The sequence below is a fragment of the Vanessa tameamea genome, chromosome 26 (assembly GCF_037043105.1).
Source record: "Vanessa tameamea isolate UH-Manoa-2023 chromosome 26, ilVanTame1 primary haplotype, whole genome shotgun sequence".
Lineage (NCBI taxonomy): Eukaryota > Metazoa > Arthropoda > Insecta > Lepidoptera > Nymphalidae > Vanessa > Vanessa tameamea.
The window spans coordinates 4,375,500-4,952,215 of record NC_087334.1 but is presented as its reverse complement, the minus strand read 5'-3'; the positions used below and the strand labels follow the sequence as shown (position 1 = coordinate 4,952,215).

Genomic DNA, 576,716 nt, shown 5'->3' with positions numbered 1-576,716 from the left:
TAAATTGAATTAAAATGTATTACCTATTGAAACTGATGGATGAGTGTACTCATTTTTAATTGATACTTGCTTTTAATTTGACAGACAATGCCCCGTCTAAAAAATCTCCATTAACAAAATGACCCGCCATTTATTGAAATCATTTGTTACAAAAAATGTGATAAATGAAGAACCACTCGATGGATTTTGTGCAAACTTCACATAAACCATGAAAATTTGGTTTGGATAGATGAGCCCGTTCTTGAATTATAAAGTGACAACGAAAAATGCCACTTATTTATATAAAATAAATAGTATTGAATAATCAGTAGTAGAATGTATCGGTGTTTACAAATTTAAAGGTATAATTAGTTGATAATTATGATAATAACCTTTTTATAATACATATCACTAAACGTGGAATATTGAATGGCGAGGTTATTATGAGAAATACTAATATATATAAAATATTAGACAAAAAAAATCAAGCGTCGTCCCTATAGGAGGTTCGGGTAAATACAAGAAGAGACTCGGTTTTTACAGATTTAAATTTATTTCATCGAAGAATACTTTACTTTTATTCGATGAGACTATAGCACAAAAACAAAAATGACAATCAATTGAAGTAAATGTTACTAGCCGGTAGTTCTTCTATAGTAAAATACAAAGATAATAATATTAACAACAAATTTTTGCCTATAATTAATTGATTAATTCAAGAGTCCCTAGAAAAAACAAATCATTTTACAAATACTTGAGTTGCACCCTATTTGTTACACTTAAAAAATTTCAACTAAATCTTACCTCTTTCCAACTAATCGCCTGAGGTGTACGTTGTTTTTGTTGTACGTTGAAAGAGCGAGTGCTAATGTATAATTACAGTTAACTACAAATGACAAATGGTACCGTTAGCAGCACATTATTAACCACTTTTAAAATCTACAATACCAAACTACCATTTGTAATGTTAATGTTTGAGTTTTAAGTGCAAAATAAAGTAATGCGTCTGGGCGCTGTGACCTCTTAACGAAATTGGAGACTTGGAGATTAGCCTATGATGGTCAGGTTACTTTATGATGTTTTTTCTCCAACATCGATTACATTCTGAATATAATATTAATGTTTATATTTATTTAATATATGAACATAAATTTAATTTAAATTTCTGATTAGAAATGAGGTTAAATAACAAAATCTATATTAATTGTGCTGGAATTTTAAGGCAAGGTTTAAAAAGAAAAATTCTAATTGTTACACAAGGATCGTAGACATTTTTTTAAGATTTATTTGGCAAATATTTCCTACGTAGCTCTTTAGACATCACTTCGGCAATCTCTCAAAAGTGTGATCTCAGTTTTATGAGCACTAAGGCCTAACTAGCATAATTCAGATATTGTTCAGAATAAATTGGACGAGGTTTTTTTCATGAAAATTTAAAATAAAGTCAAGGATTCTCGGTATAATTGGTTATTAAAAAAAGTTCCCTATAATAAGATTTTAATCATAGTAAAATACTTTTTGTTTTTTAATTAAAACAGTTGATATCCTTCAGACCTATCGTGGTCACTGACATTTCTCAAATGAAAATATCCGTCTGGCTATATTATAGTTCTCAAATGTGTGTGCAAGCACAGGTGCGCTCACTTATCCCTCATTCTTATAATACGATGGGACAACGATCCAATACCACCGGAACAATGAAAAGAAACAACCCAATAATTTTTATTTTGGCTGAAGTCCTTGATCTCAGGTTCTGCAGTCTTACAAGCTAGACAATCGTTATGGTTCTTCTTGGACTTGGACTTTTTGTAATTACCGACGCTCATAAACATTGGTATCGCGCTATCAACCTTGGAACAAGAAAAAAAAGTCCTTGTGCTTTAATAACAATGGCTCATCGACCGTACCAAGTATTACTCATATTTGCATGCACATTGCTCACGTGAAAGATGATCTATTTTCATATATTTGGTGTAAATAAGTACCAATTATACGTCAGCTTTAATAATTTGGAGGTCATGCGATAAAACAACATAGACCACACTTGTTCATACACAATATTTACAATATACTAAGTAAGGCCGTGTAAATATCAAAAACATCTTCCTTTGAGAAGGTTTAGAGCTTTCCACCACGCTGCTCCAATACTGGTTGATGGATGTACCTACAAGCGGCACAATTTTCTTGAAATTAGACACACGTAGGTTTCCTAATGATTTTTTCCTTCAGAGAGCAAGAGATTAATTTTATTACAAACACATGAAAATCCAGTAGTCTTTGCCTGAGTCGGAACCCGCATCATCGGTTAAGATCCATGCGAGCTAATTACTGGGCTACCTTGGCTCACATATAATGTAGTCCATTAGTAATGTCGGATATGATGTGTTTTACAAATACAAGGTCATTGTTTATAGTCCGTCTCACTTAACATGTCCATAGTCCAATGACTCCAGAAAGCGTCACAGTTTACGAGTTTAGTAGAATACCTGCTCACCTGTTGATACGGTTGTTGTCTCGTCTGTCTTGTGGCTGACTTACTCTTGTGGTTACTATTCGAGGTTATTAATAATCGAGTTTATCAATAACGCTTTTTTGTGACAATTAAGACAATTTTTTGGATTTATTTATTAGGACAAGCAATAAACATTATACTTTACACTGACGTCTATAAATTTCATATTGCCCTTATTGTTTTGATAGGGGTTCTCCGTCTTATAGGGGCACGTGGTCACATTAGATATTATTTTTAAGAACTTATTGATCTATAGGTATCGAAGTATAATGATATTTTATTTTTATTTGTTTTTTTTATTTATTTATTGGAAAAGTTACACCATCAACTTCTCACTAAGCACTTAAAATTAATATCTGACTTGGGTAACATACAAAGTGATACGTCTTTAAAGGTGTAAACAACATTCAATCAAACAACAAAATATATTTGGTAGTAAGATTTTTTAGAAGCCTGCCGGGTATCGAGCTTAATCATCAGATTATATCGCCAAGCAGCAACATTGTGTATAATTATATTCTGGTTTCAAGTATCAGTAAACCAGAACAACTACAGTCATAAGGGATATAACATCTTAGTTCCTAAGGTTGGATGCATTGGATATGTTAAAATGGCTAATATACCTTACAGACCAATCATTAAAAAATATATATTTAAGATATTGGTATTTTACCTTCCCCGAAAGTGTTTGAATTTGAAAGTGTACACTTAAATACAACAAAACGTCTCCTCACTTTTAAACATATAAAACACAATCCAATTTAAAACTCCTAATTGCATTTAATTTAAATTTCGTCTAAATGATTTTACAATCTCGTTGTGAATGTATGCGAGGGCTCACAAAGCACTCCTAAAAAAGGGGTAGGCATTTTTTGTAATTATTTTCAGCTTTTCACATATAAAGAGGATTAAGTGTAATTAGACGGACTGTTTTTAAATTCAGAATTGAGATAAACACGTTCTTTTTTCATTGGATCGTTATCAAAACCTGTTCGAAGTTACAAGCGATGTGAGATTTAGAGCGATCGTATTTTTTTTTCAATTTATTTATTGTTATTACAGTTGAAAAGATAAGTGTATTATATTTTTTTTTTACTTGGTGGTAGGGTGCCTGCTTTTCTGGGTAAATAATCCCTAAGATGGTAAAAATCATCCCCTTTCCCACCTCGGATGATTTCTGTGATAAGAATTATCTTTTGTCATCGTTTTTAACTATTTCAATAACAAATTTCATTTAAATCGGTTCAGCGGATTAAGCGTTAAGAGGTACATTTCAGTGGCGTACATACATTCAATAAAGATAAAAAGACATTGTTTCAAGCAATATGCTATTATGGTTTATTTCAATAACAAAATCCACGCGATGTCTTAATATTATGGCCTATGTGTTCCGATAAATAAGCTATATCATTGTATAGTTTTATTAATATCCACTCAGTAGTTTTTGCGTGAAAGAGTAACCAACATAAATAACATAAAAATAATCAGCCTGACAATTTCCCACTGCTGGGCTAAGGCCTCCTCTCCCGTTGAGGAGAAGGTATGGAGCATATACCACCACGCTGCTCCAATGCGGGTTGGTGAAATACACATGTGGCAGAATTTCGTTGAAATTAGACACATGCAGGTTTCCTCACGATGTTTTCCTTCAACGCCGAGCACGAGATGAATTATAAACAAATTAAGCGCCTGTAAATTCAGTGGTGCCTGCCTGGGTTTGAACCCGAAATCATCGGTTAAGATGCACGCGTTCTAACCACTGGGCCATCTCGGCAACATAAATACATCTTCACAAACTTTCGCATTTATAATAATATTAGTAGGATTACATACTAAAACCGAACCTTCTCCGAAAGGCGCTGTATCTTGTAGAATAAGTTTTATGTATTGATTGATTAAGTAGTTTTATCAGTTAGGCATTACCAAGAAAAGGTTTCCAGGTTTATTATTATAGATTGGAATATCTCTCAAAACTTGTACCATATTATGCAAATTCAACAATTTTACATTCATTTGTCAAAGTCAAGAGTTGAATTTATTACTATTTATGTTGGGTAGCGCCCTAGTAACCCAACGCCTAGGTATTCCTAGACCTTGAATACGTAATACGTACGTGTTGTAGATGTTAGATTCGTAGATTGTGATTTTCTCTAAAATTATTCATTCCATTTTCTTTGTTATTCGCAGAAATTGGATTTTTTTTCAACTGTACGCAGTTTTATCATATATATTGTATTTTCTTTTTGGTTTGAGATTTTAAAATGAAAAAAAGTAAGTTTATTATTTTATATGTTCTGAAATTAAAGGTTCTGGGCGAAGCTTTACCACGGGCAAAATAAATTAAAACATAGGCCTCTACCAAGGGGTGCTAAAGTTCACGGTTCTTGGTACAGGCCTAGACCAGCAGTCTATACAATTGGCTTGTAATTATGATAATTAATATATGTATGAGTGTAAAATAAGGTTACAATAATAATATAAGCTAAAGAAAGCGCTTTAAAAAGACAACAAAAAGTCAATTTAGTCACAGGAAGTCAGGCTTTCTGTTACTCTTATTAAAAATATTAAGCAAATCATTTTAATGCAAATATGTATACGCTCCTAAAAGGACGTCAACTTCTATTTTTAACACAAAGGCTGTTGCACGTTTGTTTGGCTCAGCCAATGACGGGCCGTCACGCGTGACGTCATGCGTTTGACAGCTTGTAATTGCTTCAATTGCGTATATATACATTTAATGTACGAAGCGAAGGAATTAATTTCAGAACAACTTCGCTTACATGAAAATGTTGTGCTGCCATTATGTTGATAATTTAAAGATAAAAAGGGTTGGCGTGCTTTCGTTTAAAATTATATTATGACAGTGATGGTAAATTTTTTTATTTATTTATTACGTAAGTAAAAGCGTGTGCTCAGTTCAATTGATTGGAAGATTTGACTTTGATTTGACAAATATTTCAAGATATTAAAATAAAGGATCTAAAGTAAACACTTGTAGACATTATCCAAAACTGATTAAATTATAAATTGACATTCTCATTTTATAAATGATTATAAGTAAAAAATCATTAAAATATAATAGTTTCTGCCCGCGGCATCAACCGTGTGATTGAGGGTGGCAGGTTTAGATTACGCTATATCTTTTCTGTTTTTTCAACGTGTATGAAAAATTACATGAAGATGTATTGAATAATTACGATTTTATAGCAGAACGAACAAACAAACTCTCATTTGTTTATAAAATGTATTAAAGTGTAAAAAGAAAAATATAAGTTTATATTACTAACACAAGTAGCGGTTATATTTGCTTAATGTGTTTACTTCATCCATTTTCCCTCTAAAATAATCATAAAGTTTTTATTTTCACGTCAAATTAGTTAACAACAAAACAATCCGTCTTGAGTTGTCGAACTTCCAACTCTTCTGAGATTTGCTGACGTGATATAAATAAACTGACGGATCAATCAATCAATGGTTGATAACTTGAGTTGAAGTTTTCGGTGTGAGGGTTAATATGGTAATAGATTGAGTGGGCCCTGATATGAAATATTGTTGCTATGAATATATGTCAAACTCCTATATTTGAGGTAGACTGAAAATCAAACACGATTTTTGACGATATACGTATAGTCATCATGTATTGAATTTGTAAATAATTAATCTATATACCTTCAACGTCCATACGGCTTCAACCTGTGACCTACTCGTGAGACGTCATGTCATGTCATGTTCCGTGTCCTGCCTCCGTCTCGTTGGTCTAGTGATGCAGATCCCTAGGCAAATAAAAACATATCGGGATTTTCTAACTTAACTTGGGAACTACCCAAGTTTGGCGGTGCATTGGCGTATGTAAGGGATGGTTAAAAGCACATACATACATAATTGTTATATTGCCAATGTTTAAGGCCATTGTGACCGTTTAACCACAGTTGGCCAATGAGAACGTCCACTAAACGATATTATAAAAAAATCTATAGGCCACGTATTTAAACTTTGTTATGTATAATTCATATGAATTCATTGCACACGCCACGTCCGCTAAACATACCTAATAATTGTAATTATTACGTAGTATACAATACAAACTGTAATCAAACGAAACATATACACTGTTTTAATGTACAGTTATCATTTCCCTGTGGTACCGTCATAAATAGGCCACAATATCGTTAAAACAATTCGCCTCCCCGACACGCTATCAATCCCCTGGCCCGCCAGGGTTTCCAAAATCGCAGGTCGAAACTCAAGGGCGCAAGTGTGACCGACAGTTTTACAGCTCTGCCTAAAGAATAGCACATTTATTATTTTTATTTGCCACGGTCCATTGTAAGAGATTTTTTTCGGGATATCTTGTATTTGGAAATTGGACTGTTGGAGAATTTCGGTATGTTTGGGGATTTTTCGGTACCTACATTTTAGCTTGACCGAGTTTCTACGAGCAATTACACTTTTTTTTCTTCATCGTTACGGTACTAACCATATTGATTCGATATTTTTCTAATCTACTCGTATATTCTGCATTAGTAATGTTTATTGATAAAATTAGATTTTCTTTCTTTCTTGAGTATGAATTATAAAAACAAATCAAGCACAAAAATTCTGTGGTACTGCTCTGGGTCTGAACTTACATTCATCCGTTAATAAGCAGGCATTCGAACCACATTTCTTTTATTTAAAAAGTAACCAAAAATATGTCTGAAACAAATTAAATCTGCTTAAAAGTTTTTATTTTAATATTTCAGATTCTATATATCTATTTTTTATCTTTTCTTAAAATCTCCAATTGCAATATAAATGAAATCAAAATATTCCTAATTCAAGTAGGCTCATAAAAGCACTTCGGAATGTTACAGTATTGAATTAAATGTAAAAATTTATAACTTTTGGTTCGGAAAGTAGATTCTATCGAGGAAAACTTGGTGAGAAACTCAGTACTTACTCTTTATATAACATATTTGAAATTTAGATGCTATAAAAATAGAATTACTGATGACGACCCGCGTGGTCGAGGAGTGTGTACACCGGTTTTCATGGGTACGCCACTCCGAGGTCCGGGTTCGATTCCCGGCCGAGTCGATGTAGAAAAATGTAGATTTCTATGTTGTCTTGGGTCTGGGTGTTTGTGGTACCGTCATTACTTCTGATTTTCCATAACACAAGTCCTTTAGCTACTTACATTGGGATCAGAGTAATGTATGTGATGTTGTCCAATATTTATTTATTGATATTCATATATACCTCAATCAAGTTGTAGGAGTGGTTACCACAATTACCCAAACGGTCAAAATTGAACGTACCAATGATGATGATATCGTACAGACCGATTTTGGTCACGTCCACAAATGTCCAATTTCCAGCCTCTGGCCTATAACTATTTAAACCTGGGTTTTCAATGCAAGACTTCAAGATTTGCGGCCTTATATAGCCACCTTGAACCCGCTACTAGACCAACGAGGCAATAGAACAACCTCGATCCTGTATCTCATATCTCTGTAGTCGTTTGAGATGAAACTAAGAGAATGTGCGAAATCCATTTTTGTATATACACTGTATAAATAATTCCTGTTTAAATAGCTGGGCTAACATAAGCCGAGGTAGCTCACATCCAGAATAAACAAGTAAAACGAATTAAATTAAACTATAATATTTCAAGAAATCGGAGGTAATTTATACAGATAATACGTTTAAAAGGCCTTGTACATAGTGTAGGTTCCACGCAAGACAATATCTTGTTATTGTTCGCGTTTAACATAACTCAATTAACCCAAGGGTCTGTGGCGGGCGAGTATTTTATCTAACATATGTAAACTACGATAACAAGATTCGTATATATATGCTTACTTCTTATATATACACATTACTTTTAAATATATGGATAAATATATATTATGTATTTAACAATATATCACGTCTTTCAGGAGAATATTTTGGAGCTTATTCCACCACGCTGCTCCGATGCGGGTTGTTGGATAGACATAGTGAAAAAACATCCAATACGTACAGGATTCATCTAGATGATTTCTTCCATCGCCGATTTCAAGATTGTGACATGTAACTTAGTGGTGCTTACTCGGATCTGAACCCGTAATCTTCTATTAAGATTCAAGTGTTCCAATCACTCGACCCTATCTCTCACTGGAACTTTCAGGAAACTTATTATGAACGCTTGAAATTTACTTACATACATAAAGTATCACTACGGAATCAAAGTAAAATTACAGTAATCACTTTGACTTCAATATATTAAGACAAGAAGGAAATTTATATTACTTCCAACGGCAGAAGGAGTAAAACTAAACAAACCTTAGATTTACATATTTCATACGATTTGCTAATAGCTCTCCTGTGCTTACAAATACTGTGTCTCACTCGTGAAATATTCACAACCAACTTACGGTGACACGCAATTTTGAGACGTGTTTCCTATAAATACATTTTATAATTATTATTGTCCATGTCACATATCTCATTCTGACATTCCACGCTCGTGCTATGTAGTTTTTTACGAATTTCTTCGTACAGAATAGCTCGACAGGTTTATAAATATATCAATTTACATTTACTCTCAAAGTACTGAGTGAGCCAGTGTAATCACAGTCACAAGGCACATAACATCTTAGTTCCCAAGGTTGGTGGCGCATAGGTGATGTATGGAATGGTTAATATTTCTTACAGCGCCTTTATCTATGGGCGATGGTGACCACTTACCATCAGGTGGTCCATATGCTCGTCCGCCAACAAAGGCCATAAAAAAAAGTTCCGGTACCGAAATCACCGATTTTTTTTAAGAATCCACAGTTAAATACCGTACACTATTATTTTAGATCTGGACCAATGACGTATTGTCTATTCAAGGTCATTATGGTTTGATTACTCTTACTCTTCGTACCATTGGAATAAACACGATGTTTTAAACATGGGCTCAAGACTGATGAGTACTACTGAGCATACTTCTGTTCATTATACATAGAATGAGAAAACATGTGTTGAATGAAATGTTATTAGGCGTTTATCTATCAATCCGCGTAGGAACAGCATCATAGAATAAGCTCTAATCCTTTCCCTTGTGAAAAGAAGAGGTCGTTATTATTATTATTTAATAATTACGAAATAAGCAAAAAATAACAAAATCTTTTCTAATCATTATTCCATCTAACTTTTTGGTTCGTAAATAAAATTAGCTATAATTCCAGGTCAATGACTTCTTACAATGCGTATAATACCATAGGATGGTGGGCGCCCTATTTCGAAATTACTTTTTTCTCTAAAACGTGAAAAAAAACATTAAGTGGGAGTTGAATTTATTTTGGAATATTGTTACTAAGCTTCAGATCCCTAATTTTCTTCTGGTAAAATAATGATTTTATAACTAAATAATCATACGGATTCGGCAATCGATCTATTCGTTCGTGTACATCGTATGAATTCATCCTATTGAAAAATCTACATCCGATTTTTTTTTAATTTTCAAACGTTGTTATTCCAACTTATCGGTCATATTAAATTTTTAATAAAAATATATTATCGAAATATAATAATGTATGTGGCATCTTTGATACAATTACTTCAAATAATTAAAAAAATATTTTCTTTTTTCTGCATACAGTAAACGTATTTTACTTAACAAGCATTTTAAAAGCAACTTACTCAAAGTTATTTAATATATTTCATTTCAAACTTCTGTTACACGCGCTAGAAAACCTAACATCGTTTTAGTGCCGAAAATTATATGTATTTAACAAATATTATACAAAAATAATAATATTGATACTTTTTTGTCGAGGATTTAGTGAAAAAACTAATAGCTGTTAGAATTAGGAGTACTGATAGGAAATTAAAGTAAAGCTATTCTATCAATTGAATCTAAGATTTTATTTTAATAATACACAAAAATATAACATGTATTTTTTTCTCATTAGTGTTCAGTGTTAAAATATTATAATTTAATTAACACACTAATTTAATTAAAAATTAATGAACAAGTAACTCCTGAGATTTTTCACGGGTTATTCTCGCAATAATCTGCATTTCGAACTGGCGACATTTTTAAATGTATTTCATTTTAACAAATGATAACTCAAAAGTACTTTTAAGAGCCAACTTTGATAAATAAGTTTTTTTTGTAACGTAGACTTGCAATTGGGCCCCCTGAAGTGATGGTACGTGCTCACCACCGCCCACACACTGGTACTTTAAAACAGTGCCAAAATTCGAATTAAGAAGTTACCCTTACGCCCTCACCAATAAAGTTTGAATAAGTAAACAAATATTACCTATTTCAACAAATTCTAAACTATACAATTTTACAATTCAATGTTGATTTATCGACTACGGAACGCCATTGAAGTGGCTGGTTGTTCAAATATTGACATATCATGTTGACCCCTCACCGTATTCAACTTTATGTAATTAATACGTTATGTGAAGTGAAATAACCGCAGACTTGTGTAAAGTCTATACCTAAGTTTATTCTGCTGTTATTGATCAATAAATAGGATTTCAGACTTGATATTGGGTAAGATTTCATTGTCTTGTTGGTATAGTAACGCAGAACCTCAAGTCTTAGGTTCTAAGCCAAGTCGAACATAAAAGTGTTAATGTTTTTTCTGTCACGAAATTCACAATTCTAGTTTGCCTGGGTAAGTTTCATCACTAATTCCTGATGTTTTTTCGTTGTTCGATTATGAAAGTTCGACGACTTCCGAGTAGGGTATTTTTTTTTTTGTCATAGGTGGCAAACGAGCAGGAGGCTCACCTGATGGAAAGTGACTACCACCGCCCATGGACATCTGCAACACTGGTTTTCATGGGTGCGCCGCTCCGAGGTCCCGGATTCGATTCCCGGCCGAGTCGATGTAGAAAAAGTTCATGTTTTCTATTTTGTCTTGGGTCTAGGTGTATGTGGTACCGTCGTTACTTCTGATTTTCCATAACACAAGTGCTTTAGCTACTTACATTGGGATCAGAGTAATGTATGTGATGTTGTCCAATATTTATTATTATTATTATTGAAAGTAATGATAACTATTAACTTGTGTGCTGCGCAGAGGTTAGTGTCTCTTAGTGTCAGTTAGACTAGTTAGACAAGACGGAGTGTCTTGTCACGAGAATTTTAGTTAATATTAGCCTGAAATAATTTGAATATCATCGATTCCCACACTTTTTTATCGTTGCCTAAGAGTAGTACATATTATTATTGAGTTTCACTTTGAAGGTTGAGTGAGTTTAACTACAGGCACAAGGGACACAACATCTTAGTTCTACAGTTAGTTCATTGGTAATGTACGGAATAGTTAACATTTTATACACTTACCATTGACCCATTTATAATATATATACAACCTTTTGACGACCTCCGTGGTCGAGTAGTGTGTACACCGGTTTTCATGGGTACGCCACTCCGAGGTCCCGGGTTCGATCCCCGGCCGAGTCGATGTAGAAAAGGTTCATTAGTTTTCTATGTTGTCTTGGGTCTGGGTGTTTGTGGTACCGTCGTTACTTCTGATTTCCATAACACAAGTGCTTTAGCTACTTACATTGGGATCAGAGTAATGTATGTGATGTTGTCCAATATTTAATATTTATTTATACAAAAATAGAATGTTTACATTAAATATAGCAAAAAATCGGCACTAGTTGCTTAAATGGCCGCTTCACACCTTTAAACAGCTAAAACAGAGCCGCGAACAGAATGAAAAATAAAAGATAAATCCACAATATTCGTTGTAGAACCACCCACAAATATAACGTGATATATAGGTGTGAATTCAAGCTGGTGGTACGGAACCAATGCGCTGGCCTGTGAATGATTTATCCTACTCGTTTTATTCTTCATATCGCATTCCCTCTGCGAGAAAAACGCGAAATCGCTACAGGGTCCCTGCACATCACAGTAACATTATTAGGTATATTCGTTTTTTTTTTTTTTTTATATTTCTAGCAAAAGGCAGTAATCCTGTCAGCCGAAATTTATTTATTTTATTCTTAACGAAAAAAAGTTTCGGCAACTTTGTCTATCGTGTATTATGTATTGAAATCTTCTCCGAAACTTCTGCAACTTCTGGTTTAAATTTTATGTATTCGTATTAGAAGTTTTTTTAGTTAGGGAACACAAAAAATAAATTGCACATAATTAGTTAATATAATTAACAAAACATATAAAACAGTGAAAATCTTCGGCGCAATACGTGGCTTTAATATTATACATTTATCTGAATGTTTTCACTGTATGATTTGAATTACATATACAAATTAAGCAGACGAAAATTCTGTGGTATTTGCGCGGGTTTGAGGCCGCCATCTTTGGTTAAGATACGCATACTAGCCACTGGGCGAGAGCTCCTTATCGTCCTTAAATGCTGTACGACTTTAAAAATGTTACAAAGTTACGGAGTATCCATTATTATCTATGACTCTAAAGTAGGATTCAACTAGTGTATGTGGTGTGTGTGGTGTATATACGTGTATATGACATTCATTTGCAACTCACGCACGCAATCAGAAACCCTTATATAAAATAAGTCGGTCGCAAATTGTGTACCACAGGCCACAACACACAACAGGGATCACATGGTTATGTACCCGTGACAATGGACGGGGAATCCGTGAAAATTGTGCGGTGTAATTTATATGTTACCCCTTATGTGAAATGTCCCTCAAACTTACAAGACACAAACGTGGGAAATACAGAATTGTAGCTGCGGCGATATTAATTATTTGCGCCCCTAAATAAGGGAGCGATTTTATTTATTCTATTATCTTAACATACGTAAAATAATACATTTTCTATTTTAAAATTAATCGTACTGCTCTTCGAAATTTTTATTTTAACGCCTTAAAATGCCTTCTGTTTATAATAAAGAAATTACCCCCCATTATACTCCTAGACAAATATTCATCGCTCTTTACGCCCTTAAAGAGATGATTTTCGCGATAGAAACTATTCTCTGTCCTTCCCGGGGGACTCACTCTATGTCCATACAGCATTTCGTCTAAATCGGTTCAGCGGTTCAAACGTGGAGAAGTAACAGACAAATTTACTTTTACATTTATAATATTAGTAGGGATACTAATATTATAAACCAGAAAGTGACTGCATCTGGTTGTTTTTGATTTATTACTACTAACCCAAATTGATCGAAATATAATATAATATAAATATAATGCTTAAAATCAAATTACGTTTCCGAAATGCAATACATTAAGGTAGACATGTACCAGGTAGGTAGGTAGATATAATCTATTATTTGACGCTAAGAAAAATATTATTCTACTGCCAAACAGCAATCATTTGTATTGCTGTATTTTAGTCGAATGATTAATACAACAATATCACAATTATATGTACATTGTACGATTTATACTAATTATTACTCAATTTACTGGCAGTGGGCGGGGCACATCGCTCGTAGAACTGTCAGCCGCTGGGGCAGAAAGGTCCTCGAGTGGCGACCACGAACCGGAAGCACGTCGCGGGAAGCCGTTGTATGCGAATAACGCAAGACCGGCCATCGTGGAAATCCTTGAGGGAGACCCTTGGCCAGAAATGGACGTCTTCCGGCTGATATAATCATGATGATGATGATAGAGCATAAACAATAATGTTGTCTTTGGGCTTATACACCATAAACGTAAATTAAATTAAAACATCTTAATATTACAACATAAAAATAACACGTGAATACATTAACGTCAAGGATAAAAAATTAGGCCGTTAGGTTACACGCATTTCCCGCCAAATCTAACGTCAACTGTCATTGTGGCTACTCCATATTGATTTTCAATTCTATTTTTTCATTAGATAATTAAAATGAATATAATATTTATTCTATTTTGTATGTAAAAAAAATGTACATTGATATTTTAGTATGATACAAAACAAATACGAAAAAATATATAAAAATAAAAATTATTATTCTTGCATTGCAATTAAATAATAATCAGTTTTAATATGATTTTATATTTTTTGAATATTTAATAGAAATCAAAATCAATTAACAAGATTGGCTGAATAATTTGTGCCCTACTGAACCAAAAACAGGCCACAAAAAAACGCATAAAAAACGAAATGTAAATATATCATTTAAATGTTTTTTTTTATTCATTATATTAATTGTATTCGACACAAGATTTCGAAATATAATACAAATCTCATCGAATAATCGAACATCGAACTCATATTCCCAGAGCAACCTACCAAGAAGATTCTAAAAATGTCAACAATTAACTAAGGCTCCCGTACCGCATTCGTAACATCTTATCATATTTCACAGATGACAGCGGCGCGCATTGCAGTAATTATATACCCAGAATCCATTCCACGAATTCATATCAAACCTTACTCCTCTATTCCCAGGGCACAAGACACAAAATGGCGTGACACATCTAATGGCTGAAATCACCAACGATTGCAATGATAACCAGAACAACGGGTTCGAGTGTCCAGTATATATTGAGCTGCTGTTTATAAGCAGAATTGTCGCCGAATATCGTAACTATTATGTAAGAGAGAGGAGCGGCGGATCAGGTTAAGGTGGTTTCGAAATGGCCACCCGCGGCGACCTCACAGCATGTCTGAGTCACAAAAGCAGTGGCCGAATGAGACGTTCGCAATGTAAATAATCAGATTGCTCTTATTTATTCGTAGAAATATAATATAATTAACACTTATGCTTAAAATCAAATTACGTTTCCGAAATGCAATACATTAAGGTAAACATGTACCAGGTAGGTAGGTAGATATAATCTATTATTTGACGCTAAGAAAAATATTATTCTACTGCCAAACAGCAATAATTTGTATTGTTGTATTTTAGTCGAATGATTAAGTGTTATTAGAACAATATTATACACTTTGATAAAATCAGTGATAATCATTGTATTGTGCACAAGAAGTAAGGATAAGCTTATAACGCCAAGTTTCCGACTCCGCAATGTCAATAAATCCTTCTTGGGGCAAGGTATCCGTTTTTATAATAAAATTCCGCAAACATTTTTAATTTTGCCGTTTCATAAATTCAAATCATTTGTAAAAAATACAATGGTAAAGAAGGCATATTATTCAATGCAAGATTATACAGATGATCAAAAAGCGTGGAGTTAATACTTTTTTACTTCCAGGCAGGATATATTACATACACATATAAAATAACATGAATATATTTTCAGGAAAAAATCGTAAAAAATTTGAAACTTGTATGTCTAATTTCAACGAAATTCTGACACATGTGTTTCCACCAACCCGTGTTGGAGCAGCGTGGTAAAATAAGCTCTAAACCTTCTCCTTTAAAGGGTGAGGATGATTTAGCCCAGCATTGGGATATTCACAGACTGCGGCCTTACTTTACTAAGTTATAAGTATAAAATATTGCCACAATCGTTTCGTTTGAAACCAAACAAACTACTGGCAACATTTTCAAATTTAATATCAGGAACTTCGTTCTAAAAATATTTGAAATAGTATCAAGGTGGTAATGTAATGGTGTCAAACTATTAGGTTGGGTCACGCCATCTAGCGGACGCTGTCACGACATTCGCCCCTACTAGTGGAAAGCCAGACAATATTATTATGATTATTTTACTTAGTATCAGCACTAAAGACTTATTTTATTGCTAAGTATTGAAAATGAAATGGGTATATATTACAGATAGAGCTAGAATATAAGTGTTTTGTTTTTCATCCAACATATCTTTAGCTAGATGAAAAAAGATACTTATATCAATAAAGTAGATACTTAACCTCTAATAAAAAAAATTTGCAATGTTTACAACAAATATCTACGTTTATGGTGCCATGTCGTTCTGACTGATTCCAACTTTGGTTGGCATCCTCAGGTGTTACTAACTGCACGTATATTAAAGATATTTCCTGTGAATGAAATAGAGAAGCAAAAATCAAAGGAAACTTTACTTATATCTTCTCTGACACCTATGTCAGGGGAATTTTAAGGGGGAAGAATGGATTTACAGCTTGTGCTTGAATGGTCCTTAGAATTTATTTTCGATAATGCAGGTTTCTTCAGGATTTTTTTAATTTTAATGAATTTAGAAGAACTCATGCAACTACGAAATCTAAGCATTGCTAGACATTATTTTCAGTACGTCATATAAAATACAAAGCCATTTTGTACAATCAGTAATTTTATTGAAGACTACTTGAACTAATTGACATTTTTATTTTTGCTTCCGCGATTAACAGAATAATACTAAAAAAAAGTTCTCTATAAATTAAATTTTCTGTAAATGATGGTGAAACCACAATAGCTATAATACTTCATATTCACTTTGAAGTAAGAGCCGGGATTGCTCAGTGGTTTGTACACGTAAATCGTAGTCGAAAGATAAATCCAAGTCCGAATGATCTAAGTCGAAGTCTGCAACCTTACCATCAGATCAGCGGAGCAGTAGTGTATGTATATACTCTTAGACTACCGAGGACACTGTTAAGTGACAGGATCCACCAGTCTCCATTACTTGAAATTATTATCGAGTTCAAATAGTAACAGAATACTTTATCTGCAATTGACTCGTTCCAAGAACATCGGAATTATTACATTTTTAATTCGTTGTAACTGGGCTACTGCACTCTACCGGACACTCAATAAAACATCCGTTATGTACACGCGATACTTAGGAACTAAGCTTAGGATTACCATACTTCGAATTTTCAACGGACTTTACAATTGTACGAATTTTGAATATATTTTACCGCTAAACAGAGTTACGTGGTGTAGTTATGTTCCGGTTTGAAGGGTGTGTGATCCGATAAAACTATAGGCATAAGGGACAAAGCCCAAGGTTCATGGCGAAATGGCGATGTAAATAATGGTTAAAAAATATTTTTTACGGTGCCAGTGTCTTTGGATGACCACTTACCTGGTGATCCACTCGCACTTACATTTGTTCATGTTGCCCTACGTGTAAAACAGAATAAAAAAGAAGATTTTTAATTTCAGTCGCATGATTAATTTTTTTATGAATTATTGAATTAGAGTAATATTTAGTAAATGTACCATGTTGTCGATCAAAGGCTGGTCTCATATCGAAGACAAAGTTATGTAATTTAGAGGATTATTCTAAAACGCTGCTTACATGGGGGTTAGTTGATATAATTGCATGGATTTATTAAACATGGCGAATATTTGATATTTGATCCCTAAGATAGTCTTCATTTATCATATAATTGTATGCCGGATCCGTTTGCAGACATCGCTAGTAATCTGAGAACATAGTACCTACACGTAGATATGGAAGACCGCCGCCACAAAAAATAGTATGGTTATATCATCAAATTTAAAAGCAATGTGCCCATTATTTGTCAGTATATCTCTTGTGTCCCTTTTCCAAAGTTAAATTATCGGGTTTAGGTACCTCTGGATTTTTGGATGAAGCCAAATATAGCACTTAGAGGACAAAAAGGTTTAAAAAGGTTTAAGGGCATTGTAAGGGGAGGAATGGAATTAATGAATGATGAAGCAATCGTGGTGCTTAAATTTTTTTTTTTGGTAGTGCAGGTTTCGGTACCTCTGGCTTTTTAGATAAAGCCAAATATTTGACCAAATGTATTTAGATGAAGCCAAAAATTTTATCAAATTTATCATGTTCGAACATCGACCATGACCAACGCTTGGGTCGGACACTAATGGCAACCCTACTTGGAACACATGCACGATCGAAGATATATACATTATTAAACTATTTTCTTCGAATGAAGTGTCGTATGAAATTTTTAGTGCTGTTGGAGACACTAATATACGAAAATTATTTTTAATGGTAGCTATTATTTATTATGACGGTGATGGTACTTGAATAGATGCAGAAAGTGGCAATCTGGAAGCATTGACTTGGGAGGGATTATGACTAGTGGTGGACTACGTTAGGCTACAACATACAACAACAACATTAGTCTGTAAATTTCCTACTGCCGAGCTAAGGCCTCCTCTCCTTTTGAGGAGAAGGTTTGGAGCATATTCCACCATGCTGCTCCAATACGGAATGGTGGGTACACATGTGGCAGAATTTCGTTGAAATTAGACACATGCAGCTTTCCTCACGATGTTTTTCTTCACCGCCGAGCACGAGATGAATTATAAACACAAATTAAGCACATGAAAATTCAGTGGTGCTTGCCTGGGTTTGAAGCCGCAATCATAAGTTAAGATGCACGCGTTCTAACCACTGGGCCATCTCGGCGTTAGGCTAAACAATGATGATCGGTCATCTGATGGTAGTTAGTCATTCTTATACCTGTAATTATTCTGGCTCACTCACCCCTCAAACTAAAATTTTGATATATATTTTTTTCGTTGTTGTTCTAATTTAATTGAAAGACTGTTCAGCCGGTTCAAATTGCTTACCGTTTGACAGATGTACGACTAAAATACACTTGTGTGAACGCGGTTTTACTACATTTGCAATGTTTCGAATTGTACCTTATACTATTTAATACACGCCTCTCGGTCTAAAACTGTCCAAAATGACAAATTCAATGATCGAAAGAGTAACATTTACGTTACATATTTACGGCACTCTGTTTAATGTAGATATATCAAAATGTACATACGTATATAGACTACTTTATGAACTTTCTATAAAACGAATTTAAATTTTTCGAGGAAATTATTCAATTACTGGTAATATTGTTTCAAATTAAAGGCTAAAAATGCGTACATTACTTAGTATTATATGTTGAATACCTCCTACTACCTTAGTCATGAGGCTAGCTTATATCGATGTAAATTTATATATTCAAAGTCTGCGAGAGACTACTTAATAATAATTAGGTTTCCTGCTAAAAAAGCTGAGAAACGGCTCAGATATTGAAAATTGGCACGGCACTCGTTTACCAGGAAATCATGAAAAGCCGTCGCTCCTTCGTCTGAACATTCTTCTATAAGTCGGATAGCCGTTGCGTAACATTATGGGAGGGAGTGATAAAAAGTACACCTGTACTCACACACAACTGTACTCTATTCATTTGTGTAAATATGACACCCACACGAATAGCGACTGAGTAAGTGTAGTAAATTATAAGATTAATTTTAACAAATTCATTTATTTCAAAATAAAATCATGTCGACTAGTAAATCTATTTTTAAAGGTATTAAAATAAATCCCACATGTAAGAAAGCTTGTTAGTGTAAGCCTCATTAGGATGCAGTCGGAGGTGGCGAGGCGTCGTTGTTTTACGATTACAACATAGCTACACTAAAATATAAAGATTTTTATTGGTGGAATTTTAAGCGAACTAGGGATTTCAATTGTCGATATTATTATATTTATTTGTTTTAATTTCATCGTAAAATATATGGATAAGCTAATCTCATTGGTATTTATGCCGTCGTAATCAAGCATGAAGTGAGTGATATCTCATCCCCAAAAAAAAAATTGGAAACCCACCCAAAGCGTGGCGCTTGGAATTTTCGCACTGAACTGGATCCTGGACTAAGACGGGTCTGTTTATGTAACAGAATTATATTCGATACAGGTTTCTATGTTATCTTAACACTGAGTTCAGAATAACAAATGAATATCAATAGTGCTTACCTGGATTTATCTACGGTTAGTATTCACGTGTTCTGTCTACTAGGATATGATGGCTCCAAGTGGAGATCCAACATACATAATAATAATAATTTAATTTGTAATTTTTCAAATTTATATAAATATAATTCAAATCCTCATTCTAAGCCATCGCAAAATTTGGTAGTTGTTAAGAAAAGGAAACATTTTAAGCAAAAATTTCTTCGTAAATACCTAATTCGCTAATTTGCAGTAAAGCCACACAGCGGATTAAGCCTTAAGGAATACTTCCTTAAGAAAGAAAATAGGCTTTCTCAATAAGAAAATTAGGTTTAATCTTTTCAAATGTATTTTAAGATATGACTCGCTTCGCTAGACTCAAAATGAAAATTAGTATTTTTTTAATATAATAATCTTATTCCTAACCATAGGTACTCTACTCTACCCACATACCGTTTTTTTTATTTAATTTACAACATCCACGGGCTCACAGTTACAGGTCATGTGTGTTGTTATGTGTGTGTGTATATTTGTGTGTGTGTGTGGAAAAATATCTCTACAGCAAGTTTGTCTTGTGATTAACTGCCGTGGAAGAAAGTCAATTTTATGTTGAAAGTTAATTTTATGCTTGAAATTAATTACATTTCTTTTTTTTCCGACTAATATCTGATTTCAATCACTATCGTTTATAATATAAAATATCTAAGTATGCTATTTGTTTTTATTCTATCGACATTTACAGTTGTTCAGGTGCACATCACTAGTGTGCATATTAAGTCATTAGTGGAACACTAGCTTCTTTAATGTTGCTTTGAGCTACTAAAAATAGCAATAAAATTATGCATTGGCAGGGCCTTGATAGCCCGTTATAAACAATTGTACTTTAATGAGAATCGAGTTTAACGAGTGAAATGAAAAAATTAGACTTTGTAACTAAATTATTTAGTATTAAAATTTAAAGTTTTGTAGCAGTATAAAACTGTCTTGACTTTAAAACCGAGTTTTAATAATAGTTTATTAAATAAATAAATTATAATAAATAAATAATAAAAAGTATAGTAATAATGATTCAAATGGACTATTTCTAGAAATAAAAAAAGCAAATTAATGAAAAAAAAATCTACTACATTTAGCTCTTTGTTGTCTGGTTAAAACAGCAAATAACAAAGTCTGCAATTTTTAACTTGTAATATGTAAATGCAAGTGACAAAAAATATACGTCAAATAATAAAAAAAAAATTATTATTATTATTTACAGGAAGACTGGCAAAGAGCTACGTCACGTTTCTGAGAACTAGTGGTGGTACCCATGACAGGTACTGTATGAAATAAAGCTAATGAAAATTTGTTACACTTATTCGCCTTAAGTTTTATCATTATCATACATAAAAATAATAATAATATTGAAAAATATCGTAAGTTTTATTTATCTATATAAAACGAACCTCTACTTTCATTTAATTCCACAAAAAAGACATAGATTTAGTTTTAAACAGCCAGTATAGAAACCAAAGTTTGATATCATTAAAATTTTCATTCTAGTTTCATAGCCAGACAATTTCAATTATAGCCCTACAGCGGTGGTCACTGCGGGTTAGGATTTTTATTTAGCGCTTTGAGCTTAACCGCTACAAACGAATGGTTTACCATTTTTAGCTGCTTACTCGCTTAATAATGTTAGCTGAATTTAAAATGTACGTTTTCGAATGATTCTGTTCTTTTTTTCTTAAGTTCTTTTTAAATATGTTGGCGTGGTAAATTACCATTGCTCATAGACAATATCGCTGTAAGAAAAAATACCATTCCTTACATCGTCAATACTTGAAAACTTGGGATCTTAGATGTTTTGTCTCTTGTGACTTTAGTTATACTGGCTCACTCATCCTTCAAACCGAAATACAACAATACTGACAACTGCAATTCATAATTGCATTACAAACACGCGTATCACTTATTAAGCAGTATCGTATCAATGCGATTCTTTAAATACACTTATAAATTAAAAACTCAGAGTCATAAAAGAACAATACAGAAAGAAAACGAAAAAACAGGGATTTGTGGAGAAACACAAATTAAACGTATATATTTAACTAGTTGCAGTCACGACTGCGTACGGATGAAATCTCTAGGTTTGATGACCTGTGTTTGAAGATTAATACAATTCGGTGGCAAATTTTATCTGCCTTGCAACTGTCTAGTAAAATTATGCCATTTTTATAAGCTGTCCAACAAATGAGATAAACATTTCAAGTGCACAGGCACAAATTGTATCCTTTCCTCGTATTTCGTGTCACAGATTTCTTGGCAACGGTACAATATTCCATTTCGTATGACGTCAGATGTTAAGTGGTACAGAAAATAACATAAAGGAAATATGCTTCCGCCCTCCACAATACACGCCAGAAACGAAAGATATATATATGTCTAGACTTGTTTCGGAATTTGACCTTCGAAGATATTTTTAAGATTAAGGTTGTTTTAGATCTACTTAGTGCAAAACGTTTGTGAGTTTTGCACATTCTATTCTTCATAAAGTTCTTCGTGTTACTTTTCCCTGTATCTGTCAACAGTGTATCTGATTTTTTTATGTTTGGTCTTTATATGTGATCTTAAGTATCATCAATGGAAAAAATTGGAACAAAAATAGTTTTTTTTTTTTTTTATTGAAACGTCAAATTCATACGTCCCTTGACTTGTATTCTAGATGTAAAGCGTTTGTGAGTTTTATACTCTATAATCTTCACATATCTATACATAGATAGGCAATGACATTTTATACAGTTGAGTAACTTTTTCTCCTCCGTTCGTCAACCGTATTTTTGTTTTTTTTTTATTTCTTCGGTATATATGAGCTTTAGTGTTATCAAGGAAAAAAATGTTATAAAAGTAGAAAAAAAAGGATTTGAAACTTGCAAATTCATACATACGTACCTTATTTCCATCAGATCAAGTTCAAATTTCGAGCACTGAGCGAACACTAGTTTCTTTTTTTTTTAATATTCGTTCCTTTAATTTGATGAACTTCGTACAAAAGTAATACGCATTCATTTTTGTAATTCAGGAAGAACAACCGTAAACAAGTTTTACCTCGTATCCTGTCTCCCTTCATCTTCAATTTTACTATATGTAACAATATAATGTAATACGTATATTTTAAGATAGGAAATAGATAAATAAAAATATAACATCAGTACCTCACAGTAGTAAATAGTAAATGAATTATAATTTAAGTAACTTCAGTAATTTTATTCATCCCCATTCTCAATTTAATTAATTAATATCTTAACACGAAATGCTTTTTAATGAGATTAATAACCACAGACATAATAGTCTTCATAATCTTTAAATCATCTAAAAACTTTACTATGTACTAAATGCCTTTAAGTATTCTTCTAGAATAAGAGTATAATATAAGAACATACTTAATTGCTGAAATTTTTCAAGGTCAAATACGAGTGCAACGTTTTCCCTACGTAAAAACGTTTTATTATGAACTACGTCTGAGTCTCGGTAACTTGTTTTTTTAATGTTGTCGCTTTTAGTTCTACGAGCAATTATTTTATGCCTAAGAATAAAAGAGATACAACTCTTTTCTGTGACGCTGTACGACATTATAATTTAAACTTAATGGACAAACCTATGCCGATAGAACTAGGCTATTTTATATTAGAATATAAATTATGAAAATTTATTGTATCTGGGACAATAAAACAAAACTTATGATTTAGTCATTATGATTGCGGGGTCGAACTTGAGCCATCACTAATGAACTTACCACATGTGCTTAATTTGTGTTTATGATTCGTTTCGTTCTTGACGATTATCGAAAATGACGTGAGAAAACCTACACGTGACAGATGCAACATTAGTATCCAGTAGAGCCGCTCCAAACCTTCTCCTTAAGATGAGAGGAGGCCAAAGCTCAGCAGTTGTTATGTAGTTGTCATTTTAATTTTCGATTGAATTATTTTTTAGTTACAAGAAACAACGCATTAGAATTAATGAGTAGATGTTCGTCGTATTAGTTCGACATTAAAAAAAAAAACTGTTTCATTATACGCAACGTACTGAAAGCTACAATGTCATTTGCTTATATTTTCTCTTCAATTATGTATGGAAGCATTATCATTTCGGATACAGTAACGTACGCAAGGCAGAGTTTACGGTAACCATTCAGTATAGCAGCCGTGCTACAATCAGCGTTTGGTCCCTGATGAGAGATTGTTTTGTATACACACGGGAGTTCGGGAGCATAGATCGAACATTCTAGAAAATATATATTTAAGTAAACTTACATTTAACTTAAAAGCGTCAATAGCGCCAATAGTAGACTGGCCGCCTTGCGATTTAAAAAAGTCGCAGGTTCGATTCTGAACCCTTGACCTATTTTCGTCTCCACTTTCTAGTCGCCTAACACAACCTACAGCCTCAATTGGAGGGGTTATTAACGATATTAATAATTCATTGAATGGTGATAAATAATCCTAAATACTTTTGACTGCGATGCTGGAAACAAAAACATACAAACATATTAAATTAACGTTAATCACAATTTTTAATATTGGACAACATCACATACATTACTCTGATCCCAATGTAAGTAGCTAAAGCACTTGTGTTATGGAAATCAGAAGTAACGACGGTACCACAAACACCCAGACCCAAGACAACATAGAAAACTAATGAACTTTTTCTACGTCGACTCGGCCGAGGATCGAACCCGGGACCTCGGAGTGGCGTACCCATGAAAACCGGTGTACACACTACTCGACCACGGAGGTCGTCAAAATTCTTTTGGTATTTCTTATGGTGCTTACCTATGTCTATTCGCATTGGCTTCTTGTCGTTGCCAGAAATTCAACATAAGGGCTAAACAGCTTTATATACCTTTATTAGACAACCTTCTTTTTCAAAATAAATACTATTTAAATAAAATATAATAATGATAATTATGTGCCCCAATATCCAATGAAGAGAAAATTTATCATTATTGATCTTTAAGTATTGCTCTCCTTGTAACGTAAGACTTATCGAGCTTATAGAAGCTTTTTTAATCAACGATACACATAGACACTTCATCGGGATTCTCGTGTATTTTTTAATTTAGCATGTTCAATGTATTTTCACGACGTATATTTTATAATATTTAGTCTGAGACGGGACATATACCTGAGTGAAGCATTGTTCTGGCGATGCCTTTTTTAAAAGCACAACAAAGCCACAAGGCATGCATCGCCTACTCTGTGTGTGATAGACAGACATACAGGCTGCATGCATGTTTTTGTTACATATTTTTAATATTGAGCTACGCAACTATCTTAAAACTTAATTAACATATTCTATGCTAGAAGCAATTGCTTAAGCTTTTAAATTTTACAGCATATTCTTTAGACGTCAAGTGAAAACTATTGAATTTGAGTATGTTGGAATATAGGAAATAAATCTTTCGCAGTTATATGCGATTTTGATTCTATACATTTAATAATTATTAAAGTGAATGTTGTATATCAAATTCTGATATTTCACAGTCGTGTTCTGCATTGAGTTTCGAATTTCGCGTTACAGAATAGCCTTCAGTGAAAGCAGACAAAATAAAACTGCTTTTGAAATTGTTCTTTTATTTTTTTATTTATATTACCTTTATTTTATGAAAAAAAAAAAACATTTAATATAATTTATTTAAAATAGAATTTAAAATGTACAATATATAATACAAACTAATTTATCATGTTTATCAAAAATAAATATTAAACATTTTTTAATATCGTAAAAAAAAGATTATAGTTACGTAGTCCATTTTTTTATTTGTAATTTCAAACACACCCTGTATATAGCAATAAGGCAGAGTGCAGACTGTTTTGTGTTCCATTTCAATTCGCGACTGAAGGGTTCCGTTACATCATTTGCCTTTAATTATGGGGGAAATGGAAAGCTTCTATGACTGCCTAATGGGGTGCGAAGAACTCACAGTCATTATTTAGTCAGTTAAAACAAAGAATGAAACATTGATGTCTTGAAATACAAATTTAGAGACTGTATTTTATCCTAAATTGTGGACCTCTTGTGGTAAGTGTCCCTTTAAAGTTATTCGGTCATCTTTAAGTTGGGGATATACCGTAGGTATGAAGGGTTTTGGAAGTAATGTTTTCTTGTCTGACAATGTTTGCTTTAAAATTAAATATTTTTACCCCTATTTTTAATTAAATTAATTTAATGGAATACTAGCAAACTTTTTTTCCCTCTTAGTACGGCCATAATGTTGGTCTGATACTGAAAATAGATAACCTATTTCTTTATGAAAACTAGAGCTAATTGAACTCCCTGAAGAAAAATCTATGAGCGAAGGTGACCAATGGACGACATTGGAAACATAGAACCTCTTTTTACTTCTGTTTCTTTCCTCTACCTTAAGGTTGCCTGGAAGAGATCGCTGTTTTAGCGATAAGGCCGTATCTTGTGCATCTTTCTTGAATGTGTCTTTATATGTGTTTATTGGTGAACAATAAAAAGTATTTTGATTTGATTTGATTTAAATCTGATTTTGGCCACAGTGACCATTCTCACCAGTGATTTAACCAACTGCAGAACATTTTTTTTTTTATGTCATAGGTGGCAAGCGAACAGGAGACTTACCTGATGGAAAGTGACTACCACCGCCCTTGGACATCTGCATTAACGGGGGGCTGCCAGGTGTGTTAAGGAAGGATTACGCTCTTTTCTTGAAGGTTCCCAAGTCGTATCGGTTCCCATATCGCACCGTTCTGGATTTTCGGACATATAAGTCGTGCGGGTGAAACTTAGAATTTCTCGTATCTGAACACTATATAACCAAAATAAACGGTTTGCAACTATCAAACCCTGGGTGCTATTAATAGATTTTTTCGTTAGAAAGCCCCTATAACTATTTTATATAATATCTGCCTATAAATTTACGCTTAATTTAACCGCATAATTAGCAAAATTGGTCAGATCGTATAAGGAATTATTTAATGAGGTTATCCAAATCTTTTTACGGCTTAAATGATTGAAAGTATATAAAATATCGATCTACTTCGCTGGGTCGGGCAAGTGAAAAAATGTTTGGCTTTGTTTGTTAGGGAGGAAGCATTGATATACAGGATATACTCCTGGTCCTGAACTTGATGTCCTTCCGGTCGCGTCAACCTATTCGATTACGAAAATAACGGAACACAATTTACCTGTGCAATACCTTTCCCTGTTGTGCAGTTGGCCGTTCTCTATTAAGAAGCGTGATATCTTATTTTATATATAAAATATGCTATTTATATGCAAGCTTTCATTGATCGTTTTGTTGTAATGCTTTAACTATTTTTAAAAGTATTTTTTTGCAAACATTACATTAACAACTTTGAACTGACTAATTTATACACCTTTATAAAATAGATATACCAGTTTAAATATTCCAAACTTGTTAACAAATGGAATCCAGAGGAACGAACTATTACGGAATGTTTTGTTCTGTTCAAATGAATTGGAATTTCTGGATTTACAATTAGAAGCTGATGTTTATTTGTGTGTTGTTGCCACTTTACGTAGACTAATGAACGGGTTACGTAGCAACTAATGGAAATTTCAGTATTGCCACAGATTATAAAGAGTCAGTATACAATTCCAATTTAAATATATTCTTAAAAGATTATTAATTGTATTAAAAGCTATTTAATATTTTGTTGCATGTTGCATCATTTCGGTCGTGAATATTTCGTTAGGATTATTTTTTTATATTTATTGAAGATTTACTTAGTGTAATAAATTTTATGTGATGTGTCATTTCAACTATTTGACTGGACTAACATTCCTTATCTCAAAATGAAATCATTAAATTAAATGTATTGTTTATTTTGATTTAATATTGGCCACCGCAGTCAAGCTCAATGAAATATGACCACCTAGTCTCGCCTAGACTCTCTGAGTCAGATTAACGAAAGCCGACAGACAGAGATAGATGAACAAATAAATCAAAAGTATAGTACTTTCTCACTCCAACTTTGTAGAAAGGTATTGACAGATAGACCTTCACTACCCTGATTCGTGATTTGAACATATTTTTTTTTAATCTACAACCCAACTAGAAAGCCAAAATAACCAGAAGAGAATCAATATTTGCAATGAAATAATCGATTTCAGTCTTAAATTTGACCATTGTTTTAAGTATACTGTAATTTATTTTATAGTCTGTGTAACTTACACAGCGAGGGCGTGGATGCTACAGCGGTAGGTATTATTGACGTCTTCGCGGCGCACCGCTAGTCAAACTTTCGCTCGCAAATAGCAGGTGCCACTTGAAAGTTATTGATGACTTTACTGATAGTTTATACTGCATTAGATCTGTCTGATTAGTTTGGGAATGTGTGCATAATTCATTATGCATCTAGTAAACCGCGTTTTTTCGTTTTTGGAACGTATTCCTTTTACGCGGCTTACGGTAGAGTGAACTGGTAGAAATCTTCGTGTGAGAAAAAGCGCTACGCCCCCTCCAAGCGACATTTCAAACTCTTTCTTTCTCTATTGTATGCCATGTTAAGGTCTTGAGCATAAACGTGGATGGATATAGAGGAAGGGGACGACCAATAAAAAGATGGATGAATTGGGTGAAAGATTGGCTGGAAAGAATGTTACTTGTGAGATGACGTCAGATAGAGAAGTATGGAAGAAGAAGACATGCTGCGCCGACCCCAAGTAAATTGGGATAAGGACAGCAGGAGGATGATGCCATGTTATATAAAATTATTTATTATTGTTTTAATTTAGACGGGATTTTAATAACAATGTCGTATGATTGTCATTTAATTATGTTCAAACGTTGTTAATTTACTGTATATATTATTTAATACATAATATAAAGTGAAAGCAACTTCGTTTCAACCGGGTGTCCTATGACTTGGTGGTCTATTACTCGGTGGTAGGGCTTTGAGCAAGCCCCTCTGGGTAGGTACCACCCACTCATCAGATATTCTACCGCCAAATAACAGTACTCTGTATTGTTGTGTTCCGGTTAGAAGGGTGAGTGAGCCAGTGTAATCACAGGCACAAGGGACATAACATCTTAGTTCCCAAGGTTGGTGACGCATGGGTGATGTAAGGAATGGTTAATATTTCTTACAGCGCCTTTGTCTATGGGCGGTGGTGACCACTTACCATCGGGTGGCCCATATGCTCTCCACCAACCAATGCCATAAAAAAAATGACACATCCCAATTTTTTAGTTCCAATAAAAAAAAAAAAAAAATTGTTATCAAAACTCTTTGTATGTATTTTTATATTTAAAAAAAGAACACATTTCTGATGCAAAAACATTTTAAGAAGAAAATTGAAATCGCGCTCGTCACGTCAATAGCCTAAATTTAAAACGGGCGAAATTGTGAAGCGAGGTTACTTATATAATTAAATTATACACATAAACCTTCTCGAAAACGCGGTGCATCTTCTGGTTTAATTCTTATGTGTGTTTAATTTTATAGTTACACATTACAAACGAACTATCCTTGTGTATCAGTAAAGTGCTTTACTTGCGATTTCTCGTTTCATTCTTTCTTTTAAAATCAATTAATACATGCTTTGGAAAATTAGATTTAAACTATTTAAGTTGTAATAAAAGTAATCAGAACTAACTTGTTTAATTTATTAAAGTTTTCTTATATGAAGGGGAAGAAATGTACAAACTAGTACGTAACTATGTATAATAACGTAATGAGATAATTTAGACTCATTGAATCGTATAATAATAATTATTATTAATACAGGTAAACTTAATTTAAACATACAAACACAGACAACAATTCACTCACACATACATATACGCCCAACATCCGCCACCACACATCTACATTATATATAAAATGACATTGGGCTAAATTCAGTCCCGTATGTGTTGACCGAATCACAAGTTATTTTATTGACACACACCAATACCTCATAGCTGTATTCCAAATTGTAGGGAAAAGGAAATAAGAACAAAGAGGATTTGATTTGTAGAGGTAATGTATAGTCGACAGGTGACAACTCGCCTTTACTTTACACTAGTCACCAGCTGATTCGCTCGAGTCTTTTATTGGATACTGGTTGTCGCTCGCGTTTTAGGGGGTTGGTTGTCATATGTCAGGCAAAAAAGTAGCCTATGTCCTTCCTTGGAGTTCAAGTTAGCTTCATAACAAATTTCATCGTTGTCGGTCCATTGGATTGGTAGTGAATGAGCGACAGACAGACAGAGTTACTTTCACATTTATAATATTAGTATAGAAATATAGATTAGGCATAAAAAGTCAGTGTCCTTTCTTGGAGTTCGTGCTTGCTTCGTACTAAATTTTATCAAATTCGATTCAGTGGTTTGGCCGTGAAAGAGCAACAGATAGACGGAGTTAAATTCGCATTGATAATATTTAATATATTTTACGTCGATCATTAATAGAAGTAGTTTTTGACTTCAAATATTCATAGGCGCGCCTATGTTAAATTCTTACCTACAATTGAACGGGAAAAAAATATATTTAAAGAACTATCAATCTCGATGTTCCGAATATAGATTCTACCGAAAACAAAATACGTTTCAATAATTTGGATTAAAATAACTAGTGAGTAGGTGTAATCCCCCCCCCCCCAGACGGTCTCGCGAAAAGCCGTACCGGTAAAAAACGATATTTTTCGAAATACAATATTTTATTTTAACGAGTTTTATTCTCTCTATAATATTCACCAATACAAATATTACTAAAAAATAGTAAAAATTCTAAAAATTACAACGAAACTATTAAACAATAAACGCTTATTCAGACTACAGTATAGTTTCAGTCCGTGTTAACTAATTTTAATTGGGCACGATGTAGATATGGCACATAAAAAATAGCGCAAATTAGCGCAGTCTTTGTTCCCACTAATGTGTTCAGGAGGCTTTTACGTGGCGGTGCATTGTACTAGTGTGACATGGGAACTTTTATAGCTAACAGCGACTTGCAACTTTGTACAATTAAAACTAGTCGCATTAAATTACATTGAAAATATACTTCGACACTTCTTGTTTTTTTTAAGTTTATTCCACTCATAACCCTGTTGGGGGGTATGGTGATGGCAGTTCCATGCCCTACTTACTGCGGTGTCCTGTTCACCGACCGTTACTACGGATGGGTCGTTAGGGTCGGATAATTCCAAGGAAGTACCCTAGTAGCGTGTGCGGCAGACAACTTGTGGTCCTCCGTTCATACTCAGAGTGACCAAGCGCACCGGATGAGACCCCGTACCATCCGGTGGGGGAGGTCCAGCGAACGACCTGCTCTGTCTACACACGACAGATGTCGTGATATAGAAGGAGAGTTCGGAGGACATCTGAATATATATAATAATACATAATCTGAAAATAAGCTCCAAAAATATCACAATAATTGATAGTCAATTTAAGCAACATTTTAATGATACTCGGTCCATTGTTAAGGAAATTGGTGATCAATTCCATTTAATACTCAAAAAATGGTTTAATATCCGAAAGTTGGAAAACTGGACAATGATTCAGTCCATTGCTAGCTACAATAACTAAACATTACATCGTAGTAAGGCTTCATATATCACCTGTATAAAATAGAATTACCTCCCTCAAAAGTACCAGCTATAGAAGGCATTGTACGGATTTCCCCGGATAACAATGGCGGCCGATACCCGTATTGTTTTCATTTATCCGGGCGCGCTCGTTACTCAAACAGCTCTAGTTTTGTGAAGTTATTGTTTTGATGCAGATTTTCGTTGAAGAAGGATGAGGAGGGGATTTTAACGATGCGGTGTAAGCCTTCAGTGATGTTGATTTGGTAGAATAGTTAGCCATATGAGGTACTCGTAATTAATATAATAGTTCAGGTTGTACTTATGATTTCTCAGTTAGTAATGTCTGACATGCTCGATGCTGGTTTATCTTTTGAAATATTCTTTATAATTTTATACTGACTTGTTAGTCTAGTGGCTAGCTTATGAGGCCGTTAATCCTGACGTCCAGAGTTCAAACCCAAGGCCATTAAAAAGTTATTGAGAAATTGGTAGTGTATACACTTCAGTGCCTCGGAAAGTAATATAATAAACCTTTGGTCCTGCGCCTAAGCTTTTCGCGGTCGTGTCTGATTTGTCGTTCCATCGGATTACGAATGTAAGGCAACGTGCGCAAAAACGCACCTGTGCGTTATAATATGTCCCGCGCAGTTAGCTGATCTCTTTAAAAAAATATATTGCCTTTGTCCATATACGCTGTTGTTACATATATAAGAAGCATTAACTAATCCTTTATTTGCCAATACACCGGCTATCATCCTTCGAACCTGATAACACACGAAATTTTGATACGTTATATGTGTGTATGTGTACAGGGGTACAGTAAGGTCCATATAAAGCTATCAAAATGCAGAACAATCATTAAAAGAAAAACTTTAGTTTTTTCCGGCTAGGAAAGCTGAAACTCCTGGCTTTTAATAATATACATCTATAAAACCTCTTAAATCTCTGTTTATTGATGAAGATTAGTTTAAAAGATATAAGCGTACAGACGGCGGGAAGCGACTTTGTTTTATAATATGTAGAGATGTTATATATATATATATATGTCGCAGCGTCAGATAATTAAATACTTTGATTGTGATCTCTTAGTTTTGAGATTTCATTCTGGATGGCCAGTGAAGTCAATCACTCTTTGTCACGTTAGAAAAACATAAAATGTCAGTTGTCAAGCAGGATAAAACAGATGTGGTCGCGGCCAATGAAATATTGTAAAAATCAATATACGATAATCCAGCTATCGATTTATTGTATTATTTGTGAATATGTATGACGAAGATGGTGACCCCGAACCAAACAATACTGCCGGCTCGCCGTTATATATATTATATGATATAATTCTTATTGCACCATCTGCCCAGCTCTCATTACCAATAACTAACCCTAAGGCTGGCTAAGAGTAATACCTATCCATATTTTATTTTACAAACTGAAATATAATAAGTGTGTATTCTATATTTTTTACGGCGGTGTATAATAAAAGTGTATACCTATCGATTTAACTGTCGAATAACACTTGATAGACAAAAGTATCTCCATTCACAAAAAATATTCACAGTGTAGTCGTTATATGTAACTGTATCTGTTGGGCTTATTCACATAGTATTATTTGTGTTTAATAATATAATTTTGTTTGTAATTTTGTATATTATTATTTGAAACGAAGTTCTTTAACGCAACTTAAAGTAGATTGAACTGGCAGTAATTCTCACGTAAGGAAAAATCGTTATATCCAGACCTTTAATCTTTCCTTCTCTTAACCTGTCTCTTTCTCTTCCTCTTGCTCTTTCTCTTTCTATTATAATTGTTTATTGTTTTAATTCAAGCGAGATATTCAATAACAATTTTTTCACTTCATTTAATTATTCTAAAACGTTAATAATTTATTTCATCGGGACTGTTATTTTGTATACAGTGAAAGCAATTCCTTTCCAACAGGGTATCCCGCGACACTTTAAAAAGTCTTAAGTATTGTTGAAATTAATGACGACAATGGCGCAAACAATGAAAATAATGTTCAAAATCTAGTACATTGACATTTATGTAAATACAAATTATTAGAGCTGTCTTTATAAACACAATGTCATAAGGAAAATAATTATGAATTGGGTCTCACATAATGTCTATTGTATCTTACTCTATAAATGCTTAATAATTGGGTCTTAAAGAATGTTCTTTAGCTGTATAGTTTTAAAAATTGACATCACTCACTTGCTTCTGGAACGTTCTCGAATATGTTATCATACGGATTAAAAATCTCTTTGGTGTTTGTATTTCCGACATTAATCTAACACAAATACTATCCATAAATAATATGATTGAATTTTAATCGTTATTTCAATTAAATTGTATTCATATTTTGTGATGTACTTGAACTGAAATCTTGTTCTGTAAATGGTGCAACAGTTTTGAAAACCAGAGTGATGTTAATTATTTTAATTAAAACATTAGGTAATTTAAAATTTTAATACTAAAAGTTCTAATTTTTCACTTCTATCGGCAGTCCCTATAACTGCCAATATATATATTTTTTATATTACTGAGTTTCATCGGTTCTTCTCAGGTCAGGAGTCATCTAGTCGCGTATCAATGAGTCATTCATAATATTTCGGGGTATATTAAAATATTGTGTATATTGGTTATAACATAACAATGATTGTAGATATGTTGGAAAAAATCATGTTATATGGTTTACGATCTAAACGTTTTACGGGGCCCCTTATTGTACACGTGCGAAGCCGGGCGGTTAGCTAGTATAATATAGATGAACCACACACTGTTTATGTTGAAGATGAAACTTGCACGACAGTTTTCTATAATGAAATTTCCTCTCGACGCAGCAACCAGCCATCCATTTTCAATGTAAAATAGTGCAAAGAAAAACCGCTATATTTTGTGCTCGTTTTTAAAAGGAATCTTTTAACCAATTATTGGCTTCTATAATTGAAAATTTGTTTAGCGGTGGAACAAAGAATAGTTTTTAAACCGATTACAAATGACGAAGAAGTTATGTGTTCATTCAATTTTATCTTACAGTTTTATTTTAAATGCGTTTAATTTTCCTTTTTATATCGTAAGAAATCTTAACCATTCCTTAGATAGCAATGTACCACCAATCATTGGAACTTAAATGTTATGTCCCTTGCGCCTGTAATTACACTGGCTCACTCACTCTTAATACCGGAACACAACAATACAAAGTATTGCTGCTTGGCAGTAGTATATGTGATGAGACCTTGCACAAAATAGTAAACATTACCCAATCTACATAAAAAAAAATAATTAAAATTATATATTTTTTTCTTACGCAGCACCTACATTTATATATAACAATTACAGACTACACTAAACTTTGCCAATTCACGATAATTCATAGGAATCAAATTATATTAAGTCACTATTCATTGTAATTTTTTACCATACGTATACTTTACGTAGTCGTCTTGAAAATTAAACCACGTACGAATCTATCTAATCTAAGTATATGAAGTGTTAAAAAATGAAAACGATATATTTAGGAAAATTTAATTTGATGATATCAGCCACATATTAGTAAGATGTGTCCGGTAGTATGACTTTAGGGTAACAGAGTGTGTGTGTGTGGTTACAGTGTGGATCGACATCTTAGATCGCATGGTTGGCGCAGTGGTGGTTATGGATAGCATGCAATGCAATAGTTTATGGGAGAATGACGCCACTCACCTTTTGCCTATTAGTTCTATCCCGAAATATGTAAAACAATGTCCAATACTACTGGGCAAATATCATTTTATAAATATATAAACAAATATCAAATTGTATTCTTTAAAACGTGTGGTCATCCTACTTTGTTACGGATAAAATTTGATTGTTAGGTTAATTTTTTTTTTTATTTTAATATCCGAATTATTTGATAAAATAATACATAGAATTATACATATGAAAAATGAGGTTTAGTCTTGAGAAAGGCCTACTGGCCAAATCTTTTTCCGCGCGAATTAATAGTCTTTAATGGATTATTAAATATATATTTAGTTTTAGTTCGAAATTTAAAAAAGTTAGCTTTATAGAATTTAAATTAAATATAAAAACAGAACCACTTAAAACTTCGTACTTACACGGATCACAACCAATACCTGTGTCGTTTCCATCGACGCATTACGTTTCGTATCTTTAAGAACGAAAATAAAACCCTTGTTCCTACATATTTATTTATTGTTATTCGAGAAAATCTTATCTCGCGATAACGATATGCAAATTCAATAGCTGAAATTGTATTTGTGAATATATCCCCGTTAAATTCGAGCCACTACCAAGCCCTTTTTGAAATAAACTTAACGATACAGGCATTTATTTGAATTGGAAATTTAAAAAGTTACATTTGTTTCGTATAACTGGTGATTTCATTTCTATTATTAAATAAGGTAATTGATCCCCGGGACCTCACCTTACTAGACTAAATATATATAATTTGGAATTAAAGTATAATTAACTTTAATAATGTAAAAAAAGTAATTTTGAATATTCAAATATATTGGTCTAATACCTTATAAAGACTGCCTCATTGATCTTGTTGCCTAGATATAAGGCCGCAGATCCCTCAGAATCGAGGATCCAGGAACTCGGTCCTGGATTCAAATCAGATCAGGTTGATAAAGTTATTGGGTTTTACTATCAGAAAATTCTCAGTACCAGCCCGTAGTCTGGAAGTTGAAAGTGTTTACACTCCTTTACATGAAAAGGAAGTAAAGGCTTCGGTCCTTTGCCTGATCTCTCTCCGTGTCGGATTTGCCGTACCAGTAGATTACGACAGTGATGGAATAGAAACTGCACCTGTGTTTGCACGCACACTAGTGCACTATAATATATCCTGCCAAGTATGGTGGTCTCTCTTGAGATTGACCGCCGAGGACATAATTGTTGAGAACGATAACCTTATAGGACCGCCGATTTCCAAAGTCAGAAGAATAAAGAGATATTAGTAGGTACAAGTTGTTCCCAGTCGCAGCCCAAAGTCAGGCCTTCCTTAACACTCTCTAATAGTACCAAGGTGCCGTCCTGTTCGATAAGGAGAGTGAATCCATAGAGAATGATATTTGTGCATATACGTATTCATTGTAATGGCTGTTTACTCGAACCGATCAGGCGCACTTCATACATCATTATCATTTCTATTAAAAGTTAGATATCGTAATAAAAATCAACGAACTATATCTTTTATATACAAGTTATAAAGCGAATAATATAATGTCCAAGGTATTCTCAAAAAATAATCCGCTAATACTAAAGACAAGACCTAAATAATAAACACTAAGAGGCTTACCTCCTGATGAAATTTTACTATGAAATAATAAGCATAATTCCTTTGTCGCAATATTTCCTCAATATCGAAACAAAGGATCGAATAGCAGGAGGAAATGCGAAAGAAATAAAGGAAATAATCAAGAGGAATTTATTATTTATGGCTTATATTCATCAAATTACACAAAAGGTCAATGATATTTGGCATCGACGGTGATTTGTACTTAATGGTGACGGTTTTTTGACTGATTTGACATTATCGAATTATTTTGGAACTGTTACGACTAGTGTCATTTCTGTCAATAGACTGCAATAATGTTATTGTTCTTTTTTTAAAATATAGAATATAAAAAAGTGCACGAGCGAATGGGCCACCTGATGGTAAATGGTCAAAACTGTTCATCGACGTTGGCATTGTAAGAATTATTAACCATTTCCCGTGTCTGTAGTTACACTGTCTCACTCACCATTGACACAAAACGGAATGGAACACAAAAATATTAAGTATTACTGTTTGGCTGGAGAATATCTGACGAGTGGGTGGTATTTACCAAGACGGGCTTGCACAAAATAGCACCAAGTACATTGAAGTTCATGGTTTTAATTTTAATTTATCGAAGAGAAGACGAGCAAATAGCAATAGGCACTGGCATTGTCAGTGCGATGTCAACCAAAGGATATAAGATATGCCTGGTAATACACTGGCTCACTCGCCATTCAAAACAGCAGTCAGCTTAAAAAAAAAGCCCCAACCCAGGATTAGGAATGAAGTTCCTTTTAATTTTAAAAATAATAATTAGAATAAACAAAACCTGTCTGTATCTCTTTAAAGTCAACAACAATCTCAAAAAAAGTAAAACTGATTCAACAAACGTAATAATATAAATTAAAAAAATACAAGCTTAATATAATATGCACGGCCATTAGCACAACTCCACGAAGTAACAGAAACTTTTCGCCTGTTCCGAATTCAAAAAACGGATGTAAGGGAAAAACAAAATGGCCGTCCGAGAGAATAAATTTTAAAACAAATCCTAACTCCTGTCACCGAACACGCGAACAACAAAACAAAAGATTTATATAACAACTTTTGAAACTTAGAATTAGTTACTCTTTTGTTAAATTAAGACCAAGTTCCGCTGTTTTACAGGAACGTTTTGACAATTAGCGCTGTTAATTATTTTATAAATCGCTTTATGGTTGGTGACAGTTTTTTTTTTAAGTTAGTCAGACAGGCAAATGTCACCTGATATTCAGCCAACTATACTTCTCTAATTCATTACACCATCAATGCGCTTACCGTGAGATCTAAAATGTTGTGTGCATCATACGTAATTAAACTGACTTTAAACCGAAGCACAATACAAATCATTTTATATCTACTGTGTACATGAACTTGGATTTATTGTTGGAAATACTATTAGTATTTTAGTACTATGATCTTTTTAGCTTTAAATACATTATTATTATTATTATAAATGCGAAAGTAACTCTGTCTGTCTGTCTGTCTCGCTTTCACGCCCAAGCGACTGGACCGATTTAAATGAAATTTGGTACACAAATAGTATAGAGCCTGAGAAAGGACATAGGCTGCTTTTTAATTGGAAAAAAGTGCTGTAAAGGGTTGAAAAGGGGTTGTAAGTTGTTGAAAGTATTGTCATTTTAAGAACTAGAAGCATAAAACTTATATTTTAGGCTGTACACTTATAAACTACTACTTATATTGTACCACTCAGGGGGTGAAATAAGGGTTGAAATATTTTATGGAAGTCCGACATTTTTTAAGATAAAAACATGAAACTTTAATTTTGGGATACTGATTAAAAACGAGTAAATAAGAATTTAAGCGTTTTTTTATATTCTACCACAAAAGGGGGTGAAATAAGGGATGACGTTTTTTTTATGGAAGTCCGTCATTTTTTAAGTTAAAACATGAAACTTTATTTTTGGGCTACTGATAAAAATGCGTATATATGTATTTAAGCGTTTCTGAATATTCTACCCTAAGGGCTGAAATACACACCAATGTGGTATACAAAGGGGTCTTACATTAACATAATATTTTAAGTTAATTTATAAATATATTCATATTCTAGGCGAGCAACGCCGCGGGTAACAGCTAGTAATCTATAAATCTAATATGTCAATTCGTATATTCGTTCGTATTTCGTTTGAATTAGTCGTTAAATTTCGTTGTTTAATTTCGCGTCAAAATCAGGCAGGCTAATGGCCAGTAGATGGTAAGTGGCCACTACTATCCATTTTAACCATAGCCAATGTGCCACCAACCATGGGACCTAATATGTTATGTATGGTTAAACTGACTCAATCACTCTTCAAATTGGTACACAACAATACTATATGTATAATTTATATGAGATGAGTAAGACCCTGGCGGGCTTGCACAAAGCCCTACCGAATTACCGACTCTTATTTAAATTAATTATATAATTTCTGCACAAGGGTTTTAGTACACAATACATTAATATTTAATTTAGTTGTAGTACAGACTGATGTTTTATAGTCAAGTCGTTAAAAAGTTTTAAGGTTACATGGCTACGCTTCTATACCATAGATATATAATTTACTGTCTAAGAATCCATGCAGATTTATTAAGGTTATATTTTTGACATATGCATTTATAATAAACACCTAAATAAACATTAAATTCAAGCGTTTTTATAAGTAAGCAACTTTTTAAGAAAAAATAAAACTATTTCTCTTCTATCTTAATTTCATTGAATCAACGACAAACGAACATAATCCAAATTAGATGGTACCAATTTCAAGATAATCCAATTAAAAAGGTATATATATAAATTATACATATTTGTACAATATATATATATACTTTCTGTATAATCGTCGACTGTTAATAACAACACGTCAATATTCCCGACGTCCTCGTTTCTTTTCGTCGGAAAGAAGTTACCATTTTTTGTTGCAATATCAATCATTACTTTTGAGTAATATCCGTAACTACATGAGGCGGGCTGAAAGTCAGATCAAAATTCGCCCAAAAAGAATATACACTCTATTCTAGTTAAATCATAGTTAATACGTTTTACTATTTAGATCTATCTGTATGTAACTATAAGTATTTGAAACGGGATATTTACCATGTTTTTATTTTTATTTGCCAGAGCTCGATATTTCGACATAATCTACGAATGTCTTGTTCACGAGACTGACGTTTGCGGGTAGATGTTGACGGCACAAACGTACGAGAAAGGAGGTCCGATATGGACACTTCTAATGACGTCAACATGGTAAATATCCCGTTTCAAATACTCATAGTAACAATAATAACCATGTTAATTTTTTATCTGTACGTAAGTTATATTTTGCATATATCCGTCTGTGGCCCGCAATTATATCTTTGTTCAATTTGCAGCTGTAACACTTGGACTTGGAATAATACTGCAAATAAGTTTATTGTGTGTATCTTATTGCCTCTAATGATGGTGGTGATGGTAAATTTTTCGTCCAGAGTCCATAATTGCGATTCAACGGTAAAGTGGTACTAGCAATCTTGCCATCATTTAACACGATTTTGATTTGTACAGTAGCTATTTATTATTTTTAATTGAATATTTTAAGAGAATATTGAATGAGACCAGCGTCCGAGACACAGGCTCGGCAAAGTTCAGCCGCTTGTACTCGTCGAATTAAATATACGTAATTATAACACTATTTACTATAGAGAGATAATTGGCCTCTTTTATTTTTACATTTATTTGAGATATTAAGTGCCGATATGGCCCAGTGGTTAGAACGCATACATCTTAACCGATGGTTGCGGGTTCAAGCCCAGGCAAGCACCACCAAATTTGCATGTGCTTGATTTGTGTTTTCATCTCGTGCTCGGCGGTGAAGGAAAAAATCGTGGGGGAATCCTACATGTGTCTAATTGCATGAAATTTTGAAGCATGTGTTTAACCAACCCGCATTGGAGTAGCGTGGTAAAATAAGTTCTAAGCCTTTTCTCTTTTGAAGTGTGAGGAGGCCTTAGCCCAGAAGTGGGAAATTTACAGGTCGTTATAAAATAAAAATATCGAGATAATCCAAGTCTAAACTCCACGAATAAAATTCTAGGCAGTACTTAGTTTCAATGTGAAATGGAAAAAGAAATGGAGGTAAGCTATTTCTTTTTTTTAAATTACCTCGTCCCTTTGTCAAATTACAAACAGTATCGATATTGTTGCCATAATTATATTAAATTACGATATACTTTACAAACAAAATTACCCACTTCCGTTTGAAGCAGTATTCACTTAAGACAAGTGCAGACGGAAGACAAAATGTCGCACGAGAATCGACGTAACATAAAATTGGTAAGCAATTCTTTATTAAATTTTAATGTCTAACAAAATAAATTTGAAAAAGGAAAATACTATTATTGTGGCAACTAACTTGCGTGGCTAAACTTGCGTTGCTAAACTTGCTTGCTCTTTCAAGGTGCAAATTTCAGCATAAAGATTTTAAATATATCACACCGCGCTGCACATGGTCATGTCCTAACGAAGTTTTCCTTTACTGTCAAGAATAATACGTGTATGTCTTACGAGTAAAGAAACAAATTAAGCACGAACAATCTCAGTGGTTCTCGGCCGGATTTTAAAAAACATGGCTTACTTTTCTTCTCCGTTCTTCTTCTCCATTCTTTCCTTACTGATCCAACTCGACCCATTTTAAATTTAACTATAACAAAGAAATAAAACGCATATTTCTAACACATTCAATTTCTGTGTTACGTGATTTTTTTTCATTCAAATGAAAATAAAAAAAATGTTGCAGAATATTATTGTGTTTAAAACTAAATAAATTGAACTTAATATTGTTTTGCCTAATTATTATTGATTGTAAATAGAAGTCCATAATATTATATTAGTAAAAAGTTATTAACATCAAACAGCAACTACCAAACGCATGATATTACGTTAAGTTACTTTTGACTTCTGCCATGTCTGAAGTCTGCGCCGCCTTATTACTTTAATGTCGCCGCCATTTACATATTTCGCTGTCATTATTCAGTTACGGAGGTCAGATGGCACTCGCCTGCCAAGCCGGATATGAGTCAATTTAAAATGCACACTGTAAAAGACAGATTGACAACTTTACAGCGCTATTTTTGCCAAGTTTTAATACTCTTAAAATTTATAAAGTAAAATGCAATATGACACAAATGAAATAAACTTTGGGTAGCGCTGACTGGGTATTTTATTTGTGAAGTGTTTTTCACTAAATTCATTTTCATTTTCAATTTAATGATAAAGATATATATATATTTATAGCGTCGTTTTTATAATCGAGTAACAAGTAAATTTCTTGATGGTTCTTATCAAAGGTTAGTTAGTTTAGTTTTATTTGTATTGATCTTGTAGAATTCGTTTTAAAGCAAAAATACACCGGATTTAATGTGCTATAGTTTCTTATATATTTTTATAATGATATATAGTAATTTAAAATCCAGATAAATAAAGTAATTCATGTTTACCCGTAAATGCTTTTTTGGAAAGGACGTATGTGTACGTAAAATGGTCCTGGGCTCGAGCTATCTCCGGTCGTGTCAAATTACTTTCTCATTAGATTCAGAGTAAGGGAATAGACGTTAAACCTGTCCTTACGCACATACTCGTGGTATGAGATCACATCCAACGTGGCGGGTTTCAGCCGGAAAACCGATTTTGTCTGTAATATGGCTTGCCGCGGTGAACGAAAGTATGCGGAAAGTAGGATATCAGGATCAAGAGCCGAGATGGCTTAAGAGCCGAGATGGCCCAGTGGTTAGAACGCGTGCATCTTAGCCGATAATTGCGGGTTCAAACCCAGGCAAGCACCTCTTAATTTTGATGTGCTTAGTTTGTGATTATATTTCATCTTGTGATCGGAGGTGAAGGAAAAAATGCACGTGCCTAATTCTGCCACATGTGTATCCACCAATACGCATTAGAACAGTGTGGTGGGAAATGCTACAAGTCTTCTCCTCAAAGCGAGGCCTTAGCCCAACATTCCGAAATTTACAGGCTGTTACTGTACGGATATCAGGTAAATGTGATGCCCTACATATGTCGGATGAAATTCTGTCACATATGTATCCACCAAATAATAGTGGAGTAGCATAGAAGAAGTTCCAAGCAATATCCTTAAGAGGATTTCCTCTCCTCTCGCCAAAGTTCAGCAGTATAACATTGACGTAGAATTAAAAGGATCTTCTTATAACAGCTGTGTGTAATACGTGATCCTCTTAGTTATTGTATAATATACTGAAGCATAGGACCACAAGGAAGGTTGTTTTTAATAGCTTTAAGACTAAATGAATTAAGGTTTGAAATATTTATGAAATAAAAGAAAAAAATACTGACTGACTGTAATGACTGACTGTAAACATAATGAATGGTTTCAAACGTTTCTATGTATAATATGTTTACAAAGATTATTGTGCTTTGTATGAAATGCAACTATTGTCAAAGTATACATTAAATTATTTTTATTCACAGAGTTTAATAAAGGTATAATATAATAAAATATTAATTTAAATCTAAAAACATCTTTCTTAGAATACTTTTATTATACTCCGAATCATTATAAAATTTACTTACACAAGGCAAAACAAATATCATACGAATTCAATAAAACGTGCCGTAGTGGCGGAGTAGAATAAAGCCTACCCTCGGGTGTCGTCAATAACACTGAGAAAAGCGCATCCATTAATGGAGCACGTATGATCACTGACAGGGAACCAATCCAACGGCAAAAGAATTCGCAAGTAAATTTAGCATTGGGTGTGTTGTAAAACTCCAAATACTGCTCACACCGAGTAAAGGCAAAAATTATGATTTAAATTTATATTTAAAACCTTTTAACAAAAAATTAAAGGACAGTGGTCGTGGTTGGCACGAAGTTGCCTTCTCTATATTTATTGTATTAAATAATAGACACAATGAGGACCTCCGTGGTAGAGTAGTGTGTACACCGGTTTTCATGGGTACGCCACTCCGAGGTCGGGTTCGATTCCCGGCCGAGTCGATGTAGAAAAAGTTCATTAGTTTTCTATGTCTTGGGTCTGCGTGTTTGTGGTACCGTCGTTATTTCTGATTTTCCTTACATTGGGATCAGAGTAATGTATGTGATGTTGTCCAATATTTGTTTATTATTTAAAACAATTAAATAAATTAAAAACAATTGAGATTAAATAACATGCGGATTAAAACAATAAGAAAAATAGTTTTAAATAAAACCGTATGTAAAAGAAAGAGACAGACTGAAAGAGAAAGACGGAGGATAGGTCACCTGGAAAAATGGTCACCGGGCGTAAAGCTTTTTCGATATTTTACGATTTCTGCCAGCTTACTCTACAGTAAGCGAAAAAGAACTTCGTTCCAAAAACCATAATCCTATTTCTTAAAATATTAGAGGTTTCGATCCTAAGGATTGAGAAACACTGGCCGAGACTAATCATACAAAGTGCTTCGATACTTCCAGACTGTTGTCTGAATTAATCTTCTATTATAAAGCACACGCTCGGTTCTGAATTCTTGCCAAATGTCAGGAAAACTCAAGGCCAAGAAGTAGGGACAGTAAAAATTTATCATGCATGAATACGGAACCCGAAATATTAACAGAAATGTTTCACTGCAAAGCTTCTGTTAAATTAATATGGATCGTAATACCTCACGCCGTTTCATTATGGATTAATTCGTGTTAATTACCTTTTACCACTGAATATAAAAATCGTAATTTAATTCAGTTGCAGTTTTCATCAAAGCATTTTATGAGTTTATTATAAGGTAAGGGATGTTGATTCCAAAAAAAAAACAAAAAGCAGAAATAGGTATGATCTGATTAACCAGAACTTGTTTTATGTCATAAATAGTACCTCTGCTAGACATTGTAGACAGTACCATTGACATTGGTACTGTCAGTAATATTGATCATTCCTCATATCACCAAAACACCAACGACCTAGGGAACTAAGATGTTATATCCCTTGTAGTTACTGATAGTTTTAATGAATGATTGTAAAAAAACCTGCACGTAAATCAAGTGAGACCAATACGCCTCTCATCACTTGTGAATTAGATAATATTAATAAATGGATACACGGATAATCTGGATGTAGATTTTTCCTTTATTTTAAATTATGTTGGTTTTAAGATTTTAAATTAACATGGTTATTTTTATTACTAACATTATCTAAAACGGGATATTTACCATGTTTTTTATTTTTATTTGGTGGAGCTCGATATTTCGACATTATCTACGAATGTCTTGTTCACGAGACTGACGTTTGCGGGTAGATGTTGACGGCATTAGAAGTGTCCATATCGGACTACCTCCTTTCTCGTACGTTTGCTGCGTAAACACTGGTTACCACTACCACTGTCACTTTCACCCCTACTATTTGTTTTATTTACACTCGAAACTCGATCCCGTGTTTTACAAACGAAACTCACCGTATCGATTCGCGAATTTTTTATATTGTTATTCAAGGGTTTGCATAATTTTATCACTGGATTCCATACTTTTGACAGTTGAAACCCATCTTCCCTATTGAAATTACTATATTTAGTAATTTCAATGGCTTCTCGTACCAGTCGGGGTATGTAATGGCGTTCTGTCGCGAGTATCTGAGCATTATGAAACTCGATCCAATGGTTCGGTCCGGCTTCCAGAAGATGTTCCGCGATGGCTGATTTCTTGGTATCATTGTTTTTTACCGCCTTGATATGTTCGTTGATACGACAAGATACCGTACGTTTCGTCTGTCCAACATAGGATTTACCACAACTACAGTCGATTTTGTAAACTCCGGGTTTTTCCAGGGGAAAGCTATCTTTAGGTGAACGCAACATTTGCCCTATCTTCTTGAAAGGAGTGAAGATAGTCTTCACCGCATATTTGCCCAGGACTCTAGCTATCTTATCTGTCACTCCTTTAACATATGGCATAAATGCTGGTTGTCTTTCAACCCTGTACTGTCGCAGTAACTTATGATCCCGTGTAGCTGTGTTTCCCACTTTATATCCATTCCGCTGTAGGACCTTTTCAACGTGTGCTAGCTCAGATTGTAGGTGGTCTTCATCACAAAGGTCATATGCGCGATTGGTCAAAGATGCTACTACAGCGTTTAAGTGTCGAGGATGGTGGTGTGAGTTAGCATGAAGATATCGGTCGGTATGCGTTGTTTTCCTGTAGACAGTATGGCTCACAGAGCCGTCCATACGTACTCCAATTTCAACATCAAGGAATGCCATTTTTCTGTTCTTCTCCATTTCACAGGTGAATTTAATTTTTCTGTGGATGCTGTTCAAATGATTTAAGAAATTCGTTGCACTATCACTGTCCCCCTTTATGATGGCAAATACGTCATCTACATACCTCTTCCACAGTTTAATAGTAGTTACAGCCTTTGCCGTTGACATGGCTATCTCCTCGAAATGTTCCATCCAGATGTTGGCGACTAGAGGAGCGACTGGACTCCCCATTGCCACACCATCTATCTGCAGGTAGTACTCGCCTTGGTAAACAAAGTAACTGGTTTCTAGGCAATGGTGTAGCAATTTTATATATTCAGCCGGTATGTTATTTAACTGTAATTTCACCTTTATAACATCCATACATTCAGAGACTGGCACATTCGTGAATAATGACTCGACGTCAAAACTGACCATCAAGTCGTCAGGGTCAACCGTAGTCGAACGCAAGATGTCAACAAATCGTCTGGAGTCCTTGACATGAGATTTTGTCTGGCCTGCTAACGGTTGTAGTACTTTAGATACATGTTTTGCCAATTCGTAGGTGGGCGAGTCAATCTGACTTACTATCGGCCTCAGCGGGATATTTGGCTTATGTATTTTGGGTAGTCCGTATAATTTAGGTGGTTGTATGTTTCTCGGCCGGAGTAAATATTTTGTTGTCTCATGTCCAATAGCATCCCTATAGGTCTTGATTAAAGTGGTCGTAGCCCGGTTTGTTCTTGCCGTAGGGTCATAGGTGACTTTTCGGTAAGTATTTACGTCACTCAGTAGATGTCGTATTTTCTTGTCATAGTCTGTGACATCCATAACCACAGTAGCATTCCCTTTATCCGCTCTAAGGACTATTAGGTCTTCATCCTTCTGTAGTTCTCGTAAAGCGGACAATTGATCCGACGTAATATTAGGTTTAGGTGGTTTTGATTGACGTAATATAAGGGCGGCATCTTGTCTTAATATGTCTGCCTCAAAAGTAGGTATATTATTACGCTGAATCACTTCCTCAACACTACCAATCACGTGTGATTGGTAGTGTTGAGGAATTGAGGAATTAACCAAATGAGTGTTTGGAGGAAGCATTAACGTTCCTCATAAAGTGTCGGGACGCAAATGTGATTCCAGTGTGTGTACGGATAAAACCACGACCGGACATTCATGGTTCCGCGAGCATTCTGAGAAATGCGAGTGTAAAGTTGTTGCGTAAAACTATACGAAACACCCGATTTGAAATCGATAAACGTCGGAATGAGTTGTATCGTTTACATCTTGAGTGCAGTGCGTCATTGACAACGGAAGATTTTGATTTTTGTGACCGTATCACTTACCAACAGGCTCAACGTTTTCGTGAGTCGAGTGCGTTCAAGAAAGAGAGAAAATTCGAGCGACTAGTAAAACGGCAAAAACCAACTGGCTTTAACTCTAAAAACTCGAATGATACTCGTACAGTGATAAATTTGTCGAAGAAAGAGTTGAAGCAAGGCGCTCGGGAGGTACTCGAAAAAGGTTTGAACTTTGCCCCTACTCCAAAATGCATTCCTTATGAAGACGTGATTGGTAGTGTTGAGGAAGTGATTCAGCGTAATAATATACCTACTTTTGAGGCAGACATATTAAGACAAGATGCCGCCCTTATATTACGTCAATCAAAACCACCTAAACCTAATATTACGTCGGATCAATTGTCCGCTTTACGAGAACTACAGAAGGATGAAGACCTAATAGTCCTTAGAGCGGATAAAGGGAATGCTACTGTGGTTATGGATGTCACAGACTATGACAAGAAAATACGACATCTACTGAGTGACGTAAATACTTACCGAAAAGTCACCTATGACCCTACGGCAAGAACAAACCGGGCTACGACCACTTTAATCAAGACCTATAGGGATGCTATTGGACATGAGACAACAAAATATTTACTCCGGCCGAGAAACATACAACCACCTAAATTATACGGACTACCCAAAATACATAAGCCAAATATCCCGCTGAGGCCGATAGTAAGTCAGATTGACTCGCCCACCTACGAATTGGCAAAACATGTATCTAAAGTACTACAACCGTTAGCAGGCCAGACAAAATCTCATGTCAAGGACTCCAGACGATTTGTTGACATCTTGCGTTCGACTACGGTTGACCCTGACGACTTGATGGTCAGTTTTGACGTCGAGTCATTATTCACGAATGTGCCAGTCTCTGAATGTATGGATGTTATAAAGGTGAAATTACAGTTAAATAACATACCGGCTGAATATATAAAATTGCTACACCATTGCCTAGAAACCAGTTACTTTGTTTACCAAGGCGAGTACTACCTGCAGATAGATGGTGTGGCAATGGGGAGTCCAGTCGCTCCTCTAGTCGCCAACATCTGGATGGAACATTTCGAGGAGATAGCCATGTCAACGGCAAAGGCTGTAACTACTATTAAACTGTGGAAGAGGTATGTAGATGACGTATTTGCCATCATAAAGGGGGACAGTGATAGTGCAACGAATTTCTTAAATCATTTGAACAGCATCCACAGAAAAATTAAATTCAACTGTGAAATGGAGAAGAACAGAAAAATGGCATTCCTTGATGTTGAAATTGGAGTACGTATGGACGGCTCTGTGAGCCATACTGTCTACAGGAAAACAACGCATACCGACCGATATCTTCATGCTAACTCACACCACCATCCTCGACACTTAAACGCTGTAGTAGCATCTTTGACCAATCGCGCATATGACCTTTGTGATGAAGACCACCTACAATCTGAGCTAGCACACGTTGAAAAGGTCCTACAGCGGAATGGATATAAAGTGGGAAACACAGCTACACGGGATCATAAGTTACTGCGACAGTACAGGGTTGAAAGACAACCAGCATTTATGCCATATGTTAAAGGAGTGACAGATAAGATAGCTAGAGTCCTGGGCAAATATGCGGTGAAGACTATCTTCACTCCTTTCAAGAAGATAGGGCAAATGTTGCGTTCACCTAAAGATAGCTTTCCCCTGGAAAAACCCGGAGTTTACAAAATCGACTGTAGTTGTGGTAAATCCTATGTTGGACAGACGAAACGTACGGTATCTTGTCGTATCAACGAACATATCAAGGCGGTAAAAAACAATGATACCAAGAAATCAGCCATCGCGGAACATCTTCTGGAAGCCGGACCGAACCATTGGATCGAGTTTCATAATGCTCAGATACTCGCGACAGAACGCCATTACATACCCCGACTGGTACGAGAAGCCATTGAAATTACTAAATATAGTAATTTCAATAGGGAAGATGGGTTTCAACTGTCAAAAGTATGGAATCCAGTGATAAAATTATGCAAACCCTTGAATAACAATATAAAAAATTCGCGAATCGATACGGTGAGTTTCGTTTGTAAAACACGGGATCGAGTTTCGAGTGTAAATAAAACAAATAGTAGGGGTGAAAGTGACAGTGGTAGTGGTAACCAGTGTTTACGCAGCAAACGTACGAGAAAGGAGGTAGTCCGATATGGACACTTCTAATGCCGTCAACATCTACCCGCAAACGTCAGTCTCGTGAACAAGACATTCGTAGATAATGTCGAAATATCGAGCTCCACCAAATAAAAATAAAAAACATGGTAAATATCCCGTTTTAGATTATGTTGGTTTTATTCTAAATAATTCGCTGTTCCTTACACAGCTCCTCAAATTACTTATTAAAAACGCTCACATATATGTAAATTTGCAGAAACAGATAGTATGGGAAATAATTGTTTGCAATTTTTTTTACATAATTGGTCTAATCGCCTAAGCTTCCAAGCATTTATAGAACTTCTCTTAATTTGGATATAATACCGTTAGAATGGAAAATAATTCATTTTTACAATTTTGGTGTATCAACGAAATCCCCTAAACTTGCAAGTAGTCATAAACCTTCCCTTAATTTGGTTATGTATTATAACGTTGGAATGGAAAATAATTCAATTTCTAGATCACTTCTTAAATCAGATACAGAAAAAGCGTGGACACACTCCGATTAAACTATAATAGAAAATTTCCATGAGATTTTGCTTCAAAGCTAGATCTTTCTGTATGTACACGAAAATCGACGATTATTATTGACATTTTATTTTAGGAATTACAGTCAAGGAGTGCCAATCAAAAGTTCCTCATTTCTCCCAGTTTTAAGGGGAGTTCCCGAGAATCGTAGCTGCGACCAATGATATATTTATTGTATTTCTTAATTATGTTGCTACTTGCCTTCACTATTTTTAGGTCTTCCTCTTTCTTAATTATGTAACTAAGAATTGCTGTTAATAGATCTTTCTGAGTAGGCACCACCTACTCATCACGTATTCTACCACCAAACAGTGATTCTTACTATTGCTGTGTTTCGGTTTGAAGAGTAAGTCAGTTTAACTACAGGCTCAAGAATATGTGCATTGTTACTACATTTAGTTTCTAATTTGGTGGCGTATTAAAGATGTAATGATTAATAAATATTTCATTGGTGGTGACCACTAACCATTTGTCAGTTTATCAAACTATTTTAAATCAAAAAGTTTTTTTATTTTTATGATATTGGTAGGTGGACGAGCAAATGGGCCACCTGATGGTAAGTGGTCACCGCCCATAGATAATGGCGCTGTATGAAATATTAACCATCCCTTACATCACCAATGCGCCACCAACCTTGGGAACTAAAATGTTATTTCCCTTGTGCCTGTAGTTACACTGGCTCACTCAGCCTTCAAACCGGAACACAACAATACTGAGTACTACTGCTTGGCGGTAGAATATTTGACGAGTGGGTGGTACCTACCCAGATGGGCTTGCACAAAGCCCTACCACCAATTAAAAAGTATAAATTAAAACGTCTTCAACAACGGTTATGTTGTTAATTCTAAAACGATCCGTCTTGACTATTCCTCCACGTATTTAAATTCACTAGTAAGTTTATGCGAAAGACAAATTAAAACATTTTTTCTCATTATTTAACTAATCACCAATAAGTTAGGAGTCGTTTTATATATAGCTGCGCTTCGCAATTCGCTCGCTTTCAATTTAGAGAAGACTAAACTTTTGTGTAGCGTTTCGTGTGCTTACTGTTTATATAAGACAAATTTATCCTTAAATAATAAATAAACGAATACTGTTTGATGAGAGATCAAATATTATTTATACAAATTATAACATAACTTAGTTGACTCTGCTTTGGACAGAGTAAATCTCGCATGCCATGAGTTAGATGCCCGTAAACTCGTAGTAAAACTCTCTCCGCGTTACCAACTGTGCCAACTAAATATGCTGCTTATAAACACAACATAACGTACATCGTGCTCGGAAAGTTATTTATTTTGTAACATTGGCACTACTTATCTCTCTTTAGAGAATTTATGGAAGGTTGTTTTTTAAGACATTAATTCATTTAGAATTAACCCATTTAGTTCTTTTTTTTTTGTTACTTTATCATGTTGGTTTTTTTTTTCAAGAAATTATGGAACCTTCTTCGATTAGTGATTTATTTATATTAATATTATAAATGCGAATGTAAGTCAGTCAATAAGTCTGTCACGCTTTAACGGTTAAACTACTGAACCGAATCTGATGATATTTAGTATGAAGCAAGCTTGAACTTCAATGAAGGACATTGGCTTATTGTATCTAAAACTTAAGAGAACTTAACACGCGAGCGAATCCGCGGGCTAAAACTAGTATTTTATGCTATGAGGCTGTATGTGTATAATGTTGAATTTGCGTAGAAGCAGATAGAAGACGAGGGATATAAATAATATAGAAATCTGTCAGTTACATATATACGTCTAACTGTTAATAATGTTATTTCTATTACAAATAAATAGGTATAAAGGCTGTTTTTTTTTTTAATAAACTAACATTCAACCACTTATTTGAAATATTATTATTATATACCTTCTATTTCATGATGGGGCGCCGAAACTTAGCTAATACACGTCCACTAAATGTGGCAATGAAGAGGACATAGTGATGTCATCAATCGAGTTAAATGGCAAGGGACGTGTGTAGACAGCCGATAGAGTGTTACTTTAGATGCGTGGCCGCAGCGTAAGCGTTTAAATTACGTATTTTTTGTACATATATTTTTTATTGGATAAAACGTTGCCACCGTAATATTACATTTAATTAAATTTAATGTTGTTCAAGATTTTTGACACGTTTTAGTAAAATGTCGCGTTTTAAAACACACTTTCCTTTGCGTTTTCTGACGTTTTCTTTTTAATTCGATATAATTTTATAGTGATCTTTATGTAACAGAATGTTTACCTACGTATCGATGCTTTTTTTTATTAGTAGCCTGAAGTTCCTAAGCAGTATCTCGGCCAAAATTCACAAGCAACTGTACTGAAAACTCTGCACAGCACAACTTGGTACCTGTAATTTACTTTAGGTGATAAAATATAGAGGACGCCGTATTATTGATATACGAGTACATATTGATATTTTTGATGACAACGCCGTGATAGTCATTAATCCATCCCATTTCAAAAACACATCAAGATAAATAAATTTGAATGTACAGCCAACTCAAATACATTTTTCATTAGTGCAATAATAAAACGCATCCCTTTTAAGGATAAATATATTATCGCTGTAACTATGACCGCACAGTGTAACCTATATATGCGCCCACAAGCTAGACGTGCTGAATATGAATACGAGAGCAATGAGCTGAAGAATTCAACATGTGACCACTCCCATATATACATAAGATGCAATCTTGGGATGCTGGATTTGAACCTAGCCATATGACGGTTGAATTACCGTTTATTATACTGCGAAAAATTTGCTTTTATTTGATATCGACAAATATGTCACATATATTTGAATAGAAAACGCTCTTACACAATTAAAACAACATTAACAGCCTGTAAATTTCCCACTGCTGAGCTAAGGCCTCCTCTCGCTTTGAGGAGAAGGTTTGGAGCATATTCCACCTCGCTGCTCTAATGCGGGTTGGTGGATACGCATGTGGCAGAATTTCGTTGAAATGAGACACATGCAGGTTTCCTCACGATGTTTTCCTTCACGAGATGAATTATAAACACAAATTAATCACATCAAAATTCAGTAGTGCTCGCCTGGGTTTGAACCCGCAATCATCGGTTAAGATGCACGCGTTCTGACCACTGGGCGATCTCGGCTCTCGGGCCATCTCGGTTCTCACACACAATAAAAACTTTATTTTAGATATAAACTAATCGTGAACTTCTTTGTTGGTTTATAAGCTAGTTCTAATAAAATAAGTTATTGCAATATTCTTTCAAGAAATTCTCTTTAACAGTCCCAAGTTTGGAAGCACGTAAAGTCGTTCGTCATGCGCCTGAACTCTGTGCATGTGTGCGCATTTTTATTTGCACACACACTTACTCGTAAGTACTATTATATTACTTGCGCAGTAAAATAGCTATTCTCCTTTGAAAACGACCACCTCGACTTAAATCTGACATAATTTCTCACTCATTTTGATGCGTATGTATGTAATTCAAAATTAATTAAACTTTACTTATGTGTGCGTAAATATATTAAATATTAGTACTGAGTATGTTGGGGCTGGTCTTTGAATAGCGGTAGTGTTTAGTAATAATATATAGGGTCTCGATAGAGAAAATATACCTAACGTTGCTAATCCGATGTATTAGAGCGCTTAGACGTCCTAAGGACGCTCTAAGCGCTCTCTCTATGCCGTTAAGTTACGCAGACACCGACCTTGCTGGTTGGGTTGAGGTCACTCTTTCATTACCACCCGTCCGCAATAGGGTAAGATGGAGTTCATAGCACACTATGACCTCCCTATAGGCATCGACGGCGTCCTAAGCCGATGTCCGGCCTCATAGGAGGTGCCCATAAGATGCACGTACTCTGAGCCCTTCAGTAGGCTACCAATATCCGGCAGAGTTTTCTATGACTCGCCCGACCATCCGGTGACGCTGTATAAGCCACTATGGGTAACAGCTACTGACAATTCGAATAATATATATACAGGGTTATTGGTAATTCGACGTATTCCCGTTAGGAGGTGATAGGGGTGACTATTTGCGATAATTTATCATTTTAATCCTGTCTTATCATTTTAATCCTGTGCACGTGGGAAGTCACTTCGAGCAAGAACTAGGGTAAATTACAAAATATCTTAATTGTAACTTAGCTACTGAACTGTTCATGTATCTAAATTTAATTTTAAATTTGTATTAAGTAAGTAAGTTAAGTAAATAAGTAAGATTTTTTACATTGGTTATTATTTTAAATCAATTTTGTGGGAATTTTAAAGAGCGACCTTTAGTACGAATTCGGTCATATTCGAATACGAATTTCCGCCAGCGTCCTTTCTGATCATATTATTGATTATTGTTGCTTTGAAATAAATTCCTAGTTTTTATACATTTTCGGAAAGCTAATTAAACGATTATGTTTTTAAAATAATCTGCAGAACAAGTTTCGTAATGTTTTTTTTTTGTTTTTCAGGCATATTTGAGGGAAAAAAATAAAAAATATATTGAAATAATATTGTTTTCCGTCTCGCATTTTTAAATTTGGACCGATAATTATTGTTTAAATATTGAAAAATATCCAGTGTTTAATCATTTTTATAAATCAGAAGAAAAAGTAATTTTAATCGAAACTATTTTTTTAATAAATTTTTGAAGTTACAATTTTGACTTATTTTGAAAAAATCTAAAAAACGTGATAACTCAAAAATGGTTCACTATTGCATCATGCATATGGGGTTAAAATTATCGCAAATAGTTACCCCTATCACCTCCTAACGGAAATACGTCGAATTACCAATAACCCTGTGTATATAGATTCATATATATAATGTTGGCATTTTTGGAACTTTGTATTCTATTGCAATTACCACGTCGTGGCAATTTTTATCAACCGGAAGTAGGGAAGTGGTTTTTTGGATCGTGAGAGTATCTATGTATTTTTTACTGTCGAAGGTTTTAAATAATATTTATGACTAAAATTATATTTTATTACGTATGAAAACTTTGGATGAATTGTTAGCCTTCCATGTGAGTCTTCTTGTAATTGATCACGATTTTAGAAGTTCTGCTTTATACAAACTTATAGAACAACCTAGAATTAATTTCTGTCGATGTTTATCTATGTACGTGTATATATAGTAAGTATGTGCATTTATCTCCATAAACGTTCAATTGACTCACAAAATTTTGAATCATAAATTATAATATGTTTAGGAGTTCGAAGTTTCAGAAATGATTAAAAAAAAACAATTATCCTACACTTCAATAAATCATTTCATAACAAAACAAAAACACAAACTCGTTTTCCCATATAATTACATAACCTTAGTACCAAAATAAAACATCAATCAGCTATACAAACAAAAATACTTTTATCAACTCAAGTTAAAATTGCAACCAATCACAAATCGTGTCGACGGCTACCGTTCTGTACCAAGCCAACGAGCAGAGCTTAGCCGGGCGTACGCCGCCTTATAAATACTTTTTTAATAATAGAAATGGGTTTCCTATATATATAATATAATAATTGACTTTAAACTTTCCAAACATCCGTCACACTAATTTTATGAATAACTAATACAGTTCTTTATTGAGTAAAGTTTATTAAAAATAATCCATAAAAAACACATAAAAATCCTACTTTAGTTGATGGTAGGGCTTTGTGCAAGCCCATCTGGGCTGGTACCACCCACTCATTAGATATTCTTCCGCCAACCAACAGTACTCAGTATTGTTGTGTTCCGGTTTGAAGGGTGAGTGAGCCAGTGTAACTATAGGCACAAGGGGCGTAACATCTTAGTTCCCAAGGTTGGTAGCGCTTTGGCGGTGTAAGGAATGGTTAATATTTCTTACCGCGCCATTATCTTTTGGCGGTGGTGACCACTTACCATCAGGTGGTTCATATGCTCGTCCACCAAGAAACGTCATAAAAACCCCATTTAATGGAAGAGGAGAAGACGAGTAGATCAGGCTACCAAAAAATTGGTACGAAAATTTCAAGAAATTGTTTTTCGTGCCAAATAAATAATTATATAACTTTATTATTATACAATTGTTTTTTATAATACATAAAATAAATTAACTGAAATGTTATAAATGTTCCAAGAAGTAATGTTTCGTCTGAAAATTAAAACAAGTCTCATTACGAATGATATATGGCCAGTCGTCACGTAATTGTACAATCACTTAAAATTTCTGACGATATAGTCCAGGGAAAACGAATGAATGGGTTCTTTATACGAACGCTTTTACAAAAATGACCTTTTTTCTTAAAATCACATAAAGATGCCATTACGCTGAATCTCGTCCTCACAAAAGACCTTTTATGGGTTGTCCATGCAATAGTGGTATTACTAATGGCGTATAAGGAAATTGTTTAACACTTAGGGCAATTTACAGTTGAGAATTTTTCAGACAATTTTATGTTACAGTATAAAAGATCTTTAGTTGATCAGAATATTTTATGTACACACTTTCATACATTTTATTTTTATTTCATCATATAATGAATCTTTTGTTTCCTAATCGTCATCCTCATTATCCTCCTGCCCTTATCCCAATTTACTTGGGGCATGTCTTCTTCTTCCATACTTCTCTATCTGACATCATCTAACAAGTAACATTCTTTCCAGCCACATCATCTTTCACACAATCCATCCATCTTTTAATTGGTCGACCCCTTCCTCTATATCCATCCACATTCATGTCTGACCTTCCTCACAATATGTTCCTCATTCCTCCGCATAACATGACCATACCATGATAGCCGCCTTCCACATAAATAAATATGCTCATTTGCCAGCCATTTTTATATATCCACTATAGTATATTACAAAGACTTTGCCTACAAAAAAACCTAATAGAAAAAAGGTCTCAGGTCCAGATTTCAACTTGACTATTTAGAGATCTAGCGCAAGAACAACAAATTTACGAGTGTCAAAAAAAAATAAAGGCAATCAAATGCCGATCTGCTACTAAGAATTTCTTGGCAGGCATACCCAAAAACTTTTTAATGTCCCGTCTCGGGATTCAAACCTAGGAATACAATGACAATCTTCTAAGTTAGACAGTAAACCTATAATTTCAACGAATTTTACATATAAAAAACGGGAACGTATATAAAACAACTTTGTTGCGATAGAATTTTGAAATATTGTCAATTTGTCGACCTTCCAATACTCGTCAGACACAGGACGGGGTCAAATTAGATTCAAATCAGGCGAGACGACGCCGGCCTTATTATCTGAATCGAAACGATATTACCGTCTTCTACGAACAGGGAAATGATATCTTGTGGCTGCTTACAACATATGTACATACATATATTTTAAATGCAAAAATAATTGAATTGCTATTTACTTTACTTTAACATTTACAATATTAGTAGGTATAGTGACGCTTCTAGTTCTAGAAATTTCTAGAAAACAATATTCATGTATATTGTACTGCTGTTAATGTTAATAAATTTCTTTGTGGATTATATTTTTTAATTTTAAAATGTGTGCAATTATGGGTATAAAAATAATAAATGTAAAATAATCTTTGATCAGAATCAAATGATGGATCGATTCTAATCAATTCTTTGACATAAAAAGTAGCACAGCCATTCCAATCCCATTGCAGGAATAAGGCCTCTCCTCCACTCAAGTAGTCGATTTGGCATTAATTAACCAACGAAGTTACAATATGGTTTGATACACATTTGCTAAAATGTCTCTTGAACAGCTGGTATTAAATAAATAGTTTAGTTATCAACGTTACCATCAAATTCCACTGACCTGACGCAAATGATCAAATCATAACCCCGACATGACAGAACAATTCGTAATATCTTAATTTCTTTTAATAAAACATATCAAATTTTTAATCTAAAGTATGTTTGTGATATTAAAGTCAATGTTTATTCTGTGCGATAAAAAGCGTGGCATCTTAAAGAGGACGCGGGTTCGTCTGGGAGGTGGTTTTTGTCTTGACCACATTTCTCGAATATTCTCCAAAGTCCTGATCCCGTATACGAAATGCTTTATAAATTAAGGCTTTACCGTAGATATTTGTGGTGTCTTGTTTTGCTTTGTTCTGGCTTATCTATGATTGTAAATATTTTATCGGTTGTTTATTTTTCTTTTAATATACTTCTAATATAGTGTATGTCTAGTGTAAAGGTTAACGAACTTAAGTAACAATTTTATAGTACGACACAATTTAAACGTAGCATCGACTAATATTAAAAAAAAAACAATTAATCGTCAATATGGCGAATGTATTTGGTTATATGACATTACAAATAATTACGTTTGCGTAAAGATCATTTTCATTTAAAAATATCATTAAAGATGATTTTTTAATCGCACTTAATTCGTATGTGATCGATTTTTACGAATTTTGTCGATGTATATCTAAGTTGCGTCATACTATATGTTATGGAACAGTGAGGTTTCATACAACACTAAACATATATAATATATTTTGTGCACGGCGGCGAAAAACTGCGTGGACACCTGCGTGTGTCGTAAAACATATTGTAACATAAATTTCTTCAGATTCCCAGTGAACCAGCTTTTGACTGACTTACTTATAGAAGATTGGTATTTCTTAAAAAAACATACCCCTTACCCAGCAACAATACAAGTGAAGCAAATTTTGATTTGCTTCATTTGTTTTGTAGAGGAATAGGCAATTGGGCACCTAAGTGTAAGTAGCAGGTCACCGTTAATTTGAATTACAATATAAGATAAACATGTTTTTATTCGATTGACAAGTCTGAAGTAGGTACTTCAGAGTTGTGCACACAAGCTTATTTAAGCGTCAAAAATTGTTACGCGACAATTTTGATAAACACTCTTAACAAACGACAGTATGAACTATGCATAATAACAACATATTTAGCGATGTTATTTTATCAAGTTCATAAAAACAGCCTTGTATTTTTAAATTGAATTATTGTTCTGCAATTAAATATTTAAAAAAGGAACAAAAGAATGTAATCAATTTAAGAGAATGATTAGGAATGTACAACGAGATCGAGCAGGAGACTTATACATGACTAGGTAGCCTGTTATTATCTTTACTAATATTATAAATGCAAAGGCAACTCTGTCTGTCTGTTGCTCTTTCACGCCTTCTCCCACTGAACCGAATTTGATAAAATTAGGTATAAAACAAGCTTGAACCCCAAGGAAGGACATAGGCTACTTTTTATGCCCAACACCTTACGAATCTCTAGAACGAGAAGCCGAGGGCGAAACTAAGACATTTAATTCATAACTTTTTATATTATTTAATCGTATTTTTATTACGTTTGGGTTCTGGTTTGGATGAGTGAGCCAGTGTAACTACAGGCACAAGGGACATGACATCTTAGTTCCCGAAGTTGAAAGCGCATTGACGATGAAGGGAATGATTAATATTTCTTACATTAATAATATACGCCATTGTTTTTGGGGCCACTTACAATCAGGTGGCCCATTTGCTCGTCCGCCAATCTATATCATTAAATAAATAAATCTATTATATATACGAGTTAACAAAAGAATTTGTCGTTCCGATGTAAACAATCCGAAAATCTTAAAATAGGTCGAAGTCTTTCAAAACTGCATACCAAATTACTGCCAATAAAACATCTGACGCATCCGAATAAAAGAACGTCAAATAACTTCGTTATGAGCAATTTAAGTCGAACGATTTGGAATACTTTGTTAATAGATTACGAAACATTTAAAATTAACAAGATTTTTGCATTTGAAAAACGACAACATTTAAGAGATTTTAAAATGTTTAAACTAATTAAATCTTCAGATCGACCCAGCAGAATTTTTCTTGAAATTATTTAATCTATGGACGTTAACGACGAACTAACAAGCCAGACATTTTCAATTGCTTGTTAATTTACAATTGGCTTTAAGAATTTTTGAGATAAAGTCACGTTATGGGTTTTCACATGATCTATACAAGATCTATAAGGAAGGAGGGAAATAGACGATTAACGATGATGGTGTCCATTGATTGATTTCGACCAATGTCAAAAAAGACTAGCTAACTACGCAGAGCACATCATAGTACATGAGTTTGTAAGTAAACACAGGTGCACTCTATATTCCCTCACTCTCCTAACACACACTCTGTCCCACAGACAAGAATCCGACACATCCGAAGAGATTCCAAGTGCAGAAACAACGTTTACGTGCTTTCCGAAGCACGGGAGCGTACACACTTCCAACTTCCAGTATATGGGCTGGCTCGAAAACTGCAGCCTTATACCTTGTGCCACTGGACCAACGAAGAAGTCAACTTTCAAGTAAGGATTAACTACGGACTACTATGGACTACAAGTGCAAGAAAAGCTAATAATTTTAATAATAACATTGTAGTGTGTGTGTGTGCGTGTGTAAACTAAAGTTCACACTCTATTCCCACACTTTTACAATCCAATGGAATCGACGGCAATCGATCGGAGAAAGATTTAATGCATTGCAAAAGACAGGACTGTAACTTTTAAATAATTTTCAAGACGGGCTTATACAATGCAGATTTCTTACATAACATGTCTTAAATTGTATGACTTAACATCTTAAGAAATGTCTAATAAGTACAAGTAAACTTTTCATTTTTATCAGCGGCTTATTTAGATACGACTATTAACTTGCTTAAATCACATCGCTATATAATTTCAAAATTTCGCTTAAAACGTCAGTTAAACTTGAGTGTCGTTATTTTCATTTCAATGTTAACATAAATTATAAAAATTGTGATTAAAATTAATTTACTTTGCGGGATATTATCGTAGATTGTGTTATTTTATTATTGAGAGGTGCGCGTAACTGATCGATAATGTTGGTGGTCATGAGTTAAGTCATTATAGATATGGCAATCACCTTCCACTTTATTAGTTTCTCCTTATTCCTGTTATTTAGTATAGATTGCCTTTTTGGTCGAGTGGATAGCTTACAGGGCCGCAAGGGTCTCTTCTCAAGGGTTTGGCAGACTTCTACGACGGGGCACATGTCTGTTTATGCATCTGAGTCGCTTCCTTAAGAAAGCTTTTGATATTGATTGAATTCCCCGCCATTTTGCGGTACAAATATTGTTAGATGTACTTAAATTAAGAAAAAGGCGTATTTCTTTCTTCTAATTAGTCAGAACTAAACAGCCCGATTTCCTTGTAATGATTTCGTTTTATTTATTGAAAAAAGACTTTTTAGATGCAATAAGATTTATTAAATAATTAATTACACGAAACATTATTAATAAATGATATAATTGAAACAAATTTATCATTTAACCACAATTGAAATAAAAAGAAAACAAGAACCAATTAAACAATATTTAGAACGATATTGAAAAAACTATTTTAAAATGTTCAAATTCTATTTTAAAATGTTTTTAAATATTCGAATACATATATATTTTAATGTACTTAAAACTACATGTCTTTGTTTGTGTAGGCATAACATTCAACATATTTATCTAACAAACGCAGCGCTTCACTTGACATTTTTATTTTATCTCTTGAATGTATTTCACTCTGATAGAATAATAAACAGTGACGTAAGCACATATATAGTGTTCTTTGAGTGGCGATTTATCCATTAAATTATAGTCAGCAGTATTAGTATTTGTCACACTAGTAATGTCACAGTAAATACTAACAAACTTTGTTAAATAGTTTCCCGCAGAGACTAGATTCAATATTATCTCATTTCACGGCTCTATTACAAAGACATACGTTTATTAGTTATTAAGATGATAATTAATAGCAGCCATCAATTACAAAAGCATAAAGGTTTTATATAAAGAGGTTCAATAATTTAAGAAAAAGTTTATAAAAAATAAAAGAGCCAAAAATTTCAATGACAAGCTATTACAGAGTATTTCGCCTATAGCGATGATAAAACCAGTCAAAGTGTTTACATGAAGGATTGGTGCCAGAGAGATGCCCCTAATCTATAACCTATCTTCCAAAGCCATTTTGTCAATGTAATAAAATACACTGACCTCTAATTAATTGTTTAAAAACGAGAGAATGATGATGACTCAATACTCCTTTTCTCCATTAAATTAAGAAAATAATATGTTCGTCATTGCAAAGTTATGTCGATCAGAAAAGTTACGTCTGTAAAAAGATCAAGCTATCTTTTACAGGGTATAGTGACTTCAAATCTTCAAAATACCTTTACCAAAAATTTCATTTGCACTGTTTTCTTAATAATTCATATTTGCAAAACTTCTTTTGATAAAATCCTACGAATTTTTATAGAGAATATTTATTTATTCTTTCATAAACGATTTTATTTAAATAATTTCCTTATTTTCTCAAGGTTCGTGGCACATTTGCAATAGGAATTTGAATTTGAAATAAGGAATAGTTAAAATTCCTTACAACATGAATCTTTATAGGCATTGGTAACCAATAACCATCATGGTTGAACCGAACTGTCATAATAAAAAATTAAAAAATAAGATTTATTCAAGATACCCCAACCGACAGGGATAACAACTTTATATCTTCAAATCTATTTAATTGTCTTTTAAATTAATTACTATATACAATTATTTTTCATTTTGGTTTATTATTATTAATTTAATCCACAACACAAATCTACACATTATTACTATTGGCTCCATTCCACCCACGATCCCCCCACTTTGAGGAATGTCAGTCAAGTGTATGCAAAATGTTATGATGACCGGCTTAAAAGTTAAGAATTGATAGCGTAACAAAAAAGACTTCACTTTTGTTTTCATCAATCTGAAATATAAATAAAAAAATTACATAAATTTACCTTGTGTCTATATTCAACAATATAAATATTAAAAATACCGCATCCAAACTTCAGAGATCCGGTCATAGGAAGCGCTCCAGCCGCGGTTTCGTCCCGATTCGTCACATTTCCATTATTTATTACAGCCTGCAATATAAAATAACGTTCCTGCAAATTGTCTGATATAGGACAACTCTTCAATTAATAATTGAATTCCTTTCTTTAGGTACATAACCAAGCCGCATGATTGATTCGCTTTAAGTGACAGAATACCAGAGAATTAAAAAAAATCTATTCGAATGACCGAAGCAGAAATCAATTTTGACGACCTCGGTGATCGAATAGTGTGTTCACCGGTTTTCATGGGTACGCCACACCGAGGTCCCGGGTTCGATTCCCGGCCGATTCGAAGTAGAAAAAGTTCATTAGTTTTCTATGTTGTCTTGGGTCTGGGTGTTTGTGGTACCGTCGTTACTTCTGATTTTCCATAACACAAGTGCTTTGGCTAGTTACATTGGGATCAGAGTAATGTATGTGATGTCCAATATTAAAAAAAATTATAATTCACGTCCAAAGTTTTCTATGTATAAATGGAATATTCTACTCATTTTTTTTATAAAGAAACTAATTCCTGAATCACACTGACGTTTCATTCGGTGAAATGTATATAGTATAGTCTTATATAGTCGTTTGTCCTCACTGACTATCAAAGAACAGCCAAAAGTTCTAAGTCTAGAAATCTGAAATTAAGAACATAGATTTATTTTATATCGCAAACACACTTAGTGTGCGTCCTGAGTGACGGCGCAACACGCATTCGGAATCCACCGCGCTCGTGAGACTCGAAATGTGTGAACTTGTCCTGGCTGCGAACACGAATTGCATTACGCTGGCGGTTCCGCGTGCGCGGTGCGCTGACACTCATCACGCAAACTAAGAGTATATTTTTGGAACTGAAAGTTACGACATTTGCCCGTGCGTAGCTATAATTAAAAGTGCGTCCGCTTTCTGCTTATTAAAAACAAGATAATGCCCGCCAGCGCACCACCTACTGTTAAGGATATTGTTCCAGCAGCCTTCAGGCTGTTACAAACGGTATGTATAAAAAATTAAGTCGACCGGACGAACGATGTTAAAACGCGTATAATATAAAAAGGCAAGTATTTATTTATTGCACAATGTGCAAAGAACAGTTGACATCAGAATAGCAGAAAAAAATCTACGCAAAGGTTTTGGTTTGTATTTCACGAAATTGGTGATAGAAGTTTGGTAAGAGAACGGGTAAGAGCAGACAAAGTAAGAAAAGAAAGCCTACTGCATACAATTTATAATAAAATATTCTATAGGTATATTATTAGAGTAAGCCGATTTTTGTCCCAGTGTTTATAGAACAAGAGCTGCACATAAAAAATCGGTTATGGTCTAATTTTGAAGAGCTCCAGCCGTAGATGTGCTGAAAATTAAAGAGGATTATTTATGCTAATTTACTAAATCGTTATGATTTAACAAATAATTGTTTTGCAATTAACAATAAAATTAAAACAAAATCTGTCATAGATTTGAAAATTCTCGCTACGTTAGACACGCTACTGTTTATAAACTAGTTTCCAATAGTACACACCTATATTATATTTATAATTTATTTATTTAAGCGTAATATTGAACAAAAACAAGATGTGAACGTTAATAACTGCGGTAGTACAAAACTGTGGTGCAGTTATAAACGCCCGCCAACAAAGCGACATTGTTCTGTTATTTACACACACTTAAATTGCACATATTTGTTAAATATATTTATACAAAAAAAAAACACAATAGAATTATGAATAAACAGATTACAAAATCAAAGAAAAAAAGAACTATAAATAGTAACATCGATTTCGCCAAAACAATTGTAAGAATGAAGTCATATTACAAATTATATATTAATATCGCAATTCACTCGGTCATGGTTAGTGAAGCAACTATTTTTAACTTTGATTTCACTGTACTTGTTTAAGCCTTTACTTGTAACAAAAATAAATCTATCATAACAGAAGAATTTATAGAAATACATGGAGTACTGTATTATGTACGCGGTTTTCCAAAAACACGAGCACGTATTCAATTTTCATTTTTTAAATTAGTTATAACAGTCCCTAACGTCATAAATATATGCAAATATACCAACGGCAATTTAGGCAACCTAATTCAAAATGTGTCCCACGTCTCCGAGAGCATAGCTGGCGAGATTTAACGAATACCAAGATCCAACTTTGACGTTACCAAAAAAGTTGTCGCAATTAAAAGAAGTCCTGTCCTCTCGATGTATATTCATGGAAGGGTCCATTCGCAAACAAAAATATAACCCGTTTGGCAACTCCCGCCGAGCGAGTTGATACTCGCGTGTGACGTTGCCAATAAATAAAATTAAATAAAAAAAATAATTAGTCTTTTAAAACAACTCGCGTTATGTTGCCACAACACGACATACTGTTGTGGTGTTAAATTGCACTTTTCTTTAAATTTAATAGCCCATTGACATGAATCAGTTCGGTACACAATCCTCATGGAATTTACTGTTGGTGCTCATGTGATTAATTATATCGAAGGCTACTAATTAAATATCGCATCGGCTTTAAACGGATGCTGGATACCTTTCACCATAATTGACACTTCGCTTCGTATCTCGTTTTAGTATTTGCGAACTGTTTGTTTGTAATGACAAATATTCATTTCAAAATTTATCATTAATTTTTGATTTTAATGTTTTTTAAACATGGTCTAGACAATATTTGTTGCAACTTATATGGGATAGTTGTTTTTGAATTTTATTTTATTTTGTAAGATCGGTAAGAAAGGTACTATATGAGTGGGTCATCACATATTTTGACGACCTCCGTGGTCGAGAAGTGTGTACATCGGTTTTCATGGGTACGCCGCTCCGAGGTCCCGGGTTCGATTCCCGGCCGAGTCGATGTAGAAAAAGTTCATTAGTTTTCTATGTTGTCTTGGGTCTGGGTGTTTGTGATACCGTCGTTACTTCTGATTTTCTATAACACAAGTGCTTTAGCTACTTACATTGGGATCAGAGTAATGCATGTGATGTTGTCCAATATTTATTATTATTTATTATTATTATATTCTACCGCCAAACAACAGTGTTCAGTGTTGTTGTATTCGGGTTTGTGTGAGTGAGCCAGTATAACTACAGGCACAAGATACATAACATCATAGTTCCCAAGGTTTGAACATTGGTATTGTAAGGAATTACTATAATCTCTTACAGAGCTAATTTCTATGGGAGACCACATAACATCAGACGGCCTTGTTTCCTGACCGTCTAAGTAAGGTACCGAAAAAAATTATAATGATAAACACCCTGTTTTGCTGATTAATGTATGCTGCTGATAACTCAAAAAAAGACAGGCATTTCACTAATTTCTATATTTTTCACACTTAATAATTATTGAACTTAAGCTTTGCTAGAGACCAGAACTCTTCGAAACTTTATAACTTGTTTAGAATGTAGAGCTCAATAAATCCCGACTCTTGTTTAATAGATTTTATGAAATTCGATAAGATATTATAGCATCTCATTTTTTCAAAGCCAAATTTTTATAGTTTAATCGACGGAACTATTGTTAAAACTTATCAGGAACTGTTGAACTATGCGGGATGCCAATTGATAGGAAGTTTATTTATGAGATTCTAGTAGTAGAAAGGTTCATATGTTGTTTCTTTTATTAAAAATTTAAACTTTCGATGTTTAAATTAGTGTTTTTTTAGTTTTAGTAGTAGCGAATTTTTCACTGAAGATATTACGTATATAATAATTATTACTATTATGGTATTATTAATAATAAGTATTTTTTTATTATTTATAACAATTTCAATTAATTATATGCATGCAATTAAAAACTATTTTTAGAAGTATAGCTTATCACACGCGTCCATAAGTGCACGCACCTTTTTTTAAAAAAAATATTTGTATCCCAATATTTTGGTTATAATTTCGTTGTGTTTGCGTGTTATTATTTAATGTACATATTTATTATATAACTGCAATTATAATATATAAGTTACCTTGGAAATTTAAGAAGAAATGGTTTTAACTCATAAAATAGATCATATGTACGTAACATATTATGTTTAATTGATATTGCTGGCTAAATGTTTGAATGTATAATTTTTTTTTACATATAGAGTAATTATAATGAGGTATTCAGACTGGCAATTAGACTTAAGGTAAGTGGTCACGACCACCCATAGACATTGCACTGTACCAATTATTATTAACCATGTATCTTGTATCAGTAGTTATTTCCCATACCATCTAGACTGGAATACTAAGTATTACTGTTGGGCGGTAGTGATGGGACGGGCTTACTACCAAGTAAAAGTTAGAAGCTTTACTACTATCTTCCTAAATCTCGCATATTAGTACCTTCTTGTGTATACTAGCTTAATAGTAATCGCTCCCTCCAATGTACATAAAAAAAATTGAAATTATATTTGTAATCCGTTACCGCCTACGTTTACCTATATAACAATTACAGACTACACCAAATTTTGACATTTCACGACAATCCATAGAAATCGAATTATGTATATGACGTCACTATTTGTGGTTGTCGTAGTCGTCCTGAAAATTAAATCACCTACGAATCAGTATATAGAAGTAAAAAAATATAAACGATATATTTAAAAAAAAAAATAATTATATTATCAGCCACATATCAGTACCAGTATCAAACGCATAATATCTTAAAAATCCAGAGGTAAGGCATACCCCTTGCATGAGTTGAACAAAGGAAGACAGTACCTGCACAGAGCGCTACCAAGCTTCGGATAATTATTTACAAAAAAAATATACAGAGATTATACAAAGCATAGGGTATTAAGATAGTACAATAGTTAGTACGTCTTCAATCATTAAAAAAAAAACTATGACAATTTAAGATATTACCCTAAACATCTCCTATAATTAGTTCCAATGCCTAACCACTCTAAGACCGTATCAAAACACCGTTAATAGATAATAACAGGTCTGACGCTCGCTTAATGAGCCGCTCTTATCGAAATGAAAATCGAATCCTGTGTAACTTGTACCTAGTGTTTCGAAATACAAAACGATATGACATCCCTTTCTCGCGAATCATAATGCTTGCTTGTTAGAAAAAGATGGACGAGGATATCGATGTTATGAGGGTAGCTGTTTGAGTTGCTTTGTAAATTGCATCTCTGTTAGTTATGTGAAGACTTATTTATGATCAAATAGGTATAAATTAACTAATAGATTAAGATTATTTGCCAGTCTTGTCTTATTTCGTAATATATACGTATAACATATTATGTAATTGGTTTTTAATTTATTTCGTGGAAGTTCTTTAAAACTGAATATACATTTCAAGGTCAAACTTAAGTGCAATGCTTTATTTGAAATCAAAGAAAACATTACACGGGTTGCGTTTGTTTTAGTCTATTTTAGATGTAATGTTTTTTAGCCTCGGGAATTTCATTTGCAAGATAAATACCTCATTTCTGTTGTACTATTTGTAATTAACACCCATTATTTCGTATCAGCTGAAAATTAAATTAGAATATTGAATTAAATCCAAATCTAAATTTTGGATTTTATTTTAAACAAATTTTGTCAGTCTCGCTGTAAAAAAAATACGCACACATAACATAGTATTCTTATTCATACATAGTATATATACTATATGTGTATAGACACATACTAGGTAGTGGTTTTATGCTTAAAGATTAAAATATTAGAAAAACGCTAAAACGTGTATCGGTTAATATTACTTTGAAAATGAAACAATGTGTTGAAAAAATAACTGCCAGCGAATACCCCCTGGACCTAAAGGCTTTTTAAGGACACGGCTTTTTTATGTTACAGATAGGCGGACGGGCAAATGGGCCACCTGATGGCAAATGGTCGCCACGATCCAAAGACATTGGCGCTATAAAAGATAATTAACAATTAATTACATCGCCAATGCGCCACCAATCTTGGGAACTAAGATGTTATGTTCGTTGAGTCCTCAGCACTGGCTCATTAAGCCTACAAACTGGAACACAACAATAAGTATTGCTGCTTGGCGGTAGAATATCTGAGACTTGGGACTTTTTTACGGCATTGGTTGGCGGACGAGCATATGGGCCACCTGATGGTAAGTGGTCACCACCGTCCATAGACAAAGGCGCTGTAAGAAATATTAACCATTCCTTACATCACCTATGCGCCACCGACCTTGGGAACTAAGGTGTTATGTCCCTTGTGCCTGTGATTACACTGGATTAGTCACCCTTCTAACCGGAACACAAAAATACAGAGTACTGTTATTTGTTAGAATATCTGATGTGTGGGTGGTACCTACCCAGACGGGCTTGCACGAAGCCCTATCAGCAAGTACTTTATTTAAAGTCCTACGAACAAGTATAATGCTCGAAGATTCTACATAATACTACACTGTGGTTTTTCGGATATCATCAATATCCTTATAATTTTTCATTTATCTTCATTTTTAAATCAATACCAAATAAATAAAAAATATGAATAAATAACACAAAAAAGGTTTACACGATTTGGATTATTTTTAAAGTGTACTTTATTATACCAAAGGCTTCCTCGGAATTTTCTACGCTAGCCTAATCTAAATCTGTAAATCTAAACACAACACAACAAGCAAAACTCGAATCCCGAAATACGTAAATAATTTCACAAACAATTTAAACTTTTAAATAAAAAAAATATATATAAATTTTTCGATACGTTAAAATTAATCCCTGTACGAATATATAAAGCGTTTTATAAAACATTGGTACAAAATATATCAATTGGGTCGGTTTTTATACGGAGCTGTGTAAAACATCGGACTCGCGTGTGCTGGCCTTATGTGAGCTTGACACGCGAAATGTGCGCGCGCGGAAAAGTTATTAGCCGTATTCGGTCGAGTTTAATTTAAGCTATTTGACTAATTCTATGATATTATTCTGGTATCCGGATTTATTGTGGAATTCCTATAGCTATATTATTTTTTTATTAAAATGAAAAGAACTCGAGTTTTGAATTTGGAACGTTACGTATGGGAAATAGGTTTTGTTACTTAAATTTATTATTAATTAAATCATATAATTTATTATATCATTATAGGTACGGTATGTGTTGTAAAAATATTGATAAAAATTAAAAAGTAAATATTTTTTTTATTTGATTCGTAAACTAAGATATAAAAGTCACCTATATTATGTTGCTTGGAACACACTTATGTAAAACATGGCCGCCCTTGGAACTGTCATGTCATTGAATTTCATGGATTTAATATCGAAACATCTCGATTATACGAATTTTGCGGATATATGTTGTCGACTAAAAATCATTATTATTTAACGCTCTATATTTGTGGATAGGTTTCGATCGGGTCTTTCGTAGACCTGCACGAAATTATTAATATACATAAATACACATTATATTTCTAATACACACCACTTCTCAAACGGAACAACATCATATTTAATAAAAATAATGAAACGAGCCGAGATGTACAAAATTTAGAAAACATGAATCCTAACTGATGATTGCGGGTTCAGACCCAGGCAAGCATCAGCGAATGTAATTATAAATCAAGGTGAATTTTCATAAATTCCTCTACTGACATGCACCCCAACAGGATATTACCTTATATTAACTAGTAAAAATATTAAAAAGTACTTGAAAAGTCATAGTTTAATAAAATATATTATACTATTTTCTTCCTAAAGACTTTTAACACTTTCTCGAGCCACTGTACAGCAACCCTTTTTATTATTTTTAAGGCAGCACCTCGAATGATCGAATGTTTCGTATTCATGTTAAACATAAACTTATCGGATTTGGAATTGTTGTAATTTGTTAACTATTCTAGAACAATAACAACTTGTATGGACTTCATAATCGTCACGAATTATGAATTCTATGAAACATTAAATATTTGTAACAATTCTTAATACAAATTGAGTTATTCAAAACATTTCATTTGGTTTACTTAGGTATGTTTAAATTACGATATGAAACTTTTTTAAAGATATCTATGTAAGTTATATATAAAGTTGTATTTAAAAGCAACGTTCGTATTTGTTACGTGTGAAACGCCACTGACATACAAATATAACCGATAGAAGCCTCCTAAAATATTATTTTTATGTAGACGTGACAAACACTACAAAAAAAAAATATCGCTAAAAACTTTTAACACCCCCTTTTAAATAAATGTTTCATTTAACTTATAACTGAGTTGCAACATAATCAAGTGAGGAATTAATTAATCAGAAGTTGATCTCTAATAGGAGTCCCTGATTAATAATATCAAATGATATATTCAAAACACAATCACATATTTACAAACAACCATGTTTAGATAGAAATTTAATTATACAAAGGCGAGAGATCACCTTTGTCAGGATTAGCCATGATTTATGACTTCTTGGTGCAATTGGATAACAAGATAAAACATCAAAATCTTCAAATATAATTAAAGTCAGTGTCCAAAAATTAAATTAATAGTCTCAATGTTCACATTATATCACAAATGAATCGAAATTAACAAAAACTATCGTAGATTACACGGTACAATGGCGATTCGTCGTATTTGTGGTTCGTTTACGATGACGGTTTCTCTTCCCAGTTGAATGCCGCCATTATATGTGCGCTAACCATCCACACGACGCTCCGCTAGATTTTGACAGTGACGGGTAGTTGTCAAATCTAGTTCCGACGTAATTCAACAAATGGCACTACGCATGCGCAGTCATATATTTATATTATAATTAGTAATAAAAATAAGAGTATGTATTGAGTGATTTATCTTTTCTTCTTAATAAATCTCTTTTTTTGGCATCGACGGGTAAATAAACCATCTGATAGTAGTCACTGATGCTTATGAACATTAGCGCCGTATGAATTTTTAGACAACCATTGCACCACCAATCTTGGGAACTAAGTGTTACGTCTCCTGTGCCTGAAGTTATACTGGCACTTATTGTATAGCGTTGTGAGCACACACATAAAACCCAAACACAATAATACTAAGTATCCCTTCTTAGCGGTACATTATACAATAGGTGGTATTTACCCAGACTTGCACAAAGCTAAGTTTAATATTATAAAAAGAAAACTCAAATGTGCCTTCGGATCTGCAGCCATATAAGCTATTAAATAATTATTTAATTAAAATAAATAGTAATATTTATTCTCAAATAAATATCAAACCTACGACCCAACATCAACAAGCTTTAATTGCGACGATAAAACAATAAAGAACTCGGCCATCTCAAACACTCGTTAAGAACGTTAAAGCCGAATTATGGTGCCGATAAACAGGGGGTGGATTCATGGGTTAAGTCTAGAAGAAAATATATTTACGTTTATAAATACATATATTAAAGAGAAGTAATTCAAAGCATTCCTCACAACATACTATTATATCTTATATATTTATATTATAAAGATGTAAAATTTGTTTGTTTATATGTAGGGGGTATATCCGGAACTAGTGAACCGATTCCAAAAAAAATAAACTAGTAGAAAGCTACATTATTCGTGAGGGCTGTATAAATAACATAACATAATCAGCCTGTAAATTTCCCACTGCTGGGCTAAGGCCTCCTCTCCCGTTGAGGAGAAGGTTTGGAGCATATTCCACCACGCTGCTCCAATGCGGGTTGGTGGATACACTTCACAGAGACAGTGACAGAATTTCGTTGAAATTAGACACATGCAGGTTTCCTCAGGATGTTTTCCTTCACCTCCGAGCACGAGATGAGGGCTGTATGGTATAAATTATTTTAATATAATACATGTCGGCGGGAAACCACGTATTTAAGAAAAACACGTTTCCGGAAATTATTATTTTAATTATTTTAATAATTGAAAACTGTTCGATTATTAAATTAATAATATTTAGTGAATTCCGAAATGTTAAATTAGTCCGAAATATTTTACCGTCCATAAATAGTTGTTATATTGAGTGAATAGTGCCCCCACCCAATTTTGTTATAAAAGACCGAACGCCCGGCGGTATCAAAAGGCTTGTTCGTGCCGTCGAAGCGATCTGACCTCCTCAACTTAGAATAAATCAAAGAACATTTCCTGCGTTTAATTTCATACCTTTGAAGATGGATAGATATCCAAACCCTGCCATTCGTGACGTCAGCAATGCTAACGTCATGTTTTTAAAAATAACCTGGAACAAGCTACTACGTCATACATATTAGCGGAACTATCACAATTTTTGTCTAGCAAGTCGGAAATAAATACCAATTACAACAGAATAACCTCTAGAAGGTATCACTGATTCCAAATTATGTTCAAACAAAAAATCGTTCGCTGCGAAGTTGTAACAGATATTTTATTCTTACATATTTTGTCTTCTTCTTTTACTGAAGATAGAACGACAGAAATTGATTTGCAAGAATTGTAAAGCCGTTATGATATACATATACATATACTGGTACATAATTTTGGAATAGCGATTCTCCGTAGTTGCTGCTAGCAGTTTTGCCACTATTAATATTAAAGACATAAATAATTCTTATGTAAATTAATATAAGTTCCATGTATAGATATTGCAAGATAATTTATAAAAAAATGTCTTAAAATCATAATTTATTTCTGATTAAAATACAAGGACGTATTTTAAATAGTATGTTCCGCACACATTGTCCAACAGACCTTGCAATTGAATTTTGAAATCTTAAACCAGTTCCATCCGGTAGTTTTAGCTGAAATTTTACACACACTTTTGGTATTGGTGACTATGTATAGCTTGCTGAATTTGATACGACTAATCTTGAATTGAATTTGTTTAAAAATAGGTTTTTTCCATAAGTCTTAACTCTACAGTCGTTACTACAAGAACTATTTTATAACAGGTAAGTAATGAACAGTGGATACATTTTTCACCTTATGCCCAAGTGAATATAGCGAAATGGCCAAGCAATATATTTTGACCAAGGTGTAATATTAGTAAAGTCAGGCCTTGCGTGTAGAAGCTTGGCTCTACATGAGATCTGATAACTTTTTGACTTAGTCTCGTCTCGTCTTGGCAACATTTTACAGAAAACAAAAATTTCGTGGGATCTATTTATCTTGTACAGTTTCACTTTAAATAAAATTTAGGACTATTTATATCTTTCGAATCACGAATTAATCATTAGAAATATTATTTAAATTATATGTGTATTATTGGACGTAGATTTGTAATTCTTGGTAGGGATTTGTGAAGGTCACCTGGCCATTCACGATATATTCTATCTATTAAAGTAATATTTAGTATAGTTGTGTTCCGGTTTTAAGGGCGAGTCAATGTAACTAGAGGCATGAGGGAAATACGAGTAACATCTCAATTCCTAATTTTAAAAAATATTAAAATTTCATACGCTAAACCTAAAGTATTGGGGACCACTTATCATCACGTGGCCCACTATTAAAACCACTTTGTGCAACGGATTTTGTGCATTATATATACATAAATAAATTAGCCAAGTTTGTCGTTTGAAATCATGAATCCTATCTAACGATTCTCGGTTCAAATTCCGACAATCACTTTTATATTTATGATTCATCTCGCGCATCGGGAAAGGAAAGCATCGTAAAGAAAAGGCATGTGTCGGATAAAAGCGTACCATGATATTCATCCCGCATCGAAACAGCGTGTGCCAAAACTCATTCTAATCAGTATCCCAAAAATTTATTTATTTATAATAAAAAACTATTACATATCAACAGGACATGGTTGTCCTAATACGATACAAGCACGTTTATTAACAATATTTAAAATAAGTCTCTACAACAAATAAAAAGAAGTCTCTAAGCTAACATATAGCTGAGCCCAGCAGTGGGATATTAACAGACGGTTACTTAACTTGAATTTTAATTATTAAATAAATTTGAATTTTACATTCAAAGAATAAGATTACAATATAAAAATGAATTATACAAATACAAGAATTTACATTAATCGCGTTTAATTGCGTCCATAAAACAATTGTAAGGTTCCTGACATCTTAAACGTTCATTAAGAACGGTAATGGCGAACTATGGTGCCAATAAATGGGAGATTCGCGGGGCAATGTCGAGAATTAATGGAGAGGTCGCAATGGCAATTTATTATTATAATGTACGTTGCTACATTTATATGTTTAGTGAAATAATTATAAATGAATAATGATAACAAACACACGATACGTTTCTTTAGTGACAGAAATGAAATGACATTCAAAGCTTACCTATCCAGGTGTTTAACCTTTTATGGCATTGGTTGGCGGACGAGCATATGGGCCACCTGATGGTAAGTGGTCACCATCGCCCATCGACAAAGGCGGTTTAAGAAATATTAACCATTCCTTACATCACCTATGCGCCACCAACCTTGGGAACTAAGATGTTATGTCCCTTGTGCCTGGGATTACACTGGCTCACTCACCCTTCTAACCGGAACACAACAATACAAAGTACTGTTATTTGGCGGTAGAATATCTGATGAGTGGGTGGTACCTACCCAGACGGGCTTGCACAAAGCCCTACCACCAAGTATATAATAACCATAATACGAGTATATTACAAATGTTTTAGAGCTGGGCAAGGAACTCTGATCCCGCGAATATGTAAGCGTATTCAATACGATTCGACATTTTTTTATTATTTCGTTAACTTTGTAATGTGATGGTTTCCTTACATAGAAATGTATAAAGCAACGAGTATAATTATTATTCTTTAATGATTTATATGTAGATAGAATTTTAGAATAGTGGCCAACGGTTGGCTACAAAGTAAACTAACACTAGTAAAGTAGTATGACGTTTGGCGAGTGTAAACCGTAGCTGTCACGCACACCGAAACAATAAAGTTGGCTTGTTTGTTATATTTTGTAGTGTGACACTCTAGGTACATAAATAATTTAAGTTTCTATTATTGATGAAATCAATATATATATTTATATATATATTTTTTAAATGTATAAGTGGAATGCTTATATTTCAAAACCCACATACAATAATAGATATATTAAAACTTCCATTTAAGTACATATCGAATTTAGTCTATTTAAATAGACCAGTATAGATCACTAACTAATTTAAATTTTTGACATTCGACTAATTCGTTCCAACGCCTTATAGAGTCACGTGTTCAACCAATATGAATAGTCAATATGTATGGAAATTCTTTGGAACTCGTTGAAAATTGATGGTTTCGAGGCTCGCGATGGCTTCATAAGTTCCCTGACTATTAGCTATAAACAACATTTTACATAACTTCCCTTCAAATTATTGTAAACCTCTAAAGTATTGTAAATATTATAGGTTTTCAAAGATGATTTCTACCTAGATATAATAAAGGAAAAATATCCTCTATAAAAAGGCACGTCAACTTAATTACTTAAGCAGTCTTTTGTTTTTTTTTATCTTTATTTTTATATCAATTATTATTATTTTCTAATCACGAATAAGTCTTAGCTATTGGTGGAAACTCAATTGATTGTTTGTTATTGTTTTTTTTTGCTTCTCAAACAAATAAATATCTCTATATGCTTGATGCGTTTGTACCTATGCTGCTTTTTTTTAAACATGTGTCTACATGTTATTATTATCGGGCAGCGTTACAAATCTTAAGATTATTGTCTATATAAGATTCAATTTGACTCTTTGAAAACAACTTCTTCATTGACAAACAATATTATGTGTCAGTTGTCATATTTGATTTTGTTATAATAAGATTCTGGACTTCTAAGCTTCAATCTTGGTATTCATCCAGTCTGTCAATAACCTGATCTTAAGGAGGGGCATAATATATATATCATAAATATTCAATTGAAATAAGCTTTGAATCTTCTTTAGACGAAACGAGGTCATTGCCGCACACAAACTATTTGAAAAATCATATTCCATCAAGACTATCTCTTCGTAAACTCATTATACAATAAAAATGATGCCGAAATTCCATGTAACGTTACTTTGGTAAAATAAAACATTTGTAAACAGAATCATAACGTATTTATTAAGAATCCGTCGCATATGAATGTCACGCCTGTTATGCAAATAAAATCAATTCAAATAAATAATCAATGACATGAGAATACTACTAATTACAAATAGAGAGATTTTTTAAGTGCGAGAGCGTCTTTGTAAATCGGTTCCGTATACTAAAAATATAGACTTATTATTTTGGATATCAAGGTTCACTTTTTATTTATCCCTATTTGCTAAATTGCTTTTTTTGTAATATAAAAGACTATTCTTGTATGTATGTAGTTATTCTTACTTTATGAGAAAGTGTATGTTGCTCCAGTACAGATTGAGAGGAGCAAATATCTTATATTAGTCAAATATTTTAAGAGTACTGGATTAAAACAAATAGTATTTCGTATTACGAAACCCATTTTTCATAAACATATTCAATATATAAATTACACATACATAGTTGATTACACATATCAACATAAAAACTGTCGTATTATTTTATTTACTTTTTTCATACGGAACCCAAAACTTCTAAACATATCGAAGGCATTAATGATGGCACAAAAACTTGTACACATTGGTGCCACACACGGTCCAATATCGAAATAGCGAATAGAACTGGCTGAGTTAAGTGATTTGACCAATTATTGCCTGTCCCCTGCAGAGCAGTTTGGGTTTGACATTAAAAGAATTCCTTTACACGGATCTATAGTTACTAGATATGTCTTGTTTATATTTATTTATAACAGTAATTTGCTCTTACGTATTACACAAATCGTGTTAACTCAAAAGTACTTATAATGATATGCGTCTTTGTCTCATCTTATGCATCATGTATCTGAAAGTAAAACTAGCAGCTCCGGAGTAGGGAAATACGTGTTGTTATAATCACGTATCCTACGTCAGTCTTGGCTTATGTTTCAGATTATATCTTGACTCATTAAGTATTATCGTACCGCACTAATTTTTCTAAAAAAACTGAAAACATCATTCTGCCCTTCTTATTGAACAATTGATGTTATAACTTATAACATTTAAATAATCAAAATATATCGAAGAGATCCCAACAGATTGCCACATCTAGTGTTAATGCATCTTTGATTTCGCCCACACTGAAGCAGCCATGTACTCACTTTTGACACAGAGATTACACTAACAACATAAATAAACGTGCTATGAGTGTTTCATTAAACTACATCGTTTAACCTGTTTGAGCCTACCCGTCTAATAAATAGACCATTGATGGCGAGTGGTCACCTGCATAGATATCTTCAGGTCCATAACATGATAACTTTGACAGGTGATTAGTAAACCTCTGTAATCGGGAACTCTGTGGTCAGATACCGCTTATGTGTGGTTGGCAGAGTGGAAAATAGGATTTCAACTCATAACTAGTTCAACTAATTATAGCTAGTAGAGTAAAAGCTGACTTGTTGAAATGTTTATGTTAATTGCCTCAATCAATTCACAGTGGGTCGCCCGCGAAACTTCGCGTTTACTCAAAAGATTTTTTAGGAATTTCGAAACCTACAGTTTTTTTTAAATTTAATTTCAATGTAAACTGCAAGTCACTCATCTACATTTCAGTCAAATAGAATACATTAGTTAAATTAGTATTTGAGTGTGTCGATAGCAATTTACTTTAATTTTGTTTAAGTTTTTCATTACAAAATCATGACAAAATTAAAAAAAAACAGCGGCTTGTTCCAAAAGAAACAGCTATTTTTATATACATATAGATATATTTATTACTAGATGTTCCCGCGACTTTGTGCGCGTTTGAATTTAATAAAAAAGTTATTATTGTAGCCTAAGTGCATATTACATCAGCTTTCAACCAGTGAAAGTCCCGTCAGAATCAGTTCAGCCGTTCCAGAGATTAGCCGGAACAAACAAACAGACGGACATACAAAAATTGTAAAAAAATATATTTTGGTATATGTACCGTGTATATATGTGTGTATATGCATTTAGTAAAAAGCTGTTTTTTTATTATTACAAACAGACACTCCAATTTTATTATATGTATAGAAGACAAAGTCAGATACAAAATATTTAATCCATATAGAAAAATACACTAAGGTACTTTACAATTTTCAAAAAATCAACCAGTTGATCTAAAATGTACGTGTTTGTGTCGGTGTTGCCCTCTGATCTTTAGGTAATCTAACTCAAGCATTTTATACATATAAACTTGCTGATCTTTAAAGCATTTCTCAGAATCTAGGCGCGAGTTCAACGCGATTGTTACGTCAAATGTTGTTAATTTCCTAATGAACATGACCATAATGCTATGTTCTTAGTACCGGTTCTCTCACTCCGCGGCATTTATTATTCCCATTTGATGGTGAAGACTGCCTTACTGTTTTCTCCTCCACTTCGCCATATCGGACGTGTCTCATCGGAGATATTGCAGGAACTTGGACATCTCTTGATCAGGTCACCATCTGGGGACCAAAGACGAGATGGACGGATATAAACTCCGTGATGTTGAGATTGGTTATACACCAGTCCGGAGGTCTTCTTTTTACGTGTCCATACCGACTTAACTTGCTCTCTTGCAGCTTGGACAGTCTTTGACGTACTATCATTACCAGGGCTGTGAAAGTATAAATATTATACAATATATTTCGCAAAAATAAGCTGAAGGAACCCTTGATTTTGTAACATGGAATATTCTGATATTAATAAAAAAAAATTGTCATAGATGATTTTAAAGGAAAACATATTACTTTGCATATTTATTTCTATTGCTTTTCATTGTTTTTTTTTTTTATATTTGATGTAATTTTTGAAAAGAAGAATTCTTGCCATGTATATATTATTTTTCGATAGTGAATTCGAGAAAAAAGGTTTTAATTTAACTTAAATGCCCACCTCATGTGTATATCTTAATTTTGTTTCTGGTTTTGTTATTTCAGCCGAGTCAAACGTGTCACGCTTGATTTAATTGATTAGCTTCGCCTGATCTTTTGTTTGCGTTGACTTTGGTCGTGGGAAGAACTGTATGTCTATATCTTGATATTTTATATTAATTTGGATAAAAAATCATTGATTGTTTAATTAAGATATTATTTCGTTGTGTTATATTCAAATTATTTCATTTGCGTAAGAGATCTGTTAATACGATGGTGTTAAGAGGAAAACGGTAATCACGTCTGGGTACTCATACCGAACTACTATTTAGTAACTTACTTACCTATTTAGTTATAGGTAAACCATTGTTACTACAGGTACAAAGGCCATGACTTCTTTGTTCCCAAGGTTGGGAACTGGGACGCCACTTCCTGGATTATCAGATCCAGTGGAAGGATACCAGCGAGGATCAGTTCTGCGTTCAAGAATGTTTTTCTGTACGCTTTACTGATCCTTTGTGCTAAGCCCCTCTGAAGTGTATCTAATGCTCTTCTGTTAGTCAATAGCTCAGACGCCTTTGCCCATGCAGAAAAAAACAAAAAAAAGTCAAGCAAAAATCTCACTTACTATTATATTATTTTTATAAGCGAGTGGAAGAAATTAATCTGTACCGCAGATCACGAACTTAAATCCAGTCAAACACCGATCAGTTTTTGTTTGTGTTCATACGTCTCGTTTCGGAGATAAACATCGTAAGAGAAAACATCGGATAAAATTTGGCCCTTTTACCAGTATACTACGGATATAAACTTGTCTTCCTCATGGTAACGAACCGCGCACCACCTATTTAGAAGCGCCCATATGTTGGTACCATGCTAGAAGACATCAAGCAAGCGGCAAAAATCTACTTCGGTTTCCTGGTCCACGCACTTTGTACACGAGACACCGTGTTCATGAAACCTGTTCTACCTTGGCACTGCAGTGGGGTTAACCTCTGCGATTCACCCTAATTCGGACACCTAAAACTTATAAGTAATATGGTCATCCTACTTGTGAAAAAGTGCCAAATGGTGAAACTTAACTGGAACCAAATTTATCCTCAGATGGTATTTCAATTCCTGGTCCACACAAAGGGCAACAATAACTGAACAAAATATCAAACTCAATCTGAAATACGATGCGTGACCGAATAGAACAAATATAATATATATATATATAATTAATTATACATGAAAAATATAAAATTATCCTCTACTGAATTCAATGTGTTGACTAAATTTCATTATGTTTGTGATATAATAGACGTAAATATAATATACACCAATATTCGTAAACGAAATCATTCCAATTTAAGCGCTCCTCGTTATTAACAATAATCTATTCATTATCAAGGACTTAAATATAAAAATATCTATATGTATATCAAGAATCGCTAATTTAGCCGCGGGAGATTTAAAACTAGTTTTTTTATTCGCACATAAAACATAATTGAACGGACGCGAGCCTCAACCGGTTGGCCGATTCGTCGCGCAATCCGTCCAGCCATTAGTTGCCCATTAAATTACGTAGAGGTGGCATAAAATTTATTCGTGAACAAAACAAAATTGCTTCTCTGACACTTACATATTTCGTTCCCTTGCGATCGCAAAGGTCATAAAGCGATTCTTCAAGGTTGAATAATTCGTGGGTGTTAGGTTGTTAATATTAATAGTTTATTAAGAACAATGTTACGTAACAGCTTATTAATATTATTTATAACATAAAAGTACCCGTGTTTATTTTTTTGATAGATGATAAATCAAAACAATATTAATCGCCAGACTGATGCAATTTACTTACGCCAATTTACGCCAAGTGCAAGTAAATTAACTGCATATTTTATTGTCTGTAGGATATCCTTATCAAACATTATTTTTAACGTTGTTTAACTTTGATTTTTTTATATCTGATTGTAAAAGAAAAAATATATTCAAAAAAAAAAAGTTATTTTTTATATCATTATATATACCTTTATTATATGTATATATTATTGACTGATCCGGATACACGAATAAGAAATGTTCGACATATTTCGTCGTTCCATCGTCATGGAACATAACATATCGAGCACCTCCGTGGTCGAGTAGTGTGTACACCGGTTTTCATGGGTACGCCACTCCAAAGGTCCCGGGTTCGATTCCCGGCCGAGTCGATGTAGAAAAACTTCATTAGTTTTCTATGTTGTCTTGGGTCTGGGTGTTTGTGGTACCGTCGTTACTTCTGATGTCCATAACACAAGTGCTTTAGCTACTTACATTGGGATCAGAGTGATGTATGTGATGTTGTCCAATATTTATTTATTTATTTATATTTATACCTCGATAAATAACTTAAGTGAATCCGGATTAAACTGGAATTGTTAATCATATTATGAACATTAACGCTTCGTTTTGTATATGAAAAATAACTATTATTGGCAATTTTAATTGGCCTACATAGTGACCTGATCGAGATCAATAATAAATATATAATTCGGCTGTTACTTTAGAGATTATATAAATAGTAGATGAAAACCGGGCTTCGCTGGGGTGAAATAAATAGAACTTAACAAATACGGTTTATCATTTACTTTTCATATAACTTTTTTTCCCAACAATAATAATTCTTACACAGCTTTCTGAACGCACCCGTAAACGTCAAACATGGCCGCCCGTTGAACTGTAATGTCATTGAATTTCATGGATTTAATATCGAAATATCTCGTTTATATGAATTTTGCATAGGCATAATTGTGGATAGGTAACTTATATACGTACATCATTAGCAGCCTGAACTTATATATATATATATAACCTTATTAGTTATGTGTATGTAGTATAACATTTAGATCATATACTATGATTTTACTTTCTGAGATAAAAAAAAAATTTAATCGTGCTATAAAAGAATCGATATCGATAATCCCTTTTTAATATTCTAGGAACATAAGCTTTCGAATTTGTTGCAGTAATTTAACTTAAGGTAAGTTATGTTCGGACGATAAAACAGTGTTTTTAAAAAATGGCGCTGTAACAAATATTAATAATTCTTTACATCGCCAATGTGCATCGAACCTGGCTCACTGAAACCTTCAAACCTTCAAACTAAAACATAATAATACTTAGTATTGCTGCTTGGCAGTATAATATTTGATCAGTGGATGGTACTTACTCATATGGACACTGCACAAAGTCACCAAGATAAATAAAAGGAAAATCTTTTATGCGGCTTACAGTAGAGTGAACTGGCAGGATTAACTCAGGAGCTCTTTAATAACAATTTTATTATTGACATTAAATAAGTACATTAAATAAATTATTCTCAAACGTTATTCATTTATTTAATTATGCCTCTTATTTAATACATAATATACATGCTTTTTTGTATGTATGTATTAAATAACAAGCAAAGCAACTTCCAACAGAGTGTCACACGACAGTTCTCGTTTTTTTTTATTACTCAACATTTTAGAATTTTGACAATGATTTAAGGTACCCAGTTTTTATCTATCTATGAGACAGAAATATGTTTCATAAATTAATATATGTCTATACTAATATTATAAATGCGAAAGTAACTGTCTGAGGGTCTGCTGATCTCTTTCACGGCTAAACTACTAAACCTGATTTCATGAAATTTGGTACGAAGCAGCCTAAGCTCCAAGGACAAAGGTTACTTTTTTATTCCTAAGACCTGACGACCGCTTGAACTAGAGCGAATCTGCGGGCGACAACTATTTATATAAAAATTAGCATTGAAAGTTTTTATATAGTATATAGTTTTATTCCAAAATAATTATGAATTGGGATGAAATTGATGAAATTCGGCCACATGTGAATCCACCAACCAGCACATGACTAAGACTATTTATTTTAATTGTAACCATTAGTAATTGACAAATAAAGAAACAAAAAAAATATTAATCTATACAAAACATAACCAGGCTAAAAACCCTGTGTATCGCTATAGAGAATTTATTGAAGACTACATACATACAGAGTAGTAATTAAAAAAAAAAAACGACACAAATTCACGTAGCAATCGTAAGGAAAATTTATCAAAAAAGGTTATAATATTAAGATTAAAACAACACGACGGGAACAATTAAATATATTTTCGAGCGAAACCGATAGTCATCGGTATGAGAAACAAAATTACCGGTTGTAACAATGGAATTGTAAATAAATTAACCGATAACATTTGATATCGTTTTTAATAATAGTATTTTTCTCAAGAGATGCATACATTTAGCAACCTGTTTTATTTTCGCTTTGCTATATTTAATTCTGATCCAATCAGTATCTCAGTAACAGCGCGTTAACACGTAAAGGCCTCCACGCTTGATCAAAAATATTTGATATTTGATGTTAGTACTCTGTGCAAACCCTATCTGGTACTAGTTGGAATCACCCACTGATCATTTATTCTACCGTCAATCAACAGTGTTTAGTAATAGGTCAGTAAGCCAGTGTAATTATAGACACAAAGGCATTTTAGTTCCCAAGATTATTGGCGCCTTAGTTATATAATGAATATTTAATATTTTTACCCAATTTGTGGTGGTGTTTACTTACCACCAGGTGGCCATTTGACAGTCTACCTACCTATGTTAAAAAAGCCTATCCTTATAGTTTATTAGTTGATTAAATTAGTTATACAAGGAATATATTCAATTTCTCCTACAAATTAATATACTTCTTGCTTAATTTAACTCAAAGGTCGTACAGACGGCGTCCATTGACTGTCAATTTAGTTGTCAAATCAACGTATATGATTGCTTTGAATAATCAGCTGCCTGAGCTTGCATCAATATCTTGAGCTTGTCACAAAGAATGATAAATGTTATCTAATATTACGATATCTATCTATTATTATCTATCGTTTACTTTATTATTAGATAAATAGCAACCTCAGTTCAATTTGAAAATTTGTAGATAAATAATCTAGTTTTTGGTGACTTTAAAAAAGGTATAGATTTAGATGTTGATATTTTGTTTATGTATGTTCAGGTTTAACTCCGTCATATAGGTATACAGAATTTGTAAAATTATTCTTTTCGAAAGAGTTCGAAAGAGGTTTATCCGAATATAAATTTCGAAAATATCTGATGACTAGTTTCGGAGACAGACAATGGAACTCTTCAATAAATGCCATCAAATAAACCGCAATCATTGCTTTTATTGCTATATGCTATTGAAGTTGTTTTTTTAACCATTTATTATAAAGTCAAAGAGGCTTTTAAAACAATCATTTTTTTTATAATTTTGTGATGAATTAAACATAAATAAGAATTAAACACTAACATTTTTTTTATACTGCATGGAATTCAACGAAGTATCTGTATTAATGGTTTTGGAACACAATATTAACATAAATACGTACATTATACCTTAGAATTTATTTATACCTAGAATTTATACCTAAGTAGGTAAGATAAATATCTTAGAATAATATTTCATTGGCTGTAACGAGAGAAATTTTCAATATTTCAGAACAACACAGAAGGCAAAAAAGGAATGTTCAATTAAAAAAAAAAAGTTTTGACTTGCATACACTCTACGTAGAGACGTTTCACACAAACGTTTCATATACTTATATAAATTGAAATTCTCAGTAGCAGCCAGAAGTCTGAAAGCTACCACAGATAACACCATGCCTCGGAAAGCACGAAAAACTGGTTGTGTTGCGCCCGATATTTTTCCAGTCTTGTCAGATTTCCGTGATAAGAAAAAAGCGTGAAGTAAAGAGTGTTTTTTTATACACTATAATATGTCTGTTATCAAAATATTAATTATATTATTTAAATCATGTTTTTTAATTATATAGGCGATATTTCTAACGTATTTCGATTATTTTAACTTTCGGGACAGACTGACTATCCTTAGGTTTTTGAATTATCCTAGCTAGGATAGCCAGTACCTGTTCTATGTTTCGTTCGATGACTATTTTATTATACACTGAGATTTTTTTGGAAGAAATATTATTATTATTATTTTGTTCAAAGAAAAAAACAGTTATGACTACTTATTAATGATTCAAGTTATAGTATGAGAATTTCCGCACAATTCTGCATGTATTGAGTTTGACTGCTTTCTGTAATTATTATTAAATTTTATCTAACAATAGCAAACAGGAACAAACCTGCAACTTTGACATGGTTCGGCCTTTTAACCACTGAGCCATAAGGCTTGCAGTTTACAACACATTTTTAATTACTTTAGGAAATCAATGACACTGTCACAAATACCATTTAAATGCAAAACACGATTTTAATTTATAAAACTTAATGAATTATATGCGAGACTTTACTTTAATTCGTGTATTGAAATATAATACTTTGGAATAATTGGATATTTTTTTTATCAAAGATTCTCTTAAATATTATTTAAAATAAATGTCGGGTACATTTTATTTTAAATATATATTTAAGTGAACGGGACGTCAAGGAAATAATATATATTTAAAGAAGACTAATAAATACGGTGTACGTTTCTACAACTATTATTTTGTTAGATCGCTTTGCATTTTTTTTCGATGACCTCTACAGGGTCATCGGGCGGGGAGGCGCGTTAAATTATTCAGACCTGGATGTTGAGAACCCACTTCAGGATTTAGAATACGCGCGTCCTAAAGGGTGCCTCCTGTGAGGTCGGACCTCAGCTTAGGACGGCGTCGAAATCGGAAGGGCGGAATGACGTATGCATTTGTCGATATACGCCTAGGCGTCGACGAGTTGATAAGAATGTATTTTTTCTTTTTTTTTTGTATGTATGTAGTCGTGCTATTAGCCCTAGTCCCTACTAACTACTTAGCCTTTACAGCGTCACCGGGCGAGAATGTTTTTGTACCGTGTATGTAGTAGTGCTGTTGGCCCTACTGGCCTTTACAGCGTCACCGGACGTTGGGGCGAGTACTAGACTCAGCCATATGAAGTTTGAGTCCTTTCGAGCTCGAGAGTGACGTTCACCCTGGGGGTGTCTCCTAGATCGCATCTCGGCTTAGAACGTCGGTGTCGGTGGGGTGGGATACACTTCTGATCGGAGCAATGATTGAATATATTGACTTCACGGCCGCCTCTAATCTGGGTCCTCGTTTCCGCCGGCGGAAACGCTGTAAGTGTGAGGTATTTAGTGTGGTTCGGCCGAGAATAAGGGACCCTAAACTACATATACCTACCTAGTACCTAATTTCTAGACATCACGTTACAGGAAAGCGACATTTTTAATCAGCGCCATCTATCGCTACCGGTATTATACGCAATAATACAGTAATATAGTATAGGTACTACTCATACCCAAGGGCATATGTGGGGCACATGATGGCATAAGAGTCGCCCCCTCCCCCCTACGGCGCCATAAACGTTTCACATCAAAAATCGCTAATAAAAGCTATTTAAATTTAAACGCTTTACACTGCCGGCACTCACGAACTTACTGTCGAGAGGCCAGAGCCATGCACGATAAAAACCCAAGCCGATCTTTACAAAATAATCAACCTGTAATTGAACCTGTGACGTAAATAAGTCAATGGTAATTTAGTCGCAGTGTAGCAGAAGTTGTAATACGTATATTTTACATGAGTAGAAGATATTTCATTCGAATAATTTATTGGTTCTTGGTCTTGACTATTAAGACTAAATTTATTTTGTTCACCGCAGCTCTGAACAGAGAACTTGAAATATTAAACTATTGACAAAAGTCTCAAGAAATGAACATACATCGCTGCTCGGTTGGTGGTACCAACAAATTTGCTGCGGGGAAACTTCACAACCCCAGTGCCCCGTATATGCGGAGAAATATATCACAGGTCCGTACATCAGAACGTCTCTCGCACTGATTTATCTGGCGACAGATGGGTTGAATCGCGATTTGCGAGTATCGATTATGTAAAAAAATTGTTAGAAAATATTTAAAAAGATATCAGATAGATTAAGATAGAAAGATAAATGTAAATTATTGTGCTACTAAGTGTAAGTAATATTTCAATGTAAATAACAAAATTTTGTGATAGATAACTTAGTAAAAAAAAAAACTTAAAAAAATGCAATTTTAATTCAATTACTTCTAATTGCGTAATTTTTTTTTTTTTTTGATTTTAACATATAATATTGTATTTGATGTAGCTTACTAGGTGGTAGGGCTTTGTGCAAGCCCGTCTGGTTAGGTACCACCCAATCATCAGATATTCTACCGCCAAATAACAGTACTCTGTATTGTTGTGTTCCGGTTAGAAGGGTGAGTGAGCCACCATAGTTCCCAAGGTTGGTGGGGCATAAGTGATGTAAGCAATGGTTAATACTTCTTACAGCGCCTTTGTCTATGGGCGGTGGTGACCACTTATCATCAGGTGGCCTATATGCTCGTCCGCCAACCACTGCCATAAAAAAAAAACAAAAAAACATTTTTTATAAAACTTTTTCCGGTAACAATTACCGAAAAAAATCACTCAATCAATGTAACTTAAATTAATCCATTTCACATTTATATATCGTTTAAGTTAGGATATTCTTCTACGGTCAGACTATGTCCAATAAATACGAATATAGGTATTTGTATGTATGTGTAAGAAATGTCAGCTACACACATATACTCTATAGTACATGTTTACAATGGAAGTTAACATATTAAATTTACCCATATAACATTTTGAGGCTTCGTTGAACATTTAGAGGATTTAACCACTGAGCCATCGCGGCTCATACATTATATTAATAATTTGTACGAAAGAAATATTCTGATAAATAAATTGCTAATGTAAAAGCATGTGAGTCCACTGACTCACCGATTATTTTATCGCTATAATGTTGGTTTTTTATGGTGTTGACAAAACGGATTTGAGTAATGCGATATCAATCTGTTATGGTTCTTTTGTTTTTTTTAATAAATCGTTGTTAGTGTTGCCTTATAAATAAAAAGCTTTTTTTTATGTGTCCTTTGTCATTCTTATCTCTTTTTACCCTTACGATTGGTTAAATCCTATTTATAAAAAGATGGTAAATAGAAGTAAATACTTATTTTGTAATATACAATTTTTAAGATACATTTAAATGAATTATTTACGTTAGCTATCATTTTTTTTTAAATTACCGTAAAATGTACATAAAAAGCTTAAAAAAAACGCCACTTGGTCATAATGAAGGTACTTGCGCACGACGTCATAAAAAAGTGCCATTTGTATTCCGTACCGATAAAAATGTTATGTTACAGTAACAGTTAATCTTTTAAAAGATATTAATGTACAAAAACAACCCGTTACAGTTTTATCATATTATATTGATAAGACATAAGTTGTCCGTCGTCACCTCTGGCTATCAACGCGCCCACGCGGTCCCTTCAAGTATCGTGTTACGGTAAAACAACAAAATATGCAAATTCAAAACAAACAACGTTGACGTTTTAATGTTTGTCATCTCCGTCATTTGTTTTATCGTTTATAAAAAAGTCGTAACGTTTTTATACGGACGTGAACAAACTGGCTGCTAATTTTTGATTATCTTTATTTAAAACGTTTATTTTTTATTAAAACCTTTTTGCACGAAATAAAAACTTTATATAATGTGGGTATGTTTTTTTATTATTTATTTTATTAAAACGAGCCAATGTCCCATCTGATGGTAAGAGACTTTCGCTCATATTTATAGACATTATGGCACACATGTGTCTGCACAAACACAGGTTCATCCGAACTTCAAACTCCTACTGGGAATTCGGTGACAGAAAAACTCAAAAAGCTTGTATAGACTCAACACGGACTTTGAACCTGGGACCTCAACGTCTGTAGCTATATAAGCTAGCCACAAAACTAATGACTCAGGTAAGAAGTATATAAACTACTCATTACACAGTCAAATGAGATGTAAGGTGTTAAATACCTTGAGTTTGCAAGCACACACACACAAGCTTACTAAAAGTCAAATAATTGATAAGTGGGTGGCACCCACCCAGACGGACCTTCACAAAACTCAGCCGAGCATTTAATTATATTGTACAACAGACTTACAATAAAACCTGATTTAAAAAAAAAATTGTTTGACATTTTGAGAGTAACTTTATTTTATTAGTTCTTGTTAATGTTTTAAGAATATTAATTATTATTAACCGTCAATATAATTTAGTTCTTTTTTTATTCTCAATTCGTAAAGCAACATTTATCGATATATCTAGGTAGAGTTTCGCATTGCAAAAGAACTAAAACAAACGGTCCAACTTTATCATCTTTGTGTGCGTAACAACTTCGCTTGACACTCGCCAAACGTCATACTACTTTACTAGTGTGCGTGTACTTAGTGGGTAACAATTGGCAACTATTATTAACTACTTTTTTCGACGTGTTCTCAGCTTTGGCAATCTATTGAAACATAAATAATCACAGCGATATTTTTTTGTTGTTAGGTGGCAAACGAGTATGAGGCTCACCTGATAGAAAGTGACTACCACCGCCCATGGACATCTGCAACACCGGGGGGCTTGCAGGTGCGTTGCCGGCCTTTAAGGAAGGAGTACGCTGTTTTCTTGAATCTTGAACCGCCGAAAGCAGGTTCCACAGAGTGGTTGTGCGAGGCAGAAAATGTCTTAAAAATCGCGCTGTTGTGGATTTTCGGACAATTTCAATATAAATAAAACCATTTAGGCAAGATAATATTTAAAAAAAAAAACACAGATAATCACCACGAGCTAAGTCGAAATGTTTTATCGACAAATATGTGTCAAAACAAATTGGTTTACATACATACGATATCCTGTCACATTTTTTATGATAATATTAACTTGGAAATAAAATAAAGATTAATCTTGAATCTTTATGTAATTATTTCAATATGTTTACAAATTAAGTATTCCATATTAAGATTACGAATATAAATATCGCCATAGTATCTATATTAACATTGAACCTTTTTATACGGAGCTTTGAATTCCTTTTATTTCCGTCAAAAGCAGTGGAGTAAAAATCTTTTCGGGCCCGAATGCAAAAAATGACAGTATGAGAAGTGAGATAGATAGTCGCACTGAACTTAGAAGACCATTGTACGTTTTTAGAACAAAGATGCGTTTCTTAGTTGTCTAGTATAAATGAAAACAGTTTAAATCATGTGTTCGAAAATTTATGACACAATTTTTTCTAGTGGTATTTTTTAAACATCAAAGAGGACCTTCAAAAAATTATTTTTTTGAATTTGAAAATCTATACTTCTATACTTAATATTATAAATGTGAAAGCATCTCTGTCTGTCTGTCTGTCTGTCTGTCGCTCTTTAACTGCCAAACCAATTAACCGAATTTGACGAAATTTGTTATAAAGTCAACTTCAACTCCAAGCAAGGATATAGGCTACTTTTTTACCTAAGACATGACAACCAACCCCTTAAACGCGAGTGAAGCCGCGGGCAACCACTAGTCAGAAATAAATTAATCATCATCATCAGGGGCTAGTGAAGACGCATTGCTTGCATTGACGTAGCAACGCCATTGATAAGAAAAAATAATTATACCGATTTATATTTTTACTGTTAATCAAATAACTGGTGTTTTTTTTTTATGTGGATGTGTAGTCAAATTATAGCCTGTAAATGTCAACCCCCAGCTAGGCTTAGCTTATATCTGCTTTAAATGAAAAGGCTTGGAGCTTATTTCATCATGCTGCTCCAATACGGATTGGTGAATACAAATTTTATATATCTTTATCCGACACATGTGGGTTTTTCATTATGGTTTTCTATAAAGAACCTATTAATATTTAACCTTGTGTAAAAGTGTGATGTTTTCGTATTCGATACTGAAATAGATTTACTGCGTGGTATGAACTCACCAGTTAAACGAAGCACCGAGCAAATTGTAATGTTAAAATTGTGACACTCAAACGTTCCATATACTAAAGCCGTGTACAAATTTCTTCAAGTCAGATTGATAAAGATCCACTTCGAAAAAAATCCACCCAGGAAAATTTCGCCGGTTAAATTAAAAAAATATATATTTTATTACATTTTAGAAAAATATCCTCAATTAGACGTCAAAATCTCATAACACGTTTAAGTACGTTATAATTTTAATAAATTACTTTTCGTAACGGCACTCGTTAAAACGAAATGTTAAGAGTACTTAATGTCATGTAAACACCACTTTAAATTTGCCGAATTGCAGATTAAGACTTATAAATTTATTACTCAATATCAACTCTATACTTTCAATCATAAAGTCCAATTTAAATGTCAATAGTTACATAACACTTTTTGTGTTATAATGTAAGAACAAATAGACAGAAAGCATTGGCCGAGATGTTTGGCTTGAAAGAATTTCAAAGATTAATAATCAACATGAACAAAATTAATTATAATGTTATGCGATGACATTCGATTTCTGCACCTGTATTAAAAATCTCGAAACTCACTGTCGAACGCGATCGTAAAATATTACAAAGTATACGACACCTTACCTATATTACTTTTTTTATGAGATGGGTACTATCTCATAGGTACTATGGACTACCTAATGGAAAATGCTCACAGCCCATAGACAATGGCCACCAACCTTGGGAACTAAGTTGCCATATGCCTGTAGTTTTACTCACTCGCCTGCCCTTCAAACCCGAACACAACAATACAAAGTATTGCTTCTTGGCGCTAGAATATATGATGAGTGGGTGGCATCTACCCAGACGACCTTGCACAAAGCGCAACCACCAAGTAAATATAATAATTTTATCATAAAAGTAATAGGTTCTCCTACCTACACCTACATCATTTAGTGAATCGCTTATAAGACAGTCGACCTGATTTACCTACCTATATATATAAATATAGTCGTCCTCAGTCATAAGTAATAAGAGCCGAGATGGCCCAGTGATTAGAACGCGTGCATCTTAACCGTTGATTGCGGGTTCAAACCCGTGCAAGCACCACTAAATTTCCATGTGCTTAATTTGTTTTCATAATTCATCTCGTGCTGAAGGAAAACATCGCGAGGAAACCTGCATGTGTCTAATTTCAACGAAATTCTGCCACATGTGTATAACCAACCAGCATTGGAGCAACGTGGTGGAATATGCTCCAAACCTTCTCCTCAAAAAGGAGAGGAGGCCTTAGCCCAGCAGTGGGAAATTTACAGGCTGTTAATGCAATGCCAAAAATGCAGTGATAAAAATAAAAATAATTACAAACTTTATTCAGGTAGACTATTATTTTTAATATAAATCAATTATAATACAATAATACATATATTACATATATATGTCGTAATTTATATAAATAAAACATAATTGAGCACAATTTTCTTTCATGGCCGTTATAAATGTAATCTAAATCATCCGACAACATAACGCCGTGCGTCCTAAGCGATTGCACTACGATTTATTCCGACTTTCAAACTAATTGGCACGTAGCGATCAGTCCGCATTCCACACCTTAACGCTACCAGTCCACTCAGCTCTGATAGTGTCCCGATATGTTGTGACTGATATAAGGGCATAGACACTAGACCTTAGATACTGGATTTTATTAGCAAGACATCGTTATTTAATGTCAGATATTTTTATTGGCAGAAATAATTGGTGAGGTTAGAACGGGAACCGATGATTGCGGGTTGAAACTTCAAACCCACGCAAGCACCACTGAATTTTCATGTGCTTAATTTGTGTTTATAATTCATCTCGTGTTCGGCTGTGAAGGAAAACATCGTGAGGAAACCTGCATGTTTAATTTCGATGAAGTTCTGCCACATGTGTATTCCACCAACCCGCACTGGAGCAGCGTGGTGGAATATGCTCCAAACCTTCTCCGCAGTGGGAAATTTACAGGCTGCTAATGTATGTTAATTGTAAAAATGTAATTTGTGTTTATAATTCATCGCGTGCTCGGCGGTGAACGAAAACGTCGTGTGTCTAATTTCAACGAAATTCTGTCACATATGAATTCACCAACCCGCATTGGAGCAGCGTGGTGGATTATGCTCCTAACCTAAAGGGACAGGAGTGATCTCAGAGAAATGTAAACTGTGATGGAACATAAATAGACAGAGATGTCTTGGAGTAGTTTGGAGCTGACTTTACTAAATATAATTATTATAGAAAAATACATCAGCTAAAGGCTATAATAGTTTGTTTAAACTTAAGTAGTAATAAAGAACACTTACTTCTCATTTAGTAGTTTACTTGCTTACTTTAAGAAACAACTACACCAATATATACATATATTAAACTTATACAAGAAGACGCAGAGATTTTCGGAGAAGTTTTTAATGTATAATATTATTACTCGCTTTAAATTTTAGACTAATGACGTAATAAGCTTTAATTTTATGTATTTGTTACAATATATAATTGTAATTTGTGTGTTTGTCTCTGTTTGGAGTGACGGGTTTTAACGGGTATATTTATTGGGTAGAAAATAATACTTTGGAATGGGATATGTGCACTTATTTTAAAAACGGTGTTGCCATAATTTGAACTCAGATACACATACAGACTAAGGCGTCCTCTCCTTTTGAGGAGACCACGCTTCACATTACGGATTGGTTAATATACATGTGGTAGGTGAATTCAGTGATGCTTGCCCGAGTTTAAACCCGTAAACTTCCATTATGATTCACACGTAACCACAGACCCATCACGGCTCTAAAATATGTTTATAAAATAACGATGTTGAAATCATTCGGACGTGCAGCTTAATTGACGAAGCACCTTGAGCCCGAGGGTGCAGATCAAATTCTATTACGTCGTAATTTGGGTATTATTTCTAAATAACACTTACAAAATGTGTTGAAATATTTCTACCACATTTATCATTTCATCTAAGATGGCTGGGGGGGGGGGGGGGATATACACTGAAAGTATATTATAGTATATAATGTTCATAACTTAAATTTTTGGTAATACTTACTTCAGTGTCCTGTATTTAAGCTGTATTTTGTATTTGAAGAGAAATATCTATCTTGACTATCATCTTAGTTACAAGAAAATTAAATAGAGAAGTATTAGATAGCATTTGCTACATTGTATTATGCTGCTTGGTGATGCTGCAGCACATCAATTTATCAAACATTCAACCGATCAATTCAATGAAAATTGTGTATATTCTAAACAAAATACATTGAAGAGTGTTATAATAAGCTCTGAAACCAGCTCGGTGTAACGGACTATACTATACTATTTACATATATACGTGGGAATGAATTGTTGTTATTTTAATACATTTTTTTTTATCATAACATCGGTCGCAGCGCCACTTACTGGGTTCAACCTACAGGATTTTTTTGGTGAAATCGTTCCTGTATTCAAGGATATGTCCGTTCGTGTATTGGCGAAGAAAATGACGTGCCACTTTTTGAGGAAAAATCTCGGCGCCATCTTTTTTCCATACAAAATTCTATAGATTTTAGGTTGACCCGAGCCGAATGTCATACTCGTTGCGGCGCATATATGGCGGCATGATGCTTGACAGCTCGGTTCAATTTGGACGCGTGGAGTGATGCGCTCGCCGCATCGGCCGCGTGCAATAATGCATATCAAATTACATAATTAGAAATGATACTAGGCGGTGCAGCTGTGCGGGTTATACTGCGAGGCTGCTAGCTATGGTTGATTATTCTGAAATATGGGAGTGGCGCAGATCCGTGTGTCGGTGTAGTGCCTGCTCATATATCAATGGTGGATGTATGGCAAAATATAATTATAATGAGAATGTGCTTCGTGCCCTTTACCTATAAATAATACAAATTATTATTACAAATGACGGTATGGCAGGCCGTCATAGAATGAGTGTTCTCAATGAGACATTATATTTATTATATAAAAGCGATATAAAGAAGGTCGGGGTTTACCTCGAATAAAATATAATAATGAAATTAATATGATATAGAAACGGTTTGATGGTAGCCGTCTTGCGAGAATATCTAATTAAAAATACGTATGTACTGGGCGATATATATATATGTATATGGTAGAGGGTTACCTCGACGACTATTAATTATGAAATTTAAATCAAGTATATTAACAAATAGCAATAAGACTATAAATAATGATTGAACTTCTTTCAATAATAATTAATTTGTTTAAAATAACTAAACATATTGCTTGTCAACTTTGATGTTGCAATTTTTCCAAGTTATTTAAACAAGTTTGTCAAACAGCTCGTTCGTTGCATATTAAAAGTAGAATCTTAAAATCTAAAAATTGGGTTATTATAAATTCAGAGGCAGGCAAAATGAAGCTTGATGCAGGGCAATTAACCCTTCATATAAAAGGGAATATTGTAAGTGAAGATTTAGATGTGGCCAACCAATTCGAAGAATATTTCTCTAATATTCCTTTGAATACTACTAAAGGACTTAATGCGTCACCCAATGACGCCTTAGACTTATTTAAATTTTACGTTCCCCAGAATGAGTTAGAATTTTCTTTTGAGAGTATAACTCCGTAAGATGTATTAAAAAAATTTAAAACATTAAATCTTAAAAAAACCAGCGATCTTTGGTATCTATCAGTTACAATTATTAACAACGGAATTGTCGACTTGGCTCCTTGTTTAGCTATCATCTTTAATAAATGTATACAATCTGGTATTTTTCCAGATCTATTAAAATTAAGTAAAGTAATCCCATTATTTAAGTCCGGTGATAAAAATGACCCAAACAATTATAGACCGATCTCTATTTTGCCAGTCTTAAGTAAAATTTTTGAAAAAATCATGATTAATCAATTGTTATACTTTAACTCGAATAATCTATTGCATTCTCAACAGTTTGGTTTTACTAAAGGTAGCTCGACTACTGATGCGGGTATAGCATTTGTTGAGCACATTTATGATGCGTGGGAGAAGTCACAAAATGCTATTGGAGTTTTTTGTGACTTATCAAAAGCAAATAATAATAATAACTATTAATCTTTTATACACCTCAGGTACGGCTGTGATACCTGCTGGACTTTAGTTCTAGTTCATATATTATTTAACAAAGTGTTGGCACACTATAAAATTGCACTTCCCATGTTCGAGGAAGGTTCACCGATCTATGGTTGGAATCTACAGTTGATGGCGGGCGCGAGGCCTATTCAACCTCCTCCCTCTTTTATATTTTTCAAAACAGTTAAATATATATAGATGGGTAGGAGCGACATCCTTCAGCTACTCGTAAGAGGTGTTAAAGGAAATGGGATCGGTATCTCATACATTCGATTATTATTATTCAAATTAATTAAACAAAATATTTATATTAAAAACGAATTTAAAAGATAAACCTGGTTTTATTTGATTCCTCTATAGTCGATTGAACTTATAATCTCTGACGCTCTAAAAGAACACGGGTATTACACAAAATCAACGTTATATGGATCCTAACTAACTAGACGAAATCACGAGCCAAACCGATATTTAAATATAAGAAATTTAAATGTAAAACTATATTTTAACTAAGACAGGGAACAGTCACATCGGTAAGGGAAGGGGGGGAGAGAGGGCAAGAGAAAAACGGTCTTATCGCTTTATCTAGAACAATTATGTTGTATTCTTACACGGGATAAAACAAAGTCGGTTCTCGCTTAGATCTTTTTAACTACGAAGCCGGAAAATACGAGAACTGTTATTTTTATGTTTTTTCAATTTAAAAGTTGTATCTAGACCCTTAAATTATACCCATGCAAAGCCAGGACGTGTAGCTAATATATTTATAAAATTTAACATGTTCAAAAAATGCTTGAAGTACTGAGAATATTTAAAGATGAAGCTCTTTGATGGCAACATTAAAAAACACGTTTCCGACTTTCCGACACTTAAGAAATAAAAATCACACTACCAATAAAACCATTACGAACAAGCCGACAAACGTCGACACAAATTATCTTAAACCTAATAAGGTAATAATAATTACGTTTTTATATTTATTTAAGGCATTTTAGCCGATGAGAGTGTCATTGGCCTGCGTCGTCTCCTTCTAATTTATTGTGGGTGCGTTGAAAATTATGAAAGTTGTATTCTTTATATCGGCTGATCTGCTTGGCTTCTGGAGGTCTTGTAAAACTTGCACCCACGTGATTCTAATCTTATAGTCACTATGATTCAATGTCTATTTTCGGGACAATTTTATATATTATTATTTATTAGCATTTTTTTTAAATCAAATTATAATATTGATGTGAACGATTGAAATTAGGAACGATATAGAACTATGTACCACTATGTAATGTAATAAATTTGACTAATAAGCTTAACATTAACGATTTAAAAGTAATTTAGCAATTGTGACGTAGTAATGCAGAAATAATACGCGCAAATAATCAACGCCGTCTATTGAAATTTATGGGAAACATTTTACTCTTAATAAATACGTTTAAATTATGATAAGACTTGAAGTCCTACCGTTACCTAAAACAATTCTTTTTCCATAAAATTGGTGAGCGGACGGGCTAATGGGGCACTGAGTACTGTTAGGGGTAGAATATCTGACCAGTGGGTGGTACCTACCATGTAATTGTCTTTTTATTTATTGTTGATACATATATTTTAGTTTTACTTTCTGTCTGTGTTGTTTGAGATGATGGACTAATATAAAAAATACTAATTATAAGCGAGTTTTCAAAATATAAACGATATAATCTGAACCGCACCTTCCATCCATTTCATTAAACTAAGAGTTGAATTGAAAGATCACCTTAGTAAACTTTTACTCTAATAAGGTTATTTGTATTTAACTTTCTTCTGATTTTATTGTTCTTGCTTGTAATGTCCTCAAGAAACGAGCTATTTATTTAATATTATTCCAATTTGGACTTGTAGTTCTTGAGATTAACGCATTAAATCAAACAAACTATCATTCTTTATATTATAAGATATAAGATTGTTATGCATAAACAATAACTTATTTAATTAAAATCTATTTAAATTTTGAACTATTAAAAATATCTCAAGTATTAAATTTAAGATAAAGCGTGTATAATTTAAAAAAAGAACCTCACTCTCAATTAAACCTGCATGTTCACAGACTATTTCCTCATTTATGCAAAGGTATAAAAAAAAAACAAAACAATTTTTTGAGATAAAATTTTCAAGCGCAACCCATACCGAGAATCTGACATGATCATGATACTTATCTCATATGCAATTTGGAAACATGCAAAACAAGAGGTCATCGATCATTCACGGTAATAAAACATATCAAATTTTAATTACGATCACACGTGAATCTTGTACTGGGAATCATCTTAGATATATATAGGAATATATTACTAAAAGTAATTTGGTTATATTTCGTAGCAATTATATTTTATTGTATTTTATAAATTGACAATTTGTTTTTTTTTTTGCTTGCGGCAGAGGTGAAATAATCTGTGCCTCGTTGGGCGTTTTTTTAATCTGTACTTTTTCGTGTTAAAATGAAAAATATTTTATATGTATAATACCTGTTGTATTTCGCATTGTATTAAATTCTTCTAATTAGCTGACATTTATTGTTAATCTCATTGTTTTGTTCGTATTTACTATATAACCTTCCTCAGTAATGGGTGATAACGGAATTTCAAATTGCATAAACTAAAACCCGTCGCGTAGATTTTTACAATAGATTATATTGTAAATATTTTTTTTACACAATTTCTATTTGAATTTCGAACATTCGATTTTACTTTCATTCTTATCTGTTGTGGTTTTGTTTTTCTATAACTTGGTTTGAATTTGGAATACGAGTAGTCATTTGTAATTGAACTGGATATTGCTTTAAGAGTCGCAAATTCAATACGCGACTGTTATAAGTTAAGTTTTATGTGAATTTAAAAATCAACAGACCATTTTGTTACAAATTATTAATGAATTCAATGTATTATTCAATACATTTACATAACGTAACAATTAAAATAAAATTAATTTTGAATGTAAAAGTCTTTTCTTTGACTATCAATAAGTAATTATAATGTTTTTAAATTAATTAATTACATTTACATATTTACGAATTTAGAATAATGTTATTGATAAATAAAAATGTTGTTGATATTTACGAATCTTACGCACCAAAGAGTTTTTAATCATCAAAATAAAATCACCCGAAATATTTCAAATCACGAAATTGCCACAGACAATAAATCATGACGAAATGCAATAGTAAACGCAAAGTTATGGTGTATCTAATTATTGTAATCAATTTTGAACCGTCACATCGCTGAGGATTATATAGGCAAGTAGGTTAATTAAACATCATCAAGATTAATTACTGTAAAATGAACACCTTTATAATCAAAGCAAACGCTCTGGTGGGATGGATTGATTAAAAGAACTACTAATACGCAGTAAATAAATTTTTTATATCTATAAAGGCTTTTTTTTTAAACGTAAACAAAATGCCTTTGATTAGATTTATAATATACGAATCAGTTTTAAATAAAAAAATAGAGAAGTAAAAGCACTTTGATCATTACTCTGTGAATCGAAATGGCTCAATGGTTAGAACGCAAGAATCTTAAACAGCGGTAGTGGGTTCAAATCCAGACGAATTAAATTGCTTATAATTCATGTCGTGCTCCGCGGTGAAGGGAAACACTGTGAGGAAACTTGCATGTGTCTAATTTAATTGAAATTCTGCAAACCTCCAGCTCTAAAACTTTTCCTCTAAGAAAGAGGAGGCCTTAACCCATCAGATGGACAATTATAGCCTTTTACTTCATCTCTCTACCTTTATGATCTCGGTAAAGTTAAATTTCTAGTGTTTTTATGTTAATAACCGTAGATAGAGGAGGAGATATCTACGAAAGAGATAGACGATACATGTAGGGACTATCCGTACGTATTCTTAGTCATCCCAGCGCCCGCTGCCTACATAACTTGTAACAAGTCCTGCATTAGCGGTCATTTTCGTAACACGATCCGGTGCATGTATGTGTAATATGCCTATAATTAATACTAAACGTCAAAAGATGCAAAGATTAGACCCTATCATAAATAGAAGATTTTAATCTGTCTGTATATTTCGCCAACATTGCCCGTTTATTATTTAATTTATGTTAATTTTTAAACGATTTCAAAACAAACATACCATCGTGTATTTATTTTTATTGGTATTACCATTAGCTTTTATGAAATGTTGTTTATTTAAAACGATATTACCGCTTCAATAAAAATGCAAAAGCATTCATTGTATAAGTCCAAAGAAATATATCGAACCTCCTTGTTAATTTTGACATTGACACTATTATTGGCGGGTAAATGTTGCTTAAAAAATATACAAGACGAAGTGTGAGCTGGAGAAGAATATCTTAGTTAAAACATCAACGCAATGGTTTGGCAAAAATTAAAGTTTCCTTTAATATCGCCGAAAGTTGAGAAATGTAACTTACAAAATTATTCATAATATAAGTAACAGCCTTGCTTTTTAAGAAGGTCTGGGGATTATTCCAACACGCTTATCTAATGGTGGATGCAATTTTTATCCGACACATTTATCCACGGTGTTTTCCTCCACCTATACACAAGAAAATTCAATTTGGCTTACCTGGATTTGACCCCGCAATCTCCGGATAAAGGTCTCGTATTCTAACCACTGGGCTATAACAGCTCAATCACAAATTGAAAATATAATTTTATTTTATTATTAAGGACAACTTACAAAACATACACCATTTATAGGTTAAAAATAAAGGTAATTACATATTTAGCTAAGTGTTGTTTCAATTAAAAGTTATCACGGCATGGAAAAGGGCAGTTTTATCTATTAACCTAACACAACTTTTTTCTACTATGTTATATAAAAAGGGGGGGAAAAAAATAAGTACTAACAATAATAATACAATATAAAAAATGCAAATAACAAAAGACAAGACAATTACAAATTACCAACTAATTACTAAACAATTAAAAAATTTAAAATAAATGTAATTTTTTTGTAGGTAACAAAGATTTTATAACAACATTGCAACAACAGCCACACACTGTAATACAAAACGTAAACGATATAATATATAATATAAACTTGATCGATATTGAAGAACATAGTGATCTTCATTTTATATTATATAATTCATATTGGGCGATTTACATACTACAATCCTGCTTTTAAATTTTGGCAGACTGTCCGAAAAATGGTCTACATCAATTTTTTGATTTTTTATAAGTAAGTTATACTGTCTAAGTAGCCTACTTGTGATAGCATTCTGTCCCATATTCGTTTTTGAACGTGGAATCGAAAAAGGAGCGTATTTACTTGCACAGGGAAACCTTGAGGGTGCATTAATATTAATTTTTTCTACGAGGTTGGGACAGTCTAATGTACCGTTAACTATTTTGTGAAGAAAAATCTGATCCAACAAATGTCTCCGATCGAGCAAGCTATTTAGCTTAAAGTATTCTAACCGACTATGATATGTCGGCAACTGTTTTACCTTATTGCATCGATATGCTTTGTGAATATGAGTTGAATCATAATTTTAAAATATTATTATTGGGTATATTTATTCCTCTTTATAATAAGTAAATATACATTTATTACTATTCGGCATCCATTTCTTAAGATCTCAACATTTTCAAAAGGTTTTTACACTCGCAATGAACCTCGTAAAACACGGCCTAAAAGGCATTAGCGTTGGAAAAAAATGTGCAAAAAGGCGCGAAAAAAAGGCCGGCTGCAAGAACACGTTCCCAGTGCCTTTAAAAATAAAAGAACGTGCGAGCGAGAGGTGTGATTTGTGTGCTTTTTCTCACTAGCCGATAAGAATGGTCGATTAACGATTCAATGGGAATTGATATCGGTTATTGGCACATGAGGATGCGCCGGCGCAACATCTAGTAACTTTTTTTTTGTATCGTAATATGTAATACTGATATCGATTGATAAAATTATATTTAATACCCAAAGCATTTTTTTACTGGCATACGTATGACAAAGGATCATTATTAAAAAAAATAAAGGGGTTTATACTATTTTGACGTTTTATTTTCTTTTATCTATTTTAATTTCATTCCTATATTATAAATTTTATTCGAAAGGTGGCTGCAAATTAGTTAAATTTGATTTAAACTGCAAATTCCAAGCTTAAAGTTTTTAATTAAACTGTAAATATATTTTTTATTATTCTCAAGGATGTATTTTAAATTTCAACGCCATTTATCTTTTTATCTTTTACCAAAGATAAAATAAATGAATGAATGCAAGAGTGATGAACGGGTATTGCAATGTTTAAACCTAACACAGGTCTGATTTATGCTCAGTAAATCATATTAATTGTAATTTGCTAAGCCCGCCCGTTTGGCCGCGGGTATCATATCTTTTATATATCTTTTTTTATCTTTTTCTTAACAATGTTTTATATCGTTGTAGCGAGCAGTTTGAATATGCAATAATATTTCACTAAAAGATGTATGCAGACGAAGCCTACATATAATACAGTTAAATGAAATACGTAGATAATGTACTTATAATATATAAGTATGTATATATCAAAACTAGTATTTACATACTGTATGTGCAGTGTGTGTAGATGAAGTCTTGATTCGAAAAATCTTTGTTAATACTTTTTATTTATAACATCTTTAATATTATACTACTACCGAGATAACGCGGTGGTTAAAACATATGAATCTGAGCGGAAGATCGCGGGTTCAAAGCCGGGTAACCTGTAATATTTATTTCAGATTAATGTGTGCCCATCAACCCACATCGAAGCAACGGCATGGTAACCTCAAAACCTTCTAATCAAGAGAGATGGTCTTAGCTCATAGAACATTTACAAACTGTTACTTTAACTTCACTTTAAATTTTAGGAACTCTGTTGAACATTTTATAACAATCACAAGTTCGGTCTTTAAACTATCTCTATGCAAAAATGATGTTGATTCAACGCTCCTTAGATTAAGGGATAAGCGTACTAATATACGATATAAATATTATTTATACCCTATATCACTCACGAATAATGTCGCTATCTTCCAGTGGAAAAAAAATAGGTTTGTATCATTAATTCCGGAGATTACCATCTTTATACACACAAACAAATTTTACCTCTTTATATAATTCGTATAGATCAAGATTAACTTTGACTTCGGGGCAAATCCTGTACTATAGTCCTATTAAACAACCGTTTCCAAGTATTCAACTAGACTCAATTATAAAATATAATATAAAATTTACATCAATATTTTTTATGTATTTATAATTAGCAGGTTGGTAGGTAACCTGCACCACATTGACGCTGTAAGAAATATTGATCATTCCTTATTGAATGCAACACCAAAATTTGTAACAAAGTTCTGTATCTGTAATTACCCTGAGTTATACCATTAATAAGTACTGTTTTGCCGTTGAATGCCAATAGAAGTACGAAAGTAGACGATTATAAGAAGTACAACTTCTTAAGTAAGATTATCCGAAAAACATTGACGTCCGGTTTCTAAAAACCGAATACTTTGACTTGTATTTGACAAAAAAAAAATAACAAGGAGGTTTGATATTATTTTTTAAACAAAGAATGTTTAAACATTTTTGTGAGATATATGGGCATTGATTATTTACATGTGGACCGTCAAAGCGAAAAGTCTAGTAAAGTATTATGACGTTTGGCTCTAGATGGTCTGTCAAAGCTCAGAACGCGTCGAAAAACACACGAACACTGGTAAAGTAGTCTGACATTTGGCGAGTGACAAGCGTTGCTGTTGCGCACACCAAGATAATCAAGTTGCTGGGTACCACCCACTCATCAGATATTCTATCGCCAAACAGTACTCAATATTGTTGTGTTCAGGTTTGATGGGTGAGTGTGCCAATGTAACTATAGGCACAAGGGACATAACATCTTAGTTCCCAAAGTTGGTAGCGTATTGGCGATGTAAGTAATAGTTAATATTTCTTACCGCGCCATTGTCTATGGTTATTCTTACCATCTGGTGGCCCATATGCTCGTCAGCCAATCTATGACATTAAAAGCATATGGTAATACCAATAAAATAAACACATGATTGTATGTCTGTACATAAACGAGTAGTATTGGCGAAATGTACAGACAGATTATATTCACAATATGAGAAATAATATGAGATAATCTGAGTCATTGAACAATACAAATTGCTGCTTTTAACAAAAGATCCCCCAAATTTTTTACGTTAAAAGTTTAAAGTCACCGTTATTTACATAAAATCAATCTACCGTCCGTCCACTTGGGAAGAAAAATCGCCAAAATTACAAGTATTTTCCTGAAGATTCATATCCTTACAATAAAATTGTCCCCTCAGCGATATTTATGAAATGGGGGAGCGAGGTGCGTCAAGTATTTGACTAATAAAAAATATTATATATCGGCGGAGGAGCCTATTTTTAATTATATCTCTCACAAAATAAAATTTATGTTGATATCTCGGATGAAATTTTAATTTCATTTGGTATCTTTTTTAAATAAAAATGATTACCAATCAATCTTGAAGACCTGTGGAGAAAAATTAAATATGCCACTGTAAATTATGTTAGGCAAACAGTATGTTACGAATAACTTATGTTTAATAATAATCTACAAATTGTTTACACTTTACTATATTCCAACCATAAGAGGAAAAAGCCAAATAAACAACATTTGACAGCAAATTGACGCAATATCATTGGTCGAGAGCTTTTTTTTATGTTATAGGGGGCACGAGCAGGAGGCTCACCTGATGGAAAGTGATTACCACCGCCCATGGACATCTGCAACACCAGGGGGGTTGCAGGTGCGTTGCCGAGCTTTTTTGATGCCAATTTGGCTTTGCCTTCCAATTGACCGCGGAACTGAACGAGGCTCGAAACATCGACGCCAAGTATTCCGATACTAGCTGTGGCGGCTAACGGAATGTTCTCAAATCGTGGAGATACGAGGAATGGTGTTTTTTTTTGGTGGTTAACGCGCAAACTGGCGTCTTTTTGGGGTTGAAATGGACTAGGTTTAGCCGGCCCCAGTTCGAGACTTTATTTTACGAAGACTCGAAGAAACTGCTATCGGAATTTTGGAAGTAAAATTAAAGTTGATATAAGTAGTTAAGTGAAATAGTGTTGTGTTATCAATAAAGATTCATAAACTCTCAGTAGTGCACAATATGGCTGATTTATTAGCGGATCGCATGAAATACGTAAATCTAAGGTTGTTTAGCTTTTTCCCTACTTCCATTGGTAAAGGCTATACGATACTATATATGTTACGAATAATAAAAAGAGCTAAGTTTTGTTGATTTTTTCGAATTATCACAAAACCATTCCGCAAATTTCAAAGTCATGGGTATAATCCTAGGACCGCCATTAAATAGTTATTTAGTTTTCCATTGATAAATTCTCAATATCACAACCCGCAGCCCAGTTGGCACTGTTTACACCCCTGAAGCTGTTGACCCTGAGCCCAAACTTTTTCCGGACGTTTCGTTCGGACGTAGATGGAATACAAAATGCACTTGTGTTTACGCACACACAAATTGCTATGAGCGAGAAATATCGGTCTATTCGACGAAGTAGGTGTTTCTCAGTTGTATGAAAGTAGATATAGCTGGAAAGAATGTTCCATGTGAGATGACGACAGACAGAGAAGTATGGACGAAAAAGACATGCTGCGCCGATCCCAAATATAATTGCGATAAGGGCAGAAGAATGAAGATGATGAGGTTATCTCAGATTATAGAACAAAAGGCCAATGAAGCGCGGAACTGTATAGTGAGGCTACAAAAGCGAATACAAATTTCCGGTAGTGCGTAATCGTATAAGTATTTATTGTAATGAAATAATATAGAATAATTTTTTTTTATCGTATTGGGTGGTGGACGAGCAAATGATCGTAAGACGGGCACCTGATCGTAAGTGGTCATCATAGCCCATAGACATATGGGGGCCCATAGACATAAATAATAGCCCATAGATATACCTTTGGCGCTATAAGAAATATTCTTACATAACCTATGCGTCACCAACCTTGGTAACGATGATGTTATGTTCGTTGTATCTGTAGTTCAATGACTTACAATGGCTAACCCTTCAAACCGGAACATAACAGTACACATCTGATGAGTGGATGGTACCTACCCAGACGGGCTTGCACAAAGCCCTACCACCAAGGATCAGATAAAAAGATTTGCTCCGTTTTAGGATTATTTTTTTATCCATGCTATACATAAATTTAACTCGGGTAAAACCGCAGGACACGTCTAGTTATAGATCGTAGCCAAATGTATACTTATAACTAAAATAAAGGCGTATACATAACAAAGGAAATTTATACGAAAATATTACAAAACAAATGTCTTAATAGTTACATAAATTAATTAAACATAACATTATTAATGCCATCTTCGAAAGATTTTGTAGTCAATCTTTGATTAATATTAAGTGCATAATTTATTTTTAGAATGTATGCAATGTTACGCAAGAGCTTGTCACTGAGATGTGTTCTGTTTTACAAGTAACTCGGTTTGTTTCGATGTCAGTTAAATTTAAGGCTATGTTATTAATAATAGGTTAATTTAATTATGTTTTCATGGTGATTATAATTGGTGAGTACGATTTTATCCTAACCGTATCTACCATGGAGTTATTATATTGTAGAAGTAAGTGAGCAAACAGAAGTGCAAATCTGAATCCGATGATACCGGGAGTGATCAGCATCAGGCACAGAACCAATGGCCTTAAGTTTTTTCCAAGGCATGAGAGTGTAAAAACTACTAAACTTCGGACTGCTACTAAAAATTCTTAACAGGAAAACTATAAATTTTTGCTCGACCAGACGTTTGAACCCGTTACCTTAGGATCTGTAGTCACATGAGCTAGCCACAGGTATTAACAACAAATCACATAACTAATGTATATTTTTTTATTTTAGTTAGACAGATAGGCTACTAGCCCTGCAAGAAGTATAAACTTTTGACAAGGTCATACAAAACAAGGAATACATTTTTACATCAATATATAAAACAATGATTCTTTCATCGTGAAATAAAATATTATTTATAAACTGTTGTAAATATTGATCTATAAAATTAAACACTATTTGATTGGACTCTGGCATGTCCTTTTAAATAATTATTCTACATTATATTATATATAAAGAACGTTAGAAAGTTACCAAGAAAGTTAGAAGTAACTCTTTAGAAGTGAGATTACATTTATCAACGCTCATAATATACATTTGTGTGTGTGAGTCATATGTTAAATTTTAACTCAAGGTCATTGACACGAATTGAAGCGTTAATTTATTTAAATTAAGCTTAAGGTTTTGTAAATATTTATTTATTTGGGAAACAACAATTGCAACAACACTTTTTAAGATAAAAAACAAAATCAATCAAGTTTCCACTTGCAAATAAATAATAAACTAGTAAAAGTTTAAATATAATACGTAAATGTATAACATATATATATATATATATATATATATATATATATATATATATATATATATATATATATATACATATATCCTTCAATTAAGATACCATATCATAAATTATTTTGTACCTTTCACTAAATATGACTATGAAATGTAATCTTCCGAGCCGTCATCAAGTGGCTACTCATTATAATTCTAATATCAAATTATTATAATGCAACTCATCGTTACGTTATTGTATTCGATCACTAATTAACAAAAGAAAACGACGTCCGTTATATCTCATAAACTGTCAAAGCATAGAAGCTTAAGGCGCGTACGTAATAATCAAAATCATATAAATGTCAAAAGTTATCTAGTATTGATTTGTGTTACTAATTAGACTTCGCTTTTGGATATTCGTTGGACGCAATGAGAAAAAAATTCAAGGTCAATTTTGAGTGGTCACTGGAACACCGAATGGTATGGTCTATAGTTACACTGGCTCACTCACCCTTCAAACCGGAATACAAAAATACTAAGGATTACTGATTGGCGGTTGAATATATGATGTGTGGGTGGTACCCACACTGATGGACTTGTATAAAGCCCTATCACGAAATAAACGTATCCACGTTAATGTAACTCTTAATGCAAATCTTACCTTGTATGTTGAAAGCCATTTTATTTACTTACACTAATTTACTATAGGATGTTCCCCTACAGATGTCTAAGACATTATAATATTTACTTTAAATTATCTTAGTATTAACCTTTATATCATATTTTCAAGAGAATAATAATCGCGCAAAATGGAATCGGCAAAATAAGGCCTTAGTCGGGATTTCTCTCAGGTTTCAATTTCTTTTCAAGTTGTAGTTTTTTAAAAACAACATGATAATATTTCTATGTTGAATTAAGATATTGTCTTTGAAAAAAATCATGTATAGTGAAGTAATATTTGGCATACTTATAAATAATAAATATTTTAACTAGGTATTTTAACACATAAAAATATTTCAGCTAACAAACTGTCATAATAATATTGCTTAAATTTAAAAAACGCCTTACAACACCAGTAAGACTAAGGCTTTAGAGAAATGTTTAAACGTCGTCTATTGTTAGGTAAGTATTATAATACTTAATGTCAAGTCCATAATTTTTCTGATGGACATTTTTTTTGCGAAAGCTTCTTTTGTAACCGTCAATATTAGCACAGTGTAATTAATTGAATATTTCAATCACGTAACATGTACACTATCTGTAGATCGTTACTTTTTTATGATATATGTAAGTAGGGGGGGAGGGGTAAATGGGTCATATGATGTTAGATGGTCACCACCGCCCATAGACATTGGAAAATAAATATAAACTATTCCTCACGAAAAAGCCACAGCCCACCCAATTTTCAGAAGTAAAATGTTATGTCACTTCTGCCTGTAACACCATGCCTTTATAATATTCTTTAAAAAGAAATAAAAAGACAACTTCAAAAGATAAATTAAATATAAACTTATATAATAATAATAATACAATACATGCTACGATCCCGCTCCTATAGGCGACTTCTAATTTAAACATAAGCCATTATATTTTAATCCACAATAAAAAAAATAGTTAAATTAGAAGGTTAAGAAAGTAACAACACTCATTATGATTTAAAAAAAAATTAAGTAATTTCGCGTCGCAGATAATTTAAAATTTAAAAAAAAAAGTAAAACACACAATGTAAAATACACACTTATCAAGTTTTGATTTTGCAGACCATATTATTCTAGAAATTTCGTTAGTAGTTACCGAGTCTTACTTTCGAATTTTATATTTAAGTTTCGCCTGTATAATCAGTAGTACGAGTAAGAGGGCAAAGTTAGCGAAAATCCGTGGAAAATGAAGTTTATTTATTAATTCTTTTAACAAAAAAATATTTAATTAAAATAATTTAAACACACACTTTTTAATATTATAGATATTCTACCGCCAAATAAGAGTACTCTGTATTATTCTGTTCCGGTTAAAAGGGTAAGTGAGCCAGTGTAATCACAGGCACAAGGGACATGACATCTTAGTTCCCAAGGTTGGTGGCGCATAGGTAATGTATAAGGAATGGTTAATATTACTTACAGCGCCTTTGTCTATGGGCGGTGGTGACCACTCACCATCAGGTGGCACATAAGTTCGTCCGCCAACCAATGCCATAAAAAAAAACAAAATAATCCTTATTTCATTATTTCAGTATTTAAATTGATAATATATAAATGATATTATTAATAAAAAAATATAACCTTATATATTAATAGCGTAAGCCGATTTTTGTTCCAGTGTTTATAGGACAAGAGCTGCACATAAAAAGCCGGTTATGGTCTCATTTTGAACAGCTCCAGCCGCAGATGTGCTGAAAAATAAAGAGGATTCTTGATTGCAATTTATTAAAATTGTTATGCGAACTATTGTCGTGCGAACAGACGTTGTCAGCTTACAATGAAATTAAATAAAAAAAAAAAACCTCGTAGGTTTCGAAATTCGAAAAACTCCGTTGAATAAACGAGAAGTATCGCGTGCAACCTACTAGTTTAAATTAAATACTTCAATATTTTAATGTATAAATTATCATATACCACGTACCACACATATTATACCGCGATACAGCAATACAGCAATACTTAGTATTTTTTTGTTCCGTTTGAAGGGTGAGCAAGTGTATCTACAGGCACAAGGGACATAACATCTTAGTTTCCAAGGTTGGTGGCGCATTGTTGGTATGAGAAATGATGAACATTTTTTACAGTTCCAATGTCTACGGGCAGTGCTGAATTATCATCAGGTGACCCGTTCGTCAGCCCGTCTACTTATCTGAAGTAATATATATAAATATACGTAAATAACAAAAATAGTATCGGCCTAAATTATGTAGCGGTTTGTTTAGAGGGTATTTTATTAAACAATGTTTTATCTCCTTTTGTCATGATAGATTTGTCATTCGAAAGAAGAAGACAGCATTGCTTGACCGCACACGACCTAAATAACATTTATTGGTAAAACCTTATACGCTTATCTGACTTTTTGTGAAGGATATTTATTCAAACCCTATTATGTTCTTATTGATTTTTTGTATGAGGCAAACTTGAATCCCAAGGAAGGACATAGGCTGTAACTAGTTTAATATTTTAAAAAAAGATTACATATTTTCTACTAGTGTCGCATGCGGTTTCGCTCGCGAGTTAGGGTTTGGTCGTTAGGCATAAAAAGTACGTCCATCCTTGTTCAAGCTTGCTTCATACTAAGTTTCATCAAATATGGTTCAATCGTTTATCCATGAGAGACCGTGACCATTTATAATATTAGCTAAATTTTCTTGGTTTGAAAATATGTTCGAATCTCAAAACAAATTCAAGTAACTTTTATTTCGAGATAATTCCAGGAACAGACGAAGTCCTGTTACTGTTTCGAATATATAGATATATATATATATATTTATAGACAGATTAATTATTTAGCTAAGCTTAAGTCAAAAACGGAACTGGATATGGTAGAGAAATTTAACTAATTAAGCCAATACTGTAACAAGTTGCCGACTTGAGCTACGTCGGAGTCTGAGATCTATACATACGTTAAACTTATAGGTTAAGTCCGTCTATTGAATCAGAAAGGCCATATATTCGCTTGGAAACTATTTATCGTAACGGATATTTCCAATACAATTTGCTTAAACGAGATATTACTATAATTATGAGGTCCATTTCAGAGTAGGTAAATTTAATTGATTCATGGAAATATACAAGTAACCCGCCATATTTGAGAGATGTCCAATATTGATATAACCCTATCAATTCGAGAAGTGTACCGCGGGCAGCCATTGAAGATCTTAATAACACTTTTTTTATCTAAACCATTTATATAACAACATACCTAGTTTACATTGAACTTCTAAACTTGGGAACCTTCAAGAAAAGAGTTTATTTATTTTTTAAAAGCCGGCAACGCACCTGCAAACCCCAAGATGTTGCGGACGTCAATGGGCGGTGGTAGTCACTTTCCATTAAGTGAGCTTCTTGCATCTATAGCATAAAAAAACATTAAATATTGCTAGCAGTATTTCCTCGTTGAATCGCAAATCTCTGGACCAAAAATTAACCAGTCCTCCTGTCACCAGTCCTTTTTTAGGCTATTTACTCTACGTAAAGACTACATGCGATTTCAAATAGCTATCATAACAATAATTTAAATCAAATCAAAAATCAAAATACTCTTTAATGTACACCAGTAAACACATAGTTTAGTCACGTTTAAGAAAGATGCACAAGAGGCGGCCTTATCGCTACAGCGATCTCCCACTGCTGGGCTAAGGCCTCCTCTCCCTTTGAGGAGAAGCTTTGGAGCATATTCCACCACGCTGCTCCAATGCGGGTTGGTGGAATACACATGTGGCAGAATTTCGTTGAACTTAGACACATGCAGGTTTCCTCACGACGTTTTCCTTCACCGCGCAGCACGAGATTAATTATAAACACAAATTAAGCACATGAAAATTCAGTGGTGTTTGCCAGGGTTTGAACCCGCAATCATCGGTTAAGATGCACGCGTTCTAACCACTGGGCCATCTCGGCTCTCGTTATTAAGTAACACATTTCACTTATGACCGCCATTTTAATTTGTGATTTTAAATTATTAACATGAAAAGTGAAAATTGCGTCTTCATTACATAGTATAAAACAAAGTCGCTTATCGCTGTCTTTCCCTACGTATGCTTAGATCTTTAAAATTTAACAATGTATTTTGATGCGGGTTTTTTCAATAGATAGATTGATTCAAGACGAAGGTTTATATATATAATACATGCAATATATTAGAAAAACATCGGTAACTTTAGAGGTTTCTAAAGTTATGTCGTAAATAAACACATTTTTTGCGCTTACATTGCAAACGCTGGCTGAACCCTACGAGATAAACCAAAATAATGTTCTACAGTATTGTACACCTTAAAAACGTCTTCAAAAAGAAATAACGACATTTATATTTTCAAAGCGATTTTAAGCAATACAGAATTAATCCTTATCCAATTGAGTTCCTTAAATACATTGTGCATTTAATATAGATCAATATGGCCCTTTACAGCAAGTAATTTGAATGAATATTTTCGAAGATGTTACAGATTTAAAACGCAGGAAACTAGTGGCTTGTATTGTCTAACAACTGAAAAGCCGTGAACGTTGTAAGACATTCTGTAGTATATTTAGTGGCAGCATTGCACCCGTGGGAAGTCGGGGCGGGTCGCTAGTAAGATGTAAATTAACAACCAATATCTAATCCATATCGTCGGTTTAAAATCTTCAATAAATTTGTACATCCATAAAGTACGATCTTAAATTACGAATTAATTCTTATCATGTGCTGTCAACGTTCGTATTTGGGTCCCAGGTTTAATTTCGCATAGCATAATTCAAGTTCGCGTATACGTATCTTTTGATACGCCAATTTATAGCCGTCTTATTGAATTCCCGGCATTGTGATAAAGTTTCGAATTTATACCGGTCCGGTATCGGCAAACCAAAAATACTCGTATGCATGATAGCCGACATTATTCAATCAGTAGTTTTTTTTTTACGCTTCAATTTTTCGCTTCGGTGAAATTTGTTAGTTGTTTATTGAGTGGTGCTTACGAAATATAATCTGTTTCATTTTAAAATATATCATCGTTTTGTATATAATAATAATAATAAATTTATTTATTCTCTTCCACAGAAATTACAGTTTATATATTTTATGCGCGTTAAAAATAAGTACAATTGTGTGTGGGAGGCAGGAGCACAAACTAGGTTGCCCCGTACTAAGGGTCTCCGGGGGTTCCCCCTCTAGGATAGGAATTATTTATTTATTTAATTTAACAGCAAATAGGACTGAAACTAAACTTAAGAAATACATTAATTATGTACTGGTTTCTTCGTAAGCGATGCCTTTCGTTATTGAGAAAGTCTCTTCTGAAACCTATTCGCGTGTTCCGCGCCTCTTCGATGTATCGAAATTGCCAACAGTACAATTTTTGAGGCATTATCTGCCTCGTGTAATCACTTTGTGGAATCAACTGTCAAATGCAGTTTTTTTAAGTCGAAATGACTTGGAATCCTTTAAGAATAGGGCCTACTCCTTCCTCAAAGGTCAGCAAGTCCTCCGGTGTTCCTTTTGTTTTTTTGATAATTGCCATAAATATCATAAGTAATAATATATTTCAATGGCGCTGTAATAAATATTGCCCATTCGTTACATCGTAAATGCGCCACCAACCTTGGAAACTGGCTCATTAAGTACTGCTATTTGGCGGTAGAATATCTGATGTGTGGGAGGTATTTACCTAGACGGGCTTGCACAAAGCCCTACCACCAAGTAAATATAGAGCATAATTATGATTGTGCACACAATTGTGCACTATATCTCATTGCGACTGACTACTTCTTGAGATTAACCGTATTGACCAAAATTTACCAACACCGAACATTCCACAGTCTACATTTGGATATGAAACGTCAAAAACTCTCACTTTTAAGAGTTTTTAATGATCAACGAGACGTGAATTACTTCATTTCCTTTTGAAATTCGATCAATAAAACTCCATTAAAACTAACTGTAAATGTGTATTTCATTTAAAAAAAATGATATTACCTTTTAATCGATCTTAAAGATACGAAAGAGATAGGAAACATTCGAGCGAGACGGAAAGTCACGTTCTATAGTTTACAGCTGCGATTTGGTTTGTAATGAAGGTTTTATAAATAACCCTTAAACGGCTAACAGCAAATCATCCGAGATATGCTCTTGGGTTGTTTTATTTGAAAGTACGCACCTGCGCATGAGAACTTAGCTGATGGATGAGAGAGTTTGAAACATTTTATTTAGAACGATGAAGTGTAATCTTTGGCAATAATATAAACAGTATAAGATTAGAAGAATAGAATTATAGTTGGCATGTAAATAAAACTCGTACAATTCAATACTCGACGCACTTAAATTTAACCTCTGGATGTAAGACGCATTACAACCTCTTTAGATCGAAAGCGTTTTACTCAAACGTTGCATGCGTGCCTATAAAAATGTGGCACTCAAATTTAAGATGAAATCGATGACATGTTATGAAAGTCAATTATCAGAATTAATTAAATATCGTTTCGTTGTCGAGAATTTTGTACAGAACCCTCATACACCAAATTGATCTCGCTCTTAGACTATAGCGTCCAAAAAGTTTCATTCGATAAAAGTATGTTTCACTAAATCAACTAGTGCTCTGCACTGAAAACTTTCTTCTTCTAACTAAATGTAAAATCGACATAAAGAAAAGAATTCATAAGACAACTAAATCGAAACGTACCAAACTTAAATACATAATTTTGATATGACGTATTTTTTAAAATGTGTTTTGTAAATATGCTTATCTGTGCGTGATGTTTATAGCAATTGACATATATAAGCCTATGACACGACACCATTCATCTTAATAAATTTAATAAACAAAATTCAAAATTAGAATTCAAGTGAGTATATTGGCAAAAAAATATTTAAGTTTATTAAATTTTCTACATCCCATAGAGTAAAGGTAATAAAACGTATATCGAACGTTCAAAGAAAACAATCTTATTTTATTTTGGATAAGACCTCTTTACTGCCGTAGCGAGAACAATAGTGCGATTCTATAAGAATTCACCTCGTATCTCACTCGTGAAAGTTGACAACCGACTGACGGTGTTACGCCAATTTCATACACGTATCCTATAAACGCTATTATTTTTATAGGCAAAGGCGCATATCATATTCAGACAATACACGCTCGAATAGGAATTTTCGGTAAGTTTTCGTAGAGCACTACATCACAATCGAATGAATAGTTCAGGAACGAATAGAGAACAAATATATTAAAATTGATTTTTATTTATTAATAAATAAAATATGGCACACGTAATATTTGTTCCTTGGCCTTATTTTAAAATTTTAAACTTAAAATATCCGAGAAACCAATATACAATCTTCGTTCAAACCTCCAATAACATTCTATTGGTTCGTCTATCCCGTTTGTCTTTGATGCAATATTTTATTATTAGGTAGCGGTACGACCTGGCCAAGTTTGTTCCGGGACGGAATGTGGCCCCTTGATGCCGTCCCGCGAGACAGTGTAGTTTACCATTCACTATACGACTTTTTTATTATATATATTTATTTAATTTAAAACTATTTTTAATAGTTTAACGGTACAACCCTTGGACTATAACGGTCGTCCACAAGATGTTCGTTTAAATGATAGCGAAAACAGTAATTTTTGTAATTCCTTAAAATTAAATATAATATTAAAAATAAAAGTAATCATTTATATACAGCATTACTGCTCAGATTAAAATTAACGCCAATCTATAATACCCAGCATATATTGTAGTGCCTCTGTAATTTTTGCTGGTTATTTGGAAAAATAGCACCTATGAATATCTTCGTATCAACAATAACTGTACAAAGTCTCCAATTAATCAGATAAATGGGCTAATTCTACTAACTTATAACGGTAAAATACGTTCCCGATTGTATTCCGAACCAACTCCGACTATTCCTCACAAAAATTTATTTCATCTTAGTAATTTAACAGATTCAATTACGCTTCTGATTATTATTGCGTTTGTAGAATACACTGAACGACAACAATTAGATTTAAAATCCGGCGTGTGAACGTACACAATAAACAGGCATACATATTTAATAATTTATTAAATAATTGTTCCAGTTAACTGAGATTAAAATTTCAGTTTTCTTTTAATTATTGTATGCTTTTTTATATTGTTTATATAAAAAGTATAGAAGAGCATAATTATCCCACAGATTATATAAATATTAATAGAAATATCTTTGTATAAATTCGTTCAAAGTTCTTAAATTAACTACGGCTTACAACTTCTTCCATGATCTCAATCTACTGCAAGTTATCGTAAATACGTATGGCAAAAATTAAATCCGACATATGCAGATTTACCTACGATTATTTTCGTTCTCTGTCGATCACGAGATGAATTATAGATATAATGAAATCAATCGGGAATACACAGCGATGCTTGCTCGGATTTTAAATGTTAAACATTAGACCTTTGCCATCTTGGCTTATTAAAAAAAAAGTTATAGATCATTTAAGTTAGATTTCAAAATTCAAAATTACAACATAACCTACATACACATATTGGACGTGTCATGAACAGGCGCTTTATATCTAAGCAATATTGCGCAGATAAGGCGGTGCGTTTGATTCGTTGCAAGAAGCGGATCCCGATACCATGTTTATTGCGAACTCATTAAACGGTTATTACTTATTAGGTAATAGGTAATCTGAGAGACCTAATTGGTGTTTCGTTTCGTAAGGCTAACCGCACATTAGTGATTTATGTCTGTTATTACTTCGTGGCTTTAAGTTATTTCAATTACAATTTGAATATTTTAGTATTATTGAAGTCAAACTGCTGTGGTTGCAATTAGACAATTTCAAGGTCGTATTCGATATTTGTATTGCGTCGTTCCTGACACACTTAGTTCCACTTTTACAATTGCATATGTACGCCGTTCATTTTTATAATTATAACTTTATAAATTTAAATTGCACTCAAAGGCCAACAGTATTCATAGAAAAATGTACCTACTTAAATTACTCAGTAAATTTCTAAAAACATTTCGTCATTTTGGGTAGGAATCTCATATATACTTCACTGCTCTTGTAATTAATTTATAAGGATGCATATCTCGAAGTGCTAGGTTCGAATTAAGGGTTAGGCCGCTAAAGATTTATTGGGGTTTTGGCATCGTCGCCCGTGACTCAGAAATCACGCAAAATTATTGTTTGGTGGTTTGTTTAATATAATATTGTCGACATGAAAAAATAAATTAATTATAGAATATAGCTTTACAGAAACCGCCAGTGTGACTCGCCATTAGTTTCGATGAGGTTATATTTTAATGAAAGGCAATTGTGAAATGAAGCATGTTTATGATCAATTTATTTATATTAAAAAACCTTTTAGCGTTCATTAATCCGATATTAAAGATCGTGAACTGATTTAAATTATTTGATAAAGTTAATATATAATTGTGCTAAGAGTCGGGTATTTGATTGGCATTCTTAAATGGTCCAGTGGATCTTAACAGAAGATAGCAGGTTCACACCCTGTCAAGTACTTGGTGGTAGGGCTTGGTACAAGCCCGTCTGGGTAGGTACCATTCACTCATCAGATATTCTACCGCCAAAAAATAGTACTCAATATTTTGGTGTTCCGGTTTGAAGGGTGAGTGAGACAGTGTAACTGGCACAAGGGTCATAATATTTTAGTTACCAATGTTGGTGACGCATTGGCGTTATATGGACAATGGTGACATATATTATGAAAACCATAGCAACTTCGCTCAGATACAATAAGTGTCTACGTGAAACAATTATATTGAAAAACAAACACAAAAAATACTCATTTATAAGCCAGAGCCTCAACTGTCTTACATAAAACACCCCAAAGTATATTCCCGTTTAAATTAATTATTTAGGATCGCATAGATGACAAAGATTCAATTTTTTTTTAATAAGAACATATCAATGACCCCTGACTTAAACGACGCACAGATAAAAAAAATAAAAAATATATAATAAGACTAAAAAAAATAAAAGTAATTGCAAAATCTGAGACAACTATGCAAATTATTTTGACGAACTGGTTAAACGATGCTATAAACCTGTAAATCAGGCGATGTTATTAAACCGATGGGTGAACCGACTTCATTATAATGAACCTCAAGTATTCTCAATTTTTCATTCACTCATAGACCGATAGCTATAAACGTTCTAAAAAAAGAATGACACTTAGTACGACATCGAGTGAACACATTTATGCATGTGTGCGTATTACACACACCGATATTTTCTCGTCTCAAAAGCTTATATAAATTATTGTGTATTTTCAATATCTCAGTGGAAACTTATTCGTGGAGACACTATTACGCTACGACTAAGTTTTCACATACACACTCACTGAACACAAATAGAATATTTAGTTAGATTAGCCGTACTTAAAACATTCTGCACGTACGATATAAACCTATACGAAACGGCATGTCATACGTCAAAATAGAATCTGAGAAAAAAAAAATATCATTTATTCATAAGCCCTAAATATTCCACAATTCGTTTTCGTGAGCTCAAAAGGATAAAACATCCAGTGAACCCCAATTTACATAAAAATTAGCTCAATGCTTCCTTAATTCGTCTATACGATTCAATAAATATAATGATAATTTTCATTAGTATATGTCTGTCTATATTAAATAGAATTGTAAACTGTTAAGCAAATATTTTATTAAATAGTAACAATACTTAAGATTTTAATATATAATTTAAACTGGACGCTCATTATTATCGTCCCTACAAGGCACTATCTAGGATAGCCATCAGCTTAGATCGAAAGGTTGTATCAGGACGGACGATGTCGGGAGATTTAATAGCTTACAACTAACTAGTTCACTCGGATTTCATGGTAATCGTTTGATCTAACTGTGACTAGCTTAGCTCTCCTATTGATTTATTCATAATTAATTTTATTATACATTAAAAAATCTATAATAAAAAAAATTACTATACTCGTAACTTAATTGTCCGTTCTCGTCACCCTTATATTTGCTTGGGTTCGTTTTTATTCATTTATACCATAATAGCTACCACTTGATCTATCTCGTAGGGTTCAGCCAGCGTTTGCAATGTAAGCGCAAAAAATGTTTTTATTTACATCACTTCAGAAACCTCTGAATTTATCGGCGTTTCTCTGCTATATTGTGCATTTATTATACATAATAACCTTCCTCTTGAAACAATCTATCTTTTAAAAAAAACCGCATCAAAATCCGTTATGTAAGTTTAAATATCTAAGCATATATAGAGACGGACAGCGGTAAGTGACTTTGTTTTATACTATGTAATTATACGCACAAAACATTGAATGTTATAGATCTTTTCAGCTCCGAAGGCGCGCCCCTCCACGTTAAGCTAGCACTGTATGAGTGATGCTCGATTTTTTTTTAATGTAATAGGTAGGCGGACGGACAAACGTGACACAATGGTAAGTGGTCATCACCGCCCATAGACATTGACGCTGTAAGAAATAATAACCATTCCTTACAATACACCAATGCTCCACCAACCTTAGGAACTAAGAGGTCATGTCCTTTGTGCCTATAGTTACACTGGCTTACTCGCCCTTTAAGCCGGCGCACAACAATACTAAGTATTGCTGTTTAGCGGTAGAATATCTGATGAGTGAGTTGTACCTACCCAGAAGGGCTTGCACAAAGCCCTGCCACCAAATAGAAGTAGTCGTGTCACGCTGTCGTATCAAAGTGTGCGTGAGAATATTAATGTAAGAATAAAAACCGCAAAAACAAACCAAATTAGATTATATTTGGAGAGACTCGTAAGTGAACAGATCCATAATATTATTTATAATACATATGTTATACCATATACCATATTAATAATTTATAAAGTAAAAATATTTATTAATGTAAGTATTTTTATTTTGACATACATATTTTAACTTTTTTTATTTACAAACACATTCAAATATCACAGATATTAATACTTGAATTAACGCGTTCAAAGAATATATACTAAAAATAAAACTAATACATATGTATGTACAGTATATCTATTTGTTATTTGTCGTATTCCACGTAACCAAAGAGCTAATCTATTACAAGACCAAACCAAGCTAGCACACCACCAAATAAATCCAAGTTAAACACCAGAAGCCGTGTATGTTCTAATCGCTTTACAATAACTCAACTTGTATCTGTATAACTGGTTAAGTATTTAATCTAGACCGAATCAAATCCATTAAACATAGCAGGTAAACGATTATCATTTCTGCATAACCATACAATATTTATTAGGTCCGCAACTTGTTCCGTAGCAGATAGATAGTCCGTTCGTGTTATGGCCAAGCTATATATCAAAAAGTTATTATATTATAAATATTCATTTATTATTTGTATTGTGAAACGAATTAAATCTACACTTACTGTCCGCCCCGACTTCCTGCGGATGAGGTTTTTTTAATGTTTTAATAATTATATTCCTGTAACCCGATAACAGGGCCGATCAGTATTTGAATTTGCGCGTCATGCGATAAATCACACAGCAATTGTGATCATTACTTTCAATATTATTGTAAAGAGGAAGAGTTTGATTGTATAATTTAGTTATATATTTTTTTTTGATGATATATTTTGGCAGACGATTAAATGAGCCACCTGATGGTAAGTGGTCACCATCGTCCATAGACAATGGCGCTGTAAGAAATATTAACCATTCAATGAGCCTCCACCATTGAGAACTAAAGTGTTATATCCCTTCTGCCTGTAATTACACTGGCTCACTCATCTGACTACTGCTATTTTGCAGTAAAATATCTGATGAGTGGGTGGTACCTGCCCAGACGAGCTTTCACAAAACCTTACCACCTAAAGATATATGACACAATAAAAAATATATATATGTATATACATATATACATACATATATTGTACAATAATTCCAGTATTCGTTAGTCACAAACTACCCAATTCAAGATAATCTTTCAATGGATGCTATTTCGCTCTAAAACTAATACTCTGTGCATCTAAATCAAAAAATAAATTTATTTTGAGTTTATTCCATTTGACATAAATGTCAATTCAATCGATTAACCATTCGTTTTTCTTTCATAAAAGACTATGTTTTCCAAAATGTTACGTTAAATTTTTCCAATACTGTACCGAAACGTATTATCAATTATTTTTCTAAAATTTCCATTTGAGTCAAATGAAAATAATTTAATAGGGATTATAATATCAAATTTAAAAACGCTAACTTCACTGTTTAAATAAACGTTCAACATTTCGAATTTCCAACGATAATGCATGTCATATTATGCAACATTGTAAAAACTAGTGATTTTAATATGATTTATACATCGAGACCTGTAATTGCGTGTAATCATTTATTATAGCTTTCATTTCCATCACGCGATTTCCAACACTTCGATAGTAAATTATAATAAGCCTTTTTTAATGTGACTCATTCGTACAAAGGTAATTCAAAACGGTATAAATAAAATAAAAAATAAAAATGTTTCTTAAGAATTATTACACTTTAAAAGTGAATAAACATTAAGCTGCAGTTACACAACGCGAACATTTCGCGCGACATGCGCTTGGTCGGCGTTCGTCGCCGCGTTCACGCTTGCTCTAATGTCAAAAGTGAATTCTATTGACAATACAACAATTTTTAATTGCTCTCAAAACGCACGCGTTCGCTGCACGAGTTAAACCGCCCTCGATTGTTCCATTCAGTAAGCTTCATACTGCGGCCGCGCGACGACCGCGTACTCAACTCGTGGCAGCAACATTTAGCGTTGTATAACCGCAGCATTAGGTTGTTTACTTATTTGTATGTAAGCCTTACAGTTTTTTATGGCATTTAATTGTGCCAGCATACCACAAATTATTTCGTCAATGTCACGTGCCAACCTTACTTAGAACGGTTAATCCGCCACATTAAATTTGGCTGGCATTTGTCAAAATCTATCAAAATGGCGGAAAACATATTGCTTATAAATTGCACATGCTTTGCATTTCAACATAAAACTTTACTGGATTCGCGAGCACCGAAATGTATACATATTTACTGTGTAAGATACATTGAACCTATACTATATGATATTTGTTATATTTTAAATACAAATCATAACAAAGTCAATTTTATTATAAGGTAAAGACCTTCTCAAGATAGCTGAAACGAAACAAAACGTCCACTTAAATCAGAATCGAAATATTCCTTATTCGAGTAGATTCTTTTGAGCAATCTTAAGTCACGATAAATGATTAAATTGAATGTAAAGCACAAATTTTCGCTTAATACAATATCAGTGATGATATCCTTCCCACAAATTATGTCCACGACGGCTATTCTCAAAGGAACCTTGGTAACTATGCAGGATATACCCACATATAAGATAGAGTACAAGTTTGTACGCACAACACAAATACACTCTCTATTTTATTCGATACTCTACGCTATTACAATTTAAGAACAGCCATTTCTAAAAGGTAACAAGTCTATGGTTTAAAATAATTAAGTTAATCATTTAAAATCTAATCGCATAGTTATCGGTCTCGGCGTTAAAACGTTACCATTTATGTCAGACCCAACAGAGGCATCCCGATCCGAATTATTTATTAGGATACAAATGATAGTGCAACTTATCTGCAGCATTGTACGCCATATACAGAAAGCCATCATCCCTATACATGGTGTTTAAAAAGATCGAATATAACATTCACAAAAAAAAAATTGTTCCAAAAGAATTATAAATTTATATTATGTTTATTATACCTAGTCAAGATAATGACTTATCTCAAAAAATATATTTCGTCAATTTTAAATAGTTATCGTTGAACAACTGTTTTAAGCACCTTTTTTATGTAATTATTACAAACATATAGTTTGAATGGAATTGCAGGAGTTGTATATAAGTACCACGAAAACTAAATCACGCTTTAAAAAATATTTTTTACATAAAATAACTTAAGAAATAAAATCGCTCTCTGTACCCAGATAAACCCGTGAGGTTTTCGTGGTACACAACGTGCAAAAAAAACAAAAAAGAAATGTGTAAATTACTATAATGTATTGGACAATAATAAAAAAAAAAAAAAACAAAAAGTTAATTACCAAAGACAGGAGGAGATACAATAAACAAACCTTAGACATACATATGTATTCCCTGCGACTAACTAATAGCTCTGCTATATTATGCACTACTAACATTTTCTGATTTTAAATATATTTATTTAAAATATAGCACTGTTCCACTTTATATCCATTGTAATACTACCACGAAAATCCGATCACAACTTCAGTGACATTCAAAACGCCATATTTAATGAATCTACATTGAATACCATAAACGATTTAGATTTTTTTTTTTGGTTTGGCTTTTATTTGTGCCAAGAGGGCACAGATTATTTCACCAATTAGCCAGTGCGTGCACAAGGGACATAGCATCATAGCTTTAGGTGATGTAAGAAATGGTTAATATGTCTATGGGTGGTGGTGACCATTTACCATCAGGTGACCTATCTGCCAGTCCGCATATCTATGACATTAAAAAAATCTTAACTTTTGTTAATTCTGTAATAAATAAATTATAACGGAACCCCTATAGACAATATTATGAACGTCACGAAACAGCATCAAAATCCAACGACATTAGAAGTCCATTTGCAGACCAGCTCTCCATAGAGACTCCATATACGGGTAATGTCAGATTAGATTCGCTTGAATACGCGTGCGCCGTTTAAAGACTAAATAATTGTCGGCTCTTTCTAATTTAATTTTGGTATTGTATATTTTGAAATCATAATATCTTCATTAGTTTATTTACTGTTATTAATTATTACTTATAAGGCTTTGAATCGTATCGATGAGGAGAGTATTTCTCGTTCGTTGAATTTCTCTGTTTACGGACTGAAAACTAGTTATTGAAATTCATTCAAACTTATTTGATTGTAGAAGGGAATAAATATTTCACCGTGGCCATCTTAAATTATGACCTTAAATGTCAGATTTATGGTACTCGTGTATGTCCAAGTGCGTCTAGATATGTACCATATACATACAGGAATAACTCAAGTTACTGTAAACTTTAGTTACAATACGAGAGCAATATTCTACTACTACTAAAACGATGGCTAAATGGGTAACATGGCGCACAATATAGGCATATACTCCTCCATCATCCTCCCTCCTCTCTTCTCTCCTCTCCATCATCATCACGTCCGGTATCATACTCCTTACAAAGAATGCCGTGATATCCTAGTGGCTAGAACAGGGTTAAGTTTCACTTAACCGAAGATCGCGCGTTTAATTCCACGTAGGAACTGTGTGCTTAATTTGTATCTATAATTAATTTCGTGCTCAGGGTTGAAGAAAAATATAATCATTTGGTTATGAAATTACGGGTTCTCGCGACCTGTTCCAGAAGAATCTGTAGAGGAGGCAACCAGGGATGGCCACCGAGCCAAGAGCGGAGCACAGCGCGGAAGGGGACGGGATCTATTCAAATCGATTCCACAGCCTCTCCGATTCTTGCCGAAGATGGCCATCGCAAGAATTATAATGGAAAAAATCTGACATTATCCGGTTCTTCCCCTAAAATTGAAGAAAAAAACACTAAAATTTATACATATACGTATAAAATATATATACAGCTTTTTTTTAACATGTTAGGAATCATTTTCATCACCTAGAACGCAAGATTCTATGAATATTTCGTTACTTAAAATAAGTAATTGTTAAATATTCAAACTGATATTTCAAAATCAATAGTAACGTTCTAAAATAAAGATAAATATATTTAGATCAATGTTATATAAATAAATAAAAGTATAAATCTCAGTGCAATTTATATTCCCGTACGTTGGACTGCACAAGAACAAAACATTACTGCACAAATCCTATAAAATATCCATGCTATTCCTCTCAATAAAGTTTGCAAGTAACACGTACGACGTATACAACCGAGATGGCCCAATGGCAAACGTCAACTAAAGATTGAGGATTCAAATCCGGTCAATCACGAAATTATTATGTACTCCATTTGTGTTTATTTTTAACAATGCACAGCTGACAACAACAACAAAACAACAACAACAACAATAAATAATTGGACAACATTGTGAAGACAGCTATCTGATAAAAATTGTTTCTTTAATTTTTTTTTAATAATTATTTCATCGTATCAATATATATGTTTGCGAGAATATACATGTTGCTTTGTTATACCTCAGCCGTTATTATAATAAAGGAGTGTTAACTTAAATTCAAATAAGATATGTCTGTTCTAAAAACATTTTACTACACAGTTAATTATATAAACGCTAAGCTTAACACTTTCTGACCTAAGACCTATTGATTTACGAGTCCCGTGCCGTTGTTTCGTTCTGTGTTTAAAGTAAGTTATACCTGATGTTCGGCGATTAACGTTAATTACGATCATTGAAAAGCCGCCGCCAAAAACATATTTTGAAACAAGATTGAGCCGTGTCTGTACATGATTTTATATCGACCATATTTTAGTTGAAATTACTGTAATATTTTGATTCTGTTGATCTAATTATAATACATTATCTACTAAAGTGCCGCGCCCAGATCACACCGTGATTTGCATGTGAATCTGAATCGATGATACTAACGTTCAAAGCCAGCACCACTGAATTTTTAAGTTTTATTTTATTCAAAATCAAAATCAAAATATACTTTATGCAAGTAGGCTTTTTACAAGCACTTTTGAATCGACATTTAACAAACTATATTAAGTAAATCTACCACCGGTTCGGAATGTAGATTCTACCGAGAAGAACCAGCAAAAAACTCAGTAGTTATTATTTTTCAACATCTAAAAATACAGTCATGTTAGTTAAATACAATCATATATGTATGTAATATATCCTGCATGAAAGTCAACAAGCATTAACTCCACGCTTTTTTATCATCTAAGTATATAATCTTGTATCGAATAATATGCCTTTAGTTTTTATAACTTAACTTGTGATAACCGGATAGGGATCATCGGAAGGAAACCTGCATCTAGTTTCGATTAAATTCGGCCTCATGTGTATTCACTAATCCACAATGTAGCTGCGTGGTGGAATTAGATCCAAACCTTATCCTCAAAAGGGAGAGGAGGCCTTTGCCCAGCAGTGAGAAATTTAAAGGCTGTTAATGTAATGTAATATCTGTATCCACATTGTAGCTGCGTAATGGAATTAACTCAAAACCTTATCCTCAAAAGGGAGAATTTCTCCTCAATTTTTTTTAAGATTATACCTTATATTCAAATTTGGTTACAATATACTAGCTAAAATCCTGTCTGGGTAGAAACCACGCTCATTATTTATTCTACCGCAACATAGTTTTACTTGATATTGTCGTGTTCCGGTTTGAAGGGTGCGTGAGCCTTGGTAACTATAGACTTAAATCATCGATGTTCCCATAGACGATTTAAATAAATAAATATTGGACAACATTACATACGTTACTGTGATCCCAATGTAAGTAGCTAAAGCACTTGTGTTATGGAAAATCAGAAGTAACGACGGTACCACAAACACCCAGACCCAAGACAACATAGAAAACTAATGAACTCTTTCTACATCGATTCGGCCGGGAATCGAACCGGGGACCTCGGAGTGGCGTACCCATGAAAACCGGTGTACACACTACTCGACCACGGCGGTCGTCGATTTAAGAGATTATTGTTATTTATTACGGTGCCAATGTTTAAAGTAACCACTTACTTGCACAGGTGACTAAACTGCCAGTCTGCTAACTTAATATCAATAAAAAAATAATAATTAATCGTTGGCGAAATTAAATGACAACCGTTACAGCATTAACGTTATGTTATGTTAACATTACAATAATTACTCATAGCGAAAAGTTTATTCCATAATAATATCGTATATATGAAAGTAGCTCGTTTTGTTTGTCTGTTTGTTACGCTTTCACGACTAAACCGCAGACCCGATATTGATGGAGAGGACACGGGATACTTTTATTTTAAGGTGCATTTCTTTTTAAATGCGAGGGTACCATTTTTTGACCAATATCTGTTGATGAGGAATTGACAGACGACAGGAAAGCGTCCTCTCAGATAGAATAATTTAAGTCCGTCAGTTCCGTTTCGTTACATCTAACGTGCAAATAAAAAAAAAAAAAATTTGATTGTAAAACAATAGGAACTATTTATAATTATTTTTATAAATATAATATATTTTCATTTTATTCCTTGTTTGATTATGATAATAAAAAACAAAAAATGTAGATATTGTTTTTTAAATTAACTTCTGTACACTTCGTAGCGGAGAAAGTATGAATCTAAGCTTCTTCGAAAAACTATAAGGCTCGATATTTAAACTCCTTTTTCAGTTAACGTTCTATTTGATAGAATTACTGAAAAATAATTATAAATATATAATACCAAGAATTTTGCATATGATTTAACAAAAATTCGCCACGTTGGTCTAGTTACTAGCTGTGACAGTGCTAGACTCCGAGGTCCTGAATTCAAACCGTGTATTGGGCCATTAATAGGAGGATTGGTTTTTCTGTCATAATTTTCCGTAGCAGCCCAAAGTCTGTATATTGGCAGTGTTTACATTGTCAAGCCTCGGTAAGTACGTAGAGCCTGCAGTCATTGGTGAGGGAATAAAGAGTGCATTAATGTTTGCGCACACTTGCGCACTTAATGTGCCTCGCGCAGTTGGCTAGTATCTCTTGAGCTACCCAGCGGGACTATCTTGAGATTGTGACCTCATTTAAGGAATGTACTGATGAACATGAAAAAGCTTTGATTCGCATTTCAGAACTGGAAATGATTCTTATTGATGATCAAAAGTCAGCAATAGAATTAAAACAAATAGAAACGATCCCATAATGTGACGCGACCGAAAGGTTGTGTAATGAGTTCGGTTCTCATGCCTAAAATTAATTATATCCATATGAATTCACATAATAAGGTGAAAAAAATACTTAAAATGGAATAAATTTATTAATAAAAATCAAAATCATCAAAAATATAAATACGTTAACGAAATGAGAAATACCGGTCACATTTGATTGATAAGGTATGTAAATGAAAATGTAAAATACAAAATAATAAATTAATGTATGAAACGGACATAGAACAACTACGAATAGAAATTTCTAATCTATAGAAAACTTCATAACAGTAAAAAAAAGTATGACATGACAATCTCCTTGAGTCGCTAACTTGGAAACATTTGATTCTTTATCGAATAAATTTACTTGTAAATGTTTGCATACTGAGTCGCCCTCTGCTACTATTAATATTACCACAGTGTTTCAGCCTATCAAAGTCAAGTCAAGTCAATGTTCACCAAGGACCCATGATCATAACAAACAAGAATCAGAATTAAATAAAAAAATATATTAGTATCTAAAAAGCTTAGGGCTTCGGCTCTATATTGAAGAGTGCAATAAAAAATGTATTCTACACATGCTCACCCGGGGCAAACCTACCAGTAACAAATGCAAATTTATAATTAGCACATTTCCATATTCACATACCTCGATAGAAGCACAGAGTTTTCATATTTATTACTTGTATGTTTATATAATTTGAATGAGATCGTTACTATTTGACATTAAAAAAATCATTTATATGTTTAAGGTGACAGAGGGTTTTATGTTCCTACCAATGAAATCCAGAAAATAATTGGTAATATTAATAATTATTTTATATGTAATGTTACCAAGGATAATCTAACTACATTTAATTTGGATTAATTTAATTTAAAAAAAACAGCAGATAACTTTGCCGATTCAATCATTTGTTTTCATTCATTCAGATTATTTAAATGACTGAAAATCTTGGAGCTAATACTTGTTGACCTTCAGACAGGATATAATATATATATACAACATACAACATGTACAGCCTTTAAATCTTCACTGCTGGGCTAAGGCCTCCTCTCCCTTTGAGGAGTTAGGAGCATATTCCACCACGCTGCACGCTGCTGCACGCTGCTGCCATTGCGGATTGGTGGATTCACATATGGCAGAGATTCGTTTCCTCACGATGTTTCCTTCACCATTATTTATAAACACTAATTAAGCACGTGAAAATTAAGTGGTGCTTGCCTGGAAAAAATAAACCAAAAATAAAACCTGCAATCATCGGTTAAGATGTATGCGATCTTACTACTGGGCCATCTCGGCTCGACTTTATAATTGTATTCAACTAACATAATGTATCTCAAATGTTAGAAAAGAGTAAGTTTTGAGTTTCTTGCCGGATATTCTCGGTAGAATCTATATTCCCAATCGGTAGATATATTTAAAATAGTTTTGTAAAATGTCGATTCAAGTACTCCGGCCGATGTTCATCATTAAATATTTGCTGTAATTTAATCAAATCGAAAACAAACGTTCGTAAATAGGAGACGACGAGACTGGCTCACCGCGCAATTGTAACTATATGATGCTGTAATAATATAAAAAATCTGAAAAATAACAAACATGCTTATGCTTTAATTGTGAAAATAAATAAATATTTATATGAAGTTACCAAAATTAGATAGACAGTAGATATCTTGATGCACCAACACTATCTAGGAGGCAGGAATAGCAAAAAATTCTACTTCACAAAAGAACACATATACGAACCAACTTTAATAGTGTGCTCGAAATATTATAGTAATATCATCTCAAACGGATATACGAATTAGTATATTCATATACATATTTAATCTGTTGTACGTGTACACAAACATTTATGTATGCATTTGTAATAGATATATATCTATACATATCTATATTTATAAAATAACATGTCCTGACTGACTGATTCCTCATAGCCGAGCGTAAATTATTAAAGTTAGAATATGAAATAAGAGTTATAAAAATGAAACTTTATTTTTGGGATGCTGATTAAAAATGAGAAGATACGTATTTAAGCGTTTCTGCATATTCTACCCTAATGGGTGAAGTACACACCAATGTTGTATATAAAGAGTTCTTCAATTAACGTAATATTTTAAGTTATTCTGTAAATATATTCAACTTCCACGCGAGCAAAGCTGCGGGGAACAGCCAGTAGTAAATATAACACAAATAAAATAACTATTTTATTGAACAGTGTTATAAAATACAAGTTTAGTCATAAATACAAGTCTTAAATGTTTCTTAAAAGTATCAATCGTTATTGATTGGCGAATATGTAATGGCGGTACATTTCATAGAATAACTGCCTGCACTTTAAACTAGTGTTGAAAGTATAAATCTTGTGTACAAGCAACGTAAGATTAGAATTGTCAGAGGCACACAGTAGCTTACTGTCTTACCAATAAATACAAACTCCTTCGTGAAATAAGGACTTGATGGCTATTATACTATAATGTATATATTTCGACTCGATTCCAAAATTTACAGTATGAAAATATATTTATTTATGTTTTGCACGCTTAAAATAAAAGTATTTCATTTTTTAGTTTAATGGTTTTTAGTTTTGCCATTGAACAAAATAGATGTTTAACTAATAAAAAAACTAATAAAAATTTAATGTCGAACTACGAGTCGTATTTAAAATTCTTACTTGTATATATGTATGGTATAAAACAAATTCGTTTTCCGTTTCTGTATGTATATCCGTCTATCTTATTATTTCTAAAACACTCATCGTATTTTAATACGATTTTCATTAATATAAAGAGCTATATAATAGATGTGTTTAAATATATAATTTGTAAATATTTTGTATAAATTTTCTGATTGATTTATTCAAAAACATGTATTCGTATGCTTACATGGCAGGCACTGGCTGAACCTTAGGTAAAACATCAAAACAATGTACCAAACAATTGTAGCTCTTTAAAAAGGCCGACAGAATTAATAATAGCATATCTCTTCTAAGGTACACTCAGTATAACTATTTCGATCTCCTACACATTAGTCAAAAACTAAAGATTATTTACGAAGCGATTTTTAATTATTAATCCTTATTAAAATAAATAGTTTAGTGACATTTAGAATAGATTTTTTAGTACACTGCAACCACAACCGTTCCTACGTACGTAAATCGTTTCCAAAATAAGTGTAAAACAAAAAAAAATCTTCGTTCGTTCGCTGCGAAATATTTGATCGGATAGCTGTTAAGTTAAGCTTGTTAAAAATTATGACCTTTAGAATTCACTTTACTCCAATTTTAATCTGTAAGCTGTTGACAAATGTTAGCCTATGATTTGCAATAAAATTACGACTCAACCTTTTTTATATTAGCTATATTTCTCATTTATGACATACATAAATATATATTATTTTTAAATACATGCGGACGGGCAAATGGTGTATCTGTCGCTGTAAAATATATTAACCATTCCTTACATCGGCAAAGTACACCGACACTGGGAGATATGTTACACTGGCTCACTCAACCATCAAACCAGAACACACAAAAGTTGATCTAATCTAACCAGACGGGCTTGCACAGAAAGCCCTATCTAGTAAATAAACAAACGTCATAAAAACCAACCTACTCAAAATGTTCTTGCAAAGCGCACTTCCCAATTTCTTTAATAATAAATTGTACCTTTTCGAAGCCAGACTATTCGCTTCTCTATATGAAATACATTATTTCAATCATAATAAAAAAAGTAAACTACATGTCATTTCCACAAACAACTGTTGACATTAAATTACTTCATAATTTTAAAAAAAGAACACTGTCTAGGGATCGTTTCAAATAATTCGTAATTCTATATTCTATCTGTATTAATGGTATATCTGTCACTGGCATTAAAACAAGCATTTATTTTGAAACAATAAAACGATTATAAAGATAAAAGAGAATCAAAACAATGAATTGCATATGAAGCATTCAATGTTAATCAATATTGCAAAACAATTTCATTGAATAATTTATAATTAGGTGAATAATTGACTCGCTAATTCTGATCATTATTTTTATGTGGCAACATTTTCTATACGAATAATAAAATATCAAGTAATTTAAACGTTAGAAGTATTTTTAAGTATTACACAATTAAAATTAAAATAAAAGAAAACAGACTGCAGAATTGGTATTTAAATATATAAATAAATACAACAATGGTCACGATTTTTAATTATTTCTAATTTACCATAATAATCAGAAAAAAAAATCAAAATTCTAACATGGCGTTTCTCGATTCGACCGTGTTGTACAGATTTTAAATATTCAAAACAGAAAACCATTTCTAAGGTCACAGTATTAATGTTATGCATATTTAAAGACATTTCATGTTTTATTTCATAACATTGCTATAAAGTGTTTTATATATAGCGCTTTATAAGAATGTTACGCTAAAATATGATTTAATTATTCTTGACCGCTTCTTGCCGTATAATGAGTCTGGCTGTATAATAACACCATCTTATGAAAGTATGAGACTTTACCGTATTTAAACACAGAGACATAGTCTTCGAGTTGCCGAAATTTGCCCAAACATTTGTATATCTTATAACACCGAATGTGTATTTTTATTACACACTGCTGTGCCCGTGTGAAGTCGGAGCGCTTGGGTAGTATTATTAAGATATAATCAAGAGCTTATCTTAACTTATCCATTATGTAAGTTAGGATGGCCTGCAGGTCAGCCTCTTGGTCACACGCAAGTGAAAGGAACTACTGATATTTCGTAAGTATAGAATTTCTGAGTATTCTGAAAATCTAGGCTCGGTTTATCCGGGGTCAATGAACTATTATTATTACATAATCAATATTGTATGTATTTTATGTGAATTCATTTGAGTGTATACTTATGTTAAGCAAATTATTTGACATATGTCAGTTTCCTAGATTTGATTTCCTTCACCGTTGAACACGAGTTGATCCACAAACTAACCACATGAAAATTTCTTAAGTACCTGGATTTGAACCTGCTTTTTTAAGCTCTCTTAATTAATGTATATCAATTCCCCTGCATTGTTTATATCAATAACCCTTTTTCACTCTACGGAGCGTTAACTGTCCTATTTAATATTATTACATTACAATACAAATTTATTTTTTTCTACAATGCAATACGAGAACTTAATGGAAATACAGAAATAAATTGTAAAAAGGTTTTATTGCTTAAAAAGGCAATTCTTTTCAGTCAACATGTAAAAATTACATACAAAAAATATTAGGATATTTTTTTATTATTATCAAAATGAATAACATATCAATTTAAGCGATTTATAGTTATAAAAATGGTTATAAATGCATTTTACACTTTGTAATTCGTAGCAATAGTTTTAGTAATATATTTTTTTTAACATAGGTAGGTGCACAGGCAAATGGGCCACCTGATGGTAAGGGATCATGACTGCCTATGGCGCTAAAACTAACTATTCCATATATCGCCAAAGCGTCACCAACCTTGGGAACTGAAATGTTTTGTTTTTTATGTTATAGAGGGCAAACGAGCAGGAGGCTCACCTGATGGAAAGTGATTACCACCGGCGAAAGCTGGTTCCACAGAGTGGTTGTGCGAGGCAGAAAATCTCTTAAAAATCGCGCTGTTGTGGATTTTCGGACATCTATATGTAACTTTTACCTGTAGTTACTGGTTCAATCACCCTCGAAACCGGAACACATACTATTGCTGCTTGGAGGTAGAATATATGTTGAGTGGGTGACACCTCCCCAGATGGACTTGCACAAAGCACTACCTAGTACGTTACTAGATATTTAAATTTTCACTTGTGGTGCGACTTGCATTAGCACAACGAGTGAAAAATCGATTTTCGATTCGATCGATTTTTGTATATCATCGGTTATACAGTACGAGATAAAGTCCTTCGGTATACTGATACGAATTCAGAACGTGCTAGTAACTCATAACAGATAAATTAATTCACCTCTTTTTATTGAAAATGATTCATAAATTTCGGACAATATTTTCAATTTTTTTTTCAAGTTCACGTTAACGCTTATACACTTTATAAGAATTACTGATTCATTGATTAACGTATGTTTTGGACAGGTATTATACTAAAAGTGATATCAAACCTCTGTTGCAATGGAAGTAAAAACGTCAGCTGCTACGTCAGAGGGAATTCTTTTAATTCAAGTTGTAAAATCATACCTTTTAAATTTATTGAATACCATTTCTACGGTTACAAATTCTTTGTACGCTTTCATTATAAGACAATAAACAGACTTCAAAGTGAGACCGACATCCATAACAGATACGACATTAATTAAATTGTCTAATTTAATTAAGTGGAACAATATCTTAATTATTTCACTAGCATCTAAATATACCTTAAACCGAAAATGCCTTATATAGGAATCAGTATAAAATACAAATACGATCAGTAATACTATATAGATTAAAATACGTGAAAGACGTTCTTTTGGTTAAGAGCTCTCATTTTGAACAGAAGAAAGTTAGAGCTTATTCTAACACGTTCACGTGTGGGTTGGTGTAACACCTGGCATACTTACTTCCGGCTCATACAGATTGCCTCGATATGTTTTGAAACATTGACGACGAGATTAATTGGATCCTGTTGTGAGAAATGTTCCACCCTACAAATAAAAGTTATTCAATATTTAAATAATAACATCAATTTTATGAAACTGAATAAACTATAATGGAATGTCTATAAAATGATTTGCACAATATTATAGTTATATACATAGATAGTTAAACAGGTTTGCTGTTGCTATTATAATGATTTCCTATTTTAAATCTTAATAACTTTTATCTCTGTGGGTTGAAAATTAGAACTCGGTCCCATTATAAGGATAAAATAAGCACTTGATAATTCAGTGGTGCTTGAATTCGCAATCATCGGTTAAGATTCACGTATTCTAACCCAGTGATTAGAATCCATGGTCCAGTGACCATCTCAACGTAACGTGGTTAAAAAAGGAATAGCAAAAAAGTTTTTAATTTTCTTAAATAATATTCTTCAATATCTAATATATTAAAATTGAGATATTAATAAATTTTGATGCTTCAAAGGAACAATTATAATTATTTTGCAAATATGTTTATGATATTCAAAATGAAATGGTATACTACGAAGTACCTACATCGTAATGTCAATGACATTTCGATGACATTTTATCTATGACAGATATTTATGACGTTTCTATCTGTCAATTTTATATTTATTATATATAGCGTATATTTATTTTTAATTAAAAATCACAACTAAAACATCATCTGTATTCGGATTTGTTAAAGCTTGTTTATTTCAAGTACATGAATTAATGTACACCTTAAAATGGCTTCAACTGTACTCGTCTACATTCACCGCCCAGTAATGCGTTAACATTTGATTTTATCCATGAATTGCAAAATAATAGCGTCTCTCTCTTCAATATATTCAAATACGATTTGCTAGAATGAGATGGAAGACAATCCTATTGCAACCTGCATCTGATGTGCTTTCGAGATATAAGGCAATTGTGGGACAAAACGGCTATTTATTTAGGTAAAGGCAGTTAAACTACCTCTGATTGACATCTGTCTCGCTCGAATGGCAATAAATTAATGCCGTTTATAATGCATTTAAGCATCTGACGTAAATACGATTGTATTTAACAATTTATTTTCTAAATTTAAAATACATTTTACATGATTCGAAAAACAAAGATTAAACAGTATACTATCTGAAAAAGATGATAGGGGGTGAGGATTGGGACATGATGACCAATGGAGGTCTGGTATCTTCACCAGAAATTCCCTTTGGTAATAAGGGCGAGTTCTTCGATCTCTCTTTAGAACTAGACCCGAAGAGCTTGGACTGTAAATGCAGCGCGTCCAACAGACGAACTGGTTTGACTGCTAACATTAATCGCGACCGTAACCTAATTATTTTAACCGATGTGTCGATAGAATTGCACCTGTCGTAGTTACGACCAGATTTCCAATCAGCTAAATCGATCTATTCAATGCCTGATAATGAAATTAAATGATTCTTCACGCACTTGCTTGGGAGTGTGATTCCTATATATATTTACATACCATACATACTATTTTAAATCGATGACGAATTATGAAGTTTCCTACTATGTTTTCTATTAACTCTTCAAATTAATTAAGCTCTTAAACATAATAAGCAGCAATAACCCCAACATTTCTCACTACTAAAGGTCGGTGAGAACTTCTGGAGAGAATCATTGCTCATTATTATGGAGGTGATAAAATAAAATAGATTTTATTTAATTTCATCCTAATTTCATTTTGATGATTTAAAACGTATTTGTATTTGAATTTTGCCTTTGAATCATCAAAACATTTCAAAAGTTAGTATTATTAAAACGTAATTTTAAATACATGACTAGTCTCCAGATATCGGAACTGATTCCACCAAAATACTTCAATGTAGCAACTGTTACATGAGGTAGAATTCCATCTGACATAAGGGTAATTTTTCCTCCACCACCAAGCACGAAATGATTACAACAAAACTGATTAGTTCCATGAAAACTTAGTAGCGCGATAGGATTGTAACCCGTGATCATATCATAGTAAGCATCAACTCGTTTATCCGCTGGGTACTCTCGGTCGTCCATCCTAAATCAACGATTGACATTCAAGTTACATCATGAGCCAATTTAAAGTAAAAACATAATTTTAACATTTCAAACGTACTTCGTGTGACCCAGTAAAAGATTTTCCATCACTCGAAACACAGCATCATCCTCATTCATCAAACACGGAGATGCTGTTCCCAACTTTCGCCATTGACCTACAAACATCGAATAGAACAGATGGACTGAAAATGAGTATGCTTAAAATGTATTCTGCAGTTTATTGCTATGTTAATAAAGCGTAAAATCGATAAGCCAAAAAAATATTCTTCTAAATTTCTTGTCTGGCATACGGTTTTTATTGATTATTCAACTCTATTCGACCTCTATTAAGTAGCAACCTCCCTTATTATCCCTTTTCTTTGGATTTTATTACTTATGCCAAGCGCAGGCGTAATCTAAAACAAATAGGAGAAAGAAATAACAGCAGCCGGCTTCTTTACAACGGACATTGACCTTAATTATAAAACAAAATATTATTTACATTTGTGATTAAAGATAAATTATGTTATAGAACGCTATGCTCCACTTTTCGTTTCTTATAATGAATCTGTCAAATTAAAAGTGTATAAAATGTAACACGTATTATGATATATCAGTTTGAGGTGAGGATTAACTAAATTGTATTCATGTTTTAAATATCGTTACATCATCATCATCTTTAAGTAGCGTCACAATATATTTACAACATCATGTATATAGTTAAGTAAAGTAACACCTGTAAAAATCCCACTACTGGGCTAAGGCTTCCTCTTCCTTATGAAGAGGAATGCAGGGATACAAACAGGGATAAAAAACGAAAAAATATTTGTATCTAATTTCAAATGATGGCTTTACCCAATTTGCATTTGAAACACTTGGACCTTGGGATATGCCAACAACCATCATTAGGAGTATAACACCTCGCCTTATTGCTTCCACTGATGACAGGAGGGCTGGGTCATTTTTCGCCCAAAGGATCGGAATTGCGATTCAACGATGAAATGCTGCTAGCATTCTTGCCAATATTCCACGCAGTCGTGATTTTTTAAGTTGCTATTTTTAATTTTTATTTATACATAAGTTACGCCTTTATTTAAATAAATATTGTACTCTGATTTAAAAAAAAAACGTGTAGGTACATTCTATTTTTAAATAATAATCTTTTTAAATTATACACAACCAATTAAAAATGTCTAAGTGACTCTGGACTGTGAAATGATTAACGTACAACTTTTTTTTAGCATTTAAAATACACTGTATAACATTGTAGTCCCCAATCGCTTTATCTAAATAATATATTCTAGAAATAGCCTCATAAATAATGACTAAGACGGATAATTAAGCTTTTGATCTTACGCCGACCCCTTATTACTAAAGTATCCAAGCCATAACATTACACAGATTCTATAGTTGATGAAAACACGTAAATAGATAAATTCTAAAAAGCATTACTAGCTGACTAAATGACTCAGTAATACATTAAAATTAAGTAAATTAAAATAAGCAATAAGAACATTATCAAATTTTAATTAAAAAAATCCTAATTCAAACAAGGAACGTTTTTTTTTAATCAATTTATTGTACTTATAATGGACAACCTAGTTCTAGTTTTAATACAATTAAAAAAAAAAAGGTTCGAATTCGAAATTCGGTTTCGAATCTGTAACGTAACATCACGAAGATTGGTGCACAGCGTACATTTACGTAAGAATTGTCTATGTATTTCAATAGATTATAGATAAGGTAAGAATTGTATTTAAGCATTAGCCCATTACTATTACAAAATCGAAGGCTAAAAATATAGATACTAATAAATTAGAACTTGACCGGTAACTAATTTCGTTAATAATCGCATTTTGATAAGCAAGCGGTGGGAAAAGGTCGAATTAGGTGCAGTTAGCATACATTCACTTTAATGCGATACGAAAGTAATCCTTATGCCCTTTTTAATACGGATTATATGTATATTTCATTTTATAGTAGTAAATACGAGCTGTCATTGCAATGCCTAAGTTATTTAAGAGATTAAACGTAAATATACATTAACAGTAACTATCGTTTTAAATGAACCTTCGAGAAATAAGGCCCCAATGTGGAGGGGCCCCGTAGATATAAACAATCAAATGATCTATCAACTAGTATATTCTTTTAGCAAAAATAAACAATGTCATGTATCTACGTAAGGATTATTATAACTTGCATTCAAAAAATTAATCAGTTAATCGCTCTTTAAGTAATATCTTATTTTATTCAAGGCCCCCTAGTTTCGAGGGGCCTTAGATATTTTCAATGACTAATGGGGGCCTACGATTGTATACAGCACTAATAACAAGCATATTGATTAAGCAAGAAACTCATTGGCTAATAATTCACACCTATCTTCATCTCGCACGGAAGTGTATTTCATAATTTGACTAGTACACGCCTCGACTCCGCCCACGTTATTTCGAGGCAATTAAACCCATTTTGACGAACGGTATTTATCACAATTGCATGCATCTTTGAACACGAGAAATTAAAATTAATTTATGATACTACGGTTTATTAAACGAGTTCTTGCAATTAAATCTTAGTTGAAACGCAATTTCGACTGCCCTTATGATATATATATTTTTGTTTAGAGCTTATAAAAGTGTATTACAAAAGTAGATAAAATCCGATGTCATATCTTAAGTTAAAATTCAATAGTGATAGGAAGGACATTCCTCTGTAAGAACAGCGTGATTCAAAGGAGATGGTAAAACGAAACCAGGAAAACTAATGCGTCGATTTCGCCTTCCATCCTCACAGCTTCGACGTCCTGGGTTTTTAATATAGGGCACGCCCTCAAACTATGCGCCTTCTAGGCGCCTCGTGTGTCCAGAACACTTGAGAGAGATTGCAGTCAGAACTCGGAACGACCACAAGCTTCCATACGCACTAAAAAAAGGGGCCCCCCTAAAAAAAGTAACACCCCTCGGTGTTACTTTTTCTTCCTATAAAAAGATCTACGCTGTCACAAGTGGAGCACACAATGATCATGAACTTCGCCACTGCATGCTAGAAACAACCATCCAGTTAACACTCGTCCTGCATACCTGATTCGTGATACCTTTGGGTTAGTTTACCTGAAGGTATACCAAAAAATTTATAGAAAACGCATGTACAACTCTAATGACCTACAGTAAAAAGCTTGCCATTAAACCATCTTGAAGTAATTTTATAATTTTTTCATGGAGTTTAGTTCTTATTTAAAAAAAAAAACAGATATATTTATTAAATAAATAACTAATCATCGTAACGTTCTCAAGATATGTGACACAAAAGAAACGCTATACACATATATGGAGTTACACATACATATAGACACATACTTCAAATATAATACAGCTTAAATTAAATATATCAATATAAGTTGGTAACTAGATACTAATATTATAAAGAAATAAAATTTGTTTTTTTTTTTTTCTACTTTATGTAAGAATATACCTGATGGTATTTCGTGACCGTTCATTGACATTTGTGCAAGAAATAATAATAATCAATCCTAACATCAGACCAATGCGCCAACCTTCCAACGACCAACCCTGGGAGCTACGACGCTGTCAGTTGTAATAGCTTGTGATAATTGTTTTGATGAATTAATTGAAAGTAAATTAATGCTTAGCAAGAAAAGATCTTATACTTCAGTATTTAGGCTACAATTAAAACTTGCACGTCAATGTCAAGGAGTAAAACGAAAAAAAAAAGCCCAGAATGAGCCAAAACACAGTTGTTTAAATGCGCGAAATTCAAATTATGATTTTAACATGCTTGTTTGTACGTAGGTAATCTCCGGAACTAATGATAGAAAAAAAAAATCGGTTAGAAAGATCCTATTTCTGAATGCTATATAGTATAAATAATATTTATATAATTATATCTATTAATATACTAGCTGTGCTCGCGACTTAGCACGCTTTTGAATTTAACAATAAAAAAAACTTAAAATAAATTTATTATTATTTTATACATAATTCTAAAATAAAAGTAGCCTAAGTTACTTCTTTTTATATCAGCTATCTGCCAGTGAAATTCCCGTCAAAATCAATCAAGCCGTTCCAGAGATTAACCGGAACAAACAGACAGACAGACAGACAAAAACTGTAAAAAAAATTATATTGGTATATGTACCGTGTATATGCATAAAATAAAAGGTTGTTATTTTAATATTACAAACAAAAAATCCAATTTTATTATATGTAATAGATTGTATCCGTGCGAAGCCGGGGCGGGTCGCTTATATGAATGAAATATTGGCTCAATATGTCAATAATTAAAAACTTATGGGGTTTAATTAAGTAAAATATTAACTTTTGCGGTGAGTTATTTTATAAAGTATCCATTCAATTGACTCCTCATTACCCAGTTCTCGACTTGACAGAATAATGGGAGACCACGCATTCAATTCGAAATTGACCGATTAAAATTACCTTCATAAAAAAAAACATTTTTAATAAGACCGATCAAAGAATACCGCCGTTTATTAAAATACTAGTGGAAACTTCACGAATTCGTTATCATTCTTTGGTGATATTTTTTTTAATGAGTAATTATTGAGCGAACCTTTGCGAGTGAATTATAAAAAAAAAAAGACAAAAAACGAGCCGAGATGGCCCTGTGGTTAGAACGTGAGCATCTTAACCGAGGGTTCAAACACAGGCAAGCACCACTGAATTTGTGTTTAGAATTCATCTAATGGCGGTAAAGAAAATAAATTCTGACACAGATGTATCCACCATCCCGTATTAAAGCGGCGTGATGGAATAAAGCTCCAAGCCTCAAAGGGAGAAGAGGCTAAGACCTACCAGTGGCATTACAAATAAAAAACCTGCTAATTTGGTCATACACAAAGACTAGCCACCAGTACTGGATTCATTTAACACACACATAGCGTACAAGTATGTACAAAACACATGAAAAATTTCTTTACTTTTCCAGTTGAATTCCTGACTATTACCTCTCCGGGACTAAGGAAAAGTCCACATACGTTTTTACCAACTCGAAACTCAAAGTAAAACATACGGAAATACACAGAAGTAATATGTGATATTAGTTACAATAATAATGACATTAAAATGATACAAGCATCAAATTAACCCATCACTGTAAGTCGGTTATCAACATTTTCACGAGTGAGATACGAAGTGACTTCTTGACCCCGGCACTTGACTTACTTCAAATGTAAAACATAATGGTTTTTTTTTTTGTTGTTTTTTTTCTACAGTATTTTACGTCTGTGCTTTTTTGAATTTCATTGTTATATCTAAAACCAATATTATATTATTAAAACCTTCTTCGAAAGGCGCTGCATTTCTGTGGTATAAATTTAAATAAATTGGTTAAGTGGTTATTTCAGTTAGCCAAAACAAATTAAAAAAAAACTTTCCTCATTTATTAATATAGAATTAAAGTGTATTTAATTATTTTTAAATTTAATTCTTCTTGTGTACTATATATTTTTTTATTAAAATTTACAATTGTGTTGCCAGTATTTCCGCTCGTAACAATACATTTATGACAATCTGACTACTGAATCATAGCATAGTTAGGGATGTGTGTGTAACAGATAAAACAAGACGGTCACGTCACTACATTCCGGCTAATCTCCGGCAGATAATAACATGTGGTCACTAAATCTATTAGCACTGGCCATTATTGTATACATATAGTTATACATAGTACATAAGGATAGTAGAAATAAAGTAACTAGAAGAAAATATAGTTTGGTGAAGGAAAATTTTATCAAGAGTAGCATTCATTTGAATTACATGCCTTCTTGAAATTGTAATTAATAATGATATAAAAAAAGAAAATTGATAATAATTTACTGCTGATAAAATTGACGATATTCATTTAAACGACATTGAAAAATGTTACAGATTTTCATCCGGCACATGCAGGTTTCCTCACGACGTTTTCCTTCACCGTATTATAAACACCAATCAAGAAAATGAAACTTCATTGATACAAGGATTAAACTCGTATTATTCTATTAAGATTCACGTAATCTAATCTCTGGACCATTTTGGCTTGTGAGACCAACTCATCATCTTTCTTGTCTATCAATAATTATAAAAATACACTTAATTGCACACACAGATAAAAAAAAACAGGCACAACTAAAGCTATTAAACGAAATAAAATTGTTTTAAAAGATAATCTCGCTAAAGAACTGTCTCTATCCGGAATTATTTTGTTTTTATAAAATGTTACTTTAAACTTTAATCACTTGCCTAACTAGTTTTATAATATAAATAAAAAAAAAAGAGGAATGGCTGGATACATGAGAAATTAGCGGGAATTGGGTACGCGGTAGCATATTTCTCATAATCAAGAATTCGATAATCGATTCGGTGCAATATAATTAAAATTATAAGAGTACTTAATGTTTATTAAAAATAAGTCATAGTAAAAAATAAATTGTTTAATTGTTTCGAGTGCAGGTTACAATACATACGGAGATACATGTGTGTGTTTAATAATATACTCTTTCATAGTCAAAGTCAAAAATCTTTATTCAATATAGAAGTGTTTACACTTGCTTATTGATTGTCAAAAATCTACCACCGGTTCGGAATTTAGCACCTCGGACCTGAGAAGAACCGGCGAAAGAAACACAGCGGGATATATTTTTTTTTTAACCATTTTCCATGTACAATGATAATTATATTTTAGTTATTTGAAACAGCCTGGAGGCGATCATTTCATTCCCAAAACATATAACAGAACTTTGAACACAAACTGTGTTGTAATGTTCTCGGTTGAGTCAGCGTAATTACAAATACAAGTATACCTTCAAACTCATGGTATTCGTAATGACAATAATGTACAATACACAATGCTGGTCCATGGGTAGAAGTAACTACATTCTAAAAGGAAGTCCAATGGTCTGACTGATTTCTCACTGAGCATAAAGTTTCATAGCGAACTAACTATTTATTATTTAATTTAGTTTAAATTGAACTATACATTTGCTATAGCATATTACATTGATTGAATGAAATAATTAATATATATATATGTCGAAGCATCAAAAAGTATAATTAGGATTTATTTATTTTTATCGTACATGCTGGCAACGTCAGTATGACATAGATAAAACGGGAGAGCCGAAAGTCTCATAGTTAAGGAAATATCAAAAAAGAGAAATATATTACGAAAGTGAACGAATAGACTTACATATATAAATATTACTTAACGATATATATATATATATATATGGTAGCTATAAAAAATATACTATGTGTCCTTCATATAAAAAAAAACATCAAATTCAATTCAGTGGTTTAGCAGTGAAAGATCAATAGAAAGATAGACAGAGTTACATCCGCGTTTATACATATTTATTAAGATTCATTGAGATAAGAATCTTAACAGAAATAGTTATTCTTGCATTATATGTTTCTAAACGTACATAAAAATGTTTAAAACATAGACAATTTAAATACCAGAATTAAAAAAAAACTCATAAGGAACCAAAAAGAAGAACGTTAAGTGATAAGTTTTACCTAAGACCCACTTATATGTCACTTTATATATTCCTTGATTAAACCTTTATAAAATTGTTACTTCAAGGAAATCATTGCATAAATCTACGGCACGGTGAATGGTCACAACTGCACATATAAACGACCCAATCAGTTTCAAAACATTCAAATGAAAAACAATTTTATTCCCTTGCAAGAAAGTCTAAAATCAATTATTAAACGATTTCGAGTTATTCAAGCAAAAATGTACCTTATGTGCCACGTTATTAAAATGTAAATTGCTTGGTATTTATAGAACATATTGTAGGTAATCGGTTGGAATCAGTATAGGAGCGGCAGGTCATTGTGTCAATCAATTCCTAGGTAGAATTGTGGAAACGACCTAGGTATTATCTGATCGATGGCTAAAAACCTTAATTATACTAATTCCTGCCTGATTTAATATTAATTGGAGAATATTTAATGATGTTTTCGACCAAAGATAATAAAACACGCTGGTGAGTTTAATTAAAAATAATGTTTGTACCTTGCAACATTTTAAATTGAATTACATTCTTTTTTCAAATTTGTTTACAAGAAATATATTTTAACGAATATCAAAGCATTCAAAATTAAATAAGGTTCTATATTTAAAATTAGAACACATTGACGTTTATATTTTAAAATAGCAATACTAATAACGTATAATATTATATAAATAATGTCCTATTTGAGAAAATTATCAATACGACAAGTCGAAAATCGACTACAGCTGACATTTCAATTTGTCATGGTGGAATGCCGTGCTTCTGAACTGTGTAATGACCTACTTATATTTAAATGCCATAGTTACAAATAAAATGTATTAATAATTATTAATTTTCGCATTTAAAGTGATAAAACTTTGTTTCAAAAGTGGTTTAGAAGACCATCCCATCAATTATTTAAGCACCGGAATACTTTGTATTTCTGTATTCCAGGTTAAAGAGTAATTGAGCTATTACTTAGGTCCTACATTGTCGGTACTTTAAGTGTTTCGGCGGAACAGAACGCTTACTATTTACAGGCCCTTTTGCCTGAAAAAGAAATTTAGAACACACGAGTATTCCTTAATAATTTATTATGAGAATTAAATAAATTATTTAATCTACTTTCTGATATCTATCCTAAATAATACTAGGACAATAATAATTTCCATTTATGAACAATTAATTTTGAAACTTTTACTAGCATCGGTTTCGACAATAGCCGAAAGAAATATCTATTAATGTTCCCCTTCATATATATTTCATAATCAGCCCCATTGCCAATAGGTTGCCAGTGAGAATAAGGCCACTGGTTATAATTATAATTTATTATAATTTAAGCCACCCTGTCGTTTTCTCTGATATCTTCATATATATTTTAAATTAACTTATCGCACTGCAATTAAGAATATATTTTAATAAAATTCATATCAAAGAGATGTCGTTCCATCCACTTCATTGTAATTGTACATTTTATTACTCAAAAAGTCCGAACGAAATTTGTCTCCTCTATAAACTTAACCCTCAATACAGGATATTCGGTCACCATTTTGCTTATGAATCTTTTTTTTTTAACAAAAAGTAAAATATCCCATAAACTATATATAGACAAAAAATAATGTCAATCCAATATTCCGTAGACGCAAGTAACAAAAAATATATTAAAAACTTATATAATATCATTGTGGCAAAGGGATTATATTATTTTTCTATATGGCTAAATAAGCCATAATAATAAGTATAGTGCTTAGCCTATGCTAAGCACTATACTTCGGGACTTAGTCATTGAAAATTATTCATATTGTAGGATGGTAAAGCTATAATGAATTCGTTAGATGAATTTACGTTTAAGGGAGTGCAGCCCTTAAAATCAACGCTATATTATTTTGTAGTAGGTATCTACATTACGAAACGACCTCCGAATCTGATGTATCTATGTTTTTATAGTTTAGGCTGTTAGTGAAATACGGGGCTTCGATATAGTCAATAAGTCGAGGTCAAACATAATTTAATAACTTTTAATATATATGAAGATTAAATTTTAAACAATGCCATGTTTTATTTTAAATAAGGATTAAAACACAACGTACAATTCAATAAGGCTGAAAATGAAATGAAATGTTTTATAGAAATCCGGATTGTAATCGATGATGTCTACTGAAGCCGGTTCGAACTGGATAAAACCGGATAGTAAAAATGCACGTGTAACCTGCTTTTTGTAACAGAACAATATGAAAAACTTTATGATTTCAATCCATGGATTATATGAAATAAATTATTTTAATGTACATTTAAAATGTACATTAAAATAATTCGTTTCAATAATTACGAATATAAACCGATATTATAATGATTATATCTACATAATATGAAACAAATTCGCTTCCCGCTGTCTGTACGATTAGTTCGCAACGGATTTTAATGTGGTTTACGTCAATAGACAAAGTGATTCAAAAGGAAGGCTTATATGTAGAATACATGAATATATTATATTCGAGAAAAGCCGAGAATTTCAATTACCCCAGCCAAAAAAGAAAAAAAAAATTTTTTGTTCTTCAATATAAAAGTTGTAAACCCTTATTGTGCCTAGTAGCTATTATTAAATTTTATTATTTGACTAAATATAACGCTTATATTTTTTTTTATTAAGATAATTTTCAACTAAAATAGAAAATATACTGAAAGAAACTAATGGCTAAAAAGATAACATACGAGCATTGCGAGTTCACGAATCCAACTGTAGTATGATTTTAATCTTTTGGTTTTTGTAATAGACTAGTTGCTTCGTGGTTTTACTCGTGTTAAAAGTTACTGCTCTAACCCTATCGACAGTAGCTTGAACGATGAAGTTCATAATTAGGCTGGCTATCTAAGGTAAAAAATCCGTTGAAACAAACTCTCGAGATTTATATATGAATGAATTTATTACTTCATAGAGTAGAAAAGTAAGCTTGGGTACAAGAACTAGGTAGGATCCTGTACATCAAGTCACCAGGCCCTCAAGCCTCAATCGATACAAAATAATTTGTACGGTGATAAATATTGAATGCTAAAATTGCTTAAGGATATTTTGGTATGTGATATAAAGCACGCACACATGGACACAACCCACAAACACACATACCTATAGAAATCAATGCAATTGCAAGCATATAATGCTTTGTTTGTTTGCGTGTTCGTGCTTATATTGATATGGTGCGTTTGCTCCAACGTTCATATCAATATTAGATTCATATTGATTTAAAACATACTATAATTAAAAAAAGTAAGGCTAATGACTACGTTTTATTCATAAAATAGAGGCGGTGCTTATAACAACTGGAATCCCTATTTACAGAAAAGACATACTATAACTTTGAACAAATATAGTACTGGATTGCTTTTCCTGTTCAAGAGAATTTCTAGAATTTATACGACCACGCTGCTACAGCTGTTGTATACATAATTATATAATCCAACATCCTGTCCTCGCGACTTTTACCACAATTAAGGTATCATCTGGTACCAGTGGGCCATTTTTAGTCTTTGATCTAGTGATGCGCACAAGTAAACCTTATTCAAAGATACCGGATTCAAAACTGCACGAGCACCGCTGCGGGTTCATAATACATTTTTTTTTAATTCTGCCACATGGTATCTATTATCTAGTATCTACCAAACCGCATCAGAGCAAAGTGGTGGAATAAAATCCAAACTTCTCCTGAAAAGAAAGGCTTAAGCCCAGCTGAATGAGGTTTACAGATTTATACGTCACGACTCTTGATGGATAACAATTAGAATATTTTTGAAGATATACCAATCATAACATGATCTTCAAAACTTTAGGTCCTATTGACTTGAAATTCTCTTTAAACGGGATACAGACGGCAGTGATAACTTTGTTTAAATACTCGTATGCACTCGACGACTCAAAAAAAAAGCAAAATCTAAATATACTTTATTCAAGTATGCTTTTACAAGCACTTTTGAATCATCATTTAACAAACTATATTAAGTAAAGCAACCACCGGTTCGGAATGTAGATTCTACCGAGAAGAACCGGCATGAAACTCAGTAGTTACTCTTTTTCAACGACTAGTTATTAATATAAATACCTGCACTATCTATCCCATCTAGTGTCCTATAAGGTAGTATATCTTCTTCTCGGTTGGTCCAATAAAAATGTATCGGGTAATCTGTCGATAAACACACAAAAGCATCCTTTAGCCTGAAAACTATCAGTCTTTCCAGAGCTGGTTCATTTTTGCACAGAAAATCGGAGTTGCGATTCAACAGAGAAACGTTGCTAATATTCTAGCATTCATTTCACACGGTTCTGATCTGTACAGTTGAAGTTGAGCTCTATGCAAGTTATAACCTATATACCTTAAGGCGTACAAGTCTCAAGATTGTAAATCCGTCATTGTTCTAGAATCACGATAGGCAACACAGATAGCTTATACGTTTCATTGTCCTGGTTGTTTTGCACTTCACTGCTCTGTGTACCTCTCAACATGGAAATAAACCTCAGAGTAGAAAGTAAACGCCTCAATACTAGTGTGGATACCACCTATTTATTCTACGGCCAAACATCAATACCTGTATTGTAACTTGTAAGCGAGCAGGTGTAATAATAAAGGGTACAAATCACCGTCACCGACTGTTGTCCTTCCTATAATTAAAAAAATGTATATACAACGCCGAGATATCCCAGCGGTTACAAGACGAGAATCTTATATAAAATTATAATTTGTGTTTCTAATCCATCTCGTGCTCAACCATGAAGAAAAACATTGCAAGGAAACCGGCATGTGCCATATTTTATTGGATATATATAATAATATATCCAGTAACCACCAACACATATTGGAGCAGTTTGGTGGAATAATCTCGAAATATTCTCTTCAAGGCCGTTCACAGGTCGTTTGCTTCATGAATAATATACATCGCGAATATTTAAAATAAACAATAGTGAGGAGTATTTTAAAACGGCTTAGTGCTGTTAAATTCGTCCTGTGAATGTCGAGTTAATACAGAAACGGACATTTTGTCAAATAGAATAAATCATGCGCACTGTAATCTTGCGTGACATTAATCCGAGAGCGTGTATTTTGCAAGCATGCGAAATATAAGAGACTTATTTTTATAATATTTAACTTTGATAGCGGTTTGCATGTTTACAAATTGTAAACATGAGTTCACAAGAAATAAAAAAAAATAGAACAATATAATATTTATTTTATAATGGTATAATTAAACGAATCAATTAAACTTTTTGAGCTTATAGCGAATGAGTGACATTAAAATATCCTTCTGAACAATTTCAATCACGATGACCATTCTTTAGTTGGACAAGCCCTCAGCACAGAGCATTTTTTTATACCCACTAATAATTAAACTATACAAACAACGACAAGACGAATTCAGGTGTAAAAGCAACGGCTTTTACGTGCTGCCAACATCCAGAATCCAGCTGCTACTGAAAATTTCTCGAAAGTAACACCAAACAACTTTTTTAATTCATGACCTGGCTCTTGAACACATCTGCAACGTTATAGGCTTATCACTGGACCGACCATCGATTCTGTTAACGTTAAGAGCGCAATTAAAGTGCAGTCGCGTTTGTCGAGGCATATGAGATTTTAAAATATTCTGATAGTTTGGTATAATAAATAAATTATATTATAAAATCTATTAATATTATAAAATCGAAAAAGTTTTTGCTCACATTACACGTAACAACGGAACAATGACTCGAAGTGGTTTATTGCAGATAGTTTACAGATATAAAAAAAAATACCAGTATCGAACACCTCCTTCGCTTCCGAATATTTTTCTAAAGAAAAAGAATTGTCTGTCGTCTTTTAATTTTTTGTTAAAATACTATAATTAATAGCACTAATAAAAGTCACTATTAAGAATTTATTGACAAAAGGATAAAATTAATTTGATTGACAAAATAAGACAAATTAATATTTCGTCGAATAATTCATTTATCACGTCAACTGAAAACTTTATATTTTAGGGTTCCGTACCCAAAGAGTAAAACGGACCTATTACTAAGACCCCGATATCCGCCCGGCCGTCTGTCCGTCTATCCGTCTATCATCAGGCTGTATCTCATGATAGATAGATACTTGAAATTTCCACAGATTATGTATTTCTGTTGCCGCTATAACAACAAATACAAAACAATAAAAAACAGAATAAAATAAATATTTAAGGGGGCTACCATACAACAGACATGATTTTTTTGCCGTTTATAATTTAGAATCGGAATCGTTCTTGCGCGAGTCCTACTCGCACTTGGCCGTGTTTTTAAATAATACTATTTAAAATAAATATATTTTGTAATATACTTATAGTAAAAACGTAAAAAAAAATATATATTAAATCGTAGTATAAACGCAACAACTTCAAAATGGGTTCAGATCCTGAAACGTAACCTTCAAATTTATAACTTGTATAAAAGCTTTTTTCGAAACCGCCTGCATAGATCGACATCACATTTATACCGCCAAACAACAATACTAAGTATTGTTGTGTTCCGGTTTAAAAGGTGAGTGAGTCACGGCCACTATAAGGGGCATAACATCTTAGTTTCCAAGGTTGACGGCGCACTGGCGATGCTTGGAATGGTTAATATTTCCTACAAGCCATCGGGAGGCCCATTTGCCCGTCAGCCTAAATATTAAATAAAAATAATATCCAAATTACGATACAAAAGTGCCTAAATTAATAAAATATATTTAATATAATACAAATAATTTACGTTTTTACAATAGAATATCCTGCTCAGTACAGAAGGGAAACCTCATGAGGACTGGCATATCGGATCCACCAATACACTGTATAACAGCGTGATAGAATAAGTTTCTTATCCGTAATAGAAGACCTTACCTGTAATCTGAAAGGGAATTAAAATCCTGAAGCAAACCTACGTCACATGGTAGGCTAACGTTGTCAGTGTAAAGAGTTGTCTAAGCTTCTCACCTTGCTAGTAATAAACCTTGATAATGTAACCAGTAGGCTTCAGTCCATCCAGAATATTCGGTAATGTACCTTCGTCAAATGAATAAAAGGGAGTACAAACCCAGTGGTAGAGGTTCTTCTGCTCCTGGCTGTTACTTATTTACAAGTACGCAGTATTATTATTATTACCTTGGTTGTAAATAATAATAATACTTGCTTTGTGCAAGCCGGTTTGGGTACGTACCACCCACTCTTTAGATATTCTAACACCAATCCCCAGTATTGTTGTGTTCCGGCTTGAAGGGCGAGTGATTCAGTGCATGAACAGGCACAATTGACATAACATCTTAGTTCCCAAGGTGAGTGGCGCATTGGCGATGTAAGAAATGGATAATATTCCTTACTGTGCAATCGTCTATGTGCGGTGGTGACCATTTACCATAAGGTGGCAAATTACATATATCATTAAAAAAAAAACTAAAATAATTGGAAAATTCCAATTGAAATAATACAAAGTCGAATGATATTAAAAATATCGACACTTTATGGTAATAGGGTACTTATTTGGCATCTGCGGCCATCTATCAAATTGGGTTTAACAGTGAAGACTAAGTATTGTTTTATGTTAAAATATTGTTAATCATTTCTAGACAGCTACCAGTTACGAACTGAAACGAAATAATGATTTAATGGATTTTAAAAATAAATATTTCTTTCAGAGAAATATTTCATGATTGTCTTTGTTATTCCGTATTAATTCTCCAAATGTATACGTGTTCGATGATTTTGCTTTCATAATCAAAATATACTTTATTAAAATAGGCTTCAAGAGCCTATTTACAAATACATTGTCGTAATTTTATAAATATATTATCTATTGATCAAATTTACAATCTTTTCGGAATCTAAATCTCACCAAGAACCAGCAAAAAGAAGAACTACTTTATTTCTAGCCGTTCACCTTAAAAGGGTGTATCTCACTTGTGAAATGTTGACAACCAACATGGCATTTTGATAATGTATCCTTTAAATTTGACATTTCACGCATGTCATTTCGAGTTTCTTGTTACAGAATAGCCCTGCTGTAGAATGCTGAAATGCTGTATTCTGTAAGAAGAAACTCGAAACTCACCGCAGAACACGAGTGTAATGTCAGAATGTAATATATGATATTGACTGTAATAATTATAAAATTATAGGTTACACGTATCAAAATGGCGTAACACTGTAAGTCAGTTGCCAACATTTCACGACAGACAAACGAAGTGAATTCTTAATACGGGAATGAATTAATTTAAAGATACGATATAAGTAGCAAAGTAAGTTTCAAGCTGTGACATGTAATTTAAAGAGACATATTCAAACGATTAAATAATTTTAGTTTATTTTATTTTAAATTTAGAATTGCGAATGTACTGATGTAAAACATTTATGTCATAAAAAACTAAACCTTAAAAAAAAACAATAATGTACAATATCAATGCGCATTCATTATAATACTCTACGTTTCATCACTGGGACATAACTCGGACAAACCAATATTGGGAAAAGGCTACCTTTTTTATTGAGAAGAAGAATTGCAGCATATTCCACCACACTGCTCCAACGTAATGCTCATTTTCTAAGTGACGTCAAGATAACAACATAATTTGAAAATAGAAACGAACAATATTTACCTGAATATATTACCGTACAAACCAACCCTATGTGACGTCGTATTTAATACATCACTGTATAAAAGTAGACAGTAATAAGATGGCGGCTATTTCGCCGCGAACTCGTATGAGCATATTTCGAGCTCGGATAATCCGAGTCATTTTATACAAGTTAGCAAGTCACTGTGGCGCGAAGCAGGTAATGGCTTTTGTTACAGGTCTTGTACGGTGACCATAAAATCGCTTTCTTCGATCTTATAGAACCTTCTTACACGAAACTTATATCAAAACCATTAGATGACGATAATGATATGAATTCATTTATTAAATGACGAATTTACAATGTATTCTTCTATAAGCCTTAAACTGATATGGCTCAGAGATTAAAATGCGTGTATATTTTTTTCATTTGATGCAAAGCCAGACAAACATCAATGAATTTATATGTGCTTAATTTGTGTTTATAATTCATCTTGGACTCGGCGGTGAAGGAAAACATCTTGGAGAAACCTACATGTATCAAATCTATAACTATATTGTCACTTGGTGGTAGGACTTTGTGCAAACCCGTCTGGGTGACACCCACTCATCACATATTCAAGTCCGCATACCTATCATATATATCATAAAAATTAATTCAGTGAAATTCTACCACTTGTGTGTCCCACATAAAAGTTTCTTGATGGATGAAGCTCCAAACCTTCCCCTCAAATAAAGAGAAGGCCACAGCCCAGCAATGAAACATTTACATGCTGTTACTTTACTTTCTTCTTTGAGTAGTTATCGGCCCAGTAGAATATAGTCTATCAGTATCAATACCGACTTCGGCCTCAGCAATTATTCTCAAGACTAGCTAAACGCTTAGGGCATCTTATAGTGTACGAGCATTTGCGCAAACAAAATTGCTCTATTCCCCGAATTTGATCCGATAGGACGGTAAATACGACACGTCCAAAAACTGTTCAGGTGGACTACAGCTTTTAAATAGTCAATGATACAGTACAAGGATTCTAAGATTCCTTGGTTGACAGCGCATTCAAGAAGTCGGAATGGAGTACCTCTTGTATTGCCAATTTTTATGGATGAAAGTGACTTACTTACGCTTTCGTATATTTTTTCGTTTCTCTTACCAGAATAAATTAAAAAAATACCTCATCAAATGTAGATGTATTTCTTAATGTATTGTTATATCGTCATAAATGATGGTGCCTCCACAAACAGTTGCTGTCGAAGCAGTTACGTTCAGAATGGGCGATTTGAACACTAACTTCGAGGCTGTTTTTAACCACCGACGCTTCGTATTACTTATGCATAGAAGCAGATTTCGTTCTTAAAACTTCTAGTAGTTTTTAACTCCGTCGCATTGTTGCGACACAAAATGGAAAACGTACTGTAAACGGCGTCGAACAAATACTTTCGAGTTTTGTAAATTCTTTTAGAGATACTAAAAGGCAGTAACGAAATTTTAGTTTGAAAAAAATAATTTCTGACGTTGTATTTGTAAAATCGCTATGTATTACCCGTGTGTAGGTAGTTCAATTAATATAACAATAAATAAATCTTGATTCAAAAACTACAACATTTGAACACAACAATCAAAATAATATTAATTATAAATGCGAACGTTGCTCTGTCTGTCTGTATGTTGCGTTAAATCGATCTTAACGATTTTTGACATTACGGTAGACTAGATTTATGCCGGGAATTTAAAGCAGAATGATGAAGAGGAACAGCTATTTACTGGTACAAATATTTTATAATCGTTAGATTAAGATTCAGGAATTTTTGATTATTTTTTTATTTAGTTTCATAAAATAAATATTTGTGTTGAGTTTTTAATTTATTTAATTTCTATTAATTACATATTTACTACATTTACATTTTATTATTTTAAACATCTTTAAATATATTATATTTAAATTATGAATAAATAAATTACTTAAATGATGTAATGATGAAATAAATAAAATATACTTTAATATAAGTACAACAAGTACAACTAAAACAAAAAAAAGAAAAAATATTTACAAATATAAAAACTTATTCTTGTAAATTTCGAAATGACATTTGTTTTGTTGAAATTAATTAAGAGCTGTATAGTCTGTGGGCTCAATGTGGCATGCGCGAAAGTACACTCGTAAACGATAATAACGTAAGTATTTATTACTCTGCTATAAAATTTTGACAGTTACAAGGGACGCTTAATTGGTAACTACAGTGTAGCGCTTTACGATGTTGAAACAGGACGAGCTAGGTTAGGTTGGACTAAGTTGTACAGCCCTTAGCCTTCATTTAACTTTTAAATATTCTCGTTGCATTTAACGCTTACGGCTGCATTTAAATTACATAAAACGTGAGACAATTTATTGACAGTCTTATTGATCCAATGTTTTTAAGACTATAACTGCCAACGTCTTAAGTACAAATCCTGAATCGCTCCAATCAAAGTGTTTGGGTTTTCCTGGGAATCTCAAGATTCAGTTAAGAATTGGGGGTGACTTCCCATGCCGTCTGATTCGATTGGATTAGAGTGAAGGAATAGAGAATGTTACAGTCTGGACATTATTATGCCAATACCGAAAATTGATTTACTTTATACTGTATGCACTGTGCATTACAATAAAATAAGTCAAGTTTTTTTATTCTAATGCCTAACTAAAAACGTAAACGTAACACCAATAAACGTAAAACTTATACCAAAAGTTATGGTGCGTTCGAAGTTTTTTATATAATATATTATCATATAAGTAGACGAGATTGACGTGACAATATTTATTGTAACAGGATATTTCAAACCTAAATCAACGTGGGGTATATACTATATATTTTAAAGATATAGATTTTTGATTTCCCCTCCAACAAGGCGTCAATCGTGAGCTAGGAATTTCAACCAATTTTCACAGAACTACAAGACATTTATTTTGATATGTCATGTAGGTTGGGGGATTGACGCATGGGTCACGTGATGATCACAATACCTTACCATACACTTTCAATATCATTGAAGTAATACGGAACCAAATTTCGAATCGATAGGACATATAGAAGGTAGTCAGATACCCTTATCAACTATTAGAGAGCTGATGATCCTCAAATGGCTGAACAGATTTTCATGATACATGGCTAAGAACACTCGGGATAAAATTATCTATGACACAAAAAAAAACTAAACGAAAATCGGTTCATCCGTTTGGGAGCTACGATATCACAGACAGATACACAGACACGTTAAACTTATATACCCTCTCTTTTTGCGTCGAGGGTCAAAAATAACACGTCTAGATTGTTATCAATTCTAGAAAAGAGTTTATCATGCTTCGTATACAAATTATCCGAGTATCCAATACTCAACGTGAACATTGCTGTACATCTTGAAGTGGTTTCGTTCACATTTAGCGCCAGACTGGCCTCGTTGAATGCCTAAGTGTCCTACTTTGTTCCCTTATATAAGAACGGCCTTAAATAAAGATACGTGGTTTCTCTATGTATATTCAATTGAGTGTAATACATTATAATGTTATGGATCGGCCACGTGGCGTGAGTGACTGAATGATTAAAACATGAGGTTCTTAATTGAGGATTGCGGGTTCAAACCCAAATGAACCAGTAAATTTGCTTATTTTTTAGTTACAGTTCATCTCTTACTCAATGGTAAAAAACTTAATGAGGAAACCTGCATGTGAAGATGAAAATCTGCCACATTGGAGCACCATGGAAAAAGTCCCGAATAGAATAATAAGTCCCATAAAGAAGAGCCCAACCGTGAGACATTTACAAGTTGATGTTACAATGCATACATCAGTAAAGAAAGGCCGTTTGAATTTGGAACAATCTATTTATTTATCGTTACAAAAGATCAGGAAGGCAATTATACAGGCACTGGTGAAAAGACATCTCGACTCTATTATATTAGACTCTATTGTATTTAAACAATATTTTTATGGTTTCCAGATGTTTCTATAATATATATCGATGGCATTCTATATTTTTTTCAATTACCTAATGCAATAACTTTAAAAGTATTCCTACATTACAACCGACTAGTTCTGTACTGACCTACTTTCTTAATTCCCGCTAAATTATTTTCCCTCCTCGCATTACTAACAGCGCTTTTGACCTAATCTAAAAAAAAAAACAATATTCATAAGTAAAAATGTGCTCATCCTCATTCCCATTTGACACAGTCGGAAAAACAAGGGTATTGTGGTTGGAGAACATGTTCCATACTGCATCTGTGCTGACCCACTTTCCTAATTCCAGCTAAATTGTAGCCATGGAGGCCATGTTGCGTTGCTGCCAAAGTATTCAATCCACTAATGAGCATCTAGCTCGTCTATGCTTAGCAAGACATTATTTTCTTAGCAAATATTTCAAGTTTTGACATATCAATTATTTATATTATTAAATTTAATACGTAATTTGTTTAAAACTATAAACAACTAAACAAAGTTATTAAAAAATAATACATCGTGACAAAATTATAATTTATCTGTGCTCATTTTTAATTTAAGAATACGAATATTTGAAAAAAAAGGTACAACATATTCAGTTTTGAGGTTTTATATATTCTAACAGTTAAGTTTAACTTCCTTTATCTCTAATCTAAAAGTAAGAATAAAACAACCTTAACGCAAATACAAAGAAAACTGTTCGTCGTCTGCTCCCGCCATTTCTAAAGTTTAGCGTTCCACATTCAAATTTGAAGTTTTCTCAGTCGCCATTAGTGGAATCGCGAAAACGAACACGTCTTGTGTTCGGAAATTTATATTTAAGGAGATTTCAAAGTTTTAATTACGAATTTAAATAACTCGATAAAAATGTTTTATTACTAATTTGATGAGTCTATTTTATTTTAATCGGTAGATTTAAGATAAGACATATTTTAATAAACACTATTCGTTAAATATGCATATTATTCGATAGATCCAAAACTTTACACAAACTATAAAAGGTAATCTACTGGATTGAACATCATTAATAGCAGGTTCGAAACCAGGATATGTATCAAGCTGGTAACACATAGCCTGTAAACTTAATATTAAAAAGGATAGGACGCAATTGCTACGTTGTCGAGCTGATCCACTAGACAATATAAAAAAAATACAATCACCACTGACTAAAATATACTACTCGAAATTGACCAATTTGAGTTTATTCCGTCAGTTTCTTTTGTTTTTTGACAGACTAAACTGTCAAATCAACTGATTTTAACTCATCGTCTCTGTGATGGTGGGTTGTGTCTTTCTGAAACATGTCAAGATCTCAGCAGCCCGGAATTAGGAAGTTGCCAGTGTTGCACCTCCGTTTCTCAAAAACACGTAAATTGTAAAATCATGTTAACTTAATTTAGCTGGCAATTATTTGGCTTTTTGAGAAATACTCAATGACTTATTGTTATCTCTGCCCTGAAAGAGCTAAATGTACATTTTCAACAAACTAGGCTGGCAACACCTTGTATTACAACCATACTCAATACATAAATTGTACATGGCAACACCCAGCCAACAAGTTATCTAGAGTATACAATATATAGCATAAAAAAATATCTTCAGCAAAGAAAATTAAACAACTACAGTATTATCTCCAGGTCTAAAATAGTATAATGTATTTAGAATTGATAAAATGTACGTTGTCGTCTATTTTCATTAAAAAGAAAGGTTTTTGTAACATCATACAATCATCATTTCTACGTCATAATTTTAATGGTGGCAATCAATTACGACTTATAATAGCAAGAACTATAGCGTTGATCTAGCTAACTATCGCACAGTGGAGCTACTGGCATCAAAACCTTAGTTTTGATTTAAACGCGAACAAAAGATTCAAGCTTAGACTTTCAGTCCACAAAACGCCATGTAAAGAACGATTTGATTCCAGCTTCATGTAACAGACGTATACTTTAAGTGGTAATCTATATATAACATGAACATCGAACATAGTCGTACATAAAAATGTTCTAGAATTTTCTATTATATATCTGTACTATACTACTACTGTACTGTATTATTTTATTTCATTGTTTTGTAATTATTAGTTTTAGTTTTTTCTTTTTCTTTTATTTTTATTTCTTAAGTTTTTTTTTTAGAGTTCAATACTTTATAAGTGCATGTTGTGTTCTCCTATAATTGGAGGTACATTTAATATTTTATTGTCTAAACTTGTATTTTTTGTATTACTTATGTACCTGTGTTGGAGTTCCATATTAAATAAATAAATAAATATACTAATGAGGAGATGTTATATATCAACGCGTTATTGAAAGAATTACTAAACCAATGATTATAAAACTTACCTACATATATCAATAGTTCACCCAGTAGGTTACTGTAGATTAATTTAGCTGTAGATACTGACAGAATATTTAGAATTTAATCTAATTTTGCGGGTTCAAACCCAGGTGTAAGAACCGTGGAGTTTTCTTGTAATTAATACTTTACGGTGACGAAGATGTAAGAAAGCCTGCATGTGTCCGTTGATATTCTGCAAGACATTTATCCATCAATCCGCATCGCACGAGCGAAAACAAATAAGTAATGTGAAACTTATCCTTATGAGAGAAAAACTAAAAAGGATTTAGCCCAGCCTAGGGATATTTTAGAGAAATTACTTTTTTCATTATATAACCTACCGATTTATTGCTACGTTACAAGTCTTAACAATTCAACCGACCGTTATGAAATATTGCACTTTGTCATACACGGAAAAGGGCAGGTACCTATCACCAGCCCTCTAATAGGCAGTCGAAGTCGCGGGCATAAACTAGACCTTATATAATTTTACCTTTACCAAGTATTTAATAAAAAAATCGACGCGACATTAAATTATTATGATCATAAAACAAAAGCACAGATAAAAAACAACTGATTTATATATATTCAAGAGGCTATATGACAATCAAATAGTTATAAATTAATGATTGCTTTTATTAAAATGAACCACAATCCGGAGATCAGCATAATTATGATATATTATGGCGACTTTAAACGCCTTCGGCTATTAAGAAATAACTTTTACGTTAGCTATTAAGTTGTCTATAAATATTATTTTTATAGCTAACCTAACGTGATTCAATTATTAGCTTGTATTGTTGCGTGGTTGCGTACCAACAACGACATTTAAATAAATGTTGCTTTTTTGTTCGAACATAAATCAAAATATTCTTTATTCGAGTAGACTCATAAAATCACTTTTGAATCGTCATGTTGAATTAAATGTTAAGCTACCATCGGTTCAGAAAGTAGACTCTATCGAGAACCGACAAGAAACTCGGTAAACTATAAATAATACGTTTCCTTTAACTTCCAAAAGTCGACATTGGCATATCTATTTTGCAATTAAAAAATTTAAATACTATTAGGGATCCCATTAGAATTCAAATATTTTCTAAAAGTGATTCTTGCCTCCATAATGTGGGAAACTAATGTATGGTCTTTGCATCAGTACGCTTTCCATCACAGTGGCTAACCTATCTGAAGGTGTCTCGAAGAACACAAGTTGAGCATTGTGATGACACTTTCTTCTCAGTCTTCTTCGGTGCATTAACCAGTGCCATCCTTACGCTCCTGCTCCTCCTTCAGATAGAGAACTGACTCGCAAAAGAAAATCAACGCCGTTTTTGAAATATTTACTGCCAAATTCGTCAATGAAGGTCTCCATTAATTATAGTCGGCAGGAAATCCCCAAAGAGTACGATCTATCAAGATATGACGCCATGTCCCAAGGAGCCTATTGAGAAAGAAGGTTGTTTTCAAATACAGTATTTCTTTATTAGGTAAATTACTTTGTCAAGTGTAACTCACAGGAAAATGAGGCCTCAGACGTTGGAACGAAACTTTATAACCTGTATTTTACTTTTTAATTTAAATAAAAGAGTAAAACGCATGTAAAGAGCTTATGAATTACAACTTCATTGGTTAAATCTTTGTTTAAAATGTAAACAACTGCCTTGGTACGTATTACAAAACGATAAAACTGCCAACCTTCATTATCAGATACTCAATAAACATTAATTTTTAGCACAAAACACGTTTAAAATTAAATTATTTTCATTAATTGGCAATAAACATTTATAAAACGAGTCGATCTAAATCGGCCATTGTTTGGCGCGGCTAATTAAGATGTCGAATATAGAATAAAATATCAATATATCATTTAGCATAACGTTCAATCGCCCACGTCCAAATCTTGAAAAGATCGTTTATATATAACGATTATTTTTTTATTTTATTATTTTAATGTATGCTTCGAAGATCTTAATTATTTTTGCCACATGAAACAAAAAAGTTTATTTGAATTATATGTTACTGCTACATTTATTTCATCGAGACCTAAAATTAATAATGAAATTTGTCATGAAATGAAATGAAAAATGTCACTTAGAATTTAATTTTTTTTTGGCAAAAAGAGATCTGTGAGTGCATAGTTTTCCTAATGCTTGATAAAGAAAATCCATTTTCAAAACTTAATCATTTTTATGTACTGTATTTTTATGCCGGATTATGTCATGTACACAACACTCAACGTTGTAATCGTAATATAAACTAAAATAAGAAATAATTAACATGTATTGACCTAAGTGATGATGATGTCAAGAATGCTAGCAACATTTTGCTTTTGAATCCGAAATCTTCGAAAAATAAACGAATCCTGTTTTTGTCAGTGGACACGGTTTGCTTTTTTTGTATAAAATATGTTGCACTTTTACATTCGGCTACATAATATTAAATATAATCGACCCAAGGGAGATGTCTTCTCCTTTATAAATAAAACAAAAGTATAAACTGCTTATTATACCATTAAATGTGCCGCCAAACAATCCGATCTAAAATGTTATGTCGTATAACATAATAAAGTAATACATGGTCCAAAACTGAGTTAAAATCGTAACTAAATCGTGAGTTATAAACAGTAGGCCTAGTAGATATTTAGCGGCAAGCGAGGTGTAATTTTAACGTATCTAATAGGTGCCTTGTGTTATAATCGCTCCGGACACCGCGGTCAAGTACCGCTCGCGTATCCGAACCAACGCACACCTAAGTCGTTGTTATCCAAGAATATTTCAGTTTAATTTTTATTGTTTGTTTAGATATCATAATTATGATTATAAAAAGATTTTGTAAATTTTTTTTATGTTAATCCTAAGTAATTTCTATAGAATAATTTGTAAATGTATAATTTAAAAAAATAGTATAGCTTCGAAACGAAAACACAAAAAAATAATTGTGAAATTAGAATTTCTTAATCTGATAACTTTAGAAATATTTTCGAATCTCTTTAATGCCAAATTTTTTTATCATTTTTTTTAAATGTTTTAAGAAGAAAATAATTTGCGTTGGGTAGTCTATGTGTACTATCCACTCTATCCAGAAACATCAATTTGTACGTTCAATCAATTCAATATCGGTTCAATTCTGTCTTATGTGTGGACATACCCTTAAAATATATTGCGGCATTTCACAACAATTTCATACTCCGTGTATAACTAAATACGCCACTAAGGGAATGGATCTAAGCTTATTATTGGTAAGTGCAGGTTTAGGGTGCAGTCGCCGCAGGCGTAGGTTGTAATATCTGCTAACCTACAAGTAAACTATGATAATGAGATAGCCATATCCCTGATACTGGAAACCTAACAGTTAAAATGTAACTGGTATGAACATATTACACTATACTTGGTAGGGTATTTGCAAACCAGTCTGGGTACGTACCATCCACAGAACCTTTCCGTCAGTCATAGTTAGTATGTTATAATTTGAAGGGCGATTGAGCCAGTGGTCTTCGTGCCGAAAGTTACAACATCGTAGATGACGTTGTATTTGATTATATTAATGATGGCGACCACTCATAATCAGGTTGCTCATATGCCGGTCAGCTCACCAATAAATATATTTATGTCGTGGAAAACCAATAATTTTAATTAAAAGTCACTGATATGATTGTTGTAGTAACGGGTAAACGCGGTAACGTCATTTGTTGTTGAAGTCACGTGGACAGAGTCGTGTTGGAGAGTAAGGGGACTGTATAACGGACACTTGCGTTTAAGTAACTGATCAGCCCACACCTCCAAGGCGAAACTGTCGGTTTACCTATTTAAAACTAATTTGTAATTCCTAATAAACCTCTTTTACTAAACTACTATTTTTATTTCGATTCATCTTGATGGACCCCGTACCACCGAACACCGAAAAGGACAATCGTAACACTCAGCTATAGCTGCCGCCGTCATTATATGTATAAAAATATGCATCGGTCGTCATTTCGTAGCTTGATTATTATTCGGAGTAAATATTTAAGGCTTGTAATAAGTTGAACGATAGTCTGGCGACTGACGTTTGGTTACCAATCAAATTTACTCTGAAGTAAGCCCGTTGACCCTGAGCTTAAACTCTGTCCAGCCGAGTCTGATTTGCCGTCCCATTGTGAGGATGAGGGAATAGACTATATATCTTCTATGTAGTTAGTCACACATATTTGGAAGACTTTCATCCAACTCATGCGTTCCTAAAGATTATTCACTCACTTTCATGTCTGAGCAAGAAGCGGTGAGCCAGATTAAGTAAATTTTATTTTTAAATAATAAATGTAATATGTACTTATTAAAAAAAATCAAAATATACATTATTCAAGTGGGCTTTTACAAGCACTTTTGAATCGTCATTTTACACACTATATTAAGTGAAGCTACCACCGGTTCGCAGTATAGATTCTACCGAGAAGATCCGGCACGAAACTCAGTAGTTACTCTTTTTCAACATTTAAAATACAGAGTTATGTTAGCCAAGCACAATTATATATGTATATAATATAATATATCCTGCTAGGAACTCAACAAGTATTAGCGCCACGATGATCATATATATAATCTTGTATTTATTTTGCACAAATAATTTTAATTTATGAATCAGCAAAGTTAAAAATATCGGAGTCAAACAGTATACAATTCTAATAACCTACATACCTACCTATATTAACACCGATTTTTATATATAGATTAAGTTTAAACAGATTTAACATCAAGAGCAAGCAACGGCAAGACTTCGTACCCCCACACAGACAAATCAACCCCCTCACAGACTTTTATAAAGGCTAAATTGTTCTTATAAAGCTAATACCTGCCAAATTTCAAGTTTGTAAGCTTTGAGCGAGATTTCATAATTAGTTTTAGAGGTTTCATAAATTCCTTCGCAAGAATATTCTTATGTTTAATATGCTGTAGTAATTTCACGCACATCTAAAAATAAATTAGTAAAAATAAATAAATTTAAAATTCTCTACGATATTGTGATAATATTGGGCGTTACAGTAAATCTTTTATATTTTAAGCAGACTTCGTCACACTTTGGAATATGAGGTACATTAAAAAAAATTAACATTTCCTAAAATATAAGATTTTAAATTAACATGGTTATTTGTATATTACCATTGTAGTGGTGACCAGTGTTTACGCAAACGTACGAAAAAGGAGGTAGTCCGATATGAACACTTCTAATGCTGTCAACTTCAGTCTCGTGAACAAGACAGTCGAAATATCGAGCTCCACCAAATATAAATAAAAAAACATGGTAAATATCCCGTTTTAAATATGCACTTGTACTTTAAAAATATTTATATATATTTTTAATTCCAGTAGTATTCTTAATACCTTGTTTTTATTATTTTTTGCTTCTTATTTTAACTACATATTAAAAATTTCAAAGCCCACTGAGTTATTGATAAAAGGACTTAGTATTTGGCGAATTCAAGGCAAGATAAATATAGATTTAAGTGTACCTTATTGACATACTCTGTAATTAAAATATTGGAAAAGAGTAACTACTGAGTTTCTTGCCGGTTCTTCTCGGTAAAATCTACTTTCTGAACCGGTGGTAGCTCTACATTTAATTCAAAACAACATGACGATTCAAAATTGCTTTTATGAATATACTTGAATAAAGAATATTTTCGATTCGATTTGATTTTGATTCTATTTTTTACATATATACCCATATTAACATGGTTTTTTTAATAAATATATTTTCATCTTATAAGCCCGCCTTTTGTGTCATCGATCATATTATTTCATATTTAGTTAAACTTTTGCTTACCCTCATCAAAGTTATCGAAATTTAAATCTATTGACTGAAAACACCTATAACACAAGCCATGAATTAAACTCATCACATAATAATCCCTGTCTGATTAGATCTACAGGAACGGGAACATTTTCCTGGAACCATGTCCGTGCCAAAGAGATTTATAACTACAACGATATTTATTGCATATATTAACATAAATTGTTTCAAAACACCGAGAAGGGTTTATGATTATACAAAAACTCGTAATTCCGGGTTTTATTCGACTGTTCCACAACAATAACCCGTAATCCTCAGTTTAATGAAGGTCTAAGTAATCTGCCAATGAAATATACCTCACATTGCATTGTTTGAAAATTTTAGACTTGAGTCACACTAAAATATGTACTTTGTATTAACTTCTGTTCATGCTGGTCATTATATACTGTTAATCATTTTATAGTTGTGAGATTAATCAGAAAATAGAATATAAGGAACTTAACATAGTTTCAAATTCGAGTTTTTAGTAGTTTTTCGTGACGATAAATTTTCGTTCATAATTATTTTTGCACGAATTAGAAAAACGTCATGAAACCTTTGTGGAAGAAATTCGTAGACATGAAGAGTTGTTTTTTTAACACGATCTCAATTTAAATTTAATTAACAATAGCAATATGTTAATAAATTTAAAAAAAAACTTTCGAAAATAATAATATATAATGTAAAAGAAATACTCGTTACGAAACTGAAATGTAGGCATAAAGTTGCAACAATGGTATAAAAATGCAATACAAATTGAATACTCCGAGTTTATAGTTGTTGTTATCTGTGTAATACAAACTTTATAGGAATTCATTGAAGTCGGAAGCGATACAAAGCACGCTATTTGCAATTATTAATAGCGTTCATTTAAATATTCGCTGCATACATACTATGAGTAAACTCCAACTTTAAATTTTATTGATTGCATATTCGTCTATCATTAGATAATATTCTTTTTCACTTAAAAAAATTAGAGAACTACCTCATTGGTTGTAAGAATAAAAAACTAGATCTTGAGGACCAGTGTTCAAACACCAGGTCGGGTCAATATACAGGGTTATTGGTAATTCGATGTATTCCCGCTAGAAGGTAATAGGGTTGACTATTTGCGATAATTTTAACCCGCATATGCATCATGCAAAAGTGAACCATTATTGAGCTATCACGTTTTTTAGCTGTTTTCAAAAAAAAGTAAAAAATGCAACTTAAAAATCTTTGAAGTTGCATTTTCGACTATTTATTTCAAAAAAGTATCAATTTAAATATAATTTTTTTCTTCTGATTTATAAAAAACGATTAAACACTCGTTATTTATAAATATTAAAACGAAAACTACCGGTCTATATTTAAAAATGCGAGACAGAAAACGATATTATTTCAATATTCATTTAACATTTTTTTCACAAAAATGCTTTAAAAAATTTGAAATCGTTATGAAACCTGTCCCGCAGATTATTTCAAAAACATTACCGTTTTCTTAGCTCTCCAAAAATATATAACAACTTGGAACTTATTAGCAACCGAAATAAAATGACCACAAAGGACGCTGGTGGAAATTCGTACCCAACAAAACTTAAATTCGCTCTTTGAATGTCTCGCAAATAGGTTTAACGCATACTTAATCAATGCAAGATTATTCGCATCAGTTTCCTAATCGACTGTATCAGTTTACTCGAAGTTTGGTCGTGGTAGATTACCGATTCATCGGATTATAAAAGTAAGGGAATATAGAGTGCACCTGTGTTTGCATGCACTAGAGCACAGATATTGTAATATCTCCTGCATAAGGGGCTATTCGTCCTTGAGAATATCCGCTGAGTCTGAAATCGGTCATTATGACATGAATATAAACAATATATCTTTTTCAATGAAATTATGGTCATTAGAATGATTGTGGACAATAAATGTGTTTTAAGAACAAGGATCGTATTGAAAAACTGTTACATTTTTTAAACGGATAAGTAGTAGATTAATTATTTAATTTTTGAAATAAATATAATTTTGTTTGTTTTAAATTAACAATTTAAAGGAATTTTTCAAGGTAATTTCGAATACAATACGCACGATCAAAGTTTACCCGCTTGCGGTAGGCTTCCCGAAACAATCTCGTATGTAAAAGTTAAATATTTTTTTCCTTTAAATAAACAAATACTCTATATACTATTATTTGGTACAACTCTGTTTTATTCATATTTACAACATATTGCCTCTGATACCATGTACCAATTGACATTCTCGAAGAGGTGTTATCGGTTTAGTTTCTGGATTCTGGACTAGTTCCTATATTGATGAGGCAGTTTATTCGTAATGAGATTATCTCTATTATGGATCGTAATTTCTAAGTATCATCCAGAATGTGGTAGTCCGTGGTAGTCACCATGTGCCCCTTTTGATTCGATTGATGTGAAACCACTCTGTGGAACCAGCTTTCGCCGGTGGTTTTTCCGAACCGATTCGACTTGGGAACCCCCAAGAAAAGAACGTACTCTTTCCTGAAAGGCCGGCAACGCACCTGCAAGCCCCCCGGTGTTGCAGATGTCCATGGGCGGTGGTAGTCACTTTCCATCAGGTGAGCCTCCTGCTCGTTTGCCACCTCTAATATAAAAAAAAAAGACGTATATGGCACTGATTCCAAATTTTGAACCTAATAGTAAATATATATATACACAATATGTAGAATCGAGTATATTGTGTCATATAATTAAGATGTCAGGTTCCTATAGACATTCCAAAGCTACGTGAAATAAGTCTAATAATGAAAATATACAGTACTATGTGTTCTGAAGGTGTTATGTTCACGATGTGTATCATCGCCTTATGATATTGTCTAAGACTGATGTCTGTGTTTTCTCCTCAAATTGTATAATTAACTCATCCACTCACAATAGCAGCTCCGATCTTGAAATTCGTCATTACAGTGACATTATCACAACACAGCGACTGAATGACCCACTTGCGACGTCACATCAAACACGAAGTGGGACGCCTCGCCTCAGGTGCCGCTTTGACACAATTTGTCACTGATTAAGACCTTTGTTGCTACGTTTAGCTCTTATTTGGTTATGAAATGCTAATTTCGGGTGTAGTCTGTGGTTTCTTAGTATTCTAAATATTTATATAACTGAATACGTAGTAGAAACCTGATGAATTAAACGATCGTTAGCCCTACGCCTTAGTGGGTAGGTGTAGGACTACCTTGACGGTAGTAGCCCAATAGACCGATATCTTAATGTTAGGTTTCTTTTTATGGCATAGTTGGGCAGAAAGACAAATGGGCCACCTGGTGGTCATCAAAGCCCGTAAACATCAGCGCCTTAAAAAACATCCCTTACATCGCCAATGCGCCACCAACTTGTGAACTAGGATGTTATGCTTCTTGTGCATGTAGTTACACTGGCTCACCTTTCACAACAAAACGAAGTATTACTGCTTGGCGGTAGAATATATGATGCGTGGGTGGCATCTGCCCAGACGGGCTAGCAATAAATCCTACCACCAAGTAAATTTAAATGTTAGGTGAAAGACTGATAAGATCTCACTTGTAGTAGAAAGCTAAAGAAAATCTTAGAGGTTTGGCTCCCGAAAAAACATATCCAAAAATTTGCTTTCACATTTCTTTAGCTTTCAAAATAAGTAATGGATTGATTTGAATGTGTATACTGACTGTATTTTGTGTATACTGCTGATGGTATTGAGGTATGTATGTGCCTAACATATGAAAATTTCTTACATAGCCGATGTACTGGTTTGCCTGTGACGACTCTATTAACGGGGAGGACAGCAGCAGAAATGTTCTCGCGCTGTCATTTGCACTTGCAAAGGGTGCGGAAAACGTGAATACTGTTGCCCTTTAGAAAGGCTTCGCCGAATAACGAGCGGAGAACAGCACGGAACTGTCTGTCCCAGTCAGCACACCAAATTAATCCCATAGCTCCTTATATCCGTCACAGGGTGCATTTGCTACAGACGTTTTTATTAGGTGTATTTAATTTTACTTTATTTTAAATTTAATATTATTTCTAATGTTATAATATTTTTTTCTTTTTTGTATGAACTATAGTCCTGCCTGCACGCCCTGCATAGGGTTCTCACTTTTCGCGCTGCTCTGAGGATGTAAAGGTGACATTGTTAAAAGCTTTTTGTCAATGCTCTTACATCTCTCAGTTGTCGATAAGGTTTACCAAGCGCAGCTACAATGCGATAAGAATACAGTATAAAAAGCTTTACATTTTCTAATGGCGCGTTTCTGTAAGCCACTTGTTACTCAGAGATTCCCTGACTTCTTTGATAAGGTTGAGACGCAGTATTCATTCTATTTTGACTGATATCGTTGAGGATCTAAGTTATCATTTCGCAAATTTTGCATATAGCCTACATCGGTGAGGGAATTTATTTAAATTTTATTTTCTTTCCTTATAATACTTTTTTATTTATTTTTGTACTTTATGGTGTGTATATATGTTTTAGCCATGGTTTATTAATTGCCCGAAATAAAAGTTATTATTATTTTTATACCATTTCATAACAACTTGATTCAAAGATTATTCTACTTTCTTGAGACCGCAATCATAAAAAATTAAATTAAAAGCGATGCAACGGAAATTCCGTTAAAGCTAAATGGATTACATTAGTGTCTTGCTTCGCTTAAACCGTTTATGTATTATTTCGTTTCTCGTTGATAAATTATGGGGTGGCAAGTAAATGCAAGGTTCAACTGAATTAATTAGTTTCTTTCCCCGGAGACGGAACTGACGATAGTTCTTGCGATAAGAAGATAAACTGTCTCGTGAAATAAGAAACTTCGCTCCTTTTTCATTTGCTTACTTGGTTGGATATATAGTTATATACCATTTAAAGATAATTATATATTAATACTAACACATAACAACATACCTGTTCAAACATATAAGCATTTACCGTAACATAACTATTTGTTTATATATTAAGAGATATTTCCCTTATTTGGTGGTAGGGCTTTGTGCAAGCCCGTCTGGGTGGTACCTACCACACACTCATCAGGTATTGTACCGCGAAAATGCAGTATTTTTGTGTTCCGTTTTTAAGAGTGAGTAAGCTAGTGTAACTACAAGCACAAAGGACATAACCTCTCAGTTCCCAACGTTGGGTAATATTTCTTACAGCGCCATTGTCTATAGGCAGCGATGACCACAAACCATCAGGTGGCACACTTGCTCGTCCACCTACCTGTATAGAAAAACCTTTTAAACGGGTGGTCGTATGAACCGAGATATCGCTAGAACACTACTGACATTTCATGTGTTTATTTTGTGTTTATAATTCGTCTCATGCTCATCATCATCATAATGGATGAAATTCTGTTACATGTGTATCCATAATCCCGAATTGGATCAGCTTGGTAGAATAAGCTTTCCTCAAGAAGAGACAAGGCCCAATAGTAGAATATATGCAAAGCTGTTGTGTTCAATACCATCTACTTGTTAAAGTTAAGTCGTTATTCAATAAAATATCAAAATATTTTGCTGTGTGCCAAATTGCCAATCCAGCAGGATAGAGTAATGACCGTTACAGGCACAACGGGTATCTTCGATGTTAGGTTGCAGATGTTGTGAATGCCATACTGGAAGTGACTGAACGACGGCTAGCAAAATTACAGGCCCATCCTAAATTAAAAAAACTTCCAAGCATGATTAGACCTGCGACAAGAATTTCTTGAATTATTTTGTAATTTAAAATTTTATAATGTTATAATGGAATAGTTAATACCAAGACTTTGCACTATCCGGCGCAATAAAGATTTTATCTGGCAACATTATTTTAAATACAGCACTATCAACCGTTTCAGCGTTTGGTTATTTACTATTTTACATTAAAGAAAATACATTTACATTTTTTTAGGCTCAACATTGTCCGGCCTCGACAGTAATATAAAAAAAAATACTTTGTACAAAGCTTTTGTATAATTGACTATTATTGACGAAGTATGTCCTTTGTATGTATTGAATAATTGTTATCAATGATTTTATGAATTATATCTTCAATTACCATTATGATAACGAGATAAAAACCTTGGTTATTTTAAAATATAATAAGAGCTTTTAAACAGAATAGTCAAAATCACTTGTTCTTGCTAAAAAAGTCAATCAGACTTATAGTTTCGGTGATCTTGTGAGACAATAAGTATGTATGTATTTCCCTTGTATTTGTGTACATAAAACTGTCGGTCGTTTGCTTTGATCAAACGTGAGTTACGTTTGACAATGAAGGATTAATATTTTTTATTAATATCTCATCAGAGATATCTCATTTATTGGTAGGTACAATATATTAATATAAAAAAATAGGACAGCAGATTTGTAGTTCAGATAAAAAAAAATAGAATCAATTGTAGTGTCATACCTAAGCTAAACTCTCATAGGTACTTAAATATATATTCCTTTAATGAGGTACAGAATCAATTTGCATTATAAACCGACTCACAAGACGTGCCAGCAAGACATGTAATAAAGGACAGCTAGACGCGATTAAATTTTACATCGAGTTCCTAACTTATAAGTAGTATTAAAATTTACGTCCTCGTAAAACTGTTTATTGGTAATTTGTTATTACAGAACATTAATTAAAATATAGCATCAATCAATCGGTTTTATTGGTATTATATATTATTATTTACATGTTAAAATGTTCGAAAGTTGTCACTGGAGAGATGGATATGCACCTTTATATCATTTAAGTAAATTTTTATTTATATCGGAGTCAAACAATTAAGCATTTAAATTTTTAAACACCATGTAAATCAATGCAAGTATCACACGAGATTTATACCACCATGAAGTTAAATAGTGATTTTTTAAAAAGATTCAATTTTTAAATTACTTAAAAGGCATATAATAAATCGATCACGATCGATACCAATGATGAACAATCAGTGGGTACACGGCCACTCAGTGACGGTGTGAGCACAGCTAGCCGACTAAAAATAAAACAAAAGAAAAATATATTTAACTTTTCTTCAACTGCCCCCTCAAGGCCTCCTCTCCCTTTGAGGAAAAGGCTTTGGAGCTTATTTCTCCACGCTGCACCAATGCGGGGTAGTGGATTCACATGTCGCAGAGCTTCATTGAAATTAGATGCGGGTTTCCTTACGATGATTTCCTTCGAGATGAATTATAAAATACATAGTATCGAAATAATAGGTGCTACTCCATACTCCTAGAGTTTCTAGTAGCGCAGGCAAAACTGGGCATATGTAATACGGAATGTATATTATACAAACTACATATAGCTAATTATATAGTATAATATACACGTATTAATGGTGGTAGCTAGAACACATGAATATTATGCGAAGGTCTTAGGTTCAAATACGGGCTTGCACCAGTTAGTTTTCACATGTATCAACTGTGTTTATAAATGTACTCAACTCATGCTCAACAGTGAAGCAAAATATTTGTAGGTATCCCTCTACGTATCCTTATAGAAGCTATTCCGTTACAAGTAAGTACTATCATATTAAAACAATCGACTGGAGTAGGACGGTTTACAAACTCCAAACATTATTCTTGTTCAACTCTCATTCAACATATCTTTAACACCACGACTACAGTTTCGCTATGCAAAATTTTTGTGCAAATGTGTATAGGCAGGTCACTATATGTACAGTAATAAATTTCAATCGTTCGTTTATTGTAGCTTTTCGAAATTAAATATGAAATATCGTGATCGTTGCGAACACATTTTATAGCAATCAAGTATTAGAAACATTAATATACAACAGCATTGTTCGAAATAGGCAGTTATTATTTCCGAAAAGTAATTGTAAAAATTTTTTTTTTACTTTTCAATCATAATATTATAATAACAATTGAAAAGTTTGTACGAGCTATAACTAACCGTTTTTAACTGCTCCAATTGAAAAAATAGTATTTAATAGTTAATACTTGTTGCTTCGAGTTATAAAGTAGATCAACATTTGTGTAACGACCCATTAATCAATGTGAAGTAGTGGTTTACAAGTTATTGAAGTGTTTGATATTATAAAAACAAAAAAAAACAAATTTAAAATTAAACATTTAACGGACTTATCATCATTTCATCGCGTCGTTGTAAGAAACGCGTAAGCGACGCTGTCTGCATGGCGCTTACGACCTTCTGGCCGCGACAAATCAACTGCGCCAGCACATCGGTAATATAAGAACATTCATATTATTATCCGACTTGTGTTCAACGACCGTATGAATGCCGTGAAGATATTGTAATGAAAAATAGAAACTATTATTGTTGATTGAATTGAATAATTAATAAAATAATTAGCACAATTTATTGCAAGTATACATTCATTGTTATTGGTAGTTTTCTCAAGTAGTTAATATCATTATGCCACCTAAACTAAAACCGTGCGCTAATTGCTCAAAAAGATTAACAAACAAAGAGTATCTAAACTGTTTCTTATGTAAGGACGCGTACGATATTGACTGTGCCAAAATAACACATCAGCGTTTTATTTCTATGGAGAAGGATGCAAAGGACAAATGGAAATGCTCTAAGTGTAAAAATAAAGAAAAAAAAGGCACTCCAGCCTGTGTAAGAACTATTGAACCTACCGATAGCGACAACAATATTTCTTCTCACGGCGAAGATGAATCAGATCTAAATGAATCTCCAAATTCAAACATACTAAAACCCACACTACTGTCAAGCATACGATCTGAAATTCAGGCATCTATTGATAAATCTCTTAAAATGACCTTAGAATCCACGATAATGAAAGAATTTGCATATTTAAAAAGTGAATTAGCGACTTTAAGTGATCTTAAAAACTGCTTAGAATTTTTAAGCGCAGAATACGATTGCTTAAAATCAGACCTCGTAGCTTCAGAAAATAAAATTAAAAATCTCACTAAGGAGAATATTAGTCTTAATAGTAAAGTGAGCGATCTTACTAACAGACTCAACTTGATTGAACAACACACGCGTGAAACTAATATTGAGATTAATGGCTTACCAGAGAACAAATCCGAAAATTTAAACTCTATTATCGAACAGTTATGCTCTGTAGTCTCAGTACCCTTACAAGGTTCGGATATTTTATCCTGTACTCGTGTACGAAAATTAGATGACTCTAGTCCTAAACCCCGAGCGGTTATAGTCAAGTTACCGACTACTAAACATAGGGACGTCATATTAGCTGCCGTAACAAAGTTTAATAAAAAAAATCAAACAGATAAGCTTAACACTAATCACCTGGGTTACGGTACTAACAAATCACCAGTATATGTCTCCGAACATTTGTCGCCACATTTTAAAGCTCTTCACGCACGTACTAGAAGAATTGCACGGGATAAGGAATATCGATACACTTGGATTCGTAATGGTCGCATTTATGTACGCAAAAATGACCAATCCCCTGCCAAACAAATTAAATCTTTCGAATCTCTTGATCACTTGTAAACTATAAAACCGCTGCTAAGTGCCCGTATCCATATCTCTTCAAAATTCAGGATCTATTACCAAAACTTTAGAGGACTTAAAACTAAAACAAAAGAAATAAGACTATCTTCAATGACTTCATGTTTTGATATTATTATTGGAACAGAGACTTGGTTGGATGACAGTGTTCACGATAAAGAACTACTTAGCAACAAATACAATGTTTACCGTAGAGATCGTTCATCTACTTCAACTTCTGGAAAAACTGGAGGAGGTGTTTTATTCGCTGTCTCTAAAAATATTTGTTCGAAACGTGTTGAACACTTTGAAAGTTCTATGGAAGATTTGTGGGTATCAGTGAAAAGTGACGGTCAAGAATCGAAAGAAATTTTATTTTGTGTGCTTTATCTTCCTCCTCCAGTGACAAGTGCTTCATTGGACCTGATGTTAGAGAATATTAGTCATGTTATGCAATCTCACGCCGGTGATATTATAATTCTAGGGGATTTCAACCTAGGGTTCATAGACTGGAAACGAGATACCTCTGATATTCTCGCACTGACACCTTGTAATTATAATTGTAATCTTGGGCGTAATTTCGTAGACTTTATGTCTTTCAATAGTCTGTCACAATTTAATTATGTAAAAAATCACAATAACAGAATCCTTGATTTAGTTTTAAGTACCTGTGAGGATATTTCCATAGAAGAAAGTATTAAACCTCTTAGTAAAATTGATTTACATCATCCTGCTTTGGATATCGATTTAAAATTAAATAAGCGTTTACTAACTATTAGAAAACAATTTGCGTCTTATAACTTTAGGAAAGCTGACTATACTTTAGTTAATGCTAAGTTATGTCAAATTGATTGGGAATTGGAGCTATCACCGTTTAAAGATGTCGATATGGCTGTAGCAAAATTTTATGACTTACTGGAAATTATAATTCAATCTACTGTACCCAAAACAAAACCTCGAAATTTAAAATATCCTTCTTGGTTTACACGTAATTTGATTAAACTTTTCGCTGAACGCAACAAAATTCTCAAAAGGTACAAACTATACAAAAACCCTAGAGATCATTTAGAACTTCAGTTGAGCAATGATAGGGTGGAGTCTTTGACAGCTTCTTGTTATCGTAAGCATATCTTAAGTACAGAAGAATCGGTTCTTAAAAATCCTAAGAAATTTTGGTCCTTTGTAAAGGATCATCGTGGTGAATCTTCAGATCTTCCTAGAGAAATGTTCCTCAATAATAAGACAGCAAATACAGGAGAAGATATTTGTAATCTTTTTGCCTCACAGTTTGCGTCAGTCAATTCCCCACATGATCAAGGTCGTATACCATATCCAGCAGATTGTTTTCCCCAATTTTGCTTAAGTAAAATTTCTTTGACCGAACGTGAAATATCTAAAATCTTAAAATCCGTTGATATTAGCAAAGGACCTGGTCCTGATGGAATTCCCCCATTATTTATTAAAATGACTAGTAAGTACTTAACACTTCCTTTAAAAATCCTTTTTTCAAAATCACTCGAATCTGCTAAATTTCCTACAATATGGAAAGCTGCCAATGTTGTTCCTATTTACAAAAAAGGCGACAAGCGTAATATCCAAAACTATCGACCTATTTCAATTTTAAGCGTTATTCCAAAACTTTTCGAAAAGCTCATTTGCCCACTTTTAACCAAATATTTCAAAAATATCCTCTCTACACAACAACATGGCTTTATTCAAAATAAATCAACATTGACTAATTTATTAGACTATGTTATAGATCTGTCCGAAAACGTTTATCACAAGACTCAAATTGATGCTATTTACACGGATTTTACGAGCGCATTCGATAAAGTTAGCCATACAATCTTACAATCGAAGCTTATGTATTACGGAATCCATGGGAACTTGCTGAATTGGTTAGTATCCTACTTGAATAACCGATCTCAACGTGTGATTACTCACGGCTATTCATCTTTTGCATTTGTTCCCACATCCGGGGTACCCCAAGGATCCCATTTAGGTCCAATTCTTTTTTTAGTTTATATTAATGATATAGTAGACAGCGTTAAATTTAGCAAATGTTTAATATTCGCCGACGATCTCAAAATCTACAGACCTATAAAAACGTTATCCGATTCTGACCTTCTCCAAGCAGATATAGACGCTCTCGCTAGCTGGTGTAATAAAAATAACATGGAAATAAATGTTAAAAAATGTCTTCATATAAAGTTTACAAGACGCAGAAAACCAATATTATCTAAATATTCTATATCTGGCGATCCTCTATCCGAGGTTAATTCAATTCGGGACTTAGGCGTACTTATCGATAGCAATTTAAATTTTATTAATCATTTAGACAAAATAATATCAAAAGCTTGGAAAATGTTAGGATTTGTAAAACGAACATGCAAGGATTTTAAGAATACTCGCTCATTGCTCTGCATTTATAATTCTCTTGTACGTTCCAATTTAGAGTATGCATCAACTATATGGAACCCATTTTATAACACTCATATCGAAAGACTAGAGCGAATACAACAAAATTTTACCCGTTTTCTTGCATACAAGGATACTAGTTGTCCTTATCGCGCTAACTACAACAATAGGCTAAAACATTTTAAAATGATATCACTTAAAAGTCGCCGTGAAATCAGCGATGTTTTGACCCTACACAAACTGATCCATGGTCAAATAATGTCATCTGAACTACTTCAGCAAATCAATTTAGTTGTTCCCTGCAAAATTCCTAGACACCCAATAAAAAAACCTTTTAGAACTACAGCTTTTAAAACAAATTTAGGTAAACATGCACCCCTCAACAGAATAATTAATTCTTATAATGAATATTCTTCTAACGGCAATATCGACATCTTTGCCCAAAGCAAGCCAACTTTTGTGAAGCTCTGTAAAGATCTCATAGTATAATTTTAAAACCATTTTATTCATAAATTAAATTATGTCAACCCTTGTAGATTTTTGTTGTTGTTTTTAAATTACATTTTATGTTTTGTTCAATTATCTATAGTTTTTTTTTTATTTTTATTTTTAGTAAAGATATAATTAGGTTAGTATAGTCTTATCTTAAGGTCAATGTTGTTTACACCTGTAATGATTTATTCACCTAGATTTAATACCCTGTATCTACTGCTAAGTGAATGTGTTAGTGATAAGTCGATGGTGTAACTATTTCCAATAAATAAAATAAATAAATAATATTGATATTCCATTTTTTAAAAGAAGAAACTTACAATATTTATCGCGTACTTTCGCACGACAAAGTTGTATTAATCATACGAGGATAACGATTGTTTGATCCATTCTACAACTGGGAGTGTACCTACTAAATGTTTGAAATATATCAATTAGTAAAAAATATTAAAATTGTCCACGTCTATACATCATTATTTGTTATCTATAATACTAGGTGTGCCCGCGACTTCGTGCGCCATTGAATTTAACAAAAAAGTTATTGCACATCAGCTATCTGCCAGTGAAAGTCCCGTCAAAATCGGTCCAGCCGTTCCAGAGATTAGCCGGAACAAACAGACAGACAGACAAAAATTGAAAATGATGTTATTTTGGAATACATACCGTGTACACATGTACATTTAGTAAAAAGCGATTATTTTAATATTACAAACAGACACTCCAATTTTATTATATATATAGATTTGAAGGATGAACGTGGAAGGAGAAGGATGTTAGAGCAGGGTCTAAGCCGGAGGATTCTGTAAGTATAATTAGTTTAATGTAATTAGTGGTTAAATAACATATTAACTTACATAATGATAATAATACACTGAGAACACCTATTATTATGAACGAAAATTAGCTATAAATTTTATATATAAACAAAGTTAAACGGTCCCTTACTAGCAGCACTCACCTATAATGTAAAAAAATTAAAATCTATTCGATTCGATTTTGAGCGTTCGCCTGCTGTCGAGGCATTGGAGCAGCGTGGTGGAATAAACTCCATAGGTACCTTCTCCTCGAAGAGAGAGGCCTTAGCTCTTGCGTAATAATTATTTTTTAAAATTCACGCTATAATCTATTTACAAAAAGAAATAACTTGCTGGTTTTTTTTAGGTCAAATCTATATTCTGAACCGGTGATGGCTGGTAATACATATTACCACTAAAAAAAAATCCTTACCTTTTGTAACACCTAAACTTGCTTGCAAAATTTTATAGGCTTATTTAGTACTTATAAGCACATAGTACATAAGGCATGTTTATTTTTCAAATCCATTTATCTAAGATAAAAACATACTGTATAAAGATAGTTTGAAATGATTCCTTTAAATTTTTTTAGTATAATACCATTTGATTCTGAAAATAAATATATTATATGCATCGCGTCCAAAAGTAAGTACATTTAAAAAAAACACAAACAAGAATTTAATTTACTTAAAACAATTTAGTAACCAACCAAAAATATCTCTTACTTCGAATTTACCTTAAAATAAATAAACCAACAAATGATACATATTGAATTAAGATAATTACTCAGTTAAGCTTACAAATCCAAATAAAACACAACACACATAACAAATTACAAGTCGCGCCAATATCGACCTTAAGGTCTGGGCCGAAAAAAAAAAAAAAAATTAATAGCGGTGTAATTCATAGAAGCGCGCTTTTGTTTTTTTTTTTCTAAAAGAAGAGGATAAAGGAATCTCCTACATCTATATTGTATTTTAAACAAAATCTACGGCACTTTAAAAATAGATTACAATGTATTTCAGATAAGGTCTAAGTCTAATAAGCCAAATTAGATATACATTGTATGTTGTGGATATTCCCTCATACTTCTTATGTGATACGGGAGAGATTACAGACGCAGGATTAGAAATTATGGAAGTATAAAACGGCTACTTTGAAACTCAGAAGTGCTATTTAGAATTTCTAGACTGAAAAGCCATATAACTTTGTAAACCGAGTTGGGATTTCGATTCAATCCTGAAAATCTACGGAAGAGATCAACGCTACTCACATTTCTACTCATAGTTGACAGGACTTCTAATAAGGGAATAAAAATAAACATTCGATTTTAATTTAAGTCACGTGGCGTCTGTTTAAACTTTTTGCAAAAATGCCGCAAAAAAAAAAAAAGAAACAAAGTTACCAAAATAACATTCGCTTAAAAAGGTGATAAATAAAACTCACGTTTATTTAAATGTATTTAAGTGTATTAGCAACGTTGGTACATGATATTACTGGATAATACTGTCGTGGAAATATCATTTAGACGATCCGACCCGTAACAATAGTGTCGGTTAAGTACAAAACGTATAATCATCAATAAAAACGTGCACTCGCTAATGCTTATAGTAAATACAACTCCATTTATGCCTCTATTACACCTATAAATTCAATAACGGATTAATTTCAATACGTATAGGACACTACTAATAAATATATAAAACGTGAGCATTCATACAGATAGGATTTTTAATTTATTATTATTTTTAATTAAACATTCGACTATTACAATGAATTTAAATTATCTCAAATGTCAACTCACCGTACGTTTACGTTAATTCGTTCAGAAACCACACGAACTCGCATCGCTGCGCTACGTACAGACAATGTAACTATAATTTATATACTATAAAAAGTCACTAACAATATCTAATGCGATGAAACATAAAACAACGGAATGAAAGCATTTACGCAGCTTTTAATATTTCTTAGAAAAACATTCAAAAATCTTAATTCGTAATCGAGTCTCATTCAAACAAATCCTTATTTCAGATAAAGCAGTCACGAATATTATAAATACACAAACCCACGATCATAGGCCCTAATTTTAATAATTCAAAATAATAAAATAAAAATATATATAAGAAAAATAAGGAAAACGAAAATAAAAACAAAACAAAATTAAAAAATCATTCTTTAATATTCTGTGTATAATATAGGTAATTTCTTTCTTTATGTAAAAGAGCATATTTTCTATTAAAATCTACTTACAACATATGACAAACTATTTGATTACCATTAAATAATGTCGCAACGACAAATTAAGGATGGGTCGTTAAATAAATTTCAATAATATATTTTTTAAATAAAATATAAATAATCGAGTATTACCGTTCCAACAACTTTATATAGTCTGTGGTTAACCACAGACAATTATAAAACATTTGAATTGTCGCGTAACACTAAGACCGTGAAGAGTTACGACTTATATACTAGTTGAAAACTTCAAGTAATCTTATTAATATCGGGCCAGTAAAAAACTTGATTAATATTTATAGTATCGTTTAAATGTTTTATGACTTTTTAAGTTGAATACAGTTTTTTCACATTCGAAGAAAGATGTCTGCTGACGTAAATTGAATCAAAATAGATAATTATTGGTGTCTTAAATATTAATCAAATTTAATGCTGACCGTGAAATATGACAACTGATTAATATCGCAGCAAAAAATGATCTATACAATAATATATCAGTACATATAAAATTTGACATATACCTAATAATGCCTACAATTGTCTAATATTCTCACAAATGGAAATCATAAATTAAAATATATATATATATAAAAACGATTAAATAAAAATCCCTTAAGCCTAAACCGAAATATTGTTATCTGTGAAAATAATATAAAAAAAGTTTCGCTTCATAGAAGCGACGTCGCCCTGACAAGCAATATTGTATTGGAAAAAACTGTTGTACAATCGCTTAAATGTTTATAATAAAATATTATACAAAACTTACATACACTTAATAATAGACATTTAACATGTACTGCGCAGTCCGTCGACGTATGTATTCGTGCGAGAAAGAGACGGAAGTAATTTATTGCTATCCCTCTCGTTTCTTTAGTATCTAAGACCGCGTAGTGTATGCTCGATGCGTACGCCGTTACTTAAATCATATAATGCACTGAATGAGGGTAGTTTGTACCAGGTTACTCAGTCAACACCGCCATCGCTCGCGGACGTTTTGAAATGCATTATTGTGCATAAAATACTTCGAAAGTGAAACATCACATAACCTTAACCGTAATATTTTTAAATACAGTATAATATGTTCGATTACAAATAAATAGCTACACTATAACTAATTTCAAATAAAACGGAGGGAAATCATCTAATGAATCGTTTACTTAAACTAAAGCTGCCGACTTCATAATCGAATGATTATATCGAGAGATCAACATCGCTGTGGGGGCGAAATTTTGTCCTTTATATGAATACTAACTTTCCTTTCGTGAAAAGATTTTGACAAACATTCGAATACAAAGTCTTATATTAAGAGCGTTCTATATTTAAATGTACTTTCGTTTTTTATGAAAGTCAATGAATGCAGCCATATAATTTTAGCCCATATAAAATCGATTCACAAAAGGACAACATGCTAACAAAATCGATTAAATTTTATGAAAAAGATTATTTAATTTATATTTAATTGGATAACTATTCGATTAAACACTTAAATTGTTAAATGATTTAAATAAAGTTTAATTTCCCTTCTTACAACAGCCATGTGTTATTCCATATACATGTAAATTCATAAATAATTCATGAAATTGGGCTAGTCGTTTGAATGAAATAAAACTATTTTGACAGACATTTACCTCTTATTTGATTTGATACCATTAGTTTTAATCAGTTACAAAATTGTTCAAATATTTATTTTTATAGGAAATCAATTCATAAGCATGCCGATAAAATACCTACAATCTGTCAAAATAGTTTTATTTCAATGTACAGTCGATCAAATAAAAAGTAGATTTCTCGATAAGTAATAATATCAGCAGATTATATTGATCAACTGTACACAACATTAAAAAAAACTCGATGCGTGTCAAGTGCGTGTCTACAAACCGAATATTAAAGCTTACAAAGACATCCCAATAATGCTCTTAACGCTATATATGTATAAGACGGATATTCCTTAAGTATATAAGAGGACAATAGACACCTATATTACAATATTTGAAGGTCCTGGAATGAATACAATATATTACAAAAACTTCGTGTTCTCTTGTAACAGCCCGTCTGTAATAACGACCCTTAGGTACTATTGGGATAAGTCATCTACTTGTATAATTTAATACATATTGACAATATTCAAATCCTGAATATTAGAAAAGTTAAGAGTTAGCACGTAAAGGTATAAAGTATACGTTGATTTTTAATTTTACGTTATTTTCATACTTTTATCATTAAAAGTACAGTCGGCAAAAACATGAATGATTACATTTCCAAAATCAGGTAAATAATAATGATTAAATATTATATACTAAAACGTTTCCTTTATTGTTAAATATGTATCAACAAAATGTTTAGTATGTAAAAGTAAATATTGCCGAATGTACCTTGCAAATTGAACCTCAAGTACAATAATTGCACAATGATAGTGAGCCTCGATTTATTAAGAGAATTTCAATACACGACACCTACGGGAATCCCCTTTTGATATACGTTTTATAATATAATGGCACGACTATATACAGGGGAATTGACTTTATCGATTTTAACAAAAAACTAATTAAAATAATCGATATTATAGTTTAAGTGAGTGTTAGGCCACGTCAAATAAAAACAAATACAATGGAAGTTTATGATATAAGTTAAAGTGATTATGATTTTTAAAAAAATACGATGTGTTCAAACTAATGGTCTCCTTGTGTTAGATCATTCATAATAAATATGTTAAATCCATGCATATTATATTAATGTAATTAAAAAGTTTAAAAAATGTATAAAATTCAACATTTTTACTTTACAAAAATATGATTATGATAAAAAAATCACATACAAAATAATTTAAAAAAAAAAAAACTTTGAACCTGTAATTGTCAACGTTTGATAATATTTAGAATAATCATCAAAATCTATATATCATTGGCGTTAGCCGAAAAAAAATATACTTATAAGAGTCAAAACAAAAAGTAATTAATAGACAATACTTTATGGTTTTTTTAAACGACAACAACAAGAACGCCGACATACATAAATGTCATAATATGCTCTAATCTAAGTACAAAAAACTTGCAGTTTTAGAGACCAACACACCAAAGAATTTGGAGTTTAATATAAAGCCTGAAGTTATATGTTGTTATTGGAGACCCTGCAAATGGTCCTTACGATGTTCGGAGACCTGAGTTGCAGGAATAGTAGTGTGAAGTTTAGCGGCTGCTCGGCGGCGGCATTTGAGCTTGGACGCCTTGGAGGTTCATGGGTCGCCCGTTGGGGTTGCCCATACCTAACCCATCTGCGTAGTTAACATCCATGGCTGGTATGTCATCGTTCTGAAAACAGAATATAATTATAGTAGGTTATTTAAGTGTATATTAAGGTTACTTAATTAAGTAAATAAAATATATCTTAATCAAAATAAGTAGTTACTTATATGATATATATTTTTTCCTTTTTGTCAAAACAATAACAGACCATAGCCCAGGCAGAGTCACATTAACAGGATGTTATACAGGATTTTAATTATATATAATTGTTACATATATCATATTAATTTTTATATGTTATCATTAATGATTATTAATAAATCGACATAGTATCGATTGCAACTAATGTTGAAAATGTATTTATAATGTAAAAATCAGAAAATTATTCATTAAATTGGTGCAAATTGTGTATTTGTGACTTAAGGTATATGTTATAGTTTACAATAATGCAAGCCACGATTAAAGCATATTGATAATTTATGATTTAACATAATGGACATAATGATCTTATTATTACATGAATTTTCAAAACTGTACATTAATATAACATTAAAATATATATATACATATCTGTAAATTCTGTCAAAAAATATAAACAACTGTCGAAACTCTCAGCTTTTGAAAAATAACTGATTTTAGTCTCTATGTGTACTTATTACTAATATTTGAGTATAGGAGCCGGAGGAGAGGTGTAGGAGCCTTATTTTTTATTGTTAGAAATTGACATGTACTAAGATAAATTCGTATTTTAGCATGATTAACGGAATTTATTTTACTTTGCAATTTTTGTTTTAAGAGACTAATTAAGCATTCTATACGTAGCCAGTTAAATTTTTCGAATTAACTTTTCTGAAAAAAGTGACACTTCAACCACGTGTACACAATATAATTTTTTATCTGTTGAATAAAATGAAAACATGTTTCTTGTATATCGCTCACCTCCCGATGCCGCCGTATGGTGCGGTCCTCGTACCTGGTGCCGCCCGTGGACGCCATGGGGCGGCTCAGCGTGCTGTTGGCGGCGCCCGGCGAGTGTGGAGCACCCGACATGGGCGTGCCCTGACCTGCGCCGCCACACCACAGCCCGTCACACACCGACACATCGACACATCGACACATCGACACGCTCTTACGCTTACGACTCGCATTCTAATATACTACTATAACTGAAGTTACGCATCCTAGATACGAAACTTAGTTCTTGTATTTTTATTTATATTATGTCATTTCTCTGATGGTATGTTGATTTGAATGAATTTATGTTGATATGATGTTAAGCTGTGATTTTTTTTACGATTGTTAGTAGTAGTTGATAAGCATAAGAGGCAAGCCGTGTGTTTTTTACAAATAGACATAACCACAACATAACAACGAACTTTTTATACAATATATACAAGATGATAAATTTTCACCTTTTCTTTCTATACTATATATATGTTAAGTCATCGTCAGCCAAAATTGTGAAGATATTCATACATTTTGTACAACGTAATCACAAATAGGGAAAATATTTTATTATACAATATGCATTTCTCATGTACCATCGTGCTCATATACCGATAAAATACTTGCACATAGCAAGCCTTGCAATGAATTTTTCGTTTGCACGGATAAAGACTTTTTGGTTATTTATTGCGGTGTCTTTTTATTGTGATTAATTAGTTATGTTATGTAATTAATTCAGGCACATGCACGGCAAACGCGCACGCATTCGTGCGGGTCCACGCGTGCGCGCCGGCGAGCGCACTGACCGCTGGCGGCGGAGGGTGCGCGCGGCTGCGCGGCGCGGGCGGGCGTGAGGAAGTCCGCCTCGCGCCAGCCGTGCTTGCGGTACACCTCGCGCAGCTCCGCGTGCGACCACATCGTCATCAGCACTTGACCTGTACACACAAATGTATAATGTAGAAACTAGACGGTATAAACCGTATGATCAAAAACAGTATTCGTGGGGATCGACCGATAGGTTAGTCTTTAACATGTTATTGCATATAATCACCTTTATTCAAAAAGCCTATTTCTCATGATAACTGCGCCGTTTTTATTGTTCACAATAACAATCTAATGTTAATAAACAATTTAGCAGGAATATAATACTTACTAAATGCTATCCATAACTCAAGTCATAGCTAATGGCATTGAGATAACAATATTTTTAGCACTTTTAAATTATGTTTAATAATTGGGAAAAACAGAATCAACTCCTATGTTTCGCTTATAAACGTATAAACTAACTTCAGAAAACCGTTATTTGAAATTCGGAGCCATACCGACCGAAAACAGCCACCATAAGTTAGATACTAGGAAACACGTCTTCATCGATCCCACCCCGAACGGGGACGACATGTATCAGTCTAACCTGCAAACTTGAGCACTCTGGGCGTGTGTCGGTGCCGCTGCTTGGTGAGGTTCAGCAGCCGCTCGACGCCGCCCGCCTCCAGCAGCGAGCGAGAGAACTCCGCGCTCTTCTTGATCACCTCGTTGAGTGTCGCCAGCACCGCCGCTATCGTGTCGTCCGACGTGCCCTGAGGAGACCCATTAAATATTAAAACATTATACCTATAAACGTCCCCGCGGAGTGGAATACCCCACCCCGTGAGACGTAGAAATAAAAAAACGGATTTTATTTTTGCCAAGAACAGCACTTAGTGCCTCAACATCCCAAATAGTAGAAATAACAAAAGCAAGGCTCTTAAAGTTCGTCAAATCCCTTTTCTTCCCTTCTTACAAAGTTATAAAAAGTTTAAAATGTAAATCGAATATATACGCAGATGAGCTTCACTACACAAATTGATTTTATAAACATATACTATTTATATACATTTTATAGCTTTTATATTTATACAATCAGTACTAACCTGATCGTGCTGCTGATTGCCACTTGGCAGCTTCTGTACCAGATCCCGCATGGCGTATTTCCCTATCAGTTCCTTGTTCCTCTGATCGATGGCCAAGTTACGTAGCGCTGTAGCCACAGCACACACGACCCTATCCACTTCCATTCGTAATAATTCCACTAGGATTGGTAAACCTGGGGAAAAAATCAAGAATTCGTTTATTTTAATGTTAGAATTACTAAAAAATACCTTGAAGTCGTCAACTTATGTTTAACTTCTGTTACAAACACTTATTAAAAATAGCAGTATAGTTCGTGCATTGTTATAATATAAGAAATATTATTGTTTGTATCCTTGATATTATATAAAATAAAATGATAATTCATTTATTGAGATACATAAAACGCTACTATTTAAAATAACAGCCTGTATATACTCAACTGCTGGGTAAACGACTTCTCTCTTTAAGGAGAAAGTTGCTATTTAAATAAAAAACAATATAACCAGATTTTATAATTCTGTTTGTATCATAACAAGATACTTTAAGGAAAGGAAATATACATTTATGATATTCTTTAGATTTTCAGTGCAATATTTTTTATGCAAAAAAAACACTGTGTACAGTTAGAATTATCATAAATCAGCTATAATACGAGACATTTGACAAAACATATATAATATATCTTTGCCTTCCTAAATTAGAATGAAAAATTAACTAATTTGAACCTACTATTTCATTTATTTTTAACTACAAACAATATAAATATTTAAAAATCTTTATTAATATGATTAATAGAATTACATAATACCTTTCTCTTTCCTAACAGCAGCACGTATATCAATAGAGGGCTGCCAGTAACAAGCAGCCAAGTTCTGTAGAGCTCCCGCCGCCGCTTCCAACGTCTCAGGATTAGAACAGGTTTGGAGTAACGCCATGTACAATGGTACTACCTGTGGAAACGAAGTTAGAATTTTATTATATAATATTAGCATATGCGAGCAAATGGGCCACCTGACGGTAAGTGTTCACCACTGGCCATAGACATTTTCACCGTTAGAAATATTAAACATTCCTTAGATAGCCAATGTGCCTTCAATCTTAGCAACTAAAATGTCATGTTCCTTATGCCTGTATTTAAAGTGGCTCTCCCAACAAACCGGAACACATTCCTGTTAGGCGATAAAAGACATGATCAATGGTTGGTTGGCACTCAGACGGCGAGCCCGTCAATGACAAAGCCCTACAACCGAGTAGTACAAACAACAGGAACATAAAGTGGGAACCAGTGGTCAAGAAACCGATTAAATTATGTACAGTTAAACCTTAAGACAATACGTAATATACAAATTTTAAAAATAAGAAAGGCACTATTGTAAACCCGTATAAAGGTTATATATATATATACTCTGCAACTTATGCATTTGATAATACAATTTGATTACATTAAAGTTATATATATTTTTTAAAAAAATCGACAAATTTAAATATAATGTTTGATTTGATACATGATTGAAGTTTAGTCACACCTTTTTAGTTAGATATGTTTAGCATTCGGTTACTATTTAAACAGATTGCAATCCTTCAAAAAAATTGCGATCCCGTGGGGATTGGAACGTTGATATAATATATAACAAAAAAACGTCGTCAATTATCACTGACCTCAGGCGACCAGAGCATCTCAGTACCCTTGGGCACGCTGTACCCTAACTGCGTGTTAGTGTTGTTGTCCAGTTGCTGTGGTTCCGGATCGCTCTTCCCTAGCGGACTGGTCGAATTTGACGATGATGAACCTTCTTTCTTCTTTTTACTGCCACCGAAACATCCTAAATTCTCGCCTGTTTGAAATTAAATTAAAGTTGTTGACATGTGAAACTGCGAACGCAAAACTATTCATATAGTACTAAAAACTTTTTCTCCTATATCCAATATCTCCTCCTAAGTATTATGTGTTTTAGTTTATGTTAGTAGTTTTTTCAGTTCAGCATTACAATAAAATATTTCTTCATTTATTACATTAGATTTTAAATTTAAACTTACGGAAACAAACTAATATAAAATATTGCAATCAATTAAATATGAATTATTGAAATAAAATTATATGTCTTATGTAAGGGCTTCATTAAAATTTTAATGAACACATTTAGGATAAAGTAAATTAATTTGTCACATGAAACAAATCTAAAATTACCTTTCGATGCGCTAGCTTGTATCCTTGCCTGTCCAGAAGATTGTGTGGGCGGAGCTCGTGTATCATATAAAGGATCTTCTATTTCCTGACACCTGGAAGGTTTTTGGAGAAATTTAATAATTGAGATTTTGTAACGATGTTTTGAAATGTAAGTTTATATATTTATTTCGAAGATCACACGGCACGAACGGTTTAGTATGAAAGCTTAAAGTATTCAGTCACATTACACTAATGTTTGCTAAGGCAACAAAATAAACAACAAAAAAGTAATAATTATTGTGGTCATAAATGACTGCAAGTTTGATTTTTTATTAAAAATTATAGATCATAATATGATTTCACATAACTTCTCGTTGCCATTATCATATTAAGCGCGGTATCATTACGATGTCACAAATATTCCGCTTACATTCATCATCACATTACATTTTGTGTATTAATTGCACAAGGGTAGTTCCCAAAGTTAGCGGCGCATTGAAAATGTAAAGAATGGTCAGTATTCCTTTGAGCGCCACTGACCACTCAAGATCAGGCATTAGAATAAATGAATATAAAACAAAACGTGAGACGCGACCTGTAGGAGAGGTTCCTCAGCACGCAGACGCAGTTCTCCACGATCTTGGTGCCGATGGCGTTGGCGCTGAGCGCGGCGCGCACGGCGTGCAGCAGCGCCTCCGCCAGCCCCGCCAGCGAGCGCAGGCGGCGCCGCGCGTACTCGCCCGCCGACGACGCGTTGCGCAGCACGCCCGACGCGTTGCGGAACACTGCCGCCGACCACGCTTGCTTTATGCGCTAGTACTTCTACTCTTATTTATCGATCGCATCGATAAAACGTCAAAGGAATGTAACCAGTGAAGAAATCCACAATCTCTAATACTACTAATGTCCGTCTGTCGCTCTTTCGCTACCAAATCACTGAACCGAATTTGATGAAATTTGGTATAGAGCAAGCCTGAACTCCAAGGAAGGACATAGGCTACTTTTTTAATAAATAATAATTATTACATATTTAATTTATATACAGAGATTTTTGATAAATAAGGAAGCTGTCTGCTAAATGTGTATTAGAAAATTTGTTAAATTCAAGAAAAATATTTTTGACTAATTTCATACGTACATAATATACAGTAAACACATCGAGAGTTACATAATAACAACATAATTTTCTTTCCAAACATATATAACGATCTCACCGGTAGACCAGTAAGTATCGCCAGGGTTTGTGGGATGCCAGCCGGAGTGTGGTATGATAACCTTGTTTACAATAACTTGTGCCGCGTCATCTATTATCGACTGCTTGAGGTCTTCACAGGAAGACATATTCCAAATGACGCCCGTAACTAGTTCTTTCACCTGTAATAAATAAAAGAAACTTAAATCACAGTTTAAAGGTAATATTCAACCGTTTGAATTATATGACCAAACAATTTTTTTTTTTAAATATATATAAAATTCCATTATTATCGATCAAATACAATGCATAAACATAATACAGGCACAAAAGAATAAAGCTAAGGCTGTCGAATTGATTTCATGCAATCGGCACATTAGACTTTCTTAGTTACATATTTTTGAGAACATTAATGGTACTTAAATAAATGATAAAATAAAAAACATATTTCCTTGTCTTTCCATAATTTAAAATATATTATAAATGCGAAAGTAACCCTGTCTGTCTGTCTGTCTGTCCGTTGCTCTTGCATGGCTATACCAGTGAACCGAATATGATGAAATTTGCTACGAAGAAAACTCGAACTACAAGAAAGAACAGGTTACTTTTTTTGCCTAACACCTGACGACCAACCCCTAAAACTCCATGTCGCGGAGCACTGACCTCCATGTCGGTGGCGCGGCACAGCAGCGCCATGAGCGCGGGGATGCCGCCCGCGTCGCGGATGGCGCGCTTGTTCTCGTCGTTCTGGCGGCCGTAGGACAGGTTGCGCAGCGCGCCGCACGCGTTGCGGCACACCTCGGGGTTCTCGTGCGACACCAGCCGCACCAGCGGCGGGATGCCTCCTGGAAGCCGACACGCGACTACCTTCACGGGCGTTTCCTTGGCCACTACGTATTTTGTAGTATACGCATTTACTCGGTGATAGGGTTTTGTGCTTCGTGTGGGTAGATAGCACCCACTCATAGTATGTGATACCGGTAAGCGGCATTACGTAGTACAAGGGAGATTAACATCTCAGATCCCAAGCTTAGTGGTGCATTGGCGATGTAAGGAATGAATAAAATTTCTAACGGAAACAATGTCTGTGGTCAGTGGTGACCACTAACCATTAGGTGGCCCAGAAACATGTATCACCATCAGATCATGACAGGAAGAAATAGTAATTCCACTTGTGTTTGCGCACAATTTTGTGTATTATAATATATTCCGCCCAGTTGACTTGTCTCACGTGCGAATTCCCGTGGCTCAAATCGGTCGTCCTGAACTTTTTCTTCAGAATAATCGCATGTAACATATTTCAAATACTAACTTACATATTATTCTGTATACAACTTTAAAATATCATTAACATTTTATATAATTTTAGTCTTATTTATCCTCCAATTATTTGGTAATCTTGTGTTTGACAATAATCCAAGGTAGACAGGCAGACTGTGCGATTCTTACATCGCTAGTTAAATACCTGGAATATTTTGATTACAAATCGACGCCTACAATTTATACTACGCTAACTCGAATTTTAGTGAAAATCGTTTTGTTATGCCAAGTTGCTTAAAATATGTTATTTTATATGTATTAATAAAATCGTGAAGAAATATACAAAATTAACGAAGTTACAAATTTATACAATGCTAACTAAAGGCAATTTTTGAAATCAATCGATTTATATTACGCTAACAATTATTAGTAGAATGTGCGCACACTCTTGAGTTAGCGTAGTATAAATTGTTGGTGTCGAAATATAAAATAACCTAAGCTCCTGGTCTTCTGTTTGTTCGGGTCGTCCATGTAAGTGAGGTGCTGCAAGTACGCCGCAGCGTTTGCCTTCACCACGTCAGAGGGAGAGTTGAGGAAACCGATCACTTCCGGTAGGTTTGGATCTCGCCATTGCAGCCCACCGCCATCCTCACGACCACCGACACCCACGCCGACACCACCATGAACTGAAATAACATATTAATACGGTAATTTTACTACAAACGTTGCCATCATTAACTATATCTATTCCTTAAGCAAAATATACGATATTATTTTATATATAAAATATTTATGTAATATCAATACGCCATTAAAATGTCAATATTTCAAACTATTGAACTAATAATTATATTATTTATGAAACATAAATTACCTAATGCCATTCCCGCCATTTGTTTTTGTAGTTCCTCTTCATCACCATACATCGATTGACCGCCTGTGCTTCCCAAACTAAGACCATTTTGCGAATCCTGAAAAAAGAATATCAATATTCATCTTTATAAGCAGGATAACTTAAAATTATTTAATGACACGTCATAAAGTTAAAAACAAAAAAAAAATGTTACCTTAAAAGGAGGCGGTTGGTGCGGAGGATCATACGCAGCGGGATAGTGTTGGTATGCGTACGCGTCGCCCGCGTATTCTCCGCGCGGTGACGTCACGCAATAGTGCCGCCCCAGTTGCTCTAAAGACGCTGAGTCGTACCTATAACAGGCAATAATACATTTATAAAATTAATCCTTAAAGTAATGCTTTTAAAATAATTTTATAAATTAAAATAAATAAATATTGGACAACATCACATACATTACTCTGATCCCAATGTAAGTAGCTAAAGCACTTGTGTTATGGACATCAGAAGTAACGACGGTACCACAAACACCCAGACCCAAGACAACATAGAAAACTAATGAAATTTTTCTACATCGACTCTCGGAGTGGCGTACCCATGAAAACCCTCGTTACTTCTGATGGAGGTCGTCGTTAGAAACGGAATAACGACAAGTTAGTTAAGCGTTAGAGATATAATAGATATTTAGTTTATTTCATCTATGTTCGTTTGTGTGCAAACGACATTTACAGTAACAACGATAAAATAATATTGACGATAGAAACTGGCAGCCCTATTGAGTACTCTTACGGTTACCAACCATTATACTCCTGTTCAATTAAAGAATAAGTCACTTACGGAATAAAGACAAGATATTTAAGTGTTAGAGATAAATTATATATCTGGTTTATTTCTTCTATGTTCGGTTGCGTGCAGAAGGTATTTACAGCAGCAAAGAGGAGAAAATACTCCTTGTGACGATGGCAACTGGCAACCCGATCGATTACTTATACCGAGTACGACCACGGCTCTTAGTGTTGCCAACTATTATACTTTTGTTCAATTAAAGAATATGTTTATTAAAAAGTGTAGTAGGTATCAAATTTTATAGTGTTATATTTGAGACAATACCTCTGTTGCAAATGTAGATTATGCTGAGACGGCATTGCTCCTGGGGAGGCGCTACGGGGTGACGCACTGCCTCCACCTTCTACGTACTCCTGAAAACAAAATCATACCTATTTCAGAACACATAAATACCTATTTAAAGTTATACTACAATACTATATAAAAGATTCAATAAGAATGTACGAACAACATAATTTGTACGGAGTAACATAACGAACGTGAAAATGCAAAAACTTTCCATACTTTTTATATTCTACCTTAGATAATTTATGTATTAAACAAACCGACCAACTTTATTATCTTGGTGTGCGTGAGAGCTACACTCGACACTCGGCAAACTTTACTAGTGAGCGTGTAGTAGTTACTTAGTAGCCACTATTTTTGTTGCAAGATTTTCGATTCATTCTTAACTTTGACAATATATAGATGTTGATTACATATAGAGAATATCCAAATTTAGTTGTTCGACTTTAATAATGCCCATATGCTTAGATATGGGAAGATCTAACAATATTTAATGTACTTGTTCAAAATAAAGTTTCTAACTTTCAGTTTTTTTTCTATATGTGTATGTATGTTCTTTGCCTATGTCATTCTTTGACGAGTGCTATAAATTCATTAGTATATATGTATTTAGCTCTTTGTTCACAACTAAGTAATAATTTTTGACATCATATCTGTACAGCCGTAAAAAATACACTAAACGCGCCTTAAGACGTATAACTTAAGGATCAGGACTCTTACCTGTGCCATATACGCCGGCACTTGAGGATCCACGAGGTACGCCGGTTGGGCCGGATAGGCAGCTCCATAGTGCGCGTATGTGCCATAGTGGCCGCCGCCAGTACCCGCGCCAACGCCGCCAGCGTAACCGCTACCCACAGACACCGCTTCCATCACCTGCAAAAATAGTATTTACTGTAATACATATATACTTTATTATTTGAAATATACTCATTTGCCTTTTTTTAGGTAAGCGGACGGGCAAATGGGCCACCTGATGGTTAGTGGGCATCATCTCCCATAGACATTAACGCTGTAAGAAATATTAACCATTCCTTAATATAGATATCCCTCGGAACTATATTTACACTGGCTCACCCACCCTTCAGTACGAAACGCAACAATACTAAGTATTACAGTTTGTCAATAATATATTTAATAAGTGGTAATAAATTTAAACCCATAGTATTTATTTAAATCTCTATCGGGTAAGTAAGGAATATCAAAGTAAAAATAAATACACTCACAACAATTGAATCTTAACAAAATTAATTTCTGTATTTACATCAAATAGTTTGGGCGTTGATCGTATACAATATAATTATACCTGGTACTCGAATTAAAAAGGGTGTTTGGATAAAAAAAACGAGTATGGGTTTAAAGTATCGAGTTTGAGGTTAATGACTTACTAATTATTCAAATCGATATCAAAATATATCAACAAACAAAACGTCAACACTACTGAGGTTTAAAGAGTTTTTCTGCATCATGACAAAATATCAATTTCGGTTAGTTACGAAGTGTAGAGAACGAACAGAAATCAAGCTATACGAATTTAACGTACATTCAAACGGACAAGAGTAAATTTACCATTTTTACACAAACTATTCTTCAGTTACAGTACCGGGCCTTAGTATTGGATACACAGATAGAGCACTCGTATAATTGAAATCCTAATAACTATTAATTTCATACATTGATATAAACGACATGTACCAGTGGCTAGAAGGCGTGCAAGCACCACTTCAGCTTAATTAGAGTTTATAATTCATCTCGTACTCAGTGTTGAAGGGGCATTACCTAATTTAAATTAAATTCTGCCACATGTATACCAACCCTGGTAGAATAATCTCCATAAAACCTACCTCTCAAAAGGAAGAGAAGACGTTAGCCCCCTATGGGGCTGTTACTTTATACATATAACACTTTAATTTTAATATGCGAGTTACTTTCTTCTGGAGGCATTCCAGAGCCAAAGCCAAATGCTTGATATAAAAATACATTGTCATTGTAACCGAAATGACATGAAAAATATCTACTATAGGATCAGATGAAGTTCAATTCAGCTCGAATTTAACCTAAACATAGAAACATTGCAAGTTAAATAAAAGCTTGTAAAAATGTCATGTAATATATTGTATACTATCCCTACTGTATACTATCCCTACAATGCCAAACGCCGTATAACAATAAAAAACCTGATAAAATGTACCCAATGAATTCCGAGACGAGGACTTCAAATTAAACTAAAAACTACGCGATTGAAGTCGCGCGTGTGCGTTACGCGTTTACTTTCAAACACAATGAGTTCAAATGAATAGACATATTTGAAATATTAAAAAGTGAAATGTATGTGAAACTACGCGACCTGCCTGACTTAGCATTTCGAGTTTATTTCTCACGAAACGCAATTTCATGAGAAATTTCTTGAAATATCACCTGAATTCAATCAACTATGTCTTTCATATTGAAATCTTTGAAAAAAATATAATTTATCAAAATCCGTTTTTCTTTAATTATGGAAACAGACTTTTTAGAACTCTATTATCACATGATTGAAATGCTTTTTTTATCAAATCAAATTTATTTTTCGAAAATAAAACGGGAGCCGAAATCATTGTTTGTGTACTAAAAAATATTTAATATCTTCAAGCGAACTGAGGAGATTTTAGAAACCGACTTTCATTTTATTTTATATGTCCATTTCCTTCGAGTGTGTATTTTTCGTGATAAGCGTTATCATTATTATAGTCATTTCGTGTACATGACGTTTACTTTCTGCCATTTTACGATTGTGTTCTCAGTTTCCCAGTTGGAAATAGAAACAAGAATTTTTCTTTTTATTTATGTTCTGCAATCTAGAATGTTAGTCTTATCGCATCCGTGTGGAGCTAGGACGAGTAGCTAGTATCTAACATAACGAAACCATCTTTTCGAAGAATAATATGATCAGACATCCCCCCTTTCTTATTATAAACTTTGACGCCTCACCCCTTGGTCATTTCCCGACCACATTAGTTCCAAACTTATGTGATTCGTTGAGATCAAAACAAAAGTTCGAAAAACAATATGATATTGCTCTTTCGTATCCAGAAATGTAATCAATATCTATTAACCTTCGTGAAATCATCGGTCTATTTGAAATCTTCTCTCTATATTCTTTACGTATATTATTTATTAATTTAACATCTTATAAACAACATTAAAACTATATAATAAAATGTGTTTACAAAACTATCATTTTAAATATTGAAATTAACGTTATTTGCAAATTGTAATCAGATATTTGAAAGATCGTTAGTTATTAATGTATAAAACGGATAATTATTATCACCTATATAACGAATGCATGCGTTTTATTGTTAACTAGCAGTCCGCCCGTCCCGCCGTGTTTACAGTACCAATTTTTTTTATTAAAGAAAGATCGAATGTTTTTTGTGGATCTTAATTTGAAATCAGCGATATCTCCTGGAGATATTCTGTTCTAAGAAGTATTTATTTCCATATTAGACAAACATAGTGATAGCTCGGCTAATAGGCATGATATAATTATAATTTATATTATAGCACTCAGGAATAATGTAACTTTCTTCCAGTATTTTTTTTTACAATTTGATCTTTAGTTCCGAGAATACCCCATACATACATACAAACAAATTGAACTTTTTTATAACATTAAGTTTACATTACGTTACACGTGACATATAGACCAGGCAACGAGTTTCCATGCGACAAATTATAAATCACCTTGCGGGCTAGACAAAGGGCATTCGACATTTGCGGAAACGATTTCAAACTTCATTTTCGTCTAAATTACTCCTTACAATACATCGATTGTTATGACGCGATAAAACGAAAACATTTCCAGACACTAAAGCATTTTCTACGAACGAAATCGACAATCGCTATGTGACTTTGTCACGGTCTGCCATACTGGCTCCTTTGCTTTATAACAAATATTCCTAAGTGACATTTGCGAAATAAGAACTAAAAATTGAACTAAAACAGGAATATATTGTACACTTTTCTCATCTATAAAATATACATAAAATACTATTTGTCGTTTTAGGGGTCGACCGTCAGGAGTTTGGCATAAAAAAAGTCTTAGCCTATATTTAACCTTGGAGTTCAAGCTTGCTTCATACCAAAATTCATCAAAATCAGTACAGCGGTGAAAGAGACCTACAGTCAGATAGACAGAGTTATTTTCGCATTTATATTATTAGATGACTATAGAGAGTGTGTCGATGTGCTAAAATCAAAAACGTCGCATAATCTTGTCTTAGCGTGCCATGTATAGTTATGTAGAGGTGATGCATGACGAAACACCGATCTCCTTCAAAGTTCCAAGTCTTTTGGTTTAGATGGCGATTCATCAACTTTTATGATAAGCTATAACAAAAGTATACATAACGTTATACACTTACATGAGGGTACTTCTGCGATGGCGCCATGGTGAGGTGACCCATGTGGTTGTAGTGAGCGGCGGGCGACGAAACATACTGCCCATAGTCTGGCTCCACGCCACCACCGACGGGGTAATCGCCCGCCTACAGAGTAACATGATAGTTACATTTTGTTACATATAACCAACACTTTTAATAACAAAATATATCATTAGTTTAATATTTATTAGAGCATTCATATAACTTATATTTAAAGATAGGTTTTCTTATTTAGGTTGTTTAATCTATCTCAATCACAGACCTATCTTTTTTTTGTAAGTATTAATAATATGTTATCGCGTTGTTCTGTTTGAATGATGAGTAAGTCAATGTTCATTACAGGCACGAGAAAATAACAAGTAGGTTCTTACAGCACCAATTTTATAATAAGTACCTAAGAACGATATTTAAACTAAATAAATATATTATTATTTATAGTGTACAAAAATCAACGAATACTAACTCCATCAACAGTTTTTTTTTTTTATAAAAGTAAGTATTTGTGAAATCCTTTGCGTTTGATAGAGTATTGACGAAGAAATAACTTATCCTTCCCAGCCTTGAAGAGCCAGTGCTAATGGTCGGAGATGGACACTTCTCAGACTTGATGTTGTGAGCAGGATAGATATACTGGTGGTCTTGTTCAAGTTCTGGTGCGATTGTACCAGAGTATACATACCTGCATAGCGAGGTGGTGCTGATGCGCAAGCGCAGCGGATAACTCCGCGTCCTCGGTGGAAGCGTCGGACCGCGACACAGGACTGTGTTGCGGACCATACGCACCCTCTACCGGACCGTTACTGTAACAAAACAAATTATACATTTTAAAAAAAAAACAGTGGTCACAAAATTACATGTACATTTAAATACCTACTTATTTTAAGATAGCTGTTAAACTGATTGGATTTCTTTTTAGTTTCCAGTTAAATATAAACATACTAAACTTAAAATTCACAGAACAGTTAACATTAAAAAATATTTAATCGATATAGAAAACGTCACACTTCTTAATAATTAAAACTGAGAAAAACCGACGAAAGAATATAAACTGACAATATAAATATAACAAAATTCAATAATACATTTGTTTCATCCATATGCAATAATTGTACAGTTCTATAGTATATATTAAATGAACGTTAATAAGGTTTTATTATAAGCTCACAAATTAAAGAGACGTCGTTATCGCGATTATCGAATGTCTGACCGCTGCAGTAAATGTAGTGTTTGTCTAATTAACTGGAACCGTTACCAATACCTAGACCGCTAAACTAAAACACTGTTAGTATTCCATTAGCCGTTCAATATATTTAGCACCACAACGAGAAATAATAAAAAATGAGTTATATAATCAGAGGTTAGCAACATTTTGTGTAAATATAAACATTAAAATTGCTAATACAGCATGGAAACAAACCATTTTTATTTTTTATCTGTTTTCAAAAAACCCACAAGTAAACATTAAACGAACCGTAATCAAACGAAGTCGTTATTACTCTTTAGCAATACTAGCTGAAAGCCGCGGCTTTACCCGAGCGAAATTTATAAAACTTATCATAACACGCACCCCTCTTCACCTCCCCATTTAACCTCAAACAAACATTGATTAATTCTCCATACAAATATCCACCCCCTTTTCACACCTTTAAGAGATAATTTCCGCATTAAAAAACGATCATTTGTACTTCCGTCCGTCCGTCCGTCCTATCTTTATAACAAATTTCATCTAAATCGGTTCAACGGTGTCAACGTAGACCTTAAAATACCGCGTTGTTACCTCAATAGACAGACTTACTTTCGCATTTATAATATTAGTAGGGATTATAAAAGTCACTTTTTTTATTGATTAAACAGAAAATTTTATGGTTCAATGACTTTTAAGTAATTTCTTTTTAATTCCTATAAATATCGATGGCCGATAGCCCAGCGGTTCAAACACGTGAAAGCATCGTATGAAAACTCTGCTATGTGAGTATCCACCCAATCGCATTGGAGCAGCGTAGTCAAATAAACTTCAAACCATCTCCTCGAATAAAGAGTATTCCTTAGACCAGCAGTCGAACATTTACAGGCTGTTTTACTAAAGTAATCTAACCTAAAACTGTTATACACCTTCCACAGATTATAAAAAAACAAATGGCAGATGGAGCACACGGATCATTAAAATGAAACAACAAGAGCGAATACAAACAATTGTAAATAATGCCGGTAATTAATAATAATAATTAAAGTGACAGTACCTTTGACATTCGCTTTCGATTTTAAATTCGTTCCTTCCGCCTATATTTTATGTTTGTCAGTGTTACTAACATAAATGGTAACCCACTGCATAAGTTTGGATTTATAGTAAATTTTTTAAATGTCACGAAACGTAAACAATAGCGACGTTTGACAAATGCTATAGACTTAACTTTAGTTTACAGGTGTACAAAACTTTTGGTCCTAAATTAGGAGACAGTTTAATCATTTATGTATATGCATATATTTATTTATTTTTAATTGCACACCAATACTTAAAAGGGATCGTAACAAGCACATATATAATAGTACATACATAATATTTTTAAATCCTTTATAATAATATCTCACTTATTTTAAAAGATTTGATAGATACTTTTAAACTTGATTTTTTTTTAGCAGACGGATCTGAGCTGATTTTCGATTTTGCATTTGGAATCAATTGTGATATACCAAAGAATTGTATCAATTATCAGTTCTATGCGAATCATTGTAAACTTACCGCAATTTTTTTGTCTATTTTAACATTTCATTGGAACGTATTGTTGTGCCTTAAGTAATAACCATGCAATATTTATTAATAGACATTTAAAGTGGATTAACAGATCAGAAGAACACATATCCACTTAAATTACAAACTCGTTAGAGACTAGTTGAGAGATCTCTCAAAAATGTTAAGATTAATTGGACTCCTATGTTCAAGTTGTTTCCAACGAATCAGAGTTCATTTTAATTAATTAGTTTAATATGAAGGATATTCGGATTTGTTTATTCTTCGTATCATTTGAAAGTGCGGCGACTTTACGTTAGTAGAAACAAAAGACGTTCCCTTCTTAGAAACTAGACACCGTCTTTGATATCAAAGTATAGTCTAGATCTGTCACTTGTGAGTCTACGTCGCTTCTTTTTTTAAAGGCATGCTTTTATTCAGTTTTTTCATTCGTTATTCTGTGATGTCAAACAAGAATGTATGAAGCTAATTGCAGTATTCTTAATGATGTTACCATCATAAATGTATGAGAAAAATAATCATTTTAGTGCATGAGAGTTTTAAATGTATTCAATACGAAATATGTAATGTTTTCACATCAAGAGTCCTATTACTACTTCATTAAGGTAGATATTTGAATACTTAATTATTATTTATATAAACTCTGAGTGAATCTTTTCTAGCTTTTTATACCACTCGAGATGCCGAAATATTTTATTAGAGTCTTATTTTATACTTTGAAGTAAAATTATGTCATACGATTTTACAAGATACTTAATAAATGACAAAGTACCACGGACCTTTTAGTTAAATATTATATTAAAGAATAATAGTTATTGTTAATAAATTATTTATATTCTAAAGAAAGAACGATAATAGGCTGAGGGGTCGGGATAAAAAGGCTCGTGTCATCAAAATTATAAACTAATGAAAATAATCTATTTTATTGTAAACTAGCGATCCGCCCCGGCTGCGCACGTGTGCAATGCTGATATTACATAAATACTATTAATGTGTACAATACTATAGTACATTATTTTCATCTATCTCGTAGGGTTCAGCCACCGTTTGCAATGTAAACGCAAAAAAATGTGTTTATTTACGACATCACATTAGAAACCTCTAAAATGATCTGTGTTTCTCTACTATATTATGCATGTATTATACATATACACCTTCCACTTTAATCACTGTATCTATTAAAAATCCAGATAAAAATCCGTTGCGTAGTTTTACAGACGGACAGCGAGAAGCGACTTTGTTTTACTCTATGTAGTGATTAAATGTCCCGTACCTAATTTTATTTGTCTGTTTACCTTAAGTTTATTGTAAAAAGTGTACTTAAAACTATTCAATGACATATATACATAATATTTATTAAGCAAATATTTAAATTCGATTTTTATAAAAATAATAATCACCAAATTATCTACAAAGAACTAGTTTCGCTAAAGAAACAAAACTTAAGGTTTAAGGTTTTTTGGTTTTAGGTTAATTAACCTAAAAATTAGCAACATTTTTTTACAATTGAATACAGCGTAGGAATGTGCATTGGCCAAGTTCAAATAAACCATAAGAATAAAATGAATGTAATTAGATATTGATATATATGAATATATTATAAATGCAAAAGTAACTCTGTCTGTTATGCTATGACGGTATTAAGCTGAACCGAATTTGATGAAATTCGGTATGAAGCAAACTTTAACTCAAAGGCAGGACATACACAGGCTTTTTTGTTATTGTATCGGTAGGCGGACGAGCAAATTGGCCACCTGATGGTAAGTGGTCACCACCGCCGATAGACAATGGCGCTGAAAGAAACGCTGAAACAAACCAGAACACAACAATACTGAGTACTGTTGTCTGGCCGTAGAATATCTGTTGAGTCGGAGGTACCTACCTAGACTTGCACAAAGCTCTACAACCAAATGTCACGCATTGGCGGATAAGGGATGGCCAACACTTATTAGTGTCAATATCTATCATCGTTGATGAGACCCACCATCAGGTGACCAATTACAAGTCTACCTAAATATTGTTAAAGACAACCAGATTTATATAATAAACTTAAATTTATGTATAAGACTAATATCGAATATTAAATCCTTATGAAAGATACGAACACAGATATAAAATAAAAATACAATAAAAAAATAAAGATATCTTCATTAAGCTAATAAGTATATCCGATCTCGACATCATATAACCGACTTCAATACAATTATAAAAAAGCCGTGAGCGGATCGATTAAAATCAATTTACAACACGGAATTTAATGTGTTAATTACACGCGGACAGACCGGACGATATTACTTTTAAAACGTGTAGCACAAGCAAACGCTAAGATTACAAGATAATCGCGCTCAATAATTTAACACAGGACGATTTAAATATATAATACTGTTCAAGCATTTTTGTATGTAACGGTATTATAATTACAAATACAGAATGAACTCTGAAATCATACCTATATTCATAATCTTACGCATATTTTAACTAACGTTATAAAGTGTTAAATATCTTAAAGGTAATATATATAACACCCTGTAAATGTCCCGATGCTGGGCTAAGGCCTCCTTTCGCTTTTGAGAATGGAAGCCTTTACAAGCTGCTCCAATGCGGGTGGATACACATGTAGCAGAATTTCATCGAAACTAGACACATGGAGATTTCCTCACGATGTTTTCCTTCACCGCCGAGCACGAGATGAATTATAAACATCAATTGAGCACGTGAAAATTGCACGCACGCAAGCACAGCGGTGCTTGTCTGGGTTTGAACTTGCAATGCATGCGTCCTTATCACTAGGCCATCTAGGCTCCTGTTATTCATATTAGAATAATTTATTTATAATTAAATTAAAAGCTAATAAACTGTGTTCGTAACATAGTATAATTAACACATAGTAACTAATTTAATCATTTTAAAGGGAATATAAATCAAATCAAAACTTTATTACCTTTATATCATAACAAACTATATAAACAGCTAGTGGTCGCCCGCGGCTTTGCTCGCGTTAGGTATAAAAAACGTACCATATGTCTTTTCTTGGAGTTATAGATTTCTTTATACTGAATTTCATCAGATTTGATTTCATGGTTCAGTCGTGGAAGTTTATATAAGACAAAACATTTCTCACATTTAATAACAATGAATCAAACGATATATTTTTTAATCTTATCTAATTTACGAATAAGATAATGAACCTTAAAAACGACTTACAACATTTAACGGCTATGCAACAAGCTGATATAACTTAGAACAATATCTATATAGCTCGCGGCGTTATACGTTCCAAGTTTGTGAAGTTGTCAATAGATAAGAAAGTTAAGATGTTGGATTGCTGAAGTTAGTAGAATTATATTGATAAGAAGGTCATTATTATTTAAAACATATATCTGTGTTTTTACCACTAGCAACTTTTATCGTACGCTAATTTACATATAGGTTTACAAAACTAGCTGAGCAAATTATACAAAAATATCATAAAAAAATGTTGAGATTTCCAAAATTCGTATGGCAATTGTAAAGTTAATTAGCCAAGATATTATATTATGATGTATTTATTTAATACTATGTAATATATACACTAATAAGTTTCGAATTCATAAGTTATAACTGGCCATAGTCACATAATTACTTTAATTATGTAACTATGGCAACGGGGGAATAAACTAGAAGGCACTTGACATTATTTTTGAATATAATTGTTAACAATAAAATATTTAAATAAGAAAATAATCGACTTTAATTGGAGAAATAAACTTAGATCCTTTTACAGTGAAGAATGTAACTATGTTAAATTTCAAGTCAATCGGACTTTAGGACATAGTATATATAAAAAAAGAAATAAAAATAATACGTACAAAACAAAACAGTCTTAGTTTGTTCCATAGCACATTTATAAACCGAAATAATAAATTGTTATGTACATGTCGAATGACCAAATCAAATGTCTGTCAACACGTGTCGACATTTGAACCCTTTGTTTGAACCCTTTGTTTTTATTAAATCGTAATTATTGTTACATACGTTCGTGTTGCTTTTAAGCATGTACAGAATGCCCTGTAAGTAAGAAGTATGGTAATCACATGCGTAAGTACGAAAGGGTATTATATTTTGTGTATAATTTGAAGCTCAATTATAAAGAACTTAATTATTTTTTCTGTCTTCTTTTCCCCGCCCGTGTCTGAATCTATTTGGGCGCGGAGCATGTCTTCCTTTCCGTTCTCCTCTATTATTCATCACCTGATCGTCTCTCTCATATCCCTCCTCACACACTCCATCACGAAATTAAAATCAAAACATACTTTATTCAAGTAGGCTTTTGACAAGCACTTTTGAATCGTCATTTTACAAACTACATTAAGTGAAACTATCCATCGATTCGAAATGTAGATTCTACCGAGCAAGAACCGGCAAGAAACTCAGTAGTAACTCTTTCAACATTTGAAATACACAGTTATGTTAGCCAAATACAATTATATATGTATATAATATATCCTGCCTGAAATTCAACCAGTATTAGCTCCACGCCTTTCTATCGTCTATATAATTCTGTATTGAATATTAGCTAATATCCATGTTTAATTTAATTTAGTCAAATTTTGTCTTATTAAATTAAATAGTGAAAAATACAAAAACTTCAGACCTAAGAGACAATAATCTTCCTCTATTTAGATTGATTATAAATAGTACCGTTTCTGTAGAGAAAGTTTTCATAAAAACAAATGTCGGTAGAACTATCATAACAAATATTATAATTACATCATAATAGATATACTAAAATTCAAACCCAGAGCGTACAAGCAAATATAACTTTTATGTTGAATTAATCATAACTCATAACGATCATAATCCGATAATGTAATAAAAACTTACTGACCATTTTCTATCCGGTGGATGCTACTTTTCCGATTTCGATGTTTATTTTAACTTTCTACAGGTGTTTAATGTCACTTACGAGGCACGAGTAAATTTAAACCTTATTTAACATTAAAATTGAGTCTAAAATCATATATACCTAAAAATAAAAGTGAATGTTTACGTAACTTTAGTTCACGTTTGTCCAAACGTTTTCGATATCTGTGATCTATTGAACAGTTTCATTTTTATAATAAAAAAATAAACATATAGACAGGAACAGTTTTTGAACATCTGCGGATCATTTATTCAAATGAAATACAAATAAACTTTATTCAATTACGGACTTACAAGCACTTTTGAAGTTATCACAAATCCGTTTATCGTTTACGGTCTAAAACAAATGACAAATACATACATAACATTTCTCAACAAATTTCTATATGAGTAAAACTGTTACAATTAAGGCCTAGAAATTGTTAATTAGTAGTAGTACTAGTGTTAGTAGTAACATAACTTTAGGGGAATTATTAAATTTTGATTTTCATAACTTAATTTTGTTTTATTATTATAAAATTAAAAAATATATATCCAATGCTGCTCATATAGGGAATTTTATATCGTAAAATATAAAGATTTAATTCTTTATACAACTACTTCCGGTTCTTTATCCAGATTATATATATACATACAATACATAATTTTAACGACTGAACCAAGTCTTATCAATGGCAAGTTATCGTGGCGGATGATAAATATTTTATTATTTCTGTGGCAAAAAAAAAGTCAAAAATATAGTTTGTTTCTATTAGTATCAATTAATAGACACAAAGTACATTTTTCAGTTTTATCGAATATATCGATTTTATATTAAAAAAGGCTTATGTTTATACGAACAAAAGGGGAAAAGTCATAATTATGTTACAAAGCAACGAGTAACAGTTCATTGTTTGTATTTGAATTACCAAATATAATTTAGCACTAGGACTCATTAGAGCAATGAAATATGTTTTTTTTTGTCCTCGAGACATACATCAATTATAAAAAACCACAATATCGAATCATTTTTCAAAATAAGAACACCAAAAACCAAGCTGACTTTCAGCAACAAAATGAAAGTGGAAAAGGCAAAAGATATTTATCTTCTCGAGGTATAATTAAGTTAGAACGTACCACGAGATTCACTACACCTGATACTTAATCAATGTAACTCTAAGAGAAGTTTGTAAGTGTTGGGACTTTCAATTTGTCGGCTGAGAGTAAATACCTACAAATACAAATAGTCTTTATTAAACTCGACCTTTTCAATTAAATATTTATTTAGTCCCTAAATAACAAAAATAACGTTTATCCCAACGGAAAGCAATTGGAACTAAAAACACGCTTGAACTCCAAGGAAATTAAACTACTTTTTATGGCTAATACCTGACGACGAATCCCTGAAACGCGAGCGACGCCGCGTGCAACAACTAGTATTTTTTATAGACTATACATAATACAAGCAGTATCTTATTTCGACTTACAAATACCTATTGTTAGGTACGTCACGTGGACGATTATTCAAATCGATCTCCAATAATATGTAATACGTAAAAAGATACAGGAAAATAATAAATAAAACGCGTGAATCACAGAACTCATAGTTCGAGTCGAGCCTTTTGCGTAATATAAATACGACGTACTCGAATCTAAAGAGCTTTTCTATTAGAAATGACTTCGCATCTCACTCGTAAAATTTTGAAAATTACAGTGATACGCTCTTTTGGTACGCGTATCATACAGCGTCACAAATCACCTTCTAACACTTCACGATCGCGTTCTGCGGTGAGCTTTGAGGTCAGTCCTACAGAGTATAGAATAACTCTACGAATTCTGAAAATTTTACACTCATCGACTATGTCATAAAAGCGTTATGTATATTTAAATGTATATCGTTTTAGACTACAGATAAATTAAATACGGATTATTCGGCCGCCTAGCTATGTAAAAAGTCACAGGATCGATCCTGACCCCTTATAAAACGGAACTAGGCAAGATAATTGTTAATTAATTTATCATCAAACAATACATTATCATTATTTATTATAATCAAAAACTACGTAACAATATCTTAATTATAAAATAATTTAAACAAAATCAAAATATTATTAATTTAAGTAAAGAAAGCTACTTATAATAAACAATGCATTAAAATAATGAAATGTATTCCGTACATTTTTAAACATCGCAAAATATTCCACGAAGCTTGATTAAGGAATGTAAAAATAACTTAAAATATAAGCGACGTAATCCATTTAATGAAATTTTAAGACGCAATCGTTTTAATTGAGGATGCGTTTATTAAAATGTTTCTGGACGAACAATTAAGATGGCTTAATTGATTTCATCAAAATTTGACCAAGGGTCCGCGAACGGCAAAGCATTAATATCAAAGTAAAGATAAATCTTTAAGTAATCTTCGAAATTTTTGTAAGATTATTTAATTTATGGAAATGGAAAAAAAACTTAAATACACATATCGTTCATAAAATAGACACACATTCACACTGAATGATTCAAGAATATTGGTCTATAAATGTTTTTGCATAGTAAATTCTAATAGGATTTATGTTATGCAATCATTTTTCTTTCCGTGTGTAATTTTAACTATAAAAGGCAATGATCTATCATAAATTATAAAACCAATACATTTTAGTATGCGTTATTATAAATACATATCAAAAACGTAAAATAGTAAAAATCTATCTAGATATCTATCTGTAAAAATCCCAATGCAGGACTAGGTGACAGCAGTTAGTTTTAAGGAGGTTTTGAAGCTTACTCGACCACACTGCTTCAATGCAGGTTGGCGGATATACGAATACAATGATTTAAAATCAAATTGTTAAGGTAATAAATAAACTGCATGGTATACGTAGCTTCCCATAATATATTCATATAAAAATATGAACAAAATGACGCACTTTAACGAACTTCGTCACAAGGGAATATTAAAATATATTCTTAGTACGAAAATATTTTCACAAGATATTTACCATAAAGGTTCAATAGTAGGCTAGATTATGTTAAAACATATTTAAGTTACTGAAACAGGTTACTTTAACAAAAGAAAATTTTGTCCATACACTTTACATAAGAGCCATGATAGTTCAGTGAATGGAACACGTATACTTGAACAAAGGGTATCGGGTTCAATCACGTGGAAGCATTCAGTCTCTCTGACACGGTGTGTACTAAATTTCATGATAAGAGGTTGAGTAATTAATCAAAACATAATCATTCACTGGGCAATAAATAAAAAAGTCGTCGGAAAGATCAACGGACAATGTCGCGTTCATCGGTCATAGTCTCATACAGATTCATTCAGCAGTTTTCACGCGATTAATGCACAACAAATTGAAAAAAGATATACAAGTATATCGATTTAGAATAATTATTATGAAAATAGTTCCTAATGTCAAACTCTATTGCATCATAATACACCAATATAATCAAGACTAATATAAAATAAACAATTTATATCTTCCGTATCGTAACATAAACAGAACTGTTATAAAATCACTTATACATCTGTCAGTCAGTCTGTTTAAATTAAACTGTAATATAATTAATCGAAACATCAAATTCAAGCACGGGTTCCGTACGATAAAAAGTAACATAAAATAAACAAAACTTGTAATTGCTTTACATGCAAAAGACCCAAAATATCGTGTTCAGAAAAATATTTGTTCAATCGTTTCGACAAAGTAAATTGATAAGTCGACTGTTGCAATAAAAGTGTTATATAAAATGCTGTTTGACTGTTCCATATACTCGTCTCTTGATGTTCATATTTGTTTATTGCATTATAGTCCTTACCGCTGTACAAAATAAGAACTATTTGCAATTCTATGACACAGTAGTCAAATTACTAAGCGTAGGTGACGCAGAAATAGAGCAAAACTTATTACGTATGTTTTTCTTTATACAACGCGAATATGTTTGTCTTGCAAATATGGTCTTGCGAGCAACGTTTGTATTAAGTTTCAACTTAGTCGATACGATTCATAGAATACGAAAAAAAACCATCATTATTTATGAATTACATTTTATTTTTCACAATTCCTTAAAGTTACGATTCTGTTAATAAAAGATATTAATGAACTTCGTTCTAGAAAGTTCAAGATACAAAGATACCATTCTTACCAAAATCCTTTTTAAGGATGAAAGTAAGAAATCTGCAAGCTGATAGATATTACCCAATAAACACTGTGTCTCGTGTCCAAAAGGTAAGATAACACGACATAATAAGTTCGAGTGAGATGTGTTTGTGTGTGTTATGTATGTTATTCTGAACTGCACAAAGAAGGAAAAGTCACTCTTACTTGGCTCGTTTAAGATTTAGCTTATTGTATAGTCTGCAATACGTTATTTTGATGGGTGTATGCTTTAAGTGTCACAATTACTTATTATAGGCACACATCTAACCTTCTGAGATGTAGCGATTTTGTTCTGCGCTGAATTTTGTGTATTTTTCTTAGAGCAACTGATCGAAAAAGATTCGAATTGAGTACAAAATAAAATTCCAAATTCTATAAACGCAACGGTTTTAATTCCATAAACACAAAAGTTTTTTTTTTTGCACCGAATAAAAAACCGATCAATAAATAATAATTACTATAAAATAAAAAATATACAATACACATGAGCATGAGATTGTAAAATGAAAACTTCAACCGCAGCAGTAATGCGCCAACTGTACGGAATGTCGGTTAAGGTTTTTTTTCTTTATGGTGTGCGTTATGCAAGCGCGTGCGCAGCGAGCATTTAAATAAGCCTCTTGTGTCTTTCAATGCGAGATATAACATTCCTGCATAGATATTAACAATGACATATCATTATTATCGATCAGAGCGAAATATAAATACCGTTTACAAAATAAGATAAATAATATTCACCTTGAAGTCTTACTAAAAATAAATCACGTTATAATCATAATATTAAACAAATGTCCATAGAAACAAAGTTCCAAAATAAAATTAAATTATTATAGTTGCAAATGTTTAATTAAAAAATGATATATTGAATTTTGTTATTTTTATAAAAATGATAAATATAAAACCTATTCAATCATAATACTGCTTTGGTAGCTTAACGAAATGAATACATTGAATATCTAAAACGAAAATAAGACCTTTTTTTAAAGGCAACTGAAATATTTCAAGACAGTGATATAACATCACTACAAAAAGGCAAAAGTATACCTTTTAAAGCCAAGCTCAAAAGAACTACAATAAAATTCTTAATGAATTTCCTTTAATGGGTAATTCTCTTAATAAAACGCAATGGGTTGCGCATCCTGGATAATATAATTACTAACCAGAGTGAGGCGTTAAAGATAACCATCAGACATTCGCGATGACAGTCGGGACCATTGACTTAATATGTCATTGAGGCGCGGATAGAATACCTGAGTATCGTTATAACAGTATAAATAACACTAATGGATTTTAATTATTTTATACAAAAGTGCTATTCTGTAAGGATTCGCTTCGTATCTCACTCGTGAAATATTAACAAACAATTTACGTGACACGCCATTTTGATACGTGTATCATATAAATTTTATAATTATTGTAGTCAATGTCATATATAATATTTTGACATTTCACGCTCGTTTTCTGCGGTGAGATTCGAGTTTCTTGTTACAGAATAGCCCTAAAGTATTAACTACCCAAACGCGGCTTCGCAAATGTTTACATATTTTTAACTTCAAAGAACAAAGACTTTCATACGAAGTTATAACATACAACTCCTATTTACCCTCTTGATTATTTCCAAAAATCTTTTCTTAACGTATATAATAAACACATTTTTTTTAATTACTGTATACACACATACATTTAAAATTGTGTGCGCATAATGTGTCAAGTTGCGTAATTTTCTCACTCTCCTAATACGATGGCATATCCGACACGATCGGAAACTGCTCAAACTTCAAACGCCGTATCAACGACTTTACGCGCTTTCCACGACTATAAACTCTGCCAAATTCCAAACTCCGAGCTGCTACTGTGAATTTCTCAACGGAAATACCCATTCTTTTATTATCCATGACTGTACCTCGGGTTACGCCTTATAACCTACAAAACAAACGAGGCAGTCAAATCAATTAAATTTTATAAGAAATAATCTTTAGGGTAGTCTCGTAACTTCGAAATAATTTGACATTCACGGCTATCACTGAAACAGTAACTAGATACATCGCCCGACCAACTTTATAGGAGTATGTAAATTACTTAGAAAACTAAATCAAAATTTCAGTTTAGACTATAACAAGACGTATGTTTCAGTGATGAGGTTACATGAATTAGTTTAACATAGAGTATACTTCCTTGTAAAAACGGTACTTTATTATTTAAATAAAACACGGTATGATAATATAATAATAGACGTCATCCTGACTGTTGATTTCAAAAACTGGTCATTTTATGAATGTTACGAATTTTTCAACCTGGGATTAAAACTTTGGTACCTAAAATCTGACAGGAATTCAATAAACGAACGCGGCTGTTAAACAGTTTAACGGTTTACTTAGACGGTAATAATCAAATATCATCCAAGCGTCATCAGTTTTTATGCCGCACTAAGTCTTTAATTTTTTTGTGAAGAACTTGATCAAGAACGACAAAAACCCATCCCACTTATTTTGGCAAATTATTTACGAATTATACCTTGAAGACAGCTTTAGCATTCGTATCATTACTTTTACATTTACAAAGTATTTGTAAAATATAATTATGTTACTGTTATTGTAATTATATATCATACATCAACCGAGTTGATAATACATATATTTTATATATATGTATTATCGACTCGGAAATGTTTGAATCACGAGACACCGAGCAGATGTAATACATCGAAATTGATCATAAAAGAGAACTAATAAATATATAAAGATAATTATCTTTTTATTATTAAGTAAAGAATTTATAAAAACAAAACCTTTTTTTAAACAATGATTTTGATTTGCTTATTGATCGTCAAAAAACCACCACCAGTTCGGAAATAAACATTTCGAGTTCAGTACACACACTTCGCACAAGGGACAAAAAAGCGTCATGAAATTTGCAATCGCGGTTTACGAGTCGATCTTACCCCCAAGGCGCGCTGATAGATGCTCACATCAATAATATAGAAACTCAAGTTGAAAGCATAATAAGTCTCTTTCCATGTTGGGCTTACAAAATCAAGTTAGGATTGGAAGACTCTTGGATTGGCGCATCCCTAATGCATAGAACATTAAAATTCACGTAGCATGCTTGAATCTAACTTCAGTCGCCCATACACTTGTTATACAAGTATTCAAATAAATCTTCGAATGCAATGCTAGCCGGATTTCTACTGAAGAAACATTTCGTCACGAATTATAATTTAAAACTTATTCGAAATTACGAATTAATTTACATTTCTTGTTGTAATTTGAAGATTCTCTTGACATGTTTTATACATAGGGTTCAGCATCCTGAATTTAGGAACACTTGGGAATATTTATTGTTTAGTAATAAAATATAGATATTTTTAAGGACCACCTGATTGGCGCTGTAAGAAATATTATTAACCATTCCCTACATCGGCAATGCGCAACCAACCTTGGGAGCTAAGATCTCAAAGGCTCACTCACCCTTCAAACCGAAACACAACAATATTAGAGCACAAATCCCCACCACTAAGTGCACATCATGAACCATTTTTTTCTAAAGCCAGATCTGATATAACTTTGGCGTATTCATATTAATTCATTCACTACCAAAAACTATATCTATCAATCTACATTAATTTCAAGTCTACGTAATAAAAAATCAGTTATCAATATTTATTTTATAGTATAAAATAAAACATGAATTCTACATTTATATGCATCATTGATTAAATAATAACATAATTAATATAAAATGAACGTTTTTTGTATTTTAAGGTTAACCAAATAATTAAATGGTTCACCTAATAGAGTTATTTGTTAACAAAACCACATATTACGTAAGCGTTATTTCATAATAATAATACGTAATGATTACACAAACAAAGTATCGGGTATTATATATAATGTTTATACTATGGGAACAACATACAAAAAAATCTGTATTTAATTGGGACAGGAAACTTCGCGGACGCACAATGAGCAACTCACCAAAGTTTCATTACAATCGGATAAATGGCTTAGGAATAAAAAGCAATTACTTCTGAATACTTACGTGACATACAAACATAATACCATACCAATAATAACAACTAAATATCGACGATACTTGGGTGGAGACTAAGATGCACTGCAAGACGGTTTACAATTTGTTTGTGAATAGAATTCGTGATACTTGTAAGAAAAATAAATTATAAAATTATGAACCCGAATAAAAGTATATTCAATAAATAAACAAATGGTCTTAAAAAACATCATAAAACTACTAATTGCACAAAGTTAGACTTTCAACTTAATTTCATATGTAAATTGATATCTAGACACAGGTGAGGAACTATTAGGTTATGAGGTGAGGTAATACTTGACCTTCGGAACGATCAGTGAAGCCGCTAGTCGGGGTTAATTGATCCACTAATTGGTTAAGTGCATTAATTACTGTCATCTTGGTAGCCGTATAAATGTATGGTTTAGTTGGAGTAAGATGTAAATCAAAGGTCTAATAGCAGGCGACGATCCACGCAACTAATCTCTACACATAGATTTTTAAACGACATTTTAACATGTTTGTCCCGCAATAATACTCCCTGTATTATGCAATACGTACCAAACTTACTCCTTCACAGGAGAGATAGTCATTAACCAGGACGAGTTATGAAACATTTACGTGCCGGTACTGTGGTCACTGATCAATTTTATGTTAATTTAATTTGAAAATCGAATTCCAAGGGTCGCTTTGAATTAACAATACTAATCAATGAAGAGACGCTGTTTATTGTAATGCCTAACGGATAAAAATAATGAATGGACCTAAAGCTTATACCAGAAGATTTAGCGCGTTTCGGAAAAGGTTTTAATATATAATCATCAGCAAGATAACTTATACCGACGGTGTTGCTTGTATTGTATAAATAATCATATTTATTGCCTACTAGCTTTTCTTATAATTCATGAACTAAAACTCTTTAATTTTATATATTCTAAAAATTGTGCTACATATGCAAGCAAATGGAGCCGACAGCGCGAGTAAATGGGTGACCGCATTCAATGAATCTATCTCATGGAATGATTCAGGGCCGGCCACCGAGGTTATTTTGGTAAGAAGTTATAGAAATATCATCATAGCATATTAACAAAATACCTACGTATAGTTTATACGTTAACTGTTTTGAAATAAAAAATCTTAGCGAAGACCCTAATTCTATTGAAGTCAAATTTTTAAGCATTTGTTTACTCTAATACTAGTCAATAATGAGAAAAAACGCTAACACACTTAACATTCCAATATTAATGAAATTATTGAATTTAAGAGAATAATTATTAATAAAAAGTATCCATTGTAAAAGAAATACTAATTATAAGATTTAAATAATGTAAAACTGTCCTAAATCCGTAATGTAAAACTGTACTCAATTAATAAATAATAAATAATGTAAAACTGTACTAAATTACAATATAATGGATTGAGACCGTAATCTTTAGTCATGATTCACGTGTACCAGCAGCAGTAGCTTTTCTTGACTCATATTTACGTCTTTAAACAATAGTAATTATTGTAAATATAAATACTCTATTTCAACAAAATGCCTAAATATTTTTATACTAAATTCGTTCCAGTCAAAGTTTATCCAATAATACCTCAACAGAGCCGTTATACGTAAAAAGCATTCAAAGCTGGTCTTTAGCAAAAACATCACGTTTTCGAAAATAAGAACTTTTATTATCTGTACTACCCATACACACTGAAGATTATCGCTGCGATATTTATCGAATTTTTTTTATGTTCTATGAAAATAAACTACAAAAATGTGATTTAGTCGAAGTTTTTCAACAAAAACCAATCTTTACGTAAAATAATAACGATTTACGACCAATACCAGTGTAATCACACGCACAAGGGACATAACATCTTAGTTCCCAAGGTTGGTGGCGCATAGGTGGTGTCTATGGGCGGTGGTGACCACTTAACATCAGGTGGCCCATATGCTCGTCCGCCAACCAATGCCATAAAAAAAGAACTTTTAAATAATGAACACTGTTAACAATGTAGTTTCCGGTTTTTTTTCCATAGCCTACCGCAATCCATTGAAGCAATTTTACCGTGTGATATGACTCCACAACTGAATTGTGTCTGAGTCAACTGTCTTAAAACTTAAGTAAAGTACAGTAAGATATGTGTAAAGGAACGATTACGTATTAACCAACAGTGCACATATACCCTAATCTAAAGTAGTCGTGATAGTCACCCCGTTCCCCTTTCGGGTTTAGTGTCATAGCTCATTTCAAATAACAGGCCGTACCGGCTAAGCCCCGGGCAGATCTTATTTATCCTTTAGTTTCTTCGTATTTTTTGATCTCAACAAATACCGTTATAAAAACATGAGAAATTTTGAAGATAACATGAGGCGTTTGTGATTTATCTAGTGTGATTTTTATTATTGTGATTCAAAGATTTATAAATAATAAAATTATGATTACATATATATTTAATAATATTATTATTGAAAAGATAAGAATCAGTCTGGAACAGTCCACTGCTGGGCAGAGAAAAATCCTCCCCTCTTGGATAAGCTTTGCCAGATTATCATCCGAGAACTCGCAGGCATCATTAGGATGTTTTCCTTCAACGTTTAGCAAGAGGTGATTTATAAACACAAATTAAGAACGTGAAAACTCAGTCACTCATGTTTCCTCAAATTTAAGCGCTCCACAGCTACGATCTTACGTGGATCCCCTGGGATATCTCATAATTTTTTTTCTTATTTGACATTTGACACATGAGCCCAATTTTAATCTTTTGAGGTTAGTATGTTCGGTTTTATAGTATAGAATTATGACTATGTTAACTATTACATTTGTCATCTTTGGATATTGTACCCAATACAAGTATAAGCTCCTCGACAGTTATTGTATACCAACCAACAAAGCTTTGTATTGCATTGTTCTGGGCGAGTAAGCCCGAGTATTTAGAACTACAAGGGACATAACAACTGAAATGCTTGGATTGGTTACACATTAAGATAAGAATTCTCAATAGCTCAACGAAATAAGGACATTCTCCTCCATGATAAATTTAATATAATATATTAGTTTAATATAATATATTATAAGTAATGATTTGGTATTTTCTACAAACGAAATTGAATATCGCCATATGACTTAGACTAGGTCCGTTGACAATTATTTAAGATGAAGCCAGACTTTAGGAGTAAAACAGATTTTAAAACTGAGTGATCTTTGCTACCTCATGTAAAATAATATATTAAAAAAGTTAGTTCCAAATAACGTCACATTTAGAAACGAATATATCAAAAACACTAACAATATCTCATTCTAAATTTAAAATTATAAAACATACAAATAATATAATGGTATCGTATTTTTAGCCGCATAACCCTAGCACAGTTAAGCAAGATATGCGTTCACAATTTAGTTTTATCGCTAACGCCTACGGAGTACTGGCACCACAGCCAAATAGTCTGTGCCTTCCAATACAGGTGATATATTAACTTAATAAATATCTATATATAGGTATTTATATCATCGATAGTGAAACATCAACGAATGTGAGTTTGTTTATGTGTTACGCATTCACATCACACACAACCAATCATCATAAAACGTTGTCAGTCGGGAAAAGACTGGGTACCTGAAGACTGCCATCCTCACGGGACCCCTTCACTCGACGGTGGACAGAAACTTTACATAAACATAAACATAATCAGCCTTTAAATTTCCCACTGCTGGGCTAAGGCCTCCTCTCCCGTTGAGGAGAAGGTATGGAGCATATTCCACCACGCTGCTCCAATGCGGGTTGGTGGAATACACATGTGGCAGAATTTCGTTGAAATTAGACACATGCAGGTTTCCTCACGATGTTTTCCTTCACCGCCGAGCACGAGATGAATTATAAACAAATTAAGCACATGTAAATTCAGTGGTGCCTGCCTGGGTTTGAACCCGAAATCATCGGTTAAGATGCACGCGTTCTAACCACTGGGCCATCTCGGCTTTACTATTAAAGTTAATTATTTCTAAAAAATATAATTTAATTTAGGTTCTGGCCAGCCCAATACCTATTCGTTTGTTTTATTGTCAGTTCTACATATAAAATTAAATTTAGAACAATGAAGAATTGTAATACGGCTAAATTTAAGATACAATCTTTTTCGACTAATAAACATATAGTGGTACAAATTGGAAATAATGATTGATTATTTTTTTATTAACGGTTTTATTCCATCGATCATTCCTAATTCAAAATTACTGGAATTGAATGACGGTTACGCGATAATGCAGCGAATCCCAATACATTGCATCGTTCTGATGTATTCCATATCTGAAACGGCGATATGTATGTAGATAACAAATATAGATAATACTATTATTTATTAGGAATTATTTTAAAATATGACATTCATTTCTTTGTGTAGTGATGATTATTAATTCTTTATTCGATATAAGTCTTTCGATATTGAAATTGAATTTAAAATTGCTTCGTGAAACATCTGGTGTAAAAGTCCTTAGAAAATTTTCATACATTTCGTACTTAATGAAACACTATAAATATAAGGAAAACTGCTAGCTTCGATCAATATTCACTCCAATTCAATATTTGAAATCAGTTTTAATTTGATACTTATTAAATTTTAAAATTGGAATAGACTATTGGAACTTCATTTTTACAGTTACGTATTTTTATATTGGAACAAAAAGTTTATAACACTTTTTTTTTTTCAATGAATACAGACGAACGGTAAATATTTACCTGTTCTTGAAGTTTACTTTACTCTTATTGTTTCAGGAACGTGTTTCACTGATGTAAATATTTATGTTATAAATAATAATCATTTATAAATTGTATAATACCTTTAAGTAGCTGTTTCTTGACAGTTAGGCTTTGTTCAAGCCCGTTTAGGTAAGTGATCCCACTTTAAAATAATTCGATAACCTAGTGTTCCTGTTTGAAGGCTAAGTAAAAGCGATATCCCTTAAATATCCCACAGCTGGTCAAAATTATTTTCTCCTTTTAACGAGCTGGTTTGAACCTTATCTCACTACGATGCTGCTTATGCAATATCCAGTATAAATAGTGTGTATAAAATAATTTTATAGACACAATTCATTATTATTCATATTATTATGATTCATATTAGAATCCAATGTTAGCGATAAAATGCCGGTGTAACTTAAAATTACTTATACCACATACAAAACGAGTAAGCTTGTTAAGTTTAGGGTAGGATGTATAAATTTAATAGTATTTTATTACCATTTCATGTATTTAAATTATTAGAAAAATATCAACTATGGAACAATATTTTATAAAAGTATTTTGTACTACTTATGTTTCTACTCTGTAGAATCTACATTCCGTACCAGATTCCGAGAGGAACCGATTCAAAAGTGCTGGTAAGTGTCTACTTGTGCATTCTGATTCTGACCATAAGAATTATTTGTGTTAACATTTGATATATTATATATTATTAATTGATGAATACGGCATTGGAGCGTAACCCGTTCGTTAAATTCCGTCCCACGAAATCGCACGAAACTGAAAACTCATAATGTATTATAATTGTTTCGGGCAGCGTTCATTAAATGCATGTTCATTTTGACAAACGTAGCAAGGGACGATTTTAAATTTAATTCGTTCTTTTCGCAACAATTGCACGAAATCTGATTGGATTCTTGTTTAATTAATTATTGAACATTTTGATCTTAGTTTCATTACATTCTAATATTGAAAATACATAATAAATTGCTTTAAAAAACGATATTGTCTTCAATAAATAATAAATTATATAAATAAACAAAACGATATTATGTTCATAAATACCTTTAAGTAATTAAAGAAATTCTTTTTTTTTAATCATTGTTATATATAATATGCAGCATATTATAAAATCATTTGATATAAAAAAACAACGATTCCATTGATATCACACATAGGTATTTTTAGCGCAGATATTTTTATCAAATGATTTGATATCGCAGTGCAAATTATTTATCTCTTAATCGGTAGTCGACTGGAAGTGTTTTGTTCTTATTTATAAAAATTAATGTAATGTACACCTGTTTGAGATTAATAAACATTGAGGTACACCTTGAAAGTTTTTTTGTAAATAATATGACGGTCTACCTGATTGGTAAGCAGTCACCACCGGCCATAGACATTGACGCTGTAAAATATATTGATCGTTCCTTACATCACCAATACGCCACCAACCTTGGAAGCTAAGATGTTACGTCCCTTTTGGCTGCAGTTACACTGGCGAACTTACCTATTTTTATGATATCGGTAGGCTTACGAGTAATGGGCAACCTGATGGTAAGTGGTCACCACCGCCCATAGACAAAGGCGCTGTAAGAAATATTAACCATTCCTTACATCACCTATGCGCCACCAACCTTGGGAACTAAGATGTTACGTCCCTTGTGCCTATAGTTACACTGGCTCAGTCACCCTTCAAACCGGAACACAACAATACTGAGTACTGCTGTTTGGCGGTAGAATATCTGATGAGTGGGTGGTGCTTACCCAGACGGGCTTGCACAAAGCCCTACCACCACTACATAAACAAACACACAATACCAATACTATACTCAATTACCTATATGTATCTTGAAACGTGGAATATTGAGAACTTTTAAGAATGGAATACACATTCATTACAATAAATATATTTATGGAATAAAAATATGGATGATCTTATAAATACGAATTCAATTCACAATAAAACATCAGGGAGAATGTTTCATGAAAATTCACGTTACGTAATTTTACATACGGTTACGCACACAGTGAAGTAGGATGTTTATTCTACACAAGAGGATAATTCTGTGCAGATTTCGTAGTCGGGTTACAAACTTCACTTACGACTTTTATTTTTATAAAATGTACTTAATACATCATCGCAGAAATAATATAGAATTAAAAAAAAAAAAAACGTTTGGAATGGATGCGTTCAAACTTTCAACTTAAATTGTTGATAATTTCACTGATATTTACAGTTAACACTTGTTTTTCTATAGATAGTCGAAGCATATACAACATTGTATCTATTCTTTATAATGTAGAACTTATGTTAACTACATAAACTTGTTGAAAAACCATATTATCCCAATTTATATAAACAGCTTAACGATCGAATTTACTTTTAATTACTTTCATTATACAGTTATGTATTCCCGGCGGAGGTTCTAAACAACGTTTAGAAACGTTTAGAAACGACAAACAGCTATTCATTGAACATAGAGTACCTTCCTAAGCACCAAAGTACGTATGTATTTTATATTGCAATAATTATATTTTAATATAGTATGTGCAGCGGTATGTTGACGTACATTTTAGAATAATAATTACTATATAAATGATTTTGATATTATTTAATTTTGTAGGCTGTTGACGCCTGGACCTAGCAGTCGTATTTATATTGTTCCCAGAATTAATGCAATATGATTTCTTGAAAAAAAATATATCGAGATAGAATATTTATTTGAATATCGAACGCGTCGTCATTAAACAGACTATGTAAATGAAAAGTCTAATTTAGTAACAGATAAAACGAAACGATTCCGTACAAAAAAACAGGTATCTCTAGGTATTATTATAGTGAATGGTGTTGGTGAATGGTGTTAGTATAGTAATCAAATCTTTATTTGTTTTTCGTCTAGAAATTCTATAATCAATAATAGCACTTTTTTTTTTAATTGGATCAGTACTTCCGTATATTAACCCCTACATAAAAATAAACAAATTTTACATCTTTAAAGTATTACTTGACGACCACCGTGGTCGAGTAGTGTGTACACCGGTTTTCATGGGTACGCCACTCCGTGGTACCGAGTTCGATTCCCGGCCGAGTCGATGTAAAAACAGTTCATTAGTTTTTTATGTTGTCTTAGGTCTGGGTGTTTGTGGTATCGTCGTTACGTCTGGTTTTCCATAACACAGAGATCAGAGTAATGTATGTGATGTTGGCCAATATTTATTTATTATAGTATAGATAAAAAAATCCCATTCATAACGTTGTTGATTTACCTGGGCTGCAACACGATGTTATGTGTATAATCTATTACACTTCATCTTTCTTAAATTCCAATTATCCGGTCCTTTGCAATCGTCTTCCGATTTGTCCGATAATCCTACAACATGTACACGAGCAATTTATTTCATGTTAACGGATACGGAAATAAGGACACAGCATACATTTTCGCAAAATTATGTAATTAAGATGTATCCTTAGATAAAATGTACTGGAAGCCTTACATCTGTATCTGACATCGAGAATGAGCTACACAATTACACGGATAGTTAATTCGTGATTTGATATCGAAAAATGTATTATTCTCATATACGTGATCAATCCTTTGTATCAGCAGTGCTATTCTGGAAGGAATCTTATCTCGCTCGTAACTCGATTAACGGTGATACGCTATTATGATCCGTGTAACCATTTAATGTCATAATCATTGTTGTCAATATCGCATACGCATATAACATTCGTCTCTTTATCTCTCTGCGTATAATTTAGAGTTTGTTCTTAAATAATATCACTACTGCTCATCACGGCTTCGCCTGCTGATATGCTATTAATTAACATATATTATACGAAATTTCATTTGACACGTTTCTATAACTTTTAATATGAAATTTAAATACTATTATTACTCTGGGGTCTCTTCCAAATTTAAAGTACGTATGTAATATATATTTAAATGGGCGTTTATAGTCAATTAATATATTGTATATTTATACATATATAGATGATAAAAATAATTAAATACTCCATTCAAACTAAAGTTAGTTTCCCTTTAAAATGCCTCATCCCAGTACCGAAATAAATGAAAAAGCTTCAGATATATCAAATTAATTAAATTTTTCAAAATTATCACGACCAACATTCTCCTAATTATATAAACATGAATTAGGATTTTTATTTTCTTATTAACAACAAGAATTCAATTTTTGTCGTACTTTAGAATTTATTTTCAATAGTAATATTTGTCAATTCACAAAATTCTTAAAATTAGCAATTAATTCACAATACGAATAAAAAAGTATTAAAAAAAAAACAACTAATAACTTTTTGCTTCTAATATTTACGTGTGGTATTATTTTATATGCAAACACTTTTTACTATTTTAGGTAGGTAGAAACGGCCACCTGATGTTAAATAGTCGCCTATAAATGACATTGTAACAAGTAATTATCACTCCTTACCAACTATAACAACTTAATTAACTTTATTAAAATTGCCGCAATTAAACAAGCGAATTTACGTAGAAGTCTGCAAATTTTACGACAAACTGTAATGACCGCAAAATAAAAAGAAAAAAAAAACCAAAGTAATAAAAGAACCAGACCACAGACACACATTCTGCTAAATGTTGTTTAAAGCGTGGCTTAGATTAAAACGTTTTAAAATTCACAATGACTTTATTTTGGTAAAATTTAAAGAAAAAAATATCATACATTTATTTAAGCCGGTTTTTAAATATAACGTTACAAATTAACACCTACTTAACTTGATTAAAACAATTTAAGCCGTTTCGATTATATTTTGATGGAATAATTTTAATATGCATATGTAATATTACAGTATTAACAGTAAATAATGCAAATTATTCGGTAAACTTACACAGACAAACAGCACAGCTTAAAATTATTCCAGAACGTGTGTTTAAGAACCTATTTTTGACAAAGGCACTTGAAATAATATATCATTTCCACCGATGTGTGCTGTTTTTTCATTAGTCGCCCTACCATCAAAATTGATAAAAAAAATAATGATAATACGATACATACTAAAGCTGTATATGGAAACGCTGGAGGCATACGGAGCTGTTTAAATATTCTACCCACTAGCTCCGACCGTTTTGTATCCAGCGATAGACGAGAGCTCTGTCATTACAATCATAAGAGCCTACACCTTAGACGTTACCGTACACAAACATTGATAAAGTCAGGGTTTTGATTGATGCTTTACGCTATTTCATTAACATAATATACCTATGCTCAGAAATATAGAATTCATAAAATACATACACATATATTATTATTAAGCAGTAATCCACAAACGCTTTTCTAACTAGAACGAACAAAATGTTTATCTCTAAAATCTACAGGAAAAACCATAATAATAAACTCTAATCGCGCACTTATTAAACATTCATACAAGTTAATTATTTTCAATCCAATGAAAACACTTCAAGCGTCCCTAGATACAGTACCTATATTGAAGAAATTTATTTCACATCGACACGAAATACAATCCTTTATTGACTACGTTCTGAGTCACTGAAACACGAATAACGGTAAATACGTAATGTTCAGTAATTACGTATCTAAGGAGCCATCTTTAACTTAAAGCATATATTTATATATTATTTCTAACAAAGGGAATAAATTTGATATTCACACGCAATCGGGAACGCAATATTGATTTTATATATACAATACTAGTTTCCGCCAATGGGGCAAGTGCGAAGTACCCTATGACAAAATGTATAAAAAAAAATATGATCATCGATTAAATAATTAAAAAGAAAGCATAACAAATATACCCACTTTCGCAGTTATTACTTTATATTACAATGAATATATTGAAACTAAACAAATGCAAATAAGTCTCCACTGACTGTTTGATTAGTTAATTTTGCTCTCGTTACTCAAACTAAAAGTTTTTGTACTAAAATGCTGGTAATAGAGATTATTAATGAATGTCTATGAAAACGATGATCAAGCTAAGCCCAAAGTGATTACACGTTACAAGTTGATAAGGAAGTACGATGTATCCTGAGACATCTTACGGTTAATATGTTAACTAGCCTGTTGACCGAGTTTCGTTCGTTTCTGTTGTGGGTATTTGTTCATACTATCACTAGGGACTTGTAACTTAAAATAAAATTAGAAACACAAAAATACGTACATTACTTATTACATGCCATATTCTAATAGAAGAAGAATTATTTGTATTTGACAATTAAACCCATATTTTAAACGACATTATTTCACGAATCCATAATGGGTTCCGTATCTGATTCAAAATGTCGAACAATACTATCAAATTAAAAAGAAATAGCACACAACGTTACTTCAAACACATGGTATAGATACACATTGTCAAATATTATTGAATGAATTCAATAATAATTCAAATATGACAGTATTCAATAAAATACCTTCAGATAGTTGCAGAGTTATCACACGTTTTCCGGGCAGATATTAAAATAAAAGTACCTAACGTAGACAATCAATATGTACGAAGAAAAATCAGTTACGCAAACAAAAGCCGTGCTTAAATTACATCACAATGGTAAACTTAAACAAAGGCGCTTTTCTTTCGCAAAATTCTGAAGGAATCTAAAACTCTTCTTGAAACAGCCAACTACAACCGTTATTTGACCTTCGTACCTTCGTGATACGAAACTTCGAAGGAAACGGCAAATTCGTTTATGTAATGTTTTATGAAGTATAAGTATAGTATGCCCCATTACTCATGTATTGGTATAAATGAAAGTGAGTTTAAAAAGATTCTGCCTATGAATAAAGCGAAATGGAAATGTCCAGCTTGTAAAATATCTAAGAAAAACAATACTAAAGGGTTTTCCATTAAGGGCGCTTGATCTTTGAAATGCAAAAAAAAATACATGTGGGAGAGATATTTGCGAATTTTTTTTTTTTATTTGGAAGGTCTATCGACCCCATTATGTATGGAATATGATATCATTCAAATGACCGCCACGGCTTCGGTTGGTGGCGCGCACACGAAAGGTCCAATTTTCGATGACTCTGGCGCACAAATCGGGCTGTATTTGATCGATGGCGTGGCGTATGTTGACTTTGAGGGCATCGGTGGTTTGCGGCTTGTTGGCATAGACCTGCGACTTAAGAAAACCCCACAAGAAAAAGTCCAGCGGGGTCAAATCGCACGATCTCGGTGGCCAGTTCACGTCGCCTCCGCGCGAGATGACAATGTCCAGAAATTGCTCGTGCAGAACTTCCATCGTAGCGTGTGCTGTGTGGCACGTAGCGCCGTCCTGTTGAAACCACATGTTGTCCAGATCCATATTCTCGATTTCAGGCCAAAAGAAGTTGGTTATCATCGACCGGTATCGCTCACCATTGACGGTGACGGCCACACCATTATCGTTTTCGAAAAAATACGGACCAATCACGCCTCCGGCCCAAAATCCGCACCAAACAGTCACTTTCTGCGGGTGCATTGCCACTTGGTGAACCTCGTGTGGATTGGTCTCGTCCCAAATACTGCAATTTTGCTTGTTGACATAGCCATTCATCCAAAAATGCGCCTCGTCGCTGAAGATGATTTTTTTGCCAAAATCGGCGTCAACTTCCAACTGCTCTAATGCCCAGTCAGCGAACACACGGCGCTGTCTATGGTCATTAACCTTGAGCTCTTGGGTCAGCTGGATCTTGTACGGGTGCAAGCTCAAGTCACAACGCAAAATTCGCCAAGTTGTCGTCTGCGAAAGGCCGAGTTCCTGTGCGCGACGCGGAATTGACTGCCGCGGGTTTTCGAGGACACTGTCGCGCACAGCGGCGATATTCTCGGCAGATCTCGCGTTACGTTGACGCACGGGAACCGGCTGATTGTTAACTGACCCGGTTGACTCGAATTTGTCCACCAATCGACGGATAGTCGACTCGGCAGGACGATCATCGCGACCGTAAAACGGGCGAAGTGCGCGGAACGTTGCTCGAACTGAAGACCCATTTTCATAAAACAATTTTATGATTTGCACGTGCTGCTCGACACTGTAACCTGCCATGGTGGTTTGGGAGGACGGAATGAATATAACACACTGCATTTGACAGCTGTCACTCAAACAACATGGCCGCAATCAGCTGTCAAAGTTCAAGCGTCCCTATTGGAAAACCCCTTATAAGTCCAAAATTAAATACAATGTCAGAGAAAGTAAATAATAATCAAGCCCAAATCATAGATGTAAAATCATTGATTGCTCACTTTGATGACCGTTTCAATAGTTTGCATTCCACAATGGAGTCATTCAAGTCTTTTAAAAAGCTTTCAGAATCTGTTACTTTTTGGTCTACGAAAATTCTTTAAAAATATTTTAATTATATTTTTAAAGAAGTTTATCCTAATAAGGTATGGTTTTATGGACTTCCAGGTATGTTTTATTTCTTATTTGGTATCTAAGTACATTGAAGAAATACATTTATTTAATATTACTACACACAATAATTATAATATAAAATATATATCAATATCTACTTAAATATTTATTATCAAAACGTCAGAGGCTTGCGCACTAAAACTGTGCAGTTCTATTCTAATTTGTTAAATTCCAATTGTGACGTAATTTGTTTAAGTGAGACCTGTTTACTTCCTAATATATTTGATGAAGAACTCTTCGATTCACGCTATAACGTGTACCGAAATGATCGTGATTATGCACTTCTAGGGGTTAGTAAAGGTGGTGGTACACTTATTGCGGTACGTCGTAACCTCTGTGTTGACATGCTATACTCGAGGATGCCTTTGTCTCTTCCAGGTGCTGATGTAACAATTATTAGTATAGCAATCGGACAGGGTTCAAGAAAGCATAAGTTATGGCTTTTCTGTTGTTATTTCCCTCAAAATCAACAACAGTGCGAGTCTGAGGATATGTTTTTTGAATTCTTATCAGATTTCACTTTAAATAACCCTTTTGATAAATATATTGTTGTAGGAGATTTCAACATTGGAGATATTGTATGGTCACATAAATCTGATAATACACTTGCTATCCAAAACCCGTCCGAAAATAATTTAATTATGCAACTATTTGCTTTTATTGGCTTCTCTGGCTGGGGTCAGTATAATGGAATTTTTAATAGCAACAACTGTTGGATCTCGTTTTGTCTAATTGTAGTTGTTCGGTCGAAAGAACTACACCCTTATCTTTGCCTGAAGACGCTCATCATCCATCTTTTTCTGTGTTGACGGATATTATGTTGATCGAGTCCAATTTATGTTATGCACCCCGTATTGTACGTTGATTTCAGGTTGCTGACTATAATGCACTTAACAATGAATTGAATAACATTGATTGGTTGAAACAATTTGAAACATGCGACATAATTAACGCAGTAGATAAGTTTTATGTAATAGTTAATAGTGAAGTGGATCGATTTGTACCAGCTAAAACACTATACGATACCAAAAAATTGGTATTGGTACTTTTAACATATCACGCCGTACAGTTGAAAGATATCTTTCAAAACTCAACTCATCTAAGGGCAGTGGCCCAAATGGTTTACATCCTACATTTCTAAAACAATGCAGTAAGTCTTTATCATTTCCTTTATATTTTATTTTTAACAAATCCATTCAATCAGGCATATTACCACCTGTTTGGAAAAGATCCCTTATTGTTCCTATTTATAAAAATGGTGATAAGCATAATGTTAAAAATTATCGTGGAATATCAAAGTTGTCAATCATACCAAAATTATTTGAGAAGATTATTTACGATGTTTTGTTTCCTTTAATAAAACCTCTGCTTATCTTATATTTATCGAATGACATGAATGAAGGTTACCCGAGCCAATTAAACTACGTACATAACCTAGGATACACCTAAGCAATTTGATAAACCTAGAAATGACGATAAATATATGACAATAATTGAATTTACTTAATTAAACAATTCGTTAGAGGTTATAACAATATACGGCCTTGTTGTATACATAACTAAGTTGGCATATCATTAAGATTGAATCACTGGGGGTTGAAGCTTGAAGTAAAATATTAATTAAACCAAAAACTTAAACGTATTTTTAAATTATGCATGAGAAAAACTATGTAATCCTGTAAAGTGGAATACATATGTTGAATTGTCGCTCGGTTTTTACAAAACATCAAAAAATTGCAATTCCATTACAAAGTTTGCATTTCAAATAACTGTTTGAATTTACGATACATACGAGATTTTTAGTTTCTTTTTTCAATCCTAACTATTACCATGAATGCGAAAGTAAGTCTGGGCTGTTTTTTACGCTTTTACTACTTAACTTATCAGCGAGAAATTTTGCATATACGTTGTTTGTACACATACGAACATAGGGTTCCTAACATCTGACCAACCCCTCACTCGCCGTCAGGCCGCAGGCGGAAACTATTAGAGATTCTTTAAAGTAGCGGACCAGGAAACGATTTTTGATTTAGCTTCTTTAACAGAGCGATTTATAATGTAGCAGGCGCAGACTTGTCTGTTATACATAAATGAATCTATGTTGGGACTGAGCTTGTTTCTCAAAGATCAAACAAAGGGTGAATCTTTATGTTTCCATGGACGTACCTATTTTAAATTCTTATACATTTTGTTCTGTAAAAACATTTGTTTGTTACTTTGAAAATAAAGATCAAAAAGTCTTATTTGAAACGGTGTATTTTATCGTGAGTTTTATTTTTGTACCTATTTCTATTGTAACCATACTATCGTATAAATAATCTCTTGTCAGGGGAGATAACGTTTAATTATATATTTTACAATAAAGCGATAGACTATTACAATCGAAGCGTTGAAAATAATAATAAAAGATATACGTTTGATTTTATTACTCACTCAATGACATCCAATTTCTGCATCTATTACCTACTTGTATGTATTATAAATTTATAGTTTGTTCAATCGATTTTTGAAAAAATTCTTAATTTAATAATAATATTTTATATGTATACAACATATACATAATATGCAGGTACTGACCCGTAGTCAACCGTGATCAGGACACGTGAGTCATAATCGAAGATTTTGGGTTCTGCGGGTGAACACCACTAAACTTTAATATTTATAATTCCTTTCGTGCGTTAGGAATACGACGTGACGAAAGGCGCACGTGTCACCTCATCGACTAAACTCGCTTTAGAGTACCGTGGCTGAATAAACTCCGATCGTTTTCATCCGAGAGTATAGCGAAAGCCCAGCAGTGAGACGTTTATAGGATGTTTATTTTTTTATACATATATATTTAGATCAGTTCGTTGAAAACATTTTCATAACGAGGTATTCCTTGAGGACTAATTACGATGTAGACTCAAAACCAAATCAACCTGATTTATAACGACATCCGATGTTCATGACGCACTCGCGGCGACAGTCAATAAATTAGTCATTAATTACAAATCACTGTTGGTATTATATACAGATTAGACACTCATTCCGACTCGTCGTGATTGCATATGATCATACAGAGAATAAAAAAACTCGTAATTAAAGTTTACATTCGTGAAAGAGATCTCGAATGTTGAGTACGAAATACGTAAAAAGAAAACGTTACCTTACCATAACATAAAAAGGGATTCCTATACCCATTCACTATAATATTTACAGTATATATTGATCGAAAATCAGAACTCGCAAGTAGATAATGAAGAGTATTATAGTCTATTCCAAGAAGTTATAAAGATAAACAAACTTAATATTTACGTATGACATAATAGTTCTTGACTAATAACTATTTATTTATAAAACAACACTATTCCAATATACTACTTATATTCGCTTTAATTTTTCTTCCAAACTTCCGCTAACAGATTCGTCGACGCCATATTTTTGAAAATCCATAATAAATATCATAGATTAATTATTCAGGCTCTCGACCAATGATATTGCGTGAATTCGATTAAAATTATTTTCGCTCGAAAAGTTCACTTCGAACATTATTCACCGTATTTAGCAATAACTGTAAAAGGAAAAATCAGATTACCCAGTTATTAATCAAATAATAATTATAGTAGGGTAACCACCTGTACAGGCAGTGGACAGTCCACCCGCTTGATGGACAGATAATATTACGAACAGTTCGTGCTCAAAGGACACATTATACACAGGACCGAGTAATATAGCGCATCGGAAGGAATCCCGTGGCTGATAATGAAATCCGCGTTTTAACAGTGACCGTTTTAAAAACAGATAGAAGAACCCATCACGCAAATACAAAACGGTTTTAGGTGTTAAGACACTTAAAGGCGGAAATGTTGACAATGTGGTCACACCACCTAATTTTTAGTACAATTAATTTTACCTAATAATACTAGATAGTATTAGGAATTCATTAAAATGACTCTTACAATTTATTTGTAAAATCGCATTACAATTATCCTCATATGAATACCTATTAAATGTCACAGTGATCGCTTGATATAGAAGCTCGGTACACTAGTATGTTGTATAGTAGTTGATATACGGGAGTCACATAACCAACTTAGTGGCGACTTACAACAATGTGAATGTGTGTACTAGTGTGTAGAAAAATGACTTCATTATATATATATGCCAAATTTGATTGTGGTTTTTCTAAATTTGTCGCAACTATTCATCTCAAACACATAAGTTCCTTTTAATATTATGCACAGACCATATCGATTCTGAGTCAGGTAGGTTAATACGTTATGATTCAAGCGATGACTCTGACAGCAAAGATATGAACTTATTGGACACCCCCCACCTCTTCCCCAGAGCAACGAAGTCTGCAACTTTATATACAATTTATTAATAAGTTTCGACCACGTGAATGTGTTTTTATATATATCTATGCGTGCGTTTCTCGACAAAGTTTTGAAGTCAAAACTTTGTCGTGGCAATTTTGTTTAGATATCTTTTAGAAAAATATTTTTGCTCGTTTTGCGCGTTATGTCAAACTTTAAAGTTGATTGCATATCACAAACCACTGCATCGAGCTTCAGCTTTTTCATTACTATCTGCCCACAAAAACAAAAAATATATTGAATTAAAGTAATACATTTTAAATACTATAAAAATAGTTGTTTTTAATAAAATCGTAACAGTCAAACATACAAACAACAATAACACACCATGTGTTACGTATCGTACGTTCCTTCTTATCGACCTTCCAATACTTAAATATATATATAAGTATAAATATAATAATCATATCAATTTCGATATTTTTTAATTGGATCGTTATGAAAAAATTGCATCATTATACAACCTTTTTTAAATAAGATCATCATTAGACATGCGCAGATCGGGTCTGACATTAAAATTAAAATCGAAGGTAATATCCGAAATAAAATAAATAAAATGAATTAATTTCAAAAATATATATTCTTTAGTAATTATTTTCGTGTCATACGAGAATGATAGTATAATAAAAATTTGAAGTCTGAGCTTTAGATTACGCTAATTTTACTATACTAATAAATGAGATATTGTATTGTTGTATTCTGGTTTTAAGGGTGAGTGAGCCAGTGTAACTACAGGCACAAGAGGCATGTTTACTTAATTCCCAAGGTTAGTGGTGCATTGGAGATGTAAGGAATGATTAAAATTTCTATTGTCAATGGACAGTGGTGACCACTTACATCACCGAAAAATTGTAAAAACAACAATATTTCGACAGTTCACAATCTCGCGAGATAGATTATAATCTAACGGTTACAATTTTACGTTAACATATATAACGATTGGCAATAACAATTACAGGCTATATAAAAAAATATATCTATTTGATATAACTACTAACTGTTTTAAAAATACTATAACTAATTCGAAACGAAACGTACACGTAGTAGGTACACGTAGAAAGTGATTTTTAGAGGTCGCTATTTGTCATGTAACTGTACCAATGACCGATAGAGATGATTAAATTATATCAATAACCTGTTTTACGCTATAAATTACCATATATTTTTCTATATAACAAGTTGTACTCAAGTTTTTGTTTCTGCTCCTAATATATACATACAGTTTATTGAAATACGAATGTCTCAGAATTTTATCCGATAAATTTTACCTTATACACGTGTTCTATGTACCTATTATTGGAATAGTTCTTGGCTGTATAAACATTTACATTTGCCTGTAATAAGTTGTTTCCATTTTTAAACATTTGATATTCCTTTTTTAAGCATTCTGATTTACCGTACTATCTAGAAGCGTATTTATTCTGCAAAAAATAAATTGTTCAATTGAAAAAATATAAATCTTATTTTGATACTTTTGTTGTTTTATCTCAAATGACATTGATTTTTCTGTATTCCCTTAAACCATAGTTTTATCGAAAGAAAATATGGCAGTAGGATAACATATAAATATAAGATGTCACCGTGCTGAGTTATTTTAAATGAATCCGAAACAATCTATTCGTATTACCGAACGAAGAACGAATAAAACTGAACAAATCTTTGATTTACGTACGCCACGCCATTTGCTAATAGCTCAGCTATATTGTGCACTACTAACAGTTCTCGACTAAAATTTCTATATTTATATTACAACACTATTCAACTAAAGTACTTATATCCACTTTCATTTTATTTCCAAAGTTCCAATACAATTTTCGTCGACGTTAAAAACGGCAAGTTTTCGGAAATCCATAAAAGAATATCATAGATTATTCAAGCTCTCGACCAATGATATCGCGTCGATTGGATGTCAAATGTTATTCATTCGGCTTTCGTCCTCCTGCGATAGGAATAGACTATACGAAAATACATTATAGCTAGATGAACGTGCAGGCGAAATATGCAAATAAGTAATAAAATACTATCAGTTTTGTGTCAATGAATAAAAGTAGCCTCTTAGGAACGCACCTTCGACTAACCAATAAAGCCACAATAACATTTATTATTATTACTAGCTATATACCGCGGTTTCCCCATTGTTAACTTTGGATTATGGACCTGTTTCATACAGACGATGAGTACTTTTCTCATTCCTTAGGATTTTAGCGTAGTTATATATCCTCTCCCTTTAATCTACTTAACAAACAAAATAACTTACACAAAAATAAATCATATATAGAGACATATAAGATCTTCAGCTTTATGATAATAACATAAACAAAGTAAATTAATAGAAAAAAAATCACTTTCTTATAAAAAAAAATAATATTATGAAGAAAGAAAAGTTTCTACAAATTGATTTTTAAATAAAGCCTCGGGATATGTTTCGTATTACGTAACAAAACATGAACCTCCGTTATGACGGTCCCAGTATTTAGAACGAGCAATTAAGTCGGAGGAAATGTAAGATTTCATCTCCGACGAGAAAGGAGACAAAAAAGAAATACGTAAAAGGCAAAAGAAAAACCGACACGCGTCTTGTATCTAACGATTCACTAAAGACCAAGCCCTTGGATTTCGTCTCTATATACTTAACCGGCTCCTTCCATTCTGTATAGTTAACATATATTTATACATATATAGTACCGGGAAATATTTAAAGTTTATCAATAACTTATTTTATAAACGTCATTTTATACGTTACAAAATTAAAGATTGAAAGGTTTAGAATTCGATAATTTCCCACACCATAAAGTAATATTACCTGTAAATGTTTAACTGCTGGACAAACGCTTCCTCTGCCTTTATAAAAGTATAAAGCATATAAGTGACCACGCTACTCCAAAGCGTGTTACTGGATACACATGTGGCAAATCATAATCAAAATATACTTTATTCGAGTAGGCTTTCACAAGCACTTCTGAATTGTCATTTAACAAACTATATTAAGTGAAGCTACCATCGGTTCGGAATGCAGATTGTACCGAGAAGAACCGGCAAGAAACTCAGTAGTTACTCTTTTTCAACATTTAAAAATGCATGTTAGTTAAATACAATTACATATAATAAATAATACTTTCTGCTTGGAAGTCAACAAGTATTAGCTTTTTTATCATCTATATAATCTTCTATTGAATAAAATATGCCTTCTTTACCAGTGTTTTTTTTATAAATTATTTAAATTTATGAAACGGCAACGTTAAAAGTTGCAGGTTACCTAACGATATTTTCCTTCACCACCTGGTGATATAAACACAAGTCTGAAGGGTTTAAATGCCCAATCAGCGGTTAAGATTGACGTATTCTAACCAATCGTCCATCTCGGTAGTACCTATTATAAATTGAATTGTATATACATATTGCCAATTATGTAATTTCCTTTGTGAGAATAGTAATTAGTAGCTTCTTACGGATTTTTCTTAGTAGAATCAACATTCTCAACCGCTGCTAGCCGTACATTATATCGATCTCGTAAAACGACGGCTAAAGAGCGCTTCAAGAGCCTACTTGAAGTTTTTTTTGTTTTGTATGAAGTATACTCGATTTGATGGACAGAAAATTCAAAAGTGTCACGAACCAATTTAATATAACCAATCTTATTATCTACGATTGAAACTAAGTAATTATAAAAATATAGAAATTTTATAGTTTAAAAAATATCCTTTTAAATTTTTATCAGTTTCAAATCTCGCTAGATTTATTACAAACTAACGATGCTCGCAATTATCCGGTGACATATACAAAATGTTTAAAAGGTTTTTTTATGTACAAATTTATATATCGATAAATCCATCACACAATTTGTTATAGCATTTTTTTATTCGCTTTAAAATACGTTAAAACGAATGTATGTTATATATTATATAGATATTATAGTATATACAGCATATAAACAATAATAATAAAATAATAAGAATAGTAACGGCAATTTCATGAAAGATCTTTTCTATTTCATAACAGATAATTATTAAATAAACCAATCTTATTCGAACTGCGATATTCAATTTGTATCATAATAAAATTCGACGAGAATTTTTCTAGCTACATGTGAGTTTCAATTTACTTTAATAGTTTTATCGACGGGAAAAGCAAACAAAATGACATTGATACATTTCTATTAATAACTATTATTTTATGTACAAACGAAAAAACTTATTATCCGTATACATGGATATTATAACGAAATATTTTTTTCATTTCGACTATTTCCATAGTAAACGTAATAATTCTTTGATAGAAATATTCTAAACGAATTACATCGCGTAGGTATATGTATATCACTATTGTGATAATTTTTACTCAACTTATTATTAATTATTATTAACAGGAGCCGACTAATCTTAGACAATTCACACAACATCTTTACAATTTATAGCCTATGTGTTAATCTGACGTATATAATTGCAAAGTTTCATTAAAATCCTTTTAGTAGTTTTTGTGTGAAAGATTAACAAACATCCATACATCCATACTTACAAACTTACACATTCACAGTATTAATCCTTACTATAACTATATTTAAAATCACCACAGCTCAAAAAAAAATCTTTTACGAGCCGTCTTTTAATAAAAAAATACGCAATTTTAAAAATTAATATTTCAGACAAATCGCGTTACCTTGTCGTTATTTAGGTACGTTTAACACGTTAAAATTACGTATGCAGTTAGGTTTAATTTTGTCGAAACGCTGAAAGTGAAAGTTTTAATTGTTGGATGTTATAACTCGTAGCTCGTTAATGGTAGGATGACAGTCGCTAAGGACGTTTTATTAAACGTGACACTTTCGAAGGCAGAATAGCGATATACTTGGCAGAGACTACTTCATAAATTTTATATGATCTTTGTTCGCTTATAATTGATTACGTGATGGATATTGGAATACCTTTGGAATTCAATATGGTTATAATTACGTCGGTCTAATTGATCTATCAAGTGCATACTTATTATAAAACAAAATTACTATGTATATGTATATCCTTCAATATAGTCAGTTCATAAAAAAATATTGAATCAATTTTAATTTTAGTTTTATTTATCACGTGTTATTTGTATGTGCTGTGATGTGATGCACATAAATTTGTCTAACAATATAATATTAATTTATTGTACGCAATAGTTAAAAATATACACACAAATATCTACACAATTAAAAGCACAATTTATATTCGTGTTAAAACATCGTTATCTAGAAAATAATCTTAGCTTTAATACCCACGATGAATATTTTAGTTCTTAAGATAAAATATTATTAAAAGTTAAAAGTATTAAAGTTTTATTCTAGTTTCGTTAAATTAAACCCAACAAGTGGAAGAGAGACAAAAAATACGACTTATTACTGTTCCAAGTTTAGTCTATCACAGTCTTTGCTGAACCGAGATATTAAAAAAAAATAAATACGCGTCGACTTAAGAAACTTCTCCTTTTATTTTCGTCGATTAAAAATGGAAACTTCTTACTTTTTCAATTAGCGTGTCAATTCTATTCACTGATCTCGTTAGAAAGCTCAGCGCAGATTGACGATTTTATTTTCGATTGAGAAAATATCAGATGTAAAGGTTTTTCCTTTGAAAATTGACTCAAGTAAATAGTTACTTGAGACAATTTTCATAATAATATGTATATAGATACATATTATTATTTAAATTAAAACTTTACGACAAAAAAACAATCGAATGTCATTTAAAAAGAGCGAAATTCAAACACGATCGCTTCGAATATTAACTAAAGTTCTAATACTAATCCATAAGATTAATTGTAGAAACACAGCTTATTATGTTTGTGGCCAATTTGGCAGTTAAACTTCCTATATTAAATAATAAAACGCATATTTATATTAATATATGTATTATAAAATAACTTGAAAGAACCTTTTGATAATATTTTTAAGTAATTAGTTAGATTTTGTGAATACAGCCGTAAATAAAGTAACTGGGATTATTTATTATACCTCCAAGTTTAAGTACAGGAAATGTTCGGGCAACATTAAAGAAACAATGGGAGTTTTAATCGTCATATGCTTTTAATATTATTAAACAATCCCTTGTACGAGATGTTTAAGCCTGTCGAGTTTTAAGTTTTTTTTTTTATTCCATCCCGGTTCTGTAGTTTAATAATGATACGAAAGTTAAGTAACAGTCCATTAATGTCTCTTCCATCGTAATGAAAAGTTTTAGAACTCCACCACCACCATTCCATTTCAGGGCGGATCGGTGGATACAAATGTGGGAAAAAAACAGGCAACATCTGCAAATTTCAAAGAAAAACATGGCGAGTTTTTCTTTAACATCGAGCTCAAAGTTTTTTTTTACACCTCCTTTTTAACCTTATCACTTGTATTAGGAGTGGGGATGACAATAGCCCAAGCGGTCAGGATCGATCCTGCTACTTTTTACATCGCTAGGCGGCCCGTAAACCATATAGCGCTATTGACGCATTTAACATTAACATTCTTCATTAATATTTTATTGTATTAACATTCGACAGAAGAAAACACAATATTAACTAATAACCTCATGGGCAACGTTAATATATTGCGTTTTTTTTTAATGACTGGTCACCACTTCCCATAGACAATGGCGCTCTACGAAGTATTAACCATTCCATACATCCCGAATGCGCCACCAACCTTGGTAACTAAGATGCTATGTCCCTTGTGCCTATAGTTACACTGGCTCACTCACCCTTCAAACCGGAACACAACAATACTGAGTACTGTTGTTTGGCGGTTGAACATCTGATGAGTGGCTTGTACCTACCCAGACGGGCTTACACAAAGACACCAAGTTAAGTCTCAGTTAAATATAATTGTATTTACTTACTTATAAATTTATTTACATAAAGTAATTATAAAGGTTAAACACTATATATAACCGCTAGTCAAATGTAGCGAACGAAGACGATCTCTTGTTACTGGAAAATTCCTACTTTACCCAATCAACCGGCGATCAATCCGCAGGAAAATAAACCTTCGATGTTAATTCAATAGGTAGAACCTTAATAGAAAATTTACCTTCGTTCTTTATAAAAAAAGTTGTCGATTGGAAACAGTTCTTAAATACCTAAGTATTTTTATCGTCGTTTATATTTAGAATTAATTGTGCAGATTTTAATTTCGTTATACGAAATTGCATTTGATTTGAAATATAGCTTTGCCTTTTAATAAATTGACCGATACGAATTAGTGAGTTTTGGAAAAAGTTTAAAAATCTTCTTTTTAGAAGGATATGAGGCTTTAGCCCAGCAGTGGGTCATTTACAAGCTGTTATGAGAAATAAATAAATGTATTCAAAGCAAACATGACGTAGACTTCAAAGAAGTACTGTATTAATATATTTATATTTTTAATGCACTTCACGTTTGTTTTTGAATTTAGATTCCCACATCAAATATAAAGTTTTTTTTTTTATTATTAGTTATCTGTCGGTAATAATGTATTCCGCAGGCAAGTTCGGACCTGGTTATTAAAAAACATTATTTAGTACACATACATACGAATGATAAACTTCGAACAGGTACCTGCATACGAGATGTCTTAAACCTCCACATATAGCAAAATTATAAACTCATTTCACTAATCTCATGACATATAAACAATCTACAAATAGCCTTGATATAAACAATATTATAAAAAAAGTCACAAAAAATACCACAGAAGCAAATTAAAACTGTATTACTAAAATATCTGCGGATGCTGCGATCAAAAACGGGCACATCAAACTCCTCATTTAATCAATATAATAAACCAAGGGTCTGTAGACATTTGTAAGTTATAAAAAAAAACCATACTGGTATACGGAACCCTAAACGAACAAAGAGCCTGCTTATTAACCGTTGTACACGATTCAAAAACTCACTACTTAGATCTTTACATCTTTATAATACGGTTTTAATATGACCGACTTTTATTCTAAATGCATTACGCTTCACACAAAATGGATTCAACGGAAATTCCATTATATTTTTTCAGGTTACTTAAATGAATGTACCTTCGTTTTAAAATTTATTACGCACTAGTCGTTATAATTCAATTTTGAAGAATTATTCTCGAATTCCAGTCTAAAATATGTTTGATTAACAGAAATAAGTAATTTTGTTAAGTCTACTGTAAAAGACCTGAAGACTAATGAACGGCCCATATATGTAATACGTCAATGTTAACCAAAGACGACGGATTTAAATCCGTATTATATTTTGATATGATATCGTACTCAAATATAAACGAAAATATTGTTAGGAAACCTATATATTTTGTCACATATAATATTTCTCCATCGAACTACATCGCAAAATGATGATGGCACATATTTCATATATTATATATTTCATATATTATATACAGCGTTACCTCGTTACAACCACGAGGACTAAGATTATCTTGCTGTGAAGCTGGCCCTGGGCTTAGGATTTTGTTATCATGTTTAAGCATATCACCTGCGCGTATTTACACTTTTGCTTTTTAACTGGACATCCTCCAGTCCCATCTTATACAGAGGAGCTAAAGCAGAAAAGGGTACTCATATAGATTTTACCCAAAATATGCAATTTCCTCACAATATTCTGCTTCACGATCGAGCAATTGAATTATAGAAAACGCATGAAAACTCAGTCGCCCATGATGCTTCCGGGGATTAAAAACCACAATTTCCGGTTAAACTTTTAGTATTCTATCCATTACGCCACATTAGATACATCAGCGCCGTATGTGACGATTTAAATAAAACCATTATTTTTGCAAATTATCTTACCTAACTACTAAGTATAAAATATCATTACTCATTACGAAATTCATAACGGCTTCATAAAATGTATACACAGGCGAAGCCACAAGTACAACTAGTTTTCTATACAGGTTCATTGTGAATAGGTCCATACTGTGGTGTTGAGATAGAGAAATGGAAATAGGACACACATACATACATAATATATAAATACATTTAGTTATTGTACTCGCGTCGTCACATGCCTAATGCGGTGTTCATGTTCAAGTGAACTTATACATTAAAAAATATTAAACACTTGTCTGGTTTTATTTTTTTCATTTTAAATAATCGAAATGCTATCATCTATACAGACACAAAAAGAAAAAACAAATCGAATGCTTTTGGCCGTCCGACCACTAAATAGGATTTACTCTGCGTGATGAATTTCTTGAACTGATTCATAAAAATAAAATTAAAAGAAACGCGAAATTAGATATACAGTTATATTACCTACACAGCTCGAGATTTATAAAAATGTATAAACGGTAAACTGTAATAAAATTCGCGTAAAGTTTTTCATCGCAAATCAACCAAGATAATCACTGTCGTATATTAAAAATGTAGAACCCTCGTCGAAGCCAGGATCAATAACATCAGACAGAACTTAAGGTAGATTGTCTACCTGAATGATATTGATATTAGAACTTTAGAAAAGATTTAAGCTACTGAAGCTTAAAACCAGTAACAGTAAATTTTTAATTATTATATTGTAGACTAGTTGTCGCCAGCGGCTTCACTCGTGTTTTAGGGGTTGGAGGTTTAATACAACTTCATTTGGAATAAATCTAAAGCTGTACTTTTAATACTGACTAGCGACCCGCCTCGGCGACGCATTTGTTCAATTTATTATTAATGAAAATGATATGATATAAATATAATTTACAGAACTCAGAAATAATGTAACTATGTACCAGTGAAAATAAAATCACAATTGGATCGTTAGTTCCGGATATTACATACAAACGTTACCTGAGTATAATATTAGTATAGATAAATATTTCTACTCTTTTTCTAATTCAACAATATTTTTACAAAATGCAGTATCTTGTAAGTTATTTGCTTAAGACGAAAAATGTGAAAATTTATAGCGCGATGTGGTATTGAAATGTAATATTTATAGGTGTGAGTAGGCATGATGGCCTTAACAGTCGTAACTGAACGTTAAGGAAGAATTAACATACATCGATTTTTATTTTACAAAAAAAAAAATAATAACTATTTATATTACGAATGAAAATATTCCAAAGAAATAATTAAAAATCGTAATAATCGTACTCGAATAATTTTCGGGAATGTCGAGTATTATGTAAATATTCGCGAATACGAACGTTCGTTACGTCATCATTCTACATTGATTATACAAATTAGTTTCGGTCCGTGTGCTTATGGACCTCGCCACAATGCTTTGGAGAAAACCTAAAGCAATCAATCCTTGTAAATATCACAATAGTAGCTGTGACCGCAAAATCGTTCTTATAAACATTGAATATGATTATGTAATTAATATATCGTGATAACCATTTCGTTTTTCGGCTCATAAAGTACTCTTTAGATAGACAGAGTTACTTTCGCATTTATAACATTGGTATAGATATATTATTGCATACTCAACGATAAGCCCGTAAGCACAATATAAAAAAAATATTATAGGTATAGCCTAAATGGTTGTTTTTAAATGCGAGAACAAGTACAATTGCAGGTTGGCTAGGATAATCCTAGCTTAGAACACACAATGGAACTGTCTGTCCGCCGGCACAACCTAAACTAGCATTAGTTGGTTGGAACAAACAATGCTTAGGCTTTATTCACACTAGCCAGTCGAATATTTAAATTATTTCATATCAGACGGTAAAACCAAATAATTATTATGTAAAAAAAAAATATCATTAGTAGGTCAGCCGATGTTACCACCGCCCATATACAATGATACTGTTTACCATAAGTTATGTACTTTATGCCTCTAATTACGCTGAATGACTCACCCTTCATAATGAAACAAAACAGTACAAAGCAGCTTGACGGTAAACTCTGATTGTGTAATGACCAAAGCGGCGCAATTAAAAAAAAACTATTCTTTCTAACATCACTTATATTATAAATAAATGGGAATAAATACCATTGAATGAAACAGATACAGGGATTAAAATTATTATAAACTAGCAAAAAGGGTATCTGCCTTCGTTAACGAATAAGATACTTTTTATTTTTAAACCAGTTACCAAATTAAAAACCGAATTGCAATTGATACATTTGTTTGTGGAATACGATGCTACAGTATGCTGTATGTACACAGACAATAAGAAAAATTGAAGTATTCAACGCACAGATTTGAATTATGTTAGATATTGCATGTTCTATGAAAACCGAGCGTCTCTTCTTTCTACACCTAGGGTGACGTCAGCCCAGCCAACAACAAAATTACTTATCGATGGAAGGTAATACCTCCATTGACTCGATTTACTACCCTAGAAGAGTTTTTCCAGTTTATAATCGCACAATTTGCCATTTTTACCCCTCGACGATACAACTGGCCACTGGCCCTATCGAACACAAACTAAATTAGACACAAACTTCGCGCAAGTTTGGTCAGACCGCTTGTGGTATCTAAGCCCACTCTATATCAAGAACCTATAAAACCTCTTTTTTAGATCGGGGTTGCAATGCATCATATATTTATGATTTGTTAATTCAAGATTTCAGTTTTGTTTAGTGAGACAATAATAGTACGTAAGTACGAGTTGGAAATTATGTATTTGCAAGTAATTGAAATTCTTTAGATAGTCACCAATAGTTATACAACATTATTTGTAGTACACACTGACTGTTTAGATTCGAAAATGCATCAATGTTTTCAACAACTCAAAGTAATTACAAAGCTTTTATCACAAGAATTAAGTTAAAAATTTACCTCGCTGCTTCACGTATCATGTTCAATTTTTTGTAGAAACAGTTTTGGAGTTAGTTGTATTAACTAACATAATTCAATGTCAAATACAGTCTGAATGTAACATTAAGAACAATAATTCATAGTAGGCCAGTTTTAAACAGCAATTTCAACGGACCGGGTGATGACGTAACTTTCGATACAATTGTCGTTTATTATTGGATACGTTAGTTTACCCGTCATTTTACGTATATGTTCTATTGTAGAAACTTCTATTATAATTTTAAAACTTTGGAATTTGAATGATGTGATAAAATATAGTGTAGCTATAAATTACGCTTTAATAAACAAACAATAAATAATACGAACATACGATTTTGTCGAGAGAAAACAAAATATTGTAACTATAGTACTTTGCTTATCCCTTGAAGAGATTTCTTCCAGCATACCCCCGACTAGGAATAAATGCAGACAGAAAAAAAGAAAAATTGTACACGTAGTCATACAAACACATATTGTAAATGTATACGATGTTACGAATACAATATGCAGAGAAAATTGAATCTAATTACACTCATACATAGATGACTTCAAAATTATTATTTAAAAAAAAACACAATATGCTACTTGATAGTGTGTATACAGCCTAGATAGACTAATGCCTATAGGAGTGTCAAACAAACTCGAGCGACATAATTCGAACCTGTGACACGGTCTGAATACAGGCACTATTGAAATGCATTCAATAGCCCGTGCCTACGCTACTTCATTGTAGCTGGAAAATTCAAATTATAATATTAAAGAATCATGCAGCTGAGGCCTTAGAATGAGTTTGCTTAGATAAAAAATATATTAAGATGAAAAATGAGGCTCATACTCAGAATTATTTTTAATATACATTTTTTTGTATGCATGTTATGATTTATTTAAAAAAGTATTCAAATTAGGTCAATTATACAATGACACACTATTTACAACATTTTTTTAAATATATTTTATTGAAGTACAGTTAAAGGTTTTTATAACAAAATGCAGATTGCATTTAAAATTGGAACGCCTGCAAGCATCAGACAAGTAATCAGTACGATTGAGGGATTATTTTAACCATCACGATTAATGATACAAACGATTATTTTTTTTCGTTCGTAACAAAAACAAATGACCTGAAAAAAGAACATACCTGCCTTGTTTTCAATATTTAAAATATATATCAAATATAGAATATCATGGATAAATAGAAGGGCCTTAATTAAAACACATCCTTGGCTAACTACAACCATAAATAGAGACACACATCGGCAAACATATGCAAACTATTTTTAGATCACATCTGTCTACGTTCAAAAAAAAACTAGGCAGGTCAACGCAGTTCTTGTTCCATTTTTGAGAATAAAGAAAAACTTACCGATACAAAGTACCCGAGTGTATTTTTTTCACGCCGTCCATGTCTGTAGTGGTTTTGTTATCATGTCTAAACACAAAACCCGTTAATATTCAAACGTAACAAATACGAAAGTCATTACGATATCTTGATTATACTCCAGTCGAATACGGTACCTGAAACAAAATTAAATTTTTGTTTTAATTTGAAACGTACTTAAAAACTAATTACAGTGTGCAGTTGGAAATGAATTATGACCGACTTGCTACACATCTATATGAAATTGTTTGAGTGAACTAGAAACATTATTGTCGAGTTAGCAATTGTTTTGTTAGCTATACTAATAATTAAATCGTCTAAATTATAATGCTTTGTCATCAGCGCTATTATTTAAAAGTAATACGACACATTTTTTGTATTGTATTGTATATTTAACCTTTTTAATTTAGTTGTAAAATAATAATTATATATAAATGTCTAGCTGATTTTAAGTGCGGCTCGTATTAACGGCCGATAAATGGTAAATGGACTCGTTTCCTCTTTAGAAGGTGAATGTAGGACTTATTCCATCACGCTTATTTTATGTCGGTTGACGGACAAACATACTACTTATTTTCATACGTCGAAAATTCAGTACTGCTGTAAATTCCAATTCGAGTTCCACCCGTTTTGTCATCTCGGCACTTCGAATATGTGTGTGCTCTTAAAATGGTCTTATTACTTTCTTATATCAGATGAATGTTTTGGAGAAAAATGCAATGACTTACTAGGTACTATACTATTTTAAAACCTACTAATGGGTCTCCCGCGAAACTTCGGTTTATTCCAAAGATTTTTTAGGAATTTCGAAACCTATGGCAGCTTTATTTTGATTTCATTTCATTGTAAACTACAAGTCACTTATTTAAATTTGACACCAAAATGATGAAAACATTTTAAATATAATTTTTAATGTCACATAGTATAAATTAGTTAAGTTAGAATTGGAATTTTACTTTAATTTTGTTTACGTTTTTTCATTTTTTTTCTTATACAGCCGCTCTACATAGCCGCTCTCTGACCGGCCATTAATTTTTTTCCGTTCTCTAAAATTATTTATTTCTTAGATCGTAACAATTTAGTGAATTGCAATAAAGAATCCTCTTTATTTTTTGCACATCTGTAGCTGGAGCTCTTAAAATGAGACCATAACCGATTTTTTATGTGCAGCTATCGTCCCATAATCTCTGGGACAAAAATCGGCTTAAGCTATTAATACATAAGATTGCTTTATCGAATTATTGTTTATATAAAACTCACAACACAAAATATTTCTTTAATACCTACGATATCATCCTTGTTCTTAGTCACAACGCCTTTGAGAAAGATTTAGTGCAGGAAACTGCAGGTGTGAGTAATCGGTTTAAACTCTATTTCACTCTGATAACTGCAGTTTGTCAATTGCCATCGTAATCCTCTGATTCCTCTTACTTACTCCCTTATTTGAAGATTGATTTACAGAGACCAAATGGGTTTGAAATTTTATTAAAATATAGATTAATTTATTTATTTAATTAGATAAAATATTACCTGGCTCTACATATATAAGTAAGATCTTTTTTTATAGCTATTACATAGAGTTTAGCTCTAGTTTACAATATATATATATATATATATATATATATATATATATATATATATATATATATTATATGTGTATGTATATGAAAATGTGAAAATCTCCTCGAATTACGATCTACAACCGAACCGGTGGTACCTTTAGTTTTGCTTTACATTAACAGTCTGTAAATTTCCCACTGCTGGGCTAAGGCCTCCTCTTCCTTTGAGGAGAAGGTTTGGAGCATATTCCACCACGCTGCTCCAATACGGGTTGTGCGGTGTTGTCCAATACGGTATGTGGGTACTTTTGCTTTTAATGTATATAATCTATTCGAAAATACTTTAAGGACCTAATTGTACAAAGCTTTTTCTATCTCGATTTGTTTTCGCTACTTCGGCCACTAAACGTAAACGTTTTACAACTTATATACAAACGATACTTGTTTTTGTTCACGGTTCGTTCGTGAAATTTAGTTGAAACATTGTACTATTATTATTGGGACTTTGTGAAGGTTTCTGACACAGTACTATCAACAACTTAATTGATGGCGCATGCGACATAGGGCATTGTAAAGCAAACTAACGTAACAGCCTGTAAATGTCCCACTACTGGGCTAAGGACACCGATTTCTTTGAGGGGAAGGTTTAGACCTTATTCCAAAATGATGCTGGCAGAATTTCATTGAAATTGAACACGTGCACGTTTAATCTCGATGCTTTTCTTCACCACGGAGCACGAAATGTATTACAAACACAAATTAAGTACACGAAAATTCGATGGTGCTCGCCTGGGTTTGAACCCGAAATCATCTGATAAGATGTACGCGTTCTAAACACTGGACCATCTCGCTTCATAGGAAGTTATGGTTATAAAGCCGCAGGCTCAAAGGTTCTGGGTACAAACTACGGGATGAGCCAATAAAAATAAATTGGTATTTTTGTTGAGAAATTCTCAAAAGTATCCCGAAGTCAGGAAGTTAGCAGAGTTCACACTCGCTTACCTCGGAAAGCATTTCGAGCCGTTGATTACATGTGTGAACGTTTTCTTCTCGAGTCCGATTTTCCATTCCATCGAATTATGATAGTAAAAGAATAAGTATACACTATAAAACGTCTCGCGCATGTAAGCACTCTGCAGGATGGCCGCCACCAGAAGGACATCATCATCAGATAGATGATATATATATATACAGAGCTGCTATCAGAGCCAAGCTGACCAGCATTATTTACCGAAAGAACCTTGCAATTATATAATAATTCAATTAATAAGCAGCAACTGTTGAGAAGCAGACCGCAATAAATTTATATTTTTTATTATTTACTCTTTTTATAATATAGGTTGGCGGACAAATGGACCAGCTGATGGTAACTGGTCACCAACGGCCATAGCCATTGGAGCTGTAAGAAATATTAACCATCCCTTACATCGCCAATTCGCCACCATCCTTTCGATCTATGATGTTATGTCCCTTGTGTTTGTAGTTACACTGGCTCATTCACCTTTTAAAACCGGAACACAATATTACTATTACTGGTAGCGGTAGAATATCTGATGAGTGGGTTATAAATATATAGATGGGCTTGTACAGAGCCCTACGATCAAGTCACTTCGACGTAAAAAAAAAAATTAAAAAAAAAGAACTAATTATTATTATTTATCACAACAATATCAACATCACAGGAACCATAGATAGAATATGATTATTTCTCATATAAATACATGTTATAGTATCTAATTATACAAGACTCTCTGATATACAAACATATGAACAATTTCTTATACCTACCGATTATAAGATTAACCAGTTCTGATGGTAAGTCCAAGCTGCAGAGTTCCTTTTTGCGATCGTTTGTAAGCTTTAAAAGCCGTAATATTATGTGAGTGAGAGGTAGCAAATGACTCTCTCTCTTATGCATTTAGGTGTTGATTTTATATAATTCAACCGTACCCGATTAATACTCACGACCGTGAAGTGAACATGACCCGGAAGCGACCGGCTTCACTCTTATTAATCTGTATATATATTGATGACGACTTACGGCCAAAATTTCATCAAGTGTGAATATGGGGGGTGAATGTTTTGACCTTTCCATTCATATCCCTTTAAATTTCCTGAATAAAACAGTCCATATATCACATATAGGCCAATTTCCATTATTAAATTTATTCAAACCTTGCCCGGTAAATACTATTGACCATCCCGAGCAAATGAAAAGTAACAACCTATAAATGTTCTACTACAGTATTGAGACCTCCTACTCCCCCCCCCTTTCTCGACTTTGCTCCAAAGCGGGTTAGTGGATACACATATGGCAGAATATCCTCTAACTTAAATATGTTTCCTCACGTAATTTATCCGCCGAGCGCGAAATAAATTAACATATATACATAAGTACATGTACACTCAGTGGTGGTCGGATTTGAATGATTGATGTTATGGTCATGTCGTTTCGGATCTGGATGTGGATGTATAAAAAAAATTACCGATTTCAGATACATTTACGGATATGAAATTATTTCGTATTATCCGATTGTTTCGGATAATTTCGGTTACGAATATTAGATTAATTAGCAATTGTAAAAGCAAAAATTACAGGCTATTGTTTTGGTAACTTGTATAACCAGTTATACTAAAAAAACTAAAAGCTTTAAAATACAACTAGCTCTTTATGAATACGGCTATGAAAAACAAAATTATAATAAATATTTTTTATCGGTTTCGGTTACGGATGGATTTTTATTTCGGATATCCGATAGTTTCGGTTACGGAGCTTCACAACATCCCTGGTTTGAACCACTATTCTAACCACTGACCCATCTCGACTCTGCTATACCATCTTCAATCTCAATATATTTAGCCTAGCATACAATGAATGATTGAATGAATGATTGTTATTAATCACCTATGTGTATACTTTATTTGGATACCTTGAGTATTAAGCAAGTCCATTAAAATGTAATAACAGTTTTGATTCATGCCTGCGAATGCTTTGTTTTGTTTGAATGTTATTAAAGTTTATTTTAAGCTGTGTTTATTTTAGCTTATCTTGGACAGGAAACCATAAGGCATTCAATCGTAACGTTTAAGTATAATACTGTTTAAGTACGTATATATGTAATGGAAGATTATTTGATAGCATCAAAAAATATATTATCATTTTGTTATAACCAACTGTTGTTTGCCTCACTGTTTGTTAATAAGTTCCTTATCTTAGCAGTAAAACAACTACTATTAAAAGTATCTTGTTATACAGCCAATAAAACAAACAGCTCTGAGTACTCATATTTCGTATACCAATTAAAAAAACGGATTCTATATTCACATAAAAGCTCCATTAAAAACTCTATAGTCCCGAAAAAAAAGTATCTTGTTACTTAATAATTATTACATACTTCCGTATCACTGTTTAGAACACTGGAAAATTTGTCTTGTAACAATAAATGGACATAAAATATTATGTACGGATTTACTTCTGTCCTCGGAAGCAGCTATGGAAATGGGTCGTTCACATTGCACTCAAATCATGCTAATTGCCCTTGCAATTAAGAATGGAAGCATAAAGTTGGAACTGTGTTAACGAAGAAGTAATAATCTCAAACATTTCTTAGATAAAATACAAATAAAACCGGAACATTACGTAATTAACTTTAACAAACAGATTTGTTTATAAAAGTCTTCTTATTATTATTAGCCTCGGTGTTTACTTGGTGGTAGGACTTTGTGCAAGCCCGTCTGTCGTTAGTTCCCAAGACTGGTAGCGCATTTGCGACGTAACGAATGGTTAATATTTCTTACAGCACAAATGTCTATGGGCGGTGGTGACCACTTACCATCAACTGGCCATAAGGCCGTCAGGCCATATACCCGTCAGTCAAAAACAACACTGTGCTGGTTGCCTGAATAGGTTCAGATATAAAAAATAAGAGTTTACCCTTTAGTTTAAATGGATTTATCAATTGAGTTGCGTTTAAAATAAAATTGTTCCCTCCATTAAAAAAAATAGTAACACATTCTTTCCCTATCATAATTTAATTCGTTAAATTATATTTATTAAACAATTTATGAATCTAATTTCGTTTCAAAAGTTAAGAAGTTCTTTAGGTTTAAGAAAGTATAAAAAAAACAGGTTCATGTATGTAAGTACGCTCGTTAAAAAAGATTCTTCATATTTAATTTCCGTTTTCTGCCATACATATGGTATCAGTCTTTGTCGAATGAACATACGTAAAAGAATACCAATGTCTTTTACCTAAAGAGTATAACATAAAAATAAAAAAACTACATAACAATAATCGCGACTTTATTTCCGATTCAATTCTGACACTTGTCACTACGGCACTTTTGATTGAATGTTACCCTCAATATGTCGAAATGCGCTCAACTCGAAATTTTCAACACTCAGTTCATAAGCTACTCTTTTTATTCGAAAGCCGCGTTAACATTTTCCAACACGGAAAAACCTCAGACTAATAAACCACGTACATGGTCATATAACGACATAATTCTATGGTAAAATTACATTTTCACGTGACTTCATAATCAAAAAAACACAAAGTTTATGTCATATATTTTGCATTATACTAGTGATATTCCTTTTATTTTCAGTCGGTACATAGATCGGATAGCATCATCGGTTACATTTGGATGGCTAAAAGACATATATTTTGGACTAAACTTAGATTAAAAGCGAAGAGGATTGTCTAAAAAATTAAAAGTACCACAGAGTTCATGATGAAATTGAGGGCGGGAGCTTTGATAACGCCATCAATATTCTGATGAACATGTGTGAACGTCGCTTAAATGTCGGTATTTACAGGATATAAACGAAATATATAAAATTAACACAGGCATACTTAAACAGTGAATCACGCGGCAAAATATTACGGCGTCGGTCAATACCAAAAAAAAAAGGAACTCAGAAAATACCAAACCACTTAGTAAGGATTTTTAATATCGAAGTATACCTTTTAAGAATTTCGTATCAAATAAACGTATAGAATACTCGTGATAACTTTTAACACGACTTAAGCACTTCGAAAACTTAAACTCGCACCAACTAGAACCAAGTCGGCAAGTTTAGATTAAAATCAGCGTGTTTATCTATTGGGTCATCTAGGCTTATCTGCATGGCAGTCGTTGTTTAAGAGTCAAGTTTAAAATATGCCGTGGTGTCATTGTAGGTAAATATATATATAAAGTTTTAAACATATACCGAACATTTGAATGTTAATCAAAGATGAAAAACAAATGAAGTTAGTCTCATCACTCTCAAATTATAAATATACCTACTTCTCGTGATAAAAAAATATTTCAAGGTTTCTATTTAATGTATAACATTGTGTGGAAATATGCATGAGACAGAAGGAGGTAAACACAACTCTACAGTGAGGGAAAGTAGTAAATAAGGAACGGAGCTGTATTCTTTCTTCTCTGGTTCAAGTTATGAGTAACAACCCATTAAAAAGGAGAATGTAATTTTGTTCAGATGTCTGATATTGACTTAATATTTTAATTTACAAAACAATTCCACACAAATGCCTATTAAAAGAAATCCATTCTGAAACCCATGACGAATAGCAACCTTAATATCAATCTTAATAATAAATGCTCCATTCTTTTGGAGTTAAATAGATTTATTGACAAAATTTTCCAATTAAATATTACATTATGTCCCTAATCTACTATAAACCAACATTATATATGATAAGTATTTATCTTTTTGAATTGAAATAATTTCCTTGCATGAAGCATGCATATAAATCCTTTACATACTTATCAAAAGTTCATAGAAAATTGTAAAATCTTTACAAGTGTTGTCAAATTTTATAATGTAATGACAACTTTTTGAATAAAAACTATTATATTCCAATTAAGCTTTGCTAGGAGTTTACTAACCAACCTTTGCATGTTGCATGCTTTACTACAAGAATGTCTGTTCAATACCCACTATAAAATAATTTAAATATTCCATTGTGCCGATTAAAATAAATGTATACATTTAATCACTTATGTAATACAAACATATTATACAATGTATACAAATTTATGTAAGGAAATAGAAGAAGTGTATGAAAATTAATCAAAGAACAAGAAGAATGAAGACAAGCACTAAGTATTCAATTTACAAACTCTTATTAATGTTGTTTGATTTTTTTTTGCTCAAATGATCCTCCTAATAAATGATATATTTATTGAGCTTAAGAGACATTACATATACCAGTTACTTATCTATAAGGATTTAAATGACTAAATTATAAAATGTCTTTTCTTAGGTTGGTAAAATAAATGTTTCAATAGTTTAGGATACAAAAATGTGACATTATAGTACTTGTCATTACTATACAAATTATTATGTTGAGTAAAATATAAGCATCTTAATAAATTACATAACTGAAAAGAAACACAGGTGTATATTCATTTGAAACAAACACCAATAACATTTACTATTAAATAATATAAGAAAAGATAAACAGTAATATAACATGCATATAGACATCAGGTTAAATGTGTTTTTAAAAAAATATACTTTTCTATAAGTATTTAATAATAATTTAATTTTTATTAAGAAAAACTACAGTAAATTAGTATTATGATCGTTTTTTAGTAATAGGTACTAAATGTAAGAGGTATATATCTTTTAAAGATTTCTTTTATAAACTTTTTCTTATATTTTAATAAATACTGTATTTATAATATCTGACTGTCAATAAGTCATAATATTAAATTTAATGAGACATTATTTTTTTAACAACACAAATGAGACTGATAAGAACACCTTCACATATAAAGTATAAGAGAACTTATAGAAGTGACTGCCCGATAAGCTCACAAAGTCCATCTTAAGGGGTCAATACTCATGTAGAACACAATATTATCGCCAGTATAAACGTAAATACCACTGATATGAGCACTTACCGAAAATGGCTTCAAACATCCAATTCCTATCGACTGAACACTCAACACTTAGCGCTATATTATAAACGGAACGTGAGATTTGTTTTTACGGCAATAGTTTCCCGTATGAATGCACTTTCCAACAGCTTTTACTATCACACGGCCCCTACTATACGCAAGTAGTACAAGCATGAAAAATACTTGATGACTGACGTACGTACTCTACGCACAGGGAGCGGTCCAAATGTAATCGCCGGTGTACACATACAGTTATCAATATCTCTAATCCACTCATATAGCATGAAACAGTCTCACTCAATTCAATCCATATATAACGATTTTAACACAAACTACTAAAAATTTAATACACGACAACGAAGCGAAATCTATCGTTGCCCCTCCTCCCTTCACCGTGAAATAATCATAGACAATGTATTTTTTTTCTAATGCCAAACTCAATGGATATCAAAATGCAATTATGTTTTATAATTTGATAGTAACAAGAAAAATACATAGTAGAAAAATAATATGGATATCATTTTATACCTTCAACATGATGTCAAATTGTATCAGACTTATATTTATGTGATTGTTTCAGTTTCATTTTATAATAAATAATACATGGATTAATATATTCTTTAAAATCCTAAAAATACAGTCAAAATAAAAACTAAAAAAATATGTGAAATATTTTCGGTAATTTGTTATTACCGTTTATTTTTAATTTGTAATACAATTCACTTCAATGTTTTGAAATACTTGTAATATCGTAAACAAAACTAAACTAAAAAATATGTAATGTTAAAAATGTATAAATTTTGTTAATTTAAATAAATTTAATAATTTTAAAAATATTTAAAGGTATATGAAGAGGCATTAAAGGCAACCAAAGTGGTAAGTTTTGTGAACAGTGGCTATCAATGTCAATTATTCTTTTATTATCTATGATTTTTCACGAATGACATTTATAAATGTCATGCAGGCTTTAAAAATATATTTGGGTCGTAATATTATATTCTTGTTTAATTGTACATCAGTAAAATTATCTTTTTTTTGTAATTTTAATAATACGACAAGTAAATTCATACAACTACGTAAAAGCTATACATTTTTAAAATAACTTATTATAGAAGTAGCCATATTGAATTAATTACTTATTTAGAATTTAGAAAGCATAGACAACTTCACTCGTTAAATTATTTTAATGTATATAGTTTTATTATATTATTTATCTAAAATATATTTCATATGTGGCTATTATTATAAAAATTAACTTTATTTATCATATAAAAATCTTATATTAATTTTGGAAATAATTATTTGTCTCCGACGTTCGGATACTCGACTTGATTTATTTAAAAATATATATTTCTTTATTTTAATCATTAATTTTATATTAATCTTTAAATATTTTTATACCACATATACATTTATTTTTACATTTATCAATAATTTTAAATAGTCAGACTTTTTTTATTCAATTTATATTACATATAATAAATTAATAATCTAATACACGATATTTAAGGCTTATATTCTATTATTAATTCATTCATTTAAAGGATTTTTTAATAAATATGACTTAAATTTTATTAAAAATAATGTCAATTACTTCTTTATTATAGCTACAATAATCCAAACATACGTTAAAATATCAAACTTTATACAATAATTACATAAAAAGCTACATTTAAATCAAAATAATACTATTAATTAAAATAAAAATATATAATTCAGCTCAAGTTGTGAATCTAAATTGAGTATATTGATTTAAAAAATTTAGTTTGCTGGTGCGCGTTATCGAACGTATATCTCACTATTCTCGCACTTTTGTTGTTTTTGTGTAGAAAAGGAAATTTGTGAGTGAGAAGTATCCATCCCATGTGTATTGGTGTACATATATTATGTATGTTGTGTTGTGTGTGCGTGGTGATTTGTGTTATATGCTGATAGAAAGAAATTAATAAATGAGTATATTTTAACGATGAAGTTTACATAAATGTGAAGAATCACCGTGTTTTGTGTTATCAAGTGATAGAAAATCCGTCAGGAGGCGGTAATCATGTACGTTTATTCGCTATTTGTGGATTCTGGATCTCGTCTCGTCGATGTACCATAAACAAAAATGTCAGCGATCCCGATTTTTTGTTTCTCGCTGCATACCCCTCGTTATACCTTAATTAGATCACACGAATGATATAAATTAATGTTAGACGCTTTCTCTGAAGGTGTCGTCTTGTCCAAACAGCGTGTTTAAAGTATTAAATCGGCCATAATAAACGTGCGTTAAGTGTGCTTCGCGCCTGTCTACACCCGATCTATCTCATTGTTTATGTATGGAGAGTAAACCTGGAATTTTTATTGCGTTTCGCGGTGAAGTTTAGTTTTAATTAAATATCTGGATATAATCGAGGTTTGTGACGGCCGGTCGTGGTGGAGGGGCCGCGGGCGCTGCGAGCGTCTTCGCGACCGCCAAGGTTCTTTAAGATCTCTATTTATAATAATCTTTCGATCGCTTGCTGCAGCATAATGACATTCTTGTAATGAAGTGCCGTTCCGTGGATTTGTGGGACATGTGCCAATTATTGCGCCCGTGACGAAAGGCCCGCGGATCATTTTGTATTTGTATGTATACAATTTTTTAATAGGTCTGTTTACTTACGAACATGAATGGTGAACACTTGTTATTACTGTCACATTTTCAACAATTCACGTAAGTTTCTGTAGTTAGAACTGATATATTATATGACAGTGCCACTGGTCTAAAATAGTAATTCACTTAGGAATTAAAACAAGTTTGAATTGAATACTGATAGGTTCAATATATAGCAAAATGATAAAGATTTAAAATGCTTTTTTTTTTATAGTGACAAATTTGTTTACATAAATGATAATTTAATGTTTAACATATTATTTACAAACAAAAATATTTAATTGAACTAAATTTGTCTTGCAAATAACTTATCAATATTTAAATATTGACAATTAGTTTTAGTTTCAAGTTTGTGTTTTAATCTGATATGAACAAAGATAAATAATATGAATGACAGATGCTTATAAAACATTTATTACAACACTATCTTAGAACGCTTATTAGGCTAGTTAGGTGAATCAATAGCAGAAACACATCAATAATGAGATAAAACTTTAAATTAAAATAGTTAAATGAATCAATATGCCATTAAAATATCAAAAGATTTGGTTCAGGATACAAAATGACTAATACATTCTTAATATATATTTGATTTGCCAATATTTGTGTTTAAATGTCATTTGGTTCACACATAAAGTCAAAAATATAACAATTTACCAGAACATTATGGCAGTTTTATGTAAATTATAAGTTCATAAAAATTTATTTTATATAAATTTTTCAATTGATATATTTATTTATATGAATTCTTTTGCTTTTCATAATATCTCTGTTAAAACTAAATCATATAAAAAAATTTACATATATATTTTCTGTTAAAGTAAAGCAAATGTGTTTCTACCACTTACTCTTAATATTATAGCTCTACTTATGTATTATTTTTACTTTATTTATCATAAATTTGGGGTAAATTTTTACATTAAAATATATTTAGTATCTAATGAAATAAAAGCTTGATTACATATTTCTAATTTTCATAAATTCTTTGTTATTTAATTGTTATTTATATTACATTTCAAAATTGAATAGTAAACGGAAATATAGGCAAAAAAAAGTAATTCTATTTAACTAAATATGATTCATAATGGAAGAAACATAACAGTTTTACACAAGTATAATATATTATATAAATATTCATTAAGAATTAGTATAAAAAATTGATAGTCGGATAAATTTTTCAACATTTAATCTACTTTGTCTGAGTTTAGCGTATAAGGATTATATTGATGTGTTATATTTACTTGCTATTAAAAATAGCTTTGAATTACTATCTGTAGATCCATGCACATAGAATTTGGTTTATGACAAAAAGCCCTTCTACATTTTATATGATTAGAATTTATTTATATAATTACGAGGCAGGGATAAGGAAGTGTAGAGACCATTGGACAGCAATGCAATATTTTGATTCCACAGAGTCTCATGCTTTTCAATATTTGTCATATATTTAATATATGACAAAATATTATATAATAGTCTTGTTGACATTCTCGTTGATATTATCCGTTTCAAATGTCAAAATCTATTCAGTGGGTTTCCTGTGACAGACAGACAGACTTTGTGTTGACTATCTGTCAACACTGACAGAGTAAGTTTTGTATTAAATGATATACTCGACGACCTCCGTGGTCGAGTAGTGTGTACACTGGTTTTCATGGGTACGATACTCTGAGGTCCCGGGTTCGATTTCCGGCCGAGTTGATGTAGAAAAAGTTCATTAATTTTCTATGTTGTCTTGGGTCTGGGTGTTTGTGGTACCGTCGTTACTTCTGATTTTCCATAACACTAGTGCTTTAGCTACTTATATTGGGATCAGAGTAATGTATGTGATGTTGTCCAATATTTATTTATTCATTTCTTTATTTATATTTGAATGAAATTTGTATCACAATCTTTATACACATTTTAACACAAACTCAACAATTTCCCAAAACTTTTGTAAATTAATTGGTTATTTTTGGTAAAATAAAATCAGTTATTTAAAATTAATATATTAAAATAGTGATTTTAATGGAAAATAAAATTTCAAACAGTAAAAGTAATTGAAATTAAAAGTATTTATATAATAGGGGTTAGGTAAAATATTAGTAGTTTTTTGACTTAATATTAAATTAACCTTTTCGTATTTGTTTCATAACTATTAATAAAAATTTAAAATTCATATTTTAGAACAGACATTACTACCATAATTATGTGCATTTAAATTTTTTACTTCTATTAAATTCTTTAAATAAATATAATTCAGTTCTGTTCTTCAGTTCCTGTTATTCAGTCCTTGAAGGGAGACGAGACATGTTTATGCTGCAGTGGGAAATTTGTAACATATGTAGAATATATTACGTAGGAATATAATCTTTTATATAAGAATAAACAATTAGAAGGTACAGGTTTTGACTTATCAATGTTTGTATGTATATGTATGTTATCATATGAGTACCAACATAAAAAAGAGACAATTTTATTTTTATTTTACTGAGTTTAATCTTTAATTTAGTCTTTAACAATAAAAATTTAATAAAAAACATAAAGGAAACAAAACAAAACAATTGACATAAAAATTATATTAACTTTAAATGAAAAATTCCAGGACTCCATATACATTAACAAGGTTGTATTCAATTTTTTGTTATTTTATTTAAGTCTGTTATTATGAGAATTTGTTTTATACAGTCAAGTTGGCGAAGGCACGTAGGGGAATGATCAAGGAGAAGGAGAAAGGCGGGGGTGCCCGCCTTAAAGACGAACCTAATGATCCTGCCGAACCTGGTATTTATTATAATTAATTGTTACTTGGGAGATTTTTCATGCAAATTCTATATGAAATTTGCTTTAGCTAAATAATTATTTTTATTTGCATAAAAATATATTGTTATCATAAAATTATAAGTTATATATTGCCAATATTTTAATTGGTGTTTGAAATAATTGTAATTTATTTCATTATATTATTTGCAATATATCTTTAATTTCTTCAGGTCACGGATCTCGTCCACCGTCCGCGTCTTTGCCGACACCAGCGGCACTAAAAAAGGAACCGGACGAACCGGCACATAGAGTTAAAATGGAACCACACAGCCAAGGCGGCGAGGACTCTAACGCCGACCTTGGTGTCGACGGTATTAAGACTGAAATTGACGGCCTCATGGATAGTGATGGTAAGTGTGAAGGATCATAGGTGCGGATAATATTTTCTGATTGCTCATTCCATTCTCTTGGCTCAAATCGGATTGAACAGTACACTTTGGCACAAAGCTACGAACATCTATTTGTAGATTAGCGATTTAACGCTAATTTACAAATATAAGCTTAAAATACTTTAATATTGGAGAAATAAATCGAAGATTCTTAGTGTTTTGACGTCAAATCTAATACTATGGAGAGGAGAAAAAGGGCAGCATACGAATAATACGAAGATGGCATAGCGATGTTTTTAGGATTAGGGTGGTGTAGGTTTCGAAGGTCACGTACCCTTTAAATAAATTTGATTTGCAGTTATTACAATCACGAAAGCAACGGTCACATAAATTACATTAAAAGTGGCGTCCGAAAAATTAAGTTATATTTTTTATTTCACTTCATTTATATTGACATTTAAAATTACGATGGTAAAAATCGAAAACTGTCCTAATATATTTATGTTTTGTATTTTAGAGCTAGTGGATAATACACTGCAATTAAGTTAGAATATTTTTTGTAAAAGAGTTTAAGAGTACTTTGAATCGTAGGTAAAGTGAACTTACGCTATTGGACTATCCAATGCCCAACAATATTAGTGGGATTTAGTAATGATTAACATTTTAAATGTAGTTCTTATAACCCCCACTACCTCCACCTCCTAGCCCCCCACCTCCCCCCTCTGTCTCTCTGATCTTTGACAAGATTTTTTTTTAAATTACTAATCGTGTTTCGGAAATTATGTCCAAAATAACTCTCATTGTATATGATTATTTTCATTAGATATATGTGATTTTAATTATCTATTAGATAATCACCAATAACAGGTAAAACCCCAAGCGAGTGAGTGATAGTCGGCATTGATATTATATAGATTAAAATGCATTAGTATTGACACAATGCATTAATGTCTTACCCTTATTACCTTAGCCTTAAGAACTTAGGTTTATCGTATTGTATAATAGATGCTAACCTCTGACCAAAAAAGGAGCTAACGACTTTTATAATTGCTTTTCGTTTTCTTAATTAATTTAAATATGTACTAGAACTATAAAACACGCCATGTTTCAGTTTATATCAATGCCAACCAGGTCATTTCATTTATATAGGCAATTTAAACTATCAGTTTATTTAAAAATATATTATAAATATATTGATTCGATAAGTACTGTAATGGTGATGATGTTGATATTCACATTCGCGATAATACAAGTACATTGTGTATTTCCACTCTCGTAGTCCAATGAAACAGCGAACTCGATACGAGCGGAAAGGGTGCAGGCGTAGCCGTTGGTTGGCTTTACGTACATTTCGAGGCGAGAGTGTAAACACGCAATGTTTATTTCCCCCTCATAGTTGCCCCGATAATTTGAACCCAGGACCTTATAAGCTAGCCATTAGTCACGAGTCGGAAGTCATGGGATATAAAATGACTATATTAAACATCTTAATAGAATAAGATCATAACTTCAATACGCAGCATATTGAAAAATATTGGGATTACAACCAGTCCCAGTAGTGAAAATCCATATAAGTAGATATAAGTAGAATCATCTTATGTGTCAATGTAAAACCAGGCATTCGTTGGTTTTTTATGCTGTAATTAGTTTTTTATTTCATTGTTAATTTTTTTAAGGTGACCCCACAAAGTCTCCGCAATGTGAACTTGGCGGCCCCGGATCACTGAAGTCAGAACGACTCTCATCCGATTCAAATGACATTATTGATCCACAAACTGGTCTCCGAGGATCGGCTGGAAATTTGCAGGTATATAATGCAAACATTAAAAATATTGTATCGAAAGCCAATGGAACATCTGATCTTCTGGGTGGTAGTTATCAGCTGTCACTTTATATCATAATCAGTGTTTTAATTTTTACTTTATTTTTATTATTAGGATGGTAATCAAAACTGCCGCAATCCAAATGGCCCAGAGAACATGGGCTCATGTCGTATGGGCAATACGGGCCCTATGGGGCCTGGAGTGTCCATGGGGCCAATGTCGAGCGAGGCGCAGTCATTGCCTTCCAATGTCATCAGCAAACAGTCTGGGAGTATGGAGGTAACATTAAGAAAATATATATAATTTTCATTCGAAATATATTTAAAAAGATGATTTAACCGTCAAGTTGGTTAACTTTTGGTGAGACCTTGGGCAAGCCTAAATTTGCGTAGGTACCACCACTCATCATATCTACCGCCGAGCATCAGCACTTATTGTTATGCTCCGGTGAATGTTAAGTGAGCCAGCGTAACTACAGGCGCAATGGACCCATGGTTCCCAAGGTTGATAGCACATTGGTGATATAAGCAAGGGTTAAAACTTCTTTCGGCGAAAATGTCTATGGGTGGCGGTGATCACTTACCGACAGGTGTCCCAAGTGCAGGATCGCTTACTTTTTAAATATATATTTTTTTTATGGATGGTAATTTTCGATATTATATAAAAGAAAAAAGATTTTTTACAGAAAGTATATTCCGCCAATTGCACCAACTAGGCGTCTATCTTTATATACATGATGGTGCCAAAAAAAAAAATACCTTAACTATGTATCATGTTACTTAAATTTTTTTTAATGGACAATATATTTATTTAAAAGGTTATTGGATTATATTTTTGGCTGTATAGGATGAGATGCACGTCGTATGATCGAAGTGAAGCAATAAACACATGTTTCAATTGTTTTGTTTTGTAAATGCAATGACACGTAATTGCGTAGGCAACGCATAGTCCTTACGATTTCTCTCATCGAAATCTTTGTTGAATTCGTGTATTTACTTAGTTGCGTGTGAGTGTGATGGACCGGCTAAACAGCATCAAGGAGGTTATATATGTATATATTTTTGAACATAATTAAATTTAAAATATGTTTTTATTAATTGATTTAATACTTTCTTTACTATTATGTAAAACTTTATACGTAATCATAATGTAACACGTTAATTGTATCCTTAAAAGAAAATAAATTTGAAATTATTATTTTTATAACATTTTTTTTAATATACATAATCTATAATTTAAATAAATAAATAATATTAGTTTTACTGTATATATAAATGATGTATTAACAGTCCAAATTACAAACTGATTTATTTTTCAAATTATGTATTGCTTTATATACTAACCAGTTATATTATTTATATTAATGTAATACCATGACGGCAGTACTGTTTAAATTGAATAATTTAATTTCCGACTAATTTACGTATGACGCATAAAAGTCTTCATGGTCGTTTAATAGTGTTATTATTAAAATTAAAAAAGTACGATTCAAATAGTTCTTTTCGTATCCACCCAGCAGCAGAGTCAAATCTTCGTTTTCTCAACGCTACTCGCAAACAAAGGCGCCGAGGCCGTCATTTCAGGACAGCACCATTCCATCATCGCCTACCATTGTGCTCAGCCTGGCACTAAAAAGTATCTTGAGGTAGGTTATATAATAATAATTATATAAATTAATTATATATATATGCGTGTGTGTGTGTTTATAGTTTACTTTTATATTGTAAATAAAATAAATTTGATTTTAATAGCTTTTTATTAATATTTTCATTATAGAAACATCCTTTGAAAATGGGCCAGTTTAATAAACAAAATCCAGCACAATGGCTCAATAATCTTGCTATGGCTAAGAATCGAGGCGGAATGCGTGGAGGGCCAAATATGATGGGTGGACCGAATCAAATGGGCCACATGATGGGTGGTCCTATGGGACCGAATATGGGTCCCATGGGCCACGGCGGAATGGGCCACATGGGTCCCAACATGATGGGCCCGAATCGTATGGGTGGACCCGGAAATCAAATAATGATGATGAAAGGAGGGCCTGGACAAATGGGGCAGATGGGTCCGGGCATGGGTCCGATGGATGGGTTTCCAGGGGGCACCCCGTCCTGTGGTGTCATGGACGGCCTCGGTGCTGATGGTGAAATGCCCTGGGACACCGTGAGTATTTATCTCCAACATTTTTGTTATTGTTTTATTTATATAATAATTGAAAAATATAGTATTTCAAATTAAAACAATTTATTTTAAAATCTAATGAGATAACTTTATATAAGCTACTAACATTTTCTATTGGATTAAAATATAATAAACTGAATTTCTAGTTGAATTTAACACGCTTGACGCTTGACACGCATCTTTTATTGCAGAAAAACCCCTCCGTAATGTCGAATGGCATGTCTAACGGTCCTTCACAAATGCCGGCCTGCTCTGAAGCAGGCGGTGATAATAACTCTGGAGATAATAATCTTTCTTGCCAGTCCGGTCCAAAAGGTGAATATCAGTATGTGCTATATAAATGAAACATGATTTTTAAATGTAATATAGAATATTCTTATTTCATTTTATGGAATAAAATGATCTTTTTAAAAAAATAATGTAACTTTTTTTATGTTTTATTAAAAATGTAATGTAGTGGGTTTTGTTGACCTTGGATATTTCAGTAAAAATACGTGATCAAGTCGACAGACTCGTACGCAGTCAATGATGGTGTTAAAGAATGTTTTTCCATGTTCAGCTCTAGTTTCGTCCGCAGGCGTTAAGATACCTGACGAGAATCTGACGCCGCAGCAGCGAGCACATCGCGAAGAACAACTCGCGACCATACGCAAGATGCAACAAATTCTATTCCCAGAGAGTGGAAGCAACCCCAACCAGCCAAACGATGGCTCACAACCACCCTCTGACATAAATCCACCCAACTCAACTGCAAATATGAACATGTCTTTCCCTCCAATGTCTGCTCATGGACCGATGGGATCTGGACCAAATGGACCCATGGTATCAATGCAGAGTAGTATGAGTAGTGGACCTAATTGCACAATGTCTGGACCTATGGGCCCAAACGGTCCGATGGGACCCGGTCCTATGGGCCCAGGTGGTCCGATGGGTCCCAATGGACCTATGGGAGGTCCTATGGGTAATATGGGTGGTCCTGGAATGGGAATGGGTGGTCATGGATCTATGGGACCTAATGGGATGATGGGTCCTAACGGTCCAATGATGGGTGGAATGGGACCTAATGGACCGATGGGACCAAATGGACCCATGGGGCCCATGGGGCCATGTGGAATGAAAGGCATCAGAGGTGCGTGTGGTGGACCAGATATGAAATCTGGGATGTGTACAGACATGCATATGGGTAGAGGATGCGGTGGGCCTATGGGTGTAAGTATTTTTGACTTGATTTTTAAACTGCAAACTGAAATAAAAACAACTGTATAAATATATGATTTTATTTTAGCGTATGCCAAACCCTATGGGTGGTATGGGCGGACCTAAACCTTGTATGATGGGTGGACCGCACATGGGGCCAAGGATGATGCCAGGGCCAAATCTGAATACTATGAATGGTAAATTGTAATTTTAATTGATTAATATTAAAAATATGTTTCGGGAAACATTCCACGTAAGGTATTCTTTTCTACTTATAGGTGGTATAATGATGGAAGGTGGTATGATGGGGGGCATGGTCCCCCACGGAGACTGCGGACCTGACCATCACATGTCCGTCAACGGACCCATGTGCGACGAATACGGACGCGGCAGAAATGTGAGTGAAAGAACCAATCAACTGATTAACATTTCATGACTTCGAATGAATTATTAAAGATGACATTGCTTTTCGAACTTTGTATAGTGTTTCTTAAAACATTCTATTTGATATTGCTACAAGTAAAATTATGTTTCATACAAAAGTGGGTAATGTAGTACTGTTCAACGCGGTAGGTGGTTTCGAAAGATAACTGTGTTTGGCATAATTGTGCATATAAGTTAAAGTGATATTGAAATGAAGAAATGTGTTGTAAGCAGATGGGCCCGGGCGACCCCGGCGGGCTGGGTCCGGGGCTGGGCGCGGGGATGGCGGGGCTGGGCGCGGGGCACAAGTCGGCGCGCAGCCCCAAGTCCCCGCCCGGAGACATCGACTGGCAGAAGCTGCACCATCAGTTCTTTGACGACAACAAGAACATGGACAACGAACTCGGTGAGGATTCGCCTTTTTTTATCAATAGAAAATAATGCTCTCACATCTGCAATTGCTTTCATTACCAATGCACTGGCAAATAAAAAAAATTTATTAATAATCTGCCATAATTACGCCCATATTTATCTTATTGGCATTGGTAACATTTTTGTTTGGTTCCACCAAACTGGTGTACACCAGTATTTTTTTATATAAAAAATATGCTAGGAAGTACAGGATGCTAGTTATTTTCTAAAATATGTATTGAATGTTAAGTTAACTGATGATCTGTGATACAAACAGGTACGCAAGTGAAGTCTCCGTGCTCAGAGCGCGGCGGGTGCCTGCCGCCGCCGCCCTACGGCGCCTCGCCCTTACACCGCTCAGCCTCCGTGCCTATCGGTATGTTATCATGTGAGGTCAAAAGTTAAATTAATGAATTCTAAAACTAATTCTAAAACTGTGACATATGTACCTAATATTATTAACGATTTATTTTTGGTCGCTTTGCATTAAGTGGTTTCATTAAATTTTTATGTATCATTTATCAGGATATATGAGTAATGAAAAGTGTAAAATGTTAAGTTCGTTGGTTATAGATATGTGTATATCAAAAATTTGTTTATGGTACTCCTCTTGTCGTTGCGAGGGACAATAGTATGGAATATGCGTAGAGTGTAGGAAACTGATATGTTCAATAGCTGCTTGTTAACGTTGAACATAGTTCATAGAGCTTTAACGTCTGTAAATGTATCGCCGGGTCATAAATTATGATGATAATTATGAAAATACATATTTCATATTTTCATACAACATAGATATTACTTTTTTTTTAAAAGAGTAGTAGCATTTTTTTAGGAATTACTAATATTCGTATTGACCCCTCCAATTGAGCTTAAATCTTGTACTAGGAGTGACAATATTGGAATATTGTCGTATAGGGTCAGGATCGAACCTAGGACTTTTTACATCTAGGCGCTAGCTAGGCAGCCCGTAAACCATTGTGTTATTGACGCCATTTATTACAGATAAAAACTTAAAATTGTAAATATTACACCTATTTTATAATGATTATTTACACCCCAACAGCCACGCAGTCTCCGTCTCAGGGCGCGGTGATGCCGATGTCGGCGGAGGCGTCCCGCGCCGGCTCGGCGCTCAGCAGCCCCGCGCACTGCAAGCAGAAGTCCGACGCGCCAGGTCGGTACACACGCCTCGTACTGCACGCACGCACACTTCACTCCATACATCAACACACACGCTCGTATAACAAAGAAATATAAAAAAAAAAAACAAAACAAAAAAAGGTGTGTGATTCGAGTGGAATGACATAGTATGTGATGACAATTTAACATATTCAAAACTATATTTTGTAAAGGCATTCTTTCCTTATAGCAATATTGAAAGAATAAAATGATTCATTAATTAATTTAATTACTATTTCATCAGTGAATAATTTGCCATGTAATATGTTCATAATATTTATTTAAGATGATATATATAAATTAATCGTAGCGATCGGATGTCATGAGTAAACAAAATAGAGTCTATTGACACAATCAAACCCAGGTTATAGAATAAATTCACTTACAAAGTTAAATTGTTGTTAAATTATTACAAATTGAATGTAATATTTTTTTTTGCAAAGATCTAGAATATAAATGTTCTAAAAGTTATATTCAAGGTGATAAAATGTTAAATAACCAGTATGTCTACCGAATGTTTTCATTTGTTATTCACACACGCTCAGAAAATACCACACGCACAGCACACAAGAATCACATTTACAATAAAAAGTAGAAGCCATAGAAGTAGAAATGCATGTTGTTATTTTATCTGTGTTAGACATTTTCCCAACCACAATATTTCTTTGAAGCATTTTTTTTATTATTGATCATTGAGTTTGGTTTGAAGTGCATTTGATTTAATTTTTTTTTTCTGTAGTTGTAATGCGTATTTTTTGTTTTCCCCCCTTCCCCGCAAAACGCTTGACCGCTTGAAATCCCAACGTGTGGTGAAATAACAACGTCAAATCGTTAAACAATATCGAAACACTGATACGCGATACTGGACCAAACACTACACGACACATGACATATTATTGGCCTCGAACGACACGTTGGACAAATGTTGGCCATATAAAGAGATATTAGAGAAATTGGACGATGGTGTTTTCGTCCGTACGCTCCAATGTTTGGCGGCGCAGCAACAGAAGAACCAACAGGGCGGATCGCATTCGAAGGAACCGAGTTTGATGCCCGTGCCATCTCCGCAACAAATATCGTATCTCAACCAGTTTGAAGGTAACTAGATTAAAAGGCCGTTGAAGGAAATAATTGAAAAAAAAAGAATATAAAGAAGGTGTGCTGGAAAAAATATTTAAATTATTTTCGTTCACGGCTAAAAGTTTGTGTTATGTGAAGACGCTTTTTTTTGTGTTATGCTGTATTTAAACACATGGAAAGTTGGCCAATGTATTTTGTACAATCCTTATGAGAATAAATAATAATATATTCGAAAGTAATATCCAGATTGGCCATCTTTTATACCATCAATACAATATCGACCCTTGACCCTCGGTTCCAAAGGTCAATATTACATTGATTCATGTTTGTTTAACTTTACAAAATGCAATGTGTGTTTCATTTTGGTGGTGGTTGGTGAAAATGTGCTAACATACTTTCATACTCTATGGCTAATTTGTTCTCTTTCTGTATGTACACCTCTATTGATAAAGATTATAAATTCATCTGTGTTCATGCAAATTACGACTTTATGTCTGATGTATTAAAATTCTTTTGCTAGTTTACTATAACGTATTGTTTATGCGTACAGGTCAAGAGTTAACGATACAGAAACAGCCTAACACCTCGTTGAAGGACAACGGACCGCCGTCGAACAATGGCGGACAAACACCACAATCTAATTCGAATCAAAAATCACCTGCTGGGTAAATATATTATAAATTAAAGCGATTATAGGCTAAGGCAGATTGAATTTGAGATTCTAATATATAATAAAAATATCTGGATATATTAATTTAATTTCTCAAAAAACTGAAGATTTTATAAAAAAATCGATCTTCGACCTTGTATCAGCCATGAATCGACCTTAATACGTAAACTTAACCAGCATGATGCCGGGCACACCGGAGCCGCACTCGTCCCTATCCGAGCAGCGCGCGGGCCGCTTCTCTATGGAACAGAGCCCCGGCTTCAACAACCCGCAGACGCCCACGTCGGCCGCCTCCAGCACCAAGTGCGGCCAGGGTGAGTTATATGTTCTACTCTATTTTTATACACTTTGTAAGATTTGATGATATATGTTTACCATTAGAAAAGAAATACTATGCGTTTTTTAACTCAAAATCAATACCATTCGAATCAGTAATTCATATTTTCACCATCAATACAAGAATTTAGCAGATTTAACAGCATATGTTGTCAGTGTAAAGGAAGAAAAGCCAAAGCGCCAAAATGGTACTTTAAGGAAATTAGGTTTAAGATTTTCCCTTTTAAATTTTATTCTATATAGTTAGTATAATTATTCACAGTTATGTAATAAATAACTACTGAGTTTCATGATACTTTCTAGGTGAGATCTATATTCTGAAATGGTGGTAGTTTTATAATTTAATTTAATTTTGTATGTGTGTGACGATTTTAATAGAAGTTATACAATTATATTTTTATTTATAAAATACAGACGAAAAATCCCGGCCAAGTCCATCATCGAACAGATCGAGTCAAGATAGTGCGTCAAAAACACCTCAGCGAGAGGGTCGAGAGGGCCGCGAAGGTCCTTCGCTCAGCCAGGGCCCCTACGCGCCGTCTTCCACCGCGAAAAGTAGCTGCAGTGTCGTATCCGCACCTTCACACTCTGACGACACAATGGCATCGAACACGGAGGTATTGTATGAAGTAATATTTTTTTTCTTTCAAAATAAATGTTTTAAGACCTTACTTGAATAAAGTTGCATGTAGTATATTCTTTTATGAAAATAATTAATTTACCATTTTTCTAGACGACGTTATCGGGTGGTCCAAATAGTACGAGTTTACCGGGTCCATTCCCCGGTCCATGTAGTATGAACAGGCCGGACAACATTCCCATAAATCCGAACCAAGGCCCAAATGGCCCCATGGGTACTTCCACGTCATCCTTCGACCCAATCTCGTCCCTTGCACAGATGTCGCAACAACTGACAAATACAGTGGGCGGTGGGGGCCCAGGACCTGGTGGACCCATGGGGCCTAATGGTAGTGGAATGGGACCGTTCGGTTCAGGACCACATCACATGCAACATCATCATTCTATGCATCCGCATGGACATCCTCACATGATGATGAATGATTTAGGTATGTTACTAATTTTACACAGAAAAAAAATAACATTAAAATTTATTTTGAATTCTTATTGAACCGTGTTTTACGCAGGTTGCCATATGGATAATATGGGAGGTCCAGGCATGGGCGGTCCAATGGAGGGAATGATGAGTGGTGGTGATTTTCCACCGGATATGAATCTGAGTCCGAAAATGGGTGGAGGGCCCATGGGTGGGCCGATGGGCCCGATGGGACCGGACGCCTCCATGATGGGACCGCGAATGGGTGGTGCTGGAAAAATGCCCCCTTTCAACGGTGCGAACGTTCAAGTAAAAGCCAGCGCGCCTAACACGATACAGTATTTACCGACGAGGCCACAGATGCCATGCAATACGGGTCCCAGAGGACCCCCGAGTCTCGACTTCCTGCAACGAGTCACGAACCCCATGCAAATGGATAGCAGTAAAGGTGTACAGTATTTCCCCGGTGCGAGAGGAATGGATATGGAGGGCGGTATGCGAGGCGTGATGCGGGCGCCGGGGATGCTTCGCATGCCGCACTACCCGGCGGGATTCAACTCGCCGCCAAAAATGGCGGGTGACCCGTTCGGCGGGCCGGGCCCCAACCCGATGTGCGGACCCAACTTCCGCGGCGTGAAGGGTGGCATGGGCCCCGGAAACGTGCGAATGGGAGCCGCACAGCCACTGCCCCCGTCAATGGGCGGCCCGGGGCCCGGGTTCAAGGGGCAGGGCTTCGCAGTCCCGTCCACGGCAGACCCCAACTACGCGGCGCAGTTCCACAACTTCCAGCAGCAGCTGTACGCGACGGGCAGCCGCGGCGCGCAGCCGCACCAGGGGTACCCTCCCTACCAGCCGTCCAAGTGATGACCGGCCGCCCCGCCCCGCTGCGTGCGGCCCGCCCGATGCTGATCGCCCCCGACTCCCCGGAGGCGACTTTGCGAACGTACTTAATGTATTGATAATACGCCAGTGAAACGAGAGATCAAATTATTTCGTTAGTGTCCTTAGTTAGTCCGTGTATTATTGTGAGATTTTTTCGATACCGGGAGATCGAGTTTCGTGTACTAATTTCGTTAGGTCTAATAGCATACTGATTTCGCTTTAGTTCGACGATCTAGATTTCTTGACTGAGTACGAGTTTTATTTTAGCGAATGCGGAAGTTTGTACAAATTGTACAAATTTAGATGTGTTAACGTGTAGTCTACATAATTTAAAGTACAGTTTAGGCATATTTTTGCATATGGCAATAATATAGTTTTATATATTTTTTTTATAAACAGACATGCCAGAATTTCAGTGTATTGGTTCCTTTACTTAGCTATTTTTTTATATATGATTCCTATGCACACAGATATCTAGTCAATTTTGAAATTAATGCCTGACCCTGTGGTTAAAGTGTATGTGTAACCGTTGAGTCCACAGCTTGGTCACCTTGAATTACACGGAAGTACATAATTGTTATGTTACAATATTTTTGTCCATCTTAGGTTTAGACTTTCTTTGTAGGGAAATTGGTTTAATTTAATTATTTTGGCTAAGTGGCCAGTATAGCACCTGGAAGTTAATGTACTAGTTTATTGTTTTAATGAGTATTTAATTCGTTTTGATCTGATAGCAATGTTTTTCTGTCTTCCATATCTATTAATTCAAGCGTAATATTCTTTTATTTAATTACGTTCACGTTAGAGGTTACAAGTAATTTGTTTTCTTGTGAAAAATAAACAAGTTCAAATTAGCCTTTACTTTTCATCAAAGTACTTAAATTCTGATGCCATATTATTTGCCACATTAATTTTGTTTCGTGATATTTTAAACTGTCTTATTTATTTTATTATTTCATTGAACAATGCCAATATAATTTGTAATGCTACACCTTATAGTACATAGGGCATGTAATAATGCTAGGCTAGTTAGCACATTGTGGATGTCACAGTGGCCTTTTGTAATGCCTTTTTTTACGAAGCGATGAACCCCGAGCACACGCGCATAGTTTGCTCACAAAATCTGAAATCCTTATGAGATTAAATATTAAATACACAATATAAACATGCAACGACACTCGACACATCGTTTTTCCTTATCGGGAACATAAGCCTAACTTGTGAATATGTTTATTTTACATGTAGAACAGTAAAAATAGCACAAAATATCTATTTATAGTTGGGTGACGTTGCATGTTAATATTATTACTACCTTAAGAAAAGGGCGTGGCAATCTTGCGAGAGTAAAGCACAACAGTCCAGTAAGAAACACCCGCTAGAAATTAGATAGTCTTAATTTAATTGTAATTATAATGTAAGGTAAAGAATGGTTCTTGTTTTAGGTTTAAGTGAAGAGCAATGATATAAAATAGTTTGTGTAATATTAAAGTAAATTAAGAGATGAAATTAAGATGCAAACTATTGGTTGTGATTCTGACACAATTTGTTAAGTTGTTCGTAGATTTGTCACAGAGTATTGTGGAAACTTAACTTACTTCATGATAAGGCCCTTTTATTTTTTGTTTTTTTTTTTGGACATTTTTTACTTGTCGTTCTCGTTTGTACATCGCTAACAATAATTGTACAGAGTACTTTTGGACTTAATTTAAGGCAATAAATGTATTTATTTTATAACTCGTGATGTAAGAATTTATTCTTAATTATTATAAAAAAAATATATAATATGCTTGTAAACTCATGTTTTATTTATCCAAATAACCACATTAATTAATTAAATATATATTTTTTTATAATTTAATTCATTGAAATATGATAAAATTAATAAAGTAAACAGGTTTTTTTATAAAAAACACTTGGATACTGTAATTTATTTGCCCTTATTATCTCATTGATGCAAATATTGCCGGTTTTAACAATAGTTATGTAATCAAAGATTATTTTTAAATTAAATATTTACGATACGGTACTTATTATACGCATAATAGTATTTTGTCATTAAACTAATTATTCAATGTTTTTCATGATACTCGATATATATATATAACTTTTCTAAAAACCATTATTTTATAAATAAAATAATATTTTTTGTAAAAGTGCTAATATTAAGTATGAGTATGATATGAAATATCGCAGAGCAACTCCGTAACCGTAAAAAATCTGTTGTATCTGTATTAATGACATAAACAATTGCCATATAAAATATTTTGTAATTGAAGACAATAATTAAAACTTTCTATTAAATCGTAAACCAATAATTATATATAATTTAAATATATTTTTGTATTTTTATAATTTTATTACAATTTATAAAATACTCATTCATTATTCAAAATTAAAAAGCAAATGAATTGTCTATGGAATCACAGAACGGAATCTTGTAAAAGATTAGGCCATTTCATAAAACAAATGTATAGTAACTCGCAGAAAATATCTTCGGGACAGTTGTATTTATTTCAGCTTTGCATTTTAATTTAAATTGAATCGTGAACCGCAATATAGGCCCCTTCTAGAGGATTCATCTACGACTCTAGCGGAAGGGTTAGCAGTCTTGATTCTGCAATAGAAAAAGATTTGCATTGAGAGGAGACGTAAGGTAAACATCGATTTATTTTCTCCAAAATTGGAATCGGTCGACGTTATTATTGAGTAAATATTTCTAAATGATTTATATAGTGCCTCGAGTGTTTATAATTATTTTTAGTGCATCCTTATACGAAATGAAAGTTTGACTTATGCCACATATTCTTTTGAATGGCAGCTGGCGGACGTACTTTAGCGTAATAGTAGGTACATAAAATGCTACGTAAACCGTATACTAGTGTTATGCATTATTATTTTACTGTTTCTATAAGTGATTGAGTATTTTAGTTTATTTCCAGACCTACGTAGATATAGTGAATTGAATTGTTTTTTCCACTGTGAAATGTCAAATTAAGAACTTGTCAAAGCTAGGTTGAGTCATTGTTGCAATCACTTAATCTTTCCAAGTTATTACTAAAAAACCTACTTACATTGTTTACTTTTACTAAAAGTCATATTCAAGCTTTGGGTAATAATTTTTTTTCAATAATATTATGATACATTGTTTTTATAGGGCTTACATATATGATATTTCTTATGAAAACTATCTAAATGGTAAAGTACTTTATTGTTCTGTGAATCTATTGTGATTCATTCATAAATAAAGTACATAAAAACAATAACATATTTAAATATTTCTCCATTTTCTTGCTTACATGTTATTTTAATATTTGGATAACTTATTGCAATTCATACGAGGTAACTTTCACCTAAACAAATAAAACTGTTATAAACAATATAACACTTATCATTTTTAACATAAAATGCTAATCACTTAAGATATAAAACTGATAATTATTATAAAAATAACTATATTTTTATAATAATGATTTTCATTTAATTAATATATGAAAAGTATTTAAAAAATAAGTAAGATTGAGTATATTTTGCAGTTTTAGGTTTTTTATTATTACATTTCATTCTTTATATTTTTAATTGTAACAGATTTTTCAACATTTTAAAGAGGACCAGTAGTGAATGCAATAGTTTAAGACTCTATTTTTCTTGCATTAAAAAGATTGATCAAATACACATTACTAGAGAAAAATATTTAATTTTGATTATATTTTCAAAACTATACTATACTTTAATTTTCTGAATGTTAAAGGAACTTCACAGAAAACATTTTTTTATAATGCTCTTTATCCAAATACATAATTATATTCGGATATTTTAAAGAGTAATTTGAATGGTATATTGTATCAAGTTTTCTATTATTTTTTCATGTATTACATTTATTCAGAAATAAATCAAATAACATATTTTTTTGTATGTAATTTAGAATATTTATAAAATGTTCTTGTTTAACAGTAATAAGGAAAATATCTTTAAGTATAATTTTGTATGAGTTATGTGTAATTTTGAATTGTATATGTAACTTTATATAAAAGTATTTTTTTTAACTGAAATTTCAACAATATACTCCATAACTTACAATAGCAATTCTAAATGCTAACAGCTAATCACATACATACCTTTCTAATATTACTTACATAACATATCATTGAAGCTTTGATTACATCTCATCAAATACCTTACGTTCTCTGCAATATACTGAGGATTTATTTGCGTGTATTCACTCAGTATTTCAAAATGATAAATATCTTATAACCCAATAAATATGTTTGTTTGTGTGTTGAAGTGCCAAATTTAATATACATAGAGGTTCTCAATTAAATAAAATACTAATATGAGTACAGTTTGTTCATGGTTTGTTGTTGTATGTGTATTTTTCGATATATAAATGTGTTGTTTAATTTCAGGTAAAAGAGGCACGGGTTTGTTCACATATACTGAAAAGTACAGAACATTTAGCTCTTAGGGCTAGGATGTCAGTGTTGAATCAGAGTGGAGAAGAGCAGGTAATTTCGAGAGATATTAAATCACAAGCATAATCATTGTTTAGAATTTTGAATACCTGTATTAATAAGGTACAATTTTATTGAAACAGTCTATAATTTCTATACAAGCTTATGTATAATAATCATATTCCAAAAGCTCTATTCAATGATAATAATAATATGACTTTTACATAAATCTTAGTAATAAATGAGGAGACATCTTTTTTTTTACTTAAAACTTTTACCAAGTGCTGCATGTTTTTGAAAAGGTTTTAGTATATAATACATAGCAAACAATGCATGTCAATGGTTTTGCTTATATCAGACTAAAACAGTTGTCAATTTCAAAATGATTTATAATAACTTTTTAGTACTAAGTTAAAAGGAAAGAAAATTATAATGGAAGTATTTAATTGATATACTAACAAGTTAAATTGTGAAGTGGAATTTTATTTATACATTCTTTATTTACATTTCTATGGTCTAATAATCTTTATTTTAGCTACAGATTATTGTTATGTATGATCTATACATGTTGGTGATTTATTTCTTGTAATATGATATGAAAATATGGTCAGTATAGTCAATATAGTTTTATTGATTAATGGAAAAATAATGTACTCAAATTCTAATGTTTCTTTAACTAAAACTCATAACTAAAAACTTTAAGGGTCCCAATAAGTTTCTGGTTCGTTCGTACTAATAGGATATAGTTTTTGGTATGCAAAAATATTTTTTTTATAAATATTTTAATAAAATAAAGTAATAGTAGCAGCTGTAACACCTTAATTTATTTACTTAATAGTGTAGAGTGTACAAACTTGAACATTCAGACATTTTCTTGATGACAAATGTTCTTTGATATGCTTTTGTTGGTGGTCACGTCAGACGGGTTTTGATGGGATGAAATATATATATATATATATAATATAAACATGTATTATATAATTATGACATTTTTTATTACTTCTGATATAAGAATTTTTTAGTGAGACATAGCTCAATACAGGACAAATGATTTTATACCATTAACAACCATTCAACAAAAAAGTTTCTGGAAAACTTGTAAAAAAATCTGATATCTTTATAGTATGTTTTGGTTTCCATTATGAGGGTATCCGAACATAATTTAAAGATTTCTATGTAGTTGATATATTAACAATGGAGGAATATGATGACTGATTAATTTCCCTATTTTTTTTTCCTTACTAGGAGGCAGGAAGCCTTTGCGACATTAACAAGCTGTTTTAATGACAGTGTGTTTGAAATTGTATTAGTATTTTTTGGTTTTCGTTTAAACTGGGTCAATAGATAAAGTAATAAATACTAACTGTATTTGAACTGTCCATTAATATTAATGAGGTATCCATAAAGATTACAAGTTGTGATTGGTGGGTGTGGCCTAAACAAGACATGTTGAAAACAAAATAGGTTTTACTAATTATTTTGTAATTATTAAGGTGTATTTTAGTAATGATTTGTTGTCATTCTTTTAATTTATTTAAATATTTACATAAATTACGTATATAATGTGAATTAATTTTTATATATTATTTATTATAATTTTAATCGTAAATTGTTACACATAAATTAATTTTAATGTCTATAGAATTATATAGTGAGTGTTTTTTTAATTATTTTATCTTTGGGTAACATTTAGTACACTAACATTAATTTAGTGTTGTTAACATACATATTAAAGAGACACAGTTTAAGTTTTTCAAATTTTATTCAATATATTAGTACAGAGTTATGCGTCTTGCTAATAATAATACTTTCTTTAAAACGTTTTCTCGGCATTTGTCAGATCTTTATATGATTTCCGGTTGATCTCCATTCTTTTAAGGTGAAATACATTGTATTACAAATAATATTCTATCAAGAGTTTAGAATCACATAGGCTAGATCATGAAGATGGATGGTTTTCGCGAAACGAATATTTGTACGTCACACACTTTGTACAATCGGAATGACATTTTTAATGTTTCGATTGCCGCAGTTAATATATCCGCCAGTAAATATATATTTAAAACTGAAAACTAACAAATATTATTGATATTCATTTATTTTTAGTTTATACTAATACAACCAGCTTGTATATTATATTGAATATAAAAAAAACTAACAATTAATTTAAAGTAAAAAAAAACCTTAAGGAACTACTAATATTACCTGAATGTACAGAATAGAATAAAATTAAATTCTATAAAATTACAAAATGCTGCAGTAAATAGCATATACATATATGTACGTCTTTTAACCAAGTTACTAAACAATATTGGGTTTAATAAACTGTAAAATACAGTGTACTTATAGCCCAGTCCCTTAGCTGGTCTAAGGACTACTTTCTTGTTGGTCTGTTCAAGAAAGGCCTTAAAGAATTGCAGATTAAGAAGACTGTGTAAATTGTAAATTGTTTGCCTACCTCTGATTTGTAATATACAATAGTGTTTATTCATAATATATTTTTTGATTTCAGGTGGAATGTCCCCTGTGTATGGAACCCTTGGAAGTGGACGATCTCCACTTCTATCCGTGCACATGTGGTTATCAAGTGAGTTATGTTTATTATATCATATTATATTATAAATCTCATAAACACATACACTGATGTTGAAGAAAATCTCTAGAGGTTTAAAATACTTGTACTAAAACTTTACTTACCTTTATAACACATCAGAAAGAGATTGCATTAATTTTCCTATTAATATACTTAGGCTTAAGTATTTTATCTAGGAAGGGTACCAATATCTAATACATGAGTACATTATACCTAAATGGTAGGTAAAATAATGATTCACTAATTAATGTTGTGACCTTTTTTATACAACAATTTATTTAAGTTTTTAAGGGGGAAATATATAGAAACAGCAACAGGTTGAAGCCTTATTGAAGTAAGCTCTTACAAGTGCTTTTGACTTTTATTTTGTAAACTGTTGCATGACAATCATAAGTCAAATTATACCAATGTAAAATATATACAGTATATTGTATGTATGTTATTATAACAATAAAATAATAAGAAATAACTATGTAACAGTAAGATCCTTAAGTGTTTATCATATCTAATGAATTATTTAAGAAATTTACAATATTATCTTTCAGATATGCAGGTTTTGCTGGAATCGTATTCGGGAGGGCGAGAATGGCCTTTGTCCAGCTTGTCGGAAGGCCTATCCGGAAAACCCGGCAGATTTCACTCCTCTCAGTCAAGAACAGGTACACACATTTCTATCTTTGTTTGATACTACTTTTATAATTATGCTTGAAAAATCTCATAAACTCATAATTAAGTTAAACGAGGACATGATATTTTGTCATACTATTATAGTAATCATGAATAGTATATTAATTACCATGAAAATAAATAACATAGCATGTCTGATGATATTCAATGACATATTGATAAGGATTTTAAGGTTTTTTAATTATAATTACTGTGTATTATATTCTGGTTGTTGCATAGATAACACTAAAAAATAATAAAATAATATTGTTGAAAATGGTGCTAAATATAGTTTTTTATAGCTAGAAGAAAATGATATGCATTGATTAAATTATGGCTATTTTTTACAAATTAAACTTTAAAAATTTAATACTCGTTTTTGTAGGTGGCCGCGATAAAGACGGAGAAGAAAGCTCGCGAGCAGAAGCGACGCAACAAGACTCTCGAGTCTCGGCGAGCGCTCGCGAACGTTCGTGTGGTCCAGAACAACCTCGTGTTCGTCGTCGGCCTACCCGTGCGTCTCGCCGACCCCGAGGTACGACATCAGTATTATAAAATCTTACTAGTAAATCTTGAAAACAAATTAATATAATACCAGAACAAAATTATCTATATGATAAGATAAGAATAAAAAAATGGGTTTACCTTAATGTTTAAATTAATGTTTTCAAGAAAAGTTTTCTGTATTAATATATAAATAATAATAATAATAGACTGAGATATATTACTGGCATAAGAGTTATAACATTATTTGCCATACAGCCTTGTTGTTGGAAAGTTATACATTTTCGCCTTCCCCACAAACTTAGATCTATGTTTGTATATCACAGTTTATTCTGTTTTTGTGTAAAAATTTACATATAACCATATATTTTTCTTATATTTCCAGATCCTAAAGCGGCAAGAGTACTTTGGCAAATACGGCAAAATTCACAAAGTAGTTATAAACCAAAGTACTGCATACGCAGGGTCACAGGTGAGAGCTATGTTTATCGATTCCCATAGAAAAAATAGTTAAATAGACTGTTGTCCTAAAAATCGTTTACTACTAAAAGAAATATAAATTCGTACAATCGAAAAAATATTTTTGTACACTGTTTATTGTCCGAGATATATATTAAAATTTTTGTGAATTCGTAAAAATGATAGGGCGTGGCCACTCCTGTTTCGCATTGCAGGGTCCGTCCGCGTCGGCGTACGTGACGTACGTGTCCCCGGCGGACGCGCTGCGCGCCATCCAGGGCGTCAACAACGTGACGCTGGACGGGCGCGTGCTGAAGGGCTCGCTCGGCACCACCAAGTACTGCGCCAACTTCATGAAGAACATGCCCTGTCCCAAGCCCGACTGCATGTACCTGCACGAGCTGGGTCCGTACCGCCGCTCTCCTCTACTTTATACTAATATAATTAAGATACTATTGTTTGAAAGACGACGTCCCACTGAACTTGGCTACTGAGATCTCGTGTTCCTTGGATGTGTAATTGAACTGGAACACTGAACCTATTTCATCAAATACGCTTTATTTTCAAGGAATTAACCGTCGAGACAATAGTAGAATAAAAAGCAATATGTATTTGGGTTGATAGAGTCAGAGAGCCAGGAAGAGTTCAAAAGGCGGCGACCATTCAGATTCTATATTATACAGAGCACTGGAAAATAAAAAATGTATTTACATTCAATTAATTAAAAATACTAAAAGCAGTGCCTTTGAAATCTACAAGCAAATAAACGTAACAAATATAAATTTTGCACAAGTGTTTAATTTAATAAAATATAATTTTGTTTACTGGAAATCTTACGCACATATTTAGATTATTAATTGAGTATTATAGCCTATAAACTATTCATATTAATCACGCATATAAATAGTGTACTTCTGTTATCCGCCGAGCAGATCCGAATGTAAATGATATTTGGCAGTGACCCAAGACATATTTCCCTGAATTGTCTACTAAAATAATTATCGAGACCAAATGAACTGTAAGGTCGCTAGGTTTAGTATCGATTACTTAAAAGTGAATCAATAATACATCGTGGCATAATTTTAGGAGATCCAAAGGCATCGTTCACGAAAGAAGAGATGCATGCCGGACTGCACCAGGTCTACGAGCGGCGCCTTCATCAGCAACTGTTGCAGGCGCAGCGAGACCGCCCCGACGACAAGCACGCGCAAGATGGTGAGCATCACACACTACTAACACCCATTCATCTGCCACCTGCTACCTGCCACCTGCCACCTGCCACCTACTTGCTACACACTACAACCTGCCAACTTTATACAGTCTATCGTCCTATCGAAGATGGATTATTAAATTAAATTTATCATTCATTAACTATACACACAAACACAATTATTTACTATATGTTGTACAAAACACAGACTTAATGATAAAAGTATACTACCAGCTTATCTTAGCTAGTGAGGAAATAATTTGTGCAAAAGAAAAATAAATGTATTTACAGAAAATCGGTGTACTCATCATACATACATACACGGACATATTATTTGAAAATATTAAATAATAAGTTTTATGTTATATACCTACATGAAATCACATGGTTTGATACAAAATTGTACACTTGTATACGCCCACATCTCTCGTATGTACAGACCTTAGGATCAGCAATCTTATAAGTTAGCCAATGAACCTACAAGATATCATATTTATGCTGTAAATAAGGCGACGGACACAAATGCACCTATTAATTAACAGAATGATGTAAACAAAATAAAAAAAAAACTTGTAGTTGTTTTAATAGTACAATAAATATGGCATTGAAATTGAGGCCAAGTAATAAATATACTTTTTATTATAAAATGTAGTTGTTATTCCTATATAAATAAAGTAAAATGGAACGGAGTAATTGATATTCTTAATTTATTATATGTTATCCATTTCAGGTAATTCTAGTACGAATGCAGAAAAAGGCAGTTCTAAAGATGGTAAGCCAGGATATTTATGTTTCAAGGTTATTTTATTAAGATTATTTTTAATGAAGTGAATCTAATTATCGTTAAAATATCATTTCAGGTAATCAATCGAACTTTATACCGACAACAGTGATCACATCGTCTCAAATAAATATAGTCAGCACATCTAAGTAAGTATATCTTATGTCGTTAATATATTAAATACACAAATGTGTATTTTTTCAATGTAATTTATATTTATTTCGTTTTGTATTGCAATGCATATATGAATTATGAATTTATCGTATCTTTAATAAAATACCGCAGATCATTTTATTTTTTTAATATTAAAAAGTATTAATAAACAAGGCATATTATACTGTTTGAGTATAACATTGATGATAAAAAAGCTTGGAGATAGTATTTGTTGATTTTCATATGGGCGCACATAAATTTAATTGTAATTAATGATTATGCATGCACATGTTTGTTGGAAAAGAGTAAATAGTGATTGCCGGTGCTTAGTAGAATCTACATTCCAACTGGTTATATATTATTAATATTTATAATATTAATATTTTGTAAAATGACCATTTAAAAGTGCTTGTAAAAGTCTACTTGATTAAAGTATGTTTTTTACTAATTGTAACATCCGTCACTCACAATAGATCAAAGAAAGATTCGGTAAATGGTAACGGCAACAGTAACGGCAGTAGCAGCAGCAATAGTAGCACTAATGGCACAAGTGTTGGCAAAGAGGCTTGGCCCAGCCTTGGATCGTCACCACCCGCAGACAGCCCCGCCCGGAAACAGAACAGTCCCAAGCCGCATACAGGTTAGTTCATGAAAATGCAGCAGTCTTGCAACATTATAGAACTGAAAAGATTGAAATTATTTTTAGGATATATATTTTATTAAATATTATGTTCCTAAAACTAACCACCATTTGCATTATTAATCGTGTTTTAAAAAAAATACCGTTGTTTACACATGTTATATTCTTTTCCAGTTAAGTCACAAGAAAATGGCACATCAGAATCGTCCAGTCCAACGCAGCTACAAACACAACAGTCTCAAACAAAACATAGCAAAGAAAATCACACAGACAGCAAGCCAAGCAGAAGTAATAAGGACAGCAATAACACAAATGGACAGCCTAGCAAGAAAAGCAAATCAGAAAGCAAATCAAAACAGAAGAATAGTAATAGTATTATAAATGAAACAAGCGAAACAGAAATTGTCGATAGCAAACCAGAACAGACTAGTCCAAATAGTACGCAGACACAGCAAAACTCAGTCTTCGATAACGACACACAGAGCTATTTATCAAATGAATTAGATGAATTGGAATCAGATAGACACAGCCTGTTGGAAAACCACGATTTATTAGACAACAGCGATCACAGCCTACTAGACGACGATAATACACACAATCTACTAAATGATGCCAATAACGAAGTTATGATGATGCAAAGGCATAGAGAAATGCTCGCAGGGCTAGTCGATAATAACCATTTATTGCCTCAAATGAAAACCCCACTAGTGAATGGTTACGGGTTGTTAGACAGGGATACAATGAGTTATCTAGGTAATGATAGGCAGATTAGTCAAATTAACCATGGTCTGATGGACCAGAAGGAAATGCTGCTCAGAGAACGCAGTCGGAGCAGCCTGCTAATGAGACAGAACGAAATGCTGGCTAGGCAGCATAATGTAATGGTGGAACCAAAGCATTATGTGCCAAATTCTAGTATAGGACTTGAGTCTGCTAGTGAATTATTAGGTAAGGTAAACGTTTACGTTCAGAATCATCGTTATATTGAATTCAATAATAATCTTGACACTGACATACTACATTTCAGATTACTTTTTTTATATGTGATATTAAAGCAATGTTTGTTTAATCGAGATTAACGTAAACAGCCTGTGTCTTTTCAGGTGCTAATTTTCATCCAAATCACAATATGCTTCCACCGTTCGGTATGAGAGTAGACAATTCAATGGGCTCAAGCTCTTTAGGGAACACAATAACAAACACACTAACCGCAAACTCCTTGTCTAATCCTATTTCCGCAAATACATTGGCGAACTCTATGGGCACGAACAGTTTAGCTGCAAATTCAATGGGAAGTTCCATGGGCAGTTCTATGGGTGGGTTCATGTTGCACACACAGCAGATGCCGCAGATGCAAAACTCACAGATGCAGAGCGGTCTCGTCAATGGATTCGATACGCCACAGTCTGCTGTGAGTTGGAAATGATTTTATTTCAAATATAACACCATCAATTTTGTTTGTCGATAACAAAACAATGATAGTTAAAATTAAATAATATCATAAAGTACATGAAACATGTATATTTTTAACTTGTTTCAAATTCTTAGATAAAAAAATCTACACTAAAAAAAATAATTAATCAGTCGAGTTGATGTAGCTATAATAAGTAACCTATACGTAATTGACACATCACTTTACAGAGCGAAGGTCGTTATCAGGCTGAGACTATGGATAAGTTCTTCACGGACTTCCACAAGGCGCAACAGATGCGGTTGCTGCTGGCTCGAGGCGAAGAGAGGCGTCTCGAACGAGACCTGCCGCCACACGCCATGCTCAGCGCGGAGAGACTTGAGATGGAGCACAAGCACAGGTACTTAAAATGTTGCTACACTAGAAGCGATAACATAAGTCCTGGTTTTGTGAACTCATGAATTTGATGTTAGCAATGTCATTTATGTCCAGTTACTACAATCAATAAGCCATTATAATAGTAACAATATATAACTAGGGCACCAAACATTCTTTAAACAAAAATTTTAAATAAATTAAAATCTTGCTTGACGCTTCTGAATATATACTTAATAATGTGCTGTAAACATGTAACATAAAAGTATAAGACTTAAAGAAATTGTGACGATCATCATGTTATCAGTATTAAGAACAACCTTATTAAGCTAGTTGCAAATGTTACCCGATTGCACAGTGTTAAAATTCTTGTGTTAGGCAATATATGCGTTTTTACAATAGGATCCCACCCAGAAAGGTCAAAATTATTCAACCGTAAAATCTTTAAGGAACTATTCTGTTAAATAATATTATTAACCTAATTATTTCTTAGATGATAACATCTTGGAAAGATAATATCGCCTCAAGGTCATTTCAAATAGAATGATTAAAACTTGCTTAGTAAATACAATTCTTGAAAAAAAATATAGGTTCAAAAAAATATGTTTCTCTGAGTTTCTATCGTCGCTCCTTCTTAGGTCTAAGGGGTTTCTTTCCGTACCAGAAGTAGATTTTATTTTGATAATTAATAGTGTAAGTTTTGACTGTGACTTTAAATTCGTCATTCTTACGGATTATAGTGTTTCAAAAGCTTAGTAAGTTTCGACGTCGCATGTATGCGACAAATAGGAATAATTTCAATGGCTACACGTTATAACTCAATAAAGATCGGTAATTAATCTTCAATTATGTTTCGTTAAATATAAGAATCTGGCATTAATATATGAATATCACAATCTAGATGTATGCTGGATTTAGTTTTAAAAAAAAATTACTTGTCAATTATAAAAATAATTTATTCGAGTTTATGAAAATCATTAAATTTACTTTTATACGTTTAATTTGGGTTGTGTCTTCATGGTTTACTAATATCGGACATCAATATATTGTTGCTAATATCAATAATCCTTAAGCTACTATTTATCAATTGTTTTGGATTTTAATTAATTAAAGATACTGCAATACCCTCAATATTAGTATGCTATGTTCCAGAATGAGCAACATGCGTGCAAACGACGTGAGCGCGTGCGGGGGCGGCGCGGGCGCGGCGGGCGGGCGCGCGGCCGGCGACGGGGACGACGACCTCGACTTCGACCCCTTCAAGGAGACGCAGAAGGCCTTCGCGGAGATGATGGAGACCGAGGTCAAACACAACACCATCTCCAGCGGGTATGTGTGCGTCACATTTTATCACAGTTACTTATAATTCACTATCAATTGCTTTAACTATTCGATTGCTTTAAGTAACCGTAGTTGCAATAGTAAACGCGTAATTTGCTCTCGCAAATCGTATTTATATTGTATTTGCAAACAAAATTGTTTTGGAAATTAACACATACTAAGTTACTATTTTTACGGTTTCTGAGAAAAGTTATTTTAAAATATAACGATTTTATGGAAAAGTTCATAAAGTAAATAAATGCTTCTATAAAGACCTTAGTATTTCACCTAGTATTGCTAATATTATTATAATAAGGATTGTTAAAATATCAGTTGATTTTTAATATAAATACACTATTATTTTGTAAAACATGTCACCTTGCACTAAAAGTGTCACCTGTGACGGCTAAAGTAACGCATCTTTTTATTTCTGTAGTATTCGGTTTGTTCGAGAAATCTAGATTGTTCTGGACAAATTTTAAAGAAATCATTTTGTTTTGTTTTTTATGTATGTTCTTTTTGCTACAACTATAATTATAAATATTCCAGTGACAATATGGATTGCGTGCGCCGGTCACGTCTGCCTCCGCCCGGTTTCAGCCACATGAACGCGTTCGGCATCGGAGTACCCCGCCACCAGACACACCATCAAAGTAAATTAATCATAATATTTTTTTATATAGCAGAACGGATATAGTAATTTCTTAATCGTTGTGTACAATATTTTGTGTAATCTGGGTAAAGATAAATAAAAATTATACATGATATGACTTCTATTTATAAAATCGTAGCCGATTTGCTGGAACATCAGCATTATAGCATTAGAGACTCACTCTAATTTGCTTAACACTGTGAGTTCAACGGCATAAACGATTCCAGGTTACAATTCGAACAACGCAATGTTCTCAGACTGGACACAGATGGACCCTGCCATCATGTCGACCTCGGTTAACTTCGGCAAGGCACCGCCAGCGCAGGGGACCCTCAGTCAGCAGCAGCAAGAGCTTTTCGCGCGCTTCAACCACCTGCAAGTGCAGCCCAACGGTGTCAAGCTCCCCCAGTGGCCACAGCAAAAGATGTGGCCCCTACAACACGGCGCGCCCTACAATGCGATCCCCCTGCCCCCGGGCTTCGCCCCAGCTAAGAACGCGCAACACCCCGCCGAGTGCATCGACGCCAAGTAGACCCACCGCCTCAAAAACAGCGGATACTATATTTTCTATTATTCTCTTTCCGTTGGTGATGTGATCGATAAATCTTTGTATTAAGAGAGCATATTTTAAACGAGAGAAATATGATAACAAAGGAATTTGTAAAATAAATTAACCTATTTGTTTTATTTAAAAAAAATGTTTGATTTATTTTTACTATATCTTATAGTTTCGGCTCCCCGCGTCTTATCATATTTCTTAGATTTCGTTCTGTTAATATTCTCGACTGAAGATATATGTATATTCGTTATATATTATATACTTGCTAGAACATAGCCCTGTTACATCAGATTATTTTTTCTATATAAAAATGAGATGCCAATTTATCGGTTCAGTTTTGTACATTATTGAGCCATTATTCATCATTGAAAAGATCATTAAAATTGAAGTATTATCACTGATTCTTTTAATACATACACCTACATTACCGCAATATATTACAGGCATAATGTAATTACAAATAACATACAAGATAAGTAAATAAAGTATATATTTAATGTTATAAGAAATATAATAAACAAAATGTTCTGAAATATTTATATCACTTAATATGACCAAGTAAAATTCAAATAGATTCATGACTAAAAGCTATTATAGTAACAAGATCAAATAAATTACACTTTTATACCCTAAGAAAAATATTTTTTATCAAACTATTGAACCATTATAAAAAAAAAAAAATTGTCAATTTGTGCGAAATGTTAAGTACGGAAATATCCGAAAAGATATATTTCATCTTCATTCCTAATTATGTCATTGATTATTGAAATTGACAATGATTCAAAGAAAAATAAATGGTTCGCAATTTATTTCCCAAACTTAGAAAATTTAAATGACTTAATTCTTAATTAATTGCTGTTTTGTGTTACACAAATGATATGGATGTATTTAAGGTTATATTATAAAGGTTTTCCGTCAATATATCCCCGTGGATCCGGTCCATCCCATGGTACAGTGTCACCATTGTGCCATACATATAAACCGCCGGTTTCAGGTGTAAGTGCTAATTTCATCACCACTTCAGCAGCTTGTTCTGGACTCACAGTACCAGCTCCTCGTGTCATATCTGACATTACATAACCGGGGTGCACGCAATTTACTAAAATACCTGAAACAATGTTTTAATTTTATTTATGTACTATTACATATTATTTATCAGTAACATTCGAAGTGGAAACAAGTTATTTTTTTTCATGATTGGAGAAACATTTTTAAATAGTTGAATTGATACACTCAAGCATTTATCTTCAGGTAGTCAATTGGTACGTCTACGTTCCGGTATTTTTATAACTATAAAAACCGGTTTTTGAAACGCTATTTTGTATTAACACCGTCTTTTTCGTCAATTGGACAACGTTCAGCATTAATAAATAGAAGGTGGATTTAAGTTATACTTAAATAATACCATAAAATAAACCTAATGTTCAATAGTTACCAACTACACAGTTCTATTTGATTAATTTGGAAAATACAAATTGATATATCATACAATAAATCGCATTTATAATTAATTGGTGCATTTGTTACTTCTTCACAACTTTATGTACGATGAATCTGGTTTTTTATATATAATATGAGGGCTAGGACGATTATAAATTTTCTATAAACGACTGATAAACGACTGACAGCCACGGGAAATGGCTGTTGTCTCCACTTATAAATACAATTTATTTATTTATATATGTATATTAATTTCTATACAATTTTACATACCTCTTTCTTTAAATCTCCGATTCAGTATAAAAGTATAGGCATTTAAACCAACTTTTGACACCACATAAGGCGAATCGCCCCAGCCGTCTAAAATTTCTCTGTTAAATTTTACAGAATCTATGTATTTCTTCATTAAACTCTTTAAATCAGTTAAGCTAAGATTAGGATTGCTTATTTCTTTTCTTAACTTCTCTGAAGGTATTCGTGATAAGTGTCCAGACGAACTTGAAATATTGAGAATAGTACTATGATCATTCATAAAAGGTAAAATTGCTTCAGTAAAGTTAACTAAAGCGAAAAAGTTAATTAATAAAGTTTGTTCTGCTTGGTTAATCTTAGATTCTTTTGAATCTTTCAGAAACAGAACTCCAGCATTGTTTATTAACAAATCAATCTTACGTGATTTTAAAAATGAACATAAATTGAACACACTTTTTTCATCGGTTACGTCGAGCTGGTAGTACTGAGGTGTATAACCTAATTTCTGTAATTCTTGACAAGCATTCTTACCACGATCTTCGTTTCGTGATGTTAAATATACTGAGCCCTTAAAATTTTGACATAAACCTTTGACGATGGCAAAACCTAGGCCCTTATTAGCACCTGTTACAATCGCAATTTTGTATTCACTCATAGTTAGTTGCCTTAACAATTTATTTATATCAACATCAAAACAGCGTTACTCTTATTATTACTTACTGATTCTTAGTCGGTATCTTAAAATTGCGTGTAGATATTGCGGTATTTATAATTTATTAGTGATAACATTCGAGTTTACATACATATACCTATATATTTTCGTTAACAAGTGCGTAACACAAAGAAATACTTTTGAGTAATTGAATTGCTTGGTTACTCTGATAAAACTTAATTTATTGATATGAAAGCAAAGCTAGTGAATTTATTTGGAGCCTGGTAAATTCGACCAGCAGAATGTCTGAAATATAATTATTTTATTTGTAAAAAAATTGAGATATTCTTAAAGCGCTTATTAATAATTCGTAATGCTTGTAATAGTGATATAATTTTAATGTCCTTGAGAACTCTCTAAAAAACTATCAAATCAAAGATACCATTATTCGTCAAACAAAAAGTGCTTTTTAAATAAACAAATTAAATAGAGAATTAATTATGGCACAAACATATGTCTTTTAATAAAATGAAAATATTCAAGCACAATATAGCACAGTGAATTAGTGAAGTGTGCAGTAATAAATAAAAATCTAATCATTTTATTTTGTTCTGTACGATCTATATTGTCATTATTTTATAAGATTGGTAGCATTGTTTTCTGTCATTGCCAGTGTGAATAAATGAACTTTACTTACTGACTGATAACCATCGATTAATAATAATTAAGATATACATACGTATATAGAACTTCATTCATTCGTTCGTTCCGGTATCAGCTGAGCCGAGTACTGACGTCTGACTGAGTAAAACAGTTTGTTTATTTACTAAACTCGCAGTTTGAACATTCTAGAATAATAAAAGTCAAATATGTCTTTTTGGCCTACTACGAAACCTTTATTTGGTGACGAAATGGTTTTGCGTTCTATCGATTGGCTGGAAAACTTTCCATGGAGAAATGAAACAACAATAAAAAAAGATAAAGATAAGTATCGTATTTGTTTACATGCTAAGGATTTTTCTCCAGATGATATTACTGTCAAAACAGCGGATGGATTTATTGTTGTGGAAGGCAAGCATGAAGAGAAAAAGGATGAAGATGGTTACATTACGAGACATTTTGTAAGGAGGTACGCATTACCGGAGGGTTGTCGACCAGAGTCCGTGGAATCCAGATTGTCTTCGGATGGAATTCTTACGATCACTGCGCCTAGGAAACCGGTCGTTCGTCGCGACACAGTCATACCAGTTTCACACGAAGGCAGTGTTAAATCCAAATTGTAAAATCCAGTGAACATAATTAGTTTTAGAAACTTTGTGGTTATGTGATGTTAATGTATGAAATCAATTTATTAATATTATAATGTAACAGTATAATTTGGTGCATTCAATTAATGTATGAATAAGCCTGAACTTAAAGTCTGAGTTTATTCCTGAGTTTAATTTTGTGTAAATACTAAATAACTGAATCCGTTTTAATTGGTTTTACTTCTAAGTTTTATTGATAATAAATGTATATCGTGGCAATAAACTTGTCTATAAAATCTGTCTTCTTTTTTATTACTTTTATCAATTAGATCTTGGGGAAATTATTTAAAAGCACCTAGGTATGTAGTGAAGTTAAGTTTTAAAATGCTATCACACAATATTGTTTATTCCTCTATAATCTATAAGTACCTAACTGATATTACGTTCAATATTTTATATTAAAAAATAAACCAAAGAATGTTATTATTAATGTGTTTATATACATTTTGATCAATGCAGTCACGAGTACAGTCGGACTTGGATGAATTTTTATGACTACTTAGGGGAATAACTTCGATTTTTCGTGGACATTCTATGTACTGGTATATTTATTATATTCATGATTACTTTTATAAAGACATATGTTTAAAGGACCGACATGATCGGTTATCTTATGGAATCTCCAGTAACGATCAATTCTTGAACCGTTACTTGTCCAAGGATATTTATATAGCCTATTCTCTCTAGTAGATAATAAATATTAGACGGTATTGTTTTGATACGATGACATTAGTTTATGGTAGCTCTTATGTTGTTATAATGTAAATAATCCACTTTTTAGAAAGGATACACGAAATGTAAAAAGTCTTATAGAATGCCATGATTTTCTTAGCATTATTATCAATGCCAAATTTCAATATGCATATGAGTGGATCCACCTATAAGTGAATGACTAATTTACTGAAACGTGTAGCATTTCCGGTTAGAAATATTAATTTTTCGACCCTAGTGTATACAGTTCTTTTCATATATTTCATTTACTTTCTCCTTATAATGTCTTATGTCTTTGTACTTTGAGATAAAACGGTCGCTATACATATGATACTTGTTCTGTAGAAAAAAAAGTGCAATATTTTACCTAGGGGCAAAATAAAAAAATTTAAAATATTGACCCCTGATGTTATTTCTGTTAAAACATATAATCTGTTACTCTTCTGTGTGGTAGTGTATGCAGTTTAACAACAGGAACCTAACAAAAGGACAAATTACTTAAATTTAGCGGCGACTTTGTTAATTTTATGGAGTTGATCACACACCGTAAGAATTTAATCACTCACAAAGAAAGGAATCACTTGGTGGTAGGGCTTTGTGCAAGCACGTCTGGGTAGGTACCACCCACTCATCAGATATTATACCGCCAAACAACAGTCTGAGTACTGTTGTGTTCCGGTTTGAAGGGTGAGTGAGCCAGTGTAACTACAGGTGCAAGGGAGACAACATTTTAGTTCCCAAGGTTGGTGGCGCAATGGTGATGTAAGGAATGGTTAATATTTCTTAGAACGCCATTTTCTATGGGCGGTGGTGACCACTTACCATCAGGTGACCCATATACTCGACCGCCAACCTATGATATAAAAAAAAGGACTTGGCTTTCACTTGACAAAGAAAACCTGCTGAATTTCTTCCAAATAATTGTAACAGTAAAATGGTTAAATCCTTTATCACTGCCTTAAAATAATGTATTTACATTTATAATAAAAACCGAGTCTTACAGTAGTCGCATTTGAAGTGTTACATCTGACATTGTACATTCGTAATAAACAACATTAACAATATAAATGCTTTCGGAAAATGGGTTGGTTCCATTCAACGACATACTAGTGGGTCGCCCGCGAAACTTCGCGATTCTTCAATATATTTTTTAATGTCAAATAGTGTACATTAAGTTCAGTTAGAATTTGAGTTTATCGATAAAAAAATCTTTAATTTTGCTTAGAATAAACTTTCACAATTTACAACTTAAGCGAAATCACTTACAGATTCAGACAGACTCACAAATATCATGTTAGAGGATAGATATGTTACACATCAAAAATATAGATAATATTTTAAAAATATAGTTCTCCGCTGACAGTATATCACTTCTGGTAAAAACTAATATTAAAGTTAAGTTGGTAGCGATCGTATTTGTTTTGTACAGCTCTGATCTCGATATAGTCAATGTACCGAATAGTTTGCCTCGTGTGTAAGTATTTTTTAATATAAGCTTTAAGTTTATTTAGTATAAAATGTTATTGTATGTATTATTTTCTCTTCCGTTTGCTTTAGGATAGTTTCCATAAAAACTTCATTCTTTATTACTGTATCATTGTTATGTATTCGTATGTATCTGTGCGTGTCAGCGAATATAACTAGTTGTAAATATTTATTGCGTTTTGGCTTCACTGTAAATGGAAATTGGCTGTAGTACATTATTTTGACCTATCAAGCAGGGTTCCGCCAGCGTTTGCAATGAAATCGCAAAATATTGTGTTTATTTGTTATTATCACATTAGAAACCTTTAAATTATCAGAGTTTATCTGCTGTATTGTGCATGTATTATGTATTATACATATAAACCTTATTTTTGAATCACTCTATATGTATTTAAAAAAACCGCATCAAAATCCGTTGTGTAATTTTATAGATCTAAGCAATCACAGGGACAGACAGCGGTAAGCGACTTTGTTTTATACTATGTAATGATCTATATAATTGTGTAATTATAACATAACATGTCCTGACTGACTGATTCATCATCGCCGAGCGTAAACTATTAAAGTTAGGACCATGAAATTTGGCGAGTAGGTTCGTTTAATTAAAAGTAGACACCCACTAAGGAAGAGATTTTGGAAATTCTACCCCTAAGGGGGTAAAATAAAGGTTGAAATTTGGTATATTTTTTAAGTTAGATACATGAAACTTTATTTATGGGATACTGATTAAAACGAGTAGACATGTATTTAAACGTTTTTGGATATTCAACCCCTAAGGGGGTGAAATAGAGGTTGCAAGTTCGTATCGAAGTCCTTCATTTTTCAAGTTTCCTTTATTTTAGGGCTACTGATTAAAAATGAGTAGATATGTATTCACGCATTTCTGGATATTCTACCATAAGGGGTGAAATACACACCAATGTGGTGTACAAAGAGGTCTTAAATTAACGTAATATTTTAAGTTAATCTTCTGTACACATATTCAACTTCCACGCGAGCAAAGCCGCGGGCAACTCTTTGTTCTAAAAAAATATTTTGGTATAAGATGTACCGTGTATACATACATATGCATTTAGTAAAAAGCGGTTATTTCAATATTACAAACAGACACTCCAATTTAAGTATATGTATAGACAATAATGATATCTATTTAAAAATGCATTACATTTTTTTTATTTAGTTGTCTAAGTTTTTTTAATTAATCCGATAACATCACTACCAAAAAACAAACGCATTTTACTTTTAGCTGAATCATAGTTAATTTCTAAAATATTCGCTTATCAATGGTACTTTTAAAAATGTCTTAGTTATCGTAAATATTGTAATGGACAAAGAATCAAGAACTATTATGTATAATATCGGTTGCTAATTAATCAGACATTTAATTAATCGATATCCGTAGGTGTTGCAACTTAGTAATAAGTAAATGTTGGAGTTTATCTTTTGTACAAAATATTAAACGACAATCAATTTTTGATATTGATAAAAATAAATCAGATATGAGATTACATAAACCTCATCTATATTCTTTGAAATAGAACAATGTCCATTTTGGATACAAGAACACGCTTAAACATGCGTCTACATTATTGTAAACTGATCCATAATACGTGCATGTAAGGTATATATTTGATTGTTAACATTGAACGATGATAAGTGACCCTGATCTTAGGTTTGTTGATCAGTCCCGAACGCGCTGCTCACTGAAATCGACGCGAGTTTTACTATATGGTGAGTTTTCAGAATATATCACATGAATTATATGATATTGTACAATTATTTGTATTAGAGTTAAATTTGTTCAGTCTATGCTAGATTCACACGTTGCAAGTTTTTTTATTAAATTTGTTTTATCCTTGCTGTTCAAGCGGCGTTTATTCATGTTATGTACATATATGTTTGGAGCCTCTATGAAATGCTATCCTTGTCCGTTATTTAACAAAAAATAATAATATATAAAGCACCATTTGTTTTTGCATTTACTAACAATTATATACATATTGTGCTGTATTCAAATAGAAGCTGATTTAATCAAAGAATACAGTTTTGCGTAAATTTAAAACTTCAGACGGATGATTTTTTTTTATTCGAGCGGTCTACAAATAATATATCATTCAAACATACATCAGGCTTCAAAATCTAATTATTTTGCCTTTCGCAGCCAATTACGTATATTAGTACCAAACGCCGTCTGCGATTATTTTATTGTCATGATTATTATCTTCTACGTGATAAATGCTGAATTTTTATGTCAGGTTTTCCGCTTACTTAATCAACAAAAAGTTTTAGCTTACAAGGGAATAAAATAAATGAACAGCGCTTGAGAATAATTAAACGACAATGCTAAAATTGTTATTAAAATCCCGTGCGAATTAAAACAATACGAATGAGAGTCATCGTGGGTCCCTCGGTTGGAACGAAGTCGCCGACGCTATATAATATGTTAATTCATAACAAAAATAAATGTAAATATTAAGTTAAATCATATGAAACAGAAAGAGACAGAGAGACAGAGATGGAATGGTCGCCTGGAAGGGGGCATAACGCTTTTTCCTTACGAGTAGTAGACCGCATAAAAGAACTTCGTTGCAAAATTTCGTGCGTGCTCTATGCACTATTCTATTCTATGCAATATTCACGCAACCCACGAATTTAGGTAGGACAACATAAATGGATTTGTATTTTAATTTTGCATCCTATAAAGGGCAAGGTATTAAGTTTTAATGTGATAATTATTATTATATTTGAGAATGTACCAAGGGACGTACCAATATGAAGATTAATTATATAAATATATTCTTAAATAGTTGCCGCTGGCGGCTTAAGTTTGTCTTTTCTTGAAGTTTAGGCTTACTTTATACCAAATTTCATTAAATTCAGTGGTTTGGCCGTGAAAAAGCAACAGATTTACTAATGCATTTTTAAAATTAGCGTTGAAATTTATTATAAGAAAACATAGGTACATAACATTAAATCCATATAAATAATTGTGTCTTATTGAATTTTGTCTTGGTAGATTAGTTAATTTATATAACAATGATACATGATTAAGTTTTATTATTTTCACGATTCTTATATTTAAATGGAATTATGGACTAGACTTGATGAGATGTGTTGATAATATAAAATTACACCTTAAAATTGAAAATTTCTATAGTTCTATTGAATCATCATGGTTACGGTCGAACCGGAAACGTTCCTGGAATACATAATAATTGAGTATCGATGGCTGCTCGTGATCACCACACTGATGCCACTTTCGTTCCTGTGGAAAATCTGGTCAGCCTGCAGAAACTATGTGGTGTTTACAATGAACAGTGCACCAAAGGCCCATGAGAGCAAGGTCAAAGATGTTCAGAAGCAGGTAAGTCTTGTTTTGATATTTTATATATGTTGCAGCCAACCGATTAAATTAGTCCAATACATTTTCCGTTCATAGAATAGGGACCAATGTTAATAAAAATATTTATTTTGATAGTTTACGTTGGAACATAATTATTTGAATAAATGATAAATATTTATAATATCACGCCTATATTGAGATAGATCTTTTTAAAAAGTTTTGGCCTCATAGCTACTCTTGGTACTTACGTATTAACGCCACCGCAGCAAAAAAGGATTGGGCTTAGAATTCGATTTCTTCTTCTATTCTTCACTTTAATTTGACTTTCAACTTTGCCAAAACATTCAAAACGCCATTCATTCACGAATTTATGATGAATATTATAGACTGTAATAGATTTGTACCAATTAAATCGCGTCAATTCGTTGTCAAAGTTGTTTATTTTGTTTTATGGCTGGAATATGTACTAAAGTTCGTCTCGGCTAACACAAAAGTATTGTATATGTTCTTGGAAAATACCTTATAAAATCAAACCAACCAGATTATTAGCATGTGTTTTAACATTTTTGAGTTAAATACTAAACACATTGACCTAACAGGTTATTAACTATTGTTATTTTGTGTGATTTATTGTCAATGTATTGAATGATCTCTACTTCACGGTCACACCCGATGTCGGACCATTAAGAAGTATTGATTTTTTTGAGTTTACCATTCGGACGTCTTCAATTGAAGTTTTTTTGACTATTGCGATAAGATTTTACGATTTGATAAATTAAAATGACACCTGGCTTTGTAGATTGGTTTTCGTTATCTCTGACGCGTAACATCTGGACTTTTTGCTTTGAATATGGACACTTGTTTTGTTAACGGATTGATTTTTGTTGCTGTGGAATAGATTTTAACTTAACTCCAACTCTGACACGGAGACGGAGAAGAGGATACGCTAAGGCTGAGTTGAATGCCAAGGCCAGAGAGGAAGACTTCGAGTAATCGCTTCGTAGTCGAGCGGTCATTTGTTTTCTGACATTGGATGTCCGCACTGACGATCCCACGATCCTATGTTCTTCGCGCACAAGCAGAAGCCCAATTGCAGCTCTCATGTTGGTGGTAGCGCAAAAATCCTCGAATTTAAAAGCAGAATTTGTAAAGAGGCGAGTCGGCGGCTACACTATAGAGCATTGTAGACGCCTTAGCCTCTCGGACAGAAGCCGAAGAGACCCGACGCCCACGCAGATAAGAATGAAACCAGTCAATTACTTGTGGTGATATGTTAAGAGAACCGAGAACAGCAAAAAGGATATCAAAGTCTACGGGGTTAAAGGTCCGTTGGAGTTCACGGTTCTTTCTCTAACTGGTCTCCTATAGCTGCTGGCGTGCCGTAGGGTGGCGTGTTTTCAATATTTATGAATTCTATCTCCTCTCATATTATATCTCTCTACCACTTGTATGCAGACGATCTTATCATAATATTATTATTATTATCTACTCATTACGTAAAATTTCGGATTTAGCTAAAACTGTTTATTCAGTGAATGAAAATTTAGATAAAATTGCTAAATGGTCGAAATCCTTTGGATTAAAGGTAAACCCTATAAAAAGTCAAGTTTTAACCTGTTCGTCTGGATGGTGTTGACATACCGTTTAATACAAATTGTAAAAAAATTGGGGTTAGATTTGACCAACATTTATCGTGGGAACCACAGATAAGTAACATAAGTAAAAAAATGTTCTCTACTGTAGGGTCGCTCCGGAGATTGCGAAACTTTCTACCAATACCCACCAAAATTTCGCTAGAACAGAGCCTCCTATTACCAATTCTCGATGAGGATGACACTTGCTTTGTTAACTTAAAAGAGGAGCAACTAAACGAGCTTGAGCGTCTTCAAAATCTTTGCATTGTTTCATATTTGGTCTTCGTAAATATGATCAAATGTCCAATTTTCGCAAAAAGCTCAAGTGGATCAAAATTCGCTATCGCAGGAATACTTTACTCGATACTTTTTTAACCTTCAACTCCGCTCTATTTAAAGGAGCGTTTTAAATTTTTACGTTCTATTCATAATGGAACTCTTCGTTCTGAAGATACTTTTAGAAATCCCCCCTCATTCGACTTCATTCTATACTAATTCCTTTACTGATCAGGCTGTTCGCCTGTGGAATTCTCTTCCTGTTGAAGTGAGACGTGCACAATTACTTGTCTCATTTAATACCACCTTGAAATAATAATCTTGCAGTTTAATGCAGTATATTTCGTAAGAATTTAATTTAATTTTCTGTATAATTTGTGTATGAATGTTAGATATCAAGTACTATTGATTATTTTATTTTAAATATATTATTATTACTCTGTAATGTATTTATATATTATATTTATCTCTGCTATGGACTCCCCTACCTCTTTCAATTTTTGTTTCTTTCCTCTACCTTATGGTTCCCAGGGGAGAGATCGCTGTTTTAGCGATAAGGCCGCCTCTTGTGCATCTTTCTTGAACGTGACTAAAGTATGTGTTTATTGCTGTACAATATAGAGTATTTTGATTTGATTTCACTGATTAGCACATCACCAAAGTCAAGTCTTTATTTTGGAATGTATTTTATCCATTATTGGAACCGCATAGATGAGTGAGCCGTTGTATCTACAGGCAAAAATAATATAAACACCTTAGTTCCAAAGGTTGATGACGAATAACTGTGTTGGAGATATTTAATAGTTGATGAGGTGGTTTTACTATAAAGAAGTAAAATCTCACCGGGCGTCTGTGACTAGATTATTCTGTTGATTTGAACACTTAATATTTTCTCTTAACAGTGGTACTTATTCGTATTTATATATTTTAGGTGAAAAATTGGTTATCCGGGGACCGCAGCACTCAGCTTTGCACTGGACGACCAACTTGGCAGACAATGTCCTTTCGCCAGGGCATTTACAAGAAAATGTTTACCAATATACAAATCAATCTCGTTGACGTGCTGGAAGTTGACACTAAGAACATGGTCAGTATAAACGTAAATTATTATTTTATAAGTTATTTAAAACAAAAATAAACTTTCTTCTTCGCCGTTGGCGTGGCTTTGTCGAAAATATTCTGCCAACGTCAAGTTTGTCTGTAAACAGCGGTGGTGGATCGAAGCCATTTAAAATTCAAATGTTAAAATAAATGCAAAATATATGGAACAGAAATAAGATAAGATTTAAATATAGCGTTGTTTGTGAAACTTACCAGACATCAGAAATATGGACATTTTGTTTATATAATAGGAGATAGAATTGTAAAACAGTAGAAATTGTGTTTTCTGCTTTTATTATTTGAAGGTGATTTTTTCCTCAATACGTATTCCGTCTAAGATAAATCTTTGATTAATTATAAATTGTACCGAGCATGGTATTAATATTGTTACAAAATGGGACTAAATATTTCACATTTTTTAAGAAAACTATTCGTCCCTACAAATAACAGTACTGTGGGTCAGTAAGCAGTCTTTTAAAACTAAAAATGTAAAAATGGTGTTGTATTCGGCAAGCCACAATAAACAATGCCTTAACTTTAACCCCTTTTTTTTTTAGTCTGCAAATTTATCTCTGGTTACGTATCTAGAGTACTATTAATGTTAATATTATATCCCTTCCAGACAGTTCGCTGCGAACCATTGGTAACTATGGGACAGCTTTCCCAAACTCTAGACCGTCTCGGTCTTGCGCTAGCCGTCGTTCCAGAGCTAGACCAGTTGACAGTAGGAGGTTTAGTAATGGGCACAGGAGTAGAGACTTCTTCGCATATATATGGACTTTTCCAGCATATATGCGTACAGTATGAACTAGTTCTTGCTGACGGATCTGTCGTTACTTGTAGTAAGGTAAGAGATTAGTGTAGTCGCAGAAGTCTTTGCTACAGTCATTATTTTTTTACCAAAACATTTTCACGTCAAAGGCATAAGAGTGTACTGAGAATTTGAATTTTTATCAATAAATGAAACATCGACCATTACTTGCAAAATAATATGGTCCAAACAGGTATGGTTAATATTTGTAGTAATCAATCAAACAAATCAGTTAAACATTTAGTTGTAGTCTGTAGCAATATCAAAAGATGAGACCAAAAGGTTGAATACAAAATAATCTTAATACACTTGAGAATAAATTGAACAATGCAAATCTTTTTTAGGATGAAAATCCAGATCTCTTTTACGCAGTGCCGTGGTCATATGGAACATTAGGATTTTTAACCTCAGTCGTTATCAAAGTTGTTCCTGCCAAAAAGTAAGTCACTTTTGAATTTTCGTTTAAATTTTACATATGCTGATGAGCTATTATAATCTTCTTAAGGATTTTTCAGAGTTTTTATAAGTATGAGCCAGTGTAACTACAGGAACAAGGGACATAACTTAGTTCCCAAGGTTAGTGGCGCATTGCGATGTAAGGAATGGTTAATATTTCATACAGCGCCATTGTGTCTATGGGCGATAGTGACCACTTATCATCAGGTGGCCCTCTTGCTCGTTCGCTTACCTATATCATACAAAAAATATAAAAATAAATTAAATAAACGTAAAGATATGATTCAAAGCCTATATCTTACTATTTAATAAAATTGAAAACTGTACTAAAACTATCATTTGTTAAAATTGTATTTTTAGGTATGTTCGTATTGAATATCATCCATATACAAACTTATCAGATCTTGCGAAGCGTTTTCAAGAAGAATCAGTGAAGAAAACACATCAATTTATCGAAGCTTTGCTTTACACGAAAGATAGCGGCATGGTGATGACTGCCGACATGGTGGATGCAGTAGGGAAGGACGGAAAGGTATTTTTGTATATTATGTTAATCATTCCCTTGCATTTATTTTAATTATTTGGAATCGCTGTCGAGCTAAACGTTAAAAACGGATTTTTTAGATTTTTAGGGCGGGCCCCTTGCTTGTCCAAACTTTTATGAGATTGTTTTTATTAGTAGCCTTTTGCGGGCTTTATACATGGGTGCATATAACAAAAAACTCTTATTATATATTAAAATGATTTACTCTTTTGATAAATGTATATGTTTGTCAATATTCACCATGCACTTTCAACTAAGATTGGATATATGCTTTCGATAATTTTAAAGCAGTATCTTACACAGAGCATGTTGGACAATATTGGAGAATGTAAATACCTAATGATTTTTTGTGTTACTTCAGTTTAATCCAATTGGCAAATGGTACGCTGAGTGGTTTTTCAAACAAGTTGAAAAGTATCTCAATGACTATCGTCGAGGAAGAAAAACAACAGTTGTGGAATATATCCCATTACGAGATTATTATCACCGACATACACGAAGCTTCTTTTGGGAACTCCAGGTATTAATTGGTGTTAGGAAAAACTACAATTGATTAGGCTTTTGTAATATATTTACTACATTTTCTATATATTTCAGGACATAATACCATTTGGTAACAACGTTATATTCCGTTACCTGTTCGGTTGGTTGATGCCTCCTGAAGTTTCCCTGCTCAAGCTGACGCAGCCAGAGGCCGTCACCAAACTTTACAACAAGGCTCACGTCATTCAAGATATGTTGGTGCCAATCGAAGCCTTGGAAGAAGCTATAGATGTGTTCCATAGGGAATTTGAGGTATCTTCGACCTGTAACTGTTAAATTGAAAGAGGTTTTATATTGAGCAATAGTTATGTTAAGGTCTTTTTGGATGTGACTCTACTCCAATAGAACGTTTATCGCAATGTTAAATTTGTTTTATAGGCTTCATAAAATAATGATTCAGTTTTCATAATCATATTACATATAAAATGTTATAAATTTGTGTTTTATCGCTTTCTGAAGTTTATTTTAAATAATTATATCTTTTTGGTAATTAATTTGCAAAATTAAGTCTACAGTCAGTCTGTAATAGTGCTGATGTTTCTGAATGTTCATTGATCATAGATTTGACTAAATTATTAGTCAGTGTATTCCATAAATTAAATTACATACATATCTAGGGTAGACATTTTTAACACGAAATATTTTTATACAATCATATTTTTGACAAAAAATGTTTCACTCGACATCCCTTCCCACTTTCAATATATCTGCATGTATTTGTATCCGCAGATCATAGCGAATGTATTTAGTTAGTTTTTTTTATTTACATTTTTTATTTTAAACCCTTTGCAGGTATATCCCATTTGGCTGTGTCCATTCAAAGTATTCAACAATCCAGGACAGTTGAAGGTCCACTCTGGCGATTGGCAGATGTTCGTAGATATTGGCGTCTATGGTGTTCCAAAGGCTAAAGGATTCGAAACAGTAAGTTGTTAATAAATAGCCATTTTCATTTAGTTTTATTGTAAGCTACAAAAAGGACATCATTTGGAATAAGAGACAAATGTTTGTATCGTTTGTTCCTATCAGCTTTTTTCTGCAGCGGTTTCGACTCTGTTTGCCTGATATGAGACATCTAAACGAGAGATATATTTGCAACTCAAAAAAAAATTCTATCATAAAAATAATTAATCATTTTGACGATAAAATTAAGAATCTTTTTAAATAACTTTAATTGTGAAAAATTAGAAACCAACAAACAATCAACAACTTAATTAACTTGCAGATTGAACATTGAGCAATTTACTTTTTCAGGAATCATCAACTCGTCGTATAGAACAATTCGTAACTCAAAAGCGTGGTTTCCAAATGCTCTACGCCGACACGTACACTACTCGCGAAGAATTCAGACGGATGTTCGACCACACGCTCTATGACAAGATGCGGAGCACCTTACCTCATTGTAAAGAGGCCTTCCCAGAAATATATGGAAAAGTTAATAGATTAGTTAGGAAGTAGATGTAAGGTTATACCTATTTTGTTATATAATTATTATTACTAGAGTAAACATGATAGTTCAATAAGCACGTGTTTTGTTCTTAAATATACAATAGTTTCTTAAAACATCGTTTAATTTATGTTCTTTAGAATAATGAAATAAGTCAATAGTCATGAAAGTAAAAATGATATTATTAATGATTTAATCAAAATAAAAGAACAGTTGTTAAAAAAAATCTTAAAATATATACTAAATTATTTTCAGAGATAATTTTTTTGCTAAAGATATTATTTTGAAATTATACTTTTAATATTAATACGCTTCTTAAAAATCTAATTTAAAGCATAGAGGTCGTTTCAAATTAAAAAATAATCGATAAACAATATCGATAGATTGCTCGATCGATACATTTTAAATTCTTAAAGAATTATTCTGTCACTAGTGATAAGTGGTCAGTATTCTTTATGGTTTTGCAAGTATTATAAATTAAACAGTCACATACATATTTTACGTGTGACCCCAATCTAGATATTTCCTGGCCTTATTACTAACTAACTTAAAATTTTATTTCTTTATCATTCATGGTCCCAACTTCTCCTCGCATTTGGCCCAGTAACGTCCTCCAAATCGTATTGTACAAAATACAATTAGAAGCATTTCATTCTGAATTAAATAAATTTCACAGATATTGTTTACATGGTGAATATATTTGACCTAAATAGCATTACAAAACAGTGATTTGTTAATTAGATAAATGGGATTTAAGGATTAATGATTTTGCAGGATAATACATTTCCCAATACTACTTTGGCAATCACGACCTAACAATCCTCATACAGTTTAATTTTTTAAAGCACATTAGTTTTTATTTCCAGTATTATTTCCAATTTTCCGCTCTCTAATTAAGTTTGTGCTTGAAGTTTGATATGAGTAGGTTGGAACTAGGCGGCTTATTATACCATTGAGTTTTATTTTTTCTGCTTGGTATTAAGGGGTTTATTTGTAATGAAATTACTTCATAAATAATATCAAATTCAAATCTATTATTTTAGGTAACTTTGACACACTGCGTATATCTAGTATGTAAACTTAGGTTTATTTATTTGATAGGTATATTTGGGAAGGTGTTCTCAATATATCGAGGCTTCTGAAAAGCAAATAATAATCAAATATTTCATATTTAAAATATTTAATTTTTTTTTTTCAATTTTAACGATTTTTTATCCACGCGCAAATGTACATATTTGTCAGAATTTCATTTTTAACGTTAAGTTTTCTGTTAGGAATATTTCAAATTAGTAAAAATGTTTATGCCGAAATCTTATTGTTTATTTTGTTATCCTACACAGCTATGAAGATTTTAATACAATTAAATTGTTTCGTTTTAACTTTGAATAATTACTATAAATTTTTCTTGACTAAAATGTAAATACCTTATTATTAATTTATATATTTATTTATTCCACTTTGTAAGTACTGTTTTAAATTCAATTCCGAATATAAATAGTTATGTAAATCAGTAATGAAATCGAACGAAACTATTGTACGCTGTGTTTGTATTCTGACTTTCCGCAATAGCGTTCAATAGCTCATTATAGATCTCTTGTTGTCACGGTATGCTAGTAATTCCGTAGAATATCGTGGAAGCGACGGAACCGATGGCAGTAGGTCAAGTGCGTGATAACAAGTCAACGAGTGAATCCAATATCGTTCCTCAGTCATTAATACTTAATAATTTGTATCATATATTCAATCATTTCAAACAATGATATGTACTTATATAATATATTATTCTATGTGAATCTTTCTATAAATATTGGACAACATCGCATACATTACTCTGATCCCAATGTAAGTAGCTAAATCATTTGTGTTATGGAAAATCAGAAGTAACGACGGTACCACAAACACCCAGACCCAAGACAACATAGAAAACTAATGAACTTTTTCAATATCGGCTCGGCCGGGAATCGAACCCGGGACCTCGGAGTGGCATACCCATGGAAACAGGTGTACACACTACTCGACCACGAAGGTCGTTCTATATGTTATATATATTACATGATATAAGGCACTATGAGTTTGTAATAGGTTATGTTTCTTCTAAATGTATACGCGAATTTCGATTAAATCGATTCCGGTGGAACTTTATCGCTCTAAGAGAGTAATGTTGTTTTATTATGTGTAGTTGTGACTTGTGGGACATCATTAGATACACGTAAACATACATACATACATTCATGTATACATGTGATTTAGATTTTAGTTATTCTCATATTAAGTATTTATACAAATACTTAATAAAAAAAATAATATACATTAAGATTTTTTTTTCTAATTATTATAATTTGCATCAATAGAATTTGATTCATAAAAACTTAAGCGTTATCCGAGAAATAATTGCACGTAGATACTTTCCATGATTTAAAAAAAAAGAATGTGTTGATTAGTGTTACTTCGCATTTTCATGGTTTTCTTTTTTGTTTTAAATAAAAATAAAATTTATATATGATCACGATATGAATCAATTCTCGGAAAGATAATGAGGTCATACTAATAATGGCATGTTTATGTTTTTCTAAGGGGGGGGGGGGGTTTATTATATATTCATGCAGAACTTATTCCTAAGATACAAAACCTACCTATGGTTAAAGATATGTTCGGAATTAATTTTCCCCCCAAGAAAAACTTAAACATACCATTTTAGGTAGCTATCTTAGGTAACTTTCCTATATCAATTATGTTTTGTTTCGGTGGTAAGTTGGTTCAGAGTACGGGCGAGTTACAAATAATCAATTATTTTAAATCCGACAGATTTCAGGAAAAGATTTAATTAAATTATCTTAATTTATGAATTAATATCTTTTTGAGATTAATAATTCATGTTTCAAGACACTTTAAAGATGCAGTTCCAATTTATTAATCACATCACAGGAAGTTGATGTCAATTGAGTCTGGTTATGTCGAACATCTTTAGGAATTTCGTCCCAAAATTGGAGTAGGAATTTAAAAAAAGGCTAGCTTTGGGCTTTTGAATTGTCATATATTTATAACTATAAGACTGTATTGAATTGTTTTTGCAGGACCTTATTACCGACCATTTAATGTGTAATTAATATTACTTATTTGATTTATGACTTTATAACTAATACCAGACTGATTATCATTAATAAATTATATATAAAGCAATTACTATAATTATCTAACGTGCTACTTATTTGAAATTATTATCTATAAATTCTTAACTATATACGTAATTATATTCCAGTCACCGTTTATGATAGTAGTGGCCAGTGATACTGAAAATATTTTTTTTTTTAGTATTGACTAAAAATATGATTAAAACAAATTGAAACGTTGAACCGTTATTCCGATACTCTGAGTGTAGGGTCTAGTTGTTGTTAGTGGAGACAATGAAGTGTTATTTTATTTTTTAAATTTAGAATTGGTAACTGGTTCCCATCGCTCATAGGCATTGGAATTGTAAGAATTACACCAATTCACCCCTTACACAGTCATCTCTTATCAATGACACTGATTTTTTAATTTTTAATTTTTTATTCCTCTTCCCCCCGGACCTTCGCTTAGCGTTGACGTGCTCACTGAACTAAATAAAGTTTTTTTTTATATTATATTAAATATTTTCGAAATCATAAAATCAGTTGAAAAAAATAGGAGTGCATAAGTCTAAAGAGTGTATTCATTTCAACTAACCGCAAGGCGCTGTGATCCTGGTACTCGCCAGCCCGCCCGTGTGAGTTTATATTTGCAATTATCGTTGCTAACCTACGCATATGCATACGCTACTAAATTGATCCTTATAGTAGCCACGCCCTACTGTTAGGAATCACCCAGCACCTACCGTTGAAGATTTATTTTTAAACTCTGTCACGTTTATGATCTCCTGGTACTTTTAAGCTTGGCTGACTTACAGGACAACGCAGTCGTCATTTTGACAGTCTTCATACCTGACAGATCTATATGCTCATTAACACCATTTCTGTATTTATAATTTCCTGGTACTCAACAAATGGACAGCGTACTTGATAAATCGCACTCGGACTCAGAAATGCAAATGTCGAGCCATCTAAAAACGCCTCCAAATTATGTCTCATCTCGTAATAAAAGAAAAAGGGATGATGATGTTTTAGCAGACCTGAGTAATTTTAAGGAGGAAATGAGGAAAATGATCTCAACTCTGATGGCAAGCCAGGAACAAGAATTTAAGAAAAACGCCGCTACGCTGAAAGAAATTCAACGCACTAATATCAACATTAAGAGTTCTATAACATTTTTATCGGCGCAGAATGAAGAATTCAAAAAGAAAATAGAGAGTTTAGAGGGCCAGATGAAAGAAGACAGAAAGTATATAACTCTTCTAGAGGAAAAAATCGAGGAAATGCAAAGAGAAACTCGGAAAACCAATTTAGAATTAAAAAATGTACCAAAACAAAAAAATGAAACTAAAGAGGATTTAATAAGAATGGTAATTAACTTATCAACTAATATCGAATCCAAAATTTCTGAAACAGACATAAAAGACATATACAGAGTACGATCTAAAAAAGAGGGCTTTGAAAATACACCCATAATAGTAGAAACAAATTCTACAATAGTAAAAACCAATGTCCTAAAACTGAGTAAGACATTTAATATCAAACATAAGTCCAAACTCTGCGCTAAGCATTTGGGTTTAAATACATCTGAAGATACACCAATCTTTGTTTCGGAACATTTGACTGCCAAAGCGTCTCGACTTTATTTTCTCGCGAGGGACTTAGTCAAAACAAAAGGATATCATTTTTCTTGGACAGCCTATGGGAAAGTCTACGTAAGAAAAGACGAGTCATCACAGATTATTCTTATCAAAAATGAATCTCAGATCCACAAGCTCTTGCAAGCCATATGACTATTTCTGGAGCCATTGTTTAGTTTGATAAAATTGTTAATTTTATTTGTAAGCTTTAAATTTCTTTTTTGTTATATTTGTATTTTGTATACATCAAATATTACTCTTGTAAATTGTACACTTCAACACTCACACATCATATATAAATACTCAATTTTTTTCACTCAACATCTTAAAATCGTACACTCATGTAGAGATATAGCGTTATATTTTCAGTTTATTCTAGACAATATATATCCTAACATCATAAATATGGAGCAGCATATCACGTTTCATTTACAAGCTACCACCATAATTATTCAAATTGATAATCTTTATGAATAATAGCTATCTTAACACCTTAAACGAAATAGACCAATCCGCTATTGACTCACAACAATGTGATGTTGAGGAATTGCATAAAATTAAAATTATAAACAAAAATGATGTTACTATAGTTTCACAAAATATTCGAAGCGTATATTCCAACCTCGATGATTTCTCCTTAACTCTTTCTCAGCTTAATATTGAAGTGGACATCTTGGTACTGTCAGAATGTCACTTAAATTCTTCTAAGGCAGTACCGTCCCTTGAAAATTATAATTCATTTACAACTACCTTACATATCAATAGGAGTGACGGTGTTGTAATCTATGTTAAAAAATGCTTACAAGTCAATGTCGAGGAAGTTAGACTCATGCAGGCTTCCTGTCTACAGCTTAAAATAAATGATACCATTATTCTTGGTATCTACCGATCCCCATCTAATGTAAATGCTTCAGATTTTATTAGTTCGCTAAGTTCTTATCTAAGTACTCTAAAATGTTGTAGAAATATTGTTATAACGGGTGATATCAATATTAATATTAAATCAAAAGAAAGTGAGTCAAATAATGAATGCAATAACAAGTCTAACTACTTGAACATGTTATCCATGCATGGTCTACTTCCAGGACACTCGTTTCCAACGCGAGGTAATAGTTGTCTCGATCACTTTATATTGAAAGTAGACAAACAAAGAGTTCCATTTATTGCAGTTCTTAACACCACTATTACCGATCACAGTATGATATTCTTAAGCCTAGCTAAAATAAAAAATCAAAATAAATGCCATAAAATAAAAGTCTTTACAGATTTTGATAAGGCTGTCAAAATTCTTATTAACAAAAATATCGCTGGACTTCTAAATAGTGAAGATCCTAATTCATTAGTTAAAAATTTAATAAACATATTGTGTGAATCACTGAATGAAAGCTCTACTACTACTCACTTCTGTAAATCTAAACGTATTATTAAGCCTTGGATGACGCCTGGAATTTTGCGCTGCATTAAAAATAGAAATAATATGCAAAAAAAGCTAAAATCTGACCCCGACAATGAAATATTACAGATCACATTTAAAAGATATAGGAATTTCTGTAATAATATGATAAAAAAATTAAAACGAAACTATGAAAGACAACAACTTACTTTAGCCGCAAATAACATGAAAGTTCTCTGGAATACAATAAAATCTATTGTACATACTAAACCAGACAAGACTCAAAACACAAACTTGTTAAATATAAAGTCGAAACCTTCTGAATCTGTTAACTATATATCTGATTACTTCGCAAACGTTGGCAGAATGATTGCAGAGGACACACTTTCTATTGCCCCTCAAACTAGTCCTATAGTAAAATCCCCTAATTTTCACCTATCTTCCTTCGCTCTCTTAGACACTGATCCTCAAGAAATTGATATAATAATCAGAAATCTAAAGTCGGAGAGCGCTCCAGGATGGGATAAAATCCCTACTAAATTTCTCAAGGCAGCTAGTCACATTATTTCCCCCATTTTATGTCATATAGCTAATGTATGTTTCAAAACTGGTGTTTTCCCCCAACCATTGAAACTTTCCATCGTTAACCCGGTGTACAAGAGTGGTAACAGAGACGACATAAATAACTATAGACCAATTTCCATTCTACCATCTATAGCCAAAGTGATTGAAAAGTTAATAAACAACAGATTAATTAATTACCTTAATAAATTTAACATACTTTCAAAATCACAGTATGGTTTTCGGAAAAATAAATCACCAGAAGATGCGGTAATGGCCCTCACTACTCTTATTACAAAGCATCTTGACCAAGGCCATAAGTGTTTAACTGTATTCTTGGATATAAAGAAAGCTTTTGATACTGTCTCTGTTCCCATTCTTGTACAGAAACTGGAAAATATTGGCATAAGAGGCAATGCATTGTGTCTTTTTAAAGACTATTTATATGGAAGAAGGCAACGTGTAAAACTTGGGGAAGTTATAAGTCATGAATCGACGTTATCTTTTGGTGTACCACAAGGTAGTGTTTTGGGCCCTACATTATTCCTTATATACATTAATGATCTATGCGACTTAAGTCTTGATGGCGGTAGTATATTTTCATACGCAGATGATACTGCGCTTGTCTTTTCCGCTTCCTCATGGAATATTTTACAAGGAATTGTGGAGTCTGGTTTGTCTCGGATTTCTCATTGGCTTAAATCTAATCTCCTCTCGTTAAACACTTCTAAAACTAACTACATCTGTTTTACTCTAAATAAAAGAACGCAACCGGGAAGTAATTTTCATATAAAATTACACAATCAAAATTGTAATGTCAATCGTAATAATTGTAGTTGTCCTTTAATAACAAAAGTATCTTCTACTAAATACTTAGGTGTGATGCTAGACCAACGCCTGTCTTGGCACCCGCAAATAGAATTTGTTAATAGTAAAGTAAGAAAACTAATTTGGATTTTTAAAAAATTAAGACATGTTACGACTAAAAAGTTATTAAGCCAAATTTACGTCACACTAGTACAATCAGTTTTAGGTTATTGTATATCAGTGTGGGGCGGGGCTTCAAAATCTAAATTTCTAGAGGTAGAAAGAGGACAGAGGTCTATTATTAAGGTTATGAATTTTAAGCCTTATACATTTTCAACGGATCAACTTTACTCAGACTGCAAATTATTAACTGTAAGACAACTTTATTTATTAAGATGTATTCTTAAAGTACACAAGAGTACCACTTTTGACTGTAACAAACAAGACAAAAGAAGAAAAAAATTAGTCTCATATACTTGTCCAATTAAAACTAAATTTGCATCCAGACAATATGCATGGCAATCTAGTTATGTATATAATCGTATAAATGAAAAGTTAAATATTAATTCGCTAAGCTTTTACGATTGTAAGAAAGTTGTAACTCAGTGGTTACTCCGCTTGAATTATCTCGAGACAGAAGCTCTACTATAATTTTCGTAAGCTTGCTTTAATTTTTTAATTATATAATTCGTGTAACTTTTAAATCTCTACACAGGCACATACACAAACACACACGCACGCACACACACATACACATACACACATACACACACACACACACGCACGCGTTTTTAGTATTGTAAAAGAATGTTATGGAAGAGCGGGACTACCTGCCACAAGTACTAGTAGCAATACTAGTTACTTACTAGGATAGTCCCAGTTTCTGATTATAGCTGTAACTTGTTAATGATGAAATAAATATTTTTATTTTTTATTTTATTTTTTTTTTTTATTTTGTTTATTCTTTAGGATTACACATTATTCTATTTTTCATATATATTGCTGCATTTTGTATAAAGAAATATGATTGTTTCATTCTTTATGGGATTCTGTATCGTCCGAGCTCTAGTAATTAAACGTATGAAATTGTAACCGGTAGTTGGTCTCCGCAAGACAGGCTTGCCTAGTGCAGGGCCACTGGATGTTTTGTGCCTATGTTAATTTCTCATGTTGATAAATTTATTTTTATTTTTTAACTTACTGTTACTGTTACTTCGAACCGGATCACAATACTTAGTATCGCTGTTTGGCACTAGAATTTGTGATGAGTGGTCGATTATACATAGACCACCAAGTTACAGTAATATGTTTTTGTATTTATTTCATTTACTCTAACGTCTGAATGTTTAAATCGTTTCTATAAATAAATTCTTGTAAGAATACATGGTTCATTTCAGATAGAATTCTGTGTCTTAATATTAAGATGACGATCTTGGCGAATAAAAACTGGAAGAATTTTCGGGTTCAAAGATTTGTTGCACGAAAGCTCTTATCTTTCTATTGTAGTAAAGTCTACCCTTCCATCAATGCGTTGGGATTTTGATGCGAAATTGCGATCACGGTTTTATTGCTTTAAAAAAAAATGTAACTAGAGCAATCTTGTCTTGTAATGTTTAAGGACATATGTATGTATATATGTATTTCCTAATAAATAAGTCGTATAATAGATGAAAGATTATACAGATGGTAAATAGCGTGGGGTTCAAAATAATTATTTTATATGCGTGATATTAAATCAATATCAATTATATTAAATTAACTTTTATAAATCTTTCACATTTGTTTCGATGCGTGCTTTGATAGTGATTTTTTTATATAAATAAGTAAATTACCTATTCCAGTATTTGTTGGTTTTTGTTCGAATCGACATTCCGAACTGGTTATTATTTTTTATATAATATAGGTAAGCGGGCGAGCAAATGGTAGGTGGTCACCACCGGCCATAGACATCGGAGCTTTAAGAGATATTAATTTATCCATTCATTTTTCACATAACCATTTTGTCTCCAACCTTGGAAGTTAAGATGTTATGTTCCTTATACCGGCCAATGTATACTAGCTCACGTACATAAGTATTGTTGTTTCGCGGTAGAATACCTGATGAATGGGAGGTACCTACCCAAGCGGATTTGCACAACTTTAAATTTAATTTGATCTAGGAAAAAAAAATTTTTGAAGTCCCTTGAATAAAGTATATTTTATTTTATTGAAAATATCGTGTGATTTTTAAACAATAAAAGCTAAATACAGAGATTAAATGATCCTTTATTATTTATTTAACCTTAGTGTGGTCAAAGCATTATTACATTTCATTAAGAAAGTTTAGTAAAAGTAGGACGAGTTCCTTTTCATGAATGATAATGTTTGTTTTTTGTCACAGTCTATGTACTCAAGTGTGATATACAATTAATATATATATATAATTATGTATATATGCATTATAATACGCAACAAAAAAAAGTATGCACAAGTGTGCACAAGTAGAGGTGCTCTTTCTCTTTCTATTCCCTCACTCTCGTGCTCCGATTGGTCATCAATTTGACACGACGTAAGGATAAACGCACACTTCGCTGAAATTTCCTATTATTTAAGTATTAACTCTTAATGCCTAAATAAATAAAAAAATTAACGGAACACAGTGATCACAAACTATCATAATAATACGAGTATGTACATAAATTATCTTGATCGATTTTATAATAATTAGCAATATAATGCATGATTAGGTAATCGAAGATTAAGCTTGTTAACCAAACTGTACCTAATTTTACATGAATCAGTAGCGTAATATATTCATGTTTTATTAAAATGTTATTAAAAACATACTTTAAATCTTCCCGATATTTTTTTAAAATGTTATTAATAAATTACTATAAATCTTCCTTATATATTTTTAAACTGTTATTGCGAACCGATAAAAATTAATCAAGCAATTAAAGTCGCGATAATAGTGTTGTTTCTTATTTTTTTTTTCTATTTTTGAAATGCACTTTTGACTCCTTATTCAATAAGGTTATTTAAACGTAAAGTTACTACCGGTTCAGAATTAAGAGTGTAGATTTTACCGTGAAGAATCGTTAAGAAATTCCGTAGTTACATCAAACATACTATATAGTCTATCTTTCGAAGTTATTCGAAATTAAACTTACTTAAGTTAATAGATATATGACCAAACATAGTAATCATCGCCTGCACTTAGATGACATGCGCAGAAATGTTATCACAATGACTGCGTGACCCGTATATCATAGCTGAGTTAGGCACTGGCAGGACGACTCGTATCACGAAACACTCAAATAATATGATTTCCGAAACAAGTGACTTATTTAACACTTTAAATTTGATATTGTGTCAGTTCTAAGTGAAGTGAATCGTGGATTTCGAAAATTTATTTTAAAATATAAAAATGAAATTTTTAATTGTGATTACATTAGTGCTATGTTTCACGTCGAAGTATTCTGTCCAGGGTGAGTTTTGGAACTTTCACACCGGCTGAGTAAATATTGGAGATATTCGTTTCGTTTATGGCCGTTTTGTATTATATGAATATTAAAGAAATATATTCGTGAAGTAAAAATAATTAAACGCATTTTATGTTATATTAAGATTACTTATTTTTTAATTACTATTACCAACTTAAACGTCGTAAATAGATCAGATTTTGTTTTATTTTTAATTACGTGATTACGACCTTCTCCCGGAAAGAGTAACATTTTTGAATACAGGTAATACGGAAAATGTCGAGAATTATACGAGTAATATTGCATAATTTTTTTTTTTTTTCAAATACTACGCACAATATTAAAATATCTTGTTTATTTTCAATTGACTTTAATTCATAAAAATTTCCTTAAAGTTTTAAAGTCCGACTTTTCTATGGTAAAAAAATTATATTTGTTTTATTATATATCTTTGAAATCAGATTAAGAGACAAAATGCAATACTGTTAATATTCGTTCAATATGATTTAATTGTAAATAAATATTACAATAGTATTTTGATTAAATATTCCAGTAACATCGTAAAAATATATTAAGTAACAGTCCATTAATGATTCTGTCCTAGGCAAAGGTAACCTTAAGAGGAGAGGACGCTTATCTTGAGGTTTTTATAGCATATTCTACCAGGCTACTCCAATGCGCATTGGTGAACATTAGATACAAATGTATCAAAATTCAATGCGACCCACGAGATTATAAACACAAATCTTTGCAAGCACATGAAAACTCAGTGCTTACCCAGATTTGAACCCACTATTTCCGCTTAAGATTCACGCGTTTTATCCTCTGAGCAATCTCGGCTCTCAGTTACACGGTAGTACACGTGAATCCATATTACCCGCCAGTATTAAGTTTCGGAGACCAGATTATAGATTAGGCACATTGTGTTTAGATATTAGATATCGAGTTACGCTAACATTGCTCGTAAGAGAACTGGATCCCTTCAAAACAATATAATATGCTAAATTTGTCGAGGTAAGCTTGTTCATTGCTAATAAATGTTATGAAATCTAAGCAGTAAAGGGCAAGACTATATCATAAATTAAACGATTAATGTTTATAATAAAAAAGGATTGTAATGAGGGTGTAATAGAGCGCAATTTTAGGTCACGGTTTGTATCATTGACATGTAATTAAAAAATATAATATTAATACACTGTGACGTCGTACCATGATCAAAATGGTCACTCCGACGTGCTAGTAATTTAAATGTATACCTTCTCGGGACGTCCTTTAGGTATAAATAGACATGACGGTAATAGGAAACACTGTGTTTATCCCGATCACCGGCATTAACAGTGCATTATAAATATGTACATACCTAAAACAGAGGTCGGCGAGATTATCTGTAGTTGTAAACAATTGATAAGCATGAACTGATTTTCAAGTATTTCTTGTCATTTAACTATTTGTAAAAATATTTAGATTATTGTAATAGGTTTATTGTTTTAAGTTAATACTACGATTATAGTTTGCAATTTCTTTTTTTTCTGGTTCATTTTTATAGGAATTTATGCTTTCAGAGCATCCTTTTTCAGAAAAGGATTTATTTCGAAAATAAATGCATTTGTTTTGGATTGAACGCAATGTTATATTTTTTTAATAAAATATTTTGTATTGTATTGTAAGCCTTTAGGATAATCACATCGATATGTTGCTCAGATTTATATTTTTAAACAAATGCGCAGTTTTTTAGTTTAACCCCTGAAGTGGGTTACTTTAGGAATGACAGCTTATATGGAATCATGAATTAATGGAATTGGTGTATATACTACGATATGAAAGTATGATCATAATTAATTTCTTCAGGCGATTTTTGAAATTATGTAAATGGAAAATCTGTCGTCCCTGTAGTTAGCTGGTAAAGACAACAAGGAAGGATAAATAAAGACATATTTTAACGCTACTGGTTTAGGTCCTTATAATAATATAATAGGGCCTTGAGGCTTATTTTACCATGATGCTCCATTACGGGTTGGTTAATTTTCACGGATTGGAAAAATTATCTCTATAAATTAATGTATCATGTTTAATATCACAGCACGGTATGAATTATGTACACGAATTCACGTGAAAATAGTGATGTTAAGTTATAATCAGTAATGTTCGTTAGAATAAGAGTTCTGTGGCCCATTTCTATACCATTGCGACTCGAGATACGAGCGAAAACTATTATTTTTAATACAATAATGTATCAATTATTGCTTTAATTTTAACTGCTCCTATCGTCTCAACAAATATCATAGTATAGTGAGGGAATCACTATTTACACACTCAATGTAAGCAATTTTTCTTCCATTATCTTTAAAGTATCTTTTAAAACAACTACTAGTAAGTTCAAAGAGTAAATTTTATCTATGAAAAACACGTTGACAAACTAATTTATTATTATGTAGGTATATTGTAGTTTGATAAGGATTATCACAGTAATTCATGTAATTCAACATTAATCGATTTCAATTTATTTATTTATAAAAGTTTTGCCATCAAAACTTCGCCCGAAATCAAATTTGTCAAGATCGATATTGTAATTCTCCGTTTATGTGTGTATACATAATATTTAGCTCTTAATAAAAAAGGTAATTCAAAATATATGTGAGAACATAATTCCTAATATAAAACAACTAGAAACAATTTCAAAATTAGGTTTTTTCTTATTTTTGTATATTTTGTTTTTCCGAGACGTCTATACTCATTATTTTGGCTATCTGTAAGTAAGTGTACCTCAGTAGCTTTTATATTGATGAAAGAATTTGAATATACATATTATACATATATATGTTCTCGTTTAAACATTGCATTGTTCGTATTCGTGATTAGTATAAAGTTGATAAATAAAAATGATGTATGTATCAATTCATGTCTAGGAAGAAGATTTGTAACACAAATTCTAAATTAAGTTGCTCTAGATTTTTATTTTAAGACGCTGACTAAATTAAAAATCCTGTACTTTTTACAATCTGAGAATTTTCTTATCCTGTAATATGAGAACAAGACAAAAATCAAATCATTGAAGTGTGTCTCTTTGTTGGGGAAATCCTTTGGTACCTAACTAATACATAACTCTATTAACTCAAAACGGGGTAGACGACCATCATCATCATCCTCCTGTTCTTATCTCAATTTTATTTGGGGTTGGCGCATTATGTCTTCTTCTTCCATACTTCTCTGTCAGACGTCATCTCACAGGTAACATTTATTCCAGCCATATCGTCTTTCACACAATCCATCGATTCTTCCGTCAGCCCCTTCCTCTATATCCATCTACATCCTTGCTCAAGACCTTCCTCACAACATGGTCCACATAACATAGCCCTCATTCATTCGGGGTAGACGACTATGCCGCCAGTTTTTTAATCTATTTTATTCGATGTTTAAAATATCTACTGACATGTTTTTGGCGTTTGTCTTTCTATTATTTGAGTTTGGTAGTTTGTTGTGACTGCAAGTTCTTAATTCCAGGCTGCATCACAATCAAAATATCACAAGAATTACATATGTAGTTCTGTTGTGAAGTCAGAACTCATTGAAGAATATAAGATAATCACAGGTCACCTACCATATCTAGAACGGACTTTATACGACAGATTCATTATCTTAAATGTTTCTATACTCCTACACCTGACTGTACATTCTATATCTGCATTAGTTATCTACTGAAATGAATATCTAGCTCAAAAATATATATATATCACCTATGAAAATTATAGTGGGTAGTCATATCTTGCTGTTTGTTATTAAAAAAAAACTAATAATTTAAATGGATCAAACGAAAAGTATACCCAAACAAAAAGTATTTACAAATCAGTTGCTAAATAATTAAGTTATTTTAGTATATAGGTACAATTATTTCAAATATATAAACTTAAAACAAAAGACTAAATGGTATATTGAAAAATGTTAAATAATTAGTAAAATTAAACTTAATTAGGATCGAGTAATAAAAAATAGACACCGACCAAGTAATAAAATCCAAGTAATGAAAGATTATTCTGTGGCATTGGTTCCACTGTTGGGTTACTGAGCTAATAATTGAATACATCAACTAACTCTAATACTCGTCAACGCGTCAAATTTTAGTATTCTAGTTCTTTATTCTATATTTATTTTGATCTTTATCTTAATTGCTATCCTCTACTAAATATAACATTGACGAAATACAATTAATTTGCTAAGAAATCGGACATTGCAATCTTCAATAATAAGTTATGAAAGGTCAAAAATATTTGACGCGACGTTGTTGACGTTGATACTATTTCGTTGTAACCTAGTAAATTAATTATATTTGCTATTTGTGCACTATTGCTTTTGTCTTATTAATATCTTTATAAACTTATGTCGAAATTTCATATATATGTTCAGTTACGATTAAATATGCAGTGATTACCATTGAGATTGAAATTTACGTGTATAGTATGTAAATCATATGTGCTTACTTTAGCTATTTCTCTGGTCCAGCATATTTCGAGGATAAGGGTTCAAGTGACTCGTAGTAGCAATCCGGAGAACACGTGTCGTAGAAAGGACGCAAGATCCTATGCTTTGCGACTGAACTCTTTCTGATCCCTTGTTAGTCTTGGCGTATATATCTTTTGCCGTTTAATGATAGCATTTAAATAAAAAATTAAATGAACCCAATGTTTTTTTTTAGTTGTTTAACACTGCATTTCTGATATTATTGCGCAAAAATCGTGCAGATCGTCTTACCTTAATGTTGAGATCTCTACGTTACGTTAAAGGTATATAGTTGATAGTTGTATGCATTGGAAGTATCCATACAACACAAGCAATTTAAAAAAAATGTGCAATAAATTTCTAAGCCCTTCTCCGTTACGATAGTTGATTATAATTCAGAAAATTTAAATACAGTTAGAGTATTTCTGATAAACGATTTCAGAGTGGAGAATGTGTAATTGGGTCACTGTTTGATTTACTAACTTAAATTAACTATTAACTCTTGAATTCAATGTATCAAGCTGAATAACCCCTGACACAGAAAGGTCTGTAGCTATATGATGTCGATTGATTTTATTTACATTGTTTGACGACTCTGTGCAAGCCGGCATAAATGACATCCATTTTAATTTTCGAATCAATATCATCAGGCAAATTTCGACATTGTTTTTTATATGGTTTAAAATTTCAATAGATAAAACGTTATTATTGACAGAACCTAATAAGACAATGAAATCTAATATACTATTGAATCTGCACAGGCCTCACATCAGAAGAAGTAGCTGAAGTAACCGAAACGTGTTGCTCATTTGGGGAGACGTTTGCGTTGGCATCATCCAGCAAGGATTGTTCAGGTGCGGGCCTTCCTGACGATTTGCAACCTGAGCATAAGGATGTCTGCAGCTCATCTGTCAAGAGCTGCTGTGAGCAGCAGTTACAGTCAGTCCCTTTCAAAATATAATCAATTTTAGTTTTTCTTCTAATGCATCATATTTTTTATATTGTATTAGTTTCAAAGGATTTAAAGAATTTTAGCCCTTTAACCTTATAGCTGGGCAGGCTTCTAAGAGTAGGTTTAGAGCGTATTCCACCATGCTGATATATTGTGCTTAGTTGCACATGTGGTGGTGTAATTTCATATAAACATGATGAAAAAAATATATTAAAAAGGTCTTTACAAAACTTCTAAAGAGGTCAGTTTCTGTCGCCAGGGGGCGTTGAAAATGTTATCTTGCCCACAACAATTTTTTCGTCTAGCCTCCATACTGTTTAAGCGCATTTTTAATTTTCGCGCCATAAATTAATTTATCAACCAAATATCATATATTAAAATTTAATATGAATTATTTTACTAATCGGACTTGAGAGGTAAATAAGTCGTACCATATCTCACAAAAAGTGAGTTTATTATTTAACGTGAAAGTACATATGGGTAAAAAACTGTACATTGTTTCCAGAATCAATGAAGATTGTGATGCTGGAATAAAATTAGCAGCTTTAAAGCGATGTACGACTCCAAAAAGTGAAATTGGAAAGGTAAACATTGAATGGTTTTTATATACTGCAATTGCTGATTGCTCTTAGAAACTAGTATTATGTACTTACGTATCCATTTTATATATTAAACATACCCTTCATTTAATAATAATTTGCTCCTAATCAAAAACTAAATGAAAATCATATTGTCTTTTTTTATAAATATAATTGAAGGCAAGTTACCTATTCAAATAGCAGACATAATAGTTCAGGAGCGGCGCAGTTAAGCATTTCGGTGCTCATCAAATTTTGGGGGTAAATGGACTATTTTTAAAGGTTTCAATATACGATTTTGGGGCCATGACCGTCCGACGGCGACTGCAATAGCTTAACAATAATCATGAATCATAATTATGTAATACATGAAGCAGGTAAATGATTAATGCTATTTGTTTTCAAGTTTTGTGAAGAACTAGCTGTGCCCGCGACTTCGTGCGCGTTTGAATTTAACAAAAAGTTATTGTTGTAACCTAAGTTACTCCTTATTACATCACTTGTCCCCAGTGAAAGTCCCGTTAAAATAGGTTCAGCCGTTCCTGAGATTAGCCGGAACAAACAGACAGACAGACAAAAATTGTAACAAATGTTATTTTGGTATATGTACAGTGTATACATACATATGCATTTAGTGACAAGCGGTTATTTTAGTATTACAAACAGACGCTCCAATTTTATTATATGTATAGATAAATTATATTATTTTCAGACATGTTGCGAAGAATGTGCATTTGGTAGACTAACTGGTGAGTCACAAGGGAAGCTGGGATGTGGGGAATTAAGTGATGACTCCTTCAGTCCTACCAGTGCATTGAGAAAGAAAGCCTACTATCAATGTTGCATGGTAAGTCACGAATCTACTATGACTCTACCATAACTTTATATTTAAATAGAAGTTATCAAAATATTTTTCCAAATTATTGTAATACTGAACTTAAGAGAAACTTTGGAATTTTAGACTATTTTGTAAATGTGGAATTTACCGGATTATGAAAATGACGGAATAAAGCGTGGAATTGTGTTTGCAACCACACTTGTCTTCACACCAAAATATGCCCTGTGTACGCTGTTGATTGGTCTAGCGCCCGTGACTCTAGAGCCCGTGGCCGAAATTTGTCAGGCGAACATCATCATATTTTAAATAAAAAATCTTGTTATTAGGACGCCTCAGAAGAACTAGAGACTACAACAGAAAAAAAAGAAACAACTACCACTGAAAAACCTAAAGAAAAATGTAAGGCTAATTCTTGTGATCATATTTGTACGGATGACGATGGCAAGTTACGATGTTCTTGCCGGGAAGGTTTTAGACTTCAACCCGATAAAAAGTCCTGTAAAGGTATCGTCGAATTTAGAATTGGTTTTATCTGTTAATAATTTTGTGAGTTATTAAGGTAAGTGCGGTACTAACAAAGGGTTTAGATCATTCGGTGGTGGTAAATTAATACGTCTCATACAAGATTATAGAAATAAATCATTTGAAAATTAACTTTTTTAAACTATGTTTTCTGTATACAAACTATTTAACTCTTTTTTTAAATATATCGATGAATAATCAGACCTAGTATGTATACTGCGGGTAAGGATAATTTCTAGTTCCGCAAAAATATTAACAACTAAAAGCCATCTGAGAATTTATAGAGCAATAATTTGGGGGCACGATAGTGGCCCCGAATTGTTTTCTCAAAGAACTTCGTCGTTCTTTTTTTTATAGCTTGGGTTTGTGGGGATTAAGCGAAATAAACAAAATCCTCGGGATTTGTCTCAGGTTCTCAGGATGCTTATTAAACATATACATTTTTAATTACATAGCTTACTTACTTTAGATTTTATTAATATCCAAAAAAACCCTGATTTCGGCACTGACACCGAAAATCATCAATATTCTTTGGGTATTTCCTTTATAAAATTTGCTATATAAGTTAGTAGTAGAATTAGAAACTTGTATCTTTAATTATAAATTTTGTCGCAAGCAACTTGCACAAAATTCACCATTAATATGTATTTTCATGTAAAAAATTGCCAAGACGAGACTATATGACTCTCACTGTCATAAAGTTAATAGATTTTATGTAGAGCCAAGCTCAAGCTCATAAATCTACACGACTTCACTCTACAAAGCCTAACTTTACAAACTCTACACCTTAGTCAAAATATGTGGCTTGGCCGTTTCAAACATCAACAAACATTCAACGTAACGCATCCTATACGATGTACTTATGAAAGGAGAACATCGCAAATGGGATGAAAGAGTGTAGGGCAGGAAAACAAAACCCAGGATAAGGAACGATGGAACAGTCTACCTGACAGGCATTTCCAAGACGTAGGTGACAGATAGTTGTATCTCAGTATATTATTATCGCCTATTGACACTTAAAAAACGAATTTATATAATACGTATTGAACATCAAGAATTTGGATTGGTGACATACATTTTATTTACGGAAATACCAATCGGTCGGTCTTTATACATACATCATCTGCGCAGCCGATGCAACTTATAATGGAAACTAATATTTACTAAACATTTGGATATAATATACATGCATCTTCTTCATTCTAAGGTTTTCCCTTAGTGCTATAATATATGAGCTCTCAAAAGTAAAGAATATGTATTGATTGAATGAGTATTACATTATTAATTTCTAGATATAAACGAATGTGCTGAAGCTATAGACGATCTCTGTACGGCTGAAGATACTGTCTGCCACAACACCGAAGGTTCATTTAAGTGTGTTCCTCTAAAGAAGAGAGATGTAAGTTTGAGCTGTCCCCCTGGATTTAAACGAAATGTAATCAACCAAGTCTGTGATGGTAAGATTGAATAAGCGAAAAATACTCAAAACAATAACATTAAATAACATTAGTTACTGATAATATTTGCTTTTTCAGATATAAATGAATGTCGTCTTCCAAAACCTCCTTGTCCAAAATATTTATGTGAAAATACGATAGGAGGTTACAAATGCGCAGGAAAACCTGGAAAACCGTTCAGTGAGGATGCTACAAAACCTACCCCAGAATCTGGTGCGGGTACGACACCACGCACCAAGGTTGACATTTGTCCTGTAGGTTTCAGAGCTGGTCCTGACGATGAGTGTTTAGGTAAATCTATTTTAAGTGTCTATTTCGATTATGAGTTGGAGTTAACAATATATATTAGGATTTATTAAAATGAAATCAAACAAATCATACCCTGATGCAAAAGGGTAACATCGTTCCAATAATGTGTACAGTTTTTTTTTTAAATCAAACAATTATTTTAACCTAAATGTTGTTTATTATAACATTAGGAATGGGCTATCTTATTTATTAGAATCTCAAGAAGTACATATCACCATGTGCACGTGCTGTAACAGTTGTTTTATTTTGATATTGATAAAAAGTGACGCGTCTTTTGACGAATTTATGCAGCTTAACATAAAATTAATAAATTGGTACGTATACTAAATTTAGTTGAATTATGCATATAAGTATAATTAATCCGAACCAAACGCATAGCTGACGAATGTTGCAATAAATTTGGTATTGATTATAATATTAATATAAATTACATAATTTTTAAGTATAGAAATTAATCATTGATATATTTTTTATAAAAGGTTACAAATCTGTAAATTACAGTCTGCTGCAGATATATCAGTAATCCTATTCTCATTATAAGTAATATAAAATAATTATTGTAAGGACATTGACAAAAAAATATGATGTTACGTCCCATTTTTGTACGCATTGATTAAATTCTATGAAGTGATAATGATGCATTATATCGTTGAAAGCATTCTCATCTTCTCAACGGATAAAAATATTTCTTAACAGACATCGACGAGTGTGAGGAGACTTTGGACGACTGCCAGCGATTATCCCAGCACTGTATCAATTCTCACGGCAGCTATTTCTGCCAGGATCATGTTTCAAAGCGATGTGCACCTGGCTTCAAGGTTAATTCGGGCACCGGTATTTGTGAAGGTATCAATTACAATACGTAAAATCTAAACAATGAAATATATTTTAACCTACACTTATCTTATACATGTTTATTAAAATATTTCGACCACTGGCTAGAATAAATATATTATATTAATGCCAACGTTGGTAGGATGGACTATATCTTCAAAATTTACCTCATCATAGCATATTATGTAACTTGTCTATGTGCTATGTAACCGTCCAAGAAACAGAATTGAAATAATACAGGAATCCCTTTTCATAGTAATTTTAGCGTGCAACTGAAAAAATCTCTTCAACAATTAGAAGATCTGATGATCTTCAAACGGCTGAATAGATTTCTTTGATCATGGAAGAAAAAAATATTTCGATTATGTCACCTTCCAAAGAAAAAGTAATTGAATCAAATTCAGTTGACTACGATGCCATAGGCACACAAAGATAAAATATACATGACAAACTTTTAACATCCCTATTTTTGCATCGGGGGTTAAAATAATCGACTCGTATTTATGTATTATTTCCAGATATTGACGAATGCGAGGAAAGTTTAGAGGTTTGCAAAAGAAATGAGGTCTGTATCAATCTGCCCGGAGCGTACAACTGCAAGTCCAAGATCAGCACATTACCAAAGTAATATTATTTTTATATCTAAGATTTAAAAACATAAATAGAAATAATGCGAGCTTATGGTATATATAAGCTTTAAGAACAACAGTTGTAATAATTTGGTAAACGATTAAATAAAGGGTAGCCTTCTAAATGAGAAGGTTTGGGGCGTTTGTTAACATATCCACGTTTGCCCATGATGCTTAACTTGGCAAAGAGTTATTTTAAGATTTGATGAAGAGGTATATTTTCTTTATTATTCATTGAACTGTATTTTATTCAGATTAGCAACGAAAACATGTCAAGAAGGAACACGTGTTCGACCTGGTGGAACTATTTGTGAAGGTAATATTTCAAGCAACAACAATATGCAAATCGAACAACTTTTAATAACTTAACCACATTATATTTTTCCGCTTTCAGACGTAGACGAATGTCGCGAAGGATCACACTTATGTGATCAGTTTCAAAATTGTATTAATACCTATGGAGGGCATGAATGTCGCTGTAAAAATGGCTTCGAGTTAGACTCTACCTCAGGATCCTGTGTCGGTTTGTATCAAATCTTGATAAATTGTCAAATATATACCTCATCGTAATAGTTATTGATCTACCAAATAGAATCAGGCGGTGGCAACTGAAATAAGCAGATTGTGACTCTAACAATTCCTTAATTGCCCGATGTTTGATAAAATTTAAGAAGAAATACTTTCACTTAAAATAACAAGAGGTTAATATTTACCAATGTTCTGTTTAACTGTCATCGTAATTCCTAAATATTAACTTATTTATATTTTATTTAGCACATTACTGCCACTGCCGTATTAAGATGGTTTATATATCTGGTAATCATTATTATGCATCCTCAGATGTCGACGAATGCGCTATGAGACTAGACAACTGTGCACCCGGGCACCATTGTCTGAATGTTTTGGGTTCCTTCACGTGTACCCGACGTGCCTTAACCACCAGCACAACAACCGCATTACCAGCCTATGAATACGAATATTACGATTTTGAGTGAGTCGATTATGTTTCGTTTTTTTTTTAATGATTATTTAAAGGTATTTTTATCAACACACAATTAGGCTGGTGATTCATTTATTTCAATTATTCAATACTAGACACTCGTCTTAAGATAGTATATTTTGGTTATATTCACAGTATTATGTCATATGGCATATTACTTTGGGGTAATGCTGCATATATTGAATGTGTTTTTATTTTACAAAAGAGAGCAATCCGGTCTATTTATAATCTTGGAGCTAGAGACTCTCTTCGGGATGTTTTTAACAAAGTAGGAATACTCACTGTTGCGTCACAGTATATTTACAACAAAATTATGTATATTCACAGTAGCATTTATCACTTTGATAAAATTAGTGATAATCATTGTATGTGCACAAGAAGTAAGGATTTGCTTAGAACGCCAAGTTTCCGACACCGCAAAGTCAATAAATAATTCTTGGTGCAAGGTATCCTCTTCTATAATAAAATTCCGCAGACATTTTTAACTTTTCTGTTTCATAGATTCAAGTCAATTGTAAAAAATACATTGGTAAAGAAGGCATATTATTCGATACAAGATTATATTGATGATAAAAAAGCGTGGAATTAATGCTTGTTGACTTCCAGGCAGGAGACATAACATACATATATAATTGTATTTAATTAACATGACCGTATTTTCAGATATTGAAAAAGAGTAACTACTGAGTTTTTTCCGATTCTTCTCGGTAGAATCTACATTCCGAACCGGTGGTAGCTTTACTTTAAATAGTTTGTTAAATGACGATTCAAAAGTGCTTGTAAAAGCCTACTTGAATAAAGTATATTTTGATTTTGATTTAGGTAATTTGTTAATTCAAGGCTTTTGGTTTTTAAATAGGGAAGAAACTACTGAAATAACTGCATCAACTACCTCTTCTACTACAACATCAAGACCAACTACAACAAGTACTACAACACTACGACCCACTACTACGAGTACAACAACCACTACAACACCACGGCCAACTACTACTAGTACAACAAGCACTACAACACCACGTCCAACTACAACTAGTACAAGTACAACACTGAGACCAAATCCGCCACCCAGAAGATATCCTCATTATCCGAGACCGGGCTTCCGAAGAACTACAACACCTATTCCACCATATAGAAGACCAGATTACTATCCAAGAAGACCAGTCAATACATTCTCTCCAACAGAGGTAACAGTAACAAATTCGAGAGATCCAGTTACGATAGAAAGAGATAGACAACCTGACGGTAGTTATTCTGTAAATACGAGCGATATACCCAAAGAAACATGGACTGTAGTTACTGGAAAAGAGAGTACCGATGATTTTGATCCAAACCAACTCCATTGTCTTAATGGATATGAGAGGAACGAGCGAGGGGAATGCGTTGGTAATATTTGTTTCAAAACAATTACAAATTTTGAAATTTATTTATTTTAACGAATTTAAATTGTCAATTTTTTTCCGGAAAGTCTAATTTATTTGGATAATTGTGTTGATTCTTTTTCAGACATAAATGAATGTAGAAACAATAGAAACATCTGCGGTGTATCAGAAGTTTGTATTAATAGTCCAGGCGGATACAAATGCGAGTGCAAGCTTGGGTACAGCATCGACGATTCTGGAAAGTGTGTAATTGTAACACTTCCAACTGCTAGCAAGCCTACTACGACCACAGAGAGGACAACTCCTCGTGTAGAACCAACAGGTACTTAGACAGTACCTACATGGGATAATATATTTTACTTATATGTATAACTTATTAAACTTATTAAAACTTATTAAACTTATTAACATTACGTCCTAAAATACTATATTAATATTGATCGCGTGGAATGGTGGCAAAAAAGCAGCATTTCCCCGTTGAATCGCAATTCCGATATTCTGGGCAAAAAACTAACCCGAATACTGTCACAAGTGAAGGCAATAAAGCGAGCTGTTATACTTTCAATGAAGCTTTTTGCACTACTACTCTAGTATGGTTGTACAAAATTAAGATTTAACTGTTTTAAATATTTATTGAAAACGACACATGAATGCAAAAACGTAATAAAATCCTATCTAGCGGTTTAGCTGTTACCAACTCACATCTTTTGATGATTGACAAACTTGTTTAATTTTGAAAGAGTATTTGTAATGATTTACATCAGTAGTTTATCGCAATTGCTTTGCGATAAAATTTTTAATACTATTTTTATTATACAGCGTCTACTCCAGGGAGAACTTCAGGGTGGTTACCGTGGATTCCTGGTCGCAATAACCCGCCACAAAATTGTGAACTAGGACACACTTATAGCAGCACTCAAAAGAAATGTATTGGTACGTGAAGCAAGTGGGTAATTTTTAGTTAATAACATCGCCAGTCAAAAGATTGACGTTTTAGAAGTCGAAGTCATTGGACATTCATAGACTTGTAGGTTAATTTCCATAATTATTGTCTTGTCTATTTTTGTCTTATTTAACTTGGTTTTACGATAGACGTTGATGAATGCGCGACTGGGAGAGCAAGCTGTGCGCCAGAGGAAGACTGCATCAACACCGATGGTGGCTACAGCTGCGTATGCGGCCTGCGCTGCAGGACCAACTCAGCTACACCTGCTTATAGTAAGTCTCATTTTACATTTAATATAATGTAAAAATCACAAATCAAAATAATTTCCTAATAAAAAATATTATCTCTACTAATATGTGAAATTAATTCTGTCTGTCCGTCTGAATTTTGGTATGAAGCAAGCTTGAACTCCCAGAAAGAGCATAGGCTAATTTTGATCCCTAAGACTTTACGGTCAATCCCTAAAACGCGAGCAAAGTCCCCAGGCGACAGCTAGTATTTAATGAAGCAAGGAGTACGCGAAGTCTAGACTAACTTCGTAGTATAATGACAGATTATTTTTATATTGTTTTTAAAAGTGATTTACTTGAAAAAACATTGCAGCATCAACATCTTCTAAAAACTTATTATCTTTTAAAGCTTACCGCGAGACCCCCCCGTCTTACACACCGGATTCGACAATCATAACAGTCGGGGCACAGTATGGTCAGAGAGGAACCCACTACATGAGGCCAACGTATACGCGACTACAAGAGACGGGCGCGGTGGTCACCACTTGCCCATGGGGTTACAAACTGACTCCCGATAGGGTTTGCGTTGGTAAGACAATTCATAGTGTTACAAATTTTGCGCTTTTTATTTACACGACCACGCTAAATAAGGTTTTACTCCAGTTTGGTTTGTAACAATAAGTAAATAGATATTAATGAAATATATTCACACTGGAATGTAGATTACCTCCTAAACAAACCCTTTTCTTAAGATTAATCATCTTAAAATATCAGTATAAGTATCTTTTCAAGCCAGAGATCAGTTTTACGTGACAGTTATAATAATATTGTGGGAACAACTTTTTCTAATATTACCTATTATAGTAATGGATTATAGAAAAATATTCATAGAATATATTTAACTCTATAAGTTCACCATCAATAATGTGATAATGACTGTAAATGAGACAGTCGCTGGAATTGCTTATTAAAAAGTGATCACGTATACATCTCTTAAATTTCCTATTTAATCAAAAATATATAATATACCATATAAACATGAATCATGATAGTATAAATAATTAGTCCTACTACAATCCATTAGATATTGACGAATGTGAACGCAACGTGTCCGAGTGTGGACCGCAACAGCGCTGCGAAAACTTCTATGGAGGATATTCTTGCCAATGTCCGCCTGGACACAGGAACATTGGCAAGAACTGTGAAGATATTGACGAATGCAGTTACGGCAATGTAAGATTATTAAGTAATTAAAAGTCAATAGCAAGTAAGTTAATGACATTAAAGACCTGAAACAACAGACGTGAAAGATCCTATACTTTATCATATCTAAATATTAGGATATACGCCTTATACAGTGTTTGGCAAAGCAGGAAAACGGCACGTATTGGCTAAAATTAAGTCAGATAAATCTTAAGAATAAGGTATTATGTTTCGCATATATGGGGGAATATGCTGCCACTACTTTACATAAAAATTTACCACCCCTAGTTTTGGTAAACGGAGAAACGATAAACGGCAGCCTTATAAGAAGGTATGGTATGCTTGGGGCCCCAACGTTGGCATTTCATCCATCATATGCACGATTGCTCACGATGTTTTACTTAGCGAAGAACATATTTCCACCATATACGCTGCCTTGAAGCTTTAAATGGGGAGCACATTACCAGACTAGCAGCTGATTCTTACGCAGACATTACCGGTTGGCTATTAATTATAGTTCCGTTAGAATAAAATTATAATTAGGTTATAATGACTAAAATTATAACGTGAAAATTATTATATGCATAATTTATAGCCTGTTCTTTCAGATATGCTCGTACAACGCTCGTTGCGTAAACACAGTTGGATCGTACCGTTGCGAATGTTCGGATGGGTTCCGTAACGCTCCGACCAATGACAAAGTGTGCGTGGATGTGGACGAGTGCGTCGACATGCCATCGCTGTGTGAGCACAGCTGTGCCAACGCCTGGGGTGGTTACCGGTGCTATTGCAACCGAGGATATAGGTTGAATAATGACAACAGGTGCGCACATACATATTTCAAAATGTTATTTTGTGGAATCAACCAAACAGTATCTGTGTTGACAGTAATTTAAAAGGCTAAATATATATGGATTTGGATATAAATCTTCTGTATGTGTGTATGTAACGGAATTCTCTAGAACAATTGTCCTGTTTCTTTTTTGCGTCGATTTGGGTAAGTCTCAGGATAGTTAGTTTAGTTTGGATTAGATTAGCGAACGGCTAATAAAGTATTAATAGTAAGTAGTCGAAAAATAATTGCAGTAAGTTTTGAAGGAATTATCGAATTTATTGGAATTACATGTAATATTTTATGAAAAAAAAGGTAAGCGACGAAATCGTCCTACACATATGGCTCTATGGTGTTGTAAAAGCCTAGATTTATCCAGTTAAGTTTTTTTCTTGGTAAGTTTATCAAACTTCATCTTCGTGACTAGTAGTAACACAAAATAATTTAAATGTTCTTATATGTAAGTAATAGTCTTATAGATATGTAAGTAATGTGGAATTTATAGGACGTGTGTGGACATAGACGAGTGTGAAGAGTGGGGCCGCGCGCGGTCCCGAGGTCGGCTGTGCGGTGGACGCTGTGTCAACGCGCCCGGCTCCTACCGCTGCGACTGCCCACAGGGGTACCGCATCGGGGAAGACAAGCGCACTTGCATAGGTGCGGAAAAGTGTGCTTTAGTTTTTAATAATATAACATTCTATGACCTTTTGTAATCATCATCGACATTATCAAGTTTGTAACCATCATCGTGATACTATTTGGGCAAACAAAGCAGGTCTCGAGTCTCAATCTGAATGTCCTGAGTCGAAGATCATCAGATCTGGCAAATAGTTCCAGGACTCACGCCAGATTTAAAATTTACTTAAGACCCTTGTGTGCAAACTCTCGTGACACAGGGTCGCGAGGCCATTAAACATACACTGCCGAGCGCAAACACGCAGTAACTTTTTCCTTATTCCATAATAAGAGGCCAGAAGAAATCATAGGAAAAATGCAATTTTAATGTAAGCAAATAACCTGGTTAACAGATATCGACGAATGCGAGTCGGGTGAGGCACGCTGCGGGCACGGAGCGGGTGAGGTGTGTCAGAACACGCGCGGTGGGTATCACTGTCATCACATCGACTGTCCACCCGGCTATCAGCTAGAAGGAAAACAGTACGTTATTTTCATATATATTTTATATTGTTCATCATTTGCTTGTCATTTGTGATAAAGGTAGTGTGATTATATACCGCCTTATGTAGTGTATATGTCGCCAACGTCAATGTACAGCCTTCAAGGCTAATTGTTGATAATATCAATGAATGCACTTAAACTTGATTGTCGTAAGAGGTGAGAAGAGGTGGTTTTTATACTACTCCACCGAAAAGGAAACGGTAGACATGTTTATATGACTACAGTGCCAAAGCTACTTCGTCTGTTATATAATCAATTTTTTATTACAAACCTACAAGGAATAATATTTTTTTCCTTTATTAATTGAATTTATAAAAATGACGCTTTAAAAATATTCATTTCGATATTGACGATAACTTTTTCCAGCAAATGTACGCGTATCCAGCGTTCGTGTCCGATATCAGATTGGGGATGTCTTCATCAGCCCAGCACCTACAGTTACAATTTTATCACTTTTGTTTCCAAATTATTCCTTCCAATGGGTAGTGTAAGTATATTACAGTGTAGATATTATTTAATTTAATCGTATCATAGTTACTGCTAGCTTGTAATGTGGCCGATTTTTCAATATCTCAAAACATGTAGTTATACTCAAGTTTACTACTGTGTTTTAGAAAGATGAATTTGTATAATCGTATTTGTTTCCGTAGTTTTTAATAAAAATAACAGCATAAGTGTTAAAAGACCGTAAAAGATATCAACTTTATTTTTCGTTCGATAAATTGTATTATAATTACACAGGTGGACCTATTTTCAATGCAAGGGCCAGGCTGGCTCGACTCGGTAGTAAACTTCGAAATGCGTCTTTTGAACGTGAAAGCGGCGCCCGGCGTCGAGCCTGCAGATATTAGATGTTTTGGGTATGTCGGCTTTATTACACATTCAAAAGAATATTCCACTATAACATGCAAGTGATTTGGTTTGACATGGTTGCATATTGCTTAAGAGTTTTGATTAAACGAATGTATATATTTCGCTTAGTACCTATCTGTATTGTTTTCAGCAATGTTGGAAAAGTTACTACTGTGGAATAAGAGAGACAGTGTTACCTCTGTTTAAATGTATTCTGTTCATTACATTTTTTACATTAGCAGCCTGTAAATTTCCCACTGCTGGGCTAAGGCCTCCTCTCCCTATTCTGATCATGCACACTATAATATATGCAACCCTTTTTGGACATTGTAAATGCCTTACTAATATATAATATGATCAATATTGATATAAAACCTTTAAGAAAAGTTATCAGAACTTACGCACAGAATAAAGAAATACAAATTGTTTTGAGTACTATCGCAGTTCCTGTTATAAGTTAATCTCTATGATTTTTTTCAGCATGCGACCTACAGCTAACGTTTGTGTCGTATCTCTCCAATGTTCGCTCGCCGGGCCGCAGGTTGCGGAGCTGGAGTTAACGATGTCTCTGTACCAACGAGCACAGTACGCCGGCAGCGCTGTAGCGAGGCTCATCGTTATTGTATCCGAATATGAATTCTAATTAAGGGAATAAATGTACAGTTTTTTAAATAAATCATAATTTAAATAATGTTCAATCAAAGTTTATTTTCGTGCTAACTTGAAACGTATTAGATGAAAATGTAGACGTACTTACCAAATTGTCTAAGTTAATATTTAGAGATTAGAATACTATAATTGTGTTCAGCAATGAAAAAAATTTGGACTTCTATATCTTTTGATGTCGCCATAATTTAAATTTCGTAAATAAAGTAGGTAATGTAAAATTATCAACTGTGCTTGTCATAAGGACAAAACAATATTATATATGTTAAAAATAACGCCTGTCTAATGAACTTTGTAAATATAAAATGGCAGAAAGCCGCGTGCAGCGTCTGCTAAGAACACAATTATTCGATGACCATTTCTGCTTTTTGCTGTTGTTCACTTTTGGTTGATTCTTGTTATACTATTAACTGTACTTGTAAAATCGGTAAACTAAACTATTCTTTTAAAATAATAATAAAAAATATTCGATTTACGAAATATTTTAAATGATGAAATGAATTCGATAGAACTTAAACTACTTTAAGATTACTTAATTTTATTTGTTTTAGAATGTTTCCACTTCATAATGTAAATTAATATTTATTGTTAACTACGTTATAATAAAATTTAACAAAAACGATTTTAATCTATTATTGCTATTCATATGTTATAACGAATATTGTTTAGAGAGGTATATGAACTTAGATAACAATGATATAAATATTTACATTTAAAAGAAATATCATTCTAGATAAAAAATATTCACTTCTCTTGGGTCACTGAGCTCTTTTATTCGACATCCATTTGATGGTTATTATCGTCTTACTTACATAAGTACATACCTATATATTCGTTATGAAATATATAACAATTTAATCGCTTTATATAAACAAAAGTTAAAATAAAGAAGTGATAAATGTGAGGAAAAAAATATTACTACTTGATTTTTTATTAAGCATTTTTGCTAATAGTTGCACGACTTTGAAATAGAAACCTGTTTCTGTCTTTCTTGAAAGTTTATTGGTAGAAATGGCTTTTGGACTCAACTACTAATTTTTGTAAGACGAAATATCTTATAGTACAAATATAGGAACAAAATCGAAAACCGGTAAATTTTTCAGTATTGTGAGGTGGTACGGAACGGTCAGTGCGCGATTAACACGCGCTTGTCCGATTTTTTATTTAACGGGGCATAGATGACCATATCCGTAACTATAAGGCATACCAAAAAAAAACAGTCTTGAACCCGAAGTATTGTGATGAAAAATATTATGAGGTATATATTTTTGAAAACACAATATTTCTAATATCCAGAAATTGAAAAAAGGTTACTTGCATAATTAAACAATTCGACAGTGTCGCTAATAAAGATTCTGTGAAATATATATGACAAATCTAAGCCAAATGTTTTGATTGTTAGGTATATAACACATTTGTAAAAAGTAGTAAAATTGTCTTTGTCGACATTTCATTGTCCTTGATTACATGCCTTAGTATTTATAATATTTGACAGTACCTAAACAAGACTAAGAACTCAATGGTGATGATAATACACTGTTTTTTTTTATCATTTCTTAGCGGTTAAAGGCCACAGTAAAAACAAAATAATAATTTTGTAAGCAATTGAACTTAGAACTTAAATTGAATTAGGGCCTGTAATTATTATATATTTTGTTCGAGGTTTCGTTTTTTAGTAATTCACTTTTAACTGATCCCGAAATATCTTTGAGTAATCCTAATAGTTTTGGATTTGGCCATCCACGTACTCTTGAAAAATTTTACAGTATATTGGGACAATTAAAAATATAAATGTTTATTATTCTTTAATCGATAATATGACTTTATTTTATGTTATTCAAAGATACAAGTAAACAGAGGAATTTAAAGTGTTACCAGCTCTATGTTATAATAACTGTGATTTTATTGATGGTAAAATATATTCTGTTAAAAAAAATAAAACAAATAAAATAATGGCAATATAATTTCTTTTAATTTTTATTAAGCACAAGCGTTCTGTTACACCGTGATATCGGTGTTACTTATTATATACACATATACCTACAGGTAATTATGCATTACATTAGTAACTGATTATTTCAAGATCACAACGTAACATAAATTTTAAATTATATCTAGACAACATAGTGGAAACATCACGCCTCTAACAATCTGGTCCCTTATCCATTTCGCTCTTCGCCGCACCAAAAGATACAATTTAAAAAAAAACGATGAAAACACACTGGTTAAGATTGACAGATATTCGAAATTATTGCAAAGCGTTTAAATAACATAAAAAAACATTACACAACCGTTAATTTATACATAAAGCAGGTAAATGATATGATAAAATAAACCTTTGATAAAAAATTGTGATTTTTATATATAAACACCAATTTAACTTTAATAAAGTTTTCTAAAGAGAATGAAATTTTACCCATTAGTATTTGAAATATTAATGCATATAATGGCATTGAAAAGTATGATATAATAAAAATATTTACAAACATGAAATACTATTCAATATATAATACAATAGATTTCTTCAACACTAGGTATTTTTATAAAAATAAAACGATAAATTTTCAAAGCTACCGTATAACTGCATTCAAATAGATATACATTATTGTAATTAATTTTTTCATTCCTTTATGGAAGTCTGTTGCTAACATTTGCTAAAGCTGTGGCACAGCAGTAGCAGTCACTTTGATTACAGTCTAATAAGAATAATTTGCGACAAACTAAAAATGTTATTCTAACTAAATATTTATTTCAATTTGTAAAATTATCATATATATTATCTAGTTAATTGCAGCATCACAACAAATAACATAATCGTTTTAAATACATTTTAGTTGCCTCAGAACATATGAACATGGCTGCCGTAAACATAGACACATATATAAGCTGATTCAGTTGTTTAAAATATTTCAACTATTGTGACAGGACAATCTAACGCTTGCTATCCCTTTTACCTCTCCAAGTTAGAGGGAGAATACTATATTTTATCATTGTGGACTGAAATATCGGCACTAATGTTAGCTATTTATTTTGTTTACTAAATTCAATATGTAACCTGTTCATAGTTTTGTATGAATATTCATTTATCTCAATCTTGCTTGGGGGCTTATTCTGTGGCAAGAATCGTTGACTTTAGTTTAAGGAAGATCAGTGTAATTATAATACATTACGATAGCTAAATTGAAAAAATTATATCAAATACACGAGTGTGAACACAACCTAATGCTTAGAATTAATAGATTGAGGTTAAACATCTACGTTAAATTAAAATATGTATTGTATTTTTGTTAGGAAAGAATATTCCTTATGAGAAAATAATATTTTGAAATTAAACAAACCCGACATAATTATGACAGCGTATGTGTTTTCTTTTTCATTTCTTTTAAGAAAGCCCTTAATTACAAAATTAATTGGTTCATATAATATATGTGAAAATCTCTTTCCAGTTTAAGCCATTACTTAGATCCTTATACAAATGACACAGTAATTACACCAAGTCACTTACGATTAAAATCGAAAAACAACAACACAAAGGTTTAATGATCAAGTTGAAAACTGTGGTTGCAAATACAGTCAAACACTTATACGATAAGTCTAATACAATAAATGGAATACAGTCTTGTAACGCAGCGGAGTCAATTATATACAAGAGGCGAGTTGGAAACACTGAGTTTACAAATTTGATATGATACTATAAATTCGTGTATTGCTAACAACATTTTCTATATAAATCACTGATGTACAGTCGAGGTAAAAATTGATTACATACATAACTTTTTATACAGATCTTTTGAATGGTACTGAGTGATCGTGACATACAATTAAATTAACGTGATATCAATTAAAAGAAAAATCTGAATTAAGGAATGCTAAAAGAGAGAACTTGAAAAAAAAAATGTTTTTAAACTAAAAGTATTCAATGTGATTTTGTAGAAGAAATTAAAATAGTTCTTATTGCTTGTTACACTGTAATTTGATAACAAATGTACTTTTGTCATATCATACAAAACATTTGTTTTTTTTTTTTGTAACAAAGCACAAGTATTAGTTTTGGTATTTCTAAAAGTAATAAGTTCTACTTTTAACAAATGGTAGATACAATATTCAAAAAATAGAAATCATTGATATATTTAAGACGAAACCACTAGTTTTCATGAGTTCTAAATGTTTTATTATTATACAACAGCAAAAAACGCTATTAATTAGACAACATACATTAGGAAGGTCATTACTAAATATTAGACTTTTGTTAATAAAAAAAATATATATCAATTCCGACAGTTATATGATAACTATCCATTACTCGTTGAAAAAGAACATAATTAATAAATATATTGTTATTTCATAAAAATATATTTAAAAATATCTAGATTCTACATTACAACATTATTATAAAATTCCGTATTGCAACGTAATGGAACGAAAAACAATCATATTATAAACTATATTGCATTATGCCTTTACATAAAAACACTAGTTATTTGTGACATCATTGAAATATTATTTATAACATTATATAAACAAAAGTGAAACATTTCACTGATTTTATAAGATACTATGACGTTACAGTCAGACTACTCCTTGGTCTAACAGGCTTTTGATTGAAAAAAAAAAACAATAAGAATTTCTATTCATTTAAAGCAAATACATTGGTTCGTTTTGGTTCATATCTAAAACAGCTTGTTGGTCTTGTGACTAGCTAGTATTACAGATCAAGAGGTTTAAGAAGAAATATGTTTATATGGGCGTTGTGGTCGGAATCTCCTAGGATGATATTATTATATCTGTGAGCGTATTTCCTATGTGTGTGTGTCTACATGTGTGTAACATATCACCTCAGTACAAAATCCACTTGGTCGTTACATTTTAAAGTAAACTAATTTTGGCTATATGTGTTACGTCGACGCGGTGTAAAAATTAATATAATCTGTGCCATAATCAAAAGAACTATCGATCGGAATAGACTGACCATAACAATGACATTTACCTACAAAGTTTACTGTAAGAATTTTATTATGTTTCTAAGTTAAGACTTAGTTATTTATTTAATTTATTTGAATTATACATAAATATATATATAAATTTGTAGATAAAATGTAAATAAAGCAATAAAAAGAAAACATTTATAATCTGAGCTGTTTTGTAATATGCATATAATATTTTGATTAGGAAATAATATATACTAATTATGTCGTATGTAAATTCAATCAATATAAACAACATGAAGCTCAATAGAAGCAAAACGATAATGGCATATAACGATCACTTTGTAATTAAATAAAATTACAAAAAAAAAAACAAATTATTATTCTTAAACCTAACGTCAATTATTTAGACTAATGTAAAAATCGATTTACACTTTTCCTAATGACAGTACTAACATGATTCAACAGATTATAATTTATAAAAGTTACATTTAAAAATACTAAACAATCTACAATAAGATTTTGTTTTATAATGTAAACAATTTCACAATAACTATAAACATTTAGGCTCATCTTACGGGGTCTAAGGACGTAAGGTCTACATTATAAAAGTTGATCGATCTGTTTGGATTTATACTTAACTATATAGAGAACTTGTTACCAGGGTTTGATATGAGTTTAGTACAAATTATTTCAGTCACGAGACGTATTAGGCTGAGTATGCACGTAAGAAAACCAACATCGAACACGAATACTTGGTTCATACCTATGGACGTAAATTATAAGGCGAATACGAGCATAGTTCGGTTCGAATTCGCGACCGTAACCGTCGTGTGTTAAGTCTTTTATACTTTTCACCGACCATACGTAACGAATAAATTATATATTGAAGGTGTTTGACAGTGTTCGACGTTCGTTGGTGGCATGTGTATGTATGTATCAACGCAACATATTTCTTCGTACGTGCGTACACGGCGTTAGAATCTAAACAAATCCATCAACGTTACGGTAAAAGTGCTATGCACTCTAGACATCTATTAGAAATTCTATTACGTGCGAGTACACTTGAACACCGGTAAGATCATTTCTTCTTGACGGTCGAGCTACTCGCGCAACTACTCGACCGGGTCTGTATGCCGTCCTTTTTGAGCAAGCTGACTCCGAACGCGGGACACTTTTTCCGCAACGCTTTGATCTTGTACAACTTATTCCCTTGAGAGTTGCCGGTCTCCTCGTAGTTGTCGGGCGTAACGTCGGCCGTTATCACGGAATTAGATATGCAGTCCATCGGCTCGGGAGTCTTCGACTTGTCCCTTTTCCGTCTGAAACGGAATGGCGTATCGAGGGAGTCCGCGGATATATTGGTTATATTCGTATCGCTGGAGGAGAGGTCTTGTGACGCCTCGAGGCCATTCTTTGTTAGACTCTTCGGAAGTTTCTTGCGTGAGATTGAATTCGATCTTACGATTAACTTTTTTCTAACGGTCACGTTGTTGGCTGTCGTTTTTACCTGAGCGACGTTCTTCAGATTTGGTTCCGACGGTAGGCGATTCTTCCCGTTCAAATGACAGTTTTCAGTCAAAGCTGACAAGGTGGAAGTGACATTGGTGAGCGTGGTCACCACCGCGGAATCGTTGGTCGTGATCTTGGAGACGGACATGGCCTTCCGCGTGAAGGTCTTGACAGGACTACCACTGTGCGAGTAGGCGAGAGTGGGCCTAGCCAGATTCGCGCGTTGGCCGTGGAAGCTGTTCTTACCTGTAAAGGGGGGCTTGACTCCCCCGGTCAGTTTCGCTTGAGAATTGGCACTTCTTGTTGGCGGGAAGGTCGAAGTCTTCGACGCATAGTGGGACTTGAGCGAAGCGTTTAAAATTCTGGGTTGGGGCTTTAGGTTAGTGTTGTTGGCATTTCTGATGTTGTTAGTCGGCATCATGTAGTTCAGTTTAGGCGTGAACATGGTCTTCGTGGGCAGCATTGGTGTGGCGGTCGTCTTATATTTACCGATCACCGATGTGACGTTATTTTCTGAATCCGTTTCGTTGGCGTTTAGAACGTTCGCATTATCCAACTGTAATCAAAACGTTGCACTTATTGAATAATGTAATAAGTTAAAATAATTATCCATATTATATTGATTTTATGTTATTTATTTTTAAATGCAGTATTTTTTATGAATATGTACTCTACTGTAATATTTAGCGACCATTACAAAATCTAATTAAGAAATACCTTGTTAGCGTTTCTGTTGTTCAGAATGGACTGTAATGAGACGGGTTTGTCCTCAATCGCCTTGATGGGTTCGGGCGGCAGGTCGCTGTAGATGCCGCGAGTGAACACGGGAAACGACGTGATATTGAGCCGGCGGCGGTACGCCTCGCCCAGAGCGTGCATTCGCGGCTGAATGCTATGAATAACACGAAAAATATATTTATAAAAGTTGTATAAACAATCTTTATCATTTGATACATTGTGGCTCATAGTGTATTAGAACATGACCATTATACAATATTAAAAATTTAATGTTTGTGTATTTTAATATGTTTATAAATGTTGTTTAATAAAATATGTTATAATTATTAGAATTTTTTATATTGGTTCATAGTGGATTGGCGAGGTTGGCTCATCGTGTATAATCAGTGAATACTCACTTCTCCAAAAACCACTGCTGGTGTCCAATAACTGATCCAGGTCGACAGACCCTGAGCCACGCGATGGCTTCCCGCGCTGTGAATCCGTGATGTTTCATCATGTAGCACGCGATCAGTGTACCCGTTCTGCCAAGACCAGCTGGGGAAATCAACCTTAATTGTATTTACAATAATTTAATTATGTGCGTTCAGAAACTATATTTTATTTTTAGTAAAAATTGTGAAATCAACGATTTTATATTTTAAAAATCTTAAAGCTTACCTTTACAATGTACGGCGACTGCTCCCTTAGCTGCTTCCGCGATACGAATGAACCTATTCACTATCAGATCAGACGGTACCGACCCATCGACGAAGAACAACTCTCTGTGCTCGAAACCATGGGTGGTAAATTGTTTAGCATCGTAAGATTTCTTATTGAGTCTAACAATTGTTGTCACGTTATGTTTTTTAAAGTATTCATGGTAGTGCTCTGGGCTGTGGAGAGGGTATCCGCGATCGAGCCGAGATCTATGATGAGGTCCAGAAAACGCCAGCATTTTAGCAGGAACTATCCAATTGAGATCGCCATTTTCAACTTTCTGGAAAGAATGGAGGATAATCAGTTGTATTGTTTTAAACAAATTGCCTATATATGACTATAACATTCCGAGCTATAATGTAATTAAGTATTTTAAATGTTATTTTACAAACAAGAAACAAATTACTTAATAGATATCCGTTATTGTTTTATTACTTGTTTCGAGAATAATATTTCGTAAAATTTGGGGAAACATTACATGAATTGGCATGTTTTCAAAATGCTTTTTGTTTTACATTACAATAATGCCTTTATAATTTAGACTGTGATTTAATAAAAAAAAAACAAACACATACCTCATAAAACAAATACTGCTCAGCATCAAAATGTTCGAAGTCGAAGAACTTAGCGTCATGAGCGACTTTCATTCCGTGTAACACGTCCAACAACGATATGTCAAAGAGAGGAGGGCCGCCAGACGCGTCTCGGAAACTCAGAAGCGACCACGAACCTTCGGTGAGCTGCTTGTACACCGCCGCCGGGGATCCACCCAAGTATATTATCTACAAAATAATTATTACAATCTATACTAATATTATAAATACGGAAAGTAACTCTATCTGTCACGCCAAACCAATGAACCGAATTTGATGAAATTTGGTTTGAAGTATGCATGAACCCCATGGAAGGACATAGGCTAGCTCAGCATAGCTTTTTTATAACTAAAACCTGACGATCAAACCGTAAAACGACCGAAGTCACGAACAACAACTATTTAAATATAATTCAGTACCGCAAAAGCAAATTTATTTATACAACATTCCAATGGCTGGAGAAAAGGTAAACAAAACTCTGATTTACATATTCCATGCGATTTTCTAACAGATCTCTTATCTTATGCGGTACAAACAATTTTCCAATTGAAATGTCTTCATTTATAATAAAGTATATCATTCTAATATCCACTTTCATTTTTCTTCTCATTACAAATTCGTCGACAATCGTATTTTATGTGTATGAGTCCATAAAGATACCGTAGATTATTTTAGATCTCGATCAATGATGAGATGCTAATTCAAGGTCAAAATTGTTTAGTTACCTTTACACAGTCAATCATTGGCCAATTGATATGTTGTGTATATTATACTCTTAATAATACCCAGACCCAGTGGATTATTTATTTATTCAAGACAAAAAAAATATTGGTATGTTTTTAAATGAAGTTTTGATTGACGCTTATAGTCAGCACGGTAGCCCAGTATGGTCGAATAAAATCCTTCATACTAAAAGGAAAGGAGGAATTTGTCCAGCCGTGGGATATAAGCGGATTGCAATTGAATATACGTATATATAGGAATGTAAATGATGATGATATCTGAACCGTGATGCTAATCAATAGAAAACATTAACTCAAATAATAGTTGTCCTATACGTTTATAACTTAAACATTAGTTTGGATAGAAAAAAATAATCTTTTCATGACCTCGGAATCTGCAACCTTATGTAGAGCCACTACACCAACGAAGCAGTCAAAGAAATAGAAAAAATAAACATATACTAAAACAAACATGCCATTCACCGGTGCATATTGAATATAGTTAAATATATCTACATATTATATGTACGTATGTATATGGATATTCAAAAATACATAGAGATGTCAGCCATGCGTTAACTTATATTCACGGATGTCACATTTAAAGTATTCATAACGATAAGCAAATGCAAATAAAGCTAAGCTTTAAAAAAAACAAACGAGCGAGCCGCAGTGACGTCTGCCGCATCGATAAAAGTACCTTATAGTTATTTTAGATAACGAGATTATGTATTTCTAGTACCTAACGCTAGGAAGTGTTGTTTAAATTACAGTATTACGATAGTTTTAGTTATTTTTTACGCATAAAATATTTTTATGAAGCCGATTGAGATTAGTATTGTGCCGTATGCACCGGCCCTAATAATGATGCAATTTAAATTCTTCCATATTTGGAACGAATATGATGTACATCGATGTTTTAATAAATTTTATATTGTAGTTAGTCGTTCGTCTACAGTGCTAATAAATAGATGCAATACAAAACTGATTATTAATTTTATACTTTATATGAATACAAGAAGGTACAGTACTAATAAACATCAATAGATATCCTTCAAACAGATTTTGATCTGATATAGGGAACAAGTGTGTGCGCAAAAACAGATGTTTTTATTTCCTTCATAAACTGATGGATCGGTAATCCGACACAACTTAAAGAGTGTTCAGTAGTAGGACAAACGGCTATACTGTAATACCTACATACTTCTTAGTAACACGGCCAACTTACAAACATAGGGTTGCTTTTGAGAATAGGGGTTTAAGTCTAGGAACTCGGGATTCACTTTTTAACCAGTGTTCTTCTATACCTGATAACTTCCGATGAGGTAAGCTGCGTTGAGTCGAAGCGTCTCATTGTTGCTGGTATAAAACACAATCTTCTTCTTGGGATTCTTCTCCAACTCATCATTGAGACGATTGCAGAATTGATAAAGATGGCAGAGGTGGTAGGGACCGAAGTCGAAGTAAAAGTTCTCGTATACAATGTCATCTTCTATGTGGAAATATTTGCTGTTGCGTGTTGGTTTGGGCTTATATCCCGTTTTAAGTGTTGCGAAGTACAATCTGTCTGGAAAGAAAAATATAGGTATTTAATATTACATACATTAAAGCCAATAAATACTTTATTATCTTATTATAATTACCTATTGTATTTAGCTTATTAAGTTTTAAGTCTAGATGTTGGGTTTATACAAAGTTACTGTTACAAAAGATATCAATAGACACATAGCTGTTATTTATAAAGTACTCCTAATAAGTGCATGAAAAGAATGAATTTTACTGTAGAAATTCTTTGTTAAATCGATTGTAATTGAGAATAATATAAATGCGCGTAAGTTATCAAGACACAGGTAATAATGACGAGGTAGCCCAGTGGACAAAACATCTTATCGAATCGAAAGTTACCTCGTTAAGAAAACTAGTGATACGGTACTGGCAGTATTTGGGTATTTACGAGCATTCACTTTACTTTATCCAGACAAAGGCGTAGGACATACGTTGTATCTACTTATATCTAGATCTAGACAAGATCACATCATTACCACCACAAAAGGGTTGTCCGAAATTTTAGCTAAATTAGTTGAGTATAACATAGTAAGGTGAAGTTAAATATAGTTATTCATTTAAATTAAAAGTTAAATGAAAGTCACGTCAACAACCTTCACTTTATAAATTGCTAGTTCATATTTTTATTTGTTAGTAGTTCTTCGACCAAAACCTTTGGAAAAATAAATTACACCTACAAACATTATTGACAAAGTTTTCAGTGAAGAATGTATCCTTACAATGAAATGGCATGTATATTACTGATAAATTTATGCATTAATTTCAATTAATTTATCAACTTTAATATGAAACAGTAAGGATGTGTAGTTGTTCTGGCAGATTTCGACCACTACTAACTGCAAGATAGTGTGCGCAAAAACACAAGCACACTCCTTTCTCTCGCTTTTATAATCTATTGAGACGACGAATTCGACACGACCAGAAAGAGTTATAGGACAAACAGCTTCACGTGCAGACCAACAAGGCAATAAATCAAAATATATATTTATTATACAGTAAGCGTACTGGCAAATGGGTCACCTTACAGTGGTTACCACCATACAAAAAATATGGCGCTGAAAGAAATATTAATGACTCCACGTCATAGCTCACTCACTCTTCAAACCGTAAATCAACAATATTAAGTACTGCTGTTTGGCGTGTGGGTGGTACTCACCCAGAACGACTTGCACAAAGCACCAAGCAAATATGATATCAAATGTGTACAAACTTTGTACAAATTCCAGTTGTATTTTAACTACTGATTGTGATGCTGTTTAAAATTGATTACGTTTATCAAACGAACCTTAAATAAATAAACAGTAGCCGTATTCGATTTCACGCACGAGTCCCCGTATCATGTTTATGAAATATTAGAAGCTCTTTAATATACAATTGAAATTTTTTCCTGAAATAGAATACGCTATTGCATGCGAGTGGGCTATTGGTCTTCATTAAACTCCGCTTCGTGATATTGAATTTTTACTGTTCAGCGAGATTGACTCTTAATGAGATTTCGCAAGGAGTCATGAAAAAGGTCTTATATAATTTTTTTTTTAATTTAATTTTTTAATAAATACTTACTTATATATTTTATTACGTTACTGTATATCTTGTTATAAATCCCTTAAAACGATTGAATTGTAATATTTCAGGATCGAATTGAATTTATAGCTACCTTCAATTTCGGAATGTAAGGAAGAAGAACCGGCAAAGAACTCAGTAGGTTAACTTTTATAACCGCCGTCAAAAATATTGTCATTTATTACCTTAGAACTACGTCATATAATATTTCCTAATTGGTCCCATTTAAATCTAAAATTAACTTTTATTTTTAAATTTTATATTAATGCAAATTAAAAATTTCGATATACAATTTAAACATCACATAAACTTGTATTCAACTCAATAAGAAAATAAATTCACAAACAGACAAAGATACGAAACATCCAGACGCATCTTTAAAAAATACAGAATCACATGAATAATAAATAAACTTAAAAAACGTATCCGTCAAGACCAGACCATATTTGACAGATCAGTTGTAAGACAGATCGTCGCTACAAAGTATGAAATAAAAGGAGACTTATTTGGATAACTTCCAATATTTATTAGTATTGTTGAGAGAATAAATTTATAGCTGAATACTGAAATATATACAATACATTGTTATAGTGGCTCATTAAAACCTATGATAATTTATTTAGGCTCAGATAATGGGCTCATAACTTTCTAAATAAATACAAAATAACTCAAGTGTAACATATGTTTTGTATCATTAAATTACGTATCCTTGAACAATGTGTTCTACATTCAGTAATCAGACAGTATTTGTGTCAAGTTTTGCTTGCCAATTAGCGCATAAAGATTTCGGTGTAAAATGTAAAGATAATTAAAATATCTATATTATTTCACTAGCTTACCGTCCCGGATAAAATAAGAGTCTACAAATACATTTATATCGAAGGACAACAAATAAATTAACTTCCGCTTAAATCCGAGCTTACACAGAATAATTCACCTAAGTTTCTTCACTATCAGATTTTTGTTTTAGAAACATAGAGGACAAACAAATAAACAGTCATTTTAATTTATATAGACAAAAGATAAAAAAACCTCTCCCCCCTTCCCCCGCAAATACAATAAGACCTTTTTTCACATCGTACATTTTATACGTAACTTTTATTATGTAAATAAATATTGCCTATTCCATATTATGTAGTGTCATTGTTTTTAGAACATTAACTAAAACTTTAAAAATGTATTCTGTTAAGAAGTCGTGGTTATGGCATGATACAAGACTATAGAAATGGAGTTCGAATTCGAGACTTCCACACGGACATATAAATTTAATTTGATATATAGTAGACTATGGATCTCTCAATCATTTAGAAAAAATTTATAACCTTAGTTTCTACCAATTAAATTTGATCGAATGATTAATCATTATTGTTTATCCAATCAACGAACACCATGTATAATCTTTATAATATTTTATTGAGAAATACTTATTTATTAATATTTATTTTAAGCTTATATATCAATTGGCTTTTTTTTTCGCGTATGCTCCACATGCTAATTATCTCTTTAAATCGATCATTAACCATTCAGCTAAACCGCAATTAATATGTAATTACAATGACGCATAAAGAAAACACGACTTCGCCACCCCCTCGAATAGGTTGTATTAAAGTGGCTATAATTGCTTCGAGACTGAGATTAGTGCTTTACCTGCATCGAGTTTTTAAACGTATAGTCCAAGTCACAGGCTAAAATCCAATAAAAAAAATATTACGTTATTAAGGGCCGCAATTTCCTTACATGTGCCTCATACACGAAACCAATAAATTATTAAATAATAATTTATAAATACTTAGTTTATGTTTAGAAACACTATATTTGCTTGGTAACCGATCAAAAACCAGCGAAAGAAACTCAAGGGTTTCTATATATTTGTAACAATTGTTGTTTGCAATATATTAACTTTTTTTCGGTCTTGTTACAAGACTCTTGTAGTCGGGAAGCTGACCCGACTAAAAAGGTCTTATAACAGGTGAGCTATTAAATTATATATGAATGATAATGATATTCTATTCGATTTTAGACGCGGTCGCCATTCTCAATAAAGATTTGCTAATTGTCTAGGAAATATTGCGCACAAGTATGTGCGGAACACTAGTGCACTCGTTGTTCCCTTACTCTCATAATCTGGTTGCATGGCAATCCAACACGACCGAAGAGAAGTAAGGCGCAGGACCAAAGTATGTACTTGCTTTCTGACGAACTAGATTGCAAACAGACTGTGTCCAAACTCCGGGCTGCTATAGATAATTTCGGCAAGGTAAAGGGTATTCCCCGGAAAAAAAAACATCCATAGTACAAACGATAAACATCATTATACAAATCACCAACGTTATTTAAACACAACAATGCAAATAAGATATACAAAAAGACACTTCCGCGAATAGCTGACGTTCTTAACAAGTTTATGTTAATGAATTCAGTCCGTCCTTGGAACATATCGCATAACTTACGTAACATGAAGGCCACGCCGTCACTTGCACCGTACCTCCATTGCATGTGTTGTGTTGAATAGGAAATTATAGCTATTTTTGCATATACAGTATAAGGGTAAAGTTTAACTCGATAGCTCATATTAAGTACTAAGACATTGTTTTGTTTTATTTAAAACATATTAACAAAGATAGACATTAGATATCAAATAACATTTTGCTTTAAAAAATACTAGTTTCACTCCCTTGAGTCGTAGCACGACGTTACGAATAAACAGAAGATTCAGACGTCTTATTTTCAATTATATTTGCACAAACACTGGTGACTGATTTCTGACCTGCCATCAAGAGTTGCAACTGAAGTTTTCAGGTTACGTCGAGTTCTTTTGACATTGATTTTAGCCAAAATATGTTGTATGCCTAATAATCTGATTACGATCATACGACATTGAACTAAAATCATGACCTAAAATACAGCGACTTATGAGTTTTCTTTAATAACATACAAATTTTACTTGAATACTTTGCCTTGCTTCAAAACCTCTCAACATTTTTTCTAATAATAATACTACTAGGTCAATTTTTTTTACATATTATACTTAAACATCGGGCAAAGGAACGCCTCAACCGGGTTCAAAAGTTATACTTTTATGAAATCGATAATTCAATTATTTAGCTATACTTTACGCGCTAATGTCAAAATCTAACAGCCAGATTTCAATACACTTTTTTGCGTTACTTATTTATTGAGAAAGGTTATAAGACTATAAAATAACATCATCCCTACGATCAACGGGAACCGCAGAAACAATTATTATTTGAATATATAAATGTTATAGAATAATCGAATCGTAAAAATTCTTAACATGTTTTTTTTAGTGATAACATGAATTTGGTTTAAACAATCAACGCATCTGTCAAAACCGCAACGAGTATATTAGCCAATTAACACTCATAAAATGATAGTCATTCGTGGCTTACGTAAGTAATTTTTTTTAATTTATCCTTTTTTATGATATCGATAGGCGGACTACGAAATGGGCCATCTGATGTTAAGTGATCACCACGGCTCATAGACAATAACGCTTTAAGAAATATTCACCATTCCTTACATTGCCAATGCGCCACCAATCTTGGGAACTAAGATGTTATGACCCTTGTACTCACACTTGCTCACCTTTCAAACCGGAACACAACAATAATGGGTTCTGCTGTTTAGCGATAGAATATCTGATGCATGTTACCTACCCAGACGGGCTAGCACAAAGCCCTACAACCAAGTATAGATCCTGGGACAATCGAGAAAACCTTTCCTATGCTCCAATAATTTGGTCCTTTGTAATTATCCGATTTATCTTATTATAATACGAAATTTACGTATAGTCGCGTTTAGAATATTGTAAGATCGATCTATCATACGTATCCTGAAGGTATTGGATTTAGATGGATATGGATATTTAATGGTATCGTTCGTGTAATATCACAAGCGAGCACATCTTACGTATCGTAATATGCGTTCGATGACGCGATAAAATGGAACATGTGATATAAAAATAAGAAAATTCATGGATCTTCATCGAAGTTCACGGGTTCAGACAGAGAAGAAACACTGAGTTTCATTTACATGCGTAATTTAATTTATAATTCATCTGATGCTGCGAAGAAAAACGCCACGAGAAAACCTGTATATGCAGGGTTATTATACGCTGCCATGGTGACGTAAAGTCCAAAAATTGTCTACTATTATGCTAATAACATCGCCAAAAATATTAAATAAAGAAAGAAAATCTTTATGCAAAAACTTTTAGGTATTCGTACTTTTAGTTCTATATACATTCTTCACTTTGAGAAATTAACTTTGATATTAAATTTTCCTGAAGTGTTTGCTTAACCTTTAAGCTCAAAAAAGAGAGGTTTTACTTTTTATTATTTTTGCCTGAAAAAATTACTATGAAGTAAAGTACGGCCGCTGATCGAATACATTCCTGACAAGTCCAACGAAGAAGAAGACGATCTTACTTGAAGTGGCGTAGATTTTACGATAAAAATGGCCTAATATATAATTTCCAGGCGATTACTAACTTAAAGGGCAACTAACTGTATACAACTAATAAAACAACTAGACAACAATACATTATTTCGGCGACAATTGAATACATGAGTAGATGAAGGTGATATGTCACATTTTGTAAAAAAATATATTTATGTCATATACAAAATGAAATTAATGAATGAAATATACTTTATTGTACACCACAAACAACACGAAACACACAGAAAAAAAAGAAGTAAAATACAAAAACAAAATAAATGTAATATATTCAATGTCATAACGAACATTGAATTATTTTTTTACAATAAGTTACATATTACCTTTATCAACATATGCCTTCAATCGTATTAGGTAAGCCTTCGGTAGCGAATATACTAAGTCGATTGAAATTATAGGTGAGAAACTATAAATAATGTCTATTTACTGCTTTTTATAAAAAAAAAAAAAACTCAAAGTCAATTTCAATAATAACTAAGCTTCTAACTTTACTCGGTGGTACTTATAACCTTTTTCGATACTTCTTACTAGCTACTAAACGATTACTTTTTTTAATCTCTAAGCACATTTGATTTCGTTAATAGATAATTCAAAAGCATTCTTGGATAAAGTTTATTCAAATCGATAGCATTTTAAAGATTCTAAATACGTGAACGCTTTAACTGCTATATCTAGGTAATTATTATTAACACTGCTTAAGAAAAAAGACGAACATTTTCAACATTGAGGCCCATTTATAAAATTCTGATGACGAAACAATTACTTACCTTAATGGAAATTGAGGGTTGAAAGAGAATATTCTGGAATAAAATTAACTTGAGAATGGTTTTAATCAAGCCGGGTAGACTTTTTATTACGACCTTTTTTCTATAAAGTAAATTAAATATGAGATTAGAGGTGGCTTTGATTGTAGAAACATTAATTTTTAATTTTTAGTCTTGATTAGCAGAAAGTAAATTATATAGACAATTGCTAGAAACACAATATATAAAAGTATGTAAATGTTTCATGTTAGGGCTAAAGCCTCCTCTTTCTTTGAAAAGGTTTGGAGCTTATTGCAGCACGCTGCTCTAATGCAGGTTAGTCGTAGATTTCGTTAAATTAGACACATGCAGGTTTCCTAACGATGTTTTTTTTACCACTGAGCACGCAATGAATTATAAACACAAATTAAGTACATAAAAATTCAATCGTACTTTCTGGGGTTAAAAGTAATCATCATCATCATCAAATCGTAATCATCGGTTTATATGCACGCGTTCGAACAACTGGGCAATCTCGGCTAAAATATAATATAGAAAAGTCATTATTTGTAAATTAAATACGAACAAAATTTATTCAGGTACGATTTTACGTGGACTTTTGAATCGTCGCATTATAAATTTATCACGACGGCTATATGTGAAGATTGTACACCGTTTCGGAATGTATGAATGTGTTGTTATTTACCAAAATGTATGTCGCTTTTTGCAAAAGAAAATACCTAAAAGGCAAACGGACTAAAGGGCCGTTTATCCGAGACGAAGTCATCATATCAATAAAAAAAATTACATTTTAAATGATCCTCTATACTACAAAAGCGCTGCCTACAATATAATATACATATTTTTTTATTGATAGGCGAATGGTCACCATAGCTTACAGACTTGATATTGTGTCCCGGTTTGAAGGATAAGTGAGCCAGTTTAACTACAAGGGACATAACATTTTAGTTCCCTAGGTTGGTGACGCTTTGGCGATGTAAGGCATGGTTAATATTTCTGACAGCGCCAATGTCTATGGGCGGTGGTGACCATTTAATAGGTAGCCACCTGTTCAGTGGTTACAAAAAAAAGGTAACTACAATCTATGTTAAATTTTTTGAAATTCTCTTGCATCAGCCGGTGATTTGATTCCGTCAGTATTATTAGATTTTAGGATTTTCTATTTCCTAATTTATATCGTTTGATACAAATTTAACGCGGGTCAACTACGGAGCATAGTTCTATAAATAACATGTAATTATTTATTGAACTCCCGATATTTCTGATAGACATGATTATCATAATTTGTACCATATTTAAATAAATATCAATTTTTAAAGACAAAGAGATACGAAACAATCTAAAATTAACTTTCATAATATATATAATTCTCAACACACGCTTAATTAAAACTGAGAGTATATTTCCGTACAAGCACTATGCCAAGATTCATTCAACTTTAATATAAATATTTCGTTACATACCTACCCTAGTTACTGTTTTATATATAAAAAAAAGATATATTGAGCATAGCCAAGAATTGTAATCAAAATATATTTTTTTATTTATAATTGCAAGCCTACACCAATAGTTGCACCTGATGGTAAGCGGATTTTTGCCTATACTACTGTCAATGCGTCAGTAAATAAATACTAATGAGCTGGGTACGTTTTAGCCCACCTAGAGGGACAGCAACAAAGTCCGTCAGTAAATAAAAAAAAAATAAGAATCGCTCTACAAACCATTAAAACGTTTCTTATTAATAGTTTGGATAACTTTTCGCTTAAAAAGTTTCAAAAGAACTTCATCGAAAGCATTATAACGCTATCTTTAAATGGTTAAACTTCATTGCTCGAGGGGAAACACGCCTTTGTGGGTTATACCCGTAGTTTGACTCACCTTCAACCCGTATTTTATTACATAATGGGACTCTCATAGTAGGCTATATTTTTTAACAAATAGCTAATTATAATAGCGAATTTTCTGCGACTTTGTTACAGAAGCAATGATATACGTTAGTTTATGAAAAATATAAAATTATAATCAGATTTAATTCGTTCCTTTCGAATATAATTATTTAACTTACATTTTATTTAAAAAAATATTTGGTATTCTTATATTATAAAAGGAAAGTTTTCTTTCAGTCTCACGTCAATGAGTCATGTATATAGACGTTCATTCTTATCAAGATTTTGTAGCGGCTTCTAACCCTTTTGATGTTAGGGGAAAACCCTTTTCCACAATCATCAAATAACTGTTTTCAATCTCTATTTTTAGTATCTTTTGTATGTTTGTATTTAGTATATCGTGAAATTAATTTATAAAATACACCCATAATTCACAAATAAGGATAAAGAGAGTCACTAACGTGAAGTAGCTAACAATTTCTTTTTGGCTGCAAGACTGCAGCTTCTGATTAAAGGATTTGATATGATATCTTTAAATTTGACTAATTGATAACGGTTCTGATACGTTCCCGATTATATTCCGATCCAAATTCGACCGAATCTCAACTGGATCGTTGTAAGAAGAATAGGAAAACGGCTGTAATTATAACATTTTGATTCGATTGCGATAAAGTGACAATTCATTTGTATAATTAGCGCGTAAATTTCGATATAATTGGCGCCCAAATTTCGACGCCGATACAGAAACAATACGTAAATTGATTATGGATGTGTATTTTGACAAGTAACATTTAGTTATACGACTTGGTCAGAATCTCAAGTAGTCGACGCTGTACGCCTGATCAGGATACGTCAAAATGTTCAAACGTGGACACTGCCTTAAGCGTGTGGCAAGGTCGCAATCTTGTCTCGTTTATCACAGTGGGCGATGTTCACGTCATACGCGGGGGTTTCAAATGAGCGAGTGGTCATTATAGGAATTGGTTTGTCACATAATACCAGATGTTTCTGCGAGAACATTAGCTATCGCATAAATATTAATTTACTCCGTGAGTCGGTTTGTGCAATTAATTTATGCTTTATAATCCTTTACGTAAATGACTGTTGCTTGTTTGTTTGCCTCACTAAGTTTAATAAATTTTTATATACTATTTATTTCATTGTAGGTAAATAGCTCAAAATCTCCGAAATATATAAAAAATATAAACTAATATTACAATAATATTTTACTATGTATGCACTATGCTCATAAATAATTTTATTTGGCGGGTAATCCGCTTAAAAAATGGACAAGAAAAAAAAAATTAATAAAGTATTATTAAAAATTAGAATGCGTTAAGCGAAAATAAAATAAGGTATAATATGATATAGTCCCGTAAACCTTTGAAACATCTCACAAACACACTTAACTAGGCTTAATTTATGATCATCAATAAAAAATATCATGATTGTAATTGAAATATAATTCTCATATTACTCAGTATATTTAAGAATTTCATCTATTCGTATACCCTTAACCTTTAAAATCCATTGGTAGACAATGAAACTCCCACAATTTGCCCAGTCTTTTGCTCTTTAAAACCAGTGTTTACCATGTTTCCTTCAATCCTTTAGTCCATATGTATTGAAGGACATCTTTCCGTGCCCTGTCTGTTGGTAATTTCTTACAATTCTAAAAGCTAGGTCGATTACCTCTGTACGTCTACGGATTACAAACAGTACAAATTCGGGCGCGTGGCTAAATAATAAACATAGCTCTTTCCTTAGCACGCAAAGCGACCTTGAAATTTCAAATAAGGTCAAGGGTAAAGGATCACGTCACGGATCTCTTTGTCATTACTTGTAACAAAGAAATTGATCGAGTACTTTCAGCTTCTGATGATGGGCAGTAAATAATTTGCATGACAAGATGACTTAATCTACTGAAAGCTACCCAAATCGGTTGGATTCAACGAATTATTTCTTGCTGGAAGTTGGATTAACTCATCTGAATAAGTTGTCCCAAGTTTAGACCTCAACAACTTCGAGAGGAGCACCATAAATAGCCGATACAGATGCCATGGACATTGGATACGAGTTTCATACATTTCCATCAGACACATTTATTGGAGCACTATTTTTAGGAATTGTTCACTTTTTCAGAATTGTTGATTTGGCACCTTTAATTGTTAGTCGTTGGCGGAGTTATTTTGACACGCCCGATGATAACGCGAACAATAGTTTTCTCGAAATCTATCGATACTTTATCAATAAAAAATACGTCTAATAATAATATTTTGAAGTGTGACATAATATATTTAAGTATAGATTTTAATTCGTAATACTTTATTAGTAACTAAATGTAAATATAGTTAGTCTTGCTTATAGCCTTAAAATTGTAACAGATTTTATTTTTATTCCGTTTTGTATCTCTAATTACGTTGGCTCACCCAGTATACTCCACGATACAATACATTGTTTTGAGTAACTGAACAAGCCCTACTTGAGACGAGGTTTGTCCCTAGGCACTCGTTCGACAGCATTCATAACTTTTTGTACCGTGAACAAATGTTCAAATGAAATCGATTGTATCCAAAAAGATGATTAAAGTACCTATTTTTAATAATTTCAGGACAAAAACATCTACATATGGCACAGGGGTTGTATGGATTTTTTTTAAAATTATTTTATAGTTGTAATGGAATAGGCGGTTGTCTTCCATCTCACCTGATGGAAAGTGTAGATGAAGACGAAGGTGGTACACGCCCATCCAAAAGAAACCTGTTCACTCTACTCTTAAAGGCTCCAGAGTTCAACTTATCAGGAAAAATAGACCCAGTCATTCCAAATTTTGGCGACTCTCACCAAAAACGAGCTGTCAAACCGGTTAGTTCGAATTTTGGGTATGTGAACAACGTATTATTATTATTTGGAATATTGGTAGTTTTATTTAGTCAGCGATACATAATATGCTTATGCATCTTATACCATCTGTACTGATAAATACATATTTACTAATATTATAAGTAAGAAATATAATATAAATTATGAAATCAATGAACCAATTTTAAAAAATCTTCCACCATTAGAACTACACTATCAATACTATACTGAACTTCAGAAATTATGAGACTGATAAGGAAGCTAGACGAAAAAGCGCTACCGAGCTGCGTTATCAGCGTACGCGTATATATGTCAGAAACTGAATTCCAAGTGAAGCTGCATTTACAGGTAATAAGCAATACTATTAAGATTAAAAGAAATCTGAAATGTAGTTAGTACATTTTGAAATTGGATTTGAACGTAACGAACGTTGTACTTGACCTAATAACAAAACTGACATCGTATTCTACACGCAGGCTTTTCTCTACCGGTTATTTAATAGGTAACTAATAAAAACAGCGGCCTAAAATTATCTTCAAAAAATAATAGAGATAAAGCTATACCGTTAAATGAATTACAATCGGATTCTATATCATATAACACGATCAATCGTATAAGAAACCCCTCAAATGTTATATATTATTTGTTATATATTACTTTATGGAATCATCTAAATTAAACGTTTTACGTAAACATGATTTACAAACTTAATATAATAATATGAAATTTTTATCATCAGGCTATTGAATCAAAACAACTTATCATAATCAATTTTAAAAGGTTGTAAGTTTCCCCAGATTTCGCTACGGTCTTCTTTCTTTTTGAAGAGAAGATTTGAAGGTTATTCCAACAGGCTGGTCCAATTGATTCAGTTGTTGGATATTAATTTGACATATATTAATTTAATTTTTCAGCCGAAACTGGTTTTCTCACGAGCACGAGATGAAATATATAAAACACAAACTAAGCAGATCAAAGTCAGATGTGCTTGACTGGGTTTGAAATCGAAATCAACGGTTAAGATACACGAACTCCAAGTCTTAGGCGATCTTGGCGCCCTCGTAATCCTTGTCATTTGCCGCTATAAACCGAGTGCGAAAAACTAAATAAAAAATGGTTTGGCAAACTTATAATATATTCAATATGAAAATTTAAACGTACATACAGCATGTAATATACGATACATTTTTTTCATCCGACTGTTACTGCACAGCTTTAATTCCTTGGTATGTTTGTGTGTGCACAAATTTAAAAAAACCGAATGCCGAATTTTGAAAAAAACGGGCCGAATTTAATTAATCTTCCGCTGAAGAATCTTTCTATCTATCGTTATGTATAGACTTAACGATATAATAATTTATGTTCATGGTGTGTCGCTTAATAAATACTTATCAAAGCTTTAAAAAAAAAAGACATTAATCATTTATTTATTCCACATTTTTTTTACGGTAACGTTTGTGATGGCGCGGCTTTATTTAAGAAACCACAGAGTTGAGTACAATGCATATACACATTATTTAATTACCAAGTAATAACAATCTGAAAAAAAAAGCTAAGATAATTAGTCACTAGTTTACAATTACGCTTGACTTTGAAATCGTTAAAAGAAGATAATTGAGGAAAGAAAAATGATTTTGCCATTAAGGCAGTTACGGCGCTAACGATTGGACACGATGAGCTAAGGTATTCTCTTCAGGAATACCCGTTTTAGCTATGATTGGTTTTAGTGTTGGCACATCATAGTTATCCGGTTTAAATAGTGAACGGATATAATTACAGACGCCGGTGAATAGACCATCTTAGGTACCTCGATTGGAGGTGTATTGATGATGTAAAAAGTGATTCGTACCTCTTACAAAAGGTAGCGTCTACAAGCGAACGTGACTATCACTAGGCCTATTTGCCTTTGCTCGTCTGCTTTGGAATGCAGACAAAAAAAATCAATACGAAAAAAAAAAATACTACACAACAAAGTTTTACAAATATTAAACCTGTAAGGATATCTGTGTAGCACTAGGTCAAGTAAAACTTAAACCGCAATCATTTTGACACTAAACGCGAAACATCAATGCGAGTTCTTTCAAAGTGGACTGTAGTTAGGTGTGAAGGTCGTCTGCCTTATCCACAATAATACTAAGATCATGATGTAACGCACTGTGGATATTGATGTCATACAGTTACAACTAGAAATCATCTAATATTTACTGGTTCATAAATATTAAAAGTAACGGACCGTGAAGCCGTGATGTTTCTTTTAACTTATTTTTGTTTCGTTTTTTATGGACTTGTCGATACAGACTAAATGATCAATATTATAGTTTTATAATACACAATATCTTCACCAGACTTAAAATAAAGAAATATTCATGTATGACTGCATGAATGATGAGATCTATTTCAATTTATCCGTCTTTATACATCATATTCTGGTGTGTGCGTTCATGATTCTTCTCGTAAATTTGGTTACAGATTTTGAAATGATATTTATTATACTTTCAACTGTTTTTTTTTTGTTTTCAACCTAATATTTTTATTTACCATGTAATTTTAACTTTGATTTCTTAGATTATTTATACAACTAGATACTAGAACTAGAGTGACGTACGACAAAAGGACTAAAACAAACGCGCCAACTTGGTGTGCGTGAGAGCTACGCTTGACACTCCCCAAATGTGCTAATAATTTACTTGTACTTATTTTATTTTTTCGACGCCCGAAAAAATAAAATAAGTATGTATGTAGAATTACTAGAATCAAGATCACAATTAAAAATTAATTCTTTGTAATTTATACAAAACTGTATCTATAAATATTTCTTAAAAGTGTTACAGTTGAGTTTCAAGTTGGCACTTCTTAGAGTGAAATTGTTAATTCGAAAGTATCGTTGTATAAAACAATTTGAATAAAAATAATATTATAAAAATTAAATATTATTTAACTGGGCTACTTTTTGTTAAGTGGTCACCACCATCCATAGAAATGTTAACTATTCCTTATATTTATAATACACCACCAAACTTAGCAATTAGGATGCTATGTCCCTTCACTTGGTATAATATGTTATGAGGGGGTGATATTTATGTGAATTATATAAAAAAAATAAGGTTGCTTATGAATGGTGCCTTAAAATTGTTGTCACTCATTGCAATGTTAATCTTACCTAAATTAAAACCTAGCTAAACCTTTTCCATTGCACATTTGCATCTTTGAATGATTAAAAATATATTATATTTTAAGTATATTGTTTTGTATTTACATATTGAATAGGAAAAGAATATTACCTTTTATGATCTCGGTAGAAGATATGATGACATCACTCTCATCCATTCTCGTCTTGTAACACAATAGTGCCGCTGATTTCTTTATTTTGATGGATTTTTTGACCACCCAAAGGAAATGAAAATTCTGATTTATGTGGAAACAGATTCATTGGTATCCATTTTTTGCTTCAAATCTACCTGAAAAATGAGTAATTTCATGAATGGTTTTGTGTTTTAAAAGAAAAAAATATATAGAAACTTTTTAATGTCACAACCTACAAAACCAAACAAATAATGATAGTTTAACCGTTACATATTTTATGTGGTGAATAGAGCAAGCTCAGTATATAAAAGTCGAAACATAGTATGACAGATATCTTATAAGAAATTCATCATATAAAAAAAATTACTTGAGAATTATAATACGAGGCAAATTATTATTTTCTATACTCAATTTATGCATATACTTTAAAATGTAAGTGGCAAGAGTTCTCTAGTAAAATAAACCAATTTTTTTTTAATCAGACAAGCACCGAATATATTTCATTGTCAAAGTAGTAGCATCTAAAATTTACCATCAATAAGCTTATAAAAATTTACTTTAGTTTTAAACTATTTTTCTGTTAACATAAAAAAAAGTATTACTTTCATTCTTATAATAATAGAATTTGTATATTCTTACAAGAAACACAATTAATTAAATAAATAATAATCTTAAATTTCAGATAGTACTATTAATTTGAATGTAATAAATTATGTATACAAGTCAAAATATTTTAAAAAGGATTGTCTGTATTTAAAAATCAGACAATATGCTGATGACTGTCGGTACAACTAAGCACAAAAAATTAATTTATAGTATGTTTAAAATATTGCCTAAAATACCTTGCTTAATTTTTTAAATTATTTCATTAATACAATAATTTCTGAGTGTAAACAAATGCTTACTAACAGGTATATTCCTTTAACAGAAACTAGTTAGAAAGTGGTCCCATCTATTAGTCTGTTTACTCAGTCGTAGGACGAAATATACAGGTATTTAATTTAAATTTTAGCAAATCAGATACACATATTTTTTAATATATAATGATTACTCTGTTGGATAAAAAAATAGTACCATACCATTTGATTTCTCCCGAGTCTTCGGCTTCTTTATAAAGGCTAACTTATGTTTAGCCTTGATTGTTGACAAAATACAAAAGATGTAAAAAAAGTTCACACGTTTATCACAAAAGTAATCATTCCGAATCGACGCTTGCACTTATTTTCACTTCAATGTAAATATACGCGTATAAAGATAACTAGCAATTTGAGAGAGTTTGTTTTATGTATAGTTTTATTCTCATTATTACAGTTTTTTAGTTTGATAGAGACGACGCAGTTCGCATCATTGGCGCCGCGTAGGAGTCTTTATTAGTCGGCGTGGGTCGATTCCTTTACTCAAACTTAAGGTCATATCAAGTCTAACTCAATCCACAGAGCCTTCGTACCTTTAAACCCAAAATGTTATATTCTACTTCTTTATTTTAATGAAATAGAATGCAACCATACCGCTCGACTACTAGTTTTGCACAGTAATTCACTTTACAATATGTAAACAAGTACCGGGTGTGAGAATATAACACAATAATAGTTGTATTAACACAAGGTCGTGGATTCTCGTTCAAGCCGAATGAAATTTTAAATGATCTCCATTTAAAGTGTGACGTATTTTATTTTATTCACCGAAGCCGCTGTCCAACAGCCGTTGAGACGAACGGAACATTAGACATTTTATTTAGCTCCTTTTTTTAGTTGTCAGCCGAAAGCTTAATACGCCATCTATTGTAAGTTACGCAGATAATTATTATGTGAGACCTAAATGTTGTCTATGGTGCGTTGGGTTAAGTGCCTTACTATTCCCGAAGATGGCAGTACCTCAGCTGTAATCACATGGTGAACATTTTTTAAATGTTTATACCTATTTTTTGTTGCAAGCATGTCTTGGGTTTGTTTAAAAAATAATCATATTTACAATATTGTTTTAGTGTAGTTAAATTTACCAAAGTTTCTTTTTTTTCAATTTGTGCACCAGAAAGTGACTTTTAAATTACTATTTATTAAAATATATTAAAAAAAAAATGCATGTATTTAATTTCATACACATTAAGAACCACAGTCTTAAAGTAGCTACTTTATCAACATAACATTCGGTCATCTATAGCATCCTTTTCCTATTGTATTATAATGTAGGGCCGATTTTAAAAATAAAACAAATACGATATATTTTAAATGCTTTTTTAATATAAAATTAGTTCCGAGACTCTTTATTTATTTATTTATTTCCATGTGATCAAATTGTTTATTGATTAAGCTCTTTGTTGACTACTTTACATCTATCAGTCGCTGCCATTACTGCACCGATGATTGCTGATCTGAATCCTAAAAAACATAAAAATAAAATGAAAAATATTCTGTAACATTTGTTTTACAAACGCAATTTTTTTTTTAATTATTAAAAAAAAAGTAACTTTCCGGTAGAACAATAATTGAAGATACCACTAATTTATCTACCCTCTGAATGTACCTCATATATTGTAATAATAATGGGTACGCCAATGTTTAAATCAAGTTATTTATTATTTATATTATTTGCTCAGATGATTTGGACATCTATTTTTCATCAATCTAATTGAAAAATAATCAAATATACAATACTTGTATTGTATATATAATATTAATTGTATTTTAAAGGGCTTCAAATGTAAGGTCAACCATTTATATAAACCTATGTTTATATAAATGGTTGACCTTACATTTGAAGTCCTTTCAAAATGTCTCTTCTATAAGAGACATGGACAAAGAATAGGTCCTTGCTAAACTCCGCATATTTATATTCTAGTGACCTTTTTTTCGTCAATGTTTTATATTTTACGCAATCAACATCCTTTGGTAAGTCACAAAATAGACGCTTTAAGCGTCTGGTGACTCTCGGGTTTCAAGCATATTTTTGATTAATCCAACGTCTTGTAAATAATTTATGACATCTAATATTGAATCTACTACCACATATACATTAGATATCCCTGATAGATCTTATCTTAATGATTGATATTTTAAATAAAAGACATAAAAATCAGTACCGTTTTGTTCTAAATGATAAGTTCCTTCCGCGGTGGATCCTCCCGGTGATGTCACATTGTCCTTCATAGCTGCAGGGTGACCGCCATTACGCAACATGGCCGCTGAGCCGAGTGTGGTTTGTGTTGCCAGTCGCATAGCTAAGTCACGTGGTAAACCGCAACGTACTCCACCGTCTGCTAACGATTCAATTAGCATATATACCTGTAGATAAATATAAAAAAATATTTACTTAACTAAATTTTAAGCATTACATAATTCAAACTTCGTTAGAAACTGTAGGCTATTTGTGCTGTATTATATATATATATATATATGTGCTTTATTGTACACCAATAAACACATACATTAGTCAGGTTTAAGAATAATGCACAAGAAGCGGCCTTGTCGCTAAAACAGCGACTTCTTCCAGGCAACCTTAAGGTAGAGGAAAGAAATAGAGATAGAAAGAGGTATGATACTTAATACAATAACCGTAATTTAAATTCTTTAAAGAAAATCGAATCATCAGCTTTTGACTGTTAATTGATTTTATTTGAATTTTGCATAAGTAAGGATATGACTAATTTTGATACACATAACGCAGTAGATGTTATAGTGTACATGTGTGGACGCAACCGCGGCTGCTCTCTCTTTGTCTAACTTAAAATTCAATGGAACGGCGATCAGACGCGACTACAGAGACTAGGCTATTACTGACTTAACGATTTCAGAAAAACGTATTTAGTCTGATAAACCTGATTATTTTGACGCGACTCGATATGAATCCAAGATTTTATAAGTCAACGATGCAGAGTAGGCCATTTTATAATTATATAACATATACAGAATTGGTACCGATTATAGAGAGTGGCTGTGATTTGTTCCTGGAGATTTGTTGATTCAAATATACAAATGTCTCGGGAACTCATTTAAAAAGTGATCTACTTCGGGTTAAAAAAGAGTTCCATACAAATTTATATTTAACTAACGTAAGCGGGTCCACTTCCACTTAAAGCGGTGACAGCGTCCATCTGATATTCAGGTACTTCATCACAAGTGCCCACGGCTCTAAATAAGTCAGCCGCGATCTTTGCATCTTCGGCTGTTGCCTTGGAACCTCTGCTTAAAGCTGCTGCGCCTTCTTTCACAAGCGCTGGAGTGTTGGGCATAACGCGAATCACGCGCGCTTCGATTGGGAGAGCCTGTTAAAATTAACTTAGTCATAAAAATGTTACATTATTATAAGGCTGAATGTTAAATACGTTGTCGTTACAAACTATATTTAGTAAAATATACAATGATTATTTAGAAAATATAAACTATCCCAATGTGAAAGTTGTATTGAATTTTGATTAGAAAATATTAAACAAAGAAAGAATATTCACCTTTAATAAAAAATAAGATAAGATAATCATTATAATTAGATACTGTAGCTTGTCTTTGTCAAAGTATTAAAGGTTTCCATTGATATCGTTTTATTTATTTGTTTTTATACACTGGTTTTATTTATATTATTAAACAGAAAAAAACTAACTTTTATTATCAATAATCGAAATGAGGCCTAACTAATACTTTAATACCAAAATAAAATCTGGTTAGCACATTGTTAATACCGGCAACGCCAAAAAAACTTTTATAGAATATGTTAAAAGTTCTTATGAAATAGCTATATAGACAACATTAATGATTTACGTGGTTCTGAAATCCTGAAACAGGATTATTACCGTCCGCCGTCCAAAGAATAGGAAAAATATCAAGAATAATGATACACCAATTATTAAAACGAACCTTCTCGATAGTTCCTGTAGACACTCCCATGGCTACTGATATAAAGAGTTTATTCTTCGATGCTGGAAGGCCCTTGACATCTTGCAAGGCTGGCACTACGACATCTGGTTTGACAGATATGATTACAATTTCCGATCTCTCAACCACAGACTTATTCTCAAACAGGGCTGTTGCTCCCAAGCTCTGAAAATATATTTATGGATGTTTTAAATAATCTGATTTGACTAAATTCATAGGAGTATAAGTATGTATGATGACATATGGACATATTTAAATTTGAAGGACAAATGTAGGCTCGAAAGTAGATTACGAAGGCGCTGGAAGAAAACAGATAGATGTATGGACTTCAAAAGGGATAGCACGTGCAAGAAGGGAGTTACTTAGGATATGAATAGAGATGGAGATAAAACTGATATTTTTCTATTTTTTCCGGGTAGGCTTATGACTCCACTCCAAGTGGACCACTAATGGTAAGTGGTAGTGAAGTACAAACGCGCAGACGACCAGTACAGTCAGGAAGAATGAACGGCACTAGTCGCTTTGCCGGTCCGCAAGATGCCTCTTCACTCCTCGCTTGAAGGATCTCAGGTTATATGAAGAACACGTGTGCTGGTAGAGTATTCCATTGATTCAGCGTGAGTAAAAACTAATTTAAAAAAAAGTAGAATGGCGCCTAACATGTTCTTCAAAGCTAACCTAATCATTTCATTTCATTCCATTGCCTCTCATTATATAATTCATATAATTTTCGCAGTGACCAAATCGATAAACTAAAATTTTACGTTTCTAGGGATTTCATTAAATATTAATTAAAATAATATATAGGAACTATTAATAGATTTTATTAAGCCAAAAAAATATCGGCTAGAATTATAAGGCTCATATCACATTTTATGATACCGTTAGACGTTTTTATGACTTATTATCTTTTGGGTATTTCATACTTCAAAAGCAAAAGTTTATACACTGCGTTTCATAACGGTAATTAATACGAGAAAATAAGAACAGAATAACTAAATTAAGCCTCAAAGCTGAACAGTATAAGGTTAAACCTCAAGATTGAGGCTGACTATGCTCTATTCCAACCATAACAGGAGAAAAGCCAAATAAGCAAAATTTGACAGCAAATTGACGCGATGTCATTGGTCGAGAGCTTGATTAATCTATGGTATTCACTATGGATTTGCGAAAGAATGGCGTTAGGAACGTCGGCGAAACTGTTATCAGGATTTTGGAAGTTAAATTAAAGTAGTTAAGTGTAATAGTGTTGTATTATAAATAAAGATAAATTAATTATAAAGTCTTAGTAGTGCACAATATAGCTGAGTTATTAGCAAATCGCATGAAATATGAATTTATGTTATTATTATTATGTATTTTTTTAAATATTAAACATGTTTGTCTTTCTATAACATTTAATAAAGAACATTGATGAAGACTACGAGCTCGCTCTTTATATTAACGAAGGTGACATCCATCTTAAATTAGAACAATGTTTCTATATACACAATACCTTATCTATAGACAACTGAGTGACTGCAAAGTCAAGGTTCTGTGTCGTAGCAGTATTGTGTATTTGAACTTATAATATACGCAATTTGCAGATCATATTCAAATGTGAATAGTGATAAGTTATTTATATTGTGAAAATGTAAAGATGAATCGTTAATGTTTGACTATAAATATGATCATTTTACAAAAAAAGTTTCAGAATTTTTTTGAGGCAGACAGACATTTTACTCTGCAAACATATCGTTTTATAATATTATTAAAATATAATTTAAAAAAAATATTAGCTTTCTACCAGTAAAAACAAAATAGATTTGGATAAATATATAAGTTCCGGAGATTACTTTCAAACAAACCAACAATTAATATTATAATATTTGTATAGATAATTTGACAAACACTAAATTCTCTAATGTTTTGCTTTACAAGTATATTGTCGGTTAAAGTTTAAAATGTGATATGGTCTATTACGTCACGTACGTACGTACGTTACCACAATATTTTTATCAGATCAATTGTATAACAAATTTTATTTAATGAAATAATTTGTCTGGTAATTATTTTTCAAATTATTTGTTTTTAGAACTACGACACAAAGTATTGGTGATGTATAATGATGAAATTATGATTGATAATTTTGTTAAAAGCTCTTTATGAAATTACAGCACTTACAATTTTAACTTCATAATTGTGAGGATTTAAATTAGAAAATGTAATTTGAATATGGAAAGGAAATTTGAAAACTATGAACGTACGTACTGTCAAATTACGAAGATCGTTGGCTTCTCCTTCCCATTATTTCCTTAAGAACTTAACATAACATTATTCAATTTTTAAGAGTATTAAAATGAGTTCCGTAACGAGATTTAGTAAATGTTTATGAAATGCAAATAGGTATGTAGGTATATAGCAGATCGGTGAAGGAAATTGGCATGAAAATATTTTGAGTTCAATTTATCTTATGCATTAAACCACGTTATAAATGTGAGTTATTGGTGAAACTTAAATAACTCCAACGTGTTTTTACTTGAGTTTTGATCTATCTTCTATTAACGAAAACATCAATATGATATGTACAATCAAATGTCTCGTAAAAGGTCATATTACTATTGAATTACTTTTTACCTTAAACGCTTCGGCACTGACTGTATCTGCTGGATGACAGCTAGCTGTGATTTCATCGGGTTTTGCTAATCCTGTTAACAAAATATTAATTATTTAAACATCTGGATATGCCATTAACCCGTTTGATTTCATTTTCGTCGTATTTAAAAATATTGTACAATATAGTCAGTCATTTGATTTATGTTCATCTATATTAATAGTCATAGACAAAACAATTCAGTATCTGTTCCTCCTCTTCTTTTGTTTGAAGCGATTTATTTTTAAAAATAAAGAATTATAAATAATATATATACCTATTTTTTATACTGGCTATCTATACTGTTATGACGAAATTTTATTATTAGGAATTTTTAATTGTTTTTTTTTTACAGTATCAAATGATCGAATATTTCTCTATGGTAACTTAAACGAGTTTTATGTCAGGACTTAAATTAAAACAATTGAATTTTATTACTATTATTTATTCGTTAATAATTAAATAAGACATTGAAATTAATGCCAAATGGCAAGAAGCAATATTTTCTAGCATAAGTATACGATTAACGAAAATCGTAAATTTGTTGTCACACCCGAATCTGTTCATCTATCCGAATGGTGGTACGGAACCCTCAGTATGCGTGACCGAATCATTTCTGCCCCGTTTTTAAATTAGATATGATATATATACACAAACCGACGTAACAATCATTCAATTACCTGCAGATATAAATCCATTCGCCAACGCATACGCCAATCTGCCGCCGCCAATAAAACCGATCTTCATTGCTTCTTTCAATGATACTGAAAAAAAAAAACAATAATAATATCACATATTTGTGTTCATTATCCAAATATTGCCTGCCAGAAACGAATTATTAATTCTAATCTAATCTCTGACTCGCTAAGCCATCATATAATCCACGTGCTATTAGCCATTGGTATTTCGTTACAATAATATAATGTCGTAACAAATAAATAACGTACTCATGAATATTTAAAAGAAACACAGTTTGGTTTATGGTAAGTGTTCACCAATGTCCATACTCATTTAATATACATTAGTATAATATACACTCACCATTTAAACCTGAACACAACAATACTAAGTAATGGCTTGGTGGTGGAATAATATGATGAGTGGGTGGTACCTACCCAGGCGGGCATACATAAAGCCCTACCAGCAAGTAATTAGATTTAGATCGGTAATAATAGAATTGTTAGATGTGGTTTAAAAATGTAATTATTTTCTTATAACATTTTAGATTTTCTTTTAATACATGTTTCTTTTAATACATAGAATTATAGCCTTTGCGCTTATAGCGCTTAGACAAGTCGATTTTATATACTCGCATATCATCACAATATTTCAAATTATGCCGCAATTTGACAGCTACTCTCCTTCATACGGTATCATTTTGACCATTATTTCCGTTTCCAATAAATATAATATTAAGGCCCAGTACAAAATCGATACTGTTTTTTTTTTTTACATATCATAATTAAATGTTGGCAAACGCTTAAGTTTAGTAATTATGTACGTACATTATAACTGTGTATTGTTCATTGACAAATTTATCAACAATACATTATGAATTAATAGCAAATTTAATTTACGCAGTTTAATTAACCCATAGAGATAAGATCTAAACACTATTATGATTAGTAATCCAATCGGCTTAGTATTCAAGAGTGGAAAATTTATATGGTACCTTTTGTATTCAACAATTTATAGTAATATACAAAAATTAAACTGTTAACGTGTGTCAATTTGTTTCTTAAACGTAGATTTTAATTTTAATATTTATTGTTTAATAATAAAATTAAAGTATTGGTGGGCTAAACTTATGACCCCCATAAAAAAATTAAAATTACATATCGAGAACTTCCTTCGGTCGTTTAGAACTATAAATTATTTCTCAACTAGCTACTCGCCCCGGCTTCACTTGGGTTCAATAATATATAATATATATTGAAGAACAAACATAAAAACAAAAATCCTCTTTTTTCCGACTATGAAATTTACAATTCTCGGTTTTTCTCTACTTTAATATACATGCGTATTGATCTTGAATCACTCTGTTTATTGATGAAACCGCATTTAAAGCGGTACAGACGATAGGAAGAGACTATGTTTTATACTATGTAGAGATTATACATTAGCCTATATTGATATTAAATAGACCATTCATCCATCTAAAAATCTATTAGACTCGTAGTAGATTCTACCTATTCGTTAGTATTATTATTAAAGTAAAATTAACAATAGAAGTCCACGCCGTATGTTCAATAACGGAGAAACGGTATTTACACTATCTTAAGTGATTCAATTTACATATATTTTATAGTTTATAGAAAGAGTTTCAAAAATCGAACATTACCAACTATTTTTATTAAAAAAAGCAACACCGTATTTTGAAGTGTATTTTAATCATTTATAAAGTTTTAATCGCGTTAAAACTAAAATACAGTTTTAGTAGAAAGAAAAATAACGCAATTCCGCAATTAAATATTAAAAGTTAGATAATTATTTTTGTATGTTTGCATGGAAGACCACGTGGTAGGATTTTTCGTTTTATAACTATTTTCATTAAGCACGAACTACAAATGAGAAACATGACGAAGTCACGATATTTTAAAATACAATCCACTTTTGTACATATAATAAAGTTCAAACATTTATTATATCATACAACACAGAAAAGATGTCTAGTGAAGACATTAAGGTGATTTATTTATAGTTACAAAACGGATGTCACTAATAATAATTGGCACTTATTTCGCTTCTAAATAACTTCTAAAAATTCAACAAAAATTAAGTTATATTTTTGAAGACCCAAAAAAATAAAATAGTTACGTAATATACCAAAAACTAATAATTACTGAAATGTTATAGGATTTTTTGTTTTAATCTATTTGATTAATTTCAGCGGAGTTATTTACGTTACTTAAAATATGAAAGGATTTATGGATGTTTTGTATATAAAAAATAATTATAATTAATATGTAATTTTAAAACTTACATTATTTCTACGTTGACGTGTTGTCGAAACAATGTCTGATTTTGAACTGAGAGTTCTCTATGAGGTTATCTCTTATCTGTATGGATCAATATAATGTGAACTTGCGTTATCAATGCTTTTGTATTTTTTAGTATATTAAAAGGTTTTAGTGTCTATGATAAAAGTATTTTTTATGTATCTAATTTACATAGTTTCAGACTGAATTTTTTATATTCGATAATATATCTTACATTATCGAATATCAATCTCTGTTTATTGTTCAAGATATTTATATTAATTATGTATTTAGATAACCTATCAAAATAATGCTTTTGATCGTTGTTTTTAATAATTAGTGAAACGTTTTTTAATGGTATTTATACTAAATTCATGAGGGTTTTTTCAATGGATGTAGACTTGAAATAAAAATAAATCTGGGATATAAAATGTGTGACTTAACAATAGGCATATTAATGTTATGTATGTGAATTAAATAAATAAATCAAAATAATATTTTATTTTTAGACTTAAGTAAGTAGTCTTTATTTTTTCTACATTCACGAAACGAATTAATGATTAATATGTATAATTAATAAAATGAGCCAATTAAAAAATAATAGAGCTTATCAATTCTGCCTTTTTTTATATGCATTCTCGATATCTTCGTCGATAGTGAACCAGTTTTAAAAGTAGTATTTTTTTAATGCAACAGTCATACCAGAGAGATTATATTTAAATATTTGAATATGCCCGTAAGAACAAGAAGCGTCAATAGCGCAAGGGTTTACGGCCTTACCGCCAAGCGATTTAAACTCGCAGGAACTTGAAATCCCATGAAGGATTATGAAACTGAGGCAACAGAAAATATCTTTGTGTTTGCGCACAAATTTTTAACTCAATAATATATAGATATATTGAGTGTATTGATATATTATAGTATCTCATCTACAATATGTAGGGGCTAGACTCCTCATTTTTTTTTAAGGAATACTAGCAATACCCCAAATTAAATAAGGAAATACTTAATATTCCCATTTATATTACCTCCTTTTAAGAGTGTTAGGAGTGGGTACGACAATAGCCCAAGGGGTCAGGTCGATCCTAACCTAGGATTTGAAAAAAAAAATGACCTGAAAAAAAGAACTAGGTGGGAAAGGTTTAAAAAACTATTGTAACTAACATAACAGGTGTCAGGTGGACTGGTTGTTTTCTGACCAGGTGATCGGAATTGCGATTCAACGGGGAAATGCTGCAAGCATTCTTGCTACTATTCCACGCGGTCATGATTTGTAAAGTAGCAATTTTTAATTTTTACTTGTAAACAAGTAATACAAATAATTAACTTGAATTATTACTCGTTTCGGCACTTATATTTAAAACTAAAAAATGGTGTATAAATTTATCCCGTGTAGCCTTGATCATATCATCTAGATTTAAGACGCATGTCCGTCCTATTGCACCTACTGGTGAGAGGCGGGTTGGTTCAATTTTGGCTCAGAGATACGGAATTGTGATGCAACAGGGTTTATTCTTGCAACCATTCCACGCGGTCATAATTTGTACACTAGCAATTTTTATTTTTGTAAATAATTATAATTTTAAATTTACATATTTTTTTATAATTTCGTCTCGTGGTCTATATGGCCGTGTTATAAAAGTAAAGTTTAACTTTACTTCCATATGAAATCAAAATTAAATGCTATTTGTTGGTAAGCTTAGATCACTCGAGAGATGGAACGTTTTTAACAAGTTTTTGGTATGGGACTTTTGTATGAACTCAAGACCATGAGTAATAATGATTTGAACGATAAATATGGGTGGTACTCGGTGGTGAGTCTACTTGATGGTAGGCTTTTATGTAAGTCCGTCTGGCTAGGTACCACCCACTCATCAGGTATTCTGCCACCAAACAGTAATACTCAATATTGTTGTGTTCCGGTTTAAAGGGTGAACGAGTCAGTGTAAGTACTGGTTTAATATTTCTGACAGCGCCAATGTTTATGGTCGGTGGTGACCACTTACCATCGGGTGGCTCATTTGCTCGCTACCTATATAGACCTATATCTAAAAAAAACTTAAGAGGAAAACTAAATTCATATTTGGGAGCCACAGACGAACACTTATAGCAGCAAAAAAGCAAAATAAAATGTGTAAGGGTTCACTTTTGTACAACCTTATAGACTGCCTCATATTTTTTAAAGACTCATTATTTAAGTAAAAGCTGAAGTTATAATATTGCGGATAATATTATATTCTAAGCGCCTTATACATTAATACCTTGTAAAGTTAGGAATAAAAAAAAGCGCTCGATCCTCTGTCACAGTCTTGGATTTACTTTTTGGCGCGAAGTTTAATTGTTTCGGACAAACTATTTCTGAATCATAGGAATATTTTAATTTTAGTTACACTTTGAAATTAATTATTTAAAGTAATCATTTTTTTATCGTTATTTGTTTTTATAAAGTCACATAGCTATAACTCTATTTCTTTTAATAAGTCATTTTCACTTCTGGTTGGTAATAACATAGTATATTTGATCCATTTATATTAGTAAAATATTTATGTTACTTTAATTCATTTCGATTAAATTGTAAATGGTTTGGATATAATAGATTAGCTCGAAATAATTTATTTATATGTATAATGCATGATCCTAAGTGCTTCAATGTACATATAAACTCTATTTAAGTAAACAATATGTTTTTTATGAGATATAATGTCTGTACGATCAACGAATGAACGAATACTAACTTTTTTTATCATCTATTTAATCACCGTATATTTGATAAACAGATGCGTCTATCATAATTAATCATTATTGATATTTAGTTAACATGAGATTTAAATGTACTAATGACGAAGGATAATACTATTTGTAAGATTACATAATGACACGAAAACATTTTTTTGACTTATCGCAGGCAGAAAGGTTTTTTAAATGTTTTTTTGCTAAGCTATATACTTTTCTCTATGGATGACAGATGAAAATTCCACTCGAGCTTTAAATCGATAGTAACACCTAAAAAATCATGCTATCACTCATACTAATATTACTTATTTAGATTGTCAAAACTTGTTGTTATATAACTATAAAAGTAACGAATTTGCATCAGCAAATGAAACAACATCAAAAATACCTTTAAGTTAAAAAGTGAGATCATTTATAAATATCAGAATTAGAAATGGACATGAAATTGATCCCTGTGGAACACTCATTTATAGTACAGAGTAAGAAGAGTTTATTTCACTGAGCGAAATTTTGAGTGATTTATTCTGGTAATATAATACAGCCATGGTATTATATAAAAATATAGGCGTACTACCTAAACCCATGGATTTTGTTTAGTAACAAATAACTTTGTAGGGCTATTTTTTATGACGTAGGATTGAGACAAATTTGAGATTTAAAAGGAAAGCGTTAGTCTACTGTGAAGACTGGAACGCAAATTTCTACACTGCAATCTCTAATTTTTCAAAGTTATGTCCGTATTAATATGTTATTTGTCGTTGGATGTGGCGGTGAGAGTAAACATCGCGAGGAAACTTGCGTATCCGATTCTGCATGTCCTCGAAGATGGGCCATTGAAACTAATTTTAATCCTTATTTGTTTACTCATTTTTGAGTACCTTAGTTAGTTCTACTTTACATTTCTGAAAACGAAGGAACCCTCGTCTTTCATCCCCTATTAAAACCGCTTTGGAATAAAGACTCAACCTTGTGTTGTTTTTTGTACTTAAATAAATAAACCTTAATTTTTGGAGATAATTTACAAATAGTACGAATACATAGTATCTATTAGTATCGAACACCCTAAATAGTCTGTCTTGACAAACTACGGTAACACTAAATAAATGCCCCTCTATTTTTATCCTCATTACTACTATTATTTTGAATGGAAATTTTGATAATTTCAAAACCTTATATATGTACATTTTCAACTTCTAAATTAGTTAGATAAACCTGCCTTTCTGCATTTACATCTCTTGAGGGATGAATTAAAATATGTAACCTATGTCCTTTCTCGGGACTTAAACTTACTTCGTATCAAATTTAATCAAAACCTGTTCTGTAATATAAGGTAAATAAGCAATTGTAATGCAAAGAGTAATGTTTTATTGTCCATGAAATGCATGATTTTTTTTTCAAAATATCTCCAAGGTTCTTGAGATACGTTATCAAAAATGATTAAATCGTTTTTAAATAAAGTCAACAAAAATTTCCTTTTGTGTATTTATCATACAACTTACAATGCTACGAGAGCATTCACCCCGATGGCAATAATATCATCAACTACCTATACAGACCGACATATATATAAATTGCTTGTTTCTATGTTTGTTACTCAAGGACATCTTAGTTAATATTATTAACAAAAGTATGCCATTCTGTTCCTCACCTCATCACCAAGGACATCTTAGTTAATATTATTAACAAAAGTATGCCATTCTGTTCCTCACCTCATCACAAATAAACTATTGATCTTTTACTTTGTTCAAGCCACTAGGTATGTAGCATCCACTCAGCACATATTCAACAGCCAAATAGCAATACTTTGCATTTCTGTGTTCTGTTTTGGAGAATAAGTGAGCCAGTGCACAGAAACAAGGGACAAATAATCTTAATCTTAATTTCATAGGTTGGGAGCGCGTTTACCATGCAAAGGATGATTAAAATCTCCTGCAGTGTTAACATCTATGAGCGAGGTTGATCTTTTGAGATCATGACCTGTTCGCCAATATGCCTATGTACATGATTTGATATTAGAAATATTGATCGTAATTCATTGATATAGTCTAGGTCATGGAAGTAATGGAACTAGAATAAATGGAGCGTTTTCCTGGAAATCAGTGGTGGTGGTGGATCAACCAGTAGTATAGAACTTTTACAATAACTATATAACACCGATAGGTGTATAAGTATCTGTCCAGACTCAATTTAGCAGCGTCCGGGTACAAGGAGTGTTCCCGCGATCTCTAGCAATCCAATTCCGTTTGATCAAGACTTGAAAATCATCTACGATATGTGGGGGCCTAGACATTACAGTGTAAAATTTTGTGCGCAAGCATAAAGGTATTTTCTATTGCTTCACTTTCATAACTCAATGGGACTTCAAATTCAATAAGGTCGAAAAGAGTTCAGGGGTAGGATATACTTCTAGACTAATATTAATTTATCTACAGTAAATCCAATAGCTATATATGGGCATATGCCTATTTCGAACCCACGATCTAGGGATCTACATCCTTACTAGCTAGTCAATAGACCAACGAGGCTGATAACTTTTGCAAAAAGATATTACTTTACTAAAATAAAGTAAGTTCAATTTGGAAGTGAAACTTATTTTGGCGCATTGAGCCAAAAGTTTCAGTAGCATTTATTTAAAAATATGCCATAACTTTTTTTATCTCGATTTTATTAAGATGTGTGATTTTTTGTGACAAAAATGAGGTAATTTAAGATTGTTTTTATTTATTAAGTTCATAGAAGATTATTTAAGTTTTGTTTATTTTGTCTAGTACTTAAAACAATATAATTTCATTTTAAAATTGTACATATGTCCCCCCAGCGACCGCTTATGTATAAATTTATAATGCGACCACTATAGGGTTAAAGTGCTATCGTTCTATATTTGACTTTTTAGAGAACCGTTTTTGATGCAAATGTCAAAGTTTATTCGAGTGTAAGTAACTTTTCGCTCTTATCCAAGCAGTACATAATACAAATTGTCGCAGATACCACTGTTTTTACTATACCTGTCTCCAGTCTTATCAGATTACTGTCCCATTGGATTATGTGATTGAAGGGAATATAGAGTGCACCTGTGTTTACGCATACACTCGACAGTTGAGCATTATATCATATCCAGCGCTTTTGACCAAAATCAGTCAGAAAGACATCATAACAAGTATCAAGATTGTTTTTATAACCCGTTGTAATATAAACAAATATTCTAACATCTTTAATAATAATGTATAATACAATTTCGCTTTTATAAGTCAATTGGTATAAATTAGGAACTGTTCAATTCCTATGTCTGGAAATATAATACTGTCTAGCTATATAATATAGTACAGAGTAAGTGGTGTCTGTTTATTAAAGTCAATTCATTACATTCAGCCTTGTTGTCAATTTACTTTGCAATAAGTAGGTACTAATAGAAACACGCAAATGTTTGCAATATGCACTGTATCTTATATAACGTGACAAGCATATATTATTGTATTATAATTTAATTAAACATTACAACAACTTGTTCATTTGATAAAACATTATTAATTTGCGTTGCATTTAAAAACCAACCTGTAAAGAATGTTTTGTCTCGATAATATTATTAAGACACAACAAATAACTTTCGTTGATAACAGAAATTTAAATAAGTGGTCTTAGATTGTGTAAATATGATTTTTTGCAGTTATTTTTTATCGCAATATTTGGGGACTTCTGATATACAGACAGACTTTGCCTTGGCTAGTACTAATTCTCCTTGGGAATATTTTTAATGTTTTCTTACTCTTCTACTTCACTTATTTGTCTTATAATTTTTTTTTCGTATACTACATCTGATTATTTCGGCAAAATGTCCTGATATAGACCCTACTCTAATATAGTCTTCTAGCGTATTGTCAAATTTAAACATAGACAATTTTACTATTTTTTATCAAAGAAAATGACATATTCTTAAAAGTTGGAAGGTATCTAACCTAAACTAACCTAACACTACGAGTTCATCGAGACATCAGCTGATGGTATTTAGAATGTGTTAAAAGCGTATGCAATTTTCTGATATTAATATAGTACAATGTAAATTTTACTCAAATAATCTCTACCATTCGTCATTAGGTACATCCTACGAGTTCAGGCTGAGATTCTACTGAGAAAAATTATAAAGTTATTGGGACTCTTTTATGCGGATCTTATTACTTTTATATCTTATATTATTTTATAAATTATTTTTTTTTTTTTAAATTCAGTATTCTAATACACATTAAGTGAGCAGCGTCATTATATAATAATATGTGCTTGCCATTTTTATAGCAAGTCGTAGCGTACACACTAAACAGTTTGTATTAATTGTAAAATTATATAGATATTAAAAAGCATAACTGAACTACAACTACAACTGAACTGTCCTGTTTACATATACATACAAAATGTAGATAATCGTATATTTGTTCACTTTTTGGGCATTACGAGGAAACAATGAAGATGTCCGCTCGACCGATTCGTTGAAGACTAGTCAAGTGATTCATCGGGATTCATCTGGTCACTTGACTAGTTGTTTGTGTGCTACGGAGAATGGTCCACATCGATTAAGCCGCCACTTTTTCGAATTCTTGTCAAAAATCGTTAATATGACACTTCGACCCCGCTCGATGCCTAGCATCCACTCTGATTGGTTGTGAGTGATACATCACAAATAATAACTTTGAATAAATTAGTACGATTTCACATAATAAAATAAATGTACTTAACAAAAAAAAAAATTAAATAAGCGGTTAACTCTGCAGGTTATCCCTACAATTTTCAGTTAAAAGGACTAAAGAATATACCTGTATTTTGACTTTAAACATAATTTTTGTTACATTTCCAAGATCTTGAAGATTAAAAATATATGGTTTTATAATATTCTAAGGTTCGAGAATTATATTTTCGAAATATTTAATCTATTATAAATTTAAAAAAAAATTACAGAGATTAAAAATCTATTTGTTGGAAAATCTCGAAGTTACGTTATAAAAAACTCTTATTGGGAAATTTTCTAAGTGTGATATTTTTAACGCATCGTTTTGGTTAGATATGCAACATTCGATTTTGTATTTAAACTTGAAAAAGTATTATATATAAAAGTATATAAGAACCAAAAATGAATTAACCCAATAATAAGGTAACTACCGTTTTTATAAAACTCAGTTTATTATTTTTGTAAAAGTTTAAACTGCGATACCCTTTGAATATGATGTGGCATTCGATGCAGTTTTTGAAGCTGAAAACAGTTATTTTAAAAAATCATCAGACCGAAACTTTTGGAGTTACGTGAAAAATAAGGATGCATTTTTTTCAATCTTTATGAATATATTATCGAAACAGCTCGACTGATCGACTTCAAAATCTATGTCTTGATTAACCCTATGGCGTTCAGCCGTATCGCGGATCTACTCACAAATACATACATGACCGAACTTCAAGCTGTCTGTCAGAATGGCTTCCTCAAAAAGTGAAGATCCGATGAGTCGATTTTCGAAAATCGAGGTGTGAACAAAGAGTTCCAAATGTATAGCATATAGTCACTTAGTTTTTTTTAAATTCCGTAACGTAACATACATATTATTATTAAATGCTTCAGTTAATTTTCTGTTTAATAGGTACGTAACATTTTATTTAATCCATAGACAAATTACGTGCAACGAGCAGGATTTTTTTATTTTTTACTTTAGACGCCATTTTGGAAAATGTTTCATCGGTTTTTTTTTACATTTATTGCATTTGTTATGTAATAAAAGTAATAATATTTTTATGCAAATTAACTTTTTTATAATTACATTAAATGGTAGTGCTGTTTTTTATGTAGATTAATAAATTATCCCTGCTATCGTTAAATAACAAAACATTGATTCGATTTTCGAACAAATTTTTATTCATAAACTATCAGTGAATTAAACAGACACATAGGTAATATTCGTGACTTTTTCTAGTTATTGGTTATTCGGGCTTAGAATAGATTGCGTAAATAAACAACTAATTTATCTGTTTATATGTAAACTTTATTCTAGATAGCATCATTACAAGGGCATCATGTTGATTCAATGACAGCTTATGCGTGTGATGCAAAGTCCAGTTATAATTTGCATGCATACAATCTACTGGGAATTGTAAGTTCTAACTTGCAAAGTGTATTATTTAAAAATAATATTTCTAAACGACAGTAGTAAAAACAAAAAAAAAGTAATAAAAAGTAAAGATTGTTATCAAATTTAATTAATTACAAGATAAAAAAAACAATTATGTATTTTGAAAAAAAATGTAGCTAGCTAATCCTGTATCTAGATTATTGTAATGACAAATATAATACTTATGTCGTTTTAATTTTACATAAGCGAAAAAAAAAAAAAACTTCATATAACGCAATGAAAACTTGGCTTTTGTCCTGCGGCAAGCCACATAAAATTAAAAAAAAAAGATATTAAATCCAAATAAATAAGAACATAACGACTATTAAAACGTTACATATATTAAAAGTAAATAAATTGTTACTTACATTTAATCATTATGACGTGTGATCAAAGGACACTGGGAATAAATTATTTATTATAATAATATTTTAATTATAAATCAGATCTTCGTTTTCACAAAATTCACAAACATAATACGATGTATCGAGACTTTAACCTTATTTGTATAAATTGTATTTTATAATAATTTTACGTATTTTTATTTTTGATTTACATTATTAGTGTTTAGTGTTTATTGGTCAATAGAACATTTTGTACTGGAGTGCGATCGGACTGAGTGTTCCTTCATTACGTACAAACGAGGAAAACTGCTCGTAATGTTTATTAATATTATTGATAAGGTATAACATTATTAAAATTGTCATTTATTAATAACATGCAATATTATGGATGTATTTTTAATACCCGTTGTCAACGTGCAATTGTGTATAGTTAAGAGAAGAAAATAACTTTAATAAAAATGTAACAAAAGCATAAACACTTCCGTCAAGTGATTAAGTTAGAGTTAAAGACGCAATGACTGTTGAACAGATTTCCTGTAATTTAGGAATTTCTGTATAATCATGCCGATCTGAAAATCCTATATGTAAAGTACCTAATATGTTTATTTTAAAATATTTTCCCTATTAACTGGTCTGGTGGTACTGATCGCCCGCGTCTTTGCTCTCGTTTTAAGGGTTTGGAATATGTGTTTGGAATAAAAATGATTGGGGGTTGGGGTTCAAGCTTACTTCATTCCAAATTTGATCAAATTCGGTTGAATGGTTTAGCCCTAAAAGCGTAACAGACAGACAGAGTTATTTTCGCAATTATAATATTAGTATAGAGTAATCTTATTATCAAAACCAGTGAGAATATTATCTTTATTGTTTCTTATTGCAAGATTTTAACATCTTTAGTCATTGATTCATGATTATTCTGATTACGATTGTTTCTTTGTATGATTGTTTTAAACTTAGTGAGCTGTTCTACGAAGCCTTCTGGCACCAAAATACAAGAACCTAATTTTTATAATACATATCTGTCAATAAATATATGATTCAGTCTACGTTGCTCATAGCTCTAGTAAATTGCTTTTACTTTAATATGACTAATATCTAAAGATTGTATTATAATATAAAATAATTATTTTAAATTCGTTATCATTTGTTTTACTCGTTTTACTTTTGACTTTATAATTCGAGTTCAATTTTCTCTATGACAGTACTAAACGATTTGTTTGATAATGCTTATCTTTCTATGCGTCATCAGTGTATTTATTTATTATCCGTGAACCAGTTAATGGGCAGCATTATTGATTGATTGTAATAATGGGTGGTATTGGTGGTAGGGCTTTGCATGCCCGCCTGGGTGGGTACCAGCCACTCATCAGATATTCTACCGCCAAACAGCAGTACTCAGTATTGTTGTGTTCCGGTTTGAAGGGTGAGGTCTTAGTTCCCAAGGTTGGTGGCACATTGGTGATGTAATGAATGGTCAATATTTCTTACAGCCCCATTGTCTATGGGCGGTGGTGACCACTTACCATCTGGTTGCCCATTTGCTCGTACGCCTACCGATAACATAAAAAAAAAAAACTTTTCATTTCATCTGATAATTGGGGATTTATCAATGAGGTCAATAACATTTATCAGTTTACGAATTTTGTTAACATAGTTATAGCACATCCTCTGTGAGCCCTTTCCATTCAACGGTAAGCATTTCATAGAATACAAAAAGTTTGGATAGTTTTTTTTAGTTTAATTTTTTAACAGACTTTATAGGTCTACGTTCAATATCGCAATTGTAGTGTTATTAGAATCACAGTAATCGTTTGCTTTAGCAGTATTATTGTACTTAAATATGTAGTTCTTTCATTTCATTTCATTTCCAGAATCGACGAAATTACGAGCTAAAGCATCATCGTAAAATAGCGGAATGTGCTCTATAACAATATTTTCGTGGCCGATATATTTTTTGAAAGGACAGCCTGAATAACTAACAGTTAGAATTAGATCGTCATTTGACATTTGCAAATAATTAACTCATTCCTATAAATTGGTGGTAAAGAGTGAAAATTCAGTTGCATGCTGATTCTTTACAGTAGTTCTATTTGATTTGTTTTAGGAAAATTGCTATTCAAAAGTGACTTATGATTCTTTTAAGATATATATTTAGACGAACTATCAATGCACCCGGTATAGTTCTGGTAAGTATATCATATAACGAAAGCGTAGCAAACGTTATGAAAAAAATCATTAATTATTATTTAATCTCTGATAGGAAAACATTTCAACTGGAAACAAAGTCAGTTACGAAATAGGTATTAACATAAATATCTTATGTACAAATATTTATACGATAAATATACAAACATTCTCGTACCTATCTCCGAAACATACTAATGATATCAATGTTGACACAATTATGCAAAAGTCTTAGTAATATTTACTTGGTATAATTTTACCGACTACTTTGTCGTTAGCAATTGAATTTTGAATATTATAACATTTTTTAATTTACTATTACCGATAAATGTTTAATTACTATACTATTAAAAACAAGAAGTAGGATAAATAAAAAAATTATAAACAACATGCAACTAATCTCTTATAATTAGGTATTCAGAACAACAATTTAGATATGAATACTATTTCTAATTTTACACTTGCTAAAACCAACGCAACCGTTTAAATAATTAGAACAATTATTACAAATTACGAAACTAGTATAATTTAATGATAAAATGAATATTACAAAATAAGCTATGTAACGACCACCGCTCCTTAGAAAATGCTGAACTTTCAGTAGGTGAATTCGTATTATTGCAAGTTCCATTCTGAGTTATTATTAAATGGTCTTTTTTTGCTTAGAGAGCTGAGATGGCCCAGTGGTTAGAACGCGTGCATCTTAACCGATGATTTCGGGTTCAATCCCAGGCAAGCACCACTGAATTTTCATATGCTTAATATGTGTTTATAATTCATCTCGTGCTCGGCGGTGAAGGAAAACATCGTGAGGAAACCTGCATGTATCTAATTTCAACGAAATTCTGCCACATGTGTATTCCACCAACTCCCATTGGAGCAGCGTGGTGGAATATGCTCCAAAACCTTCTCCTCAAAGGGAGAGGAGGCCTTAGCCCAACGGCGGAAAATTTACGGGCTGTTGATGGTCTTCTTTTCTTACTTTTTTATTTCTATAATTATTAAGTCGCGAACTACATGGATTTTGTGAATACCATTCAGAATAATCATCATTCATCTCTTTAACATAATGTAATACGTATACATATGTTGGTTGTTTTTAACTCTTTTAGTCTGGATTGTTAATACATCTCTATAAGATGTAACTTCCGAAGGTTCATCTGTGTTAATGTAAAATACTAATCAACCAATACTATTGTTCAAATAATCTTTTGCTTTTTGAAACAACTTCTGTTTTTATATACTGATAGTTAAATTGAAGATGCTTTTTTAGTAAGATTATTGTGGACACATTATGTCCCTAATCTTTTTTTCTTTTATAAAACAGAGGACACTTTTTATCCAGAGCCATGTGCCATGAGTCATGAGGTCCTTTGCCGTTCAAACAAATTAAATTTTATTTCAAAGTCAAACTGCTAAGGCGAAATTAAATCACGATTTTTAAGATATGATTAAGATAAGATATATACTTATATATAAGATTTTCTGGTTTTAGCGAAACGTTTTTATCACCTTTGATTAATCAGGCAACCCCGCGATTGTAGATTAATAGAAGTGATAGCACCATTTTAAACATTGGGGATGTATGGTGCTATTTTTTAGCTTAGTGGTAGATTTTTATTTTCCTAGTCCATTATCTTCCCCCTTATTTCTTTGCTTTGAATTTTGTGTGGCTTCAATATTTTCTTTCTTTTATCTTTTCTTTTGTATATTTATTTTTCTCTTTTTGTTTTGTATCTGGCTTAGCTTTTGTTATATTTTTCCGAGATATCGTTCCTTGTATCTTATAGAACCAAAAAAAACCAACAAGCTATGGGTATTACAGTACTTCTATGTAGTGTAATAGTACTACAATCGTTTTCGGAAATGTTACAAGATATTGGCAACGATAAATATCCCGAGGAATGAGGAAATGTTGCCCGACGTGAAAACCTCTGGCGTTTCATTGATGCAAGATATCATATCATCTGTTTATAGGAAAACTTTTAGCTTTGCGAGAGGGCTATTTTGACCTTACGTAACGACCAAGTCGCTGCAATAAACATTGAAATTCTGCTATTTGTTCTAGAGGATAATTTAGAGTATATCTATATCAATGAACAGGGTGTTTCCACTTGACATCAGGTGATTGCGGTGATGAGGCCAGTTTCCAGTGAGCACAGCCAACTTTATGTGGCTCTGTCGCGTTTTTTCAACTCCAGAAAACTATGTTTAATCCCTGACGGTACTATGTATAATAACGTGTACAGAGACGCGTTACTGTAACTGTTATGACGACCTCCGTGGTCGAGTAGTGTGTACACTGGTTTTCATGGGTACGCCACTCCGAGGTCCCGGGTTCGATTCCCGGCCGAGTCGATGTAGAAAAAGTACATTAGTTTTCTATGTTGTCTTGGGTCTGGGTATTTGTGGTACCGTCGTTACTTCTGATTTCCATAACACAAGTGCTTTAGCTACTTAAATTGGGATCAGAGTAATGTATGTGATGTTGTCCAATATTTATTATTTATATTTATTTATTATATGATAATGATTGTGATTGTATAGATAAAGCACTTCTTCCATCTTCTGTTTTCTATTTTATTATACATTACCTAGTTATATATTGTTAGTAAAAAGTCGTCAACGGTACGTTTTACTAAACAAATTTTAAAAAACAACAACTTATAAAAAAATAATTAATCATAATCGGTACGTCGTGGGAACTATGATGCCACGATAGATACAGAGATACACAAATATAACCCTATTTTTGAGCTGGGGCTTAAAGATAAAGAAAAGCTAAAAGCGAGACCGCTACCAAGCTTGGACTGACGCATCGGCATCTCGTGATATTAATACAGCACTTTTAGAAAGGAATATAATAATTCTGCTTCTAGGTCTTTCAAAAACGTGATTCCTAGGGCAAAGTTAGGTTAGGAGTATATTGGCAGAATTGGCGAGAGATTGATGTGTCTTCCTTCAGGAACACGTGCTTTCTGGTCTTTGCACGGTGAGTCGTTGACCTATATCGCGAAGGAGAAAGCTTATCTTTTAGACTCTCTCTTCGCGTCCAACTTGACTCTTGATGACCGAGGAAAGTCACCACCAACAATTTCGCGGTGTGATACACACGTGTGCAAAGGTTTGCACCTTAAAGGCCGACAATGCACCTGCAAGCCTACTGGTGTTGCGGGTGTTAATCGGCGGAGATAGTAATTTTCCATCAGATGAGCTCTCTGCTCGTATATAATATAAAATTAAAAAACGTCTCCCTTGTCTATCTGAACGCAATAAATTCAAAAACTTCCGTAAGGATGTTCTGACGGTTTTCACCAATGAATTTGTAGATGCATCATTTATTAGGGTTTTGTATAAACTGGCTGAAATATGATGATCATTGTTGAATGTGTTGGAAAATCAAAAATCACACCGACTTTTATTAATATACATACATACACAGGAGCTTTAATGGTGTGCGTAAAACCAATACAGAATATGATATGAACGTTTTATGTAGACCCTTATTCTTCCCGTGTGAAGCCGGGACGAGTACCTTGTAGTTATTAAAATTGAAATAGTGATTTGAATAAATAAATGTATATTTGTTGTAAACAAACAACCTAACCTACATAGGTTATCAAATAATTCGTAATAATTGGTACTTATATAGGTCATCAAATAATTGATATATCAGTGCCTTAAAGTTATGATAGAAGAAAATATTTTAAGTATAACTTATTATTTAGCATTACTGATAAATGTCTTATCAAGTAAGTATTCGAAAATTTAATTTCTGGCGAAAATCGAATACTCCAAAGCCAAATTGTGGTCAACCGGAACACAACAATACTAATTGCGACTTAGTGGTAGTCTGATGAGTGGGTACTATCAATTCTGCAGACGTGCTTGCATTTTTCACTTAACATGTGTATTAAACTTTTATTCATTAAATAAGAATTTTTATTTACCACGATATCAAATTACAATTTTTCGCAACTATTGCCACCATCCTCGGTAGTATAGTGGTAAGTATCCCCGCCTGTCACGCGGGAGACCGGGGTTCGATTCCCCGCCGGGGAGATTTTTACTAAACTCCATTTTTTTTTAATTAACTTGCGTCCACTTTTTCTTAAAAGCAATTTTGCATGAAACGAACAATTTTATTCATTAATGATTTAGTGCGAGCAGCGCCATCTACATGTACAGGTTCTAACTACGACAAAGATCAGAGACAAATATTTTAGGTCTTACACAATTCCCGGAAAACAATTTGAATAAAAAACGATATATTTAATTAATCGTAATTAAATTATTTTGTTGTTATCTGTAAGTGTTTATTGTTATTTGTTTTTAATTTGAAATTATTTATCATTATAATTTTGAAGTAAGTTATGTGCAGTGTATTACCAATAATATATTTTGTATTTAATGTATAAAATGAGTTATAAATATTAACAAAAAAGACAAAATAATGCAGTTAATGCCTTTTAGTTGTTAATATTTAATTGTGTATTTCGTAGGATTTCAAAAATTTATATTTAATCTGTTGCTTGTGGCGGTGCTGAGCAAAGTTGACTAGCTGTCAAAACAGTTTTTGTTTCACATTTTACGTTTCATTCGCGCTCGATGCGTCGGCTGCTGCGATGTGTAATGCTGCTGCGACCGTTGCTTGTCTATGGGAGTACTCGCTCGTATTGAATTAGTGGCGTTATATTTTATGATCAGTGAATTAAGAATAATTCATTCAATTCTATGTATGACAGTGAATAAAATAACTATTCGAAAATGGCATTGGAGGGTGTAAAAAGTGAAAAAAGTGAGGAAAACAACGGCAATGTACCAGACGGCAAGGCAAACGGGATCGACAACAAAAGTAAACAGGTAAGAATCGAGCTGGATTTTCTTAGTTTTCCATAGTTTTAGTCACATTTTAGTTTAACGAAATAAACGATAAATTAAACATACTCTATCTCATAATTCTTCAGTTATCTGGGTAGACGGTTGTTGAAATTATATTTTTCAAGTAGCGAAACAGAAACGGCATAATTTTGCGCAGCTCTAGTAGCTGTATTGCGGGTTGCGACCGGGACACTTCGGTATAGGTGTCACTAAGCATACGAATATGACCTATTTTTGATAATTTAAGCTTTCTTAATATAAAATGAAGTCAAATTTTGACTACTACAAATGTTACGCACACAATTTACGCTCATATAATTTTGCCGAAAGAGCTAGTTTAGTTTACATTGAAATTTCATTGTACGAGTTATATAATTTTTTAAATGAAACTCTTTTAATAAGACATAAAAGAAATTAGAGGCTTAATTAAGAGAAATTGTGATTCAATAGTACGCGTTATTTAGCAAATAAAATAAACGTTTCTAAAATAAAAAAAGTTGTATTAAGATAATTTAAAATCGTCGGCATCGATATCGAAGGCGATATACTTTAGTTTTAGCTTTAAAGATAGCATATAGTCATTCAATATACTAAAAACTGGTTATCGTCTGCGGCTTCACTCGCGTTTTAGGGGATGATCGTCAGTGTTAGGCTTAAAAAAGTAGCCTATGTCCTTCCTTGGAGTTCAAGCTTGCTTCATAGCAAATTTCATCAAATTATTTTCAGTAATTTTGCCCTGACAGACAGACGAAGCTATTTTCTCATTTTTAACATTAGTATGGATAAAATCATTTGTATTGAATAAGTAATGTGTTTGTTTCTGAATATATAGCAGGATATTGAGCCTATGGTATAAAACATTTTTAAATATGACAAATGTAATAATAAGGCCATAATGATTGACCTGGTCTAGTGGCCCGATTAAGACATTATTGTGTAACTTCATGACATGTCACATAATTAAGATCAAGCCTAGTCTCTTCTATAACCATTTCAATTGGTATCTTAATAATTTTGTCCTTTAAAATTATATTTAATTCAAAAAATTCTACATTAAAAACAGTTGTGAACTTTAAACTTACCATAAAATAATTTATTCATAAAGATCTGTAAGTTTTTTTTTAAATATTGGTTTTAAAAAAAAAAATGTTGATTGCTCGTTTAGAATTATGCTTGATACTCTTGAATATCTATAACAATAATCTTAAATTATGATATAGGTAATCTATAGACTATGAATTCAGTAAAGATGTAATATATTTAATTTAAATAATGGTTATCTAACAACATCTATGACATAACTTCTGTGTTGCCAGCATTGATCAATAATTATATAGCAATTATTTATAATTTATAAGCAGGGTGTGTAAGGTTTATTATTTCATTTATTTATCTTGAATAATTATATTGTTGTATAATTATATATTTTGTACATATGTTTAAATCATAGCTGCTTTTAATGTTTTTTCTTTTAAATAACCGTCACTAAAATGAGTGATCAAATTATAGATACTAATGTTTTAACTTTTTTATAGTTGGCAACAATGTTGCATTAATCTTTAATATGGCTATTTTAATATGACACAAATAAAATATATATTTTTTTATAAATCACTTATCTGTTTCAAATTAATAATTAAAAGGGTGTCGCCAAGTCACATTATCATAATTAAAATTTAAGCATTCAAAGGTTGACAATTCAATATGAAATAAATTATTATACATGAAAGTACATGATTATCTTAGCAAAGATTTTGCGTTCAAACACAGGCACCGATTTGTCATATACTATATTTGGGTTTCTGATTAATCTGCACAGCAGTGAAGAGAAACATAGTGAAGTGTGTCTGTGTGGAGTGGTGTTGTGGAATAAGCTCCAAAAATCATTGGGAGAGGAGGCCTTAGCTTAGTAGTTGGTTATTTAATCCCTGCTTACCTTTACTATTATATGATAGTAATATTTATGTTGTATGAATACAATGTGACTGCATGCTGCCTATTCAAAATTCTCAATTTTGGCATCTTACCAATTTTCATGCAGCAGTCTGCATCATAGATTAGATTGGACTTTATTTATGTAAAGATATTATAACAATATATTTACATGAAGAAACTGATTACTTGGTTTTATTTTTAAATGCATAATACTCTTTTCTTAAGAATGTGGTTTAGTTTGATTACATATTATATATGTATATAAAAAAACTATGCAATTATACAATTGTAGGGATATTGATTTGCTGCTCTGTTGGGGTTAAATAAAACTGTTTATGTATATAAAATTATAAACACATATACTGTGTTTATATTTAATGCAATATTTATTTCTTTCAGTATTCAAAATCAAGTAATGAGATAAATATATGGAATATATACATAATAACGTATATAATAAATACTAAACGAATTAAAGCAATTATATTTCGTTGTAAAAATAATTATATGGAATATATAGTAATGTCGTCTCTTTATTTTACGTTCGTTGCGCACGAGTGTTTAAAAAAAAAAAGACAACTAATATGTAATACAATCTTAATATTATAAACGCGAAAGTGATGTGTGTTTTCTGTGATACTTTTACCGGTAAACCATTGAACCGATTTTGATGAAATTTTGTATAAAACTAACTTAAAGAAATATAATGCACTCAAGAGGCTAAAGTTTAATTTAAATGATGTATAATTTCTTTAAATTTAAGGTTTTAAATGTGAAAATAGGTATGTTGTCTATTCCAGCCGTAACAGGAGAAGACTCAAATAAACAACATCTGCCAGCAAATTGACGCGATATAAGTGGCCGAGAGCTTTATTAATACTACTAATTATAAATTTTTAGTCGTGTAAAATATACCTGAGTTATTAGCAAATCGCATGAAATAAGTAAATTTAAGGTTTATCTTTATTCCTATATCGATTAGAATAGGCTATATGCACACACGTGGGCAAATATAGCCTATTCTATATAATATAATATTTCATATGTAAAATTCCAAAATAAATCAAATCCATGAATAATGGTAATAAACGTCTTATTAAACTGAAACTATAATTGGTTCTTAGTTCTGTTATTGTATTTCTATCAGAATAAAAATCAAAGTTAATCTTACTGCGCTTTTATCACCGCTTCCGTTCTCAGGCTGGTATATTATTTGGGGTAAACAAACATCTGCTGGATTACGTAAAAGTAGGGCTACCATTTGTAAAGGCTCTGAAGCGGGATAAAAATATTTATAGCCCATCATTTGTATTTTAATAAATTAAAGCTGATTGAATCGCGAATGCTATATTCTGGCTATAAAATAGACCACTACAGTGCTTTACGTTCAAAGTGCGCTAAAATAATAATATTTAATTTAGTATATATGATACTTATTATGGGTGGTTTCGTTGGTTTGGTTGGTACTTGACTCCAATCGCTAATCTGTCCAGTCAGAATTGACAAAAAGCATCAAGATATGATGTGCTCATTCCAAGTTATAATTAATTTCGTGGAGGAAACCTGCATGACTCGAATATGAGGAAGGGAGTAGAAGAAGAAAAAGTAAGAAATGGTATTGTCCAGTAATGTCCAGATTCAAAACTGATCCGGTAAAAAGGATGTTCATGGCGCTCCTACAGCGTACAAAAGATTCTCTCTAGTCCAGTAATAACACGCCCATAAACTCGTAACGCATAACACGCTGCGAGGTTTAGCATGATTTTTTAAACATTTTCGTCAATATCGTAAAATGTTTTCTTTGCCATAGTTTTCAATCGGAAAAATACAACAATAATTTCTGAATCGAATTAAATAATTGCTCTTTATAAATATTTAGTACAGAACTATAATACTATATAATTATATTATATCCTAAAGCCTCCGAAACGCTCCGCATCTTAGGGTAGTCTTTTCTGTTGGGCCTTACAAAAGAAAATGTCTTATTATTTATAAGAAGAGATGGATTGATAGCTATCAATAAACCCACATCGAAACAGCAGTGTGAATAAGCTAAAAACCTTTACCTTAAAAGGCGAGGAGTCATTGGGCTATTAGTAGGCCTTTACAGGGTGTTACGTTGATTTTATTGATTAAGATCAGGATGTGTTAACAATTTAAAATGGGCAATAGTATGGACAGACAAACCCAATGGTCGTAACTCAAAGACATTGGCGCTCCTAATTAAATATTAACAGAATAATTTCTTAAATCGCCAATACGACCAACCTTCGGTGCTAAGATGTTATGCCTTCAAACCGCAACGCAACAATACGAAGAATTGCTGTTTGGTGGTAGAGTATATGATGAGTGGCTGTTACCTACTCAATTGCTTTTTTAAAATCTCGAAATGTCGCGAAATTACGTCTTACGAGAAAGTTATCGTAATTATTGTTTTAATAATCAATATATATTTTTCTAACACAAGTACTAGTCCTCGCTAGTAACTTACTTGGTTCCTAACCTGTTGTAGATTAAGTATTGTTTGTAACAATAAACATTTTATTTTATAACATCCCCATGACATGTGTCGAAAATTGTGTTAATTTAAATATCGATATATTTTTGTTTCCTTTTTTTTTTTATAAATCCCCTAATAGCTAATACGACTATTACTGCTGCTACTACAAATGTCAATTTTTACATAATACATTCCTATCCCAAAAGAAATCAAGGATCCATAAAATTCATACCATATTTTATTAAAAATGAATTGTCCTTATATAATTGAATATTAAACACCACTTAATCTTATAAATAAAAACTTATAAAAAAAATATTCTCTTAATGAGAATCGTTTTACCCAGTTGTGATAATTATATTAAAGTTGAAACTAAAGTATAAAATTATCTTCTATAAAATTCAATTTTATCATCAGGATTGTTTGTGATATACGTATATCTGTCCTAAGCAAGGCGAGTGAGTGGTGACCTCTCATGCCTTAAACGTATAACACTGTCTGACAAGACGTAAATCTCGCCCAAAATAATAGAAGCCTTGTAAAACTAGTTCATATGAACTAGTTTTACATTTTATAAATAGACGTAAATTAAATTTGTACTCGTAACATATTGTTTAATAAAAATATAAACGAAAGTATCCTAATTTTCATTCCACTATATTCACATCAGAAAACAAACATTGACTTCTTCATTTATTAGAGATCAGGCATTCGAGTGTTATTGAGTTACAAACATCATATAAATAGCTTGTACTAAATATCATACAAACATGTTACCCTTTGTTCCATGTGGGTAACATTTTTTTGCGTATACGGTTCCTTACCCAATATACGCAAAAAATTGTTTAATGCAATGATTAAACTCTGGTTTAAAGTATTTAAACATACAACAAAGTCTGAAGAGTTTAAATTCACTGCTGGTCCTAAGCAAAGAGAATATCCTTCAAAACAATTTGTCATCGTAGATTTCCATATTAGTATTGTTAAGTAAAACATTATAGAATACATGAGCATGCCAGGTTGTACAATATGACTTGATATAATAAGAATTAGCCTATTGATCAACTCTTCCACCCTAAGAGTGTGTTAATGCAATTGATACTACACACATTGCGTATGGCTTCAGTCAGTGGCCTTTTTTTAATTCGATAAAAGTCTAATGAATGTCTAATTTTTGAATTCCCTGTTGCTTAAGCCGAGGTGGAGAGGATAATAATTTGTCGTAAATGAAAGTAATATATTTTTTTCTTTAAGTTTTTTTATATTTGTAAACATATGTCTATATATCGACCATCTGTTTTGATCATAACCGTAGTTTGATTGTGTGTACTCGTATTATAGGTTTAATTTTTATGATAATCTGTATTGACATTCCTTTTCTTTTTTTCTGTAAGTGAAAATTTATCATTAATTGTTTTGATAATATTATATATACAATGTACCATTGATTAGTTCTGATCTACTTATGCAAATGTAGTAAGAAGAGACGAAATTAATCAATAAAAAAAAATCAACTCAGATTTATTTGAGGACATGCTTAGATTTTATAAAATAAAAATATGACGCGTAGGGAACTTTATATTAACGCAACATAAGCGAATATCCGGTAGTGGGAATTACAATCTGAGTGGACAAAGATCTCACAATTTTGATGTTGGAAACTACCTGACGAGTTCAAAGTATTATCAGAATCGGTTGACGTGGTATAGAATTAATCGCACATACATATGTCGGGGGGATTTATGAGGTTAAATGATTTTCTATTGGATCTCATTATCAAATTTTAACGAACTGAATATAAGCACCAATGAGGTATCTTGTAACGAAATAACTACTGCAAATGGATCACGCGTCGTTGTAAAAACTACCGTTGAACATTAAAAAAACAAAGCATAACTTTTTCCTTAAGGAAATAAACGGAAGAGAACATCAGAAAGCACCATTTTTTTCCTTAAATGGAAGAGAAATTAGTATGTATGTTGTTCAATATGCAGTTTAGAAATTCTGTGTACCTTATCTTGTTATCTTTCTCTCTTGTAATTTATCTGTTTGTTTGTCTGTCGATGTTCTTGTTTGATAAATGTTGCAAACTGAACTGAATTGTCACAATTATTTCACAATCTATAACATTGGTACTTAGTCGTGTTTTTCTGTTTTTGAAACGTCTTTCACGTCTGATTACGAACTATTTTAGTTAAGGACATATTTACATAATTATCGTAGCGATCATATCTCAGCGACGTTGTAACGATTTGATGTTGTTAATAGAAGAATAGAGGAATATTTGTATCGGGAAAGACAAAAAAACATTGAGAGTAAAAAAACCTAAACAGTTCTGTTCTGTCTGTAAAAAAGCGTAATACATTATTTTTAATTCGAATGCTATCCCAGTTCGAATTATGTACTCGGGATGAATGTTAGGTTTAGTTTTATAATGTTTAACTATTATTATAATATCATTTATAAATATCGAATATCGTTCACAATGATAACTATCGACGCAATGAAATATCTGTCTCTTCATATCACTGCAATACTTAAATGAAAATTGTTGTGAATTTATCTGGGTTAAAATATAGACCAATAATAATTATACAATAATTTTGAAATATTATTTAAAAAAAAAAATCTATGATCATATGGATACATTTGCGCGCTTAGCTCTTTATAAGAAACCTTTTATTTCATTGCAGTATGATGTCAGATTACCGATACATAGTGTTGGTCACCTTGGTGTAACATTGGAGCTTTGAGCTTAATGTTTGCTCGTAAGCCTTGCGGGGCTTCGGTCGTAATACCTTCTGTCGTTTTACTGGAAGGAATCCTGTCAATGGATACGACATGGAAACTAATTAATTGGAATAAATAGAAATGTGTGACGTAAGGATGTTTTAGATATTGATTGTCAAAGTTGGACAACCAATTTTTGGAGTTCATTTAACTATGCTGTTTTATTGCGATTTGTTGCATACGATTGGAATGTATACGTAAGAATCAAATCAAAATATACTTTATTCAAGTAGGCATTTGCATCGTCATTTAACAAACTATATTAAGTGAAGCTACAACCTGATCGGAATGTAGATTCTACCGAGAAGAACTGGCAGGAAAGTCAGTAGTTAATCTTTTTCAACATCTAAAAATAAAGTAATGTTAGTTAAATAAGATCATGTATGTATGTTATATATCCTGTCTGGAAGTCTACAAGCATTAACACCACGCTTTCTTATCATATATGGTCTCTCATGCAGGATTCTTTACTAGAGACCCATCAGATATATTATACTAGAGTGATGAAATATTTTATATCGTGTATGTTTCATATAGGCACTGTCTATTTAACACAGACTTAAATATCTAAATGAAACCCTTTGTTATCTTCTTTCTGCCTGAATCCACCCTCTAATTACCCTCACCCTTATAAAGTATTAAAGTGACGTTTTAGAAGAGTCTCTACTTCAAACCGTTTGCTTCTGTTGCGTGCCTTAAATTATTTAGTGCTATTCTGTATGAACTCACTTCGCAACTCACTCGTTAAACGTTGAAACCCTTACGGTGATACGCTTTTTTGAGAATATCTTCTTGGGTATAAACGTCATTGTAAAAGAATATTTTACTAAACACGATTTTGATGACCAGGGAAGTATAAATATTTTAGCGTCTAATTATATTTGACGTAAAAATAAAAGTTATTTCGTCGTTGCGCCTGCAAAAGTCGCTTTGTGTTTTTTCTTATTTTTAGATTGTTATGCCGTTTTAATCGTTATTTCAATACGCATTGACGTACTGTAAAAACAGTTTTGTGATTATAAATAATTAAAAATTTAGCTATGTGACGTTCATACATCGAAAGCTACATAAATTGAAATAACAATTAAAAGGGCATACATATCTAAAAATAAGAAAAAAACACATAGCGACTTTTGCAGGCGCAACGACGATTTGTGACAATTGTTATTTCAGACGAATCGTGAAGCTACGTATACATATATTATAAATGATATTTAATTATAATTATAAAAATTAAATTACAAAGAAATACAAAGTATCATCGTTGTAGAAGTCGGTGTGATTCTTAAACGCACGCGCTTAAAAATACAATAAGAATATTTTTTAATTAATAACATAATTTTATATAAAAATGTTGACAATGTTGAGAATACCGCTATGCCAAACCTTGCGATATACTAGGTATAACCATTTTGTGTGTCAGTTGAAACTATGAAGATTCAATCAATTTAACATACACCATCAACAACCAACAAGTGGATTTACGATCACATCTATACTAATAAAATAAATGTGAAAGTAACTCTATCTGTCTGTCTGTATGTTACGCTTTAATGGCTAAACCAGTGAACCGAATTTGATGAAATTTTGTATGAAGCAAGCTTGAACCCTAAGAAAGGACAAATGCCACATTTTATATCTAAAAAATACAACCCGGTGAATCTGCGGACGAAAGCTAGTATCCTATGAAAAACGGTAAACAATGGTATCATATAAATAAGTATATTAAAATAGCGGTGTAACTACTTTTGCCAGACATATAATTTAAACCCATGTACACAACGCAGTAAGATTTGTATTGTTCATATGTTTACGAGGATAAAACTGCGCTCTCCCTCAACGCTGACGTCATTTATGAGGGTCTCTCAGAGTTACATATACTTGTAGGTCACAATACAATGCAACGCTTTTACGAGCTTTGTAGCTTACGTGCAAATATTAGCAATGTGCTCTGGCTAGCGTAGATATGATTTATTTCGATCTAAAATTTAAAAATTTGTTTCTTTATTGTGGATATTTCTTTTACAGACTGTGTGTTGTGCTACTAAAAATTCTCTGGGCTTATTATTATATACATAAATTATTTATTTTATAAACTTATATACAATATATATTTCGTTGTGCTATTTGCAACAATATATACATATAAAAGCCATGCATACTGAAACCGCATCCGCTATCACGTAAACTAATTAGTTGGTTCATCCTCCAGCTAAAACAACCCCTAACTATATTACAATAGCTAAATCTTACAGTGAATTTAGATAGGATGTTGATTTATTCATATATACATATATATTTAAAACTATAGTTATCAGAGTAAAGTGGTTTTAGAGCTTTATTTTGTATACACGATGTAACTCCAAAATTGATGGTAAAAATATATGAGTTCCTTGTACATGTGGCACATACGAGTGATGATTTAACAATACTCTGACCATAATAAAGTGAAACAAGATTATCCTTAAAATAAATTTATAAAAACATACCTACAATTTTAATAATCTGTTTCATAAATGTATAAAAGTAATTTAATTCGCAAATATCCTTACGTAAGAATTCTCATGTTTTACAATTCTTGTTGAAAATAAACTAGACTAAAATAATTTAATAGCTCTGTTATCCTGGAGTACTGTTACAATTCCGTAAAAACAACATTTAGACACCAAATATATTTTAAGAGTTAGTATTACCTCTTACCAGCGGTCATTTAATTTCAATTTTTTTCGTAGAAGATACAAAATTGTATCAAGTTTTATATTATACTCTATTCCAACCATAAGAGGAAAAATGTCAAATAAACAACATTTGACAGCAAATTGACGCGATATCAGTGGTTGAGCTTGATTAATCTATGATATTTACTATGGATTTACGAGCTAAGAAATAGCATTTTGAACGTCAACGAAACTGTTATCGTAATTTTGGAAGTAAAATTAAAGTGGAAATAAGTAGTTAAGTGTAATAGTGTTGTATTACAAATAAAGATATATTAATCATAAACGCTTAGTAGTGCACAATATAGCTGAGTTATTAGCAAATCGTATTAAATACGTAAATCTAAGGTTTGTTTATCTTTTTTCTTACTTCCATTTGAATAGAGTATATTCTAGTTGTCGCTCGCGGCTTCTTTCGCGTTTTAGAGGTTAGGCGTCAGCTGTTAGACATAAAAAAGTAGTAGCCTATGTCCTATCTGGCAGTTCAAGCTTTCTCCATACCAAATTTCAGCGAATTCGGTTCAGTGGTTTAGCCGTGAAAGAGCAAAATACAGACAGACGGAGCTACTTTCGCTTTTATAATATTAGTATATATTATAATTATATTTTGCAAATCTAGCGCCATAAAGTCAGTTCCGCACAGTCTCTTCGTTTAGAGGGCTATTCAACACCCTCTCCCAAGAGTCTGACGTCACTTAGTGGAAAGCTTTGAAAACCACACGTACCCTGACACAACAAGTTTCCCACTCGCAACCTTGGAAGATATTTATTGAAGCACATTTAAATACATTGATAGTATTCTCTTATTAAAAAATAGAATTTCGTAGAATTTACTTTAAGGCTATATTGTTTCGTCATCTTGTTGTAAAAAACGAGCGCTGAATTGTTATTCTCTTTTTCAAATCTAAAAAAGCAATTAAAATAAACTGTAGGTGTTTTATATAAAACTGTCGTCATTTTTCATCTCAACTTGTTAAAAATTGTTATTACAAGTGATTCATCTCTCTTTCGAGTGATCATCGTTGAAGTACCATTGTTGTTTATCCTGACCGACTCTAGAAATGCTCTGGTATAACTGGTCGTAACGATTTTTCCAATGAATAAGTCACAAGGTGTAACAGCCACGCCTTATAATGGTACTCAGTGTAATTCGGTCACGGCACACACAACCATGACCTTGACTGAAACATAATACGCAAATTATTGAAGGAAATGACCCGTTCGTAAATATAACATACCCACCGGGCCCCTACGATTAGTTAGTGGGGTTATAAATAAAACATTTGCCATCCCAGACAGTACATTTATGTTTAAATGCATCAAGTTTCGAGTAAAATGTAAACGTACAAGCAATAACACGCCAAAAAATGAAGACAGTAGAATAGAGCACAGAGGCTCTTTGTAAACAGCATTTCAATGTAGGATATTTAATATAATGTTTAAAAGAAGAAATATATTTAAATTCTACTAATTTGAAGATATTTGATGAATATACCACATTTTATTTAAATATAGTCAAATCGTATTCGCTAATGCAATATCGGATTTAAAAAACACCATGGACTTTTAATGCATTCGTGGTCAAATTGTTGGGATGAGATTATTGAAAATATTTGCCTAAAAATCGAAAAATTTTTTTACAAAATGTGCAAGCAATTTTAAAAGTTGATTAATTTTGGGTGCATTTCAAGAAATATGTCATCGACTTTGTCGCTGCTATTTACTTAGCGTAAAAGGTTAGCGCATACTGTGTCCCGTTTTAAATGATCCTATGTCTGAACAAGGAAGGTTCATAGCGGTAGTGGATTTTATAATTCCGCTTTGCTACGCTGAATCCCCTGTTGCATTGAGACTTAATGCAATCTGCATGGCACAGGCGATGCAAATTGATCTAATAACCTCCAGAGGGTTTAAACGCTGTCTGCATTCGCCACGTACATCGACATTTGACTCTTTGAATCAATACATTCCCATACACGTTGCCTCAAACGTTTTGAATTGAAATTGGTATTTTACGTTTGTTCAGTTGTACAGTTGTGTGTTACAGTTGTGTTGTAGGACTACAACATGACATCTATTCAAGACATCTCATGTGGATAGGCTGTTTGAATACCATCCACGTCAGATGAGGAATTGAGAATCTCTCTAAGATCAATAGCATAACAAATAAAACTGGCTTGAAACAATACAAAATTAACAAAAATAAATAAATACAGAAGTTCATTAATAAATACGTTAATACATTTTGCTCATACAAAAGTATCAACAAAAGCTAATCTATTAGTCGTATTGAAATATTCAACCGACACACGGATCATTTGCTTGAATGAATCTATCTTTTCAATTGATCCATCGGAGTCGGAACGAGATAGTAACCGCAAACTAATCAATAAAGCGACCATTGTTGTTGTGACGATTATGCAAACGCATGGACAATCTTTCTGGTTAACCACTTATTGTAATAATGTGATGTCTTACTTGTGATTTGTAAAGAGATAAATTCTAACAATTTTTTAAATGTAAAAGTCACTTGGTTACGTTCTCATTTCTTAATTTCTCATCATGAAATTTTGCATAAACGTTCTCAGACGTTCCGAATAGGATCCCTAACAACTAACTAAGCTGCGAGTGGAAACTAGTATATTAGTAAATTATTTTAAAACAGCACACTTTGGAGTTCCTTTATTGTTTGAGGGTTTTCAAGCAAAACGGATTTCCAAATGCATAATTTTACTTTGTTTTTGTATAATTATATATTAACTGTATATGGCTGAGAACATAGCGAGGTATATATGTTGTGGAAGAATGTATATTAAAGAAATGAACACGCAAAGGCTCAGGAGACTGGTGGGTGCATTATTCTATTTTGCGTTAGTTGCACTATATATTTTTATTCAACTAAGGATTGACTGGCAGAGAATGTGCGGTTGTTTGTCTATCTTTGTATCATTTGTACAAATCTTCTAAACTAATATTATAAATGCGAAAGTAATTCTGTATCTCGCGCTTTAACCGCTGAACCGATTTAGATGAAATTTGGTATGGAGATATGGTGACGTCTTTTGTGCTATAGGTACAATTTTATAACTTTCGTAGTTCAGCTAGTAAGTTATTAAAATTTGAACCACAAATACAAAAGATCGTTCACATGTATTATACAAGTTTGTTATTATTTTCGGTTTAAAGGGTGAGTGAAACAATGTAGCAAGAGATGATGATGAAGAGATGGAAACGACGCCGATGTTGATTGGCGCGTAACATCAGGAGGCCCATTTCCCAGTCTACAAAACTAATTGAAAAAAAAAAGACGAAAAGTAATTGCCAGTAAAAATTAATATCTGTCCGTTGTTACGTTCCCTTTGTTCACCGCTTCACAGTTTATTTGTTTGTGTTTATTTTCTATTACGGCGTATAAAGCTCGAGTGAAAGTTTGACCTTTGGCCTTTGTTTGTGGATCGTGTCTTATTTATAGGTACAATGAAAGCGAATTCAATAAGCTTAATAAATTCAATTTCAAATGTACAAGATTAATTATATTAATCGACAAAACAATTTTAGTTGAAAACAATCTAATGTATTGAGTTTATTTGAAAAATACCTTATTGATTTTACTTGATTGTAGGGTTTTGTGCCTAGTTTGGGCGCCATACACTCATCAGATAGTCCGCTGTCAAACAGCAATAGAGCTGGTGTAAATACAGGTACAAGGGACATAACATTTTAGTTTCGAGGGTGGTTGGCCCATTGGTGATGTAAGGAATTTCTGCCTATCTATTTAATAAGAAAAATGTCTGAATTTATTTCTGATAAAACAATTTAGTGAACAAAGTTACTTGATTCTAGTTGTACATATAAGTGTTTAAAATAATCGATAAACTTCTGCAATCATGCAGGTACGAGTTGGCCTAATTGATATTCAACAGTACATTTTTGACTACATACACCATTGTGTATGTAAGCTTAAACACTTTTGTTTTATCATTATAAAACAAAAGTGTTTAATCTGGAACATCACTAAATATGTTTTACCTTGAGCTTTATAGCAATAATTGCTAAGGAAAATCTGAGAAACCTCTAAGCAGACGGAAAATACTTCGTAAATAACGTCATTCTCGTTGTCTATCTAATGATATAATCTGTTAAGTGTCTTCAACTAACAGTCATTTAAATATCTGAATAATTTTAGCTGTCGCTCCTTTTTTACGAATACTGATCTAAAAGTAGAAGTTATTCGTAATCAGTGTAACTCAATATAGAAAGGTCACTTTGAATAGTAATAAAACAACGTTAATGTCCATCGTAAAGAAGAACTATAAAATATTTACAGCCTTCTTAAATATTGTGCTGATCTTGAAAAAAAAAAACATGTATCCTGTAAATGTCGTCACCGCAGACCAATTTAATCTCACAATACATAGAAAAATGCACGACATTTAATTCTACTTGGAAAACAATAATTTAATGGTTTTAAAGTGTTAATTACATGATGTCTAATTTATGTAAGGAAATGTCGCGTGTCGTGTGGTGAGCGTGACCGCAACAACGCGAGTTGTAGGTGGAGCATTCACGCGTAGAAAAAAAAAATGTAATACCGATGGACGTGTAGACGCGATCTTTAGCCGCAATTTGTCTATGCTTTGCGTTGACCTAGTTGGCGCGATGCACGAATGCTCAAATCTGTTTCCATAGGTTTAAAAATGAGTTAATAGATGTGCCAAAAAGTTACATATAAACAATGTTTTCCATTAGAATTTTATTTATACATTAAACGTTTCTTAAACTCTAGCAACACTCATGTAATTCATTTTGTATTTAATACATATTATTTACGATCATATGCTAATTCGATAAAATACCCGCCCTTCAGTTAATTAGGGTTAAATTGTTTTACGTTATTGTTGTTATCTTTAAATTGAAGCTTATAAATTACTAAAGACTTAAATACAGGTGAATTCCAGTAGATTGTTTCAAAACAGTTGCCTTTTAATGAAAGGCTTTTTGGGATTTTTTATACATTTTAGTCTTGACTTGCGGAGTATTCTCAGGAAAAATAAATTTATTTTAAAATACCGTTCAGTCACCTAACCTAACATCCCATATAAAGTAGAATTTAATACATAATATGAACACTTTGAATAAATATTTCTGTAATACCGATTCGTTTCTGTTTTTTTATATTCATTTTATGTTTATATACTTTACAGTTGTGAAATTCTTGCTTACATTGTTAAATTAAATATTTGTACCGTAAACTCATAATCGATATCATCTATTTAACATTAAATTCCTTTAATATGGTCAGTAGTTGTATTTCTAAGAAATAAAACAGATTTTGCATGTTCTTTTAGTAAGCAATGAATATTTCTGAGTATGTTATAATTATGTTTGTAAACAGTTTTGCATTCGTGTAATCGTAAAGCTAATTTGATTTTAAGCAGAAGTTGTTTAGTCTTCTTAGTTTAATCTCGCTGTAGGAATTTCTCGCTTTTATTTTTAATTTTAGTTGTTATCATGTAGATTATTGACATGTTTATCTCACATCTGAAATAAAAGGTAACTTAGCTATTTTTACGTATTTGTGTTCATATATAATTATTTTTGATAGCATTCCATATTTTCATGAAGTTAGTATTTTAAAATTGAGTTTTTTATGTACGCATTAAATCAAAGTTCATGGATATCCGTGTATCAAATTTAATTTCTCCCTTTAATCAAAATTTAATTTCCTCAACACGACTGACCACTCATGGGGCTTCAGTCACCAGCCACATCGGAAGCAGGCGGTGCGTGACGTCATCAGATGGTCAGCCAAGTGGAAACAAAACAATACCCATTGGGTCCAAGACCTCTGCGGTTAAAACTGTGCGAGGAAAATTTAATTTGAAGTCCTTTGTATAACAATGTAGTTAGTAAAAGTTTGTTTGCCATTATTGAGCCAACGACATATTCCAGCGCGATAACTTGTCTGTCCGTCTGTCTATTTATTGTAGGCACTATTTTTTGTTGTTGGTTAGTTTTGAAAATCGAATGATATTTTCTATTTTTCAAATTGAATCCCGTACTACTATTGTCATAAATGTCAGTAAGCGAGATTTGCGTTACCGTCGGTACTACGTCTGGAACAAGTTCACTTGTGTAGGTTTCAAGTGTGCAATATCGTGCAGCCTGGTTGCGTCAAGAGACGTTATGACTTCCGGATAACTCTAATAGTGTTTACCGTTATAATGACGTGCCCGGGCTTCTGGGCTTTAGATTCCTATTTCGTTTCACTGATAAATATACTAGGAAGTATTGAATTATAATGTTTGGTAATAAAAAAAAAAAGTTTGTAACAACCCTATTTATGGCAACATTCGGGTAATAGTCGATTAAACTTTCTTTCTTTTAATGTAACAGATATGTATAATCGGACGGTAAATATTTGTAAAATGAACCTCTACCGTATTTTACAAAAAAACAATAATTTCCAGCATTGGAGCAATTTGCTTGTTACGCGGTGTAAGTAGAACGGCTGTTCCGGCATAAAACAAACTGTCTCATTTAATTTAATCACACTAATTGCGGAATGATTCGCGCAAAACGCCCTTTGCGTGCCGTCTATTTGCCACTGATTACATTTTATATCATCTTTGCTTTCTTAGTATGATTAAATTTTAATAAATTTGAATTCAAAATGTGAAACAATTTCTTATAAAAACAGCTCACCTCACTAAGCGAAAACGTTTTAAAATAGCATCCTGATGCTCTATAAATGAAATGAATAGATTCGACCGAATGAATAAAGGGCCTAACGTTATTATTCTATGATGTACATAGTTACCCATGGCGTACATGAATTAATTGTTTCCATCTCATATCAATTGAATTTATCGTATCTGATCGAACAATGTGTTGTGTTTAGAATTTAAAAGTAATTGTTGTCGTGATTCTAATCGCATCTCATTTTCGAAAATATTTGTCGAAACGATGAAAATCGGCTATTTGTAAACTTTATCTTGTTATAGCTGCAGTAAAATAAAAGAAAATATATCTCAATGGCTTTTGATGTTCGTGTTTTCGTGAACAAGAACGCTCTTTATTTTTATCTCTGCTTGGTTTAAATGATTAATGAAAAGAATTATTTAGGTTATCAACAGTGAGGTCTAATGCCATACTTTAGACACTATTGAAAAGTGAAAGTACTGCGTCTGTTAGTAATTTTCTTGTTTTAACATAATTGTTCACTTGTACACTTTTAAATAGTGTTCTTGGATATGCTTCTTGAATTATTTATTAGGTTGTGATTTGTGCAAATTATGCATTCAACCCGCATTGGAGCAGCGTGGTGGAATATGCTCCATACCTTCTCCTCAACGGGAGAGGAGGCCTTAGCCCAGCAGTGGGAAATTTACAGGCTGATTATGTTATGATGTTATATGTATGCATTCAAATTTATTGAAGGGGATCTTTTAAAACACATAGGTATGAAAAACAAACACGTGCTTTTCTAATCATAACTAATTACAAGAGTCTCATCTGTGACTATTCATACGGAACGTTTAAATTAAAGAGATGTATGAATAGAAATGACAACTAAACCCGTTGGCGTATGCAAGAGCACATTTCATAATCCACACTTGTCAAGCTAAAAACATCACTGGAGCTACAATTTTTTCAAACAAGTAAAGAATTTCAACGAGGAAAGTCTACGTTTTAATTTTAAGTGCGGCAAATTAACAACAGTAGGTGTATTCAGTCGGATAAGCCGTGTGATATGAAACAGTGGCAATGTTCTCAGTCCAGCCGGAAATTGACAAAAAAGGACGTTGACCAAATCAGTGCATTTGTTCGTTGGAAGAATTATGTCATCCTGTCCCCTCCGCCACATTTTACAATTTCGCCATTTATATTATTACACCGATCAGTGCTTCATTGCTTAAGTGCTTTGTTGACCGTTGGGACTCGGGTTCAAACCTCAATGCTAATGTTCAAATTTCTTCGCCTACGCTTTTTATTACGATTGTATGTGGGTATCATTTGAATATACAGTCACGATCAATGTATTTAAAGAATGATTGATGTACAAGTAAGGACGTGTTAAGAATTTTATGTCGGAATTCTAAAAGATGCATCGAAGTAAAAAAAAACTTTTTCCAAGATAATAAAATCTCATATATAATTATAAACCTTTTCCTAATTAGGTAAGAGCCGTTTAAAAATTATTCCTCGTCATTACCTTGAGTCGTTCATTCCAGTTTTAGTCTTGTGTTTGTTTATTTCTTCGGACGCTAAAAATTACGTCATACCCGGCGTTCGCTCCGCTATGAGCTGTATATCGGTCGTGTCAAGTCCGCAAATAAACTTGTGATGCAACTAACGCACAAAAGTCCATGTCCCATTAGCTTTTTAGTCTTCGGACTTTTCGGACGATTCGTTAGAATCAGGTCCTATTATTATGCTTAACTAATAATCATGAAATAATGTTTTATTTCTATTTGTTTGTTGAGATGAATTTCGAAGTTTACATCACTTAATAAAGGTTGCAATTATTAATTTATGTATTGTGGTTTTTTTGTCACTGGCCTTGTCAACAGCATTGAAGATTTGAATATATTAAGATAAGTTGCAAGGTCAGCTACGCCGTTGACGTGTGCTGCACTATCATTTGCAATTGCCTTTATATATTTTTTATAAACATTGAATTGACTAAATCGTCTACTTCTGGATAGAGTTATATGCTCTTCTATAATGATGTATAATTATTTACATAACTGGTTTCATCTCGCGGTCACTGCCATATCGCAGTTGGATTAGCGCCACATTTAGCGTGAAAAGTTAACCTACGTCTATGTGTTTTAAGTGTACTTTAAAGGTCAAATTAACCTCACCGTTTTATTTTTAAATGTTATCGATTCTTTCCTTGTATTAGGAAAGGTTTCACTGACATGAGTATTAAGGTAAAGGGGTATATGTTGATTCGGTTCTGTATTTTCTAGGAATTGTCTAGTGTGTTTTTATATTATGGAATATTTTACTAATGCTCACTGGTTTCCTCACAGCCTGCTGATGAAATATAAATAAAATATGTATTTTTTTTATTATATACACAAATATACTTTGGGATATCTTGAATGATATCAGGTGTTTTTTTTGTTAAATAAAATATTTATATTATATTCTCTAAAAGCATGTTAGGTGAATTTTAAAAACATTTACCAAATTTCATTGATATTCCTACAGTTCAAAAAAATATATAATTCGTCATAGTCTAATTCGCATTGTCGACGTTTAATAATAATTTATCACGACAAATTTATTGGATCATAAAAATGGGGCAATGAATGGCATGGGTGTGTCAAATATTCCTTTCAGAATTTGTTGAATACACGTTTTGCAGCTTTTTCATCGCCATTGTTACGTTGCTATTACCAAAATATCTAGTCTAGGAACTGAATATAAATCCGAAATGTGATGTATATTTTAGCTCATTTATTTTTCGTTAGACTAAGCGTACGGAATATCTGGTAATCGAATACCGTAGAAATTCCTTGCCGAGTAATGTAAATAGCTTTACGTGAAATCTGATTTCAATAATTCGCTAACGGCATAATATCCTGCCTCCAGATCATTCTACAAAATTATAATTATAAAGAAAATGGGTGTTTTGTATAATTGTGTTTTACTTAAATAGATAAAACCCTACGATAACATGTAAACGTTGGCGTCATTTTAATAAATAAAAGTATCGCAAGTAGATAAAAGGCTTGTATAAAATACTAATCTAATTTTGTTTTTATGGAAAATAAAATAATCGCCTAAGCTTAAAATGCGTTTGATTTATTTTAATCCAATTTGTCACCATACGCTTACTCCCCAAGCGTGTGACCGATATGTTCGGCTTCAATTCAAGCGCAGCTTTGTCACACGATGCCATTCTTTTTCGTTTTTTTTCAATTTCAGTTTTTTTCAACTTCACTGAAGTTTGTGTTGCTTTAGAAAAATAATTCGTTTGTAATTAGCATGACTTTGTTGTGAATGCACAGAATATCAAGGACATTATAAATACTTTATCAAACTTTATAAACTTGTTATATAGCCTTGTTATTTTTGCATAACGTAGTTACCAAAAGTTCCTTAAATTTCTCTATAAGAAATTCGCAATTAGTTTGACCAAGCTATTTTTACACTTAAAGTAGCAAAAAAGTAATAGCACTTAGATACGTAACGTCAGAATGGTCAACGTCCCCTGTTTTGTGCGGCGTCAGCTAAACGGAGACCAGATGAACCGTGGGAAGATTCCGGTTATTGTTTAATGAGCATTGAACTATTGTATCTTCATAGTCGTTGATAGAAATCTAACCTATATCAAGAGTAAGATGATCATGATGTTTTATGTGGGTAGAGTATCGTAAACGTATTGTTCGTGTTGGGCAATTCGGAGATCGTTTTGAAATGACTTCAAATAAATTATCCTTTATTTTTTTTAAATAATTTGATATATTTTTCAGTATCCTTTAGAAGTTGGAGGGTGGTTGACAAAAAAATACTCGGTGATAGTAATCAATCACATTCGATAACTCTTTACTGAAATCTGTCTGTCGTCATCGCGTCGCAAACCTCATTCGATATAGCTGATTCTATCGAAATTGAAAAATATATATCTACTTAAACTGGCTTACATCTAAAATTCTATATGTATCGTTTTGACATGTGATAAACAATTTCGGTTCCATATGTTCGACCTTGCGTTTCTGTATATATTAATCATGAAATGTTACGTGTATTAGTATTAGCTGGAAGTTAAAATAAATATGAAATCATTGCTCACATTATTTGAGCTTCTACTAGGTATCTAAGTAGGTAAACGTATATAGTGAACGTATTAAATATTGAGAGAAACTAACTGTACTTACAAAATATGCTAAACAAAACTCTTATTGAATATTATTGTAACTAATACTGCATTCTCATTCGTGTTTCATAATTTTAGATTACTCTCATTGTCATTAGCCGTACAATGACTTGCTGCTTTCTTTTTTTTTATTTCTCACACTTAGATGAAATATCACTTGAAGGGCATATCGTGTATGTTAAAATTATATAACTCCTTACAACTTTGTCATTTTACTTTATACGAAGGTTCAGTAAGGTTTTTAATTTCAATGCCTCAGACATTTAGTACGCCAGAGTTCTAATACGTATAGTAGTAGTATGTTGACTATAAAACCCATGTGTTATGGTTAAACTAAATAAAACTGCATTCCAAGGAATGAACGCATATTGTGGCTAACAAATTGTGTACAAATGATTCGAATTTGTTCACGGTAAGAACACCATAACTTATGTAGTCTCATGTTACTTATAACATTTTTAAATCTAGATTCTTAAACGTTTAAGATTCAAATCAAGATCCAGACGGAGAATTTGAAATTCTGATTTACGGTACGTGAGGAATATTTCTAATGTATTTGTGTGCTTTGCTGGATTTAGAATATTTTTCAAGATACGGAAGAAACATATGTAACTATTTATCACTTACTAGCTTCCCATCCCGACTTCACACGAGTACAATAAATATCTAAATACAAATTTTAGATTAAAAAACAAAAAAAATAATAATATTTGCTTTATTACTCTGCTTATTGAGGAAACCCATATTAAAATCCGTTGCGTAGTTTAAAAGATCGAAGCGTACAAACGGCGTGAAGCGACCGTAGATTATACTTCGTAGAGATTCCTCGAAAAGTTCTCTTAATAACACATAATTTAATAATTATGTCTGACACTTCATATTATGTTTTCAGCATCGAATCCATCACTTTCAAATATCGTATTGGCAATCTCATATTCCTCGTGACCCAGAAGATTCAAACTTTCTATTCTTATACAAAACCTAATGGATCTGAATGTATTCCCTCGGAGGCTGTACCTGTCGCTGGTGATCGATTGAGTTTCAAAAGATGAAAGTTACTAAAAGCATCACAGGAACATCTGAGTGTTTTCTGCAAACAATCCGTCTAACATCGAACTGGGTTTTAACAAGAAATGAATAACATGGATCAACTTATCTTGATAGTAATTTTGGTCTTGTGGCATTAATTGTTTTTCTAAATGAATAAAATGACTTCATTAACGCATTTGATTGTAATCACTTTCAATTTTTTATACTGCACTTCGAATGGACTTTGAATAATGAACTGTCTGAGCTTCGAATAATCGATGGTATGATCAACGATTTAGTATATATGTTGAGCTGGTGGTACCTATCCAGACGAGCTTCCACAAAGCCGTATCGCCAAGTAAAGATTCAATTAATAAATTTACTTTGATATTACTTTGTATAATGAAATATAATTTTTCGTATCCAAATGTAATCTCTGGATATTCGATGTTGTTGGTAATATTATTAGTAAACATTTACAGATCCAAATTGATAGTCAAGAGACCATCCAAAGTTCATGAGAACTAAGTCGTGGACATAATTGTTTATTTAATAAGAACTTTGTAGTAGGTACATGACTTAATGTTCAACTTTATTGCTATTTCTGCTATTCTTTTATTTAGGTTAACGCGTCTGTAGACCTCGTTACTTGAGAAAATCCTGTGTATTTTGTTTTACGACGTCTTTACGTATTCTTTTGTTGGTTTCCTTTTGAGAAAATAATTTATGGAGCAGTTGGGTGTCGGTAGTTTACTTGTTTGGTGTGGTTTATTTCATTACCATGATTAGTTGTGACTCCGTCCTAGAAAAACAAATATATTTTCATTCTGTTTCATATATATAAATACTTTAGTGATAAGAAATAAATAAAATTATTTCGTACTAAACCGAGTTTTTATTTCATCATCATTGTCATTATTATCTTCCGAAAGACATCAACTGCTGGACAATGGCGTCCCCAAAAGGTTCTCCTTGATGCCCGGTTATGTGCTGCCCATTCAGACTGTCTGCGTCCCTCACAATATAATGATTTTATTTACATAATTATATAATTTCAGTTAAATATTAGAATAAATGAAGAGAAAATGCAAATAGGTGCGTTAGTTATGATCAGTTTTCACTTCGAAACCTTAAACCCTAATGAAATATAAAGGTTTATTAGCAATTATGGTAAGCAAGTTTAACTTTCCCCGCATTATGTTTATTAAGACAGTAATTACGTTTGCACATCATTATACACGTGATAAATCGGTCTTAGGAATCCAAGTCTTGTAACTTGGTAATTTCTCTTAACGTTGAACTTGATAAAGTTTGAGAGACTAGTTCGTCGTTCCTGATGGGATTACTAAGATGTGTAAAACTTATGCTAAGTTTATAAACAACGCTTACAAAAAAACATTTGTAAACCACGCGGCTTTGTTCACTTTTTAGCGGTTGGTCGATGTAACGGTATAGATTTTGAATGAAAAATCATGAATAAAATATATATACGTATACTTCCATGGTGTTTGTTCAAACAGTGTTGAAGTATATTATTTTCAAACAGATACACTAACTTTTTTTTATGTATATAGATGTCGTAAAAAAGGTCTCAGCAGCAGATTATTTAGTTCTATAATACTTGGATTGGTTAGTGGTCTGTTGTGTAGATATGACGATTACAAATAGTACCTGGGTTGTTGAAGATTGAAGAGATGCGTTGTACATAGTATAGGTTGGCCATGTATATTCGATCCTTTTTCTCTTCGTATCCAAGTATGCGACAGGTTTCAAGTTTGTAAATTTTCCTATTGGATTGTAAATTCGTTCAATAACAAGCCTTATGTTTGTTATTGAACTCTGAAATTTCTTCTCGCTGCATTCAAATAAAAAGCATTTTTATCGTGGAAAAATTATTATGAAGATTTATTCGTGTAATGTACAAATGAAATAAAAACCGTAGGCACTTGGTGTAAATATTTAAATAATGTATGGCTTATCTGTTTAAAATGTAAATACTAGTACCTAAGTCCCAACATTTGTTTAACACCAAGAGTGAACATACTTTTGCATGAAATTGTAGGAGCTGATAATGTATGCAGTCAAAGATACAAATGGATGTGTTATGATTGTAATACATGATAATCATGCAAATACGTTTAATGGTATGCGCATTTACTTAGTGACGTACTATTGACTAGAATGCTTCCACGAGGACTGTTGTGGAACTTGTTCCTTTAAGTTAATAGATAATAAACGCATACGGATTTTAATGAACTTTATGGTGTATAGTTAATTCTACTTGTCATGGTAAATAGATAACAGTTGTATTTGACGACCTCCGTGATCGAGTAGAGTGTACACCGGTTTTCATGGGTACGCTACTCTGAGGTCCCGGGTTCGATTCCCGGCCGAGTCGATGTAGAAAAAGTTCATTAATTTTCTATGTTGTCTTGGGTCTGGGTGTTTGTGGTACCGTCGTTACTTCTGATTTTCCATAGCACAAGTGCTTTAGCTACTTACATTGGGATCAGAGTAATGTATGTGATGTTGTCCAATATTTATTTATTTTGATATATACATATGACTGGTAAATAGACGATGATATCCTGTGGTCAATTCCAAGAGATCTAACTGCGCGGGCCCTCAATACTGCACAAGTGCTTGTGTACACAGTTACACTCTCTGTTTCCCAACTCTCATAATCCGCTTAGGTAGCAAATCCAACACTATTGGAAGAGTTCATGTGTATAAGTTTTATCAGATTAATTCGTTATTAAAAGTAGGTAAACTTAAACAGCTTTAGGATAATATGTTAGTCGTCTTCTAAACTAAGCCTTATATAATATTTCGTGTGTGTGAATTTTAGTTCAGAAAAGTTTTAACAGTTGCTACCCCAAAATAATTGTCTGTGAACGTCACTTCAACTAGGAACGATTTGTTAATTTTTTTATCTGTTACAAGTTGTTGCACAAGAGTTATGCGTCACATACGAGTTAAGTCTAATAATACGTCAATTGTAAGAGAAACTTGACCTTTATTGCAGTAAATAAGATGTACAAAGTGACCGAAACAAGTAACACTACTTCTGGTAGAGTGCGCTATAGAAGTTATAACTTTCCCTGTCCGAACACTTTCGACTTCGTTTCAGCTGATAATAATAACAGTGATTCGGTTGATTGGATACGCATATAAATTTGCGTTTTATTCTCTACCTATCACTACGTCTGAGTGTATGAAATACAGTATAGCAAATGTTCTTTATTGTTATAATGGCTCAGAACGAAAGTGTTATGATGCTTATTGTTAAACTAAAAATCTTATAGAATTCTAATTGTTTTTTTGTTCTCAGACTCTTAAATTTGTTAATAGTGACATTACTTAAAACAACATGAATAGTGTGGTTATAATTTCACACAATTCAAATTCGATTTTCTAAATTAAAAAAGTTTAGAATATAAACTTGTTTTTGTACAGGATGGTTGATGTATGTTTAAATAATAGTAAATTTAAAATAATTTATTAGGTGCGATATGACAACATTTTGTAAGTATATTATGCTATAAAAAATTTCAGGCAATCCAATTCTTGTATACATTTCTTTTCTTCGACAAATTCTTGAAATATTTGTCATAGACCAGCCCGCGAAGAAAGTTCAATATATACCAGTGACAGATTTATAGGTATTCCGCGTATTGTCACTTCATAAATAATTCAATTCGACTCACAGCACGCATCTTGCTCACGCAGTAACATAGAATTGTCGCGCTCTGGGCAGATTATTCCTTACGCGTGTACATGTTTTTTATAGTTCATCTATTAAACCTTCCTTTCAAAAGGTGAGCCATTAAGTACAGTTACGCAGTAAAGTGTATAGCGATGACAGAACCGTAGGGTGCCCTGATTTATTACATCAGTTGATACCGGGTTTGACAAGACGTTTCCTGTATGTGTGTTTTAAATCAATATTCTTGTCAGATACTTTCTAACATAACTGTACCTGTGTTTTGTTTTGACACGTCTCAATTAGGCCTACGATAAGATCTTGTACTGACTTCTTTAAAGCAGTTCTGGGATTAAAATAATTAAGGTCATAGAGAAAGTGTTGATTGAAGATACGTCTTTTAAAGGCTTGCGATCGGCTTTTGTTTGCCCTTTACTTGCCTCTTTTGTTGATTAACATTCACCGTTTTTATCTTAACTTTCGTATTTTTATTTGGACATATTCTAGTTACTTTATTGAACTATTTATCTCATCTAAGAGACATTGTCTTCGATGTTCATATTATTGTTACAATAAACTAAAGATATCATTTGAATAAGTAATTGGCATTGTATTCATTCATACGGTTTTAAAGACATGACTTGACTCATCAACACGTTATATGTGAAGTGGTATTAATGGGTCAAGGCTAATTGAATTATATAATTGCACATTATCATATGACGTGACTAATTTTGAAGTGCCGGATGAAGAACTTGTTATAGTCTAGTTTTAATTGCTTAATTTACATTAAGAATTTTGACAATATTCTTGTTCCTAAACAAGGAGACGTTCAATTTACTTGAGGCCTTTTGTATATAGAAGGAATATGTTGTGCAATACGTACGATAGATTTTTCTTAAAAATTCAGCGGGTTATCGAGATGTAAGTCAATTGGTTGTTTGCATTTTTAATCATACATAAAAAGTTTACTGAATGATGGATACTTATTATAGATTAAATGATTTGAATTACATATTATCCAAATTATACGAGTTTTTTCTTTGTGGGTGGTTCTGTCAGATAATATAATCATAGATAATACCTGTACTTCGAAAAAATAAACGTGGGCGCAGAATAGTTTAGTCAAAGTCATAGTTGTTATTTTTGAGTCACCTTAAATATTCTTATATATTTCCTTAAAGATCACTTAAAAATGACAGTGGGGGTTACTTAAAATACCTGGATGTATAGTTCTAGTTACAATTTAATAAAAAAAACTATGTTTAACAATGCGTGCGTCATTTTCGTATTTTGCAATCCATTTAAAATTTATATGTTTCATAAATATCAATGCGTCAAAATATTGTAAAATATTAATATATTTTTTAATATTAATTATGCAAATGGACATTTTTTCTGAGCTTCAATATAATAAATTGATGTGTGACGTTAAGTAATACATATATATATCAGTAACGGGAGAGTTCATTTTATAATTTGATGAAGTTAATGAAATTGATATGATACAATTTCGAATATTTTGTACTGGGAAATAAGATTTATATTTTATACGCACTGTACTTATTGGATACTCTATTAGGTTTATTTTATACTTAAAATATCTTAGCCCTGAATTCCGGTAAGACATATTATTATGATCTTGAATTAGAAATGAATATGTCAGCTCCTGATGAGTATCCTGATTTTCTTTTGTTTCGTGATTTTTTTTAACCATACCGTATTTTTAATAATAGAATAATAATTACTATTACTATGATTGAATTTGCAAAATAATCGTAAGACTACCGAGATAGACATCCTGTCAACTGGCGACTGACAAGAATTGGACAACTTTTCAACATGACAGTTCGAAATTATTCAAAAAGCTAATTAGAATAATGAACAAACTATTGTAACGCCGACATTTATCAGTTGTTGTATGTAACGTAGACATTTATCAGTTTACTCCGTAAACTTAAAGATGAAAGCATAACAAAATTCTCATAGATATTTTTAGTATAAACGCTATCTATTTCAAATTCATTCTCTAAGAAAATAAAGAAAGCGTAAACAATTTGAAATGGACTTGTGATTCGTGACTTTATTTTCCTCTTGTTTACTTACAGTTTAACAAGCATTTGACAAATGCCCAGCAATATTCAGATAACGCCCCCATAAGCACAGGTCTAGCCGAATAAGGCGATGAGTCAGCTAAGCGGGCTTACCATGTCTAGCTGTAATGGGTCAATTATGTCTACCACACTTGGTAATATGATTTGCTTTAATACAGTGTTTCTTACTCTGTGCTATTTTGAGCCCTATTATATTAGTGTCGCTACTTAAGTTTTAATGATTCCACAATTTGATACTATGAAACTTTGCGTGACAATGGTCTTTTATCAATTATAATATTTACATAGTTGGACAACTATGTAAATATTATTGTATAAAGGCATTTAAAGTTAATTATTGTTTACATGTTCATCTATTTAAACATATATATGCAAAAAAAAAAACATTTTTAAAACTATATCTAAATTCTTTGTGATCCCCTCAGTGCACGAGACTTTTTTCTCAGACAAGGTTCGTTTCGACATTTTGAATTAGGATAGACGAAACTAAGATTTTCATGCTGTGTTTGTTTTAAAACTAACAAGGATTTATAAAGTCAAGTTTAGTTTTACGGTTCTAGTCCTAAAAACTGCTATTTTTATTTATTTTATATGAATTTCGTAAAAATATATTCAACTCGCTAGACGTTACTAAAAGAATAATCCTTCGAGATTTCATATTAGTTATTTATCATCTTATATCTGTTAGTAATTTAAGTCTTTAAATGGGAAGATATTAAGAAGAAAACTGTGTGTAGTTTTTATCCGGGTGCGAATAATAACATGTCGAAGTGTCTAACTACGGTGATATTTTTATCAGTTGTACATGAAACTGAGAAATATCTCCTACGTTGATCATGACAAATGTGAGGATGTAATATTAAAACAGGTTTTACTATAGCGTTCATAACCGCAGTCATATTTTCAATAACCATTACCTTCACGCGATTTTTGCTTATGTAATCTTGCTTTTACCTTACTTGTCATGGTCAATATAGCATTTTATTCTGGCAGATAAATGCAGAAATTTAATTGTTAGATAACGAGTATTTGGCCTTCTGATTGGGTTAAGCCTTATTTTGATCCGATGAAGCAGCAATCGAAGTGTTGGCAAAAGAGTAGTAGTAAGTTTTGAGTTAAAATATTTCCTATAGCCTCAAAAAGAATTGTAACTCAAAAGACTTTAAATTGTAACTCAAGAGGTTGTTTTCTAAATGTAGATCAATTTAACTGCACCAATCTTTAAAAGGTGATATGTAATAAAATTATTGCATTGATATCTGACCTTTGTTTCTTGTAGTCATGACCCATAACCTTCCTAGCGGAACTTGGATATCAATGTCTCGTCAATAAATCAGTGATAGCGCATCGTCTCGCGTCCGTGATGTAGGTGGACCTGTTGTGGGGAGACGAACCGGTCTTGGGTTGCGGCGTCCGTTCAATGCGAGTCCTGCGCATTTATAATGGAACAAGTTACGAGACACAAGCGAACAGAATTGTAAATGAAACAAACAAAATTCATCATAAAGAAAGTTTTTTTAGAATTCTGTCGCTTACTGAAGTGTAAGTAAGATACATACTGAGAATGAAAAACTATTGTATGAAGAAAACAATGGAAAGTGTCAGCGCAAAATTACAGGACTCCGAATGACACATATCCTTCTCCGTGATGTTTGGAATATGTATAGAGAGTTTGCGGAAATTGTGAAAACTTCATATATTCAGGACTATTTATATAACAATGTCTTCAAGAATATCTTAAATGAATTTGAAATTGAATTTAAAACTTTAATATGAAAAAATATATAAATTTGCCAATAACTGTTTGATAAATCATTGTAAAATGACCATTTTACAATAGCAAAATTGCTCTAGTATTGTTATGTTAGTAAGCAAATGGTTGAGTACTAATATTTTTTTTAAATAAATCGTACTTTTTATATACTTGTTTACATATGCTTTTATTTGACGTATATTAAACATGTATCTTAAAAATAATAATGTGTATTTGTGATTGAGATATTTAAAACATCGCGATGCTTCAACTTATCTCGTATTTCTCGTATGTTTTGAGATTAAGCAAATGCTCGAAGGCACGCGACATTTTTTGTAACAGTTCGTTGCTCTTTTGCAGTACAGTTTGCAATTATTCTTGCTCTCTTAAGGAACGCACATTCACACGACGGCACATCTCTGTACTTTTTACAAAAAACTGCCTTTATATTTTTTTGTATAGGTATATTTTACATTAATATTTTCTGCTTTCCAATTAGACGAGGCTTAAAGGCCTATTCAGATCCCGAAGCGTGGGTCGAAATGGCTTTTAAGCTAAACAAAAGAAAAAGAATGCACCTCAAGGTCTATTAGTAACGTTTACGTCGACCCTTCGAACCACTTGCCGAAACAATGGATTTTAAATTCAACATCAAAAAAATTTAAACGCTATAAGAAGTACTTGAAAAAGTAGTTTAAGTCTTGCGACAAGTGAGTCCTCTAGGATGGTTTAAGTATGCCAAGAAATCGAAGTGTATCCGCAATAGGTCTCTAAAAGGGGGGCAGGTAGAGGGCAGGCGGTCGTAGTGCGTAAAAACTGATCCCGTTTGATTTATCCAGTTTAAAAGGTATACCTCATTGTTGACCTGAAATTAACAATGAGACTCCGTTTGCATTCATATATATTTAACGGTTATTGAACTGTTAAAGATCGCAATATATAAATAAAAAATATTAATAATATACTCTGTTATATTTGAAATGGTTTCGATTCGCCTCACATCCGTAAAATGAACCGAATGTGCCTATTGTTTTAATAGGCATTTATGAAAATAAAAAAAGTACAGGAACGTTAATTTTCCCGTTTTATCTGAGCGATGATGTATGTATGGATGCTTGAAAAGTTTATATATACTTATGTAATATTTTGCGATTGATGTGTTGTAGTTGTGTACACTGAATTATTGTCTCGATACAAATGTGAATGAGTTTTTATTTAATGAAGCAAGCATTTTTTCGGTATTATGTTTTTTCGTACACACTTTTTCTTGAATTATACGAATATTTTTTTGTTGTGTAATAAATATTTATATTATCTGATAGTAGGAAAATGTGGCACGTTTGGCAACGAAATTGGTGTCTCAATAGTACTCGAGAAACTTATATTAAAATATGAACTGACTTTGTTCAAGATATGAATATATTACTAAAGTTTTACTTACCACTGAATATATATTATATTTATATAATTATTGTTACGAATATTTATATGAGTTTCTAAGTTATTTTGTATTTAATTATATTTAAAATAGGCTAACTCCCAATACCTAAAAATGTTCTTGACTTCATTAATTTGGCAAAATATAAAACAAAATTAATCAACGCCCACAAATCATTGTCAAGGTTTGTTTGCGTAACAACGAACAGCCTTGGAGATACACACGTGATATTTAAGTATATGTGATTTGCTACTATGTCATTACCAATTATGTGCTACTTAAATGATTATTTGCGTTGTACTGCGTGGTAGAGAGATGTACTTACACATGGGTTTCTTCAAACACACACAGAGTACCTAATTACTTATATGATAATTATATAAGTTTCGCATTGTTTTTGCTTATTCTGGAATATTATTTTTATGCAATTGTTTTGGATTATCTATATTTTTTTGCAATTTAGTTGGGTTAGGCTAGGTCCAAGGTTGTTAGGGCGCCACGGTAGCATGTGAAAGCGATCCCGTGGTTTCCGCCGAAAAGACGGAGAGGGTACCGCTGGTTTTTTAGTGGGTATTCCGGTGTACCGGGGTGCAATCGGCGTCCAGGACGAGGAGTCCCGGGACGTCCACCGACGAGTCCCACATACCGCCGTGGAAGTGTCCACGTGGGAAAAACGCGTAAAGCGTTCTTCCAACGAGAAAAAAACAGGTCCATGGTAGTAGCCAGTAGTAACTACCAAATGGGTCCTTTGGAACATTGCAGTACAAAGTTTTGGCGGATGTTAAAATGTTCAATGAGTGGTCACCCGGGCTTTATAAAGCCCTATCACCGGTATAGCTATCTGGGACATTTCAGTATCATTTCATCGAAATACATCAAATGTATATGATACGCTTTCATGTTCAGATGAGATGACTTATGATCAGAAAATATTTTCCATATAGGTTCGATAAAAACCTAAAAAACTTCGAGTAAAAAAAAACTGCTAAATGAAATTATATTCGAAAACGTAGACATGGAACCGTTACATTTCATTCCGTTCGGAAATCGTGTTTCTAAATTGAGATGAAGGAAGATATAAAATAGATCCTTGAATAGATAAAACGATGATAAAAATGTCAGAAAAATATAGATATTTGTAATCTTTTAAATCATCTGATCTACAAACTGAAATACTATATACATAACGGTTAAAAAATCATTCTATATTTGAATTTTGAATACTTAAATCTATTAAATGGGTTCACTATACATAATACACGTATATTTTGTGTAGGTATGTATTATATAATTTTATAAAAACGAGATGGACCACTCGTAATACGAATTAAGTGGTTTAACCACTTCTGCGCTTTACCTTGTTAATATTGACTCATGTTATTTACATCGTATTTTTAAAAGCTTCACCTGTTAGTGTGCCGTGGTCCAGTTTTGCCTAATTTTAAATCGGTTCCAGTAAATAAATGTAGCTCACACACACTTTTGAAGCTGATAGCAATACTATGTACTTTAAATGTATTATTTATTTATTTTTAACGTTTTTTTTTTAATGATTAAATTCATACAAAACGAATTGTTTAGTATGTATTCGTAAATAACATATCGAATACAATTAACCTAAATAAATAAACGATTTTGATAATTAATCTAAAGTTTTTTTCTAAATAATTAATATTAATAACTGGGCTTTTACGTTTGGTTTGGTTATGTTTGGTTGGCAAAACTATTTTCTCTTTAAACGAAAGCCGAACCACGTGTCATTCTCTCTCACAGGATACTGCACCTCGTTGATTATTACATTTAAACACGATCTTATTAAGAAATTATAATTATGTAGGAATTAGAGTTTTTGTCAATTAAAGAACAATATAAATCATATAAAACTTCTGTGTGTATATCGCACGTGTTTCCATTTGTATCGAAGAACAGTGAAAAGAATGAAATGAGACGAAATAGTTTAAATTTGAATTTTTATTTTATTAATACTTTTTCATAATTAATGAATAATTCATACGAAGCAGCATATATCTTTTTTTCATTATTATAAACTTGCATCTGTAACTAACATTTACAAGAGTAAATATTTATCTAGTTACTTTTTTATAGTAGTAACCGCCTTTTAATTTCCAATTGGAGGGATTAGGGAGTAGGTTTTCCGAGCTAATTCCACTATGTGGGAACGAGAAATCAAAATCCAATCTACTAAAATCATTAGCAGTCAACTTTGTTATGTCAATTAATTAACACAAGTTACACAGTTAATGTGTGTAGGATACAAATTCAAAACAAGAATTAGTATTCAAAGCATATGGCTATTTCTACTTTCCATTTAAAAGTATGAAATATACCGCGCGTGCTTTAGTACAGATATTGGGTATCAAGCGATCTATTTCCAGTCGATATTTCATATAATTCATCACCAGCCGGTCCGTGTTTATAACACTTTTATAAATTAATGCTCCGTGCGGCTTAACCCTTTCAAGAGCTTAGGTTTATTTCTGGTTTAATGTACCGATATAAATTATAATTTATTAATCACTTTCCGTTGCGTACGGATTTGTTTGATTTGGCTATTGAATCCGGATTTTGTTGTGGGATTAAAAGTTTGTCATTTCATTATAATTTATGGTAAGTTTAATAAATATTAAAATAATGGAAACACATTTTATGCTGCATCCAAACGATCAGGACCACCTTATGGTATTTGGTCACCAACGTCCATAGACATTGGCGTTCTAAGTAATATTAATCATTTCTTATATCACCAATGCGTCGCCAACATTGGGAACTATAATGTTTAGTTCATTGTGCCTGTAGAATTGGGAGCTCCTCGGATAACACGCTTAGCCGTTGGTCCTGACCCGTTTGTTGGCCATCTAATTATGATAGTGGAGTAATAAATACGAGCACGTGTGTAGTCCACATTCTAGAACATAATATCTCCGTTGAGAATTACTTCCGTGACCAAAGTCAGTTAGGAGGTCATAATCAACAATAACATCATCACAATGTTCTTGTGTGGAAAGGCCATAATTGCGTAATTCCATTTATTATGGTCTGCGTCGACGAACAGTGGTAATGTTCTTGAAATGTTGTCTAACAAATCAAAGGGTTCTGCAATATGACGTTTGATCACTATACACCCAAATTCAACAGAATGAACCATCGTGAAAATACATAATTAAATTGATTGCATATATTTTTCATCATATACAATTCAATATATAAACGTACGAACTAAAACAGTTATGTTTTAATATGCATCGGCTTTAAATAACATAATTACTTTTGGAAGTAGCATTGCTCTGAAATCTTAAATCTCAAAACTGTAATTATAATCCGTGGTTATTATAAATTCCAATAGTTATAACAAACAGTGTCTGATTAGGCGTTGTTTTAAATATAATTTGATTCTTATCTTTCAAGTTAAAATTATATTTTCTTGATAGTCATTTGTTTTTTTTTCTTTTTAAGATAAGGTTAATTAAAATGTTTAGAAAGGTAAAGTTATTTGTAAAGACAAAAGCTTTAACTCTTGTTTTATGTTTAAGAGTGATTTTTATGACGTATGCGAGCCGATAAGTTAGATTGCAGGCATAAATCAGGACGGGAAAATTGTAGTTTGCGTGCGGTTAGTTTTTGTTTATAATTTATCTCATGCTCTAAAGAGAGGGAAAACATCGTGATGACGATACGCACGTGTCAAAATCTGTCGCATGGGAATCCACTGACTAATTAAAAAAAAAAACATACGCGTATAATACACTTATAAGTATTGTATTTTTATGTATATTATATTGACATAGATATTATATAAACATTTAGTTATATGCTGCATATATGTTAAACTAAATAGTTACAAGTTTAAGTTTATCTGCAGCGGGAAAGCCTTAGAAAAGCACAAAGTTGTGGTGTAGAAAAGGAGAGAGTTTCCTGATACCCGTATATCCAACAATCACACGAACCGCTTTGCTCAAATTAACAGCCACAGAAACAAGCACATCCACAAACATTCAACGGCTCTTGAAAAATTTCGACAAATCTAAAAATTTTAAATAATAATTGTCAAAATAGAATAAGTGGACTTGATATTATTTTTTCTATGATTGGGGGATTTAATCATATGTACAAGATTTATTATACATTTCGGATTCGATATGTTTACAATGTTAAAGGTGCTAGAATTGTAAATGATTACAGATGTTATCGACGGCGCATAAACATGATTTGCCTGTACTGCCTTATTTCCGCGACATTTACCGATTACATTAGTTAGGGAGCAAAATTTCTATATGATTTGATCACGTGACAGGCATTATTAATAGCGTCAATCATACCTTGTGAGACATTAAGGCCTGTATTTCTTAACATGCTATCGTTCTTCTTTCTAAATTGCGAACGTTTCTACTATTCTAACAAGACATTCCACAGACGATGTGTTTCAAGAGCTCATATTGTTGACTAATGAGCATATATCAGTATTCGTAGCGCATCCTGTGATGAGGTTGAGCTCTTGATCGCTGCTGTAGCTTTTCTTCCTTTTGAATATTATTTTACTTACGTCTAGTGAAATATACATTAAGGACTGTATTTATAAACATGCTAGCGCTCTTTTTCATTCTGAATTGATACCGTTTCGATTTTTTTTTATGAAAGAGGATACTGTATGGGTTGCTCATGAGTCTCCGAGGTTCAGGGATCTCGGTATCTGTAGCTTGTAGATAGTTACTTACCTAAAGACGATTTGCTGTATCAAGTGCTCATATTGTAGACTAATGAGCAAGTATTCGTAGCGCTTCCTGTAATGGGGTAGAACTCTTATTATCTGCTGTACCTTTTCTTCGTTTAGTTTATTATTTTACTCATATTTGGTGAAAAGTCCTCCCTCGTCGCTTTTCCTTATTAAAATTACACAGTAGAATAGGTCGTACACTTGACTCTGCTTTGTAGAATCACAATTTATAAGTATATTTCTCAATAAAATAGACTGTGAGACTCGCTTAAGGAACAAAGCAGTTTTGGCAATCTATCGTCGGCATATTCTACTACTTAGTCCACGGTGTTGCCAGGTTACACTGGCGTAAAATCAAAATTTTTCATTGAAGTTAGATCATAAAAGCACTTTTGAATTCCACTGGTTCGGAAGTAGATTCTACCGAGACGAAATGGTAAGTAGTTACCACCATTTGAATTTCAAAATATGTCAATAAAGTACATTTAAATTGACACATGTATCCTGGCGGGAAACCAACAAAGACTATTTCAACGCTTTATTATGATCAAAATAGTCTTTTAATCATTCAAAAAAATGTAATAGACCAAGTTAAAGTAACATGAGATTTAGTACCCTATGTGAAAAAAATACTTTAATCCAAAAAGAGAGCAACGTCGGACCTCAAGTACTCAAATCAATATTGATATGAAATAAGCATTAAACATCATAACGCTCAAAAGCTCCCTCAGTAACTATTTATTGATTATAATTAAATACATTTATAACGTTCTCTATTGGTTTTTGAGAGTAGATTCAAGTGTCCAATAAATCCACGTTCAGTGTGACCCGCTTGACCCACTTACGTCCAACCAATCGACGCCTCTAGGACTTTAATACATTTTTTTTATAGGATTAATCAGTAGAGTAATGACAAATATTTGCTCCTAAATGTGTTGTATTATAAACAAGAATTGGTGAAATTGAAATACAGCTAATATTATAAGAAGAATATGCAGTACAAGATTAAAAAGAACAAGGAAGTCACGTGCAGACGGACAAAAATTATTATATACTACTTAAATGCGAAAGTAATCTTTAGTAAGTCTGTCTGTTACCACGGCCAAACTACTGAATCGAAATTGATGAATTTTAGTGCGGAGCAAGCATGAACCTTAAGGAAGGATATAGGCGGACATTGTTATGCCTAACGACCAGTCCCTAAAACGCGAGCATCACCGCGGCCGACAACTGCTCATTACATAAATTAGGTAAACAGAAACAATACAAAAATACTATAGAAATATATTGGGACTATCGAATCTTGCCATAAAAAACACATTACGTATTTGTATAGCTTTTAATTGAATATAAAGTATTTTATAAGATAAATTTATTAATTGATATTTATGTCATGACATGACATGACATTTATGCTTATTAAATCCGGTGAAAACAACTCGCTGGACCAAACAGGCTCTCATTCAGCTGATATTAGGGTTCGTATAGGTAGGTACTGATTTTTGACGGTGAAAGGTAAAATGTATTTTACACTTTTGTTGTACTAACGAAGATTAATAGAATTATATTGTAAAAAAATATAATGTGTTTATTTTTTATCAACTTAATTACCTTTATAATTAAAATATAACGGGCGCAACAAAATACTCAAAAAGGCACGCACACAAAAGTCCTTTGAGAAATATATATTATATATGATCATATTAAAATATCATGATATTTTCAGAAAACTGAAGTGACAAATGAGATATAGATGTGAAGAAAGACTGTTACTATGAAAAGTTTACTAAAATATTGAAATAGTCTATTCTACAGTAATAAAAATATATCGTTATAATAAATATTGAAAACTTCATCTTACTCGTTAAAAGTTTGTGATTTAATTGCTAATCTTGATTGTTCGTGTGTAGGGAACTTTATCGCAAGCGCCGCCTCGACGCCACTGCAGTAATGAAACTTTCACGTTGCATCGATCGAAACAGGCTTGTTTGCGGCCCTAATGGTTGAAGAAACATGGACAATTGTAGAGCATACGGAGGCTTTTACCTTTTAGTAGGTCAGATTTATTTAGTGTTGTAAATCTTTGCAGTTTAATAAAATTTATGTTGACTGTCGATTGCTTAGTTCATTATCGTTGGCTCGTTGGTCTAGTGCAGTGATTCCCAAAGTGGTCCAGGTGGACCCCCAGGGGTCCACGGGAGACTTGCTCGGGGTCTACGTAGGCGAGAATAATAAATGGGTGTCCATAAGATGTTAATGGGGGTCCACGAAAATTTATCTGCTTTTGATAGTAAAGAGCAAAAATGTAAGCATAGTTTATATAAGAGTCTACCTACATTGTTTTAATTACCTAACTAAGCAGATAATATTTTAATAAGGTAAGCGACTGTTACTTGTCTAAACTTGCGTATTCGATATTACGTACAATTTCGTGTACAGACTTGCAAAGCGCTTTCCGCCCGACAATGCTTAATGCTTGTTCAGACATGAACTTGATCACCACTATAAATACTTGATGCCAAAGGTACCTTTTTTTTTTCGTCATCAGTTTGAGAGAATCACAGACACATGCCAATAGGTGGTCCACGAGAAAAATAAGTTTGGGAACTACTGGTCTAGTGGCTAGCTTATACCGGATGGGATCAAATCATCAAACCCATTATTGGCGACTAAAAATTATGGGTTTTAAGGACTTGCGTCTGAAATTTTTCGAGTCGTGTTGGATTATAGTATAATATGATTCGCGCAAATTATTCTTGGTGTATCTATTAGGACTTTTATCTATAGGACTAGTATCTAAGAAAAAAAAATCAACAAAAAGTTGCTGTACCAATATTGGAAACTTGAAACAGGTCTCACCCATACCTACATGTACATACCGGTTCAATGGTCTAGGTTTCATAATGTTTACAATTTATTTGGCCCACCAATTATATAACATAATAATCAATTATATTACCTACAAAACCTTGTGCGTGACACTTGTCTGTATTATCTATTCAAGTGTTTCCTATCGCCTGATAGCTATCGATAAACTACTATGGGGAAATTGCCTGTCTCTCGGTGTTAACGAAAATATCGACTACTATTTGTTCACGTTAGTTCGAATTTGTCGTTAATTTGATGAATCAATATTACTGAAATTGAACAAGACATTTACTTTCATAATGTTAACATCGTCACTTGTACTGGTATTGTTCGTTGTCACGCCTGTCAATATTTCGAGAGCAATGACGCTGTTTATGTATTTAGCTATTACGTTTATTTAGGCGTTTGTTTAATTTTCTTTTATGTTTATTTGTAAGTAAATATTTAAAATTAAAAAGTTCATATAAGACTGAAAATCGTAATATATAAATCGAGAAATAAGATGTATCACGTGCAGCATTTATTTTCAAATTCTCCGCCTGCAATCGGCTATGTTTTAGACACACTATTTCTGTATAAAATATTAGGTACCGTGTTTGAATTAATATGTAAAATATGTAAATGAAAATAGGCAAAGAAAAACAGTTTTTTTTTATTGGTAGACAAAGTTAGCAAACGAGCTTTAATACTATCAATAAAAAAAAAAACAAATTGGAAATATGAGTTGAAAAAAAAAATCGAAACACAAATTCATATATATATTTTCAATAAAGATTACGGTTGAATTTCGATCAGGGGACGACCACTGTTCTAAAAATAAAGTATCAGCCTATAAATGTCTCACTGCTGGGCAACAGCCTCCTCTTCACTCGAAAACACCATTTGCATTTTCAACCGCGCTACTAAAATGCGGGTTTGTGGATACAAATTTCATTCGAACCATATATATATATATATATATATATATAGAAAAAAAGATATATTTGTATGCATAAACCTATACAGTATTTAATAATATTTTAAAAACGAGTTAAATGTATTTATTGATAAATTTAAAAAGTATCATTTTGAAACTTAATGAAGAAAAGAGATATGTGTGTGGCCAGAGAAGTAAAACGATAAGTAAATGTTTTGAAAGTAGAGTAAATATAGATGCAAAGTTTTGTTATTTACCGTCGCACCTGATCTTGCAACTGGGGTCACTGGTCCGCTTGCGTAACGAAGTCGTAATTTCTGTTCTGTTATTGAATACTGTGATCGATACTCATGGGATGTAACAGGACACTGTAACGCAAGTCAGTCATGCCGTCCGTATCTACTACCGTATACCAAATATAACTACAAGCTAATTACGACCTTATTCTTGAAGGCATAAAATATACAACGGATTGTATACGGAGTAATTTATTCTAGCCCAATTTATGGCACCTTCAATCGCTGCTCATTTGGGATTTTTCCAGGAATACCAGTTTGTCAATCTGAATTATGTCTGACAGTCAATAGTTAGGATTAATGTTATTGCTTTCAAAATAACAAAATCACGTTTAATTAATTCATTCATTTGGCAACATAATATTTGGAATTTTGCGCGTTGATTTGTGATTGGTTTAGGTTCATATACGATGCTCTGTCTTTTTCTTTCGTATGTCTGATCAAAGATGCCAGAAAGTGAAAAATCAATATTTAGGAACACGCTAAATAAAGCTCGTGATTATGTTTAATTATAATGCAACATATTCAAGATTATAAAATACCACTTTTCAGTTTAAGTAAAAGTAAAGAAAACGGCGGATACAAAGGGAATGAATCAGTGTAATTACAGGCTAAAGGGTCGCAACATCACAGTTCCTATGGTTGGAATAATTAATATTTATGACACTGGCAGTATCTATGAGCGATGGTGGCCTTACTATCATATTTTTATATATACGTTCCGTCGACGTCGTACGGGAAAGCAGTAATTTTCTAATTGTTTGCTCGTTTTTCTCTCCAGATTCTCCTCTAACAGTCCAATTGTCGCTCAACGTCCAATTGCCTGATTGTTTCCTTGAACTGCGATCCACGTAGAATCTATTGTCAGGATCTCAGATTGGTTGCGTGGGTGTCGATCTAACATTTAATTATTTGTCTCTATGTTTTCTATAAATTATGTGTATAGTAACGAAAATTGTAAATAGTTTGTTTAAAAGATAAATATAAGGTTTTGAATACGAATAATAAACACAACAAAAAGTATTTACTGCTTTTAATAGTTATCATAATCAAGATTATATTGGTTACGAATCTTATTTATTTTGTTTTCAATTTCTTTTTAAAGCCATTTTTATATTACATCGTAAACAGTAGCAACTAAATATCCCATTCTCCTTTTTGAGGAAAGTTTTGGATTGATTCGCCAAACTGCTCTGCGGATCGGAATCTTACCTTACCTTAGTGCATGGTATTAGTTAATAAAATATATGTGTGTTAATATTAACACACATATATACAGTAAATGTATTCGTATATGTATTCCATTTATTTATGGAGAAACGGAACGCTGATTATATAAGTTAAAACTACAACGAAAATCAAAAGTAGGTTAGTAGAGAGTAGAGACCCATTTTACATACTTTCCAGCAATGTTTTTAAACTAGGTCTGTTGTATTCCAGCATGATGTGAGAAACTTTGCTTTTTTAAATTTATAGTAAGTTGTATCCCTACAATCCTGACTGGCGTCCAAATTAGAATGTTCTAGATTTCAGTTTTCTTTTTTTTATAAACATTCCCTGCTCGAATTTTTGTATTCAAACAAATGCATATCGTTTTAGATTAAAATGCATATTGGTATATCTCATTGGGATTGATAGTCTCCGATACTGTTTCTATTATTACTATGAACGTTTGTAAGTAAATATTTTCATGGAGAAGGTTTATACTATCGACTTTGTCGTGACTGCCGACTAGATGGCGTTGCAGCAAATTAACTTATGTATATGTATACGGTTCTAACATTGACACACTTAAAACAGATTATTCCAAAGGCGGAAAAGATAAAAAATGAATTTATTATAACAAATACTATTAATAACTACTATTTTTTACAAAAATGCCGAATTGCATTTTCAATACGGTAAAAAAAAACATTCTCAGAGAACAATATGTTAATTATATGTTGTTATAATGATTGTCCATTACAATTACCACCATTATCGAATAAAATAATTTCACTTTAATAATCTCGGAGACAAAATTACAAAGATAAAAAAACTATTGTGACACATCTGCGCAATCGTCTCAGTTTAATTACTGAACCGTCTACCCCTCCCCATTTCTTTCCCTTTTGCGTAATTGTGACACCATTTTAATTTTGAACAGCTTGTCTATTAGTATACGTATAAGTCAATGGGTTCAAACGATCGCCATGACAATTAGTAAATACTCGCCATACATGCGCAGGAAACCCTTATTATTAAATTCTACGAATTCAATCAAATGCACCGTAAATATAAAATAAGTAATTACAAACATCGAAATAATTTAATTGATGAAGTTGTAAACGTTTTCGTCGTACATTTCATACAGCCGAGCTCGTTATCAGTAATCTCTAAAAATGTTTTCCATTTGCAAAACAACGAACAGTCTCTAACAAAACAGTATGAAACGAGATAAGTATATAATAGCTCGTTATCGTAAGACGTAAATAGGCTTCGTAAATGCTCTAGTAAGCAAAGATTTTAGTCCAGATATTCTCGGTCCATTTCACTTTCTAACACTTGTAATGGAAACGATTATAAATAATCTACTAGTTATCTTTGCCGTATAAATTAAATGTTAATAAGAATTAGTTAATATAATTGACTATTATGTCCGTAAATGTATTTCTCATTGTATATACATATGAACGGAACATTTCTTCGGGAAGGGCGTTTTGTATTGTTAAGAAAAAGTATATGAAGTTTAATGTTCCAAATTAGACTTACGTTTTCTCCAAATGTATTTAAATTAGGCGTCAATAGCGCAATGGTTTACGGGTAGCCTAACGATGTTAAAAGTCGCAAGTTCAATCCTGACCCCTTGGGCTATTGTCGTCCCCACTCTTAGCACAAGCTTTAAGCCTAATTGGTGGGGTCAATATCGATATTAGTAATTCCTTAAAACGGTGTATTACTACTATACTACAATTTCCTCTTACAATTGTAGGTTAACTTGCGAAGTTTTCCTTCTCCGTCAATAAAGTGATAAGTTTTATGTAAAAACTAAGCATTGATGCAAAGTGATTTATGCTCTCGACCGCTGTGATTCACCATTTATGTTGTTTTTTAGTAGACGTCGTCTTGTCGATCAATATTATATTGCAAAGAAAACTTCTTTTATAAAGTAAGTCATAAGCGTCTTTGTAACAGATCGAATCTTAAAACGTGAACCCCACATAAAATTGACTGCAAACTTGAATTATCATCATCATCATCATTTTCATCATTAACAGCCTGTAAATTTCCCACTGCTGGGCTAAGGCCTCCTCTCCCTTTGAGGAGAAGGTTTGGAGCATATTCCACCACGCTGCTGCAATGCGTGTTGGTGGATGCTCCAATGCGATGCAATGAAAAAGTAGATTATTATATTTTTAAATAACAACAGAAGGACTTGTATATAACATTTATAATTAAGGTGAAATGTGCGCGCACTGTATTTGACAAGTATCAATAATTTGAAACCAATAGCAAACAAACACAATCACGCCATTACCAATACAAATAATAATCAATCAATAGTATATTCAGACTCCATAAATTAGGAGATTTATAGATCAATAACGTACAAAATAACGCGTAAGGCAAATTCGTTTGGATTATTTATAAATATATAAAAGCTGTCAAACAAATATACATACATAGATAGACTGTCAAAACTGACAACGTCGTAAAAAAATGTGTACAACTGTACAACTCTTGGGCACTAAGAACGCGCACACTAGTAAAATAGAATGAAGTTTCGCGTGTGTCAAGCGTAGCTTTCACGCACACCTAGCTAAAGTTGGCCCCTTGGTTTTAGTTACTTTGCGATTTGTTTAACGCGATTCAACCAGAGGTATTTATTATTTGAAAGTACGCTTAAATGAAATGTTATTTATATAAATAGCTTATAAATACTTTGAGTAGATTTTAATTACTAGTTATCACAGTAACATTTGCATAAAGAGTTTTCTATTCAGATAGAGTTATGTATTTGCATGATTTTAATGCTCTGAGGAGCAGCGGTAATGTGATTATAGGTATTACGTTAATCAATTTTCTGATGATGATTAAGAGAAACTAGAATAAATGAGCTTAAATATTACAACTTCTGGAAAACACTTAAGTTTCACAGTAAATGATAAATTATAAAGAGGAAAATCATAAAAGATAGTTCAGTGTAATGAACACTTCAGTACTTTTATTACACTTTTAATTTACTGAGCTATATATCTTTATCGCTTAAGAGTGATTTCTTTAAGACAAAATATAAACGTGAGATTGTGTATTAAATAACAGACATTAAAATAAATTGATAAAGTTTGAAAATATTTAAATGACAATGTCATTTTTTTTTATTAAAAACTAGCTGTGCCCGCGTCTTCGTGCTCATTTGAATTTAACAAAAAAGTTATTGGTCAGTTTGCAGATTTTTCTATAACTTATTAATTCTGTATTGGGCAGCGTTTGTGGTATTAAGTCGTTGGTGGGAGACTTCTGACGTGTCGGCGGAGTTGTGGCACGCGCAAGGGCTGCTCGCGGTACTGGGCAGTATTTGAACATTGCAGCGTGACTTCATTATTTTTTTTTATTATATAATTCTAAAATAAAAGTAGCCTAAGTTACTCCTAATTAAATCAGCTACTAAAATCGCTCCAGCCGTTCTAGACATTAGCCGGAATAAACAGACAAAAATTGTAAAAAAAATAATTTTGGTATATGTACCGTGTATACATACATATGCATTTAGTAAAAAGCTGTTATTTCAATATCACAATCAGACACTCCGATTTTATTATATGTATAGATAGATTTTTATAGATTATGTGAACAATATGAATAATAGCAACAAAAATTGAGTTTAAATAATTTTATATAAAATCGTATACAATAGAAAGACAAAGAGGGAGAGGTAGTCTGGAGGTGACATAACGCTTTTTCCTTACGTGAAGATTTCTGCCAGTTTACTCTTCTGTAAGCCACATAAAAGGACTTCGTTCCAATAATCTTCCCAAAAGATATACGAACACAAAAATTAAAAGAAAATTAAAGATTGTCTACAATTATGTTCAAATTAATGGTATTATACATAATTGTAGTTTAATTGATAATGATGACGAAGCATCCAAGATTCATATCACCGTAAGTGAACTACGAATTACCTCTACGTCCTACAAATAAGGGCCTCTTTTTACTCTAAAGTAACGGTGGCCGGCTGTAACTGATTTTGAACTAGTTCAAGCTTGACGGTGTCAAATAAAATGCAATCACGACTTTGTATGGCCGTTACGTCGTCTGAATCAGATAATGTGCACAATAGATTGATCATGATGATCATATTAACCATCTACTTCGTCATTACATTAAATAAGTTTCCATTTTCGAAACCGAAATCGCCTATCCGGTGGTAAACGTCAACGTAACAGTCATCACATACTTAATTTTTCCATACTGCAATGTAATATTTCATTTCAAATGAAAAAGTAAACAAGCATCCTGGAGTTTATTCCACCGCGCCATTCCAATGCGAAGGCAGTTACCCTCGTTACGTTCATATGAGCACGAGTTAAATGAAAAACACGAATTAAGCACACGAAAATCTAGTTGAGCTTGCCAGGATTTGAGCTCGCAATCTTCGGTGTCAACGAACTCTGCATGGACCACTCGGCTCAATTTCATTTTCAGTACTGAATTTGTGCAAATATTTATGTCATTGTATAGCCTGCATGCTGTTATGATGCATATGGTTTGATGCATAGACCAATTGAAGGATTATGCTTCTAAATTAAAAGAGAGGTATTTTAAGAGCTGTAGCTGGGAGACAGTTACTAATGCATTTTGTAATAAGCTAACGATCCTTCTTGGTAAATACTTCCCGTTTCAGAAAAGGATGTCTCTTATAAGATTTTAAATTAACATGGTTATTTTTATTACTAACATTATCTAAAACGGGATATTTACCATGTTTTTTATTTTTATTTTTTTTTTTTTTTTGGTGGAGCTCGATATTTCGACATTATCTACGAATGTCTTGTTCACGAGACTGACGTTTGCGGGTAGATGTTGACGGCATTAGAAGTGTCCATATCGGACTACCTCCTTTCTCGTACGTTTGCTGCGTAAACACTGGTTACCACTACCACTGTCACTTTCACCCCTACTATTTGTTTTATTTACACTCGAAACTCGATCCCGTGTTTTACAAACGAAACTCACCGTATCGATTCGCGAATTTTTTATATTGTTATTCAAGGGTTTGCATAATTTTATCACTGGATTCCATACTTTTGACAGTTGAAACCCATCTTCCCTATTGAAATTACTATATTTAGTAATTTCAATGGCTTCTCGTACCAGTCGGGGTATGTAATGGCGTTCTGTCGCGAGTATCTGAGCATTATGAAACTCGATCCAATGGTTCGGCCCGGCTTCCAGAAGATGTTCCGCGATGGCTGATTTCTTGGTATCATTGTTTTTTACCGCCTTGATATGTTCGTTGATACGACAAGATACCGTACGTTTCGTCTGTCCAACATAGGATTTACCACAACTACAGTCGATTTTGTAAACTCCGGGTTTTTCCAGGGGAAAGCTATCTTTAGGTGAACGCAACATTTGCCCTATCTTCTTGAAAGGAGTGAAGATAGTCTTCACCGCATATTTGCCCAGGACTCTAGCTATCTTATCTGTCACTCCTTTGACATATGGCATAAATGCTGGTTGTCTTTCAACCCTGTACTGTCGCAGTAACTTATGATCCCGTGTAGCTGTGTTTCCCACTTTATATCCATTCCGCTGTAGGACCTTTTCAACGTGTGCTAGCTCAGATTGTAGGTGGTCTTCATCACAAAGGTCATATGCGCGATTGGTCAAAGATGCTACTACAGCGTTTAAGTGTCGAGGATGGTGGTGTGAGTTAGCATGAAGATATCGGTCGGTATGCGTTGTTTTCCTGTAGACAGTATGGCTCACAGAGCCGTCCATACGTACTCCAATTTCAACATCAAGGAATGCCATTTTTCTGTTCTTCTCCATTTCACAGGTGAATTTAATTTTTCTGTGGATGCTGTTCAAATGATTTAAGAAATTCGTTGCACTATCACTGTCCCCCTTTATGATGGCAAATACGTCATCTACATACCTCTTCCACAGTTTAATAGTAGTTACAGCCTTTGCCGTTGACATGGCTATCTCCTCGAAATGTTCCATCCAGATGTTGGCGACTAGAGGAGCGACTGGACTCCCCATTGCCACACCATCTATCTGCAGGTAGTACTCGCCTTGGTAAACAAAGTAACTGGTTTCTAGGCAATGGTGTAGCAATTTTATATATTCAGCCGGTATGTTATTTAACTGTAATTTCACCTTTATAACATCCATACATTCGGAGACCGGCACATTCGTGAATAATGACTCGACGTCAAAACTGACCATCAAGTCGTCAGGGTCAACCGTAGTCGAACGCAAGATGTCAACAAATCGTCTGGAGTCCTTGACATGAGATTTTGTCTGGCCTGCTAACGGTTGTAGTACTTTAGATACATGTTTTGCCAATTCGTAGGTGGGCGAGTCAATCTGACTTACTATCGGCCTCAGCGGGATATTTGGCTTATGTATTTTGGGTAGTCCGTATAATTTAGGTGGTTGTATGTTTCTCGGCCGGAGTAAATATTTTGTTGTCTCATGTCCAATAGCATCCCTATAGGTCCTGATTAAAGTGGTCGTAGCCCGGTTTGTTCTTGCCGTAGGGTCATAGGTGACTTTTCGGTAAGTATTTACGTCACTCAGTAGATGTCGTATTTTCTTGTCATAGTCTGTGACATCCATAACCACAGTAGCATTCCCTTTATCCGCTCTAAGGACTATTAGGTCTTCATCCTTCTGTAGTTCTCGTAAAGCGGACAATTGATCCGACGTAATATTAGGTTTAGGTGGTTTTGATTGACGTAATATAAGGGCGGCATCTTGTCTTAATATGTCTGCCTCAAAAGTAGGTATATTATTACGCTGAATCACTTCCTCAACACTACCAATCACGTCTTCATAAGGAATGCATTTTGGAGTAGGGGCAAAGTTCAAACCTTTTTCGAGTACCTCACGAGCGCCTTGCTTCAACTCTTTCTTCGACAAATTTATCACTGTACGAGTATCATTCGAGTTTTTAGAGTTAAAGCCAGTTGGTTTTTGCTGTTTTACTAGTCGCTCGAATTTTCTCTCTTTCTTGAACGCACTCGACTCACGAAAACGTTGAGCCTGTTGGTAAGTGATACGGTCACAAAAATCAAAATCTTCCGTTGTCAATGACGCACTGCACTCAAGATGTAAACGATACAACTCATTCCGACGTTTATCGATTTCAAATCGGGTGTTTCGTATAGTTTTACGCAACAACTTTACACTCGCATTTCTCAGAATGCTCGCGGAACCATGAATGTCCGGTCGTGGTTTTATCCGTACACACACTGGAATCACATTTGCGTCCCGACACTTTATGAGGAACGTTAATGCTTCCTCCAAACACTCACACTTTTTTCGCGCGCGTTCTAGATGTTTTACTAATTTTACGCACTCCGGCCCGTACCGGTATTCTATATAAGATTTTAAATTAACATGGTTATTTTTATTACTAACATTATCTAAAACGGGATATTTACCATGTTTTTTATTTTTTTTTATTTGGTGGAGCTCGATATTTCGACATTATCTACGAATGTCTTGTTCACGAGACTGACGTTTGCGGGTAGATGTTGACGGCATTAGAAGTGTCCATATCGGACTACCTCCTTTCTCGTACGTTTGCTGCGTAAACACTGGTTACCACTACCACTGTCACTTTCACCCCTACTATTTGTTTTATTTACACTCGAAACTCGATCCCGTGTTTTACAAACGAAACTCACCGTATCGATTCGCGAATTTTTTATATTGTTATTCAAGGGTTTGCATAATTTTATCACTGGATTCCATACTTTTGACAGTTGAAACCCATCTTCCCTATTGAAATTACTATATTTAGTAATTTCAATGGCTTCTCGTACCAGTCGGGGTATGTAATGGCGTTCTGTCGCGAGTATCTGAGCATTATGAAACTCGATCCAATGGTTCGGCCCGGCTTCCAGAAGATGTTCCGCGATGGCTGATTTCTTGGTATCATTGTTTTTTACCGCCTTGATATGTTCGTTGATACGACAAGATACCGTACGTTTCGTCTGTCCAACATAGGATTTACCACAACTACAGTCGATTTTGTAAACTCCGGGTTTTTCCAGGGGAAAGCTATCTTTAGGTGAACGCAACATTTGCCCTATCTTCTTGAAAGGAGTGAAGATAGTCTTCACCGCATATTTGCCCAGGACTCTAGCTATCTTATCTGTCACTCCTTTGACATATGGCATAAATGCTGGTTGTCTTTCAACCCTGTACTGTCGCAGTAACTTATGATCCCGTGTAGCTGTGTTTCCCACTTTATATCCATTCCGCTGTAGGACCTTTTCAACGTGTGCTAGCTCAGATTGTAGGTGGTCTTCATCACAAAGGTCATATGCGCGATTGGTCAAAGATGCTACTACAGCGTTTAAGTGTCGAGGATGGTGGTGTGAGTTAGCATGAAGATATCGGTCGGTATGCGTTGTTTTCCTGTAGACAGTATGGCTCACAGAGCCGTCCATACGTACTCCAATTTCAACATCAAGGAATGCCATTTTTCTGTTCTTCTCCATTTCACAGGTGAATTTAATTTTTCTGTGGATGCTGTTCAAATGATTTAAGAAATTCGTTGCACTATCACTGTCCCCCTTTATGATGGCAAATACGTCATCTACATACCTCTTCCACAGTTTAATAGTAGTTACAGCCTTTGCCGTTGACATGGCTATCTCCTCGAAATGTTCCATCCAGATGTTGGCGACTAGAGGAGCGACTGGACTCCCCATTGCCACACCATCTATCTGCAGGTAGTACTCGCCTTGGTAAACAAAGTAACTGGTTTCTAGGCAATGGTGTAGCAATTTTATATATTCAGCCGGTATGTTATTTAACTGTAATTTCACCTTTATAACATCCATACATTCGGAGACCGGCACATTCGTGAATAATGACTCGACGTCAAAACTGACCATCAAGTCGTCAGGGTCAACCGTAGTCGAACGCAAGATGTCAACAAATCGTCTGGAGTCCTTGACATGAGATTTTGTCTGGCCTGCTAACGGTTGTAGTACTTTAGATACATGTTTTGCCAATTCGTAGGTGGGCGAGTCAATCTGACTTACTATCGGCCTCAGCGGGATATTTGGCTTATGTATTTTGGGTAGTCCGTATAATTTAGGTGGTTGTATGTTTCTCGGCCGGAGTAAATATTTTGTTGTCTCATGTCCAATAGCATCCCTATAGGTCCTGATTAAAGTGGTCGTAGCCCGGTTTGTTCTTGCCGTAGGGTCATAGGTGACTTTTCGGTAAGTATTTACGTCACTCAGTAGATGTCGTATTTTCTTGTCATAGTCTGTGCCATCCATAACCACAGTAGCATTCCCTTTATCCGCTCTAAGGACTATTAGGTCTTCATCCTTCTGTAGTTCTCGTAAAGCGGACAATTGATCCGACGTAATATTAGGTTTAGGTGGTTTTGATTGACGTAATATAAGGGCGGCATCTTGTCTTAATATGTCTGCCTCAAAAGTAGGTATATTATTACGCTGAATCACTTCCTCAACACTACCAATCACGTCTTCATAAGGAATGCATTTTGGAGTAGGGGCAAAGTTCAAACCTTTTTCGAGTACCTCACGAGCGCCTTGCTTCAACTCTTTCTTCGACAAATTTATCACTGTACGAGTATCATTCGAGTTTTTAGAGTTAAAGCCAGTTGGTTTTTGCTGTTTTACTAGTCGCTCGAATTTTCTCTCTTTCTTGAACGCACTCGACTCACGAAAACGTTGAGCCTGTTGGTAAGTGATACGGTCACAAAAATCAAAATCTTCCGTTGTCAATGACGCACTGCACTCAAGATGTAAACGATACAACTCATTCCGACGTTTATCGATTTCAAATCGGGTGTTTCGTATAGTTTTACGCAACAACTTTACACTCGCATTTCTCAGAATGCTCGCGGAACCATGAATGTCCGGTCGTGGTTTTATCCGTACACACACTGGAATTGCCTTTTTTTTTTTTTTTTCACCATTGCCTAGAAACCAGTTACTTTGTTTACCAAGGCGAGTACTACCTGCAGATAGATGGTGTGGCAATGGGGAGTCCAGTCGCTCCTCTAGTCGCCAACATCTGGATGGAACATTTCGAGGAGATAGCCATGTCAACGGCAAAGGCTGTAACTACTATTAAACTGTGGAAGAGGTATGTAGATGACGTATTTGCCATCATAAAGGGGGACAGTGATAGTGCAACGAATTTCTTAAATCATTTGAACAGCATCCACAGAAAAATTAAATTCACCTGTGAAATGGAGAAGAACAGAAAAATGGCATTCCTTGATGTTGAAATTGGAGTACGTATGGACGGCTCTGTGAGCCATACTGTCTACAGGAAAACAACGCATACCGACCGATATCTTCATGCTAACTCACACCACCATCCTCGACACTTAAACGCTGTAGTAGCATCTTTGACCAATCGCGCATATGACCTTTGTGATGAAGACCACCTACAATCTGAGCTAGCACACGTTGAAAAGGTCCTACAGCGGAATGGATATAAAGTGGGAAACACAGCTACACGGGATCATAAGTTACTGCGACAGTACAGGGTTGAAAGACAACCAGCATTTATGCCATATGTCAAAGGAGTGACAGATAAGATAGCTAGAGTCCTGGGCAAATATGCGGTGAAGACTATCTTCACTCCTTTCAAGAAGATAGGGCAAATGTTGCGTTCACCTAAAGATAGCTTTCCCCTGGAAAAACCCGGAGTTTACAAAATCGACTGTAGTTGTGGTAAATCCTATGTTGGACAGACGAAACGTACGGTATCTTGTCGTATCAACGAACATATCAAGGCGGTAAAAAACAATGATACCAAGAAATCAGCCATCGCGGAACATCTTCTGGAAGCCGGGCCGAACCATTGGATCGAGTTTCATAATGCTCAGATACTCGCGACAGAACGCCATTACATACCCCGACTGGTACGAGAAGCCATTGAAATTACTAAATATAGTAATTTCAATAGGGAAGATGGGTTTCAACTGTCAAAAGTATGGAATCCAGTGATAAAATTATGCAAACCCTTGAATAACAATATAAAAAATTCGCGAATCGATACGGTGAGTTTCGTTTGTAAAACACGGGATCGAGTTTCGAGTGTAAATAAAACAAATAGTAGGGGTGAAAGTGACAGTGGTAGTGGTAACCAGTGTTTACGCAGCAAACGTACGAGAAAGGAGGTAGTCCGATATGGACACTTCTAATGCCGTCAACATCTACCCGCAAACGTCAGTCTCGTGAACAAGACATTCGTAGATAATGTCGAAATATCGAGCTCCACCAAATAAAAATAAAAAACATGGTAAATATCCCGTTTTAGATAATGTTAGGATGTCTCTTAATCCACCGCACTGCATCCCATATGGTTGTCGTTTTTACTTTTATGTATCTTAACCTAAACCTATAATTTCTTTAAGTGCTTGAGATTTCTAATTTAGAGGGCTATAAGCTAAACAATGCAGTGTCTTCTTCTTTCGTATGTCTGATCAATGATGCCAGAAAGAGAAAAATCTATATTTAGGAACACGCTGAATACCGCTCGTGATTAAGTTGTTTATTTATACGCCAATAATAATATTGTTCAATTATAATGCAACTTTTCACCAGTCACTATTCATTTGCAGTTTATTAATGTACTTAACCACTTAGAGAGTACAATTTCTTTATCGATCGTGTTAACTGACTGACTGACTATCAACATTGAATTAAGAGCTAAGTTTTTACGAGAATGGCCCGTAACCTATTTACTGCTTTCGCAATCAGAACCTTATTTCAAGTTGATGAGATGACTCCAATTTGCCGGCCTCACTGCACTTTCTAACGGTGTACACTATTATCTCTGTAATGATACTCATTGCGTTCTTTTTGTATACAGCGTTCATTAAATTTCCTATAATAAGCTGTGGTACGGTGATGACACGAATTTGGGTAATGTCTTGTAGCGACAATTTTTTTTTTTTCATGGCAGTTGTTTTACATTGGCAATAGTTGTGTTGTGACAAGTTCAAACTGATTTGAATCAGTGTCAACGATTATTATGTTCTAGTTACCAATTTTATAAATTTATATTTTTTGTACCGCCTACCTACCTAAATATTGTATAGACCACAGGAGAATTAAGCAATTCTGCGTAGAACAAATCCTAGTTCACGATAGTTATTGTTGTCGTCGTTGTGACCGCTGGGGCGTGACGGTTGCGCCGGCGCAGCCACCAGTGCCGCGATGGCGGTGTGGTGCGGTGCGCGTATCTTACCTCTTGAGAGACGCGTCTATTCCATCACGCTAGTGGTTGGTTCTTGTTTTTATATGTAACGGGATACACTCAAGATAACCCCGTTTTGCGGGAGTGTGTCAATTATGTGTTTGTGTTTGGATTTATGTTGAAACACGCATTGTTTATTATACGTTAAGTTAATTTTATGATTTTAATTGCAATAAAAAATTGTATATTACTAAAAAGCAATATTTCAGCGACGTTTGATATATCGTATATCAATAATATGTTAAGTTAATACTACACTTAAACCAAATTTCGCCATGAAAAATATGTAGTTCACTAAATTTACAAACGGTTCAATTTAAATAACATAACAAAAAATAATTTCGTCTCCAGAATTGAATCTTATCAAAAATGTTTAAATGTAATTATCACGAGAGAGTTTCTTTTAATTTTAAAATTTATATTTTTTTTTGTATTCACATGACTTTGCGGATTACACATTCGTATTTTATAACGAAGATACTTCTGATCGATGTTTCTGCGAATGCTGATGCGGTTGGACTCAAATAATATTATAAAGTTCCAAGTAATAAAATGCTCGAATTTTGAGATAATTTTGAAAGGCGTGATGTGTACGAAATAAATCGTTTGGACACATTAGTAACATTCGTAGTAATCGCTTATATCAAATAATTTGGTTTTTGTTTCTTAAAAACTGGTTATTCACCAGTTCGTTACGTTTGAGAATGCGAAATAATAATGACTTGTGATAACTTGAAGCATTGAATGAGTGATGCCATTTTTCTATATATATAAACCGGGTAGGCACATGACTCTACTCCACCTGATGGTAAGTGGTATTGGAGTCCAAATGCGAAGACGGCCAGTCACTAGTCGCCTTCGCCAAGCCGGCCCGCAATGCCTCTTCACGCCTCGTTTGAAGGAACGTTAGGATCTCAATATAATTTAGGCTATTCTTCTCTAAATTGAAATTCCCAGAAATCGTGAGAAAATAAATGGTCTAGCATAATGTTTACGTGGGTTAGCTTTTGTATATAACAAAATTGTTTTTTTTCTTCTTCGTGCGTCAATCACTATGACCAATCGACGCGGAGTCGTCCTGATTGATTATAGGAAATTATTTTTTAACAGTAATTTATTGACAAAAAACGTTTTTTAAACCAGGCGTTTGTGATCCTGTTAATTCCTCCTGTATTTAAAAATGTGTTCTATATTATTTTTATATTTTATATTAAATTGTTACCTTTTTACGACTGTTGTATTTCTTTTGATCGCTCGATACGATAAAACTGGTAAAGTTTTGTGTTTATATCTCAAACAGCCATTCATGTTCCTATGTCAAAAATCTATAGATACCAATATTATAAATGCGGAAGTAACTCGGTCTGTCTGTCTCTTACTCTTTCACGGCGAAACCACTGAACCGAATTTGATTAAATTTGGTATAAAACAAGCTTGAACACCTAAGAATGACACAGGACAAGTTTGACTAAAATCTTTAAATTTCTGTGATATATATAATAAATAAAATTATTCAAATGATCCAATTAGTTCGTCCCCTAATTCATGAAGATCTGGTGCGTACAATTCACATAGCGAGGACATTTTAATATTTTCATGTGCGCTTCGGATTACAATTCTGAAATGCAAATATTCCAATGAACATTTGCTTGCAGATAAATGATAATATCACAGGGGTCTTTGGAGTCATTTTATGGGCAAAGTTACTTGTAGCGATAGGAAGAAATTAGTTTCAATTTCTTCGGTTCTCTCGCAGGGAATCGATTCTATCCAGTTCTGAATCGTTAACTGTTCATGTCATTTGTTACTGTATTTTTGCCCTATGATGTTGCGTTTCTCTTTACCAAGATTACGTTCACAGTCATCGTCAAGTTTATACAATAGTAATTTGACATAAATATTATTGAGTAACTTTTTTTTGTTACATTTGAGATAATATATTCACCATCATCGATAAATAGTACCAATATATTTATTGAAGCGTTATTGACAAATGATCTATAGATATTTTATTATATATTTTTGGCTCCGAGTGATCAATGCTATCTTTTTCTATCGAATGTCAATACAATAATGACAGAAAGAGAGGAAAAAATTGTTTGACTGAAAAGCAACTAACCAAAGTTTATCAGTAAAGCCGGAGAAATAATATCTCTATTATATGTAACAATAACTATTTAGACATTTTGGGCTATTTTCTGTTTATATTCAAACGTTACTTTTCCATTTCAACAGCCGTTAAAAAATAATGGGGTACCGAATGTTATCGTACTTCGTTACTTGTTACAAAAAATTGCTTATTTGATATAAAAGTTTGGGAGTTTTCTAAGGTATTGTTCGTCTGGCATTTATGAAATACAAACTTTATTTGGTATTTTCTCCCAATAGTAGTTATTTCATTTCGATGTGCAAATATTTCTAGAAAGGTCATGAGGAAATAGTTTGTGATATTAGTTTCGGTATGGATTTAGTGGTGGAATTTTGTCGACTTATAACAAATGGAATACATTGAATAATGTTTCGATGTAGTTTGTGTATGTGTGATGTAGGTCGGTCGTCAGGTGTTAAGGCATTAAAAAGTAGTCTTTGTCTTATTGTACTTCATAAAAAAAAAATCGATTCAGTGGTTTGACCGCGAAATTTTATAAACAAAAACTTTTTTGTTTATAAAATATATTGAACAATTAATTCGCATTTCTATTTATATAATATTTTAATTAAAGTAAGTGCCTATATTACGTTGTAGATTATTTAACACTTTTACATAGTTCTAAATATATATTTAATTTAAAAGTATTTACAATTATATGTACCCAAGTTGAGACTTACATACCAGATAGACAAATTCTTCTCGGTGGTAGTTTTACATTTAATTCAACGCTGTAAAATGACGATGTGTACTTAAGATAAGTGCTTTTATGAGCCTACTTCAAGTGAATATTTTTCTTGAATAAAGAATAATTTGATTTTGATTTTTTTTTAAATATAACCCTAGAGAGATTACAAAATATAGTAAAAATATTGCAACAATAGCCAGACCAATGTTTGGTAGATCTTTTTTTGTATTATTATACCTATGTGTGTGAACGTATTAGTCGTTTATTGTGTGTCTGTGTGAGTTTATTTTAATTAAGAGCTTATCCATAATTGAAAACGTGAATGTCGTATTGAATTGAACGCAATGATATTATACAGTATGTATTGATTGAATGGAATCAGAATATTACTACAGAATGTACGCATTCAATGCATCGCTAATCGTATTTATATTTACATACACAACCGTTCACCGATTGTGACTAATTCCTTCGTTGAATGCATTTATATCACACACGATAAATTTGTAGAAGGTTAAATACTTCAAAGGTTTATTAACGAGTTTGCGATTCTAGGGCCCCGTAGTTATTATAGTATTGATTATTATTTTCTAGAATTTGATAGAATTTATGATAAGATAATTATTATACTGTTGCTATTTAATAGAAGGCAAATATTTACTAAAATCGGTCCGTGGCCGTGAAAACAAGTTTTTGTAAACATCAGAGTATGTTTAAAATTGAAAAAATATGTATATACGCGTAAAAAAAACGACTAAAACTATAAAGTATGTATGTATGTATCTACAGTCTCTTGCAGGCAACCTCTGCTAAAGATTTAGCTGGACAAATATATAATTTTATGACTTTTTTTTACAGTAGCTTCCGTATTACAAGTCTATCATGTATGCTCATTTTATATTCGTTGACTTCAATCGCAATTGCCCTTATAATAAATTGTTTTTTTTTTTTTTTATTTTAACTTTATAATCTTTTCAAAATGATATTTGATGCCGAAAATATTAACACTATATATAACGCAATATTTGTATATGACGAGTTGTAGACCGTAACTTCATTCGCGTTTAAGGGATCGGTCGTCAGCTGTTAAGCATAAAAAAGCCTGACAGACAGAGTTATTTTCGCATTTATAATATTAGTATAGATTTGTATTTATTTTATTTAGACCAACTAACATATAACGTATATTTATTAATTTCAGATAGATCCAAACACAGCGTTCTTGAGAGCTGCTCGCGGCGGTCAACTCGACACTGTTGTCGACTTGCTCGACTCCAGCGCAGTCAAAGATATCAATACCTGTAATTCGGTAAGCTTATAATAAATTACTATAATCACAAGTAGCAACAAATCTGAATCACAAATGCGTGACATTATTAATATATGAATTAGGACCGAATTTGGAGGCCCCTAGTTTATTTTATAAATAAATTTTAAGAATTTAATTTTTGCCAGTAATGTTTGATTATAATTTATATCTTTATATATATATATATATATATATATATATATATATATATATATATATATATATATATAATTTATTTACTCTTTGTATCAGTAACTTTTAATTTATTGATAAATTAACAGTAAAAATATTACTATTACTATAATTTGACTATATAAAAATATATAAGCATATATGACATTAAAAATGTTAACTCGTTATGTATAACAATATATTAAAAATGAGAAATTTACTTGGTGTTAGGGTTTTGTCGAACCTACTGGGTAGGTACCATCCACTTATCATATATTCTACCTACAAACAACAATACTTAGTGTATTGGATTGTATTGTCGTGTACCAGTTTGAAGGGAGAATGAGCCAGTATAACTACAGACACATAAGAGATAGCTTCCTAAGATCATTGGAGATGAAAGGAATTTTTAATATTACCTACATCGCAATGTCTATGGGCGACCATTTTCCATCTGATGGCCCATTAACCCGTCCGTAAAACTATTAATAAAAAAAAATACACTTATGCCACCACGTTGCCCCAATGTTGGGAATCAGAATAGCCAGAAATGTTGCAATCAAATTTGTCCCTGGAACGTTACCTCATATTTTGCTAGCTACCCATCTCTACCCATCGGCTTCACACGGGTACAATATCTACTTACAGCTTTTAGATTGAGTTAAAAATATAAAAAGATAAAATCTTATATTTTTCCGGCTAGTAAAGTTTAAAATTTCTCTACTATAATGTCCATAAACCATCCTCTAGAATCACTCTGTTTATTGATGGAAACCAATATAATCTCACGCCAAAAAGAGAAGTAATAATCTTTAACAACTGCTGGACCAAGCTCCATGTAGAAAAACTTGGAGCTTGTATATGATTTATTTGATGGTAGGGCTTTGTACAAGCCCGTCTGAGTAGGTTATATATTCTGCCACGAAGCAGTAATACTGAGCATTGTTGTGTTCCGGTTTGAAGGGTGAGTGAGCCAGTGTAACTACAGGTTCGATGTACAAAACGTCTTAGGCTCCAATGTTGGTGGCGCATTGATGATGTAAGGTATGGTTAACATTTCTTACAGCACTTCTGTCTATGGGCAGTTGTGACCGCTTACTATCAGGTGGCTTAATTGCGCGTTGGCCAAACAATACCATAAAAAAAGTAAGACTGTTCCTTATCGGATTAGTGGATAAGGATTTATGCTTATAAGTTTTTTTTTTCCAAAATTCAATCTGACTCGCACAGTTTTCCTTCACTGTCTAACACTATATTGATTATAAACATAAGTTTTGTAAAACTAAGTTCTTGCCCGGATTTAAACCCGTGGCCTTCGGTTAAAAACCACGTGTTCGAATCGCTGAGTCATTTCGTCTAATATTTATTGAATACAACAAATACAAGTAAATTATGATCGATGTTTTTTTTATGAATAAATATTATTGAATGTTTTAAAAGCGTTCATATATATTGAGTTCTACGTGTTAATTAAATGGCAGGATTTACGTTTGCATATACATCGTAATGTATATTTTTAATGTGTTATATGAGACAACGATAAAATTAATTAAATATCCTTAGTTAGTCCTGTCAAGTTGACCAGATCTCTCTAAGTAATTTGAGTCATACTTTAAAGAAAATACTTAAAAGTTACAATGACTATGAGATATTTCTAGTACCTACTACAGAGTAATTCATTTTTGCATGTGACTTACATCATTATCCTTTGTAATCTTATTAAATTTATTATTATGTATGTCTATGTTAGGAGGGTAATAATGAACCTTTGTTATTGTATAATATTATGTATTATTGCTTTTTAAAATAATGACTTACTTTCCAGCCTTAAGTTCGTATAGTACTATACATAGCGATAAGATCACCTTATTTTAGTCGTGCCTTGTGTACCTATATCTTAGAACGAAAACATTTTGTTAATATGGTATAAAAAAAGAACATTTTAATATATATAACAGACGTAAACACACGTAAACACACGTATACACACGTAAACACACGTAATGGGTTCTATATAAGCGGCTAATATATATCTTATTACGACTCATATCGGTTAATAGCTTTAGGGGATCAATTATCTCGATACGGGTAGCCATAACCACTCACGAAAATAATCGATACGTTGCCAAGACTCGTTGAAATAGGTCACGTCAAAACTACTCATATAGTCTATTTCAATGGCAGTAGGAGTAAAGATAAGCGAACCTAAGTTTACGCTTATTATACCGTACAATCAGTTATTGATTTATATATGTTTATTTGTAACATACCAATATTTCCTGTGGGTATCTACGTATAGCCATTTTAATTTTACTTCCAAAAATAACTACGCTGACATATCAAACGGAAATAATTCACGAAACTTTAATGAGTACTATAGATTGTTTACGATATCGTGTTATTCCAATGTCAAAGTTGTTTATTTGTCTATTCTCCTCTTGCCGTTGAAATGGATTTTACGGTTATGTGGTTCCTCTATTTGTCTTATAACATGACAAAGTTTCCACTTGTACGTGTATCACAGTATATCAAAGCCTTTGAAACTTAATAGAATTGGGTTGCTTTCGTGCTGTTTGGAATTCGTTATTATGAAAATTGAAACTAATAATTGAGCCCCTTTCAAATACCTATTAAGTAAATATATATCTAACTTAAGCTTGACTTTATTGTCACCATTTATGGTATCATATTATTATTATTATTTATTGTTACTTATTCTATAAGAAAAAACTCGAATCTCAAACACGAATAAGAGTGTTATTATGAAATTTAAAGGATACACGGGTCAAAATGTCGTGACATTGAAAGTGGGTCAATATTTCACAAGTGAAAAACGAAGTGAATTCTTAAAGAATCACACTGCAATGAAAGTTCAGTTCTATCAAGTTAAGTAACTAATTTAAAATTTGATTCCAAGATTTGACACTCGAAGATGATCTCTCTTCGGCAATGGTGAATATTTTCCACTAGCGCGAGTAAAAATGCGGTATCTTTTGACTCACTTTTGTTATCTCGTTGGAGTCGCAATCCGATAAGTGTTTACATAGGTATGGAATAATCCTTCCTGGGGTATGGGAGTATAAACATAAACGATTTCCAAACATCTTGCCGAGATGTTGAAATTTTTCTCGAAGACATTTTTGTTCCCACGATCCGAGCTTTGAACCTAGGTTTCGGCATTTGCACTATTCGTTTGACATCAAATAAAATCCTTACTACAAGTGCTATGTAGATTAGTTGGATATATATTTTTAATTAGTTCGCTTTAACAAGCAGCGTCTTGCCATAAGGGCAGGTGTGTTAGGGCAAGACGAAGATCGCGCCGATGGTATTTCCGTCTAATCCAACAACTCTGTATGCTGTACTTCAGTCAATAGAAGTAGTTTTATTTGCTTATACTGCCTGGAGAATAAAGTAAAAAGCCAATCTTACCCCAACGCATTGTATAATATATTTTTTTTAGTTGCATCAACAGTTAGGTGCAGTCGAATCGAGATTCGAGATACGAATGCTGCGTAGATTTGATACGCTATTAATCAAATATCATAATTACAAACTCACTTACACCACAATTTGATATTCTCGTATATAGGGTTGATTTTAATTGGGTAATCAAGGTATTGGATCGAAATAAACCCATTCCATTGAAACCCATTCCAGTAAATACACTTGTCGAATAGATATTTATATCTTATTGTAATCGATGTTATGTTATATTTAAATAATGTATTTATCTAAACTATGAGGTAGTATGAGTATATGCGATTGAATGAATGTTCAGTTTAAGGATATAAATAAGGCGACTAAATTGTAAACTAATTACTGTTAATTAAATAACATTTGTTCAACGGCTATTTATTTAACAAGTATAATATTAGAATTTTTCTACTTTATCATATGACATTATGTATGTGAATTTTTTCACATTATTCGTCGTCACGTAGAGGGGTTACATTAAAGCTTGAACAAAGTCGTCGAGAGAAATGCATACGATAGTCAAAGAGCGTGTAAATGACATTTTTTCCGTTTGAATTTTATTTTTCTAATTTAAATTTAAATTGCAGTCAGAATTTTGGTTTTTGTTTTCATAAAAATTGCATTTACTTCGTTATGTTGCATGTAGTGTTTCTTATAATTAAAAGAGCATATTTTTATGTATATACATCAAGAGTATTATATATATATATATAACTCTAAAGAATTTTGTACTTAGTCTGATTTTTATTTTTATCTGGTCTTCGAAAAGGGTATTCATTGTTTTTGAAGACCCAAATAAATATTATATTTTATGCAGACTAAAATTATTTATTATATTTGTAAGTATATAATAATATTAATAATCAGGTTTCATTCGAAAAATGTATGTGTAAATCGACGAAATACGAAAATTAATTAAACAATCAAATCGAATAAAAAAAAAAACCAAAATATTCTTTATTTAAGTAGGCTCATAAAAGCAGTTTTGAATCGAATCGCAAGTTACAGTGTCGAATTAAATCTAAAGCTACGAATTTCTTGTGCTATTCGACAATGAATGGAGCTCAAATAATCGCCCCGTTTTGCATCACTCTTTTACAGTCTCCATAAGTGCATAGTCCATACACACATACCCAACGAATGCCAAGTCTATAACCGGGTCACCCATTAACTCACTTTGCGGTCTCTCGGGACCAATCATCCTCGTAATTATGCGCAGTTCAGTGTTATTCCATTGTAAATCGACCTCCATGGTGCCGTGTCACGATAATTGTTATTGAATTACAGTATGTTTACTATAAAAGGTCAAATATGACATATATGTTTTTGATAAGAAGACTAGATTCTGTTACTCAATGAATGTACCATTGCTGAGCGAACACTTTACCATTAATTACAAGGCTTGGTGCTCATTCCACAACGTTGCTCTAATTCAGGTTTGTGGTTAAATACATACACAGAATTCATCCATTATATGCAGGATTTTCTGTGATGTTCTTCACTGTCGAAACGCGTGATAAATTGTAAACTGAAATGTCGACCTCCGTGGTCGAGTAGAGTGTACACCGGTTTTCATGAGTACGCCACTCAGAGGTCCGGGTTCGAATACCGGCCGAGTCGATGAAGAAAAAGTTCATTAGTTTTCTATGTTGTCTTTCTATGTTGTTGTTGTATGTTCATTAGTTTTCTTAGTTGATGTATGGGTGTTTGTGGTACCGTCGTTATTTCTGATTTTCCATAACACAAGCGCTCTAGCTACTTACATTGGGATCAGAGTAATGTATGTGATGTTGCCCAATATTTAAAAAAAAAAGTTACTTATTTCTTATTTCTAAATTAAGCACACAAATCTAAGAACCACGATATTTATATTAAGTATATAATATTTATTTTAAGTAAATAGTAAAATGAGATTTTAATATAAATGAATGATAATAAATTGCTAAAACTACTACAAAAGAAAACGAGTCATGATCACGAATGTTTTCCTAAAACGTCACGACTTGGTGCATGAATTATTCTTTGAAGTATTTTATGATAAATGCAGGTCATTTAGTTTAAGAGCTCAACCGGTAAAGTGGGTAGACCACGTGGATCCTAATCGAAGTTCGCGGGTTACATCTAGCAAGAACTACTGATTTTTTTTGATTGGTTTAATTTTTGTTGGATCGTGTTGATCGTTATAAGACATGACACAAACCATAGACACACTAAAAATATATATTGAAATTTACAAAAAATTATGTATGAAATAAATTAATTTATGAATTGTGTATTGTCTACAATCAAAATGGTGAAAAAGAGACACTACTTAGTTTTTGCCGGTTATTTTTATTTAAAAAAAAAGTTATTTTGTGTAATGTAGAGTTAGATTAGAAATTATTATACATATAATTTTATCATCGTTCAATTTTGTCCCTGTGGATTAAAACATATTCATATTATTCATGTTGTGCTCAGTGGAGAAGGAAAACATAGTCGTGGGGATGTCGATACCGGCATATGCCAATTTCAAATTTAGCTATAAGTGTATCCAACAGGAACAATCCATACTGGATTAGCTCTGTTTCACACCGAACCTCCTTAAAATGAGACCTAGCAATTGAAGTTTGCGGGCTAAACTATGCTTCTATAAACTTAATTAAAAGACCATACGATTTTCGAAATAAAAAAAAAATCCATGATATAACTATGAATAAATTAATAAAAATGCCTCCAAAATTGTGTATTCCAGTTTTTTTTTTTTTAGTTAATTGTCATAAAATATTTCGATATAATTAAAACAAGTTTTTATTTTATATCTTTATTGATATAATTACTTATCATTAATGTACATATAAATTATAGTAGTAATTATGTCCTTAGTCTCGAAGGTATGTGAACATTTCTAAAAATATCTATGTAACTGGTGTAAAATAGATTTTCAAGTTTTGACCCACACATACAAAGAGATAATAAATAATCGCGTGTAAAATACATAATTCAGCATTGATTCATATCAATGTGTGTATTTATATTCGTCTGATTGGCGCGGTTAAGTACTGTCTCAGAAGGAAAAGGATGACAATTACGTGCTAACAGACTGATCCACATGTTCGTTTCCTGTCGTACTTGGCTGTGAAACTAGGGAATGAGGATCTATGCTTATAACCAAGCGTTATATATATTTTACTAAGTATATGATGTGTTATGTATCTTTTCTATATAAATAACGATTTAATTCGTAAAAGTCAAAGTTTAGTTTATGTTCTATCGTTATTTATTCATAAAAAAAAATCTTGTAATAAACTCGATATGATCATGGTCGTGAGTTTAACCAAAACCAGAACGCTTTTTCGTCTCGGCTAAATTGACAAATATCGCATTTCGACAAAAATGAGAAATGAAAACTAAAAATATCCATTGGTATGAGATGCAGTGCGTTCCTGTTCGAACTCACTTTGTATCTAACTTGTGAAATGTTGACACCTGTACAGTGTACGTGTAAAACTTATTAATATAGTGAATGTTCTATATAACAATATGACTATTCACACTTATAAGGTGACTTATGAGGTGAGTTTCGATATATTGGCGAGGATTTCGGCATATGATTTCTCGTTTTTAATGACGATACGTACAGAATCAATAAGTGCTGTTTGGTTCAGTAAATTTTGTTCTACGTCGCTGAGTAAATGCGTACCAGAGCTTCCAATTGGTAAAAATAACTGCGACTACTAAACAATTAATTCACGTAGGCTTACTATCAAAGTCATCCTAAAAAACAAAAATATATATTTCGGCCAACAACCAGGGCTCGGTTTTATTACGTCGCAGTAGAAATTCAATAGAATATTTTTAATAAAATAGTAGTACGATAATGAAATGAAAATGTTTACGTACAATTGCTCATTATCAATATATTAATCGATAACCTATTCCTAATGTCGTTAAATGGATTCTCAAATAATTAGGTAAATTTTACTGGGCACTTAATTTATAATTAGTGAGTTGCTCGCATTTTTTTCAGTAGAATTCTTGATTAATTTCATTAATTTTTTTGATGATTGATGAACCACTTATGATTTGTAAAACAGGTTCATTTCGGTTCTCCACGGACGTGCTTATTATATTATTTATAATTGTCATATCAAATTAAGTTACTTTACTTTGCCTGCAGCAAAATGTACATTAAACAGTGTTAAGGTTACATTTTACATTACATTAGCAGCCTGTAAATTTCCCACTGCTGGGCTAAGGCCTCCTCTCCCTTTTGAGGAGATGGTTTGGAGCATATTCCACCACGCTGCTCCAATGCGGGTTGGTGGAATATACATGTGGCAGAATTTCGTTGAAATTAGACACATGCAGGTTTCCTCACGATGTTTTCCTTCACCGCCGAGCACGAGATGAATTATAAACACAAATTAAGCACATGAAAATTTAGTGGTTCCTGCCTGGGTTTGAACCCGAAATCATCGGTAAAGATGAACGCGTTCTAACCACTGGGCCATCTCGGCTCAGTGCTAAGTAATGATTTTTTATTCATTTATATTTACTTATACCATGTCGGTGCACGTAATTTACTTATGTAACTAGGTTCATTCGATAATAATATACTTCCGTGGGTATTCAGTGTCATGGAGATCGTATCATTTTGCATGCATACAAGTATGTCACGGCTATGTTTTGTGAAACGAATCGAAATCGTACAAGGGATTATAGTATTATGTTTACTTGAAAGCAATGAAGACTATTGAACTTACAGATGGGTTTCATATCGAGGAATCAAATCAACTTTTCTTATAAAGATTTCGATGTATGGACCTGATGTGGCTTTTACATATGTCAATGTTATAGACAATTTTAAAGGAATGAGATTTGACAATTTGAGTATTCAGAAACCGAAATGCGCTCAAGATCTCTTTTAATTCTTTGTCTACATTTCTATTATTCAGAAGACATATTAGTCGTATGTATCAGAATAATTTTGTTTAAAAATATAATATAAATAATAATTAGGCGCGAGTGAAACAGGTTGATTACTTGACTATAGGAAGAGACTTATCCGCTTTTAATGCCGATGATCCGAATGTGAACCGACTAGTGCACTGGTTGGCAAAGCGTCGATTTTTTTTTTTAAATATATTTTTACTTGAGAAGCTAAGATCAATGGCATCCTTTCAAGGAATATAACCGGTATAAGTTTTTACTTAGTTTCAGGATTACAGTTTAAATTGTAATCCTGAAACTATTCAACGCAATCAAAATAATAACAATAAGTTTTAAAAAACAACCTGTAAACAGTCCCACTGTTGGGCTAAGGCCTCCTCTCCCTTTGAGGAATATATTTGATGCTTATTCCGTCGTCAAACACGAGATGAATTATAAACACAAATTAAGCACATGAAAATTAAATGACGACCTGGGTTTGAACCCACAATCATCGGTTAAGATTCACGTGTTGTATCCACCGTGCAATCGTATTGCTTTTTAATTATTCTGCTTGAACTTAAGCACCATATATTTTATATATAAGCAATTTTTAGCAACCAGACGTAAGGTAACACACAAAAAACAACTACTGCCTATAACGTTACTTATTTTTTATTGTTATTACAACAAATCTATTTAGCAGCAAGTACATATTACGACATTCAGTAATTCACGAATAAATGTTACACACGTCAAGAGTAATACAAAATAACAAAAGAAGAAGAAGCAAAAGGAAATAATACTCACGTATACCAAGCAAATGCAAAGAGGTCTGGTCCGCACGATGTCGGGATAAGAAAGGCACCCCATCATCGTCAGGAACCGCCTTTTTATATGTTTACTTGGTTTAACATAGTGTTGACAAAATGAGGGTACATCTAATACTATCATAATTTTCACCAGTATCAAGTCAGTTTTAAACATACAAAACTATACCATATAAAATGTCATTAGGATATAGCTTCGACAAATGTGGGCGACCTTCAAAGGAACTAAACGTTTCGCTCCGACGAGCATTCGTTACTGGGATAGATTACATTTTTACAGATACCATGACTTGCGTGTGGTTCTGCTATTAATATAACACGTTTAGTGTCATTCTGATAGTATTATTAGTTTTAGTTAAAACTCATTATGACCTTCTTAACTTGATTAATAATTCATCTCGTGGATGTTGGTGACGGAAATCCGGCATAATTCGGATGAAAATCTGCCACCTTTGTAAGAACAGAGTGATGCAGATGCTACAAAATTTCTCCTCAAACAGTGACCTTAGTCTAGTAGCGGTACATATACAGGCTGTTACTTTAACTTATGATTACTTTTAACAATATTTAATATACGCCACTGGCGTTTCCAATAATTACTTGACATAAATCTTACTGCAATGTCATGACTAACTGCTTTGTTTGTTCTTACCTTATATAAGATACTCGATTTTATATCATATTGATGTTGATTAAACGAAATTGTGTTTAGTTCTCATATAGTTCATTTGATGTTTACAGAATGGATTGAACGCATTACACTTAGCCGCCAAAGATGGACACATAGCAGTAGTCGAAGAATTAATAAAACGTGGAGCCACAGTTGACGCAGCTACCAAAAAAGGTAATTTTATTAATGACTTTTAGATCACATTTCGTGACAAAGGTGTTTTATTTTAATTATTATAGTTAACTAGCTATCCGACCCGGTTTCACACGGGTACAATAAGGGTAGATATTCAACTTTAAGTTGGATAAACAAGTACAGATGGACGGAAAAGACTTTGTGACAAAGGTGTTTTATTTTAATTATTATAGTTAACTAGCTATCCGACCCGGTTTCACACGGGTACAATAAGGGTAGATATTCAACTTTAAGTTGGATAAACAAGTACAGACGGACGGAAAAGACTTTGTTTTATACTATGTAGAGATGTGTTCAAAGTTACGTTTTGGATTAACTGATGGTCTATATTGCCTATTCCAATGGTAAAAGATGTCAAGATATTAAATTAATTGATGATTAATTATTTGTAACTTATGAATTATATTTCTCTTAGGCAACACCGCCCTTCATATAGCATGTCTTGCTGGACAAGAAGCAGTAGTGCGGGCGCTCCTCGGCGCAGGCGCAAAGGCAGATGCACAATCGGCCGCAGGGTTCACACCACTGTACATGGCAGCTCAAGAAAATCATGCAGGCTGTGTCAAAATGCTGCTTGCAGCTGGTGCCAATCAAACTCTAGCAACAGAGGTAAGCATAGACCTCGTAACGATATTACAATCCTGACTAATATTTTATATTCGAAAATAAATTTATCCGTTTGTCATGTCATTTCATATCTTAACCATTCAACCGATTGTAATGAAATTTCGCATCAATCTTGTCAAGCGTACAGAAAAGGTTTATTTATTATTACAGCACCACCCACCTCATATTCTATGAGATATCCTAACCTAGACCGTTGGTTGCATGGAAGAGATCGCTATGTAGCGATAAGGTCGCCAAAATTGTACGCCTCTTTTATTTAGACTGGATCCATCTCTGTGTGGTGAACAATAAAGTATAAAGTAAAGTAAGGTCATGGGGTACCTAACAACCGCCCCCTTCTAACACGCAGGTGAAAACTACTAATAAAAACGTTTGATATGTCTTAAAGTTTGTTAAACATCAGGCCATAATTTATTCAAGAACTCTCGCATTGTAAATTTAATTGTAACTTAATTATTTTCAGGATGGTTTCACGCCGCTAGCGGTGGCAATGCAGCAAGGCCACGACAGAGTTGTAGCGGAATTACTCGAATCAGATACAAGGGGTAAGGTGCGGCTGCCGGCGCTACATATTGCCGCTAAAAAGAACGACGTTAAAGCAGCGACGCTGTTACTCGAAGTAAGTAATTCGAGAACCAAGCCCTGTTTCACGTCTGTTCCATTTATTCCAGAAGGTTCCATAATTTTAATTGCTTTTTTCGTTTGAAAATGTAAACGTCATCCTAATGTGCACCCTGTTGATTTGGAATAGTACCTAACATGTAGTCATTAGTCTTGTACAATACTGTTAGAATCGCAATGTAGTAACGAAAATAAATATATAGAAGACTCGGTGGTAAGGCTTTGTGCAAGCCCGTCTGGGTAGGTACCACCCATTCATCAGATATACTACCGCCAAACAGCAATACTTGTATTGTTGGGTTCCGTTTTGAAGGGTGAGTGTGCCAGCGTAACTTCATGTACAAGGGACATAACATCTTAGGTCCCGAAGTAGAAGGCGCGTTGGCGATGTAAGGTATGGTTAAAATTTCTTATAGTGACAATATCCACGGATGGTTTTGACAACTTCTTCTACCCAAAAGTGTTCTATTATTATTATTAAATGTTCCGGTTTCACTTTCGTTTTTTATCGAGGACTGCTCGACATTCGTGAAGACAGCGGTTGCCATAATCGTGGAACGTACGCTACGAAAGCAGCTCGCTGACGTAATTTACTGGATCATCTAATAATAATAATACAATCATATTAATTAATAAGATAAACACGACTAAGGTTAAAAGCGATAAATATTATTATTAAAAGTTCAATGGTTTTCAGAACGAACACAATCCTGACGCTTGTTCCAAATCAGGTTTCACTCCCCTCCACATTGCAGCGCACTATGGTAATGTGGGAGTGGCCAAATGTTTACTATCGTCCGGTGCGGACCCAGGCAGAGCCGCCAAACACAATATAACTCCCCTCCATGTGGCTAGCAAGTGGGGACAGTTGGCCATGGTTGATCTGCTTGTAGAAAATGGTTAGTCTATCAAGAAATCTTCGTACATATTTTTACCCCCTTCATGTATATTTTTTTCCGCTTAGTTATTTTTTTTTTTGTCTTAAATATTCATTAAATGGCCTATACTGATATTATGTAACATGCGAAAGTAACCCGGTCTGTTTGTGACGTCATCACAATTAAATCATTGATCCAATCGGAATGAAAAAAAATATTTTTGTCATTGAGGTAACGTGGTAAGGAAAAAGGCATGTAAAAAACGTTATAATCAAAGTTGCAAATAAAGCCCAGCTTTCGCGTGTATTTTAACACCTAAACTATGGTGGGTTGTTGTTCCAAGTGTGGTAATTAAAATATTAACTCGATAATTTTTTTATTACGCAGGTGCAAATATAGCAGCGATGACCCGTGATGGTCTAACGCCATTGCACTGTGCGGCGCGTTCGGGTCACAGTAATGTGGTTTCTCGTCTGCTGCAACACGGCGCTCCTATCACCAGCAAGACCAAGGTTTGTCTTCTAGACGTACCCGACGGTTATCACGACATTAGACGTTAAGTAAATAAAATTCTCAGTCCGTAGAACACTTGGCCAGGTGAACTTCGGTTTATTGCTTTACGAGGGCGAAATAGGCAGAGTCTAATGGCAGTATATTATTTAATTCGGCTTTCTGACAAAAATAAAATCTAAAGTAGTCCTTATCGAAACTTTGCAGGGTTTACTTTTTGACAGAAACATGCTGCTGCGATAACGTGCAACTTGTCTTTATAAAAAGTATTTTTTTATATTTGTATAGTCTATATTTAAATGCTTAAGTATTTGCATTAGCTATTGTTATTTTATCTTTTTTCAGAACGGTCTTACCCCTCTCCACATGTCCGTGCAAGGCGAACACGTGGAGACGGCCAAGGTGCTTCTATCCGAGGGCGCTCCCATTGACGACGTCACAGTAGACTATCTGACCGCGCTACACGTGGCTGCACACTGTGGACACGTTAAGGTAAATATTTATAAAACGTTCCCTTTTATTTCCCGATAGCTTATTGTTTGGTGTTTCATTGTTATATGTTATACTATTTGCAGGTAGCGAAACTTCTCCTGGACCGAAATGCGGACGCGAACGCACGAGCTCTCAACGGCTTCACGCCCTTACACATCGCTTGTAAAAAGAATAGGCTCAAGGTTGTCGAACTGCTTCTTAAATATGGTGCAAGTGAGTTAATTTAATATGTTTCATTAAAATTAAATGAATTGAGATGAACCGATGGACAAAGAAGCGGTATGCAGTACTAAGCTTTTCGTGGTCGTCAAATTGTATTTTTATTTCTTCTCGTGCTTGGCGTTGAAAGAAAAGATCGTAACAAAACTCCAACGCCATCTAGACTGTCTCTCCGATAATAATTTTAAACTCGAACCGGGGGCAGAACATTAATGTGCAAACGTCCTCCACCCTCGCAGGCAAATCGGCAACGACGGAGTCCGGGCTGACGCCGCTGCACGTGGCGTCGTTCATGGGCTGCATGAACATCGCGCTGGTGCTGGTGGGCGCGGGCGCGGACGCGGACGCGGCCACGGCGCGCGGGGAGACGCCGCTGCACCTCGCGGCGCGCGCGCACCAGACCGACCTCGTGCGCGTGCTGCTGCGCAACAACGCCAAGGTTCACATAAACTATGTTATATGGTTAAACCTCTAAGGACCACTGACCCAAATTTCCATGTGTAATAAAAACAAATTGTTACAGAAAACACTTAAATTAATGCCGTTTAATATTATAATTAATAAATAAATTAAAGGTATGGTTTTTTCTCCTCCTTTGTACGTCATATAATCATTTTTGTTGGACTTTTAATTAAAGACTAATATAAAATGTTGAAGAGATCCACACGCATATGTTGTCGCTGATTGTATACGACATAACGACTTATACCGGATGAGTGTACAGGTGGAGGCGCGCGCGCGCGAGGAGCAGACGGCGCTGCACGTGTCGGCGCGGCTCGGCCACGGGGACATCGCGGCGCTGCTGCTGCAGCACGGCGCCAGCGTGGCCGCCGCCACCAAGGACCGCTACACGCCGCTGCACATCGCCGCCAAGGAGGGTAGGTCCCGCTCCTACGATTTATACGTTTCGATTGGTCGTCCATTATCGCCTTGCGCTTTTGCTGCTACTTTTCTTGTTTACTTTGCTAATAATCTACATTTGGAGCGATCGACAGCTTCGTTAGATTTAACGTAAAATATACACGTCCTAACAAGGCAAATGTAATTTACGACATAAGACTAGATTCAAAAGGAGCTTGTTCTTTAAATACATTTTTAATGTCTTAATTCGATGAATTCAAAACAGGCAAAGAAGAAGTCGCATCCATCCTGCTAGATCACAATGCTCCAATCGAAGCTGAGACCAGGAAAGGGTTCACTCCACTCCACTTAGCTGCTAAGTACGGAGACATAGGAGTGGCCCGCCTCCTGCTCGCTCGCGGGGCGCAGCCCGACGCGCCCGGGAAGAGCCACATCACGCCGCTGCACATGGCCACCTACTACGGACACCCCGACATCGCGTTGCTGCTGCTGGATAAAGGTAGAATACTCTTATATCGTTTTAAATTCATGTAAATATCTAGTTATTGACTATAGAAAATTAGTTGCTAGCCCCTGGGGTGATATGTTTGACAAAAATATTATAAGGACATCTGTCGACAAGGAATAGTTTCGACGTATTATTTATATTAAATATGAGTTATAGTGAAATAATTTCCAAACCGAGCGTTTGGAGTTTAGACCGTATCGATGCAATGTGCCTGTGACGTCAACGCATTGAATGATACCCTCTATTTGTTTTTTCAATAATTTGTCAGCCCTGTATTAAAGAGTATTAATCGTCGTCGTAACTAATCACTCCCTAAATAACATTCACATGTTAAACTATAAAGTTTTTGTCAACAATTGCCCTTTTTGTGTAACTATTAATGAAATTATATAAACAGTTATTTTAAACATAAATGTACTTAGTAATTGCCTATTATTTTCTTCCACCCTGTATAAATTGTAGTAAAATCATTACAACTAGTTCAATCATCTCACTTCTATCACGCTACACTGTCGGCCACATGTTCTGTAAGCTAGATACATTGACACAGGTGCGTCCCCCCACTCGCTGGCCAAGAACGGACACTCGGCACTGCACATCGCGTGTCGACACAACCACCCGGACATCGCGTTTGCGCTCTTGGAACACGGTACGTTCAATATTATATGATGATCAACAAGCTGTAGTAGCGTGCACAAGATTTTTTTTATTTAGTAACATAACCCAAATACAAGGACATAATGGTTTCGGTAGAATAAATTAGAGCTAAAGACCATCTTGACCCTGGGTGACGTAAGAAACAAGTTATTGTTAGTAACGGTCTTCTTTTCTAACAAGAAGATGAGGAGTATTAATATTTCACCACGCTGCTTCACTGCGTGTTTTGAGGACAATTCCATATTTCATCTGTCCTTAATTCTCTCTAAGGCGTAGCGTTTCCTGCTCTAAGATAACTTTATGCTATTCCGATGTTTATGTAGTTTCTATTCATAACTTTGTTTCGTTGTATTCCAGCTCGAGTTATTAATTATGCTTAAATTTAGGCACTACGGACATAATATCCTAGATTTTTAAGCAATCGTTTAAGTGTTTATAAAACTAAGCTCATTTGTTTTCTATCTTTAAATTATAATACTTCCAAAGATTAAAAAATTGTTATTTATAATTTTGTACGTTACGTTACGTTTTTATTTAATAATTTTGTTTCTAACACAGATGCTGACCCAGGAGTGAAATCTAAAGCCGGTTTCACACCACTGCACATGGCGGCACAGGAAGGTCACGAGGACTGTGTCGAGATGCTCATCGAACGAGGAGCCGACGTCAATGTTCCAGCTAACAATGGTTGGTTTGTCTGTTTCAATAAATGTAACGATCAAAAATAAAGCTTTGTATCGTTCATTCAGACCGCTTACGGTGAATTGGAATCTTAGAATACTAATATGGATGAATAAAAATGTTTTTCAAATCCCTATCCCATTACCAATAAGAATATTTTGATAGAATAAACTTACGTTCCGGAATGTGACATTCATCGTAATTTTTCGCGACAGTGTAATGTCAAAAAGTGTAAGGTTATTGTGTCATCATCGGGCTGATTAAACGAATGAAATGATGATGACGCACGGTGTGCCCGCAGGCCTGACCCCCGTGCACCTGGCGGCGGCGGAGGGCCGCACGGGCGTGCTGCGCGCGCTGCTGGGCGCGGGCGGGCGCTGCGGCGCGCGCACGCGGGACGGCTACACGCCGCTGCACGCCGCCGCGCACCACGCGCACCTGGCGGCCGCGCGCGCGCTGCTCGACGCCGGCGCCGACGTGGCGGCGCGCGCCGCGCACGGGTACGAGTGCGACATACAACACTGCAATGCTTAGTATTGTTCCGGTTTAGAGGGTGACAGAGCCAGTGTGACGACGGTTTGGAATGATTATTGTTTCTTGCAGCGTTAAAGTCTATGGACGGTGGTGATCACTTACCATCCGGTGGCCAAATTGCCGACCCGCTTATCTATTTAAAAAAAAAGTATTACTGCTGGGATAAGGCCTACTCTTCTCTGATAGGTATGTTTGGAGCTTATTCCAACTCGTTCCGATGCGCGTAAGTAGATACGCATGTGTAGAATTTCCTCTCACACATGTAAGTTTCTCTTCCTTGCATGAGATATATTATAGACACAAATGAGGCACATGAAGAATTAGTAGGTTCAAACAGGCTTTGCAATTTTTCGTGATCAAGCCACTGGACAACCGACGCTTCTGTGACAATATAACTAGTAAGATGTTTGATAGGTTACGGGACTTTTGTGAAGCAATAATATAAAAATATAAATTAATATAATTAATACGATGTCATTTAAAAAATAAAAATATATTAATTATATTATTAAGTTATGTTAATGTTATTTAAAAATTGTCTTCCTTAGCATTCGTAAATGACGTAACGGATGTGTCATACTTTAAATTTTTCATAATATCGTAGGTAGCTAAAATTGCCTACGGTGAAAATTTTAAACACCCTCTTGGGAGGGTGCTAATTGACTCCCTTCAACCCTGACACAAGTTCGCCGAACTCTGTTCGAATAAACAATATGTGCTTAATTCGGTCGTCTCGTATTGCAGACGAACGTGTCCGCTTGCACGAACTATGGCTTCTTATGCTTTCCAATTAAGGCATTTGAATTCGAGACTTTAACAATAAAAAATACGTTGTGTTTCTGAGTAACACCTCGTATATTTAGCGCCTTAATCACTTAATGGATTAATCGATTTTGTTTTTAATTACTTTATTTATAAATAAAGTCGCTATTAGTACGGAAAGTCGCTCGTGACGCGCGTCCTTGTGTTCGGATAATGCCATTATATCATAGATTATAAAGCAATTTTATTAACATTAGGTCATTTCTTCCAAAGTGATACTATAAATATTACAACAAATTAAATAGTTACTTATTTATTACCTTTACAAAGTGATTAAAACATTGCGAGTCCAATTTCGAGGGAAAATTCGAGTGAAAAGTGAAAAAATTTTAAATGAAACGTTACTGAAACACTATTACAAGTGAAATCATTGGCGAATGGGCAAATGGGTTACCTGATGGTAAGTGGTCACCACCGTTATTGCATTGACGCTGTAAGAATTATGTTAAAAGTTTTCCGTACTGGTGATGTACGTGTGCGCCACCAACCATGGGAACTAAGATGTTATATCCCTTGTGCCTGTAGTTGCATTGCAATTGGCCCACTCATCCTTCAAACCGAAACAACAATACTGAGGACTACTGTTTGCCGTGAATATCTGATGATTGGGTGTTACCTACCCAGACGGGCCTGCACAAAGCCCTGCCACCAAGTAAAGATATATGTCACTTCTATACAGGCGTATGTGCTGATTGCATACGGTTTATTATTATTTAAATTTAAAAAAGGATCTATGAATGTATTATTTAATTATTAAGATATCTGGTGAATTTACGTACCAATTATTTTGATGTTTAATTAATATTTTAATATGCCGATTTGATAGAGGTCCTAAGAGCCTATTTGAATAAAATTTGATATTAATTCGTTCGACAGGTTTACGCCTCTGCATCAAGCCGCTCAACAAGGACACACTCTCATCATACAACTTCTACTGAAAAGCAACGCCGATCCGAACGCTTTATCTGCGGTATATATCATATTCAATGAATATTAATTCAGTTAAAAATAGTAGTACAATACAGTACATAAACATAAATAGCTGAATAATAAATTCCCGAGGAAGGACATAGGCTAATATTTATATCTAAAACCTACGACCGCTCACGCCTTTGAAGCCACGGTCGTCGTAATTTACTAGTCACTGAATAAAATAGCCGAGATGGCCCAGTGGTTAGAACGCGTGCATCTTAACCGATGATTTCGGGTTCAAACCCAGGCAGGCACCACTGAATTTACATGTGCTTAATTTGTTTATAATTCATCTCGTGCTCGGCGGTGAAGGAAAACATCGTGAGGAAACCTGCATGTGTCTAATTTCAACGAAATTCTGCCACATGTGTATTCCACCAACCCGCATTGGAGCAGCGTGGTGGAATATGCTCCATACCTTCTCCTCAACGGGAGAGGAGGCCTTAGCCCAGCAGTGGGAAATTTACAGGCTGATTATGTTTATGTTATGTTATGAATAAAATACTATATTTATTTGTATAACAGTACTTTTTTTAAAATATTTACATTTGTACCAATTTTTACTACACACGAACCTTATCGTGTAGTAATGACGAGACGTGACACTGAAAGCCTCCCCCTCCCCCAGAGCGGGCAGACGGCGTGCGCGCTGGCGGACCGGCTCGGCTACATCAGCGCCGTGGAGGCGTTGCGCCCGCTCACCGAGAACACGCTCAGCCAGGCCGTCGGCGACGGTGAGTGCTGCCCTACGTCCTATCATTTTTATTTTTTATTTAACATATTGTTACCACTAGCAAATACAACAGATACAAAAAAGTTAAAGGAAAAATAATGCCTTAGAAAATCAGATATATCATTGTTAATGTGTGGTTGTGACACTAATATCTCCTGGACGTATTTAAATAAATTATTTCATGTAAATTAATTATAAACAATATATTTAATTGCTTTATGTATGTATGTAATTAAAATATAATATCTGAGCCGAGATGGTCCAGCGGCGATCGGCACGCACCACTGAATTTTCATGTGCTTAACTTGTGTTCATAATTCATCTGGTGCTCGGCGGTAAGAGAAAACACCGTGGGGAAACCCGAAGCTCTGAATTTATGTTAGTGTGAGTGTTTGTTAATTATAATCACTTTACTTTTCTGACATACTCTGTAATTAAAATTGTGGTAATGATTAACTGCTGAGTTTTTTGCCGTTGCTTCTCGGTCGAATCTACTTTCCGAACCGATAGTAGCTTTATATATAAATCAACACTGTGACATGATTCAAAAGTGCTTTTTGTGCATACTTGAATAAAGAACATTTTGTGCAACGATTGATCTGTATTTCGTGATAGACTGTATGAATATTAAATTCGTGTGTGGTACGATTCGTTAAGTCAGTTCAATCAGTCACGTGGTCATTGCACCGACAAAACTGTGTGCAATAAAGTTCATCTATATATTCTTTCGTTGTCATCAGAGCCGTCTCAAGGTATGCTGGGGCCCTGGGCACCCATGAATTTGGGGCCCTTTCGGTAGATATTATCGTACCATACCATGTACAAATAATTTGCTTATGGCCAGGCCTTAAGTATAGTTTCAAATAAACGGTGCGGTAATTTTCGTATATTCGTAGGAAACTGATTGGTTGTACAATCTTATGGCTATTTTATAGCGTTTTTTGATAAATATGTTAGTTATTTCTTACAAATATATCACATTCGAAAATATACATAGCAGCGGACGTGAGAACAAACGTGTGAAAGAAATTGTTGGTTCTTCGGGGCCCTCTCAGGATGGGGGCCCTGGGCACGTGCCCCATGTGCCCTATGGTAAAGACGGTAATGGTTGTCATAACAAATAGTAAAGATAATAATACCGACGTTTTATGTTTCCCGAGCCGATTACGTGTACGGCGACTTGTCTTCTAATAGGATAAGTGTTACTAGTCGAGCGGATGGACAAGTTCGCGGTCGTTGCAATGGAACCATTTTGCAAGAGATTACCTACTATGAAACCCTATGACATCACAAGGAATTTTCCTTCTTATTGAGGCGAGGGGCTGTAATCAGTTACTCTGCCGCTTAAGAGCAACGCTTGGTATTGTTTCGTTTCGATTTGAAGGTTGATTGAGCCAGTGTAACTACAGGCACAACATCTTAGACATAACATCTTAGTTCTGAATCTTGGTGGCGCATTCACGATTGAAGGAATGGTTAATATTTCTTACAGCGTCAATGGTTATGACGGCGTTTATCACATTCCAACAGATGTTCCAGAATTCCATTAGCATGTCCGTCTTGCATTAACGGAAAAACAATATTAGATTCATTGGCAAACAGTTTCTTTACAAATATGTATGTACAGGTTTAAATTAATGATTTAGTATTCAAATCTGTGTCTGAAAAATTAATTAATAATATTGATATATTATTATTACAATATGACGCCTCACTCTTAATTTATTCGATTGACCAAAATCAAAATCACCAACGTTTTGTAATTTATTTTGTATTCCTTGACGTATATTTTTCAAATTTTGTGTTCTGTGATGTTTTACTAAGATTGCGATGCATTAATTTCATTCAATAATCATTTATATTTTTGGAAGTTTATTTTGTGAAGTAGAATGTTCAGTCAATCTAAAGTTTCTACCTCATGAGATTGTAATCTTTTTACAATAATTCTTTATTTAATATATTTGCTAAAACAAATTAAATATTGTACATGTATGATATTAGTATTCAACACCAAAACTGTATGCAAAATTTCAGCGTACTCAGTTGAGTGAAACCGGTTTAAAATGTTGTTTCAAGATTTGAAACCACACATACATTGAAGTAAAATAAAAAACTTGTCAAAGTATTTTCCAAAGGTACTAGTTATAATTTCGATGAAAATGTATACTTCCAACGAATAAAAAAACAAGTACGTCCAAAGGTTGCGCACGCGCACGCAAACTTTGATCTAAATCTGCTCACAGCGCTACTAAATTTAATGATATCCGCCAACCGTGCATAAATTGGAAACTGGACAATTGCCAACAAGCAAAATGCGGACCACAAAGCATTCAAACAATTGTAGTCATTATGATTTTGCTATAAAGTTTAAACTCCCCTGAACGAAATCCATGAAAACTCCAATATAGTACCGTCGCTATGAATTTACTATACTATCATATTCGTGAGCCTATTATTGAAGATTTTCGTTATTTAATCCTCGTTAACGGTTCTTGACGTTTTACTGATTCATATTAACTTTTGATTATATGAGTTGAGTTCACATAAAACAAATCTTAGAAATAATGAAGTGTATTTGTGTATTCCTGAATCGAATACAAGTCCAATCAATATAAACACGCACACACTCAAACGTATACATAACACAATATACACATACAATAATATGAGCTTTGTGCGAGAACGTCTTGGTAGGCACCGACCGTTCATCATACATTCAACCACTAAGCAGCATTACTTGGTTTTGATATATTCCTATTTGAAGGATGAATGAGCCAGTGTAACTACAGGCATAAGGAATGATTAAAATTTCTCCCGGCGCCAACGTCTATTTGCAAACATGGGCAACCTGATGGTGACCACTCGCAATCAGGCCCATATGTTCATATATTACAAAAAAAATACTACAAAGCGGTATTTGTAATATCTTCATCGCAACAAGATACCCCCACTACGAAGCAACAATGCCCTTTTGTACGTCGTTTTGAATCGAATGTGTAACGAACACTATCTGTTATTAGTTAAAGCATTCTTAGTAATCGGAAGGGATATTTTGTTTATCGTGCACCGATAAGTTTTCCAAGTGCCCTTGAATGTACAGAATAAATATCGTTTTTTTTTTTTTATGGCATTGATTGGCGGCCGAGCATATGGGCCACCTGATGGTAAGTGGTCACCACGGCCCATAAACAAAGGCGCTTTAAGAAATATTAACCATTCCTTACATCACCTATGCGCTACCAACCTTGGGAACTAAGATGTTATGTCCCTTGTGCCTGTGATTACACTGGCTCACTCACCCTTCTAACCGGAACACAACAATACAGAGTACTGTTATTTGGCGGTAGAATATCTGATGAGTGGGTGGTACCTACCCAGACGGGCTTGCACAAAGCCCTACCACCAAGTGAAAAAAAAAATATGCAAGGAAAATAGAATATTTTTTAAAGAAAGGTTGCCGCATCTTAATTACTGAAACCTTGTGCTACATACATTTCAATATCCTGCTTCTTAGGAATAAGATGCCTCTCGTCAACTGTAGAACATTTAAGGGCTGTTCGTTTACGGTTTTCGTTTTAATTAATACGTACAAAATAATTATTTTAATTGCTTTTTGATTAGTCTAGTTCCTAATTTGAAGGAAGCAGATCCTGAAGTCCAGGATTCGAATCGTGGGTCGTGCTATTAAAGGAAAACATTGTTATTAATTGTTAAATCAGACAAAATATCCGTACGAATAAGCTTCGTGTTAGCGTAAATTTATATAAGTAGAAAGTTTGTCTCTATCGAAGCGTTTCTGTATCAACGAAACACAATCATAGATAATTCATTGGCTATATAAATATATATATGTTTTTTATATTATGTATGTATATTATTCATGTATTTCGCAAGATTAAATCGACCTCTCAGTACAACTTGTTCGCCATTTGTAATTCTAATAAATACAACTCGTTCCATAAATCACTTGTAAAACATTTGATATAATAATATCTTACTTACAAAATGAAGGTTTTATGATAAAACGATATTATAATTTTAAATAAATAAATATATGTTTAAAGTTTCTTAAATTTGGTGAACTATTTTAAACTTAATTTGTATGTATTATTGATTAAATGGACACATTTATGTCAAAAGGAGAAGGTGTAAAGGGCTATGCTATGTAACAATATGACGACTTATGCATTCAAGTTGATATTGTATATGAATACTAGATTTGAAATATACCTTTAAATATTTAAGTTGTGATGCTGCCTGGCACAAGCAAGCAAGTTATAAACTATACTAATATTATTAATGCGACAGGAACTCTGTCTATATGTTTGTCGCTACCTGAATAAAAAAAAATTGGTATGAAGCAGAATAAATTCCAAGGACTCCTAAAACGAAGCTGTGGGCGACAACTAGTAATAAAAAAATACCAATTAAAGATACACCAAAGACACGAATTAAAGATACAAAAAATACCATACAAAATTATCCTTCGATCCATTTGACTGACCTCCGTGGTCGAGTAGTGTGTACACCGGTTTTCATGGGTACGCCACTCCGAGGTCCCGGGTTCGATTCCCGGCCGAGTCGATGTAGAAAAAGTTAATTAGTTTTCTATGTTGTCTTGGGTCTGGGTGTTTGTGGTACCGTCGTTACTTCTGATTTCCATAACACAAGTGCTTTAGCTACTTACATTGGGATCAGAGTAATGTATGTGATGTTGTCCAATATTTATATTTATGGGGATTAAGCAATAAAATTTGAAGAAACCACGTAACAGATTTATACCTCACATAAATACTTATATATAAGTATGTCTCGATTTTTGCGTTCTATGCAAATTACAAAAAAGTATAAAATACTGTCTAGTCTAAAGTAAATAGTTGCAATGATTATTCATTAAAAGTAATTCATTCAACTTTGACCCACTTAGCTATAGAAAGCCTTATACAATTTAAAAATACAAACGCAAATAGCATTCTATGTCCATATTGTACGCAAATCATTCGAATGGCCCACCGACCGTAATAGAGTGATGAATTATTCATTCTTTGCCTATTGTAAACACCATATGTAACTTCGATACGCTGTAAATTGCAGTCGACTACGATTTTTAATCATGTCAATTGCTTACGAATACGATGTCAGTGTAACACTATTTGGTTTTTATTATCTGTGTGAATACGATCGTGTTAAAATTTTTTTTAACGTAGATATTTTCAATCTTAGAACTTATTGTAAATATGAATTTTCTATCATGTACATCATATTATTACGAAATTAATTTATAAGATTAATCGTGTGAGATAAACTTGTACTCGAAATGTATTCGTGATTTGGAATATAATTTTAGTAGAAACTTTGAGGAATTCTAAATCTTCAGGTCATAATTTATAAGAAGAAGTATCATCCTAAACTTTGAGCTGAGTCGTAGGTCGATTAGTTGCGTCACGCTGCTTTGCAACGTTAAATACTAATATATATTTGTTTATGATGTAGGTAGGTAGGCGGGCTAGTGGGCCACCTGTTGGTGAGCAGTGTACACCGCTATAGACATTGGCTCTGTAAGAAATATTAACCATTCCTTACATCGCCAATGCGCCACCAACCTTGGCAGTTAAGATGTTATGTCTGTGATTGTAGTTAATATTAAGTATTGCTGTTTGGAGGTAGAATATTGAATTAGTTTACTTGTTATCACATCATATCAAAATATACTTTAATCAAGTAGGAACTTGCGAGCAATTTTGAATCGTCGTCAGAGTTAAAACCGGTTCAGATGTAAATTCTGTCGAGTAGAACTGTTAAGAAACTCGGTAGTTGCTCTTTTCCGATAATTATGTTACATGTGTGATTATATACAATTAGATTATTTATCCTCTATGCAAATCGACGAATAGTAATCTTGTTTGTATCTCACTAGTTTTTACTTCGCTGTGTGACATTCAATAAAAAAAAATAATCAAAAAGTACGCGAATAATGTTGCCACGTACAAGTTTCATAATATTTAACGCCAAGATCCTGAACATAAACGTTTAGATAAGCGAAGTTAATGTGAACAATAAACTATTTATAGACCTGCATACTACAATGCATTTCCTTTGTTTCTTGACATAATTTTCTAATAGTGTTAAAATATTAATTTTAATAGAAAAACATTGAGTGAATCATTGGTCTTTGAGCCGTCAATGGTCGCATAATCTATTCCAATAGGAATAACGATATCAAATCAGAGATTTGCATATTCCATGCGATTGGCTCTACGTTCTGCTATCGTATCTGGTACATATTATATAGATTAATATATATTAATTTATTACGTAATAACAATTTAATTTTACTTTCAAAGTTCCGATAGCAATTTCGCCGATACTCAAAACGCCATGTTGTCATAAATCCATTATGAATACCATACGCTATTTTTAGATCTCAAACCAATGATTTCACGCTAATTCAAGATCAAAGATGTTATTTGTTAATACAAAATATTTTATTCTAGACATAGTACTAACACACTTTTTCCTTGTAATTTAAACTGTGTTCTGATCCAATATTTATCATCCGTTAAAACATACCAGTTAAACAATTTGCCCATGTTTTCCTTAACCGTTGAGCTCGGTGTTATTTATAAACTCAAATTGAGTACGTAAAAATTTAATAGTTCATGTTTTGAACCCGCAATCTTCGACTAAGATCTACGTACATTGTAACCCCTGTTCCATCTCGGTTCTTGCAGTTGAATTTTAAAACAGATTCATTCAATCTATTTTACGTAATGCATTTTTACGCACACTTTTGGTGTAAATAATACAAGACTAAATAAAAGTTTTTTCATTTTATGTTGAATACGAATCACACGAAAACGACTAGAGCGATTTTGAAGTGAGATCTTCAGGTGATGTTCTCTTTCTTAATCGTATGTATATGGCTTTTTGATTGTATTCGTGTTTTATTTATTTTTATGTTGGAAGGAAAATGTCTAGAGCGTATTTAGAAAGAACGCACGAAACAGTTTTGAGATGCATTTCATAGAAAATAATAATTCTTTCATTTTCTATGAAAAACTTTAATAAACACTTCATACATCTTACTTGACAGATTTGGTCTCGTATAAAATTCTACACAATCACGAGGTTTTCATATAATTACTACAAAAACATTGACTACGTTCGTTAATTCTTATGAATGACAATTGCACATAAAAGACTAGTCATTCATAAAATATATGTTTCGAAACATGTGGTCACTCTAATTGTAGACCAGCATCTTGCATTTCCATGCATCTCCGATCCAAGTCATTATCTAATCTATACACAATAGATGTCATAGACTAGCATAGCTCGAAGCAGACGTATTCGTGGAGCCGCTCTGTAAACATCTAAAACGATATTTATCCCGTATAACTTTAGTGTAATTACGTTTGGGTGTATCGGACCCTGGATGTAAGCGTTTTTCCGTTCGGGTAAGTCTTAATCATACGGTACTCTGACCGCGTTTATAAATCCTGAACGTTCTAATTTCGAATTTATTCTGTTCGTTTTTCAAAGTAACTCTTTTATATTCTCGTTTTGTATATCTGGTGTTACAGAATGTTTTTCATTCAAATGACTAACTGTGATAACCTAAATACTAGCTCACGACCTCAACCTACGATCTTATTGCTGATTTGTCTTAGCCAAGAATATATTTATCATCGTATATATAACATATAAAACCCGTTATTGTTTTTATCACTGCTCTATCTAATAAGATCAAGGTTTTTTTTTATGATAGAGGTAGGCTACGGTAAGTGGTCACCACCGCCATATACAATGTCGGTGTAAAAATATTAACCATTACTTAAATCGTCAATGTGCCATCAACCTTGGGAACTCAGATGTTATGTCCCTTGTTACACCACGGGGTCAACAAGACCTTGACCCATTGGGTCAAAACCTGGGGTAACACGGTAGCTAGGTAGGCATGGAAGGAGACCTCGAGGCCCGTACCGGGCTTGATCAAACAGGTCAAGCAAGACGAACCTAACCCGTCCCGGTTTCACTCAGGTACAATAAGGGTCTATTTATAAAGTTTTGGATTGAATCACAAACATAAAGAAAAAAAATATTGTTTGTTTTCCGGAGAGAAAGAAATAAAATTATCTGTTTTTTTCGACTATAATATGCATGTAAACCTTCCTATTGAATCACTCTCATTGTTGATGAAAACCGCTTTAAAATCCGTGTCTTAGTTTAAAATATCTAAGCCTAGACTGTGGAAAGCGTTGCTCTTTATTGTTCATACTAAGACAAGGACGCATCTTATGTATAAATAACAGAGGTAGTCATAGGTATTCATACATCCCAATTAATAAGAAATACTTCGGCTTTAATCAATCGAGATGCTGATATGTTCAAAGGTTGATCAGTTGCAATTGATTGAATGAGTAACGTGTTCTTTTAATTGATATATTGATTAATAATGAATGTTTATTTACTAAAATTGTTATTTGTTGCTTATGAAACAAATTGTTAATATAATTTAATTATATTGTTAATTAATATCGCGGTGGTTTAGTAGCGAGTTTTATGGCTGCAAATCAGAAGGCTCTAGGCTCGAATTCCAGTTTATAAAAGCTATTGGGTGGTGGGCAGTTTTTACTCGCGTGTGCGCGACAGCAGAAAGCAAATACAGCCGTTGATCCTGATCTCTAGTTATTCTGGACCTTCATCCCATCATTATAATTTATATCATTAATTAAATTTATACTAATACCTATTTTATTAATGCGAAAGCAACTCTGTCTATTACATCTTTACGCTTAAGCCGCTGAACCGATTCAGATGAAATTTTGTATAAAACATATAGGTAGTTTGGGATGTGACGGTTAGTATGCTAAAGATAATGTTTTATAATTTCGCGCGAGTAAAGCGGCAGGTTCAGCTAGTTATTTAGTTCCATGGCGAAACTGTGTAGTATATATTAGGGGCTGATTTTATTTTTAAATAGTATCCTTTATCCTTAAAATGAAAGGACTTAGTTTGGACATAAATAAGCTATTACTATATATAATATTTTTTTAAATACATTTCTGCATACAGTTTTAAAAACTTAATGCCATTTTTATAGTCGAAAACCGGTAACAACATTATATATGACTGGACTTGCATTATCCTCTTTTTATACCGCAGTCGGTTAAAAATCACACGTATTACGACTAATTCGTGACAATATTAGCCATGGGTTGCGCTCGACTATTGTGCCATTGTTTTACGGGAATAAACGGTGAGAAAATCATTCTTTGGAAAGTGAAACGAACATATGTTAATATTAATGGAATATACAAAGAGCGATATATATATTTACTCGTCGCTAGAGACTTCCTGTGTGTGAGAAACGTGTTTTGAAATGTCATGGATTTGTTACCGAATAATGTAACGGAATTCATATATTTTACATCTATTTCGAGGTGAAATTTTAAAGAATAGCTTTAAATCTTAATGCTTTTGTGAAATAAAACTTAAATTTGTATACCTATAGTAACTGGATTTTCGGCTCGGCGAATATATCTCAGTTACAGTGTTCTTTTATATAATGTACTAGCTACCCGACCCGACCTCACAGGGGTAGAATAAGGATCTACTTAAATGCTTAAATTTAAGGATAAACATATACTGAAAAAGTCTTAAGTTTTTTTGCCGAGAATCTTTGCGGGCTTACGTAGGTCTATTTAACGTAATTGAAGATTAAGAGGTTGCAGCGCCCTCGGCGATGAAGGTCTCCAAATTTCAAGTCTCTATGTCTTATAGTTTAAGTTATAAAATAGACAGTAACAGCCTGTAAAGTTCCCACTGCTGGGCTAAGGCCTCCTCTCCCTTTGAAGAGAAGGTTTGGAGCTTATTTCACCACGCTGCACACATGTGGCAGAATTTCGTTGAAATTAGACACATGCAGGTTTCCTCACGTTTTCCTTCACCGCCGAGCTCGAGATGAAATATAAACACAAATTTAGCACATAAAAGTGGTGCTTGCCCGGCTCTGAACCCGCAATCATCGGTTAAGATGAACGCGTTCTAACCACTGGGCCACTTCGGCTCAGTTTAAGTTATGCGTTGATATAATCAGTCTTATTTTATATATAATGATTATATCATATACATATACTTTATTATTTCCACAATGTGAGCAAACGCCATACATTATAAAGCAATTATTATTTAATAGATAACGATTAAACGTTTATCTTGACTCTTGATCTCTTAATAATAACGTTGATGTGGGAAGGGGAGCGACAGCGACGGGATGGAACGGTTTTTATACGTTTTATAAGAACTATTTAAATTGTGCGTCTTTTGTTTTGGATACAGAATCACTACGTTCTTTAAAAAAAAAACATCTCGAATATGCACGACTATTTGGTAGAGCATGTTCAAGCTCTTGTGGATATCTCTGTTAGTGATTATACAAATACCAAATTCCCATGTAGAATGAATAAGGAGTACAAATTGCTAAGCTTGACAATGTCTATGGGTAGAGGTGGTCACTTACATTTATATAACACACTCAGATATCTAAATATAATATTACATATACGAAGCAGCTTGTACATTAATCACTGCTAAGAAAAAAATCGTCCCCTTTTTAATATGAGGATTAGATATTATTTCGCCAAGCTGCAAACACGCACACATATAGAGCAAATTTTCTACCGATATGAACATTTCTTCGTGATGTTCAGCTTCGAACATAATCAATTGAACCAGCAATCTTAGGTTCAAGTTGACGTGGTCAAATGTTTATGAGTCATCGCCTCATACGATGTACATACATACATCCTACTCTTCGTTCATTACATATATAATATTCTATGTAGTAGTCTTCCGTTTTTCTCTTTAACTCTCTTTCTTATTCTGTTAGTTGGATCTTGAAATTACATTCGGCGTGTGGTCTTGGGTGTCATCACAGAAGTTAGAAGTTAAAAACTAGTAGCTCGCGATTTTAATAATGACTTAACTAGCAATTCGAAACAGATATTTGTGTTAGCATAATATCTAGATTAATGCATTTATTAACTACGTAAGTGGTCCAAACGGAACATGTCTTATGATTGTGGGTTTTAATCGGAGCTGAGTTTCCACGTGTTTAATTTATGTTTCTAATTCACCTCGTACTCACTTTTAAAGGTGAACATCGTGTTTATGTCGGATGTATTTCTACTAGAACAGCTTAGTATTTTATGAGCTGACAGACAATATTTCTTACCGTTAATCGCCTTGCAAATGAATTCATTTAATATCTTGATTTTAAATTCATTTATATTAATAATATACAAAAAATATTTTACTACAGACCTTTACAACTAAGTTCCGGTCAGTTCGTGTCCAATGAATTGTGTTATGTGAAAAATATTACGATTCACGCGTGAATAAATAAAAGCATACGAGAAACCCCGAGTATAGGTATGAATGACGTCATCGAAGCTGAATTTAGCGGATCGACTCGTAATTTCGTTGTTTTATATTTATTCCCTGGAATGCACAGATATATGAAGCGATAGAAGTGGCGTTTCGTGTCCCGTACTAGAAAAAGAGGGAAAGAAAAGAGTCAAAAAGAGTCAAAAAGTTATTGGACTTAAGTTTTTAAAGAAATTTCTTATGTGAAAACTTAATAAATTATTTTTGAAATTTATTTTTTTAAGTAGGAATGATATTTATATAGTCATTGAATTAAATGTAAAACCACCACCGATTTCGAAAGCAGATTCTACTGAGAAAAACCGGTAAAAAACTCAATAGTTACTCTTTTGCAGAAATTACAGAGTTTATTGAGCCGAGATGGCCTAGTGGTTAGAACGCGTGCATCTTAACCGATGATTTCGGGTTCAAACCCAGGCAGACACCACTGAAATTTCATGTGCTTAATTTTTGTTTATAATTCACCTCATGCTCGGGGGTGAAGGAAAACATCGTGAGGAAACCTGCATGTGTCTAATTTCAACGAAATTCTGCCACATGTGTATTCCACCAACCCGCATTGGCGCAGCGTGGTGGAATATGCTCCAAACCTTCTCCTCAAAGGGAGAAGCCTTTAGCCCAGCAGTGGGAAATTTACAGGCTGCTAATGCTAATGCTAACAGAGTTTATGTCAATAAAGTACCAATAACAGTCCACGCTTTTTATCATGGTTGTGAATCTCTGTACATATGTATTTTATCCATCGTGTCACCTAGACTACCTATATTACTTAATACTTTATCGTACATTATAACTAGATAAGCCGCTATCGTATTTATCACAACAGTGTGTAATGTATTCTTTCATAAATTGTTTTTATTATTGTAGATAAATATATTTTAATAATAATATAAAACTTGCAACTGATCAAAAACTCGATAGCTCCGTTTACTTTACGATTGAGAAAGTTGCAAACAGGTTTTATATATCCAATCGTTTACAAGAACATATACCCGAGCGCGTGTAATTCAATAGATGCGTCAGTTTATATGACAAAAGAGAAGCAGTTAGAATACTACAGAATACTTAAACTAAAATTGAATTCATTATGTACTTTAAATAAATTACAAAAACACATGTTCTAGTTTTTACTTTTTGTCAACGCCATGTGCGAGTTGTAATCGCAACGCACGTGTTTTTATTTTGAAAATGTGACTCCCATATTTGACCGTATTATTATTCTGTTAGAGTCTGAACTCTATGTAAAAGTTTTTTGCATGCGAATGTTGAACGCACGTGAGACGGCGCGTCAATGATACAGCTCGGGCAGTTGCGTCGCGACCTCTTACCGTTTATCACGACCACGCCATTCAATTAAACAATCAATTTATAATACACATACAGACTTACGAAAATAAATAAAATAAAAGAGTTATCGTATCGTTTGCGTGTTACCGAGTGTCAATTTTAACGCGGCCGCTAATTGCTACAGCGCTGTTAACTTGTTAATTTCTGCGAATACACACACGGTGATGTAACTGTGATTCTGTTGATTGTTCCTTTGTTCGACCAGTGATACAAACAGTGTTTTATGAAGAAAGCCGGTATACTGACATACTGAACTTCAAACTAATAAATAATCGGGTATGTTCCATATACGAATGTTATTATTTTTTTTTCGAAATTGTGGATTTCATACGTCTCGGCATTCCGCCAAAACGTATTATTGGCAGGAATTTAAGTTTTGCTCAATATACACGTAAACGCAGGTTATTTTCGTAATCGGTACGTCCAGAGTTTCAATTATAACGGTTTTCAAATCAATCAGATTTCATCAATAGAAGTTTGAATTTTTCTATTGGTAAAAAACGAGGCATTAAACATTGCCATAGATAACATATAACTTTATATTAATTTATATAGTTTGATACTTCAGTGACTAACTTATTTTGTGACAACATTCAATTTTTATTTACATTTTGGATTCGACCTTTCTTATTCAGGTCATTGCCACAAAATTATTTCTATAGTTCATATTAAAAAAAAGAATACATTAATAACGTTATTGACCGTGAGATTCATCTAGAATATTGAATAATATGCTGTATTCGATAAGCGAAGTGATTCATAAAAGTCACGAAAGATTAAAAAGTATATTTTGAATCGCAATCTATGTCATTTCCATCGGTGTGCATAGTAAATAATAATTCAATAAGTCATCATACGTCCGACACATGACACTTGTCGAAATACCAAACGGAATGACAATGGAAACCACAAATGTTTATGTATGATTCAACGTCGAAAATATTTTATGACCTTTGCATTAATATATTCAATGGCGATGATTTCAACTGCGTAGTGATGTAAGAGGTCCGACCTCAGTCCTTAACGTCATTGTTCCGTCACGAACTGTCAAAATCGGGTAAGCGATTATGTATCATTTTCCCTAATTCACAAATGACATATTACCGTGATGGAATAGTTTAGATCGATGCGATCGCTGTACAGCCTTATCTTTACGCTGGAACCTGTTTCGCTGGATGTAGGTTGCAAGTTTCCATCAGATAGTTACGCTAGAGCCGTTCGTATTACAAGTTTTATAAATAAAACAGCCTAATCTTTTGACGTTAATGTAATTAATATTCACACTCTTTGCAGTATTTATAGCTAGCTATGGTATATTTGCGTCGCGTTAGCGTAACTAAATTTAATTTAATTCGATTCAGTAGAATATCGAATTGAAAATTTCAATAAAATTGTATTCTTAGTTGGTTCGTTAGTAGTTTTCGTCGATGTTCATCACTTGTGGCTTATTCGTTTATTTATTCAATACTAATTTAACATACACGAACAGAAGCAGAAAATAAAAATACTGTTACAAAAAATCTTAAAATCTAAATGTTGCATCAATTATAGGCGTTAAACACATTTTCCGAATAGACTCATACAGTGCAAACTTAAAAAACAATGCAATAATGAAAACGAGTAGTGTTACAGAATCAACAAATAATTATTATTAAATCTGACAAACCAATTAATGAATCGACAATCAATTAAAATCATTCAAATTAATAAAACGGTTGTTTCATCTGTTACTCATTTACCTTATGTATTAAGGAATGTTCGATATATTTCGGGAAGATTATGCTTTCCATTATAATAAGCAGACGCGTCTAAATATAGCAAAATTTAATTTATTACTCTTAAATTAATGAACGAATAAGAATGAAAATTTTTGTCTTTATAGGACAAATCCGGTAAATGTCACACATAATTTAGTATTAGTCTAGATGTCTATCTGCAACATCAGTATTGTTTAAAAGAATAGTAACTCGTAAAATAATCTATGATTAATATAAATTATTCTCACTGCGTGTTCGCGAGACAAATCTTAATAAAATTGCAAATTATGAAAAATAAAGCGTAAATTACTATAATGAATAGCCTATAATTTCAATAATTAAAACCCTTAATTAAGTTTCTATATGAATAAATGAAATTTGTATTTGTATGTAGAAAAAAAACACTATCTATGGTTTCAGTCTTATATTATATTCAAAAATGGAACATGCGAATGTTAATCGAAATGACAAGTTCAATTACGAAGAAGGTTTTATTGTGAAATATAACGAGGTAATAAATGTCTCGGAAGATATTCTCAAACATCGACAATGAAGCAGCCATAACGAACCATCTCATCCGTGTAATTCGTCTAGACGTGTACACGAATTGAGTCCGTACTTGCGCAATTTCTTCCTTGATGAAGTAAGCTCATGGACATACTAATATTATAATAAATTCAAAAGCAACTCTGTCTGTTTGTTTGTTGCTCTTTCACGGTCACACCACTGAACTAAATTTGATCAAAATAAGTATGACGCAAGCGACAATTAGTATGGAGTATATGTAGAAGAAAGCCTTATATTATTTTATACCAGACAAATAACTAGCTCAATAATAATTTACAATAAATAACAAGACAGTAATTTTAGCAATAAAACTTTGCTAAGCCCTTTGTGAACCGACAAAACTGAAAACAGAACACGATTGTAAAATATAAGAAGGTCATATGAGACATTAAATTTATATAAATAAATCTTGTACGTTGTAACGTTGTACGTGCTTATTGACGAAATCGGACGCGCAGCTCGTAATAATTATAATTTTTGAAGGATCACTCGGTGGTTCTACTTGTTAGGGCTTTGTGCTAGCCCGTCTGGGTAAGTACCATCCACTCATCAGATATTCTACCGCTTAACAGCAGTACCTAGTATTGTTGTGTTCCGGTTTGAAAGGTGAGTGAGCCAGTGTAATTATAGGCACAAGGGACATAACATCTTAGTTCCCAAGGGTGGTGGCACATTGGCGATGTAATGGTTAATATTTCTTACAATGCCATTGTCTATGGGCGGTGGTGACCACTTAATATAAAATACCCTATTTGCTCGTCCGCCTACCCATATTATAAAAAACTGTTTTCTAACATTTCATTTGAAAATATACCTAACAGCACTTCGGGATATGATATCATTACTGTTGTACTAAATTAATTTAATTGTTGAACCGGAATTCCGATTGCGTGGATGACAAACGAACCAGATCTCCTGTCACTCTTGCAGGAAATACCAGTTTTTAAATCCCGTAAGTTTATTTCGCATTTATTACGTCTTTGCAAATGTATACTATCTATTTAAAATTAGGAAAAGTTGAACAGTTCAGCACCTTTATTTCATTCTGTTCGTCAAACTATTGACTTGATTGTTATTTATAAAATATGTTTGAAATAAAAATATATTCAAAACGTGCAAATTCATATGTAAAGTAAATTAGTATATACGTAAAGTTGCGTCCAACAACTAGGCTTAGAATAAACTGAAATACAATACAGGTACTTAAAATATCAGACGATGTATCGGTTTCAAATCCTGTGTCAGTTTCACCGCTTTTTCCTTTAACGCCCGCAACTTTGCGTATATAGTATCAAATACCTCGAGAACCGCATCTGGTCAGTGCCTTACCGTCGTGGAAACTTCCTTTACATGTGTGGATTAAGAAAGTAAGCCCGATGCAGTATATTATTTGTACCTATATATGAAGCCTTCAATTAAATATGTTGATTGTACGCGTAAATTTTAGGATTTAACGGTTCAATTTGAAAAAGTTTTTGCATTGCATAGGGTATTTTTTAAAAAGGTTAGACTACATAATGATATCGTCGTATCGTTTAACGTCGGTAACACCGCGTGGATAAATGTTTTATAGGAAATAGTGTCAGTACTTAAAGTATTTTTTTGAAAAATAAACCTAAAGATAATTCATAACAAAAGGATTTTCATTTACGCTTCGACATACGTGAATTTAAGTATAACGACAATATTAGTTCACAATATACACACTAATGTACGTATTTTCGATATTATTTTTTTAGACATTCGAGCGTAATTGCTTATTAACGTCAAAACGCACAATTTTCTCAATTTTGATAATCGTAATATAAGTAAGGATTGATATTTCGTACATTGTCAATGCCTATAAAGCCGTTATGATCATTTGCTATCAAGTGCCTTTCAATTATAAGATTACATGTATCAAGTGTCGCTCTAAAAACAAAACGTCGTATTTCACTAATAAGTTCACTATTAAATTCGTCGTAATGTTTTCATTGTAGGTTATCAGTTTGAATAATAATATTGGTTGGATTCTGTTATTAAAAACTTAAAACTGATAACACACGTATAGTGTTACGGTATTGAGCTATACCTATCTCGACAATGACGAAGCGTGTATGATACTTCTGTTTTAGAGTCAATCTGAGACGATATTAATATTTGTTTTCAATTATTTACATAATAACCTATTTCATCCATAGGTATAATATGTACAGATAAATAAACAACCCAGACATTATATTTACGCATTTTGATTATTTGAAAAATTTAATCTATGGTATTAATTATATTATGGATTCAAAAAAGGCATTTTGAATCTCCGCGAAGTTGTTATCGGAAATTTTTAAGTAAAATAAATGTGGATACAAGCACTTTAGTGGAATAGTGTTGTAATTTAAATAAAGGTTATCAATAACTTTTTGTAGTTTAAGTAGTAGTATAGTAGAGCCGTTCGAAAATCGCAAGAAATATTTAAATCCAAGGTTTTTTTATCTTTAATCCTTCTTCGAAAAGACTTTATGTATTGAATATTATTATAGAATGTCGTCGTTTGGCATTCAGAAGCGCGAATGTGAAAATATTGCATTTTTTTTTCTTCTTATATCGATAGTATTTATCTAAATAATAAATAAGAAAAAAAAAACAATATTTTCACATTCGCGCTTCTGGATGCCAAACGACGATGTGTAATGTTTATATATCGTTATGTAGTTATGCGTATATGTGTTGTATAAATAAAATCTTCACCAACTCTGATCTCGATGTTCAATTCCCCTAACCCAAAGGTTGTTTGAAAAAAAAGGCTAAAGAGCCACAAACTGTGTAATGTGACGTACATTAAGAAGTTAAATAAAAAATATACTACCACCCAACGACAAAGAATAAAATGACTATTACCAAATCTCCCATCTTCTCTCTCCCCTTAGGGCTGTAATATCAAATAAAGGTTTATTATTTTACTTTTGTTATACGATGTAAAAATCGTAGATGCAGTTTAATCGGTCGTTGATGAATCACTAAGAACACGTCATTATATCGCCAGTGGAAAGAAAGAAGACCATAAGCGCCAAAATGTAGTTTTGGGGAAATAATGTTTAAAATTTTTACTTTAAATTTCATTTTCTAAAAGTATCAGTTTGGTGCTTAAGCGTGTCTTTTTTTTTACTGACGATAAATATAATATTTATGTATGTATATTCTCGTAGGTATCAGAAATTACTGTATTACTAGTTTTATATTATAAGTTGATTGTTAATTTTGCGTGAATTTATTTTTAATATTCTAAATTTAAATATATCGATGACTTACATAGATTAGCTCAATTAGACAGATATTTGGGTTATAATTATGGAATGATAATAGCTGAAGGTTGCGGTTAGAGATAATTGTAATAACAAAACGCTCTGATTGGTCAATTATTTTGATGATGTAATCATATTGCTTGGACGAGGAAGTGCGGTTTTTGTTTAAATGACTCATGTATCAAATTAGACTTTTTTTTTTAAGTAAAGTAGTGTTAACATTAAAACCCACAGATCATTATTAAAATTGGTCATGAAACACAAAATATTTGACATTGCTTTTTTTTTTACATTGTTTACAGTTTTTGTATTCGCTAGTGATGTAAGATTAAACTTATCTCTTTTTTTTATTAACCCGTCCCGTCTTTTCATAGCTAGAATTTGGATCTATATAAAACTATTTGTTTACGCGGCGCACGCTAGTAAAGCTCAAACTCGGCTTGTATTTTTTTCTGAAATGCACCAATCAGCGTCATATTTCAGAAAATTCATACAAACCATAACGAATGAAACAACTTAACCTTTCTCAGGAATTAATCCGTTCATCGGTGTAGAACCGAATATATGTTTGGTGGTTTTTAAATTTATCGCGTTTGCACTTTGTACTTTGTTGTTTACAATATGCAATGATTATTGATGGTAGACACTACCATTTGAATTGGCATTCGCCAGTGCGAACAACTGTGAGCCAATGTTACCAACATCATTAAAAAACTTCAACGAGATCAGCTAATAATGATAATTGTGAAGTTAGTATTCGTTTTTATTTCGCGAGTTTTCGAAGTCGATATATTATCTAGAATGTCAGATTACTATATAGAGATATCGACAATTTGTCTGGAGTTAAGCCTAGACTAACGAATAGCTCGGTTAACTAGTTAGTTACACTTTTATGGTAGTAGGAGGCAGAGAAAGCACTTCTGGGAAGGTGTTACAGCCATTCGTGAGCTACTTTATAATGTCATGTTTTGCTCTTTTATGGTATTTAGGATGATTCAACCAGCCATGTGATACATTATTTTGGTATTTAAAAAGGTTTTTTTTTTTAAGTACGCTCTCACAATCACTCCTGAATGGTCGTATAACAAGATCAATTAAATATCATTAATAACCTAAGTAATTAAATCGATTTCATTAATTAAATTAGAAACATGAATACTTATCAATTTAATTTATTTAAATTGATGAATATCTACGAATACATTGGTTCAAGATTTTCTTTCATCTGTGTATATATTCTTGTATAGCATAATCTTATTTCAAGAATCGAACGTAATGTGACGTAGAGTTCTATTATTGCCATAAAATAAAAATCACTATTTACTTAGCTCTATTTATTAACGTTGTTTAAAATGAGTTTTTATTATCAATTAGTGATTTATTTACTCAAACGATTGTTTTTCAGCAATATATAATCAATCTTACAACTAAATGAACAGTTACAGCTTTATATACAAATGTTGTTTATGGTTAAATAACGCTCTCTTTATCTTTGGAATGTTTTATCAATGATGCTAGAAAGAGAAGAATCAGTTTGTAACCATACACCCATAATATTATTAATAATAATTATTCCTGTAAAACTTTATTAATCAAAGAACGTAGTAGTACCAAATTGAAAATGTTTTGATCTATTTCCTGCGTTATCTGAGTATTTTTTTTTAAAGTTAATTAAAATGTATTCCTCATATAATGATATATTATATGCGTCATTGAGAAAAAAACACGTCACTGTCTGTATTTAAAGTAAAATAATTCAACTAGTTTTCGCCCGCGACTTCGTTAGTGTTTTGTCAGTTGGTCGTCAGGTATGAGGCAATTAAAAAAATCTATGTACTTCCTTGGAGTTCAAGCTTTCTTTAAACCGAATTTCATCAAATTCGGCTCAGTGGTTTGGCCGTGAAAGAGCAACAGACATACGGACAGACAGAATTACTTTCACATTTTTAATATTAGTATAGACAAGTATTGAATGGAATTAAAGCACATAAAATAATTTCTTTCGATACGGAAGCATTGGAAATATCGATAGAATAAACCTAATGCTAATAATGTTAATTGCATCTTTAATTGGCCGCGTCCCATCGGATGTTTCCGCTAATGGAGTTAATTAAACCGAATGGCTCTTCGGTTATAGTCGATGTTAGCTGTCGTTTCTGTTTACATTATTAAGAAGCTTTACAACAACGTGTAAATTTAACCTGTAAAATTCCCACTGCTGGACTGCCTTATCTCCCTTTGCGGAGAAGGTTAGGAGCATATTCCACCACGCTGCTCCAATGCGGTCGGTGAATAAGATTAAGAACCTTTCTATTATAAATAAGGGATTTTTGTTTTACTTACATACTGAAAAAGCTCACAAATTACGTGACGCTCATATCTGATGCAGCGTGTTTCGGAGAATGTATTATTACAAAATATTATATTCTATTTAGCAACGCTTTGCAGTTTCACTCGCATTAATTTGACACTCTTGACAAGCGTGAATTTCGTGTTCTTATCAATTCTATACTAATATTATAGAAGCGAAAGTAACTCTATAGGTTACCTTTCACGCTTAACTGCTGAACCGACTTAGATGAATTTGCTATAGAGATAGTTTGAGTTTCAGGGGGTGCATAATACATTGGTACCATATTTTAATATCAAAGATATATCTACATATATAAAGATATATCTTAGATATGTATATTTTAATATTAACTATGTCTAAAATAACCGTTATATTATTAAAATATTTCAACCTTGTTATGTAAAATATCATAAACAACGTATATAAGGAGCATTGTTGTTTGTCGTTTGCAGTTTCTGCAAATGCATTGATAGATATTCATATAAACTTTGCCTTTATACAACCACAAGGTCTTAAAAGATAGAGGCATATTAAAAGCGCATATTTTTCGAATCTTAATAATAAATTCACCGACAGTTCTAAGTGGATTATCGTGAAAATTCTAGAAAATATTTATTTTATTGTAGGTATATATTTAATAATAATGATGAGTTGAGCTTGAAGTTTGAAATACATTCGTCAAATCGTACAATAGGCCAGTGTTTACATTTACCTTTGTTTTTACATTAACAGCCTGTAAATTTCTCACTGCATTCCTTTGAGGAGAAGGTTTTGGAGCATATTCCACCACGCTGCTCCAATGCGGGTTGGTGGACTCACATGTGGCAGAATTTCGTTGAAATTAGACACATGCAAGTTTCCTCACGATGTTTTCCTTCATCGCTGAGCACGAGATGAATTATGAACACAAATTAAGCACATGCAAATTCAGTGGTGCTTGCCAGGCTTTGAATCCGAAATCATCAGTTAAGATGCACGCGTTCTAACCACTGGGCCATCTCGGCTGGCCAGTGTCGAAACTCCTATATAGCTTAACGACCACAAAACAAGTCATTTAAAATTTTCATCATACACTTTGAACACCAACGTCCCAGTGGGACTGCTAGAGCAGTAAACGAAGCTAGTATACAAGGATGATTGATCGAATATCAATTTTTTTCTTTATAATGGAACCTACGTGTATCGGATGAAGTATACCACGTGTATAAGGTATATCGTCATAGAGAATCAGCGTAATGCAATAAAGAACGAATATTTTCTATAAAAGAAAAGAACGCTTTCATGATGGAAATTCATTTTGAAGTGAACCGGGGAGTAATTCTAGTAAATTATAACGGTAATGACACGTTCCCGATTCTATTCCGATTCAAGTTCGACTGTTTCTTACAAAAAATAACGTCAGCTTAATCATAATTGAAGATCTACAAAAGTTTTTTTTTTCTGTATGATGTAGTGCTGTTGGCCCTATTGGCCTTTACAGCGTCACCGGACGTTGGGGCGAGTACTAGACTCAACCTTGAAGTTTGAGCCCTTCGGGCTCGGGGTTGGCGTTCGTCCTGAGGGTGTCTCAAATGAGATGGCACCTCGGCTCAGAACGTAGTCGGTGGGGTATCTACTAAAGAGTAGCTACTGAGTTTCATGCCGGTTCTTCTCGGTAGTATCCAATACATCCCGAATCGGTGGTAGCTTCACTTAATATAGTTTATAAAATGACGAAAATAAGTGCTTGTAAAAGTCTACTTGAATAAAGTACATTTTGATTTTGATCAATTTTCTTTATTCGATTATATTCCGACTATTTTTGATCGAACTGCAACTAGATCGTTTGGAATAGGTAACCGGCTGAACGATATAATTATATTTCGATTCGATTGCGATAAACTGTCGATTTGTTAGTAGAATTAAACCCCTGTTCACTGTTTACAGTTGAATAGTCAACCTTACGTATTAATTTTGTCGCTTATAATCCCCGTGGGTTATTTTAAGTTAATCGAATATTGATTAAATCTTACCCCTTCGAAGCCTTGTTAGAGTACAAAGTTTAATGCTAGAAGATATTCATGTAAGTTGATATTTATTTATAGTGCAAAACGTAGAGCTGGTCCTAGATATTTACAAAGTAGGACATCAATCGGGGACAATTAGTAGGGTTGTTCTACCTGTATAAACAAGGTTCTATTTATGAGTTACTTGTATCTGGTTTATCTTACGTTGTATTATTTTTAATTTATTTGTTAAGTCTTTGTTTTGACTATAATGTTATTTTATTTGATATAACAGTTTAAATTTTATTTTATTAAGTTTGTTTTTTTTCCACTCTGGTTTCTTATAAACATATAATCTCCTTGATTGAAGTTGGTAAAATATCCAAATTGAAAGTTGTAAAGTTTATTAATTGTTGCACTAACGGACGTTATGACCATCATGCTCCTGCCCTTATACGGACGTTTGACATTATAAGGAATTTAAGTTTGCTTAGGGATCTCTAAATAGCCTGAATATTATGAAGTTAAAATGTCCCAAAAAAAACCCATTTTCCGTATAGTTCTTGAAAAATGTTAAATCGATTGTTTCGAATAGTCGATAAAAATTTCTATTAATAATATTTTAATTATACATATGCAAATCACACATATCGTATGTCCGTGGGCGTTTCAGGCTATGACCTGCATGCGTAGTTTCGATGCATGTCATACTTATTTAGGAAAACAGTACAACAAAATGTGGACTGATAGAGAGTGAATTCATAAAATTCACAGTTCATTTCAACTTCAACAGTATTGGTCACTATAAGTGTTCAAATAAAAGAATAATATTATCAAGTCAAAAAATAACTGAATGTTGTTGTAAATAAAATTAAGATTTAAATTCGACTTAAATAAACAAACGTAGAACATGGATATAGGTGAGGTAAATGAAAAATTGGTCTAAAAACCAGTTCGTATAAGTTGTAAGTAAAAATATGTAAAGAAAGTTTAGCCGTAATAGTAATTTAATTAAATTGTAAATTACACCTCCAGGTTTTTATGTATTTATTCATATTTAATATATATGGGATGAAATTTGTATGGGTCCGCCCTCCAAACCATATCCCTGATATGTACTAAGCACCTAATGAAAGTCTTGTTTAGGATGTGGTCTGTTTCGCCCCCTCGTTTGTCCACATAAGCTATGTGGATATGAAAGAATCAACGAAATCGGTTTCATGAACAAAAAATACATTTTATTCACGTACATATGTACATATACAGACGAGTTAAGAATCTTCTCCTTTTTCGAAATCGGATAAAACTCGTTTGTGCCGTGGATAGACTAGTAAGTATATATTCGTCACAAAGGGAATAATTTTACAGCATCAATTTTGACTTTTATTACAGTCTTCCGTTTCTATTCTTGGACCGGTGCCAGCAAAAGGCGACGTGGGCCTTAAATCAATAAACCTCCTTTTATTTTCTTTAAAGTAAATGCCATTTAAAAGCCTGCAAAATATCGAATTTATTACCTACATCCGTTCGTTTTGTATCTACTATCTACACCTATAAAGTTATGTGTGTGGTATATATGATAATTACGCTTACTGTATTATAATACAGTTTTTTTTATATCGTTTTTTTTTTTATTTAATAGAATTATTATCCAACAAAAGTAATTTTTTAAATGTCTTTAAATATAAAACGGTACTGGAGAATTACGGTAGTACAGCGCCATCTTTAGGCCCAGTATCGAATTACATTGGATTGGACGTTTACGCAAACATTCGCCAGGTGGCGTTAGTAATAACGTTAAATAAAACATATTTATAAAGAAATATACAATAACTAATCAGTTCAACTTTATTTCGCAATTATGTTTTATTCTGTTTTAACGGTTATTTTAAATATTTATTATGGGTAATTTATATTATTTGACGCTATAATTTATAAGTTAATATATTATTAACTTATAAATTATAAGTTAATATTAATATAACACCTCGCCTTATTGCCTCCACTGGTGACAGGAGGGCTGGTTCGTTTTTAGCCCAGAGGATCGGAATTGCGATTCGTCGGGGAAATGCTGCTAGCATTCTTGCCACCATTCCACGTGGTCAAGATTTATACAGTAACTTTTTTTAATTCATATATGTATATATATTTAAGCACTTAATGTTATCAATTCTTATGTTATTTGTCTTAAATAAAAATTTAAATCACTTTAAAATATATATATATATATATATGAAAAAAAAAGTTAATAAAAAATTAATATGCAATTGTTTCATCTTGTTGTAACAGGACAATTTGTATGAACAATAAATCGAACCCTGACATTGGATAGGCACGGAAGCAAATCGTAGCAATGTTAAATCAAGCGTAACTAATACGCTGACGTGCAGGTCGACCAATGTAGGTTAGGGAATGTATAAATCTGAAATGTGCGAGCTTACATCCTCGTCAAGACTTGCTTATTAATATTTTTTATTGCAAAACATAATGTATGTCTGATCGTAAATATGATTTGGAAAATATCCAAATGATACTTTTAGATTCAAGGTGGCTTCAAATAAGTTATATATTTGATACTTAATATTACATACACATTAATACATAAATAATTATATATGTATAATTATTATATTGATTTTAATTATTATGAATTCGGTAAAATACATTGCTATTATTATATTCGTGATCGAGTTGTACCCGTTTTTTTCTGATTAAAAATGAAAATAGTTTCTAGTAGCACATACAATTACGATCACGTAATAAAGTGAAGAAATACATACGTAATCTTAAAGTTCTTATAATTATTGATAGAACTTTGATAAAATAAAGACTAAATAATTGAACCTTAAATAATAGACCTTTGGAATTTACCCATCATCAACAGCCTGTAAATTTCCCACTGCTGCGCTAAGTCCTCCTCTCCCTTTGAGGAGAAGGTTTTTGAATCATATTCCACCACGCTGCTCCAATGCGGGTTGGTTTGTTGATTGTGGTTCATTTGGCTTTTAAACGGTACCCCAATATACAAACAATTAAGACTAAAGGTTATACATATATGTAAATATTTGTTTTTTCAATCTTGATATAACTTCAATATTATTTATAAATTGTATAAGGCTAACCTAATTTATATATAACCTTTTTATTTTTAATTCGCAATATAAATTATAAATGCCCTAGTTACCTACAGACGAATAATCCTAGTTCTTGCGTTGACGTCAATGAACTTTGTAAAGACGATTGTCTATTAACAGGTGCTATTCACTAACTTTACGACTTTACTTTACTCTCTTCGAATTAAAGTTATTTGGTCACTAGATAACAGAACAACAAGAACCGTGATGGCACAGGTGATAGTACGCGTGGATGTTAAATGAAAATAGCAAGTTCAAATACGTACAAGAAATGCTATTGTAAGTGCTTAATTTGGGTTCAAATTACATGATTGCTGATGAAGTCTGCGTGTCATGATATAGTGCCAAATTCACTAACTCGTAAAAAGGCAGCGTGATGTTATAAGATCCAAACCATTTCGAGATACTTCCAGTTGAGGCGTATTCACAGGCTGTGACTCTATTTATTTTTGTGCGTAAATTTATCATATCCTCATTTTATTATCTGTTTTACGATGAAAATTAAAAAATATATTTATGATTATTTTTATGTCGATTAGATTGGCAATTTGTTTAACAACAAAAATTTTTTATAAAGCACGCTTCACACACATGCATGTGATGTGCTATTTATAACACATATTTATGGCAGGGAAACCTCACAACGTTGGCACAGATTCCTATTCGGCTTAATGCATAAAAATACAAGTTAATATGTTTTACACAATAAGTCATCTTAGTATATATTCCTTTAGTATTTTACTTGTATAAACATTAAACAGTGAGATGTTTCCTAACACGACTTAAAAGGTTGTGAACATTTTCAGTTCAATAATTTGCATTAAACATTTTTGAAATTCATTCGCAAGATTTATAGATCTAATAATAAAATAGAAATGTATGTGTGTCATAGAGCTATACTCTCACGAAGGCTGTCCCTCTGTGTTAAATTATCGTCGTTTAAATAAACATAATAAATATAATTTAATTTGTATTCTTTGCTGTCTTCGTTCTAAATCGTCTCACGCAATTAGACATCTTATAACCACCAGCGTTACTCACGCATACTAATGAGAGCCCTTAATATTATTTTTCTTGCTGGAAAAACGTGTTGCACATTTCCCTCGAGTGAAGTTAGAGGGTATGTGGAACTAGCCGTTTTCCAGGACGCATAGTGATCCACAGTACACCGTAATACCTACTAAAAAACCACCGGTACCCTGTCTTCGGCGGGCGTCACGGAATTGTTTTTACACCTGACGGTCGACCCGCCTATGCGGGCCATCAGTTCCTAGAGATTCCCGCAGTACTGATAACCCCCTTAGTCCCTGCGGCGCCTATTGAGACGGAGGGAGGTGTGCGTAGCGCTTTTTCCTCTTCCCCGGTCGTCGGCGAAGCGGGTCTGCAGCGTCCTAAGGAATAGGGCCGCGCCTTCGTATAGATCCATATCTCAATTTTTTTATATATATAAGACTAAAGTCTTTGCTGAATATAAATAAAGCTTTTAAAAAGGATAGGATATAATGTATTTCTATGCTACTACGTGTTCTTAAATGCTAATGAAGCCTTAAAGGGCCGAGGGAAAGTCGTTATCTTTTGAGCATAGAATATAAATTAATAATAACGAAGTGCTAGTATCTTTGTGTACGAAGTGCTATATTGAATACAAGTAAATATTATCTGTTTATTTCGTTGGTCTAGTGGCTATTTAATAAGGCTGCAGATCCCGATGCCTTCGGTTCAAATCATTGTCAGTAAACATCGCGTTCTGACTCTGGTAGCTGAAATCAGTACAAATTAATTGTCGAGTGACTTCAATTTAAATAAATATTTATGTATGTATGCTAGATATAAAATATTTGTAAAACATTATCTTACAAATACAAACAGTCGTAACCAGTTCATTAGAAAAACAAAGGAATGATAGCATATTAAAGAAACAATTGTATAAAATCGATATCTCGGTCGTGTTGCCAAAGAAGTTTCACTGACAAGGTAAAAGTTTCCCAACTTCGCAAATATCATATAGGACATCCCTACCCTCACAAAGGTTATCTATACTATTGTATTAAGGGGAGGAATCGCTAGCAGTCACGATTTTACTCGACTTTTATATAAATCGTACAACACTAACTTTGAGTTGACAGTTGACACGCCCTTGAGAGAGCAGGGTGTGTTTTAGTCAAAACATTTATATATATATATATATATATATATATATTTAAGTAAATGTAGAAATCGATATTGAATATCGATAATAGTGATGTCGTAAAGTCGATATTAATCATTTTAAATTATATATTTGAACATGATGTTTTGTTTAAGAAAAAAATGTTTGCTATACTTTTTAATCAAATAATTCTGTAGACCAGATGGAGATGTTGATTTAAATTTAACATGACTGAATTTTAACAGGTATTATTTGTATATTCGAAATAAAAAAAACGAAACGTTTTATTTAGAATCGCGTTAACGTAATAAGTATACAATACGTTTTATAAATATTTACGTGTATTCGCACGTTCTGTTACGCTTAACATTCGAAACGCGTGACCTGCCGCTACTAATGGTTGTGATTGTATCGCAATTTCCTTCCGACTTTATTTTCAACCACCATGACATTTAACTTGAATAAAATTCATAACAACACGAAGCAATAAGAAAACAGTCTACCCACATCAAAACATGCAAGATTGTTGCGACTCTATTTTGTAAGAGTCACGCAGTCTATTGATGTATTCATATAACTGTGTACGTAATTTCACATTAGAGTACCTTCCCGAAATAATAATTAGGAGAAGTTACCATTATATTTAGGAAGTAGCCGCAGACGGAATATTAATCCATGTGTTGGCCTTGATTCCCAAACGGGCGCCCGATTTGGCGGGCGAGTGAGTTCACGCCGCGCCTCACAGACGATAGACGAGTGATCATTAGCGGACCTCATTGTTGCCTGCCAGTGCTTCCTTTGATCGCACGCGAATGCAGTTAGCGTTGCTAGTCCGGCACTAGTTTCCGAACGTACATCTGCAGCGCGCGCCGTCGCCCGCGAACGTTTGAAACAATAATAAGAAAAAATTATTTACGCGCGCTTTTCGTGTTATGAAAAAATGGGTGTGGTGAAAAATCCGAATAAGAAGAATAAAACGAAAAACGATGATGTGAAAACGGATGTTGTTAACGGGAAACACAAAAGGGATGACGGGAAAGTGAAAAAGAAGAAAAAAGTGTCGTGTTTACAATGCTTCAAGTCACCCGACGACGGTATAAATATTATGATTGTCGTTTCGTATTTATAACGCGAACATGTCATGTCGGAAATTGTATGTAACCAATTATACGAACACGAATTTTGTCAGCGAGGCCAATGTCTTTCAGTTTCATTAACAAAAGCAATCACGAACGTGACACAAAAAGTATTAAGAAAGTAACATATGCATGTTCTTTGTGAATTAAAATCGTCAAACGAATTAACGCGATGTTCGTCTTATTTATAATGTTCTTAAGAATATCGAAGGGCTTGCTGTAACTATATCATCATGATAGAGGTAACGGTTCTGATATTACGTGGCTTTTGAGTCGGAGTCGTATAAATTAATAATATTGTTCAAACTTTATTTTTTAAAGCCTGCTTAGGGAGCACTCTTGATTGACGTTACTAACAGTAGCAATAATCTCCCGGTGAGCCATTGGACGTCAACATTCCTTAATACCAAACAATTACGAATCCGATATCGAGTAAGGTTATTGTTAAAGAGAAGCAGAACTCAAGGAAACACGTTGCGCCGTGACATTTAATTTGTTTTAGTTTTAGATGTCTTAATTCGATATTTGATCGCGTAATTGTTTTTGTTCTCGACATAACTTCCTCGTATTTGAACTCTTAAAAAAAACTTGTCGCTTTTAAAAAAAAATATATTTTATTTATCATAAAATAAATAAACAGTTCTTTTAAAAAATATATTTAAGATGTATAAAAAAAACATCACACTAAATGATGAACATTAAAAAAATAAACTCAAGATTATTTTTCGAATTTAGTAGTCAATTAAATATTGAAATAAAACCTTCTTAAACATAAAAAAGTAATTAAAAGGTCAAGCATTACTGGTCTTACTAATGTAACTTATATTATTTCACGTTTTGAAAGGAATCTGCGAAACGAATCGACGAATTGCTCTTAGCAACGACGACCTACATCCCATGTTTATGTCCTAAATAAAACTGGTCTCGGTTTCGTAATGACCAGTCCAGGAATATATAACATCGATATCTTTCAAACATAAACTTTTGATATACTCCCACGTTAAACATATCAAACTTTTAACAAATTGCAAGCTATTATAAATTCTGTACGTGTAACTCGTAAAATTATGAAATGAAATGTATAAAAAATGTGTTTAATTTTCATTCGTTTAATGAATGTATTGGTTGAATCACGCAAATACTACTGCGCCGAATTTAATGAAACCATTTTTGTTCATAAGCTTTGATAGACTTCGTTTGGATGAAAATGAAAAACAGGCACCTAATAGATATGAAATTAAGACTCGGATATAATTTAATTACTATTATAGAAGCAATCTTAAGTATACTATCTACATTATAATTATACAGATGTTTTAACAGTTGTATCAAAAGCAATTACAATAAATTGTATGGACTATTCTTGAATAAAACAGCTGTAAACCAGGGATGTTACGGATATGTAATTTCTGAACAGTATATAGATACGGATATATTAGTAGTTTTAGATAAGTTACGTATACGAAATTATTTCGGAATATCCGATTGGTTCCGATAGTTTTAATTTTATTTATAAATTGCAAATTAAAAAAAAAACTATGCAAAATTATAATAAATATTGTTTTTATCGATGTCAGTTACGGATAGATTTTTATTTCAGATATCCGATAGTTACGGTTACGGAACTCTATAACATCCCTGCTGTAAACCTTATTATGTAACAAAAAACGGGAAATGTGAAAAATCTACGTCATTTTATAAGGTGATGACTCATTTGATTGCATTTACATAATTTTTGTACTTAACATCGCATGTCGAGAATTCATGTTTATAAATCACAAATATTAACATGGTGTTTCGAATTAAGTTCTTCATAATAGCCTTTCTGTATTATGTTTGAAATCAACGCGTCCTTTATGTAACAATAAAACGTGTTTGCTTGCTGTATTTTGTGAGATTTGAATCAAGGGGAATGTATCGTTATAAAAATAAATTAATAATTGTCGTAAGTCATTTTTATTGAATACAAACAAATACATAAACCGCGTCATAAAAATGTCACGGTGGAGTAGAGATTCGATTAGAGGATAGATTTAAAGGTCTGGAGGCACTTGGGCAACTGAGGAGGGGATGGCTCTAAATATATATATATATATATGAATTCATATCTGTCGGTCAGTTTTTACAATAATTTATTTACAGATGATATTTTTTTCGGAATTATGTTTTTTTTTTAGTACCTCTGTTGTGGAGGTCCCAGGGCAGTTGCCCTTGGCAGAGGATAATGTGAGGTTTACTTCCTCGAAAATAATTTCTAAGAAGTTTACTTTTGCTTACAAATATAAAAAGGTGTTTTTATCCTCTAACTAAAATACAAGAGAAGTAACATTCGTATTGATCCCATTTTTACTTGAAACTGTTTACATTTAACTCAATCACTAAATCGACGAAAAATCGGTTCATAATAATGATACATAATATTTTTATAGTAGGTAGTATTAATTTATTCCTATAAATTTATTAAAGAGGGGGCGGTCGTTGGTTTTTTTTAAAAAAAGTAGCCTATATCCTTTCTTGGGATTCAAGCTTGTTCCACATTAAATATAATTTCATTCCGTTCAGCGGTTTACCGTAAAAGACTGATACAAAGAGCTGCTTTCGCATACATAATATTCAAAAATGTTTATATTTAATTAAAAAATAATTAGCGTTATTCATACTAATGAATTCTTTGACGCGTCCAGCTTGCTTCGCACAATGCAGATAGGATAGTCTCTATAGCTGTCTGATCTTTAATGGTCTCAATTCGAGTCATTCGAAGCGTAGGATATGTAAATTGTCGTCTAACAAAGCGTAATCCAGCAGTCGAGTCAAGGTCGATAGCGTTTCGTTCAACATAATCATTACTTCATAGATACACATGAGCGAACGCGAACGTGTAAACAACTATAGTAGATTGTTTTGATCCATTTTGCGCAAAGCCTATGAAATATATTTTTTAATGATTTTCGTTACCATCGCTTCGAAGTAATTATTATTATACGTCTTTTGGAAAAATCATTTTTCGTGAGACAACCTTTTTATTTAGTAGAGTTATATAGACTTTATAAGATCATATCATTGCGACATATTACTACAGAGTATATAAATGTTTAAAGGGGATGAGACCGCTCGGAACAGATATTTTTGATATACAGTTGTATTTTATAGTTTTATCTCAAGAACTGGATTGATTTATTTGTGATCGATCGTCCCTCTATTGATAATGGTTATAAAGGTAGATAACTTCAAGGTACTACCCAGCTAACATTAACCGTAAAGTAATATGGGTTTATATAATAATTTATATGGCAAACATTACATTTTGATTGGTCGTCAAGTGTTACCCATATAAAAGTAACCTATGTCATTTGAGTTCAAGTTTGCTTCATACTATTTTTTCATCAATTTCGGTTCAGTAGTATGGCCATGAAAGAGCAACAGACAGACATATTTTCGCATTTATAATATTAGTATAGATATGACTAAAGTCCATACAAACGTATACATTTGTAGTTATAGTTGGTTATATTTCATCATACATAAATCGAACGTTTCTTTTCATACGTCGTACAAAATCAGGATGTTCAGTTTAAGTCAATTTGCATTCATGTTACAACCAAGATGAGATCACGCAGGTATCGCACAATGAAATTATTGTATCAATAAACACAGCCGTTAACGTAACAGTGCTAACGTTAGAAAATCTTGAAAACTTTGTTTTATCGATAAACAGATAAAAACCTTGTATAAGGTAATATCGTTTTAATGAGATTCTGTTATGAATAACTTCGTAAAGTCCGATATCATTGTGACTTTGACAAGGGAGCTAAGTAACTCAAGTAACATTGATTTTTGTATTGCGATAAATAAGTGTATAGAATCTTTGTATATTTACTGAATATAACGGGTTCAAATCAGAACACATGTGTGTGTAATTTTGGTTGAACTTATAATAGTTCCACTAAAATCGTACTAGAGCAGCGAATATCTCCAAATTTTCTATTTAGTTAGAAGCGAAGGAGAAGAAAGAAAGCGCGCCCCTCCACATAAAAAAATCGACTTGTAGTATGAGTGACGCTCTACTAACATAAAAATAAAGAGAGCAAAAAAATGCTAATTAGATTATGTAATTAATCTTCCTTCGTAAGTACATAGATCTATACTGTTGTCCGATAACATCATCGTTCCCCATATTTAATTCCGTTGACTAATTAAAATATTTTACAATTTATAAAGCGCATTAAAATCAAAACCCCATTGATAAGTCATCTAAGTTTGAGAATTTAATATTAGTATAAAATTGTTAGTAAAAATGACCTTCACAAAACATTAAAACCTCCGTGCCTTATTTGCTGAACTCGTTTTAACATTCCCTAAAATTATCTGTTAACAGATTTCCTAGGGCACAATCTTGAGCACACATAACAAAGTGGTTTTTTTTAAGAAAACAATCTTTACGCACGATAAGTAAAATCAAGGTCGAATTTGAATACGTTTCGATGTGTTACGTTTTAAGTAAAAACATTTCCGTCGATAAAAGGACGGAGTTAACTATACTCAAGTAAATCTTGCTGAGTTTTGTGTTATTTATTCGATAAAATATACTTTATTTAAATAAGATCTTTGAAGCATATTGTACCTGCCATTAATATATTAATAGTTAATCATGACGAGGAAACTTGATAATATGACCGGAAGATTAATGGTATTATATCTAAAAACCAAACAATCGCATGTAACTATAAAGATGTTTCCTAATTTCTTAATAACTTTATAATAGAATAGGCCCCGTCATGTAAATAATACAAACGCACGTTATCTTGAAAACGCGCTATAATATTTAAATAATTCAATAGATTAAATAACTCAAATTACACAAAAAAAAAAATGTATGCTTGGTATCTGCTGCTCTCATGGACTAGACGCTAATTGGTACTTAATATTAAACGCATGCCGTGTCTACATCATGAAAAATGTAATCATGTGTATTTTTGTGATTGTCATTTTGTTTTGTAGACCTTTAAACATAAAAATAAAATAATAAATCGTACATATGTGTCATCGATATAGGTATTATATAACACAAGTCCAAGGTATTGTGTTAATGCATGAATAATAAACACATATGATTATTACATTTCATTCAGTAAGACATAAATAAACATCGACGTTTCGTATCTTATTGAAAATAAATAATACATATACGTATATTTTAATTAATATTTGTATTTTGTATTATGAATTATTTCCACTAGTATAGTACTCGATGGTCTGTTGTAAGACTGCCGAGGTACTCGGGCCAGTAAATTTTATTTTTTATTTTTTTTATCAGGATTTTTTTAGTAGTAGTTTGTAAGTTGCCAGTGTTAAAAATCCCGTAAACCAGAAATCATGTAAAACTCTATGGTCGTTCCAGATTGACGTTAATCGTGCTAGATTGAGAGAGAAAGAGAATTTTGTTTGCGTATACATTTTTCCACTGTAGCATATCCTGCGTAGTTGTCAATTATACGTTGATTGACTCACGTGACCGAAATAGATTATGAGGACATCATCAGCATCTTCATCATTTGCACTTTTATTGGAAAGATTTAAACAATGCCAGACTCTTTCTAAAAGAAAACTATGACCGCTTACCAAAATAATTAAGCATTAAAATGTTATAATTTGCAACGCAACGAAAATATTTTATTGTAAATATTAATCATTGTGTACGACATTAAATCTGTCAGATATGCTAAGGCCGCCTCCAGTCATCTCAACGCCCGTATGTAAAATTATCTATTATAACAAATTTTGAGATTAACTCTGGGAAGGTTAAAATATTCTGTATAAAGTGCGGTGAAAACCTCGCAAAGTGAATATTCATTGCATTTTCCTGTTTTTAGTTGAAGGATAGAAAAAAAAAACGTGAACGAAAGAGCGCTCTGCGTGTTAATATTTATTGATTATAATGTAAATCTCAGTATATTTTAATAACGGTCGTTTAGTTTTTTTTTTAACTCGGTAACACCAGCTCAGTGCACTGAATAAAACGCGCACGTTTTTGGTTTACCTCATAAAGTTACGTTAAAGGAAATCGAGGAGTATTTATTGTAACGATTCGATATTGCATTTGTACTTTTTAACGCATGTTGCGTTTCAATCATCATGTAAATAGCCTTTAAGTACCTGTCCGTTTGTGGCGGGCCTAATCGTCAAGGGCGTGATGTGATACGACGTAGATAGGATCCGATGTGGCGGAATGGTTTGTGACAATGGCAATCATTGCGCATGTCCATCACCTGCCAGGTGAGTTTTATGATGTAAACAGTTTGTGTACATTATTGTAAAACAATGTGACGTATAAATATACAAGCTACCCGTGTATTTACATAACGCGTCGGTATTATTCCAGGCAATTAGATTTACGTCGTCTCCCGTGTTCATTGCTGACGATAATGTCATACTTAAATTAACAAAACTGTAAATAGCTTTGTTCAATCGTTTGCATTAAAAAAGTTTTAAAATAAATCGCTTGTTTTGTTTCAGTCAAAAATGTATTTTATGCGTATTATGTTCAAACATTGTTTTCCTTTATTGCATAATAAGTATGAGGTGTTAAATAGACAATAATAAAAATAAGCTGTTACGTCAATCTCGTATTGTAGAAGCTAAAGATAGATATGATAATATCATTTTGTTATTCAATTCATAGTACACGAAGATTATGTATGAAACACAAAGAAAATAGGTTTAAATTGCAAACTTTCATTAATATAATTTAAACTCAACAATTTTCCCTGTGGGTATTTATTTATTATGAAAATGACAGCTTAATTGACAATAGAAAAACACGAGGGTCAAAACCAAGGATTGTTAGGGTGTTTAGAATATTTTTTACACAAATGCATTAGACAAAGATTGTAAAAAAAACTCGGAGCTAAGTCGGAAATCCGTGTCGTGTGGACTTTTAATTAATGGTTTCGAACGATGAATAATCAAGTAGAATTACGCTTCATTAGAATCGAGTTAGTTTTCATTATTGTTTATAATTTTTCACGTGCTCGGGATAATGAAAAACATCGTGAGGATAACTGCATGGAGATGAAATTATAGTACACGTCTATTCCAAACATCATTAGAGCGTTGAATAAGCTCCAAGCCTTCTCAAGCGTGCAGACGAAGGAATTTCCCTAACAGTTGGATATGTAGGCTCTAATTCTACTTACAAATTGACGACAGCAAAAACCTAATCGTTGCCCTTCAGCCGCTTTCCTATTATACTAATGGAACAATCCAGTTGCTGTTCGGTCAAACTTGGATCGGCATCGTATCGTAAATGATTGTATAACTAGAATTGATCCACAGTTACGATTAACCTGAGGTTAATTTTTGTGAAGAATAGCCGAAGTTGGTTCGGAATAGTCTGGAATAATAATAATAATAATAGAGTCTGGAATTTATCATTATATGTATGACGTTTTTAAGTATACATTTGAGACGATTTAAAATACAATTTATTTACGTATTAACGATATTGTGTCCTAAAGAATATTAACATATCTTATCGTTATTAAAGTTTATTATTTGAGAATAATAAATAATAGCACGAATAATTTGTTCCAATGCAGGACGAAGACTACTTATCTTGTTAAGGCGAAGGAAAAAGAAAAATATTTTTCACGACGTTTCACTGACATTTAGCGTCTTAATTATTAGCAAGTTTCTATAACTCGTAAAAATGGTACTCGAAAATACTCCAATGATTTCGAATCCTGGACTCACTATTTAGATTATTTCCCACCGTCCATTGTTCTATCACGGTTCTCCTAATAACATGCGGGACGATATTCGCTGAAACAAAACCAAGGAGACAAGCATTATAGAGCTATTTAGGTTAAAGGATACATTCATTAAGCAATTTTATTACTGTACAGTGACACTAAAACGGAGTTCTGATAGACACATTTTGAAAAGACTCGTAATATTAACATCGTTAACACAACTACAAATCGTTAAATAAATAATACAGGTCTGCTATTTACGTAATCTAGCTGACCTACTTTGATTGAAGATGAATAAATTGAATTTTTATATTAAAAAATATAATTTCACTGCTGTCAATTTATATGCTGGATTGATGTAAGGATTCTAACGAATGAACAGTACTCTCCTTTTCGGGCAGTCGACTAAAGACATATTGAGACTACAAATGCTATGCTATCTTGCCAATGTTATTTATATAAATACATAATATAATAAATTTATTCATATCAAAGAAAATCTTTATATTTTTTAATTAATTTAATATTAAGTTAAGTTAATTTAATGAGCCGAGTTGGCCCAGTGGTTAGAACGCGTGCATCTTAGCCGATGATTTCGGGTTCAAACCCAGGCAGGCACCACTGAGTTTTCATGTGCTTAATTTGTGTTTATAATTCATCTCGTGCTCGGCGGTGAAGGAAAACATCGTGAGGAAACCTACATGTGTCTAATTTCAACGAAATTCTGCCACATGTGTATTCCACCAACCCGCATTGGAGCAGCGTGGTGGAATATGCTCCATACCTTCTCCTCAAACGGGAGAGGAGGCCTTAGCCCAGCAGTGGGAAATTTACAGGCTGATTATGTTTATTATGTTTATGTAATATTAATTATACAACACTTTTTTATTTTCCTTTATATCCTCTGTAATATGTAATGGCTTGGCAATACCCACCTTACTACAATTCAATTCAATTTATTGATGCGAATTTAACATTAAACTATTATATTTAAACAATTTTAGTAATATATGTCTTATGTTATGTACAAATAATTTATTAGTTACGTGTCCGTTATATTTTTTTGTTGTATGATTTATAATATACATTTTTTTCAAACTTAAATTAATAACTAGCTGTTCCGCGCGGTTTCACTCGCGTCAAACACGACTGCTCCGCCCCTGTGGGTCATAGCGTGATGTTATATAATCGATAACCTTTCTCAATAAATGCGTTATCTAATGCAAAAATATTATTTCGAATGTGACATGACGATATGAGTCTTGAGATTAACGCATTCAAACCAATTGTTTAGCTTTATATATTTTATATATAGAATAACGAAGGCAGGAACGCTTGCATTTTAGATGATGTTTGCGGATTCGAACCCATGCAAGTAGCGCTAAATTTCCGTGTGTATAATTTGTGTTTATGAGACATCCCGTGCTCGGCGGTGAAGAAAAATGTCGTGAGGTAACCTGTCAATAAGTCTCCGCCACATTTGTGCTCATTAACCTACATGGAGCTGCGTAGTAGAATAAGCTCCAAACCCTTACCAAAAGACCTTAGGCCCAGCAGCGGGACGTTTACAAATTGTTACTCTACATTTTATAAATATATAGAATAACAAATAACAAACTATTGGTTTGGATTGTGAGGAAGTCAGTGTTACTAAAGTGACAAGGTATGAGGAATGATTAATATTTCTTGCAATGTCTATTGGCAGAGGTGACCACTTACCGTCAGGTGGCCCATTTGCCAGTCCTACCTATACTATAAAAAGATATGTAGAGTGTTTTATACATGTTTTAATAAAAAATATATAGCATATAAAACACTCTATCTTATTAGATTCTGACAGCTTATATTGCTGGTGACGTCATAAGCTATATAACACATACGACATCTCATTTGTCAAAGTCGATTGAAACGTTGAGGGTTGTCGGTGAAACATAATTTTTCTAGTCATCTATCATATTTTCTTGTGTGTAAAATGAAAATATTTACAATAGCTTATTAAATAAACCAATTTATTGAATTACACACATCTGCCTAACAGACTTACGAAGGGTTTCTTCTTTCTAAGATTTGTATTTAATATAATAAGCTGAGGTTGTTTGTAATTTATTACTATTCCACTTTAAAATGTACACAGTACTTTTTACACAATGAACCGTGATGGCCCAGTGGTTAGAACGCCTTGCATCTTAACCGATGATTGCAGGTTCAAACCCACGCGATCACCACTGAATTTTTATTTGCCTAATTTGTGTTTATATTTCATCTCGTGCTCGGCGGGGAAGAAAAACATCAAATGTCTAATTTCAATGAAATTCTGTCACATGTGTATCCACCAACCCGCAATGGAGCAGTCTGGTAAAATATGCTTAATTTAAACCTTCTCAAAGGGAGAGGAAGCCTTAGCCCAGCAGTGGGAAATTTACAGGCTGTTACTGTATTACACAGAACAATATATATAATATACTGTATTGTGTACAAATCAGTAAAGCTTTTAAATTTAAACAATCAGTTTTCATTTATGTTACTAATATTATGGACGCGATAGTTTGTATGGAATGAGTTTATTACTCAATCACGCCGATGCTGAACGGATCCAAATAATGGACGAAACTACGGCACAAAGTAGTATCCCTGACTTCGGTCACATAAAATTATCGTTCCTTGGGACATAAAGAGAAAGAAGGATGACATCTCAAATGTCGTGCCTCAACCAAATTAACAATACTTTCCTTATTATATTTCGGCCTCTAGCCAACTGCGCAGGGGGATTTGACTTTGACTCCTCGTTTTCCAGTTATTTTGAATTTCTCGCCAAAAATAAACTTAACTTCTCATAACTTATTATAATGCCTGAAGACTTAATTGTAGTGCTTGTGGCGGCACTGAAAAAGTGGAATATGAAATATATACATAGGTATATAAAGCGACATACCACTCACTGAGTAATCACGAAATCTCAGAAATTATAACACCTACAAACTTGAAATATGACAGGTTCCTTATAACGTTTAGACATCGGCAAAGATTTTACGAAACTCCATTCCTAAGAGGGTAAAAAGGGGTAAGAAGTTTATGTTTTGTTTTGTTTTTTTTTTTTTTTTAAGTTTACAAAACTGACTTATAACTAGTGCATACAAAATAAAATCTAAGCTAAACAGAGTGTTATTAAGTTGCAGTCTTCTGGATGTAAAACTAGCATGCTTTAAAAAACATATACCTAGCTTAGTTAACAAGAACAGTACTTGTGTAATTACTGACTAGTTAATTATTTAATTATTACATAAAATAATGTGATTTTGTTTTAAGTTTATTTTTAAGAGAACCAAATGTTTTATAAATTTCCTCCAGGTTCAGCTAGTGTTAGTATAAAAATCTTCTCCATCATGAAATAAATATACGTAGCACCTTTCATAGTGATCAGGTTAAACGGTGTTGAAGTACATATGTTAAACTAAAACATACATAACAGTGACAGCATGTAAATTTCCTAGGCTAAGGCCTGGAGAGCCCTTTGAGGAGACGTTTTGGAGTATATAGTATTCCACCGCGCTTCTCCAATGCTTGTTGGTGGATACACATGTAGCAGAAATTCGTTGAAATTAGATACATGCAGGTTTCCTCACGATATTTTCCTCCACCGCCGAGCACGAGATTAATAATAAGCACATGAAAATTCAGTGGTGCTTGCCTGGGTTTGAACCTGCCATCATCGGTTAAGATGCACGAAAATAAAACAGACACACATTCAATTTCATACAACTTATAAAGTTTATTATTAAATGTTGTAATGTTGCGGAAAAATCACATCCACGCTATTCTTTATTGGCTAAAATAAACGCTAAAAAGGCGCCTGAGGTCATCTCTATAAAGGGTAAATGGATACCGGGTTGCGATGTGGGTAGTATTTACACACTAGGAGCGCCTGTTGACATCATCCGAGTTTAAATGGCAGTTAATGCATGCATATTTGTTATCCTGAGTTGCATTACAATGAGCTTCGCAGTAAATTTGTTTTTTTAATTACAGATAATAAAATTAATGTTGCAATTGTCTTGTTAATCGTACGTAAATGAGATATGGAAACTTTTTGCTTTAGCGATCTTCGAATATTTATAAACAAGAATTATGTTACATTGTTTTTGCAAAAAAATAAACTTTAAAATATGACAATAATATTATTATATTTTTCGAGCAACGGGAGTGTATAGGCCCAATTACTTTTTATTGGTCCGTCTGGGCTTTCCAACTCTTGACCTTAGAGTCCGCGACCTTATAAGTTAGCCACTAAACCAACGGAATTCGCTATGTATATTATTAAACCGTTTGTTTGCTTACCCTTCAAACTAAAACACAACTTGTTATATAAATGTGATCGTAACCTATTTGGACAAGGTCATTGATTAAATCACACTACATTAGCAAACGAAAAAAAAAAAGTTATTACGCACTACCTGATGAAGCGAGTGGTACATACATATAAACATACATACATACGTACATAGAAGGTTTTTATTCGTACAAGTATATACGTATTTACGACGCAATTACGTCTAAGTGCTGCCGTGAACGTTTTTATGAATCAGACTCCGAGAATAGATTGCTCTTTAAATATTATTCTATAATATCATTTAATGTAGATATTCGAATATAAATAAAATCTAAAAGGCTGTTAAACTTTTAAATATATTTATACACATTTAAATTGCTCTCTTTAGACGTTTTAAAGAAGACATAAATATTTATTCAGGTTATAAATATTTAGTGCTAAATGTTACAACAAAATTGCCAATAGTTTTCATATCCGAAACAAATATATATTCGTACGAATTTACTGAAACATATACATTGTTACTTATTACAATACGTTATTTTATTCAAATTAATATTCTAATAATAATATCTAGTTCTAGTAAATTCGTATTTATTCGCAAAAAGTAGGTAAAGCTTTTTTATATCTAATTCATTTCGCTCATTATATGGGCAAGCAAATATATGTAAATAAAAAAAAAGATATAGAACCTACGTGGATAAAAAAAATGTTCTCTTTTTAAATTAAACCTTTTTGCATCACGGATGTATGTAGTAAAATTAAATCAATTCCAATGAATGATAGATAATAATTATTATCGGACACGACCTAATGACTTGTATAGATATTCCAAAGATTTCAACACGACACAATTGGATGAAGTCAGATGTCAGCATGTCAGGTGATGGTGGAGTCAATTGAACACCCACTCGATGACCTCATAGTATTACTTATGTAATGCATGGAGGTTTTTTTAATTTCTGACGTTCGTTGAAACATCAAACGAATGGTGGGAAACAAAGGTTGCAGTTACGATGATTGCGTAATGTTTTTGTTTTAAAATGTAATGGAGATACTTTGCAAAATGTGTTAACAAACTATTGACTTAGAATAAATCCAATTTTTTTTTAAATATTTTTCATTCCCTGATATTCTAATTAACTTAAATATAATACCAACGTATAAGTACGTATTTTGTTTAAAAGTCGTGAATTTATTTTACAATTTTTATATACAAAAAAAATCTTTCTTTTAAGTAATATTTCTTTTTTTTATATTTCAAAACATTAAGCTAGTTTTGAATCAGATTATTTATTAAATAATATAACGAACATTGCTATGTGTTTATCAATGAATGCAATTCAGGCGTTGTTCTAAGTTTCTTTTAACTCGTTCAGGAAACACGTGCCGTATTAATGCATTACATTTTGTTACACAATCAATACAGTCAATGTACTTAACTGTTGTATTAATTCTACCGAAAAATGCTGAAGCGAGATAGCTGTATCGTTGTATGGTTCTCTCATATTTATAATTGAATATCAATTTCGTTTCTATTTGTGCATGCGCGGGAGCAGAGACAACGTTCCTTATTTAAACTGTTAGGGACTTCCTTACGGCGTGTTCCTATCACGGACGCTTTCTAAGCGTGGTTTCAATCAAATACAGATGCAATTGTACATATGCAAATGTATGTTATGTACTATTTATAAAAATTAAGACATGTTGAAAAATGAGAAGAGAAGAAGAGTTCTGTCTAATGAGGGTATTTTGGCACAATCAATTTGGATGCATTATATGCGATTAAAACACTTAATTGCACACAAACAATTATTCTCACTTCAGTACTGGTATGGATGAAACCAGTTAATAACAACAGGAGAATTGAAAGATTTATTTTTCTTTTTCAACCGCTAATAAAAACCAATCTAATAAGACAATAACTATACGTACTTATATATAAAAGACTGTTATACTTTTAACTTATTTTATGATCATAAATGAAAAATAGATTGTTTAGTTTTTTTTTTATAATTTCTAATTGTATGTAATTTGTTCTAGGTGGTTTGGAAGGCAAATACCGGGTCGCGGCACCTGAACTCATGCAGGACACATTCATGAGCGACTCCGAAGACGAAGGCGGTAAGATTTGACGCTTTCTCATTATTAACACACATATATATATATATATATATATATATATATATATATATAAGTATCAACTACTCAAATTACTTAGTTTTTCAGGTATGTCATACATTAACTTACCTTATGTCATATACGATGTATCGTAAGGCATTCTGTTGTATATTGTGTCATATATTGGCGCAGTTTTTACCAATTACCAGAACAATAAGAGCTGGTTTATGACAATAAAAGGCAATGTTATCCATGGTAAAAAAGAAGTTCAGTGGAATGTTCAAAAGAGTGAAATTGAAAGACGAATGCCTGTATTATTTTGTTCGATTCTAAGTGTTGATTATTTTCAACATTGCAGGAGAGGTTGAGTGTCCAATTCAACAACAGCAACAGTACCGCTACATGAACAGCGAGGCAGGCACCTTGAACAGGGCTAGGCCGCTGGAGGACAGCGTTACCGATGGACATCTCTGGCCCAGCAACAATGATAGCCGAGTGGCCACCATCGAGCGGCAGCCGCTTGACATCGGGTGAGCATTACGATAGGACTAATATACCTCCACTTGTAAACACACGATTACTTGGTATTATTCTTATGTACAAGTCCTCTTTTTTTATGGCATTGGTTGGCGGACGAGCATATGGGCCACCTGATGGTAAGTGCTCACCACCGCCCATAGACAAAGGCGCTGTAAGAAATATTAACCATTGCTTAAATCACCTATGCGCCACCAACCTTGGGAACTAAGATGTTATGTCCCTTGTGCCTGTGATTACACTGTAAGCACTCCTATGTAAGTACTTAGTACCATCGTATATTCTATCGCCAAGCAGCAATACGTAGTATAGTTGTGTTTCAGTGTGAAGGGTGAGTTAACCAGTGTAACTAGATACACGAGAGAGATTCAATTTTAGCTCCCAAGGTTGGTCGCGCATCGGCAATTTAATGAATGGTTAAAATTTCCTACGGCGCCAATATGTTAGGACAGTGATTGGCTAATTTCCATTAGGTGGCCCATTTGTCTGTTCGCCTACCAATGATGTAGAAATAACATACTTCCATCAGCCTTTATAAGTCTAATTTATGTTATATAAACGTTGGAGAGTAAAGATAGACAAAATATCATATATTATCCAAGATATTCGCATGTCGCATATATTTTCGTGTCGTGAGAAACGAGAAATGAAAAAGATTGAAGTTAATTATTAGAATTATGTATTATTATAATTATACATCTGCCAATATTATCTATCCGTATCTATTTGACAATGCGAAAAATAAAATGTCAATTATTCTAATCAGTATATATTATGAGTTTAAAAATGGTTATTTATCAACGAAAGTTGAAAATAATAATTAGTTTATTCTTAAATAAAAAATGCATTTTTTAAACGTTTGTCACATAATACAAAACTCCTGATTGGTCGGGCTTATGATGACGTCACTTGCTTATTAACCTCGTTTGCCTACTGTATTTGGATTATATGTACCACAGATTATAATGCAGGCTAGTGACGTCACCGACCCCACTGCTGCGTCAATTGTCAATGTAGCGTTTTCATGCTATTTAAATATAGAATTTTTAATTTGATATTTATCAGCAAATATAAATTATATCAACGAGCAAAATATGTACCAGAATAAAAAAACAACTTTTACTGGGTTCCATAACCTCTACTAAATAATATAATAATGGATTTAAAAAACCAGTCAAATATCCTATTGTTACATTGGAAGAAAAAACGTGGATGGCTTTATTTTTTTAATAATTTTACATGTATAGTTAAAATCTTAGATTATTTAGTATATTTTAGATAGAGTGCCGCATTTGAAGAAAACTGAAACAAACGAGCCAACTCGATTATATTGGTGTGCGTGACAGCCAAATAAAATAACTACTTTACTAATGTGCGTGTACTCAATAGTCAAAAATTGGCCACGAAAACCTAAAGAAAACCTATTAGTACTGATTACCTCATAGACATGGGCTTTTATTATGTAGAATCAACAAATTGTGTCCTTGACCTTGTAATTAAAGTTGATTCCAATGGCAGGAGGATTACAGATAAATAAAAAATTGACCTTGAATTACCTTGACATCATTAAGTGGCGAATACTAAATAAAAAGATACTTATTGAATGTCGACGTAATTGCTTCCGAAACTTTGGAAGTAAAATTGAAGCGGGTAGAAATAGTCAAGAGGAGTAGTGTAGAGCCGAGATGGCCCAGTGGTTAGAACGCGTGCATCTTAACCGATGATTTCGGGTTCAAACCCAGGCAGGCACCACTGAATTTTCATGTGCTTAATTTGTGTTTATAATTCATCTCGTGCTCGGCGGTGAAGGAAAACATCGTGAGGAAACCTGCATGTGTCTAATTTCAACGAAATTCTGCCACATGTGTATTCCACCAACCCGCATTGGAGCAGCGTGGTGGAATATGCTCCATACCTTCTCCTCAAAGGGAGAGGAGGCCTTAGGCCAGCAGTGGGAAATTTACAGGCTGATTATGTAGTGTTGTATCATTACATAGTATAAAACAAACTCGATTACCGCTGTCTGTCCCTGTGTATGCTTAGTACTTTAAAATTACACAATGGATTTTGATGCGGTTTTTCTCAATAGATAGATTGATTCAAGAGGAAGGTTCATATGTATAATACATGCACAATATAGCAGAGAAACACTGATAATTTTATAGGTTTCGATAGAGATGTATTAAATAAATACAAATTTTGTGCTTACATTGCAAACAACCCTAGGAGATAGATCAAAATAATGTACTACAGTATATTACACCTCAAAAAAGTCTTCAAAAAAGTCCGCGATGTTATATTATGTCTATCTCTTAGGGATAATAACAATTTTTTTTTTTATCCTTTACTTTTTACGAGAATTAATTGGCTTATTTTCGAAGCGATTTTAAGCAATACATAAATCCTTGTCTAAATAAGTACCTTAAATACATTGAGCATTTAATATTGATCAATATGGCTCTTTACTGCATGCAATTTAAATGAATATTTTCGAAGATGTTATAGATTTAAAACGAAGGGACAGGGTTTGTATTGTCTAATGACAATAAAGCTGTGAACGTTGTAAGACATTCTGTAGTATATTTAGTATCAGCTTTGTACCCGCGCGAAGCCGGGTGGGTCGCTAGTTATGAATAAAGATATATTAATCTGAAATTGTTTGTATGTATGGATAATACATATTATCATATCACAGAGGTATTAGCAAATCGCATGGGATTGTAGATCTGAAGTTTGTTAATTTTTACTCCTCCTGCCATTATAATAGACTGTAGACTGCTTGACTAACACTTATAAAAATATGTATTACATATTAAGGTTTATTGATATATAAATTATTTACTAAGTATATTTATTTTGAAGATTTCTGGTGTCGTTCGTGGTCGACGCCCGTGGAGGTGCTATGAAAGCGAAGAGACGAGGAGGAGTGCGTATCATCGTCCCCCCGGCCGCCTGCGCCGCACCCACCAGGGTTACATGTCGGTTAGTACAAACGCACTCAATAAAAACCTATTGTCTTTTTTCTATTTTTTCAAAAACATATTTCTTTCGATCAAATTTATATTAAGTTAGTCATTGCACATTTTAATAAAATATAGTAACATTATTAATAAATATTAGCTTATTATATATTAATTCTATTATAAGCTTAATCAGGGCTGGTCTATTGCTAAGTGCGGCAAATTCTCAGGGGTAACGTAATTAGGAAAATGTGAAATATATATCCTCGTATTATCGAAAATACTTTTCTCATCTCGCTAAATATCATTTTAGAAAATTGTGATATATTTTCTACTATGAGTAATTTTATTTATTTAACAATTGCATTTCCACTTTCGATATTACGCAAAATCCCGTTAATGGAACGGTATTATTTATACTGCCTAATTTAATACCTATAAATAAGCAGCTAAGGTGATGAATATCTCACAATGCATGCTTTATTAATATTCGAATGGTATAAAATTCAACAAAAATTTTGTTTTCGAATTCAAACTCTTTTAAAATTTTATACGAGAGTGAAATGAAATTCTGGTAGAAAGTTGTTTTAATAAATCTAATTCATCTGCTTACAACATCGCCTTGAAATAGAATCACCAAAATCATATATAACAAGGCAATAACCCAACAATAGTGTGAGGTCGATACAGACTGACTCATAAACAGAAATGTCCTCGGAGTTTTGGGACGTTGCCATAACACAATAATGATCATGACATTATATTTGCTTGTATTCTTCTGAAAATACTAAGAAAAGAAATACTAAGATATACAAATGAACACAGATATTTAAATTCAACATGTGTACGAAATCATACGTTTTAATGATTTTTTAAATTAATGTATATGCAAATCAAACATTAAGTTATGCGTATAAAAATGTAACAGAAAATCTTATAATTTATTTAATAAACCAACCGTATAAGCTACAGAATAATTCCATAGTAAAATATACTAACTCCAATAGTTGAATGAATAAATGACTACATCGCGTGACATACCTTCATTAGTTCTAGAAAATAATGTTGATAAATTTGACTTATTTATTTAAACCCAATAAACAATTCCAAATCAAAACTTTAATGCAAGTAACAATCGATAACTCGTAATGTTATATTACTTCTTATTTAATCGAATAAAAATCGATTTTCGATCGTATTAAAATGTAAATCCTTGAGCAGACTGCGATGTTATTTAAAAGTGTTGATGACCGCAAACAAATAGGTCGAGAATATTTACATCGTATGTAGGTAACACGGCTTGGTGCGTCATCCTATTAAGATTTCCTTATAAGTAAGATTAAATTTAAAAATGACAAAGATATCTCGTCCTACGAAATATTTTAATTTTCTTTGTAATTGTGTAGCCTCATCGTTATTTATATCTTATTGCGTATTCCAAATGCACATCTAAAATTACATTTTTGTCACCACAAATGAATCGTGGCAATGTGTGTGTGATTGTAGAAATACACGAGTGAAATTTGTCGATGATTCGTTGAAATTATTTTCAGTTGAATGACGGAGCTTAGATGAGTTTTTGGATAAATAATTTGACGAGTGATGGATCTGGTGATTGGCTCTGTGATCATTGTAACTGGCTTCGGCTCTAATGGTCGATTGTCAGTCGTAGGCTATCTAGGTCTTAGGTAGGTGCTATATGAGTGTCCAGATCTAAACTGAGATTATCTAGAATATTCTGAGTAAGAGTTATCTTTGAGACTTTTACTTATAGTTAAAAAGAAATATATTGGTAAAAAAAATTTTTAAATCGTGGAATAAAAGTATTTTTTAATCATCAGAGCGGCAACAAGACGTGCTGCTGCCGCAGCTGCACCCCCACCACTTATGGAAGGAGAGGCATTGGCTTCAAGGTTGCTTGAGTTGCAACCACAAGGAGCCAAGTTCTTAGCGTGAGTTTATTTTAATTGTACTTTTATAGTTCAAAACTTTGGAAATCCTGATTACCAACCATATTTTTATTTATGCTGTTTCATAATTATATTTAAAAAAATGGAAAAAAAGACATATTTTCCGTTGAATATCAACCTTAAATTAAGTCATTACAAACTTCTGAAACGTTTTGATTTGATAAGTCCAAAATGAAAATTATAACAAATATACCAATGTTTTATTGTAACTTTTATATAAAAATAAAACCTTTCCCAATTTAGACCAGTAATCATCGAGGTTCCCATTTTCACGGCATCATGCCCAGAACGTGAGATCGTCATACTGAGATCAGACACCGGCGAGACCTGGCAGGACCACTATCTACACAACAACGACAACCCTATGATACAGGTCAGTAAGGATAATAATCGATCGGCATTTGACTCATTAAATTATATAGATAAATTTTACAAACTTTGATGGTGAACTTCCGGACGACGTGTACATTATATGTATACTAGGTAGCTTATTTGTTTCTCAACAGATATTAATAATACATTTTTAATGGTAATTTTTACTACTATCATAGTATACGCGTTTGTTATTATATCAAATCGTGCATTTACCGAACAGGACACGCTGGCCCGCGAGCGAGAGGAGCACGGCAACAGTGGCGAGAGCCTCGGCGAGAACGGCGAGCGTGTGACGCGCATCATCACGTGCGACTTCCCGCACTACCTGGCCGTGGTGTCGCGCGTGCGCCAGGAGGTGCACATCATCGGGCCCGAGGGCGGCACCATCTCGTCGGCGCACATCCCGCAGGTGCAGGCGCTGTTCCCGGCGCAGGCGCTCACCAAGCGCATCCGCGTGGGCGTGCAGGCGCACGGCGCGGACGCGGCGCTGCGGGCGCGCGTGCTGCCGCGCCTCGCCGCCGTGTCGCCCGTCATCACCGTCGAGCCGCGCCGCCGCAAGTTCCACCGCAGCATCACGCTCACGGCGCCGCTGCCGCAGCACAAGGACCACAAGGTCGCCCTCGCCTTCTACTCTCGCACTACTTTCGAATAGATAAGCCCTCTTGTCGCTGATGATAACTTATTCAAATCTCATTCGTGTAACAGATCAACAGTCACGACAAGCAGAGCACGGCGAACCTGCGTCTCCTGTGCTCAATAATGGGCGGCCAGGCGCGCGCGGTGTGGGAGGACGTCACCGGCTCCACGCCGCTCACCATCACCGACGATTGTGCCTCCTTCACCACCACCGTTTCTGCCAGGTAACGAAGTCTTCTATAAGTTGATATAAATTATGTATTATATTTTAGTTCATATAATAACTATTTTTATTTTATGAGACTATAGTCCTAGCGACAAGCTAATTCCCGGTCGGCTCCTCCATAATTAAACGAAATAATCCAAACTAACCTTCTTGTTTCAGGTTTTGGCTGATGAACTGCCAAAATGTTAGTGACGCGACTAAACTAGCGACGGAATTGTACAGGTAAGAATGTTTAATCGATTCCTTATTGTATTATAAAAAAATATTCTACTTTTTAATTTATTATATTCAATCGAAGAAAATGTATGTAATACTTTTTTTATAAAATTAATATTTCTCGTTACGTTCTAATAACAGGCTTTCTACCAAAAAAATTTGCCTTGAATTATTTATTTTTTAATAATTAACAGGCTCGACTTTTTTATTAAATAAATATGTGAAATGTGAACTATATTAACTGACGCGTGAATTTTATTGTTGTACACGTTATCGTAATAGTATAACATTCCTTAACCATGATATAACTTTACGCGAAGCTAATAAAATCAGTGACGCTCGAATTAACGATCCTATACATATTATTCACAGTTGCTTTGAAATAAATTCCTAGTTTTTATACATTTTCGGAAAGCTAAGTAAACGATTATATTTTTAAAATAATCTGCAGAACAAGTTTCATAATGTTTTTTTTTTTGTTTTACAGGCATATTTGAGGGAAAAAAATAAAAAATATATTGAAATAATATCGTTTTCCGTCTCGCATTTTTAAATTTGGACCGATAATTATTGTTAAAATATTGAAAAATATCGAGTGTTTAATCGTTTTTATAAATCAGAAGAAAAAGTAGATTTTAATCAAAACTTTTTTTTAAATAAATTTTAGAAGTTGCAATTTTGACTTATTTTGATAAAATCTAAAAAACGTGATAACTCAAAAATGGTTCACTTTTGCATGATGCATATGGGGGTTAAAATTATCGCAAATAGTCACCCCAATCACCTCCTCACGGGAATACATCGAATTACCAATAACCCTGTATATCGACTTCCATTCCATTCATCTATTTAAGATTTTCCTAGTCCATCCTATTATATCATTTGGATCCCAAACTGAAATAAAATGTTGTTAGTAAATAATTGCAATTGTTACAGAGAAATGTTACTGGTTCCGTTTGAAGTGCGTATCGTGGTGCTCGGCAAGCGACTGGACGCGCTCGAGGGCCGCCTTCTCGTGCTCTACATCACCGACAGATACGCATACGACACGCTGCTTCATCAGGTGCGAACCTCGCTGGAAAATATCCGTATTGATTTATAAAATCGTCTATAAGACAAGAGAACATCAATTCATTTCACATGATCAAAGATTGATAGAAAAAGTAGTAGTTAGCCACAGGCACAAGGGACATACCACCTGACCTTCCAAGGTTGGGTTATTATTATAGACATTGGCATCGCATATGGGCAGTGGTGACCACTTACCGTACCCGATGGTACCACCACCACCGCCAGGCCTATTTTCCCGTCCACCTATTTACATATATTTATACTGTTTCTTTGGCTTACTATTACATAAATAGATACGAAAAAAATGTTTTAAAATCAAAATCTATATTTTTCATTAATCAATAAAAGATTCAAATAATAAAAAAAACTAATGGAATAATAAGCGTTATTTATTGTATTTAAATGGAAACTAAGTTAATCTACTCACTCAAGCAGGTTAATTGTAATCACTTCGTATAATAACCATAGGAGCACTACACCGAGGTGGCTCACTCGACAGCAGTGCGGTTCCTGGACGGCAAGCCCATATACCTGGAGTTCTCCGGTAACCTCGTGCCCGTGACGAAGTCCGGCACTCAACCGACATTCACATTCGAGGTACAGTATTCAACATTGCTAAAGTGATAAATTTTAAAATACTATTAAACTTAAATGGCCATATTTAGCGCTTTTAAGTTAAACAATGATTTAGAAGAACAAGTCTTGGCAATTTTAACCTAAGCACCCGCTAAACAACATTTATAAAAGGTTTTGTTTATGTTTTTTATCTGTACTTATAAAATTATAAAATAACATGTCCTGACTGACCGATTCATCATCGCCGAGCGTAAACTATTAAAGTTAGGGCCATAAAATTTAATGAGTAGGATCGTTTTATTGAGTAGTCACCCACTAAGGAAGGAATTTTGGAAATTTTACCCCTAAAGGGGTGTAATACACACCAATGTGGTACAGAAGGAGGTTTTAAATTAACGTTATATTTTAAGTTCAATCTGTAAATATATTCAACTTCCACGCGAGCAAAGCCGCGGGCAACAGCTAGTTTACTAAAAATTAATTCACAACTTAGAACTTTATGAAAATAATTAAGATAAGATAATTGTTATTGTTACAGGCTTTCAAAGACAACCGGGTCGAGTTCACCGTCCGCGTGAAACACAACGAGGAGAATCCATCGGGCAGGATCTATTTTATGAACGAACCCAAGGTGAACGAATTTTACACATCATTAAGGAACAATATCTCTTTTGAGCGACTGGGGAATAGAAGGAAAAAAAAACAGAACCTACATAAGTATTTTTAATATAAGAAAACATCTATATCTTTTTTTTTTAAATGTAGTATTTATTTCGGAATAAAAAGGGTCACCTGTATTAAAAACAGACGATATACATCGAGACGTTAATGTAATTGACCGAACTTTCCCGAACGACGTGTTCTAATCGAGTGTCGTACGACACGCGTCAGGCGGCGAAGGGCGAGCAGGCGGCGAGCCCGGCCTGCGTGCTGGACGTGGCGCTGCCCGAGCGCATCGCGCCGCGCGCCGCCAAGAGCCACCTCGACTGCCTTAACCTCGACCAGTCCGGTGAGGGCAGACAGACAAACACACACATACACACAAGCACGCACGCACACACAATATGCTCTAATGTTATTAAATATATATATATATTCAAAAACAACCAGCATGCCGATTCCGATCAATTTGGATATGGTTGAGTCGTTTAAAATTGAACATGTAATATTTGTTAAATAATTAAATTTAAAATATAAAGACTAGTTATAAATTAACCCTTTTCAGGATTCGACGCGCTCAAGGATGAGCTAAGCTTCCACTGGGGTGACCATAACCACAGCATCGGCCCGCCGCCCATACCGCAAGAGCCCGGCCCGCAACTGAACGGACACGTTAGTATACAACTGTTCAAATACTATAATTTCATTATTACAATACTATGATGCTCTATTTGTTCAAAACGACTCAAATGATTAATTGTAGAGTAATTAAATGATTTTTTTTGAATGTAGAAGTATTTGTATAACATTACAATATACCGTTATCGATTTTCTTGTATTTTGATTTTATGTTACGATGTCATTACTGATGTATTAAATGCTCATTAATTATCGTTGCTATGTTTTTATCACATCTCATGTAAGCTATACATTTGCCAGGATAAAACTATTGCTAATGGTGACGTCAAATATCCAACGAAAGAGACTGAAGATAAAGACGATAAACCCACCGGTAAGTATTAAATAAACAAAAATTGTGTTAAAACTCAAATACGACGTGTGTATGAAACGTTGCCAATGAAAAACTGATCTTATTTTGTAAACATTGCGACTCAATTTTAATAAAAATCGTATAATTACAAAAACGAATTTAATGAACATCTAAAATAACTGTATTAAAGGCGAAGACGGTCTTAAGATACTAATTTATAGTTTAAAATTCATTTTAGAGAGTATTTTTAAACGAAAACCCCATAAATATTAAAACTGTATTATATCTATTGTGCATATAAATACGGTAACTATGATTGCACAAACTTGACTAACTTCTACCCACAGCTTAATGCACATTCTTAAGTGACTGACGACCGCATTACCTCTTAGTTTAATTTACTGAACCCGAACATCCATTACAAATCTCATGCTCAATTCATATCTTCATTTAGACACTTAGATGACGCTTTGCTGTATACAAAAGTATGAGGATATGGTTAGAATTATATAAGTTTAAGTCTAATACAAACTATATGAGTACAGTTTTTCCTGTAATAAACAGACTACAGCGATTTTAGTGTAAGTACATAGATTTGTAGAGTAATTAATAACTTATTTCAGTAAATGGTGGCACTCTCCACGTTGATTCAAATAAAACAAAAGCCACCTTTGATTCCGATGAAGATAAAACACCAATGAATACACTCGAAAAAGGTAAAAAGAAACCCGAGGGAGGTTCCTTTTTAGGCGGTTTAGCCGACAAAGTTAAAAACGTATTCGGTCATAGCGAGGATAAAGATGACAGTAAGGAATCTTCCCCTAAACCACAACCAAAGCCGCGAGAATCTAAAGAGAAAACTCCATCTAAACCAGCGCCAAGACTTATTACGGAAGACTTATTGGAGAAAGTTGAAGACATGTTTAAAGATGTGCGTCAAAAACCAAACCTCAAAGATGACGATGACATAAATAGTCAAGTATATGCAACTAAACTTATCGTTGATGAAGAAGATTGTCCTGATGTGCGCAGTAAAACAGAAGAAGTCTATCACCAATATGAACATATGCAACCAGTAGAGACCCCCTTACATTGTAAAGTAAGCGATCCATTCCAATTTTACACAGGTTGTTGTGAAGGCAAATACAAGAAAGGCGAAAAACATCGCCACGATGAAACTTCTAATTTGACCGATAGAATCGAACAAGTTAAATTTACTGCACATGAAAAAATTCAAGAAGTCAATGATAGCGCTGAAAATGATCTCAAAGAAGCCGCAGATAAGATAAAAAAAGAAAAAAATAATATTCTACAGCAAGCTGGTGAAATACAAGAAGATATTATTGTTAAATCTGAAAATATAAAAAATGATTTAATTAACAGGAAAGAAGACCTTCACTCAAATATTCAAGACAATGTAGAAAAAGCTAACAGTACAGTCAATGACAAGCTTAACGATTTGTCAGAAGCGGCTGAGACAATACAAAATGATGCGAATAAATTACATTCTGAAGTTAGTTCTGACGTAGACAATATAAAGTCTTCTGCAAATAATACTTTAAGCAATTTGGTTAAAATTGCTGATGACACCGAAGAAAATATAAAAAACAAAGTTCATCAACTGGACTTTGCTGCAATGGAAAGGGCTGAAGAAATGAAACTAAGGGGACACGATAAATTATCCATGTTAGGAAAAACATTTGAAGAAAGAGGAGATGACATTAAAAACGGCTTAGATAAAAATTCTGATAACATTAATCACAAAGCCAACAACATCAAAAAGGGAGTTGAAGATGCAATGGAAGAAATATTTGAAGCTTCTGAGGAAAAAGTAAACCAACTAAATGATTCCATAGATGTTGTTAAAAATAAAGGCCAAAAAGTTGCAGCTGATGTTAAATCAAAGGCTAAGGATAAAAAGGATAATGTAAAATCAGAAGCGAAGAAGAAATCTAAAGAAGGGAAGAATTTCTTCACTGGGCTTGTTCAAAATATATTCGGAGAAAAGGAGAAATTGGAAGACGAAATTAAAGATAAAATCGCTGAAGGTAAAGATTCCGCAAATAAATTAACAAAAGAAGCAACTGCAGCCAAGAATGATTTAGAAAATAACATTGCTAAGGAAGAAGAAAAATTAAAAATAAATGCAGAAATCGCTTTACAAAATACACAAGATAAAACGAACGAATTATTACAAAATGCTAAAGATACGAAAAATGAAATTGTCAACAACATGCAAAATAAGACAGAACAATTTGTAGATAATGTACATAACAAAACAGAAGATGCTATTAAAAGTACTGAAAACAAAACCAATGAAATGGTAGAAAGTTTGCACGATAAGAAAGATAATTTTGTTCATAACGCTGAGGAAATCCGCGATGATGTTATACAAAATGTTATTGATCATAAAGAAAAACTTGGCAAAAATATTGAAAATAAAAAAGACGATACAATACAATTTGCGCAAGACACAAAAGAGAAAGTAAACCACGCTTTGAATGAAACTAAAGAGGAAATATTACAAAATGGGCAAGAAAAGAAAGATGAGATAATAGGAAACTTGCAGAAATCGAGCAATGAAATTATGGAAAATTTACAAGATGGGAAAAATACCATAGAGAATGCCGTAATCAACAAAAAAGATGAACTTAAGAAGTCCCTTAACGACAAGGCCGAACTTGTTAAAAATGAACTGGATCAATCTAAAATAGCTATGGACACTGCTATAAATGAAAAGAAAAATGAAGCAATCAATGCCAAAAATAGTCTCCAAGATTCAGCAGAAGACAGGTTAAATAGGATAAGACAAGAGGCAGAACAAACGACAGAAGAAATTAAACGATCTGCGGAGGAAATGTTAAATGCTGCAACTGAACATAAATCTAATGCAGAAAGTAATGTCACGAATAAATTAAATGAAATTAAAGATTATGGGAAAGATGAGATAGGAAGACTTGACCAAGTTGCTAAAACAAAAGGAAAACAAATACAAAAGTCAGCAAAAGTAACATTTGGTCAAGTTCAGGATTCTGCCTCCAGTGCTCTCGACCAGCTCGAATGTGCCGCGAAGGATAAATTGAACGATACTCATGAAACATATGAAGATTTACAAAGTTCGGCTAGAGATACCTATGCAGATTTACGGGACGATATTCACGGTCTAGAAAGCTCTGCACAGGACACACTACACAGTTTTCAGAGTTCCGCAGGCAACACTTTCGACAGTCTCGATGATTCTGTAAGGGAATATGTGGGTGGCGCACAAACAACTATTTCGAATGCAGAAAACAGTTCAAAGGAACTTTTCGGAAATGTCAAAGACAGTTTTGAAGGTTTCCAAGTAGCAGCTGGTGACAAACTTGAAGATATTAAGGGATCTACGAAAGATAGGTTAGAGGACGCTGACGAAAGGTTGGAAAAGGCAAAGGAAGGAATAAAAGATGGTGTAAAAGAGACGGAAGAATTGGTGGCTGAAACAGTATCAAATGAAGCTGATAAATTTACAAGCAGTCTCAATGACTTGGGCAACTCTGTCTTCGGAATATCCGGCAAAGGTTAGTTACTTTCAATTTTATTAAAAAACAAGCTACCCTCATTTAGTACAGTGGTGATAACTGTCAATATCGATTCGCTAATACAGCCAGTTATATTTCATTGCTGCACTCATACTAACGACTGAACAAAACAATAAACATACATCGTTAATTCCAGGATTCATGAAGGATTCGAGCTCGAAACTGCTTGAATCTGAAAAATCACAATCTTCGCCCCACAAGAAGAGTTCAGGGTAAGTAACACCATTACCTCCATTATTTCAAATTGTCCACCCCTATTGGTCAAAATGTATATAACACGTCACGCCATCGAGCACTTAACTAATTCACTAAAAATTTTCACATTGACCACGTTTTTAGTCGGCCCACTTTCATGGGACTAAGCATGTAAGTGGCCTTTGGTGTAACAGACGTATTTGGGAAGTAAAGACGCACGAGTAGCAATGGAAGTGGGCTGAACGTAAACTTGGTAGAAGAACTATACACCCGATATACTTACCTTTACTAAACTGTGAAACATTTTATATGATTTCTTAAGTTAATTACGAAACATTTGTACAATTAAATTTACTCGTTATGGGTTTTTCTTTCAGAGTTTCCTAATGGTTCCTTAGAGAGCTACTGTACCGATTTAATCTATCATATGCACTTTGTAAAAGAAAATCACAAAGTATAAAGTTTTTTTTAAATGTCTACAATCCTACACTAAGCACTACACGACATACCGTTTCAGTAAAGTGTTTCACAGACTCACGATTCTTATATAACACAATGCCTGCATCTAAATTCACTCGCACCCAATTACAGAATACCGAAGCTTAAACGGAAGAACAAGAAATAAACGCGAACGAGCGACAAGCGGCGAACGAATGTATGGTATATAGACTAGCTTAGATGTACTATTTATTGTTAATATATTTTCCAACAACACTATTGTTTCACGGGTGCTGAAATTTAAACTCTATACCTTTAAACATAAGGATTGCTTTTAAGTATCTCTGGATATAATGCTGGTGCTCTGTGAAACAATTGTCTTGTAATGTAGAAAGCAATGTGTAAGTTTACTCTTGTCTGATTTGTATGTGTCGATGTTTTAGACATAACTCCTATTCACTCGAATACGAGAAGTGTTAGAAATTGACATGCCAGTGCTTGGCACAAAAGAATTTTAATAATAATATATAAATGTATGTTGTAATATTTTATGGAACGTTTTGAAACAAATACATTTAAATTATTCATAATTGAGTAAATAACATTGACGCCATTAATTCCAATCATTATAAAATAATTCAAGATATATTTCTTTCTTTATTTTCAAGTACAAACGAGTACAGTCATTTAACTGAATTTTTTTATTATTTTATCATTTAGTTACGATTTCAAAGAAATCAAGTCTTTTTAGTGTTAGGGAGTTTTTAAATCGTGTTTAAATTAATATTATTTTAATGTTTTTTTAATAATTTATACAGATTTATTTAGACGTTAGAATCGTGTCTATATTCTTGCCTATAACTCTTGATATAATCCCTTTTATTGGTTTTATTATAATTATATTTCAAATTTATACTTTGATATAGATCATTTTAGTGTATTGAAAAGTCACTTTTTTGCAATGTTAGATAAAACTTACGTCTAAACTTGTGCGCTTTGTGTGACTTTAGTGCAACTCTATTAGTGAGGCATAAACAAGGTCATTCATAAAGAAATCAAACAATTAAAGTATAAAGTGAAGCGCACAGGTGTTGCCGTATGCAAATTGATGTAACGTCAGTAAAATAATTCGCATTTTTGTATTTAATTTTAAGTATTTATATATAATAGACGCAATTATCGATGTTTTGTGTTGCATAATTTATTGTATTTTAAACGTGTTTTCTTTATAAAGTTTACACTGCTTTTGTACAGTATTTAATCGATGTTCGTTGTAATGTAACGATAGTCTACAGCATCCGATTTTCTTTTTATAAATCCATGGTTTTATTATAGATCTGCTAGGTATTTATATTTATATACGATTTAATATATTCGATAAATAAAATAATTTTTAATATAATTCAAGTCAAGATTATGAAAGTTGCTCCAAGAAGCTAAACTACTTGTCAACTTTATCGCCGAAATGTTTTATATGTAAGAACTATGCACAAGTGAAAAATCTGTCTTAGTGATTGATGGTTAACGAAATAATGCATCATCGAGAGTAGCGCCTGCTTTGCTTGTGATGTCTCTCTGTTAGTTGTTAATATAAGATGATATTATACGAAAATGTTCTCGATCAACCGGCTTTTTATTTCTCTTGTCTGTACTTTAGTTATTTAGCTTAGCCTGCGCTTAAAAGCTGAATCAGCCATGAATATATTGCCACATAAATCGCAGTTGATTTGTTTTCAGCTTTTGTTTATATTTATACACAAATATTTTTAAAGAAAAATATATTTGACTGTTTGCTTTAATGCTTTAATTGTTTTAAGAGAGCACAGATTATTTCGCACATATAAATTTAATAAAATACTTTGTTATTGTTCTCGTATTATTTTTGGAATATTTACGGAGATTAAATTGGTAAAATGTATAAACAATGTATGATTGTATAGTCTACAATGGTAAAGGTACACTTGCACGCAGTATTGCGTCACTGCATCTTGAGCACGACCGCTTTTGGTAAGTTATTTTGCGCCATTCATTTTTTTGTTTTCCAACTGTTACATCTCATGCCCGGCTTCTATATTTACCGAAACGTTTTTGAGGTACGAGTAATGCGTCATCCAAATCACATATATGTGTTTTTATTGGGATGGCGCTGCAGTAGTCATTAAAGACAATTCGACTGAAATCAAAACGAATTTCTTAAATATTCAAACCGAGCATCAATGGACGATATTACATTACACGACAAAATCGATACAAAAACATAAAAAGCATTTTTCAGTATCGCCATTTTCCTCGTGTCAATAGCATCTCGTATCGTCAGGTACTGTTGTCGTTTAGTGGAAAAACTTCCCACGATGGTGTTCGTTCTTTTGTATACAACATCTTGAACTACATGCATAGATTGAAAGTATCTTTTTAATCTTGACCAGACAAAAAAGATAAAGCGATATTTTCAATTGTGTTAAATTAGTTTAGAGATGATTTGTGTGCAACAGAACCAAGAATAGCGAGTGCTTCAATTAAGATCGAAAAGAGAATGAGCATTCAGTTGAAAAAAGGGACTTAAATTTGAGTATCAAAAATTTATAAATATCTATAGTTAAAAGCTTTTATAATAATACGGATGATTGTACATTTCACTGTCTGTTGTGCAAAATAATAATATAGTATACTGGGATAACGCACAATGTTGCACTCTGCACAAATACAGCAATTTTATGCCGATATATATTTAAATTAATTATGTATTCTGAACTTATATGAACAAAGTTATAAGTTGAATTAAATCTAGTTACTATAGATAATCTTATGTAATATTTCATCTATTTTACAGTTTTTTCTCCAAACTGCGCCGCAACCCATGAAGATTGAAGAATACACCATAGGTTTAAACTAAATCGTTATTTTAACGTGTCGCATACGTCTCATAACATAATGTTATTAGTATTTTTAGAGTCAACATAATTTAAACAATACACGTATGTATTGTTGATTGATGAATTGAAAATAAATGAGTAGGTAACTGTGTTATTTATTAAGTTACAAACTGAATAAATTATATTATAGCGAGTGATTGAAAAATATAGTACCTGAGTATTGGGTTCTGACAAGTTGGTTTCGAATGTTGTGAAGAGTTCATTTGTGTCTTCTAATTAAATCATTTTTTACAAATTTCATTTTAAATTTTGACTATTTATAGGATAAGTTATATATTTAGAACTTACGGTTTACATATATGCATCAAACCGTTTCCAATATGTAAGTTATATAAAAATATTATTAACAATAATAATAATTTCGCCCACCTAGTGGTGTCTGAAGCCATTTTTACTATTTTTGTATAGTTTATATTTAATAATATTTATAATCTGTTCATTAAACGGTGCTTAAAACGTGGCATTGAGGATTGGGATCTACATATAATTTGTGTCAAAGTTTTCAATGATCTTATTGTAATACTTTATAAAAAAACCTTGATATCCAGATATTAATGATGACAGGCAATCGACATGTGTGAATTAAAAGTTAATTATAGTACTATACACCAGAGAAACCAGTTCGATGCCTGCTATAGTACATTCTTAAATGTTTTTAATGTTAATAACATTAATATATTGTCACTATTTATATATTTAATTTATGTAATTGTATTTCTCTGACATTTTGTATGCTATGCAAAATGTATAAGAGTAACAGTAAAGATGTATTAATAAACTTGTTTCTATCAGTAATCTTATGGTGCAAGCAATAAAGGTGTTTTTCGCGTGTCGGACAGATACACTATAAAACATCAGCTGTAAACATCTGTATGCACAGATACTGGTGCAAATACTTTTTTTAAAAAAGTTCATCAATATTTTTAATAAATGTGACGTTATTAATAAATAATAAGTGCTGTCCTTTTAAAATTATAAATGTTTTCTAAAATGTACTTTTCTTTAAAAGTTTTTTGCTAAGATTTGAGAAATCTTTTATGTAATAAAATTATAAATGTTACTGATATTTATCACTTATTTAAAATACAGAATAACAGCAAAATACAAGAGATTGTATGAAAAATAAAATTTATTTTTAAGGAATTTTCAAATTATATGGGAAGGACATCAGTAAAACTTAATAACTTAATTTAACTACCGATTACAAACTACATTAATGAAAACTCTTCAATTACATAAGATAATTCTCTTGTATTATTCGCTAAAACATCATAATATGTCTCTTAATAAATCACTACCTTTACGTATAGTAGGTATATAGGGCTTTTAGAGTATTTAAAAATTACTAAGTCCTATATTTTATTTACACTAATATTTTAAATATATATTGTGTTTAAATTAACATATTAAAATCCCAAACAAAGCCCAATAAAATTCTGAATATACTGTGATGCCAAAATGAAATGAAGATTATGTAAAAAGTTAAACTTTTGTTAATTTATTAATAGAGTCTATTATCACCATATTTATTGCTTTTAGTAATAAATTTATTGCAATATACATTTTGTTTTCTTATGAACCTTTTTCATTTTTCCCAATAAACGTTTGTTACTGAAGTAAGTTCTTGTTGGAGTAAATATAAATATTCAACTTTGGCCTTGAAATATATGACATCTTGGTCGAGCTATAAGCAATCTGTGGTAGCGTTTTGAACGCCGGCAAAGTAGTTGCCAGAACTTTAAAATTAAATTAAAGTAGATATAAATAGGAAATTGTAATTGTGATGTACTATAAATTAATATATATTAATCTAAAGATGTTTGTAGTGTGTAAAATCGCAATTATATGAAAATTTCATCGTTTGTTTACACTTGCGACTGAATAATAGGATAGAAGAATTCAAATGAAAATAATTATAACATTTAAAATAAATTTCATAAGAGTAAATGTGCTCTACATTTGTCCATCGGGACGAAATTTATGATTTGCCTCATGATATTTTAAAGCATGCTATCTGTTTTATCTGTGCTGATACGTCGTCACACATTTGCCTTTAATATTATTATTTTATTTTTTCAAGTTTCACATAATATGAAATACACACACATGTGTATTTTATTTCGTTGAAATGTAAATGTTCGTAGAAAATCTGTGTACAAATAAAACATTTTTATTATTATAAATACTTCATTTATTACAATATATTTACTGTCAAGTAGTATTAATAACTATAAATTGACTTGGATATGCACATTTGTAAAAATATCAATGAATATCAAATAAATTAAATCTCTGAGAAATCTTTCAAAACGTAACAATTAATTTGTAGTTAATACTGTTACAATAGATAAGTGCAAAATCATTGATTTTTTTCTAAAACATAATTTGAGAGTAAAATTCGTAATAAGTACAAATTATGATAAGAGGTACAATATATAGTAGAAATATAATTAAAACAGAAAATGTAAGGCACGACATTGGCCGGTTTCGAGCTGTATATATCGCTTAAATTTCAACTTAAAGTAAAGTAAAATATAGCTTACATTTTGTAGTAAAATATCACTTATAATATATACAATATTTATACAATTTTGTACTACAATCCCTACGGTAGTCATAGATTGACTTGAAAAATTATATAGAGATTACTGTGCGAGTGTGCGTAGTTAAGAAATTGATTTATTTAAAACTAAACAACACTAACTATACTACGGTATTTCAACTATTTCATGCTCAAATCAACACTTAATCAATGAAGGAAGAAAATGTTTTGGTTTTATAAATATATGTCATCATATAGAAAAACTTACATAATTATTTTTTTCAAATTCTACACAATATTGACATTGCAAGTTGAAAAATCTATGAAGAATATAGATTTTATATTGAGGCATAATTTTGATTGATTATCACAATATGCTTCCAAAAGTTTGAAAAGTTTACTACTTAAAACTAATATTAAAAAATACAAAGCAAGTACAAGTACAGACAACAAAAGTATAAAAAAATAATGTAAGAAAATTGAACATTTCATAATAAACTAAGATTATTGATTTAAATAATGCTTTAAAAAATGCAATAAATTCATTCATAAATGATCACTAAAATATAACTTTAGTGAAGTCACTACTATATCAACAATTTCATTAGAAAAAATCTTTTAAATTAATGATATAAATATACCTAAACTATTTGGTAAATATTTTATATCACATATAACATATGTTTTGAATTGTATAATATAAACAAATATATCTCATATGGAGATCAAAGTTGTAGTATAAAACTCTGTATATGGCAGTTTATTGATATAATAAAATCAAATTAAAATTGGTTAAAAAAATTTTGAACTGTAAAAATATTTATTATTTTTAATTCGAAATTCGAAAAAAAGAATTTGTAAATACTATAAAGTTTTTTTATCGTTAATTTTAATTTTATTCCGAAACAGAATCAAACACCGAACCGTTCGTTTCCTTATCGTATTTAATAACACTATCACAGCTCAAATAATCCATATCCGTCAACTGTCGCTTGATCATCAGATGCGGAGTCTTCCTCACGTGTCTCTCCTTCAGGAAGTTCGGTATCATTTGCTTTCGTTCCATCATATATTCGATTACGACTCTCTCGAAGAACAGAGCCAGGACGAAATTAAAAGACGCCAAAGCTAATACTATATAGGATAGAAGAGAATCTTTCGGCATCCTGAGTTCGAGGAACTTTGATAACCACTGCGCCGGCGACACCGTTACGTAAACGCAAATAGCGGTCATCAGTAATACGCTCACCATCAGCCGCTTGTTCGTGACCACGGAGCGCCTATAGGGGGAGCCATGGCTGAAGACTATCGCCATGGTCACATACTGGAACATGGAAATCGTGAAGATGGCGTAGTTCTCCCAGCACTCGTTGGCCTCGTCGCCCTCGTACGTGTGTCGCACGTACCACGGGAAATGGGTCAGAGCCAGGTAGCTCAGGTACTGACCGACGACTATCAACAGCATCTGGCCCACCAGCGACGCTATCGGCACGAGACCCAGCAGCGACGTCAGCGGCGGCACCTTGCACAGCCGGCCCGAGTGCGCCTCCGTCTTGCCGAAAAAGAAGGCGAAGTTCACGATGAGAGCCACGTCCACGAACAGGAACTGGAAGTCGGTGAGATTCGAGTCGAAGTAGTATAGGAAGGCGACCGAGAGGAACTCCGTGAGCGAGTAGGCGATCATGAACTTGAAGACGCCGAAGCTGGTGGCGAGCGCGGCGCGGCCCTCGCGCAGCACGCGCGTCACGCACGCCACGTCCGCCTGCGCCGCCGTGAAGGGCGCCGCCACCGAGCTCTCCAGCTCCGACAGCGAGATGCCCGCGTGCGCCGCCCGCAGCGCGCCGCAGTCATTGGCGCCGTCGCCGCACATGCCTGGGGGGGGGGGGGGGGGGGTGCGACGGTTAGTCGAATGGCTCGTGGAGTGTGCCAGTCGCGCAGTCTCTGCACTCACCGACGTAGTAGCCGAGCGCCTGGTAGTCGAGCACGAGCTGCTGCTTCTGGTCGGGCGACATGCGCGCGAACACGGCCCCGCGGGCGATCACGCGACCCACCAGCGACGCGTGGTGCGTCCGCAGCACCTGAGACCAGACATTGTATTCTATTTACGACGTCTACGCTAATTTAAATTAATTGTCGAATGCGAGGCAAACACTTAATTGATACGTAATTTTTTTTATTGAAGAGTCTTGGACTCTTGTGATCACATACCATTTACCAATCTGCCTATTTATTGTAATAGCAAATAAAGAAAAATAATTATGATTCGTCTATCGCTACCTTCCACGTGTCGCCAGTCATGACGATCTTATACTGCGGCTCACTGTGGCCCGTCTCTGCATCCTGCGAGCCGCTAGCGGAGCGCCACGAGCCGCGACCGCTGTCCGCCGCCCCCGTCTCCCCCGCACACTCCAGCTCCAGCGACACGCAACCACCCACATTCACCTGAGACATCAGTAGTTCATCATTACTGGGTGCACTTTAATTTACTACCAAAAAGTAAACAGACGTTTAACGTAACACTTAAACTTCCATCGTTGGATAAGAATCGACAAATAGATCCCAGTTTTAACAAGGTGGATATCTGTTAATCTGGAATCGATGTTTATAAAAATCTCAAATTTATTTTGGTCACCTTTATGGGCGAAACAGACTAAAATAATATTGGAGACTAGTGCCCACCCCGTGGCGCGAGCTCTGGCAGTAGAGGCGGGCGCCGCGCGCCGACAGCAGCACGACGCGCTCGGCGGCGCGCAGCACGCCGCACTCGCGCGCCACGCTCAGCGCCGTGTGCAGGTTGTCGCCTGCGCGCGGGTTACAGAGGCACTATCTCTTTTTATTCAAATCTTTATTTCGAAAACACGCCTTATTTTAGATGTTCGAACCGCACATATTGACAGGCGAAGTTAAAAATAATGATAATATAAAGTGTTAACCGTATGTCTACTCATGTCTTACAGAGGAAAGTTTGCCGTTTCGCAAATTGTAGTCAACCCTACTCTACCCATGCGGTCATATTCACCCCACTCAAACTCTGAAACTAACTGAAACAAGCTCTCAGTCCTAAATCTGAGAGTCTCTATTAAACAACATGTGAAAAAATTGGTGCAAAAATGTTTGTCGTACATATATGGACTAAGCGTACCAGTTATCATAACGACGTGTATGTTGGCCTCCTTCAACTCTCTTATGATGCTCGTAGTCGCGGGCTTCAGACGATTCTCCAGTATTATGAGACCGAGAAATTCTAAATCTAATTCCACCTAAAAATATATCAAAACATACATCAAACATTAACAGAATACATGGAATATTTAAAAAAAAAAACAAACGAATGAGTTTGTTGCTAATTCATATTGGAAAATTCTACATTCAGAACTAAATAGCTTTAAATTTAATTAATCATATAAAATGATCTGCACTCGACGCGCGAGTCTCATTGTTTTGCCCAAAACTCGTACCAAGTTCAGTCAAACCGCAATAACATATGACGGTGCGCGTCTTTATAACAAGATACCTTCACGTATTAAAAATATTGACTCGTTCGATATATTCAAAAAGCGACTGTTTCATTATATTATTACAAAAATATCTGTCTGAGTACGTAGAATGAATTGCTTTATGTTTGATCATTTGTGTGTTATTTTGTCCATTGAAAAATATAAATACGACAACGAATGTCTGTAAATTGTTTGTATTTTATTCAATTGTGTTCTCATGTAAGTGATGTAATTGCTTTTACGAGAATAAATAATCTTTAAACCTACGTTTCAAAATACTTGCAAAGAGCCTACTTGATAATAGTATTGATTTTTTTATTTTGTTTAAATGAAATTCGATTCCTTAATTTGTTCTTGACTTGATTTGTTTTGTTTTGATAAAAAATAGAGTTACTCACTTCCTCTCTTTTCATCTTCTGCAATTGCTTGAACGTGGCTTCCAAAATCCGCGTCGACATTGCGATAACCCTGTAGCCCTTCTCTGCATACGAGTTTAACACTTCGTCCAAATTTGCAGGCACTAGAATTCAATAGAAGATTTCTCGTGTTAAGGATTGTTTGATATATCTGCTTCTTACGATGCTTACATCTCCACTGATAAATTATAAGACAAAATTGTGCACATGAAAGTTCAGAACATATGTGTACCGGTGTGCGGTTTGCACAGAGTGCGCAAAGTCTCCGGGGCTCCCTTGCAGTACACTCGCAGCACGTCCTCCCCCAGTAACCGGACCGCCACTGAGGCGCGCTGCAGCTGAGATACGAACTGGTATTGCTGGACGATGCCTACCTCCAAGGGGACCTGTAAATATAACAATTATTTATCTTTAAAATATTGAAATTTTGTTTACATCGATTGCTTGTACTAGTCTTGCATTATTATTATTAAAAAAAAAAAAAAAAAATTAAATAGAACATTTTATTATTCCAAAATGTACTGTAATGTAAATAATCAAAAATAATCAAAAACAAGATTTATATTAACTTAACATGTTCATTACACTATTTGTCTGTAGAAGAACCGGATGACGAATAAATAACATGATCCAACTAAAGAAAAATCTAAAATCAAATTCTGAAAAATCAGAAACTTCTGAAGAATCCAGAAAAATCCAATTGTTGTCATCGAAATCGATTTTTTTTTATCATACGTCTATAGAAACTTCAATCCCAAAGGCAACCGCAGCCTTGCTACGTTTTAAAGGTTATCAGATTTCTCGACGAGTGCTCACGTTTCTGTTGATATTTATGGTAATTTTAAGCCATGGAATTCTATCTTAAAATTTACAAGTGGTTTATCAATTCCAATTCGTATTACTCCTTTTAGAAGATGTTAACAGAAATGTGTATAAATGTGATGGGACATACATGTAGGTCGTCAACGTTGATGTTAGCAGCGCCCCGGGGCTTCACAACGGTCGGTGTGAGCATGTCATAGTTGGCCTGCTCGGGCACATCGGGCTCTTCGAGGAGCCAGCTCGTCGACTCGAACATCTGCAAAAATATACGTTAATTATTTTAATAATAAAATTTAATCGACTTTAAAATACGTTTTTTATATGAATTTTCTTCAGACTTGTCGAACTCGTAGTCAAGTTGTAAATAATCTTGAAATTTTATAATAGTGTATGAGTAAATATTATTTTCAGATAAATAGAAGAATAATTCGGCATACAAAATAAAAATATATTTGTATGTATATAATAAAAAAATAATAATAATATATACCAAACGATACAAATATGATTTCAATAAATATTAAGTTTTAAACGAGTACGGCATTTAAGTTATAAATATTTATTACCTTTAAATCCAGTGGATCGCCAGCCAATTCCCCGTTTAACAAAGTCAAACTGTGACAGGAAGCCATTCCTATCTTTAATTCGTGGAGGTCGTTTAACTGTTTCGGGTCTCTTTGAGGTCTTCCTAAAAGTGGAGGGGATGAGGCCGTACTGACAGTTACTACCCCCCACATGTCGAGGCCATCTTCTGTTAACGTTCCAGTCTGTAAGAATATGTTTACATTATAAACATTACTTGTTTCATTTATACTATTTAAGATATATTACATATTTTAACGATATCAAAGAAAAATTATAAAATATCCGATTCTAATATTCCTCCATAATATTAAAATCAGATATTTTTAGTCTTTCATTTGTGTGCTTTTTAAGAAATATTTAGTTCAATGATATTTAATTTTCGCATTCATTTAATTTTGTAACAAATAAAAAATATGTAAGAAAAACCAATCAAGTTACCACAGACGTTGAATGTAAATAAAATTATTGATTATATTACCTTATCAAAACAAATGCAGTCCAACGATCCGCTAACATTAACGGCCCTGGTGTTCAGGCAAGTAATCCTGGCACGCTTGAGTCTTCCCACTGCGTACAGACGACCTACCGTCATAGCGGCAGGTAGCGCGGGTGGTACCACTATTGTTATTATATCTAGTGCCTTTATAATTATGTCTCCCACTGTCATAGCTCTGTATGTCTGAAAAAAGTAATTTAATAGTCATTTTCCAATGTATAATATGTAAGATGGCAAATGAGTCAACTGGTGGTGAGTGGTCACCATCGTCCATAGACATTGGCTCTGTAAGAAATATAAACCTTACAGAGTTTATGAGCCACACACTATGGGAACTAATATGTCATGTACCCGCAGTTATTATTTCTACTCTTCAAACCAATGGTGCTATGACGGTTAGACATTAGCAACTGTTGCTATCAAATATATGTTGCGGATTAATAAATGTTGCAGTCGATAAATCATTATTATGGAGTATTATGCTATTCCATAATACTGATTTATAATATTTTGTATTGATTTGATATCACTCTGCAACAAATATTTGCTAGCAGTGTTGCTATGCTCTAACGGTAGCCCCACTGAACACAATATTTAATTTAAAATGTGAGTTAAGATACGTTAACGAGGGACTATTTGTAGTGTATAATATAACAGAGCATAATATATTAGCAAAACACATGAAATATATAAGCCTACGGTTCATGAACCTTTGCTAAGTCTGTCAGTGGAAAAGATTTTAAGATACTTACACTTAAAATACTAAAAATAATAGCGACAAAAATGTGCTGTGCAGTAAAATTTTATCTATACATACTGCAATTTTAAACTTACCTTTAAAGCAACAGTATACCCCAACCCTACAAGAGCAATGCAGGCTAGAATGATTATAAATTTATATGAATCTCTGTCAAACTTGAAATCAGCGGGAACGGGATACAGGATGCTTCGAACCAGTTCACCCTTGCTCGTGTTGTATCCTGTGCGCAGGACCAGTGCTCTGTGACAGAAAACGTGCACTGTCAAATGCGTTATGGAAATACCTACCGACCTTACTTGAAATGTATGGTACTACTAACCAATACAATTAAAGTAAGTTTGAGAGAAATCTCAATCAAGTCTTATAACTGGAAGGATTTATCTTAAAATCATGGTAAATAGCTAATCTGCTATAGCTTATGACTGTAGTTCTTTGCGCAGTAATTCGAATCAAACTCTTTCTTATTGCCATACTGACAATCTGAGTCGTCAAATGTTTTCTAGACATTTGTGATGAAATTATGGCGATATAATTTATGGTATTCATATTAATATGATATTAAAATAAAAGATAAAAAAAAATGATTCTATTAAATCATTAAATAAACTCACTTAACGGGTTCGTTATTGTAATACCGAGTCTGGATAACTTTCGTGCCGCAGAACAGTACGCTAGAGTTGTGTTCCTTCAAATTGAACTCTTTGTCGATTCTTTGTAAAGCCGTTTTTGTTACTGGCACTGATTCTCCTGAAAAGTAAATAATATTAGAATTTAAAATAACTAGAATAACATGTCAAAGAAATAAATGCTTAACAAAAGAGTAACTATGGTTTATTTTTAAACGAGCAATTCAAGAAACGGCATCAGTTTTTGTCGTATATTAAAACTATAGGGTTCGTTGATAGGCGTCATGGATTTTGATAATATAGTTTAAGATAATTTTTCAGTTTTAAATTGGTTATTGGCTTTAAATGTACACAATGTCTGCCGGATTCGGCAGGTACGATACAAGGGACAGATAGCGCAGGCGCCGACCGGTGAGCATGCTCTCGTTGACGACGGCGGCGCCCGTGAGCAGCGCGGCGTCGCACAGCATGGTGGCGCCGTGCGGCGGCAGCGCCAGCACGTCGCCCGGGCACAGCGCGCGGCTGGCCACGCGCCGCCCGCCCCACAGCTCCACCGTGTCGTGCGCCTCCACCGTCGCGCGCAGGCTCTCCTGGTTCTGGGGGCACGCGCGGCGGCCGCTGACGATTACCGGGGCGAGGGATTTTTATTATATAATTAGACGCACGGAAAATTAGACCACCTGATGGTAAGTGGTCACCACCAGTTGCGCTGTCAGTAATATTAGCCATACACCAATCTGGGGAACTAAGAAGAATCCCTTGTGCTGTAGTTACACTGGCTCCCTCACCCAGACCAGAACACAACAATACTAAGTACTTATGTTCGGCGGTAGAATTTTTGATTAGTCGGCGGTACCTACCCAGGCTTACACGAAGTCCACCACCAAGAATTATAAACCATAAACCTAAGATTTTTGCCACATACCTTTTTTGTCTGTATAACCGATGTGGCAACACCGAACGTGGACATGAGCACGATCGCAATACAGTAGTAGTAGTATGGCTCGGCCAGCCAGACGGCTATCGTAAATAATTGAAAGACGTAGAACGGGTTGAACACTTCCAACATAATTAGCGTCATTATCGATTGGACTGGCACTTTGATTTCGTTGAGACCATAAATGTTTAATCTAAAAAAAAAATATAGCACATTAGGTAAAGATTAAAATGTTGCAAGAAAAATAGGTAGTTAAATTGTATTTTACCTTTAAGACAAACATCTATAATATTAGCAGTCTCTCAAGAGTTTCCTTGTTGTCAAGGTCGCCTACCCACAAATTACTATAACATTACTTTGTACTGCAGTTTCAGTCACTGAGACGTGCAAGTAATGCAGTTAAAGTCACAAAAAGATAATTTTAAAAACATTACAAGTTCTGGATGATATCTACGCTAATAGGTTTGGTTACGGTTTTTTTTTAATTATCTCTTGAAAGGGGCAAAGCTTTGTGCCTTAAATAAAGTATAATAAATATGAACGAACATTCGCAATCGCCGCTCTGTGCAGGGCGGCCTGGCGGCGGCGGCGTGTAGCTGTGCGCACGTGGTTCCGCGCTCCACCCCCGCGAGGCGCACCCACTGCGCACGACACGCGTCCCATATCAGGTACTGTTTTTTGTGACGGAAGTATCGATACTGCTGGACATCTGCTCAGGATACATATATTAATTTAGCTTTTGAAGTGAAACTTCTTTAAACGCGATAAAAGTAAAACTTCAAGGTCAAATTTAGATAAAACATTTCTGATGATTTACTCTGTTCTGCTCTTTTATTTGTACTTGTAATATTGATAGCATTACAACGCATAAGTTTATATTTATTTTAGTAGACATTTAAAATATACATATATCTAGGTGATATGGCAACATTTCGTATTTTCTTTTTCATTGTGGTATTAATTTTACACTTTTAGGTCGAAATTCGACAATAATATCAAACAAAATAATATAAGCTGAATCACGCTGTCTTTTTTTCAATACACAGAATATTGTTGAAATAATCGATTGGTTTGAAATATCAAAATCCATAAAAAATACACTATTTATGTTTTTTAAAACTATTAATTTTACGATTAAGTTAGGCCTTGGGTATTGGTCAGATATCTTTAAAAAAAAAAAGAACATTAGTAATACTCCAAATGAATTAAGGAATTCCTACTCACTCCTCCTTTTAAGCTTATCACTTGTGTTAGGAAAGGGGACGACAATAGCCCAAGGGGTCAGGATCGATCCAGCAACTTTTGACATCCATAAAGCCATTGACGCTTTGGATCATTAATCTATCTCGTTGGTCGTTACAAGGTCGCAGATCTAATTTCTTACTAACAGATTTAACTTTCCAGGCAGAGATACGCGCAGGAGCAACGGTCTTACGTGCTTTTCGAACGAGAATTTGAATACTGTCAACGTAATCATATCAACCTAGTAATTTCTGAACTAAAAGCCTATTAATTGTGTCTGAGGTGTAATTTGACCCCTGGTTTGACCTTTAGTCCTTTTCGATTGTCGTCCCATTGACTTTGAGAGGCAATAGAGTGTGTCTGAGTTTGCATACTAACTTATGCACTATGTATACAACATTAGTTCGTATTTTACTCACAAAACTATTTTTTTTATAATAAATAAATTCTTACGATATTAATATTTTGCGTATAAAAATATATTATCAAAAACGGAAACTGCAAAGTGTAAATCATTTTATTCCCACTAAACGATAAGCTTAATAAAAAAACATCGTTATTTAAATCATAATAAAGCATCAACCGTTGAAAACATATATTTTATATACATACATCATTGTCTGTAAATACTAGTTGAAAATGCGGCTTTACCTGCGCGAAATTTATACAACAAGCCGTCACACCCAATCTTATCCCTCAAGGGGTGAATTTAAAAAAGTAGCGCATGTACTTTCCCGGGACTCAAACTATCTCCACACCAATTTTTATCTAAATCGGTTCAGCGATTTTTGTTCGAGGAAGAGTTACTTTCGCATTTATAATATTAGTATAGATATTCTGTGGCAACTGTCAAACGATGTGGCTATATACATTTTGATATACTCTATGGCGTCTTACTCGCTTCTAAATTTAAAATAAAACTTAATTTGTCTAAAGCCCTATATTTTTTAAAGCTTTCAGTTTGATTACGCTGTGATCCTCAAAACCGCATATTTGTAATTATAATATGATATATTTTTCTATCTAATATCATTAAGTACATTTGGTACAAGGGTCGTTTAGTTATTTGATAGCGGTTTCGACTATGACCCTTTCCCTTTAAGGCTATAGTCGCATCTATTTTAGCGCAAGATTAGCGCTTGGTAAGCTGTTATAGATCAGTACATTAAAAAAGAATATAACCGGAAATCAAAGGATCGTTTATACTCTCCGGTTGGAATAGGCATTATTTATTAAATTGTATATTAATAATTTTGTAAGGTCTACGATAGATACGACCGAAACCTTTCCACAATAATAATGATCGTTAAAAAATAATGATGTTTTAGTCGACAACATATATCCGCAAAAATCACGATATAAAATTCATAAAATTCATTGACATGACAGTTCAACGGGCGGCCATGTTTGACGTTTATGGGTGATTTTATAGATGTTTGATAATAACAACGTTTATGAAAAAGTTATATGAAAAGTAAATGATAATCCGCATTTGTTTAGATTTTATATTTTACCCGAGCAAAGCCGGGTTTAAAGTATATATATAGTATTATCATATTTTCATTGAACTAATGCAACTATTACCACAGAGATTCAGGACGTACTATGTAGGTTTATTATTTTAATAACTGACTAATGACTTAAGATCATTACTAATAATATAACTTCCTAACAATGCAATTGATATACTTAATGGCTAGTATTTATTTTACTTTATTCAAATCTTGTTTACAGAGAAGCAGATTAATCTTTATGACCTAACTAACTATGGAATGTTTTTTTTTTTCTATAAGTTATTGTTATTATGGCTAAAGACATAATTAGTAATTAAAATACGTAATTAATAAATTAAATGATTCATTAATTAATTATCATTATTAATTAAAAATGAACTTAATGATTAAGTTAATTGTATTACTTACTTAATTTAGTTCCGTCGTCCAAATGTAACGGAGTGTACAGATCATCTGCGCTATCCAATGGACCTTTCTCACCGCCGAATTCATCTTCAAAGCCTTCATTTAATAATCCACTGTAAAAAATATATTAGCATTTTAAGAATACTTTAATATATCAATCTGATTGCCTCGTTTGTCTAGTGGCTAGATATAAGGCTTAAAATCCCAAGGTCCAAATCTCAGATAGTGCCGATAAATAATTATTGCGTTTTCTGTCGACAAATGCTCAGGAACAGCCCGGAGTGTGGAATTTGGTGTGTATACTCCAGTGCATCAGAGAGCACGTAAAGCCATTGGTCTTACACCTGAACTCTTTTCGTTTGTGACTCCTCATTTGCCATGCCATTGGATTATGAGGATGGGAGAACAGAGATGCACCTTTGTCACACATGTCTGCGTATCACGCAAAAAGTCTTCACTGAGATTGTCTGTCGTTGCCAAAATCAGTCAAGAAGATATCGTCACTATAATAACTGATTGTCTTTTCATAGTGCTTGTTTTTTTTTTTTCTTTAATAAACAAATCTCTACAGACGTGATGTTTGAGACTTCGGTCTATAATCCATTAACTTGATAGAGTTTATTTTTTATTTGTCTGCATGTTTTTATTTGTACAGCACGATTACAATTTTATTTGGCGTTAGATTTTTTACGACTTCAGAACACAGGTCGTACGTGACAGTTGTATTTTGTAATTAAATGCTTAAACAAAACATGATATCACCACATAGCTGAAAGATTAAAGCGAGAAGTACGTACGGAGTTCCTTTTGTAACAAATATTTTTGCTATGAAGGTATTTTAAAATTCGAATTAGATGATGTAAATAGGGTAATAGATCTTATTATAAACACTAAGATAATCCTGTAAATAATTCTAAGTCTCATCATATTTGAAATTAGAAGTAAATTGATAATCCGAATTGGATTTTGGATGTACTTCAATGCCTTCTTATTTTGTAACCAATCAACCGATACAGTTTATGCGCCTATTGTCGTTAACCGTCACGTTTGGAACAACAACAGCGTAAAATTTCTATTCAATCATGATGCATGAAAATAATATAATTAGAAAAGGGAATTTCTAGATTTGATTTTAAAAACAAATCCGTCACCAGGTTTTAAAAGGGCGAACATTAATAACTCTTCACTTTTGAGCACCATCGTTGACATTAATTTGGATTACATTTTAAGGCGAAGAAATAATGTTATTCGAAGGTTAAATAAGTCGTTTTAACTTAAATCGTTTCGAGTTACATCACGTACTATTCTTCGAAAATAAATCCGTAAGCTGTTTCAATTTACGATATAGGGAAGTACCTACTTCTGTCGAGCGGTCTAGATAAACGGCTGTTGGTTGCAAACGGATACGAATATAAGTACCCTATTAAAAATAATTATCGTAAAAACTTTATTATACTAATAATTCATTATGTATACGATACGAGATATGTTAAGTTTGATTCGAATATATTTGTTTAAATGTTCTAAAAAATCTCTCCCTAAAGGGGTCTATACAATGATTAATAAATATTACATCAAAATGAATCTTACCTTGCGTCGGCAATATTTTTATCAATTATCTTATGAATGAAATAACTTTTGCACTTCTTCTGAAATGTTTCCTGCGAAATATAAAATTATTATAACAATTTATTATTTGGATTAATATATTACTCCAACCTTGATTATCTTTATAATACTTACAATAACTAAAACTTTATCAGCATTTTGAAAACAACATCTGACGGAGGTTACATACAGCAGCCATGTGGGACACCAGTGGAAAAATAGATAAGGAATACCACAAGTTAGTGTCGATAGAATGTGCATTAAAATCGTCCGCCATCTACATTTACGGTAACCATGTACGACCTGGAAAATTTATTATAATTATATTCAATATTATATATTGAGTAGTATAATAATGTTAGATACATTATTTTTGTGTTATTTAAGGAAAGAGTCTCATTCTGTTCCCTTTTTTTATAGCAGACAGACATACGGACAATGAGCACTGTAAGAAATTTTAATTACCTAAAAAGGGTACCAAACTGAGATAAAATGTCCCTTGTGCCTGTACTGACACTGGCTGTTTTCTCAGTAACCTATTCGAAAACATAGGTATAAATTTAATAAATTCATTTAAAATAACAATTCAATAGTGCTTCTATCCAAATATCTAGTTTCCAGTAATATTCAAATGTGTTAATATTCAGTATGTTAGTAATTAGCATATTTTGTAACATTCTTGCCAACAAGATTCTTTTGCAATACTTGACTTAATCAGGTTTTATATGAATAAGACTTCCTCATAAAGATAAAAATAAAAGTAAATTATGTTATTATATTATTAGAGATGTGAATATAATTATATTATCTTTATAGTATTTATAATATAAACCAACCTCTTTTACTAAGGGCAAATGATTTTTATAGATTATTAATGAGTCTTTAAAGCAAAAATAACTTGAATGTCTTAATTAATGGCATTATTTTTAGTTGGTTACTGTTGAAACATGTAGGATAATTTTAAGAACATTTTATTTCTAAAATATACTATTCAATAATTTAAGGACTCAATAAATATTATACAGTTTTTTACATACTTTACAGCTAGCTTTTAATTTATTTGTAACAATGTAATTTATAAAATAATATTGTATATTATAAACATGAGTACCAGAACTCTGAATAATTCATATGTATAGTAACTTTACCTGGTCGAATTCTGGATCTGTGTTTATGTTTTGAAAAGTGAAGTTATCTAGTGATTCCCTACTTTGTAAAGAGCTGTATACAATTAATGGCTGGATTTCTTCCTCGTAACTCATGTTTGTTTGTTTTTTTATATTTTATTGAGATAGTAATAAATAAATGCTCAATATAAATGCACTAGACACTTATGAGGTATTTAATTCATGGCATATTTATAATCTATATTTCTTTTAGTTTTGTAATTTTTGTGTTTAACATAGTTTATTACCTACTATAAACAAATAAAAATTTATTATAATATCAAGTTTAAAACATACTCGTCTACTCGTCATTAGAAACAAAGACAAAAAAAATGACATATTTTGCCATTTAATTTTGGCCTTTGGCCTTGAAGATAGTTTCTGTTATAAAAATAAAATAGTGAAATTATATATTTTTTTAATTAAAATATGTCAAAGCTGTTTCCGTCACTAAGCTATCCTACCAGAGCAAATTCCTTTCAGCTACAGAACAATATCGCACATTTACCACCTTATGGTTATGATTGCTAGCAACAAAGCAAATCATATCAACTTATAAGAATAGTTAAACTTTAAGATATTGCATTCTGATAATAAGAGAAACACAAGTACACTGTAAATTCTACTATTATATTAATGATTTTAAATAAAAAGCTCAATTTACTATTAAAACGTAAATAAATATTAAGAAATACTAGCACTACTACCACCCACAAAAAACACAATATTAACACTAACGATTGAGTGTCACTATGTCAGCTTCAAATCTCATTTGACATTTTGTCACATTTGACATTTCTTAATTGACGGAGTTTACTAACCAAAGACTAATTATAATTATAGCTTATTCCAAGTTCCAAGTTCAAAAGTTCCAATTACAAGACGACAAAGGCCAAAGTAACAATATCTAAAATCGAATTGGCGCGATATTATTGGTAGAGAGCATGGATATTCTATTGTAAATAGAAATAAATAATGGTAGTACCTATGTCTTTTTTAGAATTTGTTATAAAGTAAATCTTACCAATTGACTGTCATCTAACGTTATTTGTTGTTCGACGCTAAGTGTCATAGCTTTCGCTGTTGAAATCTGAAACAAACAATATAATAATAATAAAAACATTTTTATATGTATAGCAGGTATGTGTATCTAATTCAATTCGTTCTTCGTTCAATTTTCAATTATACTTTTTTTTGCAAACGCTCTTTTTATTTGTAAAACATTTTCCAAGTACCTTTTTTATTTAATAATAAACGGAATAGGCTATTTGACTGGTTCTTAAAATCCATTTTATATTATTTTTTATAATCCATTTTATATTGGTTAAAGAACCCAGTAAAAGTTGTTTTTTTAATTCTAGTACATATTTGCTGAATAATATCAAATTAAAAATTCCATATTTAAATAGCGCGCGAAAACGCTACTTTGACAATATGGCGCTACAATGGGGTCGGTAACGTCGCTTGCCTGTATTGTAATCTGTGGCACATATAATCCACATACAGTAGGCAAACGAGGTTAACAAGCAAGTGACGTCATCATAAGCCCGACCAATCAGGAGTTTTGTATCACATGACAAACGTTCAAAAAATGCATTTTAATTTAAGAATAAATAAATTATTATTTTCAACTTTCGTTTATAAATAACCATTTTTAAACTCATAATATATACTGATTACAATAATTGACATTTTATTTTTCGCATTTTCAAATAGCCTATTACCGTACCGTAGTATCGTGACTATTTTAGTCTATGATAGATGTAATTAAATTAGTATCTGTGATATACATGTAATCTGTGACACTGACAATTTGATTCATATATGTCGATGTCAACTTGACATTAGTCACAACAAAGCTTCAATTCGTGGGCGCACTGTTTCGTGATTGTGATTTTTCTACTTGCTTTTAATCTAAAACGTCTAACCTAATATATTGCTGACAAATTCAAAAGTCAGTAGATTCGTGCTAGCAGTTCATAAATCGAGTAAGTTCACAAAACGTCATTATCATAGATTATTTTAAATAACCTCAAAATTGGCATAATTATAAGTTTATATTTAAAATACACTTATCCGTAGTACAATTTTCCAAAGTATATGATAAGTTTTATTATATAAAACTTATTCACACGGATATGCGTTATTATAAAGTATTTATCAACAGATTGTCCGTTGTTAAACATTTGTACTCAAATCGTGAGAAAAATTTTGTATATTTTATTTCAGAGTGTTTAAGAAACATGATAATACCGGTGCGCTGTTTTACGTGCGGAAAAGTTATAGGCAACAAATGGGAGGCGTACCTTGGTCTCTTGCAAGCTGAATATACAGAGGGGTGAGATTTTACCTTAGACGTAAACATAACTTACAGACTTAGTTATAAACATTGATTAGTAGTCCTTAAACACTGATATCTTTCTTTCTGTCATCATTTATTTGACATCAGATTATTAAACAAAAGGCTGATGTCAAAGGTAGAAGTAAATAATTTCATGATATGCTTGCTTCAAGCTTCACTATAATGTTTCGTGCATTCCATTTTCCTCTTGTTTTATAATCTAAGGATATCACATTCAAAAAATAAATCATGGTATGGTTAAGCCTATAATATATTAATAAAATACTTGCTTAAAACTGTTAACAGTTAACAATACTAATAAGGAATGATCATTATGCATTGGTATCAACAAATATTAGCATTATTATCCTATTGAATCTCATTTTGAAATCCTTTAAACATACAAAGATAAACAAATAGCATAACTTATATGTAATTTGCTTATAGCATGTGTATGGATCTTTTTCCATTAATATTTTTATGAATAGTATAGTATAGACTATTATATATAATAGTATTATAAAAATATTTGATATATTTATTTAATTTTGAGTTGTGCTGTTTTGAAACATATTTTATTTACATAAGAATTGTTAATGTTAAGTCCTTAAATATATACAAATATGGTTCAAAAATAGTTTCTGTATAAATCTTGACCGTATGGAATGGTGGCAACATTTCACCATTGAATCGCAATTTGGATCCTCTGGACAAAAAATGAACCTGCCCTTCTGTCCAGTGGAGGCAATAATGTGAGGTGTTATACTTTTAATGCAACTTTTTGCACTACTACTCCAAGGAACAAGTTTTTCAACAGCAAATGATACAAAAAATAATTTGTCAAAATAATTTGCTGTTTAAACAGAATATGAATTATAGGTGTGATGTACCTAATGTTCTGTAATATTTTTTTAATTCATCTGTAAATATATTCCAGAATAAACCTTAATTGTTTCCTGTAGTAGTCAAGGCAGGTGGATAGTTGAAATAAACTTATCATTAACTTCAATCATTAACTTCAATCATTATTACCAATGCATCAAATGATCAAACAACAATCGTGTTTGTTACCGAGCAATGCTTACTTTCAAGGTAATAAATCATATTATGAATAAGTATCATGATCTGTGATTTAAAATGCTGATAATATAATTATGTTTCATCTAGTCAAAGGTGATATCAAATATAATAATATTTTACATCCCATTGACAGTTAGTCAAATACTTTTTGCATTTTTTATTTTTTGTTTCTTTAGTATATTTTTATAACATTTTTAGTTTGATTTTATTAATTCATTATTCAGTATCAAGTTACACACATATGTTTTATATTTGTTCTAATATCTTTAAAAATATGTGGTCACCCTTAAAAATGTCTATTGAATTTTATTAAATAAGAGTTCCATTTAAATTGCCAGATTAGCATGTAGATAGAGAGTATTATATTAAATTGAAATTTATGAATTGGGATTTAGAATACTTTAAAAATTGCTTCTTTTGAAAGCCAATATCTAACTGTATATTTATAATTTCATTTTACTGTATCGAGTATAAGCGTGTTCATTTGTTTTTTTTTTCACAGATGCACCAAATTCAATTTTAGCAGTTCAAAAAACAAATTAAATTTTTTTGGCATAATACGCAATTATATTTCTTCTTACACTCCAATCTCAATGCATGAAACGTAATAGCTACCATAAAAAATTTTTTTGTTACAGTGATGCGCTTGATGCTCTCGGCTTAAAGAGGTACTGCTGCCGTCGCATGCTACTCGGTCACGTAGATTTAATTGAAAAACTACTCAATTATGCGCCATTGGAAAAATAATTTTCATTCCAGTATCTATAATAAATTCTGTATATTTTTAATTTTAAGCTAAATAAATTTTAAGACATATTCACTATTGTTTTGTTTTTAATATCTTCAACATAACACAACATAAGAATAAAAAATATAAAATGTAAACGGATAAAACGTTTAATTTTAATGGACATTTACTCGTTGATGATGAAAGAGACATGAATAGTATTTGTTCTGTGCCTGCACATCTATGTTAAAATATAATTATCGATGTAGCGGAAATATCAACTAGGAGATTTTATTCAAAAATAAGTGAAGGGAAAAATAATATTCTTATGTAAATCGAACGCTGAGCGGCGGCGTGGTCAGTAAATAAAAAAGTTTGATTTAATAAATTCCGTTTTTATTATTATAACAAAATTGTAGTACATTTATTCAATTTTATTTTGACTCTTATTTCCCTAGTTAGTTATCATAAATACAAAGTAAAGTAAATAAAGTAATTCGTAATCGAATAATTCTATTCTAATCCCTATCAGAAATTAATTAATAACTATAACAAACTTTTTTTTTTTCAATTTTGGGACTTTTGTCCAACAGTAATAACAATATATAAGTAACCTTGACAGTTTATTTATATTAATTTTCATAAACAGCCTGTAAATTTCCATCTGTTGGGTTAAGGCCTCCTCTCCCTTTGAGGAGAAGGTTTGGAGCATATTCCACCACGCTGCTCCAATGCAGGTTGGTGGAATACATATGTAGCAGAATTTCGTTGAAATTAGACACATGCAGGTTTCCTCGGGATGTTTTCCTTCACCGCTGAACACAAGATAAAATATAAACACAAATCAAGCACATGAAAATTCAGTGGTGCTTCTCTGGGTTTGAAACCGAAATCATCAGTTAAGATGCACGCGTTCTAACCACTGGGCCATCTCGGCTCCTATTCATATAATGACATTGAAATATTGTATCGATCGATTTGTATCGATTTCAAACAATAACGCTCACCACTCGAACCTCAATCGGTGTTTCTTATGATTTCAGATTCTTTTAAGCCTCATTTAAGCCCGGGAAAGTATTTCAATGGCAATGTTTAAATTGTAATAAAGATAAGCTGTATCTAATCTAGTTTCTCTTGTTTGTCGACGTATATTAATACAAATACACTTCACGTTATGTGTTCATTGCTTACTTTTTTAATACGCCAGGTAGAAATGTACCGACATAGAGAATAGTTTTTAGCATTAGCTGTCAATGTCATTATTTTAATGAAGACTAAGAGGGGTCGTTGACGTAACATCTGAATTTTCGATGCGGTAGTGCCACACTGCATACCTTCGGGTTGCAGCCGAATGGGCCGGCACGCCCGAGGAAGAACCACTCTCTCACTTACCGCGTTTCGTCCGGTATGTGAGAGTCCCGGAGACCTGACCCCCCCCCCCCCTCTAAAACAATGGTTGTGCAGAATTTGGTTTTATTACCCCAGGAGTGTACCATCAGCGACTGCGGTGGAGAATCCCTCTCTGGGCATCCATGCTCAGGACGTACACCACCTGAGCAGGGGTGCCCAGGCTGCCCTCCGAAATCTGGGAGGGGGGGGGGCAATTTTGCGCTCGCCACTGTTCGGGGCAAGCGGAGCAGGCATCATAAGGCAACATAAGGGGACTCAACTCCAACTTGAACGCCGGCAGAATTGGCGAGAGACAGGTGCGCCTCCCTTCAGGAACACTTGCGTTCTGGTCTCTCGCTAAGGCTGTCTTAGGGAATTTCTGTCAGCCCTCTTTTCCATCTTTGCACAGGGACGGTGAGTCATTGGCCCATACCGCGAAGGAGAAAGCTGATCTTTTAGGCTCTCTCTTGGCGGCGAACTCGACTCTGGATGACCGAGGAAAGACACCACCAACAATCCCGCGGTTCCGAAAATTCCGGCAAAGTGCAGTTCGTAAAGCACTTCTTTCCTTGGATATTCATTCTAAGGACTTGTGCTCCCGAGTTGGCGCCGGTCTTAACGCTTCTTTTCCGGCAATCCTATGCATTCGGCGTCGTCCTGAACTCCTGGAAGAATGCTTTGGTGCATCCGATCCCTAAAAAGGGCTACCGCTCAGCCGGTGATCTTCTAGTTTACCTTACTCATAGATGGGCGGAACCAGTTGAGAGCAAGGGGGAGGCATTAGCAGCCAGTCTGGACATAGCGAAGGCCTTCGATCGCGTGTGGCACAAAACGCTTCTTTCGAAGCTTCCTTTCTATGGGCTTCCCGGGAATATATGCAATTGGATTACCAGTTTTTTGGCAGATCAGAGCATCAAGGTCGTTGTCGACGGTGCATGCTCCGACTTAAAATTCGTCAATGCTGGTGTTCCACAAGGCTGCGTTCTATAACCCACTCTGTTTCTTCTGCATATCAATGACTTGTTGCAAATCAGTAACATTCACTGCTATGCAGACGACAGCACCGTAGACACCTCATACACCGGCCGTGCTAATATTTCTCGGGAAAACGTCGAAGAAAACCGGAACAAACTTGTGTCTGAAATTGATTCTTCGTTAAACAAAGTCTCGAACTGGGGTCGGCTAAACCTAGTCCATTTCAACCCCAAAAAGATGCAAGTTTGCGCGTTAACTGCTAAAAAAACACCATTTGTCGTATCTCCACGATTTGAGAACACACCGTTAGCAGCCACAGCTAGTATCGGAATACTTGGCGTCGACATTTCGAGCCTCGTTCAGTTCCGCGGTCAATTGGAAGGCAAAGCCAAATTGGCATCAAAAAAGCTCGGTGTGCTCAGCAAGGCAAGACAGTATTTCACGTCAGCCCATGGTCTAAGACTATACAAGGCGCAAATTCGGCCTCACATGGAGTACTGCTCTCACCTCTGGGCGGGTGCTCCCCAGTACCAGCTCCTTCCATTTGACCGTATCCAACGTAAAGCGGCTCGAATTATCGACGATCAAGCCCTTTCCGATCTGCTTGATCCTTTGGCTTTGCATAGAGATGTTGGATCGCTCTGCATCTTCTACAGAATTTTTCACGGGGAATGTTCCGAGGAAATGTTCGGATTTATCCCGGCTGCTGAATTTCACCCTCGGACATCTCGTCAAAATTCCAAATATCACCCGTACCACCTAGATGTCCGAAAATTCACAACAGCGCGATTTTTAAGACTTTTTCTGCCTCGCACAACCACTCTGTGAATCCAGCTTTCGCCGGCGGTTTTTCCGAACCGATACGACTTGGGAACCTTCAAGAAAAGAGCGTACTCCTTTCTGAAAGGCCGGCAACGCACCAGCCAGCCCCCGGTGTTGCAGATGTCCATGGGCGGTGGTAGTCACTTTCCATCAGGTGAGCCTCCTGCTAGTTTGCCATCTCTAAGATAAAAAAAAATATATATTCTGAGACAATGTGTAACCGATTATTCTGTCATAAAGAACTCACCGACTGGTATGTAGCCACAGGGTTGCCAGGCGTCCGGATATAGACAGACATACTTAGGCTTTTTGATTGCGTGTTCGGGCAAAATAAACAGTGTAAGTCTTGTCCGGCTTTTGTTAGGTTAGGCTAGTATATTGTATTGTTTTTATTACGCAAACGAAATACATTCGATTTAATTTATATGTCATTAGAAATTAACAAGATTCATGGTTTTTTTTTTTGATTGATTCATCAGAAAAGCTTGATTTTAAATAAAAAAATACCGTATCCTTCAATACTACACACACAAAATCTTTAAAAATGTATGGTGCCCGGCCTTTTTACCCAAATTTCCGGCCTTTTTACCCAAATTTCCGGCCTTTTTACCCAAATGTCCGGCCAAACTAGCTGGTCTGTTTGGCGACCTGGCAACCTTATATGTGGCAGGACGCAAGAAGTCAACTTGTTGGGTATGTAACGGAACGAAAATGCCAACTTGTTGTATATGTGCCAGGACGCAAGAAGCCAACGCATTGGCTCTAGATCTTAGTATATATAGTAAAGCAATATTTGTTTTGTTCAAAACAAAAAAAAAAAAACGAAGAAAATAATGAATGATATAGTTGATTAAATTACTTTTAGAAATAATTTCAAACAGAATTAGCCAACTATTAAAAGAAATGGATCATAAGGTTTAATTGATAACAACGACACTGAATATACTTTTTTTCAAAAATATATTTACATTAAAACAGCACATACTATGCGTGAGTGCCCTTGAGACAACAAACCTAGTTGAAAACCGATGCAAACAGAGTGTGCTTATATAGTATTGGATGAGTGATGATAAGCTAACGGATTACCTTGTGACATTTTACCTGTTTCACGAAATGGCCGTGAGTTCATACTCACCTTGTGTTGATCTTTAGAATTTTAAATAAAAACAATTGATCAATAATCCTCTAAATCTTAACGTTTGGGTATGTATAGCATTTTTTAATATTTTATTTTAATGATCAAAGACAATCTCGGAATATAACAGGTAAGTCGGGATTTGAACATGCGAACTTCGATTAAAGCCTACGTGTTATAAACTCGGGTCATCTTTTTATCAGGCCCTTTTTTTACACTTTCTGATGAAATGTTCGAGATGAGGTCTTTGCCCACAGCATATTATATGTATTTCCTTTTGTTATAATTTATAGACTCCTATATTAATGGATTCGTATAAACTTTAAAATTGTGATTTTTATCACTATATTTACAACCATAACATACCGTTAAAATTTATAATGCCGTTTCACGAAGACCTATTGACCCCTTCTTGCGCTAGACAGACAGACATTGAAGTAAATGTATTCTATAAAATCGTTGACTATAATAAAATAATTCTAAGAATTTGATGAATATTTTATTCCATGACATACCGTCCTCGTTTTGTTAAATAATTATTTTTCTGAAATTGTACTATACAGACTTGTTTAGAACTGCGTTGGTAATGGTTATTCTGTAGTTCTGTACATAACTTAAGAAAAATTAAGCACTATTTGATTCAAATTTTTTTAAGAGCTACAGGGGTTCCGTCATGTTTAATTACTATAACATAAACTAGTGACAAATTACCAAAGTAACCTTGCCTTAGCATGTTGTAATTTTTTTATTATAATTTGATAGTATTTTATAGAAGCTGCTAGACTTATTAATATTGAACACAGAATTGCAATACTACATTAAATTACGTAAATAGTTTTTATTGATCAAATATAAAAATGAATCGCATCATAGAACAAGTTATGTTTCACTAAATTTCTGGATATATCAAAACGTAAACATTATAAACTTAATTAAATATTTTATTTAATGTCGAACGTCTATGTTAAGTATGAAAAGAACTATAAATTCAATACAAATTTTAAATTATATAAAGCTAGTTGCAGCTAGTAGCAGTTTAAGTCAGGTGTTAGTCTTAAATAGTAGACTATGTCCTTTGTAGTACAAGTTTGTTTTAAACCAAATTTCATCAAATTCGGCTTAGTGGTTTGGCCAGAAAAGAGCAACAGACATACAGACTTACTTTCGCATTTATAGTATTAGTATAAATAATAACGGAATAAATTACGCATTACTTCATATCATTAAAAAAAAAACTTGTATTCGTAATTCAATCTAATGATACTTTAGAAGTAGATACCTTTATGATGCTTCCGGCATATTAAGGACAAACTATTATAAACAAATATTATGATTATTATAGGAATTATGGTTTAATAAACGGTAATAGTTGGATTTATTTTTATCTTATGTGCCAATATTAAAGGTATCCTCTCGGTCCGTCAGTCAGGAGTTTTAGATCATCAGCATAGGTTAGCCTGCTAACGTGATATTTGATACTAGAACGCCTCGTACTAAAATTGTTATGACCAAGCCTTGGGACTAGTCATATTTTAAATGTAGGTAAATAAAAGTCGTGATATAAAGATGATTTGAGGAGACTGTAAAATATAAATATAGATATAATATATCTTGCTAACATGATTCAAAGCTTCTTCCTTACCGAATTTCGGACACTGCTGCTAATCTAAAACTAACAATTGTGCAGTAGGTGGCGGTATAAAAACAGTAGTGTTTGTGTGTTCCTGTTTGAAGGGCGAGTGAGCCAGTATTAACACAGCCAAGTAACAGTTCTCAATGCTGGTGCAAGTTTTTAAGGATTGGTTAATATTACCTACATATAATACGAGTATCTATGGGTATGATTGCCAGTACCTATTTATTGTACATAAAATTTTGTATTATTCGTTTCGCCTTAGCATCTGTATGTACCTGTTATTTTCATTGAATTTTTTTAATGGTTAATGGTCGATTCGGCCGCTCATATACCATAATACGTCTGTTTAGCTCGCATACCCCAACGACTTTTCGGTTAATTTTCAAACATAATATTTAGTACTTGAATCGTTATGTTTCAAATTATTCGTTCATCTTCACTAAAGGTAAAGAACAAAGAAAAATATTAACACATTTAATTAATAAGATCTGCTTACTGATCAATATTAATTAGTTTAATAATTGATTTCAAGGAGATATTTTAGTCTTAAATTGCAATAAGATTCATATTGCTTTTTTAATCGAGGATCCCAAGCGATACGAATGCAAACAATATAGGTAAACAACTCGAAGTAAAAGACAAAATATTTCAACGACTAAATTTAGTCCTTATTAATTCACTGATAGGAAATAGATTAAATACAATTTAGCAGAGATGGCCAAAACTTGTTAATCTTCAGCGAAAATTGTGGACTGAAGACAAACAAAGACTACTACCTAAATATTCATGTGTTTAATTTGTGTTTAAATTCATCTCTAACTTGTGGTGGATGAAATTCAGTCATGTTTACATCTACTAACCAACATTAGAGCAGCTTGGTTTAATATGTTGTTACTGTACTGTTAAATTATATAAATCAACAACTCTAGTGTACCTACTACAGTTTAACATAATCATTGTTAAATGCTAAACCACAAATTACATCGGAGTTTAATTCCACAGTTAACAACAACTGTTACCACGCCTCAGCGGCCAACAAAACATACAGTTTATAAAAGTTTGAAGGACATTTACTATGAATAGGAGTAGTCACCGGAACGAGCCCTTGAGCCGCATTTCGGAGACATTATTTGGAAATAAAAATACTAACAATGTTTGTTTGTAACGATTTGGACAAAATGTTTCATACTTCACTGTTATTTACCTTTGTAGTGTTTATAATATTTAATATGCAAAACTCAGATATTACTAAACGAATTGCAAAATATCTTTTTCTGTAATAAGTTTTACCTACCCACGACTAAGTTAATGTAATGTTGGTATGATTTTAATAGAACTTGTCTCTTATATCGTAGCGCTTAAAATCTGAATTAATAAAACGATTCTCATAAAATAGCTTAATTGCAAAAAAATAACGATAACTTTTTATATTGAATAAAGACAAATTTATGGCCGTATGTAGCCATAACGCTCAAACGATAAGCATAGTGCCTATAAAAGCAGGTTTTCGTATGTTTTGTATGTTTTATTTGGATTTGACTGCATATAAATCTTTATAATTAAAGGCAATTAAATTTTATTACATGTTTCATTAAAATATTTTATAGTCCATTGAAAATATTTAACAAATTTTTGCGTTAACTGGAACCGGCAATTATATGATGCCGAATTAGCATACAATTATTGTCATGTAAATTGGCAGCAATGGAAATTCGGTCTACTAAGTATATACATATATACTTGTTGTATATATATACTAAGTATATATATATATACTTAGTATACATTTTTTGCCCAAAATAATTAATTTTAATTTTATTTTTTTTAATTTGGCTGGAATGACGTCATCGTCGAGTATAAATGAAATTACCAATTTATTAATCAAATTATTTTTCTTCTTTTTTTTAAATCGAAGAAAAAAGCAGCAATTTTTTAGTCCCGAACGAATTTCGACCAAGACATATAAACTGGGCATTTACACATATAAACAGGATTTATTATAGGGTACCGATGATATTTAGTAACGTGATATCATTGATTGAGATCTTGAATGGCGTTTTGAATTTCAACGAGTAATTGTCGAACATTTAAGAGTAAAATAAATTTGGATATTAATAGTTAATTGTAATATTGTTGTATTATAAATTAATCAAGAATCTGTTTGTAGAGCAGATGCAGTGCTGGTAATTTAAGATTCGTTTATCGGTACTCTTACTTCTAATGAAATAGAATGTTTAACTGTCAATTTGACAGCTCCGAATATGTAAAACTTTTTTTTTTTTTTATGGCATTGATTGGCGTACGAGCATATGGGCCACCTGATGGTAAGTGGTCACCACCGCCCATAGACAAAGGCGCTGTAAGAAATATTAACCATTCCTTACATCACCTATGCGCCACCAACCTTGGAGTAAAAGGTAGTTTAAACGAATATAATGTATCAATAGACATTACGCAAGTAATAATAGGCAATGGTGATGCGTATCAACTACATTATAATGAGTTTATTATATAAATAGGCATGACTACTATTTGTAATTATACGGTTAGATAACATCTAACTATAGAATAATTTAATCAGAAAAAATTGAATATTTAAATTTCCTACTTTCTAATCGGTTCCGTAATGTATTATTTATAATCTGTGACAGAAAAATTATAAATACAAGACTTTTGATATTGCCAGGAATTTATAATTAAATTGTCTATGAAAAGAAAAGAAGTAAGGCTAAAACATTTTAATATAACAGATACGTTAATATTTATTTTTAAATGAATTTCGAATTGATAAAAAAAAACATTTTTATTAAACTCATCTCAACTTCAACTAAAAATAAAAATTGGTAATGCTAGATAATTATTTAATTTAAAAGCGATAGAAATGACACTAAACATTTTATGTTAAACAAATTCAACTGACATAACATTGATCCATTATTTTTCCGTAGATTTATATAGAGGTTTATTTATTACTCTTTTTATTTCATTTAAATAATTAATTAATTTAAATAAAAAATTAAGAGATCACTGTTCATAGACACTGGCGCTGTAAACATTAACCATTCCTTACATTGCCAGCACCAGCATTGCAAGTTATCCTTTGTGCCTGTCAATACACTGGCTGACTAATCCTTCAAAGCAGAATACAAGCAAATACTAAATAGTGCTGTTTAGCCGTAGAATAAATTATGACTGGTTGACACCTACCCAGGCATGTTTGCACAAAACCCTATCACGAAGTAATTACGATCGGTTAAGTTCTTTCAATTCAATTCTTAGTTTAATGGCTTTTCGTTGTGCCGACAGGGCACAGATTATTACGCCAATGTAACGTACGATGGATAAGACACGAAAGAGATTGATCGGTACGGTTGAGGAAACAAACTCAATAAAATTTTGTAGACTAACATATTAGTAACAATTTCGTTGTTAATCTTTAACCTAGAACAACACAAACATTAAGGGTTAATAATAAGGTAGATTAAAAATAATTGTTAGTACTCTAAACTACATATTATACTAAAATATAACACTAAATTGGACTATTCACAACTTAATTTTATTACATTTAATATATTTACATAAAAAAGAGCAAATTGGACTTAACACAAACGTCAACAAATATTCAACATTTGTAGGGCGAGGGACTTTAGGAGGGAGAATGTCGTAAATGGGATGAAGAAGTTTAGGGCAAAGGAACAGGATATGGGATTTACCTTTGTCTAGGCTACATTCACATAGCGAGTGATCTCGAACTCTTATTTTTGCTAGGTGGATAGGTGTGCATCAATGGCCGAGGCGTAACCGACAGATAGTGAAAGTGACCCAACGGTCAGTGTGCCTGTGAAATGAAAACCAAGGTCGCCTCGGAATTTTAGGTTGTAACGCCGAATAATACTTACTCTTAACCGATTTTGATGAAATCCAAAAAGCATTCCAGGATTTATCCATTCGAGCTTTCGCAAGAGTGAGCAATCTCGAGAGGAATTGAATTCAGTTCTTTAGTCGTGACAACTTAACTAATAGGCAGACAGCATTTATAATTACTGTTAGATTAATTCGACGGCCAATTTTAGAAGTTTACTTTTGTAAATAACATGCTTGACGATAACATTTGATAGTATTTTCATAAGTACAGATAGATAAGCAAATTGCATAATAACTAAAACAAACAATAACCGGCACACTTTTTTACGACTATCTCGATGGTAACGACTTTTTAATAAATAACCTAAAAAGATAATACTTACTAATACTTAATACTTAAAGATACAAAGATATTTTTTCTTTGAATTTATGTTCGTGTGTTAAATATTTGTTACGTCTATTAGGACATAACAAACGACAAGCTAGGTGACTATTATTGTCACTTAGCTTGTAATTGCCGTCGTCTACGACCTAAGGTAAATTAAATCGATGTATAGGATATTTTTAATTAATCTCAGCTCAACTACAACAAATTAAAAATCAACGAAATTTGGATTAACATTACGGGATTTGCAGCTCCGATCAATACGTCATCTAAAAATTTTATAATATATACGATACTTTATTATTTCATATATTCGAGTTAATCTTCACTTTTATCAGGTTAGTTAGTTGGTTGGTGTGATCTAGCAAATGATGGTAAGTGGTCACCACACAATATTAACCATTCCGTACGTTACCAAAGCGCCACCATGTCCATTGTTCCTTTAGCTACACTGGTTTACTCATTCAAACCGAAACACCACAATAGTAATATTGTCATAATAGTACCACACCTACCACCAGATGGACTTGCACAGTAAACCATGTAACCTATATACTAGATGGTGTAGGTTAGGTTAGGTCATTTGCCTACGTGTGCAGGCAAACGGAAAATCCGATTCTGAAACGACTATAAAAATAAATCAATTAATGAAAACAATTTAATTACATTTAATTACTAGTAAGTAAGATTGTTGCAATAAGGATATATATTAAAATTTTATATATACACTATGAAGTTAATAAAATCATGCATATTTAGTTTTACTAGGTAGAGTTCAAGCATTTTTTACTAGAAGTAGTTTCTATGTAACGATTTGCAAGAGCATTACATGCGTTTAAATGTCTGAAAAGATAATTATAAAAAATGTTTATGATGAAATACTTTCATATTTGCTTAGAAGTGTTAAAAGAGGTCAAAATGTAAACGATCTGCTTGAAATAAGCGACAGGTAGTAACAATAAATGGACAATAAATCACATCCAAACAGTCAAGAGGGCGTGCAAGGTCTAGCTGTGATCCCTCGCCAATTTAGCCGTCTGCCATGAGACTGGGATCGTGGAAATATCGCGTCTATCCTTTGTTCATAACATAAAATAAGCTTACTAAGCCAAAAATCTTATTTAATAAAACCTTTTTATTCGTTTTTATTATTCTTTTTTTTTTTTTAAGTAGGCGAACTAATATCTGCATTGAAGGTATATTATTTAGTATCATTTTGTAATATGACTAAAATTAAAAGTATGTTAATTTTAGGTGACTCATTTGGGTGTGATTGGTTTAAAATTACAGTCGAAAGATTTGAACCACACATTAAACTTACCTATTAACTGATAATTTTAAGTAAAAACGTGAATAGTTATTTTATTCATAAAATAATTTAAAAATTATGGCGTTTTTGCAATTGTAATCAAGAATTATGTAGAATTAATTTCTATATTAAAATTGATTTATGTTTCGACTTTTCGTCTTTTAGACAACTGGCACAAGAAACAAGAAACAACACGTGTCAATGAAGAGGTCGTAAATAAAAAATAAAACCCAAAAAAATGTTACAAGAAAATATTCCAATTTTAAATTATATATAAAATTTAGATGGTGATACTACATGTAAAAAAAAAAACATATAAAAATAACAAAACAAAAGATACACAGGCAGACAGGTCTTTGGCCATTTGTCAATTTAAGAAAAAAAAAACCTGTTTGTCCTTTGCTATTATATAAAATATATTGGAACTGAAGAAGTAAATTTGTCATATTATCGTGTTATCTCATGCAAAGAATATGACTTTCCGCTGTTAGAGTATTTTTAAACTAATACCCCGTTACTTTGAGGAAATCCGCTATGTAGAAGGAAGAAAATAATTTTGCAAAGTGCAGTTATTATGAATCCGTACGACGCATACCGGAGTGGGTGTCTTTCAGTAATATTACGAGCTATTTCGTTCTCTCAAGATGTAAATCAATTTTTTAAGTAGAATAAAACAATTTTTGTCTCTAAATCTTGCCAATATTTCATAGCCTAATTAAAAAAAAAACAAAATCAAAATATTTTTTATTCAAGTAAGCCCAGAAAGGACATTTTCAATTGATTGTCATTTTACAGTTTTGAATTAAATATTAAGCTACCACCGATTCGAAAAGTAGATTTAACCGAGAAGAAACGGCAAGAAACTTAGTGGCCACTCTTTTCCACCATTTTAATTACAAAGACTAGCTCAAATAGCCTTACAAATATTTGACTAAATAGCAATCATTTAAAGAATATATTATGTTAAAACATAACTATAATTTGAAAATATATTTTAATTTTTTGTTATTTTTTGTAGATAATGAATATTTTTTATAACTATCTTAATGCAACCGATTATCGTGGGTCTTTCTGTAAAATGAAACTAAGTACATGGAAGTATAATGTAGGTTCAACGACGACCCTGGGATCAAAAGGCAAAGGGGAAAAAGTGCTCATTACAATTTCAAACAAATATAAAATCTTACGGGCGTATTTCTAGACCTTGATAAAGAACTGTTATTAAGACTTACATTGCTCTGGATTCTTAGGCTCTAAAGATAAAAGCAATCTTATTTTATTGCGAAAAAATAAAATACAAGGGCCGATGTTCTTTAGAAATAATTGTGGATGGCTTAAGTGGAAGAGATCACTAGTAAATTTTTACAAATATATTTCTAGAACGTAGTCGTTTTATTTATCAGCTGTAATTATTCTACAGTTTTATTATAGCAATTGCACGGCCTCGATTGAGTCATTGTCTCATTTTTTTTATACGTTCCAATTTTCTTTATTTTATATCTAACAATTGCAGTTATCACGCAGGTCGGAAACCAAACCATTTTTAATGGAATTTGTATTTTTCTTTAACATAGTTCGAAATATAAATAGTGTTACCTATATATTTATTTGTACTATATTATATTGTTTTTTAAAAATAAACTTATTGTATAAACTATTGGTATAACCTCTTTAGTTTGCCCTAAGAAGTAGGGATAAAAAGAGAACTGTTTGCTCTTCTCCCTTTGAGAATGATAGTGCTTGAAACCGAGTCTTTAATTTTTTTCATAGTAATTATAGGATGTGTTTAAAATATGATATTTCGGCGGAAGCCCTTCTTCCTATCGCATTATATATTCTCACATATTGAAACGATCTTACGAGATCATTATCCATTAGTCAACTCGGATTAAAATTAAATGAGAGTTTTCGCATGCAGTAGATATTAAGGGAATTCCGGTAATTCATAATCACTCCTATTTACTAATATTTCGGTCGCTATTCAGAAATTTACAATAAATAATTAAGTATAATTATAGGTAGACTAGTGAATCGACGACCTATAGGGTTTGCTTCAGCAAAGATCGGTATCAAGTCTTAAGCATTTAGTAGTTAGAATGTTCTTTAGATGCTACTCCGTCTTTACGTAGTACAGATCGATTAAATAAAATACAATAAGCAATCTGAATTCGCTTTGATCAATAACCGCATCATAATTTGGATACGAAGTTTATAAAAAATATAACCTATAATTCTTATAAAATTAAATAATCACAAGTCAACCCTCAGACGAACAATTCGAAGTTTCGAGTGCAACAAAAAGGTACAAAAAAAAATAAAGTCGTGATTAATTATTATTATAGCCTTATCATGTAAATGCAGCATTATGTTTACAACGTCGTAAGTGAAACATCATGGCCGACAAGCGTTAGTTTTTCTCATTTAATGTGTCAAGCAAAACAGTAATTTGTTTTAGCACAAAGGAATACATACAATAAACCTTAACTAAACTCGCATTACAACAGAAAACATACCTTAGTAAATGCAACAAATTGTGTGCAATGATTGGTTGTTTTATTGCAGACTAACGACTCGCGCGACTTCGTACGTGGTTAACATAAATACTTGAACACGTTTTATAATTTTCTCACATATAAGTTATCGGTTTTTATCTGTAATTTGCAAAAGATAAAAATAGTTAATATGATTGTTCTTTAGAAGATAGACACATCTCGCGGACTTTTCTATAGGTCTTTTTAAGACCTTTTAAGACCTCTTAAGATCTTTTTAATACTCTAGTACATTGTTTTGATGTACCTCCTATGGTTTAGTCAGCGTTTGCCATGTAATCCATTGCCATAAAACACCATCATATTTCGGCCATTTTGAACAAAATTTACCAATTATTTATACAAAATGTAGCTTATCGATATTTCTATTAGTGAAAATCGTATTAAAACCCGTTGAGTGGTTTATAAGAAGATGTATACAGACAGATACAGAAAACAACTTTGTTTTATATCATTTCTAGATTTGGACGATATAGAGGAAGTATTTGTAATGGATGTTAATATATCTGCTTAAGGTTAATGAACTTAAACACTGACGAAATTGCATGAACATGGCTACTTAGAATTTTTTGCTATGGATACAGTTGTATACTCTTTACCGTGATTTTTGGTAAATTTTGTCACTAGATGATGCTGCAGCACATAAATTTATTAATCGTTTAATCGATCTCCATGAAAATTGGTGTATATTTGAAGGACAGAGAATATTTAACGTTAGTTTAGGCGCTAGTTGAATCGGATAATAGTTTACATACAGATTTAAAGAGGTATATTTCTTCAAATCTTTGGCTTCAAATCAAAAAGTAAGTTTAAATAATAAAAATATTATGTATTTAAAAATACGACGATCCGTAAATAGTCCGTAATCCCACGTCTGGGCAATAATTCTGTTGGTCTATTTGTTGCTATTTCACAGCTCAACCGAAATTTAGTATGAAACAAACTTGAACTCCAAAGAAGGACACAGGCTATTTTTTAATGCATTCCACCTGACGATCAAACCCTTAAACGCGAGCGAAGCCGCGGACAGCAACTAGTTCTTCATATATTTTACTATAAAATACAATTTTATAAAAAGAAAAAACGTTAAAAATATATTCAAATTGTTATCTAAAAGGATACAAGCCCGCATTTTATTCATTCTAACATACATTATAAAAAAATGCCAAATGCGTCAATTCACTTGGTTTTTTTTTTTATGGCATTGATTGGCGGACGAGCATATGGGCCACCTGATGGTAAGTGGTCACCACGGCCCATAGACAAAGGCGCTGTAAGAAATATTAACCATTCCTTACATCACCTATGCGCCACCAACCTTGGGAACTAAGATGTTATGTCCCTTGTGCCTGTGATTACACTGGCTCACTCACCCTTCTAACCGGAACACAACAATACAGAGTACTGTTATTTGGCGGTAGAATATCTGATGAGTGGGTGGTATCTACCCAGACGGGCTTGCACAAAGCCCTACCACCAAGTATTGGTGGCGCTATTCGTCAGATATTTTACTTCTAAACAGCAATACTTAATATTGTTGTGCACCGGTTTAAAGGGTAGGTGAGACAGTGTAACTACAGGGGATATAACATCTTATATCCCAAGGTTGCTGGCGCATTAACGATGTAGGGGATTTATATTACTTATATAAAAAATAACATATATCTCGAATAAAACTCATAAAGATACCTTTTTTAAGATACCAAGGAAAGTCCCGTTTTGTTTAAGTATGTACATTCTGATTTCAGACAATTAGTCATTATTATAAATGATTTTCCTTTTGATATTAATTTGTGTACTTTGTTGTATGTTTGACGTTTATTTTAATTAACAGATAATTTACTTGTATTTGTGCTATAATGTTATTTTTCGTTAGATCAGAGATCAGTATTCATTTAAACAGAATTGGTCAATGAGCCAATCACTAGGATTAAATTTAACTGCTGTGCAAATACTTTGTTGTTCTGCACATCTAAATTTTATAATATTCACCTTAGACTAGTTTAACAAAGTCATTGGTCTCGTCTTATTGTCTCTGTTGCTAATAGCTGTTTTAATGTTTGCCTTGAAAATCGGAATAGTAGGTGTTCAACTGAGATCATTCATGCTACCATTTCATGCGCTCGGATATTGTACATAGATATTTTTAATTTAAAATTTTGATGTAGCCATTCTTACGTTTAATTCTTAAACTATTTCTATAATGTTTAATGTCTTGCCTATAATATTGAATACAAATTATATAGTCAAATCAATTGATAATGGAAGCACAAAATCGACCCTATATATGTATATATAGCTACTCATGCGATTATTATATAAGTTTTGGCTGTAGTTTGTGTATCGAACGCATTCGTGTAACATCGACTACGTAAAATGTATAAGCAGGGGTAACTAAAGTAATCATTGACACTCACCCATATACATATTAAGCTTTTGAACCACCAGTGTAATTATAGGCAAAATAGATTTCATGATTGTTAACCAATATCAATTGGTTGATAATCACCATTCGTCAGAAGATTGGCCCTTGGCCCATTGGCTCAACATAATTGGCCAAAACCACAAAGGGAGATGAATACTAGCATAGCAATAAAACAAATTGTTGATTGAAATTTGAGAAAAATATTAAGTTTGTTTCCAACATTGTGTTGTGTTACACAGTTACTTCATCATACGCCTAATTTAACAGAAGTACCAGTTTATTCTCCATTTATGTGCATGAATAACATAGCTTGTTATGTATTAAATGACAAAAAAAAAAATCTAATATTGTTTCCACGTAATAAATATACCTATAATGTCTGTAACAATTTACGTCAAGTTTAACAACGTGCGTCAAGATTTTTTTTTTATTCCGTTCTAAGTTCACTGCGTTCAGAACCACCATAAGACGGTGCGTCCTCAATCTGTCATATTCAAATCTCATTAAACCTTACGGTAATCTTAAGGTGACTAATATTTCATTCGCCTCTCCCTTTATGAGAGCTGGCCTGGTCGATTCTACTAATTTATAATGGTTACGTTACTTTCCCGATTCTATTGCGATCCAAGTACGACTATTTTCCTCAAAAATAAACCTCAGCTGAATCGGAACTGAGGTACAATTGTACTAAATTATTATGGTTACAGCACCATCGTTAAGTCCTTCCTTAGTAGAATTAATCAACGATTACGATTATTAGCGACGTATGCAATAAAATTACATATTTGATAGTAGAATTAGACCTTTGGACTTGTTTTTGAAGTGAAACTTCTTTGAGCGCGATGAGTAACATTTAAATATATTTGTGGCTGTATGTGTGTGTAAAGGTTTTAAGATGACCGGTCGATGCAGTGCTTACCTCAGTGCTGAATACAGGTTCAATGCCTTGTACAACATTTATATACTTATTATCCACATAAAATATATGTATATGAGTGAACAGCTATTTATAGATACGTATTTTAGTGTTAGTTAATTAATAATAATAATAATAACAATAATTTATTGGCGCAAAAAGGAAATTAAACGAAAAATAAGCTTATATATATGAGCTTAGAAAATAATTATGACTATAATTAAATATTATTATTAGCTAAGTATTCTATTTATATTGTGGTTTACAAAGAGTGAAATTTATTACCCTTTATGGGGGGTTATTTACATAACTCGTATAAGAAAGAAATAACAGAACGTAATTTTATATAAGCGAAAATGCAAAATAGCGCTACAGGAAATCATGAATGAGTGTGTGTTTGTGTGTGTGATTGTGATGTGTGGGTGTACGAAATAGTTCCTTAAGAAAACATTTTTCAATATACTAAAATAATGAGTTTATTCGTATTTAAAAACGTGGCGAGGTGGCCATAATTCGGCAGTGGGATATATGCAAAATTTTTTCCGCCCAGAGGATCAGAATTGCGATTCAACGGGGAAATGCTGCTCTTGCCACGATTCCATGATTTGTACGATAAATATTTACAATTTTTATGTTAATATATTTATATATACAAACAACTAGCTCAATTAGCCAACCAATTAAACGCCTAGCCACTTTAATAAACTGCTGTTCAACCAGCGGCCTGAATGACACTCAGCCAATTCATCTTCCGTTCGTAGAATAGGGTAATATGTTTTAGACTCTCCTCTTTTTAAAATTGGTTAATAAAGCCCGACTCTCTACTCTATTTGGTCTTCTCGATCTGATCCCTAACCTAAAATACACCGTTTCTGAGATATTGCAAAAATAAATATTGTAATTTTAACCTTAAAATTATGCTGTTTATCAACAATTTCGAAACTAAGTGGTCTTCGGTGCTACGGGATGAGCTAACCCTTCACGCCATCGGTTTCTTAAAAAACACTCTAGAGGTAAGACCGAAATGACCATATTGAGTCAGAGTTAAGTTAAGTTGGTTTTGTGACAATTTTGCGCAATCAAATGTATGAATCTGAACCTTCGAGCAAAATGGTCAAAAGAAACCACAACAAACATATTCTTGTAATCAGGAACCAAACCTCTACCATATACAACAATTTGTTTTCCTAAAATCGTACGACGGAATTCTAAGCCCAATCCTTTTTTTGCTGCGGTGGCGTTAATACGTAAGTACCACTGTAAATAGGTAGGCCACTGCTTTATGTTCCATCCAAAACTATCACTATAAATATTTTTATTTATTTTTGTTGAACAAGCACTGTTTAGTGAAGTGGCTAGGCGTTTAATTGGATGGCTAAATTAACCAATTGGCTGCGACATTAATATATTATGGTGAAAATGGCTACTTATATAGTGCAATTAGTAGTTAAAGAAGACACTACCTTATAGTGATAATAATACAGTTACTTATTTAATATTAAAAATAAAATAAAAGTAAATATCTCACTTTAATTAAAAATAAAATGCAATAGTATTTCGATTGAACTTTAGAGCAAATAGGTTACAATTATCACAGGTTTGTGAGATTCTTAGCAGTCGATATTGAAACGATTCTGGTTTAGAAGTTGTTTACTGCCGGGATTTCAGTGCAAAACCACTTCGTATTTACACTTGCATTTAGCTTTATATCGCAAATTGAAGACATTCTGCTGACTTGGAAATAATATTTCAAATACGGAAAATAGTGACGAAAAAAAATAGACTGCCTATTTTACAAGTGACCAGATCTCAGATATAAATGGTTGTATTAGAGCTGTCTTTTGTTAGAGACTAGCCCTAGCCTCAATACGGTGCTACGTTATAGGATATCATAATTAATTATATCATTAATAATATCACATTATTATTATTATTACATATTATAAATATATACAATTATTATTGTAATTAATTGATCAATAATTTGTACAACTTTAGTTAATATTATTTTATATAGAATAACATTTAATACTGGCATGTAACACTATTTCTTATTTTAAAAATGATTGAGCTGTCATAAGGAAAACAATTGGATGATTGTGAGGGATTGTAAAGAAATATAGAGAGATTGGAGCATCATTGTAAAACATAATTTTATTTTGCCATCCCGAACTATTGAAATTACACTTTATAAACACAATGTCATAAGGAAAATAATTATGTATTAGGTCTCACATAATGTCTATTGTATCTTACTCTGTAAATGCTTAATAATTGGGTCTTAAAGAATGTTACTTAGCTGTATTGTTTTAAAAATTTACATATCTCCTCTCACTTGCTTGTGGAACGTTATCGAACGTGTTAACATAAGAATCAAATCTTTTATCATCTCTTTGGTGTTTGCATTTCCGACATTAACCTATCAGGCTCTTGGCCTAAGAGCTCGTTAACGCTAGACCTACGTCATAGTATTAAGGCTTTTTTTACGCTAGCGCAGGTAATTTGACGTTTTTCTACTGTTAATCTTGAGTCAGTGACTGTAAGTAAGGCGATTTGTTTTTAATTATAAATTTTACTGTGTTGAAACACTTGAATCTTTGAGTGAATGAGTGGGTTTTTAAAACTCCTTACAAACTTATCGCCCAGATAAGAGGTACTCGACAGAGAAATGCCGCTTACGTACAACTGTTTTTTATGACAGATCTGTACCCATTGAAAGTTTGCTTGAAATGCTGATAAAGAAATATTTTGCATAGTTTATTTTATTATTAGAAGATTAACACAGTCTGAGCTTAGGGCAACTAAAATGACGCTTACAAGTCGTATTCAATTTTAAAAATAACTATGCTCACCGGATAATAATAGTTTAGCGAGATAGGCGGGACCATCGTCGTACTCGTACTAGGGTACGGAAGATCTGTGTCAAGTTCACAGACAGAATAGGTCGAGGACCCCATATTTTGAAGGTCACTTTGAACCTCTCCAGTTTATAAAAACTCAATAGTTATTATAACTAAAAAAATTAGGTGCATGATTAGTCCGTTTTTGTTTATCCTCCATATTGTTAACAGCATGACTAGTGAAGTACCTACCAGTGAAATATTAATTTTATGGAGCATCACACGAAACTGATCCTGAATCTGAATTGAATTTAGCACAATTTACACCTCCAATACAATTTTAATGTATTCGTCATGTAGTTTATTTTATTATATTAAACGTTTAATTGTTGTCGCTAAACCCTTCGGATCGAATTAGTTCAGCGTTAATACGATCACTTGAAAGAGAAAATTTACCAACAAATGTATAACATACATAGGCACTCGTACGTATATTTCTATAATCTTACACCTTCAATTATCGGCTGGGATTTTAATTAGATATCCCTTTTCTTTGCGCCTTTAACACTGCTTCACTGGCAGCTTCACTGGCAGGCATCTGGCTGCGCTTTCGCTACTCAATGATCATTTTTATTTTAATCAGATAAATAGCATGCAGTAATCGGTATCATCTTTAAAATCATTAAAAAAAAAAGGACTCTAATGTGGAAATGGGGAAAAAGGTAAAATACAAATATATATAGAATCGTATCTAACATAAAATCTCCTAATTTTTTCAAATCGGTTTAAATCCTAGAGAAAAATTGGGAGTATAATAAAAACTACATTACAAGATAACAAAATAAAAAAAAAAACTATATATTTTTTTACTATTTTGTATGTGAGTACCCTTTAAGAACAATACGAAAAGTTCTGTTCTCTGACATGAAAAGTGAAAGTTTTTATGCAAAGCGTAACACGTCCTCAAAAGAGATTGATTATGAAATGATAAAATCGACGTCAATTTATGTTGTTGTTTGTGTGTTTTGTTTACGTTGAAACCAAATATTAATTCAAAGAATGATGTGTTTTATATTTAAAGTTATTTGTTTGTACCGGGAAGGGCTTATTTTTGACTTCGATTTTTTCATGATATATGTGGTAAGCGAACAGGTGGGTCACCTGATGGGAAGTGACTACCACCGCCCATGGACATCTGCCTGCAGGTGCGTAGCTGGCCAATGATGAATTTGTAATATCTCTTTTTAAAGGTTCGGAAAAACCGCCGGCGAAAGCTGGTTCCACAGAGTGGTTGTGCGAGGCAGAAAATGCCTTAAAAATCGCGCTGTTGTGGATTTTCGGACATCTAGGTGGTGTGGGTGATGTTTTGAATTTTGACGAGATGTCCGAAGGTGAAATTCAGCAGCCGGGATTAATCTGAACAATTCCTCGGAACATTCCCCGTGGAAGATTCGGTAGAAGATGGAGAATGATCCAACAACTCTACGCAGAGCTAAAGGATCGAGCAGATCAGAAAGGGCTTGATCGTCAATAATTCGAGCTGCTCTACGTTGGATACGGTCAAATGGAAGGAGCTGCTACTGGGGAGTACCCGCCCAGAGGTGAGAGCAGTATTCCATGTGAGGCCGAATTTGCGCCTTGTACAGTCTTAGGCGATGTGCCGACGTGAAATACTGTCTTGCCTTGCTGAGCACACTGAGCTTTTTTGATGCCAATTTGGCTTTGCCTTCCAATTGACCGCGGAACTGAACGAGGCTCGAAACATCAACGTCAAGTATTCCGATACTGGCTGCGGCGGCTATCGGAATGTTCTCAAATCGTGGAGATACGACGAATGGTGTTTTTTTGTCAGTTAACGCGCAAACTTGCGTCTTTTTGGGGTTGAAGTGGACCAGGTTTAGCCGACCCCAGTTCGAGACTTTGTTTAACGAAGACTCAATTTCAGACACAAGTTTGTTCCGGTTTTCTTCGACGTTTTCCCGATAAATATTAGCACGGCCGGTGTATGAGGTGTCTACGGTGCTGTCGTCTGCATAGCAGTGAATGTTACTGATTTGCAACAAGTCATTGATATGCAGAAGAAACAGAGTGAGTGATAGAACGCAGCCTTGTGGAATACCAGCATTGACTAATTTTTGGTCGGAGCATGCCGCGCCGCGAAAAGAGAGCCTAAAAGATCAGCTTTCTCCTTCGCGGTATGGGCCAATGACTCACCATCTCTGTGCAAAGATGGAAAAGAGGGCTGACAGAAATTCCCTAAGACAGCCTTAGCGAGAGACCAGAACGCAAGTGTTCCTGAAGGGAGGCGCACTAGTCTCTCGCCAATTCTGCCAATGTACTCTGTCTTCGCCCTAGCAATCACGTTTTTGAAGGATCTAGAGGCAGAGTTATATTCCTTTCTGAATGCGCTGGTATTTACATCACGAGACGCCGATGCGTTAGCCCAGTTTTGGTAGCGTTACCATTTTCGGCGTGAAGCCGTTTTGCAGAAACGACCAAACCAGGGCTGGGACTTGCCATCGATGGGGACCGCAGAATACGGAATGAACAGTTCCATACCCTGAAGTACCACATCGGCGACATAGTCAGCAACAACGCTCGGATCATCCGGCGAGAAACAAACCTGCCCCCATGGGTAGGATGCAAAGAAGGACCGCATCCCATCCCAATCTGCTGACTTGTAGTGCCACACTCGGCAGCAGCCCACAAAACGAAGTCGTGAGTACCGCACAACCGGCACTGTACTCCGGACGAGACATTGGTCCGACGAGCCCAGAGGGGGATCGACGATAACCTGGTATCCATCCGGATGGGAAGTCAGCAGAAGGTCCAACAGGGAAGGTATATGATCCTCCACGTCCGGTATTCGAGTTGGCGAGGTGACCAGTTGTGTCAAATCATATGCTATAGCGAAGTCGAGAACAGATTTACCCACATGATTGGTAGTGCGTGATCCAAGCCATTCGGCATGGTGGGCATTAAAATCGCCAAGGGTTGCCTTATGATGCCTGCTCCGCTTGCCCCGAACAGTGGCGAGCGCAAAATTCCCCCCCCCCCCCAGAATTCGGAGGGTAGCCTGGGCATCCCTGCTCAGGTGGTGTACGTCCTGAGCATGGATGCCCAGAGAGGGATTCTCCACCGCAGTCGCTGATAGTACCCTCCTGGGGTAATGAAACCAAATTGCGCACAACCATTATGTTTTGGGGGGGAGTTGGATCGGGCCTCCGGGACTCTCACATACCGGACATAACGCGGTAGCATAGCTACCACTTTACGCCGATTTTAAGTGAGAGAGTGGTACTTCCCCGGGCGTGCCGGCCCATTCGGCTGCAACCTTTCAATTGATCTCTGAACGACAAGCTCTCGATCAATGATATCACGTGAATTCGTTGTCAATTGTTATTCATGTCCTCTTGTGGTTTAAATAATTTACGTACGCAGGTGAGTGGCACTCATGCTTGGGAAATATCTTAGTTTGTGTGAAACGACTAAAAATAAAGTGAGCAAACAAATACAAAATATATTTCATTTGTTAAGTTATTAAAACAGCGATAACTTAAAATGGAGCCTCTTCGTGAGTGAATACATTTATAGCGTATGTTTATTTACACGTTGTGTTTCTTCATCGTGGAAAATCGTTTTCCTTTGATTAAGCATATGATGACTCAATGAAAACCATACAGTTATCGTGCTGTTAGTTTTTTTACTAATTCTACTGAGCCAACTCGGCTCATCTCATTTTTGATATTCCATTTAAACATACGTCTGTTTTGGATGCATACGTCATTACTTTGTCCTGTTTTTTTTGTCTGTGGCTTCATTCGCGCGGAATTGACTGCAATTACATAAGATTACTATAAGAGTAAAGAAAATTACTGTATATTAGGGTTAGAGATAAGCGGTTACAAACATTGTTTTATAATGGTAATGTTTATATAACTGACGTAATTCATTTACAGACGTTAATAACACCAATTGTTGTAGACATAGCTTAGTTACCTTTGAAACAAATTATACTTATTATAAAATTGCGAATGTGTCAAGTTTAATTGCCCAGGAACAAATATTTAAGAATTACTAGTAAATAAATGTATAATTTGAAAGTACGCTAGAATATATAAGGCCTGCTATATGTAAGGCCTGTGCGGGACACCCTTTAAGTAATTAATTCAAAAGTATGCAAGACGAGAGATTTATTGTGTTAATAATACATAGTATATATGAGACAATATAACTTGGTGGTAGGCCTTTGTGCAAGCCCGTCTGGGTAGGTACCACCCACTCATCAGATATTCTACCGCCAAACAGCAGTACTCAGTATTGTTGTGTTCCGGTTTGAAGGGTGAGTGAGCCAGTGTAACTACAGGCACAAGAGACGTACCATCTTAGTTCTCAAGGTTGGTGGCGCATTGGTGATGTAAGGAATGATTAATATTTCTTACAACGCCATTGTCTATGGGCGGTGGTGACCACTTACCATGAGGTGGCAAATTTGCTCTTCCGCCTACCGATTTAAAAAAAAAATGTCTATGGGAAATTCCCATTGTCCTTGATTTGTATCTATTATATTTGACAGTTCACTAGAAGGCTAGGTATAAGCAGGCTTTATACTGCTTAACTTTGATAATAAGTGTGAAAATATTATATTACCTAGTCAAACAAGGCTAATAACTGAATACTGATAATAATATATAATTATTATACATCGAGACGACATTACAGTGGACTTTCAGTCGCGAAATAAAAAAAAAATATCTGTATCACTATAATATTTGCATTTATATAAATACTTGTTGTTGCTGATGCCACAGATAATTCGTTTGACGTTAGTCGTAAGGTGCTAGTTACAAAAAACCTATAACCTAATCCAATCGAGGAAGTAGATAAACAATTAAGAATAAAGATAAACTTTAAATTTACGTATTTCATGCGATTTGCTAATAACTCAGCTATATCGTGCACTACTAAGAGTTTATGATTAATATATCTTTATTTATAATACAACACTGTTACACTTAACTGTTTATATACACCTTAATTTTGCTTCCAAATTTCCGATAACAGTTTCGTTGTCGATAAAAACGCAATTTTTTCGCAAATCCATAATGAACATCGTAGTTATTCAAGCTCGACCAATGATATCGCTTCAATTTGCTGTCAAATGTTGTTTATTTGGCTTTTCTGCTCTTGTGGTTGGAATAGAGTATAATATGTCCTTGCTTTCGAACTTGTTCATACCCAATTTAATAAAATTTTCAGGGTCAATGGTTAAGTTTTTAATAATATTGGTAAGTAAATGATTTATGACCACTTAAAAACAACAATATCAGAAGCGAATGCAAATTCCTGTTATTGCGAGTCTTTTGTTGATACGTCAAAAGTGTTGTCACTTTTACTTATTCATTATTGACGTTTTAACACATCGTTAATTATTTCGACCAGTTCTAGGAATTTGCATACGCTTTTTAATCCAGTAATTACGTCGGGAAAACGGGTGAGAAATGTAAATGAACCGAGATAGCAAAATTTTGGATATTGTGCATTTTCATTAAAATTTATGGCTTTTCCGTCGATATCTTAATAACGGTGAACGATACGTGGAAAATGCAAAGGACCATAATTGTAGAAGGTATTAAAGCAACAAAAAGGTACTTCACAAAAATTTACGTATCTCAGCGGAGAACCGAGTTAGTATGAAAAATGGAAAATTAACCCTTTTTTCAAGATGGCTATAGACTAGGTTGTTTTGTGTATATACTGTCAAAAATGTACCACAGGTTAGTAAAGATACACCTTAGGCAAAGCAGCGATGGAATACATTCATAGACAAAAATCATATTTTAACGTAGTCAATTTGGTTCGTCGTATTTAAATTTGAACAATAAATAAGGCAGGTGATCCGTTTAAGGATAACAATAGAATAGGTGTCACATAGACATTTGAACGTTGATCTTTATATAAGTTTTTTATTATATAAAGAATTGTTATTTCAGATAAATAATGTTATTGTATTATAATGAGGCTGTACAACGCCTCGCCTTGTACAACTATGTCGTCTTATAATTTAAAAAAAAAATTGCATTGCCATATAAAAAAGTTAAAATCTGTGGTTTTGATGAAACGTTTTACAGATATGACTGTATTACCTTACATAATGTTTTCGTTCGGAAAACTTTCCTTTTCTATACTAGCCTTACAAAATTACCATAAAACTAACTTTTTATACCTACGCTTGTCGTTTTAAATAAATCAGATATAAATCTGTTTTCTTTTTCGAAATTTAAATGTTGTTGGTAAATTAATAATTAAAAAATAGTCTAATAATCATTTGAATAAACTCGTGTAAATATCTCGACAGTAAAATATAATTTTACTGTTCACCTTGTAAATCTAATCACGTGAGCGGTTAAACACAGCTCTTACTTATTTAATGCGTCACTTGTGAAAACATTTTTAGTTTTAGTTTAAGAGAATGAGAAATAATATAAAAGTAAATATTAAAGTAAAGTAAACTAGCAAACCCAATTTTTTTATATTATAGTTTGGCGGACGAGAAAATGGGCCACCTGATGGTAAGAGGCCACCACCGCTCATAGACAATGGCGCTGTAAGAAATATTAAGCATTCCTTACATCGCAAATTCGCTACCAAACTTGGGAACTAAGATGTTATGCCCCATGTGCCTGTAGTTACACTGGCTCACTCACCCTTCGAACCGGAACACAACAATATTGAGTACTGCTGTTTGGCGGTAGAATATCTAATGAGGGATTGGTACCTACCCAGATAGGCTTGCACAAAGCCATACCACCAAATAAAAGTACTAGTATAAATAGTAGTAACATAAATTTAAAGGAGTATCTAACTTAAAGTATGTCAATTTTAAAATTTGGTTAAAATGAAACACTCGAAAAAAAAGATACATCACAACAAGGCATTTTATATTGTTTTAATTGAGACACTATTTGATATATAATATTAGTTATTATTAAGTGCATCGTTAGTCTGATGACTGACGTAAAAGGCTGCAGATCCCGAGGCTTGCCAATTAAGGGTTATTAGGTTTTATTTCAGTACCAGTCCTGAGTTATGAATTTGGCAGTCATCTATGTATCGGAAAACAGGTCCCACGCCTGTATATTTCGAAGACCGAATCTAACGTACCAGCGGATTTTAAAGTAAGTGATATATAACTTGTGCTTGGTCACACACTTTTGCTCTATAATTTGTCCTAGTATCCTTAAGGATGGTCATCGTAGCTGAAATCGTCAAAAGTGACCTCAATAATATACATTAACTTCACTAATATACATTAACTTAATTGATAATTCAAACCAACACTATTGATGTGCCTCCGGAAAACATACAGCATTGCATGTGAAGAAGCAGTGTATACTTTGCCATTTACTTACGGTCCGTTGAATATGTTATCTGTTGTACAACTACCCTATACTAAATGACGGTAGTAGAAAATCCAGCTAGGACACGGTTAGCCGTTGTCACTTTGATCGTCATAGCGTTGTGTACTTTCGCCTAGTGCGGTCGTAACCCAAAAATATAAAACAATCCGTGGAATATTTCAACAAATAATTTTCCGAAGTGTTAGCTTAACTAATATTAAATCAATACCTATCGGTATTTTTGTGTTTTATGGACTCTTATACCGGGAGTGCAACGTAATAAATCGCGCGCCTAGTGAGGTCGATGAAGCCATCAAGGCAAACCGACCAATTGACTCCGATTCACCGACGATCGAGAGGGACCGAGGACAAGTGGAAGATGACTCTTCCTGCTCCAGCAATGCAGCAAGCAGCGAGTTTGACATCGAGGAACCTCCGCGCAAGAAATCGAAACGCGACGTTCAGGTAACGGTCGATTGCCGGATCGACGTGATACACGAGCAGGTCAGTTTCCTCACTAATTTAATTATGCAGCAACAATGTGCTTTATCTTTAAACACAAATTTAACCGAAAAAACTAATGTCGTGATTGAACAACCTAAACAGAGTCGGGCGATTTTTGATTAATCCTTGTACACCTAAATCATTAGATTTAGGTATTTGTAAAACTAATTTCGATGAGAAAAAAGTATTAAAACCAGCCGATGAACAATGTTTAAAACAGTTAATAAAACTACAACATTTTAATTCGTCTACGTGGCAACATATTCGATATAAAAAAGCATCAACAGACATGCTTGCATTCCCAGGCTTCTGTAATTTAAAAATTAATGACGAAATATGTTGCTTAAATAGTGGCAAAGATTTCCTGGCCTCAACAGAAGAAATTATGACTGCAATTACCAATGCTTTATTATTCCAAAGACAATTATTACAATCAGGCCTACAAGAAATTGTTAATTGGTCTCACGATACTCCTACAGAACTAACTCCTAATAAACTCTTCAATAAAATAAGTGAAATGTTCGGAACAACATCGCCATCTTATAAATTATGTGAACAAACATTACAAATTGTCTGTGGTAAAAGAGCTAAATGCATAGAAACTAGACGTAAAAGATTAATTAATGAAATTCCTGATAAAAATATTCAAGCCGCTCTTGTTAATATACCTCAGAGTGAGGAATTTCTATTCGAGAAAACACAACTTATGTCGTTGGTACAATCCCTTGGAGGGCCCCATTGTTGGTTATCACCTCAGCAGGTGGTTAAAAATAGAGCACAAGCAAAAAGGAAGTACAACGAATCGACATCATCAAAATTCAAATCTAGACCACAGAGACAAGATCAGAATTATCATCAAGATACCTACAAAAAAGCAAATGCTAAACAAACATATAAAGGAAAGACTAACGACTACAAACAACCCAAAAACGCGTCCTTTCGAAATAAAGACAAGAAAAAATGACTATCCGACACACTTCAGGGGAGGTCGTCTAAAGGCATTCAAAAACCGTTGGCAGGCGCTTGGCGCGAACAAATTCATAATATCAGCAATCACTGGGTTTCGAATATCTTTTTACAAAAAACCTCCTTTAATATTGCCAACAAGACTCGTTATGAGTCGATTTGCAACCATACCGTCTCCAGCAATGATTCAAATAGTACAAGGCCTCTTAAGTCAAAAAATAATGCAACCTGTTGCAAAATTAACCCCCAGTTTTATCTCCAAGCTATTTCTACGGAAGAAAAGCGACGGATCGATGAGACCGATTTTCGACTTACGAGAATTAAAAAAATTCGTAAAGATAAAGTATTTTCGCCTTATCTCTCAAAGTTCAGTTCCAGATTTTCTTCAACCGGGGGACTGGATGATAAATATAGATATCTCTCAGGCATACTTTTGTTGTAGCTGCAGCAAAAACTCACTGCCCGTTCCTTCGAATCAGTTACCTAGGTCATTTGTACGAAATGACATGTTTGCCTTTTGGCCTGGCCTCGGCACCACATCTCTTCTCGTCCGTAACATGCTGGGTCGCGGAGACCCTGCGTGCCAAGGGATGTCGTGTGCTAGTCTACCTAGACGACTACCTTATGGTCAACCAAGACCGATCCAAGTTATGTCTTCAGGCCTCGGAGGCCGTGAGTCACTTGGAAGATCTGGGCTGGATACTCAATTACAAAAAATCAATCTTAACACCGACACAAGACCTAGAATACCTTGACATCCGCTGGCAAACTTTAAAAAACAGGATGTCATTACCAGAAAAGACGATATCCAGTCTCAAAGCAACCATAAATCGATCGTTGCTAAAAAGGCAGATCACGCTTTGCGAATTACAGAGTGTACTGGGACAGTTCAATTTCGCCCCGCCGAGCCTACTACACAGAGTTTTGGCACACCTTGCGACAGGGACTTATTTGGTAGTAGCACCGGATTGGCTTCAGGCTTTCTGGTTGCAAGACAAGAAGTCCAGAGCGTTGGAGTACCCACACGAAATACAGAATCTATCGAAAACGTTGATCGACATGACAATATTATAGACATCGCCGCAAATACTAAGCCTATTAACCTTGAAAATTTGGAAAACTGGGGATGGGGTTCCCAAATAAAGAATTGGTCTACTCAAGAGAGGGAGCTGCTAAAAAGTAGCTGGCGACAATCCTGTATATATATATATATAATACCTGCCATTAAGACATAGTTGAAGTGGTGTAATAGTTCTAAAGTTAACCCAAAAGCACCTAGTCCGACTGACATCGCAAAATTTTTAATTTATCTCTTCTTAAATGAAAACTTTTCCTAAATCACTAATTTAGTTCACAAATCAGCAATATTAATTTTCTATGGTCCTTTTGTAAAACAACAAGCATTTACAGGCTTCATCATTAAACAAGGCAATTAGGGTAGCTAAACCAAAATTAATTAGACCATTAATTACCTGGGACCCAAGAATTGTTCTGAAATGGCTTTCAGCTAATTCACCTAAAGAAACACTATTTGAAATATCTCGTTGAACAGCAACAGTGTTGTTACTAGCTACTGGACGTAGTTTCCACGACCTTACTTTGCTGCGAATTTCCAAAGACAATCATCTAGATAACGGGGACAACATATATTTAATAGCTGTATTTGGGTCAAAGACTGACAGACATGACTATCGTCAATCTGCTTAGAAATTGTCTAAACATCCCGATAAGAACATCTGCCCTGTTAATTTAGTTAGGTGCTTAATAGAGAAAACCAAACAAAGAAGATCGGATATAAGAGACTTAGACAACCTATTCATTACAATTTGTAATAAAGTTAAAAATGCTTCACGCACTGTGATTGGCAACTGGGTTCGTACAGTTCTTAAGGAAAGTGGCATTGATGCTACCCCAGGGAGTTGTAGGTCAGCTGTAGCTTCACTGGGGTGGTTAAATAATCAGCCCTTAGATGATATTTTAGCTCGGGGTAACTGGAAATCATCTACTACATTTTTTAATCATTACTGTAAAATAATTGAAATATCTAGAAATTATTGTAATTCCTTTTTCAATACATTTACTTTATTTAAATTTATATGAGTTAAAAGTTAAATAATAATTAAGAGGACAGTCCTTGCGGAACGCCTAAATAGCGCTTACTATTTTCGAAATATCTTAAAACTGGAGCATTGATTATGGATGAAAAAAAACATTCAGTATCTTAATAGATAGATCTCAAGTTTCACCGCATGATATTTATAAAATTTGTATTAATAACTCAGTAAATTCATCGTCAACATCACTCCAAACGCTGAAATCGACCTTTTCTATTAACGTTTTTTAAGCTATTTAGCTGCTAGTTTATACATGTAGTTTTGGTTAAATGGGGACACAAAAGTGTAAATAATAAGTTCACCGTGTTAAATTTCTATTATATCACATAATATTATAGTAATTTTTATTTAAATATTGCTTACTTTTTGGCATTCGTCGTCCATACTTTTTAGTATGGAGAAAATCATTTGACGGTTTTGACTTATTATTCGACATCGCTGAAAAAGATTAAAAATTATAAATTAATCAATTATGTAACTAAAACAAAATTATTTAACTTCCAGGTTAAACTTTTATTTGTCTCATTTTATTATTCATCATAGAATTGTGTTTATATTTCACCAGCAGATAATAAACACGTCTTCACATGCAATGCTGTATGTTTTCCGGAGGCACATCAATATAACGGTTTTACATAACAATAAAACCGATATTATGTGCGGAGAGGGAAAACATACAGCATTGCATGTGAAGACGTGTTTATCAGCAGTCCTTCCCGGTGAAGACTATGACGATCAAAGTGACAACGGCTAACCGTGTCCTAGCTGGATTTTCTACTACTGTCATTTAGTATAGGGTAGTTGGACCACACATAACATATTCAACGGACCGTAAGTAAATGGCAAAGTATACACTACGTCTTCACATGCAATGCTGTATGTTTTCCCTCTCGGCACATAATATCGGTTTTATTGTTATGTAAAACCGTTATATTAGCTGTAGCGGTATTATGTAAGAACAAACTCGAAATCCACCGCATAACACGACCGTGAAATATCGGAATGTAATATGCGACATTGATTTTAAAATAATTATAAAATGTATTCAAAGTCAACATTTCATGAGTGAGATATAAAGTGAAGTTTTACAAAATCGAATTACTGATAGAATTTAAATATGAGATGTATATTTAAAATTAAATAACAATTGACTTTAAGAAAAACAAATATGCAAAATATTTGTAAACACAAAAACACAAGTTCAACGGAACAGAACACGTCGAGTATGTGTTTACATAACAAAATATTACGTGCGTTTTATTACTTTGCGATAATGATTAATAATTTTCTTTCTTTAAGCAATCAGTAATTTTAAAACAAACTTGATACAATTAATTATTTTTGCGGACTTAGATTTAATTAACAGATTTTTTTATTTTTTTTTAAATAAAGTATAATATTAATAAAATCAAATATTAATAAGAAGACATGAGCTTGGTTATAATTTTCAAGGAGGTGCGTCTGAATCTCCACAATACACTGAGCAAATAAAATATAATCTGTACAGATCAAACATAAAAAATACCTCAAATCGAATCGGTCAATGACTGAAAACATGTTGATTAGCGGACTGTGTGCTAACAACCGGTAAAGGAGAGAGAACACTAAATTCATTGACAACTAATTGCCCAAGAACAAATAAAACAAATAAATAAAGGTCTAATAATTTGAATACACTTATATTAATATCTCGACGATATTATTATAGTTATTTCCTGGGCATCTTAAGTTTTTATTCAATAAGATACTTTAATAATAATAATAAAAAAAAAACTTATTAACTTTCGATAATTTTCTTTCATGGCACCCCCTTGCACTCACTTGTACCCACCTCCCGGCGCTTTGGTATGAAGCAAGCCTGAACTCCAAGGAAATCAACTCACCTGTTGACCAACCCCGAAAACGCGAGTGGGGCTGCTGCCGACAACTATAATTATAAATAAAGTCGCAGTCATTGATTCGAGTAAAATTATGATGAAGATGTTAGTAACTAGCCTGCAAGGACAATAAAAGACCGATACACCAATATATTATCTGACGCGACTACAACAGTTAAGGAGGAGGATTATGTTATATAGCCTCAAGAAAAGCCAAATAAACAACATTTGACAGGAAATTGACGCGATGACTTTGATCTAAAGCTTGATTAATCTATGATACGCGAAAAAATGGCGTTTTGAACGTCGACTCGGATTTTGGAAGTAAATTTAAAGTGGATATAAGTCGTTAAATGTTAGTGTTGTATTATAAATAAAGATATATTAATCATAAACTCTGTCCAGTGCACAATTGATTTGAATTTTTGAATTATTATCGAATCGCATGAAATACGTAAATTTAAGATTTGTTAAATTCTAATTTAGTCTGGAATAGGCTATAAGGTACTAACTGTTTTTAGTTGTGTTTTTAAATGCATTTTTATAAAAGTCAATGTCAACCTCCTTAATATATCCAATAACTCGATTTGAGGTCACAGACTTACTCTGTATAATAAAAGGAATGAAACTCTCAAACACTTATTTTTTCACTTTTTTGACACATACATACGTTTAATTATAAGTAGCTAAATTAAGAAGTAAAAATATATGAAAAAGTTCAGTATTATAGGATAATTATTAGTTATTTTTATATTTAGACTAAGCCAAAAATAAATACATACATTATATATTAATGATAAATGATAAACCATTTAGTTACATGATACAGAATTATATTGCCGGCTAGGGCATTTGGAGTGACGCTAACAAAAAAAAAATAGTAATCAAACTAATTTTCTTCATTAATAAAAACAACTGACCCTTGTCGCGTACTTATAACCTATTTCTTAAACGTATTTTATCAAACATAATTTAATATTATTATTTAATTCAAAAAAATAAATAAACCAAATGTTTAGTTATGTCATAAAAATAATGTAACTTTAATATTATTTTATTTTTTTAACTTTAAAATTAATGAAACCGGTCTGTAATTTTTTTAGAATAATTTAGGTTTAAAATATACGTTACAGATTTAACATCTGTTTTTTTTAAATTTAAGTATAATAAAAAAAATAAGATAGTGTTTTTATTTTCATAATTAGAAATTGAAAAATATATAAACGTCAATATAAATAAAATACACGCATGTTACGAGGAGTTTTCTAAATTTAAATGTAATTTTAATTTAAAATAAAAAAAAACTTACTGGTAATCTTCTTATCTAAATAACTTTTTCACTATTGCAACACACACTTCACAAATACAACATTCTTTCCTTTATCAGTAACTGTAAAGAATTAAAAAAACTTGCGCTAAAATCGTTCGAATTTCAAATCAAACGTTATAACAGTACGCTCTATGGCGTATGACGCGTGACTGATGTGTGAAGCTCTTCGCTCACGAAGTATTGAGTGAGAGGACAGAGGATTAAGGACTGTTGCAACCAAAAGATAAACGCTTTAAATAATAATTGTGTAAGTAAAATTTCTTTAGTCGAGCGTTAATTATTATATCTCAGCTGTAGATAGTGAAAAATGTATTAGAAGTCATTTATAATAAATTTTGATGAAACAAAAATCGCAATAACATTTTTTTAACAATTTAGTACGATTCTGGAACTATGAATAGTAATTAT

The 576,716-nt window shown here is 32.9% G+C and overlaps 14 protein-coding genes, 1 non-coding gene and 2 pseudogenes across 37 annotated transcripts; 10 read left to right on the top strand and 7 right to left on the bottom strand.

Moving 5' to 3' along the window:
* Positions 1-31,186: 31,186 nt before the first annotated feature.
* LOC135194177 (uncharacterized) lies at positions 31,187-47,175 on the bottom strand. The gene is made up of 2 exons (XM_064219191.1): positions 45,559-47,175; positions 31,187-31,351 (listed from the first exon to the last, which is right to left on the bottom strand). The coding sequence occupies exons 1-2, from the start codon at positions 47,173-47,175 to the stop codon at positions 31,187-31,189; spliced, it is 1,782 nt and encodes a 593-aa protein (XP_064075261.1).
* Positions 47,176-47,340: 165 nt separating this feature from the next.
* On the top strand, positions 47,341-136,475 carry LOC135194176 (uncharacterized). Its single transcript, XM_064219190.1, has 3 exons — positions 47,341-47,370; positions 47,427-49,199; positions 136,242-136,475. The coding sequence occupies exons 1-3, from the start codon at positions 47,341-47,343 to the stop codon at positions 136,473-136,475; spliced, it is 2,037 nt and encodes a 678-aa protein (XP_064075260.1).
* A 44,166-nt stretch (positions 136,476-180,641) lies between these two features.
* Positions 180,642-253,092, bottom strand: LOC113393472 (catenin delta-2). 2 transcript variants are annotated; one of them, XM_026630363.2, is made up of 20 exons: positions 252,699-253,092; positions 244,207-244,358; positions 198,501-198,621; positions 197,804-197,926; positions 194,118-194,273; positions 193,377-193,465; positions 192,481-192,619; positions 192,288-192,384; positions 191,908-192,099; positions 190,817-190,998; positions 190,176-190,335; positions 189,557-189,746; positions 188,983-189,074; positions 188,454-188,629; positions 187,603-187,744; positions 186,815-186,987; positions 186,316-186,481; positions 185,711-185,839; positions 184,899-185,023; positions 180,642-184,025 (listed from the first exon to the last, which is right to left on the bottom strand). In XM_026630363.2, the coding sequence occupies exons 2-20, from the start codon at positions 244,245-244,247 to the stop codon at positions 183,903-183,905; spliced, it is 2,616 nt and encodes an 871-aa protein (XP_026486148.1). In that variant the 5' UTR covers positions 244,248-244,358; positions 252,699-253,092; the 3' UTR covers positions 180,642-183,902. The 2 variants fall into 2 exon arrangements, with proteins under 2 accessions (XP_026486148.1, XP_064075137.1); XM_064219067.1 differs by lacking the exon at positions 184,899-185,023 and having other exon boundaries at positions 183,906-184,025.
* A 1,411-nt stretch (positions 253,093-254,503) lies between these two features.
* On the top strand, positions 254,504-271,494 carry LOC113393100 (collagen alpha-1(I) chain-like). Of its 10 annotated transcripts, none has more exons than XM_064219201.1 (20): positions 254,504-254,741; positions 258,001-258,096; positions 258,306-258,485; positions 260,141-260,271; positions 260,402-260,566; positions 261,804-261,932; positions 262,064-262,450; positions 262,660-262,783; positions 263,028-263,677; positions 263,754-263,862; positions 263,944-264,062; positions 264,323-264,494; positions 264,777-264,875; positions 265,563-265,673; positions 266,618-266,776; positions 267,309-267,423; positions 267,606-267,742; positions 268,179-268,393; positions 268,498-268,831; positions 268,910-271,494. In XM_064219201.1, the coding sequence occupies exons 2-20, from the start codon at positions 258,027-258,029 to the stop codon at positions 269,680-269,682; spliced, it is 4,179 nt and encodes a 1,392-aa protein (XP_064075271.1). In that variant the 5' UTR covers positions 254,504-254,741; positions 258,001-258,026; the 3' UTR covers positions 269,683-271,494. The 10 variants fall into 10 exon arrangements, with proteins under 10 accessions (XP_064075271.1, XP_064075273.1, XP_064075272.1 ...); XM_064219203.1 differs by lacking the exon at positions 254,504-254,741 and adding an exon at positions 254,811-254,958; XM_064219202.1 differs by lacking the exon at positions 254,504-254,741 and adding an exon at positions 254,966-255,302.
* A 614-nt stretch (positions 271,495-272,108) lies between these two features.
* LOC113393484 (uncharacterized) lies at positions 272,109-285,868 on the top strand. 6 transcript variants are annotated; one of them, XM_026630402.2, is made up of 17 exons: positions 272,109-272,353; positions 274,104-274,202; positions 276,661-276,735; positions 277,287-277,400; positions 277,793-277,942; positions 278,297-278,383; positions 278,586-278,775; positions 279,457-279,585; positions 280,311-280,352; positions 280,441-280,510; positions 280,988-281,154; positions 281,329-282,102; positions 282,258-282,565; positions 282,796-282,965; positions 284,093-284,269; positions 284,810-284,913; positions 285,140-285,868. In XM_026630402.2, exons 2-17 carry the CDS (start codon positions 274,170-274,172, stop codon positions 285,442-285,444), a joined length of 2,895 nt encoding a protein of 964 aa, XP_026486187.2. In that variant the 5' UTR covers positions 272,109-272,353; positions 274,104-274,169; the 3' UTR covers positions 285,445-285,868. The 6 variants fall into 6 exon arrangements, with proteins under 6 accessions (XP_026486187.2, XP_026486196.2, XP_064075265.1 ...); XM_026630411.2 differs by lacking the exon at positions 272,109-272,353 and adding an exon at positions 272,392-272,547; XM_064219195.1 differs by lacking the exon at positions 272,109-272,353 and adding an exon at positions 272,478-272,543 and having other exon boundaries at positions 285,170-285,868.
* Positions 285,869-286,238: 370 nt separating this feature from the next.
* Positions 286,239-287,867, bottom strand: LOC113393922 (carbonyl reductase [NADPH] 3-like). The gene is made up of 2 exons (XM_026631045.2): positions 287,185-287,867; positions 286,239-286,579 (listed from the first exon to the last, which is right to left on the bottom strand). The coding sequence occupies exons 1-2, from the start codon at positions 287,816-287,818 to the stop codon at positions 286,371-286,373; spliced, it is 843 nt and encodes a 280-aa protein (XP_026486830.2). The 5' UTR covers positions 287,819-287,867; the 3' UTR covers positions 286,239-286,370.
* An 859-nt stretch (positions 287,868-288,726) lies between these two features.
* On the top strand, positions 288,727-289,098 carry LOC113393932 (protein lethal(2)essential for life-like). Its single transcript, XM_026631057.2, has one exon. The coding sequence runs from the start codon at positions 288,727-288,729 to the stop codon at positions 289,096-289,098; it is 372 nt and encodes a 123-aa protein (XP_026486842.2).
* A 3,821-nt stretch (positions 289,099-292,919) lies between these two features.
* LOC113393914 (delta(24)-sterol reductase-like) lies at positions 292,920-301,581 on the top strand. Its single transcript, XM_026631034.2, has 10 exons — positions 292,920-293,049; positions 294,476-294,682; positions 297,503-297,658; positions 298,295-298,519; positions 298,828-298,922; positions 299,300-299,471; positions 299,845-300,003; positions 300,081-300,278; positions 300,819-300,950; positions 301,281-301,581. The coding sequence occupies exons 2-10, from the start codon at positions 294,491-294,493 to the stop codon at positions 301,482-301,484; spliced, it is 1,533 nt and encodes a 510-aa protein (XP_026486819.2). The 5' UTR covers positions 292,920-293,049; positions 294,476-294,490; the 3' UTR covers positions 301,485-301,581.
* Positions 301,582-312,214: 10,633 nt separating this feature from the next.
* LOC113393886 (fibulin-2-like) lies at positions 312,215-332,276 on the top strand. 3 transcript variants are annotated; one of them, XM_026631005.2, is made up of 24 exons: positions 312,215-312,448; positions 317,698-317,875; positions 318,394-318,472; positions 319,179-319,313; positions 319,631-319,703; positions 321,119-321,283; positions 321,362-321,574; positions 322,289-322,438; positions 322,945-323,050; positions 323,310-323,371; positions 323,450-323,578; positions 323,896-324,046; positions 324,915-325,441; positions 325,562-325,759; positions 326,257-326,370; positions 326,530-326,655; positions 327,023-327,202; positions 327,698-327,846; positions 328,425-328,639; positions 329,154-329,305; positions 329,677-329,806; positions 330,194-330,314; positions 330,569-330,687; positions 331,160-332,276. In XM_026631005.2, the coding sequence occupies exons 1-24, from the start codon at positions 312,388-312,390 to the stop codon at positions 331,320-331,322; spliced, it is 3,696 nt and encodes a 1,231-aa protein (XP_026486790.2). In that variant the 5' UTR covers positions 312,215-312,387; the 3' UTR covers positions 331,323-332,276. The 3 variants fall into 3 exon arrangements, with proteins under 3 accessions (XP_026486790.2, XP_026486783.2, XP_026486798.2); XM_026630998.2 differs by having other exon boundaries at positions 319,631-319,808; XM_026631013.2 differs by lacking the exon at positions 321,119-321,283 and having other exon boundaries at positions 319,631-319,808.
* Positions 332,277-333,295: 1,019 nt separating this feature from the next.
* Positions 333,296-358,704, bottom strand: LOC113393561 (dual specificity protein phosphatase CDC14A-like). Of its 2 annotated transcripts, none has more exons than XM_026630522.2 (8): positions 358,037-358,704; positions 356,936-357,112; positions 341,842-342,101; positions 339,795-340,001; positions 339,181-339,499; positions 338,919-339,057; positions 338,500-338,674; positions 333,296-338,338 (listed from the first exon to the last, which is right to left on the bottom strand). In XM_026630522.2, the coding sequence occupies exons 2-8, from the start codon at positions 356,979-356,981 to the stop codon at positions 337,352-337,354; spliced, it is 2,133 nt and encodes a 710-aa protein (XP_026486307.1). In that variant the 5' UTR covers positions 356,982-357,112; positions 358,037-358,704; the 3' UTR covers positions 333,296-337,351. The 2 variants fall into 2 exon arrangements, with proteins under 2 accessions (XP_026486307.1, XP_026486316.1); XM_026630531.2 differs by having other exon boundaries at positions 356,936-357,108.
* Positions 358,705-359,177: 473 nt separating this feature from the next.
* LOC113393686 (uncharacterized) lies at positions 359,178-376,898 on the bottom strand. The gene is made up of 7 exons (XM_026630699.2): positions 376,674-376,898; positions 365,135-365,218; positions 364,439-364,509; positions 361,805-361,987; positions 361,006-361,218; positions 360,037-360,238; positions 359,178-359,335 (listed from the first exon to the last, which is right to left on the bottom strand). The coding sequence occupies exons 1-7, from the start codon at positions 376,681-376,683 to the stop codon at positions 359,256-359,258; spliced, it is 843 nt and encodes a 280-aa protein (XP_026486484.1). The 5' UTR covers positions 376,684-376,898; the 3' UTR covers positions 359,178-359,255.
* Positions 376,899-382,823: 5,925 nt separating this feature from the next.
* Trnad-guc (transfer RNA aspartic acid (anticodon GUC)) lies at positions 382,824-382,895 on the top strand. The gene has a single exon. It is a non-coding gene; the product is annotated as a tRNA-Asp (tRNA).
* A 526-nt stretch (positions 382,896-383,421) lies between these two features.
* On the top strand, positions 383,422-522,665 carry LOC113393182 (ankyrin-3-like). 4 transcript variants are annotated; one of them, XM_026629949.2, is made up of 34 exons: positions 383,422-383,696; positions 440,914-441,021; positions 451,152-451,254; positions 451,691-451,884; positions 452,366-452,521; positions 453,221-453,422; positions 453,789-453,913; positions 454,257-454,403; positions 454,487-454,616; positions 454,862-455,061; positions 455,347-455,500; positions 455,749-455,982; positions 456,542-456,640; positions 457,207-457,335; positions 457,631-457,829; positions 459,562-459,655; positions 460,286-460,391; positions 503,666-503,746; positions 504,102-504,273; positions 507,143-507,262; positions 509,082-509,192; positions 509,454-509,583; positions 509,806-510,198; positions 510,291-510,445; positions 510,607-510,669; positions 511,600-511,726; positions 512,203-512,331; positions 512,849-512,941; positions 513,202-513,319; positions 513,536-513,642; positions 513,910-513,982; positions 514,585-517,518; positions 517,676-517,751; positions 521,003-522,665. In XM_026629949.2, exons 1-34 carry the CDS (start codon positions 383,601-383,603, stop codon positions 521,031-521,033), a joined length of 7,389 nt encoding a protein of 2,462 aa, XP_026485734.2. In that variant the 5' UTR covers positions 383,422-383,600; the 3' UTR covers positions 521,034-522,665. The 4 variants fall into 4 exon arrangements, with proteins under 4 accessions (XP_026485734.2, XP_026485717.2, XP_026485743.2 ...); XM_026629932.2 differs by lacking the exon at positions 521,003-522,665 and adding an exon at positions 518,326-519,797; XM_064219121.1 differs by lacking the exons at positions 383,422-383,696; positions 521,003-522,665 and adding exons at positions 436,778-436,901; positions 518,326-519,797.
* A 1,642-nt stretch (positions 522,666-524,307) lies between these two features.
* Positions 524,308-576,488, bottom strand: LOC113393212 (polyamine-transporting ATPase 13A3). Of its 2 annotated transcripts, XM_026630001.2 has the most exons (20): positions 576,288-576,488; positions 538,746-538,811; positions 536,691-536,858; positions 536,538-536,608; positions 534,951-535,060; positions 532,333-532,495; positions 531,775-531,979; positions 531,259-531,445; positions 530,835-530,970; positions 530,298-530,463; positions 529,446-529,646; positions 528,949-529,149; positions 528,513-528,638; positions 527,793-527,946; positions 527,543-527,664; positions 526,790-526,907; positions 526,327-526,448; positions 525,925-526,089; positions 525,599-525,725; positions 524,308-525,519 (listed from the first exon to the last, which is right to left on the bottom strand). In XM_026630001.2, the coding sequence occupies exons 2-20, from the start codon at positions 538,791-538,793 to the stop codon at positions 524,543-524,545; spliced, it is 3,567 nt and encodes a 1,188-aa protein (XP_026485786.2). In that variant the 5' UTR covers positions 538,794-538,811; positions 576,288-576,488; the 3' UTR covers positions 524,308-524,542. The 2 variants fall into 2 exon arrangements, with proteins under 2 accessions (XP_026485786.2, XP_026485778.2); XM_026629993.2 differs by lacking the exons at positions 538,746-538,811; positions 576,288-576,488 and adding an exon at positions 537,704-537,972.
* On the top strand, positions 539,565-541,958 carry LOC113393443 (DNA-directed RNA polymerases I, II, and III subunit RPABC5). The gene is made up of 3 exons (XM_064219118.1): positions 539,565-539,709; positions 539,951-540,059; positions 541,781-541,958. Exons 2-3 carry the CDS (start codon positions 539,965-539,967, stop codon positions 541,887-541,889), a joined length of 204 nt encoding a protein of 67 aa, XP_064075188.1. The 5' UTR covers positions 539,565-539,709; positions 539,951-539,964; the 3' UTR covers positions 541,890-541,958.
* Positions 544,252-545,195, top strand: LOC135194175 (uncharacterized; annotated as a pseudogene).
* On the bottom strand, positions 563,362-565,080 carry LOC135194174 (uncharacterized; annotated as a pseudogene).
* Positions 576,489-576,716: the final 228 nt, after the last annotated feature.

Coding starts and splice junctions, on each gene's coding strand:
- LOC113393561 (XM_026630522.2), bottom strand. CDS start 356,981: ATGGATGAGAGTGATGTCATCATATCTTCTACCGAGATCATAAAAG. Junction 342,102..356,935: donor TTCTACCGAGATCATAAAAG/GTAATATTCTTT, acceptor TTTTCTTTCCAG/ACAGATTGTACTTCGCAACA. Junction 339,500..339,794: donor AGCAGTATTTGTTTTATGAG/GTATGTGTTTGT, acceptor CATTCTTTCCAG/AAAGTTGAAAATGGCGATCT.
- LOC113393182 (XM_026629932.2), top strand. CDS start 383,601: ATGGCATTGGAGGGTGTAAAAAGTGAAAAAAGTGAGGAAAACAACGGC. Junction 441,022..451,151: donor ATATCAATACCTGTAATTCG/GTAAGCTTATAA, acceptor TGATGTTTACAG/AATGGATTGAACGCATTACA. Junction 455,501..455,748: donor GCACATCGCCGCCAAGGAGG/GTAGGTCCCGCT, acceptor AATTCAAAACAG/GCAAAGAAGAAGTCGCATCC.
- LOC113393484 (XM_064219194.1), top strand. CDS start 272,493: ATGCCACATATTCTTTTGAATGGCAGCTGGCGGACGTACTTTAGCGTA. Junction 280,511..280,987: donor AATATAGTCAGCACATCTAA/GTAAGTATATCT, acceptor CACTCACAATAG/ATCAAAGAAAGATTCGGTAA. Junction 282,103..282,257: donor GTCTGCTAGTGAATTATTAG/GTAAGGTAAACG, acceptor GTGTCTTTTCAG/GTGCTAATTTTCATCCAAAT.
- LOC113393886 (XM_026630998.2), top strand. CDS start 312,388: ATGAAATTTTTAATTGTGATTACATTAGTGCTATGTTTCACGTCGAAG. Junction 325,760..326,256: donor TCCTCGTGTAGAACCAACAG/GTACTTAGACAG, acceptor TTTATTATACAG/CGTCTACTCCAGGGAGAACT. Junction 329,807..330,193: donor TATCAGCTAGAAGGAAAACA/GTACGTTATTTT, acceptor AACTTTTTCCAG/CAAATGTACGCGTATCCAGC.
- LOC113393922 (XM_026631045.2), bottom strand. CDS start 287,818: ATGAGTGAATACAAAATTGCGATTGTAACAGGTGCTAATAAGGGCCTA. Junction 286,580..287,184: donor TCGGAGATTTAAAGAAAGAG/GTATGTAAAATT, acceptor ACATTGTTTCAG/GTATTTTAGTAAATTGCGTG.
- LOC135194177 (XM_064219191.1), bottom strand. CDS start 47,175: ATGCTTCCTCCAAACACTCATTTGGTTAATTCCTCAATTCCTCAACAC. Junction 31,352..45,558: donor TCAACGAACATATCAAGGCG/GTAAAAAACAAT, acceptor ATATATATTCAG/ATGTCCTCCGAACTCTCCTT.
- LOC113393686 (XM_026630699.2), bottom strand. Junction 360,239..361,005: donor GTGGAAGTGGACCCGCTTAC/GTTAGTTAAATA, acceptor ATTTATCTACAG/GTATATATGCTAATTGAATC. Junction 359,336..360,036: donor TTATCATTTAGAACAAAACG/GTACTGATTTTT, acceptor TATGTTTTTTAG/GATTCAGATCAGCAATCATC.
- LOC113393932 (XM_026631057.2), top strand. CDS start 288,727: ATGGTTTTGCGTTCTATCGATTGGCTGGAAAACTTTCCATGGAGAAAT.
- LOC135194176 (XM_064219190.1), top strand. CDS start 47,341: ATGAGTTGTATCGTTTACATCTTGAGTGCA. Junction 47,371..47,426: donor TCGTTTACATCTTGAGTGCA/GTGCGTCATTGA, acceptor ACTTACCAACAG/GCTCAACGTTTTCGTGAGTC. Junction 49,200..136,241: donor TCAACGAACATATCAAGGCG/GTAAAAAACAAT, acceptor TATCTGAAAAAG/ATGATAGGGGGTGAGGATTG.
- LOC113393443 (XM_064219118.1), top strand. CDS start 539,965: ATGATAATACCGGTGCGCTGTTTTACGTGCGGAAAAGTTATAGGCAAC. Junction 540,060..541,780: donor CAAGCTGAATATACAGAGGG/GTGAGATTTTAC, acceptor TTTTTGTTACAG/TGATGCGCTTGATGCTCTCG.
- LOC113393212 (XM_026629993.2), bottom strand. CDS start 537,817: ATGAGTTACGAGGAAGAAATCCAGCCATTAATTGTATACAGCTCTTTA. Junction 527,665..527,792: donor TCTGTGCAAACCGCACACCG/GTACACATATGT, acceptor ATTGAATTCTAG/TGCCTGCAAATTTGGACGAA. Junction 526,449..526,789: donor ACACGTCGTTATGATAACTG/GTACGCTTAGTC, acceptor ACCCGCGCGCAG/GCGACAACCTGCACACGGCG.
- LOC113393472 (XM_026630363.2), bottom strand. CDS start 244,247: ATGGACGGCGTGAAAAAAATACACTCGGGTACTTTGTATCG. Junction 190,999..191,907: donor ACAGAAGACCAGGAGCTTAG/GTTATTTTATAT, acceptor GTCGGCTTCCAG/GAGGCATCCCGCCGCTGGTG. Junction 185,024..185,710: donor CGCACCCTCCGCCGCCAGCG/GTCAGTGCGCTC, acceptor GTGGCGGCGCAG/GTCAGGGCACGCCCATGTCG.
- LOC113393100 (XM_064219196.1), top strand. CDS start 255,348: ATGGTGAACACTTGTTATTACTGTCACATTTTCAACAATTCAC. Junction 258,097..258,305: donor TAATGATCCTGCCGAACCTG/GTATTTATTATA, acceptor TAATTTCTTCAG/GTCACGGATCTCGTCCACCG. Junction 264,495..264,776: donor GAACATGGACAACGAACTCG/GTGAGGATTCGC, acceptor TGATACAAACAG/GTACGCAAGTGAAGTCTCCG.
- LOC113393914 (XM_026631034.2), top strand. CDS start 294,491: ATGGTTACGGTCGAACCGGAAACGTTCCTGGAATACATAATAATTGAG. Junction 297,659..298,294: donor AAGTTGACACTAAGAACATG/GTCAGTATAAAC, acceptor TATCCCTTCCAG/ACAGTTCGCTGCGAACCATT. Junction 300,004..300,080: donor GCTTCTTTTGGGAACTCCAG/GTATTAATTGGT, acceptor TATATATTTCAG/GACATAATACCATTTGGTAA.